The sequence below is a fragment of the Taudactylus pleione genome, unplaced genomic scaffold, assembly GCF_031769625.1.
Source record: "Taudactylus pleione unplaced genomic scaffold, aTauple2 ptg000156l, whole genome shotgun sequence".
In the NCBI taxonomy this organism is placed as follows: Eukaryota; Metazoa; Chordata; class Amphibia; order Anura; family Myobatrachidae; genus Taudactylus; species Taudactylus pleione.
Window position 1 is genome coordinate 12,996,992 of NW_028284558.1, and position 576,716 is coordinate 13,573,707.

The 576,716-nt window shown below is 44.8% G+C and overlaps 2 protein-coding genes across 3 annotated transcripts; one reads left to right on the forward strand and one right to left on the reverse strand.

The window, feature by feature from the left end:
* The first annotated feature begins 35,668 nt into the window (after positions 1-35,668).
* LOC148521650 (retinol dehydrogenase 5-like) lies at positions 35,669-98,078 on the forward strand. 2 transcript variants are annotated; one of them, XM_088474903.1, is made up of 6 exons: positions 35,669-35,912; positions 39,629-39,667; positions 39,811-40,141; positions 49,931-50,189; positions 51,965-52,128; positions 97,807-98,078. In XM_088474903.1, exons 1-6 carry the CDS (start codon positions 35,898-35,900, stop codon positions 98,055-98,057), a joined length of 1,059 nt encoding a protein of 352 aa, XP_088331029.1. In that variant the 5' UTR covers positions 35,669-35,897; the 3' UTR covers positions 98,058-98,078. The 2 variants fall into 2 exon arrangements, with proteins under 2 accessions (XP_088331029.1, XP_088331030.1); XM_088474904.1 differs by lacking the exon at positions 39,629-39,667.
* A 66,155-nt stretch (positions 98,079-164,233) lies between these two features.
* Positions 164,234-475,069, reverse strand: LRP2 (LDL receptor related protein 2). The gene is made up of 81 exons (XM_088474855.1): positions 474,979-475,069; positions 399,247-399,354; positions 396,084-396,200; positions 385,243-385,359; positions 379,124-379,234; positions 377,624-377,737; positions 375,877-375,993; positions 375,343-375,486; positions 372,928-373,047; positions 371,620-371,748; positions 370,860-371,029; positions 368,224-368,447; positions 367,250-367,456; positions 365,503-365,705; positions 364,797-364,937; positions 362,835-363,038; positions 353,987-354,179; positions 352,295-352,420; positions 351,765-351,895; positions 350,998-351,135; positions 349,427-349,708; positions 347,226-347,465; positions 346,807-346,926; positions 346,607-346,723; positions 345,138-345,515; positions 344,725-344,739; positions 342,096-342,344; positions 341,781-341,992; positions 339,922-340,106; positions 338,961-339,189; positions 338,693-338,870; positions 334,724-334,852; positions 308,389-308,555; positions 307,336-307,479; positions 305,039-305,148; positions 300,292-300,469; positions 299,414-299,627; positions 295,719-295,958; positions 293,901-294,089; positions 290,757-291,677; positions 290,424-290,589; positions 288,666-288,824; positions 287,296-287,585; positions 275,496-275,699; positions 265,507-265,749; positions 262,113-262,238; positions 259,057-259,176; positions 257,226-257,357; positions 255,308-255,509; positions 246,880-247,175; positions 242,660-243,176; positions 239,017-239,169; positions 236,935-237,105; positions 233,940-234,163; positions 232,232-232,409; positions 230,789-230,985; positions 229,233-229,478; positions 225,025-225,153; positions 223,265-223,384; positions 221,018-221,134; positions 219,472-219,588; positions 209,315-209,452; positions 209,100-209,222; positions 206,312-206,440; positions 200,649-200,780; positions 199,818-199,949; positions 194,918-195,061; positions 193,343-193,508; positions 191,324-191,452; positions 190,680-190,900; positions 190,040-190,219; positions 187,235-187,354; positions 183,188-183,278; positions 181,200-181,267; positions 180,995-181,115; positions 179,929-180,058; positions 175,158-175,271; positions 172,813-172,926; positions 170,961-171,059; positions 168,280-168,351; positions 164,234-164,957 (listed from the first exon to the last, which is right to left on the reverse strand). The coding sequence occupies exons 1-81, from the start codon at positions 475,067-475,069 to the stop codon at positions 164,793-164,795; spliced, it is 14,097 nt and encodes a 4,698-aa protein (XP_088330981.1). The 3' UTR covers positions 164,234-164,792.
* Positions 475,070-576,716: the final 101,647 nt, after the last annotated feature.

Sequence of the window (576,716 nt, forward strand, 5' to 3'; positions counted from 1 at the left end):
GGTAATCGACATCTGACAAGGCCACTTCCTGTTTATACTTGTGCGTGCGTTCCTTTCAAGCCATTTCGGGGATGTACGCTCGCTATTTCGTACGCTCGTTAGTTGGAGGAGGGGTCGTCAGAGTTTAGGGAGGAATTTTAGATGCGAACGAAAATACGAGCGAGCCATTGAATTTAAATATTTTTGTACGTACGCCTAACGTACGTGCGCCCGCTTGCGTGCGGCTCTGAATGAGGGCCTAAGTCCAGTCACAGAGCCTGTATAATACACACAGTGGGCTAAGTCCAGTCACGGAGCTTGTATAATATTATAAATACACACAGTGGGCTAAGTCCAGTCACGGAGCTTGTAGAATACACACAGTGGGCTAAGCCCAGTCACGGAGCCTGTATAATACACACAGTGGGCAGGGCCGGCCCTAGCCCAAACTTTTTGGTAAGCGAGTAGGTTTTTTGGCGCCCACCCTATGAAGTGCCCGCGGTAGTGGTCCCCCCTGTGCAGTGCCCCTTGTGCCCCCATTAGTAAGCTTAGTGCCCCCAGTAGTAGTCCCCCCATGCAGTGCCCCAGTAGTGGTCCCCCCTTGTAGTGCCCCTAGTAGTAATCCCCCCTCTTGTAGTGCCCCTAGTAGTCCCCCCTTGTAGTAGTTCCTCCATTGTTGTGCTCCCAGTGGAGGTTCCCCCCTCATATAGTGCCCCCATTAGTAGTCTCCCCAGTAGTAATCCTCTCTTCAAGTGCCCCCAGTAGTAGCCCCCCTTCAAGTGCCCCAGTTGTAATCCTCCCTTCAAGTACCCCCAATAGTAATCCCCCCTTCAAGTACCCCCAGTAGTAATCCCCCCTTTTAGTGTCCCCAGGAGTAATCCTCCCTTCAAGTGCCCCCAGTAGTAATCCCTTCAAGTGCCCCAGTAGTAATCCTCCCTTCTAGTGCCCGCAGTAGTAATCCCCCCTTCAAGTGCCCCCAGTAGTAATCCTCCCTTCAAGTACCCCCAGTAGTAATCCCCCCTTCAAGTACTCCCAGTAGTAATCGCCCCTTCAAGTGCCCCCAGTAGTAATCATCCCTTGCAGCCCCCCAAGTAGAGACACACGTAATAAAAAAAAACACTTACCTGAACCCCTCGCTCCTGCTCCCGCCGCCGCTATCAGCTACTCCTGACCATTCTCCAGGGCCGCTTTGCATTATGGGAGAGACTTCATGACGTCATGAAGTCTCTCCCATTACCCACTGCAGTGGGAGCAGCAGCAGCCGATGAGAGTCTGACAGACTCTCATCAGCTGCTGAAACAAACACTCAGCTGCCGGCACCGGCGGCTGTGTGTTTGGCACTGTGTAGCGCTGACCGAACTCTGGCCCTCATTCAGAGCCGCACGTTAACAACAGTACGCTCGTTGCGTTCCGATGTTGACAAACCGCGCATGCGTCGGTGTTACACTGCGCATGTGCGTACGGCAGATTGCGAGTTTTTTTTCACTCGTTCCTAAAATAGCGTACAGGAAGTGACATGTCAAATGTGATTGACAGAACAGGGCGTTTTTGGGTGTTGACGGGGGTGGAGATGAAAAAACGCAGGCGTGGCGAGGCGTTTTTGGGGCGTACATACATTAGCAGATGCGAACGTCAAATGTGTTCGGACTGTCTCATACGTCACTGGAACATCCGCTTTCCCTTCAAAATGCTCGCACAGCTTAGGGTCAGGATTACTCGACCACATTGGCGATGGCCTTCTCCTCCGTCCCGGGACTCAACGATGGTGCTGCGATTAATCGCGGCTGGTCAGTAAAGTAATTAGTGTTGGATTGAAAACCGGCTTGGTATGTGTTTGGAAAGCAGTTTATTGGGATAGCACAAAAGCGTACGCAGGTGGAAATCAGAGCTGCTAATGTCATGATTACACAATCAATTAGCGTACATTTTTGGTGTTTTATTTTGGCCACAATTTGTTGGTTATGGCCTATTGTAACAATAATGTCATCATGTTTTAATTAGCTCCCCTTTTTTTTGGTTTACTGTGGAATTTGCATCGCTATGTGATTTTTTAAACGTTCCTTAAAGAGGCCTTTTTTTTTTTTTAAGAGGGTCAGTTTTTGCCTTTAGGGCCAGGATTAAATGTAACCCATTTGTACAATAATGTCACAATACAATCTCATTTTTTTGTTTTAAATTTATTGTTTAAACACAAACAAATTGCCCTAATATTTTGTTGCCTTTTTTTGTGGCAAAGATATTTGTTAAAAAAAAAAATAAAACCATAACTGCTAACATAAGCGTAAATACAAAATTTAAAAACATTTCACAAGAAAGGAGAGGGAAGTTTTAACCAGAAAGGAATATGAGCCAAGCACAGAAGGAGTGTGGGAAAAGTCGCCATTGCTGTCACCGTTTTCTCGCCCGTTTGGCTGGGTGAGGGTGGGCGCCAGACCGGGTCCGGGATGCCATCGGGCTGGCCTGTCCAGAGGCAGATGTTGTGGCCTCTGGACTAGGCACAGGGCTAGGCACATTTGGAGGATTGGCTGATGTTGTGCCAGAGGTGTAGGATCCGGATGTTCCGGCAGGAAGGGAGGTTGGCTCCACCATGTGCTGGCGAACGAGCTGCTCCAGGGCATCGGCGATGCGGATGTTGGCCCTGGTATTTTCCGCCAGGGCCTGAGCAATGGTCACGTTGGCCGCAGCATTTTGCTCCAGGGCCTCAGCCACCCGTATCAGACTGGCGTCCATCCTCTGCAGAATCTCCGTATGGCAATCCGATTTAAAATTGAGTTCTGTGAGGAGGCCCACTGCCTGCGAGGGGGCACGCCCTGGACTGGCTTCTGCAGGGTCCTCAGCCGGATGTACTGGTTCCTCCCCTGCAGAGCCAGCAGAAATTCTGCGGCCAAGGCTCCCCTCTGGAGCAGACTCATCCGCCTCTGTCTCTGTTAGGAAAATTGCGAAAAGACTCACATTAGAATCTACATATTGGCACAATAGCATTTCAGAGTTGGTGACATCACAAGACTTACCTTGGCCAACATGAGGAGCCGCAAAGTCTGGCATGTCCGTATCCATGTTGGACACGCCAAACACCTCCACAGCCTGCACACACCCCTGTGCCAGCGCTTCTAAGTCTGTCAACTCCAATGACACAGGGGTGGGACCCCCACCTGTCCCCCTTGCATGCCTAGCCCTGTCGGCAAGTTTTTGCTTGAGACGATATTTGAAGTCTGCCCATCTGTGGAATGAAATTGGACCCATTATCCTTTTTTTTACAATGGGGTTTGTTTATAGGATGGGAAAGTGTTTACTTACCGCCGTTTGACATCCCGGGCTAGACGGACATAATCACCCACCCTATTGACAGCAACGGCGACCTCCTCCCACATTCTCCACTTCTGGCTTTGGCTCATATTCCTGGCTGCCTGGGGCAGGATGTCAACGCACTTCTGGATCAAAACCTCCATCTCCTTGCTTGTGAAATGTGGCTGCCTTTTTTTTTTTGCAGCTTTGGCGGGTTGACTGGGGCCAGCAGTCTCTTCCATGTCATCCTCCTCACCTATTTGGGTAAATATGCAGATTTAGCCACTTCACAACTTGACCAATATATTTGTTTTTAAATAATCATTGAGACAAAATGCATGAAGGCCTTACCGCCGGATTTTTGCCCATTGTTTCCCTGGTCTGAAGCCATGTCTCTGCTTCCAGAATGAAATCAACCAGAAATTCAATGTGATTTCGTGACGTATTTATACATGCGTCCTTTGTTTGCGGCCGCATCATTGATTGTGCGTCCCTATGATTCATCCTTAATTTGTGCGGGAAAATAAACACTATTTATGGCTTGGTGTGTGTGGAGTCGAGGTTGGGTTGTTGGATTGTTGGCGGTTAAGTTGTTTGGATTTGGTTGTTTGCGGTTGGAGGATTTGGCAGAGTTGGTTTTTTGTTTGGTTTTGCTACAGTTGTTTTGGTTTTCCGTTCGCATTTTTTTGCTTTTTTCCACATCCTTTCCTGATTTGGTAAGTTTTGTGCAGTCTAATTTGTGGCCAATTGGTGTCTACTTCTGTTTTTTGGTTAGCTATTTTTTTTTAACACTAATTTCATCTTTTTTAGTTTGTTTTGGCTTTCGGACCCAAAGACCTTTTTTTTGGTAATCTTATATATTCGAGTTGGGTAAGTCCATTTTTTTTCTTGCATTTGCGAACTAATTACCGCATTTTTGACTGTTGGTGTAGTGACTTGCATTTGCGAATTAATTACCGCATTTTTGACTGTTGGTGTAGTGACTTGCATTTGCGAATTAATTACCGCATTTTTGACTGTTGGTGTAGTGACTTGCATTTGCGAATTAATTACCGCATTTTTGACTGTTGGTGTAGTGACTTGCATTTGCGAATTAATTACCGCATTTTTGACTGTTGGTGTAGTGACTTGCATTTGCGAACTAATTAACGCATTTTTGGCGGCTTATTCATCATGTAAACCAGTTTTGCTTTTCCCTTTTCCATTTTTGGGGTCCATTTGAACCCTATTTGACGTACGGTGTGCAATGTCGTTTTCATCGATGGCCAAATGTGTGTTTCGCCTATTTTATGTGTTGGCTTGCAACAATTTGAAAAACAAAAATTCACCCTCTAAATTTTGGATGTCTCATTTTTGGCTTTTTTACAGTTTATACGTATCATGACAATACCCCGGCATGTAAGCAGCTATGGATGGTATCAGAAAGCTAAGTTGTTTTTTGTTACTTTTGGGGTGGCTCAAAAGCCTTACATTGTAAACTTTGAATTTCAGGTAGATCTGGGGCGAATTGTTCTGGCCCTGCTCCCGGAAGACGACCAACCTCAAACTCGTCCCAGGCGTAGGCATCGTAGGCATGCAAGGCCCCAGATATTTCGAACACGTGTCACCCTTTTTGGAATGCCCGATGATGAGGTTTTAAGACGCTACCGTCTACCTCCCAAAATCATCATAGACACTCTCTCATTAATAGAAAGTGATCTTGAGCGGCAAATTGACAGTCCAACAGCAATACCACCACTGACGCAATTTATGGCGGTGTTACATTTCTGTGCCTCAGGATCGTTTCAAACAACGGTGGGAATAGTGGCGGGCATCTCCCAATCCTCCTTTTCCCGGATCCTGAGGGCAGTGATGGAGGCACTTTTCAAGCACCTCCATCATTTTATTAAAATGCCTTTGGATATGGGTGCCCTTAGTGTGGCCAAGGCCAATTTTTACCAAATAGCTGGCTTCCCACACATCATAGGGGTTGTGGATGGTACTCACATACCACTTCAGCCTCCAGCACGGCTGGAGGCAATATTTAGAAACCGTAAACACTATCACTCCCTGAATGTAATGGTGGTATGTGATGCCTCCCTCCAGATCCTGTCCCTGAATGCTAAATTACCCGGAAGTGCTCATGACTCCTTCGTCATCCGGCAATCAGGGATATGGCAGAAATTAACCAACCTACAAGCTGGTGATGCGTGGCTTCTGGGTAAGTGGAGACCTTTAGTACATAACAATGTTAAGCTTGATATACAGTGTTCCTGATGTGGTCTATTTTTGTTCACAGGAGACAGTGGATACCCTTGCATGTCCTGGCTGCTCACTCCTTATTTGGCTCCCACACCAGGGCCACAAAGTGCGTATAATTCCGCACTTACAGCCACCAGGCAAGTGGTGGAGCGCTGTATCGGCCTTTTAAAAGGCCGATTCAGATGCCTCCACCGCTCTGGTGGCGAGCTCATGTATGTGCCGGATATGGTGTCTAAAATTGTGGTCCTGTGTGGGATATTTCACAACATTGCCATAAGGAGTGGTGTCCCAATGCAGCCAGAGGATGCCTTACCTGAGGATGGCCCCCCCGAGGTTGGTCGAAGGTCAGTATGTGGGGGGGCCATACGCGATGATGTGGTGGCCAGATTTTTTAGGTAAGTTTGAACAAAACTCCAGTGTTTATACCTAATGTGTTTGTGTTTGTTTGCGAACATCTAATTTTTTATTTTTTTTCTCACCATCTTCTGTTTGTTCACATAATCTTTGCCACTCCAACGCTCACTACTTCCTGCTACCCTTACCAAACCTGGATCTGGTCCTTTTGGGCATATATTCTGGAACCCATATCGCAACGCCATGTTTGTGGAATCATGTTGGCATGGTCCTTCGTCAACCAGTTCTTGATTTTTTGTTTTTATTTAATTATTTCTTGGTATGTGTTGTATTTGAATTTATCACTGTGTTCTTTTTTTGGGAGTGACCACTTTGTTTTCTCTGTTATGTTGTGAATAAATGTTTGGAGAGTGAAATGGTCTTCCTTTTTTGGGACGTTAACAGCAAGTGTAACCAGGTTAACACAAGTTACATTTGACTAAGGGGTAAACCAGTACTGACGCCAGTTGAGCTAAACTGAAATATGTTTTCAGCTTCCCAATCCACACCAAAAGGAAGCCTGGCCCAACCTTGGGATTTGTAAGATTGGCCTAAGCAGCTTGCGCACCAAGTAGGAACCTGGAAAATGTAGAAATATGTAATTGACACTACACCCAAAAAGGGAAATGACATTGTTACTGTTATGTGTTTCTTGTGTCTGTTTGACATACAAAGACAAAACACAATCTAACTTTTAAAAAAGGGAAATCCTTGCAGGAACAGTCTACTTATGTCATGCTAAACTATCTTGGTTTTGGTTTTTAAAAATGAGCCACAACGTATATTTGTCTTAATAAATTTATTTTGAAAATATAACAAAAATAAAAAAACTACTGCCGAAGGAGGCCAGACAGCCGGTCGAGGGCCACCAGAATGCCGATGACATGTTGGCGCATCTGCCCCACACAATCCGCCACCTCTTGCCGACGCCTCTGTTCCTCTGTGGGTGAGAATAGTGTGTGGGTTAATACAACAATAGGGAATCCACATTAAAAAAAAAAAACACAACCAAATCACTCCTAAACCCAAACCAAAAAAAAAAAAGGGGGGGCTGGCAAAAATACAAGGCCTAGGTACAAATTCCCACAGGTATGATATGTGTATGTTGAAATCACCAGGAAGAGGTAAAGGCAAACCTTCAAAATCACCAAAAGTCAAGCCACAAAAACACGAAGAAAGGCACGACACATGATTACATACAAACAGTTTGTGCTTTAAAAAAAAAAAAAAAAAAAACATACCGGGAGACAAAACGGGAGCTCCGGAAATACCTCCATGATCCTCCTCGGAGGATCCGTCATTACCCAAAGAATGGGGAGGAGTTATGATGGACTCCGGGGAGGGGGTAATTGGAAGAGGGGTGGGTGGAGGAGAGGGGGAAGTGGGACGGAGGGGAAGGAGGCCCGACATTTCCGGGAGAGGGTCTGGGAAGGATGGGGAGGAGTGGGGAATAGGGGAAAGATTTGGGGTGGAGTGTTGGCTGGGGGTTGGGGATAGTGGCCGGGAACGCCGTCTGGACGGACGGTGACGGCGGAGTCTTGGCTGTCCCCCTAAAATATGACAAAGAAATTGCGGTTAGTTTATGGACAAATCCGGGCAACCAAACTAAAAAAAAAAAAAAAAACAACAAATAAGCCAAATAGCAGTAGAATGAATAAATCAGAAATAGAGGGGAAACATGCACACGCAGATATGAGTACAAATAATAAATAGGACAGACAGGAAAACATGCACACGCAGATATGAGTACAAATAATAAATAGAACAGACAGGAAAACATGCACACGCAGATATGAGTACAAATAATAAATAGGACAGACAGGAAAACATGCACACGCAGATATGAGTACAAATAATAAATAGGACAGACAGGAAAACATGCACACGCAGATATGAGTACAAATAATAAATAGAACAGACAGGAAAACATGCACACGCAGATATGAGTACAAATAATAAATAGGACAGACAGGAAAACATGCACACGCAGATATGAGTACAAATAATAAATAGAACAGACAGGAAAACATGCACACGCAGATATGAGTACAAATAATAAATAGAACAGACAGGAAAACATGCACACGCAGATATGAGTACAAATAATAAATAGAACAGACAGGAAAACATGCACACGCAGTTTGCCCCACAAACACAAACATTAAAACCACAATACATAACACTTACTTGCCAGGATCTGCATGCGAAAGCATGCCAGCAAGCGGGGCGTTCGCCGTTGCAGGTCGGACCACCTGCGCTCCAGCTGCCCGATGTTGCGGCGTGAGCCGAAGGACCGCAGGCGGGACCGTGCCTCCGCATACGCGGAGCGCTTCTGCCGGTTGGTCATGGGTTGAGGTTGGCTGGTGATCCGGCGATCCATGACCTCCGTAAGCACCAGCAGCTCGCGCCTGGTGAATGCGGAGGCTCTCATGATGGCAATGGTGTTTTTCTTAAAAATCATTTTTGATAAAGTGTGTAAAAATTTTCTGATTGGCTAATGTATTTTGGAAATTAACAGGAGCAATTTTATTGGTTAGTGTATGAGTCATGTGTTCGACAGGGCCAGAAATCTCTGGAGAGTTATGATAGGCTTGATGCAGTGACATGCGTAAGCAAATTTAAATAAAGAAATGAACCCAGGGAAATATGCGGGGATCCACAGCAATAGTACAATTGTTTAATTGTGGTTCACATGTTTTTTGAACAATAAAAGCGAATGTTTCATCCGTACGTATTCTGCGGGTAAACACAAACACGGACAAGAGTAAAGTTTCTTGCAATGTGTTGAAAAAAACAAACAATTAAGCTAATTGATACATTGATTGGCATGATACGATTGATGGAGGTAGGCAGAATAAAGGAGCAGGTAATCGACATCTGACAAGGCCACTTCCTGTTTATACTTGTGCGTGCGTTCCTTTCAAGCCATTTCGGGGATGTACGCTCGCTATTTCGTACGCTCGTTAGTTAGAGGAGGGGTCGTCAGAGTTTTGGGAGGAATTTTAGATGCGAACGAAAATACGAGCGAGCCATTGAATTTAAATATTTTTGTACGTACGCCCGCTTGCGAGTGGGTCTGAATGAGGGCCTCTGTCCGGTCAGCGCTACACACGCGGTGCAGCTGTGTCACAGAGACACAGTCTGCACCGCGGTAAAACTCTGATAAATCTGCATGGTCGCGGCCGCGGCACCCTTCACTATGTGGCACCTTACGCGGCCGCGTACTACGCGTAAACATAGAACCGGCCCTGACAGTGGGCTAAGTCCAGTCACGGAGCTTGTATAATATAAATACACACAGTGGGCTAAGTCCAGTCACGGAGCTTGTATAATACACTCAGTGGGCTAAGTCCAGTCACGGAGCTTGTATAATACACACAGTGGGCTAAGTCCAGTCACGGAGCTTGTATAATACACACACAGTGGGCTAAGCCCAGTCACGGAGCACACAGTGGCAAGAACTACTCTCTCTAACTCTAATCTAACTCTAGTCTCACTTTTCCCCTCTCTATCACTAAGTAAGCATGACTGTTCCGTCTGATACTGTCACGTGAAATGGTGCCGACAGCAGGGCGCCGCGCCTTTTATAGAGGCCGAACGTCACCCAGCTCTCGCGAGAATCCGACGCCGGCCGGGTGACGTTCGGCCTCGAGGTGGAATCCGAGTCAGGCGGGAACACCCAAACTTGCGTTCGGTTCGACTCGGATTCCACCTGTTCGGAGCGGTTCGGATTCCTCAGAATCCGAACCGCTCATCACTAATTCCTACACCAACAGGCATCTTCCAGACCATGGTATCCTACAAGAATAGTGAATACCGACTAAAGACACCGTCTGCCCAGGGAGGATACATATCTTTTAAGGTTCCCCATTGTAAGAAGCCACCATATAGGTAAGGTGCATATGGAATGGAAAGAAATGTTCCAAGAGTGACGAGAAATGGTGGCTTGTCATGTCGACACGCCCCCATTTTCCAGTGGCCACCCCCTTTGCCATGTGGCCACGCCCATTTTGGCGCGCGTGTGCCGAACAGTTGAACAAAGGCCCCATTTTTCATCGTGCCCTGGGTGCCAAGACCATAATTACACCTCTGGCTTGGGCACATGACCTATTGGTAGAGTGACCAGAGAATTTATGTATATTGAGCCAAAGGCAGTAAATCATGTGGCGCTCCCGGCTGCCTGGAAAGGTGGGCAAGTCCCCCGGAGGCTGGGGTTACTCAGCGGCATCTGGCCACTTTCCAGATGAAGTGAAGAGCACAGGCAGACGATGACGCAATTTGCGTTAAATTGTGTCATTGTGGCTCCGCCCCCATACTGCACAATGCCAGAAATTGTGTCATTGCAAAGCTGGGGACAGGGCTACAATGACATGATTGTGTTGTCATGGCCCCAGACCCACTGCCCTTTGATGTACTTCGCCTACCTCCACAGCTCACCCCACCTCCCCCTCCTGCACTGTCAAGCTGGCTGCCTCGTCCTGGAAGAGGCAGTCAGAAGGTTGCCAAATATGGCGCAAAGTTGGCCTAATTAGGGATGGGCACAGCCGCACATAGTGACCACACATCCCCAATGATTGAATTGCTCCCTAAATGACACCTAGGGGTGTATTTACTAAAGTGAGAGGTTTTAGAAATGGAGATGTTCACTATTTTTTTTCGTTAAACTTTGATTTTTTTTATATTTCTTTTTTTCTATTGAAAATTAATGACCCTTATGTATCATTGTTTTATCATGAATTTGTTACGAAACTTATCATTCTTTTTTTTTCTATGATGCCCTACTTGTATTAGGGCATCATAGATCTTGCTGTAAAATTCGTTTTCTTTTTTTTTGTGAAATAAATTTTATCGGAATATGAAAAAATCAACTATACAGCTGTTTTCCCATTATCTATTCCGAAAACTAAAATGCGAAAATTATCACAATTCAGGAAATTTATCACATTCCCATTTTTGGCGAATATACATAATACATAAGTCTATAAAAAATCGAAAAGATGGTGATAAATACACGATGTCTGGTGAAAAGGAACATGGGCCCTGATTCAGAGCCGGACAATCTGACCAGAGCGCTCGCTCTGAATCAGGGCCCACCTCTATTAAAATGGAGCGTCCTCCTGGACGCTCGTATAGCTGTGGGTCACCACCCACAGCATATACGAGCGTCCAACAAGATGGTCGCGATGGTCTTGACCATCGGACTTGCGAGTGAAACCCTGTGGTCGGGTTTCACAACCGCAAGGCCAGGAGTGATTTTGGCTCTATCAGAGCCAAAATCACTCCCACTGACATCACTAGTGATGTCAGTGGGGCCGGCTTCAGACGGTAGGCGTTCCCATAGGAACGCCTCCGTCTGGCAGGCACGCCCCCGGAACGCCCACCAAAGGGAGCGTGTTTTCAATCAACATCGCCAGCACGCCCCCTTTGGTTCGAGACCCGGAGCGATGGAAAGTCCTTCGCTCGCCGGGTCTTGCGCATGCGCACGACGGAGCTCCCTCCATCGTGCGCATGCGCAGTGGGGACCATCGACCCACTCGCAAGCGTACTGCCGCTCGCGAGTGGGTCTGAATGACCCCCATGATCTTTTCGCATTTTTTGATACATCAGCCCCATTATATTTAAAAACATATGTGCTGCCACCTAGTGGTGATTATTGCTAATGCTTAGCTGAATTTTTATTTTTATTTTAATGTTTTGGTTTTAATAATTAAATCTTACTTAAGTACACGTAATTTGTTTTGTTAAAAAAGTTTTGTGAGAGCATATAAAGAATATAAAAAGGATCCAATATATGTCCACAGGATAAAGATAAAGGTGGTGAAAAAGAGGCAGCAATTATATACTAGCTGGGGTACCCAGCGTTGTCCGGGTTGAAGACTGGACCCTGAAGTACACCTGCGGCCTTTATTTTTTCACATTGTTCTCGTCTATAACCCCATTCCATTGATCCTGAAAAGGACCCCACTATTTGTTAACATGCATTCAAACAATGACGGAACTACTGTGGGTGCAAGGGGTGCGGCTGCTATGGTGCCCGAGCTGCCTCTGTGGTCCGCCCCTACCCCTGCACCCAGTCATGCACACAAGGTAGGCTGGTCCAGTCAGGGCTGCCGAGGGGGGCCGTGGTGTCAGCGGTGTTGAGCACAGACGTGTAATGGTTAGCATTACTGCCTCACAGCACTGAGATCATGGGTTCGATTCCCACCATGGTCCTACCTGTGTGGAGTTTGTATATTCTCCCTGTGCTTGCGTGGGTTTCCTCCAGGTACTCCGGTTTACTCCCACACCCCAAAATATACTGGTAGGTTAATTAGTTCCCAACACAAATTAACCCTCGTGTGTATGTGTGTGTGTAAGCATGTGATAGGAAATATAGACTGTAAGCTCCACTGGGGCCGGGATTGATGTGAATGGCCAAATATTCTCTGTAAAGCGCTGCGGAATATGTGTGCGCTATAAAAATAAATGTTAATAAATAAATAATTTGATATTGATAAAAAAAAGGCTTATACAACGTACTTTGACTGTGTTCTTGGTGATCAGAATAAAATTTGGGCACTCTATATTTCCCCCATAGTTCCTGCGCAACTAATCTGACAGAGTGGTTGAAAGGAAATCGCATAATAATGCCGTTTGCCGTCTTAATGGAATGGCATAAGCCTAAGGACCACTGTACTTACTGACTGTTACTTTTGTCTAACTAGTATTACTGGGCATTCCAGTAGAACTAAGCACACTCTCAGATATGGCTAATTTGGATTGTTAAGAGTTTCTTAATTTTAGTTTCTGCAGTTTTTAAGCGGTTCTGTAGTTGTATTAGTATTTTATAAATTAATATTATGAGAATATTTACACTTGTATATCTGTGTGCATCTGAGTCTGTATATGAAGCACAATGGAACTTGTAATGAAAAAAGCTGCGGCCGCTACATTGTAGCACTTCATATACAGCTTCAGGGGCTCAGTCACACACAGATATACCGTCGCATATCAAATTAACCAGCACAGTCTGCTGGTGTGTCCTAGTCACATCGCATTGCAACTTAGATGCATTTTCAGCAAAAAAGACACCCAGCGCTAGCAGAGTCTCACAGAACCTGGCACGTGAGGGGGTCTTTTTAGCGCGACTGCAGTATTGATGTGTAAGGACACGTCTGTAGAATACCAATCGGCAGTCGGCAGAAGGGGCTGGAAAATGCTTCTGTGGTGAGCTCAATGCAAGCAATGAATCCGTGATCACAGCTAAGGATAGGTGATGTCAGTGGCGGGCTGGGCCGGGGGGCAGGGTGCCATGTGCCCCCCAGGCCGCAGCGTCATGCGGGCCGTGGGCCGGTGCAGTCTGTGTCACTGTGACACAGACTGCACCGCGTGTGTAGCGCTGACCGGACGGAGTTCGGTCAGCGCTACACTGACAAACACACAGCCGCCGGCTCCGGCAGCTGTGTGTTTGTTGTAAGCAGCCGCCAATGAGAGTCTGTCAGACTCTCATTAGCTGCTGCTGCTGCGCCCACTGCGGGAGCCGCTCCATCTTCCGGCTCCCGCAGTGGGCAATAATAGAGACGTCATGATGTCATATGACATCTCTCCCATAATGCAGAGCGGCCCAGCCCGGGAGGACAGACGGAGGAGCAGATGGCGGCGGCGGGAGCGGGGATTCGGGTAAGTGGGTTTTTTTATTTTGTTTTTTATATTATGTGTGTCTACTGGGGGGGGTCTGGCACTAGAAAGGGGGGGACTACTACTACGGGGGACTACTACTGGGGGCACTATAAGGGGACTACTACTACTACTACTGGGGGCACTCCAATGGGGGTGGGGGACTACTACTACTGGGGACACTACAAGGGGGGGACTACTACTGGGCGTACTACAAGGGGGAGGGGACTACTACTACTGGGGACTACTACTACTACTACTGGGGGCACTATAAGGGGACTACTACTACTACTGGGGGCACTACAAGGGGTGGGGGACTACTACTACTGGGGACTACTACTGGGGGCACTATAAGGGGACTACTACTACTACTACTGGGGACACTACAAGGGGGGTGGGGGACTACTACTACTGGGGGCACTACAAGGGGGAGGGGACTACTACTACTGGGGACTACTACTACGGGGGGCACAATAAGGGGACTACTACTACTACTGGGGGCACTACAAGGGGGGTGGGGGACTACTACTACTGGGGACTACTACTAGTGGGAGCACTACAGGGGGGCTACTACTACTGGGGGCACTACAAGGGGGGGACTACTACTAATGGGGGCACTACAAAGGGGGGACTACTACTACTGGGGGCACTGCAAAGGGGGGGACTACTACTACTGGGGGCACTACAAAGGGGGGGACTACTACTGGGGGCACTACAAGGGGGGGACTACTACTGGGGGCACTACTGGAGGCCTGCATAAGGGTGTTCTCTCCTGTGGCACACGGGGGCACTGCATATGGGCACTACGACAGGAGGCTGCCCTAATCTTTATTTTTACCTTACATTAATCCCATATGGACCCGCCTCCTCCCTGGAACACTTGAGGGGGGGGGGGCGCCGTAGCACGCATATTCTTCGGACACCCTGGCTACACGCTACTCCTCTGCCAGGGCCGCCTGCATGCATTTGCCCCCCAGGCTAAAAGTTGCCAGCCAGCCCCTGGGTGATTTAACCACAATTAACCGTAACATCCACACGTGTGCGGCTTTCTGAAGAAGGGGGTGTTGCTACATCTTTGTGCGTACACAGCAAATCGCACTACACATGGCGTGAGGTGTGTGCCTGAGAGCGGATACGCGCACTGCATTCACACCCGCGCTGCCATAGGAATGCGTGGTGCGCGCAATAGCATAGGGTATGTTGCTGCGGGTATTCATGTGGCGTGGTGTGTGCGCACGTTTGTAGAGCGATCGGCAAAGATGTAGCAGGATACATTTGTACATGCTAGAGTCTATTGAAGGTTAAAATGGGCATAATATCAAATACACAGTGGCGTAACTACAGGGGGTGCAGTTGCTATGGGGCCCGCTGCTAGGGGGGGCCCGAGTTCCAGCAAGCAAATTGCACTTTTCAAAATAAAGTTTATTTAATCCGGCCCTGCTGCACCCTCTGTAGTTAAGCCGGCATACTGCTTTCAAGTCCTGTACTGCTGTGAAGAGCCGCAACAGGAAGCAGCGCAGGAAGGAGATGCAGCTGGAGAGTCTGCTGATAGCCTAACGCGGTGAGTACAACCCTGTTCCCCGGGCCCTCCTCTCTCCCTCAGTGCGGCCCGAGTCTCTCCGCACCCGCTGCTGACGGTCAGTCACAGAAGGACACACGCTATCCCGTGCCCTGCTGCAGTGCTGCTGATGCCCCCAGTGCCGGCCAGACTGTCCCACGTAATTACATTGAACTCCCTCGGATGATTGAGGGGAGTTAGTGAGATGCTACAGGGGGAGTGAGGTGCTACGGGTAAGTGAGAGGTACTAAAGGGGAGTGAGGTGCTATAGGGGGACTGACGGGTGCTACAGGGGGAGTGAGGTGCTACAGTGGGAGTGATAGGTGATATAGGGGAAGTGAGAGGTACTAAGGGGGAGTGAGGTGCTACAGGGGTCTGACGGGTGCTACAGGGGGAGTGAGGTGCTACAGTGGGAGTGATAGGTGGTACAGGGGAAGTGAGGTGCTAAAGGGGGAGTGAGGTGTTACAGGTGGAGTGACAGGTGCTACAGGGGAAGTGAGAGGTGCTAAAGAGGGGGGGAGTGACAGGTGCTACAGGGGGAGTGGCAGGTGCTACAGTGGGAGTGATAGGTGCTACAGGGGAAGTGAGGTGCTACAGGGGAAGTGAGGTGCTAAAGGGGGAGTGAGGTGCTACAGGGGGAGTGACAGGTGCTACAGGGAAATGAGGTGCTAAAGGGGGAATGAGGTGCTACAGAGGGAGTGATAGGTGCAACAGGGGGAGTGACAGGTGCTACAGGGGGAGTGAGATGCTACGGGGAAGTGAGGTGCTAAAGGGGGAGTGAGATGCTAAAGGGGGAGTGAGGTGCTACAGGTGGAGTGACAGGTGCTATAGGAGGAGTGAGGTGCTACGGGGAAGTGAGGTGTTACAGCTGGAGTGACAGGTGTTACAGGGGAAGTGAGAGGTGCTAAAGAGTCCCCCTCTTTAGCACCTCTCACTTCCCCTGTAGTGAGTGACAGGTGCTACAGGGGGAGTGACAGGTGCTACAGTGGGAGTGATAGGTGCTACAGGGGAAGTGAGGTGCTAAAGGGGGAATGAGGTGCTACAGAGGGAGTGAGAGGTGCTACAGGGGGAGTGAGATGGTACAGGGAAGTGAGGTGCCAAAGGGGGAGTGAGATGCTAAAGGGGGAATGAGGTGCTACAGGGGGAGTGACAGGTGCTACAGGGGTAGTGAGGTGCTACGGGGAAGTGAGGTGCTACAGGGGGAGTGAGAGATGCTACAGGGGCAGTGACAGGTGCTACAGGGGGAGTGACAGGTGCTACAGGGGTAGTGAGGTGCTACGGGGAAGTGAGGAGCTACAGGGGGAGTGAGAGATGCTACAGGGGCAGTGACAGGTGCTACAGGGGGAGTGACAGGTGCTACAGGGGGAGTGAGGTGTTACAGGGGGAGTGAGGTATTACAAGGAGAGTGTGGTGCTAAAGGGGGAGTGAGGTGCTACAGGGGGAGTGAGAGGTACTACAGGTGGGGTGAGGGGTGTGAGATGCTACAAGGTGAGGGGAGTAAGAGGTGCTATGAGGTGAGGGGAGTGAGAGGTGCTATGAGGGGAGTGAGAGGTGCTATTAGGTGAGGGGAGTGATGTGCTACAGGGTGAGGAGAGTGAGGTGCTATGAGCTGAGGGGAGCTAATATATATATATATTTGTATATACGTATATATACTAGGGGTGAGCGGGTTCGGATTTCTGAAATCCGAACCCCCCCGAGCCCCCCCGATCCGAGTCCGATCCGAGTCAGGCTCGACTTTTCCCGCCTGACTCGGATCTGACATCGAGGCAAAACGTCATCATCCCGCCTTCCGAGTCTCGCGGGTTTTGGATCCTATATAAGGTACCCGCGTCGGCGCCATTTTCTCACTCGGCTGTGGACAGTGAAGAGGGAGGGTGGGAGTTAGTGCTGTGTAGTGTAGTGTAGTGTAGTGCTGCTGTTGTCCACTACTTCAAAGTCCATAGGGGCTGGCTGTGTTGTGCTGTGCTGCTGTTGTTAATAGGGGCTGTGTCCACTACTTCAAAGTCCATAGGGGCTGGCTGGACTGTGTTGTGCAGTCAGTTCTCCATAGGGGCTGTGTCCACTCCAAAGTCCTGTGCAGTGTCCCAGTCCTAAAGGGGTGCTGTAGTGTTGTCCAGGGGGTGCTCTGTCCATCAGGGGTGCTCCCCCCAAGTGCTAAAAAAATAATATATTTTCTGTGTTTGTGAATTGTGTGCGCAGTAGCCGCACGTGCATCAACAAAGTAGTGCCAAGCGTGCGCCTGTGTCATAAGTAAAGGGCCGGCTGGCTTGACCGTTAAAGGGTGCTGTAACCCCCGAAAGTACACTCCAGTCCAAACCAAAAAAAAATTATTTTCTGTGTTTGTGAATTGTGTGCGCAGTAGCCGCACGTGCATCAACAAAGTAGTGCCAAGCGTGCGCCTGTGTCATAAGTAAAGGGCCGGCTGGCTTGACCGTTAAGGGTGCTGTAACCCCCGAAAGTACACTCCAGTCCAAACCAAAAAAAAAATTATTTTCTGTGTTTGTGAATTGTGTGCGCAGTAGCCGCACATGCATCAACAAAGTAGTGCCAAGCGTGCGCCTGTGTCATAAGTAAAGGGCCGGCTGGCTTGATCGTTAAGGGTGCTGTAACCCCCGAAAGTACACTCCAGTCCAAACCAAAAAAAAAATTATTTTCTGTGTTTGTGAATTGTGTGCGCAGTAGCCGCACGTGCATCAACAAAGTAGTGCCAAACGTGCGCCTGTGTCATAAGTAAAGGGCCGGCTGGCTTGACCGTTAAGGGTGCTGTAACCCCCGAAAGTACACTCCAGTCCAAACCAAAAAAAAATTATTTTCTGTGTTTGTGAATTGTGTGCGCAGTAGCCGCACGTGCATCAACAAAGTAGTGCCAAACGTGCGCCTGTGTCATAAGTAAAGGGCCGGCTGGCTTGACCGTTAAGGGTGCTGTAACCCCCGAAAGTACACTCCAGTCCAAACCCAAAAAAAAATTATTTTCTGTGTTTGTGAATTGTGTGCGCAGTAGCCGCACGTGCATCAACAAAGTAGTGCCAAGCGTGCGCCTGTGTCATAAGTAAAGGGCCGGCTGGCTTGACCGTTAAGGGTGCTGTAACCCCCGAAAGTACACTCCAGTCCAAACCAAAAAAAAAATTATTTTCTGTGTTTGTGAATTGTGTGCGCAGTAGCCGCACGTGCATCAACAAAGTAGTGCCAAGCGTGCGCCTGTGTCATAAGTAAAGGGCCGGCTGGCTTGACCGTTAAGGGTGCTGTAACCCCCGAAAGTACACTCCAGTCCAAACCTAAAAAAAAATTATTTTCTGTGTTTGTGAATTGTGTGCGCAGTAGCCGCACGTGCATCAACAAAGTAGTGCCAAGCGTGCGCCTGTGTCATAAGTAAAGGGCCAGCTGGCTTGACCGTTAAAGGGTGCTGTAACCCCCGAAAGTACACTCCAGTCCAAACCAAAAAAAAATTATTTTCTGTGTTTGTGAATTGTGTGCGCAGTAGCCGCACGTGCATCAACAAAGTAGTGCCAAACGTGCGCCTGTGTCATAAGTAAAGGGCCGGCTGGCTTGACCGTTAAGGGTGCTGTAACCCCCGAAAGTACACTCCAGTCCAAACCAAAAAAAAAATTATTTTCTGTGTTTGTGAATTGTGTGCGCAGTAGCCGCACGTGCATCAACAAAGTAGTGCCAAACGTGCGCCTGTGTCATAAGTAAAGGGCCGGCTGGCTTGACCGTTAAGGGTGCTGTAACCCCCGAAAGTACACTCCAGTCCAAACCAAAAAAAAAATTATTTTCTGTGTTTGTGAATTGTGTGCGCAGTAGCCGCACGTGCATCAACAAAGTAGTGCCAAGCGTGCGCCTGTGTCATAAGTAAAGGGCCGGCTGGCTTGACCGTTAAGGGTGCTGTAACCCCCGAAAGTACACTCCAGTCCAAACCAAAAAAAAAATTATTTTCTGTGTTTGTGAATTGTGTGCGCAGTAGCCGCACGTGCATCAACAAAGTAGTGCCAAACGTGCGCCTGTGTCATAAGTAAAGGGCCGGCTGGCTTGACCGTTAAGGGTGCTGTAACCCCCGAAAGTACACTCCAGTCCAAACCAAAAAAAAAATTATTTTCTGTGTTTGTGAATTGTGTGCGCAGTAGCCGCACGTGCATCAACAAAGTAGTGCCAAGCGTGCGCCTGTGTCATAAGTAAAGGGCCGGCTGGCTTGACCGTTAAGGGTGCTGTAACCCCCGAAAGTACACTCCAGTCCAAACCAAAAAAAAAATTATTTTCTGTGTTTGTGAATTGTGTGCGCAGTAGCCGCACGTGCATCAACAAAGTAGTGCCAAGCGTGCGCCTGTGTCATAAGTAAAGGGCCGGCTGGCTTGACCGTTAAGGGTGCTGTAACCCCCGAAAGTACACTCCAGTCCAAACCTAAAAAAAAATTATTTTCTGTGTTTGTGAATTGTGTGCGCAGTAGCCGCACGTGCATCAACAAAGTAGTGCCAAGCGTGCGCCTGTGTCATAAGTAAAGGGCCGGCTGGCTTGATCGTTAAGGGTGCTGTAACCCCCGAAAGTACACTCCAGTCCAAACCAAAAAAAAAATTATTTTCTGTGTTTGTGAATTGTGTGCGCAGTAGCCGCACGTGCATCAACAAAGTAGTGCCAAACGTGCGCCTGTGTCATAAGTAAAGGGCCGGCTGGCTTGACCGTTAAGGGTGCTGTAACCCCCGAAAGTACACTCCAGTCCAAACCAAAAAAAAAATTATTTTCTGTGTTTGTGAATTGTGTGCGCAGTAGCCGCACGTGCATCAACAAAGTAGTGCCAAACGTGCACCTGTGTCATAAGTAAAGGGCCGGCTGGCTTGACCGTTAAGGGTGCTGTAACCCCCGAAAGTACACTCCAGTCCAAACCCAAAAAAAAATTATTTTCTGTGTTTGTGAATTGTGTGCGCAGTAGCCGCACATGCATCAACAAAGTAGTGCCAAGCGTGCGCCTGTGTCATAAGTAAAGGGCCGGCTGGCTTGACCGTTAAGGGTGCTGTAACCCCCGAAAGTACACTCCAGTCCAAACCAAAAAAAAAATTATTTTCTGTGTTTGTGAATTGTGTGCGCAGTAGCCGCACGTGCATCAACAAAGTAGTGCCAAGCGTGCGCCTGTGTCATAAGTAAAGGGCCGGCTGGCTTGACCGTTAAGGGTGCTGTAACCCCCGAAAGTACACTCCAGTTCAAACCTAAAAAAAAATTATTTTCTGTGTTTGTGAATTGTGTGCGCAGTAGCCGCACATGCATCAACAAAGTAGTGCCAAGCGTGCGCCTGTGTCATAAGTAAAGGGCCGGCTGGCTTGACCGTTAAGGGTGCTGTAACCCCCGAAAGTACACTCCAGTCCAAACCAAAAAAAAAATTATTTTCTGTGTTTGTGAATTGTGTGCGCAGTAGCCGCACGTGCATCAACAAAGTAGTGCCAAGCGTGCGCCTGTGTCATAAGTAAAGGGCCGGCTGGCTTGACCGTTAAGGGTGCTGTAACCCCCGAAAGTACACTCCAGTTCAAACCTAAAAAAAAATTATTTTCTGTGTTTGTGAATTGTGTGCGCAGTAGCTGCACGTGCATCAACAAAGTAGTGCCAAGCGTGCGCCTGTGTCATAAGTAAAGGGCCAGCTGGCTTGACCGTTAAAGGGTGCTGTAACCCCCGAAAGTACACTCCAGTCCAAACCAAAAAAAAATTATTTTCTGTGTTTGTGAATTGTGTGCGCAGTAGCCGCACGTGCATCAACAAAGTAGTGCCAAACGTGCGCCTGTGTCATAAGTAAAGGGCCGGCTGGCTTGACCGTTAAGGGTGCTGTAACCCCCGAAAGTACACTCCAGTCCAAACCAAAAAAAAAATTATTTTCTGTGTTTGTGAATTGTGTGCGCAGTAGCCGCACGTGCATCAACAAAGTAGTGCCAAACGTGCGCCTGTGTCATAAGTAAAGGGCCGGCTGGCTTGACCGTTAAGGGTGCTGTAACCCCCGAAAGTACACTCCAGTCCAAACCAAAAAAAAAATTATTTTCTGTGTTTGTGAATTGTGTGCGCAGTAGCCGCACGTGCATCAACAAAGTAGTGCCAAGCGTGCGCCTGTGTCATAAGTAAAGGGCCGGCTGGCTTGACCGTTAAGGGTGCTGTAACCCCCGAAAGTACACTCCAGTCCAAACCAAAAAAAAAATTATTTTCTGTGTTTGTGAATTGTGTGCGCAGTAGCCGCACGTGCATCAACAAAGTAGTGCCAAACGTGCGCCTGTGTCATAAGTAAAGGGCCGGCTGGCTTGACCGTTAAGGGTGCTGTAACCCCCGAAAGTACACTCCAGTCCAAACCAAAAAAAAAATTATTTTCTGTGTTTGTGAATTGTGTGCGCAGTAGCCGCACGTGCATCAACAAAGTAGTGCCAAGCGTGCGCCTGTGTCATAAGTAAAGGGCCGGCTGGCTTGACCGTTAAGGGTGCTGTAACCCCCGAAAGTACACTCCAGTCCAAACCAAAAAAAAAATTATTTTCTGTGTTTGTGAATTGTGTGCGCAGTAGCCGCACGTGCATCAACAAAGTAGTGCCAAGCGTGCGCCTGTGTCATAAGTAAAGGGCCGGCTGGCTTGACCGTTAAGGGTGCTGTAACCCCCGAAAGTACACTCCAGTCCAAACCTAAAAAAAAATTATTTTCTGTGTTTGTGAATTGTGTGCGCAGTAGCCGCACGTGCATCAACAAAGTAGTGCCAAGCGTGCGCCTGTGTCATAAGTAAAGGGCCGGCTGGCTTGACCGTTAAAGGGTGCTGTAACCTCCGAAAGTACACTCCAGTCCAAACCAAAAAAAAATTATTTTCTGTGTTTGTGAATTGTGTGCGCAGTAGCCGCACGTACATCAACAAAGTAGTGCCAAGCGTGCGCCTGTGTCATAAGTAAAGGGCCGGCTGGCTTGACCGTTAAGGGTGCTGTAACCCCCGAAAGTACACTCCAGTCCAAACCAAAAAAAAAATTATTTTCTGTGTTTGTGAATTGTGTGCGCAGTAGCCGCACGTACATCAACAAAGTAGTGCCAAGCGTGCGCCTGTGTCATAAGTAAAGGGCCGGCTGGCTTGACCGTTAAGGGTGCTGTAACCCCCGAAAGTACACTCCAGTCCAAACCAAAAAAAAAATTATTTTCTGTGTTTGTGAATTGTGTGCGCAGTAGCCGCACGTGCATCAACAAAGTAGTGCCAAGCGTGCGCCTGTGTCATAAGTAAAGGGCCGGCTGGCTTGACCGTTAAAGGGTGCTGTAACCCACAAAGTACACTCCAGTCCAAACCAAAAAAAAAATTATTTTCTGTGTTTAGCCGCACGTATATATCAAATCGATATAACATAAATGGAGGACCAAACTTTCTCCGATAAAAATAAAATAGAGAAAGATCAAGAACCACTTCCTCCTAGTGCTGAAGCTGCTGCCACTAGTCATGACATAGACGATAACATGCCATCAACGTCGTCTGCCAAGGCCGATGCCCAATGTCATAGTAGAGGGCACATACAATCCCAAATGGCAAAGTTCAGGAAAATGACCTTGAAAAAGACATTTAAATCAGCTGAAGAGAAACGTAAACTTGCCAATATGCCATTTACGACACGGAGTGGCAAGGAACGGCTAAGGTCGATCCCTAGTATGTTCATGACTAGTGGTTCAGCTTCACATGACGATGGAAGCACTCCTCCCACTAAAAAAATCAAAAGAGTTAAGCTGGCAAAAGCACAGCGAAGAACTGTGCTTTCTAAGAAGATATCACAAATCCCCAAGGAGAGTCCAAGTGTGGTGGTGGTTGCGATGCCTGACCTTCCCAGCACTGGACGGGAAGAGGTGTCTCTTTCCACCATTTGCACGCCCCCTGCAAGTGCTGAAAGGAGCACCCACAGTCCACTTGCTGATATGCAAATTGAAGATGTCACTGTTGAAGTACAACAGGATGAGGATACTGGTGTAGCTGGCGCTGAGGAGGAAGTTGGCGAGGAGGATTCTGATGGTGATGTGGTTTGTTTAAATCAGGCTCCGGGGGAGACAGTTGTTGTCCGTGGGATGAAAAAGCCCATCACGGTCATGCCTGGGCAGAAGACCAAACATTCCACCTCTTTGGTCTGGCAATATTTCTATCCAAATCCGGACAACAACTGTCTTGCCATATGTACCATATGTAAAGGTGAAATAAGTAGGGGTAGGGACGTCAACCACCTAGGAACATCCTCCCTTATACGGCACCTGCAGCGCGTTCATAAAAAGTTACTGTCAAGTTCAGAAACTTTGGCTCAGACCGTAAGCAGTCCAGGGACACCTAAATCCCGTTGTCCTGTTGTATCCAAGCGCCTGCAAACCACACCGTCAACTCCCTCCTCGTCAATTTCCTCCTTAGTCAGGATCGGAAGTAGTCCTGCAGGCCATATCACTGGCATGACTGACTCTCCTATCCGGGATTCCTCCGGAGGATCCTGCATTGCTACGCCTACTGCTGCCGCTGCTGCTGTTGCTGCTGCTGCTGGGAGTCGTTCATCATCCCAGAGAGGAAGTAGGAACACCACTACTTTTACTAAACAATTGACCCTCCAACAGTCCTTAGCGAGGAGGATGAAGTACGACAGCAGTCATCCTGAAGCAAAACGTATAACTGAGGCCTTGACTGCTATGTTGGTGTTAGACGTGCGTCCGGTATCCGCCATTAGTGCAGTGGGATTTAGACAATTGATGGAGGTAGTGTGTCCCCGGTTCCAAATCCCGTCTAGATTCCACTTCACTAGGCAGGCGATACCGAGACTGTACAGAAACGTCAGAAAAAGTGTCCTCAGTGTCCTGAAAAATGCCGTTGTACACAATGTCCACTTAACCACGGACATGTGGACAAGTGGAACAGGGCAGACTAAGGACTATATGACTGTGACAGCCCACTGGGTAGATGTATCACCTTACGCAGCAACAGCAGCAGCGTCACCAGTAGCAGCATCTCAGAAACGCCAGCTCGTTACAAGGCAGGCTACGCTGTGTATCACCGGTTTCAGTAAGAGGCACACCGCCGACAACCTCTTAGAGAAACTGAGGGAAATCATCGCCCAGTGGCTTACCCCACTTAGACTCTCCTGGGGATTTGTGATATCTGACAACGCCACCAATATTGTGCGGGCATTACATCTGGGCAAATTCCAGCACGTCCCATGTTTTGCTCACACAATAAACTTGGTGGTGCAGAATTTTCTGAAAAGCGACAGGGGCGTGCAGGAGACGCTTTGGGTGGCCCGAAAAATTTCTGGCCACTTTCGCCATTCAGCGACTGCGTGCCGAAGACTGGAGCGCCAGCAAACACTCTTGAACCTGCCCCGCCATCACCTGAAGCAAGAGGTTGTGACGCGGTGGAACTCAACCCTCTATATGCTTCAGAGGATGGAGGAGCAGCAAAAGGCCATACAAGCCTATACATCCACCTATGACATAGGCAAAGGAGGGGGTATGCACCTGACTCAAGCGCAGTGGAGAATGATTTCCGTGTTGTGCAAGGTTCTTCAGCCCTTCGAACTTGCCACACGTGAAGTCAGTTCAGACACTGCCAGCTTGAGTCAGGTCATTCCCCTCATCAGGCTTTTGCAGAAGCAGCTGGAGAAAGTGAAGGAGGAGCTAAGACGGAGCGATTCCGCTCGGCATGTGGGACTTGTGGATGAAGCCCTTCATTCGCTTTGCCAGGATTCCAGGGTGGTCAATCTGTTGAAATCAGACCACTACATTTTGGCCACCGTGCTCGATCCTAGGTTTAAAGCCTATGTGGTGTCTCTCTTTCCGGCCGACACAAGCCTGCAGAGGTGCAAAGACCTGCTGGTGAACACACTGTCAGCTGAAGCGGAACGTGACACGTCAACGGCTCCTTCTTCATTTTCTCCTGCAACTGGGGCTGCCAGGAAAAAACTTAGGTATCCTAAGCAACCCGCTGGCGGTGATGCAGGGCAGGCAGGACCAAGTTTGGACATCTGGTCCGGACTGAAGGACCTGGCAACAATTTCTGACATGTCTACTGTCACTGCATATGATACTGTCACCATTGACAGAATGGTGGAGGATTACATCGGTGACAGCATCCAAGTAGGCATGGCAGACAGTCCATACCTGTACTGGCAGGAAAAAGAGGCAATTTGGAGGCCCCTGTACAAACTGGCTCTATTTTACCTGAGTTGCCCCCCCTCCAGTGTGTACTCCGAAAGAGTGTTTAGTGCAGCCGGGAACCTTGTCAGCGAAAGGCGTAGGAGGTTGCTTCCACAGAATGTGGAGAAGATGATGTTCATCAAAATGAATTATCAGCTCTTCCAGGGAGACCAGCCTCCAGAAGGTACAGAGGGACCTGTGGTGGTGGATTCAAGTGGGGACGAGTTAATACTTTGTGAGGATGAGGATGTACACACTGAAGAGGGTGAGGAATCGGTGGATGAGGAGGATGAGGATGACATCTTGCCTCCATAGAGCCAGTTTGTGCAGGGACACATTAATTGCCAGCTTGTTTTGTGGGGGCCCAAACGAACCAATCATTTCAGCCACAGTTGTGTGGCAGACCCTGGCGCTGAAATGATTGGTTTGTTAAAGTGTGCATGTCCTGTTTATACAACATAAGGGTGGGTGGGAGGGCCCAAGGACAATTCCATCTTGCACCTCTTTTTTTTCTTTGCATTATGTACAGTTTGGGGCCTAGTTTTTCAAACTGCCATCCTGTCTGCCACTGCAGTTTCACACCTAGATGGGTCACGTGTTTGTGCCGCCCACTCGTGTCGCTTAGCATAGTCATCCAGCTACCTCGGTGCAACGTTTTGGACATAAAAACACTATTGTGAGGTGTGAGGTGTTCAGAATAGACTGGAAATGAGTGGAAATTAAGGTTATTGAGGTTAATAATAGCATAGGAGCAGATAAACCTACAAATTCTGTGATTTTAGCTGTTTTTATGCTTTTTTAAAAAAAAATACAGATCCAAAACACAAAACCCAGAACCCAAAACACGGAAGGGTGGTTTTGGCAAAACCAATCCAGATCCAAAACACGAAGAAAGATCCAGATCCAAAACCAAAACACAAAACACGAAAAGTGGCCGGTGCACACCCCTAATATATACACGTATATACATTTATATATATGTATACACTCTGGTTGAGACCTGAGTTGGGGGCCCCTTAAGAATTTTGCTATGGGGCCCACAAAGTTGTAGTTACACCCCTGCAAATACATACATACAAACCATACATAAAATATGTATAAAAGATATGTACACGACGTGCTCACACAAATAAAGCTATTTAAAAAACACTGAAAGTGTTTTATAAAACACTGTATTAAGTAGTGTACTGTATATAAACCAAATAGGATGAATAAAGTGTATTTAACATAGAAATAAATCTACTTTACTAGAGAAAAAACTATTGGATATATATTTATTTATTTTATTTTTTGTAACAATTTTTTTCTTTATTGAAGCATAACAGAAGTATAGCATAAAATCGGTATATATTTATTTTTATCAACATACAAAGTGTGGCTATTAACCACTTAACTGGCTAATTCTTTTCGTCAAAACCACAGAGAAATTGTCATTTTTTTTTTTATATTTCATTAAGTTTAAAAAGTTTTTTTTTAAATCTATATAAATATTTTATTTAAAAAAATGTACATAGGGGATGTTTTGTATCTCCCCCAACTCTCCTGTCCATAGGCCGCCATTGTAATTTAACATCCCATCCCCCATCAAAAATAGTCCCCCAGTGTCAAAAGATCCCCAGCAATAACAACCACCCAAACTAGGTATATTAGGTACCTGTGGCATAGCCCCCACCCTCAACGTCAGGGAAAATGGGTGCCCAATTTAACCCCCCCCCCTTCTTCCCCATATGTCAATATATATATTTGTTAAAAAGAAACCTAAGATAACCCCACCCTCCCCAGCCAAAATATTTTTTTTACTGTCCTGCATAAGCCCCCCTCTACCCCCCAGGGCCAAAAGATGCCACCCCCCATTACCCTCTCCCTCAGATCTAGCCCTGACCCCTCACATTTGCAAAGTACAATGGAGTGTGGGGCAGGGGGGACATAAGTGGCCTGTGGCTTATTTCTGCACACGTAGAGATCAGCAGACTGGTGCTCCAAACATTTTTACTATCGGCAAATGCGCCCCAGAGCGCCGTTTGCACAGCATTCTGAGGCGCGATACTGGCTGTGATGTCAGCGTTTACAGACTGCAGCATCACTGCAGAGGGTCCGGGAAGACAGAGGAGACCCGTTCTACACTTGTGCAGAATGGATCTTTTCTACTAAAGCCGGGGGACAGAGCAGGCTGGTGGGGTAGCATTACATGCGACTACGCCAGTTAAGTGGTTAAACTTAAACTGTATATAAACTAGGGGTGTGCACCGGCCACTTTTCGTGTTTTGTGTTTTGGTTTTGGATCTGGATCTTTCTTCGTGTTTTGGATCTGGATTGGTTTTGCCAAAACCACCCTTCCGTGTTTTGGGTTCTGGGTTTTGTGTTTTGGATCTGTATTTTTTTGAAAAAAAGCATAAAAACAGCTAAAATCACAGAATTTGTGGGTTTTTCTGCTCCTATGCTATTATTAACCTCAATAACCTTAATTTCCACTCATTTCCAGTCTATTCTGAACACCTCACACCTCACAATAGTGTTTTTATGTCCAAAAGGTTGCACCGAGGTAGCTGGATGACTATGCTAAGCGACACGAGTGGGCGGCACAAACACGTGACCCATCTAGGCGTGAAACTGCAGTGGCAGACAGGATGGCAGTTTGAAAAACTAGGCCCCAAACTGTACATAATGCAAAGAAAAAAAAGAAGTGCAAGATGGAATTGTCCTTGGGCCCTCCCACCCACCCTTATGTTGTATAAACAGGACATGCACACTTTAACAAACCAATCATTTCAGCGCCAGGGTTTGCCACACAACTGTGGCTGAAATGATTGGTTCGTTTGGGCCCCCACAAAACAAGCTGGCAATTAATGTGTCCCTGCACAAACTGGCTCTACGGAGGCAAGATGTCATCCTCATCCTCCTCATCCACCGATTCCTCACCCTCTTCAGTGTGTACATCCTCATCCTCACAAAGTATTAACTCGTCCCCACTTGAATCCACCACCACAGGTCCCTCTGTACCTTCTGGAGGCTGGTCTCCCTGGAAGAGCTGATAATTCATTTTGATGAACATCATCTTCTCCACATTCTGTGGAACCAACCTCCTACGCCTTTCGCTGACAAGGTTCCCGGCTGCACTAAACACTCTTTCGGAGTACACACTGGAGGGGGGGCAACTCAGGTAAAATAGAGCCAGTTTGTACAGGGGCCTCCAAATTGCCTCTTTTTCCTGCCAGTACAGGTATGGACTGTCTGACATGCCTACTTGGATGCTGTCACCGATGTAATCCTCCACCATTCTGTCAATGGTGACAGTATCATATGCAGTGACAGTAGACATGTCAGAAATTGTTGCCAGGTCCTTCAGTCCAGACCAGATGTCCAAACTTGGTCCTGCCTGCCCTGCATCACCGCCAGTGGGTTGCTTAGGATACCTAAGTTTTTTCCTGGCAGCCCCAGTTGCGGGAGAAAATGAAGAAGGAGCCGTTGACGTGTCACGTTCCGCTTTAGCTGACAGTGTGTTCACCAGCAGGTCTTTGCACCTCTGCAGGCTTGTGTCGGCCGGAAAGAGAGACACCAAATAGGCTTTAAACCTAGGATCGAGCACGGTGGCCAAAACGTAGTGGTCTGATTTCAACAGATTGACCACCCTGGAATCCTGGCAAAGCGAATGAAGGGCTTCATCCACAAGTCCCACATGCCGAGCGGAATCGCTCCGTCTTAGCTCCTCCTTCACTTTCTCCAGCTGCTTCTGCAAAAGCCTGATGAGGGGAATGACCTGACTCAAGCTGGCAGTGTCTGAACTGACTTCACGTGTGGCAAGTTCGAAGGGCTGGAGAACCTTGCACAACACGGAAATCATTCTCCACTGCGCTTGAGTCAGGTGCATACCCCCTCCTTTGCCTATGTCATAGGTGGATGTATAGGCTTGTATGGCCTTTTGCTGCTCCTCCATCCTCTGAAGCATATAGAGGGTTGAGTTCCACCGCGTCACAACCTCTTGCTTCAGGTGATGGCGGGGCAGGTTCAAGAGTGTTTGCTGGCGCTCCAGTCTTCGGCACGCAGTCGCTGAATGGCGAAAGTGGCCAGAAATTTTTCGGGCCACCCAAAGCGTCTCCTGCACGCCCCTGTCGCTTTTCAGAAAATTCTGCACCACCAAGTTTATTGTGTGAGCAAAACATGGGACGTGCTGGAATTTGCCCAGATGTAATGCCCGCACAATATTGGTGGCGTTGTCAGATATCACAAATCCCCAGGAGAGTCTAAGTGGGGTAAGCCACTGGGCGATGATTTCCCTCAGTTTCTCTAAGAGGTTGTCGGCGGTGTGCCTCTTACTGAAACCGGTGATACACAGCGTAGCCTGCCTTGTAACGAGCTGGCGTTTCTGAGATGCTGCTACTGGTGACGCTGCTGCTGTTGCTGCGTAAGGTGATACATCTACCCAGTGGGCTGTCACAGTCATATAGTCCTTAGTCTGCCCTGTTCCACTTGTCCACATGTCCGTGGTTAAGTGGACATTGTGTACAACGGCATTTTTCAGGACACTGAGGACACTTTTTCTGACGTTTCTGTACAGTCTCGGTATCGCCTGCCTAGTGAAGTGGAATCTAGACGGGATTTGGAACCGGGGACACACTACCTCCATCAATTGTCTAAATCCCACTGCACTAATGGCGGATACCGGACGCACGTCTAACACCAACATAGCAGTCAAGGCCTCAGTTATACGTTTTGCTTCAGGATGACTGCTGTCGTACTTCATCCTCCTCGCTAAGGACTGTTGGAGGGTCAATTGTTTAGTAAAAGTAGTGGTGTTCCTACTTCCTCTCTGGGATGATGAACGACTCCCAGCAGCAGCAGCAACAGCAGCAGCGGCAGCAGTAGGCGTAGCAATGCAGGATCCTCCGGAGGAATCCCGGATAGGAGAGTCAGTCATGCCAGTGATATGGCCTGCAGGACTACTTCCGATCCTGACTAAGGAGGAAATTGACGAGGAGGGAGTTGACGGTGTGGTTTGCAGGCGCTTGGATACAACAGGACAACGGGATTTAGGTGTCCCTGGACTGCTTACGGTCTGAGCCAAAGTTTCTGAACTTGACAGTAACTTTTTATGAACGCGCTGCAGGTGCCGTATAAGGGAGGATGTTCCTAGGTGGTTGACGTCCCTACCCCTACTTATTTCACCTTTACATATGGTACATATGGCAAGACAGTTGTTGTCCGGATTTGGATAGAAATATTGCCAGACCAAAGAGGTGGAATGTTTGGTCTTCTGCCCAGGCATGACCGTGATGGGCTTTTTCATCCCACGGACAACAACTGTCTCCCCCGGAGCCTGATTTAAACAAACCACATCACCATCAGAATCCTCCTCGCCAACTTCCTCCTCAGCGCCAGCTACACCAGTATCCTCATCCTGTTGTACTTCAACAGTGACATCTTCAATTTGCATATCAGCAAGTGGACTGTGGGTGCTCCTTTCAGCACTTGCAGGGGGCGTGCAAATGGTGGAAAGAGCCACCTCTTCCCGTCCAGTGCTGGGAAGGTCAGGCATCGCAACCACCACCACACTTGGACTCTCTTTGGGGATTTGTGATATCTTCTTAGAAAGCACAGTTCTTCGCTGTGCTTTTGCCAGCTTAACTCTTTTGATTTTTTTAGTGGGAGGAGTGCTTCCATCGTCATGTGAAGCTGAACCACTAGTCATGAACATACTAGGGATCGACCTTAGCCGTTCCTTGCCACTCCGTGTCGTAAATGGCATATTGGCAAGTTTACGTTTCTCTTCAGCTGATTTAAATGTCTTTTTCAAGGTCATTTTCCTGAACTTTGCCATTTGGGATTGTATGTGCCCTCTACTATGACATTGGGCATCGGCCTTGGCAGACGACGTTGATGGCATGTTATCGTCTATGTCATGACTAGTGGCAGCAGCTTCAGCACTAGGAGGAAGTGGTTCTTGATCTTTCTCTATTTTATTTTTATCGGAGAAAGTTTGGTCCTCCATTTATGTTATATCGATTTGATATATACGTGCGGCTAAACACAGAAAATAATTTTTTTTTTGGTTCGGACTGGAGTGTACTTTGTGGGTTACAGCACCCTTTAACGGTCAAGCCAGCCGGCCCTTTACTTATGACACAGGCGCACTCTTGGCACTACTTTGTTGATGCACGTGCGGCTACTGCGCACACAATTCACAAACACAGAAAATAATTTTTTTTTAGGTTTGGACTGGAGTGTACTTTCGGGGGTTACAGCACCCTTAACGGTCAAGCCAGCCGGCCCTTTACTTATGACACAGGCGCACGCTTGGCACTACTTTGTTGATGCACGTGCGGCTACTGCGCACACAATTCACAAACACAGAAAATAATTTTTTTTTTGGTTTGGACTGGAGTGTACTTTCGGGGGTTACAGCACCCTTAACGGTCAAGCCAGCCGGCCCTTTACTTATGACACAGGCGCACGCTTGGCACTACTTTGTTGATGCACGTGCGGCTACTGCGCACACAATTCACAAACACAGAAAATAATTTTTTTTTTGGTTTGGACTGGAGTGTACTTTCGGGAGTTACAGCACCCTTAACGGTCAAGCCAGCCGGCCCTTTACTTATGACACAGGCGCACGCTTGGCACTACTTTGTTGATGCACGTGCGGCTACTGCGCACACAATTCACAAACACAGAAAATAATTTTTTTTTGGTTTGGACTGGAGTGTACTTTCAGGGGTTACAGCACCCTTTAACGGTCAAGCCAGCCGGCCCTTTACTTATGACACAGGCGCACGCTTGGCACTACTTTGTTGATGCACGTGCGGCTACTGCGCACACAATTCACAAACACAGAAAATAATTTTTTTTTGGTTTGGACTGGAGTGTACTTTCGGGGGTTACAGCACCCTTTAACGGTCAAGCCAGCCGGCCCTTTACTTATGACACAGGCGCACTCTTGGCACTACTTTGTTGATGCACGTGCGGCTACTGCGCACACAATTCACAAACACAGAAAATAATTTTTTTTAGGTTTGGACTGGAGTGTACTTTCGGGGGTTACAGCACCCTTAACGGTCAAGCCAGCCGGCCCTTTACTTATGACACAGGCGCACGCTTGGCACTACTTTGTTGATGCACGTGCGGCTACTGCGCACACAATTCACAACCACAGAAAATAATTTTTTTTTGGTTTGGACTGGAGTGTACTTTCGGGGGTTACAGCACCCTTTAACGGTCAAGCCAGCCGGCCCTTTACTTATGACACAGGCGCACGCTTGGCACTACTTTGTTGATGCACGTGCGGCTACTGCGCACACAATTCACAAACACAGAAAATAATTTTTTTTTAGGTTTGGACTGGAGTGTACTTTCGGGGGTTACAGCACCCTTAACGGTCAAGCCAGCCGGCCCTTTACTTATGACACAGGCGCACGCTTGGCACTACTTTGTTGATGCACGTGCGGCTACTGCGCACACAATTCACAAACACAGAAAATAATTTTTTTTTTGGTTTGGACTGGAGTGTACTTTCGGGGGTTACAGCACCCTTAACGGTCAAGCCAGCCGGCCCTTTACTTATGACACAGGCGAACGTTTGACACTACTTTGTTGATGCACGTGCGGCTACTGCGCACACAATTCACAAACACAGAAAATAATTTTTTTTTGGTTTGGACTGGAGTGTACTTTCAGGGGTTACAGCACCCTTTAACGGTCAAGCCAGCCGGCCCTTTACTTATGACACAGGCGCACGCTTGGCACTACTTTGTTGATGCACGTGCGGCTACTGCGCACACAATTCACAAACACAGAAAATAATTTTTTTTTGGTTTGGACTGGAGTGTACTTTCGGGGGTTACAGCACCCTTTAACGGTCAAGCCAGCCGGCCCTTTACTTATGACACAGGGGCACTCTTGGCACTACTTTGTTGATGCACGTGCGGCTACTGCGCACACAATTCACAAACACAGAAAATAATTTTTTTTTAGGTTTGGACTGGAGTGTACTTTCGGGGGTTACAGCACCCTTAACGGTCAAGCCAGCCGGCCCTTTACTTATGACACAGGCGCACGCTTGGCACTACTTTGTTGATGCACGTGCGGCTACTGCGCACACAATTAACAAACACAGAAAATAATTTTTTTTTGGTTTGGACTGGAGTGTACTTTCGGGGGTTACAGCACCCTTTAACGGTCAAGCCAGCCGGCCCTTTACTTATGACACAGGCGCACGCTTGGCACTACTTTGTTGATGCACGTGCGGCTACTGCGCACACAATTCACAAACACAGAAAATAATTTTTTTTTAGGTTTGGACTGGAGTGTACTTTCGGGGGTTACAGCACCCTTAACGGTCAAGCCAGCCGGCCCTTTACTTATGACACAGGCGCACGCTTGGCACTACTTTGTTGATGCACGTGCGGCTACTGCGCACACAATTCACAAACACAGAAAATAATTTTTTTTTTGGTTTGGACTGGAGTGTACTTTCGGGGGTTACAGCACCCTTAACGGTCAAGCCAGCCGGCCCTTTACTTATGACACAGGCGCACGCTTGGCACTACTTTGTTGATGCACGTGCGGCTACTGCGCACACAATTCACAAACACAGAAAATATATTATTTTTTTAGCACTTGGGGGGAGCACCCCTGATGGACAGAGCACCCCCTGGACAACACTACAGCACCCCTTTAGGACTGGGACACTGCACAGGACTTTGGAACTGACTGCACAACACAGTCCAGCCAGCCCCTATGGACTTTGAAGTAGTGGACACAGCCCCTATTAACAACAGCAGCACAGCACAACACAGCCAGCCCCTATGGACTTTGAAGTAGTGGACAACAGCAGCACTACACTACACTACACTACACAGCACTAACTCCCACCCTCCCTCTTCACTGTCCACAGCCGAGTGAGAAAATGGCGCCGACGCGGGTACCTTATATAGGATCCAAAACCCGCGAGACTCGGAAGGCGGGATGATGACGTTTTGCCTCGATGTCAGATCCGAGTCAGGAGCTGGTGAGGCTGCTGCGCATGCACAGTCACTCTGACTGCACATGAATGGCTGCCATTGCCCTGGAGGGTTCCAGAGGTACCCTCCGCTGGCTAATTATTCCTGGTGTAGCCCATAGGCTACAGCTGCTAACGTCATCTTCAGACGCATCGCATTCCAGATGTTGGTAAATTTGGCAGCATCGTATCCCCCATAGAAACCTATGGGGGATACGGCTGCAGCAGGTATCGGAGATACGTGCTGTGGTTGCTCCTTCATACATCCGGGGGAAACTTAATATTTATGGTTAGCCCGTGAAAATAACCGTTCGGGGAGGGGATGTCGGCTGTCAGTATACTGACAGCGACATCCCGATGGTTCGAATCCCGACAGGGGAACAGTGAGTACTGTTCCCCAGTCCTATTTACTCCCTAACCTTCCTTTTTTGTATCCTCATACTAATGTTCCCTACCCCGCACCCTTACCCTCCCTGTAAGTACCTAAACCTAACCCTTCCCCCTTAGTGCCTAACTCTAACATCCCCCCTGTGGTGCCTAAACCTAACCCCCCCTGTCTGGAGTCTAATCCTAACCTCCCCCCTCCCGCAGCCTGGCCCTAAGTCCCTCTAAACCTAACCCCTCCCCCCCACCCCCCTGCCCCATGGCTGATACTTACCTTGCCCTGGTCTTCTTACAATCGGGATGCCGGCTGCCGGGATTCTGACATCGACATCCCCAGTCATGTCGTGTTTCCGGCGCCGGTGTTTTCTCAGTGATCGGGATTCCGGCGCTGAGATTTCAGCAGCCGGCATTCCGATCATAGTGATATTAACTACATCCCATTTTCGGGGATTATAACTCAAATATACAATGATAAATGGGCCCTTATATCTCTGTTCGTGTGTGTATGCTTACTACAGCGACTCTGCAATTGCTTTCTACCTCGCACAGTTTGCAGATATCCGCAAGATCGCTCCGCATTTGTATTTGCGCCCAGGTCAGAATCAGGCCCTGGACCTGCCTGCCTAAAAAGCATTTACCATTTTAAATTCTGCTGTAAGAATATAACTGTACTGTTAATTTACAGTATCTGGTAATGAAGTGGATAGTTTACTTATATAATGTGTTTTGTCCTCACAGTACAATCACATAACAAGAGAGGGGTCAAAAGGGCACAAATTACCCCAAGCCAGTAAACTCTGGAGAACACAGCGTTAAGATGATGGAGGTCTTTCAGGCTGTGAAAAGGATTCTTAGTCTGTGACGATACGAAGCTTGATACGTGCTGGAGTTAATACCCTGGATAGCTTTGCATAACAATATTTATACTTAACCCACAGCCCCGCCAGCACTGAGAGAGGAGATGCATGTGATGTAGTCCTCACTAATAAGGCTTAAGTGGCTACGTTCCAAAAATAATCAGGACAAGGATATATGATGAACCAACGTGGACACTGAAAATTTCCAGGATGAATACGGATTATTGGAGATCCAATGAAAGTTCATCTGAATTAAACTGCCAGATGAAAGGACGCTTTCCTTTTCTTTAGAAGCAATGCTTTGGGAGATAGGATTTATTATTATATCTGTGCAAAGCCTTTTGTGTACAACTGCAATGCATTGAGCAGGTATCTCTCTCATACATCTAGTGCTATACTGTAGTCCTGCGATATGCAGCTGAAAAATGTAAGTATGTTATCTGTTTTGTACGTTGTTTTATGAAAGAGTAATAACTGTGTATTGTCTTAGATTATTTATCGTTTGGATTGTTTTAACTGCTATGAAATGGGTTCTTAAGGTGCAGGCCAGGAGCCAAAACAGTGGTCAATAAACCATTTAGCAATGGACTACTCCTTGTAACGTATACGATACTATATGGATAAAAATACTAGCATTGTTAAAAACACCAGCGTCAGTTTACTGTATTACAGCATAAGCAATAATGTTACATTTATATTTACACTTATACTTGAAAACCTTTAGAATCAGTATATTCTTTCATTGGTTACTTGATAAATTAAGTAAATGTGTGTTTGAAACAAAAAACAACAAGCTGTATACTATAGAACTGGGGCCAGCAACCTTTTGCTATCAGTGGGCCGGCCCCCAGTATGAATGATGATGGGACCAATATTATGCATACTTTGATTTATAAAGTATGAAACTATACAACTAACTATACATTTTGTAAAACAAGCCATGCTTTATTAATATGAATTACAGATATACATGATAAATACCAACCAGTTCACATAATTAGTATTAAAAACTAACTAGAAAAATGAATGTGAGAGGAATTTTATTATCACAATTACCACTGAAAACAGACGGGCGCACGGACTTCTACCACGCGAGAATTCTACAGGGGAAATTAGTGGAAAGTGCGTAGAGTAGTGAGAGCTGTAGGGAGACCGAGCAGCCGACAAGACCAATACACATAAGGAAAAAATAGACAAGTAATCAGCAGCACTGAGTCACAAATGAGAGTAGTGGTAGGCCTAAAGCTGGGTACACACCTATACAATCATCAGGCCACTCTTTCGATTTAGACTGTTCATGCAATATTGCAATAGTGTGTACGCACCTTCGGTCATGTTTTCTCAGAAGAAATCTGGTTGAATCGAAGGATCGTAACTTATGTGCAGTTTAATATTCATCCGATTTGACCGGGCGAGATCGGACCAAAGTGCAGTGTGTACGCACCACTGACCGTTCTTGCAGATCTACACAGGCAGCAGCACAGCCTCTGTGGGTGGTATAATAATTTTCTTACAATATTTTGGATCGAAGGTCGCAAGTGTAATTGTATAGGTGTGTGCGCGCATATCAGCCATACTTGCCAACTCTCCCTGATTGTCATGGAGACTCCCTGAAATAGTAGCAATCTCCCTGTCTCCCTGAAGAGCCTAGCAATCTCCCTGATTGAACTTTACCCCCATTATTGAGCTGCTATATTACAAAATAAGATATATACATTCAAATGTGATAATTATTAACATTTCAATGCATTGGTTATAAGACACAACGATCCCTATGGCTACATGCGTTTTCTGAAAAGTATCAGTGTGTTTTCATTACCAAGTAGATCTTACTAACTGCTTTTAAGCTCATTTACATATGTATGTAAGTCAGGATTATGACACGCCTCTCAGATGCTGCAGTACACGCCCACTGTAACACACGCTCATAGGCGCTGCTTTCACACTCTCCCTGAAATGCTTTTTCAAAAGTTGGCAAGTATGGTATCAGCACTGTGGTTGGATTTTAGTGAGTGTTCCTTGGAAGTAACAGAGGAGTGGTTAGGTAGACGTGGTCAGGTCGCTGACAGCAGCTGTGTCCTAAGACGCAAAGACACTCACACAGAAGTCCATGTTTAGCCATAGTGCTGGTGCAAGTTTTGATGATTTGGCCGATGGTGCACCAATGGTGCGGCCGATGGTGTGTCTACAGATGCACCGAGACGGATTTCCACAGGCACAAGTCCCTGCAAGCAGTTTTAAAGAAATTGGGCACAGCATTAACATAAAGACACACACATGGTTGCCATGCGACTCACAAACAGGTTCTAAGTGCTCTAATTTTCTTACTGATGCACGGTGCACCTCCATATATCTATGCTTTGTAATGTCTGTCATGTCTTATATGCTTAAGTGATTACTGCTTATGTGTTACCGGATTATAGCTAATTCATTCACAATTGCTGTAGAAATCGCTCTACGTTGGCAATGTATCTCTACATGTCATCTCCCTTCCTCTACTGCAGTATAACACCCTGTAGCTCTGCAGCTGTGGAAAAACCAGAAATGCCAGCATGCCACGACTCATAACACCAATTACATCTAGCAATATTGTATCTATTCTACCATTGTTTCTTCTACTGTATGTTCAATATGTCACAGCTGCAATCCCACTTACCTGTTTTTTTTGTCAGAGCTCTTTCTCCATGTAATGATAGCATAGTAGCCATTGGGCTGTCTGTGCTATGATGGAGCATGCTGACCAGAGAGGTGTTCCATAGTCTCTCTGTTCACTCCATGTTATGGCATGTGACTGTGGTTGCCATGGCAGTGACATGACCCTGAGCAAATTATAAATCATAAGACTAAAGAATGGAAAAAGGAACACCACCAAACTGATTCATGGTACTGATCCTCATCTCCTCCCTAGCCAGGGTTCTACTAGCTGTTCAGCCATGTTGCCCGAAGCACCTCAGTTTAGTGACAAACCAATCACAAGCCATATTTCTTACATCGTTACTTGTGATTAGTCCTCCTCCTTATACCCTCTTCCTATCAGCGATATCGCACAGGGCAGTGAGAAGATAATTATGCCTGGAAAAATGGCTGCATGGAGCAGTCCTCCTGGCTCCAGCCAGAACTTTTATGGTTAGCAAAAAACACACATGATTTTTGATGGGATTGCAGCTTTAATGTGGTTGATCTGTCATTGTTCTGTAGTTGATGTCAACTTTCTGTTACTATTTTATGACTGACACTTCTTTTTACACAGAGATAATGTGTCCCTTTGGAACACAGCACTTTTATGCACATGCAATGGATATCTGGCACTGTAAAGCTGCATGCACACACAATGATTTAGTTAATGAACGATTTCAGTAAATGATTTTCTCCCTTGAAAAAATTAACTAAAATCGTTTACTAAAGTTGTTCATTTATTATGTTCATTTAAATGTAATGAACGATTTTTTAGAACTACAAACGATTTTTGCATATTCCCTTACTGAAAATCGTTGAGTTGACAAGTCTGACTGAACTACAAACTACAAACGTGAACGCGCATGAACGAAAATCGTTCATCATTTGACTCAGAAAATGAACGATTTTTACAAACGATTATCGTTAAACGATATCGTTTAACGATAATCGTTCAAAAAATCGTTGTGTGTGTATGCACCTTTATGGAGCGTACACACGGTCAGATTTGTCAGACTTGTCAGATTTGTCAAATGAACGATTGAATGATTAAACGATTTGAACGATTTGAACGATTTTACCAAAGTTTTGAACGATTTGAACGATTGAACGATTTTTTACTACATTAAAATGAATGGAATCGTCCAAGTCTGACTGCAAACCCATCAGATGTCAGATATCGTTATCTGACAGACGGGAACGCGCATCGTTGATCGTCCATCGTTCAGGCATGTCAGATATGAACGATTTTCCTTCAGATATGAACGACTGAACGATTTTTAAATCGTTATCGTTCATATCTGAAGGAAAAATCTGATCGTGTGTATGCACCATTAGGCTTTATTTGGATAAATTGCAGACACATGTTTAATGAGCTATGTTCACTTTTTTAAAACTCTTTACAACCTGTTTAGCAGCCTTTCTATGACATTGCTTGTATAATTCACTATTTCATTATGGTTTCTCCAGGGGGGGGAAGAGGAAGACTTGCTGGACGGATTTATAGAGGTAATTATGTGTCAGTGCTACTACAAATATAGATTATTCCCTAGATAATCACCTTCATTAAAACTGAAATCATACATTATATTTTTGGTAATGTTCCTGTATGCTTAAATAAAATAGCTGAATTGTCAATGAATTTCTTACAGCTCTGGCTTGTTCATCCAGCATTATTGGGAACGTTGACCTCCATTGTCTTTCTTTATGTTTGCTGGACCATTAGGGACAGTCTGAAAGTCAGCGATATTCATGGAAAACATGTGTTTATCACGGGGTGTGACTCTGGTTTTGGAAACTTACTGGCTCAAAGACTTCACAAAAAAGGATTTAGTATCATTGCAGCCTGTTTGACAGAGAAAGGGAGTCAGGACTTAAAAGCCTGTACTTCTCCTGCGCTGAAAACAGTCATATTAAATGTAACCAACGCTCGGAGTATTGATGATGCTGTGGAATATGTTGCAGAGGAGACAGGAAATAAAGGTAACATTTTTTAATAAAATACAATTTGCATTGCAATCTATTTGTTCTGTTGACTGACAGTTTCCAGTTAGGGTGCCTTTGTAAGTAGCAGAATAAAAGTCAAGCCGCAGGGAATAAGCAGATTCAGTATATTATCCCAAGTGCGCTCTCTGAATATATAATATATAATGAACGATTTATATTTAGTGTTTTGTAAATGATTCTGTGTTTTACCTCACCTAAATACGTCCCAGTATTTTATTGCCATTTCATGCTGAGATGTATTCATGATGCTCAAACTACTCATTCCATTCAAATCACAACTTTGTATCCTGTTCTCAAATGCACTGCTGGACGTCGGCACATGCAATCACTTTACTTCTACTGATCACCGGGATGGTCTCATGTCGGAGCCCCTGTCCCAGCAACGCAGCCATAATACATTCAAGTGAATCAGGATTCATTATTCAGACAAATTGAAGCGATAAGGAATACTTATTATTGTGGTAGACTGCATATATTTATAAATATGCCCCTTAGACTTTTTTCCCCTACAGCCTACACCCCAGACCATTTATAGGGTTAATATTGTGTTACATACACTTTCCAGTGTATAAGGAGACTAATGTGCACATACTGCCAGTTATGCGTTCAGACACCATGCACCGATTGGGATGAAACCAACATGTGGTGGTCCATTTGGATCCTGGCCAGGTTTTAGGGGGTTAGGGTCCCGGTTGGACCTCCCATTGGTGTACGCTGGGCAGAACGTTGACCCGGGGACCCTGGTCTGGTCCTTCCACTGGATGGATTTGGATGACATCACATAATAAAACATAATAACTTGAAGATACACCCCTGCACTGATTGGGATGAATGCAATGTGTGGTGGTCGAGTTGGATCCTGGCCATGTTTTAGGGGGGTCAGGGTCCGTTGGTGTATGCTGGGCAGAACTTTGACCCGGGGAGCCTGTTCTGGGCATTCCACTGGGTGGTTTTGAATGAAAATTTCACAGAGGGGTGGCAATTGGTTTGGGATACCTAATAGAGTGGTTGGCGTCCTGTCAAACCTCATGGTGGAGTGCACCGGGCAGAACTTTCCTCATGGGTGTGTTGGAAGAGCTGCTAATTATTTTTAAAATGTTGACAGTTACATCCAGCTCATTGATAACTCAATAACTTGAAGATTTAAACCCGGCAATGCCGGGTACTTCAGCTAGTACTGTATATATCCCGGCAGGTGCTAGGTTCTTCTGCCAAACATGCTCCAATGCTCCGCAAAGCGGGGGACTTATATTGTGGAATGGAGTCCACATCCAGAATAAAAATATACTCAGCTCAGATGGGCTGATCACTGGCCCTGTATATGTCTGAAGTATTACATACACTGCACTTTGTATGAGACAGACTATAATTTTTTAAGTATTAATCCTGCCCCCTATATTGACTGGCCACACTTGCCTTAAAAACAAGGAACTGAAAACAACCCCCTTCTTGATATCCTGTGTATCTACCTGTCCTCCTCAAAATTGCAGTCACAAAGTTCTGTGTTCCCAGTATAAGCTGCTTTCCTAACTTATTTAATTGGTTATAGTGATAAAGACTGTACTTTTCAGAGGTAAGAAGTTTATTCAGTATATAGTTCCTTGCATACATCCTGTCCCCACTGCCATGTCAACTGTTGATGTCTAGGATAAATGTAGGTCGACATTTAAAATGTTGAAATTCAAAATGTCAACACCACAGTGCAGGGACGTAACTAAGGGTTTGTGACTGGTGCAGCCGCATAGAGCGCTGCTTCTGACTGCAGGGTGCCTGGCACCTGCTGTAGTTCCAGATGCTGGTGGTCCCGCTCTCTTATGCGCAACGTCATGATGTCATACGCAAAGGGGGGGAGGTGTTGTTACTGCTCTGCCACAATGTCAACTGTTATGATATTGATTGTCAACATTGACATTAGGACCGTGTTGACATTCTCACAATGATTTCTCATGATGGATGTCGACATATTCTACCACACCCCATCAAGTACTTTGATTAAATATTTCCTTCCTCATTATAACAAAAACAGTTGCAATCACATCCCATAGCACATTAGACAAGGCATAAATTGATGCCAATATAAGACTACTCAAATGACAAAGTATGGCATGTGAGCTATATTTGCAGTGAAACTACCAGTTTCCTGTGGGAGAATCCACAACTAGCAAACTGTAGAAAGCATATCTGTTACCTAGGAGACTGTAAGCCAGTCAATTTCCGCACACATCTTCACTTCTCCACACATCCATACTGTAGGTCAGAGTGATGTTACTTAAAAAATACTGCTGTCCTAAACTATGTTATTTGAGATTTAAGTTTTCTTTCTGCCATGAATTGTATTTTCTTCGGCTCCAAAACATACTCCACTACCAAATGTCATCATTAGTTTGCTAGGAATAGCAAACTTCACAAGAACATTTGCACTTCTGGCACCAGTTGCCCGACGACCATTGAATCTAAAGTTGCTAGCTTAGTCAGCTTTAGTTTAATTTAGTAAATTTTAGGGGTGAGCGGGTTCGGATTTCTGAAATCCGAACCCCCCCGAGCCCCCCCGATCCGAGTCCGATCCGAATCAGGCTCGACTTTTCCCGCCTGACTCGGATCTGAAATCGAGGCAAAACGTCATCATCCCGCCTTCCGAGTCTCGCGGGTTTTGGATCCTATATAAGGTACCCACGTCGGCGCCATTTTCTCACTCGGCTGTGGACAGTGAAGAGGGAGGGTGGGAGTTAGGGCTGTGTAGTGTAGTGTAGTGTAGTGCTGCTGTTGTCCACTACTTCAAAGTCCATAGGGGCTGGCTGTGTTGTGCTGTGCTGCTGTTGTTAATAGGGGCTGTGTCCACTACTTCAAAGTCCATAGGGGCTGGCTGGACTGTGTTGTGCAGTCAGTTCTCCATAGGGGCTGTGTCCACTCCAAAGTCCTGTGCAGTGTCCCAGTCCTAAAGAGGTGCTGTAGTGTTGTCCAGGGGGTGCTCTGTCCATCAGGGGTGCTCCCCCCAAGTGCTAAAAAAATAATATATTTTCTGTGTTTGTGAATTGTGTGTGCAGTAGCCGCACGGGCATCAACAAAGTAGTGCCAAGCGTGCGCCTGTGTCATAAGTAAAGGGCCGGCTGGCTTGACCGTTAAGGGTGCTGTAACCCCCGAAAGTACACTCCAGTCCAAACCAAAAAAAAAATTATTTTCTGTGTTTGTGAATTGTGTGCGCAGTAGCCGCACGTGCATCAACAAAGTAGTGCCAAGCGTGCGCCTGTGTCATAAGTAAAGGGCCGGCTGGCTTGACCGTTAAAGGGTGCTGTAACCCCCGAAAGTACACTCCAGTCCAAACCAAAAAAAAATTATTTTCTGTGTTTGTGAATTGTGTGCGCAGTAGCCGCACGTGCATCAACAAAGTAGTGCCAAGCGTGCGCCTGTGTCATAAGTAAAGGGCCGGCTGGCTTGACCGTTAAGGGTGCTGTAACCCCCGAAAGTACACTCCAGTCCAAACCAAAAAAAAAATTATTTTCTGTGTTTGTGAATTGTGTGCGCAGTAGCCGCACGTGCATCAACAAAGTAGTGCCAAGCGTGCGCCTGTGTCATAAGTAAAGGGCCGGCTGGCTTGACCGTTAAGGGTGCTGTAACCCCCGAAAGTACACTCCAGTCCAAACCAAAAAAAAAATTATTTTCTGTGTTTGTGAATTGTGTGCGCAGTAGCCGCACGTGCATCAACAAAGTAGTGCCAAGCGTGCGCCTGTGTCATAAGTAAAGGGCCGGCTGGCTTGACCGTTAAAGGGTGCTGTAACCCCCAAAGTACACTCCAGTCCAAACCAAAAAAAAATTTATTTTCTGTGTTTGTGAATTGTGCGCGCAGTAGCCGCACGTGCATCAACAAAGTAGTGCCAAGCGTGCGCCTGTGTCATAAGTAAAGGGCCGGCTGGCTTGACCGTTAAAGGGTGCTGTAACCCCCGAAAGTACACTCCAGTCCAAACCAAAAAAAAAATTATTTTCTGTGTTTGTGAATTGTGTGCGCAGTAGCCGCACGTGCATCAACAAAGTAGTGCCAAGCGTGCGCCTGTGTCATAAGTAAAGGGCCGGCTGGCTTGACCGTTAAAGGGTGCTGTAACCCCCAAAGTACACTCCTGTCCAAACCGAAAAAAAATTATTTTCTGTGTTTGTGAATTGTGTGCGCAGTAGCCGCACGTGCATCAACAAAGTAGTGCCAAGTGTGCGCCTGTGTCATAAGTAAAGGGCCGGCTGGCTTGACCTTTAAAGGGTGCTGTAACCCCCGAAAGTACACTCCAGTCCAAACCAAAAAAAAAATTATTTTCTGTGTTTGTGAATTGTGTGCGCAGTAGCCGCACGTGCATCAACAAAGTAGTGCCAAGCGTGCGCCTGTGTCATAAGTAAAGGGCCGGCTGGCTTGACCGTTAAAGGGTGCTGTAACCCCCAAAGTACACTCCTGTCCAAACCGAAAAAAAATTATTTTCTGTGTTTGTGAATTGTGTGCGCAGTAGCCGCACGTGCATCAACAAAGTAGTGCCAAGTGTGCGCCTGTGTCATAAGTAAAGGGCCGGCTGGCTTGACCGTTAAAGGGTGCTGTAACCCCCGAAAGTACACTCCAGTCCAAACCAAAAAAAAAATTATTTTCTGTGTTTGTGAATTGTGTGCGCAGTAGCCGCACGTGCATCAACAAAGTAGTGCCAAGCGTGCGCCTGTGTCATAAGTAAAGGGCCGGCTGGCTTGACCGTTAAAGGGTTCTGTAACCCCCAAAGTACACTCCAAACCAAAAAAATATATATTTTCTGTGTTTGTGACTTGTGTGCACTGTGGCTGCACGTGCATCAACAAAGGAGCAGCGCCAAGCGTGCGCCTGTGTCCCATAAGTAAAGAGCCGGCTGGCTCATTTCTTAAAGGGTGGTGTAACCCACAAAGTGCACTACTCTCCAGCAAAAATAAAAAAATATTTTCTGTGTTTGTGTGCGCTTTAGCCGCACGTATATATATCAATATAACATAAATGGAGGACCAAACTTTCTCCGATAAAAATAAAATAGGGAAAGATCAAGAACCACTTCCTCCTAGTGCTGTTGCTGCTGCTGGGAGTTGTTCATCATCCCAGAGAGGAAGTAGGAACATCACTACTTTTACTAAACAATTGACCCTCCAACAGTCCCTAGCGATGAGGATGAAGTACGACAGCAGTCATCCTGAAGCAAAACGTATAACTGAGGCCTTGACTGCTATGTTGGTGTTAGATGTGCGTCCGGTATCCGACATTAGTGCAGTGGGATTTAGACAATTGATGGAGGTAGTGTGTCCTCGGTTCCAAATCCCGTCTAGATTCCACCTGCATCCTCAAAGCAGCAGCGACAAGCGTGCGTCTGTCTGTTAAAGGGTGGTGACACCCTCAAAGTGTGCTACACAAACAATTAAAATATTGTTCTTTTTTTTTCTGTCTTTGTGAAATGTGTGGGCTGTAGCCGCACCTGCATCCTTAAAGCAGCAGCGACAAGCGTGCGTCTGTCTGTTAAAGGGTGGTGACACCCTCAAAGTGTGCTACACAAACAATTAAAATATTGTTCTTTTTTTTCTGTCTTTGTGAATTGTGTGGGCTGTAGCCGCACTTGCATCCTCAAAGCAGCAGCGACAAGCGTGCGTCTGTCTGTTAAAGGGTGTTGTAACTCTCAAAGTGCTCCAAAAAATCAAAAAATTTTTTTTAATGTGTTTGTGACTTGTGTGCGATGTAGCCACACTTGCATCCTCAAAGCAGCAGCGACAAGCGTGCGTCGGTCTGTTAAAGGGTGGTGACACCCTCAAAGTGTGCTACACAAACAATAAAAATATTCTTCTTCTTTTTTCTGTCTTTGTGAATTGTGTGGGCTGTAGCCGCACCTGCATCCTTAAAGCAGCAGTGACAAGCGTGCGTCTGTCTGTTAAAGGGTGGTGACACCCTCAAAGTGTGCTACACAAACAATTAAAATATTGTTCTTTTTTTTTCGGTCTTTGTGAAATGTGTGGGCTGTAGCCGCACCTGCATCCTTAAAGCAGCAGCGACAAGCGTGCGTCTGTCTGTTAAAGGGTGGTGTAACTCTCGAAGTGCTCCAAAAAATAAAAAAACTATTTTTTTAATGTGTTTGTGACTTGTGTGCGATGTAGCCGCACTTGCATCCTCAAAGCAGCAGCGACAAGCGTGCGTCTGTCTGTTAAAGGGTGGTGACACCCTCAAAGTGTGCTACACAAACAATAAAAATATTCTTCTTCTTTTTTCTGTCTTTGTGAATTGTGTGGGCTGTAGCCGCACCTGCATCCTTAAAGCAGCAGCGACAAGCGTGCGTCTGTCTGTTAAAGGGTGGTGACACCCTCAAAGTGTGCTACACAAACAATTAAAATATTGTTCTTTTTTTTCAGTCTTTGTGAAATGTGTGGGCTGTAGCCGCACCTGCATCCTTAAAGCAGCAGCGACAAGCGTGCGTCTGTCTGTTAAAGGGTGGTGACACCCTCAAAGTGTGCTACACAAACAATAAAAATATTCTTCTTCTTTTTTCTGTCTATGTGAATTGTGTGGGCTGTAGCCGCACCTGCATCCTTAAAGCAGCAGCGACAAGCGTGCGTCTGTCTGTTAAAGGGTGGTGACACCCTCAAAGTGTTCTACACAAACAATTAAAATATTGTTCTTTTTTTTTCGGTCTTTGTGAAATGTGTGGGCTGTAGCCGCACCTGCATCCTTAAAGCAGCAGCGACAAGCGTGCGTCTGTCTGTTAAAGGGTGGTGTAACTCTCGAAGTGCTCCAAAAAATAAAAAACTATTTTTTTAATGTGTTTGTGACTTGTGTGCGATGTAGCCGCACTTGCATCCTCAAAGCAGCAGCGACAAGCGTGCGTCTGTCTGTTAAAGGGTGGTGACACCCTCAAAGTGTGCTACACAAACAATAAAAATATTCTTCTTTTTTCTGTCTTTGTGAATTGTGTGGGCTGTAGCCGCACTTGCATCCTCAAAGCAGCAGCGACAAGCGTGCATCTGTCTGTTAAAGGGTGGTGTAACCCTCAAAGTGTGCTCCACAAACAATAAAAATATTCTTTTTTTTTTCTGTCTGTGTGAATTGTGTGGGCTGTAGCCGCACTTGAATCCTCAAAGCAGCAGTGACAAGCGTGCGTCTGTCTGTTAAAGGGTGGTGTAACTCTCAAAGTGCTCCAAAAAATAAAAAACTATTTTTTTAATGTGTTTGTGACTTGTGTGCGATGTAGCCACACTTGCATCCTCAAAGCAGCAGCGACAAGTGTGCGTCTGTCTGTTAAAGGGTGGTGACACCCTCAAAGTGTGCTACACAAACAATAAAAATATTCTTCTTTTTTCTGTCTTTGTGAATTGTGTGGGCTGTAGCCGCACCTGCATCCTTAAAGCAGCAGCGACAAGCGTGTGTCTGTCTGTTAAAGGGTGGTGACACCATCAAAGTGTGCTACACAAACAATTAAAATATTGTTCTTTTTTCTGTCTTTGTGAATTGTGTGGGCTGTAGCCGCACCTGCATCCTTAAAGCAGCAGCGACAAGTGTGCGTCTGTCTGTTAAAGGGTGGTGACACCCTCAAAGTGTGCTACACAAACAATTAAAATATTGTTCTTTTTTTTTCGGTCTTTGTGAAATGTGTGGGCTGTAGCCGCACCTGCATCCTTAAAGCAGCAGCGACAAGCGTGCGTCTGTCTGTTAAAGGGTGGTGACACCCTCAAAGTGTGCTACACAAACAATAAAAATATTCTTCTTCTTTTTTCTGTCTATGTGAATTGTGTGGGCTGTAGCCGCACCTGCATCCTTAAAGCAGCAGCGACAAGCGTGCGTCTGTCTGTTAAAGGGTGGTGACACCCTCAAAGTGTTCTACACAAACAATTAAAATATTGTTCTTTTTTTTTCGGTCTTTGTGAAATGTGTGGGCTGTAGCCGCACCTGCATCCTTAAAGCAGCAGCGACAAGCGTGCGTCTGTCTGTTAAAGGGTGGTGTAACACTCGAAGTGCTCCAAAAAATAAAAAACTATTTTTTTAATGTGTTTGTGACTTGTGTGCGATGTAGCCGCACTTGCATCCTCAAAGCAGCAGCGACAAGCGTGCGTCTGTCTGTTAAAGGGTGGTGACACCCTCAAAGTCTGCTACACAAACAATAAAAATATTCTTCTTTTTTCTGTCTTTGTGAATTGTGTGGGCTGTAGCCGCACCTGCATCCTTAAAGCAGCAGCGACAAGCGTGCGTCTGTCTGTTAAAGGGTGGTGACACCCTCAAAGTGTGCTACACAAACAATTAAAATATTGTTCTTTTTTTTTCGGTCTTTGTGAAATGTGTGGGCTGTAGCCGCACCTGCATCCTTAAAGCAGCAGCGACAAGCGTGCGTCTGTCTGTTAATGGGTGGTGACACCCTCAAAGTGTGCTACACAAACAATAAAAATATTCTTCTTTTTTCTGTCTTTGTGAATTGTGTGGGCTGTAGCCGCACTTGCATCCTCAAAGCAGCAGCGACAAGCGTGCGTCTGTCTGTTAAAGGGTGGTGTAACCCTCAAAGTGTGCTCCACAAACAATAAAAATATTCTTTTTTTTTTTCTGTCTGTGTGAATTGTGTGGGCTGTAGCCGCACTTGAATCCTCAAAGCAGCAGTGACAAGCGTGCGTCTGTCTGTTAAAGGATTACATCGGTGACAGCATCCAAGTAGACATGTCAGACAGTCCGTACCTGTACTGGCAGGAAAAAGAAGCAATTTGGAGGTCCCTGTACAAACTGGCTCTATTTTACCTGAGTTGCCCCCCCTCCAGTGTGTACTCCGAAAGAGTGTTTAGTGCAGCCGGGAACCTTGTCAGCGAAAGGCGTAGGAGGTTGCTTCCACAAAATGTGGAGAAGATGATGTTCATAAAATGAATTATCATCTCTTCCAGGGAGACCAGCCTCCAGAACGTACAGAGGGACCTGTGGTTCCAGCAGGGACGAATTAATACTCTGTGAGGATGAGGATGTACACACTGAAGAGGGTGAGGAATCGGTGGATGAGGAGGATGAGGATGACATCTTGCCTCCGTAGAGCCAGTTTGTGCAGGGACAGATTAATTGCCAGCTTGTTTTGTGGGGGCCCAAACGAACCAATCATTTCAGCCACAGTTGTGTGGCAGACCCTGGCGCTGAAATGATTGGTTTGTTAAAGTGTGCATGTCCTGTTTATACAACATAAGGGTGGGTGGGAGGGCCCAAGGACAATTCCATCTTGCACCTCTTTTTTTTCTTTGCATTATGTACAGTTTGGGGCCTAGTTTTTCAATGCCATCCTGTCTGCCACTGCAGTTTCACGCCTAGATGGGTCACGTGTTAGTGCCGCCCACTCGTGTCGCTTAGCATAGTCATCCAGCTACCTCGGTGCAACCTTTTGGACATAAAAACACTATTGTGAGGTGTGAGGTATTCAGAATAGACTGGAAATGAGTGGAAATTAAGGTTATTGAGGTTAATAATAGCATAGGAGCAGAAAAACCTACAAATTCTGTGATTTTAGCTGTTTTTATGCTTTTTTTCAAAAAAATACAGATCCAAAACACAAAACCCAGAACCCAAAACACGGAAGGGTGGTTTTGGCAAAACCAATCCAGATCCAAAACACGAAGAAAGATCCAGATCCAAAACCAAAACACAAAACACGAAAAGTGGCCGGTGCACACCCCTAGTAAATTTATATGCCAACATCTTTTATGTCCCAAGTAATTTAGAGCTATTTTTGTTATCAGAAACATGCTGCTTTGATTGATATTATTGATGTTACATTTAAGGTTTGTACGGCTTGGTTAATAATGCTGGAAGAGCTACTCCAATTGGACCCACTGACTGGTTGGACATGGACGACTTCCACCGAGTTCTTGATGTAAACCTTATTGGACTAATTGAAGTCACTTTGAAGTTTCTACCACTTTTAAAAAAGGCCAAAGGAAGAATTGTGAATGTAGCTAGTGTTATGGGAAGATTGGCTTTCGGGGGAGGCGGTTACTGTTTATCGAAGTGTGGTGTGGAATCCTTCTCAGACAGTTTGAGGTAAGGGATGGATCAACCTAAGTCTCTAGCCATTGAATAGTTCAGGGGTTCTCTACTCCAGTCCTCAAGTACCACCAACAGGTCAGTCATGTTTTGTGGATTTCTTTAAGCATACGCAGGTGAATTAATCAATATCCCGACCACTGGGATTCCAGCGGTCAGAATGCCGACGCCGGAATTCCGACACTTCTTAAAATCCCGACACTTCTCAAAATCCTGGCGCTGGCATCCCGACTGCCAGAATCCCGAAGATAAGTAGCAGGGAAGGGGAGAGGGTTAGGGTTAGGAACTAGGGGGAGGGTTAGGGTTAGGCACCGGGTAGGGAGGGTTAGGGTAGGGAGAGGGTTAGGATACTGACCAACAAATTGTCGGTATTCTAACCCTGTTGGGATGATGGCGTCGGGATTCTGACCATCAGGATCCCGAATGCCGGCATCCCGTACCCAACCCGAATTAATCTATTTTACTGTAAGTAATTATCCCACCTGCTTCCATAGAAAGAAATACTCTAAACATAACCTTTTTGGAAAACTTGAGGGTTGAGGTTGAGAACCACTGGAATAACATACTCACTAAGCCAGTCCTGGCCAGCTTATGGCTCTCTGGCTGTTGTGAAACTACAAGTCCCTGCATACCCTCCCACCAATTACCTGATAAAGCATGCTGGGACTTGTACTTTCACAACAGCTGGAGAGCCACAGGTTGGGCTGGCCTGCTCTAACCCATGGCAATGTAGGCTTGTTTTTTATGTTTCTGTCGTGATCGTGTAGATTTGGTCATGGTAGCACCTCAATCATGTTCAAAACAGGCATATTGTTCATAACTTGTTAATGCTATATGTTTAAATCCTGTTATCAGTAAGATACTTCAAGGGTGGTTTGCATAATAGAGTCATGCCCAAAAAAAACGAATTGTTGCCCATAGGAAGAGCAATACACATCTTCAGATGCATCCGCCTCAGCATCTGATGTGCTATAAATCATCACCGTGAGCAATTTCTTGCCACTACAGAAGCCTATAGCAGGGCTTTAAAATTACCAGCCGCCAGGTCACCATGGCAACTAAGATTTCAGTCCTGGTGACCAGATTTGACGAGAGCCAGAGAAAATACAGCTAATCAAAATAAAAAGTAAAAATCAGTTACAAAGCATTCCTCCGGAAGTGGTTACATTTGTGGGTGGGATGCTGCGCCCCTGTCACGAGGAGGAATGTGTGCCCACCACATTCAATCACTGTGGATCCTCCTCTCTGCCCACAAAATTATAAATGCCGCCAAGACTGGGTGTCCAGAGTGTAACGCCAGTCTTTTTCCCTGTGACTGCAGCACTGCCAGGGGGGGGAGGAGTAGTGGGCTCTGGGGAGCAGTAGGTGCAATCAATATGTGTATCACTCTGCATTGCCTGTACTTGCATGCACCCATTTTCTACCCCACGCAAGCTCCAACAAGCTAAGCTTTTCGGAGCTTGATACATACTGTACCGTCCCCATAGAAAACTATGGGAAGAGTTCCTGCGAGGGCTGGCGATCAGAAAGCAGGAGGTATCTCCAATAGCTACTGTTTTCTATCTTTGTACATATTGGTGATACTGAATTCTGTCCTTAAACATGTGGAAATGGTAGATTAGTGCAATGTAATGCTTATTTCCAAAGACAACTGTTGCCTAAAAAAACACATCTGCTCTAATAGAGATGACTGCACCAACTGCCCTCCTCTCACTGAATTTATTTGACAAGTCCAACATTAATTTACTTATTTGTGTATTTTTTATACACAGGAGAGACATGCAGCATTTTGGAATGAAAGTTAGTATTATTGAACCTGGTTTCTTTAAGACTGGTGTTACGAGCCTGGAAATAATTGAGAAAGATTTACATCGACTGTGGAACAGACTTACACCAGACCTCAGATGCTCATATGGTGATAAATACTTTGATCAATGTAAGTAGTTACATCATTTTGTTCAGTGTATCAAATGTAAACTAAGAATTATCCAAAAGAATTGTACCTTCACTCCCAACTCCCCCTCCCCTACATTAAATTCATAATTAGCCATGAGACAACACTTAACAAGATTAAAGCAGTAGGAGATTCCAGGCTGTGGTAAGTGGCATATAATTGGATAACATACATAAATCACATGACACCCAATGGCAAGCCCCTTTCTTTAAAATTCCCAACGGTTTTAAGTCTATGAAGTATATCCTGACCAGGGCCCTAACTAGCTATGGGCAATGGGTGCTATCGCATAGAGCGCAGAGGCTCTTTGGCGGCACCGTTGCCCCCCTTCCAGATGGGCACCCAGCACAGTATTTGCAGCCAATCAGCCAGCGCTGCACTTATCAGAGTTGCTAGTCACACCCCCTTCTGCTCAGCGTAATGACATCATGTGCACGACGTTACGGTGTCACACGCTCAGTGGGCAGGGGCGGCAAAGGGCGCAACAGATCCTGAGATTTATCAAAGCTTGAAAATAAATAAAGTGGATAGAGATAAAGTACCAACCAATCAGCTCCTAACTGCCATTTTACAGGGTGTGTATGAAAAATGACCAAAAAAGTACCAAAAATGCCAAGCTTTGATAAATCTACCCCTAATAGAGCAAAATACAAGTATGTTATAAATAGTACAGTACTACAACATTACTATAAATATTGGCCCTGATTCAGAGCCGGACGCTCTGACCAGAGCGCTCGCTCTGAATCAGGGCCCACCTCCATTAAAATGGAGCGTCCTCCTGGACGTTCGTATAGCTGTGGGTCACCACCCACAGCATATACGAGCGTCCAACAAGATGGTCGCGATGGTCTTGACCATCGGACTTGCGAGTGAAACCCTGTGGTCGGGTTTCACAACCGCAAGCCCTGGAGTGATTTTGGCTCTATCAGAGCCAAAATCACTCCCACTGACATCACTAGTGATGTCAGTGGGGCCGGCTTCAGACGGTAGGCGTTCCCATAGGAACGCCTCCGTCTGGCAGGCACGCCCCCGGCACGCCCACCAAAGGGGGCGTGCTGTCAATCAACATCGACAGCACGCCCCCTTTGGTGCGAGACCCGGAGCGATGGAAAGTCCTTCGCTCCCCAGGTCTCGCGCATGCGCACAACGGAGCTCCCTCCGTCGTGCGCATGCGCAGTGGGGAACATCGACCCACTTGCGAGCGTACTGCCGCTCGCGAGTGGGTCTGAATGACCCCCATAGTTTTTTAAATCAGACTTGATACAATCCTGTTAAAGTGGAACAAAAGTTCTACCATCTCATATATGAGTTCTAATTAATCTCTTATTTGGTGGGGCCTGGGAAATGGTGACTGAGGGCCTGATTCAGAGCCGGACGCTATTTGCGCTCGCTCGTTCAGAAAAAGGGGCCGGATATTTAAATAGAGCGAACGAAACATGCGCTCGCTATTTTTTAAAAAACGCCCCCTGGCCGCTCGCATCCTACGTCATCTCCGCTATTTATTAGATTAATCGAGTACATCGAAAGGCGTATGAACTGCTCGCAGTGCTTGTGGTAGCATTTTCCTACCGCAATCATGCGAGCAGTTCAGGCTAAAAGACAACCAAGTGACGTGGTCGATGACGCTGCTTTGTTAATTATGCACACCCTTAAAACGCCTGTTTTGACCGTTTGGCACGCCTGCGTTCGGATCTCCACTCCCCGTTTTCAAGCACCTTCCCCTGTTACCACCCACAAACGCCTCATTCTGTCACTCAAATTAGCAGGCATTCGCTATTTTGCGAGCACACAATTTCCGACCGCAATGACTGGTTCGCGCATGCGTATTACAACCCATACGCATGCGCAGTTGTGCGAACATCGCTCGGAGTGAACGAGCGGCCGCTTACGAGTGGCTCTGAATCAGGCCCTGAATTTGCTAAATCAGTTATGGGAAAACCCCTAAAAAATAATGATATATTTATAACATACACAGGAATTGCAATTGCAGCAGTATACTGTTCATTTTATGGTCGAACATGCATTAAGGGCCTGTTTCACTACTGATCGCAACTGCGATTACGCACACAATCGGTTTATTGTTGTGTTCTGTGTATGCGTATGCATCGCAGTGTGCGTGTGCGAAGACTCCACTGAGATCGGGACTGTGATCGCAGTAACTACGCAGACCCATTGCAGAGTGGTTGACAGGAAGTATCGTTTGGGGGTGGTAACGGGGGGTGGTCGACGGAAAATGCAGGCGTGCCAGTGCGTTTGAACGCCATTGCAGAGGCGTGCTTAAATTAGCCACGACAATGCCATACGCAGCTTGGGCTTATACTGCGTGTGATGAGGTTAGCAATTCCTGAGTAAGGTCAGACCTTGTGCAAGTGTGCGTGAGGCTCCGATGGTGCTTGATGTTACCGATGGTTGCACAGACTTGCAAAGTATTATGGATGTGTGTTAGGTAAAGTGTGCGTCTTTATGTTAGGCTGCGACGGCATTACGCTTGCAATTAGCATACTATCGCAGCGTGACTGTGCGCGGAATTGCTATTGTGACCGCAATTCCTGGACAAAAGGAATGATGATGTTTGTCCATGCAAGATGACGTTTTGCCTCTTTCTGAGTCCCGTTATTTGGAGGGAAAAATCCGAACTTGGCTTGCAAACTCGAACCTATCCGAGCCTGCACATCCCTAATTTTTACACTACTTATATGTACATTAATAAATACAAGCCCAAAAAGTATACATTGATTCATTTTATTAAAAATATCCAAAAAGTGATCTTTCTACTTCAGGGTCCATAGGGTATCCACAGGATACCTTGGGGTATAGGTGTGACGTCAGTCGCTGGGCACCATAGAGTTAAGCTTTTCAGCCTCCCAGGATGCACTAGGGTCCCCCTCCTATACCCCGCCCCCGAGCCAAGGCACCTCAGTTTAGTTTGGTGCCCGGCCGGAGTCGGGTGCACCTGTCGGAGTGGGGGCTAGAAGAGCCCCTGGAGCTTTCTTCAGTGCAGCTGTGGCTGCACATCTGGATGTACAGCATGGATAGTCAGTCCTGACGTCCATGCTGTCTTCCCTACACCCCCGCCGGTACCAGAACGCCGGTACCGATCCGGGGATGCTGGTGAGCATCTGGGGTCACAGCTAGCGGTGACCCCAGATGTTCTGGACCATGGCCGGATCCAAGGGGGACAAAGGTAAGCAGCGGGGTCCCACGGTGGGTCCCCGCTGGTCACATGGTCCTAAGTCCCCAGGCAGGGGGCTCCCTGGGGACTGGCTGCAGCGTGGAGCCAGGCGACCAACCTGCGCTTTCCACTACCCCCTGGGACAGCGGACCGCAGCAGAGCAGTAGCGCTGCGGCGTCCCAGGGGTTAAATGCATGCCAGGGGAGCGCGCCTTCCCTGTCTCACAGCCGGCGCCTCCTCCGCTGCACACAGCCCTCTCTGCCCGCTGCCGACTGGTCCTGTGGCAGCGCTCCTCCCCCAGGCCAGCCTCCTCTCTGCTCCTCGGCGGCCATCTTCTCCAGAACGCATGGTGAACGCTGCTGGAAGCGCTGGATGGAAGCATCGTGGTCTGGGTCCCCCCGCATACCTCTCCTCTGCTGTGGTCAGGTCTGTGTATGCAGCGCTGTGTCCTACCAGGCCCTGTGTCTGCGTAGTTGAGTGATCAGCGCTGTTAGTGCAGGAATTGATTTTCTTTGCATTGTATGTGACTGTGCTGGCGCTGCTGCCTGTAACTTTTCTCTAAACTGTCAGCTTTATTACTGTCCCTGTTCTTTCTGCTAAGCCCTTGTGGTGCGGTGCTGCAGGGTGGTCTCTCGCCTATTTAAGTTATAATTGGTGAGAGAGGTCACATACGTGGTGCCATCATGTCCGAAAGTGATTTTCCCCTCCGGCTACAGTGTACTACGTGTAAAGTACCGTTAGCGGAGAGGGAGGGTAGCGTGGAGGGCCTTTGCCGGCAGTGTTTGTCCATGGCGCGGCCTCTTACGGTTACAGCACTGGTACAGGAGCCGCCCTGGGCTTGTTCCGCTCAGGGGCTTGCAGCCTTAGTGGGCCAGTTAGCTCCGCAGCCCGCGTTTACACCGATGGGTTTATCCCAGCAGTCAGTGGTGTCGTCACCCATGCAGGGTTTCCCAAGACAATTGGTGGTACCCCACAGTCTCCCTATTTCCCCGCTCCCGGTTTCTCAGGAGCCAGCGTGGGTTAACTCCCTGACGAGTTCTGTACAGCACTTGTCGGATGTGTTGCAAGGGGAGTCTGTGATGCGGCCGCATAAACGGCCGGTGGCGTCTCTGTCGGCTCCTTATGAGGATGACGAGGGGACGTCTGATGATGGGGAGATTCTGGATCCTTACGATCAGGAACCTCTCCATACTAAGGACGCTGATGCTAAGTCCAAAGTATATATTCCTGGACTTATTCGGGCGGTCCGCACAGCCTTGGTGATTGAGGACGAAGTTCCCCCAGCGGCTAAATCTAAGTATGCCTTTTTCAAAGATGTGAAGGGCGATGCCACAGTCTTTCCTCTTTCGGGTCAGTTGGTGGACCATTTAGAGGAGGCGTGGAAACAGCCTGGCAAAAGATACCAGCCGCAGAGACGCCTGGCGGTGGCTTATCCATTCGCGGATAATTATTTAGCAAAGTGGGAATCCCCTCCACAGGTGGATTCTCACGTGACCCGTCTTGTCCGTAGTGCCACATTGCCGATGCCATCTATGTCCTCCCTTAAGGATGCTACGGACCGCAAGGTGGAGATCTGCCTGAAGTCGGCTTATTCCCTTGCGGGGGGGGGCAGCACGGCCGGCTATGGCCATTTGCTGGGTTGCCAGAGCGATGGAGCGCTGGGCGGATTCATTAGAGGCTTCTTTTGATTCCGACTGTCCGGCCGAACAGGCGGAGTTGATTGGTAATCTCCGTGATTCGGCCACTTATATCAACGAGGCAGCCCTAGACATTAGTACTCTGGTGTCTAGAATTTCTTCAGCAGCGGTGGCTGCTCGTCGCACCTTGTGGCTGCGATCCTGGAAGGCGGACGCAGATTCCAAAAAGGGTCTGAAGGCGTTGCCGTTTACCGGAGAAGTTCTCTTCGGTCCGGATCTGGATAAGATTGTGGCCACGCTGGCGGCAGCCAAATCGGCTTGTCTCCCGTCAGCCGCTGCTCCTTCTGGTTCTGGACCATCGTCCTTTCGGTCATCTAGGGCCCAGGGCAGGCCCAAACCACAGTCGTTTCCTCGACAGGCTGGCCCTAAGAAATCGGCCAAGCCCCGGAAGCAGGCATGGAGTACCAGACGTCCGGCACCCAAGCCAGATGACAAGCCTGCGGCCTGACGGTCCGAGCCTCCCTTTGGGGGATCCCAGGGTGGGAGGCCGCCTGCTGCAGTTCGCCCAGTGTTGGTCGGCCACTACGACAGACACTTGGGTTCTGGAGGTGGTTTCCCACGGATACGCCCTCTCCTTCCGGCAAAGACCCCCAGCTCGATTCTTCACCACGGGTCTACCATCAGACCGGAACAAAGCTACGGAGCTGCGGAAGGTATTGCACACTATGCTCCAGGCTGGAGTTATAGTGCCTGTTCCATTCTCCCAGAGGGGCCAGGGTTTCTATTCAAATCTATTTTTGGTACAGAAACCCAATGGGTCGTATTGTCCGATTCTCAACCTCAAAGCACTCAACAAGTCTTTGCGGGTTCCGAAGTTTCGGATGGAGACCCTACGGTCCATCATTCTGGCGCTGGAACCTGGGGACTACATGGTGTCATTGGACATACAGGACGCTTACCTGCATGTCCCTATTCTTTTGCGCCATCAACAGTTCCTCAGGTTTGCAATCCGCAGCGACCACTTCCAGTTTCGGGCGTTACCTTTTGGCCTGGCGACAGCACCACGTGTTTTCACCAAGGTGATGGCGGTCATGGCGGCTTCTCTGCGGCTGCAGGGAGTCCGCATGTTGCCGTACTTGGACGACCTGCTATTGGTGGCAGGATCTCCAGAGCTCCTGTTACGCCACTTGGACCTGACCATTGCACTGCTGCAACGGCACGGCTGGCTAATCAACTGGCAGAAGTCCACTCTAATCCCGTCTCAGAGGATTCTGCATCTTGGAGCCTTATTGGACTCGGGACAGCAAAGGATCTTCGTGACGGAGGACAAGATCTCTGCTTTACAGTCAAGGGTGCGCAGTTGTCTGCACAGCCGCCGGGTGTCCCTAGACTCGGCGATGAGGTTACTGGGCTCCATGGTGTCGGTGTTCGACATGGTGGAATACACCCAGTTTCACTCCAGACCTCTGCAGCACCTGATCCTGTCCAAGTGGAACGGGCTGCCTCAGTCTCTGAAGTCCCAGACGATTGTGATCACCCCGGAGGTTCGCCTGTCCCTTGCATGGTGGTTACAGACGACCCACCTCAACAAGGGACGTCCGTTCTGGGTTCCAAATTGGGTCCTGTTGACAACGGACGCCAGTCTTCGGGGCTGGGGAGCAGTTTCGGGTCCACACTTGTTCCAGGGCAGGTGGACGCTGACAGAAGCGGAGCTTCCAATAAATATCTTGGAACTCCATGCGGTCTTCAATGCTCTCCAGCAGGCACATCGGTTTCTCCAGGGTCACCCGGTGCAGGTCCAGGCGGACAACGCTACCACCGTGGCCTACATAAGCAGGCAAGGAGGAACTCGCAGTCGGGCCACTCTTGTAGAGGTCTCTCGGATCCTGGTTTGGTCGGAGCGCAATCTTCCGGCCATATCAGCGGTCTTCATCCCGGGAGTGCTAAATTGGGAGGCGGATGCCAGGACGTTCATCCGGGGGAATGGTCCCTGCACCCGGACGTTTTTCAACTGCTGGTGGACAGGTGGGGTCTTCCAGAGATCGACCTCATGGCGTCCCAGCACAACAACAAGTTGCCGGTGTACGGGTCTCGCACAAGAGACGAAGGGGCGTCTCTGGTGGATGCTCTGTCCGTCCGGTGGACGTTCCGGTTCGCATACCTGTTCCCTCCGGTCTCCCTTCTTCCACGGGCAATCCGGAAATTCAAACAGGAAGGAGGGACGCTCCTGTTGATAGCTCCCACGTGGCCCAGACGGCACTGGTTCTCAGACCTTCAGGGTCTGTCCGTGGACAGTCCTCTGCAGTTGCCACTACGACCGGACCTTCTGTCTCAGGGTCCTTGTCTTCACCCGGACCTGACTCGGCTGTCTTTGACGGCGTGGCTGTTGAGACGGCCATGCTGAGGTTCCGGGGGTTTTCCAGCTCTGTGGTGCGTACCATGTTGCGAGCTCGGAAACCGTCTTCCGCGAGGATATACCATCGCGTGTGGCATACGTTCTTCCAGTGGTGTAGTCCGAGAGGTTATGCACCGCGGGAGTTTCGTCTGTCTCGGATTCTCGCCTTCCTGCAAGCGGGACTAGATCATGGGCTTCGCCTTGCTTCTTTGAAGGTACAGGTTTCGGCCCTATCTGTCTGGTTTCACCGTAGGATTGCTACAATCCCAGATGTGCGCACCTTTATGCAAGGTGTTCTCCGCATTCAGCCGCCCTTTGTTCCACCTGTGGCGCCTTGGGATTTGGCTGTGGTCCTGAGGGCTCTCCAAGGACCGCTGTTTGAACCACTGGGCTCAGTGGATCTTAAATGGCTAACAGCTAAGACTGTTTTCCTTATGGCTATTGCTTCGGCCAGATGTGTTTCTGAGTTAGGGGCTCTTTCTTGTAGACCCCCTTTCTTGGTTTTTCATGGGAACAGGGCAGTGCTCCGCACTCGGCCCGAGTTTCTTCCCAAAGTTGTTTCCCAGTTTCATGTTAACGAGGAAATCGTTGTTCCGGCCTTTAACTCACCGGGTCTTTCCGTGGGTGAGGCCTCTTTGGATGTTGTGCGGGCCTTAAGGACTTATGTTGACCGCACTTCTTCGTTTAGGAAGTCGGACGCTTTGTTTGTCCTCTATGGCTTCCGTAAAAAGGGTTGGCCTGCTTCAAAGCAAACTTTGGCAGCCTGGATCCATATGGCTATTTCTGAAGCTTATCTTCATGAAGGCCTACCTGTTCCTCCTTCTCTGAAGGCTCATTCCACTAGGTCTGTGGGTCCTTCGTGGGCAGCTCGACGTGGTGCCTCGGTAGTTCAGATCTGCAAGGCTGCTACGTGGTCCTCTGTCCATACCTTCATGAGGTATTACAGGTTTGACACCTTCGCCTCTCAGGATGCTTCCTTCGGGCGGTGGATTCTCCTTTCTGCACAGGAGCGTCCCCACCCTTAAAGGATACTGCTTTGGGACATCCCCAAGGTATCCTGTGGATACCCTATGGACCCTGAAGTAGAAAATATGAGATATGGTAAGAACTTACCCTTGTTATCTCTATTTCTACGAAGTCCATAGGGTTCCACAGGACTCCCGCCCTGTCGCACCTTTGCTGCAGATGGGCTTTGCTCTGGTCACCGGTTTTCCGTCTCCCTCTGGTGAGAATGTGATTCTTGTATGTGTCCAGATCTTTTTTCTCTCTCTTCCTTCTCCTCCTCCGGCCTATGGCTTGATAACTAACTGAGGTGCCTTGGCTCGGGGGCGGGGTATAGGAGGGGGACCCTAGTGCATCCTGGGAGGCTGAAAAGCTTAACTCTATGGTGCCCAGCGACTGACATCACACCTATACCCCAAGGTATCCTGTGGAACCCTATGGACTTCGTAGAAATAGAGATAACAATTCTCTCCCCCCGCATCAAGATAACATTAATACACCCCTAATAATATTAATATATACCACAACTCCCATATAAAACTAAAAAGTACCCATCCCACCACAGATACTTACCTTTGCTTGTAGGAGATTATGTAGCCCCTAATGATCACCCCACAGATCAGCTGGTTGGGGAACCAGAAAAATCAAATACCGGCGTCGGCAGCAGTGTGTTTGTTTTGCAAGCCAGCCAATGAGAGTCAGACAGACTCTCATTGGCTGCTGCGCCCACTGCCGGAGCCGGGCTGTAGGTCACTCATGAGCTCTATCTTCTGGCTCCCGCAGTGAGTAATGGGAGAGATGTCATGATGGGCGATTTTTTTGTTTTTTTAGGCGTGATAATTTTTTCTTTGCATTATGTACAGTTTGAGGCCTAGTTTTTCAAACTGCCATCCTGTCTGCCACTGCAGTGTCACTCCTAGATGGGCCACGTGTTTGTGCCGCCCACTTGTGTCGCTTAGCAAAGTCATCCAGCTACCTCGGTGCAACCTTTTGGCCTAAAAACAATATTGTGACGTGTTCAGAATAGACTGGAAATGATTGGAAATTAATGTTATTGAGGTTAATAATAGCATAGGAGCAGAAAAACCCACAAATTCTGTGATTTTAGTTGTTTTATGCTTTACTGTCAAGTTCAGAAACTTTGGCTCAGACCGTAAGCAGTCCAGGGTCACCTAAATCCCTTTTTCCTGTTTTATCCAAGGAATCGGTGGATGAGGAGGATGAGGACGACATCTTGCCTCCGTAGAACCAGTTTGTGCAGGGACACATTAATTGTCAGCTTGTTTTGTGGGGACCCAAACGAACCAATCATTTCAGCCACAGTCATGTGGCAGACCCTGGCGCTGAAATGATTGGTTTGTTAAGTGTGCATGTCCTATTTATACAACATAAGGGTGGGTGGGAGGGCCCAAGCACAATTCCATCTTGCACCTCTTTTTTTTCTCTGCAGTATGTACTGTTTGGGGCCTAGTTTTTCAAACTGCCATCCTGTCTGCCACTGCAGTGTCACTCCTAGATGGGCCACGTGTTTGTGCCGCCCACTCGTGTCGCTTAGCATAGTCATCCAGCTACCTCGGTGCAACCTTTTGGCCATAAAAACAATATTGTGAGGTGTTCAGAATAGACTGGAAATGAGTGGAAATGAAGGTTATTGAGGTTAATAATAGCATAGGAGCAGAAAAACCCACAAATTCTGTGATTTTAGCTGTTTTTATGCTTTTTTTCAAAAAAATACAGATCCAAAACACAAAACCCAGAACCCAAAACACAGAAGGGTGGTTTTGGCAAAACCAATCCAGATCCAAAACACGAAGAAAGATCCAGATCCAAAACCAAAACACGAAAAGTGGCCGGTGCACACCCCTAATACAGACATGACAGTTATACACAGCATTAATTCACCACATTACATGTTCTTCTTCTGGATTGATAAGGTATATTTCCCCTTCAGATTCTGTACCTGGAAGTGATGTAAGTGAGGGCGGAAGTGCAGTTTTATGCCCATACTGTCCACCAAGAGAAGAAAGTTATCGCTTCGCTCGCCACGCTATGCTCGCCACAAGATTATATTCCCCTTCTCTGCGGACGTGGATGGTAGGTAATTACGTGATTGCGGTTGCTAAAATATGCTAATGCCTTCCCAGGCATAGCCGAGTATAGGGATGCCCACTAATGCCTTCTCATATCTGCCCAATGACATACAACAGCGTAAACACTGGTATCATCGATGCAGATCGAGCAGCCACGCAACATATAGAGCAAGTCTGACCAGCTGCACAACACGGCAGCTCTCATGACACGCTGCGCAGGAGATCACAATAGCTAATTTATGCACGCCCATGAAACAGGGTTTAAACGGTCAGACATGCCTGCGTTTGCCTAGCCCCCCTCGTTACTTCCCCCAAACGCTGACTGCCTGTCACTCACTTTGCAAATGAATCCTCTGTGTGGGTGTAATTGCAAAACAATCGCTGCACGTGCGCAGTGCGGCTTACATGCATGCGTAATGGCAAACAAACCCTCAATCTGCCTAAATATCAGCATTGCATACATCTCTGAATCAGACACTCAGCCTGTTGCATATGTCAACACTGCAGACCTCTTGTGGCGCCCTATAGATTAAGTAAAATAATGATAATAATAGTAAAACAGGGCAATGCAATCACATTACGTCTCTATGATTGCCAGATGATACCGCCATTTTATTTGTCAGATTTTTCATAATTGTTTTTTAAATTAATTTATGGCATCGGACTCTCTCATGCCCCTACATATTCCATAGCCCACTCATGACACTTTTTTTGGCATCAAACCCCCTCATGACCATTCTAGTTTTAAATAATCAAGCAAGGGGCAGTTTAGGCAGTGCATATAGTATTATTATAATGTGTTCTACCCTTCCCCCATGCACATCCATATCCCACACTATGCTCTCCTTCTCCCTTCCACACCTCACACTGTGCTGCCCTTCCCTGTCCACATCCTATACTATGCTCACCTTCTCCCTTCCACACCTCACACTGTGCTGCCCTTCCCTGTCCACGTCCTACACTGTGCTCTCCTTCTCCCTTCCACACCTCACTGTGCTGCCCTTCCCTGTCCACATCCCACACTATGCTCTCCTTCTCCCTTCCACACCACACACTGTGCTGCCCTTTCCTGTCCACGTCCTACACTATGCTCTCCTTCTCCCTTCCACACCTCACACTGTGCTGCGCTTCCCTGTCAACATTCGACACTGTGCTCTCCTTCTCCCTTCCACACCTCACACTGTGCTGCCCTTCCCTGTCCACATCCCACACTATGCTCTCCTTCTCCCTTCCACACCACACACTGTGCTGCCCTTCTCCCTTCCCTGTCCACATCCTACACTATGCTCTCCTTCTCCCTTCCCTGTCCACATCCCACACTATGCTCTCCTTCTCCCTTCCACAACTCACACTGTGCTGCCCTTCCCTGTCCACATCCCACACTATGCTCTCCTTCTCCCTTCCACACCACACACTGTGCTGCCCTTCTCCCTTCCCTGTCCACATCCTACACTATGCTCTCCTTCTCCCTTCCCTGTCCATATCCCACACTATGCTCTCCTTCTCCCTTCCACAACTCACACTGTGCTCTCCTTCTCCCTTCCCTGTCCACATCCTACACTATGCTCTCCTTCTCCCTTCCCTGTCCACATCCCACACTATGCTCTCCTTCTCCCTTCCGCAACTCACACTGTGCTGCCCTTACCTGTCCACATCCCACACTATGCTCTCCTTCTCCCTTCCACACCTCACACTGTGCTGACCTTCCCTGTCCACATCCCACACTATGCTCTCCTTCTCCCTTCCACACCTCACACTGTGCTGCCCTTCCCTGTCCACATCCCACACTATGCTCTCCTTCTCCCTTCCACACCACACACTGTGCTGCCCTTCCCTGTCCACATCCCACACTGTGCTCTCCTCCCTTCCACACCTCACACTGTGCTCTCCTTCTCCCTTCCACACCTCACACTGTGCTCTCCTTCTCCCTTCCACACCTCACACTGTGCTGCCCTTCCCTGTCCACACCTCACACTGTGCTCTCCTTCTCCCTTCCACACCTCACACTGTGCTGCCCTTACCTGTCCACATGCTACACTGTGCTCTCTTTTCCCTCCACATCTCACATTGTGCTGTCCTTTCCCTATTGTGCTCCACTCTTCCCCCATACACAGTTGCGTCACAAGGCAATTACAGGGGGTGCGGACCCACCGAGGGCTGACACCAAAATGCCAACTCCTCCTCAGTCACAGGAGCCAGGTGCTGCACTGTAGCATTAAATTCAGCACTCGGCTCCTGATACAGTGAGAAAGTCGGCACTGCAAACAGACAGGTCCCCAAGGGAAGACCACGGACAGGTACGTTTAATTTAATATGGGTGTAGGGTGTGCAGTGCAGGGCCCCCCTGGACCCGGGGGCCCGTGTGCCCCGCACACACTGCACCCATTATAGATACGCCACTGACCCCAGTGCTCTACCTTCAGAGTTCGCACGGCTGGACAGAGAATGGAGAAGGGTGAGGCAGAATGAGTGACGAAGGAGGAGGCCTTGATGAAAAGAAGTCCTCTGTGCCCCCCTGACAGCTGGTGCCCAAAGGCCAATGCTTCCATTGCCTCTGGGAGTTACGCCGGGGGCATATCTATAATGGGTGCAGGGTGTGCGGGGAACACGGGTCCCTGGGTCCAGGGAGTCCCCGGACCGCACACCCTGCACCCATAATGTTACTTACCTCTCTACATCGGCGCGGGGGTCCGGCGCTGTAAAACAACTACAAAATGGCCGCGGTGGCCATTTTCCCGTTGTTTGCGCATGCGCAGTCACGGCCATTTTCCTGGTGATCTGTGCATACACTATAGACTCTAGGCACACTCTAGTGCCCTGAGTATATAACTCCGGCGCTGGCCGCGCACAGCTCAGTGCACTGCAGGCCGCCGGGCGGAGAGGAGGGGGCCCGTGTCGGAGTCTGCACACGGGCCCCCTCCTCTCTAGAAACGCCCCTGAGTTACGCCACTGTCCTTTCCTCCTGCAACTGGAAAGATGATGGCTATGACATCATAGTGAAACACTGGGAGTGTGGCCCTTGCTATAGTAGAGATGTAGACAGCAGTTTCACTTGTAAGAAAATGCTGGTTGCTTCTCCTTCATTCCAGTGAGTGGTGCTCAGTTATTGGGAGTGGGCATCAGAGGGGCATTAAAGCACTTAATGAGTGACATTACAGTACATCACTCATTCAGTGTTATATGTAACCCTGACTCTTACTGCACTATCAATCTGTCTAGGCTCTTCCAATGGTAATGCTGGCCCTAGCTATTGGCGGCAGTGTTAGTACTAGTGCTGCAAGACACTAAACTAATTATACTGGGCCTGATTCATTACCGATCGCAAGTGCGATTACGCACGAAATCGGCCGATTGTTGCATTCTGCGCATTTATATGCAGCGCAGTGCGTGAACCGCCCACTGTGAGCAGTGGCTACGCACACCCATGACCAAGTGATGGACAAGAAGTACCGTTTGGGGGTGGTGACAGGGGAGTGGTCAGCGAAACGCAGGTGTGCCAGTCCATTTGAATGCTGTTGCAGGGGCATGTAATAAATTATCCACTGCGATGCCATACGCAGCTTAAGTACTTATAGTGAAGTTAGCAATTCCTGAGTAAGGTCAGAGCTTGTGCAAGTGTGTGTGAGGCAGCGATGGTACTCAATCGTACTGATGGTTTTGCAGACTTGCTAAACAATATGGATCACAAGGTAAAGTGGGTGTCTTTATGTAGTGCTGCATTGGCATAGATATTGTAGTGGATTAGCATATCTTCACAGTGAGACTGCGTGTGTAATCACTATTGCAATTGTGATCGGTAGTGAATTAGGCCCATAGTCTTTAGCTACTGTCCTAGAACTCAAACAAAATCTGCCACATCTGAGGCATGGAATTATTTCCTTCAGCAAAACTGATCCATGTAAAGACATTTGTTCCCTGGGGGTACGATACGTTAAGGGATGCCTGGCACTTAAGCTCCTAAATATCATCTGAGAAGTGGTCAGGTTGGCTTGATCATTAAACCCATGATCTCCATCTTCTATACATGAGGATGGGCATGAATATGAAATTGATACTAAATTGTCTGCACTTGATGCAAACAGGACCACTGCCATCCCTAGGACCTTTGTTACCAACAATGCCAGCCAGGGCCATAGAGAACAATGGCTGCGATTTAATTCAAAGCGATACTTATTAGTACCGGGAGTGAGCTCCCAGAGCTATTCAATTCAATGCGATGTTTGGTCTGACTAAAGGATTTCTTCTTTAGTCTGAGAAATCCGACTAAAATGCGAGCTGCGCGGCTGTTTGCTGACTTAGCGCAGCGCTAACAGCCTTGCGGCCGGCACTTTAATTGGAGAATGCCTGTTCTCGCGACTAATCACCCAGGTTAAGTCGCGAGAACCAGCATTCTCCGACTTAACAGTGCGCTGAATTGAATAGCTCAGGGAGCTCTTTTCCGTGGCTATACAGCATCGCTTTGAATTGAATCGCGGCCAATGACAGACCTGGGTGATGGGAAGGCATGGCCAAATAACTGTGGCATGGTGGCCACCCCTACCCAACAAAAGAATAAAATCTACTAGGAAGAGGGCATTCTTCCCTCTGCACAGCTGGTCCAGCCTCTGCCATGTTCCTTAAACAAACAAGCATAGGTCTGTTTATCTGCGTATAGAAGCACAGTATACAATAAACCAAGGACATGAATATACTGTAGACAGTTAACACTGTCTCAGGCAGGGAAGTATCTATAATGAGTGCAGGGTGTGCGGTGCACACGGGCCCCTGGGTGCAGTGGGGGCCCGCACCGCACACCCTACATTTATATTATATAAAACTTACCTCTCCGACGTCCCGCGTCGGGACTCTCAGCGCTGCTGAAAATGCCGGGAAATGGCTGCTGCGGCCATTTTTTTCCAGCGTTTTGCGCATGCGCTGTGAGGAAATCTCCGGGAAAATGGCAGCCGCACCATTTCCCTGGTGATCTGCGCATGTGCAGTAGTCTCTGGGCACACTCTAGTGCCCAGAGTCTACTGATGATGTGGTGGCCAGCCAGCTCCGTCAGTTGGCTGCCGACCGCTGGGTTGAGAGGAGGGGTCCCCTGACGGAGAATGAGCACGGGTCCCCTCAATTGCTTTCAACCTGAAAATGTAAATGTTTCTCTCATAAGGACATACAATGTCGAAATACTGTATAATGACCAGTTCTCTCATTCCTGACATGTAAATCTTAACTTGCCTCAACGTTTTTCCCAAGTATGTTAGTTGGCAACCACAGAGAGTTTTATCATTACAAACATTTTGTAGTATTACATATTACATGTAATATGACTCCTAATAAGGTGCTCACGTCTGACATTAGCATCCATTTACACATATTGCAATGATAACATGGGCAACCCCCTTATCCTTTCTAGCCAATGAATGATTGCTCTCTATGCTACTTGTAACCAAACTAGGGTATAACTTGGACTTGATATTATTGTTTTTTTCCATATAAATACTATGGATTTATGTAGTACTGTAGGACCTAGTATGGGGTCTTTAAGGAGAATAATCATAGAGTAAATTTTAGAATAACTTCTTTAAATAAATCATTGTTAGCCTGATTCTGGAGAGGACGCAGGAGAAGAAATCACGCAGGTTCCTGATGGTCAGGAATCTGCGCATGTGCCGGACCCATACTACGCATGTGCAGTACGGGTCTGCGATGTTGCACGGAGTTCAGCAGCAGACTGTCAGTGATTGACAGTCTGCTGCTATTTTTGGAGAGGGTGGTGATGACAGCTTGTTGCCGTTGTTGAGGGGGAATGACGAGGCCAGGATCTCCCTCTGAGATTTCATGACCTCTTTTGTGTACCTGCATCAGCCGGCTTGCGTGACCCCATAGGTCACTTAGCCGGCCCAGGATCAAGCAGATGATCTGACTTTGCTTTGTGCTTTGTATAATGCAACTCGAATCAGTAATGCAGCAGGAGGCATGGCGCCTCCTGCTGCATTACCCATATTAGTGCCGTCGCAGCTGCTACCATATTAGCAGCTGCGATAGCAAATGTGTCCTCTGCTGATCAGTCCCTGTCTTAAGAATGGACAAATATCATTGGTAAAATTTCTTTGGTGCTGCATTTAGGGTCTGATTCAGGAGTTGCCCCCATTTGTGCCAAGGCTGGGGTCTGCATCGGTAGACCCAGATTTCCTGGTCTTGCAAGCTGCCATCCTGAGTAAGCTGATGGTTGTGATGGTGATCTAAATGCAGCATTTACGAACGCTACACTCAGATCGCAACTGCTGTCAGGAGGTGTCTGCTTTCTATTAGGGGTGTGCACCGGCCACTTTTCGTGTTTTGTGTTTTGGTTTTGGATCTGGATCTTTCTTCGTGTTTTGGATCTGGATTGGTTTTTGCCAAAACACCCTTCCGTGTTTTGGGTTCTGGGTTTTGTGTTTTGGATCTGTATTTTTTTTTAAAAAAGCATAAAAACAGCTAAAATCACAGAATTTGTAGGTTTTTCTGCTCCTATGCTATTATTAACCTCAATAACCTTAATTTCCACTCATTTCCAGTCTATTCTGAACACCTCACACCTCACAATAGTGTTTTTATGTCCAAAACGTTGCACCGAGGTAGCTGGATGACTATGCTAAGCGACACGAGTGGGCGGCACAAACACGTGACCCATCTAGGCGTGAAACTGCAGTGGCAGACAGGATGGCAGTTTGAAAAACTAGGCCCCAAACTGTACATAATGCAAAGAAAAAAAAGAGGTGCAAGATGGAATTGTCCTTGGGCCCTCCCACCCACCCTTATGTTGTATAAACAGGACATGCACACTTTAACAAACCAATCATTTCAGCGCCAGGGTCTGCCACACAACTGTGGCTGAAATGATTGGTTCGTTTGGGCCCCCACAAAACAAGCTGGCAATTAATGTGTCCCTGCACAAACTGGCTCTATGGAGGCAAGATGTCATCCTCATCCTCCTCATCCACCGATTCCTCACCCTCTTCAGTGTGTACATCCTCATCCTCACAAAGTATTAACTCGTCCCCACTTGAATCCACCACCACAGGTCCCTCTGTACCTTCTGGAGGCTGGTCTCCCTGGAAGAGCTGATAATTCATTTTGATGAACATCATCTTCTCCACATTCTGTGGAAGGCAACCTCCTACGCCTTTCGCTGACAAGGTTCCCGGCTGCACTAAACACTCTTTCGGAGTACACACTGGAGGGGGGGCAACTCAGGTAAAATAGAGCCAGTTTGTACAGGGGCCTCCAAATTGCCTCTTTTTCCTGCCAGTACAGGTATGGACTGTCTGCCATGCCTACTTGGATGCTGTCACCGATGTAATCCTCCACCATTCTGTCAATGGTGACAGTATCATATGCAGTGACAGTAGACATGTCAGAAATTGTTGCCAGGTCCTTCAGTCCGGACCAGATGTCCAAACTTGGTCCTGCCTGCCCTGCATCACCGCCAGCGGGTTGCTTAGGATACCTAAGTTTTTTCCTGCAGCCCCAGTTGCAGGAGAAAATGAAGGAGCCGTTGACGTGTCACGTTCCGCTTCAGCTGACAGTGTGTTCACCAGCAGGTCTTTGCACCTCTGCAGGCTTGTGTCGGCCGGAAAGAGAGACACCACATAGGCTTTAAACCTAGGATCGAGCACGGTGGCCAAAACGTAGTGGTCTGATTTCAACAGATTGACCACCCTGGAATCCTGGCAAAGCGAATGAAGGGCTTCATCCACAAGTCCCACATGCCGAGCGGAATCGCTCCGTCTTAGCTCCTCCTTCACTTTCTCCAGCTGCTTCTGCAAAAGCCTGATGAGGGGAATGACCTGACTCAAGCTGGCAGTGTCTGAACTGACTTCACGTGTGGCAAGTTCGAAGGGCTGGAGAACCTTGCACAACACGGAAATCATTCTCCACTGCGCTTGAGTCAGGTGCATACCCCCTCCTTTGCCTATGTCATAGGTGGATGTATAGGCTTGTATGGCCTTTTGCTGCTCCTCCATCCTCTGAAGCATATAGAGGGTTGAGTTCCACCGCGTCACAACCTCTTGCTTCAGGTGATGGCGGGGCAGGTTCAAGAGTGTTTGCTGGCGCTCCAGTCTTCGGCACGCAGTCGCTGAATGGCGAAAGTGGCCAGAAATTTTTCGGGCCACCCAAAGCGTCTCCTGCACGCCCCTGTCGCTTTTCAGAAATTCTGCACCACCAAGTTTATTGTGTGAGCAAAACATGGGACGTGCTGGAATTTGCCCAGATGTAATGCCCGCACAATATTGGTGGCGTTGTCAGATATCACAAATCCCCAGGAGAGTCTAAGTGGGGTAAGCCACTGGGCGATGATTTCCCTCAGTTTCTCTAAGAGGTTGTCGGCGGTGTGCCTCTTACTGAAACCGGTGATACACAGCGTAGCCTGCCTTGTAACGAGCTGGCATTTCTGAGATGCTGCTACTGGTGACGCTGCTGCTGTTGCTGCGTAAGGTGATACATCTACCCAGTGGGCTGTCACAGTCATATAGTCCTTAGTCTGCCCTGTTCCACTTGTCCACATGTCCGTGGTTAAGTGGACATTGTGTACAACGGCATTTTTCAGGACACTGAGGACACTTTTTCTGACGTTTCTGTACAGTCTCGGTATCGCCTGCCTAGTGAAGTGGAATCTAGACGGGATTTGGAACCGGGGGACACACTACCTCCATCAATTGTCTAAATCCCACTGCACTAATGGCGGATACCGGATGCACGTCTAACACCAACATAGCAGTCAAGGCCTCAGTTATACGTTTTGCTTCAGGATGACTGCTGTCGTACTTCATCCTCCTCGCTAAGGACTGTTGGAGGGTCAATTGTTTAGTAAAAGTAGTGGTGTTCCTACTTCCTCTCTGGGATGATGAACGACTCCCAGCAGCAGCAACAGCAGCAGCAGTAGGCGTAGCAATGCAGGATCCTCCAGAGGAATCCCGGATAGGAGAGTCAGTCATGCCAGTGACATGGCCTGCAGGACTACTTCCGATCCTGACTAAGGAGGAAATTGACGAGGAGGGAGTTGACGGTGTGGTTTGCAGGCGCTTGGATACAACAGGACAACGGGATTTAGGTGTCCCTGGACTGCTTACGGTCTTAGCCAAAGTTTCTGAACTTGACAGTAACTTTTTATGAACGCGCTGCAGGTGCCGTATAAGGGAGGATGTTCCTAGGTGGTTGACGTCCCTACCCCTACTTATTTCACCTTTACATATGGTACATATGGCAAGACAGTTGTTGTCCGGATTTGGATAGAAATATTGCCAGACCAAAGAGGTGGAATGTTTGGTCTTCTGCCCAGGCATGACCGTGATGGGCTTTTTCATCCCACGGACAACAACTGTCTCCCCCGGAGCCTGATTTAAACAAACCACATCACCATCAGAATCCTCCTCGCCAACTTCCTCCTCAGCGCCAGCTACACCAGTATCCTCATCCTGTTGTACTTCAACAGTGACATCTTCAATTTGCATATCAGCAAGTGGACTGTGGGTGCTCCTTTCAGCACTTGCAGGGGGCGTGCAAATGGTGGAAAGAGCCACCTCTTCCCGTCCAGTGCTGGGAAGGTCAGGCATCGCAACCACCACCACACTTGGACTCTCCTTGGGGATTTGTGATATCTTCTTAGAAAGCACAGTTCTTCGCTGTGCTTTTGCCAGCTTAACTCTTTTGATTTTTTTAGTGGGAGGAGGGCTTCCATCGTCATGTGAAGCTGAACCACTAGTCATGAACATACTAGGGATCGACCTTAGCCGTTCCTTGCCACTCCGTGTCGTAAATGGCATATTGGCAAGTTTACGTTTCTCTTCAGCTGATTTAAATGTCTTTTTCAAGGTCATTTTCCTGAACTTTGCCATTTGGGATTGTATGTGCCCTCTACTATGACATTGGGCATCGGCCTTGGCAGACGACGTTGATGGCATGTTATCGTCTATGTCATGACTAGTGGCAGCAGCTTCAGCACTAGGAGGAAGTGGTTCTTGATCTTTCTCTATTTTATTTTTATCGGAGAAAGTTTGGTCCTCCATTTATGTTATATCGATTTGATATATACGTGCGGCTAAACACAGAAAATAATTTTTTTTTTGGTTTGGACTGGAGTGTACTTTCGGGGGTTACAGCACCCTTTAACGGTCAAGCCAGCCGGCCCTTTACTTATGACACAGGCGCACGCTTGGCACTACTTTGTTGATGCACGTGCGGCTACTGCGCACACAATTCACAAACACAGAAAATAATTTTTTTTTTGGTTTGGACTGGAGTGTACTTTCGGGGGTTACAGCACCCTTAACGGTCAAGCCAGCCGGCCCTTTACTTATGACACAGGTGCACGCTTGGCACTACTTTGTTGATGCACGTGCGGCTACTGCGCACACAATTCACAAACACAGAAAATAATTTTTTTTTTGGTTTGGACTGGAGTGTACTTTCGGGGGTTACAGCACCCTTAACAGTCAAGCCAGCCGGCCCTTTACTTATGACACAGGCGCACGCTTGGCACTACTTTGTTGATGCACGTGCGGCTACTGCGCACACAATTCACAAACACAGAAAATAATTTTTTTTTTGGTTTGGACTGGAGTGTACTTTCGGGGGTTACAGCACCCTTAACGGTCAAGCCAGCCGGCCCTTTACTTATGACACAGGTGCACGCTTGGCACTACTTTGTTGATGCACGTGCGGCTACTGCGCACACAATTCACAAACACAGAAAATAATTTTTTTTTTGGTTTGGACTGGAGTGTACTTTCGGGGGTTACAGCACCCTTAACGGTCAAGCCAGCCGGCCCTTTACTTATGACACAGGCGCACGCTTGGCACTACTTTGTTGATGCACGTGCGGCTACTGCGCACACAATTCACAAACACAGAAAATAATTTTTTTTTTGGTTTGGACTGGAGTGTACTTTCGGGGGTTACAGCACCCTTAACGGTCAAGCCAGCCGGCCCTTTACTTATGACACAGGCGCACGCTTGGCACTACTTTGTTGATGCACGTGCAGCTACTGCGCACACAATTCACAAACACAGAAAATAATTTTTTTTTGGTTTGGACTGGAGTGTACTTTCGGGGGTTACAGCACCCTTTAACGGTCAAGCCAGCCGGCCCTTTACTTATGACACAGGCGCACGCTTGGCACTACTTTGTTGATGCACGTGCGGCTACTGCGCACACAATTCACAAACACAGAAAATAATTTTTTTTTGGTTTGGACTGGAGTGTACTTTCGGGGGTTACAGCACCCTTTAACGGTCAAGCCAGCCGGCCCTTTACTTATGACACAGGCGCACGCTTGGCACTACTTTGTTGATGCACGTGCGGCTACTGCGCACACAATTCACAAACACAGAAAATAATTTTTTTTTTGGTTTGGACTGGAGTGTACTTTCGGGGGTTACAGCACCCTTAACGGTCAAGCCAGCCGGCCCTTTACTTATGACACAGGCGCACGCTTGGCACTACTTTGTTGATGCACGTGCAGCTACTGCGCACACAATTCACAAACACAGAAAATAATTTTTTTTTGGTTTGGACTGGAGTGTACTTTCGGGGGTTACAGCACCCTTTAACGGTCAAGCCAGCCGGCCCTTTACTTATGACACAGGCGCACGCTTGGCACTACTTTGTTGATGCACGTGCGGCTACTGCGCACACAATTCACAAACACAGAAAATAATTTTTTTTTGGTTTGGACTGGAGTGTACTTTCGGGGGTTACAGCACCCTTTAACGGTCAAGCCAGCCGGCCCTTTACTTATGACACAGGCGCACGCTTGGCACTACTTTGTTGATGCACGTGCGGCTACTGCGCACACAATTCACAAACACAGAAAATAATTTTTTTTTGGTTTGGACTGGAGTGTACTTTCAGGGGTTACAGCACCCTTTAACGGTCAAGCCAGCCGGCCCTTTACTTATGACACAGGCGCACGCTTGGCAGTACTTTGTTGATGCACGTGCGGCTACTGCGCACACAATTCACAAACACAGAAAATAATTTTTTTTTTGGTTTGGACTGGAGTGTACTTTCGGGGGTTACAGCACCCTTAACGGTCAAGCCAGCCGGCCCTTTACTTATGACACAGGTGCACGCTTGGCACTACTTTGTTGATGCACGTGCGGCTACTGCGCACACAATTCACAAACACAGAAAATAATTTTTTTTTTGGTTTGGACTGGAGTGTACTTTCGGGGGTTACAGCACCCTTAACGGTCAAGCCAGCCGGCCCTTTACTTATGACACAGGCGCACGCTTGGCACTACTTTGTTGATGCACGTGCGGCTACTGCGCACACAATTCACAAACACAGAAAATAATTTTTTTTTTGGTTTGGACTGGAGTGTACTTTCGGGGGTTACAGCACCCTTAACGGTCAAGCCAGCCGGCCCTTTACTTATGACACAGGCGCACGCTTGGCACTACTTTGTTGATGCACGTGCGGCTACTGCGCACACAATTCACAAACACAGAAAATAATTTTTTTTTGGTTTGGACTGGAGTGTACTTTCGGGGGTTACAGCACCCTTTAACGGTCAAGCCAGCCGGCCCTTTACTTATGACACAGGCGCACGCTTGGCACTACTTTGTTGATGCACGTGCGGCTACTGCGCACACAATTCACAAACACAGAAAATAATTTTTTTTTGGTTTGGACTGGAGTGTACTTTCGGGGGTTACAGCACCCTTTAACGGTCAAGCCAGCCGGCCCTTTACTTATGACACAGGCGCACGCTTGGCACTACTTTGTTGATGCACGTGCGGCTACTGCGCACACAATTCACAAACACAGAAAATAATTTTTTTTTGGTTTGGACTGGAGTGTACTTTCGGGGGTTACAGCACCCTTTAACGGTCAAGCCAGCCGGCCCTTTACTTATGACACAGGCGCACGCTTGGCACTACTTTGTTGATGCACGTGCGGCTACTGCGCACACAATTCACAAACACAGAAAATAATTTTTTTTTTGGTTTGGACTGGAGTGTACTTTGGGGGTTACAGCACCCTTTAACGGTCAAGCCAGCCGGCCCTTTACTTATGACACAGGCGCACGCTTGGCACTACTTTGTTGATGCACGTGCGGCTACTGCGCACACAATTCACAAACACAGAAAATAATTTTTTTTTTGGTTTGGACTGGAGTGTACTTTCGGGGGTTACAGCACCCTTAACGGTCAAGCCAGCCGGCCCTTTACTTATGACACAGGTGCACGCTTGGCACTACTTTGTTGATGCACGTGCGGCTACTGCGCACACAATTCACAAACACAGAAAATAATTTTTTTTTTGGTTTGGACTGGAGTGTACTTTCGGGAGTTACAGCACCCTTAACGGTCAAGCCAGCCGGCCCTTTACTTATGACACAGGTGCACGCTTGGCACTACTTTGTTGATGCACGTGCGGCTACTGCGCACACAATTCACAAACACAGAAAATAATTTTTTTTTTGGTTTGGACTGGAGTGTACTTTCGGGGGTTACAGCACCCTTAACGGTCAAGCCAGCCGGCCCTTTACTTATGACACAGGCGCACGCTTGGCACTACTTTGTTGATGCACGTGCGGCTACTGCGCACACAATTCACAAACACAGAAAATAATTTTTTTTTGGTTTGGACTGGAGTGTACTTTCGGGGGTTACAGCACCCTTAACGGTCAAGCCAGCCGGCCCTTTACTTATGACACAGGCGCACGCTTGGCACTACTTTGTTGATGCACGTGCGGCTACTGCGCACACAATTCACAAACACAGAAAATAATTTTTTTTTGGTTTGGACTGGAGTGTACTTTCGGGGGTTACAGCACCCTTTAACGGTCAAGCCAGCCGGCCCTTTACTTATGACACAGGCGCACGCTTGGCACTACTTTGTTGATGCACGTGCGGCTACTGCGCACACAATTCACAAACACAGAAAATATATTATTTTTTTAGCACTTGGGGGGAGCACCCCTGATGGACAGAGCACCCCCTGGACAACACTACAGCACTCCTTTAGGACTGGGACACTGCACAGGACTTTGGAGTGGACACAGCCCCTATGGAGAACTGACTGCACAACACAGTCCAGCCAGCCCCTATGGACTTTGAAGTAGTGGACACAGCCCCTATTAACAACAGCAGCACAGCACAACACAGCCAGCCCCTATGGACTTTGAAGTAGTGGACAACAGCAGCACTACACTACACTACACTACACAGCCCTAACTCCCACCCTCCCTCTTCACTGTCCACAGCCGAGTGAGAAAATGGCGCCGACGTGGGTACCTTATATAGGATCCAAAACCCGCGAGACTCGGAAGGCGGGATGATGACGTTTTGCCTCGATTTCAGATCCGAGTCAGGCGGGAAAAGTCGAGCCTGATTCGGATCGGACTCGGATCGGGGGGGTTCGGATTTCAGAAATCCGAACCCGCTCACCCCTACTTTCTATATACAACTCCTGCAGCATTGGAATATTTGCTGGACGGTATTGCACCACCAATTCCTTACTGTGCAATACTGTCCACATCTGATCAGGCCCTTAGTTCCCAATTTGACAAATTAAGAGCATAGAACAGTATATTGTCCTTCCATTTTCAAAGGCGATAGAAGGTAATATGAAGCTGCCAGTATGCACTGCTCTAAAAACACACACTTGTGATTTACACATTGTCAACTGCAGGGATGGATTAAGGTCTGTGGGGGCACCCAACTTGTTGGGGCCCCTATTTATCACCATTTCTTGTCACTCTAGGAACATTTCTTTCTTTCTATGCACCTTAATGCCCTCAGTAGTGATGTTTCTCTTGCAATGCCCACTGTGGTAGTGCCCCTTATGCAATGTCCCCAGTAGCAATGCCCCCTGTATTGGTCCCCCCTATTCAGTGCCCCCTGTAGTAGTTTCCCTTATGCAGTGCCGCTTATATAGTGCCCCCAGTAGTAGTCCCCCCTATGCAGTGCCCCCAGTAGTGGTCCCCCCTATGCAGTGCCTCTTATATAGTGCCCACAGTAGTAGTCCCCTCTATGCAGTGCTCCCAGTAGTGGTCCTCCTATACAGTGCCACCAGTAGTGCCCCCAGTAGTGGTCCCCCCCTATGCAGTACCCTTTATATAATGCTCCCTGTAATAGTCCCCCCTATGCAGTGCCCCAAGTAGTGGTCTCCCCTATGCAGTGCCCCTGATATAGTGCCCCCAGTAGTGTCCCCCTATGCAGTGCCAGTGCCCCCAGTAGTGGCTCCCCTATGAAGTGCCCCCTGTAGTAGTTTCCCTTATGCAGCTTATATAGTGCCCCCAGTAGTGGGCACTATATAAGTGCCCCCAGTAGTGGCCCCAGTAGTGGCCCCCCTATGAAGTGCCAATGCTCCCAGTAGTGCCCCCCTATGCAGTGCTAGTGCCCCCTTACATATACACAAAACAAAAAACAAAACTTACCTGAATCCCCGCTCCTGCCGCTATCCGCTCCTTCGGCCGGCTCTGTGGAAGAGATGTCAGGAGGAGAGACGTCATGACGTCTCTCCCATCACCCACTGCGGGAGCCGGAAGGCAGAGTTCATGAGTGAGCTCCAGCCTGGCTCCCTCCGTGGGTTCAGCAGCCAATGAGAGTCTGCGTGACTCTCATTGGCTGCTAAAACAAACACACTGCCGCCGGGTGTCGGCAGCAGTGTGTTTACACCCCACCGCCGACACCAAGCAGCAGTGTGTTTGTTTTGGGTGTAGTGTAGACCTCTATGTGTGGGGGCCCTGGGACGACCGCCCCGGTCTCCTCGCCTATAATCTGGCCCTGGTCAGCTGGATCTTAATCAGAGAGCAAATGGGCAGGTGGAAGCTTGTAGGAGGCAGATACAAATGGGGAGACGAAAGTTTGCAGTTCAAGGGCAGAAGGCAGACCCAAATGGACAGAAAGAAGTTTGCAGAACAAGGTCAGGAGGTTTACCAAAAGTTGTTGGGGTTCTATGTCTCAAACAATTTATCATGGTCCCTAAATTCAGCCTTCTTGGTTAAGAAGGCGCACCAACGTTTGTTCTTTTTGCGCCATTTGCGATCTGCGTGTGTGAGTAGGGGAACCCTGTGAAATTTCTACCGTAGCATCGTGGAAAGTGTTTTCAACCTATGGTATTGTTGCTTGGTACGGGAACTGTACTGTGGCTGAATGGAGGGCGTTGAATAGGGTGGTTGGAACGGCTAGTAGAATCATTGGAGTGGTGCTACCGCGCACACACAAGAGATATACGAAAAAAGGCTCCGGAAGAAAAGTTCTATCTTAGCTGATTCCAGCCATCCATCATGTTCTTATTGAGAAATTGCCATCAAATAGGCGTTTTAGAGCCTTGCGCTCTAGCACAAAGCGCTTGCACAATAGTTTCTTCCCGACAGCAGTGCATATGTTAAAGAGTAAGTTCGAAATGGTAATTTAGTGTGTATTTTAGTGTAATTTGCTGCCTGTTTTACTTTATGGTATGTTGCTGTATTGTCTTTTTGTTGGCATCACTTGTGCTGTCAATGACAAACAAATAAAGTATTATTATTATTATCAGGTTGGAATTAGAGATGTGCGGTTCGGTTTCCAGAAATCCGAATCCACACGAATTTCGCGGATCTGGGTAAATCCGAGTTGCTGTTCTAATCTCCCTAAGAGTTCCGTGTAAATCTGGGTCACAGTTCTGATCCAAATCCTTGAAGGAGATATAGATCCAAAACCAAAAGATGGGGGTCGGCGCACATCCATAGTTAGAATACAGGACCTCATTCAGAGTCGGTCGAAGCGGCCGCACGGTCGTACGCCACCGATGTTCGCTATACTGCACATGCGTAAAGTTCGCAATGTGCGTGCGCAAACTAGCCGCTACGATCAGAAATTTCTCTCTCCTTGAACACAGCCAGGTCGGTAGTTTGAGTGACAGATTGAGGCGTTTGTAGGTGGTAACAGGGGAAGGTGCTTGAAAACGTGGGAGTGGAGAGCCGAACGCAGGCGTGCCTAATTATGCGAACTGCGTTTTATGGGAGTGCATACGGTTTATGGGAGTGCATAATTAACAAAGTAGCGTCATGGCACATGTGACATGGGAGGTTTTTACACTGACATGATCGTAGAGCTTAAGAGAGGTTATAGTCAACCTTAAGCTCTACGACCAGTTCCGATGGTTCCCGATGGTCTTGATTAATCCTTATATGCCCAGAGATGACGTGCAATGCGTGCGAGAAGGGGGCGTATTTTTTTTAATTCCGGCCGCTTCCTCCCCTTGGTCGGCCAGCTACCGATCCGAACTTAAGGACGCAACTTGCGAGGGAATCATTTGCATATCCGGCCCCTTTTCCCGTACGACCGTGCAGCCGCTTCGACTGACTCTGAATGAGGTCCACAGTGTGGTCAGAAGGCAGAGCAGGTACACAGATCAATCACCTAGCATTGACTGCTATGGAAAGTCTCACTATAAGCGCTTAGGGGGTGTGACTCATTCACTGATGTATTTTCTAGTAACACCTTGGTAGTTCAGTTAACCCCACGTTAGGAACCAGGAATCTACCTCAACCTGTGTGTGATACTCTGGAACTTTTGTGTGTCATACCACTGAGCCAATCTACTATTGAGTCCTAAATCATTAGAATGCACAACATATATAGCTGACTATGGGCCTGATTCACTACCGATCGCAACTGTGAATTCAAAAGCGATTACGCATGCAGTTCAACTGCGATAGTATGCTAATCCATTGCAATTGCTATGCCGCTGCAGCACAGCATAACGATGCCGACTTTACCTTACACACATTCGTAATGTTTAGCAAGACTGTGAAACTATCGGTACAATCGAGTACTATTGCAGCCTCACGCACACTTGCACAAGCTCTGCCCTTGCTCAGAAATTGCCAACTACATCACACGCTATGAGTCCTCAAGCTGCGTAAGGCATCACAGTGAATCATTTATGCACTGGCTTGTCTACGTTTCGCCAACCACCCCACGTTACCACCCACAAACATTAATTCCTATCAATCACTCTGCGATGGGTCTGCGTAGTCTCTGCAATCTCAGTACCAATCGCAGTGGCTAGTTCGCGTGCGTGCACTGTGATGCATACGTATATGCGCAGTACACAACAATCGGCCGACTGCGTGCGTATTAGCAATTACGATCCAAGCTGAATCAGCTTATCAGACAATAACTTTAAATCAATCAAGTTATGTTTGTCAGAAAGGCAGAGAGTGAATGATACACGAGACCAAAGATTAACATGTTTAGCTGTTCAGTAATAGATGTTTTAGTGAAGATTTTATTGAAACCCTATGCCTAGAATCTTGCTTGTTTGCTATTTTAGAAAGTTGGCTTCATACTAAAGCAAAAATTATAAAGTATTTCTTACTGATGGATGGAAAAGAATATAATTTTTTGACCATTCTAGGTACATTTTGTAGGGAAGAAAACAAGGTAGAATTTGTGTGGGCACTGCATAAAAAATACTGGTATTGATTTTGTACTATGACTAGCCTGAAAAGCACCAAAATAGGCTCAGCACAGGGGTGGGAAAAGCATCGACAGCTTAAGAAGTGAATCACAGATAACTGTGAGGGCAATAAAATAGTAAAAAGTTTGTTCACCCACTGTACCTTAAATATTGTTATCCTTTATTTATATGGTGCCACAGGGGTCCACAGCGCCTTATAAAGTACATAAACAGAAACAGTATGAACAAAATAATAAAAAAAAGTGACTTAGTTATAGTACAGAACTTTGCAGACCATGGACAAGGTTTATAAACATTGCTGCATCTGTTGTCATAAGTCCCAAATTAGCAGCATGGGGGCCAAATCCAAAGGTTTGTTGCTATTGTTGACAGTGGGGTGATGATGCTATAGGTAAGGGCCCTGCTCATGAAATTTTACAATCTAAAGGGGAGTGGCAGACAGACGGGGGTGACACAGAGGGGGGAGACACTGAGAGACACTGAGCGAGCAATAGGCCTTCTGTAGACTTTTCCTCATTTATGTAATCTTCTCCCCCACAATTCAATTTTGCTGTCATTGAAAAGGGTACATTTGGAAAAAGTAGGTTTGCCATGTCCTATTTCCAGCTTTGGATTTGCACTATTGTAAGCCTGTCAGTGAGACAATCCACTTTATTTCCATATTAACCACTTGCCTGGCACAGTCGTATCAGATACGACCATACCAGACTGGGCTTTCCCTGACATGGTCGTATCTGATACGACCAGTCAGAAACACACAGTGGGCGGCTGCTGGAAGTTAACTTCCAGCAGCCGCCCATCTCAGAGGGACCTGCCGGTCCCTCTACACCTGCGCCTCCTCCACCTTTGTGTCCCGATCACTGCTGGCTACAGTGATCGGGCCCCGGCGGCACCCCCCTAGAAGCAGCAGTGGCCAGCAGTGATCGGGCAGCCATTTCAGTAATAGACAGTAGCGGTGGCTCTGGTGGCCGCCGCTGCTGCTATGTAGCCGGGCCGCTAGCGGGACACCCTCCCACTGCGGCTCCGGATTACAGTGATCAGTGAGATCACTGTGTGAGAGAAGCAGTAGCGGCGGCTCTGGTAGCCACCGCTGCTGCTAAGTACCGGCAGCCCCTTCCACTCCTTTCCGGCCTCAGCTCCACCTCCCCAAGTCCCCATGTGTCCCGATCACTGCTGGCCACAGTGATCGGGCAAAATATAAAAATAGTAATAAAATATGTGCATATATATATATATACATATGCAAATATATATATGCATATGTGTGTGTATGTATATGTAGATATATATATATTCATATATGTTCGATATATATATATACATATATGTTCTATATATATGTATATATATATATATATGTTCGATATATATATATATATACACACATATATGTTCGAGATATATATATATATATTAGGGGTGAGCGGGTTCGGATTTCTGAAATCCGAACCCCCCCGAGCCCCCCCGATCCGAGTCCGATCCGAGTCAGGCTCGACTTTTCCCGCCTGACTCGGATTCTGAAATCGAGGCAAAACGTCATCTTCCCGCCTTCCGAGTCTCGCGGGTTTTGGATCCTATATAAGGTACCCGCGTCGGCGCCATTTTCTCACTCGGCTGTGGACAGTGAAGAGGGAGGGTGGGAGTTAGGGCTGTGTAGTGTAGTGTAGTGCAGAGTAGTGTTGTGCTGTGCTGTGCTGTGCTCCTGTTGTCCACTACTTCAAAGTCCATAGGGGCTGGCTGTGTTGTGCTGTGCTGCTGTTGTTAATAGGGGCTGTGTCCACTCCAAAGTCCTGTGCAGTGTCCTAGTCCTAAAGGGGTGCTGTAGTGTTGTCCAGGGGGTGCTCTGTCCATCAGGGGTGCTCCCCCCAAGTGCTAAAAAAATAATACTTTTTTTGTGTTTGTGAATTGTGTGCGCAGTAGCCGCACGTGCATCAACAAAGTAGTGCCAAGCGTGCGCCTGTGTCATAAGTAAAGGGCCGGCTGGCTTGACCGTTAAAAGGTGCTGTAACCCCCAAAGTACACTCCAGTCCAAACCAAAAAAAAAAATATTTTCTGTGTTTGTGAATTGTGTGCGCAGTAGCCGCACGTACATCAACAAAGTAGTGCCAAGCGTGCGCCTGTGTCATAAGTAAAGGGCCGGCTGGCTTGACCGTTAAAGGGTGCTGTAACCCCCAAAGTACACTCCAGTCCAAACCAAAAAAATAATAATTTTCTGTGTTTGTGAATTGTGTGCGCAGTAGCCGCACGTGCATCAACAAAGTAGTGTCAAGCGTGCGCCTGTGTCATAAGTAAAGGGCCGGCTGGCTTGACCGTTAAAGGGTGCTGTAACCCCCAAAGTACACTCCAGTCCAAACCAAAAAAAAAATTATTTTCTGTGTTTGTGAGTTGTGTGCGTAGTAGCCGCACGTGCATCAACAAAGTAGTGCCAAGCGTGCGCCTGTGTCATAAGTAAAGGGCCGGCTGGCTTGACCATTAAAGGGTGCTGTAACCCCCAAAGTACACTCCAGTCCAAACCAAAAAAAAAATTATTTTCTGTGTTTGTGAATTGTGTGCGCAGTAGCCGCACGTGCATCAACAAAGTAGTGTCAAGCGTGCGCCTGTGTCATAAGTAAAGGGCCGGCTGGCATGACCGTTAAAGGGTGCTGTAACCCCCAAAGTACACTCCAGTCCAAACCAAAAAAAAAATTAATTTCTGTGTTTGTGAATTGTGTGCGCAGTAGCCGCACGTGCATCAACAAAGTAGTGCCAAGCGTGCGCCTGTGTCATAAGTAAAGGGCCGGCTGGCTTGACCGTTAAAGGGTGCTGTAACCCCCAAAGTACACTCCAGTCCAAACCAAAAAAAAAATATTTTCTGTGTTTGTGAATTGTGTGCGCAGTAGCCGCACGTGCATCAACAAAGTAGTGCCAAGCGTGCGCCTGTGTCATAAGTAAAGGGCCGGCTGGCTTGACCATTAAAGGGTGCTGTAACCCCCAAAGTACACTCCAGTCCAAACCAAAAAAAAAATTAATTTCTGTGTTTGTGAATTGTGTGCGCAGTAGCCGCACGTGCATCAACAAAGTAGTGCCAAGCGTGCGCCTGTGTCATAAGTAAAGGGCCGGCTGGCTTGACCGTTAAAGGGTGTTGTAACCCCCAAAGTACACTCCAGTCCAAACCAAAAAAAAAATTATTTTCTGTGTTTGTGAATTGTGTGCGCAGTAGCCGCACGTGCATCAACAAAGTAGTGCCAAGCGTGAGCCTGTGTCATAAGTAAAGGGCTGGCTGGCTTGACCGTTAAAGGGTGCTGTAACCCCCAAAGTACACTCCAGTCCAAACCAAAAAAAAAATAATTTTCTGTGTTTGTGAATTGTGTGCGCAGTAGCCGCACGTGCATCAACAAAGTAGTGCCAAGCGTGCGCCTGTGTCATAAGTAAAGGGCCGGCTGGCTTGACCGTTAAAGGGTGCTGTAACCCCCAAAGTACACTCCAGTCCAAACCAAAAAAAAAATAATTTTCTGTGTTTGTGAATTGTGTGCACAGTAGCCGCACGTGCATCAACAAAGTAGTGCCAAGCGTGCGCCTGTGTCATAAGTAAAGGGCCGGCTGGCTTGACCGTTAAAGGGTGCTGTAACCCCCAAAGTACACTCCAGTCCAAACCAAAAAAAAAATATTTTCTGTGTTTGTGAATTGTGTGCGCAGTAGCCGCACGTGCATCAACAAAGTAGTGCCAAGCGTGCGCCTGTGTCATAAGTAAAGGGCCAGCTGGCTTGACCATTAAAGGGTGCTGTAACCCCCAAAGTACACTCCAGTCCAAACCAAAAAAAAAATTAATTTCTGTGTTTGTGAATTGTGTGCGCAGTAGCCGCACGTGCATCAACAAAGTAGTGCCAAGCGTGCGCCTGTGTCATAAGTAAAGGGCCGGCTGGCTTGACCGTTAAAGGGTGTTGTAACCCCCAAAGTACACTCCAGTCCAAACCAAAAAAAAAATTATTTTCTGTGTTTGTGAATTGTGTGCGCAGTAGCCGCACGTGCATCAACAAAGTAGTGCCAAGCGTGAGCCTGTGTCATAAGTAAAGGGCCGGCTGGCTTGACCGTTAAAGGGTGCTGTAACCCCCAAAGTACACTCCAGTCCAAACCAAAAAAAAAATTATTTTCTGTGTTTGTGAATTGTGTGCGCAGTAGCCGCACGTGCATCAACAAAGTAGTGCCAAGCGTGCGCCTGTGTCATAAGTAAAGGGCCGGCTGGCTTGACCGTTAAAGGGTGCTGTAACCCCCAAAGTACACTCCAGTCCAAACCAAAAAAAAAATAATTTTCTGTGTTTGTGAATTGTGTGCGCAGTAGCCGCACGTGCATCAACAAAGTAGTGCCAAGCGTGCGCCTGTGTCATAAGTAAAGGGCCGGCTGGCATGACCGTTAAAGGGTGCTGTAACCCCCAAAGTACACTCCAGTCCAAACCAAAAAAAAAATTAATTTCTGTGTTTGTGAATTGTGTGCGCAGTAGCCGCACGTGCATCAACAAAGGAGCAGCGCCAAGCGTGCGCCTGTGTCCCATAAGTAAAGAGCCGGCTGGCTCATTTCTTAAAGGCTGGTGTAACCCACAAAGTGCACTACTCTCCCGCAAAAATAAAAAAATATTTTCTGTGTTTAGCCGCACGTATATATCAAATCGATATAACATAAATGGAGGACCAAACTTTCTCCGATAAAAATAAAATAGAGAAAGATCAAGAACCACTTCCTCCTAGTGCTGAAGCTGCTGCCACTAGTCATGACATAGACGATAACATGCCATCAACATCGTCTGCCAAGGCCGATGCCCAATGTCATAATAGAGGGCACATACAATCCCAAATGACAAAGTTCAGGAAAATGACCTTGAAAAAAACATTTATATCAGCTGAAGAGAAACGTAAACTTGCCAATATGCCATTTACGACACGGAGTGGCAAGGAACGGCTAAGGTCGATCCCTAGTATGTTCATGACTAGTGGTTCAGCTTCACATGACGATGGAAGCCCTCCTCCCACTAAAAAAATCAAAAGAGTTAAGCTGGCAAAAGCACAGCGAAAACTGTGCTTTCTAAGAAGATATCACAAATCCCCAAGGAGAGTCCAAGTGTGGTGGTGGTTGCGATGCCTGACCTTCCCAGCACTGGACGGGAAGAGGTGGCTCTTTCCACCATTTGCACGCCCCCTGCAAGTGCTGAAAGGAGCACCCACAGTCCACTTGCTGATATGCCAATTGAAGATGTCACTGTTGAAGTACAACAGGATGAGGATACTGGTGTAGCTGGCGCTGAGGAGGAAGTTGGCGAGGAGGATTCTGATGGTGATGTGGTTTGTTTAAATCAGGCTCCGGGGGAGACAGTTGTTGTCCGTGGGATGAAAAAGCCCATCACGGTCATGCCTGGGCAGAAGACCAAACATTCCACCTCTTTGGTCTGGCAATATTTCTATCCAAATCCGGTTAAACAACTGTCTTGCCATATGTACCATATGTAAAGGTGAAATAAGTAGGGGTAGGGACGTCAACCACCTAGGAACATCCTCCCTTATACGGCACCTGCAGCGCATTCATAAAAAGTTACTGTCAAGTTCAGAAACTTTGGCTAAGACCGTAAGCAGTCCAGGGACACCTAAATCCCATTGTTCTGTTGTATCCAAGCGCCTGCAAACCACACCGTCAACTCCCTCCTCGTCAATTTCCTCCTTAGTCAGGATCAGAAGTAGTCCTGCAGGCCATGTCACTGGCATCACTGACTCTCCTATCCGGGATTCCTCCGGAGGATCCTGCATTGCTACGCCAACTGCTGCCGCTGCTGCTGTTGCTGGGAGTCGTTCATCATCCCAGAGAGGAAGTAGGAACACCACTACTTTTACTAAACAATTGACCCTCCAACAGTCCTTAGCGAGGAGGATGAAGTACGACAGCAGTCATCCTGAAGCAAAACGTATAACTGAGGCCTTGACTGCTATGTTGGTGTTAGATGTGCGTCTGGTATCCGCCATTAGTGCAGTGGGATTTAGAAAATTGATGGAGGTAGTGTGTCCCCGGTTCCAAATCCCGTCTAGATTCCACTTCACTAGGCAGGCGATACCGAGACTGTACAGAAATGTCAGAAAAAGTGTCCTCAGTGTCCTGAAAAATGCCGTTGTACACAATGTCCACTTAACCACGGACATGTGGACAAGTGGAACAGGGCAGACTAAGGACTATATGACTGTGACAGCCCACTGGGTAGATGTATCACCTTACGCAGCAACAGCAGCAGCGTCACCAGTAGCAGCATCTCAGAAACGCCAGCTCGTTCCAAGGCAGGCTACGCTGTGTATCACCGGTTTCAGTAAGAGGCACACCGCCGACAACCTCTTAGAGAAACTGAGGGAAATCATCACCCAGTGGCTTACCCCACTTAGACTCTCCTGGGGATTTGTGATATCTGACAACGCCACCAATATTGTGCGGGCATTACATCTGGGCAAATTCCAGCACGTCCCATGTTTCGCTCACACAATAAACTTGGTGGTGCAGAATTTTCTGAAAAACCACAGGGGCGTGCAGGAGACGCTTTGGGTGGCCCGAAAAATTTCTGGCCACTTTCGCCATTCAGCGACTGCGTGCCGAAGACTGGAGCGCCAGCAAACTCTTGAACCTGCCCCGCCATCACCTGAAGCAAGAGGTTGTGACGCGGTGGAACTCAACCCTCTATATGCTTCAGAGGATGGAGGAGCAGCAAAAGGCCATACAAGCCTATACATCCACCTATGACATAGGCAAAGGAGGGGGTATGCACCTGACTCAAGCGCAGTGGAGAATGATTTCCGTGTTGTGCAAGGTTCTCCAGCCCTTCGAACTTGCCACACGTGAAGTCAGTTCAGACACTGCCAGCTTGAGTCAGGTCATTCCCCTCATCAGGCTTTTGCAGAAGCAGCTGGAGAAAGTGAAGGAGGAGCTAAGACGGAGCGATTCCGCTCGGCATGTGGGATTTGTGGATGAAGCCCTTCATTCGCTTTGCCAGGATTCCAGGGTGGTCAATCTGTTGAAATCAGACCACTACATTTTGGCCACAGTGCTCGATCCTAGGTTTAAAGCCTATGTGGTGTCTCTCTTTCCGGCCGACACAAGCCTGCAGAGGTGCAAAGACCTGCTGGTGAACACACTGTCAGCTGAAGCGGAACGTGACACGTCAACAGCTCCTTCTTCATTTTCTCCCGCAACTGGGGCTGCCAGGAAAAAACTTAGGTATACTAAGCAACCCGCTGGCGGTGATGCAGGGCAGGCAGGACCAAGTTTGGACATCTGGTCCGGACTGAAGGACCTGGCAACAATTTCTGACATGTCTACTGTCACTGCATATGATACTGTCACCATTGACAGAATGGTGGAGGATTATATCGGTGACAGCATCCAAGTAGGCATGTCAGACAGTCCATACCTGTACTGGCAGGAAAAAGAGGCAATTTGGAGGCCCCTGTACAAACTGGCTCTATTTTACCAGAGTTGCCCCCCCCTCCAGTGTGTACTCCGAAAGAGTGTTTAGTGCAGCCGGGAACCTTGTCAGCGAAAGGCATAGGAGGTTGCTTCCACAGAATGTGGAGAAGATGATGTTCATCAAAATGAATTATCAGCTCTTCCAGGGAGACCAGCCTCCAGAACGTACAGAGGGACCTGTGGTGGTGGATTCAAGTGGGGACGAGTTAATACTTTGTGAGGATGAGGATGTACACACTGAAGAGGGTGAGGAATCGGTGGATGAGGATGACATCTTGCCTCCGTAGAGCCAGTTTGTGCAGGGACACATTAATTGCCAGCTTGTTTTGTGGGGGCCCAAACGAACCAATCATTTCAGCCACAGTTGTGTGGCAGACCCTGGCGCTGAAATGATTGGTTTGTTAAAGTGTGCATGTCCTGTTTATACAACATAAGGGTGGGTGGGAGGGCCCAAGGACAATTCCATCTTGCACCTCTTTTTTTTCTTTGCATTATGTACAGTTTGGAGCCTAGTTTTTCAAACTGCCATCCTGTCTGCCACTGCAGTATCACGCCTAGATGGGTCACGTGTTTGTGCCACCTACTCGTGTCGCTTAGCATAGTCATCCAGCTACCTCGGTTCAACCTTTTGGACATAAAAACACTATTGTGAGGTGTGAGGTGTTCAGAATAGACTGGAAATGAGTGGAAATTAAGGTTATTGAGGTTAATAATAGCATAGGAGCAGAAAAACCTACAAATTCTGTGATTTTAGCTGTTTTCATGCTTTTTTTCAAAAAAATACAGATCCAAAACACAAAACCCAGAACCCAAAACACGGAAGGGTGGTTTTGGCAAAACCAATCCAGATCCAAAACACGAAGAAAGATCCAGATCCAAAACCAAAACACGAAAAGTGGCCGGTGCACACCCCTAATATATATATATTTATATATATATATATATATATATATATTAGGGGTGAGCGGGTTCGGATTTCTGAAATCCGAACCCCCCCAAGCCCCCCTGATCCGAGGCAGATCCGAGTCAGGCTCGACTTTTCCCGCCTGACTCGGATCTGAAATCGAGGCAAAACGTCATCATACCGCCTTCCGAGTCTCGCGGGTTTTGGATCCTATATAAGGTACCCGCGTCGGCGCCATTTTCTCACTCGGCTGTGGACAGTGAAGAGGGAGGGTGGGAGTTAGGGCTGGCTGGCTGGGCTGTGTAGTGTAGTGTAGTGCAGAGTAGTGTTGTGCTGTGCTGTGCTGCTGTTGTCCACTACTTCAAAGTCCATAGGGGCTGGCTGTGTTGTGCTGCTGTTGTTAATAGGGGCTGTGTCCACTACTTCAAAGTCCATAGGGGCTGGCTGGACTGTGTTGTGCAGTCAGTTCTCCATAGGGGCTGTGTCCACTCCAGTCCTGTGCAGTGTCCCAGTCCTAAAGGGGTGCTGTAGTGTTGTCCAGGGGGTGCTCTGTCCATCAGGGGTGCTCCCCCCAAGTGCTAAAAAAATAATATTTTTTGTGTGTTTGTGAATTGTGTGCGCAGTAGCCGCACGTGCATCAACAAAGTAGTGCCAAGCGTGCGCCTGTGTCATAAGTAAAGGGCCGGCTGGCTTGACCGTTAAAGGGTGCTGTAACCCCCAAAGTACACTCCAAACAAAAAAAAAAATATTTTCTGTGTTTGTGAATTGTGTGCGCAGTAGCCGCACGTGCATCAACAAAGTAGTGCCAAGCGTGCGCCTGTGTCATAAGTAAAGGGCCAGCTGGCTTGACTGTTAAAGGGTGCTGTAACCCCCAAAGTACACTCCAAACCAAAAAAAAAATATTTTCTGTGTTTGTGAATTGTGTGCGCAGTAGCCGCACGTGCATCAACAAAGTAGTGCCATGCGTGCGCCTGTGTCATAAGTAAAGGGCCGGCTGGCTTGACCGTTAAAGGGTGCTGTAACCCCCAAAATACACTCCAGTCCAAACCAGAAAAAAAATTATTTTCTGTGTTTGTGAATTGTGTGCGCAGTAGCCGCACGTGCATCAACAAAGTAGTGCCAAGCGTGCGCCTGTGTCGTAAGTAAAGGGCCGGCTGGCTTGACCGTTAAAGGGTGCTGTAACCCACAAAGTACACTCCAAACCAAAAAATATATATTTTCTGTGTTTGTGAATTGTGTGCGCAGTAGCCGCACGTGCATCAACAAAGTAGTGCCAAGCGTTCGCCTGTGTCATAAGTAAAGGGCCGGCTGGCTTGACCGTTAAAGGGTGCTGTAACCCCCAAAGTACACTCCAAACCAAATAACAAAATATTTTTTCTGTGTTTGTGAATTGTGTGCGCAGTAGCCGCACGTGCAGCAACAAAGTAGTGCCAAGCGTGCGCCTGTGTCATAAGTAAAGGGCCGGCTGGCTTGACCGTTAAAGGGTGCTGTAACCCACAAAGTACACTCCAAACCAAAAAAAAAATATTTTCTGTGTTTGTGAATTGTGTGCGCAGTAGCCGCACGTGCATCAACAAAGTAGTGCCAAGCGTTCGCCTGTGTCATAAGTAAAGGGCCGGCTGGCTTGACCGTTAAAGGGTGCTGTAACCCCCAAAGTACACTCCAAACCAAATAACAAAATATTTTTTCTGTGTTTGTGAATTGTGTGCGCAGTAGCCGCACGTGCATCAACAAAGTAGTGCCAAGCGTGCGCCTGTGTCACAAGTAAAGGGCCGGCTGGCTTGACCGTTAAAGGGTGCTGTAACCCCCAAAGTACACTCCAAACCAAATAACAAAATATTTTTTCTGTGTTTGTGAATTGTGTGCGCAGTAGCCGCACGTACATCAACAAAGTAGTGCCAAGCGTGCGCCTGTGTCATAAGTAAAGGGCCGGCTGGCTTGACCGTTAAAGGGTGCTGTAACCCCCAAAGTACACTCCAAACCAAAAAAAATATATTTTCTGTGTTTGTGAATTGTGTGCGCAGTAGCCGCACGTGCATCAACAAAGTAGTGCCAAGCGTGCGCCTGTGTCATAAGTAAAGGGCCGGCTGGCTTGACCGTTAAAGGGTGCTGTAACCCCCAAAGTACACTCCAAACCAAATAACAAAATATTTTTTCTGTGTTTGTGAATTGTGTGCGCAGTAGCCGCACGTGCATCAACAAAGTAGTGCCAAGCGTGCGCCTGTGTCATAAGTAAAGGGCCGGCTGGCTTGACCGTTAAAGGGTGCTGTAACCCCCAAAGTACACTCCAGTCCAAACCAAAAAAAATTATATTTTCTGTGTTTGTGACTTGTGTGCACTGTGGCAGCATGTGCATCAACAAAGGAGCAGCGCCAAGCGTGCGCCTGTGTCCCATAAGTAAAGAGCCGGCTGGCTCATTTCTTAAAGGGTGGTGTAACCCACAAAGTGCACTACTCTCCAGCAAAAATAAAAAAATATTTTCTGTGTTTGTGTGCGCTTTAGCCGCACGTATATATCAATATAACATAAATGGAGGACCAAACTTTCTCCGATAAAAATAAAATAGGGAAAGATCAAGAACCACTTCCTCCTAGTGCTGTTGCTGCTGCTGGGAGTTGTTCATCATCCCAGAGAGGAAGTAGGAACATCACTACTTTTACTAAACAATTGACCCTCCAACAGTCCCTAGCGATGAGGATGAAGTACGACAGCAGTCATCCTGAAGCAAAACATATAACTGAGGCCTTGACTGCTATGTTGGTGTTAGACGTGCGTCCGGTATCCTCCATTAGTGCAGTGGGATTTAGACAATTGATGGAGGTAGTGTGTTTGTTTTTGTCTTTTGTGAAATGTGTGGGCTGTAGCCGCACCTGCATCCTTAAAGCAGCAGCGACAAGCGTGCGTCTGTCTGTTAAAGGGTGGTGACACCCTCAAAGTGTGCTACACAAACAATAAAAATATTGTTCTTTTTTTTCTGTCTTTGTGAATTGTGTGGGCTGTAGCCGCACTTGCATCCTCAAAGCAGCAGCGACAAGCGTGCGTCTGTCTGCTAAAAGGGTGGTGTAACTCTCAAAGTGCTCCAAAAAATAAAAAACAATTTTTTTAATGTGTTTGTGACTTGTGTGCGATGTAGCCGCACTTGCATCCTCAAAGCAGCAGCGACAAGCGTGCGTCTGTCTGTTAAAGGGTGGTGTAACTCTCAAAGTGCTCCAAAAAATAAAAAACAATTTTTTTAATGTGTTTGTGACTTGTGTGCGCAGTAGCCGCACGTGCATCAACAAAGTAGTGCCAAGCGTGCGCCTGTGTCATAAGTAAAGGGCCGGCTGGCTTGACCGTTAAAGGGTGCTGTAACCCCCAAAGTACACTCCAAACCAAAAAAAAAATATTTTCTGTGTTTGTGAATTGTGTGCGCAGTAGCCGCACGTGCATCAACAAAGTAGTGCCAAGCGTGCGCCTGTGTCATAAGTAAAGGGCCGGCTGGCTTGACCGTTAAAGGGTGCTCTAACCCCCAAAGTACACTCCAAACCAAATAACAAAATATTTTTTCTGTGTTTGTGAATTGTGTGCGTAGTAGCCGCACGTACATCAACAAAGTAGTGCCAAGCGTGCGCCTGTGTCATAAGTAAAGGGCCGGCTGGCTTGACCGTTAAAGGGTGCTGTAACCCCCAAAGTACACTCCAAACAAAAAAAAAAATATTTTCTGTGTTTGTGAATTGTGTGCGCAGTAGCCGCACGTGCATCAACAAAGTAGTGCCAAGCGTGCGCCTGTGTCATAAGTAAAGGGCCAGCTGGCTTGACTGTTAAAGGGTGCTGTAACCCCCAAAGTACACTCCAAACCAAAAAAAAAATATTTTCTGTGTTTGTGAATTGTGTGCGCAGTAGCCGCACGTGCATCAACAAAGTAGTGCCATGCGTGCGCCTGTGTCATAAGTAAAGGGCCGGCTGGCTTGACCGTTAAAGGGTGCTGTAACCCCCAAAGTACACTCCAGTCCAAACCAAAAAAAAAATTATTTTCTGTGTTTGTGAATTGTGTGCGCAGTAGCCGCACGTGCATCAACAAAGTAGTGCCAAGCGTGCGCCTGTGTCATAAGTAAAGGGCCGGCTGGCTTGACCGTTAAAGGGTGCTGTAACCCACAAAGTACACTCCAAACCAAAAAAAATATATTTTCTGTGTTTGTGAATTGTGTGCGCAGTAGCCGCACGTGCATCAACAAAGTAGTGCCAAGCGTTCGCCTGTGTCATAAGTAAAGGGCCGGCTGGCTTGACCGTTAAAGGGTGCTGTAACCCCCAAAGTACACTCCAAACCAAATAACAAAATATTTTTTCTGTGTTTGTGAATTGTGTGCGCAGTAGCCGCACGTGCATCAACAAAGTAGTGCCAAGCGTGCGCCTGTGTCATAAGTAAAGGGCCGGCTGGCTTGACCGTTAAAGGGTGCTGTAACCCCCAAAGTGCACTCCAAACCAAATAACAAAATATTTTTTCTGTGTTTGTGAATTGTGTGCGCAGTAGCCGCACGTACATCAACAAAGTAGTGCCAAGCGTGCGCCTGTGTCATAAGTAAAGGGCCGGCTGGCTTGACCGTTAAAGGGTGCTGTAACCCCCAAAGTACACTCCAAACCAAAAAATATATATTTTCTGTGTTTGTGAATTGTGTGCGCAGTAGCCGCACGTGCATCAACAAAGTAGTGCCAAGCGTGCGCCTGTGTCATAAGTAAAGGGCCGGCTGGCTTGACCGTTAAAGGGTGCTGTAACCCCCAAAGTACACTCCAAACCAAATAACAAAATATTTTTTCTGTGTTTGTGAATTGTGTGCGCAGTAGCCGCACGTGCATCAACAAAGTAGTGCCAAGCGTGCGCCTGTGTCATAAGTAAAGGGCCGGCTGGCTTGACCGTTAAAGGGTGCTGTAACCCCCAAAGTACACTCCAGTCCAAACCAAAAAAAATTATATTTTCTGTGTTTGTGACTTGTGTGCACTGTGGCAGCATGTGCATCAACAAAGGAGCAGCGCCAAGCGTGCGCCTGTGTCCCATAAGTAAAGAGCCGGCTGGCTCATTTCTTAAAGGGTGGTGTAACCCACAAAGTGCACTACTCTCCAGCAAAAATAAAAAAATATTTTCTGTGTTTGTGTGCGCTTTAGCCGCACGTATATATCAATATAACATAAATGGAGGACCAAACTTTCTCCGATAAAAATAAAATAGGGAAAGATCAAGAACCACTTCCTCCTAGTGCTGTTGCTGGGAGTTGTTCATCATCCCAGAGAGGAAGTAGGAACATCACTACTTTTACTAAACAATTGACCCTCCAACAGTCCCTAGCGATGAGGATGAAGTACGACAGCAGTCATCCTGAAGCAAAACATATAACTGAGGCCTTGACTGCTATGTTGGTGTTAGACGTGCGTCCGGTATCCGCCATTAGTGCAGTGGGATTTAGACAATTGATGGAGGTAGTGTGTTTGTTTTTGTCTTTTGTGAAATGTGTGGGCTGTAGCCGCACCTGCATCCTTAAAGCAGCAGCGACAAGCGTGCGTCTGTCTGTTAAAGGGTGGTGACACCCTCAAAGTGTGCTACACAAACAATAAAAATATTGTTCTTTTTTTTCTGTCTTTGTGAATTGTGTGGGCTGTAGCCGCACTTGCATCCTCAAAGCAGCAGCGACAAGCGTGCGTCTGTCTGCTAAAAGGGTGGTGTAACTCTCAAAGTGCTCCAAAAAATAAAAAACAATTTTTTTAATGTGTTTGTGACTTGTGTGCGATGTAGCCGCACTTGCATCCTCAAAGCAGCAGCGACAAGCGTGCGTCTGTCTGTTAAAGGGTGGTGTAACTCTCAAAGTGCTCCAAAAAATAAAAAACAATTTTTTTAATGTGTTTGTGACTTGTGTGCGCAGTAGCCGCACTTGCATCCTCAAAGCAGCAGCGACAAGCGTGCGTCTGTCTGTTAAAGGGTGGTGACACCCTCAAAGTGTGCTACACAAACAATAAAAATATTCTTCTTCTTTTTTCTGTCTTTGTGAATTGTGTGGGCTGTAGCCGCACTTGCATCCTCAAAGCAGCAGCGACAAGCGTGCGTCTGTCTGTTAAAGGGTGGTGACACCCTCAAAGTGTGCTACACAAACAATAAAAATATTCTGCTTTTTTTTTCTGTCTTTGTGAATTGTGTGGGCTGTAGCCGCACTTGCATCCTCAAAGCAGCAGCGACAAGCGTGCGTCTGTCTGTTAAAGGGTGGTGTAACCCTCAAAGTGCTCCAAAAAATAAAAAACTATTTTTTTAATGTGTTTGTGACTTGTGTGTGATGTAGCCGCACGTGCATCAACATAGTAGCAGCGCCAAGCGTGCGCCTGTGTCATAAGTCAAGGGCTGGTTTGGACATCTGGTCCGGACTGAAGGACGTGCCAACAATTTCTGACAAGTCTACTGTCACTGCATATGATACTGTCCTCAAAGCAGCAGCGACAAGCGTGCGTCTGTCTGTTAAAGGGTGGTGACACCCTCAAAGTGTGCTACACAAACAATAAAAATATTCTTCTTTTTTTTTCTGTCTTTGTGAATTGTGTGGGCTGTAGCTGCACTCGCATCCTCAAAGCAGCAGCGACAAGCGTGCGTCTGTCTGTTAAAGGGTGGTGACACCCTCAAAGTGTGCTACGCAAACAATAAAAATATTCTTCTTTTTTCTGTCTTTGTGAATTGTGTGGGCTGTAGCCGCACTTGCATCCTCAAAGCAGCAGCGACAAGCGTGCGTCTGTCTGTTAAAGGGTGGTGACACCCTCAAAGTGTGCTACACAAACAATAAAAATATTCTTCTTCTTTTTTCTGTCTTTGTGAATTGTGTGGGCTGTAGCCGCACTTGCATCCTCAAAGCAGCAGCGACAAGCGTGCGTCTGTCTGTTAAAGGGTGGTGTAACCCTCAAAGTGCGCTCCACAAACAATAAAAATATTCTTTTTTTTTTTCTGTCTTTGTGAATTGTGTGGGCTGTAGCCGCACTTGCATCCTCAAACCAGCAGCGACAAGCGTGCGTCTGTCTGTTAAAGGATTACATCGGTGACAGCATCCAAGTAGGCATGTCAGACAGTCCGTACCTGTACTGGCAGGAAAAAGAAGCAATCTGGAGGTCCCTGTACAAACTGGCTCTATTTTACCTGAGTTGCCCCCCTCCAGTGTGTACTCCGAAAGAGTGTTTAGTGCAGCCGGGAACCTTGTCAGCGAAAGGCGTAGGAGGTTGCTTCCACAAAATGTGGAGAAGATGATGTTCATAAAATGAATTATCAACTCTTCCAGGGAGACCAGCCTCCAGAACATACAGAGGGACCTGTGGTTGTGGATTCCAGCGGGGATGAATTAATACTCTGTGAGGATGAGGATGTACACAACACTGAAGAGGGTGAGGAATCGGTGGATGAGGAGGATGAGGACGACATCTTGCCTCCGTAGAGCCAGTTTGTGCAGGGACAGATTCATTGCCAGCTTGTTTTGTGGGGGCCCAAACGAACCAATCATTTCAGCCACAGTCATGTGGCAGACCCTGGTGCTGAAATGTTTGGTTTGTTAAAGTGTGCATGTCCTGTTTATACAACATAAGGGTGGGTGGGAGGGCCCAAGGACAATTCCATCTTGCACCTCTTTTTTTTCTTTGCATTATGTATAGTTTGGGGCCTAGTTTTTCAAACTGCCATCCTGTCTGCCACTGCAGTGCCACTCCTAGATGGACCACGTGTTTGTGCCGCCCACTCGTATCTCTTTGCATAGTCATCCAGCTACCTCGGTGCAACCTTTTGGACATAAAAACACTATTGTGAGGTGTGAGATGTTCAGAATAGACTGGAAATGAGTGGAAATTAAGGTTATTGAGGTTAATAATAGCATAGGAGCAGAAAAACCCACAAATTCTGTGATTTTAGCTGTTTTTATGCTTTTTTAAAAAAAAATACAGATCCAAAACACAAAACCCAGAACCCAAAACACGGAAGGGTGGTTTTGGCAAAACCAATCCAGATCCAAAACACGAAGAAAGATCCAGATCCAAAACCAAAACACAAAACACGAAAAGTGGCCGGTGCACACCCCTAATATATATATATATATATAATCGATAGATATCGCAGAGCCTCTATTTAGGGATGTCAACCAACCATCGATGGTTTGCAAACATCGATGGCCTGACTGAAAACAAGTGGTTTGCCATTGCTGGTGGCCATCAATGTTTCATCATCGATGGTAGCCATCAATCGAAGTTTAGGAAACATCGACAGTTGTGGTCTACACAGATCTTGCCCAATCGCTAAACAATTGGTGGCTTCTAACGATGGTTGAACCATCAATGGTACAGCTGTCAATGGCCATCACTACAGTATAACATAAAAAATTTTATTTTTATGGTATACTGGGTTTTAAAAAAATAATAATTTTCAAATAAAATAGTGATGGATAAGTTTAAAATTATGTTCTTGACCTAATTCAATCATAAAAGAAACTGACAATTTTGGAGCGGTTTTTGGAAAAAGAATTCGTCAGTTAAGTGGTTAATTTCATTATCCTGTCTTTTTTGCAGATTTAAAAGTCCAAAGGTTATCCCTAAAAACATTTTGTAGTTCTGACATCTCCAAAGTAACAAACTGCATGGAGCATGCGTTGACAGCCAGATACCCCCGGACACGGTATGGGGCTGGCTATGATGCTAAATTATTTTGGCTTCCTCTATCTTACGCACCAGCCAAGGTCGCAGATGTCATGTTGAAGCTCATCTTACCTCGACCAGTTGGGAACAAAAAAGCACTGGCTAAAAATCAAGTTGATGTATAGCTGATTAATGTGTCTTTGTGTTCTTTGACCTATACATTTTTTTGGAAATAAACATCTTGCTGCTAGTTTTCATGTGTGTATTACATATCATTATAAACAGTTATCCAAAGAAATCATATTGTTAAGAAAGTAGAAAATCATCACAGTGAGACTTCTCATTCCTGTGACCCAGACTTGTGTCCATTGCAAAGACTCCAAAGTTTCATACTAGTCTGTGTACAAGTGCAGCACCAAGCATCCACATACTAGTCTATATACATGTGCAGCACCATACAACCACATGCTAGTCTATATACATGTGCAGCACCATGCATCCACATACTAGGCTGTATACATGTGCAGCACCATGCATCCACATACTAGTCTATATACATGTGCAGCACCATGCATCCACATACTAGTCTGTATACATGTGCAGCACCATGCATCCACATACTAGTCTATTTACATGTGCAGCAACATGCATCCACATACTAGTCTATTTACATGTGCAGCACAATGCATCCACATACTAGTCTGTATACATGTGCAGCACCGTGCATCCACATACTAGTCTGTATACATGTGCAGCACCGTGCATCCACATACTAGTCTATATACATGTGCAGCACCGTGCATCCACATACTAGTCTATATACATGTGCAGCGCCATGCATCCACATACTAGTCTATATACATGTGCAGCACCGTGCATCCACATACTAGTCTATATACATGTGCAGCACCGTGCATCCACATACTAGTCTATATACATGTGCAGCGCGATGCATCCACATACTAATCTGTATACATGTGCAGCACCGTGCATCCACATACTAGTCTGTATACATGTGCAGCACCGTGCATCCACATACTAGTCTGTATACATGTGCAGCACAATGCATCCACATACTTGTCAATATACATGTGCAGCACCATGCATCCACATACTAGTCTGTATACATGTGCAGCACCATGCATCCACATACTACCATGCATCCACATACTAGTCTATATACATGTGCAGCACCATGCATCCACATACTAGTCTATGTACATGTGCAGCACCATGCATCCACATACTAGTCTATACACATGTGCAGCACCATGCGTCTACATACTAGTCTGTATACATGTGCAGCACCGTGCATCCACATAATAGTCTATATACATGTGCAGCACCATGCATCCACATACTAGTCTGTATACATGTGCAGCACCGTGCATCCACATACTAGTCTATATACATGTGCAGCGCGATGCATCCACATACTAGTCTGTATACATGTGCAGCACAATGCATCCACATACTTGTCAATATACATGTGCAGCACCATGCATCCACATACTAGTCTGTATACATGTGCAGCACCATGCATCCACATACTACCATGCATCCACATACTAGTCTATATACATGTGCAGCACCATGCATCCACATAAGTCTATATACATGTGCAGCACCATGCATCCACATACTAGTCTATACACATGTGCAGCACCATGCGTCTACATACTAGTCTGTATACATGTGCAGCACCGTGCATGCACATAATAGTCTATATACATGTGCAGCACCATGCATCCACATACTAGTCTGTATACATGTGCAGCACCATGCATCCACATACTAGTCTATTTACATGTGCGCAGCACCATGCATCCACATACTAGTCTGTATACATGTGCAGCGCCGTGCATCCACATATTAGTCTATATACATGTGCAGCACCGTGTATCCACATACTAGTCTATATACATGTGCAACACCATGCATCCACATACTAGTCTGTATACATGTACAACACCATGCATCCACATACTGATCTATATACATGTGCAGCACCATGCATCCACATAGTCTGTATACATGTGCAGCACCATGCATCCACATACTAGTCGGTATACATGTGCAGCACCATGCATCCACATACTAGTCTGTATACATGTGCAGCATCATGCACCCACATACTAGTCTGTATACATGTGCAACACCATGCATCCACATACTAGTCTGTATACATGTGCAGTACCATGCATCCACATACTAGTCTGTATACATGTGCAGCACCGTACATCCACACACTAGTCTGTATACATGTGCAGCACCGTGCATCCACATTCTAGTCTGTATACATGTGCAGCACCGTGCATCCACATACTAGTCTATATACATGTGCAGCACCGTGCATCCACATACTAGTCTATATACATGTGCAGCACCGTGCATCCACATACTAGTCTATATACATGTGCAGCGCGATGCATCCACATACTAGTCTGTATACATGTGCAGCACTGTGCATGCACATACTAGTCTGTATACATGTGCAGCACCATGCATCCACATACTAGTCTGTATACATGTGCAGCACAATGCATCCACATACTTGTCAATATACATGTGCAGCACCATGCATCCACATACTAGTCTGTGTACATGTGCAGCACCATGCAGCCACATACTACCATGCATCCACATACTAGTCTATATACATATGCATCCACATACTAGTCTATTTACATGTGCAGCACCATGCATCCACATACTGGTCTATATTCATGTGCAGCACCATGCATCTACATACTAGTCTGTATACATGTGCAGCACCATGCATCCACATACTAGTCTACATACATATGCATCCACATACTAGTCTATTTACTTGTGCAACACCATGCATCCACATACTAGTCTATTTACATGTGCAGCACCATGCATCCACATATTTGTCAATATACATGTGCAGCACCATGCATCCACATACTAGTCTGTATACATGTGCAGCACCATGCATCCACATACTGGTCTATATACATGTGCAGCACCATGCATCCACATACTAGTCTGTATACATGTGCATCCACATACTAGTCTATTTACATGTGCAGCACCATGCATCCACATACTAGTCTATATACATGTGCAGCACCATGCATCCACATACTAGTCCTCTATACATGTGCAGCGCCATGCATCCACATACTGGTCTATATACATGTGCAGCACCATGCATCCACATACTAGTCTACATACATATGCATCCACATACTAGTCTATTTACATGTGCAGCACCATGCAGCCACATACTTGTCAATATACATGTGCAGCACCATGCATCCACATACTAGTCTGCTCTGTATACATGTGCAGCACCATGCATCCACATACTGGTCTATATACATGTGCAGCACCATGCATCCACATACTAGTCTGTATACATATGCATCCACATACTAGTCTATTTACATGTGCAGCACCATGCATCCACATACTAGTCTATATACATGTGCAGCACCATGCAGCCACATACTTGTCAATATACATGTGCAGCACCATGCATCCACATACTAGTCTATTTACATGTGCAGCACCATGCAGCCACATACTTGACAATATACATGTGCAGCACCATGCATCCACATACTAGTCTGTATACATGTGCAGCACCATGCATCCACATACTGGTCTATATACATGTGCAGCACCATGCATCCACATACTAGTCTGTATACATATGCATCCACATACTAGTCTATTTACATGTGCAGCACCATGCATCCACATACTAGTCTATATACATGTGCAGCACCATGCATCCACATACTAGTCCTCTATACATGTGCAGCGCCATGCATCCACATACTAGTCTGTATACATATGCATCCACATACTAGTCTATTTACATGTGCAGCACCATGCATCCACATACTAGTCTGTATACATGTGCATCCACATACTAGTCTATTTACATGTGCAGCACCATGCATCCACACAGTGGAGTTACTAGGTGGGTGCGGGGGGTGCTGCCCGCACCTGGTGTCACCCTTCAAGGGGGTGACACCAAGAAGAGCAGCACATCACACGCACGGGCCTCACACCCACGGAACCACCGCCGGCGCTGACTTTGAGCTGCTGGAGCCAGAGACTGTTCTGTTCCCGATTCCCGCTGGTCCGTCCTGCCGCTGGTCCGTCCTCTGCTCTGCCCGCCGCCGGGTATCAGCTGCTGTTGCAGTGCTGCGCATTCTCAGTCTCACCGCGCCCGGCATCCAGAGCCACACACAGGCACAAAGATTCTCTGTGCCTGTGTGTGGTTCTGGACGCCAGCCGCGATGACGTCATCGCGCACACTGGCTCCGCAAGTAATTCTGGGAGCCGCTCAGCCTGTAGAAGGAGGAGGAGGAGGAGGGACTACGGGCCTGCTGTGAGCGCACTGCCAAGTGCAAGAGGGACGTCTCAAGTCAAGTGCGCACCCCACCCGGACAGACCCAGTGTAGGCCAGCAGGTCGTGAGGAGAGGTAAGTACTGACTGACTGCACAGGGGAGGGGTCACTGCATAAGGGGCGGTACTGGGGGTAGTGTATAAGGGGCATTACTGGGGTACTGTATAAGGGCACTATAGGGGGCACTGCATAAGGGGCGCTACTGGGTGTATTGTATAAGGGGCACTACTGGGGGAACTGCATAAGGGGAGCTCCTGAGGGTATTGTATAAGGGGCACTGCATAAGAGCACTACTGGGGGAACTGTATAAGGGCACTACTGTCTGGAGGCACTCCTGGCGGCACTGCATAAGAGGGGCTCCTGGGGGTATTGTATAAGGGGCACTACTGGGGGCACAGCATAAAGGGCTATAATACAAGGGGCATTGCATAATGGGCTCTAATACAGGAGGCATTGCATATTGGGTACAACTACAGGGGGCATTGCAAAAAGTGGTACTACTAAGGGGGAACTGCATAATGGGCACTACTACTGTGGGCACTAAATAAGGGGCACTACTACTGTGGGCATTGTGTATAAGGGTCAATCATGTGGTCATTGTGTAAAATGGGCACTACTGTGTGTCAGAACATAAATAAGGGACACTACTTTATGGTGTAATGTGAATCAGGGGCACTATATGTGGTGTAATGTGGATAAGATTGTGCTACTGTGTGGCGTAATTTGAATTGGGGATAGTATTGTATGACCGTACCCCTTTCTTTCAAGATCATGCCCCATTTTTGTGCCACACGCCATAGGCGCACGCTGTCCTTTTATTGATAAATCGCCGGGGAGGGGGGGTCGTTCCACCACGTCTCTAGGACCACTTTAAGCACTGCTACCCAGAATATCGGGCGTGGCATCATCACGCCCGCCGGTGAGCCTGGCATTCTGGGAGGAGCACAGTGTGACTGCTGGACTGGTAAGGGGGGAAAATTCACAAAGCTGCGCACCTTGGTCCTGATTTTTAAATTTTTTTTGGGTGGAGAGGGGGGTGTCACCGTGCATTACAGCACCGGGTGACACCAACCCTAGTGACGCCTCTGCATCCACATACTAGTCTATATACATGTGCAGCACCATGCATCCACATACTAGTCCTCTATACATGTGCAGCGCCATGCATCCACATACTGGTCTATATACATGTGCAGCACCATGCATCCACATACTAGTCTACATACATATGCATCCACATACTAGTCTATTTACATGTGCAGCACCATGCAGCCACATACTTGTCAATATACATGTGCAGCACCATGCATCCACATACTAGTCTGTATTAGGGGTGAGCGGGTTCGGATTTCTGAAATCCGAACCCCCCCGAGCCCCCCCGATCCCAGTCCGATCCGAGTCAGGCTCGACTTTTCCCGCCTGACTCGGATCTGAAATCGAGGCAAAACGTCATCATCCCGCCTTCCGAGTCTCGCGGGTTTTGGATCCTATATAAGGTACCCGCGTCGGCGCCATTTTCTCACTCGGCTGTGGACAGTGAAGAGGGAGGGTGGGAGTTAGGGCTGTGTAGTGTAGTATAGTGTAGTGCTGCTGTTGTCCACTACTTCAAAGTCCATAGGGGCTGGCTGTGTTGTGCTGTGCTGCTGTTGTTAATAGGGGCTGTGTCCACTACTTCAAAGTCCATAGGGGCTGGCTGGACTGTGTTGTGCAGTCAGTTCTCCATAGGGGCTGTGTCCACTCCAAAGTCCTGTGCAGTGTCCCAGTCCCAAAGGGGTGCTGTAGTGTTGTCCAGGGGGTGCTTTGTCCATCAGGGGTGCTCCCCCCAAGTGCTAAAAAAATAATATATTTTCTGTGTCTGTGAATTGTGTGCGCAGTAGCCGCACGTGCATCAACAAAGTAGTGCCAAGCGTGCGCCTGTGTCATAAGTAAAGGGCCGGCTGGCTTGACCGTTAAAAGGTGCTGTAACCCCCAAAGTACACTCCAGTCCAAACCAAAAAAAAAATTATTTTCTGTGTTTGTGAATTGTGTGCGCAGTAGCCGCACGTGCATCAACAAAGTAGTGCCAAGCGTGCGCCTGTGTCATAAGTAAAGGGCCGGCTGGCTTGACCGTTAAAGGGTGCTGTAACCCCCGAAAGTACACTCCAGTCCAAACCAAAAAAAAAATTATTTTCTGTGTTTGTGAATTGTGTGCGCAGTAGCCGCACGTGCATCAACAAAGTAGTGCCAAGCGTGCGCCTGTGTCATAAGTAAAGGGCCGGCTGGCTTGACCGTTAAGGGTGCTGTAACACCCGAAAGTACACTCCAGTCCAAACCTAAAAAAAAAATTATTTTCTGTGTTTGTGAATTGTGTGCGCAGTAGCCGCACGTGCATCAACAAAGTAGTGCCAAGCGTGCGCCTGTGTCATAAGTAAAGGGCCGGCTGGCTTGACCGTTAAAGGGTGCTGTAACCCCCGAAAGTACACTCCAGTCCAAACCAAAAAAAAAATTATTTTCTGTGTTTATGAATTGTGTGCGCAGTAGCCGCACGTGCATCAACAAAGTAGTGCCAAGCGTGCGCCTGTGTCATAAGTAAAGGGCCGGCTGGCTTGACCGTTAAAGGGTTCTGTAACCCCCAAAGTACACTCCAAAACAAAAAAATATATATTTTCTGTGTTTGTGACTTGTGTGCACTGTGGCTGCACGTGCATCAACAAAGGAGCAGCGCCAAGCGTGCGCCTGTGTCCCATAAGTAAAGAGCCGGCTGGCTCATTTCTTAAAGGGTGGTGTAACCCACAAAGTGCACTACTCTCCAGCAAAAATAAAAAAATATTTTCTGTGTTTGTGTGCGCTTTAGCCGCACGTATATATCAATATAACATAAATGGAGGACCAAACTTTCTCCGATAAAAATAAAATAGGGAAAGATCAAGAACCACTTCCTCCTAGTGCTGTTGCTGCTGCTGGGAGTTATTCATCATCCCAGAGAGGAAGTAGGAACATCACTACTTTTACTAAACAATTGACCCTCCAACAGTCCCTAGCGATGAGGATGAAGTACGACAGCAGTCATCCTGAAGCAAAACGTATAACTGAGGCCTTGACTGCTATGTTGGTGTTAGACGTGCGTCCGGTATCCGCCATTAGTGCAGTGGGATTTAGACAATTGATGGAGGTAGTGTGTCCTCGGTTCCAAATCCCGTCTAGATTCCACCTGCATCCTGTCTTTGTGAAATGTGTGGGCTGTAGCCGCACTTGCATCCTCAAAGCAGCAGCGACAAGCGTGCGTCTGTCTGTTAAAGGGTGGTGACACCCTCAAAGTGTGCTACACAAACAATAAAAATATTCTTCTTCTTTTTTCTGTCTTTGTGAATTGTGTGGGCTGTAGCCGCACCTGCATCCTTAAAGCAGCAGTGACAAGCGTGCGTCTGTCTGTTAAAGGGTGGTGACACCCTCAAAGTGTGCTACACAAACAATTAAAATATTGTTCTTTTTTTTTCGGTCTTTGTGAAATGTGTGGGCTGTAGCCGCACCTGCATCCTTAAAGCAGCAGCGACAAGCGTGCGTCTGTCTGTTAAAGGGTGGTGTAACTCTCAAAGTGCTCCAAAAAATAAAAAACTATTTTTTTAATGTGTTTGTGACTTGTGTGCGATGTAGCCGCACTTGCATCCTCAAAGCAGCAGCGACAAGCGTGCGTCTGTCTGTTAAAGGGTGGTGACACCCTCAAAGTGTGCTACACAAACAATAAAAATATTCTTCTTTTTTCTGTCTTTGTGAATTGTGTGGGCTGTAGCCGCACTTGCATCCTTAAAGCAGCAGCGACAAGCGTGCGTCTGTCTGTTAAAGGGTGGTGTAACTCTCAAAGTGCTCCAAAAAAGAAAAAACAATTTTTTTAATGTGTTTGTGACTTGTGTGCGATGTAGCCGCACTTGCATCCTCAAAGCAGCAGCGACAAGCGTGCGTCTGTCTGTTAAAGGGTGGTGACACCCTCAAAGTGTGCTACACAAACAATAAAAATATTCTTCTTTTTTCTGTCTTTGTGAATTGTGTGGGCTGTAGCCGCACCTGCATCCTTAAAGCAGCAGCGACAAGCGTGCGTCTGTCTGTTAAAGGGTGGTGACACCCTCAAAGTGTGCTACACAAACAATTAAAATATTGTTCTTTTTTTTCCGGTCTTTGTGAAATGTGTGGGCTGTAGCCGCACCTGCATCCTTAAAGCAGCAGCGACAAGCGTGCGTCTGTCTGTTAAAGGGTGGTGACACCCTCAAAGTGTGCTACACAAACAATAAAAATATTCTTCTTCTTTTTTCTGTCTTTGTGAATTGTGTGGGCTGTAGCCGCACTTGCATCCTCAAAGCAGCAGCGACAAGCGTGCGTCTGTCTGTTAAAGGGTGGTGTAACCCTCAAAGTGCGCTCCACAAACAATAAAAATATTCTTTTTTTTTTTCTGTCTTTGTGAATTGTGTGGGCTGTAGCCGCACTTGCATCCTCAAACCAGCAGCGACAAGCGTGCGTCTGTCTGTTAAAGGATTACATCGGTGACAGCATCCAAGTAGGCATGTCAGACAGTCCGTACCTGTACTGGCAGGAAAAAGAAGCAATTTGGAGGTCCACTCGTGTCGCTTAGCATAGTCATCCAGCTACCTCGGTGCAACCTTTTGGACATAAAAACACTATTGTGAGGTGTGAGGTGTTCAGAATAGACTGGAAATGAGTGGAAATTAAGGTTATTGAGGTTAATAATAGCATAGGAGCAGAAAAACCTACAAATTCTGTGATTTTAGCTGTTTTTATGCTTTTTTTCAAAAAAATACAGATCCAAAACACAAAACCCAGAACCCAAAACACGGAAGGGTGGTTTTGGCAAAACCAATCCAGATCCAAAACACGAAGAAAGATCCAGATCCAAAACCAAAACACGAAAAGTGGCCGGTGCACACCCCTAGTCTGTATACATGTGCAGCACCATGCATCCACATACTGGTCTATATACATGTGCAGCACCATGCATCCACATACTAGTCTGTATACATATGCATCCACATACTAGTCTATTTACATGTGCAGCACCATGCATCCACATACTAGTCTATATACATGTGCAGCACCATGCATCCACATACTAGTCCTCTATACATGTGCAGCGCCATGCATTTACAGCATCTGTTCTTCTCCTGCACACCTGCTGCTCTGCTATGCAGAGCAGTGGTTTGTGCTCTCCCCAACTTCCCACCCACCGCAGGACACTGCGGCCAGCGGGTGGGACAGCGAGACAGTCCCAGAAAAATGGGACTGTCCCGCTGGATGCGGGACAGTTGGGAGATATATATACCCACACACACAGATTACACCACCCCCTCTCCTCTCATAGTCAGACGCAGTACTGGTCTGGACAATACCAGTCTTTGCCCCCAGCCCCAGGGTCCCAGTCATGGGTGCCCACCTTTCTCCCAGACCAGCTAAACATTAATTTATTTAAGTTTAACACACACACCTAATATACCCAGATAGTGCGAAAGCACTCACTCACCTGGCTGCCTCCTTTGTTTTAAATTATGCTGGCGCAGCACAGCTAAATTTCATGATGCTGTTGTTTCTTGCCCTGTCCCTTCTTCACAATGGCTGGGCCTGTGCGTCTAAGATGGAGGTGGAGCCGTGAGTTGTTACTCACGGCTCTGCTCCGCAAAGGCCCATGGGAGGAGTAGCAGTGGCAGGGCATGAGCAGCATGCCCTCCCATGGCCATCTTGTCTCCTCTTGTAGACAGAATAAGCTTCTGTGCAGAAACTCATTCTGGTTAAGGGTGGATGCGGATCACGGTCACAGTCACATGACCGGCCTGGCCATCCGCTGCGCGGCCCAATCGGAGATCTCCAATCATGGCAGTGCGCTGGGAGAAAGGGACTTGCAGTGGCAAATGCAGGATTTTTAAGGGGGTGTTTCCTTACACACACATAGATAGATAGATAGATAGATAGACATACACATATATGCATACACACATAATTTATAATCATGCTTATGCATAGCATACACACACAGACACACCTACACACATAAGCAATTTACATACTCACTTAAGCACTTACACACGGCATGCATATATACATACACACGCACATACAAGATTGCTTACACACAGCATACATACAAATATACATACAGCATATACACACACAGGATAGATACATACACACACACTTATACAGCATACATACATACAGAGTACAATTTGTCCAGAGCTGAACAGACTGTTGCTGGGAGAGCTTCAGGGAGTCAGCATGAAGGTACCTGATAAAGGGAGCATGGGTGCGGTGGTCAGTGGAGAAGTGTACAGGGCCAAGTTCACAATAGATATCTATGAGACAACGTCGGTAGACTGAGGACCCAGAGGAGGAGCCATGTGATTAAAACGGTGGTTAGCAGGAGATCCCGGACTCCCAGCACTTTAACAGCCCCAGCCACAGAAGAGCCAGAGGGAGGCAGCACTGCACTGACCACTGGAGTGGAGACATCAAAGGCAGAGTGTGGGACCTTAAGGTAAATATTCAGTAGGGCAGCTCAGGTGGGCGGTCTGAGCCGCTGGAGGAGGCAGGATCATGTTGCCGGCATGGGACCAATCAGAGGCAGGCAGCAGGTCAGGACTGTAGAGCAGCAGAGCTGCACTACCACTGTCTGTGGAGCCACGATGGCCCCGTTGCGCCCACGGTCAGTGCAGAGATGGAGACAAGACTGTCTCCGTCTCTGAAAAAAACAAGTTTGGTCCATTAGGAGTGAGTGCGCCGCGCGTGCCTGGTGGGTAGCAGCGTCGGCGGGGGTTACAGCGCAGTAGGTGGGGGCAGGCGGGGGGGGGGGGCAGCGGCAGAGCCCTGGAATGCACCTAGGGCATTCCAGTCGCCCCTAGGCATTTGCTTATAATGCCTATGCCTAGGGCCAGCTCTGCATACTGGTCTGTATATATGTGCATCACCATGCATCCACATACTAGTCTGTCTACATGTGCAGCACCGTGCATCCACATACTAGTCTTTATACATGTGCAGCACCATGCATCCACATACTAGTCTATATAGTTGTGCAACACCATGCATCCACATACTAGTCTGTATACATGTACAGCACCAGGCATCCACATACTAGTCTGTATATATATGCAACACCATGCTTTCACATCATCCTTTGACGACTATCTGGCTGCCCCTTCTGGGAGGGAGCAGCCAGATCGGCATAATTGGGGGGGTGTAGCCAGCAAATGTTGGTGGTGCGGGCCAGACGACAAGTGTTTAACAGGCAGTGTGAAGCAGGGGGCGAGGCCAAGATGACTCGATTCCACGTGAATCGTGTCACCTCCCCCCCCCCCACACTGCTGGGGGTGTTACATGTCATTCCGGGAGGATAGGAGGGGTCGGCGGCAGCCGGGAGGCTTGCCTGACTTCCCGCGAGGTCGGGAGCGGCATACGATTTTCGGGAGGCTCACGACCGAATCGGGAGGGTAGGCAAGTATGTTTTACATACTAGTCTGTATACATGTGCAGCACCATGCATCCACATACTAGTCTGTATACATGTGCAGCACCATGCATCCACATACTAGTCTGTATACATGTGCAGCACCATGCATCCACATACATGTGCAGCACCATGCATCCACATACTAGTCTGTGTACATGTGCAGCACCATGCATCCACATACTAGTTTGTATACATGTGCAGCACCATGCATCCACATACATGTGCAGCACCATGCATCCACATACTAGTCTGTGTACATGTGCAGCACCATGCATCCACATACTAGTTTGTATACATGTGCAGCACCATGCATCCACATACATGTGCAGCACAATGCATCCACATACTATTTTATGTACATGTGCAGCACTATGCATCCACATAATGTACTAGACTATGTACATGTGCAGCACCATGCATCCACATAATGTACTAGACTATACATGTGAAGCACCATGCATCCACATACTAGTCTGTGTCAGGGTTACCCACTCTCCCGATTCAGCTGGGAGCCTCCTGAAAATCGGGGGCTGCTCCCGGCCCCCCGGAAACATAGGCAAACCTCCCGGCAGCCGCCGCCCCATCTGCCTCCCCCCCACGGTTGCACTAGAAACCGCCACAGCGGGGGGTCCGGTGATGCAATTCGCGCTGAATCGCGTCATCGTGGCCCGGCCCCCTGCTTCACAATGCCATGATGCAATCATGCTGTCATGCCCCATGCTCCGCCCCCAATGGAGCATCAGCGCAGCGTCACTCCCCCCGCCTGTGGAAGCCTAACAGCTTTCTCCCGGAAGGAGGAAGCTGAAAGTAGGCAACTATGGTCTGTGTCATACTTGCCAACTCTCCCTCATTGTCAGGGAGACTCCCTGAAATAGAAGCAATCTCCCTGTCTCCCTGAAGAGTCTAGCAATCTCCCTGATTGCACCTTACCCCCATTTTGTAGCTGTTATATATATAAAAAACAGAGATATGTACATTCATATGTGTTCATTAGTATAATTTCCCTGGGAATCGGTATGGCCGGCGGTTCGATTCCTGGCATCGGCAGGCCAACAGAAGCAGAGTTCCCGGCAGTGGAAGCCCGACAGTGCTGGAAATCCCGATCATCCCTAAGATAAGTATAAACTAACCTAACCCCTAACCCTAACCCTCCTTAGGGGTGCCTAACCCTAACCCCCCTGTGCCTAACCTTAATCCCCCCTCTAAGTGCCTAACCCTAACCCCCCCTCCCCGCTTCCTAAACCTACGTCCCAAAGGGGGGTGTCTAACCCGAAGTCCCCCTCGGGGGTGCCTAACCCTAACTCTCCCTCCCCCTAGCCTAACCCTAACCCTCCCAGGGGGGTGCCTAACCCTAAGTCCGCCCCGGGTGCCCTAAACCTAACCCTCCCTCCCCGCAGCTGTCCGCTCGCAGTGCCCGGCATCCCTTCGATCGGGATGCCGGACGCCTGTCTCCCGGCGTCGGGAAAACATCAGGCGTCTACATCTAGACGCCCGGCATTTCACCCTTGCCGGGATATGACAGTCGGGAAGCCGGCTATCGGTATTAAGGCAGCCAGCTTCCCGATTGTATACCTTTCCCTGCATGTATTTTTTTAAAAGTATCAGTGCGTTTTCATCAACAAATAGATCTAAGTCACCCATAGTTTTATTATTTTACACAACACTCTTAAGCTGTAACTTAACTAATAAATAAGACACAGACAACTGTATAGAATTGGTAAAAGTCACAGCCAAATTTATAATATGAAATTAGAATTTTTAATTAGTCCTGGTGGCGAAAAAGCAGTGCTACCTCGGTCTACAGCTCATAATTAATTGATCGCTTTACCAAAATGGGGTGGAGTTTTCTCTACCCCCTGCGCAAGCTATCCTGGGTAGAACCACCTCCACTTAATTAGCACAGTGCTGGCCCCTCCCTAGGATGAAGACCTGGTTCTCCCTTTAAGGTAGTAACCAACTCGCCTTTCTCAAAGGGGGAATGCTAGCCAAGCTCTGCTGCGCTAAATTGAGCCGCCGAGGAGCACTGCTTTCCGCCAACAACGTGGACAAAAAGAATGGCTATGTAACGCCACCAAAGAAAAAACCCAGCCCTTAATAACTATTCTAATGAGGCTAGGATATCAGAGACAAAAAACCCTAAACCTTCCTCAGTGAGGTGCACTCCATCCGGCCTATATAAATGCGCCTCCTCATAACGAAGACGAGGGTGCTTGATAGCACGCCCGCCTAAGCCAACCACAAACCTAGACACTGCAGCATTTAGCTTCCTTCTTACTCTGTCTAGGGCTGCCCCACCTTGTGTACCTCGCCAGAACCTCCTTGGAATCATCTCAGACCATCAAAGTTTAACCAGTGGCCAACGTTCTGCCACTAATTTCAAATCTCGCTTAATGGCAATGATCAATTCAACTCCTTTACACGTGCCAAGGTCATTACCTCCCAAGTGCACGACCAGACAGTCAGGTGTCCCCCACTTGCTCTTCGACTGCCATAGCAGGTCCAAAAGGCCGCTCCACCTAAAACCTTTCAACCCTATCCAACGGACCTTAAAAGGGGCTAAGCTGTCCCCATTATGCCTGCTAGTCCAGTAAACAAAAGAATGCCCAACAATCCACACCCAGCAATCTTCTTCAAAAACCCTGTGGGGAAAAAAAACTGATAACATAACATTAATAATTTTGAAATAACCGTTAAACAAAAACTCGAACCCGGAACAAAAAGACGGAAAGGGGAAAACTGAGTTGTATTAGCCGACCCAGATGGAGGTGAACAACACCAAACCTCTTTCTTTGAGGGCAAAGGTGAAAAGAACTCCAATCCCCCCTAGTGGCGGGTAGCATAATGCACTGGGTTTCCTAAATAACAAACTCGCCAGGGCGCCACTACTTCTGTAACTTATCGCCCCTTATATAACCCTTGTAAGCAGAAGACTTCCATCTACCCAAGAGCTTGATTGCCTCTGTGGAACAGCCTGATGCTGCAACGCAAGTTGCCGCCCCAATCCTAAACGAATGGGTGCCGTACTCTTCAGACGGCACATCCAAAGCTATCAGGCATCTATCGAAAACGCTTGCAAACTGGAACTTAGATAGTGGGGAAAGATCTTCATGAATAAGCCATTGAGCTCCCCCTTTTGGGCGCTGCTGATTATATCTGTTGGCTAGAGTGACCGGGCAGATGCTCAGCTCAAGGTGCGAGGGAACAGAAATCCAACGCCCCCAACCCATCTGATCCGTTTTTGACTTCTGTATTTTTAACAATATGGCACTATCCTTAACTACAACATTACACAGAAGCAACCCTGAGTTGAATGATGCTTTATTTTGTGCCACTAACTCCCCAACCCGTAATGCGCCAAAAAATGCCAACACGAAAGCCAAACTAAACAAATTCACCTTTAGCTACTCCTGAGACTGCCAAAACTAAATCCTTCAACATATCCACATCTATTGGCCTATGGGAATCGTCCGGAGTCGCCCGCTCCCTCGCCCAGCCTCTCATCGCTTTAGTAATGATGAAAGACTTGTTAGGATCATTCAAACCGCACTGCAATATTCATCTCACCTGATCCAGACGCCGACGGGACCTCGGGCGTATCCCTGGAGGAGGAGGCTTGACCCTCGTTGTGCGGCGCACCCACCGCGCTTACATCAGTGACGACATCCCTTGAAGTTGACATGGATGCCAATGGCTGAACTAATGTAACCTGTGGGATGGAGACATTTGCATTAGGAATGGAAGCTGAGGGTGGACAAGTAGTAACAGGCGTGGGGGGAGGTGGGGGCCGTGTAGGTGGGGGAAGCACTGGAGAAGGTGGTAGGGACAGGGCAAGTGTAGGGGAAGATTGCCGCACTGCTGGGGCTGATGGCAGGGGTGGGGGAGGGGCTTGAGGAAGGAGTAGTTGACACACCAGCTGCTGGTGTGCGTGCTGCCCAGGAATGAACTGAACCTGTTGGTGCATAGGTGCAAAATTGCCTGGGGCAGTAAAGAAGTGCTGGGTAAAACCCCCGGTGTTTGCGCAAATGAGGTGGCATAAAATTGCTGGCTGGGACCTTGAAAAAGCTCCAAGAGAGGAGCGAAATGCGTCAAAGGGGTTAACACTGTTAACAGTGTTCAGCAACTCTCAGCACATCTTGTTACTTGCCACCACTATCCACGAGTACACAGAGAAGCGGGAGCTACAGATCAGACTGGAGCATCAGAAGCTGGCGGCCTAGGACGTAGCGCAGTGACGCTCCACATATTGCTTGTCGGCAACAGGAGATTGGCATACAGACTACGGTGTCGGACGGACACTGGCCTCAGCACAGCCGCCACTTCACCTAATATGCTAGGTGGTCATTTCATGGCTCCTTCACTGTTGAGTGCAACATAGTCTTGCGGACCACTCCTCTACCTCCAGCGCTATTTCTATCAGCAAATTCCGATGCACTACAAGTGCCAGTTGGAAGCCAACCTACATCAGGCATTTGCCAGAGTTAAAAACATTTGTATGTGGAAAATGGTAAGCCTTTGATCCTTTATTTTCACAAATTGAAATCAAATCAAGACATAAATCCCTTACTGGGTAATGATTTACTAAATGGATACTTTTTAAATGGCCATATGAGTTGTTGCAATAACTGTATCACTATGATCTACACTCTTATATAAGAGTTATATTTATGAATTTCGTCTTATTGTATGTCCAATAAATGTTGTTGGTTATATTTGATTCAGAAAGGCTAATGTGATTTTCTGATTAATCAAGCTCATGTCATTATCCAGTCACAGTAGCGCAGCTTATCTTTTTCTTTAAAGTCAGCAACAGCACAGCATAGCCGCTATGGACAACAAGAGCACTGCCCCTCCCTTACTTCCTCTTCACTGTCCACAGCCAGAATGAAAATGGTGGCGAGCAAGGAACCTTTTATACAATCCAAAACCTGCGTCAGGCAGGAAAATCCAAGCCAGCTTGGATCCGACTCAGATCTGCAAACTTCGGGTGGGTTCGGATCTCTGAGATCCGACCCTGCTCATCTCAAAATAAGATGTCAGTAGATATGTCACAGTGACATCACCAGGTATATAGCCATGCTAACATCATACATATACAAATGAGCATAGATTGTAGTACGCTGGCATCATCACTGAGTCAGGCTGAATAAGATGTCAGTAGTTAGTGTGCAGGTTGTTGTGTTATGTAAGAAATGTCGCAGTGACATCACCAGGTATATAGCCATGATAACATCATACATATACAAATGAGCATAGATTGTAGTACGCTGGCAGTGTCACTGAGTCAGGCTGAATAAGATGTCAGTAGTTAGTGTGCAGGTTGTTGTTGTCGATATTGAAATGAACCTCTATATACCCCTGCCTATACCTTCTAATATCCTACCTATAAACTTCTAAGGATGACGCTAATTTGCGTACGCAGTCATGCAGTAAATAAAAGACTCCAGACTTGGAACGTGTGGTTCTGAAGCACAAAGTGTAATTCAAGTAAAAAGTACAGTCAGTTACACGCTATTGATCCAGACACAATTAGACGCAAAGGAATTATACAGACCCCAAGTACAGTATACATACGCAGCGCTTTCTGGTCCAGATGTTAGGCATCAGCAAGAAACCCCATTGTCATTCAGCATTCAGCAAGAAGACTAAAAACCCAGTGCTTGAGCACACATATTTATACCCCCCAGAATAGACAGGACAACAGAGAAGTTTCTTGCTTATGCCATTGGTTCCCAGGGGGGAAGCATCTGCTACAGAGCGTTTAACAGGCTGGTTCAAATAGACTCATCCCAGCCTCTAACAACTGAGGGTCTCTGCCCTCCCACCCCATGCAATCATCCTAACAGTTGTTCATATAATATGCATTTTGTTGCTTGAAGTCTCTGCGGTCCATAAGTTGAGAATGCATGATGAGATATCTACACTGATAATACCGGAATTCTGTTGAAAGAGTACACATCGATACGAAACCAAACACGGCTTTCTTAGCATGTATAAAACCTTAGTTATCAAAAATCTTTATTTCACAGCATTTATACTAACTGAACCAACTTAAATCTTATACCTTAAAGCTTATTAAACCTTTTATGTGGATATGTAATGTGTGAGTATGCGGGGTTTGACATAAAGACGCTAGTTAACTTGGGGCAGATGCGTGCGTATTAATGTGTGTATGAGAAATGGTGCACTTAACACTTACTAAGTGAACACCTAGCAGTGTGGATTGCTGAGCATGATAGTTCCACATGCCCCCTGTCTCAGCAGCCCCCACCTTTCCCGTGTTCAAAGGAAAAGCTCTTTTGTTCTCCCAGACTCTTGTGTGGATGCAAATTAAGCCAGCTACAAAACACAAACCTAAGATAACACTCTAGTCTTTGAAGTTATTTCATTGCAGGAAGCCTGCTAATGTAAGGTGTGTATTCTATCCGGGCCACCTGGAGTGAGAGCAGACATTATCCAGGAAGCTTATCTACACAAGCTAGTTGTCACTTGGCCATTTGCTCTGTTCAGCTAATGCAATCCAATTTTGACATACTGTAAAGCCATTGCTGAAATATATATACTTTATAATACGTAAAGTCATGAAATGGGCTTTTGGTGAATCGCCGTAACTTATGGCGATGGTCACAGATGCATTCGCATGATGCTAATAGTATTATCGCCACATGTACTAAAGTGTGAGTTTATCTAAAATGGCGCTTAGGCGGCCATTTTGCAAAAGATGGTGTTGCTGCGATTCAATTTTAAACTGATCTTGTCTCAGCCAATAATCCAGTTTCGACATTGTGTTATGTAAGAAATGTCGCAGTGACATCCCCAGGTATATAGCCATGATAACATCCTACATATACAAATGAGCATAGATTGTAGTACACTGGCAGTGTCACTGAGTCAGGCTGAATAAGATGTCAGTAGTTAGTGTGCAGGTTGTTGTGTTATGTAAGAAATGCCCCAGTGACATTACCAGGTATATAGCCATGATAACATCATACATATACAAATGAGCATAGATTGTAGTACGCTGGCATCATCACTGAGTCAGACTGAATAAGTAGTTAAGAGTGCAGGTTGTTGAAAGCAAATAATCAGTAACATTATGTCCCTCTAATTAGTGTAACAAGTTTTAAATAGCGGTCACAAGTAGCGCATATAACCCCAACTGAGCATGAAGTTACTAATCAGCACAGATGTGTTACTCCAGCTAATAAACAGAAGCCGCATACAGTGATTATTAAAACATATAGTATTCCATTCAGCGGTACCTTTGGTGCAGCCTGTGGCACTAGGTATGAATGCAGCACCTGATGTAACTGCAGTCACTCAACTGGCAGACTAATTCATGTGCCACGGGGACTTTATTATGATGCTGTGAGGGTTTCCAACTATGGTCTCTTGGTGCTGGCATAAGAAGAGTGCCATGTGTTGTGTGAGCAGGCAGATGCCGGTGTCTGTCAGGACATGAATGCACTATAGCAGCAGGCTGGGTGATGTGACCTGTAACTTCCTGGTAGGTAGATATAAGTGAGATGTCAACCGTGACGCATCTTTCCGCCTCTTTAGTGGGCGGTTTCATTATTATACTTATAGTTCTTGGAGGTAATAGTTTTCACATGCACATCACATTTCCTGTCTGCAAAACTACTGATCACGCTGATAGAAGTCAGTCATAGCCAGTGATGCCTGGTAACAGCAAGCAAAAGCTTGTTCTCCTACATAACTAGCAAATATTCATGCAATGTGAATAATATAAGCGCTTTAACCTTAAAATGTGATTTCAGGTGCAAGTAAAAGTTTTTGGGGAACTGGGAACCATAGCTATAGATTTGTGTTACACAGACAGAACCATAGGCATATGTCCACCTGCTAATAGTTACATAGGAAGAGTTAGAGAAAAATGTTTATCCCTTGGGTCTATAACAAGGGGTATTCAACATGTGGCCTTTGAGCTGCTGTGGAACTACCCATCCCATCATAACCTGCACAATGTTGTTATTAGGGCATGCTAAAACTGTAGCATTGCATGCTGGGATGTGTATTTACATAGCAGCTGGAAGCAGGAGCTGGCTGGTAACTTTCAGCCTGGGGGGCAAACACAAATCAAGTGGCCCTGGATTTTTTACCAGCATATTGTGAAGCATTTAGGAGCTTGGCCCAATAGGGTAATGCCATCTCCAGACTGCACACGCTATGAGACCTCAGGAGGCGTCAGGTGTCGCAGTGGCTAATTTATGGATGCCCATGTAACGGTGTTGAAAAGCACTGGCACGCCTGCGTTTGCCCGACTACCCCCCATCACCACCCACAAATGACACTTCCTGTCATCACTCTGCTCTGGGTCTGAATAGCCTCTACAAATGCAGTTTCCATCTCAATTGCTAGTTCATGCATAGGCATGCGCAGAACGCAAAATTGACCTATTGCGTGCATCTTTGCAACTGTGTTCCATGCTGAATCAGGCCCATTATCCTATAGTAGCTTATGGGCTACTATTTAGCAAATTCTTCCAGAGAGGGGTGCTCTGGATCCCTCTCCGTCAGCCCCCAGTGACATATGCACCGACCAACAGCCGTGCATGCACAACGTGCACCGAGGACCCAATGCAGAAAGCAGTGTAATAGCGTTATGCCTTTCCACCCATGGCTTACACTGGGGGCAGCTATACCCACCTGCTAAGGTGGTTCCCTCTGTAAAAAAGCACTACAGATCACCTGATTATGTCCGTGTTCTAAGCAAGACATCGGCATCGGCAATGACTTATGGCATTGTTGACATAGCGGCGCTGATGAAATGGATCATCAGCACCAGGACAGCCAGAGTAAGGGGAGAGGCACATTCCTCTGCCCCCCTCTCTCAGTTGTTCTAATTAGGCCAGTATGCAGTCACACTGCCTGTGCATTAAAGCACTCCTGAATTGAGATTTTTTTCTTTAAACGGCTCCTTTAGCAGCGGGACCGTATGTGGTTAAGGGATTCAGTTTAGTTAAGGGCACACAGTGTACATGTATATCCCTACACTACATTTATTTCAACCCTGCTTACTCTGTTTGGCTGCACCCAATCTGCAAGCAAAGGCCACAACTCCAAATAGAAAAATAGGATCTGGGGAGCACATAGATCTCAAACTCGGTCCACAGGACCCCAAACAGTGCATGTTTTCAGGTCTCCTCACAGAATCACAATTTAAATAATTAGCCCCACTTGTGGATCTTTTAAAATGTGTCAGTGAGTAACGAATACACCTGTGCACCCGCTGGGTGACCTGGAAAACGTGACCTGTGTGGGGTCCCGAGGGCCAAGTTTGAAAACCACTGACAGAGGAAGGAAAGGACGAAATGGAGCAGGTAACACATTTCGGGGGTAGGGAGACTGTGGATACATAGCATTATTTTATTTTTTATATATATAATATCATATCAGCTGATAGAGACAGAAGGGGGATAGAAATTAGAGAGACAGGAGGGAGGGAAGACACACACAGACGTGAGGAAGATGACTGCTGCTGCCAGTGCTACTGCCAGGACTTAAGCTGGCCACACACACAGCGATTTTTTTACCCGATTTCGACGAATTCTGAGGACAAATCGTGTAAAATATGCCCAAATCGTGAGTTTCTACTCACGATCATGATGCATGTCCTCACTCGTCGTACATCACATCTTCAGATCTGCCGTGCTGTAGGGCAGATCTGCCAATCTGGGACACAATGCACTGGATGCACGATGGATCTTAAGTCAGATTGGACATTTTTTACTCCAAATCGTGACCATGACTGGCGGGGAAGAGTTCAGGGGAAATCTTACACATCATGGGATTGAGAACACATCGCTATGTGTGTGGGCACCTTTAATAAATGCCATGGCCTCACATGCGCAGCCCGCCCCTATAGCAGCCAGCGACAACACCCTTGCCTCTCTTCCAGCTGTCCTGCTAACAGTGTTACTGCGTTCCTACCAGCATCTGACTGCTACGCTGTGTGTCGCTGGCTGCAGCTCCTCAGCTTCCTCACCGGCTCCTCTTCGCACTGGCAAACTGCGATTGCGTCATACAACATCCAACCACCGCACCCAGCTGCATAAGTTCATCCCATTCACCCGGAGATAAGTTACAGTTTGGCATGGTGCATATACTGTATATCCATTTATATACACACACACACAATATTGGCAACAAGACATTATAATCCCCCCCCAATCACTGAGATCACCTCCTCACACAGGTACAGCGCTGCACCCATACAGATCCCCCTCACTCAGATCCCCCACCTCACAAAGATCTTCCCCTTAGATTCCCCCCTCACACAAAAACTCTCCCCACACAGCTCTACCCCCACCATGCTGACACAGTGCTTCACCCACACATAGATCCCCCCCTCCCTTAACACAGAACACACAGGAAGGGGGGGAGATCACCTGCTGAGCCTGCATTACATCGAGAGATCATCATCAGTGCCTCCATACTGGGGGTGTGGTGTGGGCGTGGCAGGAGTAGCGAGTGCCACTCCGCCCACACCACGCCCCCCTGTCTGAAAGCAAAGATCTCTCAATGTTTCAGGCTCAACAGGTGGTCCCCTAAGGCCCCTCCCACCCTCCCGTGCCCTCCCTTTTTCCGGCAGATTCAGAGCCACTAGTGTATGTGCTGAGTCACATATGTAGTCTGCACATACCTCCGGGGGACCACCCTGTAGTTTCCCCAGTGCCCGTCTGTGTCTGCTGGGCTCCTTCTTGATCTAGTTGCACTGCTGCAGCCTGAGAGTGACAGCTGGGAGGCAGGCACAGGAGCCTCCCCGGCTGTCACTGGTATATGCTCATAGAGCGCAGCGGCGGCCCTAGTGCTGCACTATTGTACCGGCCCGGGGGGCAGATGGCACCCTGCCCCCCGGCCCAGCCCGCCACTGGCTGGAAGGCCACATGTTAAAGACCCCTGGTCTATACCATACCGCGTAGGAGGAGGATACCCGAGCAATGTGAGTCTCTTCACTTTATTTTTCCATCCTGCCAGTTACAGCTGTTCCTATATTTATTTTGTGTGTCATGAATGTAGGGAGAGAGGAATCTCCTGCACCATCATTCTCCTGTTTATAACTCTACTGTATTTGTTGTTTTAGTGGAAGATTTAGATATGTGGAATCCAGGCACCATAGTACATTACGGTAGAGCAGAGCTGAAAACATCTGATCACGGGTATTATTCCAAGTACTATAGGTGCATACAGACACAACGATTTAGTAAATTAACGATTTTAGTAAATGATTTTCGTTCATTTTTTCAAGGGAAAAATGAACGAAAATCGTTTACTAAAATCGTTCATTTTCTAAATGTAGTGAATGATTTTTTTGAACTATAAACGATTTTTACATATTCTCTTACTGAAAATCGTTGAGTTGGTCAGTCTGACTGAACTACAAACTACAAACTATAAACGTGAATGCTCATGAACGATAATCGTTCATCATTTTAACTCAGAAAGTGAACAATTTTTTCAACGATTGAATGATAAATGACATCGTTATTGATAATCGTTCAAAAAATCGTTGTGTGTGTATGCACCTTTAGTCTTTAATCCATATTTTTGCCTTGAATATGATCACTAACCTGTTGTGTATTTGTTTTTTTGAAGGCCGGTTGTTGCCGTGATTGATGTAGATGTATTTTGAGATGGAAGCTGATGAGAGGCAGAAGGTCTGTAAGGAGGTGATTGCAGCCCAGGGGTCATCTGATGGTACAATAGTGGTCTCTATACAAAGCAGATCCCCATAAGCAGAGCCGGACTGGCCATCGGGCACTTCTGGCGAATGCCAGAAGGGCCGATGGCCACAAGGGCCAGTTTGACAGAGAGCAGGCTTACCTGGCAGAACAGCCTCCCGTGCGGCGCCATGCTCTGAAATGCGTGGCCGCAACATTGCGTAATGATGTCATGATGCAGTCGCGTCATGACACGGCCGGCGCCAAGCCCCATCCGGGCAGGTGGATGCTAGTAGTGAGACAGCCCCTGCGAGCTGTCAACATGCAGGGCTTGCCAGCAGCCCTGCTTTGTCAGTTGCTATGTGCGGTCACATCAGGGCCGGATTATAGGCGTGCCCCCTGGCTGGCTCCCGCGTCCCGCCTCCCGGCAGCAGCACCCAATGATGACCGCGGCTAACTGAGGAAGCCCCATCCCCTTTGATGAAAGAATCCCACAATTCGCAGATGAGTAGGGGACGGGGCCTTATGCCACGAAGTGCTCGCCCCCTTTAGAAAAGCTGGTACCTGAGGTAAGTGTGCTACCGAGAGAGTGTACACACACTCCTTTCCTCCCTCTCAATCTCTCTCTCTTCCGCACTCCCTCCACTTCTCTCTCTGTCCCCTACTCCTGTTCCCCTCCCTTACCCCTCCCTTTATCTCACTCTCTGGGCCTGACTTTTCGCCAGTCTTCGCTGCTTTTTTGCACGAAAAAGTATCACGCTCGTCCCCGCGTATCCCCTTATTCAATTCCAAATCGGCGAAAACGGGGCCCGGCAAAAAGTAATAGAGCGAAAAGTGTTGTCATTTTTGGGGAAATGAACCTGACACCCCCCAAAAGATGCTCTGACATGGGGAATCACTATGGGTACCCCCAAATTGCCCTGCTGAAGGTATCTGGGGACTTTAAATCCGCTCAATAGCTGCTAAATAGCGTCTTTGCATAAGTGGTGAAGAATAGCATTTTGAAGGGGTTTTTTTGGTGAAAAAACAACTCATCAAATTTGGGGTGCATGAAAATGGGTGCAAGCCTGTTTTTAATTGGCTAAAGTGAAGTGTTAAAAAGCACTAAAAACGCACCTTCAGCGATCAGCTAAACCAAAAAAAAAAACCATGGGCATACTTGGGGAACCCCCTGAGTATATTTTGCTAGTTTTTGAATTTTTACCCCCACTTTGAATTTCTTTGCCCACTTTTTCAAAGTGCTTTTTGGGGTGTTTTTTCTGCATTTTTTGATGCAGTTAGCGTCAAGGGGTGTCCAAAAGGCTGCAGGGTGGTTGCCGAAAGTGTGCACCCCAATTCTGCACTTTTTTCCGCCGGGTATTCATAGGCAAAACTTTTACGCTGGTTACAAGGCGCAAACTTTTTGCAAACTTTTTGCACTTGTGAAAAGTCTGACAAATTTAATACGGGGAAAGTGGAATCACAAAATTGCAAAAAAGTATAACCGAAACTGACTTTTTTTGCTTCTAATTGAATACGGCCCTCTGTCTCTCTCCATCGCTCTCACTTTCTCCCCCCTCTCTTATGGTCCGTACACACGTAGCGATCTGCCAGCAATACGATATCACTGGGAGATCATTATGCACCCTCCCTGGAATGTTGGATGATCAATATCGATAATCCAGCACACCATCAACTTAACGACGACTATAGCGATCTGCGATCGTCGATCACGAGTCCCTATAGTAACTTGTTCGAAATTGAGCAAGTTGACTGGGATGATCAGCCGATGGACGATACCCCTATGGTCCATATGTGGCTGTGCATCGCTGGGCAACAGTAAGTTGGTAGGGACTATTTAAAAGAACGATTTTAAAGATTATGGTAACGATATCATTCAAATAGTTCTTTTAAATTGCTACATGTTTACGCACAATTACCCTGTCTCCCTCCCTGTCCCTTCCTCCCTCTCTCTCTCTCCCCCTCCCTGTCTCTCCCTCCCTCCCCCCTTTCCCTCTATTAGGGGTCTATTTGATGTTAATTATCAGGGTCCGAATTGACCCTGATAATTAACATTCTAACGCTACGCGAGCGTCGGAGCAATTCATCATTGCTCCAGCGCGGAGACGGCTGATCCAAAAATTAGCTGTCTCCCCAAAGTGTTTCACTGTTCCTTTCAGAAGAGACAAGTGTGCATGTGTGACCTACGGGTCACGCATGCGCACAAGAGCGTATATGGGAATAGCAGACCATTCTGAGAGAGGAAGGTAAACAGGAGATATCTGTAATATCTCCAGCTTTACCTTCTTGATGACTGGCCCAAAAACCTAATTTCTACAATTGCAGGTGAAAATTTTAATTTTCCTCTGCTTTTGTAAAAATTACGTGACGATGAATAGGCCGCTATGTATCTCACTCCCTGTCCCTCTCTCTCTCTATCTCCCTGTCCTTCCTTCTCCCTTACTCTCTTGCCTCCCTCACTCTTTTTGTCTCTCTCTCTCCCTTCCCCCTTTCTTCTCCCTGGAAATTTTATTGATGGGCCCCCTCAACTTAGTTGCCTCGGGGCCCCCAGAAGTCTTAATCCTTCCCTGGGCCACATCATTACTTAGTGACGCGGCCGGGTATGAGATGCGCAGCGGGGGGCGGGCCCTGGAGTAATCTGAGAGTAATGGCTGGACGACATTTGAGCTGCCAGCAGGATTGCCCAGCGGCACCATGCTGAGGATATGGTGGAGTTACTGGAGTGTCACGTGCGGCCGCGGTGATGTCATGACACGGCCGGTCAATGGATGAAAAGCGCAGCAAGGGCGGGCGAGAAGCTGACTGGATGGACTGGATGCCATCTTCAGACACCTCATGATCTGCTGAAAGACGCCATCTGCAGGTGCCAGGGTATTACTGTGAGTGACATAATGTGTTATAAGGGGCATTATTGTGTGTGTGTCATAACATATAAGGGGCATTACTGTGCAGCATAATCTATAAGGGACCCTACTACTGCAGGGCACAATTTATAAGGGGCACTACTACTGTGTGGCATAACGTGAATGGGCTCTGGGTGGCATAACGTGAATGTGCTCTACTGTGTGGTGTAAAGTGAATAAGGGACACTACTGTGTGACGTAACGTGAAAAAGGAACACTACTGTGTGATGTAACGTGAAAAAGGGACACTACTATGTGACGTAACGTGAATAAGGGACACTACTGTGCAGTGTAGTGTGACGAAGGGACACTACTGTGTGGTGTAATGTGACTAAGGGACACTACTGTGTGACATAACGTGACTTTGGGGCACTACTGTGTGACGTAATGTGAAAAAGAGACACTACTGTGTGACAATGTAAAAAAGGGACACTATTGTGTGATGTAACGTGAAAAAGGGGCACTACTGTGTGACTTAATGTGCATTAGGGACACTAATTGTAAGCTCTCAAGAGCAAGACCCTCTTCCCACATGTGCTTCTCCTTATACTTTCTTTCTTTACTTCTTACTCCTCAAAAGAGCTCTAACAATTGATTGCTGACTTCCTGCCGTTTATTTTGAGTGCTGTGATCACTAATGCAGCATATACTTGTCCTGTATTGTATTGTACTGTAAGTCACTGGTTTCTTGTTCACTTATTTGTTTATGTACGTTGTAAGGTCCTGCAGAACACTTATGTCGCCATAGAAATGGAGGATAATAATAATGTGACTAAGAGGCACTACTGTGTGGCAGTATTTGAATTGGGGTACTATTATGTGATTACGCACATTCCCAGCGAGACCACACCTGGATTTTTTCGCGGCACGCGCTCTCCCTGCTTCACCTGTGGATTGCAGCACGAACTCTCTTTTGTTAAAATGTGTAGTTACAGCTCTGCTTTGGTGTGCACAGATGAGTCCTCTGCGTTCAGCACCCCTGTCCTAAGAAATTCCTGCAGAGAACACTATCTAATCCTGTATAACTGCTAAGATAGGCATTGGTCATTTGGGAAAATGCCTTCTCTTTTCTTTGTGTGTGACCTACACCAGTAATGTCTGACTATGGCACATGTTTGAATCCCCTGCAGGATGAGCTCTGTTGTAGGTAATACTTTTTTTAATACAGAGAATGATGTGTACTTGTATGTTATTCTAATATTAATTATATTTGTAAGAGCATAGACTAAGAAGTGGGAGGGGCCATGAATAGTAAGGGGAGGAGTCTATCCCAGGAGCCAGATGCTGTCGCAAGTTGGGCCTGTGTGCTCTTTAAATGCCAGGGCCTATTTGTAGTCCCAGTCCAGCGCTGCCCATAAAACAACTATTTTGATGATCGTTAGAATGATGAGCTGCTGCAGCAGTTTGCCGGCTATGGTGAGGTCATACTTAAACTGGGTGCACTCCTGTACACTCATAATTTCCATGCAATTTTACTTTTGATTTCACTTACTGTCAGAGTTCCTGACCAAGGTGCCAATATGCTCGCACACCCCTGTACAATCTTACTTGCAATGTAGCCATATAGACACATGTTATATTGATATATGGCTAAGGGTTGTTATATTACAATTTAATAGAGTAAATAGGTTAATGCATGAATTTAAACACAGTAATACATTTGTGTACAATGTCACATTGTAATTGTAGGGGGAAGGAATTGGCAGGGGTTAATGCAGGGACTTGTACATGCAGGGCAGAGGCTCACGCCATAAGTGGGAAGATAGGGATCTCGTGGAAATCCAGAAGGTGCCAGAGGTGGCACGAGTCAGTTCAGTTGGAGCTTGCGCTAGATGCAAGGGGCTCGAGGATGGGGGTTATATAAGGAGGGAGCGCCTGCGCAGCGGCAGATTGCTATTCCCCCCTCCAGAGCCAAGTCCTTTGACTTAATGGCAGCGCTGCGCCAGTGCTATAATAGTGGCGGCAAGGAGTCAGCTGGATAGTGCCCAGTGTGGGGCATTTCAGGGCTTCTGGTGAGCGGTTCTGCAGTGGAAAGGAGCAGCGGTCTCCGGCGGCTGTGACAGAGTGAGAGGTCCAGCTGCAGTAAACAGGGAGCAGCGTCACCAAGGTAGCTGCCGGCTGCTGACAGGTGCTTACGGAGCAGGAAAGTGAGCTCCGGTCAGGAGGAGTGTTGTGAACGCGCATCCAGTGGACCGGCCAGCAGCGATCTCATGCTATGAGCACTGCTCCCCACAGCAACTCGGAGAACAACTGAGTGGTGTGTGCTCAAGAGGCACTGAATCGGTGAGTGAGTACTGTCAATCCACTCCACTCACATACAGCTGCACCTTTTATCAGGGCCGAAACTAGTGTTTTTGTCACCCGGGGCAAGACAATAATTTGGCACCCCCCTCCCCCTGGTAATTCCCCTGCAGCAGTGCCCCCATAGTAATTCCCCTTCAGTAGTGCAATTATAGTAATGCCCCACTGAGGTAATGCCCCTGTACTAGTGGCCACATGGTAATGTTCCCATAGTAATGCCCCTGTAGTGCCCATATGGTAATGCCCCCATAGTAATGCCCCTATAGTGCCCAAATAGTAATGCCTCTGTAGTCCCCATATAGTAATGCCCTCTAGTAATGCCCCTGTAGTAATACCCCTAGTAATGCCCCTGTAGTGCCCATTTAGTAATGCCCCTGTAGTGCCCCCTAGTGATGCCCCTGTAGAGCCTCCTGGTAATGCCCATGTAGTAATACCCCTAGTTATGCCCCTGTAGTGCCCATTTAGTAATGTCCCTGTAGTGCCCATGTACAGCCCCCTGCTAATGCATCTGTAGAGCCCCTGGTAATTCCCCTGTAGTGCCCCCTGGTAATGCCCTGTAGAGCCCACTGGTAATGCCCCTGTAGTGCCCCCTGATAATGCCCCTGTAGAGCCCCCTAATAATGACCCTGTAGTGCCCCCTGGTAATGCCCCAGTAGTGCACCCTGGTAATGCCCCCGTAATGCCCCTTGATAATGCCCCTGTAGTGCTCCCTGGAAATGCTTCTGTATTCCCCCTGGTAATGCCCCAGTAGTGCCGCTTACACACACACACACACACAAAAAAAAATACTTACCTTAAACCCCGCTCCTGTGACCACCACCGTTGGGTCCGCCCGGCTGCTCCTCAGAACTATAGGAGAGACGTTATTACGTCTCTCCCATAGTGCCTGTGGGGAGAGCCGGAAGCTGTAGTTCAGGAGAGAACTCCAGCCTCCGGCTAGCGCGGCACTGCAGAGAAGAGCCGGGCGCCCGCTGGTAATAAAATCTCAGCGGGCGCCTGCCTTAGAGTCTCCCTGCAGCGCTAGGCTGGAGGTCGCTGATGCCGGGTGCAGCGGTGCACGTGCACCTCCAGCCCCCCCTAGTTGTGGCCCTGCTTTTATAATACTGCCGCAAAGGCAGGATCAGTGGGAACAAATCCATGTAAAGCATATAAAAAAGAGTGAAGAAAATCACTACAAAATACATATACTCTAGGTGCAAAGGAGCCGTACAGCTTAGACACTATTTTGCCTGCTAGTTAACCAGTGCTAACTTATAACTGTTATCTACAGAGCCCATCTAAAGCAGGAAACTTTCAACAGCTTGGCATGAACATAGGCATACAGTGTCAGGAATAAGTTAATTATTACAAGAATATAGAAGTTGGAGATCTGATTCCTAGTTACAGCTCCTGTCTCATAGCACTACAATCTAATTATAGCTTTGTCTGCTAGCATCCAGGATACACTGAGCTGTAACATTGTAACTGCTATATCCCTTAGTTATGTTATACAGCTGGAAGAGCTACAGAATATCCAAAAAAGAATACTGTTAAGCTCAGGGTATTTTCAAGTTTAGGATATATAAACCCCCTGCACTGATTTCTGCCATTTCTTCTCCCCTATATATGTTAATGGGGATACAGTCAAAATGCAGACGGCCGGGAAGCCGTCTTTCGAAATACAGATGCGGGACTAAAGACAGACATAAAAATCCTGATGCCCATCTATATCCCAATGCTGAAATCTAAATAGATGGCTTCCCAAACAAAGGTAAGCCGAGCTGTGTTAGTGCTTAGCCCAAGAGGGGGGGAGGGTTAGGTTTAGGGATCCCTGGGGTAATTTAGGATTAGGCACTATCCTGGTAGGGTTAGGTTTAGGGTGCAGAGAGGGGGGCCTAGGTTTAGGCACCCCCGGGGGGAGGTCAGGGTTAGGCACCACCCAGGGAGGGTTAGGTTTAGGGTGTGGGGAGGTCAAGTTTATTCACCCCTGGGGGAGGTTAGGGTTAGGCACCACCGGGAGGAGGTTAGGGTTAGGCACCACTAAAGGAGGGTTAGGGTTAGAGGCAGGGGCTGGCTGGCAACTTTCAGCCTGGGGGGCAAACACAAATCAAGTGGCCCAGGATTTTCTACCAGCATATTGTGCAGCATTTAGGAGCTTGGCCCGATAGGGTAATGCCATCTCCAGACTGCACACGCTATGAGACCTCAGGAGGCGTCAGGTGTCGCAGTGGTAATTTATGGACGCCCATGTAACGGTGTTGAAATGCACTGGCACGCCTGCGTTTGTCCGACTACCCCCCTTCACCACCCACAAATGACACTTCCTGTCAATCACTCTGCTCTGGGTCTGAATAGCCTCTGCAAAAGCAGTTTCCATCTCAATTGCTAGTTCATGCATAGGCATGCGCAGAACGCAAAATTGACCGATTGCGTGCATCTTTGCAACTGTGTTCCTTGCTGAATCAGGCCCATTATCCTATAGTAGCTTATGGGCTACTATTTAGCAAATTCTTCCAGAGAGGGGTGCTCTGAATCCCTCTCAGTCAGCCATCAGTAACATATGCACCGACCAACAGCCGTGCGTGCACAGCGTGTACAGAGGTCCCAAACCAGAAAGCCGTGTAATAGCGTTATGCCTTTCCACCCATGGCTTACACTGGGGGCAGCTATACCCACCTGCTAAGGTGGTTCCCTCTGTAAAAAAGCACTACAGATCACCTGATTATGTCCGTGTGCTAAACAAGACATGGGCATCGGCAATGACTTATGGCGTTGTTGACATAGCGGCGCTGATGAAATGGATCATCAGCACCAGGACAGCCAGAGTAAGGGGAGAGGCACATTCCTCTGACCCCCTCTCTCAGTTGTTCTTATTAGGCCAGTATGCAGTCACACTGCCTGTGCATTAAAGCACTCCTGAACTGAGATTTTTTTTCTTTAAACGGCTCCTTTAGCAGCGGGACCGTATGTGGTTAAGGGATTCAGTTTAGTTAAGGGCACACAGTGGGCCTGATTCAGACCCGGTCGCAAGCGCTGAGTGCTCGCAACCAGGTCGATGTTTGCCCACTGGGCATGCACACGGCGGAGCTGGCTCCGTCGTGCGCATGCGCGAGACCCGGCTAGCGACGGGCGCTCCGTCGCTCCGGGTCTCGCACCAAAGGGGGCGAGCTGTCGATGGTGATTGAGGCGTGGCCGGGGGGTGGCTTCACAAACTGAGGCGTTCCCAAGTGAACGCCTACCGTTTGTGGGCGGCCCCACTGACATCACCAGTGATGTCAGCGGGAGAGCTTCCGGCTCTATTAGAGCCAGGAGATCTCTGGGGCTTGCGGCCACGAGACACTACCACAAGGGTCTCGTCGCAAACCCGATGGTCGCGATGGTCTTGACCATAGCGACCATCATCCTGGCCGCTCGCTATAGCTGAGGGTGGTCATCCACAGCTATGCGAGCGGCCAGGAGGCCGCACAAAAAAAAACAAAAAAAAAAAACGCCCTGATTCAGAGCGTCCGGCTCTGAATCAGGGCCAGTGTACATGTATATCCCTATGCTACATTTATTTCAACCCTGCTTTCTCTGTTTGGCTGCACCCAATCTGCAAGCAAAGGCCACGACTCCAAATAGAAAAATAGGATCTGGGGAGCACATAGATCACAGGTTCTCAAACTCGGTCCTCAAGACCCCAAACAGTGTATGTTTTCAGGTCTCCTCACAGAATCGCAATTTGAATAATTAGCTCCACTTGTGGATCTTTTAAAATGTGTCAGTGAGTAACGAATACACCTGTGCACCCGCTGGGTGACCTGGAAAACGTGACCTGTGTGGGGTCCCGGGGGCCAAGTTTGAAAACCACTGAAACAGAGGAAGGAAAGGAAGAAATGGAGCATGTAACACATTTCGGGGGTAGGGAGACTGTGGATACATAGCATTATTTTATTTTTTATATATATATCATATCAGCTGATAGAGAGACAGAAGGGGGATAGAAAGTAGAGAGACAGGAGGGAAGACACACACAGACGTGAGGAAGATGACTGCTGCTGCCAGTGCTACTGTAAGGACTTAAGCTGGCGACACACACAGCGATTTTTTTACCCGATTTGGCCGATTTCGACGAATCCTGAGGACAAATCGTGTAAAATATGCCCAAATCGTGAGTTTCTACTCACGATCACGATGCCGATGCATGTCCTCACTCGCCGTACATCGCATCTTCAGATCTGCCGTGCTGTAGGGCAGATCTGCCAATCTGGGACACAATGCACTGGATGCACGATGGATCTTAAGTCAGATTGGACATTTTTTACTGCAAATCGTGACCATGACTGGCGGGGAAGAGTTCAGGGTAAATCTTACACATCGTGGGATTGAGAACACATCGCTATGTGTGTGGGCACCTTTAATAAATGCCATGGCCTCACATGCGCAGCCCGCCCCTATAGCAGCCAGCGACAACACCCTTGCCTCTCTTCCAGCTGTCTTGCTAACAGTGTTACTGCGTTCCTACCAGCATCTGGCTGCTGCGCTGTGTGTCGCTGGCTGCAGCTCCTCCGCTTCCACTCCGGATCCTCTTCACACTGACAAACTGCGATTGCGTCATACAACATCCAACCACCGCACCCTGCTGCGTAAGTTCATCCCATTCACCCGGAGATAAGTTACAGTTTGGCATGGTGCATATACTGTATATCCATTTATATACACACAAACACGTGCAATATTGGCAACAAGACATTATAATCCCCCCCCCCCTCCCCCCTCAATCACTGAGATCACCTCCTTACACAGGTACAGCGCTGCACCCATACAGATTCCCCTCACTCAGATTCCCCCCTCACACAAACACTCTCCCCACTCACTCTGGACCCCCCCCCCCCACAGCTCTCCCCCCACCATGCTGACACAGTTCTTCACCCACACATAGATCCCCCCCCCTCCCATAACACAGAACACACGGGGGGGGGGGGAGATCCTGCTGAGCCTGCATTACATTGAGAGATCAACACCAGTGCCTCCATACTGGGGGTGTGGTGTGGGCGTGGCAGGAGTAGCGAGTGCCGCTCCGCCCACACCACGCCCCCCTGTCTGAAAGCAAAGATCTCTCAATGTTTCAGGCTCAACAGGTGGTCCCCTAAGGCCCCTCCCACCCGCCCGTGCCCTCCCTTTTTCCGGCAGGTTCAGAGCCACTAGTGTATGTGCTGAGTCACATATGTAGTCTGCACATACCTCCGGGGGACCACCCTGTGCCCGTCTGGGGTCTGCTGGGCTTGTTCTCGATCTAGTTGCACTGTGACAGCTGGGAGGCAGGCACAGGAACCTCCCCTGCTGTCACTGGTATACCCTCATAGAGAGCTGCGGCGGTCCTAGTGCTGCACTATTGTACCGGCCCGGGGGGCAGATGGCACCCTGCCCCCCGGCCCAGCCCGCCACTGGTTAGAGGGGAGAGAGGGCAGGGTTAGGGTACTTACCAGCCACAGTCGGGATTTCGAGCATTTGGACTTGCAGCATCGGGATTTAGTCAGACGGCTTTCCGGCCATCTGCATTTCATACCCAACCCTGTTAATGTATAGGGATATACTATAGTGAAGCCTTTTAGTTAGTGCATTCAGAGGTTATATTACCATTGTAAAGAATCACTGCTGTCAGACAAAAAGGAAAGTGGACAAATAGACTTACACTGCCAATAACAGTAATGACTTGGTAATATTGATCGGTAGTAATTTGCTATCTCAGGACTACAATAAAGATATAAGCCTCATTGGACTCCAAAGGACTTTGCCCAGAAATTTTGAGGCTTATATGTACATAAACATTCAAAGTTCACTACTGTGACTTGTATAGAATATATATAAAATTTATAGTATTACGAGTAACTAAAGTTGATTTAACATATATACATATATGATAATTGTTCTGACCTGTTAGCTGAGTATATTGTTTGTATTGTATGCTATATTTAGAAAGTGTAATATGAATATGTAGATGTTTATGCCATTCATATGTTTTGTGTATGGATATTTTTACAAAGCAGGATTTCAACAAACTGTATTTCTATCTTTAATGTTGAATACTTACCGGGAGGAGAATCGGACCTCCTGGGGTTTTGCATCCTAAGGAGAAAACAGGTGGTTTGGTTTGAGGATTGTGAAATTGCAAAACACTGTTCGAACAATATTAACATCACACAATCTAACATTAGTGAGCTTAATTAATTAATACGCTAAACAGGCTCTCCCAGGTGAGCCTGGTTACTATTTACAATATTTAACCTGGGTCGCACTATTAGACTACTAGGGGTATATTTACTAAAGTGAGAGTTTTTAGAAGTGAGTTTTAGAAGAGATGTTGCCCATAGCAACCAATCATATTCTAGATATTATATTCTAGAAGGTGCTAGTTAAATGTTAAGTAGAATCTGATTGGTTGCTATGGGCAACATCTCTTCTAAAACTCACTTCTAAAAACTCTCACTTTAGTAAATTTACCCCCTAGTAACAAGGGGTTACATAATCTTTGACCCCCATCTGACCAAAAAATTGGAAGAAAAGATTGTACTACTATACACACTATACAGTTTTCAGGCTACAATGATGCTAGAGCTAAACAGAATGAGCATAATGGGCTGAAAAAGGCAGGATAAGCAATTTGCTTTGTAGAAGTGTAATATACAGTGGGGAATGACAGAACAGAAATAGGAAGAAAAAATCAGAGCACAGGGCAGCTCCCAAAAGGGGACAGGGGTGAGGTTGTAGAAAAGAGGGAACATTCACACATCTTTCAACTCTTGGCCTAAATGACACATTGCAGGGAATGAGGTTAGGCATCTTCAGCTTTCTCCACAGGCTAAAAGCAATCTGATACTTGTGCTTGAAGGAGATATGATGAGATACACAGTTGATAAGCCTACTGTGGAGACCTTAGGTCAGTGGGTATGCCATATTGATGGGATATTCCATCATGTAACTCTAAAATGAATAAATTGTCTAGAACAGGTTCCTTAGCAAAGTAAATCTAACCTAAATATAATTTCCTTTCCCATTCTGTGCTTGTTAATGATTGTGAGCATGTCTTTACAGCACAACCATCCAGAAGCTGTGGACTGCTGAGCTTTAGAAAACCATATCCAGGGATAACAAGTATGACCTCCTCAGGGCCGTTTCTAGGGCCGGGCGACCCGTGTAATCACACGGGGCGCTCTGCCCTCAATGCAAAATATGCCATGCATATGCATCAGCACTGACGCTGTGACAGCCTGTCTCCCTCCTCAACCAGTCGGGCGGCTACAGTAACTTCACGCGCACTGCGCGCATCCAATAACCTCCTTCCCTCCTCTCCTCCTGGGTGTCACATGACAGGAAGGGGGTCGGCGCACACAGCCGCACTGAAGAAGAGTCTGTCCGGACGCCGGCTGAGAGTGACCTCCGCTCTGAATATCCCGCTGTTGGCTGCCCTCGACTCCTCACTCTCTCTCTGGTCTCACTGACTGAGTGGTTGGCGGCAGCGGCGCCCGCACTCCGGGCTGGGCGGTGCTAACTGGGCATGGGATGGAAGCGCGGCAAGCGCACAGGCAGCAGCTTCACCACACCAGGTTCCAACGTCCAGTTCCAGGTAACTGAACTGCACCTCTGCGGGTGGGAGGGGAGTGCATGCAGTGTGTAAATGTTGCTATCAGTTGTGCGGGGTGCAGGCTGCCTGCGGCAGCATGTTGGGGCCTGGGGTGGGGGGGTGCGCAGCATGTGCTAAGTCAGGGGTGTGGGCAGTGCAGCATGTGTAATATCAATGGGGGGTGCAGCATGTGTAATATCAATGGGGGGGTGCAGCATGATGTGTAATACCAATGGGGGGGTGCAGCATGATGTGTAATACCAATGGGGGGGTGCAGCATGATGTGTAATACCAATGGGGGGGTGCAGCATGATGTGTAATACCAATGGGGGGGTGCAGCATGATGTGTAATATCAATGGGGGGGGTGCAGCATGATGTGTAATATCAATGGGGGGGTGCAGCATGATGTGTAATATCAATGGGGGGTTCAGCATGATGTGTAAGATCAATGGGGGGGGTGCAGCATGATGTGTAATATCAATGGGGGGTGCAGCATGATGTGTAATATCAATGGGGGGGTGCAGCATGATGTGTAATATCAATGGGGGGTGCAGCATGTGCTATGTCAGTTGGGTGGTGCAGCATGATGTGTAATGTCAGTTGGAGGGGGGTGCAGCATGTTATTACAGTCAGGGTGTGTATACAGTATGCTCTGTCGGGGGTATGGAGCATGCTACCCCATGGGTGTGTGTAGCATGCTATGCCAATGTTGTGTGGACATCTTAAGCCACGGGGGTGTGGAGCATAGTGTGCCACACAACAGAAATTTTAGTGAAAATATTACAATTGGGGGGGGGCGCATTTTGAATGCTCGCACTGGGAGCCAGATTGGCTAGAAACTGCCCTGGTCCTCCTGGCCTCCAAGCAGTGTTTGTCTCTTCATATACATAAGACTCCATCAGGCACCTTTTATCAGGTCAGTCATTTCAATTAGTTTTAACTGGTCAGTTGTTTGGTTGGCCATTGCTTGCTCGCTGCTGAGTGTCTTACTTCTTACAGTGATGTTGTAGTAGATACCGAGAAGACTGGTATGGGGGGTGCCACAGGAAACAAAAGTAATTATAATTGTTATGTTATTTTCTTTTAATGGGGCTTTCTAGAAATCTGTGGCAATCTGTTAATTAGTTATCTTTTGATTAAATTCTTCTTGTATAGAATCTTTTCAAGGTTTTTTTATTTTATTTATGTTTTACATGACTATACTGTATTTTCAATATAATGCAGCAGTTTGTTAGTATGTACTACTAGCTCAATGCAGGAGATTTCACATAAATTGCCAGCTGAGTGATATTTAGCTCAACAGATCACAGTCCTCATTATTATCAATTGGGATTATGATTTGACCCCTTTGAACCAAAAACCAAAAAGGGTAGCTATTTGTAGGTTGATCCTTTTATTTTACATCATCTTCAAATGGTGTTAACTGCATTAAGCCAGAAAACCAGCAGCCTCCAGGTGGTGGTGGAAACTGACACTATGCACATGCGCAACCTCAGCTTCCCCTGGAGAAGTCTTTCAGAAATGTTTAAGATTTCCTCAAGGACAGAGATATAACTCGCAGGGACAGTGGTTCTGACAAGTGATGTCCCTGCGATTTTTCCTTAGCACATAGCAGATTTTCCTTTTTAATTGAAATAAAAAATATCTGGCATTATTTAGATCCTTAATAATCATGGTAGTTCCGTGCTTATTAAAATATAGACCTCCTTGTGTGTATTAGCTCTGTAATCATTTATTTTCAGGTAATAATGCTCTTAGTATTGTCAGACTAGAGCTGGTCATTGTTCTTTGTTTACCTTTAAAGCCCCGTTTACACTTAACCTGGGTCTGCCCTGCTAAACTTGTGAGGTCATAAAAAGTGGAAGGTGACTGCTCCACAACCACCTATCAGCTCATTTTAGGCATGACCCAGGTCAGTTAGCCCGCGTTGCAACGTTTACACTGCACCATTACACACAGGGCTGGGGGGGGCGACAGGGGCGATCATCCCTGGGCCCCCACACGTAAAGGGCCCCCTCACCCATCGGGGTCAAAGTGGGCCGGAGGAGACGGAACCAGTTCCGTCTCCTCCGGTCCACCTTAGCCCGGCACCACAGGGAGGCTCTATTTGCCAGGCGCCCGCTGAGATTGTAACCAGCGGGCGCCCGGCTCCCTCCCCACAGCGGCAGCCGGAGGCTGGAGGTCACTCCTGAGCTCCGTCTTCGGGCTCCCGCAGTGCACTATGGGAGAGACGTCATGACCCATAGTGCAGAGGAGCAGCCGAGCGGACTGGAGTCGGATGGCAGTGGACGTGGGAGCAGGAGCAGGGCTTAAGATAAGTATAGTATTATTATTATTTTTTTGTGCTTCACTACTGGGGGCAATACTCGAGGGACATCACTACTGGGGGCAATACTTGGGGGACATCACTACTGGGGGCAATACTCGGGGGACATTACTACTGGGGGCAGTACTCGGGGGGCATTACTACTGGGGGCATTACTTCTGCGGGCATTACTATTGGGGGCTCTACTACTTGGGGCATTACTACAGAGATAATTACTATTGTGGGCACTACTACAGGGGGCATTACTACTGGGGCATTACAACAGGGGGCATAACTACTGTGGACATGACTACAGGGAGCATAACTACTGTTGATATGACTACAGGGGGCATGACTACTGGGGGCACTAGTAATGGGGGTATTGCATAGGGGGCATTGCATAAGGGGCACCACTCCTGGGGGCACTACTACTGGGTGCACTGCATACGGGACACTACCACTGTGGGCACTGACACTATTGTGGGCTCTGCATAAGGTCCCCATTGGCATACCCCTAGTTTGCCCAAATTTAATAGGGGCCCCCACATGTTTGTTGCCCAGGAGCCCCAACAGACCTTAATCTGGCCCTGATTACACAGGTAAATCCTGGGTCTGACCCTGGTAGCTACCTGGGTTGGATTGCCGGGTCACTTGTCCCAGGTTATTTTTCAGGGACCTTTTACACTGAGCTGCGAACCGGGTAGACCCAGCAATAACCCAGGTTTTTGCTCTGGTGTAAAAGTGGTATCATTAATTGTGAACAGTCTATGTAGCTTCTATAAATAATTATTTTGTTTGGTTTTGATGTTTTTCTTGTTGTGTTTAGGATCCTTTTCGTTAAAGTTTTGGGCCTTGAATATCTAATTAAATTGTATATTTTGTAAATGTAATATTATAGTTTTTAATAGAGTACAGTATTTAGTTTTAGGACAGTAGAACCACTTATGTTGGTCACGTATGCATCTTTAATTCCTGTCATGTCTGCATTCACCTATTCTCCTAATGATTTTTTTCTAACTATTTGGCCAGAGATTACTAGTTGTATTATATTTCTATGTTGTTACAATTTGTATATGTATTCAACACTTGTTTTTGGTAATAATAAAATATCTGTCAATCTGTCCCAACATTTGTATATAAACATACCGAGTGGCTTATGTTCTAATAGTTTAGTCACTGCAGTGTATTTTTTGCTTTTTTCATGCTTAATTTTAACATTAAGATAATTACAAGTAATTTATATTATATAATGTTGGTGTGATCTGCTGTCCCCATTAGTTACTTTAATTGCAGTATTTTTTGTTAAATTGTGAAAATTACGCTTTTGGGGAAATATGTAAGTGCACATGAACACAATGTAAATTTTTGTCGAAAATTACATTGCCAGTGCCAGCTGAGTCTTTTGTAGAAATCCCAGCTGGCACTGGGTTGAGGAGGTGGGAGGTGTGTATATATATATATATATATATATATATATATATATATATATATATATATATATATATATATATATATATATAGTAATGTTTTTGCTTATAATTAAGTGTGGCTTATACATATTGTTATGTTTATATATGTTTGTTCATACTGTATTTCTTTTTTCAGTACATTATTATTATTATTGTATATGACACAGCCTTGAGAAAGATTCCGAAACATCGATGGCAAGATGGAATGTTGTTACAAAACTTCAGAATAAAAGTTTCAAATACTTCAAACAATCTGGAGAGTGCCTTCTTTCTACAGATGTAGAGTGCAACATATGTGTGGGACATCCCTTGGAGATCCCTTAGGGGACCCCATTAGCTGGGATAAACAAAGATGAGAGTGCAGCACACATTTTAATATATGTTTTTTTGCGGTAATAATGCTTAGTAATGTTGTATTTTTCAAATTACCTATGTTTACCTATTGTATTTATCAATATTTTTTTTATTTATTTTTGTATTTGAACATGATTTCTGGAAGGCTTCTAGTGGGTGGATCACTGCATTTGGCTGATTCTTATCATAGCTCCTCCATGTCATTCTTTTTCAACATCATCCACTCTCTTTCTACATTTGGTTAGCTGTCCTCCTACTTTATCAGTTAAGGACCTGTAGCAGATGGGAGTAGTCTTATATGTGGAGGAGACCCTATTTTTCCCCAGAATCAAGCTTCTCTCAAGTGGAGTCTATGACTGCCAGTGTTTGGCCCGAACTGTGTCCTGCTTTTCTCCCTTACTATAGCCTCTGGTGTTTCTTACTCTGCAACCAATGATTTTCTGCTTCATTTACCTCCTCAGATGCTGTTTACCTCCACTACCTCTGGTATGGTGTACTCGGGTCCTGTATTGGAGTTATTCTTCAGTGTGGCCCTGTGCCCTGGCCAATCTATGGGAGAAGCTGTACTCCCTGTGCATCTCCTACACTGGCTTCATGGTGAATTGTGGTGGCTGTGGGCTCTCAAATCTGTCTCATCTGCTGTGTTGCTGCTGGTGCCTCATCCCTGCAAAGATTCCTGGCGGTTTCTTAATGTGCACTTGCGTTGACAGCATTATCTCTCTGGCATCAGGCTTCTTTTATCTCTGATACTACTTTGCCTCTGGTGCACGGCTGCCTGTTTCCTTAATCAGTGACAGTGTTTATGGTCCACACCATTGCACCTGCCCCTGAACAAATCCAGAAAATAATTGCCAAGACAATATCCTCAGTTGGAAGAGTTCTCGATACGGCCTACATTTGTAAGAAACATTTTCAGACTCTAAGATTACAGTTAAGGAAAGTTTATCAATGATGCATATACATTCCAAAAACTGGTGGTGGCAGACCATTGAATATTGAATTTTGTTTATGGGGAAAAAATTACAGGAAAAGTTATTACCAAATGCAATGATAGGAATCCTCAAAGGTAGAGATATGAAACTGATTTCAACAGCAAACAATCCCTTAGTAAATATTCATTTTCTTAAAAATTTTAATTTTATTTTTTAAATTGCAGAGATTAATTTGACTAAAATTTGATTTGAAATATAAAGAGACTCTAAATCTAAAAATAAACCTTTTAAATTCAATTTTGTTCATTTTTAGGGATTATTAGATTGCTTAAACAAATGTTTTATTTAAAGCTCATTATATATTATGTGTTTTTTTAACCATAATTTTTATTCAAAGAAGGAGAATACAAAAGTATAGACAGCAATCTACTATAAATCCAGAGAATAATAATAAAATATATATTATGTGTTTTAATTATTTTGTGATAGTATTATACAGAGGTAAATTTAATGCAATATGGATCCAAAGTTTTACAAAAGTGTTTTAAAGAAAATAAATTTATATACAGCAAAATAAACTTTTTAAAATATTATTTTTCCACAAATAATAATGAATTTACAGTATTGATTAACATTAATATGGTACATAATTGAATGTCTTTTTGCTCATAATTATATACTTGTTATTTTTTATTGTTTAAAGATTTCCTTAGTTTGAGTTATACATATATATATTTTAAAATCTATAGGATAACATTCTACAAAATGTTCTTAAGAATTTTTTTTATTAATTTAATGTCAAATATTCAAAAGGTGTATAAGTTTTAAAAAGATACCATACTTATCATGATGGTATAGATATAAACTTAATTGGTTAAAATAAATATATTTTTACTATTAAAGTTTTCACATTCATGCCTAAGAATAGCATAAGCCAGGCAGGTGGTTTCATATAGCACCTGGGAGCCTGACTGGATCAATAACCTCCAGCAAGGCACACACCGGTTACTAACAATACCTAACTATTAGTAACAGGAAAACCAAGGCTGTTACTGTAAATTAAGAGGGAGATGTATCAAACCATTTAAAGAGGAAGAGTAGAGGAGTTGTATATAGCAACCAATCAGACTGTGGCTATTATTTTATAGAAAGTACTACATAAATGATAGCTAGAATCTGATTGATTGTTATGGGCAACACCTCCACTTATACTCTTCAGACTGTTTGATACACCTCCCCCTAAGTCATACATCTCATAGGTCGCTTTAGTAACCTTTCCTCCATTGAGAAGGACAGAGGTTCATAAAACTATACATTTATAAGTTTACTGGTCACCAATATGGTGTAATCGGCCTGATCTGTTTGGCTTCTGCCACCAGTTTGCTCAGGGTGCATAGTGGATAAATGGCCATCAAGTCGCATTATGCTTCCCAGAATATTACCTCCGATGGTATTTTTCTTTGTTACAGACTGGAAGAGGATGAGTCCTACCTAAATGCAGGCTGCGCAAACAGCAGCTCTTTACAAAGGCAGTTTCAGGGTATAAAAGATAAAAAATAGAGACCAAGATGAGAAACTTGTGTTTATCATGATTATCTGGACTCTCTAATACATTGTCTGGTATCATTTGTTCTATCCTTCCATTATAATAATAAATTATCTTTTGCCTATAATGTGGTATATCTGTGTTCATTGCTGTCTGTAGTGTTCATGTTATGTGCTAGTATTCTGACACAAGAATGGGTCTTTACAGTATATGTAAAACTGCTCTCTACTGATCTCTACCTGTCAATCTGTGGTAGCTCATCCTTCATATCTGCCACTGGATGTCTCTAGAAATCTTGGCCATGTGTCATTAAGGAATTATTATTTAGTATTTTCTTTTTAGGATTTAAGATGATACTCTGGGGGTTACAACATTTCTTTCCATGCAGAAGTTTTACTATGGAATAAAACAAATTGTTTATATCAGTAGTCAAAGTGGGATTTTTAAAGTGGAGGTATGGAAGATCCAAGGCTGTACTTATGCACCGCCATAGGCGCACGGTGGAAAAATGGGTGTGGCCACTCAAAGGGGGTGTGTCTTGAAGATGCACATCTTTTTCATCAGTGTAGTGTATAGCATAGTAGTACCCCTTATACACATTATGCCACACAATAGTAGTGCCCCGTATAGCACATTATGCCACACAATAGTAGTGCCCCGTATAACACATTATGCCATGCAGTAGTAGTGCCCCTAATACACATTATACCACACAGTAATGCCCCTTACAAATGATGTCACACAGTAATGCCCTCTGCAAAATTTATAGTACAAATGATTCCACCCAGTATTAATGCCCCTTACACATTATGCCACATAGTAATGCCCTTTATAACAATATGCCTCACAGAAAAGTCCCCCCCTGCAGCCTTTAACCTCCACCTTCAAAACTGTCCCTCCAGCAGCCTCAGTCTCAGAGATTACATGATGAGAGGAGGCTGTGTGCTTGGTGTCTGGCCCCTGCTCGTCAAGCATCCATGGATGGAGAGACAGCTGCTCTGCAATGCCATCATTTCAAATCTGTCGCTGTCCGTGAGCCAATCAGGAGCCACTGCTGTGGCAGCTCCTGGTTGGCTGCTGGTCCGCGAGCTCTAATTGGCTCATGGACAGCACCAGATATGAATGATGCGGGCTCGGTGCCGCTGTCTCTCCAAGTCTCCATCCATGGATGTCTGCCAGTGTGCCAGCTGTAACCAGCTGATGGCCTGGCACCAGATCTTTCAGTGGGCACCGGGCGGCTCAGTGCTTGTAGTCCCGATATACCATACCATTGTATGCCAGCACACTTCGAGCACTATGGGGCAGATTCAATTAGCCGCGGGATTTACCCCACAACTAATTGCCGGCATAAATTCCTGTGATGCGGGGAAAAGATATTAAATTAAATAGCCTTTTTCCGCGCCGTAAAATCGGGACTCGCACGCGGAAACACAGCGATTCTGCGTAAACTGCGGAATGAATGTGATTTGGTAGTTTTGATACAGATTTTACCGCGAACCTACATGAGGTGTGAGGTAAAGTCTGACTGCGGGGACTCATGTGCATTGTCTCGGGGACACCCGCGCGAGGAATCCCCGCTAATTGAATAGGTCCAGCGCGGACATTAGCCACGGGGTAAATCCCGTGGCTAATTGAATCTGCATCTATATATCAGTATATGCACAGACATGGACTACAGCCACTCTGCCCACTGCCACGATGTAGAACAAATGTTTTCACAAAATAAATACATGAAAGCACTACAAGGGTGCAATAATATATCTATATGGTAGTTATATGTACTTGTCTAATCCTCTACAATTGCTAAATCAGGGCTTGGCCATTAGGGAAAATGCCTTTCCTTTCCTTTGCGTGTAATCTAGTCCAATGCAGTGCCAGCTTTACCTAACAGAACCAAACATCAAATGTCTGACTATGGCACAGGTTTGAATTCCCTGCAGGATGAGCTGTAATGTGTGTATTTTAAGGCAGAGAATGATGTACATGTGTATGCACTATGCAGGGCTACTTTTCTGAAAAAATAGGTTCAGGAACCATGGGTGGAACAACTGGGGGCAGAGCTATAGAAAAATAATTATATATATTATCTATATGATTTATACATATATATATATATATATATATATATATATAGTATTCAGAAAAGTAGGCACTCAAAAGGGACTTTCAAATTAAACTTATTTTATGGAAAATTATTTTTTGCCCAGATTATGTTATAGTTAATGAGAGGTTAAGGGACTGAGTTCCTACTTGTTACCAGGGGTGGATTTGCCACTAGGAAACCTAAGCAGTGGCCTAGGATCTGGCAGGTTCCAAAGGGCCCGTAGCCGGAGCCTCTTGAAATCTGTCCCTAGAGAGAACCTGGCCCTGCTGCCTGTGCTGTGTTTCCCACAACACACACAAGCAGCAGGCAGTATAGTATCAGCAGCACAGGAAGGGGGGGAGGAGGAGGAGGGAAGAGGTGGAGTTACAGGCATGGGCAGGGGAATCTAGACACTACCATGAGTAGATTGGGCTCACACTATTGCGGGGACGGGTGCCGCGATCAGGCAGTGTTCGGTGTTCTGCAGAGCACTGTGACATTAGCCGCTGCAATAAAGTTTTTCCTTTGTATATTGGCACAGTGTGCGTGACATCATGACATGCCGTGCACCGTGCAGAGAGTCTGAGACTGCCAGAGAGGAGCCACTGAAGAAGAGGTAGTGTCTGGATTCCCTTCATGGATAGGACAAGAAGAGCATCAGGGAGGGAGAGTGGAGATCAATGTGAAGATTCTGCACTGATGAATAATAATATGATAAACATATATAGAAAAGAGGATAAAAACCTCTAAACCAAAGTTATGGTCAATCACACAATATATATTTATTCGATGACCCTCTGTTGGTGGTGCACCCAAAGAATTTGTGTAATACACATACAAAAACTACAAAGTGCAACAAAAGACAAAAACTCTTTTTGGGGCACTCTTGAAAAAAAATTTTTTTAAATTAAGGATTAAAGATTGACACCAAACCCAAGAACTCCGACCTTTTATCTTCTACTGAAGGTCCATAAAGATCTTGTGAATCCACCAGGAAGACCCATAGTGTCAGGAAATGATGGTGTTTTAGAGAAAGCTAGCTGCTTTCTTGATGTACACTTGAGGCACCATGTATTAAGTCTCCAATCATATGTTATATGTATGATACAACCGATGTGCTAAGAAAGGTTCTTGATGTAGTACTAGAGGACACCTCTCCTAGTGAGCTTAGATGTTGAATCCATATATACATCTATTATACATGAACAAGGGGTACAAGCAGTCAAATATTTCTTAACCACGGAAGGAATAGGTGACTTTCAGGAATTTCTTCTACTTCGTACTACATCATAATTATTTTATCTTTAACAACCACTTCCACATCCAGGTAAGAGGTACTGCTATGGGGGCGGCTTGTGCCCCCATGTATGCTAACCTCTTCCTGGGTTGGTGGGAGAGAGAACATGTATTTCAAGATGGGCAAGACCACCATAACCAACATCTTGTCACATGGATGCGATACATTGATGATATTCTGATCATCTGGAATGGTACACAAAGTGAACTGGATAATTTTCTCAAACATCCGAATGATAATGCCTTAAATCTTAAATTAACATGTAATAGCAGCAGAACCAGCATGCCTTTTTTGGACCTAAGGATGTATAGGGAAGAAGACAATCGAGTGTGCACTGAGATCTTTAGAAAATAAACTTCAACCACTAGTCTACTTCATTGTAGCAAGTCACATTTTCCTCCCACAGTTACAATATCCCCAAAGCGGAGTTCTTGAGACTAAGACGCAATTGCTCAAGTGATGAGTCATATGATACACAGAGCAAGGAACTAATACTGAGACTTAAAGAAAGAGGTTATAGCAACCAAACAATCAAAAAAGCCAAATATGAGGTAGCCAAAACCAAAAGAGAGTCCCTCATTTTCACATTCACCACTCCAGCAACCTTTTTAACACTGACCTGTGGCTACAAGGTACTCTCCTTCACTTTCCCTCATAGCACTCTCTCATCTGGGGGGATGCCGGTGACTTCTCCTGCAATGCCAGTGTGGTAACAGGAGTTAGACACGGCTGATGACCCAGAAAGCAGAAGCGCTGCTGTTGTTTCTTCCAGGGTCAGCGTCTTCCTCTCTCTCATCCCCTGTTTGATGTTTAGACAGGGGAAAGTAGAAGTGGATAGTCGCTCCTCTTATCACCCTGGACCTTACTTTTTTCACTGACCTGATACAGGTGTTTTGAGACTTCTTATACCCTATTAGTTGGTCTATTCAATACCAATTCATTTGTATCACCTTCAAAGATCATGTGACATTGAGTATCATTACAGCTTAGATTTGTTTTACAGGGTAAAGTGACCCTATTGTATATTTTGCCACCTCAGGTCAACCCTGTGATTTTATTGTATATTTTGCTCCAATCAGGTCAACCTTTATATATGTTTCCAGTTTAATCATGCTTGTTGTATGCTTATTTATGTATATGTGTCTCAGATGAGTCCTGTCTATTTTGAGGACGGAGTTAATAATTAAAATTTATTTGTGCTTTAAGAGCTGATCTGTTTACACAGGTTTCTATTTGCCCCAGTTTTTCTTTAACCTGTAGTCATATGATTTTGATTGAATTTACCATGTACTCATATATGTCATATTAGCACTAAGCCTGAATAGTCATTTATTACCAGTCTGGGTTTTTTGACCATTTGGTTTAAGGGATTCATTCAATGGCAATTGCAGTGCCAAAACTTGACTGAAACAGCAATTCATCAATTAATCTAAGCAGAGAGAGATTACTTTGTATCAGAATACAGTCTTGTGATTATTATTATTCACCCTATTATGTATTAGAGGCTGCATCATCATTTTTATTCTTTATTTTGGAGTGGTTGCATATCCCTGAAGGCTAGAGAGAATCCATACATTATTTTTAAACACATTATTTCTGCCTCAGGGCTTGTTAGAAAGATTTATTAGAGAGAAATTTTCACCCTAAACATACATTTATGTATGTTATTTCAGTATGTTCTGTGTGCTATATGACATGTTTTGTGATATATGTTAATTGACCATATATTTGGAGTGTACTAATCATCACTCTTTTTAGAGGGAATTTAATATAGGTTAAATTTTATTGACCACAATATCATTTATAATCTATAATCCTTAATTTTTCAAAAAATTATATATTATATATAAAAAAAAATTTCAAGAGTGCTCCAAAAAGATAGTTTTTGTCTTTTGTTGCCCTTCGTGATGGTTTTTGTATAGGAAGAGTGGAGACCCTGAGAATAAGTGAGGCTGCTGAGGAGACTCAAATGCTCAGGCACGCCCTCTGACTCACACAGGAAGCTCCCCAGAGGCTAGGCAATATTAAAGATATTAAGGGAGCAAGCTGGGCTGAAGGACTTCTTATGTCTCAACCACGTGACCCATGACGGCAGGGGGAGGGGTAAGATCAGTGGGCTACTAGTTTTACTATCCACCTGTTAACTCTGTCCTGTCCACTGTGTTCTGCCCTTTCCCTGTCACCCTGTCCTTTCCCTGTCCTGGCCTTGTCACGCCTATCTCCTGTCCCCTCTGTTCTTTCCTTTCCCTGTCCTCTCTGTCCTGGTCCTATCACCTCTGTCCTTGCCTTGTCACCCCTATCTCTTGTTCTCTCTGTTCTGTCCTGGCCTTGTCACCTCCGTCCTTTCCATGTCCCCTCTGTTCTGGTACTGTCACTGCTGTCCTGGACCTGTCACCTCTATACTGCCCCACTGTCCTGTCCCTGTCACCTCTGTCCTGGTCCTATCACCTCTGTTCTGGCCCTGTCACATCTTTCATGTTCGTTACCTCTGTCCTGTACCTGCACCACTCTATCCTGTCCCTCTGTTTTATTCTGGCCCCGTCTCCCCTGCCGCCACTGTCCTGGTCCTGTCAGCTCTGTCTCGGGCACGTTTGTCCTGTCACCGAGGTTCTGTTACCTCTTCACTGCTCTGTCCCCACTGTTCTGCCCCTGCCACCTCTGTCCTGATCCTTTCACCTCTGTCCCGGCCCTGTCACCTCTTTCATGTCCCTGTCACCTCTGTCCTGTACCTGCACCGCTCTCCCCTGTCCCTCAGTTCTGTCCTAACCCTGTCACCACATATCCGTGTTACCTCTGTCCTGTACCTGCACCCCTCTCTCCTTTCCCTGTTTTATCGTGGCCCCGTCTCCCCTGCCGCCAGTGTCCTGGTCCCATCACCTCTGTCCCTGTCACCTTTGTCCTATCACCGCTGTCCTGTTACCTCTTTACTACCCTGTCTTCACTGTTCTGCCCCTGCCCCCTCTGTCCTGATCCTTTCACCTCTGTCCTGTTCCCATTGTCCTGTCCGTCACCTCTGTCCTGGCCGTGTCACCTCTGTCCTGATCCTGTCACCTCTGTCCTGTCCCTTTACCTCTGTCCTGGTCCTATCACCTCTGTTCTGGCCCGGTCACCACTTTCATGTTCCTGTTACCTCTGTCCTGTACCTGCACCCCTCTCTCCTGTCCCTCTGTTTTATCCTGGCCCCTTCTCCCCTGCCGCCACTGTCCTGGTCCTGTCAGCTCTGTCGGGCACGTTTGTCTTGTCACCGCTGTTCTGTTACCTTTTTACTAGGGATGTGCGCCGGACCATTTTTTCCGGATTTGGATTTGGTTCTAATTCATCGTCCGGCTTTGGATTTGGATTTGCCAAACTGCGTTGACTGGCTTTGGATTTAGATTTGGATTTTTTTACAAAAATTGACAAAAAAGCTAAAATCACATAAATTGGTCTTTTTTTTCTTCCTGGAGTATTATTAACCCCAATAACATTAATTTCCAGTCAATTTTAGACCACCTCACAGCTTATAATATTGTTTTCAACATTATTGGCCAAAGGTTGCAGTGAGCTGACTGGTTACTAAGCGACAAAACAGCGGCACAACGACACAGACACCACAATATAAAGCACATCTATGACACATTGCCACACAGCAGTGGCAGAAATGAAAAGTAGTGCACCCACCCAGTGGGGTACGGCCAGCAGAATCACAGTACTTGTTTACATAGTGGGCTACGGCCCAAGGAGTCACAGTGCACAATCTTATTCACATTACACCGCATATAGGGCCTGATTCACATTACACCATAAAGTAGTGTCTCTTATTTATGTTACGACACACAGTAGTGCCCCTTTTACACAATGCCCACAGTAGTGACCCTTTTACACAATGCCCACAGTAGTGCCCCTTTTACACAATGCCCACAGTAGCTATTAGACTACTAGGGGTATATTTACTAAAGTGAGAGTTTTTAGAAGTGAGTTTTAGAAGAGATGTTGCCCATAGCAACCAATCATATTCTAGATATTATATTCTAGAAGGTGCTAGTTAAATGTTAAGTAGAATCTGATTGGTTGCTATGGGCAACATCTCTTCTAAAACTCACTTCTAAAAACTCTCACTTTAGTAAATTTACCCCCTAGTAACAAGGGGTTACATAATCTTTGACCCCCATCTGACCAAAAAATTGGAAGAAAAGATTGTACTACTATACACACTATACAGTTTTCAGGCTACAATGATGCTAGAGCTAAACAGAATGAGCATAATGGGCTGAAAAAGGCAGGATAAGCAATTTGCTTTGTAGAAGTGTAATATACAGTGGGGAATGACAGAACAGAAATAGGAAGAAAAAATCAGAGCACAGGGCAGCTCCCAAAAGGGGACAGGGGTGAGGTTGTAGAAAAGAGGGAACATTCACACATCTTTCAACTCTTGGCCTAAATGACACATTGCAGGGAATGAGGTTAGGCATCTTCAGCTTTCTCCACAGGCTAAAAGCAATCTGATACTTGTGCTTGAAGGAGATATGATGAGATACACAGTTGATAAGCCTACTGTGGAGACCTTAGGTCAGTGGGTATGCCATATTGATGGGATATTCCATCATGTAACTCTAAAATGAATAAATTGTCTAGAACAGGTTCCTTAGCAAAGTAAATCTAACCTAAATATAATTTCCTTTCCCATTCTGTGCTTGTTAATGATTGTGAGCATGTCTTTACAGCACAACCATCCAGAAGCTGTGGACTGCTGAGCTTTAGAAAACCATATCCAGGGATAACAAATATGACCTCCTCAGGGCCGTTTCTAGGGCCGGGCGACCCGTGTAATCACACGGGGCGCTCTGCCCTCAATGCAAAATATGCCATGCATATGCATCAGCACTGACGCTGTGACAGCCTGTCTCCCTCCTCAACCAGTCGGGCGGCTACAGTAACTTCACGCGCACTGCGCGCATCCAATAACCTCCTTCCCTCCTCTCCTCCTGGGTGTCACATGACAGGAAGGGGGTCGGCGCACACAGCCGCACTGAAGAAGAGTCTGTCCGGACGCCGGCTGAGAGTGACCTCCGCTCTGAATATCCCGCTGTTGGCTGCCCTCGACTCCTCACTCTCTCTCTGGTCTCACTGACTGAGTGGTTGGCGGCAGAGGCGCCCGCACTCCGGGCTGGGCGGTGCTGACTGGGCATGGGATGGAAGCGCGGCAAGCGCACAGGCAGCAGCTTCACCACACCAGGTTCCAACGTCCAGTTCCAGGTAACTGAACTGCACCTCTGCGAGTGGGAGGGGAGTGCATGCAGTGTGTAAATGTTGCTATCAGTTGTGCGGGGTGCAGGCTGCCTGCGGCAGCATGTTGGGGCCTGGGGTGGGGGGGTGCGCAGCATGTGCTAAGTCAGGGGTGTGTGCAGTGCAGCATGTGTAATATCAATGGGGGGTGCAGCATGTGTAATATCAATGGGGGGGGGGCAGCATGATGTGTAATACCAATGGGGGGGTGCAGCATGATGTGTAATACCAATGGGGGGGTGCAGCATGATGTGTAATATCAATGGGGGGTGCAGCATGATGTGTAATATCAATGGGGGGTGCAGCATGATGTGTAATATCAATGGGGGGGTGCAGCATGATGTTTAATATCAATGGGGGGGTGCAGCATGATGTGTAATACCAATGGGGGGGTGCAGCATGATGTGTAATATCAATGGGGGGGTGCAGGATGATGTGTAATATCAATGGGGGGGTGCAGCATGATGTGTAATATCAATGGGGGGGTGCAGCATGATGTGTAATATCAATGGGGGGGTTCAGCATGATGTGTAATATCAATGGGGGGGTGCAGCATGATGTGTAATATCAATGGGGGGTGCAGCATGATGTGTAATACCAATGGGGGGGTGCAGCATGATGTGTAATATCAATGGGGGGGTGCAGCATGATGTGTAATATCAATGGGGGGGGTGCAGCATGATGTGTAATACCAATGGGGGGGTGCAGCATGATGTGTAATATCAATGGGGGGGTGCAGCATGATGTGTAATATCAATGGGGGGGGGTGCAGCATGATGTGTAATATCAATGGGGGGGGCAGCATGATGTGTAATATCAATGGGGGGTTCAGCATGATGTGTAAGATCAATGGGGGGGTGCAGCATGATGTGTAATATCAATGGGGGGTGCAGCATGATGTGTAATATCAATGGGGGGGTGCAGCATGATGTGTAATATCAATGGGGGGTGCAGCATGTGCTATGTCAGTTGGGTGGTGCAGCATGATGTGTAATGTCAGTTGGAGGGGGGTGCAGCATGTTATTACAGTCAGGGTGTGTATACAGTATGCTCTGTCGGGGGTATGGAGCATGCTACGCCATGGGTGTGTGTAGCATGCTATGCCAATGTTGTGTGGACATCTTAAGCCACGGGGGTGTGGAGCATAGTGTGCCACACAACAGAAATTTTAGTGAAAATATTACAATTGGGGGGGGCGCATTTTGAATGCTCGCACTGGGAGCCAGATTGGCTAGAAACTGCCCTGGTCCTCCTGGCCTCCAAGCAGTGTTTGTCTCTTCATATACATAAGACTCCATCAGGCACCTTTTATCAGGTCAGTCATTTCAATTAGTTTTAACTGGTCAGTTGTTTGGTTGGCCATTGCTTGCTCGCTGCTGAGTGTCTTACTTCTTACAGTGATGTTGTAGTAGATACCGAGAAGACTGGTATGGGGGGTGCCACAGGAAACAAAAGTAATTATAATTGTTATGTTATTTTCTTTTAATGGGGCTTTCTAGAAATCTGTGGCAATCTGTTAATTAGTTATCTTTTGATTAAATTCTTCTTGTATAGAATCTTTTCAAGGTTTTTTTATTTTATTTATGTTTTACATGACTATACTGTATTTTCAATATAATGCAGCAGTTTGTTAGTATGTACTACTAGCTCAATGCAGGAGATTTCACATAAATTGCCAGCTGAGTGATATTTAGCTCAACAGATCACAGTCCTCATTATTATCAATTGGGATTATGATTTGACCCCTTTGAACCAAAAACCAAAAAGGGTAGCTATTTGTAGGTTGATCCTTTTATTTTACATCATCTTCAAATGGTGTTAACTGCATTAAGCCAGAAAACCAGCAGCCTCCAGGTGGTGGTGGAAACTGACACTATGCACATGCGCAACCTCAGCTTCCCCTGGAGAAGTCTTTCAGAAATGTTTAAGATTTCCTCAAGGACAGAGATATAACTCGCAGGGACAGTGGTTCTGACAAGTGATGTCCCTGCGATTTTTCCTTAGCACATAGCAGATTTTCCTTTTTAATTGAAATAAAAAATATCTGGCATTATTTAGATCCTTAATAATCATGGTAGTTCCGTGCTTATTAAAATATAGACCTCCTTGTGTGTATTAGCTCTGTAATCATTTATTTTCAGGTAATAATGCTCTTAGTATTGTCAGACTAGAGCTGGTCATTGTTCTTTGTTTACCTTTAAAGCCCCATTTACACTTAACCTGGGTCTGCCCTGCTAAACTTGTGAGGTCATAAAAAGTGGAAGGTGACTGCTTCACAACCACCTATCAGCTCATTTTAGGCATGACCCAGGTCAGTTAGCCCGCGTTGCAACGTTTACACTGCACCATTACACACAGGGCTGGGGGGGGCGACAGGGGCGATCATCCCTGGGCCCCCACACGTAAAGGGCCCCCTCACCCATCGGGGTCAAAGTGGGCCGGAGGAGACGGAACCAGTTCCGTCTCCTCCGGTCCACCTTAGCCCGGCACCACAGGGAGGCTCTATTTGCCAGGCGCCCGCTGAAATTGTAACCAGCGGGCGCCCGGCTCCCTCCCCACAGCGGCAGCTGGAGGCTGGAGGTCACTCCTGAGCTCCGTCTTCGGGCTCCCGCAGTGCACTATGGGAGAGACGTCATGACCCATAGTGCAGAGGAGCAGCCGAGCGGACTGGAGTCGGATGGCAGTGGACGTGGGAGCAGGAGCAGGGCTTAAGATAAGTATAGTATTATTATTATTTTTTTGTGCTTCACTACTGGGGGCAATACTCGAGGGACATCACTACTGGGGGCAATACTTGGGGGACATCACTACTGGGGGCAATACTCGGGGGACATTACTACTGGGGGCAGTACTCGGGGGGCATTACTACTGGGGGCATTACTTCTGCGGGCATTACTATTGGGGGCTCTACTACTTGGGGCATTACTACAGAGATAATTACTATTGTGGGCACTACTACAGGGGGCATTACTACTGGGGCATTACAACAGGGGGCATAACTACTGTGGACATGACTACAGGGAGCATAACTACTGTTGATATGACTACAGGGGGCATGACTACTGGGGGCACTAGTAATGGGGGTATTGCATAGGGGGCATTGCATAAGGGGCACCACTCCTGGGGGCACTACTACTGGGTGCACTGCATACGGGACACTACCACTGTGGGCACTGACACTATTGTGGGCTCTGCATAAGGTCCCCATTGGCATACCCCTAGTTTGCCCAAATTTAATAGGGGCCCCCACATGTTTGTTGCCCAGGAGCCCCAACAGACCTTAATCTGGCCCTGATTACACAGGTAAATCCTGGGTCTGACCCTGGTAGCTACCTGGGTTGGATTGCCGGGTCACTTGTCCCAGATTATTTTTCAGGGACCTTTTACACTGAGCTGCGACCCGGGTAGACCCAGCAATAACCCAGGTTTTTGCTCTGGTGTAAAAGTGGTATCATTAATTGTGAACAATCTATGTAGCTTCTATAAATAATTATTTTGTTTGGTTTTGATGTTTTTCTTGTTGTGTTTAGGATCCTTTTCGTTAAAGTTTTGGGCCTTGAATATCTAATTAAATTGTATATTTTGTAAATGTAAAATTATAGTTTTTAATAGAGTACAGTATTTAGTTTTAGGACAGTAGAACCACTTATGTTGGTCACGTATGCATCTTTAATTCCTGTCATGTCTGCATTCACCTATTCTCCTAATGATTTTTTTCTAACTATTTGGCCAGAGATTACTAGTTGTATTATATTTCTATGTTGTTACAATTTGTATATGTATTCAACACTTGTTTTTGGTAATAATAAAATATCTGTCAATCTGTCCCAACATTTGTATATAAACATACCGAGTGGCTTATATTCTAATAGTTTAGTCACTGCAGTGTATTTTTTGCTTTTTTCATGCTTAATTTTAACATTAAGATAATTACAAGGAATTTATATTATATAATGTTGGTGTAATCTGCTGTCCCCATTAGTTACTTTAATTGCAGTATTTTTTGTTAAATTGTGAAAATTACGCTTTTGGGGAAATATGTAAGTGCACATGAACACAATGTAAATTTTTGTCGAAAATTACATTGCCAGTGCCAGCTGAGTCTTTTGTAGAAATCCCAGCTGGCACTGGGTTGAGGAGGTGGGAGGTGTGTGTGTATAAATATATATATATATATATATATATATATATATAGTAATGTTTTTGCTTATAATTAAGTGTGGCTTATATATATTGTTATGTTTATATATGTTTGTTCATACTGTATTTCTTTTTTCAGTACATTATTATTATTATTGTATATGACACAGCCTTGAGAAAGATTCCGAAACATCGATGGCAAGATGGAATGTTGTTACAAAACTTCAGAATAAAAGTTTCAAATACTTCAAACAATCTGGAGAGTGCCTTCTTTCTACAGATGTAGAGTGCAACATATGTGTGGGACATCCCTTGGAGATCCCTTAGGGGACCCCATTAGCTGGGTTAAACAAAGATGAGAGTGCAGCACACATTTTAATATATGTTTTTTTGCGGTAATAATGCTTAGTAATGTTGTATTTTTCAAATTACCTATGTTTACCTATTGTATTTATCAATATTTTTTTTATTTATTTTTGTATTTGAACATGATTTCTGGAAGGCTTCTAGTGGGTGGATCACTGCATTTGGCTGATTCTTATCATAGCTCCTCCATGTCATTCTTTTTCAACATCATCCACTCTCTATCTACATTTGGTTAGCTGTCCTCCTACTTTATCAGTTAAGGACCTGTAGCAGATGGGGTAGTCTTATATGTGGAGGAGACCCTATTTTTCCCCAGAATCAAGCTTCTCCCAAGTGGAGTCTATGACTGCCAGTGTTTGGCCCGAACTGTGTCCTGCTTTTCTCCCTTACTATAGCCTCTGGTGTTTCTTACTCTGCAACCAATGATTTTCTGCTTCATTTACCTCCTCAGATGCTGTTTACCTCCACTACCTCTGGTATGGTGTACTCGGGTCCTGTATTGGAGTTATTCTTCAGTGTGGCCCTGTGCCCTGGCCAATCTATGGGAGAAGCTGTACTCCCTGTGCATCTCCTACACTGGCTTCATGGTGAATTGTGGTGGCTGTGGGCTCTCAAATCTGTCTCATCTGCTGTGTTGCTGCTGGTGCCTCATCCCTGCAAAGATTCCTGGCGGTTTCTTAATGTGCACTTGCGTTGACAGCATTATCTCTCTGGCATCAGGCTTCTTTTATCTCTGATACTACTTTGCCTCTGGTGCACGGCTGCCTGTTTCCTTAATCAGTGACAGTGTTTATGGTCCACACCATTGCACCTGCTCCTGAACAAATCCAGAAAATAATTGCCAAGACAATATCCTCAGTTGGAAGAGTTCTCGATACGGCCTACATTTGTAAGAAACATTTTCAGACTCTAAGATTACAGTTAAGGAAAGTTTATCAATGATGCATATACATTCCAAAAACTGGTGGTGGCAGACCATTGAATATTGAATTTTGTTTATGGGGAAAAAATTACAGGAAAAGTTATTACCAAATGCAATGATAGGAATCCTCAAAGGTAGAGATATGAAACTGATTTCAACAGCAAACAATCCCTTAGTAAATATTCATTTTCTTAAAAATTTTAATTTTATTTTTTAAATTGCAGAGATTAATTAAATTTGACTAAAATTTGATTTGAAATATAAAGAGACTCTAAATCTAAAAATAAACCTTTTAAATTCAATTTTATTCATTTTTAGGGATTATTAGATTGCTTAAACAAATGTTTTATTTAAAGCTCATTATATATTATGTGTTTTTTTAACCATAATTTTTATTCAAAGAAGGAGAATACAAAAGTATAGACAGCAATCTACTATAAATCCAGAGAATAATAATAAAATATATATTATGTGTTTTAATTATTTTGTGATAGTATTATACAGAGGTAAATTTAATGCAATATGGATCCAAAGTTTTACAAAAGTGTTTTAAAGAAAATAAATTTATATACAGCAAAATAAACTTTTTAAAATATTATTTTTCCACAAATAATAATGAATTTACAGTATTGATTAACATTAATATGGTACATAATTGAATGTCTTTTTGCTCATAATTATATACTTGTTATTTTTTATTGTTTAAAGATTTCCTTAGTTTGAGTTATACATATATATATTTTTAAATCTATAGGATAACATTCTACAAAATGTTCTTAAGAATTTTTTTTATTAATTTAATGTCAAATATTCAAAATGTGTATAAGTTTTAAAAAGATACCATACTTATCATGATGGTATAGATATAAACTTAATTGGTTAAAATAAATATATTTTTACTATTAAAGTTTTCACATTCATGCCTAAGAATAGCATAAGCCAGGCAGGTGGTTTCATATAGCACCTGGGAGCCTGACTGGATCAATAACCTCCAGCAAGGCACACACCGGTTACTAACAATACCTAACTATTAGTAACAGGAAAACCAAGGCTGTTACTGTAAATTAAGAGGGAGATGTATCAAACCATTTAAAGAGGAAGAGTAGAGGAGTTGTATATAGCAACCAATCAGACTGTGGCTATTATTTTATAGAAAGTACTACATAAATGATAGCTAGAATCTGATTGATTGTTATGGGCAACACCTCCACTTATACTCTTCAGACGGTTTGATACACCTCCCCCTAAGTCATACATCTCATAGGTCGCTTTAGTAACCTTTCCTCCATTGAGAAGGACAGAGGTTCATAAAACTATACATTTATAAGTTTACTGGTCACCAATATGGTGTAATCGGCCTGATCTGTTTGGCTTCTGCCACCAGTTTGCTCAGGGTGCATAGTGGACAAATGGCCATCAAGTCGCATTATGCTTCCCAGAATATTACCTCCGATGGTATTTTTCTTTGTTACAGACTGGAAGAGGATGAGTCCTACCTAAATGCAGTTTGCGCAAACAGCAGCTCTTTACAAAGGCAGTTTCAGGGTATAAAAGATAAAAAATAGAGACCAAGATGAGAAACTTGTGTTTATCATGATTATCTGGACTCTCTAATACATTGTCTGGTATCATTTGTTCTATCCTTCCATTATAATAATAAATTATCTTTTGCCTATAATGTGGTATATCTGTGTTCATTGCTGTCTGTAGTGTTCATGTTATGTGCTAGTATTCTGACACAAGAATGGGTCTTTACAGTATATGTAAAACTGCTCTCTACTGATCTCTACCTGTCATTCTGTGGTAGCTCATCCTTCATATCTGCCACTGGATGTCTCTAGAAATCTTGGCCATGTGTCATTAAGGAATTATTATTTAGTATTTTCTTTTTAGGATTTAAGATGATACTCTGGGGGTTACAACATTTCTTTCCATGCAGAAGTTTTACTATGGAATAAAACAAATTGTTTATATCAGTAGTCAAAGTGGGATTTTTAAAGTGGAGGTATGGAAGATCCAAGGCTGTACTTATGCACCGCCATAGGCGCACGGTGGAAAAATGGGTGTGGCCACTCAAAGGGGGTGTGTCTTGAAGATGCACATCTTTTTCATCAGTGTAGTGTATAGCATAGTAGTACCCCTTATACACATTATGCCACACAATAGTAGTGCCCCGTATAGCACATTATGCCACACAATAGTAGTGCCCCGTATAACACATTATGCCATGCAGTAGTAGTGCCCCTAATACACATTATACCACACAGTAATGCCCCTTACAAATGATGTCACACAGTAATGCCCTCTGCAAAATTTATAGTACAAATGATTCCACCCAGTATTAATGCCCCTTACACATTATGCCACATAGTAATGCCCTTTATAACAATATGCCTCACAGAAAAGTCCCCCCCTGCAGCCTTTAACCTCCCCCTTCAAAACTGTCCCTCCAGCAGCCTCAGTCTCAGAGATTACATGATGAGAGGAGGCTGTGTACTTGGTGTCTGGCCCCTGCTCGTCAAGCATCCATGGATGGAGAGACAGCTGCTCCGCAATGCCATCATTTCAAATCTGTCGCTGTCCGTGAGCCAATCAGGAGCCACTGCTGTGGCAGCTCCTGGTTGGCTGCTGGTCCGCGAGCTCTAATTGGCTCATGGACAGCACCAGATATGAATGATGCGGGCTCGGTGCCGCTGTCTCTCCAAGTCTCCATCCATGGATGTCTGCCAGTGTGCCAGCTGTAACCAGCTGACGGCCTGGCACCAGATCTTTCAGTGGGCACCGGGCGGCTCAGTGCTTGTAGTCCCGATATACCATACCATTGTATGCCAGCACACTTCGAGCACTATGGGGCAGATTCAATTAGCCGCGGGATTTACCCCGCAACTAATTGCCGGCATAAATTCCTGTGATGCGGGGAAAAGATATTAAATTAAATAGCCTTTTTCCGCGCCGTAAAATCGGGACTCGCACGCGGAAACACAGCGATTCTGCGTAAACTGCGGAATGAATGTGATTTGGTAGTTTTGATACAGATTTTACCGCGAACCTACATGAGGTGTGAGGTAAAGTCTGACTGCGGGGACTCATGTGCATTGTCTCGGGGACACCCGCGCGAGGAATCCCCGCTAATTGAATAGGTCCAGCGCAGACATTAGCCACGGGGTAAATCCCGTGGCTAATTGAATCTGCATCTATATATCAGTATATGCACAGACATGGACTACAGCCACTCTGCCCACTGCCACGATGTAGAACAAATGTTTTCACAAAATAAATACATGAAAGCAATACAAGGGTGCAATAATATATCTATATGGTAGTTATATGTACTTGTCTAATCCTCTACAATTGCTAAATCAGGGCTTGGCCATTAGGGAAAATGCCTTTCCTTTCCTTTGCGTGTAATCTAGTCCAATGCAGTGCCAGCTTTACCTAACAGAACCAAACATCAAATGTCTGACTATGGCACAGGTTTGAATTCCCTGCAGGATGAGCTGTAATGTGTGTATTTTAAGGCAGAGACTGATGTACATGTGTATGCACTATGCAGGGCTACTTTTCTGAAAAAATAGGTTCAGGAACCATGGGTGGAACAACTGGGGGCAGAGCTATAGAAAAACAATTATATATATTATCTATATGATTTATACATATATATATATATATATATATATATATATATATATATAGTATTCAGAAAAGTAGGCACTCAAAAGGGACTTTCAAATTAAACTTATTTTATGGAAAATTATTTTTTGCCCAGATTATGTTATAGTTAATGAGAGGTTAAGGGACTGAGTTCCTACTTGTTACCAGGGGTGGATTTACCACTAGGAAACCTAACCAGTGGCCTAGGATCTGGCAGGTTCCAAAGGGCCCGTAGCCGGAGCCTCTTAAAATCTGTCCCTAGAGAGAACCTGGCCCTGCTGCCTGTGCTGTGTTTCCCACAACACACACAAGCAGCAGGCAGTATAGTATCAGGAAGACCCATAGTGTCAGGAAATGATGGTGTTTTAGAGAAAGCTAGCTGCTTTCTTGATGTACACTTGAGGCACCATGTATTAAGTCTCCAATCATATGTTATATGTATGATACAACCGATGTGCTAAGGTTCTTGATGTAGTACTAGAGGACACCTCTCCTAGTGAGCTTAGATGTTGAATCCATATATACATCTATTATACATGAACAAGGGGTACAAGCAGTCAAATATTTCTTAACCACGGAAGGAATAGGTGACTTTCAGGAATTTCTTCTACTTCGTACTACATCATAATTATTTTATCTTTAACAACCACTTCCACATCCAGGTAAGAGGTACTGCTATGGGGGCGGCTTGTGCCCCCATGTATGCTAACCTCTTCCTGGGTTGGTGGGAGAGAGAACATGTATTTCAAGATGGGCAAGACCACCATAACCAACATCTTGTCACATGGATGCGATACATTGATGATATTCTGATCCTGTGGTAACAGGAGTTAGACACGGCTGATGACCCAGAAAGCAGAAGCGCTGCTGTTGTTTCTTCCAGGGTCAGCATCTTCCTCTCTCTCATCCCCTGTTTGATGTTTAGACAGGGGAAAGTAGAAGTGGATAGTCGCTCCTCTTATCACCCTGGACCTTACTTTTTTCACTGACCTGATACAGGTGTTTTGAGACTTCTTATACCCTATTAGTTGGTCTATTCAATACCAATTCATTTGTATCACCTTCAAAGATCATGTGACATTGAGTATCATTACAGCTTAGATTTGTTTTACAGGGTAAAGTGACCCTATTGTATATTTTGCCACCTCAGGTCAACCCTGTGATTTTATTGTATATTTTGCTCCAATCAGGTCAACCTTTATATATGTTTCCAGTTTAATCATGCTTGTTGTATGCTTATTTATGTATATGTGTCTCAGATGAGTCCTGTCTATTTTGAGGACGGAGTTAATAATTAAAATTTATTTGTGCTTTAAGAGCTGATCTGTTTACACAGGTTTCTATTTGCCCCAGTTTTTCTTTAACCTGTAGTCATATGATTTTGATTGAATTTACCATGTACTCATATATGTCATATTAGCACTAAGCCTGAATAGTCATTTATTACCAGTCTGGGTCTTTTGACCATTTGGTTTAAGGGATTCATTCAATCCTGTGGCAATTGCAGTGCCAAAACTTGACTGAAACAGCAATTCATCAATTAATCTAAGCAGAGAGAGATTACTTTGTATCAGAATACAGTCTTGTGATTATTATTATTCACCCTATTATGTATTAGAGGCTGCATCATCATTTTTATTCTTTATTTTGGAGTGGTTGCATATCCCTGAAGGCTAGAGAGAATCCATACATTATTTTTAAACACATTATTTCTGCCTCAGGGCTTGTTAGAAAGATTTATTAGAGAGAAATTTTCACCCTAAACATACATTTATGTATGTTATTTCAGTATGTTCTGTGTGCTATATGACATGTTTTGTGATATATGTTAATTGACCATATATTTGGAGTGTACTAATCATCACTCTTTTTAGAGGGAATTTAATATAGGTTAAATTTTATTGACCACAATATCATTTATAATCTATAATCCTTAATTTTTCAAAAAATTCTATATTATATATAAAAAAAAATTTCAAGAGTGCCCCAAAAAGATAGTTTTTGTCTTTTGTTGCCCTTCGTGACGGTTTTTGTATAGGAAGAGTGGAGACCCTGAGAATAAGTGAGGCTGCTGAGGAGACTCAAATGCTCAGGCACGCCCTCTGACTCACACAGGAAGCTCCCCAGAGGCTAGGCAATATTAAAGATATTAAGGGAGCAAGCTGGGCTGAAGGACTTCTTATGTCTCAACCATGTGACCCATGACGGCAGGGGGAGGGGTAAGATCAGTGGGCTACTAGTTTTACTATCCACCTGTTAACTCTGTCCTGTCCACTGTGTTCTGCCCTTTCCCTGTCACCCTGTCCTTTCCCTGTCCTGGCCTTGTCACGCCTATCTCCTGTCCCCTCTGTTCTATCCTTTCCCTGTCCTCTCTGTCCTGGTCCTATCACCTCTGTCCTTGCCTTGTCACCCCTATCTCTTGTTCCCTCTGTTCTGTCCTGGCCTTGTCACCTCCGTCCTTTCCATGTCCCCTCTGTTCTGGTACTGTCACTGCTGTCCTGGACCTGTCACCTCTATACTGCCCCACTGTCCTGTCCCTGTCACCTCTGTCCTGGTCCTATCACCTCTGTTCTGGCCCTGTCACATCTTTCATGTTCGTTACCTCTGTCCTGTACCTGCACCACTCTATCCTGTCCCTCTGTTTTATCCTGGCCCCGTCTCCCCTGCCGCCACTGTCCTGGTCCTGTCAGCTCTGTCTCGGGCACGTTTGTCCTGTCACCGAGGTTCTGTTACCTCTTCACTGCTCTGTCCCCACTGTTCTGCCCCTGCCACCTCTGTCCTGATCTTTTCACCTCTGTCCCGGCCCTGTCACCTCTTTCATGTCCCTGTCACCTCTGTCCTGTACCTGCACCGCTCTTCCCTGTCCCTCAGTTCTGTCCTAACCCTGTCACCACATATCCGTGTTACCTCTGTCCTGTACCTGCACCCCTCTCTCCTTTCCCTGTTTTATCGTGGCCCCGTCTCCCCTGCCGCCAGTGTCCTGGTCCCATCACCTCTGTCCCTGTCACCTTTGTCCTATCACCGCTGTCCTGTTACCTCTTTACTACCCTGTCTTCACTGTTCTGCCCCTGCCCCCTCTGTCCTGATCCTTTCACCTCTGTCCTGTTCCCATTGTCCTGATTCACATTACACCATAAAGTAGTGTCTCTTATTTATGTTACGACACACAGTAGTGCCCCTTTTACACAATGCCCACAGTAGTGACCCTTTTACACAATGCCCACAGTAGTGCCCCTTTTACACAATGCCCACAGTAGCGGTGTCCCTTACACAATGCCCCCAGCAGTGGTGCCCCCTATGCAGTCCCCTTAGTAGTAGGGTCCCCTATGCAGTGCCCCCAGTAGAATGCCCCCCAGTAGTATGCCTCCCCCCAGTAGTATGGCCCTCCCAGTAGCAGGCCCCTCAGTAGTAAGGCCCCCCCAGTAGCAGACCCCCCCAGTAGTATAGCCCCCCCAGTAGCAGGCCCCTCAGTAGTATGGCCCCCCAAGTAGCAGACCCCCCCAGTAGCAGACCCCCCCAGTAGTATAGCCCCCCCCAGTAGCAGACCCCCCCAGTAGTATAGCCCCCCCAGTAGTATGGCCCCCCCACACCCCCAGTAGCAGACCCCCCCAGTAGCAGACCCCCCCCCCAGTAGCGCCCCCGGCCCTTGCACAAGTAAAAATAAAAAAATAAAAACTTACCTGAATCCCCGCTCCCACGCCGTCCGCTCTGCTGTCACACGCTGAGGAGGGAGCCGGAAGATGGAGCTCATGTGTGAACTCCAGCCGGCTCCCTCCGTGCAGCAGCCAATGAGAGTCTGTGTGACTCTCATTGGCTGCTGTAACAAACACAGCTGCTGCTGGCGGCTGTGTGTTTGTGTCTGTGTAGGGCAGAGCGCTATCACAGCGCTCTGCCCTACACAATAAGAGCCCTGATGTCGGATTCTCTAGTGAGAATCCGACATCAGGCGGCCACCATTCGGCCCCGAACGGGGATCCGAGTTAGGCGGTGAACACCCGAACAGGGTTCGGGTGGACTCGGATCCCCAATGTTCGGAGCAGTTCGTATTCCACAGAATCCGAACCGCTCATCTCTACTTTTTACTGCTCTGTCCCCACTGTTCTGCTCCTGCCACCTCTGTCCTGATCCTTTCACCTCTGTCCTGGCCCTGTCACCTCTTTCATGTCCCTGTTACCTCTGTCCTGTACCTGCACCCCTCTCTCTTGTCCCTCTTTTATCCTGGCCTCGTCTCCCCTGCCGCCACTGTCCTAGTCCTGTCAGCTCTGTCCTGGTCACATTTGTCCTGTCACCGAGGTTCTGTTACCTCTTTACTGCCCTGTCCCCACTGTTCTGCCCCTGCCGCCTCTGTCCTGAACCTTTCACCTCTGTCCTGGTCCTGTCACCTCTTTCATGTCCCTGTTACCTCTGTCCTGTAACTGCACCGCTCTCTCCTGTCCCTCTGTTCTGTCCTAACCCTGTTACCTCTTTCATGTCCCTGTTACCTCTGTCCTGTACCTGCACCCCTCTCTCCTGTCCCTCTGTTCTGTCCTAACCCTGTCACCTCTTTCATGTCCCTGTTACCTCTGTCCTGTACCTGAACCCCTCTCTCCTGTCCCTCTGTTTTCTCCTGGCCCCGTCTCCCCTGCCGCCACTGTCCTGGTCCTGTCAGCTCTGTTGCGGGCACGTTTGTCCTGTCACCGAGGTTCTGTTACCCCTTTACTGCCCTGTCCCCACTGTTCTGCCCCTGCCACCTCTGTCCTGATCCTTTCACCTCTGTCCTGTTCCCATTGTCCTGTCCCTGTCACCTCTGTCCTGTTCATGTCACTTCTGTCCTGATCCTGTCACCTCTGTCCTGATCCTGTCACCTCTGTCCTGATCCTGAAAATATAGTGCTATGGATTGTTTGAGGGAGGGGGGGCCCAAAACCGTTATCTTGCCTAGGGCCCTATGAGGTCTAAATCTGTCTCTTCATGTTACTGCTGTAAAATAGCACTGCATGTATTTTGTTCTAATATTAAGTAGGAGGAGTCAGGAATAGTAAGGGGAGGAGTCCATGCCAGGAGCCAGAAGCTGATGCTGAGGTGGGCCTGTGTGCTGTAAATGCCAGGGCCTATTTTCGGTCCCAGTCTAGCCCTGATGAAAGGTAAGCACAATTAACTTTGGCCTAGGGGTGCCTTGAAAACAATTCTGATACTCTAGAGCAGTGGTTCTCAAGCACGGTCTTCAAGGCACACTAACAGTCCAGGTTTTAAGAATATCCAGGGCAGGGTACAGATGGTAAAATCAAAATGACTGGGGTACTAAGTACATCACCTGTGCTCAATTATGGCTATCCTTAAATCCTGGACTGTTAGGGTGCATTGAGGACCAAGATTGGGAACCTCTTCTCTAGAGTACCATGATTAAAAAAAGTTTGGGGACCACTGCTGTACAGTATTAAATACCAAGCAGTAGTGGCAGTGGCCAAAGGCTGTAAATAGAAGACCTTAGAGCCTAGCTGAGTCTGCACAGCCCATTTTAACAAGGATTTTGGAGCTCAGTCCAGCTGACTTAGTATCAAACACACCAACCCTAATGGCAAATGTTAGTGTTGCTGTGTTGCCAACATGGGCCATTCTCCACTACATACCTCTAACATATATTTAAAAAAAAACTATGCATGTAAAATAAAATAAAAAAATTACTTATTTTTAATTAATAACATTTTATTTACTTTTTCATTGACAACTGATTGTTCCAAGTTTTGCATAGTAAGTAGCCTAAAAATAACACTTTTCTAGAAACAGGTGCCAGATAATATATGCAATTGAGCAAATACGCATATATACTCCATATAACTACATTAAGGTAGTTTTCTGAATAGCAGTTTATATAAACATCTGTACAATTTAAAAAAAATAGATGTTAAACGAGGTCCCTGTACAAATTAGTGTTTTTTCGTCCTGTATTACAAATTTCTAAAGTGACTTTAATTACTTTCACTACACCCCAAAGTTTTTACATTGACAACAATAATCTTCCTTTTAAAAATTTACAAATATACACAATATTTATAATATTATTTTCAGACAGTTTCAGTGCAAAGATATACATATAGTACATTGTGATAATTGTTCATAAAAATACGAATTGGCATTTCTCAAAAAAAAAGGCAAAATGTCTGACCTATTGTCTAAGAAGGATATATTATAACAAGACCAATGTTCTTGACCAATATAAAAATATGTGCAAGAAAGTGTGTGACATTTATGTATTCCTATTTGTTACAGTTAGTTATATTTCTGAATCCTCTTTGACGAGATTAGCAGTGTCTATAAATGTGTCCTCCCTTGGGGAGAAGGACACCTGTTGCTCTTCCTTTTTGTGTGACGGCTTGGAGGGTGGAGGCGATGTGAAAGGAGACGGATCTTCCTCAGCTGTGTGTTGTTGATTTTCCATCTAGAACAGTTGAAAAAGATTCATGTGAATCACTTTTTCTTGGTAAGGAGATAGGCAATATACTTTAACAGCATGGACGGCTAGAACTGAACTTCATCACACGCAGTAACAAAAGCGGCAGTGTCTGTACATAAGCTGAATACGACAGTAAGCGCGGTGCCAAAACTACCACCACAAAATGTATCCCATCATTTTCAACATGACTTTAATTCTTGCAAGTATATGACTGCTATTTGCCAGTGTGTGTATGTATGGAGCACTCCAAACACATTTCCAGGTTCCCATGAGAGTCTCAACACCACATGGCCTGATCTCTATCATTTATTCACCCTTGTGTGCGCAAATGTTTAACAGACCATATAATTTGGTGCTCAGGCAAAAGGATGATTGCCAATATAAAAAAATAATAATGATTGGTAAACTACTGTATATACAATATACACCATAGCAGGTTATTCTCTTTAGGGTCCACATTTCCAATTTCATATCATTACTGTGCTTTAAATTGCTTATAATTTAATGTTTAACATATTTTCATCAACACCATCTGAATGTTTGCATTCAGAATGTCGACATGGATGGGATGTCAAACTGACATAAATGCAACATTGTAAATGTCGACAATCAGCATCTACATAATGCACTTTTCTATGGACTTCTCAACTAACTCTAATGTGCAGCTTAACCCTAACTGCAGCCTAGCCCTAAACATAACTGCAGCCTATCCTTTGCTGCAGCCTAACCCTAACTGCAACCTAGCCCTAACCATAACTGCAACCTAACCCTTGCTGCAGTCTAACCCTAACTGCAGCCTAGCCCTAAACATAACTGCAGCCTATCCCTTGCTGCAGTCTAACCCTAACTGCAGCCTAGCCCTAAACATAACTGCAGCCTATCCCTTGCTGCAGTCTAACCCTAACTACTGCCTAGCCCTAACCATAACTGCAACCTAACCCTTGCTGCAGTCTAACCCTAACTACTGCCTAACCCTAAGCATAACTGCAACCTATCCCTTGCTGCAGTCTAACCCTAACTACTGCCTAGCTCTAACCATAACTGCAACCTATCCCTTGCTGCAGTCTAACCCTAACTGCAGCCCAGCCCTAACCATAACTGCAATCTAACCCTTGCTGCAGTCTAACCCTAACTACTGCCTAGCTCTAACCATAACTGCAACCTATCCCTTGCTGCAGTCTAACCCTAACTGCAGCCCAGCCCTAACCATAACTGCAGCTTATCCCTTGCTGCAGTCTAACCCTAACTACTGCCTAGCTCTAACCATAACTACAGCCTATCCCTTGCTGCAGTCTAACCCTAACTGCAGCCCAGCCCTAACCATAACTGCAGCTTATCCCTTGCTGCAGTCTAACCCTAACTACTGCCTAGCCCTAACCATAACTACAGCCTATCCCTTGCTGCAGTCTAACCCTAACTGCTGCCTAGCTCTAACCATAACTGCAGCCTATCCCTTGCTGCAGTCTAACCCTAACTGCTGCCTAGCTCTAACCATAACTGCAACCTATCCCTTGCTGCAGTCTAACCCTAACTGCAGCCCAGCCCTAACCATAACTGCAGCTTATCCCTTGCTGCAGTCTAACCCTAACTACTGCCTAGCCCTAACCATAACTACAGCCTATCCCTTGCTGCAGTCTAACCCTAACTGCTGCCTAGCTCTAACCATAACTGCAGCCTATCCCTTGCTGCAGTCTAACCCTAACTGCTGCCTAGCCCTAACCATAACTGCAACCTATCCCTTGCTGCAGTCTAACCCTAACTACTGCCTAGCCCTAACCATAACTGCAACCTAACCCTTGCTGCAGTCTAACCCTAACTGCAGCCTAGCCCTAAACATAATTGCAGCCTATCCCTTGCCGCAGTTTAACCCTAACTGCAGCCTAGCCCTAAACATAATTGCAGCCTATCCCTTGCTGCAACCTAGCCCTAACCATAACTGCAACCTAACCCTTGCTGCAGTCTAACCCTAACTGCTGCCTAGCTCTAACCATAACTGCAACCTAACCCTTGCTGCAGTCTAACCCTAACTGCTGCCTAGCTCTAACCATAACTGCAGCCTATCCCTTGCTGCAGTCTAACACTAACTGCTGCCTAGCTCTAACCATAACTGCAACCTATCCCTTGCTGCAGTCTAACCCTAACTACTGCCTAGCTCTAACCATAACTGCAACCTATCCCTTGCTGCAGTCTAACCCTAACTACTGCCTAGCTCTAACCATAACTGCAACCTAACCCTTGCTGCAGTCTAACCCTAACTACTGCCTAGCCCTAACCATAACTGCAACCTAACCCTTGCTGCAGTCTAGCCCTAACTACTGCCTAACCCTAAGCATAACTGCAACCTATCCCTTGCTGCAGTTTACAACTAACTGCAGCCTAGCTCTAACCATAACTGCAGCCTATCCCTTGCCGCAGTCTAACCCTAACTGCAGCCTAGTCCTAACCATAACTGAAGCATATCCCTTGCTGCAGTCTAACCCTAACTACAGCCTAGCCCCAACTGCAGTCTAATTCTAACCCTAAAATCGTCATAAATTGGCTTTCAACAATGTAGACATTCTGACTTTGTCAACATTGTGAATGTTGACATGTTGAATGTCAACATTATGTCCATTTCAGCATTCTAAATGTTGACTTTCAGACCCTGTCGACATTCTTGTGTCGACAACCTGAATGTCAACACGATGAACGTATACTGTCTGATTGGCTTCTAAGAGATATGCAACCCTGATTTTGTCCCTTTAATAAGTTTATATTTAGGCAGATCTGAAACCAACCGCAGCATGCTACTACAGAGCTGTAGGATAATGAGTTTTACAGTCATTATACATTCTGCTTAAAGGAACCAGAGACACTGCAGAAGGAGTGCAAACTAATAACCAAAACATCTGTCTGGCATATTAATATAGATCAGATGTCAGCGGTTCATGTCAGCTGCAGTGACATCCTCCAATAACCTATGTGGTATAACAGCTACCACAGCATAAAGTAATTCACGGTGAGGAACCTGGTCAGTGGAAAACAGCTCTTAAGAAAAATAAATTTCTGTATTTAAGAAGTGTTGGGTTGTAAAACTCAAGACTTCTGTTTGTGTCTATGCCTGATATTTAAAAGGGCAGTGCTTTTACTAGCACGACATGACTAGTAAAAGCATTGCCCTTTTAAAAAACTGGCATAAACACGAACAGAAATGTCGGCTATTACAACCCAACACTTTGCAAATAAACACTCAAATGTAATTAACCATTATGAATAAATTCTATACATTTCAATTCACCCAGTACCTGCAATGAAACGCCCTACTCACCTCGGCATAGATGGGATTTTCAAAGTTTGTGCTTTGTTTGATCTTCCTCTTAAAAAAATTCCACTTTGATTCCTGCTGTGCAACATGAAATGAACGCAGCATTGTCAGTAAACATTGGCTCAGCCTGAGTCTGGGCATAAATATGTCATATATCCATGCTACAGAAATGATTAGCACACTAAGATACTGCCCCTCTAGTTCTATGGCATATTTATTTGACATATTTATCTAGTATCATATGGGAAATGTACAGTTTGCACAGATGAAGCAAAGAGTATTAAAAACATTTATTCTCTATTTTAAAAAAACACAGTCATAGGGCCTGATACAGAGATGCACACAGTGGTGATGTTTTCTGTCTGTGCATATGTCCGATTCGCACTGCGCAGCATCCCATTGGTTAGCGCTCGGGAGACGCAGGATGAATTATTTTGGACGCAGGGAAAGTGAATTTCACTGTTCCTTGGCTAGCCAGACCAGGGCATGTCACAGACAGTGGCTACATCTAACACGCAGTAGCGCTGACAGGACGCCATGTTCATACAGGGAAATTGAGCCCGCCATATTGCTGGTGTGAGGTTTGATGTTGCAAACGATGGTGCGCCTAAAGAAGTGTTAGCGCTGCTGCCAGTGGGCGCCTCAGTAGGAAGATTATCATTAGCATAAAGACGCAGGCGCGGCTGCAGGAAGAGACCATGCACTTTATGCTTTTTCTTTACAATATCATCCAAATCAGTAGAGTGGCATTATTAAAGCACATTACAGGGAAACCTGATGAGTTACAGTGCTTCAAATACGCTAAAACCAAAAGATCCACCTAGACATAGCTTCACTGAATATATTGAATATAGAGGCCTATTTATTACTGCAGCAATAAGGTATTATACTGATAGAGAATCTCTCATCACGCAACTTATCAAAAATATATAGCTATAGGCACCAAGAGAGGAGAGCGGTGAGGTGGAAGTCAGAACTCCATGCTGTTGGTTGCCGTGGAGCTAAATTAAAAGGACCCCCGAAGGCGATGGACGGCACACAGCTCGTTGGCTATCTGGCCATCTGCAAGATAATGAGGGGAAAGTCCAGCAATTGTCAAAGTAGCGACCATGGGCCTGACTTGTGAAAGTCCTGCAAATGCACAATAAGCACTGAGCATATGCAGGTTTCCCTTTACGAGATCTCTCACAGTACCCCCAAAGCTGCAGGATGAATTAACAGACTGCGGCTGTTTGGGGGCAGAGAGTGAGCGGAACCGGCCTCCGTTCCAGAAAATGAGGTTGTGTCATCCCCGTTTTGTGGGAGTGTTGAGGCCAGGGTCTGTATCTTCTGTTGCTGACTTCCTAGTCTTGGCTACGGAGCTGCGTGGGGCAATCTGAGTAAACTCAGGGTTACTAAGGTTGCCGATGGTCTCGCAGAAGATCTGATTCTGCGTCTTAGGGCGCAGTACTTGGATCTCGATGCAGTCAGGAGGCGTCTATTTACACCAGGCATCTCCTGCTGCATTAGCATACGAGTTGTACAGTATTGTACAGCCGCTTCCCTGCAGCTGTCTAATATCTTACAACTCTTTATCAGGACCCATGTTACTTACTGCTAAAACCTGTGTGTCTGGTAATAAATGCAGATCTGGTTACCATAGCTGAGTGAAATGTATTATTATTATTGGCGCACTGTACATGGGGAGCAGCCCCACAATAAAAAAGAAAAAGCGTTTTTATTCATGTATTTTGTTACATCAATACCATAGATGGCAGCAATATCTCAGTCACATGTACAAAAGCAAATCGTCCTGTGTGCATGGGCTACAGGTCTTCTGGTGCTCTCATAAAGAAAATATGACCCTTTAAGCTCCAAGCCCTGAAGTCAAAATGATCCGAGCAGGACTTGGGAGGTTTCCTTACCCCTGGGAGGGGCTAAAACTATTCCCAGGAATTAGATATTCCAACATCTCCAAGTATATTGGATATAGATGGTCAACATTGTCCATGGCCCTTTTTCAGGTGCACTATCTTATGTCCCTATTTTAAAAATGGGGGGGGGGGCAACAATGCTCTCTCTGGCACAGGGCACCAAAAAGTCTAGGTGTGGCTCTTTGTCAACCCTTTGACTACATCACCACACTTTCTACCCTTGATTTGGGAGTGCAGACACCTTATCCCTCAGTCCTGTGTGTGGAAGAGATGGGGTGAGGGTGCTGCAAGTACACTAGTCTAGGCATCTGGAACCCTTAATTAGGACCTGCCACAGCAGCTGAGCAATACCCATCTGCCCTGGTTCTACCGGCCCGGTACGGTAAGAGTTCAGTTAATGTTTGATTGGGCAGACTCTCCGGTTTTGCCATTGCAAGGTGAATCTGTAAGCCCGGGTTTGGGCTTTCAGTTCCACTAATGTGAAAAAATTCAAGTTTTTAAAAAAATATTTTAAAATATTATTTCTGGGAGTACAGCAGAAATGGCGACAGAACAGGCAAAGACAAGGGGAAGCATTTGCCGCAGAGTTAGCACCGGCAGTGATTCCTTTCTTGAATTGGGTAAAGAATAAACAAGCCATCTCGCTCCTGAAAACTCCAGCAATATGAATGTTTGCTCTATGGTTGAATAATAATAATTAAGCTTTTCTAGCAAGTTACTACAATTTTCTTGTGACAACTCTAATTTGAATGATTTGTAGCAATAATAAACCTGGATTGGTTCTGTGCTTGCTGAAGACTGGGTAGCATCAACTGCATACAAGGGATTTTCAAAACGATCTGACTTTTGTCCTTTGCTGGATTCAGTCACCTGAAAATAAAGAAAAGTTTGATTCAAAGTTAATATCTCCAAGATTTGAAAATGTATCACTAGCAATAGTATACTGTATAGTGGCTTTGTGGTAGCAAGGAAAGTCCTTCACTTTAATGATGTGACTGTGTACCTGTCGCCTACATACTGTACTGTGAGGCAGCCACTATGTAATCAATATTCAGGATAATACTGTACATCTTATACCTTCACTAAAAACCAGTAACATGACCGAGGCATGACGACCTTGAGGGCATATTTATCATATCCAGCATTTTTTATGTGGTTTCGATATGATAATAACAACTAAATTTGCAAAGCAAACATTATTTATTTTGCTTGAATTTATCAATAATCTCCTGCCAGGACACCAATAAGAACCCGTCTTGGCAAAGAGTGATAGCTTCCAATCAGGAGCGGCTCTAGGCCCGGGCAAGCCGGTCCGTCGCCAGGAGCGCCACTGTATCCGGCAGGCGCAAGGAAAAGCGCACCCTCCCTTCCGGCGCTATAGCGAATATGTAAGCTCAAGGGGAGGGAGCGGAGGAGGGAAGGGGCGGTAGCGCCAGCCCTGCTTCCAATCACATTGTTTCCTGGATTGGTCCCGGCGCATGTACTGCGCATGCATGGGCATCGGGCTGTGCATGTGTCAGTGGGGGGCGACAGAGAAAAATTCAGAAAGTAGCTAATAGCATGGTCTAACGCCATTCAGGTGGCTTAAGCTACGATGGCCAAGCTCCGGAATGCTGCTTGGTAAATCTCACAATATGACGGTTTGGGTACGGGTCTTGGCGGTCTGAAACCCAACGCCAGCATCCCGACAGGGTTAGGATACCATCACCTGTCGGGTAAGTAACCCTGCCCCTAACCCTAAACCTAACCTCCCCCCTAGCGCCTTAACATAACCCTCCCCCCCAGTGCCTAACCCTCCCCCCCAGTGCCTAACCCCTAACCCCACTACTATCCGTCGGGATGACGGCGCTGTGATTCTGACTGGTGTCGAGATTCTGAGCGCCGGCATCCTGCTTGACGGTATTTCAACTGCATTGCAATATGGCAGCCCCCATAGAAACCTATGGAGTCTGCTTTTACAATCAAATATGGGGAACTGCAGCAGACAACTACCTGGAGATGCTTGAAATTTACGGAAAACTGGTATTTTTAGGGTGTTAACATGCAAATTTCTCTTGCAGTAAATGTTCCTAATTTCTCTTGCAGATCTACTGTATCCTGCAATGTGTACAAGCATAAAGAGATAATGTTCATACTTTTATGCATTCTTCCCTTTCCCTTGCACACTCCCCCGAAATAATAGTGGGGCAATGTTAGGCCATTTAGCTGATTATCTTTTTTTGAGTTACGCTTAAAATGTGTTGTCCAAAAATAACGGTTTCATACATATAGCATTTATCACGGGTTTTAATAGGGTTATAATGTAAAACACATGTGTTAGACTAGAAACCATTGGTTTTACTGTCACAGCACCTACTGTCGCTGTTACTAGCTTTTGTTACTGTTGCTGCAGTATTGCACTTTTCAGAATGATTTGTGTTCTACTTTTTTGCTGTAGGTTATCGCGCTGTAAAGCCTAAAGTGTGCTCCAGCCAGATTCTGAACCCTGTCAGACGGTAGCACAGTGCCAGGGGGCATGTGGCCTTACACAGAACTAATAACGCATTCTATATTTCCACTGTATACACAAAAACACAGCATAGGAAAATCACAGCACTTAACTAACGCTAAACAAGCCTCTTACATCTGGTGGCTGACTGATAGTCACAATGCTGACACCAATTTCCCTGGTGCTTGAATACATTGGATTCTCATATACCAATGGGTCTTTTCCAGCATCCAGAGTAAAGGTCTCCTTCTGGAAAACAATAATGAAAAAATGTCTTCTACAGTATAACTGTGGAAATAGCATGACAGAAAAACCTATGGTATTATATTGAGATTATGTGAATTTCTTGTTTTGCTAAGATGGTATTACTGTGAACTGACACTGATACTGTTTTATCAGGACTAGGTTTGTTATTTTTTATATCAAACATCTCCAAATTATACATTGGATACATTGTAAAACTCACAAAGAGATAATTCTATGGTAATGACCCTTAGCACTGTACTTCTTTAAATGCATGAGTAAAATGCACCGTGAACCATCAATGTATTATACAATTTATGTTATTAATTCAGAGTTTGATCATTTCTAATTGACAATTATACTGCTCTACTGGGAAAAGTCCTCTTGAGCTTTGGTCTTCAGGAAAATGGCAGCATAGGCTGTAAGAAAGTCACTAGTAGAAATGCCTATTTTCTATAATTTTATAACTTTTTGGGTTAGGGTTCATATTGCTGAGTAGAACATGAACATAACGTCCACCCATAGCTTACACACACAGGTGGTCAGTTATGAAGTACAAAAGAGCTGCTCTGCAAAACATAAGCAGACTCGCTGTTCACCTCAGTTTGTGCCAGTGTGCCTCCATTTTCCATGGGGCGCATTGATGACAACATTTGAGAAGGAAACGAGGTTTGCCCAAGCAGAGTGGAGGAGTTTGGCGGAGGGAAAGCGTTCCTATTGAAGTATGTATGTAGCATCTCGTTTTGCAGATCAGGGAGAAATAACATTTCAGTTTAGATTCAGATTATTGTAGTGAGATAAAGGGGTGGACAGGGCACATTTTTAGGGACGTTCCTCGTTTTCTGGGGTGCACAACTGTTTTCACTGCACAAAAAGACGGTTTACACCAGCTCTGAGTTAAGTCTTTTCTAACACTTTTAATGGGATGTGTTTTGCGTCTCCATTTTTCACTTTGTTGCAGATGCACAATTCCAGGCGCATTCCAAGCAATGTACTAAAAAGCTACACACATAAAATTGGTATGTGTTATAAAGACAGTCCCAGTGTTCCCACGTGATTATAATAAGTCATACATTAGGCTATAGAAAATGGTAAAGCTTGTTTGGCTGGTACTACAGAGGTTGAAGACTTTTGCACAGTGAAGCTATAAAGACTTCCATCAGATACGTGCATTTAGGGCTGAATCTAGAGTTAGGGGCAATGTTTTGTGCAGAGTTTGCAGCCAAGCAAACTATGTGGCACTGCAGGGGGTGCAAATGTAAACCAGTTGCATGCAGAGTAATACTGTATGATCTTCATGCTGCAAATATATACTGTCCAGCTCTATTTTACTCTGCAGTCTGCAGCAGACTATGCTGTGACCCGTTACAACAGGTTAAGCATTGTACATCTCCCATCTACAGAACAAAATGGATTTTCCAGGTACAAATGTTGTATGTGTTGTATCAAGCACAGTGGGCCTCATTCAGAGATGGAGGCTAAAACAATTATCACGCAAATCGAGCGATTATTTGCCATCACGCATGTGTATAAGCCGCACTGTGCATGCCCAGCGATCACATTGCGGACACACAATTGATCCCATCACAAAGTGACTAACAGGTAGTCAGTGTTTGGGGGTGGTAACGGAGAGTAGTCGGAGAAAAGCAGGCGTGTCTGTCCGTTTAAACGCCGTAACATGGGTGTGCATAAATTAGCCACTGCTATTGCATACGCAGCTCTGCGTGTCAGAAGAGCACCCAAGGCTGTGGCAGGTCATACCTGCCACAAGGCCAAGATGGCTACCAATGTTACACCGATGTTACCGATAATTATGCAGGTGTATAGGCAGCAGTTGGTGTCTTTATGCTCGGGTGATCTTTGCTAACATTAGCATATTTTTGCTGCTGCGTTGCATATGTAATCGCACCTGCGATCGGATTAGCGTCCATCTCTGAATCAGGCTCTAAGTCTATCATGACTGGTAACAGACCCTGATGACAATATTCTACGTTCCATTTTCCTGGGGAATTTTGCAGTGCGCTGCACAGATATCCAGAAACATGGCACTTGTGCCATGTTCCTGTGGATACCTGCGGCACTGCCGGAGAGGTAAGTATTTAGAATTGGTGGAGGGTGTAGGGTGTGGGCCTCCCTGGACTCAGGGGCCCATGTGCACTGCACACCCTGCACCCATTGTACATATGTCCAAGAGGAGAAGACCTACAGTGATCAGTATGATTAATGTGGCATCTTACATCTGGTGGCTGACTGACTTTCACAGTGCTGACATCACTTTCCCTGGTGCTTGAGTACATTGGATTCTCATATACAAATGGCTCTTTCCCAGCATCCAGAGTGAAAGTCTCATTCTAGAAAACAATAATAAAAAACATGTCTTATATAACTGTGTAAATAGAATGACAGCAAAAAACATCTTGAGCTTACATAGATTTCTATTTCTGCAGTATAGTTTTATACTAATGCTGTTTTTTCATGAGTAGAGATCTTTGCTTTATATACTGTATCATGCAAATGTGAGTGATGACCTCATTTTTTAGATCAGGGCTGCGGCTGTGGCACGTGCACATGAGATGTGACATGCAAGAAGGGGACTGGACAGGAGGGGGCAGGGACAGAAGGGAGCGGGACGGCTGAGGTCCGGGTCCATTTATTTGCTTATACTGTATATATATATATATATATATATATGCACATATATAAATACACTCCCACCCCCCATCAGGCTCTCTGTCCAGGGGGGGAAGGGCACGGTAAGACAAAAGACAGGGGCAGGTTTTGGCACGGATGCACAACAGGGTGGGCATCAGGTTTGCGGGGGAACAACAGAGGCGGGCGTGGCTGAGTGGGGAGCAAAAACTCACTTTAGGCTCCTCACCAGGACCTTTACCTCGAGGACTGTCCCAGCATTACAAAATATTTACATACAATTAAATTTTATCAGTAAATTGCCGCAAAGAGCTGCAAGATTTTACATTACACACTCTCCATTCTTTTTAAATGGAGCCCCTTAATATGCTTTGTACAGATGTATTTTGTGTTGTGATTCAGGGAAGTCCTCCCATTTTCTGTGTGTTATACTGGGTACACATTGCACGATGTGTGTACCCGGCCGACACTTGATGCGATGAACATATTGTGCGGTCATTTGACACTGCACGATCTGGTGAATGATATGTTGTTCACCAGCTGCATACACAAGCATGGGGTCATTCATCAAATTGACAGACTGAGCACCATGTAGAATCGATCTGTCGCTGTTATGAATAACCCCGCGGGAGCGCACACGATCGCTCATAGTGGGTACACACTTGCCGATGTGGATGATATGTAGGCCCAATCCATCGGACTGGGAAACATATCGCTTAATGTGTGCCCACCTTAACTGCCAGAAGAGCCGCTCGCTCTACTGTCACACATGGTTCCACTTACTGCGCCTGATTCAGAGGTGCACGCAATGCAGATGTTCACATAGTTGAGCGAATTTGTATGTGTATTTGTGAATGATTTTAAAATGGTAACTTCACAGACGGCCACCAGACAGCACCCCCTACATTGTGGTGGCCTAGTTACTGCCCTTGCTGCTGAGACCAGCATAGGAGATGAGTAGGCAGCGGTTTTCAGCTGGTCGTTCCCCCTACACCCTCCAAGCTACACCACTGGTAAGCTACTAGCAACATAGTTAAATTTTCCAATAAGAGGTTTATTATGCAAGAAATTCAATTAAACATTTTAAAAAATGTAAAAAAAGAAAATTAAAACACACTGATGAGGATAATTCACACATGATCGTAGCAGTGGATTATTAAATGTATAGTTTCATAAATTGGTTATATAGTCAAACTTGTAATTATGTTGTAATATGAGGCAGTCTGATTCAATAACTGTCTGTTTCAATTGAAACAATAGTATGGAACACCATATACAGTATTTGTGTTACGAAAATTTGTAGCATAGTTCCGAATATACTATACTGGTATCTTTGACCTGCCGTTCCCTGGGTCACTAGTTATTGTGGCCACCATATAGCTTCATACCCTCTGTCTCTCTCTCTGATATCTGTCACCCCCTGTCTCTCTCATCTCTGTCCCCCATTTCCCAGTCTCTCTGATGTCTGCCCCCCATCCCCCACATTTCCCTCTCTCTGATCTCTGGCCACCTCCCTCCATTGGGTGGGTGGGGTTGTGGATGTGGTCACAGGGGTTATTCATTTGGCTGGAGGGGAGGGGGGGGCAGCTCCAAGAGCTGACAGGTGTCTTCCCATATCTTCCCATCTCTGCCCCCTCCCCACCCAGTCTGTCTCCTTCATCTCTATTGAACAATATAATCACCATCTGCTGTTTTGGAGAAGCTACATATGATATTTCAACCTCTTATTGGTGTTACACAAATGAATAGTGTAATGTATCTCTGAGATGTCACCTTACACAGGTGTGCAAAGTATTAGACTCAGTGCCAGCTTTTTCCATTTCTTAGTTTCCCCGACTTACTGGTCACAAAATTACACTGCAAAACTGTTTTGCAATGCAGTGTGGTATTTTCATGTGATACTGTACCTAAGATTCCAGGGGGTCTAGTCAGTATCACTAAATTTCTATAAAAGCATATGAAAATGCACATTTTCACGTACTTTTGTAGAAATTAAGTTTTGGGACCATTCATCATAAAGGTAACGCAAGAGATCACAGATATCTCCTGTTACATTTCTCTCCCAATGTGGCCCGCTGTCCCTATACACTAGTATGGGGACCTAAATTCATCAAGCTCTGAAAATATAATGTTTTCAGAGTTTGACTGCGTTTGCTTCCGCACACAAGTCCTGGATTGAGAAGAGGGATACTTTTGGATCCCTCCGACAGACATGGGACATCAACAAAGGATGCCATACAAAGTATTAATAGTTGTAAACAGTGTATCAATAAAAGAGTTTTATAGAAAAAGTGACTGTTTTAAATCCCTTGTTTGAGCCTAATAATTTGCTCACCTCTGTACGCTACTGATACAGTGCAATACATGTAGAAGATCGTAAACATGTAATCAAGGGCATATCTATAATCGGTGCAGGGAGTGCGGTGCACACGAGCCCCTGGGTTTGGGGGGCCCGCACCGTACACCCTGCAGCCATATTATGTAAAACTTACCTCTACGAGGTTCCATGTCGGCTGTCGCGGCACTGCTCAAAACACCAGAAAATGGCCACCGCGGCCATTTTACCGATGTTTTGGGCATGCGTAGTGAGGAAATCGCTGTAAAATGTCGGCCGTGCCATTTCGCTGGTGATCTGCGTATGCGCAGTAGACTCTGGGTACACTCTAGTGCCCAGAGTCTACTGATGCTGCGGTGGTCAGCCAGCTGCCGGGGAGAGAGGTGGGGGCCCCGATCGGGGAATGCACACATAATATAGTGTTCCATACTATAGTTTCAATTGACACAGAAAGTTATTCAACCAGAGTGCTATATACCACTACAAGTATGACTGTATAACCAATTTATGGAACAATAGACTTAACAAGTGTGATATGATATGTCAACTTTCATAATGTCGACATGAGAATGTTGACATGCAGCATGTCGAAGCTGAACATGTCAACTTTTATCATGTTGACACTGATAGAATGTTGACATATGATATTTACCTGCTCCCGATGGCTGTAGTGGCTCCTTTGGAGTCTTTTGGGTCCCGATTGTCATGTGACTGTCAGTTCCTACAGATTAATCAGATGGAGCGGTGTACTGGTGAGTACACTGGCCCTATCCCAAACTCTCTTGCACCAGGTATAGGTCTTGTGAAAGTGCATAGTGATAATGGTAACAACTATTTGACCAAGCCTATGGATAAGGGCGGTGTGGTCACATAGGTATGTACGTCATGACATTGGGCAAATATCTGTACTTAGTCCCGGGCACACAGTATAAGTGTAATTGTGGCCGAATTGCGTGCAACTCTGATATACAGCGCTCAGAAAATATAGCTACATTGTACTAACACCTATTGTGATAGTCTCAGGAAATAAAAGCATGAATGATGTTGGCCATGGACCTTTAAGTTAAGCAGTAGTATTCATTAGCTCAATCTAATTTACTTCTTTCATTGTTGAACTGTCATGTGACCACCAGAACCCGGGCAGCATTCAGTTTGTTGATACAAGGAATCACATGATGGTGGCTCCCTGCATGTGAGCCACCACCAATTGCTATGGTTCCTAACAACCAGTATGTTACTGCACACGGTAAGCAGTCGACCGCCGACCGCCGGCTTCCTGACTGTGTAATCCCGACAGGGGACTAATGATAGGCGCCGAAATCCCGACGCCTATCAATATCCCTACCACGGGAGCCTGACGCCCGGCATGCCGAACGAAGGTAAGCAGGGCGGCGGGAGCGGACAGCCGCAGGGGGGGTAGGTTAGTGGCTCCCGGGGGGGACTTAGGGTCAGGCACCCACCCGGGAGGGTCAGGGTTAGGGTTAGGCACCCCCTGGGAGGGTTAGATTTAGGCTGCCTCAGACGGGGGGGTTAGGTTTAGGCACTTAGAGGGGGGTTAGGGTTAGGCAGTAGGGGGGGAGGTCAGGCACCCCAAAGGCAGGGATAGGGTTAGGGGGGGGAAATGTTTAGTAATACTTACCTTAATTCCGTTGGGATCTTCACTGCTGCCAGTGTTCCCTGCAGGGATTTCATACCGATCCCCTGTACACTAGTGCCAAATGTGTTCTGGTGCATTCAGACACAAATTAAGCCCTGTTCTATACTGTTACAGTCAAACATTTTTTAGTCGGCAGTACACAATAACTTTGCAGAATGGGAACCAGAAAGACCTGCCACAAATTGCATGGGCAGCCATTTTTGTGCCTCAAAAAAACGTATTAACACTTTGGCCTAGTATTGTCTGCATCAGTTATAAACATTCAGTATGAACTTTCTAACCTATGCACTGCAGAGAGCTTAATAGAAAGTTATACTCATATAAACAATTTTCGTAAGTGCTACCATTTGCTATAGAAGGTGCTTACCATTTGCATCACTTTATCTATAGCAGACTCTGTGCCAAACCCAGACACACCAATATCCATACTGACATCGGCTCCAGACCGAAACGTTACCCCATTGCCGTTTTCTGTTGATTTCACCAGCCCACTTAAACTGTAACAATATAGGGCAAATGCATGATTGTTAGTATAATGTAAGAAATACATGTGTTACAACCTGCTTGTTGTTTTTGTTAAACATCATAGTAGTCTCCTTAGATGTCATTACAGCATGGCACAAATAGCATGACAGGGATGAATGGGAATGCTCCTAGTACCGAATCAGATATCAGCTGACACACCAGTAGGGTTCCCAAAATTAAAAATGAAAACCCACGTTCTGTATCCTAAGTCACAAAGCTTTCGCAATGCTCTCACACAAAATGTAGAAGAGGTGTAAGAGACTATGTGAACAGATCTGAATTATGGGAAAATAAGAATAAAGAGGTTAAGACTATAGGCACAAAAAGGAGAATATCCTAAAGAACCAGGATACATAGGAGTATGGATATGGAATTCTAAAGCCGTGTACAGACTAGACGATATGTGGCCCTGTCCGGCGTATCGGGCCGACATATCGTCCACATTGGCCAGTGTGTACCTGCAATGTCGCTGATGATGTGCGTTCTCGGGTGTCATCGGCAATTTCCTCCATATGACCTGCATGCAGGTCTGACGGGAGATATCGTTAGCGAGGGCGCCACCGTCACTCCGTTGCTGCTGGCATCGGCAAGTGTGTATGCACTTGCCGATGCTGCCACCCCTGTCAGGTCCCGCCGCTAGCGATGTCAGGCTGGGTACATATTGCTAAGTGTGTACCCAGCTTTAGGCTATAGTATCTAATTGGCAGACTGGGAAATGCCACACAGAGTAGTCAGTTTCCAGCACATATCATGCCAATATTTCTTTTATAATGAATATGTAGATGCAAATCCATTATGTCACAGATCTTTATTTCTAGAACACGGAATACGGAATGTGAACAGTCCATATGATCTCTCTTCTGTCTGTGCATGAATTTTCCTGAACAACACTCTAGCTTTTCACCAACCTTGGAAATTTTGGAAGAGGGGGTAACAGCTTTCCTGTCCGTCTATAGTTGAAGAGTCCTCCAAGCACCAATGCACAAATAATTAGGGTCAATATCACAGTGAGAAGCACAGCCATACCTGCTGTAAAATAAAATAATATTTATATAGTTAGAACAGTGGAAATAATCTAAAACATTCACAATATTATTATAATGTGGTACGTACCTGTCCCTGCAAGTAGACCAGTTTGACCTGCTAAATTACAATTTTCCCCATGATATCCTTTTGCACACCTGGAAATAAAAGAAAATACACATTAATCACAACTGTACACAACTGTATATCAGGTTAAGAACATACAGTAGAATAAGAATATATTTGGCAAATACCGCGTTCACATATGAATTATCATCCAGGTGGACTGTAGAATTTTTATGCATACATCTGAGGACTAAAGCAACATGGCAGCTCTCACTTCCAATAATGAATATAGGGAGACAGCATTTGCACAATAATCTCAGCAATGTATCTTATCATGCTTTCCGTGTGAAATAAAAGCCCTCTATAGACCTGCTGTATTGTGTGCTTACATACGAAGATTTCTAACTCATCAGTGAACTTTTTCTTCAGAAACCATCATTCTTTTGATCAGTGTAAATAAAGATGGACTATTAGCAAACTTGTGTCATTTTTAAACCCTCAATTTCAACCAGCAGAGTTATAATGAAGTTAAATACACTGTATTGTTGTCATTGTTTCCTGGTGAAAGCCATCTTGTTATGAGGTTGGGGTACGACTGTAAACACAAATTCTCCAACAAGATGTGGAATGAGGTGAATAGTAATACAGATGTTTCCTCATATGTCTAGCGTCTATATGTCATACGGCACGAGACGCCCGGCGCAACTGAGACGCTCTGAGTGGAGTAGTGTACCTTAGTCTTGTTTTAATTTTGCATCTTATTTGCATTGCAGGCGCTACGAAACACAACTTAACGTGAACTGGAGACACAGGGCTGCAACTTTAACCGCACAGAAATTAATTTTAAACACATACAAAGTCAACTATGAAGCACAACGGAACTTGGCATCGCAGCACTTAGTATACAGATTCAGACTCATTAGAACACAGATGTACAAATGTTGTGCATCTAGTTGATCAGTGCAATGTAGCAAAGTAGTTTTGTCGCTCCCAGTTTATATATATATTTATGCGAATAAGATGCACATATAGGGGCATATTCAATTAGGTGCGTGTTTTTTTTTTTTTTTGCCTTTTATTCTCGCACTTCCAGAGCAAGCGTGATTTTTCTTAAAATCGGTAATTTTAGGAAAAATCAGTGGGACTTGCTCTGGCGCCCCAACGGCACCACCCTCCCACTTAGGACTAATTAAGCAATTGGAGGTTTCCAATTAACTTAATTAGTCCTTAATTACTCACCTTCTGCTGCGCTGTCTTCTGCATCCAGCGTCGGGTGGCGGATCTTCTGCAGCAGGGTGAGTATGTCAGTGTGTGTGTGAGTGTTTGTAAGTGTGTATCAGTGAGTGTATATGAGTGTATGAGTGTGTGTATATGAGTGTATGAGTGTGTGTGTGTGACCCCCACTGCCACTGTGCCCCCAGTGTCCGTGTGGCCCCCGGAATGTACACTGGAAGAACTACATCTCCCAGCAGCCCTTGCCCCTCCCACCAGCCCCTGGAGCCCCCGGGACTCCCAGCAGCCCCCTATCCAGTAAGAAGAGAGAGGGGAAGCCGAGACCACAAGAAACCCCCGGCCAGGTAGGTGAAGAATTTTTTTTTCTTTTAGAGCTGAAAACCCTGCGACCACTATCTTTTTAATTGAATACCGCGGGTATCGGGAGCGCGCATACCCGCGGTATTCCTAAATTTGTCGCAAGGTTTTTTCCTCGCTAAACCTTGTGCCCAATTGTATATGCCCCTTAGAGTGAGAAAATTGCCCAGGCAGGAGAGGGGCTATTTTCTGTGACTTGAGCAACAGTATATAAGAGAACACATCTGTATTCTGCAGAATGGATTTGGAAATGTTGCTCATCTCCTTTTTACTATTAATAACAACAATAATTTTTACCTTTGAAATCCTCTGAAAAATCAGAATTTTTTGTTTTTTTCTGTAAAGCGCAGTCCCATGAATATACAACAATAAAATAAGTCTTTCTTTCCTTTAATACAAGTAAAGTGTCAGGCAAAACTTACTTGCATTTTGGAAGGCCCCTTTCATCAAAATAGCATGTTCCTCCATGCATACATCTGCATGCTGGCGGCATGGTTGCAGGGGATTCAATAGCTAAGGGAATGGAAAGCCATGCATGTTAATGAGCAGAACATGCAGTTGTTAAGTATTTGAAGCAGTGGATGATGTATAAACAGTGTATAAAGAGGTTTAATCTATATGTTGTATGTATGCAACTGAATATACACAAACCTAACAATTTGAGAGATAAAATAATGGTTTGCATTATACCTGATGTTGGCTGTTATGGCCCCTGCTCTGTGGAGCTGTGTGAGCAATGGTCGCACAGACTGGTGTTATTGTGACAATGATCTGTTTAACAGCTGTACAGGGCTGCTGAAGGGCCTGATTCTGAGTCTCATCCTGCTGTGATCGCTTTAGTGTCTTTTGCAGTAATCGTGTCTGGGACTTTATGCTAATGCTGGTATCAGCTTTTCCCCTGGTGTACAAGTCTGCGTCTGACTGTGCAAGGACTGGGACACTTACTTTGAGCGTCATTAGGTGCTTTAGACGCCACCATCGGTCTCACTATCGAAATGTGCACTAGCCCTATGGCAGGTGCCGATTTACCATCTGAGTATGTCCTCCAATGGGAGTGGAAAAGCAACTCTGTGCTTGATTCACAGATGGACTGATTTGCAGAGCCGCACACAAGAGGCTGTGCAATTCCGTCCATCTCTGATGCAAATACAGGAGGAGGTGTCAGACATATCCTTGCTGCATTTAGGATCCCAGCACTGCGACCGACATCGCAGGCTGGGATCACCATCGGAACCATTGCAATGGGGTTCCTCCTTGGATAGGCTGCAGGAGCTGAAGGTTCCCGCAGCCTGGCCGGTGCCTGGCCACGCAAGAGGCCAGGAATCTGCGTCCACCAAAACAGACCCTTGCCTCGTCCCTCCTGGAAAATGGAGGTGACACGCCTTCGTTTCCAAGAACAGCGACCAGGCACGTCCGCACTCCGGCCCCAAATACTGCAGCATGTCAATCATGCTGCGGCTTGGGGGGTCTGCTAGCAAGATCGCAGGGCCCGTTCTGCACATGCGCAGAATGTGTCCTGTGCAGGCACAGACCCACAATCATCGGAGATGTGCGTTCATTCGAGGCTAAACGTACATCTCTGAATCAGGCCTTCTGTATGCAACCACTTCAGCGACACTCCCATAACACGCCATAAGAAGAACCATCTCCATGCGTCAGCATAGCCACCTCCCAGTCACCACCTAGGAACGTCCAGCACATTTCCAATACATCCCTGATATCGTGCCTCTCAATCACAACTGCGGCTCTGTGTGCACACACTGTAGGACACGTGCACTGCACAAGTATTTAGGGATTTTTGCGCACATGCAGTAAAAAAAAAAAATCGCTCACCTCCATGAATGTCGGCACTGCGTGCGACTCAGAATCAGGCCCTAGCTCTCTTTAGTAATTTGTTGCCCTTAGTTACTATACAAAACAAACTTTGTGAAGAAGATATCAACAGTGACATCTGCAGGTGTAAATTGTAAAACAATTTAAAAAAAAGACTAATCCACCTAATAAAAATGAAAAAAATTTATTGTTCTCACAAAATGAATGCAATTATAAAATATATTTAATTATCAGCAATATTTTAAAACTATCTGTAAGTGTCCTCTTAAAATAAACAATTTTCACCATCAGAAGCATTAATGTCATTTTCATATACTCAAGGTATTAAACATACGATTACATATGACAGAAAGAAAAGCCAAGTTTGCATTTACTTTGCTTCAGATGCTGGTACAGAGGGCCTAATTCAGACCCGCTCGCGAGCGCTGAACGCTCGCAAGCGTTACGATGTTAGGCCAGTGCGCATGCGCATGATGGAGGCGGCTCCGTTGTGCGCATGCACGAGACCCGGATAGCGACGGTCAAGCCTTCACTATGGGTCTCGCTACAAAGGGGGCGTGCTGTCGATGGTGAGTGACAGCACGCCCCCTTTGGTGGGCGCGCCGGGGGCGTGGCTGGCCAGATGATAGAGCCGAAAGCACTCCAGGGCTTGCGGCAACAAGACCCTACCACAAGGGTCTCGTCGCAAGCCCGATGGTCGAGATGGTCTTGACCATCGCGACCATCATTTTGGCCGCTCGCTATAGCTGTGGGTGGTCACCCACAGCTATGCGAGCGTCCAGGAGGCCGCTCTAAAATTCAGAGGGACGGCCCTGATTCAGAGCGAGCGTTCTGTCAGAGCGTCCGACTGAGCCTAAGGTGCATGTGCAGCCGCTGAGATCTGGAGGTTCCCCCTCCAGTAAAAACCGTGGTGGAGTAGCCTATAGGTTACTTTGGGCTAACGCCATCTGTTAGCTACCGTGGTCAAGCTCCCGAATGCTACACATTCTGTGAATGGTAAAGTTGCCATTTTAGCATCCCCCATAGAAACCTATGGGGGCTAATTTTGCGATCGGAAATGCAGGGTCTTTGGCAGTAATCAGAGATATCAGCTGCAGTTCCCCTTTCTAAAATCCCGGGAATACTTATTTTTTGCTTGGCTTTTTCGAGGGATTTATAACAAAATCCACTTGATAAATATGCCCCAAAATCTCTTATGACTCTAATTCAATTATTCACTGGCTCTAATGTGGGTACGTATAATATGCTGCTGCCCCCACTGAATAAGCTATAGACTAGTTACTACCAGTCAAGGGTTTTGTACAGCACTGCAACAAGATGGTGGTGTGACCCGTGCCGGCCCTGTCCCCTAAACCGGTCATGAAGTTAGGTCTAGGGGTGGAGTCGTTGGCTCTGGGAAGTAGAGCACTGCAACAGGCTGTAGGGTGCCCCTTAGATGCTCTGTGCGGAACAAAGGTAGTGCTGCTGGCAACAAGGTGCCGTTCCAAGCGACATGCAGATGCCGTGGGGCAGCAAAAGTGCCGCCCCAAGTGGCCTGTGCAACGGCACCGCTCGCACACCCGTGGTTATGGCCCTGGTTTTGTGTTACGTAGCAGCGGACATGGGCTAAGTAACTTCATATTGATTACAAAACATTTATAAAAAGTGACCTTTGTACTTGTGTAATCATAGTATCATATGATCTAGTGACATGATGCACAGATTAACATCACGTTAATTAATCTGTGCATTTTATCACTGGTCATATGACTAGTAATTGAGTCTGGCAGCAATCAGTACTATATACACAATGCGGAGAGTGAGTCAGTCAATTTATCCTAAAATGTAACCGCCCTTTTATGATTACTTTAAGCAGCTAAACCTAGCATTATTTAGGCGAAATGATTCGTTTAATGAAAGGGCTGAGTCTAACGTGGCAAGCTGGGTTTTATTGTGACACTTACACTTTGCACAGTGACTCTTCTGCAAACCATTAGCTATTCAGTAGTCATTTCCTGATGGAGCATAAATCATGTGTAATTGATAGGACCTTACTATCTGTAAGTATCCCATTTGGGATCTACTGCAGAGAGAGGTCAGGTGGGTCATGGAGTTGCAAATCACGTCATTGTGGTCACGCTTCCCGCAAGTTGCTGGGGGTAGGGAGCGTGGTCATTCGCTATAGGAAGTGGCGGATGTGGAAGAGTTGACCACTATGCTGGGATCTTGGAGACTCCCAAATTTGGTGGCAATTCTAGGGGAGTAGGCAAGTGTGATGTACTGGCCATCTCAGCCCCCCTTACCGAAAGAGCTTGCTATGGTACTAGGACAGTGTGCAAATTTTATAACCTGGCGGCAATTGGTGCAGAAGAAAAAGATGGTATTATCCATCCAAAACATACATGGAAATAGCCAACCTTTGTACCAGAATCTGGATTGCCAGAGATCTGTTGCAGTTATATTACAGATGTTAATTACCATTGTATGAGACATGCAATCCACACATGCAGTGTTGTTGCAGACAGCAGTGTTTCATGTGAACAATCCTTTTCTCTATACAGTATGATGGTGTAAAGCATTATCAGCAATCAGTAGTAATAGTAATTGATATCTACTGCTCTAGTGGGTAAAATACATGCTTGACACATATACAGTACCTGCGTCACACTGCGACGTGCTGCCCTCCATGAACCGGGCCCCCTGAGGACAGGAACACGTGTAGCCTCCTGGTCTCAGCAAACACAAGTGGGAGCAGATATCTTTGCAGCGATTGGTAACTGCAGAAAATAATGTATGAGGAAAAATATATCTACATCAGATTTATAAGAGCACATGTAAACTCTTCACATGGCTAAAGTCCATAACAGTTAAAACAGAGATAATCACAGACCTTACTTTTTGCTTAAAACCCAATGGGTCGCTGGGCGACATACCGGATTGGTTCGCCCTTACCCCTCCATTTGCCATAAAAATACAATTTCAAACATAAAAAAAGGGTCACTGTAACTTAGGCTCCTTAGCTCCTACTGGGCCATAGGCAGGAGCCTGGGATGCTTAATGGAGGATCTGGCCATGGTAAAGTTCATTTACTAACACTGGAGAGGGTACAAACTAACAACAGCAACCAATCAGCAATTAGTTTGAGTGATTAAGAGGGCATGTATCTGATATGCTGCTGTCGTTTGTGGTACATTTTGCACCTAAATTCGATGTTAGTAAATACAGACATTCCTCACTTAACGACCGAGTTCCGTTCCTACGACTCAGTTGTTAAATAAAACAGTCGTTAAGCGAGGATGTATAGTGGCCGGGAAACTGCAGGCCCCAAGTTGAGGGTGACATGTGCCTGTGTGTGCCTCAACTCCTCCGAGAGCGTGCTGCATCCTGTCTGTCCTCTCCCTCATGGGAGGCAAGGTGTCCCGTGTGTCCCACGCCACAGCCAGGGCCCTCTCTCGCAGCAGAGTCTGTCTTTTTTATCTTTTTGGTATCAGTGCAAGCCACAGTTAGCTGGTCAGAATGCCGTTTGTAAGTCTGAACGGTCGTTAAACAGGTAGGTCGTTAAGTGAGGAATGTCTGTATATCCTAGCGAGTGACTGATTTTAATCTCCTAAAGCAGGAAAAGAACAACCCAAAGGTGCAGAGGGGAGGAACTTCAAGTCTTGCTTTATCCTGCTCCACTGGTGACATCTTCAGGTTAACCCCAAATGTTTCACCGACAGGTAATTATGATACAGGAAATAAATCATGTGACTGCATGTAAACAAAAGACTTCTACAAATGTATCATATTCCTGACTAAGGGGGTCATTCAGACCCACTCGCGAGCGGCAGTACGCTCGCAAGTGGGTCGATGTTCCCCACTGCGCATGCGCACGACGGAGGGAGCTCCGTCGTGCGCATGCGCGAGACTCGGCGAGCGACGGGCTTTCCATCGTTCGGGGTCTCGCACCAAAGGGGGCGTGCTGTCGATGTTGATTGACAGCACGCCCCCTTTGGTGGGCGTGCTGGAGGCGTGCCTGCCAGACGGAGGCGTTCCCATGGGAAGCCGGCCCCACTGACATCACTAGTGATGTCAGTGGGAGTGATTTTGGCTCTGATAGAGCCAAAATCACTCCTGGCCTTGCGGCTGGGAAACCCGACCGCAGGGTTTCCCTCGCAAGTCCGATGGTCGCGATGGTCAAGACCATCGCGGCCAGCTTTTTGCACGCTGGTATATGCTGTGGGTGGTGACCAACAGCTATACGAGCGTCCAGGAGGACGCTCCATTTTAATGGAGGAGGGCCCTAATTCAGAGCGTCCGGCTCTGAATCAGGGCCTAAGTTTTGAAGCAATTAGTTTCTCTTCTCCAATTTTCTCACTTTACCGGCATATCTTAGTGTAATTATATAATGCTGCACTGTTTGTGCTGTCCATGAGATTAATCACATCTAGCAGCATACAGTGAATACATGTTCTCCCTTCTGAGAGCTGCACAATTTTGCTTCTCCTTACAGAGACTGCATCTCAGGTCACACTGAACACACCGGTGTAACACAGTAAGTTGTTGGAATAGACTGGGCACCAGACTGTTATTTTTCAACTTTGGACTTTACCTCCACTCCAGCATATGACTTATGGTGCATACACACGGTCAGATCTTCTATCAGACCTGAACGATAACGATTGTAAAAATCATTCAAACGTTCATAACTGAAAGAAAATCTGACGTGTGACTGCAATGATGAATGATGCGCGTTCCCGTTTGTCAGATAACGATATCGGACATCTGATGTGTTTGCAGTCAGACTTGGACGATTCCATTCATTTTAATACAGTCTGAAATTGTTCAATCGTTCAAATCGTTGGTCAAATCGTTCATCTGACATATCTGACCGTGTGTATGCACCATTAGGGTGCAGTGTGTAAAATGTAAATAACTATGTACAGCTACTTATTCCTCCTGCACTGCTCTAAGGTAGTAGTTGTAAAGTGCCAAACATGCCGAACAGAACAACACTCACTATTCCACCATTAACCTTAGAAGCTCTCTTATTCTCTCAGACTGCAACTCCTCTTTTACAGCTGGGCTCTGTCTAATGGTCTGCCTACTCTATCGCTGCAGTCTACCTCTTCTTCTCTCTCTCTCTACTGGGCATTGAATATGCATCATAGCATCTAGCACAGTCCTCGCCAGGAGAGCACAGGATTGTGGCCTGTCCCATCTCCATCATGAGCAGTGGGAGCCTGTAGGGTGCACCCCCCACCACCACCCCACTGGCAGCAAAGGGACACATGCCAGCAGAGGATAGAAAGACCATTGCTGGCAACAGCGGGTAAAAATAGCCGGTTGGGGTCGGTACGTGTGTGTGGTCTGTGTGTCACTCTGGAACATATCCAATAGACCTAGAGTGTTTATTGAGCAAATCAGAAGACACATATATAAAGGTGGAATTTTCATGCTACATCTGAAGGATGAATAATTACCTGTACGATTGTAACGATGTGAATGGTAAATCCGCACTTGAGTCAGCCATGGATTGATTGTTAACACCTTAACCTTACTCCCAGTGCCAAATTTATCAATTTTCCACACTTCCCCCTTCTCCTTGGTTGTCCAGAACAAATGACCTTCGAACACGTCCAGGCTGTATGGGTTGCCAAGATCTTTTCATGGTAAATAAAAATATATATTATTTAAAACACAAAAATTAACCATTTACACATTTCTAGCGACATAATTCAATGGAAAATTTTAATAAATTTAAATAAAAATAATAAATGCATCCATTAAGGCAATTAACAAATTAATATACTTTTAGAAAAGATAAACAACTCATTAGGAACTAGTGATATCACTGAATTAATACTACAATATAATAATAAGTTATTATTATTAATATATATATTAGTAAAGAAGCAAATTATATAAATGCATAAATTATTTCAATTAAGTGTTCCTGGTTTGGCACCTTCTATACCCCAAAGTATACAAACATCCCTCAGATCCAACCATAAATATAAAAAAAAAATGTATTTTATTAACATTATTTTATTAACTACGTACTTGCATTTAATTTGATACCTACAATATGAAAAGAGAAAATGACACTAAATATTTCCTTACCTCCACCTACAACTGTCAGCCTATCCGTACCATCAGGTTTAATTGATTCAATTACATTTTCTTTGGAGTCACTCCAGTAAATTCTGTTGTTGTTGATATAATCAATCGTGATACCGGTTGGCCAGCCAAGGTCTTCCGAGACTAGAACCCGCCTCTGCTGTCCATCCATCCAAGCATGCTCAATCTTAGGCTGTGTTCCCCAGTCTACCCAATACATAATCCTGCATGTAGAAACAGCAGGTGTTAGATAATCGGTAGGTCACCGTGTAGCGTTTGTAGTAGCAGTAGCGTTTGTAGTAGCAGCATAGTGACTGTCAGAGTGAGTAGAGGAAGCATAGGAGAAGGAGAATGACTTGTCTCCCACCCAGAACCTCTACCCATACTGTGTCACCATACCGCTAATACAGTGATATCTCCAGCAGTCAATAAAAACAATGACTGTTGATCAAGCAGGGAGAGGGATTGTTGATGGCTGTCTTGTGGAAGGAAAGGTCCTGAAAAGAACCCATTATAAGTTATCACATGATATTCCGTATATTTAAACCAATGTAAAAGGATTTCTTTTTACTTTACAGAATGACCCAACTTCATGACATGCCTTGTGCAAACGACCAGCTAAAACATTCAAGAGACCAAACACTTACCCAAGATCTGGATTGAGAGCAATGGCAGCTGGCTGGTCAATTTGAGTGTAAACGAGCCACTTCCTGTATCGCCCGTCCAACTTTGCTACTTCAATGCGATTTGTGCCGGCATCAGTCCAATAAATATGTCTGCATAATTATTGTCATAATTAGATTAACCTTGAGACCACAGATTGAGTCTTTAAAGTTGTGTAATGAATAATGCTCTCCTTTACAGCTCGCATCACACGATGGCTAGTTATCGATTACAGCGAACAGGTGCAGTGACGGGGTCTACAACCGTTTCATTTGTTTATGCCCCCATGATGTGTACAAACAGAGCTTAAAACTGAAGGCTGCTTTTAAATTTCAAAGCACTGTAAAGCCACCCCTTTGCTATGATGACATTACCACATCATATCACATGACATTTCCATGTAGTCAGGCATTACTACTAAATCCACACTGATATAGCTCTAATAGTAATAGTAATAGAGAAAAAGTTGTCCATAGCAACCAATCAGCTTCTACCTACCATATTACAGAATGTACTTGATAAATGCTATCTCGAAGCTCATTGGTTGCTATGCACAACTTATTCACTGGTCCACTGTTTTCATTGCTTGATGCATCAACCACCTAGTTAGTTATACCACTTTCACACTGCCATCAAGTAACCCAGGTTATTACACACAAACGTGCAGCAACCTGGGTTACTGTGCAGTGAGAAAGGGCCGAGTTGAAATATCCTGGGTCAAGCGACCCGGCGTTTCAACCTATGTAACGAGCAGGGTTGAACATGAGTTCAACCAGGGTTGTGGTGCGGTGTGAACGGGTAACCCGCGTGTAGGCGACCCAGGTCCCGTTCACTGCATAGGGAGAACCAACGCTTGGAGATGAAATCATCTCCAAGCGCCTGCTCAGCAGAATGGCGGTGACGTCATTGACCCGGCATTATTCCCAGGTCAGGCCGCCAGTCTGAAAGGGGACTCAGGAGGGTTGCACCCGTGATGGACTCGTGCACAAATCCTGGGTGCAACCCACAATTTGCGATCTAAAAGGAGTAATAATATATTCAGCAAACATAGGAGAATTCTAGTTGTGTCTATGAAGACTCATAAAAGTTTTCTGTGGTTTGAAATAAAAGATGCTTATAACTCCTACGCACATGAGGTAAACGCAGAGAAAACTTGGAAGAAGCTTTTTATCAAAACAGGTGATCGAATGTGCTATATTAGCAAAGGGAACGGGCACAAATGGGAATATATATGTTATGCTATGACAAATAAAATGGCAGCTTCCCTCTTCTGGTTTTGGCCGGAAATGATGTGACGGCTGATTGGTGGATACGTGGGGCTGGGTTGCAAATCTCCAAAGCTGATTTCCCAATGCGTTTCATGCTAATGGCACTTTGTCAAGGCAGAACCTGTCACACATGGAGCACAGGACAGCTGGAGCTCCTGCTCCACAGCGCACAAAAGGACTTTGGCTAAATATAAACTGGCCTGCTAAAGGTGATAATGTTCCCTCTTTTTTATTGTATTTATTACATATTAAAGCTTACAGTGTTTAAATAATCAAAAGAGTAAAGCAGGGATGGGGAACCTCAGGCTCGGGTCTGGCCCTCTGAGCTTTTTTCTGCTAGCCTCATCTGGCTAGCAGGGTGTCTTGAATGGCACCCTGCAGCCAGAATCTATACAGCAGTGCCGCCTGCAGCATCTTAGGATGTTTCAGACAGTCACATCACTGCCCTTATAGCTCCTCAGAGCTTCCTCAGGATGCTCCCCCCGGATGCTCTGGGCATTACTGTAATCACCGGCGATTGTGACCCCGCCCTGTGTGACGTCACACGGAGGGGGCGTGGCCTGCACAGCCTCCGTGAATAATGTTATATATATTAAAATGGCCCTTGGCAGAAAAAAGATTCCCCACCCCAGGAGTAAAGTGATGCCAGGGGTGTCTAATTGAATTTATTATTTTTGAACTAATTGAACTAATTGCATCTATTATAGTAAATATTATAAAACTGTGATTCAATACCTTCCAACCCAGTCGACAGCTATGCCATCCGGATTCATTATGTACCGCAAGTTCAGATCGACATCTTTTACCATATTGTTACCATTGTCCTCAAATGTAGGTATATAAGCCCGCTTAATGGACCCAAACACAGAGCCTTGTCCTCGTAGGGTGTAGTATACAATACCTTTCAGAAAGAGAATAAAAGACGAAACAACCATATATCACCCAATTTACAATTACAAATAGAAGAAATTCCTGCTTTCCTTTAGAGTAGTTATGTATTAGAAGGATGGTAGTAAATGCAACAAGTGATAAGATACACAAAGATGCATTTGTCTCACTAGCTGTCATGCAGCTGAAACCCCAGCATACCGTATCAGACAGAGGTTGGCATGAATGCTTGGACTTGTAGTTCCACAAACAGAACAGAGGGGGGGGGGGGACAAGGTAGGAGAACAAGGCAAATTGGATTATTGTGCAATCAAGGGTAATAATAGCGCAATTATAGTCTGTATTAATAACCATAGATTGCTGATTAGACTGGTACCATTTGTGTTAAAATATAACTGTCATTATTATCATTAAAAAGTGTTTAGGACAGTAATGGTATATATACATTTTATCTTTGTATAGTCTACCTTCTATATTATACAGTTTTGAAATTTTCAGTATACTAATTTTCAATTTATAATTTTTTGGCTGGGGGAAATCCAGGTTCTCTTCAACTGGAGTCAATGGGGGATATATAATTATATGTCAATTAAGCAATAACATGGTTGGTCCCAGCCATATATGTTGAAATATGCAAAACTACTGTACTTATTTCCATATGTTTTACTGAACAATTATAATTAATAATTTGGCTCATGTCCTGTGTTATAGTTTTGTTCAGGAAAATGCCAGAAGTGGTGGGTGCTGTAGTCCTGGTGTATTTGGGTGACTAGAACTATAAAATATAAGTTGTCACGCGCAGATAGTCCATACACACTACGCAATCCGCACGATCTGTCATTCCCATCCGCGTTGGAATGATAGATCTATCATGGATCGCAGAGTGTGTACCCAGCTTTACTCTCCCACTATACTGGCTGGCAACAGTAAGCAAAGCTTTATGGAATCACTGGCTAGTCAGGGTCACTATAGCTCATTTGTGACTCAGTATTGGCAGGTTTCCAGAAAATTGTCAAAAATATTTTAATATAGTAAGGAAACAAAATGCTTTATTTGAATCGTAAAGCATATTTTTTACCGGCCCCGTCCTTTCATCTACATATGCGATAAATAGCTTTCCCAGTTATCACAGAAGAGCCCCTGCAATGACCACCATGGACGATTCCGCTGATGGCCATTTCATCCTCCAGGACTTGATTAAAAAGTATAATCCTTAGATCTTGTGAAAATTGTAATTTTTACGTATATTGGGATTTTCTTCCTTTTATTAATAGACCCCAATCTAAGTTTTACGGTCATGTCTGCACATGATTAGATCAGATTTTCCATTTGTGGCTACATACAGTGATATCAGATAAATACACCAATATAAACAAGTACAGCAAGAGAAATATCAGGATACAGAGTGACATGAGCACTTACTCAGGTCTATTCCTTCAGGGTCCCAGTGATAATCCAGGGCCTGTATATGCTGCTGATTTTCAATATAATCAGAGTATATTTCAGAAGACATGTTGTATTTTCGTATTCGCACATTGTCCGGCAACAGCAGTAATGGGGAGATACCTGTAATATTATGATGCACAATATATATGTACACTTCTTTGTATAATGTGCTTATTGAGCACGAATATTATCCTTTATATACAAAGCACCATCATATTACGCAGTTCTGTAAATATAAAAGGTAAGCCGTGAGCATTCTTAGCAACCATTGTTAAGGCAGCCATTGGCCACTGGCATTTGAGACATGAATTGTCGCAGTGCCACGATTATTAATACATAGGCCCATTAATGTTACTTTTTATTATTACAACTCCATTAATTACATTATATTTTATGGATATTCTGGCAAGTACTGTAGCATATTAAAACAGTAGTGAGTGCTTTACGAGACCACCTTTACCTAATACCCTTACTTGTGTTATGGACTGTCTACGTGGACACACAATAAGGAGAGTTATGGTAGACTTATCTTTGTTAACTCTCTTTCTTCAAAGTCCATAGGGTCCACAGGGAGACAATGGGGTGTAGGTGGTGGATAGGTGGACCGGACACCAAATAGTTAAGCTTTTGCTATCCCAGGATGCTCCAGTCCTTCCCCCCTATACCCCGCCCAGAGCCTGAGGCAATCAGTTTTGCCAACAAGCCCAAGGCAGGAGCAAGATAGGAAAAAAAGAAGACTGGTACATAGAAGAATCGCACTCTCACACAACAGAGAAGGAAACCAGTGACCAAAAGAAGAAACCCATAGAAGCCAAGAGCGTTAGGGCGGGTGCCCTGTGGACCCTATGGACTTCGAAAAAGAGAGTTAACAAAGGTAAGTCTACCATAACTCTCCTTTTCTTCATCATGGTCCATAGGGCTCCACAGGGAGACAATGGTGATGTCTGAAAGCAGTCGTTCCAATGGCGGGGATGCTCCTGAGCTGAGAGGAGAATCCAGCATCCAAATGAAGCATCCTGAGAGGCAAATGTATCAAAGGCATAGAACCTAAGGAAGGTGTGGACAGAAGCTTCCCATTTAGCGCAATCAACTGCTGGAATAGGGTAAAAAAATAACAGGCGTTTTGGGGGCTGAAACTTTTTACTTGGCATATTCCATGCTTCGCACTATAGCTCAGAAAGCAGATCAGAGTGAGGAAATTCTGCTAAAACCACTTTCTGTCTCTTAAAAAGTGGCTGTTTTGTTTTAGGAGTGGGCTCAGCATCTTCTATCTGAAGAATTGATTTGACAGCCCATACTAGTGCAGGTACATTCACTTTAGATTGAGGCTCTGCCTCCCCTGAGGGGGACTTAGGGCCGGATGCAGTAACACTTACCGCCTAACACCGCCGGACATCGCATTGGTAATGGTCGCATATGCACTAACATATGCGATCAGTACAGCAACAGACAGCTCTTCCAATAAGAGCTGTCCTTTGCGATCTCTGCTGCACAGTGGACTTCCAGGTTTATGACCCGGGAGTCCATCTGCGCATGCGCAGAGTGACGTGGCGGCCGCGGGGCATGCTGGGAGGGAAACGATCAGATCCCTCCTAGCAGCGAGATGCGGTAGAGGCCCATAGGCTTCTATAGGGTAACGCCAGCAAAAGCTGGCATTACCCTCCGCATCAGAGCCCGGCGGCCAGGTGATTGATGCATACGGAAAATGCGGTAAACAGGGGTTTTACCGCATTTTCCGTTTAGTGAATCCCGCAGTTAGTGAGAGAGAGATCTGCGTCTTCTGCCTCCCTAGATGACACCTCAGAATCTGAGACCTGTGTAGTTTGTGAGGATAGCATAGTAGGCTTAGTAGTTTTACTGGGTAGTGGTCTTTTACTTTGAAACAACTGTTGAAAAGCTGTAGAAGTAGCCGCTAGACTCTGCACTGAGGTAGAAAGTAGGTTTACCCATGGAGGAGGTACAGGAGGTACAGATATCGCCTATACCTGTTGTGGCAACCCCATAGGAGGAATTATTGCTGGGAATGCTAGGCGGTCCGCAATTGTAGCTAACACTTGTGATAAGAAAGCCCATGGGGGTTCCTGAGCAGGGGCTGGTGTATTATAATAAGTTACACATAGCCCATCCTGAATTAAATCCTCCTGGGTTGAGCCTGCTGAACAGGACCTGCAAGAGAGCAGTATAGGTGCAGCAGTCTGCTTGCTACCCTTGCCTTTGCTAGACATAGCTGCAGGATTGTACAGTACACAATATGGCACTGAGCAGCGTGTAGCCAAACAGTATGTGACAGCCTTCACAAATACAAGTATATGTGAAGTACAGGGGACCCCCTATACACCGGTATTCCAGGGTTATTGTGAAAGAAAAAGGAAAGGCATTAGCTGACAGTATAGTGAGAAAAACACAGACAGCAGCGCTAGCAGAAGTAACATACAATGCATAAAATAAATATAACTGCAATGGGCACTAAAATCAGCTACTCAGACCACAGTGGCTGGTAGGATATAGCACTACATAAACTGACTCCTAGGAGAGGTATGTCAGGAGACAGGACCCAGCATTCCCGGAGAGAGCTGTGGCTGCTGTTTAGAAAATGGCCGCCGGAGGTCTCTGAGGGGGCGAGGGGAGAAGGAGGAGCAGCTTAGAGGTGGCAAGACCGCAGTGGAATGGTGCTCTGAGCTGGGGGAGGGGCTGACCTCCCCTAAGTTGACATTAACCACTGGTTCCCTGGCCTCTTGCGCCAGTAACGTTAGGCCTGGTAGTCTAGTGGAGTCTCAGGCGGATTGGTGTCCACATCCGGAGGTATGACTGCAATAAATGCGGATTCCCGTGAGCAGTAACCCACCTTACCTGTTCCCCTGTGTCCCGACTGCAGTCTGGGGTCCGCCTGAGAAGCCCGCTAACAAGGCCCCCCGGTTCCCCGCCGTAAGTACCAAGCCGAGGGCTGGAGTTGCAGCACCGCAGAGGGGTGATGGAGCAGCAGCACTGACGTCTGAAGGACTGTCTAGTGCTGCTTGCTCTGTCTTGAAGTTAAAAGAAATAAAATAAAATAAAGCAGCCTAACTGTTCTAACGGTGATCCAGCTCCTACCAGACACCAAGACAAACTGATTGCCTCGGGCTGTGAGCGGGGTATAGAGAGGAGGTACCGGAGCATCCTGGGATAGCAAAAGCTTAACTGTTTGGTGTCCTGTCCTCCTATCCACCATCTACACCCCATTGTCTCCCTGTGGAGCCCTATGGACCCTGAAGAAGAAATAAATGTTAACTGATAATAACCTGGCTGTATGATAATAATAATAATAATAATAATAATAATAATAATAATAATAATAATAACTGATAATGACATGATTATATGACAACTAATAATATACTGTCTGTATGCGCATGCACTGGTTGACACATACAAACAATGATGAAAACTTAGTGAAGTCATTTGCGAGACACTGTCCTGCAGGGTGGATGGGAAGCAAAAGTAAGTCTTCACCAGGGCAGCAGTTTTCATAAGACTGTCCCAGCGGAAACACATTGATAAACACATGTATAATTACTTTTTATTTTGTGATGGATAAAGTAGCGATACATGCCGGTATTTACAGAAGAAATATGTGAATTTTGATAAATAGGCCCCTCAACCTCTTAAAGCTACAGTTCCCTTCCCAAGAATGGACTAAGGCAGTGGTTCCCAAACTGTGCGCTGCGGCACCCTGGGGTGCCTCTGGACACTTGCAGGGGTGCCTCAGGTTGGTGGTCCAGCACCAAATCAAATTATTTATGGTCAATGTAATATAAATATGTGGACAAACAGAAGCGCAAACCTGTCACCCACTACATAACTGAACCTAAGGATGACAGGAAAGCACAATATACTTCACTTTACTACTTCACTCAATATTTTTCTAAATTTCTCAATAATAAACTTTTGGCTTAGGGGTGCCGTGAAAACAATGCTGATACTCTAGGGCACCGTGGTGCGAAAAAGTTTGGGAACCAATGGACTAAGGCATTTGATAAAGTAATACTTTAATATTACATTGTTGTACTATAAATATTATTCTTGTAGTTATTTTTTGATATTTTTTTTATTGTTTAGCTGAGCATTTTCATCACTCTTTCATGTATCTACAAGAACTTCTCTGATCCTGCCAAACATAAATTACATAAACAAAAATTTCTCCAAACCCATGATCAAAGAAAATCTACTTTGGCTGCATTAAAGTCGCAACATGAATGTGGATAGAAGAGGAGCACATGCTGAGTTTCAAATGCAGCGCTAGGAAGGGAAGTGCTAGGAAGGGAGCATTTTACCTGTTATGGATTTAATTTCACTAGAAACTACATGTAATTGAAAACGAAAATGTTTTTTGGAAACATAGTTTATGCAGTAGCATCCCAGGTGATTGCAAAGGTCTGTTGTAATCAGTAACTATGTAGCACCTACTGGACACGCTCAGCTAATGATGACTACAGCTATAAACATTAGCCACAAAACGGTTACTAAGGGGTATATTTACTAAAGAGTGGATTTTTAGAAGTGGAGATGTTGCCCATAGCAACCAATCAGATTCTAGCTATTATTTTCTAGAAGGTGCTAGATAAATGTCAAGTAGAATCTGTATTGGTTGCTATGGACAACATCTCCACTTGTAAAAACCTGCACTTTAGTAAATATACCCCTAAGAGAGTGAATGAGCTGGGAAGAATGATCCATGTCAGTGCCCTTATTATATAGTTGGCACACTTAACCATGCATCTACTTGCTGTCCCTTATAATTATAGAGAGCTGAAAAATATAGTTATATAAGCAGGTAACCCAAAAGTAATGTTGGTTATATTTAATTGATGCTGCAGAATCCTATATACATTTTGCATACCATCAGCAGCACACTGCTTTCCTTCTTGGTCTCCAACGGATCGAAATCCTTCAGCACAGAAGCATTCATAACTCCCCTTGGTATTCCTACAGTCTTGTGAGCACGTTCCATATAATTCACACTCATTAATATCTAAACAAAAAAGTACAGTAAGGTTTGGTAAATAATAGATTGCATACAGTTCCTATAACGGTATCCCCTGACAAATGTTAGTAGGTTTGGAAGAATCTTATTTTTTCTGATCCTTTCCTTCTTGCTGAATATGTTAGCATAGATGGGATTGCTCTGTATGTGCTGTAGCCTATAACAACCAATCAGATTATAGCTGATCACATCCTATCAAAGTAAAAAAATTAATAATGAACGCAAATATCTTACTGGTTGCTGTTGGCTACAGAACATTTGCGAGTAAAGCACTATTTTATTACATATCGTATGCACCACTGTACCAGAGTTGGCAAAGGTATTTTGAATTTTGCATAAGAAGTGATCATTCATTGTACAAGAGGATGAATGGTCCGGACTACCAGGGGTGTGAGTAGCAAAGAACCACACAATAAAAGGGTACATGTAGCTGGACTTCACTTGAACCCATAACCGGAGTGAACCTGTGTAGGCCAACAACCTTTGGCGTCCTACACCCCACTCACTAGCAACACCTTTCATACCTCAACTGCACAGTGATCAAGGCAAACACTGCTACTCCTGACAGATTTACACAATATGAAATCGCACAGTGGGAAAACAGAACAATAAGATACTTTATTCATGAAGAGCAGAAATTTAGCCCCCTCTCTGTAACCAATATATAAATCATAAATTCCAACTTACCAATACAGGAATTGCGATCCGTTTCACTGGCTTTGTATCCTGGTCGGCACGAGCAAATAAATCCACCACCAGCTAAATCAGTACAATTGTGCTCACAGATATTTTCTCCGCAGTGTCGTCCAGAGCCTATGTCTAATTACAAGTAAAACGCAAATAAAACATATAATTTCTGATGGAGTAACTTGGTTAGGTCAAGTAACCTGGCAGAGAGCTGTACTGAGGCAGCTCTGAAGAAATCCTTTTCTACACAATAAATAAAGTGATTGGAGGAAAAAATAATTTTATAGAAAATTATTTCCTCCATAATAAAAATAGCAGTGCTCCAATACCCCCATCCCCAGTCATTCTGGAGATACATACCCTACTCTCTAATAGACCAATCAGTGCTCTGGACACATGACAAATCACTATACGTATGAAGTTCTGAATATCAGAATTCTCCAGGCATCATCATCATCAGAACCAGCCTTTATAGACGCACCGCTTCCTGTTTGTGTGGATATCTACTTTAACAACTTAACTGACTATTTTCTTTTATAAAAACTGCTCCGAAATTGTAATTTTTGAGTGAATTAGGTGAGGAACATCTATGTCAACTTATCCAAAATTATTTCATTAAAAAAAAAAAAAAATGTTTTTTTTAAGATTTGTAAAAAATAATTGTTTTTTTCTCCCAAACATCGGAACATCGGAAACATTGGAAACTTTGCGACCATCAACTCAATTTGACAACGGTTTCAGGCACCAGATACGCTAGGGGGGTGAGGGGGGAAGGTTAATTTACTTTTCCCAGCGGCTGTTAATCTTTGCAGCTGATGGGTGGGGGCTCCTGCTTTGCTGACCAATCAGCAGTGATCGGCAGCACAGCAGACACAGGGGGAGAGGGTACAGGCAAGCAGAGGGACTGGAAGGTCCCTATGAGAGAAATTATCTTCCTGCAGCCACTTTCATGGTTTTCTGACTGGTCGAAATTTTGCGACCATAGCAGATAAAGAACTGCCTGGTAAGGTCGGAAAATTGCGACCATGCCAGGCAAGTCGTTAAAGAGGCATCTCTTCTTGTGAAAATTATAAATGTGTATTTTATATATATTTTAGTAGTAATTTATTTTCCATAATGGACTTCTATGAACATCTAAAAAGGAAGCATTATTCAAGGGGCAGCATAGAAATAGATTTATATAGATTGTATTTACTCCTCCCTTTTATTTATATTCTTCCCAATAAAAGCGGATGGTGTACTACAGATGGATGTATGAGCACAGTGCTGTAGCTGGGTACTAGTCTAATACATCCTAGGTAGGCAGTGGCGGATTGGCCATTGCCTACAGCGGGAAGATTCCCGGTGGGCCGATTGGTGTGTGGGGCCGCTTGTCATCTGTGGCCCCGCCCCCTTTAGCAAGTCCCCATCATGGCTTTCTTTCATGACAGGCAGCCCACCAGCTGCCTGTCACAGCTAATAGTGCGGCCCGCGGCTGTTATCGCGGGAAGAGGAAAGGCTCCAAGTCCCACCCAGCTGAAGGGAGAACAACGTGCGCCACAAACGCTGGCGGCCAGTGATGTCACGCACCTCGGAGGTAGAGGCCGCAGAGCAGGTCCGGGACCGGCAGGAAAGGTAAGTAAGGCACTTCCTGATAAACTAGACGGGGGAGACAGCAGTGCTGACGATGCCCGCTCACCATCTCTGCACTTCATTGGGTCCCCACTTGCTGCTTACCAGCTGGACTGTACAGAGGAGGACTCATAGGGGACATGACTGGAGATAGTTGGGGGTGGCCAGGAGACTCAATTTGCAGGCCAGTGCTGTCATTAGCACCTGCTGCGGACAGCCTGTCAGTCCTGCTTGCAGGACATTTTATTTGAAAGACTGACAGGCTGCCTGCAGAGCTGCACTGGCTAATGGATTTCTGTCTGGGGGGCTAGTCTGTACTAAGGGGGAAATGATGATCTGTTTGGGGGGAAGGGGGTTATTCTGTTCTAGGGGCAAATGATCTGTCTGGGGGGGAGTGGGTTATTTAGTGCTAAGGGGAGATGATTTATCTGGGGACTGGGCTATTATGTGCTAGGGCAGGATGACGGCGCTGGGGAGACGCAGGATGACGGCGCTGGGGAGACGCAGGATGACGGCGCTGGGGAGACGCAGGATGACGGCACTGGGGAGACGCAGGATGACGGCACTGGGGAGACGCAGGGAGATGGTGTTGAAGAGACGCAGGAGGAAAGCACTGAAGAGACACATGGGGGGATGGGCTGGAGACACCAAGGCGATTGTGCAGGAGACACACAGAGGACGATAGGACTGCTGGTATTATTAGAAAAAAAGACTGGGGGACGGACAGTAATCTTCAGTAAGACAACAATTCAAATGAAACCATATCACTGATGCAAATGGTACCAAATTAACAAATATATTTTATTAATATAAATTTGTTTGATAAGGGAAACTCACATTTGTCCTGGCCAAAAACTTCTGTTACTATGGGCCTATTCATTATGTTAACGGACCCGGATAATTAACATTCCATCTCGCTGCGAGCGCCAGAGCAATTCATCATTGCTCCGGCGTGGAGACAGCTGATCCAAAAATCAGCAGTCTCCCCGAAGTGTTTCACTGCTCCTTTAGAGCAGTGAGACAAGTGCACTTTTGTGACCTACATGTCACGCATGCACACAAGAGCCCTGATGTCCGGCAGAAGGAGCCGGACGGGGGGGAGGGATCCAAAAGGATCCCTCTTCACAACCCGGACCTGTTTCCCTGCAGTCAAGCTCCGAAATTATTGCATTTTCGGAGCTTGATAAATTCTGTTGCCATACTATTGTATGGGGTCAGCAGGCCATTCCGCAAGAGGATGGCCTGATATCTCCTGATGTCCTTAAGTATTATCTAGTTCAGTGTTGGCTAACCTTGACACTCCAGCTGTTGTGGAACTATATATCCCAGCATGCCCTGCCACAGTTTTAGCATGCCCTAACAGCAAAACTGTAGCAGTGCATGCTGGGTTATGTAGTTCCATAACAGCTGGAGTGTCAAGGTTAGCCAACACTGATCTAGTTGAACTACTATTGCATGATGGTGACATTGGCTTTATTGCTACACAAACAGGTGGTTTCCAGACCATGTGATCTCCTGCATGAATAGTGACTACCGACTTAAGACACGGCCTGTCCAGGATCAATTTCTTCAGAGATTCCCCATTGCAGAGAAATCATATAGGTAAGAAAATGCTCATTCACATGCTGTGTTTATTCACTTGAAAGAGGGGCTGTGGGCATGCACATCAGCTCTTCGAGCGGTGAGTATGCCCCCAGCATGACGAAAATGGCAGGGAGTGGCTTGCGGGCATGGCATATCATGTGAGGCCACACCCCTTTCCGTGAGGCCACGCCCTTTTTGTTTTTTGCGCGCGCACACGGGGCCTCTTTTTCAGATTTTTCCAGGGCCACTTTCAATTCCCAATCCGCCCCTGTAGGTAGGCCCCAAAGAGGTCTTTGGGACCAGGAATTAGAGCATCGGGTGCATTATATAAGCAAGGACGTGCAGTCCCCTATCATACTCCCTGTCATGCTCCAGAGCTTTGATATAAAAACTGTGTTTTTATACATGTGTACCTCCCCAGCCATTTACCTCACCGCATGTTACTTGCTCTATATTGGCTCTCCAGGCTGCAGGCGCAGATAGGGGAGGGGGGGCAGATGGGTTATGTGCCCCAGGTGAAAGAAGGTGGGGGAACCAGCAGGGAAAGTTGCAGCTGCCTCATCTATGATGCTGGAGAGCAAGAAGAGCATGGCCCTGCCTTCTCCAGCTAACTGGCAACAGTAGCTTTGGGAACCCCTGCCTTACAGGCAGTTACTTCCTGGACAGTGATGTGTGATTGCTATAAGAGAGGAACAGGTTCAGCAGAAGAGCTCTTCAACAGATAGGATAGGGCATGGGGAGGATATTATATGGTGGCCACTAATGCTGTCTGTATAATATGGTGGTCACAATGCTGTCTGCAGTATATGGTGGTCACTAATGTTGTCTGAATTATATGGTGGTCACTAATGCTGTCTGTAATATATGTTGGTCACTAATGCTATCTGTATTATATGGTGTTCACTAATGCTATCTGTATTATAAGGCAGTCACTAATGCTGTCTGTATTATATGTTGGTCACTAAAGCTGTCTATATTATATGGTGGTCACTAATGCTGTATTATATGGTAGTGTCTGTAATATATGATGTTCACTAATTCAGTCTATATTATATGGTGGTCACTAATGCTGTCTGCATTATTTTTGGGTCACTAATGCTGTGACCCCAAAAATACTGGTGGTCATTAATACTGTCTGTAGTATATGGATTATATGGGGGTCACTAATGCTGTCTATAGTATATGGTGGTCACTAATGCTGGCTATAGTATATGGTGGTCACTAATGCTGTCTGCAGTATATGGGGGTCAGTAATTCGGTCTGTAGTATATAGGGTCTCTAATGCTGTGTGTAGTAAATGGCAGTCACTAGTGCTGGCTTCAGTATATGATGGTCACTAATACTGTCTAATATATGGTGGTAACTAATGCTGTCTGTATTATATGGGGGTCAGTAATTTGGTCTGTAGTATATAGGGTTACTAATGCTGTGTGTAGTATATGGCGGTCACTAACGTTGTCTGTAATATATGTAGGTCACTAATGCTGTCTGTGGCGGTTACTTAAACTGTCTGTATAATATGGTCCTATAGCTAAATGGTGACAACTATCCACAGGGACAGGGGGGCCGCTGTAATCAGTCTTTGCCCCGGATGAAAGAAAGTATACTGTAGCTTCACCTCAGGCACCCTGCAAGCCAAATATAGATGCCATCTAGGGCAGCGATAGTACTTCCCCCTCAACCATGTGCCCTGAGTGACGGTTTCCTCGCACCCCCCTATTTACAGCCTGTATGAGCATGTGGGGTGTACCGTCACTACTGCAGACAGTGAAGAATATTCACTCCCAATACCTACAGAATGGCAGCGTCAACTCTAAATATTGTCCTGCCCTGAAAGCGGGTGATTAGTACTGCACTGTGCTACATGCACTAGGCTGAGAGCAAAGATAATTCTTGCATTATAGATATATTTGACTTTAAAGGGCCCGATACAGAGTTGAACACAAGTTGTAATTGCTCCGGCATTGCTGCAAGGAACTGAATATGTTTGCCTCTATGCACAGTTGCACAGATTTCTGTGGCCCTACACCCCTGTCTATATACACCTCCACCAGCCTTATCCTTGATGCCAGACTTCCATCTGAGAACAGATGTATTTACACTTCCTGCCAACTCTGCAGATCCTGTAGTTAACTAAGACACCCTCTCTGTGGAAAGTGGATGAGTGCCTGAGATGCGTACAACCCTGGATTGCCTATAGTTGCGTACGCTTGGCTTTGGAGCATGAAAACATGCAAAATATGCTTGTCAAACTGGCTTGTCTCTTCATCTCTGCTTTAACCCATTAGTTTTCAATATAGTATATAGTATATTAAAGTAGTAGTATTACTGTATATAAAATCAGGTGAAAAAGAAATAAATAAATAAGATCACTAATAACCAATAGACCTCTCAGATTATTTATAAGACGGAAAATTATGAAGCACTAATGGAAGGTAGTAGAATAATAAATCAATAAATATACTTACAACACCCATTTTCATCAGAACTATCTCCGCAGTCATCATAGTTATCACAGACATAGTGATGGGGGATGCAGTAGGAGTTGCCACACTTGTACTCCTCCTCTTTGCATGGCCTAGGAGTGGGTGGCCTGCCTGCAATAACAAGACAATATAACACTCAGGTTTTCAGATTATTCTCCTAGTAGTGAATCATTTTGAAATGATGTTAAACCTTAAACATACTCAGCGTTACATCATTACCCTAATGGTACAGTAACTACCAAAATGAGTAAATGATTCATTGCAAGGTGGAAATAAAAACACAAGGGGCCTGAGTTTGAATCACATATAATGCCCACAAAAATCCATAAAAAACCCGTACAGCGCATGCGTTACCCTGTGTGTACTGTGTGTGCACATTAGTCATTCAGATGCACGGTGCGTGAAATGTATTGAAAATGTTTGGGGCATTCCTGGGTGGTGACTGGGAGATCGCTATTCACATGCACGGAGATGTATAAGGGGCTTGTTACGGGAGTGCTGCGGGTGTGTCGCATAACTGGTTGCAAACTTCCGGCCCCCCCACAAGAGTAGGCAACTCCCCCGGATTGGCCACCAACCCCCACGAAAGTGGGCGATTCGGGGTGTGGTGACGCGATTCGCGCCATCACTGCGTATACGGCCCCCAGTTTCAGCAAACACATACCTTTCCTGCATGTAGCCAAATAAGCTACACATTACTATTATAGTTATTTATAACGCCAACAATTATGTTACCTCTATATAATGTTGTACAGACAAGATTTGTCATTCATATATACAAAGGGCTCTAAATCCCCTTCCACACAAGCACACACACATACAGTATATGTTCATTCTAGGATCGTAACAGGAAGAAGGAAGTCTGCATGGGAGAAAGCATGGAGCCCTGCATACAGTACTCTCTCCTGGGCCAGTATCATTTACATGTACAATAACAGGAAGAAGGAAGTCTGCATGGGAGAAAGTATGGAGCCCTGCATACATTACTCTCTCCTGGGCCATTATCCTTTACATGTAACAGGACGAAGGAAGTCTGCATGGGAGAAAGCATGGAGCCCTGCATACATTACTCTCTCCTGAGCCAGTATCCTTTACATGTAACAGGACGAAGGAAGTCTGCATGAGAGAGAGCATGGAGCCCTGCATACGTTACTCTCTCCTGGGCCAGTATTCTTTACATGTAACAGGAAGAAGGAAGTCTGCATGGGAGAAAGCATGGAGCCCTGCATACGTTACTCTCTCCTGGGCCATTATCCTTTACATGTAACAGGAAGAAGGAAGTCTGCATAGGAGAAGCATGGAGCCCTGCATACATTACTCTCTCCTGAGCCAGTATTCTTTACATGTAACAGGAAGAAGGAAGTCTGCATGGGAGAAAGCATGGAGCCCTGCATACGTTACTCTCTCCTGGGCCATTATCCTTTACATGTAACAGGAAGAAGGAAGTCTGCATAGGAGAAGCATGAAGCCCTGCACACATTACTCTCTCCTGAGCCAGTATTCTTTACATGTAACAGGAAGAAGGAAGTCTGCATGGGAGAAAGCATGGAGCCCTGCATACGTTACTCTCTCCTGGGCCATTATCCTTTACATGTAACAGGAAGAAGGAAGTCTGCATAGGAGAAGCATGGAGCCCTGCATACATTACTCTCTCCTGAGCCAGTATTCTTTACATGTAACAGGAAGAAGGAAGTCTGCATGGGAGAAAGCATGGAGCCCTGCATACGTTACTCTCTCCTGGGCCATTATCCTTTACATGTAACAGGAAGAAGGAAGTCTGCATAGGAGAAGCATGAAGCCCTGCACACATTACTCTCTCCTGAGCCAGTATTCTTTACATGTAACAGGAAGAAGGAAGTCTGCATGGGAGAAAGCATGGAGCCCTGCATACGTTACTCTCTCCTGGGCCATTATCCTTTACATGTAACAGGAAGAAGGAAGTCTGCATAGGAGAAAGCATGAAGCCCTGCATACATTACTCTCTCCTGGGCCATTATCCTTTACATGTAACAGGAAGAAGGAAGTCTGCATGAGAGAAAGCATGGAGCCCTGCATACATTACTCTCTCCTGGGCCAGTATCCTTTACATGTAACAGGAAGAAGGAAGTCTGCATGGGAGAAAGCATGGAGCCCTGCATACGTTACTCTCTCCTGGGCCATTATCCTTTACATGTAACAGGAAGAAGGAAGTCTGCATAGGAGAAAGCATGGAGCCCTGCATACATTACTCTCTCCTGGGCCATTATCCTTTACATGTAACAGGAAGAAGGAAGTCTGCATGGGAGAAAGCATGGAGCCCTGCATACATTACTCTCTCCTGGGTAAGTGGGAATCTGGGGAAACCTGGTTTTGCATACTGAGGGTGAGATTTACCACACTCTCTAAAGTGGAGAAGTGGAGGTGTGGCCCTTATCAACCACTCAGATTCTACCTATCATTGTGTAGAATGTATTGATAGATAGAATCTTATTAGTTGCTATGGGAAACAACTCCACTTATCCTCTGTAGAAGGTTTCATGAATATCACTCCATATATTGCACAAAGCATTATGTAGTAAAACAATGCTGGAGGACCTGCTGACAAGGACGCACGAGATGCGCATGAGATGTACAGTAGCATCAAAGGTTTTATATTCCAGGTACATACATTTAAATATTTATTGCAATCACAAGTAGTATGAATTCATCAATGAGCTGACTATGACAGTCAACTAGGCTTCAACAATACAGACTACATGTTTTATACAGATGAGGATCTTAATACACCTACATTGTTCTTCTGTCTCATCACTTCCATCACCACAGTCATTCACTTTGTTGCATATCTCGTGTCTGTAGATGCAGCGGTTGTTGTCACATCGGAATCGAAATAGAGGATCGCAAGGGATGTCCACTGTGGAATATACCCAACACTCAGAGCACTGAACGATGTATCGATCAGACACCAGTAACTGTAGTCACATAACACATGGAGTCACAACTTACAGCAAAGGTTTAGATCTTCATCAGAATCATCCCCACAGTCATTATCGCCATCACACTTGAAGTATGGTAGGATGCAGATATGATTCTTACACTCAAACATGGACAGGGCACAGTATGTACCATTTGGATAGCGCGTTGCTGAGGATGACAGAAGTTAGTGCATTATTCTTTCTGAGGTTGCATAATGATATATAAATATCCAAGTAAATAACCATATTCCTGTGTCCATATGGTAAAGATGAAGGAGGTGTCCTGTGCATAATAAAAAAACACTATACAGATCTTCATCATCTTTTCTGCAACAACAACGATCTTCCAAAGCACAGGGATAAAGTGGAATGTTGCCTTGGAGAGAGATAAAGTGGATGGAAATAAAGTACCAACCAATCAGCTCCTAACTGTCATTTTTCAAACTCAGACTGTACAGTGACAGTTAGGAGCTGATTGGTTGGTACTTTATCGCTGTCCACTTTATCTCTGTCCAAGGCTTACATAGACCCCGTACTCTTTAATAACATTTTATCCAAGTTCTCAAACTAGTTCTCAAAATAGAGGCTTCATCTCCAGAATGCCCACCTTATATCTAATACTCAACCTCGACAACCTCCACTATCAATGTATTAGACAGACCTGTAAGTCTGCAGAATATATTCAGTGTAAGGGACTGAATCTATGTGTTGATTCTCAGCAGAATATGGCTTGTCCAATCAGCTCAGACCTTACACAAATTGTTAGTCTGTATAGGATTGGACAAGCAGTGAACAGCTGCAATCAGAAACACAGACACAATACAGTACCCGCAGCATTGGCAATTTTTCTGCACCCATCTTTGGAGTGCGAGGGGGAAATCTGTGATGACGGTGGCCACGAAGTGCTGGACTATCATCAACCACCACACAGGTGGGTGTTAGGTAAAAGCAGTGGCCCCTGGAGAGCCTTTGCTGTTTAAGTAGTTTGGGGTTTGGATTATTTTTTCCAAACCTGTAGTCACTCTATTATTCATCTTACTGCAATGCCTGCCTCCACTTGCCATTATGCAATTTATTTACCGGCGTCCAGAATGCCGGACGTCAGAATCCCAATGCTGGAAGCCCGACTCTATACTAAATACAGACGCCTATCTTTAGCCAGACACCGAAACCCCGATGCCTGGTATCCCGAAGGTAAGCGGGGACTGTTAGCTGTTAACCACGGTGGGGGAGGGTTAGTTTTAGTCCGCCAGGGTTAGGCACCCCCCGGGAAGGGTTAGGGTCAGGCTAGAGGAAGAGGGGGTTAGGGTTAGGCACCACTGGGGGGAGGTTAGGGTTAGGCACCCCCCCCCCCGGAGGGTTAGATTTAGGGTGTGGGAAGGGGGGTTAGGCTCAGGCATCACCTAGGGGGAGGTTAGGGTTAGGCACCACCCTGGGGAGAGGTTATGTTAGGCACTACTAAGAGAGGGTAAGGGGAGAGGGGATGGTTAGGGTACGTACCAGCCCAAGTGGACTATTCATCATACCTAAACTTTCTATGGAGGTAGTTAGGTTTAGAACTCGCATAGAGTTCTACCTAATTACCGGAGGAATTCATCATTCCTCCTCTCCATAACTATCTATTCCGAAAAGCTGTCATTATTGCGATGACATCTTTTCAGGAAATAGATAGTTATCACTGTCTACACTGCATTACCGCAGCTGTAATCAACGCTGCGCATGAGCTGTTACATTCGTAAACCCAGCGCATGCGCAGCACTACCTACAACTGCGGTATTTTTGTGTGTGTGTCCCCCAGCTCACCTCTAAACTTTATTGTGTTCTGCTGGGAGAACACATCACAGCACAACTACCGGAGCCAGAGGACGGACCAGAGCGCCAGGGGAAGACGCCGGGGGACCTGCACACGCTGACACAGGTAAGTGTTACCTGATATTCGCCACCTCACAGTGGCGAATAGTAACTCAATCAAATTCCGAAAATACATAATTTTCGGAATTTGATGAATACCATAATTTCCACATCCCCATACTAATGTACTAATATATGGGGAATGTTGAAATTAACGCAGGGGGACTTAGCAAGGAGATATCAGTGTGTTGATGAATACTAAAATAACGTTAATTAAGGAAAATGGCCTTAAAAACCTTATTTTAGTGTTGATGAATAGGCCCCCAAGTCTGGATTCTGACGGTTCGTGCTTCCAGCGTCGGTATTTAGTCCGACGGTAATACATCCAGCGGTATTACATACCAATTCCATCTTGAGGAATGTCTCGAAAACATAGGCCCTCATTCAGAGCCGTACGCTCTGAGCAGAGCGCACGCTCTGAGCAGAGCGCACGCTCTGAATGAGGGCCGGGCTCCATTTTCATGGAGCGTCCTCCTGGACGCTCGTATAGCTGTGGGTCACCACCCACAGGCTATACGAGCGTGCATTGTGATGGTCGCGATGGTCGAGACCATCGCGACCATCGAATTTGCGAGCCGGAGCCTGCGGTTGAGGTTTTCAACCGCAAGCTCCGAAGTGATTTTGGCTCTATCAGAGCCAAAATCACTCCCACTGACATCACTAGTGATGTCAGTGGGCCGGCTTCTGACGGGAGGCGTTCCCGTGGGAACGCCCCCGTCAGGGAGGCACGCCCCCGGCACGCCCACCAAAGGGGGCGTGCTGTCAATCAACATTGACAGCACGCCCCCTTTGATCGGACACAACGAGCGAAGGACTTTCCTTCGCTCGTCGCGTCTGGCGCATGCGCACGACGGAGCTCCCTCCGTCGTGCGCATGCTCAGTCCATAACATCGACCCACTTGCGAGCGGACAGCCGCTCGCGAGTGGGTCTGAATCAGGCCCATAATTTCTAAAATTGCAGGTGAAAATGTAAATTTTCACATGTTTTTGTTTGACATTTTGGAAAAAGCAGAATTGATACAAATAACCGGTGTTTGGTAATTACTATGATTGCAGGCTTTTAGGAAAGATATTTGTGTCTTTGGGAAAGTACCTTGCAATATTACCTGTAATCATCTAACGAGAAAGGCTTTAAATTTGTATTGTCTAATTTAACAACATGGATTTAAATTTTAGTAGATCTCTAAAAAGCATATAATACCCCTTTTACACCAGAGCTAAAACCGAGGTTATTGCAGAGGTAACCTGGGTAGCTCCTTGGTGTAAAAGGGGACAGGGTTGGATTTCCGGATCGAGTGACCCGGCTATCCAACCCAGGTAACTGCAGTGTAAACGGCGCAATCCGGTCACGATGACCTGAAGCGGCTTCAGTGGCGCTTGAAGATGACATCATCTCAAAACGTCCACTTCGGAAGAGCCGGGTCACTGCAGACCCGGCTCAGGTGTGATTCCCGAGTCGGCGCCGGCTAAATTCCGGGTCTGATCCAGTTTGGAACCCTGTTCCAACCTCCGGGTCAGACCCGGAATTTAGATATAAAAACAGTATAACTGTTCTCCGGTCATATAATGCTGGACAAAAAACCCCAAGCCTGCTGTGCATTAAAAGTGTCTAATCACATTTATTAAATGAATAAGAATAATGAGGAACAAGTGTTGTCATACAACCAATTTACTTCTAATTAGGGGTGAGCGGGTTCAGATTTCTGAAATCCGAACCCCCCCGAGCCCCCCCGATCCGAGTCCGATCCGAATCAGGCTCGACTTTTCCCGCCTGACTCGGATCTGAAATCGAGGCAAAACGTCATCATCCCGCCTTCCGAGTCTCGCGGGTTTTGGATCCTATATAAGGTACCCACGTCGGCGCCATTTTCTCACTCGGCTGTGGACAGTGAAGAGGGAGGGTGGGAGTTAGGGCTGTGTAGTGTAGTGTAGTGTAGTGCTGCTGTTGTCCACTACTTCAAAGTCCATAGGGGCCGGCTGTGTTGTGCTGTGCTGCTGTTGTTAATAGGGGCTGTGTCCACTACTTCAAAGTCCATAGGGGCTGGCTGGACTGTGTTGTGCAGTCAGTTCTCCATAGGGGCTGTGTCCACTCCAAAGTCCTGTGCAGTGTCCCAGTCCTAAAGAGGTGCTGTAGTGTTGTCCAGGGGGTGCTCTGTCCATCAGGGGTGCTCCCCCCAAGTGCTAAAAAAATAATATATTTTCTGTGTTTGTGAATTGTGTGCGCAGTAGCCGCACGTGCATCAACAAAGTAGTGCCAAGCGTGCGCCTGTGTCATAAGTAAAGGGCCGGCTGGCTTGACCGTTAAAGGGTGCTGTAACCCCCGAAAGTACACTCCAGTCCAAACCAAAAAAAAATTATTTTCTGTGTTTGTGAATTGTGTGCGCAGTAGCCGCACGTGCATCAACAAAGTAGTGCCAAGCGTGCGCCTGTGTCATAAGTAAAGGGCCGGCTGGCTTGACCGTTAAGGGTGCTGTAACCCCCGAAAGTACACTCCAGTCCAAACCAAAAAAAAAATTATTTTCTGTGTTTGTGAATTGTGTGCGCAGTAGCCGCACGTGCATCAACAAAGTAGTGCCAAGCGTGCGCCTGTGTCATAAGTAAAGGGCCGGCTGGCTTGACCGTTAAGGGTGCTGTAACCCCCGAAAGTACACTCCAGTCCAAACCAAAAAAAAAATTATTTTCTGTGTTTGTGAATTGTGTGCGCAGTAGCCGCACGTGCATCAACAAAGTAGTGCCAAGCGTGCGCCTGTGTCATAAGTAAAGGGCCGGCTGGCTTGACCGTTAAGGGTGCTGTAACCCCCGAAAGTACACTCCAGTCCAAACCCCAAAAAAAATTATTTTCTGTGTTTGTGAATTGTGTGCGCAGTAGCCGCACGTGCATCAACAAAGTAGTGCCAAGCGTGCGCCTGTGTCATAAGTAAAGGGCCCGCTGGCTTGACCGTTAAAGGGTGCTGTAACCCCCGAAAGTACACTCCAGTCCAAACCAAAAAAAAAATAATTTTCTGTGTTTGTGAATTGTGTGCGCAGTAGCCGCACGTGCATCAACAAAGTAGTGCCAAGCGTGCGCCTGTGTCATAAGTAAAGGGCCGGCTGGCTTGACCGTTAAAGGGTGCTGTAACCCCCAAAGTACACTCCAGTCCAAACCGAAAAAAAATTATTTTCTGTGTTTGTGAATTGTGTGCGCAGTAGCCGCACGTGCATCAACAAAGTAGTGCCAAGTGTGCGCCTGTGTCATAAGTAAAGGGCCGGCTGGCTTGACCGTTAAAGGGTGCTGTAACCCCCGAAAGTACACTCCAGTCCAAACCAAAAAAAAAATTATTTTCTGTGTTTGTGAATTGTGTGCGCAGTAGCCGCACGTGCATCAACAAAGTAGTGCCAAGCGTGCGCCTGTGTCATAAGTAAAGGGCCGGCTGGCTTGACCGTTAAAGGGTGCTGTAACCCCCAAAGTACACTCCAGTCCAAACCGAAAAAAAATTATTTTCTGTGTTTGTGAATTGTGTGCGCAGTAGCCGCACGTGCATCAACAAAGTAGTGCCAAGTGTGCGCCTGTGTCATAAGTAAAGGGCCGGCTGGCTTGACCGTTAAAGGGTGCTGTAACCCCTGAAAGTACACTCCAGTCCAAACCAAAAAAAAAATTATTTTCTGTGTTTGTGAATTGTGTGCGCAGTAGCCGCACGTGCATCAACAAAGTAGTGCCAAGCGTGCGCCTGTGTCATAAGTAAAGGGCCGGCTGGCTTGACCGTTAAAGGGTTCTGTAACCCCCAAAGTACACTCCAAACCAAAAAAATATATATTTTCTGTGTTTGTGACTTGTGTGCACTGTGGCTGCACGTGCATCAACAAAGGAGCAGCGCCAAGCGTGCGCCTGTGTCCCATAAGTAAAGAGCCGGCTGGCTCATTTCTTAAAGGGTGGTGTAACCCACAAAGTGCACTACTCTCCAGCAAAAATAAAAAAATATTTTCTGTGTTTGTGTGCGCTTTAGCCGCACGTATATATATCAATATAACATAAATGGAGGACCAAACTTTCTCTGATAAAAATAAAATAGGGAAAGATCAAGAACCACTTCCTACTAGTGCTGTTGCTGCTGCTGGGAGTTGTTCATCATCCCAGAGAGGAAGTAGGAACATCACTACTTTTACTAAACAATTGACCCTCCAACAGTCCCTAGCGATGAGGATGAAGTACGACAGCAGTCATCCTGAAGCAAAACGTATAACTGAGGCCTTGACTGCTATGTTGGTGTTAGACGTGCGTCCGGTATCCGACATTAGTGCAGTGGGATTTAGACAATTGATGGAGGTAGTGTGTCCTCGGTTCCAAATCCCGTCTAGATTCCACCTGCATCCTCAAAGCAGCAGCGACAAGCGTGCGTCTGTCTGTTAAAGGGTGGTGACACCCTCAAAGTGTGCTACACAAACAATTAAAATATTGTTCTTTTTTTTTCTGTCTTTGTGAAATGTGTGGGCTGTAGCCGCACCTGCATCCTTAAAGCAGCAGCGACAAGCGTGCGTCTGTCTGTTAAAGGGTGGTGACACCCTCAAAGTGTGCTACACAAACAATTAAAATATTGTTCTTTTTTTTCTGTCTTTGTGAATTGTGTGGGCTGTAGCCGCACTTGCATCCTCAAAGCAGCAGCGACAAGCGTGCGTCTGTCTGTTAAAGGGTGTTGTAACTCTCAAAGTGCTCCAAAAAATCAAAAAAATTTTTTTAATGTGTTTGTGACTTGTGTGCGATGTAGCCACACTTGCATCCTCAAAGCAGCAGCGACAAGCGTGCGTCTGTCTGTTAAAGGGTGGTGACACCCTCAAAGTGTGCTACACAAACAATAAAAATATTCTTCTTCTTTTTTCTGTCTTTGTGAATTGTGTGGGCTGTAGCCGCACCTGCATCCTTAAAGCAGCAGCGACAAGCGTGCGTCTGTCTGTTAAAGGGTGGTGTAACTCACGAAGTGCTCCAAAAAATAAAAAACTATTTTTTTAATGTGTTTGTGACTTGTGTGCGATGTAGCCGCACTTGCATCCTCAAAGCAGCAGCGACAAGCGTGCGTCTGTCTGTTAAAGGGTGGTGACACCCTCAAAGTGTGCTACACAAACAATAAAAATATTCTTCTTTTTTCTGTCTTTGTGAATTGTGTGGGCTGTAGCCGCACCTGCATCCTTAAAGCAGCAGCGACAAGCGTGCGTCTGTCTGTTAAAGGGTGGTGACACCCTCAAAGTGTGCTACACAAACAATTAAAATATTGTTCTTTTTTCTGTCTTTGTGAATTGTGTGGGCTGTAGCCGCACCTGCATCCTTAAAGCAGCTGCGACAAGCGTGCGTCTGTCTGTTAAAGGGTGGTGACACCCTCAAAGTGTGCTACACAAACAATTAAAATATTGTTCTTTTTTTTTCGGTCTTTGTGAAATGTGTGGGCTGTAGCCGCACCTGCATCCTTAAAGCAGCAGCGACAAGCGTGCGTCTGTCTGTTAAAGGGTGGTGACACCCTCAAAGTGTGCTACACAAAGAATAAAAATATTCTTCTTTTTTCTGTCTTTGTGAATTGTGTGGGCTGTAGCCGCACTTGCATCCTCAAAGCAGCAGTGACAAGCGTGCGTCTGTCTGTTAGAGGGTGGTGTAACCCTCAAAGTGTGCTCCACAAACAATAAAAATATTCTTTTTTTTTTTCTGTCTTTGTGAATTGTGTGGGCTGTAGCCGCACTTGAATCCTCAAAGCAGCAGCGACAAGCGTGCGTCTGTCTGTTAAAGGATTACATCGGTGACAGCATCAAAGTAGGCATGTCAGACAGTCCGTACCTGTACTGGCAGGAAAAAGAAGCAATTTGGAGGTCCCTGTACAAACTGGCTCTATTTTACCTGAGTTGCCCCCCCTCCAGTGTGTACTCCGAAAGAGTGTTTAGTGCAGCCGGGAACCTTGTTAGCGAAAGGCGTAGGAGGTTGCTTCCACAAAATATGGAGAAGATGATGTTCATAAAATGAATGATCAACTCTTCCAGGGAGACCAGCCTCCAGAACGTACAGAGGGACCTGTGGTTCCAGCAGAGACGAATTAATACTCTGTGAGGATGAGGATGTACATAACACTGAAGAGGGTGAGGAATCTGTGGATGAGGAGGATGAGGACGACTTCTTGCCTCCGTAGAGCCAGTTTGTGCAGGGACAGATTAATTGCCAGCTTGTTTTGTGGGGGCCCAAACGAACCAATCATTTCAGCCACAGTTGTGTGGCAGACCCTGGCGCTGAAATGATTGCTTTGTTAAAGTGTGCATGTCCTGTTTATACAACATAAGGGTGGGTGGGAGGGCCCAAGGACAATTCCATCTTGCACCTCTTTTTTTTCTTTGCATTATGTACAGTTTGGGGCCTAGTTTTTCAATGCCATCCTGTCTGCCACTGCAGTTTCACGCCTAGATGGGTCACGTGTTTGTGCCGCCCACTCGTGTCGCTTAGCATAGTCATCCAGCTACTTCGGTGCAACCTTTTGGACATAAAAACACTATTGTGAGGTGTGAGGTATTCAGAATAGACTGGAAATGAGTGGAAATTAAGGTTATTGAGGTTAATAATAGCATAGGAGCAGAAAAACCTACAAATTCTGTGATTTTAGCTGTTTTTATGCTTTTTTTCAAAAAAATACAGATCCAAAACACAAAACCCAGAACCCAAAACACGGAAGGGTGGTTTTGGCAAAACCAATCCAGATCCAAAACACGAAGAAAGATCCAGATCCAAAACCAAAACACAAAACACGAAAAGTGGCCGGTGCACACCCCTACTTCTAATACATGCATTCATTTTATTTCTAGAATGATTACTTAAGCAACCATGCCATCATGTTGATTATAGAACATTCTTTACTGAATTAATTAATTGGGTGGAAGATATTCTTCAATTGTAATTATATCCGACCCATCAATTTTATACCATGCAGCATGACAAAATTAAATTATGTTTTATTTTATTTTATTAACCTATTAAATTAAGGTTTTAATTAGATAACTGTATTAGTAATAGACTGAGGCTTAATGTCTCAGTACAGAAAATAACTTTAAAAAGCAGTTTTCACAAAAGGAGCAGATAGTTTCCAGTGCAAAATGCAGAATCTTTCTTCATATTACTTTTGGTTTAATTCGCATACTTACAATTGATAGCAGAAATGCAATATTAGCTACATTTTTCCACGAAAATGTTGGTTGGTGCATAGATATGGGCGCACATTAATAAAGTAACGTGATCTCATATGACATGAGTCAGCTGATGCATAGAACCCAAATGGTTGAATGCTTTACATATTATGTATTCAGATTTACCACAAAAATAAATCTTCCTTTGTAAGTAGGGCTTGTTATGTTTAAAATATTATGTTATGAGCCTGGCATTGCTTCAGGCAGATGTAGATAAACCAGACAGGACTTTACTGTAGTTAATTTGTGTACCATACATTATTAATGTTGGCAAAAATTCCTCTGGTTGTGGAGAGTAGCTTCTATAGATTATATCCAATCTGGGAAGTTGAAACAGGATGTAGTTTAAATCCCGTCTGTCTGGATGCTACCAGTCAGAACCCCAGCGCCAGCATCCAGACCGTTGGAATGCCGACAGTAAGTAGTGGGGTTAGGGGGAGGGTTAAGGTTAGGCACTGGGGGGGAGGGTTAGGTTTATACTACGGGGGGGAGGTTAGGTTTATACTGCGGGGGGGGGTTAGGTTTAGCCTGTTAGTGATGGAGACCGTCATCATCCAGTATTTGCCCCTGCCCCAGACCACCTGCAAATCACGCAGCTTTCCCAGATTGGTGTACATGGGTCTCTTTCCCGTTCTGTATGCACTTGCAATTGTACAGTATGCATTACACTTACTGTACTTGTTCTACATTAGAACGTCCCCATCCCACCTGTTGTTGCCCATGCAGGCTAGAAGCACACATACAGTAACTGGCAGAAATCATTGCCACATATGCATTTGCGCATTGTTCTGGACATCTGCAGTGTGATGTCATGCGCGGCATGCTGCGCTAGCTGGCGTAGTACTCACTCTGCACCAGCCACTTATACTGTAATCATGGTTTCAGTGTCTCTGCTGACTCACATAAAATAACAATAATACAATTGCGTACAGCTTCAGTTTAGGGAAAGTGCTGAAATATTAGATTACATGCATTATTACTGTGTTGCTTCTTATATACAAGACAGGTGCAATTAATAATCACACCTTAACACGTGCTATCATTTATACATCATTGCAGTGTCACACTCATTACTTATGTTATTGAACTCACGGCAGGTTATTTCATCTGAAAAATCTAGGCAGTCTGCTGTTCCATCACACTGGAATCGTTCAGCGACACAGTGTCCACTGCTACACTGGAAATACCCAGGATGGCATGTTCTCATCTCTTAAATAGAACAGAGTAACAATATGCAGAATTTAATAACACTTATGATAACATTCAATATATTTATGTAATAAGTTATATATAAAATAGGGAATAGCTATCGCTTAGTTTCACATTAAGAAAACATGATATTTCAAACATATGCAGTGAATAGGAACTATTACACATACTGCAGGAGATTGAATTGTTACTTTGTTATACCTCTCCATAGTGGTTGTTGTTGTAATTTAGGAATACTGGCACTGCAAGCTTCAGGTGCCATGTTCCAGAATAGTAAATCTTAACTAGACTGCAAAAGGCAGTGGGCCTGATTCAGCTTTGGGAATAGAGTAAGACAGAGCAAGTAACTGTGAACCTGGACAAACCAAGTTGCAATGCAAGGGGAGCAAAAACGTACATTTATTTTGCATGCAGGGGAAACACTGGCTGCTTTTGCATGTAGCCCAGAAATGCTGCACAGCTTTATTTTTACATTGCAATTTAGATTTCCATTTGGACACACCCCTCCCAAACCTTAAGGTGCATACACACATAATGATTTTGTAACCAACAAGATTTTCTGTCAGATTTTCCCTTGAAAAAGTGAACGATTTTTTGAAGTGTAATAAACGATTTTTACAACGATGAACGAAAAATGTTCCTTCCCTTAATGAAAATTGTTTAGTTCATCGTTATAACTCATAAACTGAACGTTTTTTTGAACGATAAAGACGTCATTAACGACAAATCGTTCAAAAAATCGTTACGTGTGTATGCACCTTAAATCTCTCTGCACATTTTAAATCTGCCCCACCTGCAACGCAACATGGTTTTACCAAGATGCAGTTACTTGCTGTTTCTAAAGACATGTATCCACTACCCGTTTAAAATGAACGATTGAACGATAATGATATAATTCAATTGTTCATTAATCGTTCACAAATCGCCCATGAAAATGTCGAAAACGACCAGCGATGCGTGCTCCTGCTGGTTGTTTTTGGCATCTATCATCGCCTGAACATGCTGGTCAATCTGCCGATAACGACAGATTGGCCATGTTCAGGGATGAGGGAGGGTGCCTACACTGAACGACTGATCGTTCAGTGTAGGCACAGCATAGACTGCAAAACGACTGCACGATTACAATGTCATAATCGTGCAGCCGTTCACAATCTGGTAGTGGATGTGCCCCTTTACTCTATTCCCAAAGCTGAATAAGGTCCAGTGTTTTTTATGTTTTAGCACAAAATAGCAAAATAGGAGTAGCATTTACCACATATTATATATCAAAAGGTCTCTCTCTCTGTCTCTCTCTGTATGTATATATATATATATATAACCACTTTTGCAGATGAATTAGGTGAATATCCCTTATGAGATTACAGTACATTTGCTTTGTAGTAAAAAAACAAAGACAAAAAAACAATCCAAGCATATGTTATTTACACACCACAGTCCCTTTCATCTGAGTTATCCTCACAGTCATTGTCATGATCACAGACCCAACGGCTGGGAATACAGTGTCGATTATCACATCGAAATTCACTTTCTGTGCACTCCCGGGGGCCTGCAATAAACGGAATAAGCTGACACATGTACTAACACATACGTAGCATTTCCCCTGCTCATACAGTAGCTAGAAAATCACTGCAGCATTTTCAACCAAGACAGCAGGAGACGAAGATCAGGAAACAAATGGAGGATGGAATATCTATTTTAAAGTGACAATTGACCTTATTAGGAGCATGGAGTAATATTATGCGAGATCATTTGCACAACACCATGTAACCTTGACGAACCGTTGCAAAAACACAAACATCTTTATCCATGCCACCCACATACTTTAATTAGGGAGACTGCAGTTTTAATAAGGGACTTTTTCATCACAATTGATTAGTAAAGTAGAATATTCTTCTATATTGTTTAACTGTGACTGTTTGGGCATTTCTGTGCGCAGCGGGAAATATTAATGTTAACGTAATCCTCATGAAAATTAGCTGCATTGAGTTTAATTCAATTATACACTGTATTTGGGTATTGTTTTATTTCTGTACAAAGATCTTATTATTGAATGATCAGATTGTAGGAAATAAAACTGTCCCATGTGCGGTAAAATTCATCATGTATTATATATCAGTGAGTAGATGAGTGTCCAGTTTTCACATTTTGTTTTTTTTAGAGGAGAGATCTGTGTATTCTTTGAAAATCTGTAACTTAGAATATTTGTTTCCCACTAATTTCCGACTTATGATTTTAGAAACAAAATGAGCAGGGTTATATAATGGTCTTACTGCGTTTTCACCTAAAACAGTATCTGGATGGTAAATAGACAACAACTAGAAACACAATCAGTAGATAGAAACCAGAAGGTAAACAGTGAATAGGTCGACAGAGTTAAAAGACCGACAGGGTTAAAAGGTAAACAGGTAACTCATACATAAGGTCAACATGGTGAAAAGATCGACAATCAAATTGTTGACACAAAAAAAGGTTGACATGTTGTTTTTCATAAATTTAAGGGTTAGGGTAAGGCACTTAGCAGATGGTTAGGGTTAGGCTACAGAAGGGAAAGGTTAAGCTGGGTGCACACTTACCGATGTGCGTATCCAGCGATGCGATGGCCGACAGGTCAGCATTATACCGGCTCTCTTCACCTGCCTGGCGTCATTCATCACATGAACAGATTGAGCAGCATGTACTGCAGATGTGTCGATGAACGACCCCACAGGAGCACGCAAGGGCCGACACAGTGGGTACACCAGCGCTGTATCAGGATGGCAGTGCACTCTATGCTGCACTGCCGCCCCTCTCGCTTCCCACGTATGGACATGCCTTTTCAGACAGCGGAAGGGTGGAGGGAGGGGTTTCTTCGGTGTTGCGCTGTGAGAGCCGCGTAGCACTCCAGGAGGTCTCTTCCTGCAGACTTCCGAAGCCGGGTAGGTTGCGGCCAGTGACCTTGGAGGATTCCGCCCTATGCAGAGGCACTGGCCGCACCACCCTCCCTATGGCCCTGGGGTACACATTTGCCGATGTAGACGATATGTTCGTCCGATATGCCAGATCGGCCGACATATCGTCTAATGCGTACCCACCTTAAGGGTTAGGCACAAGGGGGAGGGTTAGGAGTCAAATAACAAACAAAACATGTGTAGACCTTTTCTGTGTCGACTATTTGCATATGTTGACCATTTGCCAGTCTACCTTTTAACCCTGTCGACCTATTGCCTGTCTACCTTCTGGTTTCTATCTATTGACTGTCTATATAGATACTCTCTATCAATCCACACCACCTAAAACACATGCTGTAGAGATTGTGTAACTATAAAATGTAACTATACTTAAGGAATGAATATGAGAAAGGAAAATATGTAAATAAAGGTAATAGCAGTTGTAAACATGTTTCCTTTTATGTAAGTGACTTACCTATACAGTCTATATAACATGCGTGCACTTGTGCCGTGGTAGCTAAAGCAATTAGGATAATGCAGCCTAGCAATTCACTTGTAATGTAACCAGTGACTTCAGAGAGACAGTTCATTCCTCAGTGATGTTATGGAATCTACAGTATATAAGGCTGCATTCTCATGAATGTAGGTTTAGCCACCCAAAAATGTCTGCCTCCGCTCTCAGTAGACAAGAGTTAGTCTTTAAAATGCCATTTTTCAACCCTCTTAAGCACCAAAAAGAAGTAACTTACTGCAATTGCGCTCATCAGACCCATCTCCGCAGTCATTGTCACCATCACATTTCCAACGCAGAGGAATACAGCGATGATTTTCACAGCGAAAGTCCCCTAGCGGATCACATGTTCTTTGTTCTGCAAATTCCAATCATTCACAGGTAGGATTTGCTGGCCCAGTGACAGTAATGATTATACAAGTATTTTGTTAAGCTCTAAATGGTTTAATAATCAGTGGAATACAGCCAAGGAGGGAAATTATTGGAAGGAATCTCTATGAAGGAAACTACTGATTTTGCTTCATGAGGCAAAGCCCAATAACATGGATTACACGCTGACAAAATAATACTGTTTATTTCAGCAACAATGCAGTTCCTCTAGCCCAACCAACCTGAGAATACTTCAGAGTTTAATCTATATTTGAAAATTAAATGTACAAAGGTTATAGTTATTCATGTAGATATGTGTTCAGCATCTCGGTGGACGGGATGCCTACGCTTACTGTATTGGCGCCAGAATACCGATGCCGGTCAGAATCCCCGCGCAGGCATCCTGACTGCCGGGATGCCGAAGGTAAGTAACGGAATTGGGGGGAGGGGGAGGCACTAGGGGGAGGGTTAGGTACTAAGGGGAGAGGGTTAGGTTTAGGATGCGGGGAGGGGGAGGTTAAGTTTAGGCACTAGGGGGTGAGGTTAGGTTCAGGCACCAGGGAGGGAGGCTTAGCAAACCGACCAACAAGTATCGGTATGTTAACCGTGTCTGGATCCCGGCGTCGTTATTTCATACCGATTCCATTCATATATATATTATATTTAAATATTATAATAATTTGAACACGAGTTTTGGAATAAATACTGGTATAATGAAGATACCAAATGCTGAGCTGGTACTTCTATGTATAATGTACTAGGTATAAGTTTAGGCAATTGTATCATCCAAATAAATATTACCCCGGTCCCTGGATATTATCACTATGCAATTGTATTGTGTATATTTATGTATAAAGAGCTCTCCAATGACTTTTAACTTGCACATAACACTAAGGGGTATATTTACTAAAGTGAGAGTTTTTAGAAGTGGAGATGTTGCCCATAGCAACCAGATTCTAGCTATTATATTCTAGAAGGTGCTAGTTAAATGTTAAGTAGAATCTGTTTGGTTGCTATGGGCAAAATCTCAATTTCTAAAAACTCTCACTTTAGTAAATATACTCCTATGTAAGAACATATATGATGAATCATAATTACAGGACAAGGACAGCGGTACTATGTACTATTGAAAATATATTGTTTATGAAAAAAAGAAATGAAGAAGCTCATTCATTCTAGCCACCTCTTACTATCTTGCGCTCACAATAGTAATACATTTAGGTTCACCCATCACCTATGTTAAATGATCTATTTGTAGACGGAAGTAATATTCTATTAATGCCTATTAATTCACGATCCTACTAAATCTTAGTTAAAGAAAAAGGTTGCCTCAACTGCGTAGAGTTGGGTGCACTTTAATAACTGAGCATGATGTCACAAGACATAAATCAGCTGATGCCCAGTACACAAATGGCTAAGGGGTCTATTTACTAAGCAGTGTTGGGACACAAAGTGAAAAGTGATAAGGTGCCAGCCAATCAGCTCCTAACTGCCATCTCACAGGCTGTGTTTGAAAAATGACAGTTGGGAGCTGATTGGCTGGCACCTTATCACTCTGTCTCCTAACACTTGCTTAGTAAATAGACCCCTAAATGCTTTATGTAGTCAAAAATAAGACAGAGAACTAACCACAGTTTTGCTCATCAGAATTATCTCTGCAGTCATCGTAACCATTGCACACTGCCCAGAGTGGGATGCAGCGGTAGTTTGTCCTACAGTCAAAGTCAGTGTGATTGTCACAAAGGTAAGCAGGACCCACTGAAAACAAACATGACACACAAATTTAACAACCAAATATTGCACACAAATATATTACACAACTATAATCCAAAAATATAACATACAAATATAGTACACAAATATAACACACAAATATAGCTCTCAATTTAGAAACAAATGAATATATGACTCAAAGTGGGGCTATTATATTATGTAGTGTAGGACCACCCGAGCAGAGATGCCTGGATGTGCCTGGTGGCTTAGCATTTATTTGCAATTGTATGTAACGGAGGGCCTGAGTCATTATGGATCGCAACTGCGATTACACACCAATCGGCCGATTGTTGTTATCTGCGCATGGTTATGCATCAAAGTGCACATGCGCGAACTAGCCACTGTGATCGGGACTGCGCAGACCCATTGCAGAGTGACTGACAGGAAGTGACGTTTGTGGGTGGTGACGGGGTTGGTTGGCGAAACGCAGGCGCGCCAGTGCGTTTCAACACCATTGCATGGGCGTGCATAAATACGCCACTGCGATGCCGTACAAGGCCTGAAGTTAGCAATTTCTGAGTAAGGTCAGAGCTTGTGAAAGTGTGTGTGAGGCTGCAATGGTACTCGATGTTACCGATGGTTTCGCAGATATTACTATCGTAGTTGAATTGCATGCGTATTCAAAATTGCATTCGCAGTTGCGATCCGTAATGAATCAGGCCCCGAGTTCTCTGCTTGTGGGAATTTTTTTTTTTTTTTCTAGATTAACCCATTCCTTACATACACCTGTGATAGACCAATAAATTGATTCTGAGCAACTTACATTCTATGGGACGAATTCAATTAGCCGTGAAAAAGTGCCGTCTGGCAAAAAGCGGGTTGAATTTGCCTCATTCGCCTATTTTGCCGCAATGTTTTCTCCATGCGCGTCCCTGCTTTTCACCTTATTCAATTGTAAAACACGCAAAAACGCGGATAGGCGAATGTTCTCCAAAGCGAAACTAGCCAAAAAGACCTTTTTTTTTGAGGAAATCAGTCTGTACGCCATAAAAAGCTTCAGTGACCCTGGAATCAATATATAATAGTAGTAGTAGCCCTAATAAAAGTATTTTGTGAACTTATTTTGAGGCAAAGGGCTGTTATAGGCATATTTGCATATGTGTGGAAAAATGCTAGAACAATGGGCCTGATTCAGACCCATTCGCAAGCGGCTGTCCGCTCGCAAGTGGGTCGATGTTGTGCACTGCGCATGCGCACGATGGCGGGAGCTCCGTCGTGCGCATGCGCCAGACGCGACGAGCGAAGGAAAGTCCTTCGCTCGTTGTGTCTGATCAAAGGGGGCGTGCTGTCGATGTTGATTGACAGCACGCCCCCTTTGGTGGGCGTGCCGGTGGCGTGCCTCCCTGATGGGGGCGTTCCCAAGGGAACGCCTACCGTCAGAAGCCGGCCCACTGACATCACTAGTGATGTCAGTGGGAGTGATTTTGGCTCTGATAGAGCCAAAATCACTCTGGGCCTTGCGGTTGAAAACCTCAACCGCAGGCTCCGGCTCGCAGTTTCGATGGTCGCGATGGTCACGACCATCGCGGCCATCAAACTGCACGCTCGTATAGGCTGTGGGTGGTGACCCACAGCTATACGAGCGTCCAGGAGGACGCTCCAGAATTATGGAGGGCGGCCCTCATTCAGAGCGTGCGCTCTGCTCAGAGCGTACGGCTCTGAATGAGGGCCAATGTTTTTTCTGAAAAATAATCACTGAAGTTAAATTTAGGGTACCTGAAAATGGGTTCTAGTATATTGTGATGTCTCTAAAATGAAGTCATTTTTTTTTTTTCCCCTATTAGTCATTAGGGGAGGGGGGGTCCAAAGGGTTCTGAACCAAGTCCCCACATCTGTATTCCAAAATATGGATTTTGCACTTCTCTTCTCCTGCCTTTTGCTGGAGAAACTTTTCTGCCTGTTTTTGCCTATGGCGTTTTCGCGTAGGCGAAAACTCTGGGGAGTTGAATACGGAGATACTTTGAAAACAGGCGAAAAGTGCAAATCGGAGAATACGTTTCTACAAACGGCACTTTTCGCGGCTAATTGAATACGGCCCTTTGTATCACTATTCTGAAAGGCATGTATGGGTTCAGTAAGTGGAGAGAATGCTGATCCTTATAGTGATATATTGGAGGATCCTAGGGTGCCTCCAGGTAATTTCATCCTCAATTTACAAACACATGAATATATGACCCAAAGTGGGCTATAATTATGTAGTGTATGTAGTGTAGGACCTCCAGAGCAGAGATGCCTTGACATGTCTTGTGGCTTATCATGTATTTTGCAAATGTATGTGTCTGCATTTTATGTAGGAACCTAGTCTATTTTGCTGGCCATTGCGGTGTCCCGGGTGAATTTTTTTTTTATTGTCTAGATTAACACCTTCCTTACATGCACCTGTGATGAGCCAAAAAATTGATTATGAGCAATTTCCATTCTGTGTAAAATGCAAATATACCATCCAATATATACTATGTAGACAAAAGTGATTGGACAACGACAGCAAAAAGATCAACAAGAATATTACTTTGTAGGTTCAACACGTGCAGTAATTACTGCAGACACTTTTCTTGGAAAACTGTCCACAAGTTCCTGGAGAGCAGCAGGTGATATGTTTTGCCATTCCGTCTTAAGTACAGTGATTAACTGTGACACTGAAGGTTGAGTTGGCCTAGAATGCACTCGTCGCTCCAATTCGTCCCAGATGTTCTCAATGGGGTTAAGATCTAGACTTTTAGCTGGCCAGTCCAACCGGGTTATCGAATATTCTATATACCAGTCCAGCGTCGCCTAGAAACATGACAGGTGGCATTGTCGTCCTGATAAAAACATTTGTTGTTTCCGTAGAACTGCAAGTGCATGGGCCTCCCTACCAAGTGTTCTTGTCCAGGGCCATAACTAGGGTAGTGCGACCTGTGCCATGGTATAGGGCACCACAGGGCAGGGGGCACTGTTTGGGCCTGTCAATTTTCCTGTTTATTATCATTCTCTCTCGTAGCTTCCTCTTATTTTATCCCCAGCATCTCCTGGCCTCCCCTATCTCTTCCAGCAAAGCCATGATGCAGCAATTACACACCAACTAGCAGTCCCAGGTACTGGTGAAGAGTCTTGGTGGTGGCAGCATCTATTCTACTATGACTGGAGCACCATCTTGGTGTACAGATAACACACAGTTGGTGAACAAGTAACATCAGACTGAGGGATCAGCAATAGTTGGTGACAGTAATTGGAATCCCAAAATAAATCTGTAAAATTCCCAAACAGGGTGACTTAGCAATGCGAGCCATACATCTACAGCCACGATTCCACAGTTTAACGATCCCTAACTTCGAATTGATGGCCATCGACGATCGGATCAGAAAATTCAACATGTAAAAAATCCTCGACTTGCCGATTCCGAATATTTTATCACACATTTTATCTGTCAATTGAGCTTAAATTCATTCAATCATTACAGCAACAACCACATTGCCCCCCTACAGGGTGGTACACACTAGACATGTCGGCAACATCGTCTAGTGTGTACACTCAATGTCTCTGACGATGCGCGCTCCCACGCATCTTTAGCGGCATCGTCAGACGGGCGACATAGTCAGCGAGGTACATGCTGCAGAATGCAGTATGACCCCTGTTGTCGTGATGTCGCTCCCGACATTGGCTAGTGTGTATGTATTGCTGATGCCGGGACCCCCGCCGGGTCTCGTCGCACGATAGGTCGGCTGGGTACACATCAGTAAATGTGTACCCAGCTTCAGTGTGGTTGTGCTTACTTAAACTCTTTTAAGCTGAATGCTGACTAGTGCTGCTCTATATTCTTGATGGTGAAGTGAAAAAGTATTTAATAAGGATGGATGCTTACTTTCAGTTACTGACATGAATCCTCCAGTATATCGCCATGAACTATAATGGTTATAACTTTCTACAATTCCTGCCACTTGCTTCCTGGCAGTGTTTAGAGAAGATCCAAATTCACTTTGACTAAAGGTCTGAATTACTGTAGGACACTAATGTAGTTAAACAAAATGGAATGAAACTCATATATAGCTGCCATTGCATATTAGGAACTTTGTGACATTTCTTACTGCATTCCTGAATGGGCTCATCGGAGTGATCGCCACAGTCATCGTCGACGTCACATTTCCAGCTCTGTGGGATGCAGCGTCCGTTGTTGCATTTGAACTGTCCAGGATTACAGGTCCTAGACGCACAGTGGGAGCTGTCTTCATCTGAGTTGTCACCGCAGTCATCCTCCCTGTCACACTGCCATGCCTCAGGGATACAGCGCTTGTTAGCACATTGCCACTGATGGTCCTCGCATTGATGATTGGCTGCAAACAAATTGTATGTATCAAGCAATATTAATTATACATTATTAATTACGGAATCGGTATGATGTACCGCCGGACCCATGCCCGGCAGTTGGAATCCCGATAGCGGCATCCTGGCAGAGGAGGAAATCCCAATCGTCCTAAGGTAAGTACTAACTAACCAATTTTACCCCATAACCCTAACCCTCCCTTAGGGGTGCCTAACCTTCCCCCCCAGTGCCTAATCCTAATCCCCCCTCTAAGTGCCTAAACCTAACCCCCCATCCCCGCTGCCTAAACCTAAGTCCCCCGGGGGGGTGCCTAACCCTAACCCTCCCTACCCCTAGCCTAACCCTAAACTCCCGGAGGGGTGGCTAACCCTAAGTCCCCCCCAGGAACCCTAAACCTAACCCTCCACCCGCCACCCCCGCGGCTATCCGCGCTCGGCACCCGGTGTCCCTTCGATCGGAATGCCAGGCATCGGGCTCCCGGCGTATGTCTAAAGACAGGCGTTGGCATATCGACGCCTGTCTTTAGACCCTTGCCAGGATATGACAGTCGGGAAGCCGGCTGTCTGAATTAGGTCCGCCGGCTTCCCGACTGCATACCTTAATTTCAACATTCTGAATGAAGAGAAGGTGGGAAAATAAAAAAAGAAAAGAAAGAAGGATTAATAATAAGGCTAGGTAACCATAAATACAATGCATATAAATGTATCCCCAAAATATTTTTTTTTCTACTGTCACACACTGAGTGATATCTGCAAATTGACCTGATATCGCCCAAATGGGCCAGATGCCTGAGAACAATTTGTTATAGTGTACGAGTATGTTCCTAATCTATTAACACTAACCAGTTCCCAGTGATCTAACTGCTCGTCATTAGCACCAAATCTTTGCACATGTCCAATTTAATCACCATCTTGTGTCCAAATTTAAATTAGAACCAGTTGCTCAGAGCTAAGGTAAAGTGACAAGATCGGTCCATGTGTGCCCATCTTTCATTACCATTTCTACATACTGTATTGTGTCACTGATCGTGTCAGCATCATGAACACCCCGAGGAGCTTTAATATAAACAAAATAGCTACACATATGACATTAGCACATAAACATAACTGTCAGCTGTATAAGTCTTATTTCTTGCCTCTCTAACAGTCAATATTTTCATGTTGGTACATTATTGTGAGCAGAAAACAAGGCATTTACTCATTTCTACACGTGCGACTGATACTGAAATATTTGACAAAATGTTACACAGAGAATAACAGCACTGTTACCCTCTAATGGGGAGAAATGAAGAGTTTGGACTCATCTTGTCCATGTGCTTACCACAAAGTATCGTATCCTCGTCAGAGTTATCTGGACAGTCTGGGTTAGTGTTACACAAGAAGTGAGAACTTGTGCAGTTTCCATCACTGCACTGAAATTGTCCTACACGGCAGTACCGATGAGGGCAGGTAGAGGGCTCATCTGAGCCATCCCGGCAATCTCGCTGTCCATCACACTTCCACCATATAGGGATACACCTGCAATGGGAAACATCATGCCTGTTAAATATGTTGATAACTGGTAGAGGTGGGGAGCGCTAAGGAATTGAGTCACATGCTAAATAGCCAGGGTTTTGTTGTCAGAATTGCAAGTTAACCCCATATTAGAGGTTTTCCTTGCTATAGTGCCACTAGCCTTGGCTGGTATAGCCTAGTGATCTGGATTTTGGCATTTTTGTTGGGACCCATGCTTTTCTGTGTGTGTGTCCCCTTCCCCTCATTTCATAAATACTAGCCTAGGCTATGAACGCTGGTGCTGAAACTACTTTTGGGGTGGGATACACTTTTTTAAAATTATTATTGATTATACCTGACAGGCATATATACGACTACTTCCACCACAACATAGTGAGTAAGGTGCACAAAATGCTATTACTGTAATTGCCATACGTTATCCTGCCCCTTCCCTCTCCTGTCCCATCGCACTACTCATAGTACTGAGTGTAAGATACGCCCAACTCTACATACGTTTAATTTGTCCTTTTGCCCCTATGTGCCTCATTCACATCACATTTTACAAAATGTGGCAACATGTCACAATTTTCAACCATTGTTTTCTAGGTTCATACATCCCAGCCTCTGAAATAAAAGTAATGTGAGGTTTCATAAGCCTACTTCTAGCCTGTTGTATCCATTTTTATGGACACGACACAGTTTATCCGGGCAAAGTGCATCAATAGCGAGAGGAGCAAATCTTCGCTGACTCATGGGTGAGAAGCTGGAAGGTCATGTGTAATTGCTCCCATTGTTTTTGGGCGACTGCACTTAGTACTTTTAGCACTCACATAGCTCTCTTGGGTTACATTATCATACATCAGTTAATTATGTTACTGATTCATAGTGCAAAATGGCTGCCTCTACTTATGTAAGCAATGGGTGTACTTAAGTATTTGAAAATTATATTTTACTAAAAATGACATTCATCACTCAAAATCACAAGATATAACAATCTGATCCTCTTGGACAAGAACAAGGAATTTCACACAAGAGCACTTCATTAGTATTATGATATAACTGTCACACGTAAATGTCACATGAGTGAACAAACCTAAAGTGAGCATAAAATACAACATAACTAAGGTCATACTATGTTCAGAACAATCTAGTATAACACCTCAGATCCCCAATGAAACATCTCAACGGCTATGTTTGTAATATACAATAAAGGTAGCAACTTTAAGCATCATACAGCATAGAAATAAATGTATGAATAAGAGAAGCTTACCTCTCACTATCGGCACATAAAAACTGGGTACTAGAGCAAGATGGGAGGCAGCGGACTGAACTCCCAAAATGCATGGCCAGGAAATTGTCTGGACATTCGCAACTGTATCCTTGTCCTCCATCCTTTATGAGACACAGGTGAGAACAGCCGCCATTGTTTCTGCCACAGGGATTATTCACTAAAATGGCCAATTGCACCTTTTTATTAATTCAAAACATACATCACAATATAGGTTACTCTATCTGTAACTCTCATTTTATAGGGATGTAAGTGAATAACAAAGATTAAATACAAATAGAACAGATACAGAATTCCAAATAGAGAGAAAGAAAGCAGAAAACGAATACAAAAAGCATGAAGGAGAAAGGTGGGAAAAAAAGAACATGAAACAGCCACGAGAGAGTAACATTGCAAAGTTCTGAGAGAAATGAGGGTACTTCCGTATCTTTGCGGCCCCTGGTTACGCTACTTGCGTATCTTCACTATTCAGTGAAGATACGTAAGTAGCGTAAAACTTCAGGAAATACTATTCGGACCCTTGCGGGCTCGCTGCGCTCGCCACGCTGTGGGCACGGTGGCTCACTTTGCTCGCCTCATGGATTTATTCCCCTGGCTTATAAGCTTGTGTCAAACGTCATTCCCTACCATCCAACGTCATTCCCTACCATCCAAGTGGGCATGGAGGGGGAATAAATCCATGTGGCAAGCCACCGTGCCCGCAGCATGGCGAGCGCAGCGAGCCCGCAAGGGTCCGAATAGTATCTCCTGAAGTTTACGCTACTTCCGTATCTTCAACACACATCCAGCAGGGGGCCGCAAAGATACGGAAGTACCGAAATGAGAGGCCACAGGAAAAAACACAATCTGTGGACTGAACCACTTTATGCCTCTGTGATACTGCTGCTTCACAATGAATGGATAAACTGCATTCTCATGAATAGTGGTTCAGCTCACAAGATGGCTTCCTCCAATGAATGCAAGTGACAGATGTACTTTACATAGGAGGAGGAGCCTATTGTTAATGTGCGTAGTGGAAAAAGTACAAATGTACCTTGAACATATGGGCAGCTATCACCTTAACCGCTTGGACTCCTAATATAATGGCTACTACAGCATAATTTTGGCTTTAAAATATTCATGAGAGTGAAGGGTCGTCAGGACTGCCTTTATTAATTTTGTCTGTAAAGCCATGTGCAATCGCATAAAACAGGCCCATGGCATCACCAAACGCCATTTGCTTAACAGTCACACAATTTTGCGGCTTTGTAAATGACCTCCAGTGTTACCTCTGCAAGAACGTTTTTAAATAACCTAACTCCTATACTCTGCACTTAAAATATCATCATATAATGATTATGCTACAATCTAAATCATTTTCTATTTCACGGTCAAGGACATCGTATCACTTGCAAACCAAAAGGGTATTAAAAATGATGCGTTTGACCTTTTACTTCTCATTTGCATATATACAGAATAAATGAGCCTTGCAGTAATAATTATCATCTTTTAATTGACTAACAGCTATCTATAGTTTCCGCGCCTCTTGAAAGCTGCTTCATAATTACCAGAGATAGAATATTCCTAGATTCTGAACTACTTGAACATTCTAAAGTTAACACTGCACATGAACAGAAAATGAATAATAAAAGCTACAAGATACAAATCATGGGCATGGTTACCCATAATGCATCACAGTAACTGTACTTACAAATGGGCTGTCTGTACGGGTGGTACACGTGTATATCAAAAGGCCTGTGTGTGGTATTGGCCAACATAGTTCTCCCAGACCCATTGTATTTATTTCCCTTCTCCACTGTTCTGGTGTTCCAGTCAGTCCAATATAATGTATCTTCAAAGACAGTGATGGCAAACGGATGAGGTAAATTGCCATCATAGACAGCATGTCGGTGTCTGCCATCCAAGTCAGCATATCTATAGGAACAGAGAAACAGTAAAACTACTGAGGCAAATGTCTAGACGTACACAGATCTGCTTGTTCAGGCTTCTGGCTAGAAAAATCAGGTGTAAAACAGTACCAGATTAAGAACAAGGGAATACAGATGAAACCACTGGGGCTTTCAGTTTTAATAAGCTTAAGTATATTTCAGCAGATGAAACGACAGACAATAGGCCCCAAATGCTATTACATAACATTACATAATGTCAAATACTCTGTACTAAACCACACTTGCCAACTCTCCCTGGTTGTCAGGGGGACTCCCCGATATACATTCAAATCCGTTGCTGAAGGCAACCATAGGCTCCCTGATATACTAGCAATCTCCCTGACGAGTCTGCCAATCTCCCTGATTGCACCTTAGCCCCCATTATGTAGCTGTAAAAAAACAGATCTATACATTCAAATGGTATCATTAGTATCATTTCCCTGTATTGGTTATAAGACAGAATGGGGTAGATGTATTATAGCGGCACTTAACGTGCCACTATAACACTTCCCGCTTCGCCTCTTTATCGAGGCAAAGCAGGAAGCAATAGATGTATGAACATCTCATCGGCCGGAGCATTAACTCCCCCCTCTGGCGCTACCCGCTAGAGACCGCAGCACATCAGCCTAGTGCTGATGCGCTGTGTGTCAGTCCCAGCCGGCTCCACTGAGCATGCACGGGATGTCGGAAGTATTGTGAGATCCCCATGCGCGGCCTGGAGCTGGCAGCCGCCGCAGCAGGGACAGAGCTGTCCCTGCTGTGGGGATAGGGCAGCGCCAGGCTGTAGCTGTTGATAGCGACAGCTACAGTGGGTCTAACGGTCAGGCAATATGACCGTTCATACATGGCCCAGGCTATTGACGCTGCTATCTACAAGATAGCAGCGCCCCTGTCATTTACTGCCAAACCCCCAATCATACATCGGGTAGAAGCGGTATCAGCGCACATAACATGCACTGATACCGCTTCTGAGCTTCACACTGATCGCGTCCCCCCTGGCTTTGCGCCCGGGCTGAGGGGGCTCAGAGCGCCCCCCTGGCCAGCACGCAGCGACGCTGAAAGTCTTTTTTTTTTTCGAAGGGGGCATGGCCACGCCTCCCGTGATTTGGCCACGCCCCGTTACCCGGGCTCTTGGTGGGCCTGATCATAAGGTCACTTATTTTATTTATTATCAGTTATTTATATAGCGTACACATATTCTGCAGCGCTTTACAGAGACTATTTGACTATTCACAGATCAGTCCCTGCCCCAGTGAATCTTACAATTTATATCCCATACCACGTGTACACACACCCATACACACTGGGGTTTATTTATATTTTGTTGGGAACCAATTAACCTACCAGTATGTTTTTGGAGTGTGGGAGGAAATTGGAACACCCGGAGGAAAGCCACGCAAGCACAGGGAGAATATACAAACTCCACACAGCTAGAGCCATAGTGGGTATTGAACCCATGAACTCAATGCTGTGAGGCAGTTATGCTAACCATTACACCTTCTGTAACTCCATTTGCAGAATGCAATGGTATAATTGTGCCATATTACTTATAGCTTGTTTAAATGTAAAGCGTGGTGTACTTTGTTAAATACAAATGCTAATTTAGTTATCAGATCTGCCACAAACACACATTTACAGCAATAAATGTTTGTATTATACACTCACCACTACACGGTAATTGCACTTTTTCTGTATAACAAAGCTAGTGTGTCATTTAGCATTATTGAATCCCTGGGGAGTGTACAGAATTCCTTCACAGTAAGAACTGTCATTATAATCTCCCTGACAGTGATACATGGAGAGACTGCTGATCCCTGACAGTGATATATGGAGAGACTGCTGATCCTTGACAGTGATACATGGAGAGACTGCTGATCCCTGACAGTGATACATGGGCAGACTGCTGATCCCTGACAGTGATACATGGACAGACTGCTGATCCCTGACAGTGATATATGGAGAGACTGCTGATCCCTGACAGTGATACATGGGCAGACTGCTGATCCCTGACAGTGATACATGGACAGACTGCTGATCCCTGACAGTGATACATGGACAGACTGCTGATCCCTGGCAGTGATATATGGACAGACTGCTGATCCCTGACAGTGATATATGGAGAGACTGCTGATCCCTGACAGTGATATATGGAGAGACTGCTGATCCCTGACAGTGATTCATGGACAGACTGCTGATCCCTGACAGTGATACATGAACAGACTGCTGATCCCTGACAGTGATATATGGACAGACTGCTGATCCCTGACAGTGATACATGAACAGACTGCTGATCCCTGACAGTGATTCATGGACAGACTGCTGATCCCTGACAGTGATTCATGGACAGACTGCTGATCCCTGACAGTGATACATGGATAGACTGCTGATCCCTGACAGTGATATATGGAGAGACTGCTGATCCCTGACAGTGATATATGGAGAGACTGCTGATCCCTGACAGTGATATATGGAGAGACTGCTGATCCCTGACAGTGATACATGGACAGACTGCTGATCCCTGACAGTGATACATGAACAGACTGCTGATCCCTGACAGTGATTCATGGACAGACTGATGATCCCTGACAGTGATATATGGAGAGACTGCTGATCCCTGACAGTGATATATGGAGAGACTGCTGATCCCTGACAGTGATATATGGAGAGACTGCTGAATGTCCCTGTCAGTGTTAGTGGAGCCATGCACAGGTCATATGAACAGTTACCGAGTTGCTTTATTCTTCTCTAAGTACGTACTCAATGTAGTTCAAGTGGGCATCGGCCCAGTAGAGCTTGTCACTGCTGTAATCTATAGTGAGTCCATTAGGCCATTCTAGCTTAGTGGTGATGATAACAGTTTTGTTCTTTCCATCCATGCCAACCCTAGCAATGTATGGCTTGTCTCCCCAGTCTGTCCAGTAAACATGTCTATAGAAGGAAAACGAGAGTCAGGGTCATCATTACATATTTAATGTTCAACATAACAATCATTTGTAGATAACTTGAAAGATGTATAATATCACATTTTAAATTGTAAGTTTACTTTCCGTACTTTACAATTACTGCTCATCAAATGCCATTTACTTTACCTAATTCTTTCCTAAAATCATGCATGTCTTCTTATAAGCATATCCAACACTTATTACTAACAGACATTAGCGGCATTAATAAATTGGTGCTAGGCACGTTCCTGTAAGTACTCAAGATATAGGAAGTTAGGAACACTTATAGTATACCCCTTTTCATTACATATTCTTCTTGGGGGAGCCAGGACTCCCTTTATAATGTCATAGTGCCTGCAACCATTATCGTCAACCCAGTCTCTATCAATGAAGTGAGGCGGGATCATACCATCCAATATCACTTCCAACCATTTACCACTTGCTCTGTGTTGTTCAAACATTATAAAAATTTCCTATACTGGCAATAGGACCACTTATTTTGTCTTCTATCATAAACACATCATGTATCTGTGATATAACCCAGAGCATCTAATTGGACAGTTGATAATATTTTCTAAACCACTTCAGCCAATATGATTCTACCTTTTTTTGTACTATATTTTCTAAACCACAGTACAAAAAAAAGCTAGAATCTAATTGGCTGAACAATCATGCACAGTGTTTTATTAAATGAGCAATTCTGTGTTAGAATTTATTTTTCGATGAATGATGCACAGCATAAAATCCATTTAGGTTGCATGAGAGGAAATATGGCAGCATTTTTGCAGTAGCTGTAGTTTTCTACAGCTGATGGGTAGCAACAGTGAAGGCATTCCTTGCTAAATATGGACAGTGGCGTATCTACTCATTGGCCAGGATGGCACTCGCCAGGGGCGCCGGCCAAAGGGGGGAGCCGTCCGGCAGTGCCACCAGCAGCCAAACGGTGGAATCAGGCCGGGACTACTACCAGGAGTCCTGGTACTCCCCTGGGACGCACTTCTGTGTTGAAATGTCTTTCTAATTGCACTTTGACCAATTTAAAAACAGGCTTTAAACACACATAGTGTCAGATGTAATAAAGAAACTCAACACTTATGATGGGCAGAAGATACAAATGAGGCTAATCTGAGTAGCATTTTAGAAAGAAAATGAAAAAGTTTTAATGTAATGTCTGGTATGGTTCTAAAGTGGAAGGTAGTTGGTCTTTGATCATGTGACATTTACACTTTTGAACACTCCTCCGCTGCGCACAGCTAGGTGTACAGTTCCAGAAGGTATGTCCTGTTAGTTAAGTGTAAATATAAGTACCTGGAAGTGTGCCACTGGACAGTACATGTGGGCACTCACTACAACCCGCAGCGCCCTCTGTAAAGTGGTCCTATGATGTCCTCTTTATTTTATTCAATTTACATTGTCAGTATGGAATGCAAACCACCAGTGTAATATAATTGTAAGTATAACACAAGAAAAGTCAGTTCTTTGCATAATAATAATAATAATAATAAGTGCGGATAAGTTTATGTCAGCAGCAGAAGTATGCGGAGTCCAGTGTTTGAAACTTAGACACAAAAAGATTATCGGTCCATCAAAATGAGAATATTAAATTTGATTTGCTTTGGTGCCTGTCCAACTCACTAAAGATTCTCTAGCAATGACTATATAAGAGAAATGCAATCATTTTAGCAGTAATGGCTGCATTTCCCGCTAGGCACCTGCTTGTTAAGCTGAGGAAAAAGTTAAGTAGATAATAATAAAATAAGGATTTGGTTTCATGTTCCTAGATTGTTATCTCTCAGGAAATACCAGATAGCAGGCTACAGTAATGATGAACATAAGAAGAAGTATGTCATTCTCAACTGGAGAAATAATAGGCAATTCTGTGCCTGAGATGTCATACCCATTCTTTGGATGTACCACTATCGCTCTAGGATGCTGGAAGCAGAACGTGTTATTAACATCCACACAACGGTCAACCAGTCTCTTCCTGAATCTTCCATCCAGCTCGGCAACAATGATACTGTCCTTATAGGAGTCTACCCAGTATAGTTTTCTAGAGTACAAGGGGAAAAATAAATAAATAAATAGAATGCTTTTTCCTTTATAGAGGTGAGAGGTAAAATGATTAAACAATAATGTGGGATACAGGTACTAGACTAAAGACCTACTACACTGCATTTCACTGCTCTCAGCTGCTTCAAAATATTAGCAGACTCAAACTTGCATCTTTATCCAAAATACAGGAGTGTGTACCAGCTTTCCTAATAAAGCAATGCCAAAAATGACAAAACACAATTTTTCCTTGGCTTTTGTTTTGTTTGGTAGGTATCTATTGTGGCAAGGTTCCCAATATTGTTAGAATTTGGGAGGCAACATCAGGGCTCAGAACTTGGAAAAGTTTAGGATCTTGAGCTAGCCTTACATATATCTATTAGGGTTGGGTATTGGAACCCCGACTGTCAAAATCCTGAAGTATGTTTGTAAGTATTTTAACCCTTACCCGAACTCTCCCCCTAACCCTAACCCAAGCCTCTCGCAGGCTAACCCTAACCGTCCCCTTTGGCAACCTGACCCTAAACGTCCCATTATGCAGCCTAATCCTAACGGTCCCCTCCCACAGCCTAACCCTCGCCCTAGTGCTCTAAACATCCCCTTCTGCAGCCTAATCCTAACGGTCCCCTCCCGCGGCCTAACCCTCCCCCTAGTTCCTTACTCTAACCCTCCCCCTAGTTAATTACCCTAATCCTCTCCCTAGTGCCAAACTCTAACCATAAACCATAACCCTAATACTCATCCTCAGGATTGTGACTGTCGGGATCCCGGAGCCGGTATTCTGGCCATCGGGATCTGGACTACATTCCGTCTATATGGTTAAGCCTACTATAATTGTAGGTACTTGGAATGAATGCACACCATTTAAGGATGCTTGGCATAATAGATGTTAAGCATCAATCATGTACAGTATCATCACAATGGTTACATAACACAAAGCATTTCAGAAACCTTGTTTTAGGTGTATGTCCAGGATTTAATCTATGTAGGGGTTAGGGCCTTAGCTTAAAATGTCAATAGATCTGTTTCTGACTTTCCAATTACCAAATGTAAAATACAGTATGTATCATTATTTTCTTTCACATTTTCTAGCTTATACCACATAGATATTCAGTACAATGTAATTGTTCTTTGTATAATCGTAAACTCCAAATACATGATCTCCTCCCAAAAGCTGACCTGTGATAAAATAACAAAAAATGGATTGGGTGTGCGGCATATTGACATGGGACATGTATGAATTTCTAGTGGTTTCTGAGTTCTAGTGGAAATATGGCACATAATAAAGATACATTACCTGCCTCAGAAACAAGCACTCATTCACACAACATAAGCTGTACACTGCATTTATAGAATGTATAAGCACTACTGCAACATGGATTCAGAGGCTCAATTGATAGCTATGTACCTGTAAAGTACAGTAAATGTTTGGTGGCAGAAATACTGAGATCCAGTGTGACACGACTGTAGGACACCAGAAGAATAGTAACAACAATTGGGGTGACTTGTTATGACTTCAGAGATAGCAACAACATATGGCAACGAATGCCAAACTTTTTTGCCAAACTAATGCGGAGCATGCATTGCTGTCATGGAGGGTGATTAAGCTTAGGACGGAATTGCAAAGCTGCACGCAAGCAGCATTGCAATTCTATCCTTGCTAATATGCAAATGCAGCAGGAGGTGTATGACACTCCCTGCTGCATTTGCGATCTCAGCACTGCGAGCGAGGTCGCAGGTTGGGATCACCATCAAGGCCATAGGTCGCGATGGTGGATGGCGCCAGGGTGCCGGCCAGCTGAGTAAGCCTTAACTTGCGCAGGCTGGCCGGCTTGCGGGGCCAGAAAACTGCATCCATGGACGCAGCCCCTGGCCTTGCCACTTCCGGAAAACAGGGCCGACATGCAGTGGCGTAACTAGGGTAGTTGGAGCCCAGGGCAAATTTGAAAAGGGAGCCCCCCCCAACATCCCGAGATGTGCGGAAAAAATGGGTGTGGTCACTTAAAAATGGGGTGTGTCAACATGACACACCCCTTTATTTTCACGCTGAACATTCCTATCCATATGCACCTTAACCCCAGTAGTACCCCTTATACAGTACCCCCAGTATTCAGTTGTTATCCCTCTTATGCAGGCCCATAGTAGTGCCCCTTATACAGTATCCCCAGTACTGGTCCCCCTTATACAGCCCCCAATTAGTTCCCCTTACTCAGTACCCCCAGTAGTGGCCCCCCCAAATGCAGTGCCCCACGTAGTGTTCCCCCTTATGCAGTGCCCACAGTAGCAGTCCCCACAATGCAGTGCGCCCAGTAGCGGTATCCCCTTATGCAGTGCCCTTTATATGGTGCCCCCAGTAGTAGTCCCCCCCCATGCAGTGCCCTTTATATAGTGCCCCCAGCAGTAGTCCCCCCCATGCAGTTTTCCCAGTAGTGGTCCCCTTATGCAGGCACCCTGTAGTGATCCCCCCTATCCAGTGCCCCCTGTAGTGGCCCTTCCTATTATTGCCCCCAGTAGTGGTCCCCCGAGTGCAGTGCCTCTAGTAGTAGGCCCCTTTTATAATGTCCCCAGTGGTAGTTCCCCCCCAAGTAGTAGTCCCCAGTAGAGTAGCCCCCCCCAGTAGAGGTCCTCCCAATGGCGCCCCCAGTAGTAGCCACCCCTCCCCCAGTAGAGGTCCCCCCAGTAGTAGCCACCCCCCTCCCCATTGTGCAGATATGTTAAAAAAAAAATATATATATATACATAAAAATATATTTACCTGAATCTTTGCTCCTGGTCCTGCTCGCGACGCCGCTCCCGCCCGGGCTGGCGCGCTCAGCATTATGGGACAGATGTCATGATGTCAGTCCCATTACCCACTGCAGGAGCCGGACGGAAGTGGGTGCTGCAGTAGTCAATGAAAGTCTATCTGACTCTCATTGGCTGCTGTTTAACACACGCAGCCTGAGCCCGCCTCCTAGCGCTATTGGGCAAGCGCTCAGGGAGAGGGAACGGGTTCAGGTGTGAAGCACAGGACCGGCGCTGGAAGCCTAGCGCCGGTCCTTTGTAAATGTGTAGCGCTGACCGCACTCATTGCGGTCGGCGCTACACTGGCTAACTAGGGCGGGCGGGCCCCCGCGCCGCCGGTCCAACGGCGCCCAGGGCATGCACCCCGCTCGCCCTGCCCTAGTTACGCCACTGCCGACATGTCTCGTTTCAGGGAATGCCAGCCGACCCTGCCCCCACACTGCCCCTTAAATGCCTCTGCCTGTCAATCAGGCAGAGGCAAAGCAGAGGCTGTGTGCGATCACGCAGGACCTGTTGTGCACATTCACAGAATGAGTCCTGCGCACGCGTAGATTCCAGATAATTGGAAATCTGCATTCAGCACTGCACTTACGTGCAATGCTAAATCAGTCCCATGTTATTTTAGACTACTGTATAATAAAAGGTATTTTTTTTTTTATAGTCCATGGTTCTATCATGCATGTAAATAGTAATATTACTGTTTTTACCTGCCAACCCAATCAACTGCTAATCCTTCTCCACTGGGAACATCACTGTTAATAATGGTCTCTTTGTTGGTTCCATTAAGGAACATTCTCTCAATAACTCTCCTTCCGACATCAATCCAATACAGTCTTGCCTCTACCCGATCGAAGTCCAGAGCCACCACATTGCTCAGACCTTGTAGAATAAGAGAGTAGGACTGTCCATCCACCGTGAGGTTTCTCAGGTAATACCGGTTGCTAAATATAAGGTATGGGGCAATATTGCTATTTTGACGGCAGCTTTTTCCATCAGGTTCCCGGATATAGCCAGAAGCACACTTACAGATATAGGAACCAGCAGTGTTCTCACAGACTTGACTGCATAACGAAGGGGATTCAGAGCACTCATCTATATCATCACAGGTCCGTTTATCAGACATGAGCCTATAGCCTACTCGGCAGGAGCAGAAGAAGCTGGTTTGTGTATCTGTACAGTTATGATCACAGCCACTAATTGTGGTATCACTGCACTCATTAATGCCTGTATGAAAAGACAAACAATATAAATGGTTAATGTGATTCCTTGATTAGTAACACACATTATTCCTATTGTTAACCATATACTTAGGGTTATTTATTTACTAATACAAACATTGCTGAAAGTTTCAAACCTGCAGTAAAGCCGCAGCAACCAGTCAGCAGTTAGATTCTATCTGCCTTGTGGAAGTCATACTATATGCTGCAGTGTGAATGCTGCGTTATCACATTCCTGTTTAGTGCAAATGTGTCCACTTATAGAAGGAACTATAGCATGTGAATTATTTGCTGGCCAAGAAAGGGAAGAACTGGGTGAAAACAATGATAAATTGCAACCTAGGGGGGATATTTATCAAAGCTGGGAGAGAGATAAAATTGTAAAAAATAATTTACCAACCAATCAGTTCCCAACTATCATTTTAGAAACACAGCCTGCAAAATGCAAATTGGAAGCGGATTAGTACTTTATCTCTCACAATTTTATCTCTCTCCCAGCTTTGATAAATACCCCCCTTAGAGACTGATTCAGAATAAGTGCAGTTGCATCGCATGTACGTAAATTAATGTGTATATTCACCCGCATGCAGAGTTGTATGCATATATGTGGCCGCACTACCCCCATGCTTACGCTTGCTGAAGTAACCGTCATGGCTATCAGCGTGTATCTTACACCAACCTTATACCTGGTGCAGGAGAGCCATGCAAAATCAGATGGATCTCTGCATACGCCCAACACGACACAGCCTGCAATTCTGCCCCCATGCACCTTCAGAGGACTTAGCCTTTGTGTGCCTGCTCTGTTACTGCCCAATGACACCCATTCAGTATGCATCTGAGTTACACTCAGCGCTAGAAATGGCAAGATCTGTCTGCAAAAGAGTATTGCGTGCAACTCTGCATCATCCACAATGTGCGCATGTGAGCCTCGTATTACACGCACATGGAAACATACGATTCCATTATGCAGAACAGGATATTCCAGTGAGATGTAATCAGTGGAGAGGATACATCAATAGGAGTATTCCCCTTCACTTCCTGTAGGGACTTATTTTTCACACATGAAGGAAACCAGGCCTGATTCCTATTCATCTTCTAGATCAGTTGTTCTCTCAGGACCACACAGTTCACATTTTCCAGGTCACCCAGTAGGTGCACAAATGTAGACATTACTCACAGGCCCCTATTCAATTTGAGGCGAAAAGTCCCGGACTTTTCGGCTGCCGGACTTTCTGCCAACATCACGTGTTTTTGGAGAAAATAACTTATCCCAGCAAATTTGGGGTACTTGAAAATGGGGGTCAGCATAATTTAAATTTGCTAAAGTGAAGTTGGAAAAATCGTGAAAAATCCACCTGCCGCAAACACCTGCAATGAAAAAAAACACCTGGGGCATACTTGGGGACCCCCCCAGAGTCAAGTTCGCTAGTTTTTATCTTTGTCCCCCAACATTTATTTTTTTTGCCCCCAAATTCAAAGTGATTTTTTGGGGTGTTCTTAAGTGTTTTTTTTTATTTTTTGACACAGATTACCTTTGGGGGACTGTCTGAAGGCTGCACGGGGGTTCCCGCAATGTTGCACCCCAAAACCCCAATTCTGCACTTTTTTCCGCCTGCCATTCATAGGCGATACTTTACCGCCTATTACATTGCATTGACTTTCCGCCTAGGCAGAAAGTCTTTCAAATTGAATACGGAGTATAATCCAAACAGGCGAAAATGACGTCATTGGCGAAAAGTTTTTGACATAAACACGTGAAAACGGCTTTTCGCTTCAAATTGAATACGGGCCACACATTTTAAAAGATCCACAGGTGGAGCTAATTATTTCACTTGTGATTCTGTGAGGGGACCTGGAAAATATGCACTGTTTGGGGTCCTGAGGACCGAGTTTGAGAACCTGTGTTCTAGATGCATTTCACACAGGAATTCGACCTATGTAATAACACAGATGAAATGTATGATACAGTCTCAAAGAGAAAAGTTTCATTGAATGAAGATGGCAGCTGGCTGAGGTTTGTAGTGCATTTTGAGACTTTTCATGGTGCACATTTTCAGCTCAACTTGAACCTTGAGTAATTTCCTAACCTCTAACTCCAAGCCTAACCCTAAATTTAACCCTAACAATCAACATGCCAACATTTTTGCATCGACAGGTCAGATGAACGTGTCAATATTTTAAGCATGTTAACCTAAATTCTTGTCTGCATATTAAGTGTCGACCTAATGACCATGTTGACAGTATGACTATCGACACTCAGAACCTGTCGACATTCTGGTGTCGACTGTCTGATTGTATATATTTTTTTAATGTCGACAAGTCAATGGATACCGCTCAGGTGCTGCTCGCACAGGAGCCAGTATAAACTGCAGGTCAGACTGAAGACGGAGAATTATTCAGAATGTCCTCCCATTTTGCACTAACCTGCAGATTACACTTTTATTTTTATTTTGAACAGCCGACGAGCATGCTCCAGCCTCAGTGAGCCCTATACATACAGTCATCTCAAAACGGATCTTAAATGCTGCATCAGTAACTTGTGCCAAAATATCTGTGGAATAAGCTCTATATTGTTTAGCAGTGCTCCTCACAGTAAATGTAGGAGGAAGAGGAGAAACTTAGGGCCTGATTCAGACCCGGACGCTATTTGCGGGTGCTCGCTGGCTAAAAGGGGCCGGCTATTTAAATCATGTGCTCGCACTGCATCGCGTAAAGTCGCCCACTAAGTAATAGCGAGTGGCCGCACTATGCGCTCGCACCTGTATAAAGACGCCCCTTTGCCACTCGCAACACACGTCATCTCCGGCAGTTGTAGGATTAATCGGGAACATGGAGAACCATCGGAGCTGCTCGCAGTGCTTGTGGTAGCCTTTTCCCACCACAACATTGCGAGCAGTTCAGGCTAAAATACAACCCAGTCACGTGTGTAATGACGCTACTTTGCTAATTATGCACACCCATTAAACGCCGTTCTGATGGTCGGGCACGCCTGCGTTCGCACATCCACACCCCTGTTTACAAGCACCTTCCCCTGTTACCACCCAGAAACGGCACTATCTGTCACTCAAAATAGCGGCCCGACTGCGGGCTACGGGCGAGCACTTTCCCATCGCAATGACTGGTTCACGCACGCGCATTGCGACTCATACGCATGCGCAGATTGCAAAAAATCGCTCAATGCGAGCGAGCGCAGCATAGCGTCTGGGTCTGAATCAGGCCCTTAGTTATCTTTCCTCGGTCTATGACATATTTACAGAGTAACAGCAATTATGTACTTATTATTCTGGTTAAATAAATGTAAATAAAAATTATCATATATATATCAATAAATAAGTCTAGAGCTAAAGTCAATTGGGTGTTTATTTTCTGTTTATGATGCACTATAAAGATAGACAAAATGTAAATGGGTAAGAGAGATGATGCAGTAGATAAGTATACCGTAACTGTATAATTGCTACTAGTAAGGTTAGTGCAAGTTAATAGCTGATAAATCTTATTATTAGGTGTATTACTTAGGTGCATGGTTTAGGTTATGCCACTGTTACATCATAAAAATATTTATCAATCATGTTCCTAGTCATTTAAATAATACATTAATAATGAATCTAAATTCTCAAGTTATAATAGTTTTTTTCCAATTCAGTAAATAGAGGGTGACTGTAATTCTACACTGAATAGATAAAATGTAGCATATAAAACATTCCACACACCACATCCTTTCTCATCGCTGTTGTCGGAACATTCATCTATCCGGTTGCAGACTTTGACAGCTTCAATACAGTGGCCATTGTCACATTTAAAGAAGTGCGGTGCGCAGGTTGCCTCTGGGGTGCTGCACATATGTTCCAGCTCATCAGACTGATCACCGCAGTCATTGTCTCCATCACAGACATAGGTCCTGGTAATACAGCGGCCATTCTGACAGGTGAACTGCTGCTGCTGACAGGTTGGGTAGCTGCATCCTCTTTCATCACTGCTATCTCCACAGTCATTGCGTCTGTCACACCTGGCGGATAAAGTCATGGATTAGTAATATAAGAAAAAAATAAGAGTTATGGTATAACATACCTTTGTTAACTCTTTTTCTTCGAGGTCCATGGGGTCCACAGCCATTATGTTGGGTATGAATCCCGGTAACCAAACAGATAACACAAACAAGCTCTCTGCTCCCAGGATGCACCGGGGTTCCTCCTCATATACCCCACCCCCTGCCTCAGGTAGCCAGTTCGTTACCAAGCTCAAGCAGGCGGAGACAAACAAAGGGTACGAAAGAAGAAACCCATACTCATGAGTCCAGACTCTCAAGAAAGAAATTACGGAAACCTCCCCCAGAACTACAGGTTCGTCTGTCCTGTGGACTCCATGGACCTCGAAGAAAAAGCGTTAACAAAGGTATGTTATACCATAACTCTTATTTTCTTCTTCGGGGTCCATGGGGTCCACAGCCATTATGTTGGGGATATCCCAAAGCACTAACCCTACGGGCGGGGACGCTCCTGACTCTTGGAAGAGAGAAGAATGCTATGCCCGAAGGAGGCATCCTGAGAGGCAAAAGTGTGAAAGGAATAAAATTTGACGAAGGTATGGATGGAAGACCATGTGGCTGCCTTGCATAATTGCTCAGCAGAAGCACCCCGACGGGCCGCCCATGATGGACCTACCGCCCTAGTAGAATGTGCCGTCACTGAATACGGTACCCTCATACCAGCCTGTGTATAAGCCAATGAAATTGCCATGCGAATCCACCTGGCCAGTGTCTGTTTATTGGCTGGCCAGCCACGCCTATGACAACCATAAAGCACAAAAAGTGAATCAGACTTCCTCCATTTGCTCGTGCGTCTCACATAAATTCTCAACGCACGGACCACATCCAGGGAAGCCTCACCTGGTGAGAGACTAGAGCCCTGAAATGCTGGAGCTACTATTTCTTCATTAATATGAAATTTAGACACTACTTTCGGAAGGTAACCCTCCCTAGTACGTAGTACTGCTCTATCTTGATGAAATATCAAGAACGGCTCATGGAAGGAAAGCGCAGCTAAATCTAACACTCTACATGCAGATGCCATAGCAAGGAGGAATACAGTCTTTGCTGTTAGCCACTTCATGTCTATTGAATTTAAAGGCTTGAACGGAGGAGCCTGTAAAACCTTCAGAACTAGAGTCAAGTCCCACGGAACAACCGGGGAAATGAAGGGAGGCTGAATCCTCAACACCCCTGTAAAAAGGTCTTTATATCTGGTCTCAGAGCAATTTTATGTTGGAACCAGACTGAAAGAGCAGACACCTGTACCCTCAAAGAGGCCAGGCGGAGCCCTTTTTCCAGACCGCTTTGAAGAAAATCAAGCACTCTAGACATCAGAAATTTCTGTGGGTCATACCCTTTCAGTTCACACCACTGAAAGAAAGTATGCCAAATTCTATAGTATATACGGGCTGAAGATGGTTTCCGTGCCTTCAGCATCGTCCGTATAACAGACTCGGAAAACCCCTTCTTCCTCAAGACGGAGGCCTCAAGAGCCATGCCGTGAACGATAGCCGATGAATATCCGGGTACCAGCAGGGACTCTGTAGCAACAGATCCGTTCTCAATAGCTGAGACCATGGAGTGTCTATGGAGAGAGACTGTAGATCTGTGAACCAGTGCCGTCTCGGCCACTCCGGAGCTATTACTATCACGGTGCTGCCCTCTTATTTGATCTTTCTGACCACTCTGGGAAGAAGAGCAAATGGGGGGAACAGATATACCAGCTTGTAACACCACTTTACTGTCAGTGCGTCTACAAACTCGGCTCTCGAATCTCTTGTCCAGGATCTGTACCTGGGAACCTTGTTGTTCCTTCTTGATGCCATCAGATCTATTTCTGGTAGACCCCACCTGTCCACAAGGTTCCAAAAAACCTGTGGATGTAGGGCCCACTCTCCTGCATTTATCTCCTGCCGACTGAGAAAGTCGGCCTCCCAATTCAGGATCCCCAGAATGAACACGGCAGATATCGTGGGAAGATGAGTCTCTGCCCAGACCAAGATTTTTGATACCTCTGCCAAGGCCATCCGACTCCTTGTGCCCCCTTGATGATTTAGGTAGGCAACCGCGGTGCGATTGTCCGACTGTATCTGCACCGGCCTGCCCTTTAAGATTTCCTGAGCCTGCATTAAAGCTTTGAATATAGCTCTTAGTTCCAGGATATTTATTGGTAGCCGGCTTTCCGCCACTGACCACTGTGTGACGCCGTTATCGCCCCCCAACCTTGAAGACTGGCGTCAGTTTTGACCAATGTCCAATCCGACACCCAAAAGGGGCGACCCTGCCTGAGATGCTTTGTCTGCAACCACCAGGACAGGGACAACCGCACCTCTGGAGAGAGACGCAGCAACTGAGACCTGATCGAGCAATGATCCTTGTCCCAGCGAGACAGAATTAATTGCTGAAGTGGTCTGGAGTGGAATTGAGCGTATTCCACCATCCTGAAGGTGGCCACCATCGACCCCAGGACTTGCATGGCCACTAGAACGGATATCTGCCTGTTGCGAAGCAACCTGCGTATTGTAAGGCAAGAATCTTCTCCTCCGGCAGATATATTTTCTGCACCACGGAGTCCAATCTTGCTCCCAAATGACACATCTGTTGTACCGGACAGGGTGACGACTTTTGCCAGTTTATGATCCAGCTGTGACTGTACAGACATGATACTGTCAGTCTCAAATGATCCTATAACTGCTGCGGGGACTGCCCTAGCAACAGGAGGTCGTCCAAGTAAGGCAAAATCCTGACGCCTTGGCGTCTGAGGCATGCCATCATCACTGCCATCACCTTGGTGAATACTCGAGGGGCTGTGGACAGGCCAAAAGGTAGGGCCTGGAACTGAAAATGTTCCCCTCCTACCGCAAAACGAAGAAATTTTTGATGAGCCTGTGTGATTGGTATGTGGTAGTAGGCATCCTGTATATCTAAGGATACCATATAGTCCCCCTGCTCCATTGCCAACACAATCGATCGCAATGTTTCCATCCTGAACCCGAGGGCTTTGTTGAGCTCTCTCACATTCAGAATAGGCCGGTACGACCCGTTCGGTTTTTGAACCAAGAACAGATTGCAGTAAAACCCCTCTCGGAACTGATTCTCTGGCACCGGAATCACTACCTCTGATGCTAGTAAAGCAAGAATTGCTTTCTGAAGGGCCAAAGCTCTTTCTGAACCCTCCTGTGGGTTTACACAAAAAAACCTTTGAGGAGGAGTCCTCCATAACATCAGGGCGTACCCTCGGGAGACAACTCCTCGAACCCAGGCATCCTCCGTCATGAGGTGCCAGGATTCCGAGAACCGAAGCAGTCGGCCCCCCACCCTGGGATCCCCCAGGGGGAGGGGAGGCCCGTCCCATCAGTCCAATGGTTTATCCTGGACCCTAGATCCTGAACGTTTGTTCTGCCAGGGCTTCCTGGGTCCTGCCTTTTTTGGTGGAAATCTCGCTGAGGGCTGATCCTTGGCCTTGCCCTGCGGCCGAAACCCCCAAAAGGACGCCCTTCTCAGTTTAGACGAGGTTGCTGATGGCAAACCTGCCGTCTTTGAGGCTGCCATGGAGGATACAATTTTATCCAATTCTGGACCAAAGAGAACACCCCCTGTGAATGGAAGGGATTCTAGGGCCTTTTTGGACCCGGCATCTGCCTTCCAATCCTTTAACCAGAGAATCCTACGTGCCACCACGGACTCCGCTGAAACCCTGGAGGAAAGGATCCCTGCATCCAAGGCGGCATCTCCCAAATAAGAGGCCCCTTCTCTAATAAAGGAGATCATATCCAGTTGCTCCTTAGAGGCATCTGGTAAAGACTCCATTAAAGTTTTGGCCCACTCCTCAATAGCTCTTGCTACCCAGGCAGTGGCCATAGCTGGACGGATGGCCGTTCCAGCCAGCGAGAAAATCGATTTGAGACAAGTCTCCAGTCTCCTATCCATGGTTTCTGCTGGGATTAACAAAGTGGTACGTTTAATCAGCTGCGCCACATGTGCATCAACTGACGGTGGATTCTCCCACCTGGCACAGTCCTCTGCTGGAAAAGGATATAGAAGCGCCATTCTTTTAGAAGAATGGCTTTTCTTATCCGGACAGACCCACGCTTCCTCCATAAGTTCTGACAAATGTTCAGACTTTGGGAATTCTGCCTTAACCACCTTCTGGCGCTTGAACAGGGGGCCTTCCTAAGCGGAGGATCCCCTTCCTCGATATTTAACACCGATTTTACAGCCCTTATTAGAAAGGGGACATCGGCTACTGGGAAATGATCATCATCCTCCTCGGAGCTAGACTCCTGTGAAGAGTCCTGTGCCTGTTCCTTGGAGGAGGAGGCACTGGAGTACTCACCCATGTGAGAAGGCAAATGGCGCCTAGATTTAGGCTGCTTTGGTTTGACACCACGAGGCTGATGCCATAGCTTTACCAGCACCAGGGTCCATCCAAGGTGGCCACATCATTGGCATAGGATGCACCTGCTGAGGCAAACCCCAAACCGGTGGTACCGGGGCAGCCAGCCGCTCCGTCACCTGAGCCATAACCTGATAAAATGATGCCCAAGGTGGCTCAGGGCCTGTAACAGGCAAACTTAATTGGTGTGGTGGCTGTCTAAAACAGTTCCCACAAAGTCCATTTTGTAGAAAGTCCTGTGGGGACAAGCCTGCCTTGCGGGCTATACAGGATATCAGCAACAGGGCTCCCGCCACCTGACCTTCAGACTCCTTAGACATGTCAACTATGCCAATGGTTCTGAGCGTATATGTGCTGCTTTCTACTCTCAACCCACACACCTGTAGCAAGGGAAGGGGAGAGACAGTGACAGTATACAGGAATTACAGTTCTTTTACAGAAGAAACAGTATCCATAAACAACAATCACATGTCATGCATAAACACTTCTATGAGTCATACGCATATAAGCTCTCACTACCAACAATTAGCCTAGGCTTAGGTAGGATAGAGCCCTGTAAAACCTGAACCAGCAGTAGGAAAGGTATACAGGGAGACTGCCCAGCGTCCTGCAGTAGCTGCGATCAGGGAGCAACTGACATACACGCTGGCTGCCTTATATGGAGGCTGGGAGGAGCAACCCACAATCACTGCACCAGAGTACTGAACTAGCGTGTGGATTGGGGAAGGGGCCGCCGGGGAAGCGTACCTCCCCTATGCTGCTTGGACCTGCTCCGTAAAATGACCTGGCCGCCGCCACAAGCACCGGCTGGTCAGGAACATCATATCCCGGCGGTCTAGTGTAGGAAACAAGCCGAATGCCTCCCGACTGCAGCGCGCCTCCGGCCAGTCTCACCGCTGGAGGCCGGACCGCCACGTGGTCCCGGCATTAGCGGCCACCGCAACCACCTGCTTACCTGCCATCCCCTTGATCCGGGTGCGGTCCAAGGCATGAGAGCCTATGCCGAAGCCCTAGCCATGGACCTGCCAAGGCTAGTGGTGCGGCGCCGGAGGAGGTAGTTGCAGCGCGTGGCCGGTACGTCTCCGATCAGGTGCGAGGCTGCGTCCAGGACAGCTCAGACCACCCGCTGAGATAGAAAGTAAAACTCTTTTTTTTTTTCTGTTTTTACTCGTCTGCAGGACTGCTCCTGCAGTCCCACTGTCTATGTGGTGTAACACCAAACAGGAAGAACTGGGTTCCTGAGGCAGGGGGTGGGGTATATGAGGAGGAACCCCGGTGCATCCTGGGAGCAGAGAGCTCGTTTGTGTTAACTGTTTGGTGACCGGGATTCATACCCAACATAATGGCTGTGGACCCCATGGACCTCGAAGAAGAAATACTTACTTTCATGCTTGGTAAAGTATGTCTCACTCTCATGAGAGCAAGTCCTGGCAAATAAGTAATTTAGGGGCCTATGTATGAAGGGTATGCATAAGGCATCCCGGCGGTCGGGATGCCGACGCTTACGTTACCTGACCGCCAGGATTCCGCAGGTAAGTAACGGGGTTGGGAGGAGGATTAGGGTTAGGCACTAGGGGGAGGTTAGGTCCAGGCACTAGGGGGGAGGTTAGGGTTAGGGTGCGGGGAGGGGGAGATTAGATCCAGACACTAGAGGAAGGGTTAGGGTGCAGGGAGGGGGAGGTTAGGTCCAAGCACTAGGGGGGGAGGTTAGGGTTTGGGGAGGGGGAGGTTAGGTCCAGGCACTAGGGGGGGTTAGGGTGCGGGGAGGGGGTGGTTAGGTCCAGGCACTAGGGGGTGAGGTTAGGGTTAGGCACCAAAGAGGGAGGGTTAGGGCAGGGAGAGGGGGAGGGTTAGCATACCGACCAACAAGTATCGGTATATTAACCCTGTTGGGATCCTGACCGCCAGTATTCCGGCTGTCGGTACTTCATACCGATTCCATATCAAGCTATTTGATATATAAAATTATGCAGAAACTGCAGTTTCTGTATAATTGTATGTACTGCTCCTATGTACTAAAAGCACAATGCAGCAGATTTCACAGAAATCTCCGGCAAAGTTCTAATTATCGCTGCAGATCATAGTCCCCATTATTATCAATGGGGACTATGGGCCTGATTCAGAGCCAGACGCAATTAGCGCTCGCTCAACCAGAAAATAGGGGTGGCTATTCAAATGAACCGTTCGCTCTTTGCGGTCTGTTCACGCCTCTATGTCTGAACGAGCGAACAAAACTTGCGGTCGTTTTTTGAAAAAATACTCCCCCTGGCCGCTCGTATCCTACGTCATGTCCGCTATTTATTAGATTAATCGAGTACATCGACCAGCGTTTGAACTGCTCGCTATTCTTGGGGTTGGTTTTTGCTACCACAATCTTGCGAGCAGTTCTGGCTATAAAATAACCCAATGACGTGGTCAATGACGCTGCTGTATTAATTATGCACACCCATAAAACGCCCGTTTTGACCTTTAAGCATGCCTGCGTTCGGATCTCCACTCCCCGTTTTCAAGCACCTTCCCCTGTTACCACCAACATACGCCTCATTCTGTCAATCAAAATAGCAGGCATTCGCTGACTGGTTCGCGCATGCGTATTACGATCCGTACGCATGCGCAGTTGGGCAAACATCGCTCGGAGCGAACGAGCGGCCGCTTACGAGCGGCTCTGAATCAGGCCCTATGATCTTACCCCCATGTACTAAACTCCAAAAAGCAAAGCTTTTCGGAGTTTAGCCCTGGTAATTTACAATGGTGTAGACTGCTTTGAGCCTAAGGGGGCTCCAGGGGCAGGAGAGAGATCTTTCAATCTCTCTCTCGCAGCCCCCAGCCGAGTCCTGAAGCAACCGTTGTCCCTGCGAATACCCCTTTGTACATAGCGGGGATATATTCATTCAAAATGCCAATATCCCCTGCGAGTTGGATCGATAATAATCGCGTCAGTACCGCAATTATTGATACATAGGGGTATATTTACTAAAGTGATAGTTTTTAGAAGTGGAGATGTTGCCCATGGCAACCAATCAGATTCTACTTAACATTTAATTTGCACCTTCTAGAAGAAAATAGCTAGAATCTGATTGGTTGCTATGGGTAACATCTCTACTTCTAAAAACTCTCACTTTCATAAATATACCCCATAGACCCTTAAATCACAAAATTAAAGATAATTAACACTACTCTTGTGTCAGCAAAACTATTTCACTGACAAGCCTTTGCCGGGTCACACGTGCACTATGCTAGAAATCCGGCTCGTCAGTTACATACATACTAATTGATGAAAGGACGAAAATGCTCTATTTTAGCTTAAAAATAAATATTTTTTCCTCTACTGTGCTATGTTATCACTATCCTGAGTAAGCCATACTGTAGAGAAGAGCGGGATTTAATTACTTAATTGATAAAGCGATGGTTACCATCAGTGATACTCAGGGATAGTCCAAAACACGTGGTATCATTTAATAAATAGTAAAAAAAACCCTATCTGCTAACATTATTGATTGGGAAATTGGATCAAATTAAGCCAAACCACTTATCCAGCCAAATAATGCCAGACGCGCCAAAACATCCCTAATCCACCCAAATATTGCCCATGGTAGGTCCCAAAACAGAGAATGTCCTGTAAAAATCAGACTGTTGGCAGATTTAATATTGAATACTGTACAGTATATACAATGGCCTTACATCACATTTATTAATGTCCAAATATTTAACAAACCTAAAGCTATTTCGGATGCAGAGGCCGTTACTACAACTGAATTCAGAGCTTGAGCAAGACCGCCTTGTACAGTTCTGGTGCTCGTCATATGCATCAGAGCAGTCTGAATCTCCATCGCAGACCCAAGCCTGTGGAATACACCTTCTGTCCGGAGGTCTATTGTTTATGCAGGTGAATTCTGTAGGCGCACAGCTGCGGCTTGCTGATAGACAAAATACAAAACACACAATGCAAATAAAATCACAAGATGTATCATGTAAGTATCATTGGCACACACGAGGGGGTCCTCGGTACCTAGAACCAGCCCCCTGACTGACAAATTTTTATTTTCAAAATCAGAGCCCCATCCCCTCGTGGGACCTAATGACGCAAGGCACTCGGCCCACCCCTATCAGTGAATATCGGTAAGTATGGCGGGCAGGCATGAGTGTGTTTGTATATATTATAAGGGCACGATGCACGAGGAATGGTGTTTAAGGGGCTACACCTCAAAAGCTATAGGGGGTATCGATCGAGCTGAAATTTGACATGGGTGCGGGTAGAACTGTTGATCGGTGATGCCAAATTTCAGGGCAAAAAAAATAAAAATTAGAATTTGGAAGTAATCTAATGTTCCAACTGTCAGTTTTTTTTCTGACACTCTCAGTTAGGACCACTTTTCTGCTGTAGTCTATGGGCGATTTTTGGGAAGGCGTAAGTCAGGGTAGGGGGCGATTTTAGACTTGGGGTTTGTTTTATTATGTAGTTCTTGTTCCAGGGTAGGGCCTTTTGTGGTTCAGATAATTGAGAAAGTTACAGTTTTTAAACTATTACCTCACAATTGCGCCATTATACAGATAGGAAGCTTTAACTTGTTGCACAGCCTCAGTAGGTGCCTCCAGCAGAGGAGTGTACTCAAAGTGGCTTCACTTGAGTGCACTAAGATGGCTGTCCTTTGCGGGCGGTAGTGGCAGTGGGACTCGGGGGGAAGGAAGCGGGCATTAGGTGCGGCCGGGGAAAGTAGCGGGCGTTAGCTGCGGCGGGCTGCAGGCCCCAGAGGAGGTAGTGGGCGTTAGCGTCAGACAGATGCAGGCTCGAATAAGGAAGATCCGACTGTGCTTCTGTGTTTAAAAAAAATTTAAACCTGTGTAAAAAAATAAATTGCGTGCCCCCCCTCCCCCCAAAAGAACAACCAGACCCGTGCTCCTGTTTGAATGCATAAACTACTTGAGTTTATTTGGTGCAAAAAACAGCAAAGTTTCGGGTCTGCTGAAGACCCTTTATCTAGCTATAGATATAGATATATATATATATATATATACACTGGATAACAACACCCTACAATTTCTGCGTTTGCTGCTGTCTTTAATTATCATTTGCAATTGGGAATTTGCTTTAAGGTGGACCCCTCACCTACAAATAGTTAAGGTAGCTATTCGGGGACTGAGGCAATAATTAGCCTACCAATTTACTAGGCAAGAGTGACATCACCATGTCATGTGCCTCATGCCGCAGATCTGTCACTGTGCAGGGGTATCGAGAGCTGCCATGGGCCCAAGTACTAAGGGGCGGCCGCACAGGGGTCGCTGATAGCCGCACATGTGTTGCATGGGGCCGCACATTTATCTCCCGCTGCAGCACTACAAAGGGGGACAATGGCCCTTTAGCAGCTGACCCGGGCTCCGACCGGGCCCCTCCAACAAGCCCGGGTAACTAGTACCAGCTCCCCGCTCCCAGCACCCCTGAACATGTGTAAGTGATGGGTCCACTTTAAGATCTTGACTAAATGAAGGTTGGCATGAATTACATATGTTCTGGAATTTAGGCTGATTATTGCTTCATCAAACAAAATGGTTTTATTGTGTGCAGGCGACTGGTCTGATTAAAGATTAAAACAAGGATGGCATAAATCCAATATGTCAAACTCCGCAATCCATACCACAATTATGTCTCTGGTCCTCATCGCTCATGTCACCACAGTCATTATCACCATCGCAAACCCATGTTGCCGGGATACAACGAGCATCATCACACCTGAATTGGTCACTTGAGCATGTTCGCACATGGGACACTGCAGTAAATGAATACAATTGGTAATTGTTAAGAGAAAAAGACATGAAAGAGATTTCCTGATTGTATCTCAATAGAAAGGCATTCTTTGGCACAAATGTTCTCTGCAGAATGTAGAACAACAGAGGTAGTATCTCAGCTATCTCATACTGGCTCTTCTGAGATAAGAAGTCTCTAATTGTTTTACCTGCATTCTGCTGAGCTCTGAGTTACACACGACTCTTATACAAATCTATCACTGTTCTGTTCAGTATACAATATGTAGAAGGCAGAGGCTATCCTAGTAATGTGAGCCAGATAAGCTAATTCCACTAGGAGCTAGAGAGACATTTGTACTAAAGACAGCATCAAGCTGAGGTATGCAGGGATCACAGGTAATAAATCATATACTATGGTAGTGTACATCAACACAAAGCACAAAAAAGCCTATCTTATACTTATATACGACACAATGCAGATATATTTGAGAAACAATTTTGAGACATTTTTCTTGTTTCCCTAACAGCTACTGTATGTTAGAAATTAAATTTAGTTTCCATTCATGCTGACTACAAAGGAAAACCTGATAATTATTATCTATATAGTGTATGCATATTCCATTGTGCTTTACAACTGGGAACAAACAGTAATAAAACAAGCCTGGGTAATAATAGACAAAGAGTTAGAGACCCTGCTCTCCAGATTACAATCTTTAGGGATGTAGACACCTTCCCTCACCACCCATGCACTCTTTCTAGATCATTGAAGGCTAGTAAAATAGACGCTACTTATTTTGATCATGTTCAGGGTGTTGGGGATTTTAGAGAAGTTAGAGAGTTCTCAGAATGCAAGCGGGCACTAGACTGACTTGCTGCAGAGTTGTGTTTATAACAGGAACGTAGGCGCAATTGTCTGCCCAGCAGGGGGCAGCCCTTACAATTATTATTATTATTATTATTATCCTTTATTTATATGGCGCCACAAAGGTTCCGCAGCGCCTTACACAGTACATAAATGAGCACACAAGAAAAACAGTTAATAGTAATACAAAACAATGCAGGACAAGGACAAGGTTATAAACTCAGCTGCAAAACACAAGCAGCAGGACATGAGCAACCAGGTGGTAGGTGCCAATGCCTAATTTAAAAAAAGTGCACTTAATGCTAAATTCATATGTTCAATTAATGCAAGAGAAATAAGACATCTATTTGGAAAAACTTATGTCAATATGTTACACAGAAAATTACAGAGAAAATACCTCTTAAAATGTGAAATATGGCAAAAACAGGTACCCTACAGTAGAGGTTCCCTTTAGTTTAGTGCCTTTGTGAACCGATTCATAAGATCCAATATTATCTCTTGTACAATAAGCTAGCATGGGGGTTCTTTAACATTGAAGTTATTAGGCTATAATTCCATAAGGATGTTCTAAACATTATACTCTCCTTTCCTCAGAACAGAATTTATATTGCAATGCCCTATGGTCACCTGTGGTCTGCCCGCACTCAGTAACCCCAATACCAAAAATAGATAAAATGGGTGAGTGTTGGTAAGGAAGACTGGTTATGAATCACACAGATAGTGTTTAAAAAGTAGATGCAGTTTAGTTTAAAGAGCGTGTGGTGTACAGATGATATGGGTATGTAAAGTAATAGGCACCCACCTATACATAACTTAGGTCCCTAATTATAAGCATCCTCTCGTTTTCCTCAGAACCTTACCACAAGACGCTGGTTCATCTGAGCCGTCCGCACAATCCACTCCCTGATCACAGTACCAGTGACCAGGAATACAACGTCCAAAGGAACAACGGAATTCACTTTCTGTACAAGTCAGAGTAGCTGGAAGAGAGTTCATACAGTACAGGTTGAGTCTCCCATATCCAAATATTCCGAAATACGGAATATTCCAAATTACGGAATAATTTTATCATGACTGAGATAATAAAACCTTTGATTTTTGATGGTTCAATGGACACAAACTTTGTCTAAGGCACAAATTATTAAAAATATGGTATAAAATTACCTTCAGGCTGTGTGTATAGGGTGTAAATGAAACAAAAATGTATTTCATGTATGTACACAAACTTTGCTTGAGCCACAAAATTATTGAAAATATTGTATAAAATGACCTGCAGGCTGTGTGTATAAGGTGCATATAACACATATATGCATTCTGTGTGTATATTGGGGTCCCATTCCCAAGATATTTCATTATGATATGCAATTAATCCAAAATATGGAATATTCTGTTATCCAAAATACCCCTGGTCCCAAGCATTTTGGATATGGGAGACTCAACCTGTATAGTGTATATTGTTTTCCTTATATTCAAAGTCTGCCTTACATACAAACAGGGGTATTCAATATGAAACGTAAACTTCACCGTCTATGCCGGTCGAAGTTTTCGCCGCACATCGGAGCTTTTGCCGGCGAAAAGTATCGCGCGCGCCCCCGATTATACCCGTATTCAATATGAAATCGTCGAAAACGGCACCCGGCGAATGTGAAATAAGCGAAAACTTCACTGATTTTTGGGGAAATGACCCTAGCACCCCCAAATAGATGCTCTGACATGGGGGATCACTCTGGATACCCCCGATTAGCTCTGCTGAAGGTTTTGGGGGTCTTTAAACGGGCTCAATAGCTGCTATTTTGGGGATTTGGGAATAGTATTTAGAAGGCTTTTTTGCAGAAAATAAGTAGTCCCAGCAAATTTTGGGTACTTGAAAATGGGGGTGAGCATATTTAAAAGTTGCTAAAGTGAAGTTTTAAAAAACATGAAAACTCCACCTGCCGCAAACACCTGCAATGAAAAAAACACCTGGGGCATACTTGGGGACCCCCCTAGATTGTAGTTCGCTAGTTTTTAACTTTTGTACCCCCCAATTTTTTTTTTGCCCCCAAAATTAAAGTGCTTTTTTTGGGGTCTTCTGAGGTATATTTTAAAAATGTTTTTGACACAGTTTATCTTTGGGGGACTGTCTGAAGGTTGCAGGGTGGTTTCCGAAACGTTGCACCCCAAAACCCCAAATCTGCACTTTTCTTCGCCACCCATTCCTTGGTGATACTTTCCGCAGGATCGAATGCAATATACTTTTCGCACCAGCGAGTCAGTAATGACTTTTACACCGTATTCAATTTGAAAACTTTTCGCTTGTGCGAAAACCGTCGAAAATGACGTCATCCGAGCGAAAACCTTGCAGAAACGCCGTTTTCGCTCCATATTGAATACCCCTGTAAGTCTTTAAATTGTTTGCACAAATTATAAACACAAATCAACCCAATACTATTAGATGCTAAAATGTATATTTATCATTGGTTGCAGTGGAACCCCCGAAAAGCATATATGGGAGCAAACACCCTGATTCAGGGAGAGCATACAAACTCCATACAGATAATGCTCTGGTCAATTCAAAATGAATGCCTATACACGTATGTTTAGGTTAAAAATGTAAAGTAATTGAAAATACACATACCAAATATTTTGGAGTCTGTTTACCATTGGGGGTCAGTGGGCGATATGTAGGGTTATTTAATGAAGTACTGCTGCTATTTACCATGTTGTGGCTGCTCTGCCATCGGCGGCAAAAACCATCATCGATGATTTCCTTTCACCAACAGCCCAAAGCTGGGTACACACTAGACAATATGTTGCCCTAACCGGGGAATTGGCCCAACATATTCTCCATGTACGGAAGTGTGTACCCATGTGCGCTCTTGCGGGTCGTTCATCGCATCAACAGTTCGAGCCTACATGTTGCACAAAATGTCAATTTCATGAACGTCGCCATGCTTGTGGATACGGCTGGTGAACGACATATCATGCGGTCATTCACCAGATCGTGCGGTGTCAAATGACTAAACGATATGTTGTTCATCGTATCGTGAGACGGCCGGGTACGCACATCGTTTAGTGTGTAGCTGGCTTAACACGGCCAGCAAATGAGGAAGTACAATACACATATACAGCTAACATTGGCATATGCGTAGAGCACTGTGAACTGGTGGGGGGTCCAGGAAAGCCTCTCTGGCAGTGCTGGATCCCATGTTAAAGGTAAGTGTGTCACATCCTGAGAAGTCATTACATTGCCTATTTTCGTTGTCCTCATAGAAATCTATGGGGTCAGCAGTAAGTGCCAATACATAGTTTAGCCACAGAGAAGTCAGAGCTTTTTCTGGGGTTTACCCTTTAAGAAATGGCACAAAGACCTGTGATCATGGGCACAACTACCATAGGTGCGAGGGGCGCAGTTGCGGTGGGGCCCAGAGCTGAAGGGGGCCTATCTTCCTTGTCAATGTTACATGGTCTATATTGTATACATTTTTCTCCATTGGGTGGTACATAAGGGCCCTTATAAACCTTTGCTATGGGGCCTTCAAATACCTAGTTATGGACCTGCCTGCGATAACCATTCACTGCAGTTTTGACTGATTGTAGTATATTAAATAGCCTCCTTATGTTCCTTATATGATTACAAATGTCATATTTAATTAAATAATTCATATTTGGATATATTAGGGATTTATTCCCAATGCAATGGATTTTAATGCAAATGCTTTCTTGAACACTAATGGTATATTATAATTTATTATACTTGAACTTTAGGTTTTAGCATTCTCTGCAAGCTAAACATTTCAATTGTTTTTTTTGTTTTTTTCAAATGAAAGATTTTACTGCTATATTGAGTTGTAATGTACTAAGTTGTTTTCCTTCTTTACCAAAGCTCTGTTGTCCGGCAGTCATTAGTAATGTGAATAAACACTGGACAACTTACCACAGTGAGTGGGGCTTTCATCACTCATATCTCCGCAGTCATTATCTCCATCACAGAGATAGGTACGAGGAATGCAGATGTTAGTGCTCTGACATTTGGTATATCCAGATTGACATGTGCGATCGGCTTTGAAAGAGAACAAGAAAACAGTGTTGAAAAATGGTTCAGCAATCCAAATTACTTGTATCCAACATATTCCCTTGCCTATATTGTGACCCAAGTTTAGTTTTCTTCAAGAGTTTGTCTATCTGTAATTACACAGGGTTTTTCTTTAGCAAGGGATGTATTGGCTAATTTAGCAGAAGTTGCTAGAAAACTAATCCAGCTGATCCTGCAAGGTGTAAGTATGTTCAAAAAGTAACAAAACATAAACCTAATAAAGAGTAAGCCCTGTGGCTCCCAGGTAACAATGAGTTCTGCGGTCCCTCTAAAAAGCTTAGCAAAAAGAAAACATTAACAGTATCCTGCTGTACGTAAGCAGGGACGTCGAGAAGGGGTGCGGAAGGCAGGGCCAGATTAACAATGGGGGGATGGAGCTACAGCTCCAGGCCTCCACATAAAAATAGGCCCATTGTCATGACAACATGATGTTGACTGGCCATCTGCTCTCCACACGGTCAGCCATAAATCATAAGTAGTAAAATTGTATTTCTATTTACCTCACAAAATGAAGGATTTTTTTCCTTTTACATATTTAGGGAGACATTGGAGCAGACAGTATACACGCCCACATGGCACTGGCCACACCCACACAGCACTGGTCACGCCTCCTCTGCTTCTCATAATAGGCCCTTTGGTCATTTTCAGCTCCAGGCCCATGTGGCCATCAATCCGGCCCTGGCAGAAGGTGCGGATTACCCAGGCCCAGGATTGTCTGGTGGGTCTGGAGGGGGCCTAAGCCAGCCCAAGGCCCCCATTCTAGTCGCACGACACCACGAAGCAAGTACTTTAAGTTAAAGTTTTAACAAGTGGGTGTAGCCATGCTCTCATGTTTGGCCACACTTCCTCTAGCACGTATGTCTTTGCAGCCCTCTACGTAAGGGGCAAACTTGGGCCTCCCACAGTTGTTATGTTACTTGTGCTATGTATGCATGCACCCTTATTTACAGGATGTCAATGGATTCATGGACCAAAATGGGGAGCCTGCATTTTCTGTAGCTCCTAGTTATGCACCCACATACAAAAAACAGCAAAAAATAGAAGTGGAGAAGGCATATTTATGGGTCTTTTCCTGTATAGTGGGGGTATTTTTTGATCAATAAGAATCATTTTGCATGTTTTATGGGAATGGACATGTCTAAGAATGCAATAAAATATTTAGGTCGCTCTTTATCAATATGCAGCGATAACACCGATTTTCTGTTTCTGCTTATCTCAGTGATAGCTGCCCAGCGACCAGACACTGGAGCTCATTCAGACCCGCTCGCAAGATGCGATCGCTCGCTGGCAAAAAAGGGGCCGGATATTCAAATGAAGTGCTTGCACTGCGTCGCGTAAGGATGCCCTCTATGTCTTAGCGAGCTACGGCAATGAGCACTCGCTAATGTACAAAGACGCCCCCTTGCCACTCGCAACACACGTCATCTCCGGGAATTGTAGGATTAATCCGTGCCACCGGAGATACTCGCAACCCTTGAGGTTGCCTTTAACCGCCGCAAGCACTGCGATCAGTGCGGGCTGAAATACATGCAGGTGACGCGTACAATGACGCTACTTTGCTAATTATGCATGCCCTTTAAATTGTGTTTTGGCGGCCCGACACGCCTGCATTCGCACATCCACTCCCCCGTTCACAAGCACCTTCCCCTGTCAAAATAGTGACCTGATAGTGGTTTACGGGCTACCAAAATCAGATCGCAAATACTTGCTTGCGCACGCGCACTGCGATTTATACGCATGCGCAGATGGGCAAAAGTCACTCACAGCAAGCGAGCGCAGCTTAGTGAGCAGGTCTGAACAGTGCCACTGTTTCCCGTTAGTCAGAGTTTGTCGGTCAATCTGTGCAAGTGCAGCATCTTGTGGGTCAGGCTGGAAACGTGCAAAGTGAAAACACTAAACATACCAGGTCAAAAGAATCAACTCACCCTCCAGAGCCATCCATTTTAACCATTTAAACATTTTAGCCATCTGATATATTGTTTGTTTTAGCTTAATATTTGTCCTAATTAAAGAATGATGATAGTAAGGGGACATTACATGTATCACCTTAGTGTGTTTGAGAAGGCTTGTTAGTGTACAGTACGTGTGTTATACAGTAAATGTGCTCACTCCAATCAGTTGTACCTGGCTCTCACTGAAAGGTGTCAGCACCTCCCAAGTTCCCGGAATTTTTTTGTTTTGTGGGATTGGGGTGGGAGGAGGGGAGATGACCTGTAGCCACTGACTAACCAACGATCACCCCCGCCCCCATCTACAGTAAATATGCACTCTCCTCCTCTGGAATCTAATACAAATCTGTCCAACTAAACAAATACTATTTTTCTATATGGACACCGAGGCTAAATCATGCTGATCCACTCAGCCCTCCCACCGCAGACATCAAACATTTTTTTAACATCTTCGTAAATAAATTATAACTCTTACAAATATCTTTCTACATAATATTTATTCAAAACCAGCATGATATGCAAGAAAGTTTGTTCTGTCACATCAGACCCCTGAAGCTTACAATCTAAAGCTGGGTACACACTATACGATGTGTGACACAGCAACGGGGTGATGCGATGTAACAATACACTGTGCACGCTGTGCTGTACACACTGCACGATCCAGTGCAAGACGGCACAATGTGTTGTTACATGCTGCATATAACTGCACCACATCATTCATCCCATCTGCTGTGCAGAACATGAATTATACGATGTGTACGGTATGTCGCTCTGATCCGCATTGGAACGATAACTCCTATAGTGTTTACCTAGCTTAATTTCTGTACCTCAGACACATAAACAGGGTCAAGTTAAACAAAAGTCAATTAGCTCAGATGAAACTTCTCTGGACTTTGGGAAGGGGGAGGGGGACTGGAGCACACAGGAAACATACACTATGACCCTGATCCAGACCTGCTCGCTGCTGGAGGCAGCTCGCAGGTCTGAAGGGTGTTTTTTTTTTTTTTTTAGGTCCGGCCTTTTGGCCGCTCGCTAAGCTGTGGGTGACCACCCACAGCTTTTGCGAGCGGCCAGGTGATGGTCGCGGCCATCGGGCTTGCGATGAGACCCTTGTGGTAGGGTCTCATCTGCCACAAGCCACTGGTGATGTCAGTAGGGCCGCCGTCAAACGGCAGACGTTCCTTCGGGAATGTCTCCGTTTGGCCAGCCACCCCCCTCACAAAACAGAAGAGAAGTAATAAGAATAAAACGAAGCATATTTGCAATAATATAGATGGATAACTCACGACAATTCCTCTCATCAGATGTGCCATTGTCATAGCAATTGTTGACTCCATTGCAGACATATGAGCGTGAGATGCATCTGCCATTATTACAGGAAAATTCAGTGTTTGGGTCACAAGTCCTGAACAGGCATCCGGCCTCATCACTGTTATCCCCACAGTCATTGTAATGGTCGCAGCGGTAGCTGTAAGGAACGCATTTGCCATTGCCACAGGTGAACGCTGTCGGTGAGCAGGTATGAAAAGCTGAGAACAAAAACAGAAATAAGCAAAGTGCAGAGACGCTGTACTGTGCCATATAGGAACACATCACTCTCATTCACTACTGTACCTGCCAGAGCAAAAACAGCTGCAAAACGGACTGCATGCGGGAGAAAATAATCATTATCATTAGTAACGGTTAGAGCAACACAGGGGTGCACAGGGGAGGGGCAGCAAATTGGGAATTATCTCCAGGTCACTCTTCTTTTTATAGATAAGTACAAAAACAGAAAGTGTAGTAGCCAGTGCCAGATTAATGTTCACATGGGCCTGGAGCTGATATTTATGAAGGGCCTATTGCAGAGGTTCCCAAACTTTTTTGAATCACGGCGCCCTAGAGTATCAGCATTGTTTTCACAGCACCCCTAAACCGAACATTTGTTATTGTGAAATCCTGAAAAATTATAAAGTTAAGTAAATCGTGCTTACCTGTCATCCTTAAATTAATTTATGTGGTTGTGGACAGGTTTGAGCTTCTGTTTGTCCACATAGTTACATTACATTGACCATAAATAATTTGATTTGGTGTGAACCACTAACCTGAGGCACCCCTGCAAGTGTCCCGAGGCACCCTAGGGTGCCACGGCACACAGTTTGGGAACCACTGGCCTATTGTGTAACTAGAGATGTGAGGGCGTGAGCTGCGAGGTGTGGTCTGCACAGGGGGTGTGGACAGTGCCATGGGTGTGGCTATAGTGGAGCAATTACAAGAAAAAGTTCCGCTCTGTGTGAAATGGTATGAACTCTATTGTCTGTCTTTCATTAAGTGCTAGAATAGTTTAAATAAAAGAAAAAAAATCAAAATTGTTCACTGCTCATTGTCATATTTCTATAAGTGTTCATCCCACATCCCTAGTCACTGCCTTCTTTAGCTGTTCCTTTTAAAAAAAAAAATATCTGCAATGGTAATACTGGACTAGGGCAGTAAGGGCTACCTTACTGTACAGCTGTGTATGCATGAGCTTGTTTGGGCATTAAGTTTTTTTTGTTAATTAAAAAAAAAATAATTAAAGTTTAAAATAAAAAAAATAAAAAATATTTAAAATTATAAAAAAACTCAGAAGTCTAAAATTATATCTTTCTTGTTTACATTTTAAAAAACAAACAATCTGTTATTGCCATATTGAAATAGTGCTAATAGAACAGGTAGCACGGGGACGGGTTGTACTAAAGGGGAAAATGCGGTAAAACACCGAAAATGCAGTTTTTGGGGGTTTTACCGCATTCCCCATATGTACAAAGCACCAATGGGTAATGCCATCTTCAGGTGGAGTTACCCAATAGAAGCCTATGGGCTTCTTATTGGTACGCTCCCCCTTGGGAGGGATCCGATCGGATGCACACATATACAGAGTGACCGTGCAGTATAGCTGGGAGTCGAAGGAGCTGTGACACATAACTGCACAGCACAGTGCAAACTGGACATACCAACAGAGGGGATGGGATGGTGAGCACAAGGGGGGGTGGAATCTTAGGGACCTTCATAAACCAACTTTCTGGGGACCCTATACACCTCAATCCAGGGCCTGTCGATCTTCCTGTTTGTGCTGACACTGGCCATTTGGGAGCGGTGGGGTGGGTGTGACATCACACATGTGCAGAGGTGGTACTCTATACAACGCAGGGAGGGCTTCTGAAGTCTTCCATATCGCTTGCCGCTCCTTGCACTCCCAGCTTTGGGTCCAAGTCAAGAACCGGTCCCCTTATGTGCAACTCAAGCTCCTGTACCCTCTTAATTTACCACTTGCGGTTAAGATGCCAGGGGACGGGATGCCGGACGTCTGTATACCAAAGCTGGAAACTCTCGTCAGGAAGCCGATGCTGTGATCCCAAAGGGATCAAGATACCAATGTCAGAATCTCGAACACCGGTATCCCGAAGGTAAGCACACGGGTAAGGGTTAGTGTTAGCCCGGTGTTGGCGGGGTTAGGGACCTCCCGAGGAGGATTAGGGTTAGGCACCGACCGGTGAGGGTTAGGCTGTGGGGAGGGGGGTTTAGGGTTAGGTACCACCGGGGGGAGGTTACGGTTAGGCACTAACCCGGGAGGGTTTGGTTTAGGGTGCGGGAAGGTGGGATTAGGGATAGGCACCACTGAGGGGAGGTTAGGCACCATCAGGGGGAGGTTAGGGTTAGGCACCACCAGGGAAGGGTTAGAGGAAGAAAGGGGGAGGGTTAGGGTACTTAGATTGGGATGCTGCTGTCGGTCTTCTGACCGGCGGCATCCTGTCCAGTGGTATCTCATACAGATTCCTGTGTATGTGTATATAAATATATATATATATATATATAGATTTATATACACATATAACAGGAGATATGGTAAGAACTTACCTTTGTTATCTCTGTTTCTACGAAGTCCATAGGGTCCACAGGGTTGACCTTGGGGTATAGCTGGATCTGGATCCACGGGCACCACGCAGTTAAAGCTTTGCTGCTCCCAGGATGCACTTGGGTCCGTCCTCCTCTATACCCCACCCCCGACCACAGGCACCTCAGTTGGTAAGCAGCCAAGGCCGGAGGAGGAGACTAAACAGAGAGAAGGAAGACTGGAACACACAAGAAACCATACTCACAGAAATGGGAGACGGAAAACCGGTGACCAGCCACACAGCCCATATGAAGCCAGGTGCGTCAGGGCAGGCGCCCTGTGGACCCTATGGACTTCGTAGAAACAGAGATAACAAAGGTAAGTTCTTACCATATCTCCTGTTTTCTACTTCAGGGTCCATAGGGGGTCCACAGGGTTGACCTTGGGGATGTCCCAAAGCAGTTCAACTAAGGGCGGGGATGCTCCTGTGCTGAAAGGAGTACCCGGCGCCCGAAGGATGCATCCTGAGAGGCGAAGGTGTCAAACGCATAGAACCTCAAAAACGTTTGAATGGAAGACCAAGTGGCCGCCTTACACAGCTGAACAGCGGAGGCGCCACGTCTAGCAGCCCAAGAGGGACCCACAGAACGAGTGGAATGAGCCTTAACAGAGGCTGGCACAGGTAAACCCTCCTGTGCATAAGCCTCACAAATAACTGAACGAAGCCAACGGGCTAACGTTTGCTTGTTGGCAGGCCAACCCCTCTTGTGAAAACCGAAGAGGACAAACAACAAATCCGACTTCCTAACCGAAGCAGTCCGGTCCACATAGATTCTAAGTGCCCGGACTACATCCAAGGAAGCCTCACCAGCTGAAAGATCAGGTGACTGAAAAGCTGGCACGACAAGCTCCTGATTAATGTGGAACTTGGAGACCACTTTGGGCAAAAATTCAGTACGGGTGCGGAGCACCGCTCTGTCCTGGTGAAAAATCAGAAAAGGGGGGCGACAGGAAAGCGCCCCCAACTCTGACACCCTCCTGGCAGAAGCAATTGCTAGGAGAAAAACGGTCTTGAACGTCAGCCACTTGAGGTCCACCGCCTCAAGAGGCTCAAAAGGAGGACCCTGCAAGACCCGTAGCACCACCGCCAAGTCCCAAGGAGCCACAGGAGGCACAAAGGGAGGCTGTATCCTGAGAACACCCTGGAAAAAGCTGTGAACATCCAGTAGTGTAGCAATCCGTCGCTCAAACCACACGGACAAAGCAGACACATGAACCTTCAGAGAGGCCAGGCGTAAGCCGAGGTCCAAACCTGATTGAAGGAACTCCAGGATTCTGGAAACCCGGAACACCTGAGGATCATAGTCTCTGGATTCACACCACTGAAAGTAAGTGCGCCACACCCTGTGGTAAATCCGTGCGGAGGCAGGCTTGCGTGCCCTAAGCATGGTACCAATGACCGAACTGGAGAAACCCCTAGACCTCAAGACGGCTGTCTCAAGAGCCACGCCGTCAAAGACAGCCAACCCAGATCCGGGTAAAGGCAGGGCCCTTGAGACAACAGGTCCCGACGCTGAGGAAGAAGGTACGGAGCGTCGATGGAGAGACACCTCAGATCGGAGTACCAAGTACGTCTGGGCCACGCCGGAGTTACCAGCACGAGCGTGCAACCGTCCTGCTTGAATTTCCGCAGAACCCGAGGAAGTAAGGATATCGGAGGAAACAGATACGCCAGGTGAAATGTCCATTTCACCGACAGCGCGTCTACCAGACTGGCGCCTGCTTCTCTTGTCCTTGACCCGTAAACGGGTCCATCAAGTCCAGCTCTGGCAGCCCCCACCTGTCCACGAGTAGCTGAAACACCTCTGGGTGAAGCGACCATTCCCCGGGATGCACGTCGTGATGGCTGAGGAAGTCCGCCTCCCAATTGAGGACTCCGGGAATGAAGACTGCCGAGATCGCTGGAATGTGACACTCCGCCCAAGCAAGGATGCGAGACACCTCCGACATCGCTGCCCGACTGCGAGTTCCTCCTTGGTGGTTGATATACGCCACCGTGGTGGCGTTGTCGGACTGCACCTGAACCGCCCTTCCGTGAAGAGCGGGACCGGACGACTGCAGGGCCCGATAAACTGCCCGCAGTTCCAGAATGTTGATGGGAAGAAGAGCTTCTTCCGCAGACCAACGACCCTGAAGTGACAACGAGCCGGTCACTGCCCCCCAACCCCGAAGACTGGCATCCGTCGTGAGCAAGACCCAGTCCGGGATCCAAAAGGGGCGCCCCTCGACCAGATGAGCTGTCTGAAGCCACCAAGCCAAAGACTGCCGAACCTCCGGGGACAACACCAGCAAGTGAGAGCGGATCCGGTGAGGTAACCCGTTCCATTCCGATAGAATCAGCCCCTGCAGGGGCCGGGAATGGAACTGGGCAAATTCCACCATGTCGAATGTTGACACCATGGAGCCCAGAACCCTCATAGCCGAATGGACCGACAGGCGGCAACTGCTCAAGCAACTGTGTATCCTCAGCTGCAGGGAGGAGACCTTCTCCGGGGTCAGGAAGATCCTTTGCTGACGAGAATCCAGCAGGGCTCCCAAATGAACCATCCGCTGAGATGGAATCAGGGAGGACTTTTTCCAATTTATCAGCCACCCGTGCGCTTGCAGGCAAGCGATCGTCAAGTGGAGATGTTGAAGCATTACCTCCAGGGAGCTCGCCAGCAACAGGAGGTCATCCAGATACGGTAGCAGCCGTACATTCTGGTTCCGAAGATGTGCGGCCATGACCGCCATAATCTTCGTGAACACCCTCGGTGCCGTGGAGAGACCAAAGGGTAGCGCCCGGAACTGGTAATGGTGTTGAAGGATAGCGAACCTCAGATACCGCTGGTGCGAAGGTGCTATCGGAACATGGAGGTAGGTGTCCTGGATATCCAGGGACACCATGTAATCCCCCGGTTCCATCGCCAGAATGATGGAACGTAACGTTTCCATCCTGAACTTGGGAATTCTGAGGAATTTGTTCAGAGACTTCAAGTTGAGGATAGGGCAATGAGAACCATTGGGTTTCCACACCAGAAACAGAGAAGAATAGTACCCCGTCCCTCGTTGTAACTGAGGAATGGGAACAATGACCCCTGCTGTCAGCAAGGACTCTATAGCTTCTTGAATCTGTAAGGACTTGGTCGTATCCTGAGAAGGACTCATGCAGAAAAACTGGTGGGGCGGTCTGTGCCGAAAAGACAGGGCGTACCCCTGGGAGACCACTTCTCGAACCCAGGCATCCGTGGTGGTATTGTGCCAGCACTGGGCATATAGAAGAAGTCGGCCTCCCACTCTGGGGTCCCCCAGAGTGAGGCCCGTCCCATCAGTCAGAAGGTTTATCTTCCTGCTTGGAAGGAGGGCGCCTGGCACTCCAGGCCTGCTTCTTGGGCTTAGAAGCGGCCTTGGTCGTCAACTGCCTCGGGAAGGACTGACCTTTGGCCTTGCCCTGAACCCGAAAGGACCGAAAAGCAGAGCTCCGTACCTTGGTAGGAGCAGAAGCCGAAGGGTGGAAGGCTGATTTAGACTTAGCCAGAGTGTCCACAATTTTGTCCAAGTCTGGACCAAAAAGCAACTCCCCATTAAAAGGTAAGGCCTCCAGCCCCTTTTTGGAGTCAGCGTCAGCTCTCCAAGACCTCAGCCACAAGGACCAACGCGCCGACACAGCTGCAGCCGACACCCGAGAGGTTAGCAGGCTTGCATCTAACGATGCTTCCCCAATGTAGGAAGCCGCATCCCTCATTTGACCTATCAACGCTCTCTGGATCTCCGGAGCATCTTCCGGCAAGGTATCCTCCAAAACATCTCCACCTTCCTGTCCGTGGGATCTTTCAGGGAGGAGATAAACGGCAAAGGCAGCGTAGCGCTTTTAATTAAGCGGGTAACGTGGGAATCCACCGCTGGAGGAGTTTCCCACTTCCTGCAATGAGCCTCCGGAAACGGATAGTTCGAAGCCAACTGCTTCTGCGGTTGGAACCTCTTGCTGGGCAACTGCCAGGCCCCTGCCATATGATCCGTCAATTGATCGGACAGGGGAAAAACCGTCTAAGCTACCTTGGCCTTTTTAAAATTTGAGTATTTTGACCTGGGGGCGGGCACATCCTCCTCAATGTGAAGGATGGCCCGCACTGCCCTAACCAATGCCGGCACATTAATGGAAGACTTAGCCTCCACCTCCTGGGCCCTGGCATCCGAGTCAGAGTCTTCATGGATCTCCCCATCATCCGAAGACACGTCCGTGAACTGAGCTGCCAGTGAAGCCGGAACGGAACGCTTGGACGCCCGTGGGGGCAAATCACTGTGCAACATATTTTGAAAAGCCGATGACGAAGCCGCCAGACTCTGAACAGAGCTGGAGAGGATGTCCACCCAAGGCGGGGGTACTGCCTGAGGATACCCCTGAAAAGGTACCATCGACTGCTGCGGCACTGTGGGGGATTGCACGTATACCGGAAAACCCGCATAAGGACCCACAGTCTGAGACCTGGGAGGAGACTGCACCAGACGAGTCACACCCGGGGAACGGGGGATGGTAGGCTGGGGCAACGCCCTAGAAGGGGCTGCAGTCGGGACCGCAAGTCGGTCCGCGATTGACGCCAGCACTTGCGTAAACATCGCCCACGGAGGATCCTGCGCCACCGGGGGTTTAGAGGGTCCAGGTACCAACTGGCACCGCCCGCACAGACCATCCTGAGACAAATCTGCCCCGTCAACTCCTGCTGAACAGCGTCGGCAGGAAAACAACACAGGAGCCTCGGAGCGCTCATTCCCCTCATCAGACATGACATAAACTTTTTTTGCAGTAAAAGTGTCTCACCGAAACGAGGTAAGGCGTATAACACCCACACACTCCCAAGTATGCAACCCAAACAGCCCACAATATGGTACTGAGGAGCACACCGCAGTATGTGACGGACCTCACAAATACGTAGATTTATATAAGTGAGGTTACACAGAAAGAACACCCCTCCCCCATGCACCTGCGGGCCGTAGGAGAAGGAAAGGGATAGGTAAAAAGCTGACAGTAAGTAGAAAAAAAACACAGACAGCAGCACTAGCAAAAGTCACATACCATGCAGAGAAGTATTACTCACTGCACCTTCCGCTACAATCAACCTCCCAGATTCAGTGTCTGGGAGGGCTATAGCGCTGCGAACACCGTCCTGATCAGGGGAGAGGTACGCAGGGGGACTGGTCCACTGCAAGCCTGCCTGGGAGCTCTGCGATGCTGCCTGAAGATGGCCGCCGGAGAGCACAGAGGAGGAGTGGCCAGGAGATAACAGCCCAGCGACGCCAGCACGCTTGAGAGAAGGCGCGCTGGGCTGAGGGGAGGAGCACTGAAGCAGGGAAGGCTGCCTCCCCTGCTAGTATGAAACCCCCAGGGAAGCCGGTTCCCCGCCGGTCTTACACCCTGGAGGTCAGCAGACACGCGGGGTATTCCACATAGTGGGGGAGCCCGCCGCCGCTACTAGCGCCGCTGGTCTGTCCCCAGGAGACCGGCGGCTACAAGACTGCATTATACCCGCGCGCAGCGCTGACAGCGCTGCACGCAGCTTACCTGGCCCCTTGAGTCCGGCAGCAGTCCTTGGGAGGTCCCGGAGCCACACTAGTGCTGACTCCGGGGTCCCGCTGCGATCCCTGGATCAGTACCGGCGTCGCAGCGCCAGCGGGGCTGTTGGAGCGGCAGCGTGGATGTCCAGATGGACAGTCTGATGCTGCCGCTCTGAAGATAGTAAAAATAAAATAATAAAATCTTTTTTTTAAAAAAAAAATAAAGCTTAGGGGCTGCTTATGCAGCCCCACTGCACAGGGTGACCCGACTCCGGCCGGGCACCAACTAAAACTGAGGTGCCTGTGGTCGGGGGCGGGGTATAGAGGAGGACGGACCCAAGTGCATCCTGGGAGCAGCAAAGCTTTAACTGCGTGGTGCCCGTGGATCCAGATCCAGCTATACCCCAAGGTCAACCCTGTGGACCCCCTATGGACCCTGAAGTAGAAATATATATACACATACATGCATATATATACACACACACACACACACACACATATATACAAATACTATAAACACATGTTTAGACATACATAAATACAAATATATACATATATACACATTTACATACATATATATTATATACACATTACAATATATCTATATATATATACCTCTATAGATAGATAGATAGATAGACAGACACAGACATTACACCCACCTCTGTTTATGTACACTTTTCAGAGTTTTCTCACTAGTGTCCGGCTGCAGTGTGCCAGGTTAGTTGCCAAGGTGGGGTGAGGGGTCAATGGCTGGGCTTTAGAAAACCCAGGGGCAGAGTTTTGAGCATCTCGGTATACAGATGAAGGGGGCGGAGCTTAACGCTATCTGGGGCGGAGCTTAACACGATTCGGGGGTTGGGGCTTAGTGCAACTCACAATGCACTGTCGGCCTGCCTGGAGGCGGAGTTTCAGACAGTCTGGGGGCGGAGCTATGAGCGGGGCTTCAGGTAACGGGCGGGGGTGGAAGGAATGGGAGATAATCCTGCAGGATGGACGGGGCTTCAGAAACGCTGTAGTGGACTGGTGACAGAAAATAAATGTTTCCCTGTCAACACAGCATGCACTGCAGTAGGTCCTGTGGGCCTATTTTCATGGGGTGGCCTGGAGCTGGAGCTCCACCCGCCCCATTGTTAATCCGGCCCTGGTAGAAGCGCTTTTGATGATATTAATAAACGTCTTGTTTCATAAAAAAACTTAATGAAAAGAATTATAAAAAGCAATATATTGCTTTTTATAATCGACAGCACACAACATCGACAGCACCCCCCCTTTGGTACGAGACCCGGAGCGACGGTTTGCCCGTCACTATCCGGGTCTTGCACATGCGCACGATGGAGCAGGTGCACTGGGCCACCATCGACCCGCCACTGGACCACCATCTACCCGCTTGCGAGCGCATAGCGATCGCGAGCGGGTCTGAATCAGGCACTCTGTTTCATGTATATATTTTATAAGCCTGACTAGCCCTGACTAGCCCTATTCAGTAGTAGCTCGGAATTGACAGTCCATTTCAGCGCCTGTATCCAACCTGTTGGTAATTTCCATTTTTTATAGGTAAGGGCTGGGCTGGCTCAGAGAGAGGGATTCCAATAATATGTTTTTTTCTAACCAACACTGACTGATGACCTGACTGACAGCCTTTATTGAAACACTGGTTTGAATTTAAAGGCTACAAACAACATCATGGTGAAGTGCAAAGTACTAATTAGATAGTCTTGGTGTAATATGTTCTATGTACTTATACAGTATATATGTATTTTTTTTGCAGAATGAATAAAAAGAACCTGTAAAAAAAATTTAAAAAAATCGGAGGCTTATTTAACGCACCACATACACGTTCCAGTTCATCACTTCCGTCCCGGCAGTCATTGTCATTGTCACATTTCCATCTTTCTGGAATGCAGCGCCCATTAAGACAGGTGAACTGCCCACTCTGGCACCTTGTGGAATTGTCTACAATACAGTCCTTGTTATTGTTTGCCAGATACCAGCTGCCAGCTGAAGGACACTGGCATTCCGCTCCATTGGGACCTGAAAATTTAGACATTATTTGTATACATCTGTCACCACAATATAACAGTTTAGCTGCATACACACAACAATTTAGTAAATGAACGATTTTAGTAAACGATTTTCATTAATTTTTTCAAGGGAAAAATGAACGAAAATCGTTTACTAAAATCGTTTATTTACTAAATGTAATGAACGATTTTTTTTTTAACTATAAAGATTTTTGCATATTCCCTTACTGATCGTTGAGTTGGTCAGTCTGACTGAACTACAAACTACAAACGTGAAAGCGCATGAACGATAATCGTTCATTGTTTTAACTCAGAAAGTGAACAATTTTTTCAACAATTGAACAATAAACTATATCGTTATCGATAATCGTTCAAAAAATCGTTGTGTTTGTATTTTTTTTATATCTTTCACCAATCTGAGCAATAACAAAAACAAAATGTATTGACATAATCAATGTAAGAGGTAGGTGTGGTACCATGCGTGCGGCCGGTAAGGGGTGGGGAGAGAGGTGCTTTCGGCCCGTGTTCAACTGAATAGGATAGGCTACATAGCAGTCTGTGCACAGGCACACAGTGACATTGGTGTGAGTGGTGGGTGAATAGGATAGGCTACACAGCAGTCTGTGCACAGGCACACAGTGACATTGGTGTGAGTGGTGGGTGAATAGGATAGGCTACATAGCAGTCTGTGCACATTGGTATGAGTGGTGGGTGAATAGGATAGGCTACATAGTAGTCTGTGCACAGGACACACAGTGACATTGGTGTGAGTGGTGGGTGATTAGGATACGCTACTTAGCAGTCTGTGCACAGGGCACACAGTGACATTGGTGTGAGAGGTGGGTGAATAGGATAGGCTACATAGCAGTGTGTGCACAGGGCACACAGTGACATTGGTGTGAGCGGTGGGTGAATAGGCTAGGCTACATAGCAGTCTGTACACAGGGCATACACTGACATTGGTGTGAGTGGTGGGTGAGTAGGATAGCCTACATAGCAGTCTGTGCACATTGGTGTGAGTGGTGGGTGAATAGGATAGGCTACATAGCAGTCTGTGCACAGGGCACACAGTGACATTGGTGTGAGTGGTGGGTGAATAGTAAAGGCTACATAGCAGTCTGTGCACAGGGCACACAGTGACATTGGTGTGAGTGGTGGGTGATTAGGATAGGCTACATAGCTGTCTGTGCACAGGGCATACAGTGACATTGGTGTGAGTGGTGGGTGATTAGGATAGGCTACATAGCAGTCTGTGCACAGGGCACACAGTGACATTGCTGTGAGTGGTGGGTGAATAGGATAGGCTACATAGCAGTCTGTGCACATTGGTGTGAGTGGTGGGTGAATAGGATAGGCTACATAGCAATCTGTGCACAGGGCACACAGTGACATTGGTGTGAGTGGTGGGTGAATAGGATAGGCTACATAGCAGTCTGTGCACAGGGCCCACAGTGACATTGGTGTGAGTGGTGGGTGAATAGGATAGGCTACATAGCAGTCTGTGCACAGGGTATACAGTGACATTGGTGTGAGTGGTGGGTGAGTAGGATAGGCTACATAGCAGTCTGTGCACAGGGCACACAGTGACATTGGTGTGAGTGGTGGGTGAATAGGATAGGCTACATAGCAGTCTGTGCACAGGGCATAAAGTGACATCAGTGTGAGTGGTAGGTGAATAGGATAGGCTACATAGCAGTCTGTGCACAGGGCACACAGTGACATTGGTGTGAGTGGTGGGTGAACAGGATAGGCTACATAGCAGTGTGCACAGGGCACACAGTGACATTGCTGTGAGTGGTGGATGAGTAGGATAGGCTACATAGCAGTCTGTGCACATTGGTGTGAGTGGTGGGTGAATAGGATAGGCTACTTAGCAGTCTGTGCACAGGGCACACAGTGACATTGGTGTGAGAGGTGGGTGAATAGGATAGGCTACATAGCAGTCTGTGCACAGGGCACACAGTGACATTGGTGTGAGTGGTGGGTGAATAGGCTAGGCTACATAGCAGTCTGTACACAGGGCATACACTGACATTGGTGTGAGTGGTGGGTGAGTAGGATAGCCTACATAGCAGTCTGTGCACATTTGTGTGAGTGGTGGGTGAATAGGATAGGCTACATAGCAGTCTGTGCACAGGGCACACAGTGACATTGGTGTGAGTGGTGGGTGAATAGTAAAGGCTACATAGCAGTCTGTGCACAGGGCACACAGTGACATTGGTGTGAGAGGTGGGTGAATAGGATAGGCTACATAGCAGTCTGTGCACAGGGCACACAGTGATATTGGTGTGAGTGGTGGGTGAATATGATAGACTACATAGCAGTTTGTGCACAGGGCACACAGTGACATTGGTGTGAGTGGTGGGTGAATATGATAGGCTACATAGCAGCCTGTGCACATTGGTGTGAGTGGTGGGTGAATAGGATAGGCTACATAGCACTCTATGCACAGGACACACAGTGACATTGGTGTGAGTGGTGGGTGAATAGGATAGGCTACATAGCAGTCTGTGCACAGGGCACACAGTGACATTGGTGTGAGAGGTGGGTGAATAGGATAGGCTACATAGCAGCCTGTGCACAGGGCACACAGTGATATTCGTGTGAGTGGTGTGTGAATAGGATAGGCTACATAGCAGTCTGTGCACAGGGCATACCGTGACATTGGTGTGAGTGGTGGGTGATTAGGATAGGCTACATAGCAGTCTGTGCACAGGGCATACAGTAACATTGGTGTGAGTGGTGGGTGATTAGGATAGGCTACATAGCAGTCTGTGCACAGGGCACACAGTGACATTGGTGTGAGTGGTGGGTGAATAGGATAGGCTACATAGCAGTCTGTGCACAGGGTATTCAGTGACATTGGTGTGAGTGGTGGGTGAGTAGGATAGGCTACATAGCAGTCTGTGCACAGGGCACACAGTGACATTGGTGTGAGTGGTGGGTGAATAGGATAGGCTACATAGCAGTCTGTGCACAGGGCATAAAGTGACATCGGTGTGAGTGGTAGGTGAATAGGATAGGCTACATAGCAGTCTGTGCACAGGGCACACAGTGACATTGGTGTGAGTGGTGGGTGAATAGCATAGGCTACATAGCAGTGTGCACAGGGCACACAGTGACATTGGTGTGAGTGGTGGATGAGTAGGATAGGCTACATAGCAGTCTGTGCACATTGGTGCGAGTGGTGGGTGAATAGGATAGGCTACATAGCAGTCTATGCACAGGACACACAGTGACACTGGTGTGAGTGGTGGGTGAATAGGATAGGCTATATAGCAGTCTGTGCACAGGGCACACAGTGACATTGGTGTGAGTGGTGGGTGAATAGGATAGGCTACATAGCAGTCTGTGCACAGGGCATACAGTGACATTGGTGTGAGTGGTGGGTGAGTAGGATAGGCTACATAGCAGTCTGTGCACAGGGCATACAGTGACATCGGTGTGAGTGGTAGGTGAATAGGATAGGCTACATAGCAGTCTGTGCACAGAGCACACAGTGACATTGGTGTGAGTGGTGGGTGAATAGGATAGGTTACATAGCAGTCTGTGCAAAGAACATACAGTGACATCGGTGTGAGTGGTGGGTGAATAGGATAGGCTACATAGCAATCTGCACAGGGCACACAGTGACATTGGTGTGAGTGAATAGGATAGGCTACATAGCAGTCTGTGCACAGGGCACACAGTGACATTGGTGTGAGTGGTGGGTGAATAGGATAGGCTACATAGCAGTCTGTGCACAGGGCACACAGTGACATAGGTGTGAGTGGTGGGTGAATAGGATAGGCTACATAGCAGTCTGTGCACAGGGCACACAGTGACATTGGTGTGAGTGGTGGGTGAGTAGGATAGGCTACATAGCAGTGTGCACAGGGCACACAGTGATATTCGTGTGAGTGGTGTGTGAATAGGATAGGCTACATAGCAGTCTGTGCACAGGGCATACAGTGACATTGGTGTGAGTGGTGGGTGATTAGGATAGGCTACATAGCTGTCTGTGCACAGGGCACACAGTGACATTGGTGTGAGTGGTGGGTGAATAGGATAGGCTACATAGCAGTCTGTGCACATTGGTGTGATTGGTGGGTGAATAGGATAGGCTACATAGCAATCTGTGCACAGGGCACACAGTGACATTGGTGTGAGTGGTGGGTGAATAGGATAGGCTACATAGCAGTCTGTGCACATTGGTGTGAGTGGTGGGTGAATAGGATAGGCTACATAGCAATCTGTGCACAGGGCATACAGTGACATTGGTGTGAGTGGTGGGTGATTAGGATAGGCTACATAGCAGTCTGTGCACAGGGCACACAGTGACATTGGTGTGAGTGGTGGGTGAATAGGATAGGCTACATAGCAGTCTGTGCACATTGGTGTGAGTGGTGGGTGAATAGGATAGGCTACATAGCAATCTGTGCACAGGGCACACAGTGACATTGGTGTGAGTGGTGGGTGAATAGGATAGGCTACATAGCAGTCTGTGCACAGGGCACACAGTGACATTGGTGTGAGTGGTGGGTGAATAGGATAGGCTACATAGCAGTCTGTGCACAGGGTATACAGTGACATTGGTGTGAGTGGTGGGTGAGTAGGATAGGCTACATAGCAGTCTGTGCACAGGACACACAGTGACATTGGTGTGAGTGGTGGGTGAATAGGATAGGCTACATAGCAGTCTGTGCACAGGGCATAAAGTGACATCGGTGAGAGTGGTAGGTGAATAGGATAGGCTACATAGCAGTCTGTGCACAGGGCACACAGTGACATTGGTGTGAGTGGTGGGTGAATAGGATAGGCTACATAGCAGTCTGTGCACAGGGCACACAGTGATATTGGTGTGAGTGGTGGGTGAATATGATAGACTACATAGCAGTTTGTGCACAGGGCACACAGTGACATTGGTGTGAGTGGTGGGTGAATATGATAGGCTACATAGCAGCCTGTGCACATTGGTGTGAGTGGTGGGTGAATAGGATAGGCTACATAGCACTCTATGCACAGGACACACAGTGACATTGGTGTGAGTGGTGGGTGAATAGGATAGGCTACATAGCAGTCTGTGCACAGGGCACACAGTGACATTGGTGTGAGAGGTGGGTGAATAGGATAGGCTACATAGCAGCCTGTGCACAGGGCACACAGTGATATTCGTGTGAGTGGTGTGTGAATAGGATAGGCTACATAGCAGTCTGTGCACAGGGCATACCGTGACATTGGTGTGAGTGGTGGCTGATTAGGATAGGCTACATAGCAGTCTGTGCACAGGGCATACAGTAACATTGGTGTGAGTGGTGGGTGATTAGGATAGGCTACATAGCAGTCTGTGCACAGGGCACACAGTGACATTGGTGTGAGTGGTGGGTGAATAGGATAGGCTACATAGCAGTCTGTGCACATTGGTGTGAGTGGTGGGTGAATAGGATAGGCTACATAGCAATCTGTGCACAGGGCACACAGTGACATTGGTGTGAGTGGTGGGTGAATAGGATAGGCTACATAGCAGTCTGTGCACAGGGCACACAGTGACATTGGTGTGAGTGGTGGGTGAATAGGATAGGCTACATAGCAGTCTGTGCACAGGGTATTCAGTGACATTGGTGTGAGTGGTGGGTGAGTAGGATAGGCTACATAGCAGTCTGTGCACAGGGCACACAGTGACATTGGTGTGAGTGGTGGGTGAATAGGATAGGCTACATAGCAGTCTGTGCACAGGGCATAAAGTGACATCGGTGTGAGTGGTAGGTGAATAGGATAGGCTACATAGCAGTCTGTGCACAGGGCACACAGTGACATTGGTGTGAGTGGTGGGTGAATAGCATAGGCTACATAGCAGTGTGCACAGGGCACACAGTGACATTGGTGTGAGTGGTGGATGAGTAGGATAGGCTACATAGCAGTCTGTGCACATTGGTGCGAGTGGTGGGTGAATAGGATAGGCTACATAGCAGTCTATGCACAGGACACACAGTGACACTGGTGTGAGTGGTGGGTGAATAGGATAGGCTATATAGCAGTCTGTGCACAGGGCACACAGTGACATTGGTGTGAGTGGTGGGTGAATAGGATAGGCTACATAGCAGTCTGTGCACAGGGCATACAGTGACATTGGTGTGAGTGGTGGGTGAGTAGGATAGGCTACATAGCAGTCTGTGCACAGGGCATACAGTGACATCGGTGTGAGTGGTGGGTGAATAGGATAGGCTACATAGCAGTCTGTGCACAGAGCACACAGTGACATTGGTGTGAGTGGTGGGTGAATAGGATAGGTTACATAGCAGTCTGTGCAAAGAACATACAGTGACATCGGTGTGAGTGGTGGGTGAATAGGATAGGCTACATAGCAATCTGCACAGGGCACACAGTGACATTGGTGTGAGTGAATAGGATAGGCTACATAGCAGTCTGTGCACAGGGCACACAGTGACATTGGTGTGAGTGGTGGGTGAATAGGATAGGCTACATAGCAGTCTGTGCACAGGGCACACAGTGACATAGGTGTGAGTGGTGGGTGAATAGGATAGGCTACATAGCAGTCTGTGCACAGGGCACACAGTGACATTGGTGTGAGTGGTGGGTGAGTAGGATAGGCTACATAGCAGTGTGCACAGGGCACACAGTGATATTCGTGTGAGTGGTGTGTGAATAGGATAGGCTACATAGCAGTCTGTGCACAGGGCATACAGTGACATTGGTGTGAGTGGTGGGTGATTAGGATAGGCTACATAGCTGTCTGTGCACAGGGCACACAGTGACATTGGTGTGAGTGGTGGGTGAATAGGATAGGCTACATAGCAGTCTGTGCACATTGGTGTGAGTGGTGGGTGAATAGGATAGGCTACATAGCAATCTGTGCACAGGGCACACAGTGACATTGGTGTGAGTGGTGGGTGAATAGGATAGGCTACATAGCAGTCTGTGCACATTGGTGTGAGTGGTGGGTGAATAGGATAGGCTACATAGCAATCTGTGCACAGGGCATACAGTGACATTGGTGTGAGTGGTGGGTGATTAGGATAGGCTACATAGCAGTCTGTGCACATTGGTGTGATTGGTGGGTGAATAGGATAGGCTACATAGCAATCTGTGCACAGGGCACACAGTGACATTGGTGTGAGTGGTGGGTGAATAGGATAGGCTACATAGCAGTCTGTGCACATTGGTGTGAGTGGTGGGTGAATAGGATAGGCTACATAGCAATCTGTGCACAGGGCATACAGTGACATTGGTGTGAGTGGTGGGTGATTAGGATAGGCTACATAGCAGTCTGTGCACAGGGCACACAGTGACATTGGTGTGAGTGGTGGGTGAATAGGATAGGCTACATAGCAGTCTGTGCACATTGGTGTGAGTGGTGGGTGAATAGGATAGGCTACATAGCAATCTGTGCACAGGGCACACAGTGACATTGGTGTGAGTGGTGGGTGAATAGGATAGGCTACATAGCAGTCTGTGCACAGGGCACACAGTGACATTGGTGTGAGTGGTGGGTGAATAGGATAGGCTACATAGCAGTCTGTGCACAGGGTATACAGTGACATTGGTGTGAGTGGTGGGTGAGTAGGATAGGCTACATAGCAGTCTGTGCACAGGACACACAGTGACATTGGTGTGAGTGGTGGGTGAATAGGATAGGCTACATAGCAGTCTGTGCACAGGGCATAAAGTGACATCGGTGAGAGTGGTAGGTGAATAGGATAGGCTACATAGCAGTCTGTGCACAGGGCACACAGTGACATTGGTGTGAGTGGTGGGTGAATAGGATAGGCTACATAGCAGTCTGTGCACAGGGCACAGAGTGATATTGGTGTGAGTGGTGGGTGAATATGATAGACTACATAGCAGTTTGTGCACAGGGCACACAGTGACATTGGTGTGAGTGGTGGGTGAATATGATAGGCTACATAGCAGCCTGTGCACATTGGTGTGAGTGGTGGGTGAATAGGATAGGCTACATAGCACTCTATGCACAGGACACACAGTGACATTGGTGTGAGTGGTGGGTGAATAGGATAGGCTACATAGCAGTCTGTGCACAGGGCACACAGTGACATTGGTGTGAGAGGTGGGTGAATAGGATAGGCTACATAGCAGCCTGTGCACAGGGCACACAGTGATATTCGTGTGAGTGGTGTGTGAATAGGATAGGCTACATAGCAGTCTGTGCACAGGGCATACCGTGACATTGGTGTGAGTGGTGGGTGATTAGGATAGGCTACATAGCAGTCTGTGCACAGGGCATACAGTAACATTGGTGTGAGTGGTGGGTGATTAGGATAGGCTACATAGCAGTCTGTGCACAGGGCACACAGTGACATTGGTGTGAGTGGTGGGTGAATAGGATAGGCTACATAGCAGTCTGTGCACATTGGTGTGAGTGGTGGGTGAATAGGATAGGCTACATAGCAATCTGTGCACAGGGCACACAGTGACATTGGTGTGAGTGGTGGGTGAATAGGATAGGCTACATAGCAGTCTGTGCACAGGGCACACAGTGACATTGGTGTGAGTGGTGGGTGAATAGGATAGGCTACATAGCAGTCTGTGCACAGGGTATTCAGTGACATTGGTGTGAGTGGTGGGTGAGTAGGATAGGCTACATAGCAGTCTGTGCACAGGGCACACAGTGACATTGGTGTGAGTGGTGGGTGAATAGGATAGGCTACATAGCAGTCTGTGCACAGGGCATAAAGTGACATCGGTGTGAGTGGTAGGTGAATAGGATAGGCTACATAGCAGTCTGTGCACAGGGCACACAGTGACATTGGTGTGAGTGGTGGGTGAATAGCATAGGCTACATAGCAGTGTGCACAGGGCACACAGTGACATTGGTGTGAGTGGTGGATGAGTAGGATAGGCTACATAGCAGTCTGTGCACATTGGTGCGAGTGGTGGGTGAATAGGATAGGCTACATAGCAGTCTATGCACAGGACACACAGTGACACTGGTGTGAGTGGTGGGTGAATAGGATAGGCTATATAGCAGTCTGTGCACAGGGCACACAGTGACATTGGTGTGAGTGGTGGGTGAATAGGATAGGCTACATAGCAGTCTGTGCACAGGGCATACAGTGACATTGGTGTGAGTGGTGGGTGAGTAGGATAGGCTACATAGCAGTCTGTGCACAGGGCATACAGTGACATCGGTGTGAGTGGTGGGTGAATAGGATAGGCTACATAGCAGTCTGTGCACAGAGCACACAGTGACATTGGTGTGAGTGGTGGGTGAATAGGATAGGTTACATAGCAGTCTGTGCAAAGAACATACAGTGACATCGGTGTGAGTGGTGGGTGAATAGGATAGGCTACATAGCAATCTGCACAGGGCACACAGTGACATTGGTGTGAGTGAATAGGATAGGCTACATAGCAGTCTGTGCACAGGGCACACAGTGACATTGGTGTGAGTGGTGGGTGAATAGGATAGGCTACATAGCAGTCTGTGCACAGGGCACACAGTGACATAGGTGTGAGTGGTGGGTGAATAGGATAGGCTACATAGCAGTCTGTGCACAGGGCACACAGTGACATTGGTGTGAGTGGTGGGTGAGTAGGATAGGCTACATAGCAGTGTGCACAGGGCACACAGTGATATTCGTGTGAGTGGTGTGTGAATAGGATAGGCTACATAGCAGTCTGTGCACAGGGCATACAGTGACATTGGTGTGAGTGGTGGGTGATTAGGATAGGCTACATAGCTGTCTGTGCACAGGGCACACAGTGACATTGGTGTGAGTGGTGGGTGAATAGGATAGGCTACATAGCAGTCTGTGCACATTGGTGTGAGTGGTGGGTGAATAGGATAGGCTACATAGCAATCTGTGCACAGGGCACACAGTGACATTGGTGTGAGTGGTGGGTGAATAGGATAGGCTACATAGCAGTCTGTGCACATTGGTGTGAGTGGTGGGTGAATAGGATAGGCTACATAGCAATCTGTGCACAGGGCATACAGTGACATTGGTGTGAGTGGTGGGTGATTAGGATAGGCTACATAGCAGTCTGTGCACAGGGCACACAGTGACATTGGTGTGAGTGGTGGGTGAATAGGATAGGCTACATAGCAGTCTGTGCACATTGGTGTGAGTGGTGGGTGAATAGGATAGGCTACATAGCAATCTGTGCACAGGGCACACAGTGACATTGGTGTGAGTGGTGGGTGAATAGGATAGGCTACATAGCAGTCTGTGCACAGGGCACACAGTGACATTGGTGTGAGTGGTGGGTGAATAGGATAGGCTACATAGCAGTCTGTGCACAGGGTATACAGTGACATTGGTGTGAGTGGTGGGTGAGTAGGATAGGCTACATAGCAGTCTGTGCACAGGACACACAGTGACATTGGTGTGAGTGGTGGGTGAATAGGATAGGCTACATAGCAGTCTGTGCACAGGGCATAAAGTGACATCGGTGTGAGTGGTAGGTGAATAGGATAGGCTACATAGCAGTCTGTGCACAGGGCACACAGTGACATTGGTGTGAGTGAGTAGGATAGGCTACATAGCAGTCTGTGCACATTGGTGCGAGTGGTGGGTGAATAGGATAGGCTACATAGCAGTCTATGCACAGGACACACAGTGACACTGGTGTGAGTGGTGGGTGAATAGGATAGGCTATATAGCAGTCTGTGCACAGGGCACACAGTGACATTGGTGTGAGTGGTGGGTGAATAGGATAGGCTACATAGCAGTCTGTGCACAGGGCATACAGTGACATTGGTGTGAGTGGTGGGTGAGTAGGATAGGCTACATAGCAGTCTGTGCACAGGGCATACAGTGACATCGGTGTGAGTGGTAGGTGAATAGGATAGGCTACATAGCAGTCTGTGCACAGAGCACACAGTGACATTGGTGTGAGTGGTGGGTGAATAGGATAGGTTACATAGCAGTCTGTGCAAAGAACATACAGTGACATCGGTGTGAGTGATGGGTGAATAGGATAGGCTACATAGCAATCTGCACAGGGCACACAGTGACATTGGTGTGAGTGAATAGGATAGGCTACATAGCAGTCTGTGCACAGGGCACACAGTGACATTGGTGTGAGTGGTGGGTGAATAGGATAGGCTACATAGCATTCTGTGCACAGGGCACACAGTGACATTGGCGTGAGTGGTGGGTGAATAGGATAGGCTACATAGCAGTCTGTGTACAGGGCACACAGTGACATTGGTGTGAGTGGTGGGTGAATAGGATAAGCTACATAGCAGTCTGTGCACAGGGCACACAGTGACATTAGTGTGAGTGGTGAGTGAATAGGATAGGTTACATAGCAGTCTGTGCACAGGGCACACAGTGACATTGGTATGAGTGGTGGGTGAATAGGATAGGCTACATCGCAGTCTCTGCACAGGGCACACAGTGACATACTTGTCAGTGGTGGGTGAATAGGATAGGTTACATAGCAGTCTGTGCACAGGGTGTGAGTGGTGGGTGAGGGCACCTGTCTGTATAGTGTTGTTGGTCATGTGGGCCACTCCTGCGACAAAACCCCTATGCAAAGCAATACAACTAGAACACCTAAAAAAAAACACAATGTTGTCAGGAGCAATTTCTTCGTGGGAAATGCTACAGACAACAGCTAGTATATATATATATATATTGTACCTGGTGCGCAGATGTGACTGCATCCACCATTGAACTGATCACAGGGGCTGGCGCACTGCTGCTGTTTGCTTCTAGATAAGATGTGAATATCCATCGGACGCTGGGGCAGGTTCTGTACCATGACAATCTGGTCTGAGCCATCGTGTTTATTGGCCCGGTATATGCTCCTTGTATTCCAGTCACTCCAATAAATGTGCTGATCATACAGAGTCATAGCAAATGGATAAATTGCCGTGCTAATGATGACTTCTCGGTTTGTGCCATTTAAAGAGCAACGTTCTATCTTCTGTCTGTTTTGAAAAAAACACACACAGAAAGCATACTGGTTACTTGACGCTGTTTAGAGGCCAAAATATAGAAGCAAAGGAATGTTACAATATATATTACACTTCCAAGAACAATTTTACAGCCTGTGTGTAACTAGTTTGAAGGCATATAGATTTGCAGCACTATGGGAGGTCTCTGTCAAGAAAAACAGAGCTTACATATCCAATAAGTGAATGTAGTTTAGCACTATTGCACTTTCTTAATCTCCACTCTCCTCTGCTGTTGCACCACCCACTTGAAAATTAATGTAGGAACTCAACTAAAATATCCTTTCCCTATGGTTTTAAAAAGAAGATTCAATTTAGAAATCTTCTATTGGGATGCAGAAACATTGACTTACAGTACATGGGGCCTGATTCAGACCCACTCGCGAGCGGCTGTCCGCTCGCAAGTGGGTCGATGTTCTGGACTGAGCATGCTCATGACGGAGTGAGCTCCGTCGTGCACATGCGCCAGACGCGACGAGCGAAGGAAAGTCCTTCGCTCGTTGTGTCTGATCAAAGGGGGCGTGCTGTCGATGTTGATTGACAGCACGCCCCCTTTGGTAGGCGTGCCGGGGGCGTGCCTCCCTGACGGGGGCGTTCCCACGGGAACGCCTCCCGTCAGAAGCCGGCCCACTGACATCACTAGTGATGTCAGTGGGAGTGATTTTGGCTCTGATAGAGCCAAAATCACTCCGGAGCATGCGGTTGAAAACCTCAACCGCAGGCTCCGGCTCGCAGTTTCGATGGTCGCGATGGTCAAGACCATCGCGGCCATCAAAATGCACGCTCGTATAGCCTGTGGGTGGTGACCCACAGCTATACGAGCGTCCAGGAGGACGCTCCATTTTCATGGAGGCCGGCCCTCATTCAGAGCGTGCGCTCTGCTCAGAGCGTACGGCTCTGAAAGAGGGCCATGGTCCACAATGAAGTTATTTGCAGTCGCAATTTTTGGCAGTGTAAAATAAACAAGACGTAATGTTTCCATGCTAACAGAATCCCAAACCATGGGTGTAATATGTTGTTATGTGCAATCCTGTGATTTAGAGACATAGTACATACAAACTTGCATCAGCCCAATAAAGCCGATCTTCATCGTAGTCAAGGGTAAGTCCATTCGGCCATACCAGGCTAGTGTTTACAATAACTGTGCGGAAATTTCCTCCCAGAGTAGCTCTTTCTATCTTCGCATTTGTGCCCCAGTCAGTCCAATACATGTACCTAATACATTGAAAACATAGACAACTTTTTATTATGCACGATAAAATTAATTTCTTTAACATATGACTTGTACATAGAAATGTAACATACCAATAGCAAACAAAACAACTGCTCTATTGTATGTAACATTGTAGTTAATAATTATGCATCCTAAAACCAATTAATGCCGATATTATTTTACTTGGTCATTAGAGAGCTTAGGGCCTGATTTTGGTTCGATTGCAACTGCGATTACGTATGCTATCGGCCGATTGTTGAGTCCTGCGCATGCGTATGCATCGCAGTGCACGTGCGTGAAACAGCAACTGTGATCAGGTCTGCGATCGCAGTGACTATGCAGACCCATCGCAGCGTGATTGACAGGTACCGTTTGGAGGAGGTGACAGGGGGCGAAACGCAGGCCTGCAAGGGGATATGAACACTGTTGCAGGGGCGTGCATAAATTATCCACTGCGATGGCATACGCAGCTTGAGCTTTCACTACGTACCGAGGTTAGCAATTTCTGAGTAAGGACTGACCTTGAACAAGTGCGCATGAGGCTCCGATGGTACTCCATGTTACCGATGGTTTCGCAGTCTTGCAAAGTATTAAAGATGTGTGTAAGGTAAGGTGGACGTCTTTATGTAGTGCTGCGATGACATAGGTATCGCAATTGATTAGCATATCATCGCAGTTAGACTGCGTGCATAATTGCAGCCGCGATCCAACCTGAATCAGGCCCTTAGTCACTTTTTTTTCAGGCAATAAATGAATAAGCTCTGCCTAGTCACAGAATTTCTCGTTTTGGACAAAAGAAAGACAAAGTGGGACTAAAATGCTAGTACTGAAAACCCTCCATGTGATTAAGCTTATGCCTCTTCCTTTCCAAATGGTCACTCTGACATAAGGACCAACACTCTATTCCAATTGTCTCCCAAACTGGTGGGTTCCACCCCCATATGCTGCCCAGCACAACAAGCTTAGGGCCTGATTCAGCTTGGATTGCAGTTGCTAAGATGCACGCAATCTCCGATTGTTGCGTTCTGCGCATGCATATGCATGGCAGTGCGCCTGCGCGAGCCGGCCACTGCAATCGGAACTGCGATCGCAGAAGCTATACAGACCCATCACAGAGTTATTGACAGGAAGTGCCGTTTGTGGGTAGTGACGGGGCGGTGGTCGGGCGAACGCAGGTGTGTCAGTGCGTTTCAATGCCGTTGCAGGGGCGTACATAAATCTTCCACTGCGATAGCCTATGCAGCCTGAGTTCTCATAGCGTGTGTGGCTGTTAGAATTTTCTGAGTAAGGTTAGGGCTTGTGCAAGTGTGTGTCAGTAGTACTCAATTGTACCAATGGTTTCGCTATTCTGCTATTACGGATGTGATATAGTAGAGTGGGCGACCTTATGTAGTGCTGAGTTTGCATTGCGATCGCAGTTGTGTGGCTTGCTATCGCAGTTGAACAGCGTGTGAACCAAGTATTGCGATCCGTAGTGAATCAGGCCCTTAAACACTTTTCCTGCTGTTGCTTCCCAGTAATTGCAATTCCAGTGTTCTGCAATATTTGATTGCAGGAAGAAATGCAGTGAGACACAATAATCAGCAACAAATTAGGATTACCCTCTGCAAGGATCCAGCATGATTGCTCTAGGCCGCGGTACACGAGCAATCACAGTACGATCAGACCCGTTCAATGCCATAGAGCTAATGGTCTGGTTTAGATAGTCACTGTAATAAACCCTTTTATGGATCCAATCAAACGCTATCCCATCCGGAGCTCCTAAATCTAAAGGATAAATCACAAAACATGGTTATGAAGTGAGTCTAAATACTAAAAGGCATGTTAGGTCGACTTGGTTGATGTGCAACATACTGTATTAAATAAAATTATTACAATTATTTTTGTTTTATTTTTTTACATTACAGATTTATTTTACATATACAGTAGTATACCTGATGCCACAGTTGTGTGTTGAGTTATATCCAAGGGGCTAAAGAACCGAATTTGGCTACGTCCAGCTCCTGCACTCCTGGTATAGTACACCCTATTATCTAAACTGTCATAATCCAGAGCCACTGATGTCCTAGGAACATTCACCCTGGGGAAAGGAGGACTGTGATTCTCAGGGTCCAGAAGTAAACTATTAATGGATCCCTCAAGGGCATAGATCAAGTAATCGTTTGTGGAAATGACACATCTTGTTCCATCACTCCCTAGTGCCCCAAAGGCACAACCGCACTTCCGTGTCTGTGTGCCAGGCAGAGCAAAGCAAAAGTGTGAACAACCTCCATTATTCACCAAGCACGGGTTGTTGTTAATGTCCTGGGGTGACACTGGTTGAAAACTTCTGTCAAACATGGTAACATCTCTAAGGAGATTAATATTGTCCCTGATAACAGTTGGTTGCTCAGTGTTGCCAGGTTCCTTACTGGCTTTAAATACCTTTTTTAAGTTTCTGTCCACCCAGATAATGCTGTTGTCAAAAACCGTAATTCCGTAAGGCGTTGGATAACGGTTGCCGTATCGTACTATTTCTGTCTCACCCCCTTCTATTCGAACTCTTGCAATCATATCCAAAGAGTCATCTACCCAATAAATATAACCATCCTTGCGATCCACGGCTAATCCCCGCGGTGTAACAATACCCTCAGACACCAAAACTGTTCTGTTTGTACAATCCAGGAAGGCTCGTTCAATTTTGGGATTCTGTCCGTAATCTGCCCAAAAGAGGTATCTGTTCTTGGGGTCTACCGCAATATGCCTGGGCATATCCACCGTAGTTTTCAGTAGGACACGACGGTGATAAGAAATGTTGAGACGAACTACTTCAATGAAGGTTTCTGTCAGAAAAGCATTGGTGAAGTAGAGATTTCCTGGAAAAAAAAGGATAACAAACTACTTTTACAATTGTAGGATCACAAAACTGACCAATGCTAAAAAACGACTTAAGTTATGTAATACCTGCAAGGTTTGAAATTCACCCACCTAAATTAATATAAACAATCTCTATGGCCCAAATGTAATAGACTCCGATGTGTTGGTCCCCGGCAAAATTTGGGCGATACAGCCACTAGGGTTAAAGCGGAAAATTACTTTTAAGGCAAACCAGCATTTGCCTTAAAAGTAATTGCCTCTTTAAATGTATCAGCTATATCGCTGGACATAGGCGAGGTCCAGCAAATCTGAGCTTATTGCATTTTGGGCTTTATTGCACAGCACGTTACAATACATTGTTCTTTGATTAGCCAGAAAGACAAGGAGAAAACTATTTGTGAGATACAGTATACAGCAGGATTAACAGTCTACGTATCAGCTTAATGTATTTGCCAAACTCACTTTTTACGTGCAAGTTAAGAAGGTGACATACCTGTGGGACAGTCATACCGGGAGACCCCATCACTACACATGGAGGTAGTGACTGGGTCTCACAGACTGGTACAGCAGCACCAGACTGAATGCTGGGAAAATGGCCAGGTAAATGACCCTCTGATTGAGGGGAAGTACTGTAAGTCACAGTCAGCCTACAGCAACCTGGATCTACATTCCAAAAATACAGAGTCCAATGGTTGCGTATATGGGGATTCAGTTGGTTTAGTCCCACCTGTTTTGGTTTTGGGTACTGCTTTTTGGTGTAGCTCCTGGGGTTTTTAGTTTTACGAAGACTATTACTGTCAAGGTGACACAGCTGAGATACAAGATGGTAATGACCATTCCATACCTGGATGATCTGTTAATCAATGCAAAGTCACCATCCCTGCATCAGGGAATACAGCACAGATATTGGAGTCCCACAGTTGGACTATAATTTATCAGAATTTTAATCTGTTTCTCACCCAGAAGGCTGGTGTTTCTGGGTCTGCCGATGTATACCTGACAGCAGAGAGTGCCACTGCCATGGTACACAGACATTCTCAGTATATCTGTGGGTCCATCACCACAACTCTGTGCATTTACATTTGAAGAGGCAACTTTGGGGCATCCCCATGATCCAGTCTCCCCAATCGGATAAATGGGAATATTGTAGTTTTAATTCCTTTTCTCTGAATCCATTGGGGGACACTGAGCACACACCATTCTCATGCTCTAGTTTAAAGTTTACCAACTAAACAATTTTTGGGAGGTTGATGTTGTTTCTCTCAATTAGTTTACACTTTTTTCCTGTTGTGCCCTGTGGGGTGTGCTTTATAAAATAAATGAGTGCCCTGCAGGATGGAGATATAGAAGAGGGAGGAGAACAAACAGTTTAACTATATTAAAAGCGCCATAAGTCCTAACGGAAGCTCTAAATCCCCATGGTTGTGTCACAAGCACTTTATTACAGAAAAGTATTTAATGCAAGTATAAAAATCTAGTTATCACCTCATTATTATGATTTATTTAAGCAACAAAAGTCTAAACAAAGAAGTATTTTGGAAAAAAGTATATAGTACAGAAGGTAGTGGTACTAAAGTGGTAGGGGGCTGTTTTTTCATACGACCTCAAATGATTTACACATGGAATTTTAAGATGATTGTTACACTTTTGTAGATGACAGCAATTTTATTCCAGAAAAAAAAAATCATTAAATAATGTGCAAAGCTATGACTATTATGACTATTGTTTCACTACATACAGGGGCGTTTCTATAGAGGAGGAGGCCTTTGTGCAGTCTCCAACATGGGCCCCCACCTCTCCCTCCGGCGGCCGGCAGCATACTGAGCTGTGTGCAGCCAGTGCCGCATTTATAGACTCTGGGCACTAGAGTGTGCCCGGAGTCTATAGCGCATGTCACCGGGAAAATGGCCACGGGGGCCATTGTCCCTGTACTGCGCATGCACAAATGACGGGAAAATGGTCGCAGTGGACATTTTCCAGATGTTTTTACAGCGCCGGCCCCTCGTGCCGACGTGGGACTCCAGAGAGGCAAGTACACTATGGGTGCAGGGTGTGCGGTGCGGGGCCCCCCTGGACCCAGGGGCCCGTGTGCCTCGCACACCCTTCACCCATTATTGATATGCCCCTGACTACATACTAACTTGGCTTTTTTGCCTCTTTTTTTTTTTGCTTATCATTTTTGTGCAGATTTCTATACAAATATATTGTTAGGTTTAATCTACCTGCAACCCAGTCGACGGCAATCCCTCGGATCCCATTTCTCCCAATACCACTTGTTATAATATTTCTGAAATAGGAGCCATCGGGTTTAACACGGCGGATTCCATTGTATGCAGATACCGTACTGCTGAAGTCACACCAGTAAATGAAACCAGATGGCATGTGGACATCAACATGGAGAGCATTACGACCTGTAGAAAATAAATACAGAATTTATCCTCATCTATGAAGGTGTCTTACATATACACTACGAAAGAACAATGCACCCTATCCTGCATACAGCTCAGCTAGGTAGGTAAGGTGGACAGAAGCTTAAACTAAAGTCACAGCACTCTCATGGGACAGGAGCAAAAGATGCCTATAGCATCCAGTCAGCTTCTAGCTGACATTTTATAGAATGTACTTGATAAATGAAAGTTATAAGCTGATTGGTTGCTATGAGCAAATGTTTCACCTGTACTCTTTAGAAGTTCCAATAAATCTTCCCATAATGGCATATGCTTGGAGTCTACCATACTACTATAACATTAGAGCTACAGCCAGAGGCAGTTATTTTGAGACAATCAGCGCAAGTGAGAATGCGTGAGTTTGGATACCAATTGTGTCCTCTGACTCTAACCCTGCAATACCAGCCTTGTTAGTACCACAATCGGTTAACAACACAAATGGAGCATGGCATATGGGATAGTGGGGAGCAAAATCTGTCCTAAATGTTTTTGCCAATATGTACATAAAGTAGGGATGTGCAGGCTCGGATAGGTTCGAGTTTGCACGTTGAGTTCGGCTTTTTCCCTCCAAAAAAACGGAACTCAGAAAGAGGCAAAACGTCATCTTACATGGACGAACATCATCATTCCTTACATGGACGAACATCATCATTCCTGGACTTTTGTCCAGGAATGATGATGTTCGTCCATGTAAGATGACGTTTTGCCTCTTTCTGAGTTCCGTTTTTTTGGAGGGAAAAATCCGAACTCAACGTGCAAACTCGAACCTATCCGAGCCTGCACATCCCTAACATAAAGCCAATTCATGAATATAAAGTACAAAAACTGTTTGAAACGAGAATACTATCTGGCCCCCGATAATTTAAATATTCAATCGGCAAGAGTTACGGCAGTGGACACATAATTACCGAGGCAAATTAGTATTGTTCCAGTGTGGGGATAGCTGCTTCGAAAAACAGCTGTCCCCCGATCCACTAACACTGCTAATTCAGTAGCAAGTTTACTTGCCGGACTGTGCCGGCCTTCTGCACATGTGTAATGTGACCTGAGGTCTCACATGTGCACAGCCAAAGAACAAGCTGTCCGCAGTAGGTGGAGGGATCCGCTCCGCCAGGCCAAACTCCTTACCATAGGAAGGATTAAGGCCCCAGGAGTCAGCCCCATCTGAAGATGAAGTAAATGCCAAAAACTTTCAGTTTTCAGAGTTAGCTGAATATTATGTGTCCCTATTGGGCCCCTAATAATGAACGTGCCCATTACATAATAAAACATGCGGAAACTAGCGTCTCCGCACGTCTAACAGGCCCATTCGTGATGACGAATAGGCCCCTAAAAGTTTGCATTTACATATATAACATACAGTTTCAAGTTTCTATAGAAATCTACCACAAATTCTCTTTAGAAATATTTTCTGTCACTAAATCAAGTCTGCTGCCAGCAGTAATATTGGGACACTGCAGGTCACGGTCAGTGTAGTCTGTTTTACACCATAGTATTTGTCTTATCACTGTAATGTTTATTTCTGCATTGTGCACCTAATAATTGCTTTACATCCAATATAACTACTGGTCTACAGAAGAAAAGAACACCTACCGCGCCCGGCTATTGGCGTCATGGCTTCAGAGTGATCTGCGGATTCTAAGCTGAAGGCTTTGACTGCTGACAGCATAGACACTACTATGAAGGAGCTGTACGGCGTGCACGTTTTGTTGTCAGCGCTCAGACTAAATCCTGTGGTGCAGGCACATGAGAACTTGCCATCGGGTTTAGGCAAACACAGCTGCTGGCAAGTGTCAGGGTTATTGCTGCAGCCATTAGAAGAACCAGACGTTTCTGAGTGGGAAATAAAGACAAATATTAGTTAATGTTTTGTGTTCTACAAAAATATAAATGATAAAACACAATCATTACTATCTCCACCTGATGTAAAATGATCACTATGTACTGGGCCTGTCTTGTGTTTAGTGTATTGTATATTGAGTACACAGTGCTGTCACACAGATCTGGCAGCAGGTGTATATGTCTCTACCCCACGTATGCTCTGTCTATCATACTATATTGTAACACATAGGGACGGCATATGTAGAAGAATTTACCAAGAAACCTGCAAAACTTTTGATAACATGAGAGCAAAAATAGTATATACACAGAAAACAGTGCAGATTGCTCATATAATGTAACATTTTGAAGATGTAAGTTTAGACTTATACATACATGCGCTCTCTCTTTCTTTCTCTCAAGGCTTGACATATCACCCCTTTAAATCGGGACACATGAATTGCACTGGTCCTACGGCTGATATATATAATACATATATACTGTATATATACTATATATATATATATATATATATTATATATAGTATATATGTTACATACATTATCTATATACATAAATAACAGGCTTAATGCACGGCACTCAACCATCTGGGGTACCCTGGGTACTGTATGTGACCACACCATTTACATTAAAAAATCATACAAATTCGGCACTTACTTTTCAAAATGTAATTCCTTGAAATACAGGGAATGTTAGTTTGTCTTACATTTGAAAAGCCGGGTGTCTTAGAAAGTGTGACCAGATGGGAGGTCCTTGACGTGGTTGGCCAGCTGGACAAATTATTGCAATATTTTGGAACTAACATTCCCTGTATATAAAGGAATTACACTTTGAAAAGTGAGTGCCGAGTTTGTATGATATTTTTATGTAAGTGGTGTGGTCACATACCAAGGGCACCCCAGATGGTTGAGTGCTGTGGAGTAAGCCTGTTATTTAAAAAAAAAAAAAAAAAATGTGTGTTCACACTCTCTAGGGCACACTGCTTTTCAAATGTAAGACAAACTGTGTCTGTTTATTCCCAGGTGTTCATTAACTGATATGCCTGGGCGTGGTTCTGTCTCTTTAAACCAGGACCCATAGTCATGGATGAATTATAATTTGTATTTAAAATCTGTGTGTTAGCTGGAGCCAAATGTGGAAAAACAATGCTAATATTTTTGAGAGTCAGTGTAGGGAAGACCTAGACGTGCTTGGTCAGCTTGACAAATTATTGTAATATTTTGGAACTAACATTCCCTGTATTTAAAGGAGTTACACTTTGAAAAGTGAGTGCCGAGTTTGTATGATTTTTTTTATCTATATACATTATATATATTTTGTAACAGTTGTTATATATTTTGTAACATATATATATAACAGTTGGCAGGGGAAACAACTGAGTATGATACATATAGCCATGGCTTTGTTGTTGCTTATATCTGTATATTAGTGTTACTGTACTGTATATACTAGAAGTTACACACTGCACCAGGTGTATTTTAATTTTTTTTTAAAAGATCACTTTTATGGCACAAAAATATACTTGCACCCATTTTTTGTACCCCTAATTTAACTGCAGCATTTGTTTTGCCCCCCAAAAATATTTTTTTATCATTTTTCCACTATTACACAAAAATGCATATAACAGCCATTTGACACAATTTAAGAACCCAAAATACTTCTATTAGGTCCACTAAAAAAACTTCTAAAGTGATTTCCTATGTCAGTTACAGTATGCTGGGCATACACTCTACAATTATATGTTAGATATCTGTCCAATCTGGCTGGTTGGAATGAAAATTGGGTAATGTATGAGAGCAAATGACAGTCAACTATTTGCTCACAAACACTGGAAAACAAGATAAAAAAATGGTCGTTCAGAAAAAATGGTTAAATCAAATGAATTTAACCAATTTGAACAACTGTTTTTGTCCGTTTTCCAGTGTTTAAGACCATATGGACGACTGTCATTTGCTCCCATACATTACCAGGTTTTCATTCCAACCAGCCAGATTGGACAGATATCTGACAGATAATTGCATAGTGTATGCCCAGCATTAGCCTTTTATGGGGTACAGACAGATTTCCCCAAACTCTGCTGTACTTTTCTCAGGTTACACCAAGGACCGTTTTCGGGCGAATGCCGCATCACGTCTTTTGTAATAGTATAGTGTAAAAAAGGGGAGCGAGCATAGACAAAAGATGCAAAAATATTGCACCAAAAGCCCTGAAGTGTGCGGAAACTTCACCAACGTTAACTTTTCGCTTTATCGCGTCTAATTGGATACAGCCCATTTTCTCTCTCTCCTTTTATCCCCTGCTCTCTTTCTCTCTTGCACCCTTGTTTTCTTTCTGTCTCCTCCCCCTTTCCCCTGTTCTCTCTCTCTCTCTCCCTATCCCTTTCCCTCCCCCTCTCCCTCTCTCCCTCTTCCCTCCCCCTCCCCCTCTCCCCCCCTCTCCCTCTCCCTCTCCCCCTCTCTCACTCTCCAACACAGCTCTCTACAAACCAAGAGATCAAGACACCACACAGAGGGCTCCATGGCAACCCAACAGATATTTTTACTACTTTTATCATTTGTAGGTGAAGGATACCATCTAGTTAGCACAATTATTTACTAACCACATGCATGCATTAGCAGTACAGACATCTCTTCCATAAGGTCAAGTCCACCAGATCCACCCCAGGGACCCCTTTCCACCTTCCAAAAGACCTCTAGTGAAGAATCCACTTACCCAGGTGTCCAAAATATTCCTCTGCAAACTAGATCATGTTTCTCTGGACATGCAGTGCGCAGCTAAGTGTGGAAATGTGAGTACAGGTTGAGTCTCCTAATCCAAATATTCCGAAATATGGAATATTCAGAAATACGGAATTATTTTGGCATGACTGAGATAATGAAACCTTTGATTTTTGATGGTTCAATGTACAAAAACTTTGTCTAAGTCACAAATTATTAAAAATATTGTATAAAATTACCTTCAGGCTGTGTGTATATGGTGTATATGAAACATAAATGAATTTCATTTCTGTACACAAACTTTGCTTGAGCCACAAAATTATTGAAAATATTGTATAAAATTACCTGCAGGCTCTGTGTATAAGGTGTATATAACAGATAAATGCATTCTGTGTGTATACTGGGGTCCCATTCCCAAGATATTTCAATATGATATGCAAATATTCCAAAATACGGAATATTCCAATATCCAAAATACCAATGGTCCCAAGAATTTTGGATATGGGAGTCTCAACCTGTACTCACCCAATTAGGCACCAAAACCATGGCCATCCCACTTATGTACCCTGAATCAGTCAAGTGAGGCATGCCTAACATGATGCTGGTAAATATAATTTCAAAATGGCTAGGGCAGTCCCAGTCCACCAATTCCATGCACCATCTTGGCCAAAATAAAAGGGGATATTTATGCATATTTTTCAACATTACAGTCTTTAAAACAAAGATACTCACTGTCTCTGTAGTGGACACGTAGACACTTAAGCCCTGGGATATTATCTCTCAGCACCACTCTATTTGACCCTGTAGACTTATCCACTCTCTCAATGGCTTCATAGTCACGATCCGTATAATACAGGAAGTTCTCGTGGACCGCTATACCCCAGGGGTGCGAGAGGTGCTGCACCACAGTAATCCGGTTTTTACCATCCACATTTGCTTTTTCAATCTAAAAGGTCAGTAACAGTTTTATAACAAAATTTTACATTTCTGCATTATAAACAGTCAATATACAGTATGAACCTAGGGGGTTTATTTACGAAGTGCTGTGTTGTAAAACCCGACACTTCTGTTTGTGTTTATGGTCAGTAATTAAAAGGGTAATGCTTTTTCCAACAAGACACGGCTAGGAAAAGCACTGCCCTTTTAATTATCGGGCCTAAACACGAACAGAAGTGTCAGGTTTTACAATCCGACACTTTGCAAATAAAACTCCAGACTCTAATAATTAAATATGTTTTTACAAAGATGTTTCAAAAACAGTTAACATTGTCTGATTTAACAGCATGGAACATCCTGCGGATGTTAATTATTAGTAATATTTGCTTTTCTTTCCCATTTTATTTGCCATGTTTATTGTTTGCCATTTTCCTATACTCATTAGCATGATATGTAGCAAAATAGAGGAAAAGTATTCAGCTCATAGAGTAATAGTAGCTAAGGAGTAAATGGTTCATTCCATGTGATTTTTATGAGCGTAATTAAAAAGAAATTGCAAGAAAAACACAAACTATACTACCCACTTTTCCAACTTTCCTGCGTAATTATCCCTTTGAAACAAAACATGGGATATATAGTATATACAGATATTTAGAAATGTGTGTTATTATTACCACTCCACTGCCAGTAACTGCCCAGTAAAGTTTTTGCTCAGCGATGTCAATTGTGATAAACTCAACATGGTCCAGGCCGTTGTTTAGTAAGATCACTGAATTTGATCCATCCATATCAGCACTGGCAATCTTTGGTGGGACTCCCCCTTCTGTTCCTTGATCAGTCCAATACATCTTCCTACAAAGAATATCATAGGTTTGTTAAACACTAATTGTATAAAAAAATGCTAATCAGATATAACATATTTTATCCAGAGTGTCTTTCAGCAGAAAGTATAGAGAACCAGGAAAACACAAATCATTGCTTCTGTTGCGTAATAATGCTATACCAGCATATCATCACTGAATTCACTTCTTAAAGCCACTGAGTAGGGCACTGCTACAGAAGACGGTATAAGGAGGAATTCTGGAGGCAGCATGGCAATACAGAGGTATTTACACAGATTGTAGATATAAAACTTGCATTTCCTGTACTGTATCACACTGTGCGCCTGATTCAGCAAGGATCACACTTGCTTATACACAGCCAATCGGCCGATTGTTACGTTCTGCTAATGCGTTTGCGTCGAAGTGCGCGAACCAGTCATTGCGATCAGGACTGCGATCACAGTGACTACGCAGACCCATCGCAGAGTGATTGACAGGAAGTGCCATTTGTGGACGGTGACAGGGGGTTGTCGGCCCAACGCAGGTGTGCCAGTGCGTTTGAATGCCGATGCATGGGCGTGTAAAAATTATCCACTGCGATACCCTACACAGCCTGAGGTCTCATAGCGTGCGCTGAAGTAAGCAATTCCTGAGTGAGGTCTGACCTGCCTAAACTGTGCATATGATACTCGCTTGTACCGATGTTTTCGCAGTCCTGCTAAACATTACCGGTGTGCGTGTAGGTGAAGTGGGCGTCCTTATGCGGCGGTATTGCGATTGCTATGGATTAGCATACATTTGTAGTAAAACTGTGTGCGTACACCATATTGCGTTCCTTGCTGAATCAGGCCCAGTGTTTGCTCCTCATGTTTTCATTTGAGATACTATATACAAAATCTCAGACTGAAGCATCTAATTTGTTTGCACCTCCCATTTGAGACTATATTTATTGTATAATCACACTCATTCATGAAATGCAAGAATTATTCACATTAAGGTGTATATTATTTACTCGTATATTTCCAAGGCGCTTCTGAGATAAAGAACCTCCAATCTGTCACTCCTATAATTAATCAGCTGCGTCTCCAATTAAACCTCTTATGAAGGTTTTCAACTCAAACAAATCAACACAAATATATAAAGGTGGCTATACATCTGCAACGTATCATCGTGATGCAGGGATGATATCGGAAATTTCCAATCGCCCATCTGAAACTTCCGATCGCCCACATTCGATGTTATGCGATCCGTCGCCGGATCGCAGACATTTGCCATGTTAAATGTCAGCGATTTGCCGATCATGATCATTTGATGGATTTCTGCGATGCCAGGTTACAGCATCGCAGGATCGCGGCAATCCATCGCAGATGGATGGGGCCCGTAAGAGCTGCGCAGACCAACTGTAGAAATGCAGCATAATGGGTCCCATCCATCTGCGACATCGCAGGTTCACAGAAATCCAACATGTTGGATTTTCCCGATTTGATGATCGCTATCAAAAAATGATCGTGATTGTCTAATCGGGGACATTTAACATTGAAAATTTTAGCGATCCTGCGATGGATCGCTGACCATCGATGGTGGCCGGCCGGCGTTTACACCCGGCAGATCGGTATTTCCGATCGCGTCGCAGGACCGCGGAAACCCCACTCTAGTGCCCATACATCAGACTTTCCCCATTAGACAATCACGATCATTTTTTGATTGCGATCGTCAAATCAGGAAAATCCAATATGTTGGATTTCTGCGATCCTGCGATGCCGGGTTGCAGCATCGCGGGATCGCGGCAATCCATTGCAGATGTATAAGGCCCATTAAGTGTAATACCACAGAGTAAAAAAAAAAACATGAATACTGTGTCAAAAGATAAATTACATAATCATCGGTTTAATATATCAAAAGAGAAATATTTGCTATATTGCTCTAAAACCCAAAAATACAATAGGAAAAACACATATAAATACACCGATGTATTGCTAAATATGAGATCTCAAGATAAAAGATACAGTGGTCTATGGGCCTGATTCAGAGCTGCTCGTAAGCGGCCGCTCGTTCGTTCCGACCGATGTTCGCACAACTGCGCATGCGTACGGATTTTAATATGCATGCGCGAACCAGTCAGTGCGGCCGAAAATCGCGTGCTCGCTAAATAGCGAATGCCTGCTATTTTGAGTGACAGGAGGAGGCGTTTGTGGGTGGTAACAGGGGAAGGTGCTTGAAAACGGGGAGTGGAGATCCGAACGCAGGCGTGCCAAACGGTCAAAACGGGCGTTTTAAGGGTGTGCATAATTACTAAAGCAGCGTCATCGACCACGTCACTTGGTTGTTTTATAGTCAGAACTGCTCGCATGATTGTGGTAGGAAAAACCAACCACAAGAATAGCGAGCAGTTCATACGCTGTCCGATGTACTCAATTAATCTAATAAATAGCGGACATGACGTATGGCGAGCGGCCAGGGGGCGTTTTTTTCAAAATTACGTCCGCATGTTTTGTTCGCTCGTTCAGACATAGAGGCTTGAACAGACCGCAAAGAGCGAACGGTTAATTTAAATAGCCAGCCCCTTTTTCTGGACGAGCGAGCGCAAATAGCGTCCGGCTCTGATTCAGGTCCAATGTACTAAGCAGTGATAAGTGACAGAGTGAAAAGTGATAAGTTAGTGATAAGGTGTCAGCCAATCAGCTTCCAACTGTCATCTCACAGGCTGTGTTTGAAAAATTACAGGTGGTAGCTGATTGGCTGGCACCTTATCACAGACTTATCACTTTTCACTCTGTCACTTATCACTGCTTAGTACATAGACCCCATAATGTGTCTGTATTTCAATAATAAAACCAAGTGTCAAAAACCAGCCTTGAGATTCTGTAGTGATAGTCACGTGTGAGAAAAAAATATAAAAGTAATCCTCTTAATATATAGTGGTCACTGCAAGGAGGATATATAGCAACATGGAATCCTGTGTGAAGGAGAGAGAAACCAGGGTTATTCTGAATAGATGCACGGGAGCCGATATAGATATTAACGGAACTCCTTTATAAATTTTCAAGTCCCGGAATATTCCAGTTGATGATACTGTATATTAAAATAGTAACTGTATATAATGAGTTTACCACAGTCATAAACCATGGCGTCTGCCGGGTACTAACTCACGCTTCTTGAATGAAAAGCTGCAGCTCTATGTGAGTGGGGCCGCTTGTCCGAGCGTCCCCGGGCTGTGCAGAGAGCGGTCCTTCTGTGAGCAGCTGTATGGGACCCGGCCGGGCTCGTAACAGAGTGAGATGGAAATGGGTTCAACTGGGTAAGAAAAAACCAGTAGGTGGAGTCCTTAATGTGTTTCGGCACGCCCACGTGACTTTCTCAAAAGGTTAAGGCTGTGCACAATGAAGTACCTATTATTGGTGCAGGGTGTGCAGTGCACACAGGCCCATGTGCGCCTCGCGTTACACACCCTGTGCCAGGTAACACATTCAGAAAGATGGCTCCACAAAGGATCTAGCAAAGATTCTGGCACTCTGCCAGAGTCTTTACTCCCTACTGCACATGCACCATCTATCCAAATACACCACTGGAGAGATAGTATCGCTGGGACCAGGTTTGTGCTGTCGGACAGTGGATCATGCGTACAGCGCGTGCGATGTATCATTACATCTTTTGCCACATCGCTGGGTCGCACCATCGTATGGCATGTACCCAGCTTTAAAGATGTGGCAGTAGCTTCAGTTGCCTGGAGTGTGGATATAATACTTTACATTTTAAGAGAAAGTAAGTGGAATGCCAGGTATATGCTGAATAATGTATTTTACCTTCATGATTCATATCTGTAATTTTGATATTAGGGGTTTAATGGTCCTTTACTAATCTCAGCAATATGCAACATTATGCACACTGTGGGCCTGATTCAGACCCGCTCGCAAGCGCTATGCATTCGCAAATGGGTCGACCCACAGCTAGTAACCCACAGCTATGCGAACGGCCAAGAGGCCGCAAAAAAAAAAAAACACGCCCTGATTCAGAGCAAGCGCACACTTTTTGCTAGCGGCTCTGAATCAGGCCCTCTCTTCCCAAACTCTGCCATTACAGTCCACACAGGGGCTTATCTATAATGGGTGCACACCCCGCACCCATAATATTACTTACCTCTCCGAAGTCCCACGTCGGCGCGGGGCTCCGGCGCTGTAAAATGACCGGAAAATGACCACGGCGGCCATTTTCCCGGTGACCTGTGCATACACTATAGACTCTGGGCACACTCAATGCGCTGCCGGCCACCGGGCGGACAGGAGGGGGCCCGTGTCGGAGACTGCACACGGGCCCCCTCCTCTCTAGAAACGCCACATTTTAAGGATGGAGTCCACATTTTAAAGATAGCCATGCTTGAGCATAGGTGACTTTATTAGTACCTCAGACAATCTTGATTTAACCAGCTGTACTCCAGCATGGATATCCTTAAAATCTGGACTGTAATGGTGGAGTTTGAGAACCTCTGACTTAATCTATTTATTTATTCTATGCAAATGTATCTTTATTTCATAAACAATGGGCACAATGTATACTGAATGCTAGAGCAAGCTCCTGTGGGCTAATATTATACAAAGCATACCCTTTAACTGGGTCAACAGCGATTCCAAGAGGTCTTCCTGCACCCTGTGGGGTTCCATCATTCGTAATAACAGTCTTCCTGTACTTTACTTCTCCATGCAGCTTTAAAACCTAAAATGATACAAATAAAAGTATTCAACCTGCACTTAATAATCCCCAACAATTATATACAGTATCTCAGTGCATGACATTTGTTGGAATAAAAAAGCAATTGCAGTAATAAATGTGAGATGGTGAATGGGAGCCATATAAGGGTAGGATACTCTCCATCAGAATCGGCATGTAATACCACTGGTCGCATGGCTAGCAGTTCGAATCCCAGCAACGTCAGGCCGACAGATGAAGAGATCCCGGCAGCAGGAGCCCGACAGCGCTTGAAATCCCTATCGTCCCCAGGTAAGTACGAACTAACCTAACCTACCCCCCTAACCCTAACCCTCCCTTAGGGGTGCCTAACCCTAACCACCCCCCATGTGCCTAACCCTAATCCCCCCCCATAGTGCCTAAACCTAACCCCCCCCTTCCCCGCTGCCTAAACCTAAATCCCCCAGGGGGTGCCTAATCCTAACCTCACCCCGGGGGAGCCTAACCCTAACCCTCCCTCCCCCTAGCCTAACCCTAAGCTCCCGGGGGGGTGCCTAACCTAAGTGCCCCCCGGGAGCCCTAAACCTGACCATCCCCCCCCCGCAGCTGTCCGCTCGCGGCGCCCGGCATCCCTTCGATCGGGATGGCGGGCGCCGGTCCCCCGTCTAGATCTAGACACCGGTCATTTCACCCTCGCCGGGATATGACAGTCAGGAAGCCGGCAGTCGGTATAATGTCAGCCAGCTTCCCGATTGCATCCCTCTCCATCTAGTGTCACAAATATAGTGGGACAAAGTTTCCTGCTGTAATAGTGCGCCTTTAAATACAGCTGAATCATGATGATATAAGAAATCATCTCCATTTTTACATCTTCTTTGCCAGCACATAATTTCAGGTCTATAAGCAGTTTGCTGGAAGCAAGACACGGCCAGTTAATTGAAACAGCTTCTTTGAATCAGAGCTCCTGAAAACTCATTGGACTGCTTATCAGACCTTTGGCTTGTATGACTACTATTGTGAATCTTGACCTATTTGCTTTGGATGACTACTTTGCTTGGGACTTCCCCCTATTCTTTGGGATTGGTTCTGTTTTAGTCTCCGACTCCTCTACTGGTACTCAAAGGTACAGAGACTTTAATGAGGGTACTTGGGTTAATATAGGGCAGTTTGCAATTGAGACTTTCAGGTTATGGTTCAGGTTGTTCTTTTCAATTTATCTTTACATTTCTTTTTAGGTTTAATTTTGACCCAGGAGATGACCTTGTCCAAGTAACTCACTTGAAAGCTGAGAATCCTGTGTTTGAAACACTCAGGACCTCATTCAGAGTCGGTCGAAGCAGCCGCACGGTCGTACGCCACCGATGTTCGCTATACTGCGCATGCGTAAAGTTCGCAATGCGCATGCACAAACTAGCCGCTACGATCAGAAATTTCTCTCTCCTTGAACACAGCCAGGTCGGTAGTTTGAGTGACAGATTGAGGCGTTTGTGGGTGGTAACAGGGGAAGGTGCTTGAAAACGGGGGAGTGGAAATCCGGATGCAGGCGTGCCTAATTATGCGAACGGCGTTTTATGGGAGTGCATACGGTTTATGGGAGTGCATAATTAACAAAGTAGCGTCATGGCACATGTGACATGGGAGGTTTTTACACTGACATGATCGTAGAGCTTAAGAGAGGGTATGGTCAACCTTAAGCTCTACGACCAGTTCTGATGGTTCCCGATGGTCTCGATTAATCCTTATATGCCCGGAGATGACGTGTAATGCGTACGAGAAGGGGGCGTATTTTTTGTCTTCCGGCCGCTTCCTCCCCTTGGTCAGCCAGCTACCGATCCGAATTTAGGGACGCAACTTGCGAGGGAATCATTTGTATATCCGGCCCCTTTTCCCGTACGACCATGCGGCCGCTTCGACCGACTCTGAATGAGGTCCACAGTCTCTTGCCTTCCTATGACAACAGGTGGCTGAGATATCAGCTCTCTTGGAAGCTCTGCCATTCAGGTTCTATTACAAGGATATGAACTGGCGAGACCCCTGTTTTGCTAGGCCCAAGGCAAATGTCCATTTTTTGAGTGTATTAAAATGGACCTTTATTGAGTACCCCTCTTGCATACTTATATCTACCATTAAATCATAGGAAAAACATGCAATCAATGAAAATACAGTTATGTGTTTATTGCTAGAGTCAAGTTGTTTTAACTTATATCATTTTACCTCGATTGATTGAGTTGCCGGATTTGTGTAATACAGGTTTCCTGTAATCCAGTCTAATGCCAAACCTACAGGAGTGCCCATGATAGTCGCAGAAGCAAAATCTGTCCTGTTAGTCCCATCTGACTTAACTCTGTGAATTTCCCCCTGGGAGGAAAGAAACAAATACACCTAATCAGAACCCTTATAAGCTAATAACGATAATCTATAAAAAAAATGTAAACAAGTATATTGGACAAATGTCATTCACATAATGAATGCGTGCTTTTTATTTAGTTGCAAGAACATAAAGGGAACTGTATGAAAACAGAACACAGGAATAAGGTGAAATAACGCTTGGCAACCAGTCGGCTTCTAACTGTATTTTAGTGCAAGTAAAAAAATGAAAGCAAGCATCTGATGTAACCCAGAGTAACCATTATTCTAAGTTTCAGTAGTCATAAGCCGCGTACATGCTATGAGCGATATCATTTATTGTTTCCCCGGCAGTGATGTGCTCAATGTCGTTAACAACATTGAGCACGCACACTGAACGATATCATTAACAATATCGTTCAGTGCCGGCCCCCTCCCTCATCCGCGAACCTGTACAACCTGATGATATCGTCAGGTTGGGCTGCAGGTTCGGGCGATGAACAATGCTGTCAGCGACCAGCGGGAGATCTCATCGCTGATCGTTGACGTCATACACACTGGCTGATATAATGACTGACTGAATGATAAGGATATCGTTATCATTCATTATATCGGCTAGCGTGTACGCGGCTATAGACTGGTTAGATTATATGTTGTGTCACCATTATTAAGTGAGCTATAAGTAATATACTGCATGCATATGGAATGGCGGAGGCAAAGTTTTGGACTATAAAAGATAGTAAAACCCAATTCAATATAGGTTTACAATTTAAATTTTTCTCTTTCAAAATTCTGATTTAGAAATGAGTAACCTTACAACGTACAGTAAGAATAATGTTATACCTAGTGACACATGAGTAAAATGGATGCCCTAAGAATATCCTAGTATTCGTGTCATTGATACATTACAAAATAACTTACAGGATATTCAATCCAGTAGATCATTTGCTCTGAATCGTCAAACTCCACGTCATACCCATTCCGGATGCCAGCTATTGGTACCATTGCATCATTGGTCTTTTCCAGTGGATCAAGAGACATCCCATAAATGATGTTATCTCTAATCACAATGAGAAAAGGCTTTTCATCTGCAAAATAAACATATATAGCTTGGTTATGCCAGGGAAGAAAATAACCCCAAACAAAAGCCCACAAGTATGAATATAACCTTTGCTGAGGATGAACCAGACTTACCATTACCTGCCATCCTTCAGACGACAATTGGACATTACCAATAGTTGCCACCAGAAACTGCTGTAGATAACTGGAGCCCTATGTGTATCGCACCATTGTGTGCCTTGTGCTTTTCAATTCTTCTTTTAGATGTCTAGCTAATCATAAATCTGAGATCTACACTTTTCCTAAAATGTTATTTAACTATTTGACCCAGAGTGAATGCACACTTCCATTTTGAAAATTATTAAAGGGTACAATTGATTGACATGCAACTGTGTTTTACTATTGGAGATCAGCCTTCCAATGAAACCTCATTAGCAAATTAAGAATTATTTTCTATTACAATAGCTAAGGAGACAAAATCAGTGAAGAGAATAACTAACATTTCTAGTAGATACTGCAGTGACATTTGTTTATTATTATTTTGGTTATACTAATACAGTGGTTCTCAAACTCGGTCCTCAGGACCCCACACAGTTCACGATTTCCAGGTTATCCAGCAGGTGCACAGGTGTATTCATTACTCACTGACAGATTTTAAAAGATCCACAGGTGGATCTAATTATTTCACTTGTTATTCTGTGAGGAGACCTGGAAAACATGCACTGTTTGGGGTCCTGAGGACCAAGTTTGAGAACCTGTTTACTAATAGAAGGAAAATAATTATTTACAGGCTGATGTTTTATATTCCATATTATTTCATATCTACCTAACAACAATCATTTGATGTTCCTAAAAGGATGTCTCACATAGAAACCTTGGTTGTAACATCACTACTAACAGCAAGGAGATTACAGGTTAAGAGCAACCTCTAATTAAAATATCTAATTATACTGAAAATTGAGGGCACGTTTCCATTGCGCTTGTCATTATCATTCCATGTAAAGTTCACACACTAATTAAACATTTAAATGCAACATTATTCTGTTCAATGAAGCATACAATATTAGACACCATGCATGCAGTGATTTGATGTTGAGTGCTGTCATATTGGGCATTTCACAGCACAAGAAGTGTATTCTATACACATTACACTATAATGTATGTAGCAATCATTCCCGACTGCTAAAGCAAAAGAGAAGCAAGCAAAAAGTTGGTGACATTTTTAAAGATTTCTAAAAATATGCAGGACACATATTAAAGAGAGTGAGTGTGTTACTTGTAATTTGGTAATGTAATGTTACACATGATGATGCATAGAATTATTTACTGGTCAATCGTTGAAATTTATAATCAAAAACTTTGCAATTTTTGGATAGTTTAATTAACTAATATAGTTATAGGATACCAAACAGTCAATTTAGGAGAACAAGCGATTAGAAGATGACCATGCACATAGGCCAATTGCGGTCTTCTGTGGTTATCTTTGCACTACATTTACCATAATGTCTAATACCATTGAGATCATTATCGGAGGATGGTAGCATTTTTGGAGCAGATACTGCATAGCCAGTGTAAAGCTGTATTGGCATATACAGGTTGTCAGGAAGGAGCTATAAATCTAAATACTTGTATTTTCATTTTTTTGGGTACAACCCATCATCCTAGCAATAGAGAGCCACTGGGGACACCACTCATTCGTACATCAATCAATACCTAGAGATACATATTTTTGCTAATCTCAGTCTAAACGATAAATAGCAGTATTTAGTTTTTGTTTTTTAAAATAATGTTATCGATACATTTAGAAATGGTTTACACCTGTATGCATTTTACACATGTTATTAATTTTAGATATTTTATAAATCAGACCCAAAAACCCATTTATGGGGCTCTATCTTTCGTACAGAGCCAGCAGCAGCAGCTGTTGCGAGGAGACTGCTAACTCCTGTAAACATATATAAAAGTAAATACAAAATTCAACAGTTATGATTTATTAATTATTAGTCTTGGTTAATATAGAATGAAAAAGTATCATTAAAATACATATATATATATTAGGGGTGAGCGGGTTCGGATTTCTGAAATCTGAACCCCCTCGAGCCCCCCCGATCCGAGTCAGGCTCAATTTTTCCCGCCTGACTTGGATCTGAAATCGAGGCAAAACGTCATCATCCCGCCTTCCGAGTCTCGCGGGTTTTGGATCCTATATAAGGTACCCGCGTCGGCGCCATTTTCTCACTCGGCTGTGGACAGTGAAGAGGGAGGGTGGGAGTTAGGGCTGGCTGGGCTGTGTAGTGTAGTGTAGTGTAGTGTAGTGCTGCTGTTGTCCACTACTTCAAAGTCCATAGGGGCTGGCTGTGTTGTGCTGTGCTGCTGTTGTTAATAGGGGCTGTGTCCACTACTTCAAAGTCCATAGGGGCTGGCTGGACTGTGTTGTGCAGTCAGTTCTCCATAGGGGCTGTGTCCACTCCAAAGTCCTGTGCAGTGTCCCAGTCCTAAAGGGGTGCTGTAGTGTTGTCCAGGGGGTGCTCTGTCCATCAGGGGTGCTCCCCCCAAGTGCTAATAAAATAATATATTTTCTGTGTTTGTGAATTGTGTGCGCAGTAGCCGCACGTGCATCAACAAAGTAGTGCCAAGCGTGCGCCTGTGTCATAAGTAAAGGGCCGGCTGGCTTGACCGTTAAAGGGTGCTGTAACCCCCAAAGTACACTCCAGTCCAAACCAAAAAAAAAAATATTTTCTGTGTTTGTGAATTGTGTGCGCAGTAGCCACACGTGCATCAACAAAGTAGTGCCAAGCGTGCGCCTGTGTCATAAGTAAAGGGCCGGCTGGCTTGACCGTTAAAGGGTGCTGTAACCCCCAAAGTACACTCCAGTCCAAACCAAAACAAAAAATATTTTCTGTGTTTGTGAATTGTGTGCGCAGTAGCCGCACGAACATCAACAAAGGAGCAGCGCCAAGCGTGCGCCTGTGTCCCATAAGTAAAGAGCCGGCTGGCTCATTTCTTAAAGGCTGGTGTAACCCACAAAGTGCACTACTCTCCAGCAAAAATAAAAAAATATTTTCTGTGTTTAGCCGCACGTATATATCAAATCGATATAACATAAATGGAGGACCAAACTTTCTCCGATAAAAATAAAATAGAGAAAGATCAAGAACCACTTCCTCCTAGTGCTGAAGCTGCTGCCACTAGTCATGACATAGACGATAACATGCCATCAACGTCGTCTGCCAAGGCCGATGCCCAATGTCATAATAGAGGGCACATACAATCCCAAATGACAAAGTTCAGGAAAATGACCTTGAAAAAAACATTTAAATCAGCTGAAGAGAAACGTAAACTTGCCAATATGCCATTTACGACACGGAGTGGCAAGGAACGGCTAAGGTCGATCCCTAGTATGTTCATGACTAGTGGTTCAGCTTCACATGACGATGGAAGCCCTCCTCCCACTAAAAAAATCAAAAGAGTTAAGCTGGCAAAAGCACAGCGAAGAACTGTGCTTTCTAAGAAGATATCACAAATCCCCAAGGAGAGTCCAAGTGTGGTGGTGGTTGCGATGCCTGACCTTCCCAGCACTGGACGGGAAGAGGTGGCTCTTTCCACCATTTGCACGCCCCCTGCAAGTGCTGAAAGGAGCACCCACAGTCCACTTGCTGATATGCAAATTGAAGATGTCACTGTTGAAGTACAACAGGATGAGGATACTGGTGTAGCTGGCGCTGAGGAGGAAGTTGGCGAGGAGGATTCTGATGGTGATGTGGTTTGTTTAAATCAGGCTCCAGGGGAGACAGTTGTTGTCCGTGGGATGAAAAAGCCCATCACGGTCATGCCTGGGCAGAAGACCAAACATTCCACCTCTTTGGTCTGGCAATATTTCTATCCAAATCCGGACAACAACTGTCTTGCCATATGTACCATATGTAAAGGTGAAATAAGTAGGGGTAGGGACGTCAACCACCTAGGAACATCCTCCCTTATACGGCACCTGCAGCGCGTTCATAAAAAGTTACTGTCAAGTTCAGAAACTTTGGCTAAGACCGTAAGCAGTCCAGGGACACCTAAATCCCATTGTCCTGTTGTATCCAAGCGCCTGCAAACCACACCGTCAACTCCCTCCTCGTCAATTTCCTCCTTAGTCAGGATCGGAAGTAGTCCTGCAGGCCATGTCACTGGCATGACTGACTCTCCTATCCAGGATTCCTCCGGAGGATCCTGCATTGCTACGCCTACTGCTGCCGCTGCTGCTGTTGCTGCTGCTGGGAGTCGTTCATCATCCCAGAGAGGAAGTAGGAACACCACTACTTTTACTAAACAATTGACCCTCCAACAGTCCTTAGCGAGGAGGATGAAGTACGACAGCAGTCATCCTGAAGCAAAACGTATAACTGAGGCCTTGACTGCTATGTTGGTGTTAGACGTGCGTCCGGTATCCGCCATTAGTGCAGTGGGATTTAGACAATTGATGGAGGTAGTGTGTCCCCGGTTCCAAATCCCGTCTAGATTCCACTTCACTAGGCAGGCGATACCGAGACTGTACAGAAACGTCAGAAAAAGTGTCCTCAGTGTCCTGAAAAATGCCGTTGTACAAAATGTCCACTTAACCACGGACATGTGGACAAGTGGAACAGGGCAGACTAAGGACTATATGACTGTGACAGCCCACTGGGTAGATGTATCACCTTACGCAGCAACAGCAGCAGCGTCACCAGTAGCAGCATCTCAGAAACGCCAGCTCGTTCCAAGGCAGGCTACGCTGTGTATCACCGGTTTCAGTAAGAGGCACACCACCGACAACCTCTTAGAGAAACTGAGGGAAATCATCGCCCAGTGGCTTACCCCACTTAGACTCTCCTGGGGATTTGTGATATCTGACAACGCCACCAATATTGTGCGGGCATTACATCTGGGCAAATTCCAGCATGTCCCATGTTTTGCTCACACAATAAACTTGGTGGTGCAGAATTTTCTGAAAAGCGACAGGGGCGTGCAGGAGACGCTTTGGGTGGCCTGAAAAATTTCTGGCCACTTTCGCCATTCAGCGACTGCGTGCCGAAGACTGGAGCGCCAGCAAACACTCTTGAATCTGCCCCGCCATCACCTGAAGCAAGAGGTTGTGACGCGGTGGAACTCAACCCTCTATATGCTTCAGAGGATGGAGGAGCAGCAAAAGGCCATACAAGCCTATACATCCACCTATGACATAGGCAAAGGAGGGGGTATGCACCTGACTCAAGCGCAGTGGAGAATGATTTCCGTGTTGTGCAAGGTTCTCCAGCCCTTCGAACTTGCCACACGTGAAGTCAGTTCAGACACTGCCAGCTTGAGTCAGGTCATTCCCCTCATCAGGCTTTTGCAGAAGCAGCTGGAGAAAGTGAAGGAGGAGCTAAGACGGAGCGATTCCGCTCGGCATGTGGGACTTGTGGATGAAGCCCTTCATTCGCTTTGCCAGGATTCCAGGGTGGTCAATCTGTTGAAATCAGACCACTACATTTTGGCCACCGTGCTCGATCCTAGGTTTAAAGGCTATGTGGTGTCTCTCTTTCCGGCCGACACAAGCCTGCAGAGGTGCAAAGACCTGCTGGTGAACACACTGTCAGCTGAAGCGGAACGTGACACGTCAACGGCTCCTTCTTCATTTTCTCCCGCAACTGGGGCTGCCAGGAAAAAACTTAGGTATCCTAAGCAACCTGCTGGCGGTGATGCAGGGCAGGCAGGACCAAGTTTGGACATCTGGTCCGGACTGAAGGACCTGGCAACAATTTCTGACATGTCTACTGTCACTGCATATGATACTGTCACCATTGACAGAATGGTGGAGGATTACATCGGTGACAGCATCCAAGTAGACATGTCAGACAGTCCATACCTGTACTGGCAGGAAAAAGAGGCAATTTGGAGGCCCCTGTACAAACTGGCTCTATTTTACCTGAGTTGCCCCCCCTCCAGTGTGTACTCCGAAAGAGTGTTTAGTGCAGCCGGGAACCTTGTCAGCGAAAGGCGTATGAGGTTGCTTCCACAGAATGTGGAGAAGATGATGTTCATCAAAATGAATTATCAGCTCTTCCAGGGAGAGCAGCCTCCAGAACGTACAGAGGGACCTGTGGTGGTGGATTCCAGTGGGGACGAGTTAATACTCTGTGAGGATGAGGATGTACACACTGAAGAGGGTGAGGAATCGGTGGATGAGGAGGATGAGGATGACATCTTGCCTCCGTAGAGCCAGTTTGTGCAGGGACACATTAATTGCCAGCTTGTTTTGTGGGGGCCCAAACGAACCAATCATTTCAGCCACAGTTGTGTGGCAGACCCTGGCGCTGAAATGATTGGTTTGTTAAAGTGTGCATGTCCTGTTTATACAACATAAGGGTGGGTGGGAGGGCCCAAGGACAATTCCATCTTGCACCTCTTTTTTTTCTTTGCATTATGTACAGTTTGGGGCCTAGTTTTTCTAACTGCCATCCTGTCTGCCACTGCAGTATCACGCCTAGATGGGTCACGTGTTTGTGCCGCCCACTCATGTCGCTTAGCATAGTCATCCAGCTACCTCGGTGCAACCTTTTGGACATAAAAACACTATTGTGAGGTGTGAGGTGTTCAGAATAGACTGGAAATGAGTGGAAATTAAGGTTATTGAGGTTAATAATAGCATAGGAGCAGAAAAACCTACAAATTCTGTGATTTTAGCTGTTTTTATGCTTTTTTTCAAAAAAATACAGATCCAAAACACAAAACCCAGAACCCAAAACACGGAAGGGTGGTTTTGGCAAAACCAATCCAGATCCAAAACACGAAGAAAGATCCAGATCCAAAACCAAAACACAAAAAGTGGCCGGTGCACACCCCTAATATATATATATATATATATATATATATATATATATATATATATATATATATATATATATAAATGAATAGAGATTGGATTGCTAATTTAAATAGAAAATATGACATTAGATCATTAGATAACAGCAATAAATTACCAAACTACAGTACAAATTCCTGGATGTATACATTACAAATTTCTGGATACAGGGCCATGTACTAACATCATATAAAATATGTCCTAGTTTTATCAAAAGCTGATGGCTCATAACACTAATGTACTTAATGTACATAAATTAAATGAATTCATGCAGAATTCAACATCAATGTATACTGTCCAAATAATCTATATAATAATTGAGAACTGCGTGTCCTGAGATGGACATGTGCTTTTAAAGCAGGGGCATATGCCCTCCTACTCTCTACCTTGGCGACACAGGTGAGATAGACCAGCAGAGAAGAACCCTGCGACACTGCAGGTAAGTACGGGTGGCATCAGGATGGGTAGAGCAGTTAGCATTGTTGGTTTATGTATCTTCTAGTAAAGGACCACCAAGCCTAAAATGTAAGTTTGCCTATATGTACAGTACATAAATATACTGATGTATATACTGTCCATTAAAAATAATATATCAGTAAGTCATGCCAAAACCAAATGGACTCTTGGTACCATTTCAATGCTTAAAATTAGGTAGTTTGTTTTATAAACCAGGGTAATTCAATTAACAAATACATTTATACTGTAGGTGAGTTCTAAACATTTTTACGTTTAAAAAGACGAGTCAATGATTACGTTTAAAAAGACGTGTCAATGATTCCTTGAGGTTATCAAAGCACTAGTTGCCTTCAGTTATATAACTTATATATATTTGCTCACCAAATATTTGGGCTTCTATAATGACACTGCATGACTGCGATATTTACCTTCATAAATGGTAGTATAAAAAAAATACTGGGGAAATAGGACAAGAACCTAAAACATTCCTTTCTTAGGTAGAGCGACCGATGCTTTGAACTATGTGAAACCATTAACTAGCTTTTAATTGGCATATGTTGTCTTTTTTAATTTAGGCCCTGTAATTTTAGATTTCAAGGCAAACTATATTGCTATGTTGAAATGAAGACAATAGTGCAGAATGAGCATTCCAAAATCTAATCTTTGTGCTGAAAGTTTGTGCTGGCAGACAAAAATAACACTGTCATCAAGGATTAGGATCATAATAAGTCTCAGAAGAATGAGCACAGGTCTTTTTTTTTTTTTGTTCAATCATTAGCAATAATTAAAATCTTTCACAATTAAATTAACAAGTGATACAATCTCTATGGCAACAGAGCTACAGCATCAAGTCTTTCATTCATTCAAAACACTTTAGACATTTCACTGCCCAAAGATGCTGAATAATGGTGGTTTTTCATAAGCTTTTTCTGCAATAGAAAGCTGTACTTGGAAAATTACATTTAAATCTCTTTTGGAAGTAATGGGATAAATCACTAATTGAGCTGTGCAAGTTTTCATAAATCTTTTTTCTTTTATTGTGTCATAAGTCCTGACTAGTTTTAGGGGATTTCTCAATAATACATTTTGCAATGTCGGAGATACAAATGTTTTACTGTGGTCCTCATAATGATATTCATACTAGTGATTGTCCTTGGCATTGTCCAGGATTTTTAGTCTCTATGTTCCCTTCTGTGTCACCCTTTCTCTGTGTTTGTCCTCTCTGTTCCGCCTACCCCCTCTGTATCTTTTTCTCCTGCCCCTTAGTCTCTTTCTCTCCTACCCCCTCAGTCTCTTTCTCTCCTGCCCCCTCATTCTCTTTCTCTCCTGCCCCCTCATTCTCTTTCTCTCCTGCCCCTTCAGTCTCTATCTCTCCTTCCCCCTCAGTCTTTTTCTCTCCTGTCCCCTCATTCTCTTTCTCTCCTGCCCCTTCAGTCTCTTTCTCTTCTGCTCCTTCAGTCTCTTTCTCTCCTGCCCCCTCAGTCTCTTTCTCTCCTGCCCCCTCAGTCTTTTTCTCTCCTGCCCCCTCATTCTCTTTCTCTCCTGCCCCTTCAGTCTCTTTCTCTCCTGCCCCCTCAGTCTCTTTCTCTCCTTCCCCCTCAGTCTCTTTCTCTCCTGCCCCTCATTCTCTTTCTCTCCTGCCCCTTCAGTCTCTATCTCTCCTTCCCCCTCAGTCTTTTTCTCTCCTGTCCCCTCATTCTCTTCCTCTCCTGCCCCTTCAGTCTCTTTCTCTTCTGCCCCTTCAGTCTCTTTCTCTCCTGCCCCCTCAGTCTCTTTCTCTCCTGCCCCCTCAGTCTTTTTCTCTCCTGCCCCCTCATTCTCTTTCTCTCCTGCCCCTTCAGTCTCTTTCTCTCCTGCCCCCTCAGTCTCTTTCTCTCCTTCCCCCTCAGTCTCTTTCTCTCCTGCCCCTCATTCTCTTTCTCTTCTGCCCCTTCAGTCTCTTTCTCTCCTTCCCCTTCAGTCTCTTTCTCTCGTGCCCCCCTAGTATCTTTCTATCCTGCCCCCTCAGGTTCTTTCTCTCTTGCCTCCTCAGTGTCTTTCTCATCTGACCCTTAAGTATCTTTCTCTCCTACCTATCAGTCTCTTTCTATCCTGTCCCCTCAGTCTCTTTCTCTCCTGCCCATTCATTTTCTTTCTCTCCCGACCCTCATTTTCTTTCTCTCCTGCCCCCAGCCTCTTCGCTCCTGCCCCCAGTCTCTTCTCTCCTGCCCTCTCAGTCTCTTTCTCTCGTGCACATTCAGTCTCTTTCTCTCCTGACCCTCAGTTTCTTTCTCTCCTGCCCATTCATTTTCTTTCTCTCCCGACCCTTATTTTCTTTCTCTCCTGCCCCCAGTCTCTTCTCTCCTGCCCTCTCAGTCTCTTTCTCTCTTGCACATTCAGTTTCTTTCTCTCCTGCCCATTCATTTTCTTTCTCTCCTGCCCCCAGTCTCTTCGCTCCTGCCCTCTCAGTCTCTTTCTCTCTTGCACATTCAGTCTCTTTCTCTCCTGACCCTCAGTTTCTTTCCCTCCTGCCCATTCATTTTCTTTCTCTCCCGACCCTCATTTTCTTTCTCTCCTGCCCCCAGTCTCTTCTCTCCTGCCCTCTCAGTCTCTTTCTCTCTTGCACATTCAGTCTCTTTCTCTCCTGACCCTCAGTTTCTTTCTCTCCTGACCTTTAGTCTCTTTCTCTCCTGACCTTTAGTCTCTCTCTCCTGACCCTCAGTCTCTTTTTCTCCTGACCCTCAGTCTCTTTCTCTCCTGACCCCTCAGTCTCTTTCTTCACTCACCATTCATTTTCTTATTCTCCTGCCCCCATGTGTGTGTGTGTGTGTATGTAACACCCCCTTCTGTGATGTGCAGTGGAAGGATGTATGAATATAAGATAATGCAGATGCTTCCCACCTCTGTAATCTTTGGTGCATCCACCCAAATCACAGCTTGACTCCCCTGGGGCGTGCCCAAGGAATGAGCACCAAAGGGAGATGCAGTAAAACCCCTGTCCAACACTAAACACGCTAACACTATGTGACTTATTCTGATTCAGACACAGCCACGCCCGTGTCTAAGTCTTTTGCCGCAGTCGCGTAAGCTACTTTATGCAAATGCCGTTACAAAGCTCTTTCCTGATGTAAATCATCACGTCCGACTGTGTAAGGACTGAGACACCCAATGTCAGCATCCTTAGATGCTGAAGGTGCCTCGTTAGATGCCATCATCGATCGCACCATCAAAACTTGCACCAGTCCTATGACAGGTGCAGATCAGCCATGTGAACGGTTCTGCGGCTTTGTACACAACCACTATAAGCGTAACGCCTGCTACACTCCCATTAGATGCAACATCTCCGCATCTGATTAGTAGTCACCCCCTTTATCTCCCAGTCACTGTCCAGCAACGCCCCATATATTGCTGCTACCATTTGTCTAAATTTGTACTGCAACTCTGTACGAGCAAAATCGGGATTCATGCGCAGTGCAACTCAGACGCACGTGCACACGAAAAACACTGTGTGCGACATCGTCCGATGGTGCTCTACATGCTGCAGAAGCCAACCCATGTTTATTGATAAGAACTAAATGCAGATTTTATGAGAAAATATACTCTAGGACATTGGTTCCCAAACTGGGTGCCGCTGGGCACTTGCAGGATTGTCACAGGTTGGTGGTCCTTAAACAAATCAAATTATTTATGGTCAATGTGATAGGCAATACCAGTGCTGGTGGCTACCAATCATATAATCTGTGAACAAACGGAAGCACAATATTGTCCAGCATCACATAACTGAACCCAAGGATGACAGGTAAACACAATTCACTTAATTTAATCATTATTGCTGAATTTCTCAATAAGTATATATTTACCCTAGGGATGTCGAGAAAAAAATACTGATACTCTAGTGCGCCATAATTCAAGAAGGTTTGAGAACCACTGCACTAGGGCATGAATAGCAGAATAAGAGAATGACATTCAAATAACACAAATACACATACTGTATTATGAATGAATATTAGTCATTACATTTAGGGGTATATTTACTAGGGGTGAGCGGGTTCGGTTTTACTCGGTTTTACTCGGTTCTTATCGCCACTTTACCGCAATTCGGTGATAGCCAATAAAAAGATCTGAGTAAAACCGAGTAAAACCGAACCCGCTCACCCCTAATATTTACTAATGTTCGATTTTGATTTTAGTGTGATTTGACATTTGATTTTCATTCGTTTTTGCATTCGGAGATTTACTAAAAGCAAAATTGAATGTCAAATCGAACATAAAACCGAATTTCACTTCAATCCTACTCAAAATGGAACATCAGAAAAACATCACTACTTTTACATAGACCAACACACAAATCCCTTATTTACTAATATTCGATTTGAAATCGAACACAAAATCGAACTTCAAATCAAGCTTCAAATCACCAAATGAATAGACCTACTTCATGCTTTCGATTTTAGTATGAGCAGGTCTATTTGACACAGATGAATGCACAGAAATGGCGCGACTGTCCTGTCATTCGGGAAGTACTGTCCTCAGAGGATGGTACAGTTCATGGTTCGGGCTCCTCGTTTTTTAGTTTTAAGAAGACGGTGGATGCCTACATGGAGAAGAGGACCGGTCCAGGTATTTTAGGTGAGTATGTGTGAGTGTGTATGTATGTGTGTGATAAATTTATACTGTCACGGTGTGTGTGTCTTGTCTTTATTTTAACATTTGTTTACTGATAAACTAGAGGACATCAAAAAAGTACCTATGCTAGAAGCAGAGGTGGGGGGAAAGACAAATAACGTCTATTTTGGGGCACTCTTAAATGAAATGTGAAGATCATGTAATAATCATAGGAAGGGGTTAAAACTTAACCTTTAATCAAGAACCTTAAAAGAAAAGGACATAAACAGAGACACTAGAAGTATACTGGATATACATATAGATAGTCAATTAAATAAGTGAAAAATGAACAAATTTAACATAACAATATATCCAGTAAAATTAAAGAACAATTGAAATACAAAAATTTCCACATGTAAACATTTAAGTCATCTAATCAGAACAGATGACAATCAGACTCATGGTACCCAAAGGCATACCAGTACATTTTAGTCACAAGAGAACATCTACTGTGACATATGTAGTGACTCTGAAAATATCACAATATATCATATAGCGTCACAAAAGGACATCTATCGTGACACATGTATTAATTCTGTGACATAACAAAAACAAGAATTATATGTTATAAGGCGAAAATTTTTGTTATTTATCTGTTGCTGCCCTCAATAAACAAATTATTTTAATCAATTATAATGATACCACACACCAAAGTAGTATGGAGAGTGCTGATTATAGGGATCATCCGGTTATCTGTGTTCCCTTAATATATATATATATGACAGATACCAAGAGAAAAAGAAGAAAGTAAGACCTGGGATGGGGTTACGCCCATACACTTCTGCTGTCACCTGTCTATATCAGACAGGAGATGAGAGAGTGTATCTGATGCGTCATTCCCAGGTAAAGAGTAAGGCAACGCTTCTGCTTTCTGGGACAACTAAAAATTAATCTCCTCTGATACAGATAGCATTGCAGAGGAAGTGATAAGAAATTAACCCAGATGAGAGAGCTTGTTGGAGGGATACAAAAGATAGAGGGACGTATATTACAGTGAATTCAGTCCACAATTGAAATTTCAAAAGCTGAGCATCAGGTCAATAATGGTAAATAGAAGCATTTAGTATACCGCAAAGTAAAATTAAATACTAATATGAATCTGGTGCTGAAAATGACATTGATGCACATATATACGGACAGAATCAAAAACTTGGGTCATCTAATGCCAAACGTGAATGAGATGAGAGAAGGAAAAAAGTAAGTCCTGTGATCACACAGCGGCCGAGCCCAATCTAAAGTCCCCAGTCAAATTCTAATGGAGGACTGGCAGAGGGGTAGCCGCCAGGGTCGCAGGGGAAATGCAGAAACGCTGCTGAAGCAGAGATAACCACTGTGTCACTCACCTGTTACTTAACAGGCATTGCAGGGGGGGTCACCCACTGGTGTCCTCTGCACAGCAGCGTGGTGGAATGATAGATAAAATAATAGAAAGGTACCTGTGGTGAGGAGGGTAGTAGACAGCACATGTGTGGAGGGCAGCATGCAGATAGCAAACAAACGGACACGCGTTTCGCCGGAGGGCTTGGTCACCTGATCGCTGCAGTCTACCATGGTCTCCTATTTAAGCTGTAAGAGAGCCAATCACCTTGCTAATAATTCAGAGTGACTGCGCCTGGAGCCAATAGGATGTCAGGGATTAATAAGCCAATGAGGATGGTGGGAAGGGAGAATGAGAGGGCAGCGAAAAATTACCATATGTAAACAAACAAACAGCGATGTCTCTACAGGGCTTATAGGAGAATCAAATTTCTCCCAGAAATCAGATAGAAGCATGAAAAAACTCAGGGAGGCAATGAATATAGGAGGTAGTAACAATATATTGTAGAAGATAAAATAAATTAAAAATGGGAGTTATATATAGAGAGAATTGTCAGAAAGAAATACCATTGGATAATGGTAGATAAGAAAATTATGGTAGGAGCGATAAATTGTGAGTATGGAAGTATGAAGGGAATGCATGTGAAAAGAATGCACAAATAGACGAAAATGTTGAAATAAAAAATATATAAAAAAATATTGTATACAAATATAAATAATAATAAAAATGAAAATGTGTATATCAAGAAAAAAATATTAAAAGTAAAAATGAGGGTGATAATGAATATGGATATAGGTACAACGTAGATGTAAATGTGGAATAAATAATGAGATAAAGTGAAAGGGGAGAGAAATGGTGAAAAAAGGGGGGGAAAAAAGATGTAAAAAAAGGAAAAAAAGAGAAAGAAAAGGAAAAGAGAAGAACAGGGATAAAGTGTTGAAGATGCAGTGTATAATGACAAAAATTAATATCCTATTGAATGGACCAGATGAGATATATACAGTAAAAAGAGTGAATTAGATGTGGTGTTGTGATGGTAAGTGAATTTATATGAAAAGGTAAGTGAGTGAGATGAGGTGAACACAGGGAAGGAAATTCCTATATAGATAGATTAACGGAAATAAATACATAAAAACAGAATGTGATCAGTGGAAGATAGAAATAAAGAAAAGAAAGTTTTGAAAGTGATAAGTGTGTGTGACTATGTGAGAGATAAAATCAAGAAAACATATGATACATGAATTGGGAGAAATGTAGTATGCGTGTTAAAAAGCACTCAAATTTCGAATATTGGAGGAACATGTCCTCAAACAATTAGACCAGTGTATAATGAGACCGTGATAGAGAGAAGAGAAAAAGTAATGTAATACATCTATTAAGAAAAATTAATTAATAAAATTGATGTGAAAAAAGAGAGAGGGAAAACAGCAAAAACCGAGGGAAATGTACCAATAAAAATAATGATAATAATACCGTCATGAAAAAGGATAATACTGATAATGATCACATAAAAAAGAAGAAGTGGAGGGGAGTAGTGGAGGGGGGATGGGAGGGAGGGGGGGAGGAGGGAAAAATGAAGCACATATTATTAAAGCTTCACATGAGAAAGAATGTGAAAGGCCTCAATGGAATTCTGAAATGCTGGTTAGTCCGTAATGAATACACTGTAATTGATGCTCTCATTTAAACCCTTAGGTACTAATGTTCCTATTTTAAAAATACATTCACTCTCCTTCTTTTGGAGGGCCCTGCTGAGGTCACCACCTCTTAAGCCCAACCTAATTTTCTCTAGGCAGGACACTTTGAGATCTTTTTCCCGTCCAGAGTGTTTCAAATGAAAGTGTCTCGCCACTGACGTAAGCTGTTTCATTTTCTGTAGGTCCGATTCGGCGTTGCGTATATTGCCTAGGTGCTCAAGAGTTCTGATTTTTAACATTCTCGTAGTCATCCCGATGTACTTGATGTTGCAAGGACAAGTGATACAGTAAATAACGTTAGTGGTTTTACAATTGAAGAGATCTTTGATAGTATGTTTTTGGCCAAACTTATCTGTGATAGTAGTAATATTATGTATATGTGGGCAGATTTTACAGTTACCACAGGGATGGGTACCCGTAGTGGAGGGGATCCTGTTCGGAGTCTGAATGAAGTGACTTTTAACCAATTGATCTCTGAGGTTAGGTGCCCTCCGCCAACTCATGTACACTTTTTCTTCCAAACTATTGGCTAAATCCTCATCTGTGCGTAGAATATGCCAATATTTTTGTATTATATCTCTCGCATCCTTCCAATTATTACAAAAATCACCAATAAATCTGATGACATTGGTATTTTCTTTCTTGGGTTGCTGACCAAAAATGAGAGATTGTCTGTCAGTTTTGAGAACTTCATTCTTAGCTGTTTTAATCAAACGTTTACTATACCCTCGTTCTTGCAATCTTTGAGCTAGATCTTTGCTCTGGACATCAAACGAGTTATCCTCTGAGCAGTTACGTCTGAGTCTCAGGAATTCGCCTTTGGGAATATTTTTCAACGTTGGAGGAAAATGGAAGCTGTTCCTATGTAATAAACTGTTAGTGGATGTTTGTTGTTCCTGTTTATTTTCCAACGAATCTATTAATGATGACACCAATTCAAGCTGGGAGGTTGAACTCTCTAAATTAAAACGTACTCTTCAACAACAAACCAGAATAAATTGGGATCTTATCAGTTTGGAGAACTATTGTAAACAAAAAATTGTTCCGAGGGGCTTACGCCCCAAACTTTTCCCAACGTGCGAGTTGTGTATGGAAAACCTACAAAAAGAATGGGAAAACACCCTACTTAAGTGCTCCCATGAACTAATGGGTATTCTCATCAAACACGACAACCTAATTCTGGATGAGTGTAAAAAAGAAGTTGATAAACTGGGTCAGATACTTGAACAGTGGGAACAAAACTCTTCTTTCCAAACTTGTTTTATTAAAATTAAAAAAGAATTAGAGGAATATGATAAAACCATCATCGAACGTAAACAAAATAAATTTATTCGAGATAGACAAGATTTCACTGCAGGAAATATCTTTCGTTGGAACAAACCACAAGGGAGAAAAAATACGGGCCTCTTAGAGAATACTCCATCCTCATGTGAAGCTGAAATTTCAGACACTGAAGAACTCAGTGACTATAATTTTCATATTCAAAACTCAATAACCCAAAGATCTGACAATTCCTCACACTTTACCACTTTTTTAGGAGGGACCAGGGGTATCCGTGGACGCCCCGCAAACACAAAACGAGGCGGGGGGCAGGAAGGAAAGAAAGATGGGAACCAAATTCACCAAACCGATATTCAACACGAACCAACAAGAGATAGAGACTTCAATCTCCTCTTCATTAAAAATCATCAATTTATCTGACCATGTTCTCAGTACAATTCAAATGGAAATTCTAAGTAAAGGGTTATCCTTCTCACCAACTTACCATTTCAACAGATTTAAATAGGAAACTAATTTAAGACTCTTTGGGAGGAAACGCTTATTAACCAAATTTCACAAGTCTAGACGTAGTGAAGCTGAATTTATGCCCTACAAGGAACAGGAGGATGAACTCTCACTGCTTGAACAAGAGGCACTCCAAGCATTGGAAGAACTAGCACCGGATTCAGACACGTATGTAGTACAACAGAGACCTATTTGCAAAAAACGTTCTATATTTTTTCCATCTGAAAATATATGTCCTGAAGTTGGTGTCTTCCTGAAACTGGTATCGCGTGACTTCGACAGTCTCTATAGACGGCAAAAACATCATAAATTCAGAAGGAATCTTAGCCTATTCCAAAATAAAGCAATAAAAGAAATTGAAGGATGGAAAGACATAGTTATCAAACCTTCGGACAAAGGTGGTAACATCGTTCTTTGGCCTCTACATCTATACCTTAGAGAGGCGAATAGACAACTTCTGGTTCCTTCCTGTTATCAAAATACCCTTTTTGATCCTACTGAAAACTTTAAAACCAGATACATCAGAATCATTGATGGAGCCTATTACAATGGCACAATTACCAAAACAGAATATGATTATTTGTAGATTTCCCATCCCAGAACCCTGACCTTCTATCTCCTACCAAAGGTCCACAAAGATCTGACCAATGCACCCGGCAGGCCGATAGTATCAGAAAATGGAGGACTGTTGGAAAAAGCAAGCTGTTTCCTTGATGTACACTTACGACATCATGTTCTCAGTTTACCATCATACATTAGAGATACGACGGACGTTCTTAAAAAGATACATGATGTCACATTGGAGGATACACACCTCCTTGTGAGTTTGGATGTTGAATCCCTTTACACTTCCATCATACACAGCATTGGGATACAAGCAGTCAGATACTCTCTGATGATGGAAGGTATAGGGGACTTTCAAGAATTCATGTTGGTACTTCTAGATTTCGTGTTACATCATAATTATTTCCTGTTCAATAATCGCTTCCACATCCAAAAGAGGGGGACGGCAATGGGGGCAGCTTGTGCACCCACATATGCCAACCTCTTCCTAGGGTGGTGGGAGCATGAACATGTCTTTCAGGATGACCATGATACCCATACTCAACATATAGTTTTATGGATGCACTACATTGATGACATCCTATTAATTTGGGATGGTTCACAGAAAGAACTGGATGACTTTGTCACTCATTTGAACAATAATCATATGAACCTGAGGCTCACATATAATTGCAGTTTTCACAGCATTGCTTTTTTGGACCTTAGAATTTTTAGAGGAACCAACAATGAAATCTGTACAGAGATATACAGGAAACAAACATCCACTAACAGTTTATTACATAGGAACAGCTTCCATTTTCCTCCAACGTTGAAAAATATTCCCAAAGGCGAATTCCTGAGACTCAGACGTAACTGCTCAGAGGATAACTCGTTTGATGTCCAGAGCAAAGATCTAGCTCAAAGATTGCAAGAACGAGGGTATAGTAAACGTTTGATTAAAACAGCTAAGAATGAAGTTCTCAAAACTGACAGACAATCTCTCATTTTTGGTCAGCAACCCAAGAAAGAAAATACCAATGTCATCAGATTTATTGGTGATTTTTGTAATAATTGGAAGGATGCGAGAGATATAATACAAAAATATTGGCATATTCTACGCACAGATGAGGATTTAGCCAATAGTTTGGAAGAAAAAGTGTACATGAGTTGGCGGAGGGCACCTAACCTCAGAGATCAATTGGTTAAAAGTCACTTCATTCAGACTCCGAACAGGATCCCCTCCACTACGGGTACCCATCCCTGTGGTAACTGTAAAATCTGCCCACATATACATAATATTACTACTATCACAGATAAGTTTGGCCAAAAACATACTATCAAAGATCTCTTCAATTGTAAAACCACTAACGTTATTTACTGTATCACTTGTCCTTGCAACATCAAGTACATCGGGATGACTACGAGAATGTTAAAAATCAGAACTCTTGAGCACCTAGGCAATATACGCAACGCCGAATCGGACCTACAGAAAATGAAACAGCTTACGTCAGTGGCGAGACACTTTCATTTGAAACACTCTGGACGGGAAAAAGATCTCAAAGTGTCCTGCCTAGAGAAAATTAGGTTGGGCTTAAGAGGTGGTGACCTCAGCAGGGCCCTCCAAAAGAAGGAGAGTGAATGTATTTTTAAAATAGGAACATTAGTACCTAAGGGTTTAAATGAGAGCATCAATTACAGTGTATTCATTACGGACTAACCAGCATTTCAGAATTCCATTGAGGCCTTTCACATTCTTTCTCATGTGAAGCTTTAATAATATGTGCTTCATTTTTCCCTCCTCCCCCCCTCCCTCCCATCCCCCCTCCACTACTCCCCTCCACTTCTTCTTTTTTATGTGATCATTATCAGTATTATCCTTTTTCATGACGGTATTATTATCATTATTTTTATTGGTACATTTCCCTCGGTTTTTGCTGTTTTCCCTCTCTCTTTTTTCACATCAATTTTATTAATTAATTTTTCTTAATAGATGTATTACATTACTTTTTCTCTTCTCTCTATCACGGTCTCATTATACACTGGTCTAATTGTTTGAGGACATGTTCCTCCAATATTCGAAATTTGAGTGCTTTTTAACACGCATACTACATTTCTCCCAATTCATGTATCATATGTTTTCTTGATTTTATCTCTCACATAGTCACACACACTTATCACTTTCAAAACTTTCTTTTCTTTATTTCTATCTTCCACTGATCACATTCTGTTTTTATGTATTTATTTCCGTTAATCTATCTATATAGGAATTTCCTTCCCTGTGTTCACCTCATCTCACTCACTTACCTTTTCATATAAATTCACTTACCATCACAACACCACATCTAATTCACTCTTTTTACTGTATATATCTCATCTGGTCCATTCAATAGGATATTAATTTTTGTCATTATACACTGCATCTTCAGCACTTTATCCCTGTTCTTCTCTTTTCCTTTTCTTTCTCTTTTTTTCCTTTTTTTCCATCTTTTTTCCCCCCCTTTTTTCACCATTTCTCTCCCCTTTCACTTTATCTCATTATTTATTCCACATTTACATCTACGTTGTACCTATATCCATATTCATTATCACCCTCATTTTTACTTTTAATATTTTTTTCTTGATATACACATTTTCATTTTTATTATTATTTATATTTGTATACAATATTTTTTTATATATTTTTTATTTCAACATTTTCGTCTATTTGTGCATTCTTTTCACATGCATTCCCTTCATACTTCCATACTCACAATTTATCGCTCCTACCATAATTTTCTTATCTACCATTATCCAATGGTATTTCTTTCTGACAATTCTCTCTATATATAACTCCCATTTTTATTTTATTTTATCTTCTACAATATATTGTTACTACCTCCTATATTCATTGCCTCCCTGAGTTTTTTCATGCTTCTATCTGATTTCTGGGAGAAATTTGATTCTCCTATAAGCCCTGTAGAGACATCGCTGTTTGTTTGTTTACATATGGTAATTTTTCCCTGCCCTCTCATTCTCCCTTCCCACCATCCTCATTGGCTTATTAATTCCTGACATCCTATTGGCTCCAGGCGCAGTCACTCTGAATTATTAGCAAGGTGATTGGCTCTCTTACAGCTTAAATAGGAGACCATGGTAGACTGCAGCGATCAGGTGACCAAGCCCTCCGGCGAAACGCACGTCCGTTCATTTGCTAACTGCATGCTGCCCTCCACACATGTGCTGTCTACTACCCTCCTCACCACAGGTACCTTTCTATTATTTTATCTATCATTCCACCGCGCTGCTGTGCAGAGGACACCAGCGGGTGACCCTCCCTGCAATGCCTGTTAGGTAACAGGTGAGTGACACAGCGGTTATCTCTGCTTCAGCAGCGTTTCTGCATTTCCCCTGCGACCCTGGCAGCTACCCCTCTGCCAGTCCTCCGTTAGAATTTGACTGGGGACTTTAGATTGGGCTCGGCCTCTGTGTGATCACAGGACTTACTTTTCTCCTTCTCTCATCTCATTCATGTTTGGCATTAGATGACCCAAGTTTTTGATTCTGTCCGTATATATGTGCATCAATGTCATTTTCAGCACCAGATTCATATTAGTATTTAATTTTACTTTGCGGTATACTAAATGCTTCTTTTTACCATTATTGACCTGATGCTCAGCTTTTGAAATTTCAATTGTGGACTGAATTCATTGTAATATACGTCCCTCTATCTTTTGTATCCCTCCAACAAGCTCTCTCATCTGGGTTAATTTCTTATCACTTCCTCTGCAATGCTATCTGTATCAGAGGAGATTAATTTTTAGTTGTCCCAGAAAGCAGAAGCGTTGCCTTACTCTTTACCTGGGAATGACGCATCAGATACACTCTCTCATCTCCTGTCTGATATAGACAGGTGACAGCAGAAGTGTATGGGCGTAACCCCATCCCAGGTCTTACTTTCTTCTTTTTCTCTTGGTATCTGTCATATATATATATATATATTAAGGGAACACAGATAACCGGATGATCCCTATAATCAGCACTCTCCATACTACTTTGGTGTGTGGTATCATTATAATTGATTAAAATATTTGTTTATTGAGGGCAGCAACAGATAAATAACAAAAATTTTCGCCTTATGACATATAATTCTTGTTTTTGTTATGTCACAGAATTAATACATGTGTCACGATAGATGTCCTTTTGTGACGCTATATGATATATTGTGATATTTTCAGAGTCACTACATATGTCACAGTAGATGTTCTCTTGTGACTAAAATGTACTGGTATGCCTTTGGGTACCATGAGTCTGATTGTCATCTGTTCTGATTAGATGACTTAAATGTTTACATGTGGAAATTTTTGTCTGATTGTCATCTGTTCTGATTAGATGACTTAAATGTTTACATGTGGAAGTTTTTGTATGTCAATTGTTCTTTAATTTTTCTGGATATATTGTTATGTTAAATTTGTTCATTTTTCACTTATTTAATTGACTATCTATATGTATATCCAGTATACTTCTAGTGTCTCTGTTTATGTCTTTTTCTTTTAAGGTTCTTGATTAAAGGTTAAGTTTTAACCCCTTCCTATGACTATTACATGATCTTCACATTTCATTTAAGAGTGCCCCAAAATAGACGTTATTTGTCTTTCCCCCCACCTCTGCTTCTAGCATAGGTACTTTTTTGATGTGTTCTGCACAAAGGCCCTCATTCAGAGCCGTACGCTCTGAGTAGAGCGCACGCTCTGAATGAGGGCCGCCCTCCATAATTATGGAGCGTCCTCCTGGACGCTCGTATAGCTGTGGGTCACCACTCACAGCCTATACGAGCGTGCAGTTTGATGGCCGCGATGGTTTTGACCATCGCGACCATCGCCACTGCGAGCCGGAGCCTGCAGTTGAGTTTTTCAACCGCGAGGCCCGGAGTGATTTTGGCTCTATCAGAGCCAAAATCACTCCCACTGACATCACTAGTGATGTCAGTGGGCCGGCTTCTGACGGTAGGCGTTCCCTTGGGAATGCCCCCGTCAGGGAGGCACGCCCCCGGCACGCCCATCAAAGGGGGCGTGCTGTCAATCAACATCGACAGCACGCCCCCTTTGATCAGACACAACGAGCGAAGGAAAGTCCTTCGCTCGTCGCGTCTGGCGCATGCGCACAACGGAGCTCCCGCCGTCGTGCGCATGCGCAGTGCACAACATCGACCCACTTGCGAGCGGACAGCCGCTTGCGAGTGGGTCTGAATCAGGCCCAAAGTCTATGGGTGCACCACCAACCACTAATTGTGTTGAATTATCTAAATAATCCACCTGTATGTTGGTCCTTATAATAAGTCTTTTGCTGATTACTCTCGGATAACTATTTAATCTATCACTAGTGCGGACTCATCCCTGTGCTTTTTCTTGTTAGATAAACTAGAGGTACAGCGGGCCCTTAATGTCCCGCATGCTGGTATTTGTGGTTCTCCGAGTACCAGCATGCAGGGGAGGTTGCTGGACCTGTAGTTCTACTTCTGCCTGGGGTGCCCTGCAGAAGGGAACCCATGGATCCCAGGGATCCCTGGGTTCCCCAGCATGGGATCCCCAGCATGGGCTGAGTAGCGTAATGCTTTGGCCAGGGGACCCAGTGAAAGGGTTCCCCTGGCTGTGGTATTGCACCCCGCTAGAAAGAGTCCAGTGCTGGTTATGGTAAATACAGGAGATCCTTACTCATTTTGTCCTCTGTATTTCCAAAACCAGGACCGGCTTGTTTAACCCAGTGCTGGTTGTGGTAAATACAGGGGACCCCTATGACCTTTGTCCCTGCATTTACACAACCAGGACTGGCTCTTAAAGTCCGGGGCTGGTTGTGATTTTAGGGGGGTGCCCCACGTCATTTTTTTTAACATTTCAACACTTTGGAAGATCTCACTGATCTGTGCATGCATCTGTGTCAATCAGACCTGCTCATGCTAAAATTGAAAGCATGAAGCAGGTCTATTCATTTGGGGATTTGAAGTTCGATTTTGAGAGAGATTTGGTGTTCGATTTGTACGTAGGAATGCAAAATCGAACATGAAATCATTGTTCAAAATCGAACCAAATTGAATTGGATTTAGAAAAGGCTTCTAAAATCGAATTTTAGTAAATGTAGGAGTTGATGAGGGATTTGCACATTCCATTTGATTCGATTTGAGGTGAGCTAAACGAACATCAAATCGAATGTATAATCGAACTTGGATAAATATACCCCTTAGTGGTGGAATGATATAGAATAATGGAAAACTATTATCAGCAGAATCGGTACCAGCAATCAAAATATACATATACATAAACAATACACACAAAGGACAGATTACCGCGGGACAATGTATCAGTTAATAATTCTCTAATATCCAACTGGCTAAAATACTGTACATATCTCACAATATGGAGTTCTAAAACATCAACCATAAATGCTTACTGGATGGTGCTTGTTACCATTCTTACTGACAAAATGATAGCATAGAAGTGACTGAACAGAATTGTTAGTGCACTTTCGTTGGAGCTTGTGTATGTTTGGAGATAATACTGATAAGCCCTCAATGTTTTAATGCCTCTGACATACAAATCTCTTCTTGACTATAAAGAAGGGTTTCACTTTATCCTCATCCTTAATGCAGGTTGTGCTAGTACAGTATCTGTAGCTTCACAACTGTCAGCAATAATCAACTCCTCAGCAGTATAGATGCTTGGTGCCTTCTCACCTGCCAACCCTCCTGTCCCTAACTCTTCAGCCCTAATGGCCTTCACAGATTCCCAGGCACTCCTAGCTTCACACCCTTTTTCACAGGTCTGACAAGACCCGATCCCTCTTCCAGCAACTTAATTTGCAGAGTCTTGTTATTGCATATCCAAATATCTCAAAATAAAAATAAACTGTGAAACCTGGGCCCCTATGGTCTCACTGCATCTTGCTGTGCATAAGCTAGCACAAGGAGCTGCAACTTGAAATACTGTACAGTTTTATGTCCTGCCGTTAGATGCCTGGCTTGGACTATATCACAAATGATGTACAGTGCACAGGAATGTCTAAAACTGCACATTGCTCTGCTTGATTTCATACAGTGATGTGCAGCGCGGAAGAAGGTATTTGCAGAAGTAAGGAACAAGTGTTTGAATGGACAGTGGGAGACAGCAGGGCGAGTGACACCATTTTACTATGTACTGTACATAGACAGAGCATAGTTTATTTTTGTTATAGACCTGCCAATCACTTTAAGGCAGTGTATGATACTGATGGTGCCTTGGAAGTCTATTACTAAAAGTTCTGTGTAGCAGAAAAGTTGGATTAACATTAAGGTATATATTTTGATACCTTCCTACATTTCATCTCCATCTCCGTAGTACTATTATCTAATCAAGTTTATCATATAGCATGGCAATAGGACAGGAGAAAACAATGGTCTTGACAAGATCCATTCTGCTGACGAGAACATATGGACTCCGGATGTCTTTAGTAGAGTAAGGAAAGAGCCATTATTTAACCCCTCCTGGAGAGACTTGATAAGGTTCTGCAAAGAACCAGACTGCCAGACCATGCAGCATTGCAGCTCTGGAAGGATACATCAGACTGGTTTGGAGACTGACTCCAATGTGATAACAGAGCAAAATACAAAGTCTATAATAATAGCTCCAAGCAATCCTTTTCCTGCTGCACAGATCAAAAAGATGAAAAACCTAACCTCTGCCCCACAACCTTCCTCTTTTACAAAGAGCCGACATGCTGTTTGCTGACAGCCTGACAGATGGTATCAGTAGAGAACAAGACATCACTGTTTTACAAAGATCCCACTTTAAGCCTCTATGTACTTTTGAAGTTCTGAGAATAGTGCTATGGAGAAGGTGAATGATATATTACATGGGCATCTCAACTATTCCCAATGTACTGTTCAAATCTTACCAAAACAAATAAACTGATTCTATAGATCTAAGGTCAAACTGTGTGTCGGATACAAATAAAATAATTCAATGGACAGTTTTACAAGATAAGTGCACTAAATAATTTAGTTAGAAAATATTATTCTGCACCACCTTTTCCAAACTAAGCCCCCAGGTTGCATTCCCTATCTACCACCAGCTTCTATGTGCTTAAAGTTAATGTAAACTTTCCTAATTCCCCAATAAATATGTCCCACTTCCTTTTTGCCTCCATTGTCCCCATCAGTTTTATTATATAGATATGGTCTTATATATTCAGGGCCGGTGCTACCATTAGGCAACATTAGGCAGCCACCTTAGGGTGCCGGCCACTGGAGGGCGTCGCTGAGTCCGCAAAAAAAAACAATCGCATAATTCATGGCTAAGTTGCATATAATGAATTTGTGGCACAGCTGTGTGGCATATTGTGAATTTACAGTAGTGTTATGAGGTACATTATGATTTTGGCACTCTGCTGTGTGTAATATTCTATATAGTCTATTATGAATTTGGGGCACTGCTGTGTGGCATCTTATTGAACTGGGGAGACTGATGCATGGCAGGGGCGGTTGGTGAAATGTTGCCCAGGGCGCCTGGAATCCTTGCACCGGCCCTGTCTATATTACAGGGTTTCGTTCCACTCTTGCATTCAATTTTTTATCCTGTAACTGCCCATTCATTCCCTGTTTATATTTTCCTTAAGCCAGTGATTCCCAACCAGTCCTGGTTTTAGTGATATCCATGCTTAAGCACAAATGGTTAAATCAAAATAACTAAGGTACTAATTAAGTCACCTGTGCTCAACTATGGCTATCCTTAAAACTTGGACTGTTAGTGTGCCTTGAGGACCGTGGTTGGGAACCCCTGCCTTAAGCATTATTTTGTTTTACCAATGGGATTGACTCATTCACAAAATGCTTTAAAAGCAATATTGAAACTTCATATAAAATATAAAATATATATGTCTTACCTCTTTGGCAGTTTATCGCATCAGCAGTTAATAACCAGCCTGACGGACAGGAACAAGAATAAAATTTGGAGGAATATGATGACAATAAACAAAGATGGCTGCAAGGGTTTGATGCACATGGATTTTCACCTAGGAAATTATAGAACAAAACTATAAAAGCTGCATATCTGAGAACAAGCATGTTCAAATTGCATCACAAACAGTAAAAGAAATTCAAATAGGCAATAATCTGACAAGAACATAGCTCATGTAACATAAAAATAAACAAATCATTATTAGCTTATCTACTTTGTAGCCAAAAAAGGAATACGAAAAACAGATATTCAATAACACAATTGTATTACACCTTCAAATAATATATATATCTAATAACCCTCTGGAATGTATACTATTTTTGGTATTTTTGCACTGATTATGGAAAAAGGTAAGTAATCACACCAGATAACTAGGGAAGAAACACTGAGGTGTCATTTATCAACTGAGATGCATCCTTACTTTCACATAGATAACATTTTGATGCCCTAATTTACAAATGTACAAATTGCACTCCCTATGCATAGCACAGATAGGGAATGGTTGGCTGGGTTTAAAACAGGGCTGTCAAAGTAAGTATCCCTACTTACAGTACTCTGGAGCGAGTGCTAAACGCTCATAATGAAGAGAAATGTAGACAACAGGTACTTTAAAGGATGCACTAGCCATTTATTCAGGACCGGTCCGACTGGATTATCCTCTAGGTGACCAAGGCACTCACCTAGATCTCGCCCATCACCACTTGCGGCAGTCAGCATCATGGAATGTGAGTAACACAGGGCAGCTCAAAAACAGCTGCAACAGAGCCCCAGACACTGTACAGTTTGTCCCTGACAGAGAAAAATATATTCCTTGCTCCAGCTCCGCACATGGTTTCACTGAGGTCGGTGACACCCGGTGCACCAAATATCCCACCTGCTTCCAAAAATGGGCCTTGAGGGGACGAGGCGTGGCCTCGTGGCCCAGCAGTTCCAGAGATGCCGGACTGTCCCCAGAGACTCTTCCAGCATTCAGAATAAACTATTCAATAATAATCACAGGAGACAGAGGCTGCATAATGGTATACATGACTAGATGTGTCATTTATTTATTATTTATTGTCTATTATTTGTTTCTAATACATAATACTGAATTGCTGCCATTTATCGTTGAGAGAAAGACAGAGATAAAACAAACTCTCTCTCAAATAACAAAAGTATATCAAGAATATATCTGTCCTGTATGTATATACTATATCTGCAACATTTATCAAAAATGTTTTTAGAAGCATTATAATGTTTAAATTCTAATTTATGTGTATGGTGGTTGCATATAGTGTTACTACATAAATTAATTAATGAAGAAAGGGAGTGAATGTACTAACTACTAAACCTGCCTATCTTACCCATTAGGGGATACATTGTTAATGATTAAATATGATCACCACAAGGTAATTATTTCATACACAATTACAGAATGTCTAATATATTTATGTGTGCTTATTGATGGATATGATATTTATGTGTGCTTATTGATGGGTGACTTTATCATATTTTCATAATCACAGTCATAATAGTTCCCAATTTCTTTTAAAGAAGGATCCGATTAAAAGTTATGTTTTAATTATGTTCATTTTCTGATATCAACTATATGGTATTTATGGGTGTTTATTGATGAGTGACTGTCATATTTTCACACTCAGAGTCAAAATAATCCCCAATCTCTTTAAAGAGGGAACCGATTAAAAGCTAATCGGTTGTAATTGTAATTACGTATATTACGTATAATTGTAATTACGTATATTTCCTGATATCAATTCTATCAATTCATTTATTATAAAAGAGTGACCCACATAGGAATCACTTGCTGCACATTTTTCTTTTCTTCTGAGTACTTGATATTCGATTCTAGGGAGCACCTCCAGCTATATACAAAATTTGGTAACTAGTAATTATTAGAATGTACTAAATTGCTGGTCTATAAATTGAATTACATTTTTGTCCTGTGCAGGATATTATTTGTGTTTCTTGTCACACTCTTCCAGCATTGCCTGCTCCTCTTAGTGACACCCACCCACATGTGAACACAATACACACTCCCCATCACCCGCAGCAGGAGCAGTTCACAAAGTAGGACTCATTGATTACACTAATGGTGCGTACACACTGGGCGATAAAGTGGACGACTGAACGATAACGATATAGTTATCATTCAGTCGTCCACTTTATCGTCCATTTTTAACCCCAAAACGATGAACGATAACGACGACGCGCGTTCCCGCGGGTCGTTCGTCATCATCGTTCATCGGGCTGACATGCAGGCCAACCTGACGATCTCGTCAGGTTGCTGCATGTTGGGGAATGGGGGAGAGAGCCCGGCGCTGAACGATATCATTAATGATATCGTTCAGCGGGTGTGCTCAATGTCATGAACGACATTGAGCACTACACAATATCGCTCAGGGAGCATATCGTGTAGTGTGTACGCACCTTAGCAGTGGTGGATTTCCCATTAGGCTCGTGAAGTATGTGTCTAAGGGCGCCACATGCTGGGGGAAGTACAGCAGACTTCCCACCCCTGCTCCAGAGCCCCTGATCCTTTTTTTATGTAACACCAGGGGCAGGGTCGCAGATGGCGATGCGTGCAGGAGGTGCAGGCGAGATTGGGGCTACCTGCCTAATTGCTTTCTGCCAGAAGGCTTCAGCATTATGGGGCAGACCCTAACCAGCAGTGACACTATCATGATGTCTATACAGAGCCGCCTGTCACTGCCGCTGGGCGGCTCTGCAGTTAAACTTAACTGCCGTAACTACGAAGTCTGAGGGCAGTTGTGAAAGGGGGGCGGGTAGTTACAATAATATTGTACTGAGGGATGTGGCTGACCCCTAAATCCGCCTCTGACAGTACTATTAGTACTGACCAATTCAAGTTTTTCTAGTCTTGCTTGTTACATGTTATATTTATTTTCAGTGATGTATACAACATGTATCAAGTTTCACTGTCCTATTACAGATACTGTATTTCAGTTCAACACTGATTCATTATACAACACTTGGGTGGAGATATCAGAGACACAATCACATTTATCAATGTGGACTGCGGTCTGGGCCAATTTACCAAGCTCCAAAAGCGTAGCTTCTCAGAGCTTGGCCAGTTTAGCTAATTCTAATATCTAATTCTAATATCTCAGAAGAGGGAACTTCAGATCCCTCTCTGGCAGCTCCGGGCATCTATGAAGTGAAGTCTTGTGCTTCACAGTTACAGCCTGTCAGTCTCTTTTTGGGAACACTATCCTGACAAGCAAACATTGCTAAATATCGCCAACAAATTAGATCTAAAAAAAGCAAATTGAATTGTTATTTATTGCCAAACACTGAAAAACACTACATTAGCCCCATAATATAGGTGAGAGTTTTGAGACTTCTTTTTATGTCATCAAAACTCTACATAAAATAAGACGGTTATTGGAATACATTATATGCTGTATATAAACGTATTTGTAATGGGTGCACACTCTGCACCCAGAATATACAAGGGACACCCTCCTCCTCCGCGGCACCATCTTTCCAGTGATAACTTCTGGAAGATGGCGCTGTGGAGTGAAAGCAAAGAGCCTTTGCTCTCACTCACAAATGCCACCGGGAAGATGGCACCAGAGAGGAGGAAGGACCTGCTCGCTGACACAATGTAAGATGCAGAGGAGCTGGGGGGCCACTGAGCACGCCCCCCCCCTTGTGTTAATACAACCCTGATGCTGTAAACTATATTTCTCCCATGCAAATTGAAAATATGCCAATTCTAGTTTAATCTGTTCAGTTATTACCAGGAATAAATAAATGAATCACTTTAAATGCAGGACAGAAAGATAAGCTTGTCAAAATATTTTAAAATATACATGTTATAAATATCCTGCTTTATTAAATAGACAGTTGTATGTGAGGAGCTTTTTTGTCTTACCTCTAGGCTGTTTAACAGGGTGAACTGCTGAGATGCCCATTGGTTGTTGGATGTTATAAATCATGACTGTTTGGTTGCCACCATGCCACTTATTGGCACGAATGACCCGGTTGCTGTGTCGATCACTCCAATAAATGTAATCTTCAAATATGGCAATTGCATGCGGGTGTTGTAGCACCTGTTAGAAGATAATAATAAATATTTTTTTGCTTGTTTGTGAATTTTGCCAAAGTTAAATTCCGGAGAATTAATAAAGAAATCAACTCACCAAATCACTAGCCAATGCTTGCCTTCTGTTCTTCCCATCGTAATCGCAAAAATCAATGTAGTCAAGGTAGGCATCAGCAAAATAAAGGCGCTTGGTTGGATAGTCAATAGTTAGCCCATTGGGCCAATAAATCTTCTCTGAAATTATAACAGTGCGCAAGGCTCCATCCATACTGGCTCTCTCAATTCTGGGATTTCTGCCCCAGTCACTCCAAAACATCACACGAGCACTGCCAGAAAAACAAAACATTGTTGCACTTTGCACATCCATCCAATACCTTATATTTACAATATTATGGGCCTGATTCAGAGTTGTACGCTAACCCTATGGAGTACGTGCAATTCTGATGGTGGGTGGACTGTGCATGCGACGGAGCTCCTGTGTGCATGTGCTGCGATGCAGCTGCAGCTCCGGTCGCAGTGTCAGGCTCTGGCCATTTGGGGGCAAGACAGATGTCCATTTTGAGTAAGCCTAAGTTTCTTCGGATCTGCAATGTCGGCAGTGCCCGCGGATCTGTGACGTCGGCAGTGGCCGTCTTTTGCCTTCAGATGCCTCCTGTGGCATCAGCATATATATTAGCATATAGCGTACAACTCTGAAATAGGCCCCATTTATGTCACTTTACTAGAGAAGAGCATAAAGTTTGGGGACATTTCCAAAGTTCTATGAATGTAAGTTTTTAGCGGCTACCACACTTCAACAGTTTGTAATCAGAACAAAAGAGTTTTACATTTAAAAAAATAATAAAATTTAGATTTTAAAATATGGATTTTTCTAATACAATACTATTAAAACAAAAATAAATAAAAAAATGTTGAAAAAACTTGAAATTTGTGCACCATAAATAACATTTTATGGCTTGAGCCATTAATAAAGATTTGTGAAAATATTGTGAACAGTGGGAGGTTTGCTCATGTGTACTCTTCTCCATCACCACCAATAAGTATGTACATTTTCTTACTCTGTTCTGGGATCTAACACAAGTCCTCGAGGGTTTGTCACATTTTCACTAATGAGCACGGTCCTGTGGGTCCCATCAAGCTTAGAGACTTCGATTGTTTCCAAGATATAGTCCGTCCAATAAAGGTTTCGGCCCACCCAGTCCACAGCAAGGCTTTCCGTTACAGTGACACCGCTGTCAAATATCTGTGGAAAACATGACCTCTGATTATAACGTTTATTTACAATGGCTGCCAATCTATCATCTTGAATATCAGCATTTTTAATCTTTACCTTTAGGACTTTGTTTTCAGTTGTTTATAACTAAATTATATTTATCTTTTTTCCATTGAGTCGCCCAGTGAGAATATTTGAAGTGCTGTGTGAAGGGGGCGGGGACCAATGGTCACGATGGTTATCCCAGCCTGCGACTGCGGCCGCAGTGCTGGGATCGCAGATGCAGCAGAGGGTGTCAGACACCTCCTGCTACATTTGCATATGAACAAGGATAGAGTTGCAAAGCTGCTTGTGTGCATCTTTGTAATTCCGTCCTAGGCTGAATCACCCCCATAGAGGCTAACCCTCTCTTATGTGAATCAATAATCTCCTTGACTTTCAAGGCCGGAGGGTTCAGTCTTTTCTTAGGTGGAGATGTATTAAATCTTCTAAAGAGGATAGGTGGAGAGCTTGCCCATAGCAACCAATTAGCTCCTAGCTATCATTTTAAAGAATATACTAGATAAATTATAGCTAGAATCTCATTGGTTGCTTTTGGAAACTTGTTTACTGATTTCTATAGAAGGATTATCAAAACTTGCTGTATGCTTGAGCCCAAAATAGGCCCCTACCCATTTGCTGTCTGTTGGAGGCAGGTTTAATGCAGCACCCAGTCTCTTTTATGAAATCATTTCCCTACAACTCTCAAAAAGTAAATCTCAACTTTTTTGCATGATTGCTGTTTTTACTTTCTTAAGCCAGGTACACAATGGAGTGATGTCGGGATGATATGCCGTTTTGTAATGGCATATCGCCTACATCGCTCAGTGTGTACGCATGTTTGCGGGCTCCTGCGGTCGCTAGCCATGGTCGCCAGGTTTGATGTGCTGCACATCAAATCTAGCGATATCGCTAGCAACCAGTGCATTATTAGTGAATGACGTAACAGTGATCGTTACATCGTTCATTAAAGTCGTCCAGTGTGGAGTGGACGCACAATCACTGTTGACGGGTAATTGTTCTGATGTTGGGACGGATGGCCGTCGCCCAAGTGTGTACCCAGCCTTAGGAAGGACAGACTCACCTAGCCACTAGCAGTATAACTAACAGAATGAATATAAGCATTGATGAGTAGTGATTTCCAGATATTGGGGAGTGAACAAGTCTGCTTGTTCACTCCCCAACAAGTCGACATTATGAACTTGTCGACATAGGAACCATGTCGACATTTTTATGTCAACATATTGGTTATCGAACTACAGCCAATGTTTTGCATTCTGACTGTGGACTTTTCATGCCACTATAATTACTCTCCACTATAATGCCACACAATGTAGTTGTACCTATTATACACTGACCAGCCCAGCTTTCCCAGCTTGGGTATGGTTTATGCATTTGCAGGGCGACCTCAATGCTGTCTCCACCCAGCCACTCGCTATGTACTGTAAAAAGCCCAGGTTATGAGCACTGTTGCTCTGTACTATCTGCTGTAATGAAAAGCTAAACCAGACTTTGCTAAATCAATACCGAAGAGGCAGCTCCTTACAGGACAGCATTTGTATCAATTTCACAATTGCTTATGGCAACAGCAACATCATATTATTATTTATAAAGCTGCAAAATACAAATTGCAGTAATTCACCGAAAAATAAGTGTAATACGTACAACTTTCCTGTCTGTTCCGTTGACATAAGCACTCCATATTCTATCCTGTGTCGTATCAGACCAATAAATTCGATTAGTGACTGAATCAAAATCTATGGCGACTATATTGCGTCCATCTCGGATCACAGAGTAAATGTTGTGAGCTTGTGTAGTGATATTGTCAGCGACAATCTGGTTACGACTCGCCACCAACAGCAGTAGATTACCAAATTCTGTGATAATAAGTAATATAGAATAAGGCTATTACTGTACATAAAGTCATAGGCGTATTTATAATGGGTGCGGTGAGGAATTTTCATATTTTCAGCTACATACCTGAAGCTTTACATGTTCTTCCATTGGGTTCCAAAATATAACCCTCATCACAGTTACATCTGAATGATCCCCTTTCATTATTACAGGCCTGACTGCAATACCCCGGAATGAGGCACTCGTTGATATCTTCACATGTCTTAGAGTCATTTAAAAGCTGGTATCCGACTCGGCAAATACACTGAGCTCCGAAAGGTCCCTGAATGCAGTCTTGTGTGCAACCACCATTGCTGTCAGTACAGCTCTCTTTGTCTATTCACAACAACAGAACAACAACATTTCCGTGTTATGCTCATTCTCATAACAGTGGACACAAGAGTCAAGTTAATGAGGATTTTGGACATTTTTTTAAGAATAATTCTAAATATATTTATAAACCTTTTAATACTTTATTTTAGTTATGAGGGCAGTATAATGAACACATTTAAGTTTAAAGCAATAAACTAAACAATCAGGGCCTGATTTAGAAGTGCACACAGTCGAGGCCGTGGCTACGTCTTTGCCGCAGCCTTGTCTGCATCTTTATGATAATACTGCGACCAGTGGCGGCTCCAGAGGTGGGACCGCAGCGCAGTCCAAAACTCAAAAAGGGGTCTGATGTATGGAGGGGCAGTTGGTGTGGCTGCGCTATTTGAATTTTAGACTGCACTGCAGCCCCACCTCTGGAGCCCATGGTCTTCCTACTGCGATGCCCACTGGCTATGACACTAATTTGTCTCAGTGCGTTTTTGCACGCACCATCGGCTGCACCTTTGAAGTGTGCACCAGCCCTATGGCATGTGCAATTTCTCCATCTGAAAATGGCGTCCTGTGTTTCCGTTACTGCAGTAAAAGATGCAGTCACTGTCAACTACATGCCAGCGTCTGCCTAACCACACACCCCCCCCTCCATTTATTCTCAGCACTGCCCATTGAAATACCAAGGCTACTGTGTATAATTTCACTCGTACATCTCCCGGCGGGGAACCATAGTGCGATTCGGATGCATGCGCAGACACAAAACATCAGACGGTTGCATGCACCATCGACACTGCATGCACATCGGATGTGGGATGCCCTGAAGAAAACCAGTCAATGGGATAAGACGGGTTCTTTACAGTAAGAGCCATCATAAAGAATTTAATACTAGGGCAAATTTAAAATTGGAAACGGTGATGCAGAAGAAAATTGTTTTTTGACGGACACACGCAATTATTCTCTATTCAAACAAAAATAAAATGGCTTCGTAGTTTGTTACTCTTTTCAAGATTATCAGAAATCAGGTTAATTCAACACTAAGGGGTCTATGTACTAAGCAGTGATAAGAGAAATAGTGAAAAGTGATAAGTCTGTGATAAGGTGCCAGCCAATCAGCTCCCAACTGTCATTTTTCAAACACAGCCTGTGAGATGACAGTTGAGAGCTGATTGGCTGGCACATTATCACAGACATATCACTTTTCACTCTGTCACTTATCACTGCTTAGTACATAGGGCCTGATTCAGAGCCGGACGCCCTGACAGAGTGCTCGCTCTGGACCACCCACAGCTATAGCGAGCGACCATGATGATGGTCGCGATGTTCAAGACCACTCGACAGCACGCCCCCTTTGGTACGAGACCCGGACCGACGGTTTGCCCGTCGCTATCCGGGTCTCACGCATGCGCACGATGGAGCCAGCTCCGTCGTGCGCATGCGCACTGGGCCACCATCGACGCACTTGCGAGCGCTCATCGCTCGCGAGCGGGTCTGAATCAGGCCCATAGACCCCCTAAGTATTTAAGTATATAAAAGAGTATTTATAGACCATAGTACATTTACAGAGGACTTGATTCTGAGTCAGAAACAATTGTGGACGTCAGTGGCTGCCAGATTTACTATAATATTCTACTGCGAGAATAATGTACGTCCGTCTATGTGCGTATCCTTGTGGCATTATGCGTATGCATCGCTCAGCCCACTATTTTCCAAGATGATCCTACTCTGTGATAACCTCCCAGAAATTCCTCTTTCACAGACAGAGAGAAGCAGCCACACACAGAGCAAACCCTCTGCTCTCGCATTCTCTGTAAGGTTTGTATGGTGCGGTGCATGCACAGTCTGCTGGTAATCGCAGGATGCGTGTGCATTCGGACTTGTAACTAATTCACCACTGTTTACTAACTTGTCAAATATTAATAATACTAATTATTAGGACAATAGACCATACTCTGCATTGATTGCACTATAGACACTATGGGGTATGTTTACTAAAGTGAGAGTTTTTAGAAGTAGAGATGGTGCCCATAGCAACCAATCAGATTCTACTTAACAGTTAACTAGCACCTTCTAGAACAGTGTTGGCTAACCTTGACACTCCAGCTGTTGTGGAACTATATATCCCAGCATGCCCTGCCACAGTTTTAGCATGCCCTAATAGCAAAACTGTAGCAGTGCATGCTGGGTTATGTAGTTCCATAACAGCTGGAGTGTCAAGGTTAGCCAACACTGTTCTAGAACATAGTAGCTAGAATCTGATTGGTTGCTATGGGCAACATCTCCATATCTATACTAAAAACTCTCACTTTAGTAAATATACCCCTATATGTTAATTTGAAAATAATATACTGTACATATCAATCACAAGGAAATAATTTGTAGAAATGCACAATACCTGGCTGTGGTTCATCTTAACATTTGCATCGATTTAAGAGAAAGAAAGAAAAAAAGTGAGAAAAAAATTACAAATCAGGGGTGAATCATGCACATTTGATTAATTAACATTCATGATTGTAAGAATTGTATTACAATACTTAGAAGAGATTGGTGAAAAACATTTCAGTGATTAATGCCGCTCCCTACGGCTAGCCATGAAATTATTTTAAGAGGTGATTTTCGAAGCATGATTATATGTCTGATAGTATCTCTCATATTACATGCAGAATAAATTAGCATTTTGCGTGTTAGAATAGTTATAAATCAAAATAGTGAAAACATTGTCTCGGGGACTGAGGATTCTCAGGGAACACTGAGATCTCAACTTTGTGTTTGCATTACAAAGGAATGATTTTACATTTGCACACTTACTGCAAAGCGGAGACTCATCAGCCCCATTGGGACAGTCTGGCGTGTTATCACATACTTTGCTGATGTTGATACAGACACTAAGGCCTGGGCACTGCCACAGACTGCTAGGGCAGCTGAAAGGTGGGGTTGGACAAGCTTTCTCATCGCTCATGTCCCGGCAATCATTATCTCCATCGCAGATCCAAGCCCGAAAAATGCAGTTTCCATTGTCACACTGGAATTGGGAGGGAGAGCAGGTTCTAACTGGACAACTGTGGTGCTCATCTGAGCCATCAACACAATCTGGGTGACCATCACATTCCCAGTTTGAGGGGATGCAAGTCCCGTCGGACTGGCACTGGAATTCATGTTGATGACACATCCCTGCCGGCCTTGTTGCTGAAAGTATAAAAACAAATATACTTGAAGAACTCAAAGTACTTCTGTACAACTATCTTGTGATCCCAAATAGCATGCAGTAACCATTGGGATTTACCCAACTATGAACAAGAGGTGTGTCTGAAAGTAGCAGCTGATTGGATGACAGTGATTCCTGTCCTAACAGGTGCAAAATTCAAATGAACTCTTGTAAACTAGTAGATTTGAATGACCCAATTCTGCAGATCTTCAACACTGGAAGCTATGAGATTGTGAATGCTTTCAACTTCTGTTGTGAATGTTCTGCATTGTCATCCTTTGCTGCCATCAATCTAAGGCCCTGATTCAGAGCCGGACGCTCTGACCGAGTGCTCGCTCTGAATCAAGGCCGTCCCTCTTAACTTTTAGAGTGGCCTCCTGGCTGCTCGTATAACTGTGGGTGACCACCCACAGCTATAGCGAGCGGCCAGGAAGATGGACGCGATGGTCAAGACCATCGAGACCATCGGGCTTGCGACGAGACCCTTGTGGTAGGGTCTCGTTGCCGCAAGCCCTGGAGTGCTTTCGGCTCTATCAGAGCCAAAGGCACCCCCACTGACATCACTTGTGATGTCAGTGGGGCCGGCCCCAGGCGGTAGGCATTCCCATGGGAACGCCTCCGTCTGGGCAGCCACGCTCCCAGCACGCCCACCAAAGGGGGCGTGCTGTCACTCAACATCGACAGCACGCCCCCTTTGTAGCGAGACCCGGAGCGACGGCTTGCCCGTCGCTATGCGGGTCTCGTGCATGTGCACGACAGAGCCGCCTCCGTCGTGCACATGCGCACTGGGCCAACATCGACCCGCTTGCGAGCGCTCAGCGCTCGCGAGCGGGTCTGAATCAGGCCCTGTGTTTGTTTTAACTCCCCAATGTACAAGCTGCAGAGTTCAGTATTCCGGTTACAAATAAACCATAATAACCTGTCTTGTCTGTATATTGTGAAGGCCAGTAAGAGTTTCAAGGGAAGGACCCTTATAAAGTAAATAGTTTCATAATACCATCTTCACTGCCCAATTATACAAATATTACTAATATAACAGAATGAAATACACTTGCATAGTTAATTTACTTACGGCAGTTAGATTCGTCAGAGTGGTCATTGCAATCGAAAACGCCATCACACTGGTAGAAGCTGCTGATACACTGCTTCCCACTCACACATGCAAATTGTAAGGATGTGCAGTTGTAAACTAAGCGAAACAAAAAATGTTACCTGTAATAAAACCACATCTGCTAAGTTCAGGACTTTGCATTGATTATTGATAACACTTACCGCAGTTTCTTTCATCAGAGCCATCAACACAATCTTGGTCTCCATCACAAGCATAAAATGCATCAATGCAGCGATGATCTGGACACTGGAACTGGCCTGGCTCACAGGTACCTGTGAAATCTACAAACATTGTCACAATAAATATCATAATGTAAGTTGGAAATATAAAGTTTAGATATGGGTGAGAAAGCACAATTTTTGTTTGTAATATCCTTAATTCACACATTAGACTCTCTCCATCTACACAATAGATCAGAACACTTTTCTGACAGCGCGAACAGGGCAATTAAAGATCCAACCTATATATCATATTGTATCAAATGGAAATCAGATCAAAGATCGGGCCATACATACAGTATATACTAGTATATTGGCCCCATTCTGCCCTCCACTCTCTCAAGCTATTTATGAACACTTACTACAATTCAATTCATCTGATCCATCGCCGCAGTCATTATCAGTGTCACAGAGCCATATGCGGGGAATGCAGTTGTTATTATTACAGGTGTAAGAGGTGGCAGGACATGATCGAGGACCCTGAGTCGGACAGTTCCGCTCATCACTTCCATCAATGCAGTCATTGTGCTTATCACATTGCCAGTTCCGTGGTATGCACTGCCCATTGCTGCACGTATATGCTCTGGAGGAACACGTGAGATCTGTATGAAACAACAAGCATTGATGAACATGATATGGCAGTCTTCTGCATCAATACTAAACTATTTCATGTTAGCCTAGTAATATTAACTTGTGAAAATGTTGAAATGTTATTTAATCATCAAAACTTCTAAATTTCCAAAGAAAGTTATACACTTTAAATTATAATTTTCAAAGCAGTGTTTTGATGTACGATAATGATTAGATATAGTGAAATTACATAATTTCTAATAATTTTTTGTAGCTGACTTGCAAATATTATATGCAACATTTCCATAAGGACCAGAAAATATACTAATAATTAGCATTACCAACTGCTTTCATTGCCATTATGTACACTCACACAAACACAGCTTACGATGCACAACTGCAAACACAACATAACACTCACACCACAGCATACTATGCACAACTGCAAACACAACATAAACACTCACACAAACACAGCTTACGATGCACAACTGCAAACACAACATAAACACTCATACAAACACAGCATACTATGCACAACTGCAAACACAACATAAACACTCAAACAAACACAGCATACTATGCACAACTGCAAACACAACATAAACACTCACACAAACACAGCTTACGATGCACAACTGCAAACACAACATAACACTCACACCACAGCATACTATGCACAACTGCAAACACAACATAAACACTCACACAAACACAGCTTACGATGAACAACTGCAAACACAACATAACACTCACACAAACACAGCATACTATGCACAACTGCAAACACAACATAAACACTCACACAAACACAGCATACTATGCACAACTGCAAACACAACATAAACACACACACAAAAACAGCATACTATGCACAACTGCAAACACAACATAAACACTCACACAAACACAGCATACTATGCACAACTGCAAACACAACATAAACACTCACACAAACACAGCTTACGATGCACAACTGCAAACACAACATAACACTCACACAAACACAGCATACTATGCACAACTGCAAACACAACATAAACACTCACACAAACACAGCATACTATGCACAACGGCAAACACAACATAAACACTCACACAAACACAGCATACTATGCACAACTGCAAACACAACATAAACACTCACACAAACACAGCATACTATGCACAACTGCAAACACAACATAAACACACACACAAAAACAGCATACTATGCACAACTGCAAACACAACATAAACACTCATACAAACACAGCATACTATGCACAACTGCAAACACAACATAAACACTCAAACAAACACAGCATACTATGCACAACTGCAAACACAACATAAACACACACACAAACACAGCATACTATGCACAACTGCAAACACAACATAAACACTCACACAAACACAGCATACTATGCACAACTGCAAACACAACATAAACACTCAAACAAACACAGCATACTATGCACAACTGCAAACACAACATAAACACACACACAAACACAACATACTATGCACAACTGCAAACACAACATACACACTCACACAAACACAGCATACTATGCACAACTGCATACACAACATAAACACACACACAAACACAGCATACTATGCACAACTGCAAACACAACATAAACACTCACACAAACACAGCATACTATGCACAACTGCAAACACAACATAAACACTCACACAAACACAGCATACTATGCACAACTGCAAACACAACATAAACACTCACACAAACACAACTTACTATGCACAACTGTAAACACAACATAAACACTCACACAAACACAGCATACTAAACACAAATGCAAACACAACATAAACATAGCTTACTATGCACAACTGCAAACACAATATAAACACTCACACAAACACAGCTGTCTATGCACAACTGCAAACACAACATAAACACTCATTCACACAAAGACAGTTTAATATGCACAGCCACAAAAACAGAAACACAATCACTGACTATAAAATGATTACGTACTTTGTGATCCACAATTCTGTTCATCGCTGTTGTCATGACAGTCATCAACACCATCACAGCGGAAATAACCAGACACACACTTGCCATTTGCACAGGCAAATGAATAAACCCCACATTGCATTGTTGGGGGTTCACCCGATGGATCTTCCACACATGTGATTTGACCAGGTTGCAGCTTCATCCCATAGGGGCAGCCACAAACCCTCTGTAAATTAGGGACTGGGAAACAAAAGTGACTGCAATCTCCGTTTGGATTTGCTGCTCTGTTGCATTGATTGAACCCTGTGATGAATAAAGACTATATTATATGTATGCAAATACAAAGTATATAGAATAATTCTACAACAGGACAAGCACAAATGCAGAGGCTTTAGAGCCTGATTCAGAAGTGGATGCAGAAGCGACTGCGGTTGCTGGCAGCCATCTGTCAGTGACTTTATGCAAAGCCGCTACAAAGTACTTCACTGGTGTACATCCGTGTGTCTGAGGGGTCTATTTACTAAGCAGTGTTAGGAGACAGAGTGAAAAGTGGTAAGGTGCCAGCCAATCTGCTCCCAATTGTCATTTTTCAAACACAGCCTGTGAGATGGCAGTTAGGAGCTGATTGGCTGGCACCTTATCACTTTTCACTCTGTCTCCTAACAGTGCTTAGTAAATAGACCCCTGAATGTGCAAGGACTGAGAAGGCCACTATCAACGTACATACACGCTATAATACCGATTGGTGCATCTTTATGGTGGGTACACATCAGACGATATGTCATCTGATCCAGCGGATTGGAGAGAGTATCATATACAACAGCAACTCTGTACGGACACAATCGTCCGACATCGGCAGTACGTCCACCTCTAAATCAGGCCTTTAAATTCACGGTGTATGCCTAGTTTCTATTCTTGAAAGATGCCTCTGCAAACTGAAAGTGCACCTAGAAGTGCACACTTAGCAACCAATCAGATTCTAGCTACTGTCTTCTAGAAACGAGCTGGAGAAATGATAAGTAGAATCTGATTGGTTGCTATGGGCAACAGCTCTACGTCTATAAACCAGCACTTTATTAAATATACCCCTTCATTATCTACCTTTCCAGCCACTTCCCAGCCATGTGTATGAATCGGGTACTGTTTTTGTTTTGCCAATGTTTTGTATTGACAGAGCAACTAGATCTCCTGTTGAGTTCCTGGCGCATCTGCTCCTGTTATTAGCAGGGGGAGGGAGGTGCATTTGCCTCTTGTTTTATTAAAAGCAAATCAAACAAGACGCAAATATAAAAGAACAGGTATTATTTTCTTTACTTTTTAAAAACATTACTTTACGCAATGGCAAACAATCACTCAATCTGCGGAATTGTGTCAGTCTCTGAATTAGTCCCTCTTGGGGCAAATGTAATAGGTTGCGATATGCAGGCATCAGTGAGTTCCCAGCAAGTCTGCCCGATGTTTTAATGGGACAATCATTTAATAGGCAAAACCAACCTTTAAAACTTCGGACAGACTCATCAGGAACTCACCGATGCCTGCATCTCATAGGCTATTCCATTTATTCCATTGTCTTTGTAAACAGCTTGCCTTACCTGTCTGGATACTTGCGTCAAATGATTTCACATGTGCAATGTTATTAATTCCTCTGCGAATAATGGTCATCTCTCCTCCATCATATTTTCGGACACGCACTATTGCTTTCAGTCGCCAGTCACTTATGTACGCATAGCCTGGATTAAAACAAACAATATATGTTGCAAATCTAATTTTCGATTAACAAGCACTACACACTCACACACTCAGAGGGCGTATATTGTGATAAGGCATATCATCCCATTACTTAATGTATGAAAATGGTTACCTCCAATGATATGGGGAAATCTATTTATCAAGTATGGCAGTGCTACTTGTACTGCTGTGATACCTTTTCCTTTAACACCATATTTTTAGCGCTAGGCAGTCTTCAGCTTTTAAATACATTTAAATTGTATTTTTTTATTTTAACTAAGTGGGACTGAAGCCAAAATCTGAGCTTACAGTTCCACTGCGCACATGCAATACGGTTTACGTCTGTGCACTAAAACTGGTTTGGGGAAGCAGTAAGCTAGCCCGCCAGGGCAGTTACACATATGTGAATGTGATAGAGTAGAGATTACATTTTATTCCAAGGCTTAGGGCAGTATCATACTGGACACATGCCATCATTGTAAATGTCAACTTGTGATAAGGACCATGCCACGTAAACTATATAATAGTAAGCACAATGAAAGCTAATGTAACTAAGTGCCTTATGCTGAATACACTTAGCAATATGCAGACATACAGTATGAGAATCTCTGTTCTCTTATTGGTCTCTTACCTCCGTAGATAGTAAGACCAAATGGGTGAGTCATCTGTGTTATTCTGCTAAGTGTTTGTCTGTCTGAGCCATCAAAGTTGCTGTGTTCGACTTTGTCAAAAAATGCATCCACCCAAAATATTCTCATTGCGCTGTTTACAAAATGAAAACATGATTGAGAAGAAAACATGTATAAATATGGGAGCAATCATCAGTGGACTATTATTTCAAATAAGTCCTGAAAACACATTGACAACTATTATAAGGATCCACACCAAGATGTCATGGTTTTAGCTAGGCGTACCAAAAAGTTCAATAAAATAAAAATTATATAATACCATAAATCTGGACCCTGTCCACTATTGTTCTTTAGAGAGGCTGTGAATACTTAATAAAATACTAATAAAGGAAATGGAAAGGAAGATACATATTAACCCAATAAAACTCTAGTAAAGTCTCAAACTAGCTTATTATCACAATCCCCTACTGGGCAAAAACAGCTTGAGAAATTGTTATTATATAAGAAAGCAATCTTTTCTGCATTATTTCACCTCCAATCCATAGCTAAACCATTGGGCCATCCAAGACTTGCATTGACAATTGGTGATGCATGTGATCCATCACACCAAGACCTCATGATTTTAGCTGGCCGGTACCAGTCAGTCCAATAAAGAAACCTAAATAATAGAAAAAATAAATGAATAAGTAAATATGCCTAATTTTCAGATGATAAGTGGTTGAACTATGCAGAGTTATGGCTTTACAACTGCAATTATGTTTGTGCTTTGAATACTATGTGCAGCTCAATCTTCATGTTGTTGGTATCTGGCACAAAGCCATCAGACTAGATGTGAGTGTAACTTACCAGCTGCAGGGGCAGCCCACTTACACTGGTTTCAAATTAAGATATGCAGAAAAAAAACACAGAATAGAGAACAGGCCCATAATGTAACTCCTTGGAAATCCTCATTCAGAAGCTGTGAAATGTTGGTTTTATTTAAGTAATACCATTTCAAATTAATTTATATTATATCCACATACCAGTGAGTACATTATTTAACACATGTTTGAATGAGGGATCCAGCAGTTTTTGTTATTAACAAGTTGAAGGAAAAAAAGAAAAAATGAAAAAAAAGGAGGGGGAGGATCAGGGTAACAAAGTATTTAGCTGAATTGCAGTCGAGACAGCAATAATACAATAGACGTTCCTTGTAATATATATATACAGGGAAAAATATAAAAAGAGTGATTTACGCAATTCGTAAAACGTAAAGGGGGCATAAAGGAAAAAGGGAAGTCCTGGGGGCATTAGTATAGAAGGGACCAAGCAGTTTACTACACACTTGAGACTTGTTGAGTTATTAAAATCTGATCAGGTAGGAAAATCATGTCAGCCAATGACCACACAGACTGTTTGTGCAGCCTTCGACCTTCATGTAACACTATGCTCCTCAAGAGCCATACATTCGTGAAACACACCAAACGACAGTCTCTGTCTGAAGGTTCCAGCTTCTGATTCATGTGCCGTGGAGAGGCACTACTGTACTGTGCTCTTCCTGATATTCAAGGACCAAACTACACTGAATAACAAGCTGTGAACCATGGAAATGTGACTACGGCCCCTGCCATTCTTTAGGAGACCTACCCTCCTCTTGGCTCCCCTACTGGTGCCCCTCCATCCATTTAACACTTAGCGCCCGGAGGCAATCGCTTCTATTGCCTCTGGGAGTAATGACACTATCGTACATAATATATGTCTATGTAGCGTAAGATGTCATTTCTATCACTAATCGCTATGCTGAAATGCTAAAACATGTAAGTGTAGAGATGTAAGAGAAAATGCAAGAGATCAGCTCTTACCACGAAGACATCATGAGCTATCTCAAAGAAAATATGGAACTTTATCTCGGAACTGGAGACAGAAGCACTCTAAAAGTAAATGACTGAGCTGAACAAGGCTGGTGCTCCTGGCTTCATGTCAATGTGCAAAAAAGTGAGGAAAAGACAGAAGTTCTAATGATAACTTTATAGCATTTTCCTTTCATGCAATGTATCACGTTACACTCTCCTCCCAGCATGGTCATTTGCCAACAGCAGAGAAAGGATGATTAGTTGAAAGTGAAAGATACAGGAGCATGAGAAATACAACAGTCTCCATTAATTTTGTTACTGATTGAGTAAAAAAAAAACCCACAAAAGCACAGTCACGAAAAATAGAAATAAAAGGTTAAATCCAAGTTTACCCCATCATCGGATGCACCACGACTGAGCGCGGTTGATTTAAATTCTGAATGATGGCTCTTCTAGATTTATCTGCCAGCCTCATAACACTGATGCTCCTATATCTCGGGTCTGTCCAATAGAGGTTCTTGGAGATCCAGTCAAAAGTCAGGTCTTCAACACCTTCTACCCTATTGGCTGTGAGCAGTTCTTTACCTGAAGCAGATGATGGAAGAGGCTTGTGAGGCATGTGAGGTGGAAATTTACAGGTTATAATTCTATTTGTGCATATTTCACAATTTTACTCATTTGTCTTAAATTACCTTTTCAGCGAGTCTTACTTTACTTTGTACTGGCAGCAGTTACTGTATGGTGTACTAATGGGTCATTTTAGTGCATTAGGAATGTGTTACTTTCATCATGATTAATTGCAAATATAAGGCTAGGTGCCACCATATTTCTGTAAGTAATAATTGGAAAGTGCTGACATCAGAACAGGCTGTTTATGCAGTATAAATACCAGATTTACCTTTACCCAGCATAAAATATCAGCTGAGATCATTCCTCAGTTCATGAGTGAAGCAGCTCCTGAGCCCTAGGATGCAGCCTATGTACTAAGACGTAGTAAATAGCATCAGTGCGACTTTAGGCTGCACACTAGGGGCTCTAGTCAGCACTAGGGGCTCTAATCAACACTAGGGGCTCTATTCAGCAAGCAGATCTCTACTAAGATTAGGGGTGTGCACCGGACACTTTTCGTGTTTTGTGTTTTGGTTTTGGATCTGGATCTTTCTTCGTGTTTTGGATCTGGATTGGTTTTGCCAAAACCACCCTTCCGTGTTTTGGGTTCTGGGTTTTGTGTTTTGGATCTGGATTTTTTCTTAAAAAATAAAAAAAAAACGCTAAAATCACATAAATGGGCCTTTTTTTGTTCCTACGCTATTAATAACCCCAATAACATTAATTTCCACTCATTTCCACTCTATTCTGAACACCTCACACCTCACAATATTGTTTTTAGGCCAAAAGGTTGTACCGAGGAAGCTGGATGACTATGCTAAGCGACACAAGGGGGCGGCACAAACACGTGGCCCATCTAGGAGTGGCACTGCAGTGGCAGACAGGAAGCCAATCAGCGTTATGGTGCCCATTTGCATGTAGCATGAACCCGGGAGATCCGTGCTACATGCATCTGTGTGATTGGCACAGAGCAATGACAGGTCCGTGAGACCCGTCTGTGCTGCTGTGGTAAAAAAAAAAAAAAAAACCTGTGTAAAAAAAGAAAAAAATGGCGTGCACCCCCCCAAAAAAGAGCAACCAGCCCCGGGCATTAGTAACCCAGTGCTGGGTGTGCTTAAATACAGGGGACAAACGACGTAGGGGTCCCCTGTACTTAAGCACAACCAGCACCGGGCTAGTCAGAACCAGCGCTGGTTGCCAAAATACGGGGGACAAACGACGTAGGGGTCCCCTGTATTCTGCGCAACCAGCTCTGGGCTCTGATCCGGTCCTGGTTCTGGAAATATAGGGGACAAAAAATGAGTAGGGTTCCCCTGTATGTTCCAGAACCAGCACTGGACTTTTTCTAGCGGGGGGCTGATGCCACAGCCAGGGGAGCCCTTTCACCGGGCCCCCCAGCCGCAGCATCAACCCTGACCGCTAGTCAGCCCAGGCCGGGGATCCCTGGAGAGCTGGGGACCCCCCCAATAAAGGGGTCACCCTCTCCAGGGCACCCCAGGCCCAGGCTGATAGCCCGGGGCTATCCCCGCCACCCCTGGTGGCGGTGGGTGGCGGGTTGATTGTGTGGTGTGGTGTAAATAAAGAATATCAAACATTGTCTTTACAAGTAGAACTGCAAGTCCCAGCTAGCCTGCCCCGCATGCTGGTACTTGGAGAACCACAAGTACCAGCATGCAGGGCATTAAGGGCCCACTAGTACCTGTAGTTCACCTGTAAAAAAAATGTTTAAAAAAACACAGGACACACACACCGTGACAGTATAAGTTTATTAAACATACATACACACACACACACACACATGTACACATACTCACCTATGTAACCCTGTAGCATCGGTCCACTTGTCCGGTAAAGTATCCCTAGGGGACCTGTGAAAAAAAACATACTCACCATCTCCTATGCGAGGTTCTGTCCTCTTCGTTCCAAAGTAGGCATCCCCGGACTTGGCAAAAAAAAAAAACGAAAACGCGATCCACGAACTTAGTACCGTTCTATAGAACGGTACTTCCCGAATGAGAGCTTAGCGGCGGGGTATCACCATGGAAACCCCGCTGCTAAGCGTTCATTGGCTGAGAGAGGTCATCTCCCGTCTCTCAGCCAATGAACGGCTCCCTCCATTGTAGTCAATGGTGGGAACCGCAGGGTAAACTTTAATAACCTTGCGGCTCCCAGCATTGACTACAATGGAGGGAGCCGTTCATTGGCTGAGAGAGACGGGAGATGGCCTCTCTCAGCCAATGAACGCTTAGCAGCGGGGTTTCCATGGTGATACCCCGCCGCTAAGCTCTCATTCGGGAAGTACCGTTCTATAGAACGGTACTAAGTTCGTGGATCGCGTTTTCGTTTTTTTTTTTTGCCAAGTCCGGGGATGCCTACTTTGGAACGAAGAGGACAGAACCTCGCATAGGAGATGGTGAGTATGTTTTTTTTCACAGGTCCCCTAGGGATACTTTACCGGACAAGTGGACCGATGCTACAGGGTTACATAGGTGAGTATGTGTACATGTGTGTGTGTGTGTATGTATGTTTAATAAACTTATACTGTCACGGTGTGTGTGTCCTGTGTTTTTTTTAAACATTTTTTTACAGGTGAACTACAGGTACTAGTGGGCCCTTAATGCCCTGCATGCTGGTACTTGTGGTTCTCCAAGTACCAGCATGCGGGGCAGGCTTGCTGGGACTTGCAGTTCTACTTGTAAAGACAATGTTTGATATTCTTTATTTACACCACACCACACAATCAACCCGCCACCCACCGCCACCAGGGGTGGCGGGGATAGCCCCGGGCTATCAGCATGGGCCTGGGGAGCCCTGGAGAGGGTGACCCCTTTATTGGGGGGGTCCCCAGCTCTCCAGGGATCCCCGGCCTGGGCTGACTAGCGGTCAGGGCTGATGCTGCGGCTGGGGGGCCCGGTGAAAGGGCTCCCCTGGCTGTGGCATCAGCCCCCCGCTAGAAAAAGTCCAGTGCTGGTTCTGGAACATACAGGGGAACCCTACTCATTTTTTTCCCCTGTATTTCCAGAACCAGGACCGGATCAGAGCCCAGAGCTGGTTGCGCAGAATACGGGGGACCCCTACGTCGTTTGTCCCCCGTATTTTGGCAACCAGCTCTGGTTCTGACTAGCCCGGTGCTGGTTGTGTTTAAGTACAGGGGACCCCTATATCGTTTGTCCCCTGTATTTAAGCACACCCAGCACTGGGTCACTAATGCCCGGGGCTGGTTGCTCTTTTTTTGGGGGGGGGCACGCCATTTTTTTCTCTTTTTACACAGGTTTTTTTTTTTTTTTTTACCACAGCAGCACAGACGGGTCTCACGGACCCGTTAGTGCTCTGTGTCAATGACACAGATGCAAGTAGCACGGATCTCCTGGTCCGTGCGTGCATCTGTGTCATTGAAATACACAGCAGCACAGACGGGTCTCACTGACCCATCTGTGCTCTGTGTCACTGTCAATCACACAGATGCATGTAGCACGGATCTCACGAGTCCGTGCTACATGCAAATGAGCACCATAATGCTGATTGGCTGAGAGCCGTGACAGACGGCTCTGTCAGCCAATCAGCACTTTGCCCATTAAAGGCAAAGGCATTTTTTTTAAAATGGCCGCTCGAGGCAAAACCTCGAGATCCGACAGCAGATCTCGAGGTTTTGCCTCGGGAGAGGGATCCGGGGCAGACAGGGAGATCCGAGCTTGGGCTCGGATCGCCCCGGATCCCCGAAGTTCGGGTGGGTTCGGTTCTCAGGGAACCGAACCCGCTCATCCCTAACTAAGATCATGCGGAAATTAGCGTTTCTGCATAATTGAAGTATTCCTGCTATTTAGCAAAAGGTTAAGAGGGAAGATAACACAATTACCTTCTCTGTTAATACCCCACTCCTACAATATCGCACCGTAGAGCGTAAGCCAATCCTCTCTACAGCACTTTAAAGTTTACTGCTGTTCAAGTAGCAAGGAAAACATAAAAAAATGTGTAAAAGCTTTCTTTATATACCACCATTTCAGATAGGCGTTATATGTAGAATAATCCTTATTTCATTTGAAAACTGCAGGGAAAGAGGGATCTTGCCCAATCAGTCACTGCAGCTGGCTGAAACTCCACCCACTCTCCACCCCTGACTCGGCTATTACACTGTCAGTGTTCCTGGCAGTGTAATCACACAGTTTCTTCATACTGCTCCCCCCATATGCTCTAGGGATGGGCAGAACGATTCACTACACTGAGTTGAGCCACATGGCTCAACTCAGTGAAGTGTCTCGAGTCAGTGTCTCGAGACACGACTCTTTAGGTAGTGCAGTGCTGTAGCCAGCAGGGGAGCCAGCGACCAGTGAGTCGCTGACAGCTCCGCCTCCCCCCCCGCAGCCCAGCACTACAGCTCAGGGTTCTCACTGACTCTCCTGAGTCAGTGCACTCCCCGAGCCCTGGCTTTAGCTGCACGACTCAAGAGTGAGTCACTGACAGCTCCGCCCCTACATTGCTGATCTGACTCAGAGGAGAAGTATAATCAGGTCGGATCAGCAGTGTAGGGGGCGGAGCTGTCACTCACTCTAGCTCCCACTGGCAGAGAGGCAAGGGGAGGTGGGTGTCTCGACTCACCAAACACTGAGTGACTCGAATCATTCACTCATCTGAATGATTCGAGTCAGTGTGTTGAGACACTCACTCACTAGCCATCTCTAACATGCTCCTCCGGGGAATCTCCACTTGGGAGATGGAGGAACATGTGGGGGAGGGAGCAGTATGTATACAAGTCAGAGAAGCGCCGGGAAGGGCTATATATATATAGTATACATATAAATATATATATGGTGCGCAGGGATGGGGCATGCGCAGAGCAGCCCGTATTTTCGGACAAATAAAAAGACTGGCTGTGGGGGACTTCACTGAGACAGCGGTTAACACAATCGATATCCCTGAGATGTTTTTTTCTAAATAGCGGAGAAAATAATTGTGTCGATGTTGTCTGAAAATATTTGGGACAGTATTGGCACTGTTGCTGAATAGAGCTCTAGGAATCAATTATAGAAGCAGCCTTAACAGCAGCGAGGTGGACAGCAGCAATGGCTGCGGATTGGAGTCATGGAGCAGCAAGAAAGGTAAGAGGAGTTGGTTTGGGAGGAGTTTGTCAAAGTGTTATAGAGTATATGTGTGTTACAAGGGCTAGCATTAACCTAGTTGAATGCTTTGGGAACCAATGATTAGAGGGTGCGTATAACACTGAATGAGGTCAATGAAATTAGGAGCGATGCAAAATCCATCGTTCCTGCACTTGCAGGTAAGATCAGGTTCAAGATTGTGCACTTGAACTATACATTATACATATGTTACATTGTATTTTATATGTTACATTACACTGCACAGGACTATGGTGTATTTTCTATAATGCATTGCTGTTATTAATCTGGTACATTATCATGCATGTACTATCAGTATTTACTATATATACATTTTTAAGAGGCCCAGTCAATGCACTCTCTAAAGGTCAGCCAAGCCTCTGTGGAGGTTGGCCACATCCCTCTTGATAGCCACACCCATAAGTATGGGCCCCTATCACTGCATTCCCTCCGGTGGGCCCTTCATGCCCCAGTCTGACACTGCATGTATGTATGTATGTATGTGTCTGTCTTTGTGTTAGACCTGACTGTGCTGTGTACCTTATGTAACTCTGTATCCTTATCTCCTGTCTCTGTCTGCCCTACCTACAGTATATTCCTCAATTCGTGCCTTGATCCTTCACCCTTAAGGTGCGTACACACTGGGCGATAAAGTGGACGACTGAACGATAACGATATCGTTATCGTTCAGTCGTCCACTTTATCGTCCATTTTTAACTCCAAAAAGATGAACGATAACGACGACGCGCGTTCCCGCGGGTCGTTCGTCATTATCGTTCATCGGGCTGACATGTAGGCCAACCTGACGATCCCGTCAGGTTGCTGCATGTCAGGGAATGGGGGAGAGAGCCCGGCGCTGAACGATATCGTTAATGATATAGTTCAGCGGCTATGCTCAATGTCATGAACGACATTGAGCACAGCCTGCCGGGGACAACACTACATGATATCCCTCAGGGAGCATATCGTGTGGTGTGTACCCACCATTAATCGTATGTACTGTGCCTGTGCCCTCTCTACTTTGCCTGTAAACTATTTTGTTTGTGACGTTCTGGCCTATCCGATTCTCTTATTCAGCTATGTCGGTCTTATCTATTTTCTTGATATGGGTCTATTATCTATCTATCTATCTATCTATCTATCTATCTATCTATCTATCTATCTATCTATCTATCTAGTTTGTCCCGAGAACCCACCCACTAATTTCTGCATTGGGGAACTGTGCTGTGATGACACGATTCTGTAGGTAAGCTTAGTATGTGCCCCTTTCGTTCCCTACTTGTCTTTCCTATCCATGTATGCTTTATGTCTCTGTCTCCTTGTAACTATGGGCCTCATTTACTAACGGGTTTTATCACCAAAACGAGTGATAAATGTCACTGTGTATGATAAATGGTGCTCCAGCCAATCAGCTCCCAACTGTCATATCTCCCTGTCTGCTTATCTCTATTTGTCCTGTCTCATCCATCTGTTTCCACTATGTGCAGGTGACAGGAACAGTTGAATACACAACTCAATTTCAGCATTATTATAATATCTCCTTTAAATACAGTATGTCTATCATACCATCTTCCATATCTCTTTGCGAATGCAGAGCTTCTATCACTTCATTCACTAGTCTGTACCTATCACAAAGCTTGACAGCAGCATACAGTAACTACTAATTATTATTATTACATATATAAATCCTTCATATCAATGTCATATAAAGACCAATTGCATTTTACTAGTTACAACAATTGTGATCACGATTTTGTCCTACAATATTATGCCAAATTCTTGCTAAACATGTTTTGCTTTCTCATCTATTTCTAATCGGAGACACTGGTAAGGAGTAAGTCTACCAAGCTGGAATACTTTGCCTCCTCTTAGACCTGCATACTGTGCAAAGCAAAGTACCCCTAACAAACTGGCACCGGCCAGCACTGAGAAGCCTCCCGCAGACATTCCACACTCCTCAAAGTCAGATTTATCTTAAATGCCTTGTAAGACATTGATACGTTTATCAGCTTAAAAGGATCATTTGACCAATGACTACTAATTCTTAAGTATATAAATAATAGGAAGACAGCAGCTGTAGGATTAAACAGCAATTTAATGGATCATTTATACGATTTAAGATGTAAAAATTGTGTGAATCTGATATATATATATAAACATTTATTTGTGATGTTTAGGAATCATATGGTAGCCCAACAAGACATACTTTTTTTTTTTTAACCCCAAAATCTACCACATTAAGGAGCCTATTCATTGGGGTCAAACCAATTAGGTGCAAATTGCAACTAGCTCGACTACTTTGCACGAATGCGCACACCCGAGAATTCTCCATCCAGTTAAAAATGCCTAATCGCGGTATTGGCAGCAGAGATTTGCAAGTTGACTGCCAAATGCGACGTGAGAGAAGTGCATGAAAATTTGGGGAGACCATCCTGGACCCCCCAAAATTGATAATTTTGTGAGCAGGACTGTATAGAAGACTGTTTGTGGGTATTAGGAAAGTGCTGAAGATTTTTAAATGGTGTCAAATGGCTGATTTGTACTTTTTTTCTTTCAATGCAAAAAATTATAAAACGCACACTTTTTAATCTCAAACGAATTAAACGAAAAATGCAAAAAAAGTAGGGGAAAAAGTGGGGGGGTTTTTTTGGTTACTTTGAGGGCACTTTGAAAAATTGTAAAAATAAATATAAAAACATTGAAAAAAAATATATATTGTAATTAAATGTGGGGTGCCTAAACTAACTAAAAAGTTGATTTTAGGGTAATTTGAGGACAATTTTAGTATTACCCCAAAAAATAACATGTAATTATTAGACTAATTAAGCTAATTGGAAACGTTCAATTGCCTAATTAGTCATATGGGAGGGTGTCCAAGAGGTTCAGCATGGTGTCCCAACATTTTAACCTTAAAATAAAGATTTTCCTTTCCATCTCTCACCCTCAGGGAGGTGTGAATGGAAAAATGCGAATTCAATCTGTTCAGTTCAGTGCAAGTTGCTAATTGGATTGCAAAATGAATTCGCTCTGCGAATCAAAGAGAAAATAGCAACTGGCACCTCACAATTAGCACCTAATTGGATTGACCCCATTATGTTAATCATTAGGGGCCGAGTGGCCCCCGATAATTAAGTATCTAACTCGATGCAAGCACCGGAGCAATTCAACATTGCTCCAGTGCGGAGACAACTGATACAAAGATCAGCTGTCCTCGCAAATCCTTTCACTGGTACTTTAGAAGCAGTGAAACGTAGCACTGCTGAAATTGACTCGGCAATGCTACTGTGCATGCATAAACTTAGAGTCACGCATGCGTGTCTTCCGGCAGACTCTGTACAACTGGGGCACCTTCATATAGGTAAATATTAGGAAAATATTTATTTTATGTTCTGTTTTATGTCATTGATGGCACATTATTTCAAAGAGGGGGAGTTCATAAGTAAATAATTGTATACGGCACCAACATACTCCACAATGTTGCACAATAGTGTTGTCTTTCACTCCACATTTACAGTACCTGTCCCATCGAGCTTTTGCTTGTAGATCATGTCTTTTGCAGTGTCTGAATAAAATATACTGTTATCTTGAGCATCAAAATCTATTCCTACAAAATAGGAGGGGACTCCAGTTATGGGAATGATTACATCTTCCTGTGTGGAGAGGTTAAATGGAATCCCACGGACTGCTAGTTGGGAAGAAAAGAGCAGGAACTTCTGTACACCTGTAGATAAATGACAGGACTCAATGTTTTACACAATATTAGGAATTCTACTGTAACGTTCTCCTCTGACAGTATATGCAAAACAAAACAACAACAATCAGAATAATTATTACATTTACAGTATAATAGCATCAACTAGACAATAGGGCAGATTTAATTAGTCGATGGGTTTATTGGTCTTATTTGGATAAGTGATAACATAATTTCCAGATGGATTATTTCTAACATTAGATTGTAGGATTATATTTATTTGTTATATATCTAATCTGCAATTTAGACCTTTGTGGATGTATTATATTCATATATTGTCTAGTTTATGACTGTTTTAAGATATAATAAATGTAATAATTATACTGACAGCACTTATTGTTGTTTTCCTCTAGTATTTGTCATATAGATGTGAACTAGCTTATTCCCTATTTTTATAAGCAGCAGTTAGTTTAATATTATAAATTATTTTTTCATTATAATTGCAATTCTATGTGTGTCTAAAGTTTTTTTGTTTGTTTGATTCTCAGAATATACAGAGGGCTGTCTGTGATGACCACACACATTACTATCGAATGAATGAGGGCCATACTCATTATGCTATTATCAGGGTGTGGGTGGACCCTGATAATTAACATTCTAATTTGCGGCTAGAGCACCGGAGCAATTCATCATTGCTCCTTAGCGGAGAAAGCTGATCTGAAAATCATGTTTTCACTGTTCTTTTCGGAGTTCATGTAGGCGCAAAAAGCCCCAGCATCTGGCGGAAGGAGTCGTAAAGGGGCGGAGGGATCCAGGTGTTTGGGAGCAAATGCCATCTGAATAGGGCGAATGCTCCCACAGTCAAGCTCAGAAAATATTGTATTTTCAGAGCTTGATGAATTTAGGTCCCCATACTAGTGTATGGGGACAGCGGGCCACATCAGAAGTTAAAAATAAGCAGGAAATACCTGTGATACCTTTATGACGAATGGCCCCAAAACTTAATTTCTCCAAAAGAAAGTTAAAATGTTCATTTTCACCTGCTTTTGTAGAAATTAAGTGATAATGAATACATCCCTAAATCCGATTGTTCTCTACTGAGGTATTAAAAAATCAACAACAATGGATGACAATCATCAGAACAACGTTTTAATGTATGTGATGCAATCACTTGTTTTACAATCTGATTAGCTTAAAAACAGTATGGGGTATATTTACTTAAAGTAAATTTTTGATTTGGTTTTTAAGTATTAGTAAATGTGTGAAATACAATATACATTTTGATTGATTTTAAATCAATTAAAATTGGCATTAATAAATATACCTCTAAGACTGAAATGTGTGTACCTTAAATTAAATTATTTTCTTGGCAAAAAAAATAGCCACATACCAATACTAGGAACATTTATATCCCTATTGCAGCCTCAGCTTTGCTTAAAGAAATATCAAGTCATTTGGCCCGATTGATAATAAAAATAATTGGGCATTTTGAAACTCTCACAACTCTAAAATAGAGACATCTGAATGTGAATGGTATATGTCAATGTATCAAGGTTGTTACAGTAAATTTATGGTGTGAGAGTGGCTGAACAGAGGACAATGGCCAATCACCAAGTACTATACCTCCCCTCACTACCTTGCATATTTTTTATTTTTTATTAATTTAGCATGTGTTATCTTCATATGTGGACATCATAAATCAAATAGTAACTGAATGGATTTTGTACCTATTTAAGGTAACCCTAGTGAAAAGCAGGTACATAAAATATACCGTAAGCGTATTCTCACCAATACAGCGGCGTCCATGTTGATCTAAATCAAACCCCAGCCTGCAACGGCATCTATATCCAAGTCCGTCATTGTCTGTTCTGTGACTGAGAACACAAATCTGCTCACACCCGCCGTTATTGTTTCCACAAGGGTTCGGTACTAGATAAACATAATTACAATGAATTAATAACCAGCTTCTGTTGACTTCACACAGTGAAGGGAGACATTTTGCGTGCAACAGCAAAATTCATGAGAATGCTGCCTATTAATATCTAAGTGATAACATCCCTGAGGCACAAGAAACAAAATGGCTGCTTCAACCATGTGCAAGCCAAAGGTATACCTCACATACTGTATGCACTTATCTCACTACACAAAATGTCAATGTTTATGACTTATGTACTGTATTCAGTGCGCGCAGCAGACACAACCAGAGAAACAGTAATAATTTACTGCATTTGACATCAATGAGAATCTGATATTCATTACAACCCTGTATAATAAACATTTCCTCAGAACTGCAGCTGTTAACATTACAATTAGCAGGGACAATGCTCATGGCAAAGTGCTCTATTGTTTTGATCCATCAACCAAGTCCCAATGGATCTGTCGCCACTACACTTTCTAAATAAAAAGCTAATTTTGCATTATTCTTATTCAGAATATGCCTTTAATATGGATGAATATTCAATTTTAATTAAAATCAAATGAAAACTAATCTCACCATACGGCTGCCTGGCAGAGTGATAAACAGTGAGTCCATACGGCCTCTGTGAAACTCTAAAGACTGGATAGGTTGCGTTGTCTTTAAATTTATTGGCCTTCATCACTCCAAGTTTGGTCCAATCAGTAAAATATACAAAATGCTCAAAGATACTTATTCCAAATGGGTGTGGAACAAAATCCCCTCCATGTACTATTGTTTTCCTGAAACAAGATCCATAGTTAGATAATGTTCTTTATTTTGTTATTAACAATCTGCAACTTTGAAAACGTTCTTCAATTATACAAGTGTTGTCTCTCCTCATTTCAGTAACACGTCCCATCTTACAAAACATTCCCACATTGAACGGGATGCTAATGCGACTATATGCCCGCATCCTGAAATGCATGCATCTATGCGATCGCACCACCCCACTCCGATATCTCCAAAAGGCTTTGTCATCAGCAGAATTCACCACATGCTAAGTGCAAGAGATGCGACTGTATTTGGCACACACAGTACATACGCACGAAACAGAGCAGTGAGTAAGTCAGGTTATGTGCCCACGATATACTGTAAGCGGTTATTTTAAGTGTGTATGCCATGTCGCCACCCAGTAATACGCATTCGGTGGTCACAAAGAAACAACTGAGATGCGCATGACTCTGAACCACTTGCACATTCGTAAAGATGCCTCTACAGGCTTGGACTTATGCCCAGTTTGCTAAAAATCCCTAAATGCAGCAGCTTCCAAACTTTTGTGCGACACAGAATCAGGCCCTTTATGGAGAGACGGGCTGGTTGGGTATGTGACATTAGTGGTTCTTGCACAGTGCCGGAGCAGGATGGCACTGCGCCACCCCCTGAACACGTGACATTATGAAGTCACGCTGATGGGGCGTGGCCATCAGCACTAGGGAGTACAGCACTGCCTGGGATGTCCTCAGAACTCTCTGGATGGCTGTACAAGCTGGATGGCTGTACAAGGATGCATTGGCTGCAAGGTGCTGTTCCAAGCACCCAAAAAGTCAAATGCAGGGGCCTTGTGACAGTGATGGTGCTGCCCCCAGGGTGATGGCACTGCTCCTACACTGCTCCTAGTTACTGCCCTGCTCATGGATTTTATCAAAAACACCTAAACATTACTGTAGAGTAGGGTTGTTGGTGCATTATGTCACATAAATAAGGAAGTGTACCTTATTCAAGGGCACACAGGATGTACAGTTGTACATTATAGGTGCAATGTACAAATATGACAATGGAGTTTGTAACTTTGATTTAGGATTGGATTATCAAGCATCCATCGGATTATGTATGCAATACATCCTGTCACTTACCACATGCATACTTGTGTTAATAAATAATGCCGGTATGCACATACAAATTTGATTAAAATCGCAAAGGACAGCTCTTCCGAAAAGAGCTGTTCTTTGACACGAAAGGACATCCGGGTTTTTGACCTGGGAGCCCTTCTGCGCATGAACACACCGGCGCGAGACCCTGGGAGCGATCCTGTTGGATGGCCATAGGCTGCTATTAGGCAACGCCATCTATAAATAGCCTTGCATGTCGGGTACAAATTCCAGAAAGTTTAGCTGTCCTGAGTTTTGTACATACTGTATGGGGAATGCATTTTCACTTTAGTACATCCCGTTCTGAGCAATTTAGATAGATTACATTTGATTAGTTCAGTCCAAATAATTCTTAAGAATACATAAAACATGATAATGAAATATCTCTGTGACTGACATGTAGAATGATATAGTACCTTTGCAGACCATCGTAGGTTACAGTTTCGATGTAGTCGTAGCGGCTATCCACCCAATACAGTCTCTTTGGCACAATGTCCAGGGTAATCCCAGCTGGCCAGCCCAGTTTTGTTTTAATTAAATCATGGCGATTTGTGCCATCCATAAATGCCCTTTCCAGCTTGGGCTCTCCAGAAACACTATCCCAGTCCGAGAAGAATAAATACCTGATGTTTAAAACAAAGAAAACAATTTTTTCCATAATTTAATTTCCATGTAGTTTTATGTACAAGGCCCTATTTTACCCAACATGAAATAACAATCCACATGCATGCAGGGACACCTTGGCTTATCTAATGTATGTATCCTACGTACGGAAGTGTTATCATCTTATTATTTATTTTATTTTGGTATGCAAACTCCACAAATTCAAATACTGTGCTGAAAAAGAATGGATGTAATTTATAGAAGCAATATGAGCAAGATGACAAGCTGTAATATCTTTGGTGATTTCACATACCTCGATGTGTGCCGATGTGCCTAGATTTTTGACAAAGGCCAACTGTGGAATCAGAAAGTGATGTTTGCAGAAGAGCAGAACGGTGCAGCCAGTAAGCAATTAGAGAATTTGGGAAGAGCGCGTCTAAATAACTAGACGGTAGGTACACTATTGTGCCTATTTTTGCGGAGCAATGCAAACGAACTTGGTTTGGTTGTGGAGTGAGATTATTAAAATGCTATAAACCAGTATTCAGATAACATAATATCCAATCAGATTTTAACTGAGGTCTATTGGATAAAATTGAATGCAAACATCTGGTTGATTGCTATAGGTCTCAGCACCAGTGGTTTCTGCATACCCTAATCAGGCACTGAAATATAGTTTGCTGGCTAGATACATAGTGCTTGGGTCGCAATTCTATTGTAAAACAAAATGACGATGACTTCAGCTATTAGTCAGATTATTTTTGTTTACTGAAACAGTTCTACTTACCCAACTGTTGGATCAACTGCAATTCCTCTTGGGTTGCCCAAATCTTCAGCTATTAGCGTTATCCGATTCTGTCCATCCAAATCCACCATATCAATCCTGTTGATGCTTGTTTCTACCACATAAAGTTTATTGCTAATCCAGTCAACAGCTACATTTTCAGGTGAGTCCACTGAAACATTTAGGACTTGACGAACATCTGAGCCACTAATATCAACAGAAAATACCTGTGCGACAGCATGTTTGATAACTCATTTAAAATCATAAATAAAACAGCAAAATAAATGTTGATAATTGTGAAAGGACTGCACAGTGTAGCTGTCTGAGAGATTTGCATATCTATATTATGAGCCTTATCATGAAGGTTATACTGCTGATCATCAAAAGCCAACCCTTAGACGTTCATTCACTGACTCCTTATTATATAGTGACATGCAGCACATTAGATTTTGTGCAATACGCCTATTCCATCAACTTCTGGACAGTCACGTTTCACCTATGGCTGGTCCATTTTTACAAAAACTTTGGGCATGATTCAGCAAGGAACGCATGTTGCTTATACACACGCAATTGGTCGATAAAATTGCACCTAGCATGCGTTGCAGTGCGCAAGTGCAAGCCAGGCACTGCGTACAGAACTGCGATCGCGGAGGCTATGCAGACCCAAGACAAAGTGATTGACAGGAAGTGCCGTTTATGGGTGGTGACGGGAGGGGGGGGTTGGGCTAACGGAAGCGTGCCAGTGCGTTTCATCGCTGTTGCATGGGCATGCATAAATTATCCACTGTGATACCATACACCACCTGAGGACTCATAGCGTGTGCAGAAGTAAGCAATTCCTGAGTAGGGTCTGGGCTTCCTTAACTGTGCGCATGGGTCCTATGTTACTTGATGTTACTTATTGTTTCGCTATGTTGCCCTAGTATATGGATGTGAGTAAGGGGAAGAGGGCATCCTTATGTCAGGCTGCGATCGCAATGCGAATGCAAACATTTACATAGCACCGCTGATATTAGAAACTGCGAATAGCCCTCCTTGCTGAATCAGGCCCTTTGTGCAACCATTTGTGGTATAGTGGTTATGTGTACCAGTAAAAGCAAAAATTTCACTTTAAGGTCCTGTCCAGGGACAGAGAAGAGATGTATTGGGCCCTGATACTAGGGGGCACAGAACCGGAGCTCTCTGCATAAACTGTGCACCGACCACTGCTATAATTTATGGACTAGCCTCTTTATGAATTACAACTTTTATATTTTCTCCTAAAATACTGTACTGTCCCTTCAAACCTTATTTATGGTTATGTGCAATAAAATGCTTTTCTTCTGTATAAAATAAGCCAGGAAGGAGCCACTGAAAATAATGCCCGATAACCAATCACTGCCACATCGGCGGACAATGAAAATCAAATTCTCATGCATTGGGGGAACATTCCCTGCAGCCATATGCTGAATGGAGAACACTCCAAATTGTTTGATGTCCACCACTTGTTGCTCATGGGTATATGCTAGTGCCAACCCACATTGGTTAAAAAAAATTACTGATCTGCCTGACACACTCATCTGAAGGTGTGACTTGTTATCACGAAGCAGTCGCCACCATCTTGATGCGCAAATGTGCAACACCTATTTCACAAGTCTGCAAGCACACTTATGTAATAAAATTTTTACATTAGTAAACACATGTACTGCCGTCATTAAAATGATTACACCCAAACGTATACCCAGGGATCTTTAACCTTCATTTCTGATCCTTTTTCCAACACTAATTTGGATATTAGTGTCATGGTAATACTAATGTGTGCATCTCCCAATTCCACTCCTCTGTATCCATATCCACCTTTCTGGTTCATTACTCCCAGGTGTGTGCCTGATTCCATAATGCAGTCTAATAATATCTTATATAATTATATAATATATTGTTATTTCAGTTTTATATAATCCTACATGTATAGCAAACAGTGTTCATTACTGTTCTTGTTTGGGTTGTATCTATATAAATCCATCTGAGTATTCGAAGTTCTTGGCATCAAGAAAACTTTTCATATTGTTTCAATGTATATTTCAGCGTAAGTCGCTCATTAAAGTAGTCTTATAGGACAGGAGATATAAATGGTTTGGTTATATTTGCTACACCTTTTGCAGGAATCAGGTGTACATGGTTTAATAAGTAACAAAGTTTTCGCACACTACATGCATTCACAATATTGTGTCCACAGCATACCTCACCCTGATGCCTCCTAACAAATCCCTACTAAAACAATAGCCCGCTTCAGTGTGCTTCCTATCAGGAGATCCATTACAGCACAAGCACAAATATGCAAGAAAAATTTGATTTTTATCATTCAAGAAAAAAAGGCACTTTTACATGTGCTGGATCGGGTTCCCAAAAATGACTAATAAAAGATTGACTAATTTTGAAAGAATGTCCTCTAGTAAGTATTTTGACTCCATTAAACAGAAAAGACGGGAAGTTGTACAAGATGTCCATATAATAGAAGGCTTTGTTTAACCCACATCATGTAATACAAGCATGAAAGTTGTCATTAAAATATTTATACATTTTTGGGGCGTCATTTATTCAAAGATCTTATCAAGGCATGCTGAAATATTTACTTTTACCTCCCTGGATATCTTACATACCTTTTTTTGTACGGTGTCTGTCCAAAAGATTCGTTTCAGATGGTAATGAAAATCCACTCCTACAGCAATCCCTCGACCCTGTGACTGCACTAATGTGCGATAGCTGTTTCCATGGATATCACCAATCAGCAAATCGCGCCCACTGGAGAAAATTATTGATGGAGTGCCTCCTAGATATAGACAATACATAGCATGTCACAGAATATAGCACTGATTTGCATTGTATAGCTGAACAGTCTACTGAGCAATGTCCTGGGCAGATAGTACTACTGAGCTGAGATGTTCACAGAATTGTTACCTCCAATGTGCTGAATATATACCAGAATATGTTGTATGTTGACTATACAAAAGATATATTGACAATTCCATTGGGGAGAGGACAAATTATGAGTGTATTATTATAAACATCAATAACCACATTCAATGATGTAGTGATCTACTGCATGTTGTAATTATCTCCTGTATGTTGTAGTGATCTCCTGTATATTATACTGATCTCTTGGATCATCCAGAAACCTCTTGTGTGCCCATGCGGGTCACCAGGCATAATTACTTTCCATCATTATATTTAAACTTAAGACGGGGTCACGCATTTTTCAGTCATTGACCAAAGGCAACAAAATTGGCCAATCAAATCTTTAGATGTACAGCCATCATTATTAGCAGGTGATGTAAGACAGACTGCAGGTCAGAGACTATTACTAATTATATAGTAAAAGAACAAGTTTTCATAGTATTAAGTCGCTTTTTAATGACTTACTGGAGGTGTTGGCTCTGCAGTGCTTATTATGCTCCAAGATGTATCCATCCACACAGCTACAGTGATGACTACCTAGACGGTCTTCACAAAGCTGGTCACATATGCCCCATATTTGACAATCATTATAATCTAAAGTAAAAGAAATGTAAAGAAAATATATATGCATTTGTATATGGAACAATTACTTGATGAAGGACCAGTTGCTGGAGAGAATAGGGGCTAAATCTGAGTTAGGAGCAAATAAAAGAAAAAGTAACTCTGCACCTTGGTAAAACCATGTAGCTTGGGCAGATTTAAAATGTGCAGAGAGATTTAGATTTCGGATGCTTGTATCCTAACGTTTACAGTAAAAATAAAACTATCCAACATTTGTGGGCTACATGGAAAAGCAGCCAGTATTTGCCCAGCACGCAAAAAAAAAAAAAATGACTATTATTTTCACACATTGCCTTTCAACATGGTTTGTCCAGGAGCAAAGTTCCACCTTATTTTGTAAGTTACTTAATTTTTTTCTTATTTTTTTATTTTTTGCTTCCAACTCAGGATCAGTCCCAAAAAAAATCTACTTTCGTAAAAAATTAGATGTTTTCTATCTGCAAACTCCGCTTTGTGCTGGCAATATATATTACAAATATTTACTGTATGTAGCTCTTCTACCTGTACACAGGTTATATACAGTCAATAAGTGACAGCCAGTTTTACTAACATTCACGTTCTCAGTGGTATTCCTAAGCAGCGGCTGGTAATAACACCTGTGAATGGAGATACATATCCTAGCTTTAAACTTTATGTCCATGTAATCAGATTGTTATGTTCTGGTAGAACAGATATCAATACTGGATCTTCATGCTTTGAAGCTGTTACAGTTGTCAAAATTTGGTTACCATAGAAAGCTTTTTCGTGTAGCAGCCTAACAAGGTAATGCTATATGTTAATCTTCAAAGTGAGCACTGAATTAAACATCTTAGACCTTGTATATTTTCCAGTGAGAAAAAAATATATATTCTTTGATAATCTACTGTTTGTACAATTTTAAAGGGGAAGTATCATAAATATGAACACTGTCATATGATGTTATATATTTACATATATTCTATTATACACATACAGTAGAAGCTGACAATTACTTGATTTTTCATTAATGTTAATTGTTATTTATTATTAACCATGTTCCTTATGCATAGTGGAGGCAGTTCTTTTGGTGGCAATACATGACATGAGAACTATTGTTTAATATAAAAGTCAGTTTGTTTCTACTAAGTAATGTAGTAACTGTTGCAACAGATTGATTTTGCCATGTATACTGACCTACACATGTTCGACTGTCATTAGTGCTGATTACATATCCGGCTGGACAATAACAAAAACCACCAGTTGGAGAAGAATGACATCGATAAGGACAGCTCAGAGCAGCACAGTTAAGTGTACCTAGGTTAAAATGGTTAAAATATTTAGCATATTACATATTCAGTCTCAAATATTAAACAATTCTTGCTGACATCAGTTAATTATAACATTTCCACCTTCCTAAAATATTTATCATCTGATCTTTTTCTCTACTTCTGTAGGCTACATTCCCTGTCATCACAAATCAGCAATATGACATTATGTACAATTACTGGGGACCCCAGCTGCCCAACCTGCATAATAATATAAGGACCCAAGGAGATAGAAATCTAGGATGAGGAACATTGCAGAAGTCTCCTGAAGAAGACGAGAACATCACTCATCTATTCAGGTGATAGCATTCAGTTCTAGTCATGTGTCTGTTACTTCAGTATACAGAGATGGTCACGGAACCTGGCCACAGAAGTTCCAATTAATTAGTTAATTGTAAGCCCTGCTGAACTGAGCAACTGACAGAGGTCCCAGGGGAGAAACTGCAATTAGAGAAGTGGTGTGAAATCCCTTTAACTAGGACTTAAACTGTTGTTGAAGCCTGGACCCAGCACATTCTCAGAAGAGCAGAGGGACGGCCTACAAAAGTTGAACCTGCACTGCCATGCCAGCCCCCTCAACTCCATGCTCAGTAGCAGAGCAATTCTGCAGTACCAATAGTTACAGTACTGGCAGTTATATTATGTTTGCTTTTCAAAGGTATAAACAGAGTCACAACATAAGGATAGAGGGGTTTAAAGATAAAGCAAAACATAGCAGTTTGACTGCAGAATTATTTATTGAGTTTATTTAGGCAGCAATTACAATCTTATTTATTAAACATAAAAAATGTATTTATATATAAGCTAATTATATTAGGTGAGATGTAGTGAGTATGTTGCAATGTTCGCTACTGTTTTAGGATGGAACAGCTGTTAGTTCATGGTAAAAAGTGTTCTGTGTGTTAATACTTAGGGTCAAGCTACATTTTGTACAGAGCTTAAACCGAAATAAAGCTGAAGGTTAATTTACACGGCACATGTGGTAGCACAAGGTGCACCTAACATACATCAAAAATAAATGAGACATAAAATAGCTTATAGTTACTTTAATTACATTTTAATGGGTATTACGAGTAACATTTCTCCGGTAATACAGCAGGTAACAACTAAACAGCAGCTGGAGAAACACATATTGTGATCGTCTTCTAAATAAGGGAGAAGTTGGATGAAGCCATCAGCTAAACTCACATCTGTTCTGGGATCTTACATGGCTCAGGAGCTTCTAAACCAGCCCGTGCTCCCGCAAATTAAATGTTGGTTGCAAACTATAAAGCTGACATCGGACATTTGGCCAGCAATGCATTCAGCTTCTTAGGCTATGTTCTGATGAATTTTTATATCTCTTTGAAAACGATAGTCATTTGTGTTGTCCTCGAAAGTTGTCCAAGAGAATGGGAAAAAGACAGCCTTCATTTTTAACACCTGCACCTGATTCAGGCTTTTAGAAGAATTTGTCTCCATGATCCCAATCAATTGAATGGAGAGGCATTTTGTCAGCAGATTAGTACCATCGGGGGTATATATCACGCAGTGAAATAGGGAAGTGGACAAGTTGCCAATAGCAACCAAACAGCTTTGCCTATCATTTTATAAAATGTACTTGATAAATGCTTCCTCAAAGTTGGTTGGTTGCTATGGGTAGGGCTGCCAAGATGTTCACAGACATATCCAGACATATCCAATCTACTGTGCAGCACAGCAGATGGTCGATATATCTGAAAGCTATATATGGTCATCTGCTGGTATGTACGGGTGACCCGCTGATCGCCCGTACACATGCTGCAAGGACAAATCGGTGATTGACAGATCGGGCAGACGATTGGTAAGTGTATATACATTTACCAATCGTCCGATAGGTCGACCTAGTGTGAATTAGGCAATGAAAGCTAGTTAAATTAGTTTTCTGCTCATTTACTTGATAGTAAATAGCTCCCAATGTGGCAAAATGCTTTGCTTATTGAAGGGTAGCTAAGTATATCGAGCTTATGTAAAAGGTTTCGAGATTATGGAACCAGAATGATTTCGGCAAGTTTGCAACAAAATTTTAAGGCAAAACCAGCCATATAACTTATAGGCACTTTACATTTAGCTGCAAATTCGCCAAAATCTCAGAACCTATTACATAACCCTCTATATGTAGATTCAGGTGTTGTTAGTGAAAAATATATAATCAATATTAGACAATATTAATAATTACAATTTAGAAAAAAAAAAACGTGTTGGAACAGCTTAAAAAACTACAATGTGAACAAAAAATAAATTGTGTATAGAAAATGTCACTTACTGCAATTCCTTCCAGCAGTTGCGTTATTTTCATCTTCTCCAAATTGGCAGTGACTAGTCCCATCGCAGACTTTATCCAATAGAATGCACAGCCCAGATGAAGGACACGCCCACTCCCCAGGGCCACACGCTCTCAAACCACTTTCTAAATGGAACAGATAACACAACTGACTTTTTTATGTTTAATCAATGTTTTATTACATTTTTTTAAAAGCATATAGGTTGGAGACAAGAACAGAAGATAAAAAGGGACGGGTGAGAGAGAAGTCAACTCCATAGTCCTTTTAGCCTCCTTGATAAAGGAGGTATCTGAAACGGGTGGGGTTATTGGGCTACCATCTCCAGAACTAGAACTCCATTACCATCTGGGCATCATGTTCTTCCTCCACAAACCCAGGATTGATGAACCTATATTTGGAGTTTTCTGGTATGAATTTGGAATATCCATTTTATTCATGGTCCAATGGTTTATCCTGTTAGTGCATTTATGCCCCTGTAATAAATATCTTTTTTATGAACATGCAACAGGACTCACCACATTCATTTTCATCGGCATTGTCATCACAGTCATCATCCCCGTCACAAATCCAACTCTGGTGTATACAGCGACCGCTAGGGCATGTGAAGTAATCTCCTTTACAGGTTGGGTAAGCTAAGGAGCAAAATTATAGCATATTCAAAATCAAAACTGACATTATTGCATATGCTGTCTGTGCAGCCAAAGAGAGAGTTAACCTTACAAATTCAAATATTATATTAATTTACTGGTGATTTATATTCATGGACTGGTGTGAATGAATAAATATTTTGGGAATGTACAGAGTGAGCCGTCTAATATATTGGTGCTACAGTATATCAATGAAGGAGACTAATACCCCGTTTCCACCAAAAACCCGGGTCTGACCTGGGTTTTCGGACATGGTTCCAACCCAGGTCACACCCCGTTTACACCGCACTTTCAATCTGGGTTATTCCCAGGTCAGCAACGTTCACACTGAACCCGGGTCTGCCCTGCTAAACTTGTGAGGTCATAAAAAGTGGGAGGTGACTGCTCCACAACCACCAATCAGTTCAGTTTAGGCATGACCCAGGTTGGATAACCAGTGTTGCACCGTTTACACTGCACCATTACCCGGGTCCATCCTGGGTCCGACCCTGGTAGCTACAGTACCTGGGTTGGATTCCCGACTCACTCAACCTGGGTTATTTTTCAGGTACTCTTTTCCACTGAGCCGAGACCCGGGTAGACCTGGCAATAACCCGGGATATTGCAGCAGTGGAAAAGGGGTATAATAATAAGGTGGATCAAACATGGCTGAATATGTGGCATACTTTTACAAATGTATTTATCAGAACTTTCACAGACAGTGACTGGGCTACTGAGGACTGTGCAAATGATTACCAAGAACTTGCAAATATATTTGGGATTACATGTAGACTTTGTGTATTTTAATGCAGTGTAAAAAGCAAAGCACAACATTTCTGTAATATTAACATTAGTCTAGAGGTTTTCAAATATCTGCCTACACCTGAGGATAAATGCTCTATACTGTAGATGAGAAACTTGTTTAGAGGCTAGTAAGACATCTATGATTGCAGGGAAGTAATTCGCCATGAGCTAGTATGTATAAGGACTTAGCAGTAACTGTAACAGCAGCAAAGTCTCTGGGAGACAAACAATGTTCTAGAGGTGCACAGCGTAACTTAGATCTCTGATACTCTGCAGTCAGAAACTATATGAAGTACTGTCAGACACGATAGCTATAGAAATATAAGGCAGAAACACTGTTTGGTGAACAGACAGAACCATCAGCAAGCAATGGTCTCAATATAATTAAATAATTGTATAGTTTTTGGAAATCTCACAGAAGCTGGTAACAAACTGTACGATGTATTGTATGATATATCATTCTGACGTGGATTGGAACGATATATTGTACACATTGTATAGTATGTATGTCCAAACTATCTATCACCATGGACGTTAATTGCATCATCCCATTTGCTGTTTTGCGCGGCAGATAGGACAATGCAATGAACGACGTGGTGCTGTTGCATGCAGCATGTAACGACACATCGCTCCATCATACACCGGAACGTGCAATGTGTATGATGCGTGCGATGTCTCATTACATCACATCGCACCATCACTGGGTTTATCGTATAGTGTGTACCCAGCCTAAGCCTATAGCATTATAAAAATAAGACATATGTAAATATATATTTTTTTCTATACAGCATAGGTAAATGCTTTGTTATATTTAAGTACAAATTGACAGTACTGCAGTTTTTTTCGTCACTTCTATCTCCACAGTCATCGTCATGGTCACAGATGAAATCTCGGGGGATACAGTCATCGTTTGCGCACTGGAACTGGGTGCTCAGACATTTCTGTGCTGAGAAGAAATGTCAGTCTGTTAGGGGGAAATCTGCATATTGTGGCTGGATCATGATTGTGCAGCCTAATACTAGAAACTTGTGACATCATGAAGCACAATGGCTGCCTCCACTGTGTCTCTACAATGGGTACACTTAAAACACAGGTTCTCAAACTTGGTCCGCAGGACCCCAAACAGTACATGTTTTCCAGGTCTCCTCACGGAATTACAAGTTATATAATTAGCTCTATCTGTGGATATTTTAAAATGTGTTAGTGAGTAATGAATACACCTGTGCACCTGCTGGGTGACCTGCAAAACGTGAACTGCTTGGGGTCCTGAGAGCCGAGTTTGAGAACCACTGACCTAAAATAACAACATTTATCTTTTCTTACTAGCAGCAGGTTACTGAGATGACACTTAAGATAAGATCAAACTGTTTCTGATACATGAATAGAACTAAGGGCCTGATTCAGAGCTGGACGCTATTTGCGCTCGCTCGTTCAGAAAAAGGGGCCGGCTATTTAAATTGAGCGCTCGCTCTTTGCGGTCTGTTTGACGCCTCTATGGCTGAGCGAGCGAACGAAACATGCGCTCGCTATTTTGTAAAGACGCCCCCTGGCCGCTCGCATCCTACGTCATCTCCGCTATTTACTTGATTAATCGAGTATATCGAAAGGCGTCTGAACTGCTCGCAGTGCTTGTGGTAGGACTTTCCTACCGCAATCATGCGAACAGTTCAGGCTAAGAAAAACCAAGTGACGTGGTCGATGACGCTGCTTTGTTAATTATGCACACTCTTAAAACGCCCGTTTTGACTGTTTTGCACGCCTGTGTTCGGATCACCACCGTTTTCAAGCACCTTCCCCTGTTACCACCCACTCAAATTAGCAGGCACTCGCTATTTTGCAGGCGCTCGATTTCCGACCGCAATGACTGGTTGGCGCATGCGTATTACGACCCAAATGCATGCGCAGATGTGCGAACGTCGCTCGGAGCAAACGAACGGCCGCTTACGAGCGGCTCTGAATCAGGCCCTAAGAGCGGAACCAATCAATAAGTCAACTTCAGGAAGGGCTGAAAACTCTATGAGGCTTCTTTAATACTGCAAAGTACTGTACCAGGCATCATAAAAAATTATATATCCTATAGCAACCAAACGTGTCATTATCCTTACTGGTTCCTATGGGCTTCAGCAAACTTGTGTTATTTGAACAATTGAAAAAAAAAGTTATATTAAGACAATTATTGCTTCTACACTGCTGTGTCAATTAAAGGACTGACACATATAAAATTGGTGTTGCTGTGAATTATCTGGGATATACAGTAAATTAAACCTTCATGTTGATTTCAAGGTCGGTAGATATCCAACATTGTGAAACGCTGATAATAAATAACACTTACTGCAATTGGCCTCATCTGAAGCATCCCTGCAATTGACGGTCCCATCACATCGCTGACTTGTGTTGAAGCAGGCTCCATTGGCGCAGGACAGCTGACTGCACACAGGATACTCTGAAAGCATGATATGACCAGTTACACCAGGAGCCAAGTGGTTCAATTGAAGGCCAGTTCCCATAAACATATCAACACTTACGGCTCTATTCAGCAAGCAAAATGTCACTTAAGTCATCTGGACATGATTGTTTCCGCATGATGTAAGTATCGCAGCTATGCAGGAACAGGTTAACGGAGAAGATATCGCAATAATCTTCTCTGTTATAGCCCAACTCCTACAACATCACAAGCCATTGCTCTCTACAACGCTTATTCTGCAATTACACCACCACCAGTGTTCCCAGCAGTGTAAAGCTGTAGAAATGCATATAAATAGCCTTCCTGGTGCTCATCTGCCTTGCATTCATACTGTTCCCTCCCTCACTCGCTCTTCCATGAAAACTCCACCTGGGAGACGGAGGAGCATGTGCAGGGCCATAGAGAGCTGGCCCAGGCCGGTTACTATTGGGGGCGTGGCCTAATAGCGGGAGGCGTGACCACGGCCCCTTTGGCTGCGCATGGGGGTGCTGTGTACCCATCGGTCCGATGCAAATCCAGGGGGGACGCGATCAGTGTGATCACTTCCTCCCACAGGCAGAGGAGAGGAGACTGCTGCTGCTACTCAGTGGTAGCGAGCAGTCTCCCTAGTCTCCCACTGCAGCCCAGCACACAGTAGCTGGGCTGCAGTCAGGTAAGAGGGAGGGGGGGGGACGGCGTCGGACCCGGGTCCCAGCCGGGCCCCTCCAACAAACCCAAGCCCGGTTATTTACTACCCGCTTCCCCCCCACTCGGCACCCCTGAACGTGTATTATATATATGCTGTGTGTTGATTGGTCATACACAGAGCAGGACAGTCTTTTTTGGGACTTTGCAGGGACAACCGCTGTCCCTGAGACGATTATAGCTGAATATAAAGGAAAAAGATAAAGATTGTGTCAATTTTGGCCAATAGTATTAGTCTCTTTTGTGTAACATCATTTCTTCTACATCATCAATAACCATGAGCTGTGAACTGTGAGCAATTTACAAATACACATGTATCTTTAATTATGCATTGGTATGAAATTAGGAATACATGTACTCCTGTAGTGTAAACAGCAGAGATGAAGGTATACTAGTATCACTTTATTTGTGGGTAGTGTAACGTGGGTGCTTTTTTTAGCCAGAAGTCATGGGTGAAAACATTTTGGGAACTGACATATTTCATAAAAAATGTCTGTTGAATCATTCAATAAACACTATCATATGACTGACATATGATACACATTACACATGACAATAATCATCATTGCTCCATAAGTCATTCTAAGCTGCTGGTCTCTACGTATATATGTTATTTTGTCAGCATGTCTGTCATATGTCTGTCAGATGTCAGGACACTGGGCTATTAGGTACCTAAAGCACAATGCAATACCTATACTATGATATTAATCTATAGATCTCTGATGCATGTTCACTGGGCTATTAGATACCTAAAGCACAATGCAATACCTGTACTAACGATGATATTAATTTAATCTATATATCTCTGATGCATGTTCACATGCTCCTCAACTCCAAATGCAGCACAAAATGAGAATATTTAAAGGAGGATCACAATTTAATCAAATAGTTTATTTTTAACCTATTATGAAAAAAGTGCATGTATCTGAAGCCTTGTCAATGCAATCAGTGAAATGAAAGGAATGTTATCACGCTGGGAGACTCTAATGGGTATTTCACATTAAACAGCAGCACACTGTTTGATGTAAAAGACACTTCATCTGCTCTAATTAAATGGGTTATACCTACGTTATTACTTAGATATTTATCTCAGTCTGCATGGGTAGTTTTTCCTTCACGCTAATCCCATTAGCTGCAAAGTGGACTGTGGTTTACAAACCCCTTGTCCAATTTTATGACATGTCCCGGAGCCGAGTTACTTAATATTGGGGGAATTTTTCAGTTGACTGGACTTTTAAATAATGTACCATAGTGAGAGGAAAACTTGAGTTCTTATCTCCAGTTCAACTCAGATCTGCTTGCTAAACTATCCAAGACGGGATCACGAGGCCAGGAATAGTGTGTACTACTCCTGAGGGATCTCTTTACTTTACAGGACCAATAGGACTTTGGAGCTCAAAATCCCTTTGACTTACTTGGGGACGGTTTCCTCCACTTAATTGAAAGCCTTTGAAGTTATTCCAAGAGATACAGTTTTTTTCCCTTCTGTTTTCTGCAAAGTTATTTGGATAGAGAATTGTGGAAGTGCTGAATTCAGTAATAAGAGTAATAAGAGTCTGTTGAAAATACTCAGGATGAACCTGATACGTGTGGTTTGTTCAGAGGTTCTCTGAAGGCATAGTTTGGGATTCAGTATGCTGATTTTCTGAGTTTAAAGAAAAGGAACAGTTGCAGAACATCTTTTATGATTGCTAACAGATTAGAGACAGATTATGAAGGAGTTTTATACTCTCAGACTATCCCAAGATAATTTGAAATTTAATTTTTTTGTCTTGGATATCACTTTTCAAATAATTTTATACTGGGTCAATTGCAAAACACCAGCAATGCCCATTTTATAATAAATACAAACAGTTATGTGCTATTTATTCTTATAAACTAGTTTGTCAACTTTTCATTAAAAAAGTATACTGCAGTATGTACCCTTAGGCCATACAGAGTTTCTTTTATTGGTCAGGAAAGCTATATTAATAGTTTGATGCAGATTAAGACCTTGGTCAGATTGTATAACGTTAAATACGTAAATTTGTTTTTCGTATTCTTGTTTTTTTATATTTTATTTATTGTTTACTGTCTGTGATTTTTGTTTTGTTGTTGAAAAAGCAAACTCTTAATAAAAACAATTCCATTTTTTTTTAAATATGGAAATTTGCTGTTTGGATGCCCAGATTTGGTAACTGAATAAGGGACACTACCACTGTGGGCACTGCATAAGAGGCACTACCACTACTAGGGGCACTGCATAAGGGGCACCACTACTGGCGGCACTTCATAAGGGGCACCACTACTGGTGACAGTGCATCAGGGGCACCACTACAATGGGTATTGTATTTGCATAAGGGGCACTACTGCTGAGATAATTATGTGTAAGGGGCACTACTGCTGTGGGCACTGTACAAGGGGCACTACTACTGTGGAATTGTGTATAAGGGAAACAAATGTGGGCATTGTATAAAAGGGGCACTGCTGTGTGTCATACATGATTAAGGGACACTACTATGTGGTGTAATGGGAATTGGGTGAATCAAGATTGTGCTACACTGTGTGGTGTAATTTGAATTGGGGATACTATTGTGTGATCACGCCACTTTCTTTTGAGACCACGCCCATTTTTTTGGGTGTGTGCTGTCCCTTTTTTACAAAAAAAGCACAGAGGAAAGGGGTTAAGTTCCACCACTTCTCTAGGACACTTTAAGCACTGGACGCATCTGCATCCAACTCAGAATCAGGCCTCTCAAAAGTCTCAAAAGTTTTGTATGACAATCAACTATTTATAAGTGAGTCAAATAACAAATCAAGTTGGTTGTCTCATGTACTGTACAGAAATTTGATTATTAGACTCAAGTGGCAAAGATTCTAAAGTTCCACCCGCCGACGGGTGGATCTGCCGACACAGTGTCCAATCAGGTAAGCTATATAGATTTACTGATCGACCGCTCAATGTGTGTTCCCTGACATCACAACTGAGCGGGCATTTAAATTTGCATTCCCAGCTGAGCTTTCGGTCATTCGCGGTTCCTGCATCAAATGTACGGACGGTTAGCTGACCGCCAGTACACACAGCCAGATGCGCCGATTCTGCAGGTTTATCGGCCATTTGCGTCATTCACAAACACATCGGGGGTACACATCGGCCGACGCGCTCAAGTTATATTGCCCGTGTCATTGAACAGCCAATATATCGCCCAGTGTGTAACCAACTTAACTAACACATATTATCAAATAATGATAATGATGATCTGTAAGTACCCATACATGGACAGAGGGCCTGATTCAGAGCCGGACGCTCTGACCAGAGCGCTTGCTCTGAATCAGGGCCCTCCTACCTAAAAATGGAGCGGCCTCCTGGCCGCTCGCATAGCTGTGGGTGACCACCCACAGCTTATGCGAGCGGCCAAAAAGATGGTCGCGATGGTCAAGACCATCGCGACCATCGGGCTTGCGACGAGACCCTGCGGTAGTGATGTCAGTGGGGCCGGCTCCAGACGGAAGGCGTTCCCATGGAAACGCCTCCGTCTGGGCAGCAACGCCCCCGGCACGCCCACCAAAGGGTGTCACCATCGACAGCACGCCCCCTTTGGTGCGAGACCCATAGCGACAGCTTGGCTGTCGCTATGCGGGTCTCGCGCATGCGCACGACAGAGCTCCCTCCGTCGTGCACATGCGCATTAGGGCACCATCGACCCGCTTGCGAGCGATCGCGAGCGTGTCTGATTTAGGCCCAGAGATCAATGTCCAATTTGTGAAGTGCCAAAGATCAGTTAACCAAAACAAATGCCACAGTTCAAAAGAAACAGGTCATTCACACCTCCTAATCTACAGTACTGCTTTAGTACACAATAAATGGTACAACATTAATATAATACCATACAACTTAATTACACATTAATCAGTTTTATGCATATGTACAGGTACAAATAGAGATCAAATCAGTTTAGCTTAAACATACTCATTTAATATGCAGACACCTTACAAATACTTGTTTAAAATGTGCAAAATAATTAATTCCGAATTGAAGCACCAACTGCAATCCATGTGAAATTATCTTCAGTCTATTTCCATATCTGACCAGTCCCTGAAGTGTTTGATGAGGACCTCTCACCTCTGCGTAGATCATCTTTTGCTAAGCACAGGTTTTGTATAGTCTGTAGCAAGAAACAAAATCCCACCACCCAAGTCATGGCTAGTCTCTGGGCCTGATGCAGAGATGGACGCCAAACCCATGCTTACGCAGTTTAGGGATTATCGGAAATCTGCGCATGCATCTGAGTCACACTGTCCGTGTTCCAAATCCTCAAAATCCTCGCTACCGTCCGAGGTTGTAGCGAGGATTTGGCTGCAATGTGATTGACAGTCAGGAATTGTTTGTGGGAGGTATTGGGGGAGTGGTGGTTCAAACGCAGACTTGTTGCAAAGGTTTTTGGGGCAGGTCACAGACTGCGATTGAACATTTACATATTTTCGCACAGCCGCTGTGTACATATTTGCAGCAGCGATGGTGGCATTAGTGTCTGTCTCTGTATCAGGCCTTCTACCTATTAACATGCTAACTGACCCAATTGACTTGCTATATAGTCCGACCAACATGATAATCATATCTACAGTCATCAATGGCTAAATACTGAACAGTGAGTTCTGCAAGCAGATTTATTATACCATCACAGAAACTAGATACACTCCTATAACGTAAAGATTTTAGCCATATTATAGAACTTTACATGATCCTACTGATACCTCGTATGGAGATGGGACGGTTTATCAATATCTGCTAAAAGCTATTTTATCATATTTCAAACATATTTTTTATTGCTATATTACCGTATTTTTGATTGTCTTATTATATTGTATTTTCTGAATGTATGTCATTTTGATATATATTAAATGTGAGGATAATTTTTCACTCCTAAATAGCCACTTCTGTATATTATTATCCATTTCACACATCGGTAGCGCTCCCACACTTTTTCTTTTTTTTCTCTTGATCTGGTGTCCAACACAACTCAGCTGCCAAGGCCAGTGAATCTGGATACGAGGAAGAAGTTGCTGGCTTCGGCACGCCCCCAAAACGTAGATGACACTCCTCTGTTTTTAAAAACATGCCCCGTTAACACCACAAAACGCCTGCAGCCTGTCAATCAGGTTTCGGCTAACAATACACTGCAATCGGAGTCACAGAACCATCACGACACATGCGCACTGTGGCTTTGGCGCATTCACAGGCCCTGGTGATTTCTGACCGTATCAGAACAGCGTAGACCTCTGAATCAGGCTGAATATTTTCTATTGCAATCATAAAGACTCACGGCAGTTGCGCTCATCGCTCCCATCTACGCAGTCTTTCATTCGGTCACACTTGTACGTCCCCGGGATACACTGACCAGTAGAGCATGTGAACTGCTGAGCAGAGCAAGTTCTCCCAGCTGAAAAAAAAATCCCAATTAATTCCTCGTTGCTCACCATCATAGTTGCTGCAATAATACTAATGATCTTATCTGAGAAACATCAGGAAGAATTGATTTCCAAAGATTGTAAATGAAATTTGCACATACAGCTTCACTGGTATAAAATAAAAGCCAACACCTGTTTGGGTGGCTGCAGTTGGCACTTGTCTGAACAGTAGACACTTGTTAGTTCTAGTGAGTGTGGAACCCTACAGCTCGTCTACGGCAGGATCTTGTGAGAGCTCATGCACTAATCTAGGTCTGGCCAACCTGTGGCTCTACAGCTGTTGTGAAACTACAAGTCCCAGCATGCCCTGCTACAGTTTTGCTATTAGAGAATGCTAAAACTGTTGCAAGGCATGCTGGCACTTGTAGTTTTACAACAGCTGGAGAGCCACAGGTTGGCCAGGCCTGCACTAATCTAACCCCACTAAGCCATAAGAACATTTTCCAGTGGGTGTGTTTGCCCCCTAAATGAATACACATATTGAAATACCAAGCATGCTGTATACAATAAATGACTTTTTTACTTCAATTAGATTATTTTATTCAGCCATAAACTTATTTATTTCACTATACTTGTAGAATGAGACTTGGGGCAAAATTTTCCAAGCAATGTCTTCGTCTACACTTTCAACCATCTTGGAAGCAAAAACGTGAGACCTTGCTCTTTTTTTGTTGTTGTTACAAATATAGAAAAAAAACAAATTACAATAAAATGTGTGGGATCCCCCTGCTTCAGCCTGCGCTGGTAGTGAAAACTGTGGGGGGAACAAAGAACTTGGAGTCTCCCTGAAATTTCCACTAACAGCACTAGACATTACCTACTTGGGCTGCTGCCACTATAACAGGGGACACCTCACGTGGGTTCCCCCCACTATAATGCCAACACCTCAATAACCTCCGTCAGTCAGCATGAGAGTATTTATTATTTTTTCTACCAAGCCAGGATGTGGATGCTGCATATATAAAGAGGTCGAGGACCATCCCAGTGAGGAATGTAGTTATGATGTCCAGAGTAGGGGTGAGCGGGTTCGGATTTCAGAAATCCGAACCCCCCCGAGCCCCCCGATCCGAGTCCGATCCGAGTCAGGCTCGACTTTTCCCGCCTGACTCGGATCTGAAATCGAGGCAAAACGTCATCATCCCGCCTTCCGAGTCTCGCGGGTTTTGGATCCTATATAAGGTACCCGCGTCGGCGCCATTTTCTCACTCGGCTGTGGACAGTGAAGAGGGAGGGTGGGAGTTAGGGCTGTGTAGTGTAGTGTAGTGTAGTGTAGTGTAGTGCTGCTGTTGTCCACTACTTCAAAGTCCATAGGGGCTGGCTGTGTTGTGCTGTGCTGCTGTTGTTAATAGTGGCTGTGTCCACTACTTCAAAGTCCATAGGGGCTGGCTGGACTGTGTTGTGCAGTCAGTTCTCCATAGGGGCTGTGTCCACTCCAAAGTCCTGTGCAGTGTCCCAGACCTAAAGGGGTGCTGTAGTGTTGTCCAGGGGGTGCTCTGTCCATCAGGGGTGCTCCCCCCAAGTGCTAAAAAAATAATATATTTTCTGTGTTTGTGAATTGTGTGCGCAGTAGCCGCACGTGCATCAACAAAGTAGTGCCAAGCGTGCGCCTGTGTCATAAGTAAAGGGCCGGCTGGCTTGACCGTTAAAGGGTGCTGTAACCCCCGAAAGTACACTCCAGTCCAAACCAAAAAAATTTTATTTTCTGTGTTTGTGAATTGTGTGCGCAGTAGCCGCACGTGCATCAACAAAGTAGTGCCAAGCGTGCGCCTGTGTCATAAGTAAAGGGCCGGCTGGCTTGACCGTTAAGGGTGCTGTAACCCCCGAAAGTACACTCCAGTCCAAACCAAAAAAAAAATTATTTTCTGTGTTTGTGAATTGTGTGCGCAGTAGCCGCACGTGCATCAACAAAGTAGTGCCAAGCGTGCGCCTGTGTCATAAGTAAAGGGCCGGCTGGCTTGACCGTTAAGGGTGCTGTAACCCCCGAAAGTACACTCCAGTCCAAACCAAAAAAAAAATTATTTTCTGTGTTTGTGAATTGTGTGCGCAGTAGCCGCACGTGCATCAACAAAGTAGTGCCAAGCGTGCGCCTGTGTCATAAGTAAAGGGCCGGCTGGCTTGACCGTTAAGGGTGCTGTAACCCCCGAAAGTACACTCCAGTCCAAACCAAAAAAAAAAATATTTTCTGTGTTTGTGAATTGTGTGCGCAGTAGCCGCACGTGCATCAACAAAGTAGTGCCAAGCGTGCGCCTGTGTCATAAGTAAAGGGCCGGCTGGCTTGACCGTTAAGGGTGCTGTAACCCCCGAAAGTACACTCCAGTCCAAACCAAAAAAAAAATTATTTTCTGTGTTTGTGAATTGTGTGCGCAGTAGCCGCACGTGCATCAACAAAGTAGTGCCAAGCGTGCACCTGTGTCATAAGTAAAGGGCCGGCTGGCTTGACCGTTAAGGGTGCTGTAACCCCCGAAAGTACACTCCAGTCCAAACCAAAAAAAAAATTATTTTCTGTGTTTGTGAATTGTGTGCGCAGTAGCCGCACGTGCATCAACAAAGTAGTGCCAAGCGTGCGCCTGTGTCATAAGTAAAGGGCCGGCTGGCTTGACCGTTAAAGGGTGCTGTAACCCCCGAAAGTACACTCCAGTCCAAACCAAAAAAAAATTATTTTCTGTGTTTGTGAATTGTGTGCGCAGTAGCCGCACGTGCATCAACAAAGTAGTGCCAAGCGTGCGCCTGTGTCATAAGTAAAGGGCCGGCTGGCTTGACCGTTAAGGGTGCTGTAACCCCCGAAAGTACACTCCAGTCCAAACCAAAAAAAAAATTATTTTCTGTGTTTGTGAATTGTGTGCGCAGTAGCCGCACGTGCATCAACAAAGTAGTGCCAAGCGTGCGCCTGTGTCATAAGTAAAGGGCCGGCTGGCTTGACCGTTAAGGGTGCTGTAACCCCCGAAAGTACACTCCAGTCCAAACCAAAAAAAAAATTATTTTCTGTGTTTGTGAATTGTGTGCGCAGTAGCCGCACGTGCATCAACAAAGTAGTGCCAAGCGTGCACCTGTGTCATAAGTAAAGGGCCGGCTGGCTTGACCGTTAAGGGTGCTGTAACCCCCGAAAGTACACTCCAGTCCAAACCAAAAAAAAAATTATTTTCTGTGTTTGTGAATTGTGTGCGCAGTAGCCGCACGTGCATCAACAAAGTAGTGCCAAGCGTGCGCCTGTGTCATAAGTAAAGGGCCGGCTGGCTTGACCGTTAAAGGGTGCTGTAACCCCCGAAAGTACACTCCAGTCCAAACCAAAAAAAAATTATTTTCTGTGTTTGTGAATTGTGTGCGCAGTAGCCGCACGTGCATCAACAAAGTAGTGCCAAGCATGCGCCTGTGTCATAAGTAAAGGGCCGGCTGGCTTGACCGTTAAGGGTGCTGTAACCCCCGAAAGTACACTCCAGTCCAAACCAAAAAAAAAATTATTTTCTGTGTTTGTGAATTGTGTGCGCAGTAGCCGCACGTGCATCAACAAAGTAGTGCCAAGCGTGCGCCTGTGTCATAAGTAAAGGGCCGGCTGGCTTGACCGTTAAGGGTGCTGTAACCCCCGAAAGTACACTCCAGTCCAAACCAAAAAAAAAATTATTTTCTGTGTTTGTGAATTGTGTGCGCAGTAGCCGCACGTGCATCAACAAAGTAGTGCCAAGCGTGCGCCTGTGTCATAAGTAAAGGGCCGGCTGGCTTGACCGTTAAGGGTGCTGTAACCCCCGAAAGTACACTCCAGTCCAAACCAAAAAAAAAATTATTTTCTGTGTTTGTGAATTGTGTGCGCAGTAGCCGCACGTGCATCAACAAAGTAGTGCCAAGCGTGCGCCTGTGTCATAAGTAAAGGGCCGGCTGGCTTGACCGTTAAGGGTGCTGTAACCCCCGAAAGTACACTCCAGTCCAAACCAAAAAAAAAATTATTTTCTGTGTTTGTGAATTGTGTGCGCAGTAGCCGCACGTGCATCAACAAAGTAGTGCCAAGCGTGCGCCTGTGTCATAAGTAAAGGGCCGGCTGGCTTGACCGTTAAGGGTGCTGTAACCCCCGAAAGTACACTCCAGTCCAAACCAAAAAAAAAATTATTTTCTGTGTTTGTGAATTGTGTGCGCAGTAGCCGCACGTGCATCAACAAAGTAGTGCCAAGCGTGCGCCTGTGTCATAAGTAAAGGGCCGGCTGGCTTGACCGTTAAAGGGTGCTGTAACCCCCAAAGTACACTCCAGTCCAAACCAAAAAAAAAATTATTTTCTGTGTTTGTGAATTGTGTGCGCAGTAGCCGCACGTGCATCAACAAAGTAGTGCCAAGCGTGCGCCTGTGTCATAAGTAAAGGGCCGGCTGGCTTGACCGTTAAAGGGTGCTGTAACCCCCGAAAGTACACTCCAGTCCAAACCAAAAAAAAATTATTTTCTGTGTTTGTGAATTGTGTGCGCAGTAGCCGCACGTGCATCAACAAAGTAGTGCCAAGCGTGCGCCTGTGTCATAAGTAAAGGGCCGGCTGGCTTGACCGTTAAAGGGTGCTGTAACCCCCGAAAGTACACTCCAGTCCAAACCAAAAAAAAATTATTTTCTGTGTTTGTGAATTGTGTGCGCAGTAGCCGCACGTGCATCAACAAAGTAGTGCCAAGCGTGCGCCTGTGTCATAAGTAAAGGGCCGGCTGGCTTGACCGTTAAAGGGTGCTGTAACCCCCAAAGTACACTCCAGTCCAAACCAAAAAAAAAATTATTTTCTGTGTTTGTGAATTGTGTGCGCAGTAGCCGCACGTGCATCAACAAAGTAGTGCCAAGCGTGCGCCTGTGTCATAAGTAAAGGGCCGGCTGGCTTGACCGTTAAAGGGTGCTGTAACCCCCGAAAGTACACTCCAGTCCAAACCAAAAAAAAATTATTTTCTGTGTTTGTGAATTGTGTGCGCAGTAGCCGCACGTGCATCAACAAAGTAGTGCCAAGCGTGCACCTGTGTCATAAGTAAAGGGCCGGCTGGCTTGACCGTTAAGGGTGCTGTAACCCCCGAAAGTACACTCCAGTCCAAACCAAAAAAAAAATTATTTTCTGTGTTTGTGAATTGTGTGCGCAGTAGCCGCACGTGCATCAACAAAGTAGTGCCAAGCGTGCGCCTGTGTCATAAGTAAAGGGCCGGCTGGCTTGACCGTTAAAGGGTGCTGTAACCCCCAAAGTACACTCCAGTCCAAACCAAAAAAAAATTATTTTCTGTGTTTGTGAATTGTGTGCGCAGTAGCCGCACGTGCATCAACAAAGTAGTGCCAAGCGTGCGCCTGTGTCATAAGTAAAGGGCCGGCTGGCTTGACCGTTAAAGGGTGCTGTAACCCACAAAGTACACTCCAGTCCAAACCAAAAAAAAAATTATTTTCTGTGTTTAGCCGCACGTATATATCAAATCGATATAACATAAATGGAGGACCAAACTTTCTCCGATAAAAATAAAATAGAGAAAGATCAAGAACCACTTCCTCCTAGTGCTGAAGCTGCTGCCACTAGTCATGACATAGACGATAACATGCCATCAACGTCGTCTGCCAAGGCCGATGCCCAATGTCATAGTAGAGGGCACATACAATCCCAAATGGCAAAGTTCAGGAAAATGACCTTGAAAAAGACATTTAAATCAGCTGAAGAGAAACGTAAACTTGCCAATATGCCATTTACGACACGGAGTGGCAAGGAACGGCTAAGGTCGATCCCTAGTATGTTCATGACTAGTGGTTCAGCTTCACATGACGATGGAAGCCCTCCTCCCACTAAAAAAATCAAAAGAGTTAAGCTGGCAAAAGCACAGCGAAGAACTGTGCTTTCTAAGAAGATATCACAAATCCCCAAGGAGAGTCCAAGTGTGGTGGTGGTTGCGATGCCTGACCTTCCCAGCACTGGACGGGAAGAGGTGGCTCTTTCCACCATTTGCACGCCCCCTGCAAGTGCTGAAAGGAGCACCCACAGTCCACTTGCTGATATGCAAATTGAAGATGTCACTGTTGAAGTACAACAGGATGAGGATACTGGTGTAGCTGGCGCTGAGGAGGAAGTTGGCGAGGAGGATTCTGATGGTGATGTGGTTTGTTTAAATCAGGCTCCGGGGGAGACAGTTGTTGTCCGTGGGATGAAAAAGCCCATCACGGTCATGCCTGGGCAGAAGACCAAACATTCCACCTCTTTGGTCTGGCAATATTTCTATCCAAATCCGGACAACAACTGTCTTGCCATATGTACCATATGTAAAGGTGAAATAAGTAGGGGTAGGGACGTCAACCACCTAGGAACATCCTCCCTTATACGGCACCTGCAGCGCGTTCATAAAAAGTTACTGTCAAGTTCAGAAACTTTGGCTAAGACCGTAAGCAGTCCAGGGACACCTAAATCCCGTTGTCCTGTTGTATCCAAGCGCCTGCAAACCACACTGTCAACTCCCTCCTCGTCAATTTCCTCCTTAGTCAGGATCGGAAGTAGTCCTGCAGGCCATGTCACTGGCATGACTGACTCTCCTATCCGGGATTCCTCTGGAGGATCCTGCATTGCTACGCCTACTGCTGCCGCTGCTGCTGTTGCTGCTGCTGGGAGTCGTTCATCATCCCAGAGAGGAAGTAGGAACACCACTACTTTTACTAAACAATTGACCCTCCAACAGTCCTTAGCGAGGAGGATGAAGTACGACAGCAGTCATCCTGAAGCAAAACGTATAACTGAGGCCTTGACTGCTATGTTGGTGTTAGACGTGCGTCCGGTATCCGCCATTAGTGCAGTGGGATTTAGACAATTGATGGAGGTAGTGTGTCCCCGGTTCCAAATCCCGTCTAGATTCCACTTCACTAGGCAGGCGATACCGAGACTGTACAGAAACGTCAGAAAAAGTGTCCTCAGTGTCCTGAAAAATGCCGTTGTACACAATGTCCACTTAACCACGGACATGTGGACAAGTGGAACAGGGCAGACTAAGGACTATATGACTGTGACAGCCCACTGGGTAGATGTATCACCTTACGCAGCAACAGCAGCAGCGTCACCAGTAGCAGCATCTCAGAAATGCCAGCTCGTTACAAGGCAGGCTACGCTGTGTATCACCGGTTTCAGTAAGAGGCACACCGCCGACAACCTCTTAGAGAAACTGAGGGAAATCATCGCCCAGTGGCTTACCCCACTTAGACTCTCCTGGGGATTTGTGATATCTGACAACGCCACCAATATTGTGCGGGCATTACATCTGGGCAAATTCCAGCACGTCCCATGTTTTGCTCACACAATAAACTTGGTGGTGCAGAATTTTCTGAAAAGCGACAGGGGCGTGCAGGAGACGCTTTGGGTGGCCCGAAAAATTTCTGGCCACTTTCGCCATTCAGCGACTGCGTGCCGAAGACTGGAGCGCCAGCAAACACTCTTGAACCTGCCCCGCCATCACCTGAAGCAAGAGGTTGTGACGCGGTGGAACTCAACCCTCTATATGCTTCAGAGGATGGAGGAGCAGCAAAAGGCCATACAAGCCTATACATCCACCTATGACATAGGCAAAGGAGGGGGTATGCACCTGACTCAAGCGCAGTGGAGAATGATTTCCGTGTTGTGCAAGGTTCTCCAGCCCTTCGAACTTGCCACACGTGAAGTCAGTTCAGACACTGCCAGCTTGAGTCAGGTCATTCCCCTCATCAGGCTTTTGCAGAAGCAGCTGGAGAAAGTGAAGGAGGAGCTAAGACGGAGCGATTCCGCTCGGCATGTGGGACTTGTGGATGAAGCCCTTCATTCGCTTTGCCAGGATTCCAGGGTGGTCAATCTGTTGAAATCAGACCACTACGTTTTGGCCACCGTGCTCGATCCTAGGTTTAAAGCCTATGTGGTGTCTCTCTTTCCGGCCGACACAAGCCTGCAGAGGTGCAAAGACCTGCTGGTGAACACACTGTCAGCTGAAGCGGAACGTGACACGTCAACGGCTCCTTCTTCATTTTCTCCTGCAACTGGGGCTGCCAGGAAAAAACTTAGGTATCCTAAGCAACCCGCTGGCGGTGATGCAGGGCAAGCAGGACCAAGTTTGGACATCTGGTCCGGACTGAAGGACCTGGCAACAATTTCTGACATGTCTACTGTCACTGCATATGATACTGTCACCATTGACAGAATGGTGGAGGATTACATCGGTGACAGCATCCAAGTAGGCATGGCAGACAGTCCATACCTGTACTGGCAGGAAAATGAGGCAATTTGGAGGCCCCTGTACAAACTGGCTCTATTTTACCTGAGTTGCCCCCCCTCCAGTGTGTACTCCGAAAGAGTGTTTAGTGCAGCCGGGAACCTTGTCAGCGAAAGGCGTAGGAGGTTGCTTCCACAGAATGTGGAGAAGATGATGTTCATCAAAATGAATTATCAGCTCTTCCAGGGAGACCAGCCTCCAGAAGGTACAGAGGGACCTGTGGTGGTGGATTCAAGTGGGGACGAGTTAATACTTTGTGAGGATGAGGATGTACACACTGAAGAGGGTGAGGAATCGGTGGATGAGGAGGATGAGGATGACATCTTGCCTCCATAGAGCCAGTTTGTGCAGGGACACATTAATTGCCAGCTTGTTTTGTGGGGGCCCAAACGAACCAATCATTTCAGCCACAGTTGTGTGGCAGACCCTGGCGCTGAAATGATTGGTTTGTTAAAGTGTGCATGTCCTGTTTATACAACATAAGGGTGGGTGGGAGGGCCCAAGGACAATTCCATCTTGCACCTCTTTTTTTTCTTTGCATTATGTACAGTTTGGGGCCTAGTTTTTCAAACTGCCATCCTGTCTGCCACTGCAGTTTCACGCCTAGATGGGTCACGTGTTTGTGCCGCCCACTCGTGTCGCTTAGCATAGTCATCCAGCTACCTCGGTGCAACGTTTTGGACATAAAAACACTATTGTGAGGTGTGAGGTGTTCAGAATAGACTGGAAATGAGTGGAAATTAAGGTTATTGAGGTTAATAATAGCATAGGAGCAGAAAAACCTACAAATTCTGTGATTTTAGCTGTTTTTATGCTTTTTTAAAAAAAAATACAGATCCAAAACACAAAACCCAGAACCCAAAACACGGAAGGGTGGTTTTGGCAAAACCAATCCAGATCCAAAACACGAAGAAAGATCCAGATCCAAAACCAAAACACAAAACACGAAAAGTGGCCGGTGCACACCCCTAGTCCAGAGTAACTATATCGACACGAAAATGCCGGTGCTAGTATCCCATACCCTCCAAATTGATCCATTATATCAGGTGCAAAATTATCTGCACCTGGATTTCCCTCTCAATTTATGATTGCAGTCACCTGTGTTGAAACATCTTCCTCAACAATAAACTCGTCTAACACAGGTGACTGCAATCATACATTGAGAGGGAAGTTCAGGAGCAGAATATTTTGTACCTGATGGAAGGGGTCATGTCGGAGGGTCTGGTATCTCAATATGCTTGTAAAGCTTCTTAAAGCATTTACACGTGGAAACATTCTAACTTTATACATGGTGTTTTACCAGCATTTTCACAGTTACAATGCCAGCACAGTTAAAATACTTTAAGTAGCATTACAAGCATGTCTGGGTATTGGCGCCGGGATTGTGATGTCAATATAGTCACAGACCCTCCAACATGACCCGTTCCATTAGGTACAAAATGCTCTGCTCCAGGACTTCCCTCTTAATTTATGATTGCAGCCACCTGTGTTGAAACACATTTCTCATCAATTAGCTAGTTCAACACAGATGACTGCTATCATACATTAGGTGGGAAGTCCAGGAGCAGAGCATTTTGTACCCAATGGCAGGGGTCATGTTAGAGGGTAGGTAGTCACTGTTGACATAGTGACTGTAGGCATAATGCATGCATCCCCCAAGTGTATTAATGTGAGTAATAAATGGGAAAAGAGGGCCGTGTAGGGGAGGGGATTTTTTTTCTCAATAATATACTTTGAAATGTTGTGTGTCCCTCTGGTATAATTGCCTCAGCCGGGCCATGGCTGGTAATGCCTTTTGCATCGGCTAGCGGTGAAACATTTTTGGGGACCCAATGCTCTCCCACCTATTACTCCACTACCAGCCTAGGCTGAAGCACTAGTGTTGGTTTTACTTTTGGAAGGGACCCCCAAGCATTTATTTTTTTATTTTTTAACAAAAAAAAGGAACAGTGCTGCACAAATTTTTACATTTTTGGGGGGGGCGAGGAGCGATTTTGCAGTGATTTTACCCCCAGGTCCATGGCGATACTAACCAGCAGCAGTAAGTACAGACTAACTGCATCACCGCCCATTTGGGGTACTGGACCCTCCTGAGCATGTGAGACCTGGTGTATCTGGCACCTGGAGGTCAGTCTCAGGCTTCCAGGTGTAGCTTACATAAAAATATATATTAAAAAAATATATTTTTTTAATATAGTTTTAGGAAGAAAAATGCATTGTTTGTGTAACAATTCAATAGTTCTTGGTACAGCATCTACTGACATAGTTGAATCAATGGCACAGGTAACATCACTGTCCAAGCTTTGCCATCGCTGGCAATATCTGGCAATGGGCATCGCAGGCTGCGGTAAGTAATAAATAGACAGACTCCCTAAATCCATCAAGAAGGTAGTTTCTGAGGATTTATATAGACCCCTTAAATATACATAAATATATGAAACACATCAAAAGTTTGGATAATTGCATAGGACAAAAAGATCATTTGCAAGACTTACGACAGTGAAGTTCGTCAGAGCCATCATCACAGTCTTCCTCGTTATCACAGACCCAGGACTGAGTGATGCAATCTCCATCTGCACACCGGAACTGATTTGCTGCACAAGACCGTGGCGCTAACACAGTATAGAAAGCATTAGTTAAGGGGGCAACAGGAAATTACATCTGTTTATCACACTTATGGGTTTATTTATAACTCTACAATCCAGGCAATAAGTAAGACATTTTTTTTTACTATGGACAGATCTAACATTTATTTATTAAAAAAGTATTGCCTGGGTAGGTGAGTGATAATCAGCTGTCCTGGAGATACTGGCCCATTGATGTAGTGAGTAAGTTACTGCTTACTGTAGCTTGATCAGTTTTCTTAGTTGTAGTCAGCTCTCATAGACATTTTGATGAATTAGGTAACACAACAAGGAGCCCAACAGTTTTTGCATACTGATAATACTGCACATGCGTGCTGTCTCCACGCATGTTTCTTCCTGGCTTTCCTCATGGACAGATCCTGAGACTCTTCATCTGTTTGCTGTGTGCAGAGCCTGTAAAGCTGCCACAACTATACTGCATCACCACCACTATAGTGAGAGGGGATATAATGCTAACATCCACTGGTGCTTTTACCAACCAGACGTCCGGTGCACTACAATGCCCAGCAGTATCCGTAGGCTCCAGGCTACTTCTACACTGCTTTTATAATTGTTATATCAATGTATCTTTTAATGCTACTTTTTCTACCTGGTTCAACAAATCTAAAGGGGCATACACACGCTATACGATAACTTTGAACGATATGAATGATAACGATATTGTTCAACGATATATCATTCATACTGTATCATTCAGTGTGTATGCAGTAAACGACAAATGATATGCGCTCCCGCTGAACGGTAACGATATCTTTGGTCGTTTGTATATGCAGGCCAATCTGACGATATCTTCAAGAATTGCCTGTTCAGAGATGTGGCAGGATGACTTTACTGAAAGATATCTTTCAAAGATATCTGTCAGTGTGTACACCCAATATCGTTTGTCCTGCACTACAGAAAGTTCAAGGGAAATCCTTCACCAATATCGTTCATACAGCACATTGTCCCGTGTGTATGCACCGTGACAACTGGTTAAACTGTACCACGTGTGGACTAACCGCCATACGCAATAAACAACATGAGCAAACACATCTAACATCCCATTTACTCTGGCCAAGTGTATTTCATCCTAGTTGGCAATCTGTCTGGATAATAAATATATTTAGCTTCATTTCGTTTCCCTCCACATTGCTAGGCTACTCTGCCAATAGGTTATGGGACCAGGATGCAGACCAGCAGTCTTAAATTAATAGGTTATGGTCCCCATACATCGACTCTGCTAACAAATTCATAAGGAGTCACAATTTTAATATTAATGATTAACTGATGCCAATTTAGCAGATCAAAGCACTGACAACATTATAACATGAGGACAACAAAAGCAAAAAAATCCAGCAACAGTTGCACTTAATGAAGCATGTGACAAGGCACTGAGGTTGAACTGTTAGATACAGTAGCTGGGACATTGTTTTTGGCAACCTAGACCCCTCCTAGCACCCAGATTACTGTAGGCCATTTTTATGTGCTGCTTTTTTTCAACAACTGCAGGAAGGAAGAGGGCCCAAACCGGTTACATTTCTAGCTACAGGGATGATGGCAGTAGTACTGTTAGCACCGAAATATGCTACGTGGACTATGGGCTACTTTTATTCCTTCTAGGTATTCCAGAGCTGTAGGGGTTGGGTACAGGATGCCGGCGCTCAGGATCCCAGCGGTCATAATCCGATGCTGGCATCCCGACAGTAAGTGCCGGTAAGTACCCTAACCAACCCTCCCTGCAGCCTAAACCTAACCCACCCCCTGCAGGCTAAGCCTAACCTTCCCACTCCCCGCAAACTACCCCTAACCCTCCCCTAACTCTCCTCCCTTGTGCCTAACTCTAATCCTCCCTAACCTTAGCCCCAATACTTACCGTCAGGATATCAGCGGTCGGGATGCTGGCACCGTCACCTCGACAGCGGGGATGTCAACTACATCCCGTGGTACTGGTTATTTTACTCTAGTTATCAATGCAAAGTGTTATTCCAATGTTCTCACAGGGAGCCTACCATTGCTAGTACAAGGAGCAAGTTTAGATGGAGCAGATTTTGGATTGATAACAATACAGAGAAACTAGTCTTTTTGTCATGTTGAATTTGGTTAATTGTCCCCAGGGGCACCGAGAGGGAAGGGGGCGACAGGAACTAATAGATAGGAGCTGGTGGGGGGCCCGACCAGCTGCTTAGGTGTACAAATGTCACCCTTTGAAGTGCGCGGTACTGCTTCAATATATGATTTTGGGACATTTTAAACATTTCAAGGCTATAGTAGAATAAGGCATAACAGCACTATGGAGGGTAAGATATATAAAACCTTCAGTTACCTATTAATCAGCTTCTAAGCCAGGGTATATTTACTAAAGTACAGGGTTTTAGAAGTGGAGATGTTGCCCATAGCAACCAATCAGATTCTACTTATCATTTATCTAGCACCTTCTAGAATATAATAGCTAGAATCTGATTGGCTGCTATGGGCAGCATCTCCAGTTATACCCCTAACTGCCATACTATAGACTGTACTAAATAAATGACAGCTAGAAGCTGACTGGCTGCTATGGTCAACGTCTCCACTTTATCTCTCTCTACGGTTTGATACTGTACAATCTCCCCCAGAGTGTTTATCCAACTATGTGAATGCATCTCCTAAAATCTCAACTAGAGAAGAAATAGGTTATATCATAAAGTGTATAGTGCAGATCGGGTAGAAGAGAGACGTCCAAACGGCAATTGTGGGGGGAGTGATGACGTGTTAGCTCTGCCCACTCTAAAAAAAAAAAAAAAAAAAAGAAAGAAAGAGAAGCAGGATCCGGGCAGGTGATCTACATTCCCAAGAGACTTCCAAATATTCTAGTAAGTCCATGTAAAATATAACTCTTTGGCCTGTTATTTATACAGTATCTAAGCCCCTGCTCAAGCTGAATACCTTCTGTTTGGGAAATGGTATACGTAAATAGCCTGTTCATAATTTATTACATTTTATTAGGAGTGTGCATGCAGCGTAACTGGAAAAAAAGAGGGACACTAATTGTACTTACGGCAACCAAGTTCATCTGAATTATCAGTACAATCTGCAGCCCCATCACACCGCCAACTTAATGAAATGCATTGCCCACTGGAACAGCGAAATTGATTTGATGTACATCCTAGACAACACAAGACATCACAAAGTACAATGTCAGTAATGCCAGTAGTTTGACATTGTCAGAGCAATAAATAGATGCAAACAGTAATTAGTCATTTCCCTGCATTCCAAATATCACCAGGGTGTAGGTAAGGGGGTACAGAGGGAGTGCTGAAACACTGCAAAACTAGGGATTGACATTGATGTTCGATGGTGTGCTTCCGATGCCCATCACTATGTAATACACAGTGCTGCTATGCACAGTGATGGAATTAGCGCACATATATGTCTTTCTTGTTTCATCAAACAAGGTTGCATGCGTGGAGGTAGGGGATGGGATGCAATCGCTGATCAGGTACACTGCACTGCAGAGAAAGCAGCAGGGAGGTCCTTTCAGCTCTCACACTGCTGCATACTTGCCTACTTTTGAAAAAGCATTTCAGGGAGATTGTGAAAGCAACACATATGAGTGCGGTGGTAAAGTGGACGTGTACTGCTACATCTGAGAAGCGTTTAAAAAAATTGACCTGCATCCAAATGTAAACGAGCCCCAAAGCAGTTAGTAAAATCTACTTGTTGATGAAAACACACTGATACTTTTCAGGGCTTGCTCATATATTGTGTTTTACAAGGGGTTCCATAAAAGTGGCCAAGAGAAACCATATAAGAAAATGCATGTAGCCATAGGGATCGTTGGGGTAGATGTACGAAGCCCAGAAGCGGTATCAGTGCACTTTATGTGCGCTGATAACGCTTCTCCCCGATGTATGATCGGGGGTCTGGGCGGTAAATGACAGGGGTGCTATGCGCGGCAGGGCCATGTACGAACGGTCATACTGCATGTCCGTTCGGCCGGCTGTAGCTGTCGTTATCGACAGCTACAGCCTGGCGCTAGCCTATCCCCACAGCAGGGACAGCGCTGTCCCTGCTGGGGCTGCTGCCGGCTCCAGGGCTGCACGCGGGAATCTCGCGATACTAGCAAGATCCCGCGCATGCTCAGTGGAGCCGGCCGGGACAGAGACACAGAGCATCAGCACTAGGCTGATGCGCTACTGTCTATGCACTGCGGTGAGACTGTGAGTTAACCAAACCAAGTGAGGCTAAGCACACTGTGAGTTTCGCTTGAAGCTGTGCTGAGCTCTGATTGGATGAGCTCATCACATGTTCCTCTGACCATGGAGATCAGCAGCCTCATGGGGCTGACATTCATTCTTACTGAGCAGCAAATTCAGAAATCATTAGCTGTCAGCACTGCTAGGAACTAAACAAGCCTTTTTAAGACAAAATATAAATATACAATAAATACATAAATATGACATTAATAAATTGACTTGTGGATTGTGCTTGTAGTTCCCCAGCAGTTGTAGCCTGGGCAGGGGAGGCATCTGCTGCCTGGGCTAGTACTGTGGGGCAGAGACGCACCTCGCCAACGTGGCTGGTATGATACGTAGTGGCGTAGCCAGGGGAAGTGCATAGGGAGAGATCACTTAATGTATTTGACCATGCCGTTTTGCCCTCGGCTCCCCAGGAGCCTGTTCTTAGTGACATGTGGACTTTCTGGTGCTGCTGCTTTCATGAAGGGGAGACACATTTACTTGGATGGCAGCCGAGGATCTGTGGCCCCCATCAGAGAGGAAAGAGGTCTCAGAGCCCGGCAAGAAGCAGTGTGAACTTCGAAATCAGTTAGACTAAATAAATTATACAATAATTTATATATAACATTATAAACCATTTATATTTGAGTAATTCTGGACAGAGGACATTAATGCCTTGTAAAATCCATTTGGTGGGGAAGTTAGACATGAGCATTATAAGGGGCACGTGAGGATGGCTGGCACCACACAGGTGGTTAAATCAAATTGACTGAGGTACTTTACTTATTAAGTCACCTGTGTTCAACCATAGATACCTCTTAAACCTGAACTGTTAGGGAGCCTTGAGGACCACGTTTGGGAACCTCTGGCCTAGGGCCTAAATGGGATCTTAGGGGGAGATTTATCAAACCTTGGAGGGAGATAGAGTACCAGCTAGCTTCTGTCATTTTACAGGAAAAATTACAGGAACTGATAGGTTGATACTTTATCTTTCTTCCGCTTTAACCCTCTCCGAGCTTTGATAAATCTCCCCCTTAACCTGGCACTGATCTCAGCTATACACATTTGCAGCAATTTGGTAAGTCAATATGGCTGTCTTGGATTAAACTCTCTGCATGGTGCACATGTGGGCACAAAATGACCAATTTAACATTAATGCGGATGGGGGAAAATACAGCATAGGCTGCGGCAGGGGAGGGTTCAGATTAGGGTACAGGAGAGGAGTGTTAGAGTTGGGCTGTGGCAGAGGAAGGTTAGGTTTAGCGGCAGAGAAGGGTTAGGGTATGGCAGAGGAGAGTTAGGCTGCGGCAGCGGATGGTCAGGGTACGGGAGAGGAGGGTTAGGGTTAGGCTGTGGAAGCGGAGGATTAGGGTATGGGAGAGGATCAGCATTAGGCTGTGGCAGCAGAGGGTTAGGGTACGGCAGAGGAGGGGTAGGGTTGGGCACTAGGGTTAGGCTGCAGGAGGGAGGTTATTGTTAGGCACTAGCGAGAGGGCTAGGGCAGTAAGCTGACAGCCAGGCCCGGAAGACACTGCTGGAGCCGCCGGACCCACTGAACCAGGTAAGTCACCACTGGACTACCAGAAATGTTTTGTTGACATGCTGCATGTTAACATTACAACCTTGTCAACATCCTCATGTCGACATGAATGTCAATAAAATATACTGAACCATAATTGCAATCTCCCTGTCTCCCTGAAGAGTCTAGCAATCTCCCTGATTGCACCTTGCTCACATTGTGAAGCTGTTATATATAAAAAAAAGATGAGATATATACATTCAAATGGGATCATTAGTATCATTTCCCTGCAGACATCACACATAAGTGCAGCATGACCACAAATTTCAAGGGATACACAACATTTAGGTTGGCTTCAGAAAATATCAGTATCTTAATAATAATGTCAGATTTAACCTGCTTGCTGCTGAGAAAGGTAGTGTTTTGTTGCTTTGCATGTATGCATACTTGCCAACTCTCCCTCATTGTCAGGGAGACTCCTTGAAATAGAAGCAATCTCCCTGACTCCCTGAAGAGTCTAGCAGTCTTCCTGATTGTACCTTACTCATACCTCCCAAATGTCCCAAATTTAGCGGGACAGTCCAGTTTTTATGGGGCTGTCCCACCCGTGTCCTGCATAGCAGAGCAGTGTGTATGCAGAGCGAAAATAAATGCTGTATTCACAGTACGGCATACACTGCTGCATACTTGCCTACTTTTGTAAAAGCATTTCAGGGAGATTGTGAAAGCAACACCTATGATCGCGGTGGTAAAGTGGGCGTGTACTGCTACATCTGAGAGGCGTGTCATAAAATTGATTTACATCCACATGTAAATGAGCCCCAAAGCAGTTAGTAAGATCTACTTGTTGATGAAAACACACTGATACTTCTCAGAAAATACATGTAGCCATAGGGATCCTAGGCCCTCATTCAGAGCCGGACGCTATTTGCGGTCGTTCGTTTAAAAACAAGGGGTGGCTATTCAAATGATCCGTACGCACATTGCAGTCTGTTCACACCTCTAAGTCTGAACGAACGAGCAAAACATACGCTCGTTTATTTGTTAAAAACGCCCCCTGGCCGCACGCATCCTACGTCATGTCCGCTATTTATTAGATTAATCGAGTACATCGACCAGCGTATGAACTGCTCGCTATTCTTGTGGTTGGTGTTTGCTACCACAAATTTGCGTGCAGTTCTGGCTATAAAATAACCCAGTGACGTGGTCAATGACGCTGCTGTTTTAAATATACACACCCATAAAACGCCCGCTATGACCTTTAAGCACGCCTGCGTTCGGATCTCCACTCCCCATTTTCAAGCACCTTCCCCTGTTACCACCCACATACGCCTCATTCTGTCACTCAAAATAGCAGGCACTCGCTATATAGCGTACAAAGGATTTTCGGCCGCACTGACTGGTTCGCGCATGCGTACTAAAAAGCGTACGCATGCGCAGATGTGCAAACATCGCTCGGAACGAACGTACTGCCGCTAACGAGCGGCTCTGAATGAGGGCCCTTGTGCCTTATAACCAATGCAGGGAATTGTACTAATGATCCCATTTGAATGTATATAGCTCTGTTTTTTCTTTTATATAACAGTGTCATAATGGGGGTAAGGTGAAATGAGGGAGATTGGTAGACTCTTCAGGGAGACAGGGAGATTGCTGCTATTTCAGGGAGTCTCCTTGACAATGAGGGAGAGTTGGCAAGTATGCAGTACGGGGAGGAAGCCCGGGGGCAGCCCAGCATCTCAGAGTTGCTAGGCATACCCCTTAGTGATGTAAACAGGGTGTGCAGCTAGGCCACACCCCTTTATGTGTAGACCACACCCCCTTTTCGGGAATGCGCGCGCCTCTGGCGAGCAGATGTCCCGACTGCTTGTAGTCAAATGTTGGGAGGTATGCTTACCCCCATTATGAAACTGTTGTATGAAAACAAAACAGATATATAAATTCAAATGGGATCATTAGTATCATTTCCCTGCATTGGTCATATGGCACAATGATCCCTATGGCTACATGCATTTTCTGAAAAGTATCAGTGTGTTTTCATCAACAAATACATCTTACTAACTGCTTTTAGGCTTGTTTACATTTGGATATAAGACAATTTTATGGCACACCTCAGATGTATCAGTACATGTCCACTGTAACGCGCACTCATAGGTGCTGCTTTCACAATCTCCTTTAACCACTTGCCTGGCACGGTCGTATCAGATACGACCGCACCAGGCTGGGCTTTCCCTGACATGGTCGTATCTGATACGACCAGTCAGAAATGCCCACTAGGCGGCTGTGGGAAGCTAATCTTCCCGCAGCCGCCTACATCAGAGGGACCTTCTGGTCCCTCTGCAAGCGTGGCGAAGGAGCAGCGGCGGCGGCTCTGGTAGCCGCCGCCGCTGCTATGTATCCAGGCCACCAGCGGGACACCTTCCCGCTGCGGCTCCGCAACTACAGTGATCACATAGTGATCACTGTGTGTGAAGGAGCAGCGGAAGCGGCTCTGGTAGCCGCCGCCGCTGCTCTGTATCTGGGCTGCCAGCGGGAGACGCTCCCACTGCGGCTACGGCACTACAGTGATCACTAGGTGATCACTGTGTAGGAGCAGCAGCAGCAGCATCGGCTCTGGTAGCCGCTGCCGCTGCTATGTTTCCGGGCCGCTAGCGGGACACCCTCCTGTTGCGGCATCGGAACAGTGATCAGTAAAATCACTGTAGGAGCAGCAGCAGCGGCTCTGGTAGCCGCAGATGCTGCCATGTTCCCCCGGTGCTCCCGCCCACTCCTTTCCGGCCCCAGCTCCGCCTCCCCGTCCCCCCAATAAATAATTGAACAATTATAATATATATATATGTGTATATATATATATATATATATATATATACTGTATATATATATATGTACACTTTTGGATCTGGAAACACGATACAGCTGCATAAGGTGCCCTCCTGCATGCAAAAATTGCAGCAAACATATATATATATATATACAAATATATATATATGTGTGTATATATATGTATATACGTATATATATACGTATATGTATATATATATACACGTATGTATATATATATATATATATTTATATATATACGTATGTATATATATATATATATATATATATACACGTATGTTTATATATATACGTATGTATAATATATATATACATGTATGTATATATATATATATACACGTATGTATGTATATATATATATATGTGTATGTATATACGTGTGTGTGTGTATATATATATGTATATGTCTATATGTGTATATATATATATATATACTGTGTATATATATATATATAATGTTCGATCGATATATATATATATATATATATATATATAGATCGATCGATATCGCAGAGCCTCTGATTAGGGATGGCAACTGACCATTGATGGTTTACAAACCATCGATGGTCTGACTGAAAACAAGTGGTTTGCCATTGCTGGTGGCCATCAATGTTGCACCATCGATGGCAACCCTCAATCGATGTTTAGGAAACATCGGCAGTTGTGGTGTTCACAGATCTCCTCGACCAATCGCAAAGCAATTGATGGCTTCTAACGATGGTTGAACCATCGATGGTACAGCCGTCAATGGCCATCACTACAGTATAATATAAAAATTGCTATTTTTATGGTATACTGTGTTTTAAAAAAATATTTTTTTCAAATAAAATAGTGATGGATAAGTTTAAAATTATGTTCGTGACCTAATTCAATCATAAAAGAAACCGACAATTTTGGAGCGGTTTTTAAAAAAAGAATTCGTCAATTAAGTGGTTAAATACTTTTTCAAAAGTAGGCAAGTATGCACTGAACCCTTTGCATCTGAACTACCTGTAATGCAAGCATTTAGCATGCATATGTCCCAGAATGTTGTACATTTAGGTTGCTGCTTAGATTCTTCACTGCAGCTGTAACCTGATGTGAAATATGTGAAACTGTCATAAATTTACTTTTTTTTTATTTTTATCTGGGATCACAAGTTTCAGTGCACATTTTTTATGGAACCTCCAAATCAGGCAGTTCTTAATATATTACATACAGTACCTGACAATCATTGTGAAAACATACCCTGCATTCTCATTTGGAGTCCTGATCAAATGTTTGTTACCCCCTGGTCTATGAGGAAACACACACAAAAATCTAGATCTCACTACAAGGTGGATTGAGTTGCAGTCAAAATCAGTACCGAGGTCTAATGAGTCTAATCACTCTATAGGGAAAGTGTGGTCTGTGAGAACATGTTTCCCATAGAAAGCAATGATACAGTTGCAGCTTGTAGCTAAACGCAGACACGTCAGCCAAGGGAAGCCACGGCGAGGGGCGGACAAGCCTAGGGTTTGTAAAAATGAGTTTATGTCACTGCATTATAATCAGAGGTGGACGCAGCTGCAAGTATGCTCGTTAGGGGAAATAAATATTGCAGGTACAAAGTTCCATACTGCTGATGAACATAAACTCACTAATGTGTATTCTCGTGTTACCATCTAATATACCTTTAAATATAACTTATGCACCTAAACCTCTAAAAATAGATACAGACAACAGTGCAGGCGTTTAAACATTCTTGTAATTTTTATTTTTGACAAGTATTACATTTTTGGCTATAGTTAATAATGGAGGTGGCACAAAAGAACGCACAGGACTATCAAACAAACCAACAAACACACACAATCCAAGCGTTGGAGATCAACTCTCCTTATACTTCAACCACCCGTCCGGGGGATGTAGCCATTTCCCGTTCAGGACAGAGAGAGCGCACCCACTAATCCTAAAACTATTAACAGTAAACTAGAGATGAGCGGGTCCGGTTCTCCAGGAACCGGACCCACCCGAACTTCGTGTATCCAAGCCAAGATCCGAGTCCGGCTCGGGTTTTCCCGCCTGCCTCGGACCCGAAAACGAGGCCAAATGCGTCATCCTCCAGCTGTCGGATTCTTGCGGGTTGGGGATTTTATAAATGTCCCAGTGATCGGCGCCATTTTCACTCCAGCTGTGGAGAGTGTACAGAACAAAGGTGCTGCGCTGTCTGTGCACGTGCTGCTGTGTCACAGTGGTCCTGTCAGGGGCTGGGGCTGCAGGATGCTGCTGTGTTGTCCATAAAGGGGCTGGGGCTGCAGTACCAAGCCCGGCGACAGGGGGGCACAGCTATACCAAGCCCCGAGATTCCGGGGGCCCCGAGGGTCCCAGAGACAAACCCAGCTGTAAGTGCATACGGGCTCAATGACGTAATGTTCGGCGGGCGGGGCCCGCGGTAATGAGGGTGCCAAGCCGACCCCCCTCCTCTCCTCCCCTCCTCTTACCTTGAAGGTTCTCCTCTCTGACATTGCTGTTGCCGGGGGCCTGACATCACACTCTAGTGACCGGCCCCAGCGCAAGAAGCAGAGCAGATGCGATCAGGCGAGGAGTCTGGTCTATCTATGTTCCTGGTCTCCTCCGTCACTCATAGGACTTTGCCATGCTGTGTCAGCCAGGAGAAGATGCCTGCTGCAGATAGCTACTGGGTGAAAGGTGAGTTTTTCTCTCTCTCTCTCTCTCTCTCTCTCTCTCTCTCTCTCTCTCTCTCTCTCTCTCCAATTAACCCCCTGTACACCCCCCTAAAGCAGAGTTCTGTAAATATAACAAATGAGAATACTTTCATACCCAACACACACAGGGACATATAATTATCACTGTGGGCTCAGAACTCATCCTGTCATCCTGTTAACACTTCCCCTGCCAGACAGTACCACCTTCTAGATGACTTTAAATCGCCTAAATTGAAGTCCTAAGTCAAGGTCATTAGCTGGGTCCAGGCTGGGGAGGGCATAGGGCCAGTCAGTGGGAGCAGGGACCAGCATCCACAGCACATAGCCCAACTGTGATCCACATACACAGAGATACTACTATGACATTCATAGCACAAGAGGGGGATCTGTACTGTACTGGGCCGAAGAGCTGTTACATGATCTGTTGACCACGGTACACACACATACACATCTATAAATCCCCATACAGCTGCCATTCTATATACTGCAGCAAGAGGTGCTGCTAAACAAAAATGAATTGTTCTGAATAGCTATAACAGTAGGAGAATGAACAGCTACTGACCTGCAGAGCTTGCACTCTAGACGCCTCTGTTTCCTGCAAATCCCCCCAGCCCTGAGAAGAGCCAGGCAGGGATGACAATTACCTGAGCTCAGGCTGCTCTGGAAGTATGACCAGTAGGAAGGAGCCCAGGCAGATGGCCAGGACCATCACTCAGCCCTGGCTGAGTGTGCGCTCAGAGGCCTCACTTACCCCTTACCCTTCACCCACTGCCTCTCACCCAAGAATGGTGGGGTAGGGGCCCTTAAAAAAATGTGTGTACCGGGCCCTGTGATTTCTGTTGCCGGCCCTGTGCAGTACATAAAGGGGGGCTTCAGTAATCAGTGCATAAAGCGGTGCTGCTGTGTCACTGTTGTCCTGTCAATCAAGGGGCTGTGGCTGCAGTACATAAAGGGGTGCTCTGTCAATCCAGGGGTGCTCTGTCAATCCAGGGGTGCTCTTCCCCAGTGTAAAAAAAATAAAAGTTAAATAAAATTATCATTCCACAAAAAATAAAAATAAAAAGATTGTTTTTAAAGTTTTTTTTGTGTGTTAGCTATGCTATTATTGTTCGGTGACACTGCTGGCCAGACCGCAGTTTATCATCCACGTATTTGTGACTCTGCAGGTAGTCCGTCTGCACTCTGCAACGTTGTCCATTAAGGGGTGCTGTGTTGTTCATCAAGGGGCTGCTGCCAGGTTGGGAATTGCTTTTCTACTGAAGTGGAATCTAGATGGGATTTGGTAACGGGGACACACAATTAACTGTCTAAAACCCACTCCATTATTGGTGGATATTGGACGCACATCTATTACTAGCATAGATGTTATGGCGTCAGTGATCCGCTGTGCAACTGGGTGACTGCTGTCATACTTGCTCCCCCTTGCAAAGGATTGTTTAACAGTCAATTGTTTTTTAAAGTAGTCTTCCCTTCTTGGATAAAAATCCACTCCCAGCAGCAGGCATAGCACTCAAGGATTCTTCTGGGGCAAGGACTGATGTGAATGAGAAAAATATTTTTTGTAAATGCCTCCCCTCCTCCCTCATAAATTTGCTTCAGAATCCAAAAATTAGATTAAATTTACTACTAATCAAATCTTCCTTTCCCCGCCTTCAACTACATACATACTCCAACTCCCTCAGGCCTCTTGAATAATGAAAACATTTGTTTCCTAAAGTTGAACTGCCATGTGTTTGTGCCGCCCACTGCTGCTGCTTAGCTTAGTCAGCCAGTTAGGTTGGTGCAAATTTTGGGTCTAAACCGGATGAAAACAATATTGTGAGCTGTGAGGTGGTCAAAATTGACTGTAAACGAGTGGAAATTAATGTTATTGAGGTTAATAATACTGTAGGAACAAAAAAGCCCAAATTAAGTGATTTTAGCAGTTTTTATCAATTAAAAAAAAAAATACAGATCCAAAACCAAAACACGCAAGGGCGGTTTTGGTAATACCAAATCAAGATCCAAAACACAAAGGAAATACAGATCCAAAACCAAAACCAAAACATGGGGGTCAGTGCACCTCCCTACATTACACTAACCCAAACTAAAAGTGCCATTCTTTACCACCACTCAAAACACATAATAAACTATACAGACAAAAAGGGGGGGGGGGGACTGGAACAAAGCGGCAGCTTGCTTCATATGCTTCCTCACAATAAGTACACTCTAAACCCCTCCCAATGACCCGTCATTGGCTGCCTAGACTACCTAAACTTAATGGGGCAACTACCAGCACAATATAAAAAACCCTTGTGGTTTAACGTTCCTCATGCTTAGGCCCCCATTTACCAATGAAGGCAAATACCAGCGGAATTTTTCATTTAGTATCACTGTGATACTAATGAAAAATTCACTGGTATTTAAAATACTACCCCTCTGGCATGGTCCCACGAAGTCCTTGTCCTCGGCGAGGTCCTCCGGTGGGCTGCTGGCAGCCTAACGCTGCCAGCGATGGTGGTCCAGTGTTATGCTCATGCGTGACGGTCTGTCTGCGCATGTGCATGACACCGGGACCCGCCAGTACCTGGAAGGCTTCGCTGAAGCCGGAAAGGCCGCATCACTCTCACCATCTAAAGGGGTTATGCTTCATTGGTAAATAGGGGCGTTAATGTCAGCCTTCGGGATAACTTATCAGCACAGACCATTGCAATATAATAATAATAATAACATACAACCAAAGGGGTCTAAGCACCAGCGCTTATAGCCAGGATTGGTTGATGCTATTTTATGGAGATGATTAGCATGGGGCCTAAATGCAATTCCCAGGACCACCCTATGCTGGTCACACAATACTTGGGAAATCCCACGGTTATAATGTGACACAGCCCCATCCCATTCTGCACAGAGTTGAGTATCTTAGGGCAGTCAGTCCCAAAAAAAAAGAAAATGCTGCTTTGGATCCAACTCCTAGGAAACAATGGAAAGCTCAGACGATTTCAGACAAGCCTCTTGTACCAAGCATAGGTCTGGTGAAATAAACCTGATAGTGATACGAGTGGATAGATAGTGGTGGTGCGGCCATATAGGTACGGCCAACGGTGAATATGGGTAGAGATCATCATTGCTTTCCCAGCATGCAATGTGGTCATTTCTGCAGCCCGCTTGCGTGAGACTCTGGATCAGCCTGAAAATGAGCTATATGTACTGTATGAGGTACAGCAGTTTGCAGACTGACAGCCTGACCTTATTTTCACATTGCAATAATAATATTTAGCATTTTCTAATTATTTCCACATTGCCCCCCCTAACCTTAGTTAATTAAGGTTAAAATACTTTTAGCTCTAGCTGAATAATAATAAATAGTAATAAATCTGCAATTGGAAAGGAAAACCAGAATTATCATCACAGTGAAAAATAAATACCGTAAGTCAGTTTTGCAGTTTCATAACAAATCTACAGCATTTAAGATGTTAGCCTGATGCAATATTACAAGTCAGGTACAAATCCTTATCCTTAGTTAAATCATGCAGTAGTAAGCCATTAGTGAATAGGAAGATGAGGCTTATCAGTGTTATATTATGTTCTGCAAGGTGCTAAAAGCTCGCTTCTATGTGGAATTCAAAACTCTTATTGTCTAGCAGTGTCATTTATAATTTATAATGTATGTTGCAAGTGGTCAGAAATTTCCTTTGGGTTAATGGTGGTACAGGGTGGTACAGGAATATGTGTACACCCAAATACCTTCTATGGATGAATGTATGGTGGTGTTTGGTGGTGCAGGGCTGGGGTTGGTGGTGCAGGGCTCTTATCAAACCACCTTTACAGAACAACAGCCTCCCCAGCAGAAAACACGTACAAGGAATGTACAAATGCAGGCTGGAATCCCTGAGTATATCAGTGAGCGGTGCTGAACACGATTACAGACTTTCTTAAGCCTGTTGATTAAAAAAAATAATAACATAGTAAAGTGTTTAATTAAAGTTAACTTAACACTTCCATGCAAATGTAAGAAGCCTGATATGATTTATTTGCTTTACATTGTAAGTATAGCTATTAGGGGTGAGCGGGTTCGGATTTCTGAAATCCGAACCCCCCCGATCCGAGTCCGATCCGAGTCAGGCTCGACTTTTCCCGCCTGACTCGGATCTGAAATCGAGGCAAAACGTCATCATCCCGCCTTCCGAGTCTCGCGGGTTTTGGATCCTATATAAGGTACCCGCGTCGGCGCCATTTTCTCACTCGGCTGTGGACAGTGAAGAGGGAGGGTGGGAGTTAGGGCTGTGTAGTGTAGTGTAGTGTAGTGTAGTGTAGTGCTGCTGTTGTCCACTACTTCAAAGTCCATAGGGGCTGGCTGTGTTGTGCTGTGCTGCTGTTGTTAATAGGGGCTGTGTCCACTACTTCAAAGTCCATAGGGGCTGGCTGGACTGTGTTGTGCAGTCAGTTCTCCATAGGGGCTGTGTCCACTCCAAAGTCCTGTGCAGTGTCCCAGTCCTAAAGGAGTGCTGTAGTGTTGTCCAGGGGGTGCTCTGTCCATCAGGGGTGCTCCCCCCAAGTGCTAAAAAAATAATATATTTTCTGTGTTTGTGAATTGTGTGCGCAGTAGCCGCACGTGCATCAACAAAGTAGTGCCAAGCGTGCGCCTGTGTCATAAGTAAAGGGCCGGCTGGCTTGACCGTTAAAGGGTGCTGTAACCCCCGAAAGTACACTCCAGTCCAAACCAAAAAAAAATTATTTTCTGTGTTTGTGAATTGTGTGCGCAGTAGCCGCACGTGCATCAACAAAGTAGTGCCAAGCGTGCGCCTGTGTCATAAGTAAAGGGCCGGCTGGCTTGACCGTTAAGGGTGCTGTAACCCCCGAAAGTACACTCCAGTCCAAACCAAAAAAAAAATTATTTTCTGTGTTTGTGAATTGTGTGCGCAGTAGCCGCACGTGCATCAACAAAGTAGTGCCAAGCGTGCGCCTGTGTCATAAGTAAAGGGCCGACTGGCTTGACCGTTAAGGGTGCTGTAACCCCCGAAAGTACACTCCAGTCCAAACCAAAAAAAAAATTATTTTCTGTGTTTGTGAATTGTGTGCGCAGTAGCCGCACGTGCATCAACAAAGTAGTGCCAAGCGTGCGCCTGTGTCATAAGTAAAGGGCCGGCTGGCTTGACCGTTAAGGGTGCTGTAACCCCCGAAAGTACACTCCAGTCCAAACCAAAAAAAAATTATTTTCTGTGTTTGTGAATTGTGTGCGCAGTAGCCGCACGTGCATCAACAAAGTAGTGCCAAGCGTGCGCCTGTGTCATAAGTAAAGGGCCGGCTGGCTTGACCATTAAGGGTGCTGTAACCCCCGAAAGTACACTCCAGTCCAAACCAAAAAAAAAATTATTTTCTGTGTTTGTGAATTGTGTGCGCAGTAGCCGCACGTGCATCAACAAAGTAGTGCCAAGCGTGCACCTGTGTCATAAGTAAAGGGCCGGCTGGCTTGACCGTTAAGGGTGCTGTAACCCCCGAAAGTACACTCCAGTCCAAACCAAAAAAAAAATTATTTTCTGTGTTTGTGAATTGTGTGCGCAGTAGCCGCACGTGCATCAACAAAGTAGTGCCAAGCGTGCGCCTGTGTCATAAGTAAAGGGCCGGCTGGCTTGACCGTTAAAGGGTGCTGTAACTCCCAAAGTACACTCCAGTCCAAACCAAAAAAAAAATTATTTTCTGTGTTTGTGAATTGTGTGCGCAGTAGCCGCACGTGCATCAACAAAGTAGTGCCAAGCATGCGCCTGTGTCATAAGTAAAGGGCCGGCTGGCTTGACCGTTAAAGGGTGCTGTAACCCCCGAAAGTACACTCCAGTCCAAACCAAAAAAAAATTATTTTCTGTGTTTGTGAATTGTGTGCGCAGTAGCCGCACGTGCATCAACAAAGTAGTGCCAAGCGTGCGCCTGTGTCATAAGTAAAGGGCCGGCTGGCTTGACCGTTAAGGGTGCTGTAACCCCCGAAAGTACACTCCAGTCCAAACCAAAAAAAAAATTATTTTCTGTGTTTGTGAATTGTGTGTGCAGTAGCCGCACGTGCATCAACAAAGTAGTGCCAAGCGTGCGCCTGTGTCATAAGTAAAGGGCCGGCTGGCTTGACCGTTAAAGGGTGCTGTAACCCCCGAAAGTACACTCCAGTCCAAACCAAAAAAAAATTATTTTCTGTGTTTGTGAATTGTGTGCGCAGTAGCCGCACGTGCATCAACAAAGTAGTGCCAAGCGTGCGCCTGTGTCATAAGTAAAGGGCCGGCTGGCTTGACCGTTAAGGGTGCTGTAACCCCCGAAAGTACACTCCAGTCCAAACCAAAAAAAAAATTATTTTCTGTGTTTGTGAATTGTGTGCGCAGTAGCCGCACGTGCATCAACAAAGTAGTGCCAAGCGTGCGCCTGTGTCATAAGTAAAGGGCCGGCTGGCTTGACCGTTAAAGGGTGCTGTAACCCCCAAAGTACACTCCAGTCCAAACCAAAAAAAAATTATTTTCTGTGTTTGTGAATTGTGTGCGCAGTAGCCGCACGTGCATCAACAAAGTAGTGCCAAGCGTGCGCCTGTGTCATAAGTAAAGGGCCGGCTGGCTTGACCGTTAAAGGGTGCTGTAACCCCCGAAAGTACACTCCAGTCCAAACCAAAAAAAAATTATTTTCTGTGTTTGTGAATTGTGTGCGCAGTAGCCGCACGTGCATCAACAAAGTAGTGCCAAGCGTGCGCCTGTGTCATAAGTAAAGGGCCGGCTGGCTTGACCGTTAAGGGTGCTGTAACCCCCGAAAGTACACTCCAGTCCAAACCAAAAAAAAAATTATTTTCTGTGTTTGTGAATTGTGTGCGCAGTAGCCGCACGTGCATCAACAAAGTAGTGCCAAGCGTGCGCCTGTGTCATAAGTAAAGGGCCGGCTGGCTTGACCGTTAAAGGGTGCTGTAACCCCCGAAAGTACACTCCAGTCCAAACCAAAAAAAAATTATTTTCTGTGTTTGTGAATTGTGTGCGCAGTAGCCGCACGTGCATCAACAAAGTAGTGCCAAGCGTGCGCCTGTGTCATAAGTAAAGGGCCGGCTGGCTTGACCGTTAAAGGGTGCTGTAACCCACAAAGTACACTCCAGTCCAAACCAAAAAAAAAATTATTTTCTGTGTTTAGCCGCACGTATATATCAAATCGATATAACATAAATGGAGGACCAAACTTTCTCCGATAAAAATAAAATAGAGAAAGATCAAGAACCACTTCCTCCTAGTGCTGAAGCTGCTGCCACTAGTCATGACATAGACGATAACATGCCATCAACGTCGTCTGCCAAGGCCGATGCCCAATGTCATAGTAGAGGGCACATACAATCCCAAATGGCAAAGTTCAGGAAAATGACCTTGAAAAAGACATTTAAATCAGCTGAAGAGAAACGTAAACTTGCCAATATGCCATTTACGACACGGAGTGGCAAGGAACGGCTAAGGTCGATCCCTAGTATGTTCATGACTAGTGGTTCAGCTTCACATGACGATGGAAGCCCTCCTCCCACTAAAAAAATCAAAAGAGTTAAGCTGGCAAAAGCACAGCGAAGAACTGTGCTTTCTAAGAAGATATCACAAATCCCCAAGGAGAGTCCAAGTGTGGTGGTGGTTGCGATGCCTGACCTTCCCAGCACTGGACGGGAAGAGGTGGCTCTTTCCACCATTTGCACGCCCCCTGCAAGTGCTGAAAGGAGCACCCACAGTCCACTTGCTGATATGCAAATTGAAGATGTCACTGTTGAAGTACAACAGGATGAGGATACTGGTGTAGCTGGCGCTGAGGAGGAAGTTGGCGAGGAGGATTCTGATGGTGATGTGGTTTGTTTAAATCAGGCTCCGGGGGAGACAGTTGTTGTCCGTGGGATGAAAAAGCCCATCACGGTCATGCCTGGGCAGAAGACCAAACATTCCACCTCTTTGGTCTGGCAATATTTCTATCCAAATCCGGACAACAACTGTCTTGCCATATGTACCATATGTAAAGGTGAAATAAGTAGGGGTAGGGACGTCAACCACCTAGGAACATCCTCCCTTATACGGCACCTGCAGCGCGTTCATAAAAAGTTACTGTCAAGTTCAGAAACTTTGGCTAAGACCGTAAGCAGTCCAGGGACACCTAAATCCCGTTGTCCTGTTGTATCCAAGCGCCTGCAAACCACACCGTCAACTCCCTCCTCGTCAATTTCCTCCTTAGTTAGGATCGGAAGTAGTCCTGCAGGCCATGTCACTGGCATGACTGACTCTCCTATCCGGGATTCCTCCGGAGGATCCTGCATTGCTACGCCTACTGCTGCCGCTGCTGCTGTTGCTGCTGCTGGGAGTCGTTCATCATCCCAGAGAGGAAGTAGGAACACCACTACTTTTACTAAACAATTGACCCTCCAACAGTCCTTAGCGAGGAGGATGAAGTACGACAGCAGTCATCCTGAAGCAAAACGTATAACTGAGGCCTTGACTGCTATGTTGGTGTTAGACGTGCGTCCGGTATCCGCCATTAGTGCAGTGGGATTTAGACAATTGATGGAGGTAGTGTGTCCCCGGTTCCAAATCCCGTCTAGATTCCACTTCACTAGGCAGGCGATACCGAGACTGTACAGAAACGTCAGAAAAAGTGTCCTCAGTGTCCTGAAAAATGCCGTTGTACACAATGTCCACTTAACCACGGACATGTGGACAAGTGGAACAGGGCAGACTAAGGACTATATGACTGTGACAGCCCACTGGGTAGATGTATCACCTTACGCAGCAACAGCAGCAGCGTCACCAGTAGCAGCATCTCAGAAATGCCAGCTCGTTACAAGGCAGGCTACGCTGTGTATCACCGGTTTCAGTAAGAGGCACACCGCCGACAACCTCTTAGAGAAACTGAGGGAAATCATCGCCCAGTGGCTTACCCCACTTAGACTCTCCTGGGGATTTGTGATATCTGACAACGCCACCAATATTGTGCGGGCATTACATCTGGGCAAATTCCAGCACGTCCCATGTTTTGCTCACACAATAAACTTGGTGGTGCAGAATTTTCTGAAAAGCGACAGGGGCGTGCAGGAGACGCTTTGGGTGGCCCGAAAAATTTCTGGCCACTTTCGCCATTCAGCGACTGCGTGCCGAAGACTGGAGCGCCAGCAAACACTCTTGAACCTGCCCCGCCATCACCTGAAGCAAGAGGTTGTGACGCGGTGGAACTCAACCCTCTATATGCTTCAGAGGATGGAGGAGCAGCAAAAGGCCATACAAGCCTATACATCCACCTATGACATAGGCAAAGGAGGGGGTATGCACCTGACTCAAGCGCAGTGGAGAATGATTTCCGTGTTGTGCAAGGTTCTCCAGCCCTTCGAACTTGCCACACGTGAAGTCAGTTCAGACACTGCCAGCTTGAGTCAGGTCATTCCCCTCATCAGGCTTTTGCAGAAGCAGCTGGAGAAAGTGAAGGAGGAGCTAAGACGGAGCGATTCCGCTCGGCATGTGGGACTTGTGGATGAAGCCCTTCATTCGCTTTGCCAGGATTCCAGGGTGGTCAATCTGTTGAAATCAGACCACTACGTTTTGGCCACCGTGCTCGATCCTAGGTTTAAAGCCTATGTGGTGTCTCTCTTTCCGGCCGACACAAGCCTGCAGAGGTGCAAAGACCTGCTGGTGAACACACTGTCAGCTGAAGCGGAACGTGACACGTCAACGGCTCCTTCTTCATTTTCTCCTGCAACTGGGGCTGCCAGGAAAAAACTTAGGTATCCTAAGCAACCCGCTGGCGGTGATGCAGGGCAGGCAGGACCAAGTTTGGACATCTGGTCCGGACTGAAGGACCTGGCAACAATTTCTGACATGTCTACTGTCACTGCATATGATACTGTCACCATTGACAGAATGGTGGAGGATTACATCGGTGACAGCATCCAAGTAGGCATGGCAGACAGTCCATACCTGTACTGGCAGGAAAAAGAGGCAATTTGGAGGCCCCTGTACAAACTGGCTCTATTTTACCTGAGTTGCCCCCCCTCCAGTGTGTACTCCGAAAGAGTGTTTAGTGCAGCCGGGAACCTTGTCAGCGAAAGGCGTAGGAGGTTGCTTCCACAGAATGTGGAGAAGATGATGTTCATCAAAATGAATTATCAGCTCTTCCAGGGAGACCAGCCTCCAGAAGGTACAGAGGGACCTGTGGTGGTGGATTCAAGTGGGGACGAGTTAATACTTTGTGAGGATGAGGATGTACACACTGAAGAGGGTGAGGAATCGGTGGATGAGGAGGATGAGGATGACATCTTGCCTCCATAGAGCCAGTTTGTGCAGGGACACATTAATTGCCAGCTTGTTTTGTGGGGGCCCAAACGAACCAATCATTTCAGCCACAGTTGTGTGGCAGACCCTGGCGCTGAAATGATTGGTTTGTTAAAGTGTGCATGTCCTGTTTATACAACATAAGGGTGGGTGGGAGGGCCCAAGGACAATTCCATCTTGCACCTCTTTTTTTTCTTTGCATTATGTACAGTTTGGGGCCTAGTTTTTCAAACTGCCATCCTGTCTGCCACTGCAGTTTCACGCCTAGATGGGTCACGTGTTTGTGCCGCCCACTCGTGTCGCTTAGCATAGTCATCCAGCTACCTCGGTGCAACGTTTTGGACATAAAAACACTATTGTGAGGTGTGAGGTGTTCAGAATAGACTGGAAATGAGTGGAAATTAAGGTTATTGAGGTTAATAATAGCATAGGAGCAGAAAAACCTACAAATTCTGTGATTTTAGCTGTTTTTATGCTTTTTTTCAAAAAAATACAGATCCAAAACACAAAACCCAGAACCCAAAACACGGAAGGGTGGTTTTGGCAAAACCAATCCAGATCCAAAACACGAAGAAAGATCCAGATCCAAAACCAAAACACAAAACACGAAAAGTGGCCGGTGCACACCCCTAATAGCTATAAGTATGTATTACTGGAAGCATTTCTATATTACAGGTTCTCTAAATAAATAAAAGCAATGTGAGATACACAGATCAAATCTTTAACGTTGTTTGCATGGCACAGTGCTCTAATATTTATTATTGCAATTTTTATGACTAGTATTACTATAAAAACTATTATTGTTTATGGCAGACATGTCTCAGTTAATTTCTTTTATTTTTTTTTGTGATATAGGGGCCTATTCATCATCACTTAATTTTTACAAAAGCAGGTGATAATGAAAATTTTCAACTGCAAATGTAAAAATTAAGTATTCAGGCCCTTCATCACAGATATCTCCTACTAATCTTCATCTTGCGGAATGGCCCGCTGTCCCCATACACTAGAATGGGGTCAGAATTCATCAAGTTCCGAAAAATATAATATTTTCGGAGCTTGAGTGCAAGAGCATTCGCCATCTTCAGATGGCGAATTCTCCCAATACCTGCTCCTTCCCTTTCGGATCTCTCCGCCCCTGTCTGGCTCCTTCCCCCAGACGTCGGCGCTCCGAAAGGAGATTTACTGCTCCGAAAAGGAGCTGTGAAGCCGCTCGCGGGACAGCTGATTTTCGCATCAGCTGCCAATGCGTCAGAGCTATGATGATTGCTCCGGAATTCGTGGAGAGGTAGAAAGTTAATTATCGGGGTCCGATAATTAACATCATGAATAGGCCCCATTGTTTTTTGGGGAGTTTTCATCACTTGTAATGTAAACATTTCTCTATCCTTTTATGAAAGAGTTATATAAATATGTTACATCTCACTAAAACATTAGACACTGAGGGATATATTTACTAAGTGTCAGGTTTTAAAACCCAACACTGCTCTTTGTATTAATGCCCAATATTTAAATGGGCAATGCTTTTACTAGTCGTATCTTGCAAGTAAAAGTATTGCGCTTTTAAAATATTGGGCATAAACACGAACAGAACTTTGTAAATAAACCCCTGAGAATCCCTGTTTTCATGGCTCTGAACTTTAAAACACTACTATTTACTGTAAGCTAGGTGGCTACTCCAATATTTCTATATTTATTTATTTATTTAGAGGGTTCATTTATGAGAATATTTATAAACCTTTTTATATGATATTATTTTTAATGGGTTCTAGGCCTCAAACATATACTTATGCCCATATTCAGACTCAGGGCATTGAGACATCCATGGGAACTGAAGGGGCATGGCCAGATCCGGGAGGTGTGAAAAAAACTCACTGTGAAATACTGTGCACAATGCCACAAAGCGGCGCCACGTGCTGCAAAGGGGGTAATTTATCCCACTCAGCAGCTTGGCCGTGTAATTGGTACCCGCTTCCCCACACCAGTGAGGCAATATTCTCCCATCCCATCGAGTACACTTTAATGGCCTGACCAAATATAATAGTGCATGCAAAGTCACACAGAACGTCTCAGTGACTGCAGCTCGTCCCCCAAGGGCCTCGAATATATTGGTGTTGTCTTATTTCACGGAATGTCCAAGATACTCGGGGACTCGCGCGGGAGCAGGCTGTCCTCCCTAATCCCACCTACTTCACTACCAATTGCGTGATCATGGCCCCACTCTCTTCATTGTGGCATTGCATGGCAAGCTGTAGCGTCGTGATTATGTGAATTGTTTTATCATGACCCCCACAATTGCCCATTCTTCTCATTGGCTCTCCTGGACAGGTGGCTCAAAATGTTAGCAAGTATTTAGTGTGCTTTAAGCATTCAATTTGCTTTAGGTTAATTTCATCATTGCCTGTACTGTTCACATAACATTCGGCACAACGTAATGGAATTCTAATGGCAGTGCTTCTTAAATACACAGGTTTGCTGAGACATTGGACAGGCCCTGATACTATAGGGGTTGAGCCCATGCCCCATTGTGGTATAAATTCCTATGGTGCGCACTACCATTAAACAGAACAGTGGTCGCTTTATCGCGGAGGGGGTGTGATTATTGCTCTGCTGCACCCCTAGACAGGCCCGGGTACACCCCTCTTGGTTCCCATGTAAATAAATAGTACGCTATAATGCACAGCAGACTGTGTTAGCTGATGTGAAGACAAAGTGTAAGGCTCTGTCTATGCTTTTAACAGGCATGGTGGCCCTAATTCCAGACAAAGATCTGGTTATATGTATTTATGTAGCAAATGAGTGAAAAGAATGCTGCCTAATGGGTTTATGGTCATATGGTCGACATAATGTCGCCACCACAATGTCGATATTAGAATGTTGACATGATCAGAATGTTTACATGTTCACAATGTCGACATCTGGAATGTCACTATGTGAAATGTCGCAATTCTGAAGATGCCAAAGGTTAGGGTTAGGCGCCGCCGGGAGGGTTAGACTGCGGGAGGGAAGGGGGGTTAGGGTTAGGCACCGCCAGGAAGGTTAGACTGTGGGAGGGGGTGGTGTTAGGGTTAGGCACTAGGGGGAGGGTTAGGCAGGGATTAGGGTAAGCCAGTGATTTTTCACCCTTTTCAACTCTAGGCACACTACACAAGATTTTAAAATTGCCAAGGCACACTATCCGGCTATGCGTTGTGCGTGACCAATCCGGCTGTGCGATGTGCGTGACCAATGACAAAACATAAACATTGTCTCCCACATAAAAATATACACACACATTGGCCTCCACAGGAATAAAACACACTACAGTACAAGTGCGCTGAGCTGACCGCCGCAGCACACTTGACAACCGCTCACGACACATTAGTGTGGCACGGCACAGTGGTTGAAAAACGCTAGGGTAAGCGATAGGGGAATAATATGTCACTCCTCAGATGCCTGTCCTAGAACTGCTGCCATTGTAACCATCGGGACCCGGAAGAATATTAATGGAGCCGCCACTGCTGCCGGGGGTAGGTCAGACACCAGAAGACCACCGGGGATAGTTTGTCGACAGTTCATCATGTTGACAGATCATCCGCATAGACATGATGACTGCCTACATGGTCACTGTCAACATACTAACCAAGTCGACATTTTGACCATGTCGACCTCATGAATGTCGACATGATAACTGTTGAACATTTAGACCACGCCCTAACAAATTGGTGAACTCAGAAAGAGCAAATATCTGGGGAGAGAGTTAGCTGCTATAGCCTAGCTAGTACAAATCAGATTTATCTTCTTGGTTTAAATCTGCCTGATCTGCAGTAGGAGAGACTAAATCTACAGACTACTGTAAATACTCTGATCCTACAAACCCCAACAATAGCTTTCATGTGTGTGAGAGTCACAGAGTGTACATCAGTCTGTATGAGAAGCAGAGTGTGTGTCAGTGTGTGAGAGAGGCACAGTGTACAGTATGTGTGAGAGGCACAGTGTGTGAGACACAGTGTGCGTCATTGTGTTGAGAGGCACAGAGTGTGTGTCGGTGTGTGAGAGGCACAGAACGTGTGTCAGTATGTGTTAGAGGCACAGAGTGAGTGTCAGTGTGTGAGAGAGCACAGAATGTGTGTCAGTATGTGTTAGAGGCACAGAGTGTGTGTCAGTGTGTGAGAGAGCACAGAATGTGTGTCAGTATGTGTTAGAGGCACAGAGTGTGTGTCAGTGTGTGAGAGAGCACATAATGTGTGTCAGTATGTGTTAGAGGCACAGACTGTGTCAGTGTGTGAGAGGCACAGAGTGTGTGTCAGTATGTGTTAGAGGCACAGAGTGTGTCAGTGTGTGAGAGAGCACAGAATGTGTGTCAGTATGTGTTAGAGGCACAGAGTGTGTCAGTGTGTTAGAGGCACAGAGTGTGTGTCAGTGTGTGAGAGAGCACAGAATGTCTATCAGTTTGTGTGAGAAGCACAGATGAGAGGCACAGAGTGTGTGAGAGGCACAGTGCGTTAGTGCAGGGACATTTTAAGAGAGGAAGGGGCCCGTATGCAGTCTCCATCTGGGACCCCCTCATCTCTCTCCGGTGGCCAGCAGCGCACTGAGCACAGCGTTGCAGCAGTAGACTCTGAGCACTAGGCTGTGCCCAGAGTCTACTGCGCATGCACAGGTCACCGGGAAAATGGCGTGGTAGTCATTTCCCTGGTGATTTCTCTACTGTGCAAAACCGTGGGAAAATTACTACGACCAGCAGGACCCCCGGCCAGATGGCAATGATGGTTGTTCAGTGTGTATGAACAACTATGATCTGCAGATCGATCAGTCGATCTGCAGATACAGTATATCTTTCATGTGTGTATCCAGCTTAAGCCTAGCCAGTGACCACCTGACACCTCCGAGTATCAAAAGGGTTTTCAGGATGCTGCATCATCCTACAGCCCAATCCCAATCCAAGGATTAAATGTGTCCACTTATGGATAGAGTGTCCGATCCCCACCGTCAGATAACACATGGGGAATATATTATTATAAAGGGGAGTTATAAATAGTGGACAATTCCTTCGCTGCTGAGTGTTTTGGTAGATACCATACATCATCTTTTTGTGATCACATACCAGTGTATTTTTATATGCATCAATTTTTGGTGTTTTTTTTATACATAAGATATTGATAGATTCAGGGTATTTATTAATGAATTTGAATAACCTTTTGTTATGGCATAACTGATTTTCTTTTTATTTATTATTTATACACAATATTTGTTTATTAAGTTATTTGTTTTGTATTATGGTCCACAGCGCTGTTATTTCTTTCTTTATTTACAACACAAATAATACCTTGGTTTTTTCAGAAGACTTTGTATTTTTAGAAAATGCCATTAGTCTTTTTAGTCATTCTAACACATGAAATTATTTTTAACCCAAATGGGCCAAAAAAGTGATTTTTATACATATTTTACGAACTGGAAACATTAGCAAACGTGATTTTAGTTTCCTGTAAATAAATACTTTGTGGTTCATTGTGGTTCTTGCTTCGTCAATAATCCACCCTTACAAAATAGCAAAAATTGTATGTGTAGGTTTTGAAAAAAAAAAGCATTTTAACTGTCTCGGCTTAAACGCTCCCTATGTGTAGGAAGAATAAGGTGGTCCGGGAAGGATATATATATATATATATATATATATTTATATATATATATATAGTGCTATTTATCAGCAGGAACTGTAGGCCTGATTTAGAGCTGAATGCTCTTTAAGATTTCACTAAAACAGCTTCTAAGGACTACATAGTGTGCAGCCCCTAGATGCAATGTAAGCCTGGCGGGTAGCAGTATGGGCTTCTTGCTGGAAGCTTTTAGGGCTAATCGCACACTGTACTGGCCAGCATCGTAACTGGATGTTATGGAACCCTGTGCCCACCATGCCTCCGAGAGCATGACATCATGTTAAGGGGGCTGCCAGCACCTAGAAGAACAGCAATGTTACAGGGGACTGTGGGCCTGATTCAGAGCTGGGCGCTCTTGATGAGCGCTCGCTCTGAATCAAGGCATTTTTTTTTTGTTGCGGCCTCCTGGCCGCTCGCTAAGCTGTGGGTGACCACCCACAGCTTTTGCGGGCGGCCAGGTGATGGTCGCGATCATCGGGGCTTGCGACCCTTGTGGTAGGGTCTCGTCCGTCGCAAGCCCCAGAGAGCTTCCTGCTCTAACAGAGAAGGAAGCTCTCCCGCTTACAAAACGGGGCGAGCTGTCGATCAACATCGACAGCCGCCCCTTTTGTAGTGAGTCCGGGAGGGAAAGAATTTCTCTCTCGCTCCGAGGCTTGTGCATGCGCGCACCGCGCGTGCGCAGTACCCCACCAATCGACCCGCTTGCAAGCGCTATGCGCTCACGAGCGGGTCTGAATCAGGCCCACTGTTTCTGAACCTCTCATTAACTATAGCCTAATGTTCTGGGTCAAAATGTATTTTCCATCAGATAAGTTTTCCTTTTGTTTCAGTGTAGAGATGTTTTGAAAACCCTCATGACGATCTGTTTTTCCAAGCTTGGAACATTTGTCCTCAGCATTATTCCATAAATCCCATCTGGGGGAGGGAGAGTTGATCTATTCTGTGCAGTACCTAGGACAGCAACAGTACATTCTGATTTAATGCTAGAGGCCGACGGTAACATGGTCACAAAATTCCCTTTATCAGAGAAATCCTTTGTTTTTCCTTCTACAAATGAACAACAAAACCATGAATTGTATATAAATTTTAACCGGTATGTTACATACTGTAACAGTGCTAACATGTCAAATTAAGATGTCATGAGCAGACTCAAAATGTATTTGTTGCTGCAGTTTATTCAATAGTGCACATGGTGTAATCACATCATTTGCAGGTGAGGCTAGACAGTCAAGATTGACCCAGACATGTGACGTAAAACGAGATTGTGGAACCACTTGGAATGCTCTCCCACAAGTGCTGTATGTGTCTTCTACAGGCAGTGAGGGCAGCCGTTGGTGGTCTACCCGACACCCATGATCAGAATGCATCCTACAGTATCAATTCATTAGTAGTTAGTGACAACACTGAGGCAATTTGTGTTTTATGCTTCAGTGATGTTAACCTGCTATGGGTATAGTTTAGCAATAATGTCTTTGATATGTGTGATACTGTATAAAGAAAGTATGAAACTAAATGTTTTAATTCAATACGAGGTATCCGATTGACTGGCCGACATTGAGGTCAACAACAGAAGGCCAACACATTCTGAATGTCAACAGTCAGAATGTCTACATGAGCATTAAGTCGATCACCAATATGTAGACATGTATTCACACACATTCAAAAGGTTGACAATTAACACAAATGTTGACATGGTTTTTTGTTGATTTATAGGTCTATGTGTTAGGGTTAGGTGTTAGGGTTAGGGATAGGTGTTAGGGTAAGGTGTTAGGGTTAGAGTAAAATAACCCAAAAATATTTGTGACCATACCACACCCGTTATAGGTGACGTTACACAGGCAATATTTCAGCACCCTGTAAAACAAAGCAGTTTGGAGACGCTCCATCTCTTCCTCAAACACGTTGAGTTCAATTGTTAATGTGTGAAACTACTTCTTTACCATAGCACACTGTACTGTCTACAGAAGGATTTGCCTTCAGCATTGGTTTCAGCATTGGTTGGGACAAGGCCTCAGTCTTTGTACTCAGTGTGATAGATTTAGCACTGTCCAGTTGCACTAAAAGTGACAATCTCAATGTCCCCTCACTCTCGTTATTAAAGTAAATCATAAATGAGGATGAGCCCAGCAGTATTTTAGGATAAAATTGGAGAAGTTGAAATGAATGAAGGGGGTTGTCCTAAGGTGGCCATAGATAGCACTTGAAGGTGATTTTTCACTATGCACATTTCCAACCATATATACTACATGCTACTTGTCATGCATGGACTAATGACACCTTATATGGCAGTTTGCAAGTGATCTGCTCTGTGTTAAAAAATGAAAGAATAACAATATGTTAAAGGGGGAGGGGGAGCTTAAAGTAACATACTACATATAATGTAAACCAATTGTCTAAGGGTCCTGGTTCAGATACTTAATGGTCTCCCCGACACACATAATATTCAGCCAGAGATGCTAAGAGGTGGCAGTTGATACAAAGTACCACAAGAGGGCACTGCCATGTCTGCCCTGGTCATGCAGTGGCACTTACTTATACTAGTAGCACACAAGAGGGCAGACCCATGACCCCTTGGCCACAACTTTCCCCAGCATTGGGGCCCACTAGGGCTCTGGGCGGCCCTGTATTTAGCATGTGACTATATCTGTCTTTAAAGTGAGATCAGTAATCCCTATTACATATGACAATAATGCTGCATGTATCATCTCACTGAGCCCCTGATTCTGAGTGGCACGCAATGCCGGTATTCACATAAATGGTCAGTGTGTTTTCATCTGTGCATGCGTCTAAGTAGCTTAAAAGTAATACATGGCGCATGCGTCCCATGGTGTGTACGCACAGAGGCATAGTAGCGATTGAGACACACGGTCTCAGCAATATATTGGGTGCTCCTGGGCAGTGACTAGGAGGTGGCTATTCAGATGCAAGGAGATTCATTGTCTTATGATCGTGTTATGGGAGTGTCACAGGCATGTTGCTTACTGTAGCTGGTTGTGAGCTCAGACACTTAATCACTTACATTGGAGGCTGTACTCTGATGGAGATACTGCACCTAGCATTGGGCAGGTTCAAATTTCATGGTGCAACTAATGGTTATGTCTAAAGATGCACAAAGCAGGATTGTCGTGTTTTAAGACACACAAAGTGGGCGATTGTTGTGTCATTCAGATGCACACTTGTACACCAGGGGAAGGTATTTCACGAGCATTAGCATAAAGTCACAGACGTGACTATGGCAAAAGACTGCAGCATACATCTAAGAATCAGCCCTTGAATGTAGATCAGGATGAAATAACCGCAGGAGTATAAAAAAAATGCAGCATTCACTTTACTAACAAGGACAGAACTGCAGCTGAAATGACGGATTTCACTATTTTATTCCTAAGGCTCTTTATAATGTATGGAAACTTTCAGAAAAGTCCACCCCATACATGGACTAGGCAGAAGGTTCCCAATACAGACTTTATCATTACACTTTAACTTTCCATTTCCAGAATGCACAGCTAAGAAGGAACTACAATTATACTGTTAGGGCATGATGCACAGCAGTGGCAGAATTTACCAAGGGACTGCAGGGCAGCAGCCCCCACCTTCACAGTAAAATCTGCCATCGCACACAGGGGTGTATCTAGTGATCCAAGCACCCCTGGCAATGTAATGGACTGGCACCTCCCCCCCCTATGCAGTGCCCCCAATAGTAATCCCCCAGTAGTAATCCCCCCTATGCTGATTTGCCCCTAGTAGTAGCCCCCCTATACAGTGCCCCCAGTAGTAGTCCCCCCATACAGTGCCCCCCAGTAGTAGTCCCCCCCTATACAGTGCCCCCAGTAGTAGCCCCCCCTATACAGTGCCCCCAGTAGTAGTCCCCCCATACAGTGCCCCCCAGTAGTAGTCCCCCCCTATACAGTGCCCCCAGTAGTAGTCCCCCCTATACAGTGCCCCCAGTAGTGGCCAACCCCCCTAAATTGCCCCCAGTATTGGCCACCCCTATACAGTGCCCGCAGTAGTGGCCACCCATCCCCTAAATTGCCCACAGTAGTGGCCACCCCTGTACAGTGCTCCCAGTAGTGGCCACCCCCATAAATTGCCCCCAGTAGTGGCCACTCCTATACAGCACCCCCCAGTAGCGGGCACCCCCCCATAAAGTACCCCCAGTAGTGGCCACCCCCTATTTCAATGCCCCCCCCTGTAGTGCCAGGCTTACACACACACACACACACACACACACACACAAAGAACAAAAAAAATTCAACTTACCTGATCCCCGCTCCTGACGCGACCGCCGCTGTCCGCTCTGAGGACCTCATTCAGAGTCGGTTGTTGCGGCCGCTCGGTCGTACGCCACCGATGTTCACTAAACTGCGCATGCATAATATTCACAATGCGCGTGCGCAAACTAGCTATTACGATCAGAAATTGCTCTCTCCTTGAACCCAGCCAGGTCGTTAGTTTGAGTGACAGGATGAGGCGTTTGTGGGTGGTAACAGGGGAAGGTGCTTGTGAACGGGGGAGTGTAGATCCGAACGCAGGCATGCCTGACTATGCAAATGGTGTTTTATGGGAGTGCATAATTAACTAAGTAGTGTCATGGTACATGTGACATGGGAGGCACGCCTGGTTGGGTTCAAGGAGAGAGCAATTTCTGATCGTAATAGCTAGTTTGCACACTAGCATTGCAAATTTTACACATGCGCAGTTTAGCGAACATCGGTGGCGTACGACCGAGCGGCCGCAACGACCGACTCTGAATGAGGTCCTGAGTCCCGGCCGCTCTTCTCCTGGATGGGAGAGACGTCATGACGTATGACGTCTCTCCCATCACATGCTGCAGGGGGAGCCGGCACACGGAGCTCATTAGTGAGCTCCAGCCTGCTCCCTCTGTGGACGACGCAGCAGCAAATGAGAGTCTGTCTGACTCTCATTGGATGGCTGCTATTACAAACACACAGCTGCCGCTGGCGGATGTGTGTTTGTAAACTGTGTAGGGCAGCCCGCTCTCACTGCGGTCTGCCCTAAACTTGTGGGGCCGGGGGACTAGTCCACCCCTTGGCTACTGGTGGCACTGCCAGGCGGAGCCCCCCTTTGGTCGGCGCCCCTGGCGAGTGCCATCCTGGCCAATGGGTAGATACTTCCCTGATCGCACACCACCTGCAGTGAGCCCCTGCTTTCGCTACTTAGTAACAGTGTAGGAGATGGTTCCGGACCCTGCAGCTGACTGACCAATAGACCGGCCCCTAAAGATGAGTGAGCAAGTAGTGGCTCTTTCCTAATGAAAGCTCATTGTACTGATCTCACACCAGGCTGGCAGTGCCAGGGGAAGGAGACTCCTTACCAGGGACTGCTAGTACCAAGGCTATAACTAGTGATGTGCGTGCAGTGTCGCTGCACAAGAGTGCAGGGCCCCGTCGCTACCCCATGGTCTCTGCATCTGGCTAGCAGAGTGCTTAGAAAGGCACCCTGCAACCAGAATTGCAGCTGCTGCTGTGGTTCCACCCAGAGCTTCCTCTGGATGCTCCAAACATGGACACTGCAGCATATACAGTCCCCAGTAACATTGTTGTTCTTCTAGGCACTGGCAGCCCCCTTGACATGATGTCCTGCGCTCAGGGGCATGGCCAGCACAGGGCTCCATAACACCCAGTTACGATGCTGGCCAGTACAGTGTGCGATTAGCCCTAAAAGCTTCCAGCAAGAAGCCCATACTGCTACCCACCGGGCTTACGTTGCATCTAGGGGCTGCACACTATGTAGTCCTTAGAAGCTGTTTTAGTGCAATAATTGCACATGTGTAACTTTACCGTGTGCAGAGTTGTACACATCTTGCGGTCATTATCATCACTAAACACTTTAATCACCGCTCTGTAGGGTGAATCGCAACGTTTAGCCCCACCCCCTATCACAGAGACGCAACGCGCTGCATTTTGCGTGACGGGGACAGGTCCTAATGATGTAAAGCTGCCGGCCCTGCAGCCAAAGTGGTAATTTCCATCTTCTCTCCGAGCTTCTCCCTGAGAGGAGAATTACAAAGTAGGCAAGTATGATTTGCACCAGCCCCAAGCTGGATGCCAGCGATCTGACAGATACAGGCTTCCCATTCCCATACACACAACTTAGAATCACAAGGAACTTTAGATACATGCCCACGACACTCCCTTGACATTCCCACAAATCAGGCTGGTTCCATGCACTCACATTGTGACAGCCCAGCTGCCGTCCCGATAACGCCCAATTCCATGGAAAGATATATCTGGCCAAGTTCCGTACAACTGAGGATAGGATGGAGATATGTAAAAATGCGTATATTTGCATCAGAGCATGAGCTGTATGTGATAACTCGCATTTGTGTCTGTGAACAATGAGATGGACTGACTCAGAATGAGCCCCACAATGCAGAAACATGCTAAATACGCTCTACAAACAGGTGTACAGTACACTCATCTCACCATCAGGCATTTATAGATCAATACATCAGCATTGATATGTGTATGACTTCCCAAGCTGTCAATAGGACATATTGCAAAACTAAAAGGTGTACGGGATAGGTATGAAATCCCGACCTCGGAAGCCTGACTGCTGAAAATGCTGACGAGGGATGGTAAGTATGCTATCCCTCCCCTCTCCCCCCCATCCCTAACCCTCCCTTGGCGGTGCCTAACCTTAACCTCCCTGGGGGGTGCCTATCCCTAACTCCTACTTCCCGCACCCTAAGCCTAGCCATCCTGGGGGGTGCCTAACACTAAGCCCCCCCCTCGCTCCTCACAGCCTAACCCTAACCATTCTGGGGGGTGCCTAACCCTAATTTCCCCCTGCAGATGCCTAAACTTATTCCCCCCTTCCCCTAGGACAAGAAGATACTTATCTATTGTGGACATTCGGCATTCCGGCAGTTTGGGATGCCGACGCCGGTATCCTGATCTCATTCGGAATATCGGCGTCGGTATATCGACGCCCGGCATCCCGTCCGCCAGCAATATAACTACATCCCAGGTGTACAAGAACCCCCTCTTTAGCCCTCTATTTTTTTTTTAATTATTATATTTATTCAGGATGGAACAAATAAGAATGATACATGGATACAACTGGTATATCATAGAAAGTACAAGAGTGTAAGATAAAAATAGGAAGTGAGATACACAGTATATAAAACCCAGAATAGACAGGCATGACCAGCACTATAATCAAATCAAACTGTGGGAATATTTGTTGGCAAATTAATTGGCGCATCCTCAAGTAATATTCTAGCCTCGTACCATTGAGTAGAATGGAAACATTTGTGTAACATGAAATAGTGAGAAATGGATGCATTTTGTTTGGAATAACAATCACATTTATTACATTTAAAATCCTAGCATAAAAAGGAGCTTAATGCATGAACATCTAGTAACACCTGCTGAGGGGACTTCTGACCAAGTGTGGAAAAACAGTTTGTAACTAGGACTTGCTCCCAAAGGACTTTCAAAGTTCGTGTACAGCAAATATTTACCAAGTGGCTAATTGCTGAAAAGACAGTCCTCTTAGCGAATGGTCCGCAGAAGATGGGGCTGTAATGAATATTCACTTGTAGCTGTGTAGTATGGTCCGAATAGGGCAATACAGTCCAAAATTCATAATTCAGAACTCATACTAATCTTCATCATCTTCTGCGGACCTTTCGCTAAGAGGACTGTCTCTTCTGCAATTAACCAATTGGTAAATATTTGTTGTACACGAACTTTGAAAGTCCTTTTGGCGCAAGTTCTAGTTACAAACAGTTTTTCCACACTTGGGGCCTGATTCATTACAAATTGCAACTGCGATTATGCACGCAATCAGACGATTTTTTTTTTGTTCCGCACATGCGTATGCATCGCAGTGCGCATGTGCAAACTAGCAACTGTGATCGGGACTGTGATTGCAAAGACTACGCAGACCCATCGCAGAGTGATTGACAGGAAGTGCCATTAGTGGGTGGTGACGGGGGGGAGTCGGCGAAATACAGGCATGCCAGTGCGTTCGAACACCGTTGCAGGGGTGTGTATAAATTATCCACTGCGATGCCATAAGCAGCTCGAGTACAGTGTGTGCAATGAAGTTAGCAATTCCTGAGTAAGGTCAGAGCTTGCGCAAGTGTGCGTGAGGCTGCGATGGTACTCGATGTTACCGATGGTTTTGCAGTCTTGCTAAGGATTACAAATGTGTGTAAGGTAAGGTGGGCGTCCTTATATAGTGCTGCAATGGTGTAGCGATCTCAATGGGTTAGCATATCATCGCAGTCAGTCTGCGTGCATAATCTCTGCCACTATGGCTGTTGCGAGCCGTAGTGAATGAGGCCCTTGGTCAGAAGTCCCCTCAGCAGGTGTTAATATATGTTCATGTATTAAGCTCCTTCTTTATGCTAGGATTTTAAATGTAATAAATGTGATCGTTATTCCATACAATATGCATCCGTTTCTCACTATTTAATGTTATAGTAATATTGTGAGTAAGTGCTGGTTCAGATTTATTTATTTAGAATTGTTTTTTTAGAGGCTGACAACCTATAAATACAGTCTATAAACCCTTCCCAAGTTTGAAAATGTAGCCCTCTATTTATACACTGATTACTCAAATAAAATAAACGGTGATGAACTCTTATGGTAGATGGCCACTTAAACCGTATATACTGTATGTTAATATATCAATAATCTCTGTGTAATTATGATTATCATTTGTCCATTAAAATCTTTTGTGTTGGTTACACCAAACCAGAGGAAAAGCATAAAACATATTTCTATATACACATATATATATATATATATATATATACATATATATATATATATATATGTTATTAAATAATTCCATGTCTCATTGACAGCATCATGGAAAATAAAGTATTTGTATTTGTTTTTAATTGGTTGGGTGCATATGATACTGCTATTGGCTAGCAAGGATGTCTGGATGCCTGCTTTGGAATGTGTCTTAAAATAACACATCAATTTTCACTCTAAATCACTTGGAATAGTCTGCTCGACCACAGTTATAGCAAAACAATAGTGCTTCAGTACTAGCCTGGAAATGAGAATGCTGATTGGGCAGTAGACCAGAAATGAGTTACAAAACCTTCTATAGCACAAGATTATCAGGTCAAAACTTCCCAGTCAGTAATGATGGTGGACAGATAGTGTTACACTCATAAGTGTGGATAATTAATATTAATATTTTGTTGTAAGCTGTGGAAAAGAGACACAAGTGTTGCTGCCACTTATATTGCCATATTATTCATATTTTTAAAATGAAAGCGTTGGTTCATAGTGATAAAAAAATAATATAGTAATTGATCAAAACAATATTACAAACTTAAAATTGTTAGCTACATATAATATAACACATTATATTTGAAAGTGACACATAGAATTACATTGTGAGGTTCCTAAGGATGGGATCAGGTGCAGAACTGTGCATCGCTGGGCCCCATAGAAAAGTTTCGGTAGGGGTCCGCCAATGCCGCTTAACTGGCTAATATTTTTTCAAAAACCGCTCAAAAATTGTAATTTTTTTTTATGATTGGATTAGGTCAAGAACATCTATTTAACACTTATCCAACACAATTTTATTAAAAAAAATATATATATATATTTTTCTTTAAACACAATATACCATAAAAATAGCCATTTTGCCAATAGCCACTTGTTTCAACTAGTTATCCATTCCGAATTGGCAGTCCTGTAATGATTTTTTGATCGATACAGGTTCACCAATATTGAATTTCCAAAAATGTTTTTTTTTTTCCTACCGATATATCAAGAAATTGATATATCTTAAAATCGCGGCACACGAGGTGAGGAAGCAGTGGCACTGCTATGGTTATACACTGTGGGGTAGGGATAGCCATAGACCATCAATGTTTTCAAAATATCGATGGTGGCCAACTGATGTTAACTAGTTTTGCCATCAATGCAGAGAACCAATGGTTCTCCACCATCAATGGATGAGAGAGAGACAATTTTATTTTTCCTTCTCAGGGTGGAGTTTTGACCCACCTCCCAGTGCCTACTAAGCCCCACCCACATTTTTATGGACCGGCGGCCTGCCGTGTCACCAGCAGTGGTGGCCATCGAGGAGCTGCAAACCATTGATGGTTCACCACACACAATGGTAACCACCGATGGGCTTGTCAATGGTAAGCATTGATGGACATCCCACGGATGGCCATCCCTACTGTGGGGGGAGCTGATTACTTTACATTACCCTGACAGCTGCTGTTCTCTGCAGCTGGCTAGTATGCACTGTGATTTAGGGATGGCCATCTACTATCGATGACTACAAACCACTGATGGACGATGGTTTTGCCATTGATGGTGGAGAGCCAATGGTGACACAGAGCACCCCAATATTTTTTTTTCTCTGTTACCTGGCACTACCCGTTGACTAATAAAGTAAGGCTGACCATCAATGGGTGAAACCATTGATAGTTTCATGTGGATGGGTACACACCATCGATGTTAATCACCGATGGTACCATCGATGGTTAACCCACCAATGGCCATTCCTACTGTGACTGGGGGGCAGTCTGCATTTACATTTCTCCTGGCCCCTGTGAACCCATGTTTCCTCCCAGCGACACCCCCACTACTGCCCCCCAGTCACATTGTAGCATACTTTATATTACATTACCCCAGCCAGCCGCTGGCACACACAGGTGCAGAGTTGCTCCTTTAGCACATTACCCCGGCGGCTGCAGAGAAGAGCAGCCGCCAGGCACACACAGGAGCAGAGCGTCTCCTTCAGTTCTTTACACCAGCGGCTGCTGGAATACACAAGAGCAGAGTAGTTCCTTTCACTATATTACCCCGGTGGCTGCTCCTCTCTGTAGCTGCCGGGTGGGGGGTGTCGCTTGGCTGGCTGATCACTGCACCCAGCAGTTATTGGCAGAGACTTGGATAGAAGCCGCAGGTTCAGAGGGGCCGGAAGGTCCCTCTGAGACTGGTGGCTGCTGGAAGTTTAACTTCCAGTAGCCATCTACAGGGCGTTTCTGACTGGTTGCATCAGATGTCACCATATCAGGGAGAGCCCAGCCTGGTGTGGTCGTATCTAATGTGACAAAGCCAGGCAAGTGGTTAATCTACTTGAGCCCCCACTCTACTCTCAAAATGTCTGAATTGTGACCTCCTCCGAACATGCACAGTTCAGAACTGGACCAGCATATGCACTGAATAGGCCCCCACTCTGCTCTTTTGAGAACAGTGTGTGACACCTGAACTGTGTATATACTCCTTCGGGTTGGTTAGACTTTTACTACTGGGCAGAAAGGTGAATTTATTTCCTAACACAGAATAGTACAATTTTTCCTGAATACAAACTTCTAGCAATGAATCTAGAGTCAAGCAATATACATCAATAAAATGAAGTGTCGCTTTACAGCATAACGTTTTATTATACAGGAACTCCGGAACTGGAGCTGTAAGTTAAAAAAGGGTTAACACCTTACGAATGCAACATTTACAGTAATATTAGATTGGTAACCATACAATTACAATTTGCATAAGCAGTTTGCACTACGTCTAATTCATTTATTAACTATTTGTTCCTATGTGTAATTAGATATTTATCTAACTTAGTACACTTCTATATATTAAACTTTAGTCCGGACTAAATGGATTCACTCTTAGACTCTACACTTATTGGCCAAACTACTGTCGTTGGTGCACATTCGATGTAGTAGATAATTTAAAGAAAGGAAGAGCCTCAGCTGTAGTTATTTACAAACTCCCTGAAAGGTTTTCCTGTGTGTAGCAGTCCTGATATCAGTTTTACTCACTAAATACTTTTGTGAAGGTGATACTGAAATATTAATGAGAATGAATAATATCTTTCCTTAGAGTCTCATAATCCGGACCTTTTCCCAGTTACTTCTTATGTTCTATAGGTAAAGCTGTATTGTTACAATCTCTAATAAAGCAATGTATTTATTTTGCTCACGGTGAGTGGGTGCCTGCTGCCTGTGCTGCTCTGCAGAATAGTTCTTTCCTACTAATAAATAGTCTTCACAACTTTGTGTGCCCTTTGATTAGTAGGGCAATAGCTGAACACAGTGCTTTTTCCTGAAGGGTTACCTCTCAGTCCCTGCTCCCTGGGGCAATCACTATCTCAGTCACTGCACCTGTCAGTTTTGGGGTGTGTACAATCAGTCCTATGACACTAGCAGTTGTTGCAGAATGGAGGCAGTGAATCTCAGCCAGTAATACTCACTGCTCACAGTCTCTCTCTCTCAGCGTTTCATCAATTTAGCAGTGACAGCTCCTGCTCCTGCTGTCACTCTCTGCAAGCCAAGCCCCTCTCCTCAGTCTCAGCTAGTGCCTGGGGCTGTCTCCTCTCACTGAGCCACTCCCATAGGCCCGCCTTTGGCTCCACCCAGACACGCCCCAGCCTCTAATCCTCACAGGGGGAAGGTGGATCACTCACTGGCTTTACTCCGCCCCTCTAATGGCCGCCGATGCTCCCCTTACACAGCTCCTGATAAGATGCAGCAACTCTGTCAGCAGCACTCCAGCAGCACAGCTCCACTCCTCAGCTCACTTCTACTGGACGGGGAGTCAGTGAGTGCTCCTATTTATCTGTCAGTGAGTGCTCCTATTTATCTCCTCTGTCCCAGTGCCAGGATGTTTCCTGCTGGGTGGTTGCAGGGCACTGTCCAGCCAGCACGTGGGCTTCCAGAACTTTCCATCTGCGTGCTGGCTCCTGCAGTAGCTGCACTAGTGTCCACTGCCACCAATTATATAGGTGTATAGGGTGGCTGTCAGTCCCCCTAAATCAAGCAGGAATATAATACACACAGCAACCCCCTCCTCAGTACCTTTCCATGTTAATCACCACATTAGTATAAGAGGTTGGGGATACATATATGTGCACAGGGTTCTTATTACATTTGGATATCACCCCCAAAAGACAGTACACAGTACTTTGGTGGGGTATCACATTCTTCCCTGCTAGAATAATGCGTGTCCTCACGCAACTTGCAAGGCTCAAAGTCCATTATAGAATAGCCTCTGCACATTTAACCATTTTTCACTTAAGCAATACATACATACATGAGATATTAGTTTACACTCTGTACCGTAGAGGTAAAACACCTTTATTGCTTCGCTCTGACCTTCTCAGTGCCAACTCTGGCGTTTCCTCTTCTAAGAGATCAGGAGCATGAACATCGGTGTTTTCACCTTCACAAAACATAGGCAAAGAATATTCCTGCTCAACATTATGTACTGCCTCAGTGGCAACAGGCCCACACATGAAAGTTAATAGATCTACCGGGTCATTCAAAGGGTTAACCACAGGGAATCTCTGCCTCTCCACGATAGGGAAGCCCTCTAGCTGTATTGGAGGAACTTCAGTAGTACATAGTTTCAACTGGTCACGTGGTACCGTGCTATGTTGTTGATCACTTTCTCTCTGAATTTGGTAGGCATACAGGCCATCAACGGGAACACTGACAACTGTATAAGGGACATTCTCCCACATGGCATCCAATTTGCTGGAGCGGTGGGTTTTCTTCCTCCATACTTTATCGCCCATCCGAAGAGGTGTAGCTCGGATGTCTGCATTATAGCTTTTCTCTTGGCGTTGTCGCACGGTCTCCATTCTTTTCTCAACAATCTCGGTGGCCGTCTCTATTCTGTGCTGATGCTCGCGAACCCAATCGGTATTAGTAGTTACAGGTTCGTCCAATTCGGGAGTCAACTCTAATGGTGCATACACACGATCAGATTTTTTCTTCAGATATGGACGATAACGATTTAAAAATCGTTCAGTCGTTCATATCTGAAGGAAAATCGTTCATATCTGACATGCCTGAACGATGGACGATCAACGATGCGCGTTCCCGTTTGTCAGATAACGATATCTGACATCTGATGGGTTTGCAGTCAGACTTGGACGATTCCATTCATTTTAATGCAGTCAAAAATCGTTCAATCGTTCAATCGTTCAAATCGTTCAAAACTTTGGTAAAATCGTTCAAATCGTTCAATCGTTCAGTCGTTCATCTGACAAATCTGACAAGTCTGACAAATCTGACCGTGTGTATGCTCCATTAGTCTTTAGGCAGTTTTCCTTGCCATCCAAACATCAGGTAGAATGGTGTGAATCCTGTGGAGCAGTGTTCAGTATTGTTGTATAGGTATACAAGCTCGGGCAAGATGGTAGGCCAGTGGGAGCGCTTTTCCACTGAAAGACTTCTCAGCATCCCAATTATAGTTTGGTTTGCTCTCTCACATAAGCCATTACATTGGGGATGATAGGCAGTCATTCTGGTCTTCTTACACCCATACAGAGAACAGAGTTCAAGGAACAGCTGTGACTGAAATGCTGGGCCTTGGTCTGTCAAGATCCGATCGGGGTATCCATAGGGGCGGACAAAGTTCCTTAGAAACACCTCTGCTGTGGTCTTTGCTGTCAGATCACGCACCGGAACAACTAATAAGAACTTGCTATAATGGTCGGTGATCGTCAGGGCATACTGTACTCCGCTGGTGCTGGGCTCAAGTTTGACATGATCCAAAGCGACAATCTCCAATGGACGACAACTCTTTATTGGATGTAGTGGATCTTTTTGACTAGCCTCAGGAGTCCTCTTGAGGCTGCAGGCCATGCAGTTTCTGCACCACTGTTCAATGTCAGTTCTCATACCAATCCAAAAGTATCTTTTCCGTAACACAGCTTCTGTTTTCTGTGTCCCAAAGTGTCCGGATTGGTTGTGATAAGAGGTGAGTAGAAAGTCGGCTTGTTGTTTTGGTACAACGATTTGAGTTAAATTTTGGTGTGTTCCAGGATCAAGACTGGTTCAGACTATGAGTCCTTGTTTGAGTGTTATACGGTCTCGATGTCTTAGTAGTTTTATTAACTACTCTGGGTCAGCATCCGCTCTCTGCAGCTTATTCAATCTACATTTGTTTCTAAGGAGGCTGATCAGCTCTTGCAACACAGGGCTCTCCTTTTGTACTTTTTCCCAATCAAACTCGATTGTATCGAGCTGAGATCTAGTGACTTTAGGATTGGTGGTGGCAGTAACAGGATCCGATGTGACAACTCTTTTTCTGTCTTTTGGTGGCTTGAACAAGGGAGTCTCAACATCCCCAGACCAATCTTTGTCCTCCTCAGCGATGTCGGCGGTAGGTAGGCAGGATAAGGCGTCAGCATTGCCATTTGACTTTCCGCTTCGGTAGATCACAGTGTAATGGAAATTTGACAGGCGGGACATCCATCTCTGTTCAAGTGCTCCTAGGTGTGCGGTGGATAAATGAGCCAGAGGACTGTTGTCAGTAACGATAACAAAAGGGTTGGCAGCCAGGTAATTCTTAAACGTTTCCATGACGGCCCAAATCAGGGCAAGGAGCTCAAGTTTAAAGGTGCTGTAATTTTCACTATTCCGTTCCGATTTTCGCAGGCCTCGGCTGGCATAAGCTATCACTTTCTCATGCCCGTCTTGCATCTGTGACAACACGGCTCCCAGTCCACGGTGGCTAGCATCGGTGTAGACTCTGAAAGGTTTTTCATAATCTGGATAAACCAGGAGTGGAGCATCAATCAGTGACAACTTCAGTTGCTTGAAGGAGTTTTGTTGCTCCTCTGCCCATGCAACCAGGGAAGTCCCCAGTCTCTCCTTGCCAGCCCTGCCTCGCAGGAGCTCATGCAATGGGGCAGCCACTCTTGCAAAATTTTCAATAAATCGTCTGTAGTAACCGACGAATCCCAGAAACCTACGGACTTCCTTCACTGTCTTAGGTATGGGCCAATCCCGTACTATCCGGATCTTCTCTGGATCAGGTTTCACTCCATCAGCACTGACTATGTGGCCTAAGTACTGCACTCTGGGCTTAAGCAGGTGGCACTTTGATGGCTTCAGTTTTAATCCGCACTTCACCAGTTGTGCAAACACCTCATTCAGGTGTTCCAGGTGCTCTTCATAGTTTTTGGAAAAGATGATGACATCATCCAGGTACAGATGGACCATCTCAAAGTTACAATGACCAAGGCAATGTTCCATGAGCCGTTGAAAGGTGGCAGGGGCATTGCAAAGCCCAAATGGCATTCGGTCAAACTCAAAGAGACCCATTGAGGTAGTGAAGGCAGTCTTCTCTCTATCCTCTGGTGCCATCGGAATCTGCCAGTACCCACTTGTTAAATCTAGAGTGGAGAAGTAGGTGGCCATCTTTAACGCTGTTAAGGATTCTTCAATCCGTGGTAAGGGATAGGCGTCTTTGTGTGTCACTGCATTCAGCTTTCTATAATCAACACAGAACCGGAGACTGCCATCTTTCTTCCTAACAATGACCACTGGTGCTGCCCACGGACTGTGGCTTTCATGGATCACACCAGCTTCTTTCATCTCACTTAGCATATTTCTCACAGGTTGGTACATGGCTGGTGGTAGAGGCCGATGTCTTTCCTTAATTGGGGGATTAGTCCCGGTGGGGATATGGTGATGAACACCTTCTGCTTTCCCAAAATCGGAGGGATGTTGACTGAAGGCCTCTTCATTCTTCCACACTACTTGGAGCATTCCCTCACGCTTTACTTCAGGAGTGTCTGAATCACCAATCTGCATCTCGTTCCACCATGGAATCTCATTGTCAGATACAACCAACTGCCCGGTCAATGTATTTTGTTGAACCACCGATACCTTTTCTCCAAGCACATCTTGAAAGTCGACTTGGATAATCTTTGCCACCGGGTAATTTTTGAAAAGTCTTATTGGGTAATTGTGTGGGTTTAGTATGCAGATTGGTACTTTTCCACGCTTCACTTTCGCCAGGGTCCTAGCCACTGCGAATGGATAATGTCCATCAGAGTCACAGGATTCAATAATAGCCTCGTAGTCCCGCCCACCTGATCCAATCCTGGCCTTGCACCAAATCACATGTTCCGCATTTGGTCGTAACAGTATAGGCCGACGATCAGCAATCCTGGCTTTGCCTACTTCTCCCCGAGCATTGGTGAATTTTTTCTGCCCTTCAAGCAGTCGCACCATTTGGTGCAGGGCCCTTTGTTCCTTTGGACCAGGTGGGCGAGACTAGGCAGGTGGGCGGGACTACGTCTAATTCATTTATTAACTATTTGTTCCTATGTGTAATTTGATATTTATCTAACTTAGTACACTTCTATATATTAAACTTTGGTCCGGACTAAATGGATTCACTCTTAGACTCTACACTTACTGTCGTTATAATATCTTTCCTTAGAGTCTCATAATCCGGACCTTTTCCCAGTTACTTCTTATGTTCTATAGGTAAAGCTGTATTGTTACAATCTCTAATAAAGCAATGTATTTATTTTGCTCACGGTGAGTGGGTGCCTGCTGCCTGTGCTGCTCTGCAGAATAGTTCTTTCCTACTAATAAATAGTCTTCACAACTTTGTGTGCCCTTTGATTAGTAGGGCAATAGCTGAACACAGTGCTTTTTCCTGAAGGGTTACTTCTCAGTCCCTGCTCCCTGGGGCAATCACTATCTCAGTCACTGCACCTGTCAGTTTGGGGTGTGTACAATCAGTCCTATGACACTAGCAGTTGTTGCAGAATGGAGGCAGTGAATCTCAGCCAGTAATACTCACTGCTCACAGTCTCTCTCTCTCCTTAGGCAGCGTTTCATCAACTTAGCAGTGACAGCTCCTGCTCCTGCTGTCACTCTCTGCAAGCCAAGCCCCTCTCCTCAGTCTCAGCTAGTGCCTGGGGCTGTCTCCTCTCACTGAGCCACTCCCATAGGCCCGCCTTTGGCTCCACCCAGACACGCCCCAGCCTCTAATCCTCACAGGGGGAAGGTGGATCACTCACTGGCTTTACTCCGCCCCTCTAATGGCCGCCGATGCTCCCCTTACACAGCTCCTGATAAGATGCAGCAACTCTGTCAGCAGCACTCCAGCAGCACAGCTCCACTCCTCAGCTCACTTCTACTGGACTCCCCATCTGTCAGTGAGTGCTCCTATTTATCTCCTCTGTCCCAGTGCCAGGATGTTTCCTGCTGGGTGGTTGCAGGGCACTGTCCAGCCAGCACGTGGGCTTCCAGAACTTTCCATCTGCGTGCTGGCTCCTGCAGTAGCTGCACTAGTGTCCACTGCCACCAATTATATAGGTGTATAGGGTGGCTGTCAGTCCCCCTAAATCAAGCAGGAATATAATACACACAGCAACCCCCTCCTCAGTACCTTTCCATGTTAATCACCACATTAGTATAAGAGGTTGGGGATACATATATGTGCACAGGGTTCTTATTATATTTGGATATCACCCCCAAAAGACAGTATACAGTACTTTGGTGGGGTATCACAAGTGCAGAGGGCTTGGAGGAGTAAGTGATCTGACACTGCTGGGCTCTCTTCACCTTCGGGTCCTATAGCTCCATTACACCCTGTAGTTCTGCCACTGGCTGAGATAATACGGCAACATGTTGCTCACCAGGTGATTAGTCCCAAGGAGCACAGCCAGCTTCTGGGGAAAACCTAATCATGCCAAATCTACACAATATAACCTAACCACTGAATAAGACAATGGGGGGATATGTATCAAACTTTCTAAAGAGGATCCGTGGAGAAGTTGCCAATAACAGCCAATCAAATTTTAATTATTATTTTATAGAATGTACTAGATAAATAATAGCTAATAGGTTGCAATGGGTTTATTTCTCAACTTGTCCTCTTTAGAAGGTTAGGTACATCTCCTCTACAAGACAATTCTACTAAACTCTATATTCTATTTTATGCAAACATGCAAACTACACCCCAACGTGATCATAATACAAGTTTATTATGCTCTACAAAGACATTGGACATCATGGACATGACTCCTATCCAATATTACCTGATCAGTGTAAATGACCATTTTACAATTCTATCACACACTATACAAACACAGAACACTACTCCCCAACATGATCTGACCACTAGCCATGATCATTATAAAGTTCTACTACTCTCTGCAGAGACTGGACACTACCTGTCCAGAACATGGTCTGGCCACTGCACATGATCATAATACAATTTATTTTATACTTTACTATGGCATAGGATGGTACATCAGTCAAAAAATACTCAACCACATCATTAAGCAACTCTATTACACTTTATACTTACATAAGTAACTACGTATATGGGACATGAGTACTGAACACAATTATATCTACAGCCATAAGGCCTGATGCAGCAGTGCACACTAGTGCATTGCTGAATGCAGATTTCCGATGTTCAGGAATCTGCACAGGCGCCTGACCCGTACTGCGCATGTGCAGCACAGGTCCTGCGTATTTGCAAGTAGCATACTGTCAGTGATTTACTGTCAGTCTGCTGCCGTTTGTTGGTTGAGAGGGGGCGGCGACGGCCTCCGTTTCCCGAAACAGAGGAGTGTCGACGCCATTTTTGGGGAGGGGAAAGACTAGGATCTCCGTCAGCTGATGGAAATTTCCTAGCCTCTTTCTTTCATCTGCGGCGGCTGGCTTGCGTGACCCCAACGCAGCTCGGATAACTAATGCATGCAGGAGGTGTGATGCCTACTGCTGCATTACCATAATTGCAAGGATGGAATTGCAAAGCTGCTTGCGTGCAATTTTGCAATTCCGTCCTAAGCTGAATCATGCCCATATAATGTCATACTGCCCCAAAATGACATGATAAATGGAACATAATATAAATCTAATATCCTGTCTCACCAACTCCATCTGTCTCCCCCCTCACTATAGATTTAACGTTCTCAAGAGGAGGACACTCTGAACGTTATGGGCCTCGTTCAATTAGCCTCAAATTACCCTCCATACCTTATCGCGCAAGGAAAAGGGTTGTAGCCTCTGACTTTTACAGCCAGAGCTATTCAATTAAAAGCCCTGTTCCTTGTGCGGTAAATCCATGGCGAATGCATGGTAACCCATATGTTCCCAATAAATAGGTTAACGCGGTCTTCGCAGCCATGATAAGGGCAAAAGTAGATTTCTGTTGGAGCCTCGGAAGGGGGCGAACAGAAATTTGCTTTAAGTGCAGCCTTCTGGCTTATAGCGGGCTGCCATGGATTGCAATTGAATAACCCTGGGCACTGCTACAAGAATGCAATAATTAGTGCAACTACGGCCCTTAGTCTCATGTCTGTCCCCTTCTTCCACCCATTTACACACTGTCCAATCTTGTGATGTCTCTCGTATAATTGCATGATGTGTATGACTTGCACACGTGCTGTCCTGACACATAACTGTTCTTAAATGACTGGTACTTTGATGTCTCGCTTCTTATCTATGCTGTATCCTGTTTGTTTCCTTGCCGTTGCTAGGAATTTGCAATGACTTAAATAAATGATGATGATGATATCATCCTCTATACAAATATTAGACACTTCATCCACCCAATATGATATGACCAATTGACAAGAACATAATACAAATCTATTAACCTATATTTCGACATAACACAAAGTATACACCCTATATAAAACAACCGATAAACATGATCACAATACACTTCTATTTTTAATAAATGTTTAGCTGTAGAGTCTTCAAGACAAACTTATTGCGTCTAGCATAAGAAAGACTAGCATAGCCGTTCCAAAGGCTTTTGTTTTTGGAGACACAAACCCCTAATAGGTTACTAGTTACTGAAAGTCTTCCATAAATAGCCTCAATGATAATAGAATGTAACTGACTGTCATTAACCTCCATCCTGCCTTTAGTGTGTTTTCTCTGCAGATGTACGCAATTCACTAGTCACAAGAATGTATAAAAAGTGGTCAAACAACTGAAGCAGATTCTCTTTCACTCAGAAAATGAAGTCACTTCATAACAATAAGGGTTTGTATTTATGTAAAACGTCTCTTTGTGTAACAAAGAACAAATGCTGTATTGCATACTTACCTACTTTTGCAATCTCTCTCCAAACTTTCATGAATACCCCCCTTGATGGTACAATGCCTGGCAAACCTGGAAGTGTCTATGCACTACCAACCATTCTGTCCAGGAGATGAGGATCACGGATTGCAAGGAAGCTTGTAATAGTGTGCATGTATGACTCTCATGTTTATCGTGGTCTTTCAGTTAAGTGCAGTTGTAAAAGTGTGTACAGTAGCTTAATGCAGCTTTACACGATGGTCTTAATGTCTGATGTCTATAGGAATGACATCCCCCCATATTCAAAACTTGTTCTCAAATATCTTCAGTTCGGAAACCTGTATGTACAACATATTTGTGATTGCTATTAGTAACTCCTACAAATAAGCCACATTGTATTTACACTGGTCTTTTAAAACACTTTGACACGAACATTACAAAATGCTGTTTTTATTATTTGTCAGTACATTATATTAGTAAGTGAAATGAAGAATTCATTGCTTTAGAAAAGAGGCAATTTAAGAGGTATATTTACTAAAGTGAGAGTTTTTAAAAATGGAGATGTATATACCCCTTAAAGTCTACAATATCAAATTCATATACCCAGCATAAATGATTTTTGATAAAGCTTGTCAATCAATGATAGTAACAGCATACATGAGTGACAAGGCAGGATGGCTGACCTACAGCCTTACAGCACTGAGGTCATGTGTTCAATTCCGATCCAATGGCGATATGTTCAGAGTTTGTAGGTTATTTACTGTACATGGGTATATAATAAATATATAAACACAGATAAGTTATACTATGTAATTAGTACTGGGGGTTATTATCTAGAGAGGACCTGGTAACTATTCATTCTTGTCAGAAACAACTTATGTTCTGCTTCCTCTATCATTTGTTTGTGCATACCTGGTGTATTCAGGAAACTGTACCCTCTATCATGATTCTAATTGTGTTGTGATTTGGGCCTCAGTATTTTTTCAAGTCATCAGATTTTTAATTTGTGTCAGAGAATGAGAAATATATTATATTAAAGGGGTTATACTCCTTTAGATGACTTTATTGGCTTGTACATTGCTCTCCTGAAACGTACTGTATACAATGGATTTTCTTCAAGCCTCTTTCTGTGCTTTTTAGCCATAGATTTGTATCAGCAGGCAGAGTTGTTGTTCTTTGCCCTGGATTAGAACACAAAGTTGTTCTCTCTACAGTATATCAGGAGCATAAAGTTGCCCATTCGTGGAACATGCAGGCTGCTAACAATTTGCTCAAATTAATTGTTTAATCGTGTCTTTGGTAAAAAATTGGACTATTTAGGAGCTAGATGATATCATTGTCTCCACTGCATATACCTACAGTATCAACAACACTAGGGACATAGAAGGAGGGTTACACTCTTGCGGCGGGTTGGGTACGTGATCCCGTCGCTGATGTCAGTGGTCAGAATCCCGTCAGTGTAATCCCGACGGTGGAGAACCCGACGCATGCAGGTAAGTATTCTAACCCTTCCCCTAAGTCTAATTCACCTTTCTCGCATCCTAACCCAGAAGCATACTTGCCTACCCTCCTGATTCGGCCGGGAGCCTCTCGAAAATCGTGTGCCACTCCCGGCCCCCCGGAAAGGCAGCCAAGCCTCCCGGCGGTTGCAGCCCCCCCGAACCCCCGCATTTACTTGTTAAACCATCTGCAGCAGAGGGGGGGCGGTGATGCGATTCATGCTGAATTGAGTAATTTAGGCCCTGCCCCCTGCTTCACAATGCCTGTAATATCGGCATTGTGTAGCGGGGGCGGGGCCAAAATGATGTGATCGTGTGGCCCCGCCCCTGCACACAAATGGGCGTCATCTGTACGGCCATGCCCCTTGCATTGGTCACGCCCCCTGCCCTACCGATCTGGCTGCTCCCTCCTGGAAGGGGTAGCCAGAAAGTCGGCAACCATGCCCTAAAGGTGCTCACACACTGGACGATTTTAGGCTCAATTTGCACAAAAACGATGCATCGGAATGATACATCATTTAAAATGTGCAAATTGTGCAGATCGTTTGTGTTTTTGCACCTGCAATCGATTGTACGATAAATCGTCCGATCTGCGTCATTTGAGTGGCATTTCACTGGACACTCCCACTCTCCTATGCTGGGCTCTCTCCCGCTCACCTCTCAACTTTGCCACAGCATAAGCTAGCAGAACTCTATAGCGATAAGGATCCATCACCACAGAATGTAGTATAGAAGCCAGGCAAAACAAAGCAGAGCACAATAGCAATGTACAGCGTTCAGCAGGTATACTTTAAGCCTCACTAGTCACAGAGCTGAAGTGCACAGAGCTAAAATGGCACCTGCTTTATATACCCCATAGTGAGTCCAGCCCATTATTTAAATTTAGAAGAAATCTTTAAGAAAATTGTCAGGTGTTTGGTAAGCAAACGATATACCGTGAACGAATTGTTAGCAACACACGATCTAGCGTTAGGTCATTGGTAGATCGTTTGTCAAAATGAACACTTTATGCAGGATATCGTTTGTCCAGGACTGCCGGGGAGCTGCTGTTGAGTTCAAGGGAAATCGTTAATGACCACATCGCTTGCGAGTCATCCAGTGTGTGGGCACCTTTACTCTCCCCTCCTGAAGACTAATCCTAAGGGGTATATTTACTAAAGTGAGAGTTTTTAGAAGTGGAGATATTGGCCATAGCAACCAATAAGATTCTACTTAACATTTATCTAGCACCTTCTAGAAGATAATAGCTAGAATTTAATTGATTGCTATGGGCAACATCTCCACTTCTAAATACTTTCACTTTACTAAATATACCCCTAACTGTCCTCCCCCCCCCCCCCACAGCCTGACTCTAACCTTCCCCTCCCACATCCTGACTCTAACTTCCCCCTAGTGCCTAACCCTGATCTCTAGCCGTAAACCTAACCCTAATACTCACCAACATGATCGCAGCCGCCTGGATTCTGAAGCCGGGGGATTGTGACTGCTGTCGGGATTCTGTCCACTGGCATTGTGTGCGCCGGGATGCCGACTACACCCCCTTGTGGCTTACTACTGCCAATACATTACAGGCTTCATGCTCAGTTGGGCAAATACGAGTAAACAAATAAGCTCTAAAAAGCTAGACATACTGTATAAATATTGTATTAACACCCGGCGAGTGGGTAAATTTACTAAGCGCTGGCTTTTGCAAGCTGTCGATTCTTGGCATGTTTTAACCCAGTTTAAAATGGCAACAATATTAAAAGCAAGATACGCCATAACTAAAAATTTATTCAAAACCATGCCCACTATGTGACAAGGGAGAGCTGGTGTGGTATTTATACTATGCTCAGCATTTGAGTATATAAGGGAGCAGAACGACTGGCCACAGGAGCTGACAGACTGGTATTGCTGCCCCCACTCCGCTGTGCTTTGGGCCTCCATGATGCAACATTACAAAAGGCCGCGATGAGGAGCCCACAACAATTTCATAATTCACTCTAGAACGGAGATAGTGTTCAGTGCATTTTCCCTTGATGAGCAATTATTTAGTACAACGGGTAGAGATGTAAAGGGATGCAGTATCGGTGTGCACTCCTCTCACAAGAAGATTGCAGTCTAGCGACGTGTCCTTAAAATTCTTTTCCTTTTTCTTTTACAATGTGAAACAAATTGCAATATAAAAACAAGGAATGGATTACGTCACCAAATAAAGTAAGTTTGCAACACCGACAAGGCTGCCAGAATACACACTGAGGCCTCTATTCAATATGCAACTAAGCTTCTACTCTGTGCTGGAGAACCACACAGTCCCATTCAAATGAATGAGATTAAATACTTCTGCCGACTACAGCGACCACACAGCAGTTAACCCTTTCCTCACGGAGAGTGAATGACATTCTAGAACACCCTGGAAACCATGAAAGAAGGAAACTGGTGAGTATTTCTCAGCTACCTTATTAGTGACCTCTTAGTAATGCCTATTTGTATATTAACAAGCTGTTTCTCAGTGTCTCCCAAAGAGACCCCAACCCTGACTCTGTGTTTGTGCTGTTATGGCAGGAGACCCCCACACTGCTCTCCATGGGGTCTATTCATGTACAACATGAACTGACTACCGAAAAATATCATTATATATCGCATCACATCGATGCGACCTATAGTGATGTTTTGTAGCCTTTCCTGTACACTTACCTGTATGGCATCTTCCTGTGGTAACTGGCCCCTCCGCGATCTCTGGAAGCAGTGAGTAGACAGACATATCGGGGGTCCGATATGTCTGCTGCCCCCTGTACATGTGCCGGAGTCTGAAAGCAGCAGGTCACATCAGACCTGCTGCAAAGCACGCTGGGTTACAGGGGGCGGAGCCAGCGCCAGGTGCTGGGCAGAGAGCGGAGACGTTTTTGACTTCCTTTCTCTTTTCATTTCTCTGCACAGATTACGCCATCCTGAGATGGAAAATCTGTACACTGCAGAGGAATGGAAAGCTGCTACTGTATGGGAAAGCGATCCAGCCATGGAGCAGGGCTACTGCTGGAGAAGTTATGAACTTCTGTACGGTAACCCCCTTCATGAATAGAAATAAGCAGTGAAAAGCCCTACTTTCAGTAAAATAGGGCTTTTCTCTACTTCATGAATAGACCCCCATGTTACAGTAAACACCAGTCCAGACTGGATATACTAGGGCAGGGGCATAGCCAGAACTTTGTGGGTCCCTTAGCAACAGTTTGAAGGGGCCCTTTCTAGTGAGACATGTCTTTTCACAGCAGTTGTTATTTTTCATAGTAGTGCCCTAGTTACTGTCATTTTATAAACCATAATGGTGCCCTAGTTAATTGTATGCCCCATAGTAGTGCCCTAGTCACTGTCATTTTATAAACTATAATGGTGCCCTAGTTAATTGTATGCCCCATAGTAGTGCCCTAGTCACTGTCATTTTATAAACTATAATGGTGCCCTAGTTAATTGTATGCCCCATAGTAGTGCCCTAGTTACTGTCATTTTATAAACTATAATGGTGCCCTAGTTAATTGTATGCCCCATAGTAGTGCCCTAGTCACTGTCATTTTATAAACTATAATGATACCCTAGTTAATTGTATGCCCCATAGTAGTGCCCTAGTCACTGTCATTTTATAAACTATAATGATACCCTAGTTAATTGTATGCCCCATAGTAGTGCCCTAGTTACTGTCATTTTATAAACTATAATGGTGCCCTAGTTAATTGTATGCCCCATAGTAGTGCCCTAGTCACTGTCATTTTATAAACTATAATGATACCCTAGTTAATTGTATGCCCCATAGTAGTGCCCTAGTCACTGTCATTTTATAAACTATAATGATACCCTAGTTAATTGTATGCCCCATAGTAGTGCCCTAGTTACTGTCATTTTATAAACTATAATGATGCCCTAGTTAATTGTATGCAGGGGTGTATCTACCCATTGGCCAGGATGGCACTCGCCAGGGGCGCCGACCAAAGGGGGGCGCCGCCCGGCAGTGCCACCAGTAGCCAAGGGGTGGACTAGTCCCCCGGCCCCACAAGTGTAGAGCAGACCGTAGTGAGAACGGTCTGCCCTACACAGTTTACAAACACACATCCGCCAGCGGCAGCTGTGTGTTTGTAATAGCAGCCATCCAATGAGAGTCAGACAGACTGTCATTTGCTGCTGCGTCGTCCGCGGAGGGAGCAGGCTGGAGCTCACTAATGAGCTCCGTGTTCCGGCTCTCCCCGCAGCATGTGATGGGAGAGATGTCATACGTCATGACGTCTCACCCATCCAGGAGAAGAGCGGCCGGGACTCAGGACCTCATTCAGAGTCGGTCGTTGCGGCCGCACGGTCGTAAGGTAAAAGGGGCCGGATATGCAAATGAAGAGCTCTCAAGTTGCGTCGTTAAGATGGGATCGTTAGCTGGACGAGCGAGGGGAGGATGCGGCCGTAAGACTAAAAATACGCCCCTTTCTCGTTCACACTACATGTCATCTCCGGGCATATAAGGATTAATCGAGACCATCGGGAACCATCGGAGCTGTTCGTAGAGCTTATGGTTGACCATACCCTCTCTTAAGCACTACGATCTAGTCAGTGTGAAAACCTCCCATGTCACATGTACCATGACACTACTTAGTTAATTATGCACTCCCATAAAACACCATTTGCATAGTCAGGCACGCCTGCGTTTGGATCTCCACTCCCCCGTTCACAAGCACCTTCCCCTGTTACCACCCACAAACGCCTCATCCTTTCACTCAAACTAACGACCTGGCTGGGTTCAAGGAGAGAGCAATTTCTGATCGTAATAGCTAGTTTGCACACTAGCATTGCAAATTTTACGCATGCGCAGTTTAGCGAACATCGGTGGCGTACGACCGAGCGGCCGCAATGACCGACTCTGAATGAGGTCCTCAGAGCAGACAGTGGCGGTCGCGTCAGGAGCGGGGATCAGGTAAGTTGAATTTTTTTTGTTCTTTGTGTGTGTGTTTGTGTGTGTAAGCCTGGCACTACAGGGGGGGGGAGCACTGAAATAGGGGGTGGCCGCTACTGAGGGCACTTTATGGGAGTGGCCACTACTGGGGGCAATTTATGGGGGTGGCCACTACTGGGAGCACTGTACAGGGGTGGCCACTACTGTGGGCAATTTAGGGGGTGGGTGGCCACTACTGGGGGCACTGTATAGGGGTGGCCAATACTGGGTGCAATTTAGGGGGGGCAATACTGGGGGCACTGTATAGGGGGGACTACTACTGGGGGCACTGTATAGGGGGGACTACTACTGGGGGGCACTGTATGGGGGGACTACTACTGGGGGCACTGTATAGGGGGGGCTACTACTGGGGGCACTGTATAAGGGGGGCTACTACTGGGGGCAATGCAGCATAGGGGGGATTACTACTGGGGGATTACTATTGGGGGCACTGCATAGGGGGGGAGGCGCCAATCCATTACATTGCCAGGGGTGCTTGGATCACTAGATACACCCCTGATTGTATGCCCCATAGTAGTGCCCTAGTTACTGTCATTTTATAAACTATAATGGTGCCCTAGTTAATTGTATGCCCCATAGTAGCAGAGCTGTAAGTAGACTTTTTGGTGCCCTGTGCACGAGTGAAGCATTGCCTCCCCCCCCCCCCCCATTTTTTAAATAGGGAGATAAGATAGTGCACCTGAAAAAGGGCAATGGCTTCGTGGGGAAGGGGCAGGCAAGAGATAAGGGAGGCCAGGAGATGCTGGGGATAAAAGTAGAGGATAATAAACAGGAAAATTGACAGGCCCAAACAGCACCCCCTGCCCTGCGGTGCCCTGTGCCATGGCACTGGTCTCACTACCCTAGTTACGGCCCTGTATAGTAGTGCCCTAGTTCACATCATACCACACAGTGCACCCAGTTCATATCATAAAGTATCATATTGAAGTGGCCCAAGTTAACAATATGCAACAATGTACTGATGCCACAACACATGTCATACATTGCCCTTAGTTCACATTATACCAAACAGTGCTTAAAGGGTATTTCTGGGAACCTGGTAGACAATTTTATGACATGAGTGCAGCACAGTCAGGCCCCAGAGGTGGGAACCCTAAGCCCCTGGGCCTCATTACAATGGCACCCCCTGCACCCACTATAGCTACGTCAGAGGCATCTTTAGAGAGGAGGGGACCTGTGTGCATACTCCATCACAAGCCCCCTCCTCTCACTCAGGTGGCTGACAGCCGACTGACGTCGCTAGCCGGCCACCACAGAATCAATAGACTCTGTGCCTGGAGTCTATTGCGCATGCGCAGATCGCCTGGGAAATCGCGCAAAACACCGGAAAAATGGCAGCGGTGCCCATTTTCCGGCATTTGCAGTGCTGGGAGACCCGACGTGGGATCTTGGAGAGGTAAGTTTTATATGATATGGGTGCAGGGTGTGCACCGCCCCCCTGGACCCAGGGGCCCGTGTGCACCGCACACCCTGCACCCATTATAGACATGTTATTCATTGTTATATGTCATATGTTATGTGGTATTCACTAACATATAATGTCCATGTGCTAGATGCCGATTTGGGCATCCTGCACATTTCTTTGATTATTTGATATTCATAATCAGTACAATGTGCATAGGCACTGCCTTTATTACTATTACTACTGCCAATTTTATTTGCGAATTGTGTCATTACGCAGCTGAGAGTGCACCAGGCTCCAACTCATTGCAACGTACAGACTCAATGTGGGTCAATTCAAAGTATACTGATAAGTGATCACTGCCAGCTGCGAACTGGAGTAAACTTGAAGTCCTTTTGCTAAGTGTCAATGGTCACATGAACAGCCCTAAAATCTCTCCCCTTCCCCCCCCCCCTCCCGATCTCATTCTAATAATCCCGCTCCCCAAACTAAAATATCTGTTCTACACTATGCCGCGTTGTGGCACATAGATGCACCTGCTTCATGCTTTGCTAGGGATTCCGTCACTCCGCCCACTCACAGTCTGCGCACACTGCTGCTCCTCTGCAAGCATTTGCTCCACAAATTAATGTGCCTCTATCAGGTATATGGTAGCATGTATTGAACAACAAAGATATATTTAACATTAAATTAGGTAATGGGGTTGTATCGCAATAGTTATTCTGCTTTAGCTTGTTTTATTTATATAACATGTGTACTACAATAATGTTTCTTTTACACAAAATATCAGTTATTTTTCTTTCTTTCATTTCATAAAATAAATACCAAATTGAACTCAATGGTATGAGACACGAGCCCTTCTGGGTGCTCCTTCCATAACCTTGTCCAAAGGTTGAGCACCTGATCCTCCTTTTTTTATTTCACTTCCTTTTGATTCATTTGTACTGGGACTTTGGGCCTGATTCAGAGCCGCTCGTAAGCGGCCGCTCGTTCGCTCTGAGCGATGTTTGCCCAACTGCGCATGCATACGGATCGTAATACGCATGCGCGAACCAGTCAGTGCGGCCGAAAATCGTTTGTACGCTAAATAGCGAATGCCTGCTATTTTGAGTGACAGAATGAGGCGTATGTGGGTGGTAACAGGGGAAGGTGCTTGAAAACGGGGAGTGGAGATCCGAACGCAGGCGTGCTTAAAGGTCAGAACGGGCGTTTTAAGGGTGTGCATAATTAATACAGCAGCGTCATTGACCACGTCACTGGGTTATTTTATAGCCAGAACTGCTCGCAAGATTGTGGTAGCAAAAACCAACCACAAGAATTACTCAATTAATCTAATAAATAGCGGACATGACGTAGGATGCGAGCGGCCAGGGGGCGTATTTTTAAAAAAAACGACCGCAAGTTTTGTTCGCTCGTTCAGGCATAGAGGCGTGAACAGACCGCAAAGAGCGAACGGTTCATTTGAATAGCCACCCCTATTTTCTGGACGAACGACCGCAAATAGCGTCCGGCTCTGAATCAGGCCCTTTGGCCCATAACCTTTTTTCCTGGTATTATACTTTTGTATTGTATCATGCAGACGCTTCAGAATGTCTTACGTGCCACATTCAATCGTTGGTCATTTGTTATTGTACCGATACAACTATATGCCACCTCCTTATTACAACATGCTTATACGGTTTTAATATTTTGTACTGTATATTGATTATGACTCTAGTTTGTGAAAAAGTCACATTGTTTGACCTCTTCTTTGTCCATACTTGATTGTTCTTTATACAATGCTTTTGTTTCAATAAAAAAAAGATATTTAAAAATCACTACCATATTGAATTGAAATTCAATATAGTTCTCTAATTAAATTTAATTATTGGTAACAACAAAAAAAACTTCTAAAAGTCACTTAGTTTATATACAGATCATTAAAGCAGATGGATTACTAAGTGGACCTTTTCTGCTGTACTCATTAACTATTGACTAGCTGATGGTCTTATTTTGTACAGAGTCTATTATCCTTTTGCATACTCATAAACACATCACCTAATGATTGTACAGGTGTCAATTTGCAAATCATTCATATGAGAGGTTTTGCACAATTCTATTTCACAATCACGTATAAATCATTGCCAGGCTGTTTTTGCGTTATTACTTTACAGACATCGTCACATTTGTACTATACGACTTAAGCACAACATATGCGACCCAGCGTTGCGGAAACCGATGTAATGATACACACTGCATGATCCACCATCATGTGCAATATATCATTATATGCTGCATGGGATATGGCAATGAACAATGGCCCTCATTCAGAGCCGCTCGTTAGCGTCAGTACGCTCGTTCCGAGCGATGTTTGCACATCTGCGCATGCGTACGCTTTTTAGTACGCATGCGCGAACCAGTCAGTGCGGCCGAAAATCGTTTGTTCGCTATATAGCGAGTGCCTGCTACTTTGAGTGACAGAATGAGGCGTATGTGGGTGGTAACAGGGGAAGGTGCTTGAAAATGGGGAGTGGAGATCCGAACGCAGGCGTGCTTAAAGGTCAAAGCGGGCGTTTTATGGGTGTGTATATTTAAAACAGCAGCGTCATTGACCACGTCACTGGGTTATTTTATAGCCAGAACTGCACGCAAATTTGTGGTAGCAAACACCAACCACAAGAATAGCGAGCAGTTCATACGCTGGTCGATGTACTCGATTAATCTAATAAATAGCGGACATGACGTAGGATGCGTGCGGCCAGGGGGCGTTTTTAACAAATAAACGAGCGTATGTTTTGCTCGTTCGTTCAGACTTAGAGGTGTGAACAGACTGCAATGTGCGTACGGATCATTTGAATAGCCACCCCTTGTTTTTAAACGAACGACCGCAAATAGCGTACGGCTCTGAATGAGGGCCAATGTCAGGGAACAATGGATTGGGCGTACACACTATACGATGTGTATAATACATTGTTCCGATCCACATTGTATTGTGTTAACACAGCTTTAGAGTGCATTTTATGAAGATTTGCCGCCAGTGTCTGTTAAATATAATTTGTTATTGCTACTATTTTCTAGGATAACAAATTAATTATCGGAGCTATTTATGAACAAACTGGTGCCAGGACAGCAGCTCAGATAGGTGTCTGCACTGGCAAGGAGTTTGAGTATAAGAGAGATAAAGGGGTCTTATGTACTAAGGGCCTGATTCAGAGTTGGACACTATTGCGATTGCAGCTGCAGTTTCGGACAGAGCGCAGCTGCGTATATATGCTAATAGTTCCAAAGCTTACCCGGGCATAAGGATGCCCACAGTTGTCTTCTTATATGCGTACAACGGTGTTTACCTATTAGACCAGCCACAAACACTGCAGCTCTACTGACAGTAGGCTTTAATGCTACATACGGTATGTAATCGCAATGGCTGATTTATGCACACCCATGTAACGGAGTTTAAACAGTAAGACACGCCTGCCTTTTTCTTACCACCACAACCCCCCCTTCGTTACTTCCTCCAAAAGCTGACTACTTGTCACTCACATTGCATATGGATCCTCTGTGCGTGCAGAATCGCAAAACAATCGCAGTGCATGCGCAGTACAGCTTTTACGCATGCACAATGGCAAACAACTGTTTGGTTTGCGTAAAAATTGCCATTTGTCCAAGTTTGAATCAGGCCCTAAAGCCGGGTACACACTAGACAATATGTCGTGCGATCTGGTGGATTGGACAACATATCATCCACAACGGCCAGTGTGTACTGGCTATGTCTCCTGCGCGTTGTCAGCGACATCGTCCGTCAGACCTGCATGCAGGTCCGATGGGCGATATCGTCAGCAGGGGCCATGCTGCCGAATGCAGTATGGCCCCCTCCGTCGCTCCCGGCAGTGGAAATTGTATATGCACTGGCCAATGCCGGGACCCCCGCCGAATCCCGTGCAAACGAGATCGTGCTGGGTACACATAGTTTAGTGTGTACCCAGCATGAGCCTTAGTTAGAGATAAAGTGGATGGAGATACGAGTACTAACCAATCAGCCCCTACCTGTCACATGATAGTTGGGAGCTGAGTGGTTGGTAGTTTATCACTTTCCACTTTATCACTTTCCAGAGCTTAATACATCTGCCCCATAGCTGGTAACATGACAGCTAGAAGCAGATTGGTTGGCACTTTACAGCTCTCCACTTAAAGCTTTGATAAATCTTCCCCACAGTCTGTAACAGTACAGTACAGTTAAAGATATCACTTTACTTCCTGGTTCTCACCAAGCTTTCTCACTGTGCACGCATGACCACTGGGCTGCACAAGTGCACAGAAAATGTCAGCGAATATGTAGAGGAGGAGCTGTGCAGCCCAGAGCCAGCTCTAAGCAATTTGTTGCCCTAGGCAAGATTTTTGTTGGTGCCCCCTAGCAGATAATCCCACCACCAATCTTAGTGTTTATACATTGACACCAAATAACACATTCTTTTGTGGCAATTTTTTTATTGTTCAAGAAACACGTGCTAAATGCACAAAATATACAACTGTATCTAGGTATCCTCCTTTGTTATGGCCTGCGGCGTACCCGCTGCTGGCGGTTCCGCCTCTGTCTGCCCGCTCACTGTTTGCTGCTTTCCAGCCGCCAGTTGGTGCCCTGTACCTCAGTGTCTGCCCCAAATCACCGCCAACCGCAGACCCTAGGCGGACTTGGATGCCCCTAGGTAGACTTGGATGCCCCTAGTACCAAAGATCAGAATCTTTATCGAAACGCATCGGTACTGGAGACTGGGATTGCGAGACAAACAGAACAAAAGATCCCTCTCTGGTCCCATTTGGAGGTACAGTATGCTTCAATTTTACATGACATCATGAGGTGAATGTCCGGATAGTCTTTCTCATTTCATAGGTTTTTATGCCTATATTTTTACACCTCATTGGGACATCCATAGACTGTGGCTTTGTTTATCTGTTTTTCTTCCCGTTGTTTTGAAAAACTTGGAACTTCTACAGTTGTATACCTTCATTTGCACTTTTTAGATTTATATATATTAAATACATTTTGCATTTTTTATTACATACACCTTGGAGTTTGGGTGCATAATCTTTGAGGATTTCAAGGAAGGAGTATAAAATGGTACATAAAGAAACCCTGATGTGAGGACCCCGACTACGTATTATTGTGAGTTGGGTGCGTTGATTTTTATCTTAAATTAATCTATATTGGTCGAATATCTGTAATTTGAAGAAAAGCCTCTTCTGCACCATACTACTTGTGTGAAGTGAAACCCAGAGCGGATATTGCTGTAAAAAGAAACCTTGAGGAGCGTGACCCACTCTGCATTTAAGTGAGTAGGGTACGCTAATCTTTACTATTTACCACCAATAGGAGTGCATAGAAAATACCCACCAGGCTGTCTTCTAAATCTTGGTTCGTTGGTTCTGATACAATTGGAGTAGTTCTCACTGTTTAGGACACCATTCCATTATTTATTTTAGCACGTGGAAACGTGGGACTTTATATATAAACATTACTACATATGGTTTGCTTTGTATGCTTTTATTTTCATGTACAGTATACACATCTTGATGGAAAAAACTATTGAAGAGGATCCCTAAAAAGGAAACAAAGAATCCATAGATGTGGTGATATTTATTTATACTTTTTATATATTATTACTGTCTATTTTAGGCACTGTAGCCCAATTGATCTTATATTCACCATTGATTAGTATTATTTCTGTATTTTTTCTGTTGGGGCAGAATCAGATATAAGATTGGGCTGCTGCAGTATTGTGCCAGAACATTCCCATACACATATTTCTTAGAAATCTAAAAATATGTCTGCCCAGTAACATGGAGGAACTGAAGGTTTTTTCATCGTAAATTGTACAGTATCAAATTGATAAAATATTAAAAACATTAAAGTTAAACACGCATAACAAATGGATATTATATGGCATCCTGTCCTGGACCTGACTACAATTCAAATCACAAAATACTATATTCAGTAAAATGGAAATCATCTGTTCTACAGCAAAGTATTGCTGTATTCAGACTTTCTTAAATTTAACCTACCACATATTTTTATGACTACAGAGTATTATATTATAATTTACTGAATTAAGATATATATATATATATATATTTATATATATTTCCATGTTAATTCAACAAATAATGCCATTTCACTATTGAAATTAAATTCCCCTATACCAGAAATTACCATTCTGTTCATTTCCTGCAAATCACACACAGAAGTAAATCTGGATTAAGAGGGGATTTCTCTGCTCAGATTACTATTCAGTCCCACATGTGAGAGAACATTTAAGGCTGTCTTGTTGAAAGAGTGAAGGTTCTTTTTTCATCAATTGCACATCAATCTTACTTTACTTTGCTACTGATACCTTCTTTAATTTGGACTTTGCCTCCTGGTTTTAGTGACTCCAGCAGTAAGTAATCTGACCTGCCATCCTCTCATTTACTACTTTCAAATTTTAACTCAGTTTTCTAAAGGTTTTGTCCTTTTGTAACTTTAGGTGATGAACCTGCAAATTCCTTATGTGGTTCACTAACTCACTACAGTAAATTATTAGAGGCAACTTAAAAAAGCATTTAGAAATGTAAAAAATAAATATATATATAATTGTATATATGTATATATATATATAATTATATATATATATATATATATATATTATATATATATGGGCCTGATTCAGAGCCGTTCGCTATTTGTGGTCGTTCGTTCAAAAACAAGGGGTGGCTATTCAAATGATCCGTTCGCAAATTGCAGTCTGTTCCCACCTCTAAGTCTGAACAAGCGAGCAAAACATACGCTCGTTTATTTGATAAAAACGCCCCCTGGCCGCACGCACCATACGTCATGTCCGCTATTTATTAGATTAATCGAGTACATCGTACAGCGTATGAACTGCTCGCTATTCTTGTGGTTGGTGTTTTCAACCGCTATTTTGCGAGCAGTTCTGAGTTAAATAAAACCAAGTGACGTGGTCATTGACGCTGCTGTATTAAATATGCACTCCCTTAAAACGCCCGTTTTGACCTTTAAGCACGCCTGCGTTCGGATCTCCACTCCCCGTTTTCAAGCACCTTCCCCTGTTACCACCCACATACGCCTCATTCTGTCACTCAAAATAGCAGGCCCTCGCTATATTGCGTACCAACGATTTTCGGCTGCACTGACTGGTTCGCGCATGCGTACTAAAAACCGTACGCATGCGCAGATGTGCGAACATCGCTCAGAACGAGCGTACTGCCGCTTGCGAGTGGCTCTGAATGAGGGCCTATATTTATAGATAATACAAAAGGTCCAGCACTCGCCAATATAGAAACACAATTTGCCTGGTGCCAATACCAGAAAACTGCACATGTATATAGAAGAGACTTTATCATGTCTTGATAAAAGTGTTGGATCGCTGAAACGTTGGCATATACTACGTCTGGCCTGTTTTATACATTTTGCTGAGACCTGTTGAGTGCCCTCTGTTCTTCTATATATATAATAGGAAAAAAGAATCTGCACACAAATTTAGACATTATAGTCAAAGTTGAGGTGCCAGGTCCAGGTCAATAATATAGAAAGATATCCAATATGGAATATAGACCAGCACACTCCAATGCAAAAACATGTCATTTAATATCCATGATGTAGCAGGGGAAACAAGCCATCCATAAGTAAAGGTATGTAAAGACATCAGCACTTGGCTATGATAAGTACTGATGTTACATACCTTGACTTATGGATGGCTTGTTTCCCCTGCTACATCATGGATATTAAATGACATGTTTTTGCATTGGAGTGTGCTGGTCTATATTCCATATTGGATATCTTTCCATATATAGACATAACCAGGACCAAAATAAAGTTAAGCTGGGTACACACTAGATTATATTTTGAATGATTTGCCACGATTCCAACGGAACGGAATGACAAATAACAAATTGTCCGGTGTGTACACACTATGTGCCCTCCTGCTGTATCGTCTGTCGAATCTTCATGTCGACCCTACATGTTGCGCAATCTGAGGATATCATCCAGTGACATCCAATGAGGTAAATGGCTGGGGAGGCACTGGCTAGTATCAGAGCCAGATTTACAGATGCATATATGAACCCGAGGGTTCATGTGGGCATTATACGGAGGTGCAGCAGTATATAGTGCTAGAAATTTGGTGTGCTTTGATCAGAGATGTACGGAACAGGTGCACAGAGGAGGCAGTGCCTCACCTGCCATACACTTGTTACTCCAGAGTTTTGACTATAAAAACTATTAGAATAATACAAAGAAGATATTTATAATATTTTCTTTACATTTTTCTTATCATTTTTATAGTAAAAACTGTGCAGTATACCCAAGTATGACAGGAAAGGCTCTGCCTCACCTGACCGTACATCACTGATATCATCAATGATTTCCCGCATATCATGCAGTGTTTACGCATTACCAGACGACCAGGCAATATGTTAATATTATCTAGTTAACAATGAAACGTCCGAACAACGAACGATAGATCATTTGGTCATTTGGAAGATTGCGCAGTGTGTGTGTATGCACTATATTGTTTGTCCGGGAAATCGGCATGACCATCGCGTTTTCTGCTCTTCGTCTAATGTGTTCCTAACTTAAAAGTGATTATCTTTTGCGGCTAACTGAAATGATTTAGCTTAAAAGCTCTTGAGACAACTTTAAGTATCCTTTCCAGCAAGCTTTGCAGACTAGTTAAGCCTCTATACCAAATAAAAGTTACCATGCCTAATAAGTAGCCCGGGAAACTTGCAATCTAAATCTTTTAAGTAAGTAATTAATTTAACATTGTTTTCTTCATTTCGTTACATCCCACAATCCTTTACCGCTATAGACAAAACCAGACACAGAATAAGTAAAGTAAATGTAATAAACTAACTTAAATCACTCTGGTATGACTGATGCAAATGCCTCTCACATTACTAATACATAACACATCTACAGCTGTTAAAAAAAATAAATATATATATATATATATACATATATATATATATATATATATATATATATTTGGGGTGTTGGCTAACTACTTGCCACAGGTCTGAGAAGTTCATCAAAATGTAGACACAATTTTATCAACTTTATGAAGAATAATAATGATATCCTATCCTACTGCATGGTACTTTAATACTACAGTCATTGGAACGAAACGCATGCAGCACAAAGGACAGGTGTTACTGTTCCGCTACTGGTACTGTACAATACAAAAAGCTCCAGAGATAAAACTTATACTGCTTTTATAGCTATATTCAGGGGCGCCGAGAGGGGGGGGAGCGGGTACAGATTACCGTGGCCCGGGCTTCCTGAGGGGCCCGGCGGGTGCCCGGGTCCGGCGCCGCTCCCCCTCCCTCAGAGCAGCCCAGCACACAGCGTGAGTTGAGCAGCAGCCACAGCAGTCTCCTATGCCTGTGGGGGGGAGCGATCACACTGATCGCGCCCCCCCTGGCTTTGAGCAGGGCTGAGGGGGCCCAGAGCGCCCCCCTACCCAGGGCGCAGCGATGCTTCGCGGCGCTGCAAATCTTTTTTTTATTTTCGGGAAGGGGGCATAGCCACGCCTCCCGCGATTAGGCCACACACCCCTATTACCTGGGCCCGCCGCGGCTCTCAGCGGGCCTGGCTATATTCCGGGTCTGACCTGGAGGTTGGAACAGGGTTCCAAACCAGATCAGACCCGGAATTTCCCCGGCCCGACCCAGGATATTCTTGAGTTGGCGCCGTTCACACCGGAGCCAGGTCTGCAGTGACCTGGCTTTTCCGGCGTTGAAGTGGACGCTTGGAGATGCTGTCATCGCCGAGCGGCACTGAAGCCGGGCCAATCGGCAGGCATGCGGCATGATCCAGGTCATCGTGACCCGGAGTGCGCCGTTTACACTGCAGGGTTTCACGGGTTATTCCCGTGTTAAACCCTGCAAGTTACCTGGGTTGGATTGCTGGGTCACTCCACCTGGGAAACCGTCCCTGTCCCCTTTTACACCAAGGAGCTACCCGGGTTAACCTTGCAATAACCCGGGTTTTAGCTCTGGTGTAAAAGGGGTATAAGAGAGAGGTTGGAGTACCATTTAAGATTAGTAATGAGTGATAACAAGCATATCACTTGTTATTAAATGGGACCCTTAGACTTTTCCAGAAATTTAGAGACATTGATAAATAGGATACAGGGTATCTTAACTGGAGAGAGATGCAAAACTGCATCCCAAATGCTCTTTTATGATATCCATTGCCCACTTTTGTGCACCTACAGCAGTTTTTACGGGGTAAGTGAATGGCTTTGTGAGCCAAGATGGATGCCACTGGAGGGGTGTAAGAGTTTACACTAGCCAAAGGGAGGAATAAGGCCGATTAGTGGCAATCCTTGTTGAACGCAGATTAGGAGCCTTATTCAAAATTAGGGGGAGATGTATTAAGCTCTGGAACGTGATAAATTGGACAGTGATAAACTACCAGCTACTCAGCTCCTAACTGTTGTGTTACAGGCTGTGGTTGAAAAATGACAGTTAGGAGCTGATTGGTTGGTAGTTTATAACTCTCCAATTGATCATTTTCCAGAGCTTAATACATCTGCCCCTCAGGAGCTTATTCGTGATGTTAATTATCGGGGGTCCAATAATTAACATACTAACTCGCTGCGGAATCCTCATTGCTCCAGCGCAGTGACAGCTGGCAGTAGTGTGCACGTGACCTACAGGTCACGCATGCGCAAAGGAGTCCTGACGTCAGGCGGAAGGAGCCAGACAGGGGCAGTGGGATCTGAAAGGATCACTCTTTGCAACCCGGACCTCTTTCCCATAGGGAAAGTGCGGGGTGCGATACAAAAGCGAGAGCATTCGCCATCTGAAGATGGCGAATGCTATCACAGACAAGCTCAGAAAATATTTTATTTTCGGAGCTTGATGAATTCTGTCCCCATACTAGTGAATGGGGACAGAGGGTCATTCCGCCAAAGGAAGGTAAGTAGGAGATATCTATGATATTTCCTGCTTTACCTTCTTGTTGAGTGGCCAGATAACGTAATATTTACAATTGCAGGTGAAAATGTACATTTTCACCTGCTTTTGTAAAAATTAAGTGATGATGAATAGGCCCCCAGTGTGAAATGCTATTTGAAAGTTGCAACTTTTCGCACTGTACTGCTGCTATATATCACTGCACCCGATTGGTTGCAAATGTATAAAAGCTTAAAAAGACACCTTACATGGCAAGGAACTAGAGATGTGCGCGAACTCCCGTGTTTTGGTTTTGCCAAAACCACCATCAAAAGTTTTCAGATTCAGTTTTTGGATATCTTTAAAAATTTATAAAATCATGTAACTTGGACCTGTTTTTGTTCCTATACTATTATTAACAAAATTGACATTCATTTCCAGCACAAGAAATCACGATAAAGGGGACTTAAATGCAATTCAAAATATGTAAGATCCAGTTGTTAAATCCAAGTTACGACTTGTGAGAAGACCAGAGTCAGGATCTACTCAGAACCCCAAAGTGATTCCGAACTCGGACTCAGGGCCTGATTCAGAGCCGGACGCTATTTGCGGATGCTCGTTCAGAAAAAGGGGCTGGCTATTTAAATTGAGCTCTTTGCAGTCTGTTGACGCCTCTATGTCTGAGCGAGCGAACGAAACATGCGCTCGCTATTTTGTAAAGACGCCCCTTGGCCGCTCGCATCATACGTCATCTCTATTTATTAGATTAATCGACTACATCGAAAGGCGTATGAACTGCTCGCTATTCTTGTGGTAGCATTTTCCTACCGCAATCATGCGAGCAGTTCAGGCTAAAAGACAACCAAGTGACGTGGTCGATGACGCTGCTTTGTTAATTATGCACACCCTTAAAACGCCCGTTTTGTCCGTTTGGCACGCCTGCGTTCGGATCTTCACTCCCCGTTTTCAAGCACCTTCCCCTGTTACCACCCACAAACGCCTCATCCTGTCACTCAAATTAGCAGGCATTCGATATTTTGAGAGCACACGATTTCTGACCGCACTGACTGGTTGGCGCATGCGCATTACAACCCATACGCATGCGCAGATGTGCGAACATCGCTCGGAGCGAACGAGCGGCCGCTTACGAGCGGCTCTGAATCAGGCCCTCAGTTCGACTGGGAACCCCTAAGTTCGGGTGTGTTTGTGGTGGGCGGGGGAAGGGGGTGAGACTTACTGCAGCAATATCTAGACATCCACATATTATGAAGCACTGGAAATATTTATATTCATTCACTTCAGTGTCTGGCACAAGCTGACAAATGCACACACACAAGCCAATTAACCTACTGCTATGTTGTTTGAATGGTGGGAGGAAAGCCACGTGGATGGAGAAAATAAAAACCCCACACAGACTGCATATCAACAAAATGTATCCATTAGGCGTATAATAGCCTAGTAGCAACAGAGAATGGAAGCTGACCAGAAAGTGTATGGAACAAGGGTTTCCCTCTAAAAATAGGGGGTGGGACGTCACGTCAGGTAACTTGCCCATCATATAAGGAGAGATAAAGACTGACAGACTAGACCAGAGATGTTTATTTCCTGCAGTAGCTCTGCCTGTAAACATATGTGTCCACCTCTGTGCTGCTAGTAACAAGATGCTAGGGTCATGTCACAGACACTGCTAATACTCAATTAGTCTGATTATCTTCAGCAGTGACATCCCTATCCAGGGAGTTTAAACCAGGATTTCTCAGTCTTTTTGTGTCGTCTATAATAAGTAATGTTTGCCAAATACCTCAAGGTATCCCAAGCACCCCTGAATGTTTATACATGATTCACAAGTAACCATATTTGTAAATGTAAAAAATATAAAGAAATTAAATCTGTTTGTGCAATACTTATATATATATATTTATTTTTTGTTTTGCAATTTTATGCGCTTTAAATATATATTTATAAAATGGTGTGGTAAAATGACAGAAATCCCACTAACATTATCAGACACACTGAGGGGCCTATTCATCAACACAAAAAAATCGATGGAGGTAATTAGGTTTAGAATTCGCATGGAGTTCTACCTAATTACGGAAGGAATTCATCATTCCTCCTCTCCATAAGTATCGATGACAGCTTTTCAGAAAATAGATAGTTCCCTGCCTGCTCTAACTTACCGCAGCTGTAATCAGTGCTGCACATGCGGCATTACATTTCGCAAAAGCGGTGCATGCGCAGCACTGATTACAGCTGCAGTACAGTGTTCGTGTTGGCCATCAATGGGGGATGGCCATCCCTTGGTTGAGCACCACTGCTATATGGAGAAGAGAAGCTATGGACTCCATAGCTTAACCATCTCTTAACCATAGTTAACCATCTCTGGTTCCCAATTTGGATAAGAGAGTGCAACACACACGTAGTAGGCCTGGAGCTGAATTGAACTTATACCTGTTTCATAAGCATAAATTGCACAAGTTCACACTACACATTATTATTTATTATTATTTCCAGTTATTTATATAGTGCACACATATTCCGCAGCGCTTTACAGAGAATATTTGGCAATTCACATCAGTCCCTGTCCCAGTGGAGCTTGTTCCCAATCACATGCTCACACACACACACACACACTACACTAGGGTTAATATTGTTGGGACCCAATTAACCTACCAGTATATTTTTGGAGTGTAGGAGGAAACCGGAGAGCACAGGGAGAATATACAAACTCCACACAGTGGGAAACAAACCCACGACCTCAGTGCTGTGAGGCCATAATGCTAACCATTACACCATCTGTGCTACCCATACACAGAAACAGAAAGCATTCATATGCTTCAATGAAACTGGAGAAATTGTTGTAAACCCACGCAAACACAGGGAAAGCATACAAACTCCACACAAATGAGCATGACCAGGAATTGAACTCATGAACTCAGAGCTGTGAGACAATAATGCTAAACACTAAACTAGCTGTTCTGCCCTTTAGTACTTTAATGTGACTAGTAGACAATACATATTTTATTACGTTATTAACTGCAGGGTCGCCACAAGTGAGGGAATGATGGGTCTGGTGTCCCATGTCCGGACAGAGAGGGGGGTCTGTCTACGGATGGACCTACCAGCGAAACAGCAGGTGCCCCTTGGGAAGTAATGGGCCCGCTGTATCCCAGGCAGCAGTCACTGACACTGGTCAAATCTTCCTTTACTTCCTGGTTGCTGGCCCCTCACCCGGCCCAGCCAGCTAACAATGAGCTCAAAGCAGCCCAGATCAGCTCAGCATATGTCTGAGCAGTGTGACTGGCACACACCGGTCTCCCCACTTGGACAGTCGGACTCCTCCCCCTTGCAATAGCGGCAGTGAGGGCCCCATAGCGCACTGACCAGAGGTAAATGGGGAGCGGAGGGGAGGAGGGGGGCACCAATGACAGACATAAGGGGGGATGTCACTGACAGACAGAGGGGAATGTGTGAGTGGGGGGTTGTCACTGACAGACAGAGAGGATTGTGTGTGGGTGTGGGGTCACTGACAGAGGGATATTGTGTACGTAGGGGGGGCACTGACAGGGGAATGTGTATTTGTGTGTGGGGGGGTCACTGACAGACAAAGAGGAATGTGGAGAGGATTGCTTAAAGAGAGGGGAATGTGGAGGGGATCGCTGGGAGAGAGGAATGCGGGGATTGCTGAAAGAGAGGGGAATGTGGAGGGGATCGCTGAGAGAGAGGGGAATGCGAAGGGGATTGCTGAAAGAGGGGAATGTAGGGGGGAATCGCTGGGAGAGGAAAATGTGGAGGTGATCCTTGAGAGAGAGGGGAATGTATGAGGGTGTCACTGAGACAGGGGGAATGTGGGGGAATCACTGAGAGAGAGGGAAATTGGGGATCGCTGAGAGAGAGAAAAATATGAGGGGATTGGTACAATAAAGTTTTTATTTTTGAATTGGGGCAAGGCACGTGTGACGTAATTACATCATGCACTCCGCACCACTGACAGAGGATCAGGCCGCAGCACGAAGAGGAGCAGCCAGAAGATACAGGAGAAGATAAATGTCTGTGGGCTGTAGGGGGCAGAATGGAGAGACAGAGGGGTGCTGGCTGGGGAGATAGAAGGAGTGTTGGCTGGAGAGACACTGCAGGGCTGAAGTTGCAGAAACACGGGAGGGCACTGCCTATGTTGTGAGTCCCGGGCCCCACGATTAATGATGGTAGCCCGGATTGTATGTTAATATATATTGTGATAGGATCACTGGTAAAGTGGTCTGTGACAGGGACATTTATCCCAGATTCCTGTCTTATGTGTTTTAAAATCCCCAGGAGAAAGTCTGCAGTGTAGCAGGCTTGAGTCTCGGCTTTTTGAAAAGCCGGTTTGGGACCTGGGGGTTGTGGGTGAGAGGAGAGGGAGGGCTCCACCCACGGCCACTCCAGGTTTTGGTTCTCGCAGCCTGGTATCAGGCTTGTTAGTTTTCCACCTGAAAGTGGCCAATATAAGCCTAGTGTGTTGAGGGCTGATGTTCTCACCTAGGAGAGCAGACAGGGAGTTTGCTCAAAGACACTTGGAAAACCTATCTGTGAGTGTTGTGCTGTGCTTTGTTGCTGGCGAGGGTATTAGGCCCTGCCAGGTTCTGGTAGTGAGGGAACTACCTGTGAAGTTAGTGCCCCGACAGGGCTAGGATTTATATTTATGTTTTCTTTATGTTTCTGACATTGTACAATAAAGACTGGCGCCGACCAGCTTGTACTCGCATCCAGACTGGTGTGCTGCTTCCCTGCTGCTGTGTGTGTGTGTAAGGAAGGAGTCCCCTACCCAGGAGAGGGACCTCCTAATCTGACTGTGTCACAATATGTTTATCCCTTCATATTTTAGTATGATTTTTTTCATTTCAGATAATGGGCCTGATTCAGACCTGGTCGCTAAGCTGCGCTCGCTCGCTAGGGGTGATTATCGCACATCTGTGCATGCGTATGCGTCAAAGTACGCATGCGCAAACCAGTCACTGCAGCCGGGAAATGTGCGCTCGTAGTACACAGACTGGACGCTACTTTGAGTGGGTGGTGACAGGGGAAGGTGCTTGTGAATGGGGGAGTGGATGTGTGAACGCAGGCATGTCTGAGCGTCAAAACGGAGTTTAATGGGTGTGCATAATTAGCAAAGTAGTGTCATTGAATACGTCACTTTGTTGTATTTTAGCCTGAACTGATCGCAGTGCTTGCGGTGGGGTAGGGGCTACCTCAAGTGCTGCGTGCAGCTCCGATGGGTCTCGATGTTCAAGATTAATCACACACTTCTTGGAGATGACATGTGCCAAGAGAGAAAGGTGGGCGGCTTTATAAACCAGTGTGCGCTCACTGCCGTCGCTCTCTAAGACATAGAGGGCATCCTTACGCCACATAGTGCGATCGTGGAATTTGCATAATCGGCCCCTTTTGGCAGCAAGCGATCGCGGCTTATTGAGCAGGTCTGAATCAGGCCCTTTGTGATGGACAAGGCGTCCCTCAGTTAGTACATTGTATCATTGTGCAGCCGTTATGTAAAGTAACTGTGTGACCACTTACTGGGTTCTATAACACAGCGTCATGCAGCAGATTTAGCTGAAAGCTTCAGGAGAGATAAGACAGACATACTGTAATCATGACGATTCTGCAGGAGAACCCAATAGCACATCCTACATTTCCTGCTTAATGCAGTAGGCTGCTCCTGTATGGTGGTGCTGCTGCACCAAGGGTCACTGACATGCTAACAAGGTGATAAGCTGCCAGCATTTCCCTGAAATACACAGCAGATACTTGAATTATAGGGAGCATCACTTCTAGTAAATGGGCACAAGTACACAAGAATATTGGAAAACTGAGATGCTTATTTACAAACTAAATAAACACCAGTGTGACTGGACGATCTACCTGATGCACCAAGTCCGCTCTCCAGGGACACCTCTGTAAACTTGAAGTCTTAGGGCCTCATTCAGAGATGAATGCAATAGCGATTACGTATGCAGATCGAGCGATTGTTAGCCATCACGCATGCGTATAACTGCACTGTATGTGTGCTGCGATCGTACATGAATACATTGCACAGTGATTGACAGGTTGTCAGTGTTTGAGAGTGGGCAGAAAAATGCAGACGTGTCTGACCATTTAAACGCTGTTACACGGGCGTACATAAATTAGCCATTGCGATCTCCTACGCAGTATGAGCGCTCTCTGCGTGTCAGGAGAGCTTCTGAGTCTGCGGCTGGTCAGACCTGCCGCATGGGCAAGATGGGCTATCGCTGTGTGTCAATGTTACCGATATTTACATAGGTATGCGTCGTCGCACGCATGTAAGAAGGCAGCAGTGGATGTTTTTATGCTCGGGTGAGGCCCTGAGTTTGCAGGGAGACGATCAAGTCTAAAAAGTTGCACTTTGCAAAAATGAAAATTTCACATCAAAACATACTTGCCTAATGGTGGGACTTTGAGAGGTCCATGGGGCAAGTGTGGAGGGCTACCTTCACGTGCTGTATAATGATGTGATCCTAGTCATGGATCAGTGGGGGATAGAGCCATGATGACGCAAATCAAATCATTAAGGGGTCTGTTCATCATCGTTAAATGGACAGGTAACTATACAGAAACGCTAGTTTACGCATATTTATGTTACCGGATCAGTCATCATTAAGGGTCCCAAATGGACCACCTGATATTCAGGAAACTCTGAAAACTGAAAGTTTTAGGAGTTTGCTTGCAAGAACAAGCGCCATCTTCAGATGGCTCACGAATGCGTAGCCGCGCTGATGGGGGAGAGGTAAGTAACGCAGCTACTGAAGTAGCTGTGCTATTAACCGTGGGGACAGCTGCTTTTTGGAGCAGCTGTCCCCGCACCAGAGCAATGATGAATTGCTCCGGTGTAAAGTTTCCCCCACTGCAAATTGGATACTTAAGCTTACACTGACTCTGAGTGCCTTTTAAAATATTCACCTGCAATCCGCCGGGAAGCAGCTTACAGAAGCCGCTGCTTCGTAAATTCTCCCCTATGTCTGTTCACTTCACTAGAAAGGGAAGTTGGATGCGAAAGGGTAGCCCACACTCCTGAGACCTGTGGTTCGATTCCCGTCAGCGGCAGCCCGACAGGAGCAGAGTGCGAAGCAGCAGAAGCCCGACAGCGCCGGAAATCCCGATCGTGGATAGTTAAGTATCCACTAACCTAACCCCCCTAACCCTCCTTAGGGGTGCCTAACCCTAACCTCCCCCCCAAGTTCCTAACCCTAATCCCCCCTCTAAGTGCCTAAACCTAACCACCCCCTTCCCCGCTGCCTAAACCTAAGTCCCCCGGGGGGGTGCCTAACCCTAAGTCCCCCCCGGGGGTGCCTAATCCTAAACCTCCCTCCCCCTAGCCTAACCCTCCCGGGGGGGTGCCTAACCCTAAGTCCCCCCCGGGGAGCCCTAAACCTAACCCTCCCCCCCGCGGCTGTCCGCTCGCGGCGCCCGGCATCACTATGATCGTGATGCCGGGTGCCGGTCTCCCGACATCTGGGAAATGCGGGCGTCTACATATAGACGCCCGGCATTTCACCCTTACCGGGATAAGACAGTCGGGAAGCTGGCTGCCGGTATTTAGGCAGTCGGCTTCCCGATTGCCTCCCCTGCAAGGTTGCCAGACATTCTGGAAGAGTAAGCAAGTATGTATACATCAAAGTCCAACTTGCTGCTACTATTATTAAAGTGTTTTTTTTCCCTATAAGACAGCTCATTATATGCTCATCAGTGTTTAAAAGGATCCATAGTTGCAGACATTCTGGTTACCTCCTATGACTGAGGGCCAGGGGCGCAGAGAGGGGGGGGGGGGCGGGTACAGATTACTTCCTGAGGGGCCCGGCCGGGTCCGGTGCCGCCCCCCCTCCCTCACAGCAGCCCAGCACACATGGGCAAGTGTGGAGGGCTACCTTCCCGTGCTGTATAATGATGTGATCTCAGTGGCGCTGCATAGCTTTTTTTTTCGGGAAGGGGGCATGGCACCGCCTCCTGCAGTTAGGCCATGCCCCCTGTTACCTGGGCCCGCCGCGGCTCTTGGCGGGCCTGCTGGGGGCAACCAGGTTGGTGATACGGGTACCTGTCATTGTCAACTGGTCAGCAATGGGGTGTGACAAAGTCATTGCGTTATTGTGACCCCTCCCCCCACATACAATGCCTTGATTACCGGAATTCTGAGGTGGAAGTGGGACCACAATGACACAATTCAGCACAGATCGTGTAATTTGGCACCTGGTCCATCCACCTCACATGGGAAGTGGACTTGCCTGCTCTTCCAGGCTTCCAGGAGAGCCACTCGAGTTTCAGGAGTCTCCTGGACATTCAGGGAGAGTAGGCAATGGGAATTAATCATGATGCATGGACATCAGGGATGTCATAATTACTAGTGGCACTTTCTGTGATTGAAGTATTCTTGTAGCGTACAGTACATTAGTATAGATGCAATTAGCCATCAACTCAGGGACAGAACTATGGGAGACAAAAAAGGCGTCTGCCACTGGGCTCTAGCACGGAAGGGGCACCTCCTCCATTGCCCACAATATATTCACCCCATTTAGGGCTGTAACTGTGTACCAGGAGTGTACCATGGTGGCCGCCCAATGCATGGCACCTCTTCCTGGCACCAGAGAAGCCACTATACACTAGTGGAGAGCTCCATGTCATACCATCAGGGACTGTCTCCGTCTATCTATAGCCTGTCCCTTGGTGTTGCTGCTCCTCAGCAGCTTTTTATGTCAGTGTGACATGTCCGGCAGCCCCCTCACCCACAACTCTAGGTCTCACTCCTCCATGGCATGCCTATATTCTGTGTGCAACTGCAGGTGTATCTGCTTGCGAAATGCTACATTACAGTGTCTATGGCTGTGACGGGGGCACCAAATTATAACTTGCCTCTGGGCATCTGGGATGAATTTACGCCACTGTATCAACTATAGGATGAGACCCTATCTTCACCTCACAGTCGGTGTACAAGAGTTAGAAAGAATGGCAATACACCTTCCACGAAGCAAGAATTCCTTAAAAATAATCCTTATGTACACCTTTATGTCATTTCAATGAATCTTGCTCCATAAGAGAAATATCTCATTTTTGCACTGTTCAGCAGAACTAGTGGCACCAGTGTACCTACTCTAACTTAAAAAGGAGCACCGCCAAGCTCAGCTGCTGCACACTTCTGCTCCTGTGTAACTGCTGCCATATTGGTGGGCACACTCCTACACATTGGTGCAAATGTAGGGTTCACCTATGTAATTCAAGATGGGCAGCGCAAACAAGGAGGATTTTTCTCCGGGGCTCCTCTGTTTTGCATTTGGAAATTCCTCCTTTGCTTGATTTCACGTTATTTATGTACATCATGACAGACTTAAGCACCAGGGCTGTAGTAAAGAGTTTATGCTGCCATAGGCATTGTGAGGAAATATACACTAAATTATCATACAACATCCTTGTTGTTCTCCAAGTCTGACAGTACTTTCTGCCTGTTCAAGTTTCGCTGGGTCCCATTTTCACATACTTCCATATTGAATACGGGGTAAAGCGGGCACGTGCGCGATACTTTTCCGCCTACAAAACACGCGATGTACGCGAAAAGTCTGGGAGGCGGAAAAGTATCGCGGGTCCGCTCTAATTGAATACGGCTCTATGTCAGGGAATCTCCCTGGCAATGAGGGAGAGTTGGCAAGTAAGCATACATATAAAGCAACAAAACACTATCTTTCTCAACAGCAAGCACGGTAAATGTGACATTATTATTACGATATTTTCTGAAGCCAACCTAAATGTTGTGTATCCTTTGAAATTCGCGTTATAGTGGTCATGCTGCACTTATGTGTGATGTCTGCATAGAGTATTCAAAGCACAATAATTTCCCTGTAAAATAGCAAATCGTTTTCAAATATTGACAGGTATGATATGTACAAACATCAGACCCTAGAGAGCAAGATGTGTGCCTGTATAGTTGAAGGGACATTCACAGCTTTTTATTTTTTTTAAAGATTTGTTTTAGGAAATTCCTTGGAAATATCAAATTGTTTGTGTACAAGACCAATTGCACCTTTGTCTGCATATACTGGTGCTTACACAAGGTCAGATATTACAGGACGATAAGAAGGATATCGATCATATCGTTATCGTTCATAACGTCCGGTTTTTGGGCCCTTCCAACCCCAAATGATGATCGATATCGACCATCGCTTGTGCATGCAGGCCAACCTGGTCGATATCGACCAGGTTAGCCTGGTTACTATAGGGACCCTCGATCGTCGATCGCGGGTCGTTATAGTTGTTTGGGGGTTGGTGCATGTGCTGGATGTTCAATATTGAACATCCACCACATGCAGGACGATCATACAACGATATCTGATTGTTGTCGATTTGCTCCGTGTGTACGGAGCTTTAGATGCAATTCTTACAGTCTGGTATTGTTCTCGAGGTTACACAATTGCAGGAGTTTTTAAGGTTAAAAAAAAAAGTCAAGTCCAGTAACTGTGATATGATAGGGATCGTAGTGCTCCGTAGTATTCTGAGATTATATAGCGCCTGGCTCGGTTGCAAAGTGTCCCTGGAAATTATTTTCAAAGGTTGGCAAGTTTGTGACTGGGATGTTTCCACCAGCACTTGATGTATAATTACTTACTTGATTCTCCATAAGGAGCTTATACCGGGAGTTGAGGAAAGAAAGCTGCTTACAATGTGAATATGTCTATACAACCCTGCAGTGGCACCTGCAATATGTGAGCCAGGAAATCAGTTTTTACTGCACAGTTAAGCAGCCTGTAACAATGGACCTTCCTTTTCATTGTATGCCAATTAAGTTGTTCACAGGACAGGGGCTGACTGTTAGAAAAGATTTTCCAGGCAACACAGTGAGGGAAGACTCCATCACGTATAGATTAGGGGCACAAGCTCTACGATCCCTAGATTGTCCAACGGTCACATGCTAGTGCTGGTTGCTAAGCAACCACAAAGCCCAGGGAAAAACTTCTTTCTAAACTAGCTCTCAGTGGCAGAGAGAGGCTTTGTGCTTCAAGCGGTCTCAACATCTGTTCCAGGCTAGACTTCATTTCTATCTGGGACGAATGAATCTCCCTGGCCCAAACATCAGAGTTAAATGAGGACTTAAGTAGTATAGCTATAGGAACCAGCACTGTGGGTGCTGAGGGTGCGTGAGCATCCCCAATGTTTGTGCTGCTTTATCCATGTCTATGTATGCCATTTTTCAGTCATGTAGGGGACACCCCCCAATCATTTTGAAAAGGTGGCTCTGATGGGTCTAGCTGCTTACAGAAAAGAACTTGCAAAACATTAATGACCATCCTCTAGCTCCTGAAATGCAATTTTAGCCAGTAATAATGTAGTGAATTGCATAGATGGGTGAATAACAATTCTTGCACTAAAGACTTATCTGTAAAGTCTTCCCATAGTTGCACATAAATCACCAAAGCTGACACAAAATCTAGCTTCCTCCTGCCTATAGGGAAGTCACGGTGGTAATAATAACATTAAATTCTAGTTAGAATCCATTTAGCAGTCACACACAGTGACAGGCTACAAGCGCGGACTAGGAGAGTAATGGGTACAAGTTTCAAAACATGCCATAAGTTTATATTCATTATTTATTTAGTAAATATAAAAGTTATGCACCATGGAAGAAGTATTGCAATGCAGAAATCACAGTATGTAACATAATATATAATAAATTGTTGCAGCAGGCATATATTGAAATCAACACTATGATTTATAACATATTGTTAAAAAAAAGTCATTATTTGCAATATATGTGCATATTTGTTTTTCTAGCTGTAAACATGAGATAATATAAAATAAACCCATAATATTATACTGTGAGCAGGTGTACAGCATGCCACAGCAGATATATCTTACTAAGGCACTTAAAGGTGGTACCAAGAACATATTAGATACTGTTATTCAGGTGAAGTAGAAGTGTCCTAAGTTCTAGGTCAGGCAGCATTAAAGTGTTTAAGTCTTACCCTGGCCATTGGCAGTCTGTATGCAGAGGGTGATGACTAGACCCATAAGCACAAGAGCCACAGGTCTCTGCAATCTGTGGAAGTCTCCCATCTCTATGTCATGGACAGAGTGGACCAGCCTGCAAACAGTGAGCTGGCCCAAGTGACACAAATGTGAATTCCTCCTTAAGTAACCAAGTGGATGTCTTTTATTTCTTATCCAGCTAGTTGTGGAAGAAAGGCGTGCTCTCCAGCTGAGGCAATACACTCCCACCCTGCAGACATCACATAAGCTCTTTAGATCTCTCAGCCAGGGAACCAGCATGACTGAATAACATTACAATCCGCTAGTCTGTCATAACTACCTTGTCTATTTAAGAGGGGATGCTTACCTAAAAAAAAACTATTTGTAAAAACCTCCATGCATTTGATCAGAAATAAACAATAACATTCTATAGTGTCCCTGCATATTAAAAAAAAAATATGCTAGTTAGATAACAACATTTAAAAGTGCAATATAGAACATACATAATATATAAAATATAGCTAAAATATCTGCACATAAAATACAGGAGCACAGAGATTATATCACCATCTGGTACGTAAAATAGAATTTGAATCCCTGTACGAATATTAAAACAAAATAAACTTTTTCAGGAACTAATATATATATTTGAGTTTTATATTCATGTATTTTGGTGATTAAAAATAATCACATTATGGAATATGCTTGCAAAACATAGTATCTATCAGGGGGTGTGCAGGCAAAATAAACCTTTAGGGCATGTATAATATAAAAGTTGAAAAGAAAAGTTGCACACAATAAAATATTCATTACAGCTTATCTAAGAAATATATATATATATATATATATATTTATTAAATGTAATAGATTTTGTAATTTCAAAATTGCCCACAGTGTGTGCATCTATGGCCTCCAGGCACCCCCAGCGATATATTGCATCTGAGATTTCCAGCGACACACATTTTTATATTTATATAGTTTGTAACAATAGCTCAATGCTTTATTTTATATTATTTTATGGAAGTTTGTTTTGTTTTGATTTTTGCTTATTACATAATTTACTGCCGCAATAATATAATATTAAAGAATAATGTCTAGTAAAAGTTTATAAAGTATTACTGTTCATATTTGTAAGCCATGTAACACTGAACAGCAACAGTTGTGCTCAGTGGAGAAGCTGCCTGGCTGCAGATTTGTGCAGATGATTAATGCTGGTTCAGGGCTCTGGGAGGAATTGGTACGACACAGCACCAGGGTCAAGCCACATGAAGCACTAGGGGCAGATCAGAATATTCAATGAGTTTTTGGCACTTTAAGATGAACAAAGAAGGGGGGAGACACTGTTCCCAGCTCCCCCAGGCCCAGCCAGTCTATCACATCAGCTCCACTCTCCCTCTCTCTTCCCTATGTCTCCTGTCACTGTACACAGCACTGTGCTTGATGAATTCCTTGCACTCAAGGGCTTCCCTATTGTGCTCTGCTTTGTTTCACTGTTTCCAACTTACTGGAATTCTTGTCGTAGCTTCACAGCAAGGATCATTCTGACTGGACGTCACCAGCTGAGTTGCTCTGTGGAGCTGAATCTCTGAAGTTGTTTTAATCCAAAAAACAAGCCTGAAACTAAAGGGAGATGGGGAAAGGAAAAACTGCTGGGTATTCATTCCACCTAACTACTAATGAATGGCCTGAAATACTTTTTTTTACATTTGGTTATCAGTCTCTAATGAATGAACTGTGATGTTGACATAATGGATGAATGTATGTACCAGCTACAAAATTAGCAGTTTATTAGGGAGGCATGTGCAAACTCTATTAGCAGAACTGTAATTGCTGTGCCCATTTAATGCTTATTTCTGTAACTGGCATGAACGCGGTCATTGAAGAACATCATGTTCTGTCTGGAAGTTTACATTTTAACTTTTATTATTAGGATTCCCTTCACTGACCCAAGTAGAAAGTGGAAGGATGTATTAGTAAAACTATTGGAATGCCTGCTAATCATTACACATTACACGTTGAATTCGGGTTAAATACAGAAAAAAGGGAAGCAGTAAATTGTAAAGAACTAATAAAGTGAGTAATTTTTGGAACAAATGTCTTGCATGATAACGGCTAATATAAATTGTATATATTATACTATAGAATCATGGAATCAGGGGTAACAGGTTCATTTTAAAGGGGAAATCCAGTTATCCTGTATACCATTATCCAACAATAAAAATGAAGAGGATTCTATATCTGGGAACAAAATAGTTTAGCACGTATTCTCCCCGGATTGGGTATGATATCCCAACTGCCACAATGCCGGCAGTGGAATCCTGATGGTCAAAATACTAATGGATTTGTGTGGCTATTCTAACCCTAACCGACCCCTCCCGCAGCCTAACTCTAACCCACCCCTCCTTCCACCTAACCCTAAAGGTCCCCTACCGCAGGTTAACCCTAACTGTCCCTTACCACAGCCTAAATTTAACCGTCCCCCTAGTGCCTAACCCAACCCTTCTGCGGCCTAACTCTAACCCACTCCACCTACCGCCTAATCCTAACCATCCCCTTTGAAAGCCTAACCCTAACCGTCCACTAATGCAGCTTTACCCTAACCCACCCCTCCCGCAGCCTAACCCTAACCGTCCTCTTTGAAAGCCTAACCCTAACTGTCCCCTAATACAGCCTAACCCTCCCCTAGTGCCTAATCCTAAACCCCACCTAAATCTCACCGTCGCGATTTGTTTGAATTCTGCCGTTGGGATTCTGCTGCTGGTGTTGTGACCATTGGGATGGTCACCATGGATCCATAATACACCTTTCTCCCCTGCTTCCCCATACATTTCCATGATCCTCCATGCTCCAGGACATTTACCTCCTGCAATGCAAATAATGGAAGCTTTAATAATCAAATGTCTCAGTTCTTTCTCAACAGTTTGGATTTTAGATATGAATTTACAAAAATTGTCCTCCACCCCTCCCCCTTCTTGAACTCCTCTAACATATAGTACCTCTACCAGTTCCTGCAATCCTGAAATGTATAACTGCCAAACAATTGCTGGATTAAGAAGTACTTGTAATAATGCTTCCATAAAAAAAATTACATGTATTTTATGTTGTATGAGGGTAGTACACCTGCTGTCATATACCAGACAATGGTGATGCAATTGGTGGAACCATTTACCATTCTGGGGTGCTTGCAGTGAAGGAATGGGGTGTAAATAGCATCAGGAACAGAGGTATTCTGACTTGGATTACTCCTGGTTATATATCTAGAAATATGTGATATCAATTCAGCATAGTTATTTATTTTTCAAATCAATTTGGGTGAGGGGTGCTGACATAGGGTAATAGGGTCTTCTGGCTGTGGCATTACACCCCGGTTGGTTTGGGTCCGCTGCTGGTGTTAAATATAGGGGACCCATATGCACTTTTTCCCCCCTATGTTTAAAACCAGTACAGGGCCTGCAGCCAGGTGCTGGTTCCTAAATTATGGGGGAACCCTACTTATTTTGTTCCCCGTAAGTTTCGGAACCTGGACTGGCTGACCAGTCTGGGGCTGGTTAGGCTTTTGTGGGGGGACCCCACGTCATTTAAAAAAAAAAAAAGAAATAAAAAAACATACTATTCATTATTAAACATACGCAAATCACACTGATTTGTGTATGTTTGATGGCAACTCGCAGCTCAGGAGGTGGTGCATTTGAAACTTCTATTAACTCCCTGATTTGGCTGTAAAAACGGCCGAATATAGCAACACGAATAATGGTAAATTACCGATTTAGGCTGAAATGAATGAAAAGTACTTCCGAATTGAGCCGATGATTAATTCATTTCTAGTGAAAAAAATGGCCGAATTTACGGCATTAACTCACCCGATTTCAACCCCAAAATATGAACAAATCACCCGATTTTAATGATAGTAAATTCCCGATTCCTCTAAGTTTTTTACCATAAATATTTTACACAAGAAAGAAGATGCTGGAGAGATATCAGGGGGCAATGAAGATGGATTGGATGGGAGCACAGCACAATGGGGGAAGGGGAGCACAGCACAGCGATACCATGCCCCCTTATGTGATGCCATACCCCTTTTTAGGATCCCACATGGGGGGAGGGGGGGGGGCACCAGCCAAAATCTTTCCTAATGCACTAATTTGGCTAGGACCAGCTCTTTCTGGTAGTGATTGGGCTCTGAGATGCCTTTTGCACCATAGATTCACAGTTAATAAGAAAAAGTACTTTATACAAAAACACATGAAGGAACACCTTGTGTCCACTTACTCTCATGACTTATGTAAAGCATTCTTCAGGTTCCAGTAATTGTTTTGTTGGCCTTTGGAGTGAACTTTTTAACTGTTCTTCATGCATTGCAGTCCAGCAAATGATCATGCATATTGTCTGCACACATGAGAAACTATGGAGTGAGGGTGAGCAGTATGTATATAACAGATAAGTGTATTGGTGGAAACAATATCTGCTACGCCTCCACATTTGTTCTCGGTTCATAGATGACACCCAGAATTTCATCATGACCCTTGACCCTTCTATTGGCTGGAGATCGGCACATATTTCTTGGAATGTGTAACCAGCTGGACAACACTGTACCCATCCAGGATTCTAGGAGTAAGAGATGTGGAAGCTGCCAGTGAAATAGAAAAAAAGACAGTGAATAGAGTAGCCAAAATGAAGTGCAAGTCAAAGGGGAAATGTATCAAAGCATGGAGAGATATAAAGTGTAGTGAGAAATACCAACCAATCAGCTTATTTTATGTTTTAAGCACAGTCTGTAAAATGGTAGCTAGATGCTGATTGGTTGGCACTTTATCTATCTCCACTTTACCTCTCTCCAAAGTTTGATACATTTCCCCCATAATGGATAGAGAATGATGTGGTGTCATAAGCTATTCGTTACATAGAGGAAAATATATCAAACCTTCTAAAGAGTGGAGAAGTTGACGATAGCAACCAATAAGCTTCTAGCTAGCATTTATTAAGTCCACTATATAAAATGATAGGTAGAAGCTGATTGGTTGCTATGGACAATGTCTCCGCTCTTAAGAAGGTTTGATATATTTCCTCCATAATGTAGAAAAAGAAAGAGAGTACTTATAGATAAGAGCTATGTTAGGGTATAGAGAAAGTGATGAGTTAGGTGTACAACAGCAATGGGCAACAGGCGGACCTGGGGCAGCATGCAGTCCTGCAAGCCCCCACTTACATCCCCCAACTCATTTCTGCTTTACTATCAAAATTGTATGTTAGAGATTGTAATGCTTGCTGATTTGTTATTACAGATACAGTAAGTGTCTCTCTTTATTGATCAAATGTATTCCTTTAACTTACTACTGAGAAGAGTAAAGTGGGGCCCTTTTGAAGGTTAGAGGGCCATCGAATGCGGCTGCTGAAGTGACTCAGGGGGCCTAACACTGCTGGACAAGGAGCAGCAGCAGAGACCAGTGCAGACAAGATATGTGATCAGTATAACCAACTATAAGAGTAAAAGAAAATCCAACTCCTCCTACTCCTGGTTGCGCTCTGCTTGCACATCTAATGCACTATTCCCGTTAGCTATCTGTGCATTGCCAGTGCCACGGCAGTCCCACCAGAGAAGTCGGGTAGCACAGTAAATAAGCTGTATCTGTACTTTATAGCAGCTCTGATGCTAGATAGAAGATCTAGGATGCGTGGGTCCCGAGGATAAATCATTCAATATCCACCCGAAATGTCTATACATTTATTGAATGGAAGAGGTGATTAAAGCATGGACAAGTAAAGAGTGTACCATGCCTTTAAAAAAATAACACTTTACATGTCCTGCTCTACAGCAAGAAAGGGATGGTAGTGCCACAGCTAACTAAAGGCAAAGAACACTTTATCCCCGTATGCTGTCTATCAGAGCAATGGTTCATCATATATTATGTACTGTCAAGGTGTGCTGTATGTGTAAACCCATCTTTGATGATGGCTTTGTCGGTTATTCAGTTCTGTAACAGTATAGTTATTTACATGGGCATAGAAAGGACTACTGGGTATATGAGAATCATTTGCTGTATCAGATGAATACATTGGACGCAGAAGGATGGCCATTTGGATGTAATGCCCATTGCATGGGCACCTGATGTCCTCTGCACATGAACACAAGGATGGTCATTTGGATGTAATGCCAATTGCATGGGCACACTGATGTCCTCTGCACATGAACACAAGGATGGTCAGTTGGATGTAATGCCCATTGCATGGGCACACTGATGTCCTCTGCACATGAACACAAGGATAGTTATTGACTGTACAGGTGCTAAAAGTTTACAAGGAAGTATGCCATACACAAGTGACATTGCTACTTTGAAACAAACAATATACCCCTCCCTGTAAAGACACAGTAATTTGAGAACATATATTTTGGTAAGATTACTGCATCTCTCAATACAGTCAGACATGTATGATACATAAGGGCTTAATGCAGTTTCCATGAAAAATAATCAACCAAGCTGGATCTATAAAGGGAAGCTGGGAGTATATTTTGTAAATATGGAGGGCTTGCGGGTAACCCTTTATTTGTACAGTATTCTTTATTTCTTTCAATATTTTCTGTTGCCTTGCTCTATTTCCTCGTCTGCACATTTTTATTAGTATCCATGTGCATAGTGATGTTAGATTATTTCTTCTTCCTCACACCTTATAGATCTATCATTTGTATTATAGAACGTTATATGACATTGTCCTCTGTAACTTTGGCTGTTTGGTTTCCATGGTTATCGGTTGGCACTTTGTTTTTTTCACCAGGCTTTTATATTTTGATTTGTCTACTCATTCTGGTATCTTGGCAAAGTTCCTAGACAGGGCCGTAATGTCACTTCTCTCTGCCTATGCAGAATACATTTCAGCGTGTATTGAAAGACGTGTGTTCCTTACCATCCTAAGAAAATCATCATTAAAGGAGAAAATAAATGGCATGTGTTTTGATGTTGCACAAACCCAAAAGCTCCTTCACAGTCTTCCATGTTTTGACTTTATTAGAGCTCAGTATGGGGTACATTGGCTGTACTAATTAAAATTGGTGAATGGATAACCTATTATAGTGAGAGTTGATGATCACACTCCATCCTCCAGACAATTACAACTAAGATAAACTGATTCTACACACTGCTGTTTTCAGTGTTTGCCGGAAATGAAAACATAAGGGCCCTACATCACTTTAATGCAAAAATAGCTGCATTTTTGTAGGTCTTTTTAGCATATGTTTTGTGCAATTAGTACCGATAACCCTAACTGTAACTGGCTCTATAGATTTTACTTAAGAAATATGCCCTGCCCATCTGTACCATGTGACTCATCGAGAGGCTTTTACACCTGGGAGTAAATTTACTAAGAACCGATAATGGTCGAGTTTAGTTTTTTTAATCTCAATTTGCATCGCCGAATCTCAGGTGATTTTCCAGTTTTTCATCTCTCAAATTCACTAAAAAGTGAGTTTAGCTGAAAGTGAGATGGCCGATCTTGAAGCAGATCGAGAGATCTCCCCCGAGTTGCAAGTGAAGATGAGATTACTCACCCGAGATTGCAGTGTTTTCTCTCTGCAAATCTCTCCCGAGCTAGCAGCCTGCACATATCAGTGCAGGCTGCGGGTTAAATTCTATCAAAAAAAATGATGTGGGGTCCATCCCCCAAAAGGCTAACCAGCCCTGGACTTGTCAGCCGGTCTTGGTTCCAAAAATTACAAGGAACAAAATGAGTAGGGTTCCACCATAATTTAGGAACCAGCACCAGGCTGCAGGGCCAGTCCTAGTTTTAAATATAGGGGAAAAAAAATGCGTAGGCATTCCCTTATATTTAAAACCAGCACCGGATGCAAAAAGGCTGGGCTGTAATGCCACAGCCCAGAGACCCTATTACCGGGGCTCCGTGGCCAAAGCGTTATCAGCCCAAGCCGGTCAGGCCATGCCGGGGATCTCAGCGGAAGTGGGGACCCCCCAAGAAGGTGTCCCCCCCACCTAAAACTCCAGGCTTGGTCTGAATCCTGGCGCTGCTCTCCATAGCATTCAGAGTCTTGGTAAAACAAATAAACGAGTTACCCGAACCAGACCGGACAGATTTAAGTATATGCTGTGGGGGTACGGGTGCCGGCCGCCTGCTGGCACATATAGTTCCCCAAGTGCCAAAGGGCAGGCATGCTGTCTCCTGTAGTTCCAATGAAAAATACAATAGTTTTCTTTGATTTTACACTTTATTACCCCTGTACCCACAGCCCAGGGGTGCGGGGAAGAGCTCTGGGCTTCAGACCAAGCCTGGGGTTTAGGGGGGGTGCTCCTTCTTGGGGGTCCCCACCCCCTGAGATCCCCAACTTGACCTGATTGGCTTGGGCTGATAATGTTTTGGCCACGGAGCCCCAGTAGTAGGATCTCTGGGCTGTGGCATTACAGCCCGGCCGTTTTGGGTCCGGTCCTGGTTTTAAATATAGGGGGACCCCTACGCAATTTTTTCCCCCTATATTTAAAACCAGGACTGGCCCTGCAGCCTGGTGCTGGTTCCTAAATTACGGTGGAACCCAACTCATTTTGTTCCCCATAATATTTGGAACCAGGACCGGCTGACAAGTCCAGTGCTGGTTATGGCTTTTGGGGTGGGGGGGCTACGTAATATTTTTGAAATAAAAACACTATACATTAAGTACACATGCAGAAACATGCACAAATCACAATGATCTGTGTATGTTTCTTGCAAATTCGCAGATCAGGAGGGTGAGTGGTTGAAGCTTCAATTTCTCTGCGAGTTTGCTCTAATCTCACCCGAGATTGAAATCTCGAATCTTAGTATATTTGCAAACTGCATCTTTTTCATTATTATTATTATTATTATGAATTATTGATATGGCGCCACAAGTGTTTCGCAGCGCCTTACAGTGAAAAGTACTTCCGAGTTTGGCCGAAGGTGAAAAGATTTGAGTTTGCAATCTCACCCGAGTTTTACGAGTGAGATTAATTAACTCTCTCCCAAACTCTCCCGAGTTTGCCTTTAGTAAATTTGCGAGATGAAAAACATGCCTAAGCTCACCTGAGATTGTCATCTCGACCAAACTCAAATCTTAGTAAATTTACCCCCTGGTATAAAAATGTGGAGGCACCACACATATTGTTATACAAATAGTATTTTCCATTATGGCTTATGCCCATACACAACCATACCACCCTTCACTTTTCAATTACAACAATGTTGTCACTATCATGCTTTCTGCGTGAGTTATTTGTCACTTGTGAATTGATAGGGTGAATATTTATCCAGTTACAAACTGGCTTCCTACCAGTGGGAATGGGTGACGGGTACACTTTCAGGCACCCTTTGAGTTACAAGCATTAACAATATAGTTATAACTATAGGAAAAAAATAGACATAAGTACCAATCACTTAGTAGTGCGGTATCAGAGAGTTTCAGGATTTATATTGCAGACCCATAAGAGAAAACTTTCAGGGAATATAAACAGATAGACAATTACTCAAAAGCTGTTTACTAGCGCAGGCGAAGACCTCATTAGATTATACAAAAAAATTGTTTCTACAGATGGGGAAATAGACCAGGCAAACTCTTGGCATCATTGGCCAGATCCCAGAAACAAAGGAACTATATAACAGAGATTCATGACACAGAGAAAAATAGGATAACAACAAATAATGAAGAAATCATGCACTTATTTCATAGATTTTATTCAAAACTATACACAGCCTATACGCAGGATGAGGACTTAATGAATTATTTAATATCAAAGGCTCACCTGCCAAAATTATCTCTAGTACATAAAGATCTGTTAAATTCAGATATATCAATAGAAGAGGTACAGGAGGAGCTTGCTGCACTGCAGCTGAACAAGGCCCCTGGCCCGGATGGGCTATCGTCAGAATACTATAAAATACTACAGCAAGAGATTACACCTATATTGTTTGATTTATTTCAGCATATACATAAAAACAGTCCGATATACCCAACTTTTAATTCAGCATCAACGATCGTACTTTTAAAAACGGGTAAGGAACCTTAATTGGAGTCTTCGTATAACAATCTTACTTTTAAAAATGGGTAAGGAACCTCAATTGGAGTCTTCGTATAGACCCATAATGCTTTTGAACCTGGACTGCAAATTGTTGGCAAAAATTATGGCACATAGGTTACAATCAATCAGCAACAAACTATTGACGGAGCACCATTTGGGGTTTGTATCTGGCCGTCATTCAGTAAAGGGGATAAAAACAGGTATAGCAGCTATTGTGCAATCATATCGAGTAACATCCTACCCCAGTATTATACTTAGCTTGGATGCTAGTAAAGCTTTCGATACTACTTCATGGTCATATCTAGAGAAAATTATTGTCTACAAGGGACTGTGGAGGGAAATTTATTAAATTCATCCAGTTTCTGTATGATACTCCGACTACATCGCTACTTATTAATGGGAACACTAGCCAAAAGGTAATAATGAGTAGGGGAGCACGTCAGGGTTGCCCACTTTCCCCCTTATTATTCAACCTGGCACTGGATCCAAGATCCTAAGATATCTGCAGAGCTGGGAAGAATTAAGAGGTTTCGGGGAGGGCTCTTGTGAGATCAAGATGACCGCTTTGCGGATGACTTGCTGATGTTTGTGACCCTGGTTCCGTTGATGCAGAAATTTGCGGTATTCGGAAGAGTCTCGGGGTTCTCTATAAACTTTGACAAGCCAGTGGCAATGTATTTGAAGGTGTCATATAGGAAACCAGCATGGGCAAGAGATTTGCCCATTAGATGGGCTTCTAAATTATAACATATTTGGGAGTGAAAATCCCCAAAGACATAAGTGCTTTATATAGTAATAATGTTAAATCAAGCATGTGAGAAAGAACTAGCGGGATGGAAATCACTCCCAATATCACTGTTTGTGTGTTTTAATTTGATAAAAATGATATCATTCCCTAGGCTATTATACCCGGTGCAATCACTTCCGATTGTGTTAGGCCGTAAGGATGTATGAGAGATTAACAGTCTATTCAGTAAATTTATATGGGAAGGGAAAAGAGCTTGGATAATCTTAGAAAAGCTACAACAACCCATAACTAATGGAGGGGTGAACTTCCCTAATCTGGAAATATATAATCTGTCCACACAGTTACGATACATCAGAGATTGGTTAGAGGAAAAGGATAATTTTGCTCATACGTCGCTAGAGTGTACATTTCTTACAGGCATGGGTCTGACAGCATTTCTCCACATACGGGAAGTAGAAGTAGATTCAGTGCTGGATTAAAATCCGCTTTTAATGGCCACAAGGAAAGCATGGCTAAGTTTATGCCACAGATTTAAAATAAACTCTCACCTTTCAATGCATTTGCCATTTATTGAAAACTTTCAGGCAGGGGAAGCAACATACCCCTTTAATGTGTGGATAATCCAGGGTTGGGAAACTAATTAATACACAAAGTAGAAAGCCACTGAATATGATCCAAGCAAGAGAAAAATTTAAAGGAATAAGTTTCGGGGGCTTGGCATTCATCCAGGCTCAGTATTATACAAATAGGGTAATATGAGGGCTAAATGAGAGAGATTGGGATAATAAATTAGACAGATTGTTGGTCCAAAGGGTTCCGAAATGAAAGGCGATATCATTACATTATGTATATATCCATTCACAGATAGATTATAATGAAGTTAATATGGGGTTAACTAAATGGAGGGAATGCTTTACCCAACTTTCAGTGAATACACTATTAGGTGCACTGAAGCAATATTCTAGACTACTCCCTATCCCAACATATGGGGAAATGTTGTATAAAATCTACCATAGAGCTTACCTATCTCCGCAGAGACGCAGTGAGATGGGACTATCTCCTTCGAGTAACTGCTTGAAATGTGGGGCTAGAAAGGCAGATCTTTTCCACTGTTTGTGGGATTGTCATGTTATTAAACATTTTTGGAAAGGAGTAGGGGGGGACTGTGGGCCGCTGCGTGGAAAGGGGCTTTCAGTTATCTGCAGAATGGGCCATACTGGGTATAAGGCCGCTTGGCAGTAAAGATACATTGGGGAGACGAAAGCTACTAATGGCGATCTCGGCAGCGGCTCGGAAAACGATACTAAAAGTATGGGCTGATTCAGATAAACCTACTATGTCTATGTTCCTTGATACAGTAAGTTATATTACTTGTTTCGAATGGACTGGGTGGAGTCAACAATCCAAAAGGAAAGAAGTACCTAGAGATTTTACAATATTTACGATACATGGGGAAAATATATGGTAACTTTATCCAGACCAGTACAGGAAAGAATACAAGTATGCTTCACAGGGATTGTCTGGATTGGATAGGGGGAATTAAGTATTGACTCAAATGGTTAAAGGGTTGACCAATCTTATTATACATAAAGAGAATATGGGAAGGGATGGTGCGGTGAGGAATGGAGATGGCTGGGGGGGATAGGAAGAGGAAATAGAATATAGATATATACAGGGGCTGGCTGGCAACTTTCAGCCTGGGGGGCAAACACAAGCAAGTGGCCCCGGTGCTATGTATGTATATATATATATATATATCTCAAGTAAATACCTTTTTGCATCTAAGTCCCGGAGTGCCGCATCAGTTTGTCCTAGGATCGACAACGGAGATTATATATATATATATATATATATATATATATATCTGGGAATCGGCGGCACTCACAGTTTTGTAATAATGAGGACAACAGTCCAATCTAATTCAACGTTTCGACCGTCGTCAGGATATATATACACATACACACACACACATTCTGTATGTATATATGTACACTAATTATATATATATATATATATATAATGTGTGTATATATATATATATATATACACACACACACACACATATATAGTGTGTGTGTGTATATATATATATATATATATATATATATATATATATATGAAGGTGACGCACTGTGGTGAGAGCTGCAGCTTACCTTTCCAAGGCCCTTGTTCACACACATACACGGGGAGGCCATCATTAGTCTCAACGCACCCAAGTAGATTTCTGCGCTGCTTCTGCTCCCAGCCCAAGAGAGAGACTCGCGAGATGATGTCATCTCGCGAGACCACAGTAGCTCCTCCGCAGCGGCGCCAGTGGCTGAGTGGAGGATAAGGAAGGATCACAATACAGTCCAGTCATCGGTACTCGTCCGATGACTGGACCAGAAAAGCCCTCTCCCTCCCACCTGCGTGGCTGCACGAGAACAGTGCAGCAGCGGCCCTTGTGCTGCACAATTGTAGCGGCCCGGGGGGCAAATGGCACCCTGCCCCCCGGCCCAGTCCGCCACTGGATATATATATTTTTTTTCTTTTCCTTAATTCGTGGAGGACTTAGGTAAGGGAAAGGGGATCTCGCCATGTTCTGTTGCGTAAGAACCAAATTATTAGCCTTTAGGACATTGGAGTTATATCCATTGTAGATATTGTCTATGTATAACACTGTCTTATACACAGTATATTTATGAATATTGTTGTCTGTGTATGTTATGTGTGAACCTTTTTGTTTTTTTAGATTACAATTGATATAATTATTATGTGGGTCTATAATGAATAATATGGAAAATTTTGATACTGAAGTTGTGCAATAAAGAGAATTTATAAAAAAACAAACAATATATTTGCATCTTAAATCACTAATAGGACATACTGGACCTGATTCGTTACTGATCACAACTGCAATTATGCACGTAGTTGGCCGATTGTTGCGTTCTGCGCATGTGTATGCATCGCAATGCGTGTGCGCGAAGGTCTCACTGCACTTGGACTGCGATTGTAGTGACTATGCAGATCCATCGGAAAGTGATTGACAGGAAGTGATCATTTGGGGGTGGTCGGGGAAACGCAGGTGTGCCAGTGCGTTTAAACGCTGTTACAGGGGCGTGCATAAATTATCCACTTCAGTGTCCTACGCAGACTGAGGCCTCATAGCATGCGATCAAGCTAGCAATATCTGAGTAAGGTCAGAGCAGCCACACGCCGCCGAGAAGGGAGTGTTGCCACGTGAGAAGGGGGCATGGCCACATTACTTGGGTGGGAAGGGCGGTGCAGGAGATCCCTGTGTGGAGTGCCAGCCGGCTACCTCAGTGACAGGAGCCGAATGCTACAGAGCAGCACCCGGCTCCTGTCAGTGAGGGGAGTCTGCACCTTGGTGTCACCCAGGGGCTGGCTGGCAACTTTTAGCCTGGGGGGCAAATGCATGCAGGCGGCCCTGGCAGAGGAGTAGCGTGTAGCCAGGGTGCCCGAAGAATATGCGTGCTACGGCACCACCCCCCCCACACCCTCAAGTGTTCCAGGGAGGAGGCGGGTCCATATGGGATTAATGTAAGGTAAAAATAAAGATTAGGGGCAGCCCCCTGTCGTAGTACCCATATGCAGTGCCCCCGTGTGCCGCAGGAGAGAACACCCTTATGCAGGCCTCCAGTAGTGCCCCCAGTAGTGATCCCCCTATGCAGTGCCCCTTGTGCCCCCAGTAGTAAGCCCCTTATATAGTGCCCCCAGTAGTGGTCCCCCCTGTGCAGTGCCCCTTGTGCCCCCAGTAGTAAGCCCTTTATATAGTGCCCCTAATAGTGGTACCCCCTATGCAGTGCCCCTAATATAGTGCCCCCAGTAGCAGTCCACCCCCCATGCAGTTCCCCCAATAGTGGTAACCCTTATGCAAAGCCCCTTAAATAGTGGCCCCAGTTGTAGTCTCCCCCCTATGCAGTACCCCCAGTATTGCCCTTTATATAGAGCCCCCAGCAGTGGTCCCTCGATGCAGTGCCCCCAGTGGTAGTCCCCTCCCCATATGTAGTGCCCCTAGTAGTAGTCCCCTCCCCCCTATGCAGTGTCCCTAGTAGTAGTCCCCTCCCCTTGTAGTGCCCCTAGTAGTAGTCCCCCCCTTGTAGTGCCCCCAGTAGTAGTAGTACCCCCTTGTAGTGCCCCCAGTAGTAGTAGTAGTCCCCTTATAGTGCCCCCAGTAGTAGTAGTCCCCAGTAGTAGTAGTCCCCTCCACCTTGTAGTGCCCCCAGTAGTAGTCCCCTCCCCCTTGTAGTGCCCCCAGTAGTAGTAGTCCCCCCCTTGTAGTGCCCCCAGTAGTAGTAGTCCCCAGTAGTAGTAGTCCCCCACCCACCTTGTAGTGCCCCCAGTAGTAGTAGTAGTCCCCCCCTTTATAGTGCCCCCAGTAGTGCCAGACCCCCCCCGCCCAGTAGACACACGTAATATAAAAAGCAAAATAAATAAAAACCACTTACCTGAATCCCCGCTCCCGCCGCCATCTGCTCCTCCGTCTGTCCTCCCAGGCCGGGTCGCTCTGCATTATGGGAGAGACGTCATATGACGTCTCTCCCATTACCCACTGTGGGAGCCGGAAGATGGAGAGGCTCCCGTATTGGGCGCAGCAGCAGCTAATGAGAGTCTAATAGAGTCTCATTGGCTGCTGATCAAAACAAACACATAGCTGCCGGAGCCGGCGGCTGTGTGTTTGTCACTTGTGTAGCGCTGATCGAACTCCGTCCGGTCAGCGCTACACACGCGGTGCAGTCTGTGTCACAGTGACACAGACTGCCCGCGGCCCGCATGACGCTGCGGCCCGGGGGGGCACATGGCACCCTGCCCCCCGGCCCAGCCCGCCACTGGTGTCACCCCTTGGCGGGTGACACCCAGGTTTGGATCGCACCCCCCCTTGTGACGCCACTGGGTCAGACCTTGTGCAAGTGTGCGTGAGGCTGTGATGGTACTTGATTGTATCGATGGTTTTGCAGTCTTGCTAAACATTACGAATGTGTGTAAGGTAAAGTGGGCGTCCTTATGTAGTACAGTGGCGGCATTGTGATTGCAATGAATTAGCTTACTATCGCAGTTGAACTGTGTGCGTAATCGCTATTGCATTCGCAGTTGCTTTCCGTAATGAATCAAGCCCTGTATGCAGCAAAATTTAGAAAAATTAATTTTCCTCTCACATATAGGTTTTGATATTTCTGTGTATTGAAGTTTTTTTTCACAATTTATTTACTGCTTTTATTATTTATTTATGGGAAAAATTGTCAGTTACTATTTTTTTACACTTTTTACTCTTTTCTTATTTATGTTTCTTATACTAGCTGTACTTTGTATTATAGGAAAACTGTTCTCAGACTGCTTTATGCCGCAGGCCCCATACTTTCAGCATGCCCTGCAGTGGCGTAACTAGGGTATTTGGAGCCCAGGGCAAATTGAAAAATGGAACCCACCCACTTTGTGCGCACGCCAAAGGCGTGAGCAGTGAAAAATGGGTGTGGTCACAAGGGGCGTGGCCACTTAAAATGGGGCATGTGAACATGACACACCTATCTCATCACTCTGAACATTCCTTTCCATTCCATATGCACCTTAATGCAGTGCCCCTTATACAGTGCCCCCAATAGTGGCCCCCCTTATGCAGGCCCCCAGTAGTGCCCCTTATACAGTACCCCCAGTAGTGGTCCCCCCTATGCAGTGCCCCTTATATAGTGCCCCCAGTAGTCATCCCCTTTATGCAGTGCCCCCAGTAGTAGTCCCCCCTATGCAGTGCCCCCAGTACTGGTACACCCCTATGCAGTGACCTTTATATAGTGCCCCCAGTAGTAGTTCCCCCTATGCAGTGCCCCCAGTAGTGGTCCCCCGATGTAGTGGCCCCAGTAGTTGTCCCCCCCAGTAGAGGTCCCCCCTAGTAGTGCCCCCCCGATGCAGTGCCCCCAGCAGTAGTCCCCACCAAGTAGTAGTGCCCAGTAGAGGGCCCCACCAGTAGTGCCCCCAGTAGTAGCCCCCCCGATGCAGTGCCCTCAGTAGTAGTCCCACCCAGCAGTAGTCCCCGGTAGAGGTCCCCCCCAGTAGAGGTCCCCTCACCGATGCAGTCCCCCTGTAGTAGCCACCCCCAGTAGTAGTCCCCAGTAGAGGTCCCCTCCGATGCAGTGCCCCCAGTAGAGGTCCCCCCAATGCAGTGCCCCCAGTAGAGGTCCCCCCCAATGCAGTGCCCCCAGTAGTGCAGAGTAAGACACACAAATAATAATAAAAAACAAGACTTACCTCCGTCTCCTGCTCCCGCCGCCATCCGCACCTCAGTCCTCCTGGGCTGGAGCGCTCTGCATTATGGGAGAGACGTCATGACGTCTCTCCCATCACCCACTGCAGGAGCCGGAAGGCAAAGCTCATGAGTGAGCTCCAGCCTGGCTCTTGCAGTGAGCACAGCAGCAGCCAATGAGAGTCTGTCTGGCTGCTGAAACACACACATTGCCGTCCGCACAGGCGGCGATGTCTGTGTAAATGTGTAGTGCGACTGCACTTACTGCGGTCTGCACTACACTGGCTAACTAGGGCGAGCCTGTACCGTGGCCGGCGGCGCTCCCCCACACTGCCGGACCCACGGCGTCCAAGGCATGAGCCCCGGCGGCCCTGCCCTAGTTACGCCACTCATGCCCTGATAAACATGTTTTAATTTAATAATTTGTTTATAGGGGACACAGACCTGGGTTTCTACTTTAACTGCACAAGAATAATTTTAAACACTTTATAAGTTGCAGATGAAGCAAAACGGAACTTGGCATGAAAAGAGCCACGGCCACAGATCGTACATCGTACATCGTAGCACTTTCTACACAAAGATGTACAAATGTCACACATCAAACTAATCAATGCAATCTAGCAAATTAGTTCTGTTGCTTCCAGTTGTTTTATTTATGAGATTAAAACTCACATTTTCACTGTTTGGCGCAACAGAAGCCACGGTGGATGAGGTCACATCTGTATCCTTTGTTTCCTTCTGTCTGTGCATTTTTATTAGTATCATTGTGCTGAGTGATGTTAGTTTGATACATGTTATTCCATAAGACAAAGGGCCTGATTCATTACGGATCGCAACTGCAGATCGGCCGGTGGTGCGTACTGTGCATGTGTATGCACCGCAGTGCGCATGCGTGAGTCAGCACTGCAATCGAACTGCAATCAGCTACGCAGATAGGAATCCATTGCAGAATGAGTGACGGGAGGTCAGTGTTTGGGGGTGGTGAAGGGGGAGTGGTCGGAGAAACACAGGTGTGCCAGTCCGTTTGAACGCCGTTGCATGGGCATGAATAAATTAGCCACTGTGACGGTATACGCAGCTTGTGTACTCACTGCGTGCAACAAGGTTAGTAATGTCTGAGTAAGGTCAGACCTGCTGTGATTGTGCGTGAGGGGCCGATGTTACTAGATGCTCCCGATGTATAAGCAGGACTGCAAGGTATTACGGATGTGAGATAGCGGTTGTGCGCGGTAGTGGGTGTCTCTATGCTGGCTGTGCAATGGAATTGTGATAGCATTCATTAGCGTATTTTCACAGCGGGTCTGCGTGCGTCATCGGAGATGCGATTGCAATAGAGATCCGTAATGCATCAGGCCTAAAGGCCAGAATGTAATAACCTCTGATTTTGTAAGAATTTCCGTATTTTTCTTACATTTTGTGAGTTTTAACTTTCAAGCCCCTTGCACATTACCGACAGCTTCGTTTGGAGGCCTAAGCTGGAAAATTGGGATTCTACAGTATTACTTTCTACCCAATGTGCAGTAGGAGGAATGACATAAGGCTGTGATTTGTGCAATGACAACTTTAAGGATTTTCCCAAATAAATTATAGTAGTCAGTCTTTATTTTATACAGTACATATAAAAAACAGCCTAAAGTTACCTTTTATAAGAATGTATAATTATTATTATTATTTGCTTAAAATGATTACATCAACACATTGAAATGTTGTAATGTTTGTCCTTTAATTTAAAGTTCCATTAGTGATTAGAACAATGGAATGATACAGAGGATCCTGAGTTTATTTAAGACCATTAAAGTTTAAACTTATCTGTGGAGATCACAAATCTGGGAAAACTAAAGTAAACACCATCAATGCACAACAGTCCAGCACTTTTTTACAAACCAAAGGATCTTTGAACTCACTTTTACTAAAGTAACAGATTAATGTTTACTAGAGTTTTGTCTTCAGCACATTTCTACATTTCTGAGGTTAGCATATTGCCTCTGTGTAATCAAACTTTATATATTTCTGTGTGTCCTTTGTGTAACTTAATAATAATAATAGTCTATAGCTGCTTACTCAGGATGTACAGACTATACATATGATTAATTCATTGCTAATGCTTAATGAGCTACAATTTTATTTATTTACAGTGCAACTAAAATAGAAAAATTAGGAAAATATATTGAGGGATCTATTCATTATTTTAATCATCGGGGTCCGATAATTAACATTGCATCTCGCCGCCTGAGCAATTCATCATTGCTCGGGCGCGGAGACAGCTTATCCAAAAAATCAGCTGTCTCCACTGAACTTTTTACTGCTCCTTCCGGAGCAGTGAATATTATATTTTCGAAGCTTGATGAATTCTGTCCTCATACTAGTGTACGGGGACAGCGGGCCATTCCGCTAGAGAAAGGTAAGCAGGAGATATCTGTGATACTGTTTTACCTTCTTGATGAATGGCCTGAAAACTTAATTTCTACAATTGTAGAAATTAAGTGATGATGATTAGGTCTGTCAGGGTTTATGATATAAATAATTAATATTTTTGACATCTGTTCTACAATTTCAGCCTTTGATTACAGGGAAATCCCAGAGGGAAGTTCAAGGTGGGAGAAGCAGGTATATGATGGCCCAAATACAGGAGCTTAATCGCGGACCCACCCTCTGCTGCTTTGTGCCATGGAGTAGCTGGCTGTGCAGCAGTGGCCAATCTCTATTAGTTACAAACAAAAAATTGCAGCTGCTCAGTCAATCTGGCAGTACTTTTCGGGAGCATGAAAGGTAGGGGTCATACCATGTAGAAAAGAGAGGGGGGTTTTAACCCCCTATTGTTCCTCAGCACACTGAATTATACTTGCAACAATATATGAGGACTATATGGTAATAGAAATTCAGAGATATTAGTTGCATGCATTTGCAAATACATGGGAAGCTGTTAGGCCACGTCACGTCTTCTCTGTCACTAGCAGTCCCTAACACTAAGGGGGTTCACGTCTGAGGCACAGAGCACTCCAAAAAGAATCCAGCCCAGAACCCCCCCAGGGCATCACATGATAAAATGGAAAAAGAGTGACAGGGCTGTGTAAACTATAGATTTGTGCGAGTAGTTAATAAGTGTTGAAAAAGGGGTTAAAATATATGTGAAAAAATTACATGAATAAAAAACAAACATAAAAGGTGATGTGAAAAGTAACTATGGGGTCTATTTACTAAGCATTGTTAGGAGACAGAGTGAAAACTGAAAAGAAAGTGACAAGGTGCCAGCCAATCAGCTCCCAACTGTCATCTCACAGCTGCCATTTTTTGTTTGTTGTCATGAGATGCACGAATGAGCCAGCATAAGCAGGGCATGCTGGTACTAGTAGTGCTAGTTGGAGTTCCCAGGGGTGACTCCCAGGTAAGCTGGCTCTCAATTTGGATGCATTTATGTACGTGCCTTTATCATGAGGCCTTATAGTTGACAAAATATATATGTGCCTGTATCATGAGGCCTTATAATTAATATATATTACATTTGGGGTGAGTGTTTGGGCGTAGGGCCCCCGAGGCTACTTTAGCTGGGCCTCCTCAGGGCATCACCACTTAATACACATAGTTACTTTTCACATCACCTTTTATGTTTGTATTTTATTCATGTAATTTTTTCACATATATTTTAACCCCTTTTTCAACACTTATTAACTACTCGCACACATCTATACTTTACACTGCACTGTCACTCTTTTTCCATTTTTCGTGTGATGCCCTGGGGGGGTCCTGGGCTGGACATTTTTTTTAGTGAGGAACAATAATGGGTTAAACCCCCCCTTTTTCTAATCTATATTGGTTGCAGTGTGTGCAGTGCACAAGTGCAAATAGGTTCAGGGTGATCCCGTGCCACAAACTCTGCACCCAAGTGAGATTCACTATCTGCCATTTCAGAGCCAGTGTGGTGGCCCCCCCAAAAAGCCCTACTGTTAGTGCCATCTTTCTGGCTATGTATTGTAAAACTCCCTTGCTGCGCAGCCACGATGACGTGATTTACCCTCTAGTCACCTGACCACCCAATTCACTTTTGATCTGGGTAGGATCTGGGAGGTTGTATAACTTTCGGAAGTCTGGGAGAGCTCTCAAAATACATGAGTCTTATCACCATATAGAAAATACCAATGGGCGCACTGTATTGGCTGCTGTTCTCATCAAACAACCACTGCTGTTACTGATTGGCTGTCACAAGATTTGATGTTGAAGGTTTGTAATTATTATTATTATTATTATTATTATTATTAATAATAATAATCAGTGCTCGAAGTGTGCTGGTATGAAACGGTATATCATACTGGCACTTCACTTCGGCACTTCACTTCAGGGACCGGCGCTGGACAACAAGCGGCTGAGGGCTTCTGTTTAAATTTGGCTCTGGCTGCGAACCAATGACAGCTCGCAGACTGACAACCAATCAGTGGTGGCCACATGGCTGCACCTAATTGGCTGCAGGTCCGCGAGCCAATGACGGCTCACGGACTGGCAGTCAATTAGGGGCAACTGCCCCTGATTGGCTGCCGATCTGCGATCCGGCCATGTCAAATTGAAAATGCTGCTGAGGAGTGAGGACTCTGAGGGGAATGGAGCGGAGCACTGTGCAGGTAGGTGGCGTTGGGTGTTGTGGTGTTAGATGCACTGTGAGGAGTGTGCAAAGGTGTGTTGTGAGGGGAGGAAGTGTGGGTATGAAAATATTAGGAGGGGCTCAGGATTTATGCTTGCCTAATTAAAAGCCCCCTGATATTTCCATACCTATCACCAGTTAAAAATTTCCACTTCGACCACTGTTATTAATAATAAAGGTGTAATCTCAGTATGGTAACTGATAAAGGAGCAGACAGCAGTACCATGGACTAAAAACAAAATAAGTAAGATATGGTCAAAAGTAATCTCTATGGACTCAATGCTAGCATGGGATGATTGACTCATTCAGAGGCCTATTCATCATCACTTAAATGGTAGTGTTTCCACATTTTTTATGCAACGGGCCATTCATTATTTAGGGTGCGGGGAGGGGGAAGTTAGGTTCAGATCCTGAGGGAGAGGTTATCGTTAGGCACCAAAGAGGGATGGTTAGGGTTAGAGGGGAAGGGTTAACATACCGACCAACAAGTGTCGGTATGTTAACCCTGTCGGGATCCCAGAGTCGGGATTCTGACCGACAAGATCCAGACTGATGGTATTTCATACCAATCAATCCGACAGGGCTACCTAATATTCAGCAAACTCCAAAAACATAAAGTTTTCGGAATTTGCTTGCAAGAACAAATGCCATCTTCAAATGGGGCTGGTTCTTGGAGACTCACTTTCCTATGCTAAAGAGGTCCGGGGTTTTGAAAAGGGATCCGAGAAGAGAAGAGGTATCCCCCTGCCGCCTCCTCACTATGGACCTCATTCAGAGTCGGTCGTTGCGGCCGCACGGTCGTACGATCAACGACCACAAAATCCGATCGTACGCAGGGCAGTTTCTAGGGTCTGAGGCTCCCAGTGCGAGCAGTCAAAATGCGCCCCCCCCCTCGAAGCAGTAATATTGTGGAGTGGGCGTGGCGTCATCGTGAGGGGGTGTGGTATCACAGTAAGGGAGCGTGATCTAGAAAGACCACAGAATGACAGCCACCATGACTACTGAGTACAGGGGTGTCTAACCTGTCAGAGGCAAAGCGCTGAAAAATATATGTAGCTAAACAAAAGATACACTGCATGCGCGCAAAAAATGGGGTGTGGCCTAGCTGTCACAAGCCCACGCCGCATTTCTGTGTGCATGCCTGTGGTGTGACATTTGCAGAAGTATGACCTTGCATCACACCCGGTTTTAGTCGCGTTGGGAGCGAGCCCAGCCAGATCCACATAAAATACACTGCAACAAACCACTTCCACATAAAATATATTGGAAAAGCCAGAGGCACATAAACTACGTTTTAAAACCACATCCACCTCAAATACATTATTAAATCCAGAACCACATAAAACACATTGAAAAAACATGATTCACATAATACACACTTCATCCCTTGCCATTCCATCCCGACAAGTCTTAGGCTTCCCCCCCACTGGCTCTCAGGCAAAAGTGCCCATTATGCAGTGCCCCCTGTAGTTGTCCCCATTTGCAGTGTCCCCTGTCTTTATGCCCCTTATGCAGTGCCCACAGTGGTAGTGTAACTTATGCAGAGCCCCCATTAGTAGTGCCCCCTGTAGTCATGTCCCCTGTAGTCATGCCCCATCAGTAATGCCCCCAATAGTAATGGTCCCTGTTGTAGTGCCCCAGTAGTAGTGTCCCCAGTTGTATTGCCCCCAATAGTAATGCCCCCTGTAGTAGTGTCCCCTTTATAAATTCCCCAGTATTAATGCCCCTGTATTAGTGCCCCCAATAGTAATGCTCCCTTTGTAGTAGTGCCCCAAGTAGAAAAGCCCCAAGTAGTAGTGCCCCCAGTAGAAAAGCCCCAAGTAGTAGTGCCCCAAGTAGAAAAGCCCCAAGTAGTAGTGCCCCCAGTAGAAGTGCTCCTGGCCCCTGAGTAATGCACCCAGTAGTGGTGCCTCCTAAGCAATAACCCCAGTAGAAGTGCCCCCCGAGTAATGTCCCCAGTAGTAGTGCCCGGGTGCCCCCAGTAGTGGTGTCTCCCCCAGTAGAAGTGCCCCCAGAGTAATGTCCCTAGTAGCTGTGCCCAGGTGCCCCCAGTAGTGGTGGCTCCCCCAGCAGAAGTGCCCCCAGTAGTAGTGCCTCCCCCCAAGTATTGTCCATGCTGCCTGCACACAAAAAAAAAAAACAGTAACACTTACCTTCAGCCCCGCTCTGGCGTCCGCTCTGCTCGGCTGCTCCTCTCTCTGCACTATGAGAAAGACGTCATGACGTCCTCCCATAGTGCACATTGTGGGAGCCGGAAGCAGGAGCCTCCGTCTCCGTCTGCTCTGCTCTGCCGGGCGCCCGCTGGTAACTGAATCTCAGCGGGTGCCCGGCAGTTAACAAGCTGTTTCTACAGCAGGGGTAGGAAGCACGGGTCGCCTGCCCCTAGAAACGGCCCTGATCGTACGGCAGGGTGATCATAAACAAAGTGCCGCCCATTCGTTAGCACTGCACCTCCTCTAGCTACCGACTGATCTGAACGAACGATCGAGTCAATCGTAGTCAGGCGCTGTCAGTCGCTGTATGCTAATTATGTTCTGATGTTTGCTGCCGTATGTGCTGTTTTGATGGTCACATGTCATGTTTACATGGACTATCGATCAGCTTGTTATTAGCTTGTTGGCAATTATCTAATTAAGTGTTTAACTCTTGCTGTTCTTTCAAACGAGTTTTTTCTCATGTGTCAATAAACTTTATTGTTCATTTCGTGGTTGTTTTCTCCGTTCTTATTTTTTCACACAATTTTAAAAATAAAGTAAGGTTTATTAACTGTGAATGTCCGTTTGCTATTTGTGTTAATTTTATAAATGCATGTGCATTTTGCGTTAGGATCATTTGCACTCTTATGTTTGCAATTGCACACTGCGTGTTGTAGCCAATCAAATGTGACCTTATTTTTGGGACACATGATTAAAGGATTGGCCAATAGTGTTTTTTTTGTGGAAAGTGAAAATATTTTAGCCAATCATCTTTTCTGTACCCCATGTATATTTCATGTTTTCTGTAAAATCGCCCATTGCCATCATGAGAGCCGCAGCGTTTACCAGGAGAGAGTTGCTTGTCCTGATAAACATCATGGACAGGCGTATTACCCAGGCTGTGCCGCCCATTTACAATCGCACAAAGCAGGCGGCCTATGCGGAGGTGAGGCGAGCCCTCCGATCAGCAGGGTATAGGAGAAACATTTCCCAATTAGAGTGGCGCTGATCGGACCTGGGCCGCCGGTCGCCTGCGCTCCTCATGAGTTTGCGGGTGCAAATACACAGACGTAAGTATGCGTTTGTTTAGAAATATTAATTAGTGGACTGTTAAAAATGTATGTTCCTTTGCCAATTATTTTAGTCAATGTTAAAAAACCCTCCTGTATGTTGGCTCTATTGTACAGAATGTGTACTTGTATTGTGTAACCGAAATGCTAAACTTTTTTATTTTATTTTATGTTTACATTTTAGAAGCCCAGCGGAGACAGAGAAGGGCACGCCAAGTGCAAAGACAAGCTACTGTAAACCAGCAGCCCTCACCTGCATCTCCTCAACTCAGCCCTCCCTCCCCACCACCATACTCCCCCAGTAACCCTCCCTCCCTCTTCCAATCCTCCCCAAGTCTTCCTCCCTCCCCTGCCCACTTATCCCAAATGTCGCAAATCTCCCCTCCCTGTGATCTTTCCTGCTCCATTTCCCCTTCAACCATTCCCCCCACTCCCGAATATTCTCCCTCACCCGAAGGATCTCCGGCACCGTTGCTGTGTCGGAACACTCTCAGGGTATGTTTTTATAATTTATTTTTTTGGGGTGTTGTTGTTATCCATGTATTTGTACAAATTTGTGACCTTTTTTTGTTGTTTTGAAAATTTGCTGTATGGGGTTCAACATCATTGCGCAGTAATGCTGTTTTTCAGAATTACGACCTTATGTTTAGTGGCTGGCCGTTTTTTTGATTTGGGGACCTCAAAAATATAGTTTTTTTTGTTTTTCAACAATGTATTGGAGTTTTAGGAAATAATGATTACATTTGGATTAGTATTTTACAATGTAAAAAAAACTGTCACCAAACTTGGCAAGGTGCTAGGAACCAGACTACCCTTGTTGATGTTGTGTACACTGTGTTTAAAATGTACTAGTGTACTTAGGCAAAGTGATGTTTTACATAGCAAACCAACACATTCTATTTTTGGTTTATCAACAACATTCTAGAAGTGAATACGTGCACTGTGTTTTAAGGATATGGCCATCATGACTTAAGAATACACCTCCCATTATTTGTAACATCATCATAGTGGATTTTGGCTTATGCCACATAGTTAGGGTTTCAAATTAGTTGAACAACAGAAAAGTAGAAACCTATTAATAATGTTGTGTGTCTGATACTTTCAAACACACCATAACATCAGTGTGTTTAAACACTTTTTGGTACATTGAATAATGTGTAATGTTCAAATGTTTCTAATTGTAATGAAGTATTTAATCCTCATTTTTTTTTTTCCACAGATCTAACCCACATCCTGAGGGAAGTTCGGGAGGAGCTGTGAGAGACCTCGGGCTACTTAATGCAGGCCTACTGCTGCCTCCAAAGATTAGTGGGGTGTTTGGAGGATGTGTAGTTTTTTTTTTGTTTTTTACATTTTTATGACATTTAAAAAAAAAATAACAAATGTCCTCATGGTTTGGGCAAATTAAACATCTGGCTTAGTCAAACATAAACAACTATAGTAAAAAAAACAAACAGATTTTGGAATGGAAAACATATCAATTACTAAAATAAAAGGCAAATTAACTAAACATGTTGGGGGATATCCGTGCAAAATGTGTTAGTTGTCCAAAAACATACAGGGTATTGCCAATGGGTTCCATTTTTTTGCAGGTTTTGGAAAGTGTTGTGATTTTGTTGGTAGGAAAAGAAAACAAAAAAGGGACACATTAAAATACATTTTGCAAAATTGTAGTTTCTTTTCCAAAAAATGTAAATATGCATACCTAAAAAAACGTGAAATGACATCATCGCGTCTGCCCCCCCCCAACAGCATCACAACACCTTCCTCCGGGGGGCCATCCTCTGGCAAGGCCTCCTCTGGCTGCATGGGTACTCGACTCCTTATTGCAATGTTGTGTAAAATCCCACACAGGACCACAATGCGAGAAACCATATCCGGCGAGTACATGAGTACACCACCAGAGTGATGGAGACACCGGAACCGGCCCTTTAAAAGGCCGATACAGCGCTCAACCACCTGCCTGGTGGCAGATAACGGAGCATTATATTGAGTTTGGGGCCCTGGTGTGGGAGTCAAATAAGGAGTCAGCAGCCAGGGCGTGCAAGGATATCCACTGTCACCTGATGGAAATGGGACACCAAAAGATATACATTTACCATGAGAACCTGTTTACACTATTACTAGAAAGACATACTGGATTTTTACTTACCAAGAATCCATGCGTCACCAGCTTGCAGTGTGCTTAATTTGGGCCAAATCCCTGAATGCTGGATTGCATACGCATCATGGCTGCAGCCTGGGAATTTGGCATTCACGGAGAGGATCTGGAGGGAGGCATCACATAGCACCATTACATTTAGGGAATGGTAATGTTTGCGGTTCCTATATATTTGTTCCCTGCATGCAGGGGGCTGAAGTGCTATGTGAGTGCCATCCACTACCCCTATGACGTGTGGAAAGCCTGCAATTTCAAAAAACTTCTGCTTTACCACATCAAGGGCTTCCGTATCGAAAGGCATACTAATAAAATGTGCTAGATGATTGAAAAATGCATCTAGCACACGTCTCAGGATCCATGAAAATGAGGGCTGGGAGAGGCCACCCACCAGCCCCACAGTGGTTTAGAAGGACCCTGAGGCATAGAAATGTAACCGCCAACAACTGTGTAAGTGGTGAGATTGCTGTAGGAATGTTAATCTGACTTTCTAGATCATTCTTTATTATTGAAAGAGTGTCTAGGATAATATTTGGAGGCAGGCGATAAGTGGTTACAACCACATCATCAGGCATTCCAAAAAGGGTGACACGTGTTCTATATATCTTGGCCCTTGCACGCCTCCTATGCCTACGCCCAGGAGGAGGCTGAGGTAGGTTGGTGGGGGTCAACATGGCCACTATTAGCTGTCCAACATCGCTCTATAAAGTTAAATTTATATTTTTAATTGGTTCTCCAGAGTGTATTTTGATATTTTGTGCAAAAATACTTAGCTTTATAATAATGGTGCATATTCTTACAGGGTCGGGCAGTGCCATCTTCGGAAATCACTACATGTGTATTTGTTGTACGATTTTAAAATGAGAGGGATAAAAAAACAACAACATTTTTTGAGGTCAAACCAATATTACTACTTTTAGTGTTAAAACCATGCTTAATTTTTAAACTCGCAAATATGAATTGTTGTTAAATGTACAAAATTACAATTTAAAAATAGATCAATAAACAATATTCCCAAAAAATTTGGTTATAAAAATTCTAATAAAAATATAAATAAGTGTAGGTTTGAATAAATAGACACTTACCTGATTCAAGTCCAAAATGGAGTGTTAAACACCTTTAAGAAATATTTAAAAAAATAAATAAATGAATAAAAAATGAACGAATTTTAGGATTGTTGATCCCAAAAAAATAAAAAAACAAAATGCAGTAGGCTGGCACACTTACTTGATTCTTCGAATAACGTTGGATTTAGGAAGAAGACAAAAGCCCGGCCAAACAAACCAAACAAGTCACCGGATCAAGCACAAAAACTAACGGGGTTTTTCAAAGTCCAAAGCAATCAAATTTGGCAAAACAAAAACAACACCAAAAACAAAACACACAAAAAAAATAAAAAAAGGAACACAAAAACCAACACCACAAAAAAAAGGAACACAAAAAAGAACCACCAAAAAAAGGAACACAAAAAAAACCACCCAAAAAAAGGAACACAAACAACAAACACCAAAAAAAAGGAACACAAAAAAAACCACCAAAAAGAAAGGAACACCAATAAAAAACCAACCCAAAAAGAAAGGAAATAAAAAAAAGAAAGGAACACAAAAAAAACAATACTAAAAAAACAAAAAACAAAAAAAACCCACAAGCAAAATAAATTAAAACCAAAAAAAAAATAATAAAAATAAAACCACACAAGCACCTCTCAATCAACTTCAAACAAACAAAGTTACAATCACATTTTTTACACAACACAAGAACTGGTCATATTTCCCTAAATACAAAAAAAAAATTGTACTATTTTAAAAATTGTTGTAGGTGCTGGGAATCAAAGTCCACCAGTAGAGGAGGAGGAGGCGGGCCCAAGCAGGCCAAGGCCAAGAAACCCTCCATTTTCACGGATCGAGCTTGATACATTGGTGACCATGACAATGGAGAACCTAGTCAATGCACCCAGAAATATGGGGGCTGGAGCCAAAGACAGGATTTGGGAGGAGATATCCAGGGCTGTTAATGGTGCGGGGACAACCTACAGAACACAGAAAGTCGTAAAAAAATGGTAAGAAAATGATATTGCGAGTGTACTGAAGGCCAAAGCTTGATCTTATTTAAAAAACTAACACTTAAAATTTCTAAAATAACATTGATAGCTGGACGGATTTCAAGTACCAACTGAAGAGGAAGCTACGGAGTAGGGTGGACCATGCTGCGGGGACAGGTGGTGGTCCCATCCCTGAGGAGCTGGCCTTGACAAGGTTGGAGACGTTGGCTCAGGGATGTGTGACGGAAGAGGAGATAGTCGGCATGTCCACTATGGACACTGACATGGCCGACTTCAATGCTCCACATGTGCAAGAAGGTAATTTAATTTTGTAAGACAAAAAGTATAAAGCTGAAACGTCTCTGTTTTTTTGGGGAGGAAAAACAAATAACATTTTTTTTTTATATTCCAGACTCAGAGGAGATAGTGCCTGCTCCTGAGGTCAGGTCTGGGTCCAGCACAGATGGAGACTCTGCAGGGGAGGATCCAAGTACTCCATCTGGGGACCCTGTGGAGTCTACTCCAGGGCAACCATTAGACCAAGCAGAGCCTCTCCTCACCAGGTTGGTCTCCCAAACTCAGGATAACACATATGTTCTTCTGAGGATGGAGACCACTCTGGTGAGGGTGGCGGTGGCCCTGGAGACCATTGCTGGGACCCTAGATCATTTGGCCAATACCTAGGAGCAGGCCAACCCACCTGCCATGATGGAGCGAGACTCCCTTCCTCCCAGGACCACCACCTCTGGCAGCCCAACAGCCACCCCCGCAAGTATGGAGAGCCCTATGCCTAGGCCAGAGGAAATCCCATCTAACTCTGGCCAGGCCAGTCGGCGTGTTACACGCCAGTCGGCTGTCCATAGCTTACCTCTTCCTCCGAGCCGGCCCAAACGACGCAAGTAGCCCTGGATATCTCCGCCCTCACCTGTTGTCCAGTCCCCATATTTCTTGTCACCAATGTCTCAAGCTCTTTTTTTTTTTTGGACAAAAAATGTTTTGTTTTTTGTTTTTTTTCATTATTTTAATTATATACAAATGTTGCCTAAACAATTATTCTTTACATTGTGATGAAAGGCAAATTTCACAAAAATAAAAAAGTTTCATACCAAAAATGTCTATCTTTAACTATATCAATGTATACAAGCTTTAAACAGTGTGGTATCTGAAAAGGCTGCTATGCAAAACACAATGCTAGATGTTTTAAAAACTGTTTTATCCAAAAACTGTTTAAAAAGCACAAAGAAACATTTGTGTTACGAATTCCCTAATGCACACACAAGTGAAATGAGTTACAAGGTAATTAGCAGTGTTAATAGTTACAATACCATGAAAAAAATAAATAAACACGGCGCTTAACTAGTCCCCCCTAGAAAAAGTATTAAAATATATATGTAAAATAATACTGCGCTGCAAGTCCAGATGGAACCTACTGTGAAAGTTCCGATAATAGATACCAAACAAAAAACACACACTGGACGTGCGCTGCTAAATAATAATAATAATGACAATATTTAATATATAAATGACATGGCCAAATGCACATATAAAATTATTAAAAGAAACAATGATGGCAATACAGATAAATCTACATACAATAAACCCCAACAATGGTCCTAAATCTGCAGATGTATCTAATAATGACTGAGTGTCATGACACTAGGTAAATGCTATCCAATTACTGGTAGTTTAGTTCCTTGGAGGAAAAAACATATGATAATAAGAACTCCACTTGTTGCCAAAAACTTTTTAACTCCACTTGTTGCCAAAAATAGTTACAATGCAGGAATCTTAGCTGCTTGGTTTGTGTGGTTCCAAATCGAAACATCGCAGGTAACATCAGATTAACGATTGTACTGTTGTGGCTTACGGACGCTTCTTGCCTACCTTAGCCTGGACGATCAGCCTGTTCGTAGAGTGACGTTTTCATGCATCCGCAATTCTTGGTCGTACGAAGCAGGTAATTTATGCACTCCCCTAAAACGCCTGGAAACGCTGAAGAACGCCTCCGTTTCCAGATCACCACGCCTGTATACTCCCACAAACGTTCTTTCCTGTCAATCAACTTTAGCAATCCACTTCCGTGTCAGAAGCCCTATGGCCAACAGTATTTTTGATCGGTAGAGCTCGTACGCACATGCGCTCTGCTAGCCGTGCGCAGACGCAGTAAGAAAAACATTGTATGCATACAACCGTGCGGCCGCTACGACCGACTCTGAATGAGGTCCTGTGTACCCAGCAGCTTTGCGCATGTGTGACTTTAGGTTACACATGTGCAGATGCCGGCCACGGGAGTGATAAGTAACGCTGATACTGAAGTGTTACTAACCACGGGGACAGTGGCTTTTCAGAGCAGCTGTCCCCACACCGAAGCAATGCTGAATTGTTTCGGTAATAAGTATCCCCCGCAGTGATTTGGATGCTTAATAATCAGGGGCCTCCAGCTACCGATGATGAATAGGCCCCGAGACATTAATGTGCCTATTATAGCAGTAAAAGAGATAATCTTGAGAATCCGCTCCCTGTTTGTATCATTCTGCGCTGATGGAGCCTTAGCCACATAATCTAAACTTCTATTTATCAGGCTCTATCATTGTGATAAAACATTTGCAGCAATAATTTTATTTCTTTAGTATTTGCTAACTCCATTATCAATAGTGATTAGGCCCCCATGCTTCTTCAGGGGTCAGGCAGTATGGTAATGTATAGCCATTGAGTTGCCAAACCTTTATAATAAAATAAAATAATCTTCCCTTAAGCTTTGCTGCACTGTACAACATCAGACCGAGTGCTACCAATACACAGAATCCTTCTGCAGACACCACTATACATACATTCTGCCTGGTGGTGCAGGACAAGCCACAGAGCAGCACTAGATATGCCCACAGCTAGGGCTAAACACCCCCCTTTTAGTTTCATCAGTGTTACTTTACATGTGTTACTATGCACATGTACAGTGTAGCAGAAACTAGGGATGGACATCGGAAGCCCGGTATCGAATGGTTGCCGGACTTTCAACATGAAATCTATATTGGTTGCAGGGTGTGCGGTGCAATGTGGCAAATGGGTTTAGGGTGAGTCCATGCCACACACTCTGCACCCATGTGAGGGTGGAGCCTCGCTGTACCCCCCCCCTCCCGGTCCATGTCACTGTGGGAGTGTGCCCAGCACTCTCTGAGATGTTGGGCTGCCCCCCAGGTTCCCCCTACCCTGGGAATAGATGCCATTTATTTTCCTGCTGTTCACCTGCATCTATGCGGTGGGTGCTCCCCCCCAGCCAGCCATCGGATGGGCATCAGAAAACTGCATCCGATGGCTGGCAACCATCAACATCCCAGTATTTAATGGAAAATTTATTTCCATTGAATCGGAAACATTGATGGATGCTAACCATCAGCTTCCGATGTCCATCCCTTACAGAAACTATGATTGCGGAGTGTTTGGTCCACAATCAGGTCCATGGTCTTTTAAGAGTCTTACAATACACTTTTTTTGGGTGAAGAAGAATGTAGTGAGGATGCTGGTGGTCGAAATGGCGACTGCAAGAACCCCGACACTGGAAGCCCGGCATGGGACTAAAGATAAGCATCTAAATACCGACTCGTATCAATATCCCCACGACAAAATCCTGATGCCCGGCATACCAAATGTAGGTTAACCAGGCATCGTGAGTTGTTAGCCATGGGGGGTGGGTTAGGCATCCCCCCGGGTGGGTTAGGTTCAGGCTAGGGAAGGGGGGGTTAGTGTTAGGCACCACTGGGGGTTAGGTTAGGGTTAGGGACCCCCCCGGGGAGTTAGGATTAGGGTGTGGGGAAGGGGGGTTAGGATAAGGCACCACGGGGGGGGGAGACTTAGGACTAGGCCCCACCCCCAGAGTCTTAGGGGTAAATTTACAAACTTGTGTGAGTTTTTAATTTAGCAAATTTACTATAGACAAACTCGGGTGAGTTTAGGAGAGAGTTCTCTCTTCTCACTCGTAAAGCTCCGGTGTGATCGCAAACTCGAAGTACTTCGCAAAGTACTTTTCATGAAAAAAATGCAACTCAGGAATTTACCAAGAATCGAGATTACAATCTCGGGTGAGATTGTAGCAGGCTCCCTGATAAATTGAAGTTTCAAACACTCCACCTCCTGAGCTGCGAGTTTTGCAGAAACATACACAGATCAGTGTGAATTGTGTATGTTTCTGCATGTGTACTTAATTTAAAGTGTATTTATTTATTTTTTTAAATTACGTAGGGTCCCCCTCAAGAGCATAACCAGCCCCGGACTGCTCAGTCATTCCTGTTTCCTAAAATTACGGGGAACAAAATTAGTAGGATTCCCCCGTAATTGAGGAACCAGCACCTGGCTGCAGGGCCAGTGCTGGTTTAAAATATTAGGGGGCAAAAATGCATAGGGGTTCCTCTATATTTGAAACCAGCACCGGACCCAAACCGACCGGGGTGTAATGCCAAAGCTAGGAGACCCTATCACCGGGGCTCCATGGCCAAAGCATTGCACCCTAAGCCACTCATCCCAAGCCGGAGATCTCAGGGGAGGTGGGGACCCCCCAAATAGTCTTTTTTAACTATGTATTTTACAGTGGAGGTACGGGTGCTGGCCGCCTGCTGGCACTAGTAGTTCCACAAGTGCAAAAGGGCAGGCATGCTGACACCTGTAGTTCCACTGTACAATAGTTTATAATTATTATTTAACACATTATTACCCCCGTACCCACAGCCCAAGGGTGCGGTGAAGAGCCCCGGGCTTCAGCCCAAGCATTGGGTTTCGGGAGAGGGGGGACCCCTTCTTGGGGGAAGTCCCCACCTCCCCTGAGATCTACGGCTTGGGCTGACCGGCTTGGGGTGTGAATGCTTTGGTTATGGAGCCCTTTAACCCATTTTTTACAGGTACAACACACAAGCAGCCTTCACATATCTCACTGATATGTGCACACTGCTTGCTCGGGGGTTTTGCAGAGAGAAAACACTGCAATCTCTGGTGAGTAATCTCATCTAAACTTACTACTCGGGGGAGAAATCTGCTTCATCATCGGCCAACTCACTCTTAGCTAAACTCACTTCTTAGAAAATCTGCGAGTCTAAAAATGGAAAAATCACCCGAGTTTCGTCGATGCTAATTGAGCTTAAAAAAAAGAAAACTCGATCAGACTCGATTCTTAGTAAATTTACCCCTAAGAGTTAGGCACCCCCAAGGGAGGGTTAGGGGGGGAGAGGGGAGGGTTAAATATACTTACGAGCCGGCGTCGGGATTTTCATGTGTTGGGCTTCCAGGGTTGGGATTTGAACTGACGGCTTTTAAGCCATCAGTATTTCATACCCAACCCATGTAACTTACACTTTGGCTTAGCAATAGCATTTGCCATTAGTCAGCCATAATAGGCAGTAGATTGTGGATTCATCTAATGTACACTAGTCCTTAAATTTTGTTACATACAGTACTATAGCCAGAATTAGGGGCCAGTCAAATCAATCTAATAACCAACTTGTCATTCTATGGAAAAGAATGTGGTTGCCAAAGAGAAAGATCAATCAGAAATTACCCTAAATGGCTGAAAATATGCTGATTAAATCAGAATGATAATTAGAGTGTGGTGACAATTCATTTATATTGTCATTGCCGGTCTCAAACAAAGGTATTTTTGTTCCAAGATAGCAATGCTATTTACCTGCCAGCACGAAGCCTGTTAGCTTATCCAATGCACTGTACACGGAACATTTATTTCCTTGCTATGCAATCATGCATCTTTTGTTGTCTGTGACTGTCCCGTCCCCTTAGTGTCAGTAGACACAATTAATATAATGTTACTGTACAGAGTGTATGTATGCATGTTATGCTTTTATATACTCATAAGTAATCAGCATGAACTGTGCAAAAGCCAAAAGCATCACGCTGTCGGCCAGGCGATCTCACATACACAGGCATTGGCGGCATAGTTGTAAAATAAATACAATGTTTTTCTGTTTGTAAACAAAACATTGGGGCTGATTCTGAGTTAAGAGCAAAGAAAAAAAAGCAAGTAACTTAGCATCTGGACAAATCATGTTGCAATTCAATGTGAGCAAATAATTTTTTTTTTTAGTATGTAGGGTAAATAGTGAATACTGGCTGTTCTTGCATGTAGCCAACACATACTGGATACACTGTAGCTTTATTTTTACACTACAGTTCAGTGTTCAGCTAGGACACACCTTCCCAAATCTAAGGGGTCTATTTACTGTAGTAAAATTAAAAAAAGGCTAAAATGCTGGAGAAAGTATTTTTTTTGTTTATATTATTATATAAACAAAATATTTTTATATTTGAAACATGAAACCTCCTTCCAGTTCTTGTAGCCCCCATGGGTTTAATGGGGGCTGCTGTGGGACAGTATTTCTATAAAGAACAGGAGAGAAGCTTCTCTCTTTTTTTTCCAGACAAACATAACATTATCTCTTGATTTTACAGTACAACTATCACAAAGTTATAAGGTCTATCAGGCTTACCTATGGACACCGGCCCTGATTCAGAGCCAGACGCTCTGAAAGAGCGCTCACTCTGAAACAGGGCTGTTTTTTTTTTGTGTGTGGCCTCCTAGCTGCTCGCATAGCTGTGGGTGACCACCCACAGCTATTGCGAGCGGCCAGGATGATGGTCGCGATGGTCAAGACCATCGCGACCATCGGGGCTTGCGACGAGACCCTTGTGGTAGGGTCTCGTGGCCGCAAGCCCCAGAGAGCTTCTGGCTCTAATAGAGCCGGAAGCTCTCCCACTGACATCACTGGTGATGTCAGTGGGGCCGCCCACAAATGGCAGGCGTTTGCATGGGAACGCCTCCGTTTGTGAAGCCACCCCCGCCACGCCTACAAAACGGGGCGAGCTGTCGATCAACATCGACAGCCACCCCTTTTGTAGTGAGCCACGGAGCAGAGCACACCATCGACCCGCTCGCGAGCGCTCAAGCTCTTGCGAGCGGGTCTGAATCAGGCCCACTATATGGATGTTCTCTTGGTCCAGGAACTCCAGTGCCACAGAGACATTCTTCAGTTGCATCTGGCGGAAGGTGGGTCTCAGGTTGTAATTGGGGTACATCTTCTGGCTCAGCATTTTCAGCTGAGCAGCATCTGCCCCACCTGCTGTGTAACATGGTTTTGCCAAGGTGCAACATTACTTGCTTTTTTTTTTTGTTTTACTTCCCACTCTTCCATGTGCTGGAGATGTACAGTAAACACATTTACCCTTGCCCTTATACTGGGGACCTGCTCACACACCTCTATAGATTAGCCATGGGAACAGCCCTAAGGGGTATTTTTACACATTCTTCCTTCTCCAATGCAGCCAAGGCCTAAAAGTGTGAATAAACCCAAACATTTAGTTATCAAACTTCACAATAATTCCATTTACATAACTTAATGGAATCATTTACCTTTTGCCAAATGTTAATTTCGGTTCATAGTTGATATTCTGCTTTATTTTCTCCTCCCTAAAAATGCCCATTTTACATGCACCAGACCTTCACAGTCAGTGACCACAGCAGATCATCAACGCGTCAATATGTACTGACGGCCCTGCACAGCAGGGAGGCGCCGGGCTGGAGAAGCGCCACAGCCGTTTTCTAAAATAGCCGGGCGCTTGCTGAGATTTTGTTACCAGCGGGCGCCTGGTGACTACTTCCCTGCAACCGGAGGCTGGAGCTCACTCCTAAGCTCCGCCTTCCGGCTCCCTCAGTAGATGTTGGGAGAGACATCATGATGTCTCTTTCAGACTGCTGACCGCGAGGAGCTTTTGGTCGGCGGCGGGCGCAGGAGGAAGGGCTTCAGGTAAGTACTGCTTTTGCGACCACACCCCTTTTTTGTGGTGCACGCTGGCCTACGGACGCTGATTTTGGGCATCTCAGTCATTGCACATTCAGACATACGGAGGTACACCAGAGAAAGGCTCTGTAGTGGCATTTGCATAAAGTCACAGCATTCGACTCAGAATCAGCCCCACATCAGACATATACAGGGTCCAAGGGCATATCTATAATGTGGTGCACACGGGCTCCCAGGTACAGGGGGCCTGCACAACGTGCACCCATATTATCTATGGCCAGCCATACACAGTGCAGTGTATATAATACATCACACATATACAGGGCCAGCAATCACAGTAAGCCATTAGATGTGGCAGTAAGGCCAGCCATACATAATGCAGTGTATATAATACATCACACATATACAGGACCAGCAATCACAGTAAGCCATGAGATGTGGCAGTAAGGCCAGCAATACACAGTGCAGTGTATATAATACATCACACATATACAGGGCCTGCGATCACAGTAAGCCATGAGATGTGGCAGTAAGGCCAGCCATACATAGTGCAGTGTATGTAATACATCACATATATACAGGGGCAGCAATCACAGTAAGCCATGAGATGTGGCAGTAAGGACAGCCATACATAGTGCAGTGTATAAAATACATCACACATATACAGGACTAGCAATCACAGTAAGCCATGAGATGTGGCAGTAAGGCCAGCCATACATTGTGCAGTGTATATAATACATCACACATATACAGGGCCAGCAATCACAGTAAGCCATTAGATGTGGCAGTAAGGCCAGCCATACATGGTGCAGTGTATGTAATACATCACACATATACAGGACCAGCGATCACAGTAAGCCATTAAATGTGGCAGTAAGGCCAGCCATACACAGTGCAGTGTATGTAATACATCAGACATATACATTATCAGCGATCACAGTAAGCTGTTAGATGTGGCAGTAAGGCCAGCCATACATGGTGCAGTGTATGTAATACATCACACATATACAGGACTAGCAATCACAGTAAGCTGTTAGATGTGGCAGTAAGGCCAGCCATACACAGTGCATTGTATGTAATACATCACACATATACAGGGCCAGCGATCACAGTAAGCCGTTAGATGTGGCAGTAAGGCCATCCTGTCTGAGCTGAAAGTATTTTTTTTCAAGATGTGGGACTCATTTAAGAATCCAACTAGCCTCTTCTGCGGAGCATTGAAGTGAGTCCAAGACAATCTGAGAGAGTGTGAAAGAGACTAGCACTGGCCCTGGACCAGTGCCGTAACTATAAATTTTGCTCCCCCATGCAAAAAAAGTTTCAGGCTCCCCGCCCAAACACACCCAAAGACGACGTTTAAGGTGTGTAGTTACATGATACAGTAATGTGCCTTACACATTATGACATACTAAGTAATGTCACTTATAACACAGTGTGCCACATCGGAATGCCCCTTACAACACATTATGCCACACCGGAATGCCCCTTACAACACAATATGCCACACAGCAATGCCCCTTACACATGCCACACAATAATGCCATGTATAACACATAATGACATACAGTAATGCCCTTATAACAAATTTATGCCATGCTGTAGTGCCTCTATTTCACATTATGCCACACTGTAATGCCACATGCAACACATTATGCCATACAGTAATGCCAAATACAACACATTGTGCCACACAGTAATGCCCCTTACACATTATGCCACACAGTAATGCTAAATACACATTATGCCAAACAGTAATGCCCATTACATCCCACCCTGATAGATCTACTTCACCAACCCTCCTCTCTGCTCCTGCCAGTCTGTCACCTCTGCTCAAGACAGGTTGCACAGTTTTTATGTCCGTGTAGAACCAGACTATTGGGAACATAGTTTATAACCTGTAAACTGCGTGTATCAAGTTAGTGCCCCTTATACAGTGACCCCTGTAGTTGTGCCCCAAAATGCAATGCCCCATATACTAGTGCCCCTTATGCAATACCCCCTGTAATATTGCCCCTTATGCAATGCCCCCTGTAGTAGTGCCCATTATGCAGGGCCCCCTGTGGTTGTGCCCATTAAAGTAGTGCCCCCTGTAGTTGTGCCCCATATGCAATGCCCCCTATACTAGTGCCCCTTATGCAATGCCCCTTGTAATAGTGCCCCTTATACAATGCCCCCTGTAGTAGTGCCCATTATGCAGGCCCCCTGTAATTGTGCCCATTAAAGTAGTGCCCCCTGTAGTTGTACCCATATGCAGTGCCTCCTGTAGTTGTGCCCCTTCAAGTAGTGCCCCCTGTAGTTGTGCCCATTTTAGTAGTGCCTCTGTAGTTGTGCCCCTTTTAGTAGTGCCCTCTGTAGTTGTGCCCCTTTTATTAGTGTCCCCATAGTTGTGCCCCTTTTAGTAGTGCCCCCTATAGTTGTGCTCCTTTTAGTAGTGCCCCCTGTAGTTGTGCCCCTTTTAGTAGTGCCCCCTGTAGTTGTGCCCCTTCTAATAGTGCCCCTTCTAGTAGTGCCCCCTGTAGTTGTGCCCCTTAAAGTAGTGCCCCTTCTAGTAGTGCCCTCTGTAGTTGTGCCCCTTTTAGTAGTGCCCCCTGTAGTTGTGCCCCTATTAGTAGTGCCCGCTGTAGTTGTGCTCCTCAAGTGGTGCACCCTGTAGTTGTGACCTCTCCAAACCTCTCTCCCCCCCGTACTTACCTGACTCCGCGCACTGTCATCCGGGCTGTCTCTCCCGCTGCCACGCGACTGGATCTAAATAGATCCAGCAGACGCGGTCGCGCAGGTTCCCCAGGTCGCAGGTGACATCATGACGTCACCCGCGCACTGCATTACTGGGAACGCTGGCCTCTGAAGTGATCGGAGGCTTCCTTAGCCTCCGATCACTTCAGAGGCTAGCGCTCACAGTTGCAGGTGCGTAACCACTGCCCCCGTCACCCCCAAGCTACCCGGCGCCTCCAAGCCACCGCGGGGGCTGCGGGGGCAGTAGTTACGCCTCTGCCCTGGACTCATGCAGTATGTACACACTGGTCTCCTTATACACGGTATAGTATATGTAATACAGTATTAATAATATATATTATTAACACTATAGATGGTCTATAGCAGTGATACACAAACTCAGTCCTCAAGGTGCCCGTCCCTAAGAGTGCATGTTTTCCAAATCTCCTAGTTGGTGCACTGGTGTATTTATTACCCAATTACACAGTTTAAAAGATCCACAGGTGGTGCTAAGTATTTACATTTTGATACTGAGGAGATCTGTAAGACATCCAGGGTTACTGGAGTCCCTGAAAGCCAAGTTTGGGAAACACTGGTCGATAATATAGACTGAAGGAGAAAAACACTATAAAATGTCTTTCTGTATCAAACATATACATAATATAAGTGGTCAAGAAAGGTTACACATCCCATAACAAATACACATATATAATGTAACCAGTAGGAGACAGAACATAGCTTTCTAAGCATACAGCACATCCCTTCACCACTGTCCCTTCTTGCTGGCAGCTGGTCTCTGGTCTGATTAAGCGCTCAAGTCCACACACCCACAGCCAGGGGCACGGAGAGAGGGGGAACGGGCACTGGTTACCCATGTCCGGGCTTGCTGGGGGGCACGGCAGGGGCCCGGGACCAGCACTCACCCCCTTTTACTCTTGTTAGCGGCTGCAGCGCCCAGCACACACTTTGTGCTGAGCTGCAGTGAGTACAGAGAGACTGCTCCTGCCATTGAGCATAGCAGCAGTCTCCACTGCTGCACGTGATAGGAGGGGGGTAGAGAGATCACAATGATCGTGGATCTGCCCCTGGCTGTATGGCATAACGGCACCCCGCTGTGGGGCTTTGCAATGCTGTTTATAGAGGTGTGTTTGTTTTTTGTAAGCATGCTACTTCTTTCGTTTTGTGAGATCATGCCTCCTTTCATTAGGCCACACCCCCTTTCCATTTCTCGGGCCCGACAAAGCTCTCTACAGCCCTGCCCACAGCTGACTTGGTAGGAAAAGATACTGCTACTGGGCATGTGCAGCAACTGTTATGCATCTTATTTCGGATGTGGCCACTAGCTAATCTGAGAAAAATGAAAAGTTGGGTGGGGGGTGTCTGGGCAACTGGACCCCCCCCTTCCCCTGTATGTCTAAGAGTTATCCATATGACAAATCACCAATGTATTTAAGTGTTTGCGCCAGTAGGAACCTTGCTGATGGTAAAGATGCAAAGATTCCCACTTTCTTTATTCGCAATGCCAAGGGAGTGGTCACTTCACATTGGGGATGTGTTTCATTCCAGGAAGCATGTTGAGCTCTTCTGAAACACTAGGTGGCTACTGACCACTTTTTCTTTCCCTAAAAATTTCACCACTATTTAGGGTTAACCTATCAAACATGCAGGGGCTGGCAACTTTTAGCCTGGGGGGCAAATGCATGCAGGCGGCCCTGGCAGAGGAGTAGCGTGTAGCCAGGGTGCCCGAAGAACGTGCGTGCTACGGCGCCGCCCCCCTCAAGTGTTTCAGGGAGGAGGCGGGTCCATATGGGATTAATGTAAGGTAAAAATAAAGATTAGGGGCAGCCCCCTGTCGTAGTGCCCATATGCAGTGCCCCCATGTGCCACAGGAGAGAACACCCTTATGCAGGCCTCCAGTAGTGCCCCCAGTAGTGATCCCCCCTATGCAGTGCCCCCAGTAGTAAGCCCCTTATATAGTGCCCCCAATAGTGGTACCCCCTATGCAGTGCCCCCAGTAGCAGTCCACCCCCCATGCAGTGCCCCCAATAGTGGTAACCCTTATGCAATGCCCCTTAAATAGTGGCCCCAGTTATAGTCTCCCCCCTATGCAGTACCCCCAGTATTGCCCTTTATATAGAGCCCCCAGCAGTGGTCCCTCGATGCAGTGCCACCAGTGGTAGTCCCCTCCTACTATGTAGTGCCCCTAGTAGTAGTCCCCTCCCCCCTATGCAGTGCCCCTAGTAGTAGTCCCCTCCCCTTGTAGTGCCCCTAGTAGTAGTCCCCCCTTGTACTGCCCCCAGTAGTAGTAGTACCCCCTTGTAGTGCCCCCAGTAGTAGCCCCCCTTGTAGTGCCCCCAGTAGTAGTAGTCCCCCCCTTGTAGTGCCCCCAGTAGTAGTAGTCTCCCCTTTGTAGTGCCCCCAGTTGTAGTAGTCCCCCCCTTTGTAGTGCCCCCAGTAGTAGCCCCCCCCTTGTAGTGCCCCCAGTAGTAGTAGTCCCCCCCTTTGTAGTGCCCCCAGTAGTAGCCCCCCCTTGTAGTGCCCCCAGTAGTAGTAGTCCCCCCCTTTGTAGTGCCCCCAGTAGTAGCCCCCCTTGTAGTGCCCCCAGTAGTAGTAGTCCCCCCTTGTAGTTCCCCCAGTAGTAGTAGTGCCCCCAGTAGTAGTAGTCCCCCCCTTTGTAGTGCCCCCAGTAGTAGTAGTCCCCCCCCCTTTGTAGTGCTCCCAGTAGTAGCCCCCCTTGTAGTGTCCCCAGTAGTAGTAGTCCCCCCTTGTAGTTCCCCCAGTAGTAGTAGTCCCCCCCTTGTAGTGCCCCCAGTAGTAGTAGTCCCCCCTTGTAGTGCCCCCAGTAGTAATCCACCCCCCTGGTAGTGCCCCCACAGTAATCCCCCCCCTGGTAGTGCCCCCAGTAGCCCCACCCCAGTAGAGAGAGACATAATAAAAAACACACTTACCTGAAACTCCCGCTCCTGGTCCCGACGCTTCTACCGGCTCCTCCGGCCGCTTTGCATTATAGGAGAGACGTTGTCATGACGACGTCTCTCCCATTACCCACTGCGGGAGCCGGAAGATGGCTCCCGCAGTGGGAGCAGCAGCAGCCGATGAGAGTCTGACAGACTCTCAGTGGCAGCTGATTACAGCAAACACACAGCTGCCAGCTCCGGCGGCTGTGTGTTTGTGCTGTGTAGAGCTGACCGAACTCCGTCTGGTCTGCGCTACACACGCGGTGCAGTCTGTGTCACAGTGACACAGACGGCCCGCATGACGCTGCGACCCGGGGGGCACATGGCACCCTGCCCCCTGGCCCAGCCCGCCACTGCAAATATGTGACCTCACTGTAATATGTATGATGATTACTAATTGATAAATATATTGCTATACCACAAATGTGTATTAAATATATGTACTTATATATAATTGGTGGTATGGGCCAGAATCTGCCAGAAGGTTTTGCCTGCCTAAAACTGGTGAGGGCCAGTGCTGCAGATTGTGCACACAGACACTAGAAAAGAGTGACAGTTGGAGAGAGAGATCGGTTAGAGCTGTTTTTTTAGCCTGAGGTAATGGCTAATAGAGGAGGGAGAGGAGTTGCGGTCAGGTACCTGTAATGCAAGAGACGGAGCCCGTGCTCTCGCTGGGGAGAGAGAGGGAAAGGCAACGCTGTGCTGAAGCCACAACCCAGTTCCTCTGGTAGGCAGAACCAGAGGAGGAGGGGAAGATAGTTGGAGCACAGCGTAAGGACCCCTGACTGAATAGTCGTGCAGAGGGTCCTGAGCCAAAGGAACAGTAGCTGCATTGTAGCAGCACCGACCACTGACACACCGTCAGCGTGGTGGCAGATCACAGATCGGCAGTGTTATCACGTAGCTGAGGAAGGGACCCATCACAGGTGCTGTCAATGAGACAGAGCATCAGATCATAAGAGGACCATCCCTGCACATGGTGCTAGAGTCGGGGGAGGAGAGAAGTCTCCTCAGCTGGTGTATGTGAGGTACGAGGCACTGGGGAATGCTGTTTAAACTGAGACTATTGACCAAGGTGGTCCTGAAAGTAAAGCAGTCATCTGCTATAATCCAGGATCAGGCCGGTAATATTTCATAGCACCACTCACCGCTAACAGTTATATCCAATCCGCTGCACAGTAGCAGCGGGGAGTAATTCACACTTAAGCTGGCCACACACTAGACCAACTTTCATCCAACCATCCAACTAGTTGATTGGTTGAAATGAAAACCTGGTAAGGTATGCAAGCAAATGACAATCAGCAATTTGCTCCCATACACCGGAAAATGGACAAAAACTGTTGTTTGAACAAATTGTTTAGATCAAACATTTAACAAACTTGTCTGACCGACCATTTTCATCTGTTTTCTGGCGTTTAGGAGCAAATTGCTGATCATCATTTACTCCCGTACGTTACCAGATTTTCATTCCAACCAATCAACTAGTTGGATGGTTGGATGAAAGTTGGTCTAGTGTGTGGTCAGCTTAATATCTTGTCTGACTATCATCATAATACAGGAGACATGTCAACTACTACATTAGTTGTGAGGAGATAATATACAGAGGTCACTATACTGGCTTAATACTGACATACTGTCACTTTATATATTTAAGAAAGGAGAGAAACACTGTGATAAGAACTTTATAGAATATTTTAATGAGATGGCATACTTCCCAGCTACTGGCTCTATTTAGTGCAGACATAACCAGCATAGATACTACTTATACCCTTTTCCACCTAAATTCCGGGTCTGACCCGGAGTTGGAACAAAGTTCCTATCCGGATCAGACCCGGAATTTTGCCGGCGCTGACTCGGGATATTCCCGAGTCAGCGCCGCTTACACCGCAGTCGGGTCTGCATAGACCCGGCTTTTGCGGAGTGAAAGTGGACGCTTGGAGATGACGTCATCTCCAAGCGCCACTGAAGCCGGACCAATCGGCCGGCTAGCAGCGCACTCCAGGTCTTCGTGACCCGGAGTGCGCTGTTCCCATAGCAGGGTTTCACGGGCTACGCCCGTGTTAAACCCTGCTAGTTACCTGGGTTGGATTGCCGGGTCACTCGACCCGTCGATCCAACCCTCTGCCCTTTTACACCAGAGAGCTGCCCGGGTTAACCCTTCAAAAACCTGGGTTTTAGCTCCGGTGTAAAAGGGGTATGCAGTAAGTCAGCATTAATCAACTGGTTCAACCACCGGAAAGAGCTGGCCTACATAACAATTTAGGATAAGCCTGTTGACTACTTCAGACTTGACTTACAACAGCTTCAGTAACTAGTGGTTACATTGTGATATTTATTCAGGTAAAGGATACTGCAAAATTAGCTAAAGTATACTCAGGAACAATTAATAGAATAGGTATCAAGCCCGGATTTGAAATTTAAAAGAGTGCACTTTAACTGGAGACTGTTAGTAATAACTCAGTATGGCCATTTCTGGTTTATAAGTTAAAGTATAAATATAGTCATTTATTAAAAAATGTAAATTGTAAAGTGAGTAAGGGTGCGTATGGGGAGTGTAACGTTAGGGAACACATAGGCCCATATTCAATTTGGAGTGAAAAGCCAGAATCGTCGAAAAAGTTTCACCGATGACGTAATTTCGCCAGGCGGAAAAGTATCGCCGTATTCAATTTGAAAGACTTTCCGCCTAAATGGAAAGTCAATGCAATGTAATAGGCGAAGAAGTTTCGCCTATGAATAGCAGGCGGAAAAAAGTGCAGAATTGGGGTTTTGGGGTACAACTTTGCGGGAACCCCCGTGCAGCCTTAAAACAGTCCCCTAAGGGTAAACTGCGTAAAAAAATTCATAAAAAAGACTTAAGTACACCCCAAAAAAATCACTTTCAATTTGAGGGCGACGAAAAAAATAAATTGGGGGACAAAGTTAAAAACTAGCGAACTAGACTCCAGGGGGGTCCCCAAGTATGCCCCAGGTGTTTTTTTATTGCTGGGGCTTGCGGAAGGTGGATTTTTCACGTTTTTAAAACTGAACTTTAGCAACTTTTAAATGTGCTGGCCCCCATTTTCAATTACCCCAAATTTGCTGGGATAAGTTATTTTCTGCAAAATAAAATCCTGAATACTATTCTTCACCACTTATACAAAAACGCTATTTAGCAGCTATTGAGCCCGTTTAAAAACACCAAATACCTTCAGCAAGCCAAATCGGGGGTAACTATAGCTACCCCCCATGTCAGAGTATCTTTTAGGGGGTGTCAGGCTGATTTCCCCAAATCTGACAGGACTTTCCGGTTGTTTAGGTTTCGCCGGGCCCCGTTTTTGCGTACTTTCAAATTGAATACGGAGATACGCGGGCACGCGGGCGATACTTTCCTGCCTGCAAAACAGGCGAAGTAGGCGAAAAGTCCGGGAGGCGGAAAGTATCGCGGGTCCGCTCAAATTGAATACGGATAGCTGGGAACTAGTAAAAGGTACAGTACATCAGGATGCATTTAGGGATGAGGAAAGGGCACTGAAGTAAAGATTTGTGAAACTATAACAAAGTGGTACTTATGCAGAAACTGTAAGTTATTTAACTTTTAGGTTTGATGATCGCCATTCCTACGGAGGTCCTGTACAATAAATAAATGTAATTGTTTCTTTTTTTAATGTGTCACTTTGAATGTATATCTGACCATTTTGTTGGAACATATGTTATTTGTCTATTCATATTAGAATATATGATTAAGGGTTGACCCAAGCCAGCCTTTACATCATCCATTCCTTTTAAAGCTTGGGTGGAGGCACTTCAGCTCATATACTGTCATAACCAGGTATCATAGAAGAAGGAAATAGTATCAGCTAGGGTAAGGTGAACCCCGGTTACAAAAATAATACTGCACTGCCAATACCTCCCAACTGTCCTGCTTTTTATGGGACAACTCAATTTTGGAGGACTGACCCGCTATCAAGGGAAGAATTAGGAGGTGTTGCAGTGGGTTCGTATTGTATACAGTCGGCATATCAAACATCGGTATTTAACCACAATCGGTATTTTCATTTGTCTGTATTTTCTTTTGTCAGAGTTTGGTCTTTGTCTATATTGTTATCGTCGGGATACCATAAATTTCGATTTTGTTGTTGTCTGTATTTCATTGTGATCGGGATATCATCTGTCCTCTTTACAATGTTGGTATTGTGTCCAGCGGTATTAAAACTAGCGGCATGCTAACCGTATACCGTTGCAGAGCTGCATGCTGTTGAGACAGGTGTCTCCACAACATGTGTGGCAATAAAATATTGCCCTATCTACCTGTTCCCTCTCCTGGAGTTTTCATTTTATATTTAGGCAAGAATGATTTAATTTTTACTTCAATAATCCTGGTGTTGGTTATTTAACTGATATAAAACAAGCCTTTCACATTAATTAAGGCACTGAGCCCAACTTAATTTAGGAAAAGAGACAGTGCTAAGTTCAGGATGAAATTAGACCTCTTTATTCACAATACTGACAATTGTTCTGATATGTATAGTTATTATTATTGGCTTGTTTCAGAGATGACACAATAACGATGTTTACACAATTGAGCGATTATCTGTGATCTGCACGTGTGTATGAGTCACGCATGAGCCCCAAATATTTAACCTTTTAATTTAACTTTTAATAAAGCATAACCTGCCAAGATGTTCTTCCAGTGTTAAGACGTCTGGCATACTCCTGCATCAAAGCACCAGCAGCTCACTAAGCTATGCCAGAATAATAGATAATAGAGTGATAGATTACACAGTTCCAAACCTATATTTCAATTAAATTCCCTCTTAATTGCTGTCATTCTATTTTCTATTTAAGAGGTTGAAGAGTAACATCTTATATTTTCCAGTATGAGGCGTGAAACTTTATGAGACTTTCACATTGTTATATATATATATTATTGACAGCCATCATAGTGCTGAACTGAAGTTTGGACTCAGGGCTTGATTTAGCAAGGAACGCACGGATGCAAACGTACGCAGCCGGCCGCTGCGAAAGTATGCTAATGATTGCATATGAACGGCAATCGCAGCACAAAGATGCAGACGCCCAGCACTACATATTTCTATTCTCCGCTAACGTCCATACTGATGCGCAAGGCTGAGAAGACATTGGGAACATCGAGTAACATCAGAGCCACACGCAGACTAAAGCTAGACCTAACCCTGCCGCAGGAGTTGAGAGACTTCATGCACGCAGAGGATGCCAGGCTGCGTCCGTCATCTCAGTGGTTAATTTATGCAAGGCCCTGTAACGGGGTGCGAATGCACTGGCATGCCTGCATTTGGCCAACCACTCCCCATATCCACCCACAAACGGTACTTCCTGTCATTCACTTTTCCCTGGGTCTGCAGTGAGCGGTTCGCGCACGCGCACTGCAACCCAAACACATGCACAGGCCGCGAACATTGGCCGATTGCGTGCATCTGCATCCCTGTATTCCTTGCTGAATCAGGTCCTCAGTGCAGTCTTCATAGCACTACACACACTTTATTTAAAGCGCAGGATTTGATCCCTAGAAACATTTACATCAAAAGTAGCTGGCAAAATTATACCTTTTCATGAAATTGCTACTTTGTGGAAATAAGATACAAGGGTAAACTCCGTTCTATACCTGTATATAATTCTCTGCCTTTTGACTTGGACACTATTTTTCAGAAAGCTACAAAGGACCTAAACCAGAGGTTCCCAAACATGGTCCTCAAGGCTCCCCAACAGTTCAGGTTTTAGAGATATCCATGGCTGAGCAGAGGTGGTTAAATCAGAATGACTGAGGTACTATTTAAGTCACCTGTGCTCAACCATGGATATCTCTAAAACCTGAACTATTGGGGACGCTGGAGGACCGCGTTTGGAAACCTCTGACCTAAACATCTAACAATCTTGCTAATATTTATGTAGATTTATTATCTTTTTAGGCATTGCAAACATTTAATATTGTTGTTTTTGTAATGTACAGTATCTTGTGTTTTAATTTAATAAGTCAACCCAGTATTATTGCTATTTTTGAATATTGCACATACAGTATGTTAACTTGTGATATGTTTGATTGGTCTAATTCAAAGGTTCTCAAACTCGGTCCTCAGGACCCCAAACAGTGCATGTTTTCCAGGTCTCCTCACAGAATCGCAATTGAAATAATTATCTCCACTTGTGGATCTTTTACAATGTGTCAGTGAGTAATGAATAAACCTGTGCAGCTGCTAGGTGACCTGGAAAACGTGACCTATGTGGGGTCCTGAGGACTGAGCTTGAGAACCACTGGTTTAATTAGAGATTGCTTATATGTTGTTTTTTTGTATGCCAGCGCAGTTTAATTCCCAATAGTATAATTTTAATTATATTAATGCAGCATTAGCCTAAGCAGAAAAAAAAGAAATTGCGCTAAAAGTGAAATATTAAAATGTATACAGTCTTCAATAATTCATGCTAAAATATCATATTTGCATGACTTGCACACTTAAATTAATTAATATTAAAATAACGTGACAGATTTTAAATTGAAAAGCAAAAACAAAATTACAAAAAAAAAAGGATTTTTTTTTCCAGTTTCCATTTGGAAAATGTATTACATTGGAGCTTTTGTGGGTATAAAATGTGTTGTAGCCGTAACAGCTGATCAGAGACTTGGCGTCATTGCCTAACTAGCACTATATTGATCAGCACTAATTGCTGTTTGGTTGCTATGTGTTATTATAGAACTATTACAAATATTGGCCCAGTTATCCAGGACTTTATACTAAACAATAATGTAAACATGATGTACAATGTTATCCAAATGAAAGCATTAAGCAATGAAGTGTATGTGGAAGGTAATTCGGGGACACAGTACAGTATGTATTAAGGATAATGCTAAAAATATTATGTATAACATGTCCCAAGGAAGCCAAAGAGTCATTTTGGCCTGGATAGATGCTACTAATTAACACAATGAAACAGAAATACTTAACAGCCAGAGCAAAAGTACAGATGTCTTTTAATCATAAACTTGTTCCCTGAGCTACTTTCTTGAGCATTGCTGGTAGATTTTTTGCACTGTAATCACCTGAAAGGGGCACTTAGCCTAAAATAACTAAGTTGCCTCATGAGAAATATATACTAAAACATTGACAAATTTATATGGATAAGTTTCCATACCTCAACAGAAATTGCTATGGTTGATATTATGTAACATTAGTATTTTGGATCCATCATTCGCCAGGTCGCTAATTATCATGCCATCTGTTTTTTTTTCCATCTGTCTTCCCCTACCTTCCCATATCTCTGCCCCCCCTCCCCCAATGGCATATTTACAGTGATTTCTTGGCACTGGTTCCACATCTCAGAATAAACTAGCATAATAATGGTGCAGGAGACCAGGAGATATGTAAATGTAATGGGTGCAGGGTGCACAGTGCGGGACTCTCTTGACTCAGTGGCAGGGTGTAACTAGATATTTGAAGGCCCTATAGGAAAAGTTTGTAAGAGCCCCTATGTACCACCCAATGGTGAAAAATGTATATAACACATGTAACTCTGACAAGGAAGATGGGCCCCATAGCAGCTGCACCCCTTGCACCTATGGTAGTTGTGCCCATGCTCAGGGATCAATGTATACCGCATGCATTATTTATACATCATATAAAAAGTGTCTGTGTTCCTCTGTCATTGACAGGAAATCTACAGTGTGTAGGGATAAACTGCATGTGCTTAGTTGATCTGAACCTGTGGTTAAAGTGGTCCCAGAGAAGTGGTGGAACTCACACCACCCCCTGCCCCCCTCTGCGCTTTTTTTTTTCCAAAAGGGACAGCACGGTCTATAAAGAAAGGGGCGTGGTCACACTATAGTATTCCCAATTCAAATTATGCCACACAGTAGCACAATCTTGATTCACCCCTGATTCACATTACACCATATAGAAGTGTCCCTTATTCATGCATGACACACATTTGTGCCCCTTATACACAATGCCCACAGTAGTAGTGACCTTAATACACATAATGCCCACAGTTATAATGCCCCTTATACAATGTCCACAGCAGTTGTGCCCCTTATGCAATGCCCATTGTAGTGGTGCCCCTTATGCAGTGCCCCCAGTAATAGTGCTCCTTATGCAGTGCCCCCAGTAGTGGTAGTGCCCCTTATGCAGTGCCCTCAGTAGTGGTGCCCCTTATGCAGTGTCCCCTGTAGTGGTAATGCCCCTTATGCAGTGCCCCCAGGAGTGGTGCCACCTGTAGTAGTGCCCCCAATAGTAATGCATCCTGTAGTAGTTCCCCCAATAGTAATGCCCCTTGTAGTAGTGCCCCCCATAGTAATGCCCCCAATAGTAATGCCCCCTGAGTAATGCCCCCAGTTGTAGTGCACCCAGAAGTAATGCTCCCAGTAGTATTGCCCCCAGAAGTAATGCACCCTTTAGTGAAGCTGCTTACACAAAAAAAAATATCTTAAGCCGCGTTCCTGAGTCCGCTGCCTCCAGTCCGCCTGGCTGCTCCTTTGAACCATGGGAGAGACGTCATGAGGTCTCTCTCATAGTGCACTACATACTGGGGGAGCCGGAGCCGGAGCTCAGGAGTGAGCTCCTGCCACCGGCTGTCACCATCACTGTGGGGAGGGAGCCTGGTGCCCGCTGGTAACAAAATCTCAGTGGGCGCCCGGCACATGGAGCTTCCCTGCGGCGCCAGGCTGAGGTGGGTCGGAGGAGGCAGAACTGGTTCTGTCTCCAAATAGAAGTGACAGAATGCAGTTCCGCACCATTCCAGCCCACTTTAACCTCTGATCTGAACTATATTCTACTCTGATAATATGCTGATACTTTTACATATATACAGGTATGTATTCAAAATTAGGAGTTTTCCCAGATACTGTAAGATGTTTTTATATAATTTAAGATACCATGACGGAAATATATTAAATGAACTTAAAAATTAATCCTATCTTTTCCCACACAGTCCCTGGTATTTCTCTACTGATTACATTGTTTAATATTGGTTCTCACAGCGACTATACAAACAAAGGCTGGGCCGATCTGTAAAATATTATTGATAAATAGAAGTACAAAATAGTCACTTGTTGCTTCCTTTTAATTTAGGGAATTTTCTGGGTAACAGGTTTCAAGATAACAGATCTTGTACCTGTATGTGTACAGGGCCGAAACTAGGATATCTGTCACCCGGTGCAAGGCAGCAATTTTGCGCCCCCTCCCTTCCTGTACCTGAAGTTTGTCCTTGCTCCTCCATAAGGCAGTGCACTACTCAGACGTCCCTGGTATAGTGACTTACATTATTCCACACACCATAATACCCATTACACATTATGCCACACACTGTAATGCCTATTACCAAAGTGCCACTTACATATTTGCCCAACACCATTTTATACCCCACAGTAAGGCTTCTAATTACTTTAAAATTACCTGCTTGTTGTCAGGGGTTACATGATCGTTGCCATGGGGTTTCATGCTTGTTGCCAGGGGGTTTCATGCTTGTTGCCAGGGGGTTTCATGCTTGTTGCCATGGGGTTTATGCTCATTGCCATGAGGTTTATGCTCATTGCCAGGGGGTTTATGCTCGTTGGCAGGGGTTACATGCTCGTGCTAGGAGTTACATGCTCGTTGCCAGGGGTTACATGCCCGTTGCCATGGGGTTTATGCTTGTTGCCATGGGGTTTCATGCTCGTTGCCAGGGGGCATTATGCTCGTTGCCAGGGGATTTGGCAGGAGAAGATGCAGCTTTCAGTATCTTCGCCCGGCAGAGCCAGCGTTCCCGGTGCCGGGAACGCTGTGTGCATTGCGCTGACCTAACAGACACTAGAGGTCCAGTAGGACCTCTAGCATCTGTCTCCTCTTGGCCGTTTTCAGCAGAGTCAATGCGGACGGCTAGTCCGCATGGAATTAGCTGAAAACGGCTATCCAAAAATGGCCGTCGCCAAGATGGAGACAGACACTAGAGGGCCAGTAAGGACCTCTAGCATTTGTCTCCTCTTTGGCGGCGGCCATTTTTGGATGGCCGTTTTCTGAGTCTGCAGCCCCCAAGCCACCTCGAGTCAGCTTTTTTCACCCCCTGTGAGCCGAGTCAGCTTTTTTCACCCGGTGCACACCTCTAGCCGCCCCCCCCTAGTTGCGGCCCTGATGTGTATGCTGACAGTAGCTGTTTAAAATGAGGCAACTTGGATCTAATGCTGTGTACACACTAGGTTGCCCCACCAACCTATCTGTTTATTAGTAACTGCATATACACTTACCAGTCGTCCTCCAGATGTGTCGGGCCTGACATCACTGTGCGGGCATTTAAATTTGCTTGTCTAGTTGAGCTGTCACTCACCGCCGAGTCCTGCAGCATGTGCGATCTGCAGATATATTAGCCATCTGCTGTGCTGCACAGCCGATGCAATATGTAGGTGAACGACATCATTCACAGAAATATCGGAAGTACACACACGCCGATGTTCTCGTCATAAATAGTGGTCGATATATCACCCTGTGTACCCAGTTTCAGATGTACAGTAGTGTCCACTGAACCTAAAATGTACTGTAGTTTGAATCAATCTATTTTAACATTAAAAAATGTGAGGTAAATCTCTTCACAAACTGGCAGAGCTTGTGATATTTCACATTTAGTCATTGTGCTCCTTTTACTGGGGTGGTGCATTAAACTGACAGCGCTGCGTGGCATACTGGCAGCTGCACGGTGAGCAGGAGCAGTGTGACTGAATGCTGGCAGTGTGCTTGAATTTTCCAGGCACCAAAAAGATTGCAGTTACAATAATAGCTGTTGGGCCCAATCAAGGGCCCTTCCAACATGGGTCACCCTTATAGTCAGCCTGATCACCAGAAACAGTCACTTCTGATTGACCTTTGCAGTGTTTTTCACTGAACATGCCTATAGGATGACTTTGAGGCCATATTTTAGAAATATTGTAATTATTTACTAGTGTTGTTCCTACATGATATGGAAGATTATACCTCATGTATTATAGAGGGAGCTATTTTAATTAAATCAAAAAATCAAACCCCACCCTCAGAGGTGGAGCCCCCAAATTCCACCCGTACCATCATAAGCAGTGCCCCCGTCTTACTGCTTATTGCCTCTGCTTCTCATCCTTGGAATGTGGTGTTGGTTATGACATCATGGCTAAGCCATGGGAGTATCTATAATGGGTTCTGAGGTGTGCTGCACACGGGTCCCTGGGTCAAGGGAGGTCCACACCGCACACCCGCACCCATACATTACACTTACCAGCACTGCAGAAATCACTTTGAATGTGGACTTGGAGCCATGTTTACAGAGACCTATGCATGCACATTAGAGAAATCACCAGGAAAATGGAGCAGGCGCCATCTTCCCAGAGACCTGTGCTGCCAAGAAAGAGGGGGCCAGTATGGAGAATGCACACTGACCCCCTCCTCTCTTAAACTGCTCTGGTGCGATGCGCTCCAAGCAAGTGCATGATGATTACTGGTTGAGTTCCATTATGCAATTCATTTGTGTCTTATGTGCCCCGCTGTGCAGCGCTTGAGGTTGACTATACCCTACCGCAAGCACTGCATGCATTTCAGTGTCAAACTCAACCAGGTGACGTGTACTATGACGCTGCCTGTTAATTATGCACGCCTTTGAAACAGCGTTAAGACTAGAGATGAGTGGATAATGTGGAACCGCTCCGAACATTGGGATCCGAGTCCCACCCGAGCCGAGGCTCGGGTGTTCTCGCCGACTCGGATCCCCACTGCAAGCTGAACGTCAGCGTCCTGACGTTGGATCCTCACGAGATTTGCCTCTACATAAGACGTCGAGTCCCGCGACTCGGCGTCATTTATCCTGCATGCTCTGGACTGCGCACTGCTCTGCTACTGGGCTGGCTGGCTGGTGGGACAAGTGGCTGTATAGGGGGCACGCTGATCACTTTTGGACTGAGTGGGACAAGTGGCTGTATAGGGGGCACTTTTTGACTGAGTGGGACAAGTGGCTGTATAGGGGGCACTCTGATCACTGGCTGGCTGAGTGAGACAAGTGGCTGTATAGGGGGCACGCTGATCACTGGCTGGCTGAGTGGGACAAGTGGATGTATAGGGGGCACGTTGATCACTGGCTGGCTGAGACAAGTGACTGTATATGGGGTACTCTGCACGCTGATGCTGTGCTATACTCTGCTGATTAAGGGCCTGATTCAGAGCCGGACGCTATTTGCGGTCGTTCGTTCTGAAAAAAGGGGTGGCTGTTCAAATGAACCGTTCGCTCTTTGCGGTCTGTTCACGCCTCTAGGTCTGAACGAGCGAACAAAACTTGCGGTCGTTTTTTTGGAAATTACGCCCTCTGGCCGCTCGCATCCTACGTCATGTCCGCTATTTATTAGATTAATCGAGTACATCGACCAGCGTATGAACTGCTCGCTATTGTTGTGGTTGGTTTTTCCTACCGCAATCATGCGAGCAGTTCTGACTATAAAATAACCCAGGGACGTGGTCAATGACGCTGCTGTATTAATTATGCACACCCATAAAACGCCCGTTTTGACCTTTAAGCACGCCTGCGTTCGGATCTCCACTCCCCGTTTTCAAGCACCTTCCCCTGTTACCACCCACATACGCCTCCTCCTGTCACTCAAAATAGCAGGCATTCGCTATTTAGCGAACAAATGATTTTCGGCCGCACTAACTGGTTCGCGCATGCGTATTATGATCCGTACGCATGCGCAGTTGGGCAAACATCGCTCGGAACGAACGAGCGGCCGCTTACAAGCGGCTCTGAATCAGGCCCTAAGTGCTGTGTCCAGAGACTCACAAGTGGCTGTGCTGGCAAAAGTGACTGTGTAAGGGGGCACACTGACTGCACGCTGAGGTATGCTCCGCTATACTGATTAAAGTGTCGAGACTCACAAGTGAGTTTCAAAAAGTTAAAAAAATAAAGTTAAAAGTTGAAAAATAAAAAAAATATATAACGTATTATTTTTTGGTGCTTTACCCCACTGAGTATACAAACACAGTGACTCCGTGGGCCTTAGCCCTCTGTGTATAAAATACAAGCACCGTGACTTTGTGAGCCTTAGCTCACTGCAACCTTTGGCCAATAATGGTGAAAACAATATTATAAGCTGTGAGGTGCTCTAAATTGACTGGAAATTACTGGAAATTAATGTTATTGACGTTAATAATACTCTAGGAACAAAAAGTTATGTGGTTTTAACTTTTTTTGTACATTTTTGTAAAAAATCCAAATCCAGTCACGGCAGGTTTGGCAAATCCAAATCCAAAGCCAGACGACGAATCCCAGCCAAGCACGCCTGAGTTTGCATCTCCACTCCCCAATTTTTAATTGCCAGCCCCTGTCACAACCCACAAATGGCTTCTCCTGTCACTCACTCTGCTGGGTAGACTATGCGCCGTGAGCGAACGCATCCCGATCTCTCGCACTGGTTCGCGCACGCGCACTGTGATGCATGCGCACAATGTGAAAATCGGCTGGCTATGAACGAACGCATCCTAGCGAGCAGGTCTGAATCGAGCCCTTAGTCTCCAGACATTAAGAAAGTCCATGAAGGCTAATTTACAATTCTCACCCTGTCTTCCACCATGTCTATTAACTTCGCCATTGATGTATTATAGGTGTTGCCAGAACCAATTGGTTGTTTCAAGTGCTTGAACTATCTAATACCAGGTTCTATATTTCCAAATCCACTCAGAGGAAAGATGATTAAAATTGTCTATAAATGATCATGGAGACACATGTAACTCACACCTTGTCCCTACGGACTGCATGATGTAGGCAGAACTGAGCGAATGAGCAGTGCCCCACACTCCACAGTTCAGCGATTCATGCAGCAATAAAGAACAAAGGCGACCATCCAGTGGCAGCACAATTCATTAACAACTGTTACTTATTATTAACCGTGAGATACATTATTATAGAGCAAGTCACTCAGCTATTCAGAGAGGCTGACTGATCTCTGATGCCTCTTGATAAGAGGCTGAATGAATACCCTTTGAACTTCGTAACATGTCTAGTCACAGGGGGCTGAAACTATCCACACACTAGACACACATGCAGCTTTAGTAAACTTTATGATTGAGCTATCTCAGTATTATTTTATTGGTTTATGACGTCTAGAGAACTCTTATGCAAATTCTTTAGGCTGCTACTGTGTTTTAGGTGCAGTTACTTTGCTTTTGTTATATTTTGTCCTTTGTCCAGTGATGAGTGCAAGTTGTTTGATAGCAAGGGGCTATTTCTACCTTTATGTATCTACAGTTTAGTCTATCTCTATTGCATCTCATTATCCTTTTGTGGAAATTCAGGAGTTAATGTATATTATTTGCTTTTGCAAAGTATGTTCCCATTTTATTATTTACAGTAGCTACTATTAAGGTGTAACTGCCACAGTAACTGGGAGCACTGCTGCAGAGGCCTACCTCCTATGTCAAAGTCCCATGTGTGTACGTTAAAGTGTGGATGTGTTGTGCGCTCTGTTGCACTTATGTCAATTATCTAAAGTGTATAGAGAGTATTGCGTACCCTCTGTTTTGTTTGGATTGATAATATGGAACCTGAAATGTCCCACCGTCTACATTTAAAATCAATCATCCTGTCACGGTCACTGTGGAGGTTTCCCCTGTTGGAGGGGTGAAAACTGAGGACCCAGGTTGAGGGAGAAACCAGAGGTGAGGGGCCTGAATATAAGATCTCCTCATCCACGGATGTCAGACGTTGAAGAGACCAGTACAAAGGTGCGGAGTCTAACCAGCCGGGAGGTGTTCGCCAGTGACCCCTCCAAGCGGGATATGGGCTTAGCTGCACCCAACTGGCAGGTTGCGGTCCTTTGCACTGGTGTCTGATACCGTGGCAATAGAGTCAAATAAACAATGGCCCTAAGAGAATACTTCTAGAAGAAGTAATACAGAGGGTAAACATGGTCTAGGATGCTAAATGCACTGGTATGACGAAGGATAGGTTCTTGTAAGCAAGTTCTCTGGAAAGGATCCTGGACGCAAACTTGCGTCGAATGAGGTTCCAGAAATGAATACACCAGGAAGAGGTCCTGGACGCTAACTTGTGTCGAATCAGGGATTTGTAATGAATATACCCCGAAGAGGTCCTGGATGCAAACTTGCGTCGGGGTAGGTACTGCACTACACACAGAGAGACTGTCCTTGACGCAGTACTGCGTTGAGTGGTGGTATCATGATGCACACAGGCAAGATGTTAGATGCTCTGTTGCTCCAAAGTTGGTATTTGTCTTGCACACAGGCTTGATGTTAATACGCTGTTGCCGAGAGAGTTGGTATTTGTCTTGCACACAGGCTAGATGTAAGTACACTGTTGTAGAGAGAGTTGGTACTGTACTTGTCTTGCACACAGGCTAGATGTTAGATACGCTGTTGCAGAGAGAGTTGGAATTAAATCACCAGTAATCACGAGAGAACTTGTAACGAGGTAGTGGCAAGAATAGACTAGTATTCCTGTTGTCCGAAGTCAGGCTTTATCCCCCGCAGTAGCAGATCAGTGGTGGACAGCGTCAGCTGACCATCGCCAAGCTACCATTAGGTACAGGGTAGACAGGTGATGTAAACTGTTATGGCCGCGTCCATGACGGCAACTGCAGAGACCAAGGCACGCCGCAGACCAAGGCAGTCCACATGGCACTAAGCAGAATACTCAGCACGTTACCCTCCGCCGCACCTGACGTCTGACCACACGAGAGATCAGGGGAAGCCGGCGCAGAGGTGGCCGATCCAGTTCATTCCAGACTTTTAATCTGTGGGTAGGGTGTTCTTATAATGTCCCAATTATAATCAATAGCTCCAATTTACTGTAGTGACAATGTCCTTATAAGTTGCACATAAATGTCTGTAGGGTGGGTGTTCTTGGGGTGCCAAAACTGCTTTGCACGATATGTCTGTTGGATGAGTGTTCTTGTAGTTACGGTTATGCAACGACCCTCTTCAGCTTTCTTTCCACCTCAAACCTAATAGTATGCACAGTATAGGAACTAAAGTTGGACACCAGTATCAGTGGCAAATGCAGGATTTCTAGAGGGGGGTTTCCAAATGCTTGATTTTAGAGTGAGTGTGGCCTGTCCATGAAGAGGGCATAATTAGCATTTATCCAGCTTTAATATGTTACATACCAAGTATATTGTGTTGCATAATTCCAGCATATACAGGACCAGCGATCACAGTATGCCATTAGATGCGCAGTAGGTCCATCCTGTCTGAGCAGAATGTTTTTTTTTCAGATGTGGGCACCATTCCTGAGCACTGGAGCAAGTCCGGGAGTCTGAGAGAGCAGCAGAAGGACTTAGCACTGTTCTGGACATATATGTACATATCGGTCTCCTTATGTACTGGATAGTGTATTATTATACAGTATTAATAATTAACCCTATTGATGGTCTATAGCAGTGCACCCCTAACAGTGCATGTTTCCACATCTCCTAGTTGGTGGTATATTTATTTATTACTGGCTGACACATTTTAAAAGATCCATAAGTGGTGCTAATCTTTTCATTTGTGATACTGAGAAGAGCATGCAGCAGTAGTAACATTCTATTATATTACTATTTCTATTTTGGTCACGATATGTGCTGGGGAGGGGGGTTTCCAGGCAGACGGAAACCCCCCCTGCGTTTGCCTATGAGTATGCAGATTTTGTAAGAAAAAGTGGTACTCATCCAGACAGTGGGGTTTTTTCTGTTCCCGCCATTCCCGGTGCCTCAGGAGGTGGTGGTGAGGGTTAATGCTTTTGTAACAGTGTTACTGTTGTGTTTATTGCCACATGTAATTGGGACTGTACACTAATGTTTAATGCAACACAATTTTATTATAAAACAAAACTTTGCTTGGACTCATCATAACTCCTGCAATATGGTAAAACACATGAAACTTGCATATAATCTCTATTCAAGTCTGTATCTAATTCTTACTTGTTGGGAACTATTAATGTTGTATAAAGATGTTCCTTACAAATGGGGGAATGACTCAACGTATTTCATCTGGTTTTGGACTTTTTCAGGGGTGCCCACTGTGTTCTTCTTGTTCCTTAAATAGGCTCCTTCATGTTTAATTGTTTGTGCTTGTCAACTGGTGTCTACGCTGTTCGCACTTTTGGGTACACTACTGCACATGGGCAGACTCTCCTGTTGTGGCTGTGCACCTTTGTTGCTTCCACTAGTTTGTATCCTCATTCTCCTACTGCGCATGCGCCTATTTGCAGTGGCCATTTGGACAGTGATCCTTCCTCAGTATACTGTAGGTCTTGTGTCACTCATAAGTGCCCATGTTTTTGGTTGGTCATATAACACGCATCTGTCACTATGTTGTAGCCGGCCATCTTGTTGGTGGGTTTTGTAGGCTTTTAGTGAACCTCACTGCTAATGTTGAATGTAGGGGCGTTTCTATAATGGGTGCAAAGTGCACAGTGCACACGGGCCCCTGGGTCCAGGAGGGCCCACACACCGCACAGCCAGCACCGCGGTGCAGGTGCTATGTTACTGGAGACCTGCGCATGCGCAGTAGATTTTGGCACTATGCCAGAGTCTACTGCACCACCGAAGAGGAGGGGGCCCAATCAGAACCTGCACATGGACCCCTCGTCTCTTAAATCACTTCTGGTTGAATGGTTTCATTTTCTAATGTGATGTGCATATTATGTACCTCAATGTGTACATAACTGTTATATGTGGGTGTACCCAGGATCTTGTCTGTGTGACTCATTGTGTATAGTTGTATCTTAATGGTATATATAGGAAGGAATCGGTATGTAATGCCGGCTGTTGGGATGCCTCCTATCAGAATACCGACAGCAGCATCCCGATGATTGGTATCCCAAAAGGGGTTGGGTAAGTATACTTATCTTCCCCCCTTCTCCCCCTGACCCTCCCTTCTTGTAGCCTAACCCTAACCCTCCCCACCCCACACCCTAACCCTCGCCGTGACTAAAACAAAGTCTCCCCCCTTGTGCCTAAACCTAATCCTCCCCCCTTAGTGCCTAACCCTAACTCCCCACTACCAGTGGTGCCTAAACCTAACCCTTCCCCCTAGGGGTGCCTAACCCTAACCTCCCCCCAAAAAAACCTAACGCTAACCCCGCTATATTACATAAGCCCAAACCGCCCCCCTCGTAGCTAACACTAAAGGCGCCCCGGACTTACCTCATTCGGGCTGCCGTCCTTCTATGTTGCGGCATCAGGATTAAGATAGACATCGGTATTTCAACGCCTATCTTAAGTCCCTTGTCAGGCTTCCCCTGTCGGGATTGCGCCCGCCAGTCTCATAACTACATCCCTATAGAAATACAGTATTATTTCTGTATATATAAATGTCACCAAATTTGCAAATTATACTCTGTACTATTTTTGTCATTGTATTGTATATACACAATACTGTTATTCACATAGCTTGTCCCCGTGCCTATTATTGTGTAATTTCTAACATATTAGGTTCCAGGGGATTTGTTTTGGTAGCTTTATTCTTAGATTGACAATAGTCTCTTGTTAATGTCTATATGTACTCTCTTTATTCTTAGATTGACAATATTCTCTTGTTAATGTCTATGTTTATTAATGTCAGTTGTTCTTTGTTTTACTTTTGCCAGTCAGGTCATAGGAGTCTTCCAAATCTCGCTATTAGGGGTCTATATTGAGCCCATCTGGGGTGAGAGTGTGTAGGTTAAAGATCCACCTACAGAACTTTGAATTATATCTATCCTCACATTCTGATCTCCTCCCCGCCAATAAGGAGTCACTTGGTCTATGGCCATTTTTCTTATTCTTTTGGGGTTATTTTGATGTTTAATTCTGAAGTATTCTGATTTGCTGTCTTGTTTGAATCCTTTCTCTGTATTGCGTGTAAAGGCGGGTAACCACTAGACGATAAATTGGACGATTCGAACAATATCGTTATCGTTCATCATTCGCAATATCATCCACTGAGTATGCTGTTAATGACCAGCGATGTGCACTCCTGCTGGTCATTGACGATATCTTTCATTGTATGTGCTGGGCAATCTGACGATATCGTCAGGTTCTGCAAGTACGGCGATGAGGAAGGGTGTCGGCACTGAACAATATCATTAATGATATCGTTCTGTCTGGAAGCTCAATGTCGTTAATGACATTGAGCCCGGTACTGCAGTATCCCCTAAGTTCCCTAATTCTAATTTTGAGGCTCCTGGTTGTGCATCCTACATATTGTAGATGGAATGGGCACTCAAGGACGTAGATGACATTTCTTGATGTCGCAGCTCAGTGTGTGTTGGATTTGGAATTGTTGAGTGGTACTACTTACAATGTATGTAAATGGAGTTGTGCTTCTGGTTTTTTATAGATGTGGCATCTGCCACAATAAAAGATACCTGACCCAGATGTTTTCTCTCCAGAGTGGATTGTTTTGTAAGGCTGGTGTGCTTGAAATGGTTTTTGACTAACTTTTTTTTAGGTCTGGTGCGTTCTTAAATATTACATCAGGCTTAACGGACAAGATTGTTGTTAGCTTTCCGTCTAGATGCAATTTGGGCCAGTGTTTCTTCAGTATTCTCTGTATGTTATATGCTGTACTTGTGTAATTTGTTGTGAAGTATGTTTTGCTGCCTTCTGTACCCCCTTGTTTATCTTTACCCTTGTAAGTAAATAGTTGTTCTCAAGGCTTTTCTTGATGGAATCAAAAGCTTCCTCTACTAGAATTGATGTGCTAAAACATGTCCCTGTGTCTCATAGTGCTCAATCTTTGTGCAGTTCCTTCAAATACGGGAGAACGGGCTCTGTGGTGTACTGTGAATCCAGCTAGGGTGGTGGTTACTCTCTGCCAGGATGTAGCTGTTTACAATACATCTACCTGCTAGTAATGTGTTTTGGTATGGATAGTGGAGTTGTTAATGAAAATATCTAAATCCAGGAATTCCACTTTGTCCCTGCTATAATTTGTGGTGAATATAAGATTCTACTCATTATTGCTTATGTACTGTAGGAATACTGTCAACGATGGCTCATCACCCTGCCAGATGATTAATACATCATTGATATAGCGTTTCCATAGGACTAAAGTTGCCCCAAGCTTGCACCCAGCCCATATATTCCTAATTTTCTGTGAAAACTCATGAACATATTTGCGTAGCTTGGGGCAAATTTAATTCCCATCGCAGTGCCGCAGCATTGTAAGACAAACTCACCCTCAAACCACATATAATTGTGGGTGAGGATGAATTCTATACCCTACAGTATGAAGTTGGCTTGTGTACTATCTATCTCATGATCCTGTTCCAAGAAGTATTTGGCACTCTCTAGACTCTATTTGTGGTCCATCACCGTATATAGAGATGTCACGTCACCAGTTGCTAACCAGTATGATCTGAGTGAATCTATTCCAGAGGTGATGGGTCTGCCCAGGGGGTTTGTAATGCTTTTATAAATTTTTGGCAGGTATTAAAAAACAGGGATAACTGGATGTGCTGTGTTCAAGAATTCAAACTCCTGTGTGTCTAGTATACCCCTACTCTTGCCTTCTTGTAATATAATATTTTTTCTCTGATATGTCTGTGTGGGATAACTCTTTAAGTTTGAGTAGGTGCCCGTGTCATTAAGGATGTGATATGACTCCTTGGTGTAGTCTTCCCTATTTAATACCACTATCCCTCCCTTCTTATTTGCAGGTTTGATAACTATGGAGGTGTCTTTCTTGAGTTCCTGTAGAGCAGTCCTTTTATTTTGCATTAGATTGTTGCATGTTTTTAGTAGTCTATCATCTAGTTTCTGTATGTCTTCTATCACTGCTTTCTCGAATTTCTATACATAGTTACCCTTTAGGTGACTGGGGTTAAATTTGGATTGTGGTTTCAGAGCAGTGTGTTAGTACTTTTTTGGCTGGTGGTTGTTTGTGATTGAGGTGTTATGATCCAAAAAATATATTTTGAGTGCCAATTTCCAAGTGAATTATTTGATATCTACATAAGTCTCAAATTTTTCCAGTTGATTGGTGGGGGCAAATTTGAGGCCTTTGTACAGTAGTGTAATCTGTGGACCTACCCTAAAGAGGTTACCTGGATATGGTGGGTAGGCCCATAACCTTGGCCAAGATTATGCTAAAAACCTCTATTGATAGCAACATTTTATTGCATTTATATATTATCAATAATTTGGAGTTGTGCACCTGAGATTTGTCTGTTTTTGTGCCTGCAATTAGTCTCATCAGGTAGCACCTCCCATTATATATATATATTCAGGGTGTGCAGTCCAGGAATCTTTCCCATAAATTGCACATAAATGTCTGTAGGGTGGGTGTTCTTGAGTGGTCCCAAAACTGCTTTGTACGATATGTCTGTTGGATGGGTGTTCTTGTAGTTACGGTGATGCAACGACCCTCTTCACCTATCTTTCCACCTCAAACATAATAGTATGCATGCACAGTATCAGGAACTACAGTGGGACACCAGTATGCAGATTGGGTAAGAAAAAGTGGTGCTCACCCAGACAGTGGGGTTTTCTTCTGGTCCCTCCAGTCCCGGTGCCTCAGGAGGTGGTGGTGAGGGTTAATGCTTTTGTAGCAGTGTTGCTGTTGTGACTATTGCCACATGTAATTGGGACTGTACACTAATATTTGTTGCAACACAATTTTATTATAAAACAAAACTTTACAGCGACTTATAATAAGTCCTGCAATATGGTAAAACACATGAAACTTGCATATAGTCACTATTCAAGTCTGTATCTAATTCTAGCCTGTGGGGAACTAATAATGTTGTATAAAGAAGTTCCTTACAAATGGGGGGGTGGGGGGGGGGTGGGGGGGCGTCCCAATGCGTTTCATCCGGTTTTGGGATTTTTCAAGGGCACCCGCTATGTTCTTCTAGTTCCTTAAATAGGCTCCTTCATGCTAAATTGTTAGCGCTTGTCTGCCGGTGTCCACGCTGTCCACACTTCTGGGTACACTGCTGCGTATGTGCAGACTCTCCTGTCATAGCTGTGCACCTTTGTTGCTTACACTAGGGTGGGAGTCTGTGTCCTCATTCTCCTACTGTCAACCGGTATCTGTGCTGTTCGCACTTCCGGGTACACTACTGCACATGGGCAGACTCTCCTGTTGTGGCTGTGCACCTTTGTTGCTTCCACTAGTTTGTGTCCTCATTCTCCTACTGCGCATGCACCTATTTGCAGTGGCCATTCGGACAGTGATCATTCATCAGTATACTGTAGGTCTTGCTTCACTCATAAGTGCCCATGTTTTTGGTTGGTCATATAACACGCATCTGTCTCTATGGTAGGCGGCCATCTTGTTGGTGAGTTTTGTAGGTTTTTAGTGAACCTCACTGCTAATGTTGAATCCAGGGGCCTTTCTATAATGGGTGCAAAGTGCGCAGTGCACATGGGCACCTGGGTCCAGGAGGGCCCACACACTGCACAGCCAGCACCCGCGGTGCAGGTGCCATGTTCCTGGAGACCTGCGCGTGCGCAGTAGATTCTAGCCCTATGCCAGAGTCTACTGCACCACCGGAGAGGAGGGTGCCCAATTAGAGCCTGCACATCGACCCCTCCTCTCTTAAAGCCCCTCTGGTTGAATGGTTTAATTTTCTAATGTGATGTGCATATTATGTACCTCAATGCAGGGGCAGAACTATGGGAGACAATGGAGGCGCCTGCCGCCAGGCTCCAGCACTGAAGGGGCACCTTCTCCATTGTCCACAACCAGGGCTGCCATCAGAAATTGTTGGGCCCAGTACTAACAAAATAGGTAGGGTCCCTAGGAGGTATGCAGCAGAGGTGGGCATAGATGTAGATAATGTGTGTGGAGCTATTTTGGGGGTGGGGCATCAATTGGTGCTTAAACAGTTTAAAAATTCTGAAAGTTTGGGCTATTGAGGCAGTTGTTAGGGAAGGCTGGTTGGACTAGGGGCAGCAAAGGACAGGGAAGGCCGGCTGGACTGGGCGAGGGGCAGGTAGGCTGGCTGGACTAGGGGTGGCACAGGAAAGACTGGCTGGACTTGTGCAGGGCAGGGAAGACAGGCTGGCCGGACTAGGGCTAGGTCGCAGGGACGGCTGGTTGGACTTGGGGGGGGGCACAGGGAAGGCTGGCTGGACTAGGGGTATTGCACAGGGAAGGCTGGTTGGACTGGGGGGGCACAGGGAAGGCCAGCTGGACTGGGAGGGGGGCACAGGGAATGCTGGCTGGACTAGGGGTAGGGCGCAGGGAAGGCTGGTTGGACTGGGGGGGGCACAGGGATGGCTGGCTGGACTGGGGGAGTGCATAGAAGGCTGGCTGGACTTGGGCAGGGAAGACAGGCTGGCTCGACTAGGGGTAGGGTGCAGGAAAGGCTGGCTGGACTGGGAGGGGGGCACAGGGAATGCTGGCTGGACTGTGGGACGGGCAGGGAAGGCAGGCTTACTGTACTAGAAGGCCAGCTGGCTGGCCTGGGGAGGGGTGCGGGCAGAAGAAGGCTGGCTGGCTAGGCTGGGGGGGCACAGGGAAGGCTGTCTCAACTACAGGGGGGGGCACAGGGCAAGGTCAGTGAGCATACCTGTTTTTTACTTTAGCATGAACACAGGGTCCGGCATTTTTTGACAGAGAGGGTCCCGGGTGGTGGCAGCGGCCAGGAATACACATGCGGCAGGCACTGGCAGGTTGAAGGAGCATTGGCGCACCTGGCTCAGCGCGACAGTGGCCATAGAAATATGGACCCAGCCGCGAGCCAATCACAGCTCGCGGAACGGCAGCCGCTCCTGATTGGCTGGCGTTCCGTGAGCTGTGATTGGCTCGCAACACCATGTTTCTAATGCTGCTGCCGCGCTGTGCCCCGGTGCGCTGATGCTACTTCAACCTTCTCAATCCCAGTGCCTGCCGCCTGTGTATTCCTAGCCGCTGCTACCCGGGCCCCCTCTCTGTCCGGGCCCGGGACTGGAGTCCCGACAGTCCCCCCCTGATGGCGGCCCTGTCCACAACATATACACCCCACTTATGGCTGTAACTATGTACCTGGAGTGTACCGTCACAGCCGTCCAATAGATGGCACCCCTTCCCAGCACCTGAGAAGCCACCATACACTAGTGGAGAGCTCCATATCAGACCATCAGATGCTGTCTTCGTCTATATATAGCCTGTCTGCATGTAAATTGCTACATTACAGTGTCAGCGGCTGTGACAGGGGGCACCAAATTATAACTTGCCTCCGGGCGTCTGGGATGAACTTACACCACTGCCTCAATGTGTACATAACTGTTATATGTGGGTGGACCCAGGATCTTGTCTATGAGAATAATTTTGTATAATTGTATCTTAATGGTATATATTATATACAAATACAGTGGTATTTCTGTACATATAAATAAATGCCACCAGTTTTGCAAATAATTGTTTGAACTATGTGTGTCAATGTATTGTAGGTATAAACAATGCTGTTATTCACATAGCTTGTCCCCATGCCTATTATTGTGTAATTTATAACTTATTAAGTGTTGTGCCAAAGGATTTGCTTGGTAGCTTTATTCTTAGATTGACAATACTCTCTTGTTAATGTCTATGTGAATTAATATCTGTTGTTCTTTGTTTTACTTTTGCCAGTCAGGTCATATGATACTTCCACATCTCATTATTAGGGGTCTATATTGAGCCCATCTGGGGTGAGAGTGTGTAGATTGAAGATCCACCTACTTTCAACGTTATCTATCCTCACATTCTGATTCCCTCCCCGCCAATTAGGTGTCACTTGGTCTATGACCATATATCTTAGTTCTTTGAGGTTATTTTGATGTTTAATTCTAAAGTGTTCTGAAATACTGTGTTGTTCGAGTCTCCTGGTTGTGCATCCTACATATTGTAGATGGTATGGGCACTCAAGGACGTAGCTCAGTGTGTGTCAGATTTGGAATTGTTGCTGAGTGGTACTACTTACTTTAACTGGAGTCGTGCTTCTGTACCCCAGATTTTTACAGAAGTGGCACCGACCACACTATAAGAAACCTGACCCAGTTGTTTTCCCACCAGAGTGGATTGTTTTGTGCTTAAAATGATTTTTGACAAACTTTTTTCTTAGGTCTTCTGCTTTCTTAAATACTACTTCAGGCTTATTGGACAAGATCATTGTTACTTTATCATCTAGATGCAATATGGGCCAGTGTTTCTTCAGTATACTCTTTACTTTATAAGCTGCACTTGTGTAATTTATGAAGTATGTTTTTCTGCCTGCTGTACCACCTGTTTATCTTTATCCGACGATCGAGATTCTGACTGTTGTGGACATTCTGGAGCCGGTATTTTGAGCGTTGGCATCCCAAAGCTGCCAGGATGTCAATTACATCCCTGTTGCATTTGTGCAATTTGTTATAAAGCATGTTTTGCTGCCTTCCGTATTCTGTTTATCTTTACCCTTGTAGGTAAGTAGTTGATCTCTAAGTTTTTCTTAATGTTATCGAAGGCTTTCATTACTAGGGACATGTTGCAAAGTATTTCTTTGAATTGATGTGCTAAAACACATCCTTGTGTCTCATAGTGCTCAATCTTTGTGCAGTTCCTTCGAATGAGGGTGAACTGACTCTGTGGTATATTGCAAATCTAGCTAGGGTGGTGGTCACTCTCTGCCAGGATGTAGCTGTTTACATCTACCTGTTTGTTATGTATTTTGGTATGGATAGTGGAGTTGTTAATGAAAATATCTAAATCCAGGAATACCTTTTTCCCTGCTGTAATTCATGGTGAATATCAGATCCTGCTCATTGTTTATGTACTGTAGGAATATTGGGACATTGACAGAATTTTCATATTTTGGCCGCTATTCACCACCACAATGGCTTTGAAATGAAACAAACAAGATGTGCTTTAACTGCAGACTTTCAGATTTAATTTGAGGGTAATTACATCCAAATCAGGTGAACGGTGTAGGAATTACAACGGTTTCTATATGTGCATCCCACTTTTTAAGGGGCCAAAAGTAATGGGACTATCAACTCAAAAGCTATTTCATGGACAGGTGTGGGCTATTCCGTCATTATTTCATTTTCAATTAAGCAGGTAAAAGGTCTGGAGTTGATTCTAGGTGTGACATTTGCATTTGGAATCAGTTGCTGTCGACTCTCAATATGAGATCCAAAGAGCTGTCACTATCAGTGAAGCAAGCCATCATTAGGCTGAAAAATCAAAACAAACCCATCAGAGAGATAGCAAAAACATTATGTGTGGCCAAATCAACTGTTTGGAACATTCTTAAAAAGAAAGAACGCACCGGAGAGCTCAGCAACACCAAAAGACCCGGAAGACCACAGAAAACAACTGTGGTGGATGACAGAAGAATTATTTCCCTGGTGAAGAAAAACCCCTTTACAACAGTTGGCCAAATCAAGAACACTCTCCAGCAGGTAAGTGTATATGTGTCAAAGTCAACAATCAAGAGAAGACTTCACAAGAGTGAATATAGAGGGTTCATCACAAGATGTAAACCATTGGTGAGCCACAAAAACAGGAAGACCAGATTAGAGTTTGCCAAACAACATCTAAAAAAGCCATTACAGTTCTGGAACAACATCCTATGGACAGATGAGACAAAGATCAACTTGTACCAGAGTAATGGGAAGAGAAGAGTATGGAGGAAAACATACCACCTCATCAGTGAAGCATGGTGGTGGTAGTGTCATGGCGTGGGCATGTATGGCTGCCAATGGAACTGGTTCCCTTGTATTTATTGATGATGTGACTGCTGACAAAAGCATCAGAATGAATTCTGAAGTGTTTCGGGCAATATTATATGCTCATATTCAGTCAAATGCTTCAGAACTCATGGGACGGCGCTTCACAGTGCAGATGGACAATGACCCGAAGCATACTGCAAAAGCAACCAAAGAGTTTTTTAAGGCTAAAAAGTGGAATGTTATGCAATGGTAAAGTCAATCCCCTGACCTGAATCCGATTGAGCATGCATTTCATTTGATGAAGACAAAACTGAAGGGAAAATGCCCCAACAACAAGCAGGAACTGAAGACATTTGCAGTAGAGGCCTGGCAGAGCATCACCAGGGATGAAACCCAGCGTCTGGTGATGTCTATGCGTTCCAGACTTCAGGCTGTAATTGCCTGCAAAGGATTTGCAACAAAGTATTAAAAAGTGAAAGTTAGATTTAGGATTGTTTAGTTTGTCCCATTACTTTTGGCCCCTTAAAAAGTGGGAGGCACATATAGAAACCGTTGTAATTCCTACACCGTTCACCTGATTTGGATGTAATTACCCTCAAATTAAATCTGAAAGTCTGCAGTTAAAGCACATCTTGTTTGTTTCATTTCAAAGCCATTGTGGTGGTGTATAGAGGCCAAAATCTGAAAATCCTGTCAATGTCCCAATATTTATGCACCTGACTGTATATGGTTTGGTTTAATGTAGCTTTGTCTAATATGTTTTTTTGTCTATGTACATATATTTTATATGCTTGTTTCAGTATAACCTGGATTCTTTATTCTTTCCCTATTCTTTTTGCACTTATTTCGGTGGTTTGTTTGTGTTTTCAGGTAACGATGTATACGCCAGCTGTCTGGGTCAGCTGGCCTGATGACGTCACGTCCGGGTGTGGTCTCTTCCGGTGTTCCTGTGGAGGGACACGCTGTCGGGATGCGGGTTCTTCTATTTAGGTAAGTAATGTGATTTTATTCTTTGTACCCTGACAAAAGAGCCTGGTGAGATCTGAAACGTTGGAAAACAATACATGAAGCATTTCTTAAAGTCCCGGAGTGCCGCCTCTGTCTTTCCTAGGATCGACTTTTGCTTTTGTATCAATCTATCGGGGAAGGCACCAGGGCAAGTGTATTGGCTTATATGGACCATTGGGTGCCGGTTTTCTTTTGTGCTGTTTAGATCGATCGATAGATAGATAGATAGATAGACATTATTTATTTTCTCATTATTATTGGTGCATCTACAATACTTATTATTCTATGTTGTTATTACATAAATGTATTAGATACATGAGGTGTCTGCCTATATCATAGAGCAAATCAGCGCTCCATCTTCCTTCTTTTTCTTGATATTTATAGTAGGTGCAGTCCTTACTTTGTGATCTCCTATTTTTGTCACAGTTATAATTAATTGTACAGACTAGCGCACCTTTCCTTTTATATGTAAAATATACATTTGCCACTTGAGTCAGATTCAGACAGTAGTAAAATAGGGAGTCAGGGGTATATTTACTAAAGTACAGGTTTTTAGAAGTGGAGATGTTACTCATAGCAACCAGTCAGATTCTAGCTATTATCTTCTAGAAGGTGCTGGATAAATGTTAAGTAGAATCTGATTGGTTGCTATGGGCAACGACTCCATTTCTAAAAACTCGCACTTTAGTAAATATACCCCTCAGAGTCAAAGGATTGGTGAGAGATTCCAGCCCTGATTACCAGATCATCCAATTAGGTTTTAGTGAGTTTCTTGGAGTCTTACATGGACAGCCTTGTCATTGTCACCCAATCTGACATCATAGTGTTTTAGGTATCCAAGGTTGTATAGCTAACCTCCAATGTTGTCCAGACTCCAGACTCTCTCTAACCCCATTTTAAACATCCTCTTCCACCAAAAGAGACTTTATTGCGGCCAGGTAAAGTCACTGAATAGTAGAAACTGCTGACTTCCAGCATTGTTGAACTCTTAATATTGTTAAAGATCGGATCACCCATCTCTCAAAATTGCACATCTGCATATGACAATAGTAGGGTTTTCACCCGCCCGGGATTCCTCTGTGCAGTCCAGAAATCAGCAACTATATGCGCAGTCTGGAGGCTGCCTAATCCTGTACAGGCGGTGTCCGGGAGTTCTACGGCGGAGTGCCATGACGTTGATGTTACCAGGGCCATAACGAGGGGTGTGTAACCGGTGTTGCCACACAGAACACAGGGCTTTGTAGACAGCACTGGTGCTCATCACAGCTATTGCTTCTGGCTAGCAGGGTGTCTGGAATGGCACTCTGCATCCAGTATCGCTGCACCAGTGCCGCCCGTAGTGTCCTTGAAGGTGCTCCGGGAACTGCTGCACTTCTGAGTGCTGGCAACCTCATCCCCTATGCACGACATCATGCGCAAAGGGGGTGGGGCTGGCACTGGGTGCTGTTAAGCTGTTACAGCCCTGGACGTTACTGCCAGTGTATTATGCCAGGCTGGCCCTCTCTGCTGCTCCACCTACAGTCTGCTGCATAGCCTACCTCCTCTGAGTAATCTTTTTAGCAATTGTGACTGGTGGGCAGAGGATGGACCCAGGAAGGGAGATTTGTGGAGTCTGGTGGGATTTACATTAATCAAACTTCAGGCTGTGCCTTCAGTGGTGAAGATAAGTAAACAAAGCAAGGGCATGAGGAGGGTTCTGGGCTGGCATATAAAGGCATAAGGGTGCTCTGAGGACTGACTGAGGCATATAAAGGGGCATGACTGTGGGGGCTCTGAACATATAAAAGGGGATGATATAAAAGAGCATGAGGGCTCTAAGGCATATGAAGCCACGAGGGTGCTATGAGGACTGACTGAAGCATATAAAGGGGCAGGAATGTGGGGGATCTGAGCATATAAATATCTGAGCATAGAAATGGGTGTGAGGGGGCTCTGGGCTGGTGCCTGAGGGCAGGAGGGGGCTCTGAGGTATACAAAAGGACACGAGGGGGCTCTGGGCTGGCATAAATGAGAATGAGGGCTCTAAGGCATATAAAGGTGTGAGGGCAATCTGCGACTTATAAAAGAGCATGAGGGCTCTGAGGCATATAAAAGAGCATGATGGGGGCTCTGGGCTGGCATATAATTGCTTGAGAGTGCTCTGAGGCATATAATGTTACATGAGGGGGCTTCGAGGGATATTAAGGGACATGAGGGGGGAATGAGAAGCATAAAGGGACAAGAATGGGTACTAATCCATATAGCGTAGCATGAAAGGGATGGCATATAAGGACATGAGGGGCAGTAAGGCACATAAATGGCATGAGGGGCTCTAGGGCTTGTATAGGGACAATCAGATCCCTCCCAGTGTCCCCCACAGCACACGCGTCATTCTGCGCATGCACAGAAGGATGCCAGAGGGTCCTAAACCCAGAAGTCCCTCTATCGCAAAGGACATCTCTTATTGGGAGATCTGTCCTTTGTGATTGTAATCGCATTTCTAATGCTGGTATGTACTCGATAAGTGGCAGAATGTACCGCATCCAGGTATCAGGGCTCTCTGTAGAAAATGAGGGTTCAGGATTATCTTGGGATAACATACTGTATGGTAAGGTTCAGGTCTTGCAGTGCAGGTTTAGGGCTGCTGCAGGGCTGTTTAAGTATTGGGAGGTTGGAATGAAGTCTATGTGACCAAAAGTAAGGCAAGATATTTTGTTCTTTTCCCAGCAGTTTAGGGATAACATAATTGAGTACCAGAAAATGTGAGGCTTTGAACTCTTCAGAAGAATTGAGGAACGGAGATTAGCTAACCCCTCAGCATGATTCATTTCAGATGATGAAATGGGTAAAGAAATGGTATTATTAGCATGAAGCAGCATGCATGGAACTTCCCATGAATGCTAAGAATTCTCAGCTTTGGTCAGGGCCGTACTTGGGGTCTGCAATCAGTGTTGGCGTGGCCAATCAGATGGTACCATCGCTGTCCTGATGGCACCTGTATTTGGCTTAGAGATTGCCTGGAATAGATCCTGCCACATGGAGAGCTACCTGGTGCATACAGGACACACCAGGTATTCAGTTTCTTCTTCCCGGGCCCCATCTGTGGCATCATGACTGTACTAGGGAAGGAGGGTGGTAGGGCAGCCCAGAGCGTATTAGTGTTACAATACAGCACTGGCTTTGAGGCTGATGTAGAATTGGACAAAATGTCCTATAACTTATATCAGCAGTTATTAGTCTGTATTAAGACAGGATGGTATTTTAATTCCAAAAGTGATGTTGTTTTTGCAGAATTCTATTGCTGTCTGGGTAGCGGGAGTAAGGTTTGGGGGTTGATTGTAATTAGTGAAAACATTTTTAGTAACCATTTTAAGGAGAATTTCATAGGCTGTGTAGTCGTTTTAGGCTTTTTTATTAGAAGTGTTTTTTTTTTTTTAAAGTGTAATCAAATTTTATGCAAACAGCAGAGTTACACATGAGTTTAACAGGAGGAAAATGTTACTTTAAACTTTAAACAAACTTCTATGCTTATGGACTCTCTCTAACACATACAACTGCTTTCTCTACAACCAGGAACATCCACACTGAAATGCCTTCATGGACATTGCAAAGATTTACCACTTTGCTAGCTGGACTTATTATGTTTCCCCCCGCACAAAAAATCTCTGTTGAAACACTCCTGTGGCTTTTTACTTTACACAATTGTAAATCCTACCTACATTGCTATTTAGTATTGCTCCACATCCATACAATCTTCACATTCTTTATATCCTACTCCTGCACCCAGGGCCATCTCTTCCATTGGGCTTGTTGGGCAGTTACCCAAGGGCCCGAAGCTTGTGGCGGCCCGCAAACCCGCCCCCCTGCAGCCGCGGCCAGTTGGTAAATTTATATTTTTAGAAGCAGGCCGCTGGTGTACAGAGTCTCTGTGCATGTGTGGGAGGTCTTATGGGCATGCAGGAGGGTTTAATTTTATTGACCATTTAAATTTTTTTCCAATGAATGGGTGGGTAGGGGCCCCAGTGCATTGCTTTGCTAGGGCCCACACTGCTGTTTCGACAACCCTGCCTGCACCCAGAACAGTACATAACTAACTAGCGTTTGCCCTCAGCTTCGCTCGCGTGGCTCTCTGTTATTGCTCAGCGGAACAAAGACAGTAGTGGCATCTAATATTGTAATGTATATTTTATATTGTAGACATTGATCACAAAATGTCTTTGTAAACAATATTTGCAGTTTTTTCTTTAGGGATTAATACAAAAAGATGCTTGGGGCTACTAACTCGTGAGCAAGCCACTTAACCTACAGTAACACTGCAAGATTGCAAGCAACATGAGCAGCAACTCTATGATATGTAGTAGTTGTCTTGGTATGCAATCTATTGGATTGACATGTTTATTGCAACTTTATGAGTCAAGATAAGCTGCCTGATTAGTGCTTAATATTTAGTTGGATTTTCCTGCAAAATAGATCTGGAGATATATATATATATATATATATATATACATCTATGTACTGTATTTAAAAATGCATACACATATAACTGTTTGCTTTTGGGGTGTGCAGCATATGTATATATATATATATATATATATATATATATATATATTAGGGATGTGCAGGCTCGGATAGTCCATGAATGATGATGTTTGTCCATGCATGATGATGTTTTGCCTCTTTCTGAGTTCCGTTTTTTGGAGGGAAAAATCCGAACTCGGCGTGCAAACTCGAACCTATCCGAGCCTGCACATCCCTAATATATAGTATATATATATATATACATATATATATATACAGATGTGTCCTTACATATCTATCATCCTTGCACATTAAACTACCCTTCTAATCGCGCCATGCCGTGGCGTGACTCGGTAGCAGCAAGCGTTTTTTTGTGCGACTTCTTACCTTCAAATGTATCTTATTCGTGCAGTGATGTGAAAAGCTAGCACAAGCAGCTTCTGCTGATTAAAATGATATGCAGCATGCCTATGTTCTCTGTGCGTCTGCTACAGCCGCTGACACTGTAACGTAGCATTTTACATGCAGATACACCCGCAGATACACAGAGAATATAGGCATGCTGCATATCATTTTAATATCATGTACATACAGTACATATAGTCATTTTGAACTTGAGAGCCTGTGCAAATTCCAATAAAAAATTTTTTGTCTGCATAGTTCATAAACAGTCCTTAAAAGTATATTTGTCCCCCAAACATTATATTTATATACATCTAGTCATTTTTGGTTTGAAGAGCCTGCACACGGCATGCGCAAGCGTGTTTTTTCCTTTATTGCTCCTCTCCCTGATGTCTCATTGCGATAATACATATTTCAGTTGCTTTCTAGGTGATTAAGCTACACAATATTGAAAGCACAATCCAAATTCATCCAGTAGTTTTTGCGTGACGCTGGAACAAGAATTTTTTTTATAGTTCATACACAATCCCAAGGAGTACATTTCTGCTAAAAAAATTCTATGTACAGACACAAACATTGCAACTTTGGGCCTGATTCAGAGCCACTCGCTATTTGCGGTCGTTCGTTCTAAAACAAGGGGTGGCTATTCAAATGAACCGTTCGCTGTTTGCGGTCTGTTCACGCCACTAGGTCTGAACGAGCAAACAAAACTTGCGTTCGTTTTTTGGAAAAATATGCCCCCTGGCCGCTCGCATCCTATGTCATGTCCGCTATTTATTAGATTAATCGAGTACATCGACCAGGGTATGAACTGCTCGCTATTCTTGTGGTTGGTTTTTGCTACCACAATTTTGCGAGCAGTTCTGGCTATAAAATAACCCAGTGACGTGGTCAATGACTCTGCTGTTTTAAATATACACACCCATAAAACGCCCGTTTTGACCTTTAAGCACGCCTGCGATCGGATCTCCACTCCCCGTTTTCAAGCACCTTCCCCTGTTACCACCCACATATGCCTCTTTCTGTCACTCAAATTACCAGGCATTCGCTATTTTGCGAGCTCATGAATTTCGGCCGCACTGAGTGGTTCGCGCATGCGTATTACGATCCGTACGCATGCGCAGTAGGCCAAACATCGCTCGGAGCGAACGAGCAGCCACTTGCGTCCGGCTCTGAATCAGGGCCTTTGTTATAAGTATAGATTACTTTTTTCAATTTTATTGACTATTACCTACTTTAGTACATACTGTACTTACTGCCTCACTATCCACTGTATTTACGTCCTTTTTGTTTTTCATGTTAATATTGCCATTTATCTACTGTAGTTTGAACAAACACTGTACATCCTACCCCTTTTTTTTACACCACTACTACCCGTAACCAACCTACCCCTTCTATCCCCCCACTCACTACTCTCTACTTTCCTAGTCAATCACCATGTGTCCTCGCTCTCATCCCATGTCTTTCCTCACTACTCAGCCCTCATCTCCCTCCCAGTACCATTCCATCCTCTTACACCAGCTTCCCAGCGAATCTCATCCATATCTCTCTCCTTCTCCTGTGCCCGCTGGAATAATAAATTTCCCGCTATCCCTTACCTTTTCATCTCCAACTCACTCAACCATCTTGCTATCACTGAAACTTGGTTTATCCCACTGATAACACTTCTCCCACTGCTTTCTCCTATGGGGGCCTCTCCTTCACCCATTCCATCTGACCTGATGGCTGCACAGGCGGCAGGGTAGGCATCCTACTATCCCCCAATTGTACCTTATGTGTCTCCACTCTGAGCCATCCCTTTCCTTCTCCTCCTTTAAATCCACTCTATCCGTATCTTCCACCCTATCCATGTCTGTGTCTCAGTCATCTATCACCCCTCTGGCCCCACTACCCATATCCTTGATAACTTTGCTGCATGGCTTCCCCACTATCTCTCCTCTAACCTCCCGTCCATCATCCTAGGTGGCTTTACCATCCCCAATGATATCCCTACTGACCCTATTTCCACCAATCTTCTCACCCTTTCTTCCTCATTTGGCCTTTTCCAATAGAGCTCATCCAACACCCACCATCTTCTCCCATCTGTGTGCTCTCTCTGGCTTCTCAAACTCTCCCTTCCCATACTCTGATCACCATTTCCTCTCCTTCACTCTCTTCCCTTCTCCTGCACCACTCTAAATGCCCAAATTTACCATCACCAGACATAATCGCGATGCTTTTGACCCAGCTGTACTGTCCCCCTTGCTTGATACTCTGCTCCCCCCTTATCCACTCTGACTTGCCCCAACCAGATGGCCTCCTTCTAAAACCTCACCCTGTCATCTTGACTCTGCTGCCTCCTCCTCTTCGGTCCCACTTTGCCACTACAAACTCCAACCCTGGCACTCCAAACTCATCCAGTACATACATAAATGCACCCTCTCTGACAAACAACACTGGAAAAATTCCCGCTCATGGGCAGACTTTCTCCATTTCAAGTTCATACTCCTGTCCTACAATTCTATCCTCTCCCTTGCTAACAAATATTTCTTCAAGTCTCTCATCTTCTCCCAGTCCTCCAATCCCCGCCGCCTCTCTGCCACATTCAACACACTTCTTTGCACTCCCCTCCTCCATCCCAACTCCCTTACTGCCACTTACTTTGTCTCCTTTTTTATTTCCAAAATCTTCTCCTCCCATCATTCTGCCACTCCACCACTACACCTTACTCTCCACCCAGTCACCCCGTGTGCATCTTCCCACCCCACCATTGGTGATAAAGTCCATTCCCTAATCTTATCCCCTACTACTTGCCACCTGGATCTTATCCCCTCATGCCTCCTACACTTCCTCTCTGCCTGCTCCCACCTTGCTCACCTATTCAATCTATCCCTCTCATCTGGCATCTTCCCCTCTTCATTCAAACATGCTCTTGCTTCACCAATTCTAAAAAGAAAAACCTTGACGCCTCCTCCTCAAGCAGCTTATCTACATTCATCTCAAATGCTACCTGACAACTCCATCCTTGATCCTGTCCAATCTGAATTTCGACCCCTCCACTCCACCTAAACTGCCCTGGCCAAAGACATCAATCATCTCTGCTAAATCTAGGGGCAACTTCTCCCTGCTCATCATCCTGGACCTCTCAATGTCCTTTGACGTCCTTTGACACTATGTATCACCCTCTCCTGCTACACACCCTTCAGACCACTGGCGTCTCTGTCATCATTCTCTCCTAGTTCACCTTCTACCTTGCCAAACGCTCCTTCTCTGTCTTGGCCTCTGATTCAAATCACCATCCTTTCAGGGGGCATCCCGCAGGGCTGTGGCCTTGGCCCTCTGCTCATTTCTTTTCCTCCCTGGGTGAATCATTTGGCCTCCAGTATCACCTCTATGCCAACAATGCTCAACTCTACCTCTCCACTCCTGAGCTCTTCCCCTCCCTCCTCTCTTGGGTGTACAGCTGCCTTTCTGCCATTTCCTCCCAGGTGTCCATGTGCTTTCTCAACTCAACATGGTCAAAACTGAACTAATTGTCTTTCTTCCCTTAAGAGTCCTCACCCCCCCAAAAAAAAATTAAACTCTTTATCACTGTTGACAACACCACTATCTCCTCTGTTTCCCAAGTCCTCTGGCCTGGGGGTCATTCTTGACTGCTCCCACTCTTTAATACCCCACATTCAATCTCTTGACCAATCCTGTTGTTTCCAGATATGCAACATCACTCACATCTAACCCTAACTCTCTCATAAAGCCACTAAAATGATCGTCCACTCACTGATCATTTCTCGTCTCGACTACTGCAATCTGCTCTGCTCCAGTCTTTCTCCTCTCATACTTAATGCTGCAGCTAGACTTATTTTCCTCTCCTGCCACTCCACATCTGCCTCCCCTTTCAGCCAAATGCTACACTGGCTCTCCCTCTCCTACAGAACCCTCTTCAAACTCCTCAGTCTCACATATATGGCACTCTCCAACTACACTGCTCCCTATATCTCTAACCTCATCTCCCTACATACTCCCTCCCGCCCACTCCGGTCAGCGAATGACCATAACCTTTAATCCCCCTGGTTACTATCTCTCGCTCCCAAATCAAAGATTTCACCCATGCTGCCCCCATTACTGGAATGTTCTCCCTCATTCTATCACATGATCCCCTAGCCTGTATTACATCAAACGGGCACTGTAAACCCATCTGTTCATAAAAGCATATCCATCCACCAATTAATCATGCTTCCACATACAGTGTTGGACTGGCCTACAGGGGTACAAGGGAATCCCCCAGTTGTCCCCACTGTCTGAGGGCCCACCCCCTCCTCTAGAAATCAGGTTCAAGACTGTGCACTTGAACTATACATTATACATATTTGATGCAGTTTCAGTTACAGAAGCCTGAACCCTAGCGCTTGATTATTTATAAACCTCTGGTTTGAGGGGTATACTTGGTGAATTCTGAAGTACTGTATCACACACGCTCATTAGCAGGACAGGACTGGGACCAAAAATAGGCCCTGGCATTTAAAGCACACAGGTCCACCTCAGCGTCAGCTTCTGACTCCTGGCATAGACTCCTCCCCTTACTATTCCTGACTCCTCCTACTTAATATTAGAACACCATACATGCAGTGCTATTTTTCATCAAGAACAAGCAGGTACTCAGAAGTGTGCTGATATACAGCGATATGGTATACTGGCTCTTCAAGCACTGAGCTGCCCGGTGCCGCCAGAAGATCTGGTGTCGTGCCACCAGCTGATTACAGCTGGTGCACTGGCAGACATGCATGGATGGAGACTTGGAGAGACAGTGGCATCAAGCCACCATCATTCAAATCTGGCACTGCCCATGAGCCAATTGGAGCTCATGGACCGGCAGCCAATCACGAGCTACTGCAGATGTAGTTCCTGATTGGCTCTCGGAGAGCAACAAATTTTAAATTACGGCATTGTGGTAGCAGTCGTCTCTCTCCATCCATGGATGCTTGCCGGGCAGGGGCCAGACACCAAGTACACATGGAAATGAGAGCGTCCTCTCATCATATCATCTCTGTGAGACTGAGGCTGCTGGAGGGACTGTTGTGAAGGGCGAGGTAAGAGGCTGCAGGGAGAGCTTTACTGTGGGGCATAATGTTATAAGGAGCATTACTATATGGCATAATGTGTAAGAGGCATTAATACTAGGTGGTATAATTTGTAAAGGACATTACTGTGTGATATCACTTGTAAAGGGCACTGTGCAGCATAATGTGTATAAGGGGCATTACTGTGTGGCATAGAGTGTAACAAGGGGCATTACTATTGCACGGGATCATGTGTTATAAGGGGCATTACTACTGCATGGCATAATGTGTTATAAGGGGCATTACTATTGTGTGGCATAATGTGAATAAGTAGTATTACAATGTTGTACACTACACTGATGAAAAAGGGGTGCATCTTAAAGACATGCCCCCTTTTAAGTTATCACACCCCTTTTTTAGCGCACGCATCTACGGTGCACGCATAAGTAAAGCCTTAGATTTTTCATACCTCCACTTCAAAATTCCCACTTTGACCACTGATTTTAACAATTTGCTTTGTTCCATCGTAAAATTTCTGCATGGAAGACGAGGGGGGCACTCTGAGCCCCCTCAGCCCAGCACATTACCAGTGGGGGGCGCGATCAGCTTGATCGCTCCCCCCACAGGCATAGGAGACTGCTGTGGCTGCTTCTTAGCAGCCGCAAGCAGTCTCCCAGTGCAGCCCAGCACACAGCAGCGTGTGCTGGGCTGCTGTGATGTAAGAGGGGGGGGCGGTACCAGATCAGGCCCCAGCGGACCCCTCCAGCAGCCCGGGCCTGGGTAATTAGTACCCGCTCCCTCCCCTCTCGGTGTCCCAGGAGACACCCAGTGGCAGATATCAAGAATAAGCTGCCACAGAATGACAGGTAAAGGTCAGTAGAGAGCAGTTTTACATATAAAGATCCATTCTTGTGTCAGAATACTAGCACATAACCTGAACGCTACAGACAGCAATGAACACAGATATACCACATTATGGGCAATAGATAATGTATTAAGATAATGGAAGGATAAAACAAATGAAACCAGACAATGTATTAGAGAGTCCAAATACACATGATAAAACAAGTTTTTCATCTTGGTCTCCATTTTAAATCTTTTACTCCCTGAAACTGCCTTCGCAAAGAGCTGTTGTCCGTCCAATCTGCTTTCAGATAGGACACATCCTCATCTTCTTCCAATTTCTGTAACAAAGAAAGATACCATCAGAGGTTAGATTCTATCCACCATTAGTGGGAAGCATTATCCGACTGTCATGCTCAGCTCCGAGGAATCCCCTACTGACGGGTTGAAAGCTGTGGTCCTGGGTTGAGGAAAGAACGGAGGTGAGGGGCCTGAATGTAGATTTTCCTCATCCACAAGTATTGGATGTTAACGAGACCTAACCAAAGATGCAGAGTCTAACCTGCCGGAAGGTGTTCACCAGTGACCCCTACAAGTGGGATATGGGTTTAGCTGCTCCCGACAAGCAGGTCGCGGCCCTTTGGTCAGGTATCCAATACAAGTGGTAAACGGTGAGAAATACACCACTATGGCCCAGAGTGAAGTACTTTGGAGAAGTACTAATGTATATTCTATACCCTTGGTAGAGTTGGTACAGAAGGTGGTTCAGTGACTGTACTCAGTGGTGTGTACTGAGTTCCCAATGTGCGACTCCAGACGCACCGGAGAATGATTCAGTGATTGTACACATTGGTGTGTTCTGTGTACACAATGTGTGAATCCAGATGCACCAGAGGATGGTTGGTAATTGTACACAATGGTGTGTACTGTGGCCCTGATTCAGAGCCGGACGCTCTGAAAGAGCGCTCGCTCTGAATCAGGGTGTTTTTTTTTTTTTTTTTTGTGCGGCCTCCTGGCCGCTCGCATAGCTGTGGGTGACCACCCACAGCTAATGCGAGTGGCCAGGATGATGGTCGCGATGGTCAAGACCATCGCGACCATCAGGGCTTGCGACGAGAGCTTTGTGGTAGAGTCTCGTGGCCGCAAGCCCCAGAGAGCTTCTGGCTCTACAAGAGCCGGAAGCTCTCCCACTGACATCACTGGTGATGTCAGTGGGGCCGCCTACAAATGGCAGGCATTCACATGGGAACGCCTCCATTTGTGAAGCCACCCTCCCGCCACGCCAACAAAACGGGGTGAGCTGTCGATCAACATCGATAGACGCCCCTTTTTTAGTGAGCCACAGAGCAAGAGAATATCTTTCTCGCTCCGGGGCTTGCGCACGCACACCATCGACCCGCTCGCGAGCGCTCAAGCGCTTGCGTTTGGGTCTGAATCAGGCCCTGTTTACACAATATGTGAATCCAGATACATCGGAGGATGGTTGGTAATTGTACACAGTGGTGTGTACTGTGTACACAATGTGCAAATCCAGACGCACCGGAGGATGGTAGCGGGATGCTGCAGCAATAACTTTGAGAACGAGGAACAGGAACCTGGAACAGAATAACGATCAGCATACACTGGAAGTGACAACGTTGCACAGGCAACTTCCTGGTGTTCAGAGCCCAGTTATATACCCTACAGTAGCAGTTCATTGGAGGTCAGTGTCAGAAGATCCGAAACTACGCTACCATTGGTTAAGGGAACAGTCAGGTGAGAAAGACTAACATGGCGGCGCCCAAGATGGCAACCTCGGAAACCAAGACACGGAGCCACACATGGAAGTCCCAAAAAGAAACCTAAGGCAGAATCCTCAGCGCGTCACTTGCCGCTGCACCTGACATCTGACCGCACGAGAAGTCAGGGGAAGCCGGTGCCGGGGTGAGTAACGGCCGACCCTAGACTGAACCCTGACAGCGACTTGATGGCCATTTGTCCTCTATGTACCCTGAGCAAACTGGTGGCAGAAGCCAAACAGATCGGGCCGATTACATCATATTGTTGACCAGTAAATTGATAAACGTATAGTTTTATGACACTTTACTTTTTTATGGCGGAAAGGTAACTAAACTTACCTATTAGATGTATGGCTTACAGGGAGGTGTATCAAACTTCTGAAGAGTATAAGTGGAGGTGTAGCCCATAACAATCAATCATATTCTAGCTATCATTTATGTAGTATTTCTATAAAATCATAGCCACAATCTGATTGGTTGCTATATACAACTTTTCCGCTTTTCCTCTTTAAAAGGTTTGATACATATCCCCCTTAATTTACAGTAACAGCATATGTTTACCTGTAACTAATAGTTAGGGATTGTTAGTAACCGGTGTGTGTCTCACTGGAGGTGGATGATCCGGTCAGACTCCCAGGCATTATATGACACCACCCATCTGGCTTATGCTATTCTCCGGTATGAATGTGAAAACTTTAATAGTAAAAATAAATTTATTTTAATATTTATAAAAAAAATGCCTAGGCCATAGAGCACAATATATGTCTAGCAATGACGGTGTACATAGCCTTGAACAAACTGAGGTGATTCTAATAAAATGACATATACTGAAATCAAATGGGGATGGTGACCAGCAAAAGCACACAATTTGTTTAAAAAAAAATTGTATCAAAAGGATAATGAGACACTTGAATCCAAGGGACAGAGAATGTAACCTAACATAAAGTTCAGAAATTATAAAACAGAAAAATATAAACATTCAACCAAACAACATTCTGTATAACCATAGCAAATGCCCACCCTAAGCCCCTAATTTTCCTATATGACATACAATACACTTAAAATAATGGTGGCAAACTTTTTTGGGCACCCAAACGTAATTGGTGCCCATGGGTGCACTTCAATTGTTTTTTAGTTAAAGCACTACTGCTGTGTATATGTAACCAGAAGCACCAGGTTTTGCTGTCCAATGCAGCTAAGTACGTAAAATATACTACTTAAGGCAACCAAAGAGCTGTATGGGTGGCCAAAGTGCAAACTCTAAACATATTTGCGATGTTGCAAGTTGAAAGGTGTGTAACCGCGCCTATTCACGGCCGAACAGGGCAATATATTGACTTGCTTCATTGGATGTCAAAAAAGAAATAGCCGCATTAAGGGTGTCATTCAGACCCGCTCGCGAGCGCAGGACGCTCGCAAGCGGGTCGATGTTCCCGCACTGCGCATGCGCACGATGGAGGGAGCTCCGTCGTGCGCATGCGCGAGACCCGGCGAGCGACGGGCTCTCCATCGCTCCGTGTCTCGCACCAAAGGGGGCGTGCTGTCGATGTTGATTGACAGCACGCTCCCTTTGATGGGCGTGCCGGGGGCGTGCCTGCAGACGGAGGCGTTCCCATGGGAACACCTACCGTCTGAAGCCGGCCCCACTGACATCACTAGTGATGTCAGTGGGAGTGATTTTGGCTCTGATAGAGCCAAAATCACTCCAGGGCTTGCAGCAGCGAGACCCTACTGCAGGGTCTCCGTCGCAAGCCCGATGGTCGCGATGGTCAAGACCATCGCGACCATCATCATGGGTGCTCGCATATGCTGTGGGTGGTCACCCACAGCTATGCGAGCAACCAGGAGGCCGCTCCATTTTCATGGAGGAGGGCCCTGATTCAGAGCAAGCGCTCTGGTCAGAGCGTTCGGCTCTGAATCAGGCCCTAAGAACAACTGAATCATCACACAATTAGGTAATAAGGAAAATTACTAAAATAAAACTACTTATTCATTAATCATATATAGTAAAATATGAAATAATTACTTAATGATATTATAAATATAAACAAATTTGAAAACTTTTAAATCTGGAAAACAACATACAATTTGAAAAGACATGCTTTACAAACTGTAAAATACTTTGTAAATTAAAAAATTAGAACGGAAATTAATAAACACATATTAATTTTTTTTATTTAAATATGATTCTTTTACATTCCTTACAAAAAAAGATAATGTCATTTATTAACTGTTTTTAAAAAAAATATATATAATAAAAAATTATATAAATAAATAAATGTTTTATTTTTAAGTTCTTTAACAACATGCCATTATGCCACTGGTGTTCCGATTCTATTATGAATCTTCCTCAAGGCTGCATCATAGGCAATAATAATAATGCACTGAAAAAAAAAATACAGTTTGAACAAACACATATAGACATGACAATATATTATATATAAACTACACTTAATTCTAAGCAAAAACATATATATATATATATATATATATATATGCATACCTCCCAACTGTCCAGCATTCAGCAGGGCAGTCCAGTTTTTCTGGTCTGTCCCCTGCTATCCCGCCCCCGGGCCGTAGTGTCCCGCGGTGGGGGGGAAGTTGGGGGGAGCACAAATCGCTGATCTACTGGGCAGAGCAGTGGACAAGAAGCGGTAGAATAGGTGCAGTACGCATGAGCAAGGCATCTATTCACTAGTGCAGGGTGATCCTGTGAGCTGCCCAGCACCTCAGAGTGTGCTAGTGATGCCAGCAGGGTTGCTGTGAGGCTCCACCCCTTAACAGGAAGCCCCACCCACTTTACAGGCATGCACACCTACGGTGCGCAGTGTCCTGGGTCCTTATAATTAAAGGTTGGGAGGAATGTATATATAACACAGGCAAGTGCAATCAATACCAAAAGAATCCTCTTATTAATTGTTTATATAGGAGGTTGAGCTCCAACAAAATGGCATCTGGAGCTACTATAAGGACTCCAAGAGAATGGAGTCGAATACACGTGGACTAGCAGGCAGTCCTATGCTAGTGTAGGGGATCCCCCAGTTGGAGTTGCCTTGATCACCTCTGGCAGCAGCCACGAACCGGAAGTGATGTACACTTCTGGGAAAGGTTGTGGATACAATAAAGAGAGAAAAAAAAGGGAAAAAAAAAAATTATAATTTTTTTTTTGGAGGGGGTGCACACTTCCGGTTCCGGGTGACATTTTTTTGCCGTTTTTGGCGCCAAAACTGGCCAAATCTTAGAGGACATACAGGTATAAAAAGCCCCCTGTGAATTTATCATGTAAGACCCCTGAGAAAGCCTTGTTAAAGGTGAAATGCGTTGGGTAAGCTACACCAACTGTACAAATCATCCAGACCCCCCCTAAAGGTTCTTATATGGACTTTTATTAGATGTACCTGGAGGTACTACTACTGGAACTGACCACTGCAACCTATAAGATAAGCTACGTTCTTATGTTTGTTTTTGTGTGTGACATGTATATTTGTGTATATTAAAAACCATATACTTATAAAACATACCACACTATGGAAGCAAATTTTTCTGCTCCAAAAAGGTTGTAGCTATCTGGTCAGCTATTCCGTGGGTGAAATCTGGCTGAAGTTTAAGACTGCTGTGGAAACCGGTCGTGTATAATCTGAGGATTGGTTCCTTATATTCTTAATACACAAGCATATTCATGGTACGCGCATATGAATATATTTGTATCTAATTTAAGTTAACACTAACTACTACACTATCAGGCGCTTGTCCTTGTTCCCCTTTTTCTTCATATACACTGTATATGAGATTTCTACAAAAAACTTACACTGTGCACATGTGAGGTTACATATTTCCCCAAAAGAGTGATTTTCACAATTTAACAAAAAAATGCTGCAAAGAAAGTAACTCATGGGGACAGCAGATTACACAACAAAGGGCCTGATTCAGACCCACTCACAAGCGCTATTCGCCCGCAAGCCGGCCGGGCAGTGCGCACGCGTGATCCCCGCAGCGAGCGAGAAATCACTCACTCCAGGGCTCATAGCAAAACGGGGCGGCTGTCGATGTTGATCGACAGCTTGCCCCATTTTGTAGGCGGGGAGGGGGGTGTGGCTGGCCAAACGGAGGCGTTCCCGAAGGAACGCCTGCCGTTTCAGGGCGGCCCTACTGACATCACCAGCGATGTCAGTAGTGAGCTTCTGGCTGTATTTGAGCCAGAAGCTCACTGGGGCTTGCGGCAGATGACAGTGGTCACCCACAGCTTAGCAAGCGGCCAGGAGGCCGGTTTTAAAAAAAAAAGCGGCCGCCCAGATTCAGAGAGAGCGCTCGCTTTTTGCGATCGACTCTGAATCAGGGCCATTATCCATGCACATTTCACTAAGGGCCTGATTCAGAGCCGCTCGTAAGCGGCCGCTCGTTCGTTCCGAGCGATGTTAGCCCAACTGTGCATGCGTACGGATCGTTATACGCATGCGCTAACCAGTCAGTGCAGCCGAAATTCATGTGCTCGCAAAATAGCGAAAGCCTGCTATTTTGAGTGACAGAAAGAGGCGTATGTGGGTGGTAACAGGGGAAGGTGCTTGAAATGGGGAGTGGAAATCAGAACGCAGGCGTGCTTAAAGGTCAAAATGGGCGTTTTATGGGTGTGCATATTTAAAACAGCAGCGTCATTGACCACGTCACTGGGTTATTTTATAGTCAGAACTGCTCGCAAAATTGTGGTAGCAAACACCAACCCCAAGAATAGCGAGCAGTTCATACCCTTGTCGATGTACTCGATTAATCTAATAAATAGTGGACATGACGTAGGATGCGAGCGGCCAGGGGGCGTATCTTTCCAAAAAACGAACGCAAGTTTTGTTCGCTCGTTCAGACATAGAGGCGTGAACAGACCGCAAACAGCGAACGGTTCATTTGAATAGCCACCCCTTGTTTTAGAACGAACGACCGCAAATAGCGAGTGGCTCTGAATGAGGGCCTAAGTTCATTGTAATTTCCTGAAATATTAAAATTAAGGGGAAAAAAAAGCAAAAAACACACTACAGTGACTTAATTATTAGAACATAAGCCACTCGATATATACAAATGTTGGGACAGATTGAAAGATATTTTATTATTACCAAAAAAAAGTGTTGAGTGCATATAAAAATTGTAATGACATATAATACAACTAGTAATCTTTGGCCGATTAGTTAGAAAATAATCATTTGGAGATAGGAAAATGCAGACATGAGAGGAATTAAATAAAGGTGCATATGTGGAAAACTATAATAGTACATTTGCAAAATTTACAATTAATTAGATATTCAAGGCCCAAAACCAAAAATTAAAGAAAAGGATCCTAAGCACAACAAGTAAAACAACAATACCAAACAAAATATGTATTTATAGAATCTACATAGATTATTCACAATTCATTACAGGTAAACAAAGAACAATGACCAGCTCTAGTTTGACAATACTAAGAACATTATTGACCTGAAAATAGTTTACAGAACTATTACACATAAGGGGGTCTATGTTTTAACCACTTGACTGGCATGGTCGTAATTTTCTGACCACACCAGGCAGTTCTTTATCTGCTCTGGTTGCAAAACATAAAACATGGGGGCGGCTGCTTGCCTGCACCCTCTCCCCCTGTGTCTGCTGTGCTGCCGATCACTGCTGATCGGTCAGCAAAACAGGACCCCCTCACCGAGCGCTGCAAAGATTAGCAACCCCTGGGAAAAAGTAAATTAACCTCCCCCCTCACCCCCCTAGTGTACCTGGTGCCTGAAACCAGTCTAAAATTGAACGTCGCGATGGTAGCAATGTTTCCAATGTTTCCGATGTTCCAATGATTGTTCCGATGTTTGAAACTGATGGTTTTTTTACAAATCTAAAAAAAATATGTATATATATATATATATATATATATATATATATATATATATTCTTTTTTATGAAATCATTTTGGATAATTTAAAATGGATGTTCCTCACCTAATTCATTCCAAACCCAACAATTTTGGAGCGGTTTTTAGAAAAAAAAATCATCAGTTAAGTGGTTAATAAGCACGGAATTGCCACGAATATGGAGGGACATCACTTACCATAACCACTATCCCTGTGAATTATATATCTGTCCTTTTGAGGAAGTGTTAAGCCGCGTATCCCCCAGCCAAAATAATGAATGATTGAGCGATAGCAATATCAGTATCGTTCAATCCTTCATTATATCGGCCAACGGATATGCTGTCAATGACAGTGATGCGCACTCCCGCTGGTCGTTGACTATGTCGCTCATCGCCCGAACCTGCTGTCCAACCTAACGATATCGCCAGGTTGTGCAGATTCTGGGATGAGGGAGGGTGCCGGCACTGAATGATATCGTGAATTATATCGTTCAGTGTGTGCTCAATGTCGTTAAGGATATTGAGCACACCACTGCCGGGGACACACTATACGATATCGCACATGCAGCGATATCGTATAGTGGATATGCAGCATACACATTTCTGAAAGACTTCTCGGGGAAAAGCTGAGGTTGCCCATGTGCACAGTGTCAGTTACCACCACCACCCGGAGGCTGCGGGTTTCCTGGCTTAATGCAGTTAACACCATTTGAAGATGATGTCAATAAAAGAAAAACCTACAAAAAGCTACCCTTTTTGATACAAAGGGGTCAAATCATAGTCCCCATTGATAATAATGAGGACTGTGATCTGCTGAGCTAAATGTTACTCAGATGGTGATTTATGTGCAATCTCCTGCATTGTGCTAGTAGTACATACTAACAAACCATAGCATTATATTGAAAATACAGTTTAGACATGTAAAACATGAATTAAAATAAACCTTGAAAAGATTCTATACAAGAAGAATTTAATCAAAAGATAACTAATTAACAGATTACAACAGATAAATAGGCCCCATTAAAAAAAACTAACATAACAATTGTAATTACCATTGTATCCTGTGGCATCCCCCATACCGGTCTTCATGGTATCAACTGCAACATCACTGTAAGAAGACCAGACAATGAGTAGTGAAGAAGCAATGGCCAACCCAACCACTGACCGGTAAAACTAATTGCAATGACTGACCTGATAAAAGGTGCCTGATGGAGTCTTATGTATATGAAGAGACAAACACTGAGAAGCTGTTTGGAGACTGGGAGGATGTTATCCCTGGATATGGTTTTCTGAAGCTTAACAGCCCACAGCTCCTGGAAGGTTGTGCTGTAAAGACATCCTAACAATCATTAACAAACACAGAATCGGAGAGGAAAAGATCTTTAGATTAGATTAAATGATCATCTGCAGCTTTGCTAAGGAACATGTTCTAGACAGTTTAGTTATTTTAGAGTTAACTGATGGAATATCCCATCAATATGGCATACCCACTGACCTAAGGTCTCCACAGTAGGCTTATCAACTGTGCGTCTCATTAGATGTCCTTCAAACACTAGTATCAAGTTGCTCTTAACCTGTGGAGAAAGCTGAAGATGCCTAACCTCATATTCCCTGCAATGTGTCATTTAGGCCAAAAGTTGAAGGATGTGTGAATGTTCCCTCTTTTCTACAACCTCACCCCTGTCCCCTTCTGGGAGCTGCCCTGTGCTCTGATTTTTTTTTATATTTTTGTTCTGTGACTCCCCACTATATATTACATTTCTACCAACCAAATTGCTCATCCTGCCTTTTCCAGCCCATTATGCTCATTCTGTTTAGATCTGGCATCATTGTAGCCTACACCCAGTTTAAGTATGACCTCACCATAGCTGACAAACTGCTGCAGCAGCTCATCATTCTAATGGTTATCAAAACAGTTGTCTTATGGGGATCTGCTTTGTATAGAGACCATTATTGTACAATCAGATGGCCCCTGGGCTGCAATCACCTCTTTATAGATCTTCTACCTCTCATCAGCTTCCATCTCAAAATACATCTACATCAATCACAGCAACAACCGGCCTTCAAAAAAACAATACACAACAGGTTAGTGATCATACTCAAGGCAAAAACATGGATTAAAGACTTATATTTTTAGGAATAATATCTGTGATCAGATGTTTTCAGCTCTGCTCTGCCATAATATACTACGGTTCCTGGATTCCAGGTATCTAAATCTTCCGATAAAACACCAAATACAGTACAGTAATAAGCAGGAGGATGATGGTGCGGGAGATTCCTCTCTCCCTACATACATCACACACAAAGTAAATATAGGAACAGCTGTAACTGGCAGAAAAGCTGCCCGGGTGGAAAAATAAAGTGACGAGACTTACATTGCTCGGGCATCCTCCTCCTACATGGTATGGTATAGACCAGGGGTCTTTAACATGTGGTCTTCCATCTGCTGTGGAACTACACATTCCAGCATGCAATGCTACAGTTTTAGCATGCCCTAACAAAACTGTGGCAGGGTATGCTGGGATGGATAGTTCCACAGCAGCTGAAGGGCTGCATATTGAATACCCCTGGTATAAACCCAAGGGATGGAGATTGTTCTCTAACTCTTCATATGTAACTAATAGCAGATGGAGATATGCCTATGGTTCTGTCTGTGTAACCCAAATCTATAGCTATGGTTCCATGTTCCTTAAAATCTGTTACTTGCACCTGAAATCAGATTTGAAGGTTAAAGCTCTTATATTATTTGCATTGCATGATTATTTGCTAGTTATGTAGGAGAACAAGCTTTTGCTTGCTGTTACCAGACATTACTGGTTATGACTGACTCAGTATATCTGAAGACAGGAAATATAATGTGCATGGGAAAACTATTATCTACAACAACTACAAGCATAATAATGAAAATGCTTAGTAAAAAGGCGGAGAAATGCGTCACGGTTGACATCTCACTCACATCTACCAGGAAGTTACAGGTCACATCACCCAGCCCGCTGCTACAGTGCATGCGTGTCCTGACAGACACCGGCATCTGCCTGCTCACACAAGCACATGGCACTCTTCTTATGCCAGCACCAAGAGACCATAGTTGGAAACCCTCACAGCATCATATATAAACTTAAAGTCACATGAATCTGTTTGCCAGTTGAGTGACTGGTGTTGCATCAGGTGCTGCATTCATACCCAGTGCCAAAGGTACCGCTGAACGGTATTCTATATGTTCTATTAATCACTGTATGCGGCTTCTGTTTATTAGCTGGAGTAACACATCTGTGCTGATTAGTAACTACATGCTCAGTTGGGGTTATATGCGCTACTTGTGACTGGTATTTAAAAATTGGTACACTAATTAGCAGAACATGATATTATTCATTATTTGCTTTCACTAACCTGCACTCTAACTACTGACATCTTATTCAGCCTGACTCAGTGACGCTGCCAGCGTACTACAATCTATGCTCATTTGTATATGTATGATGTTATCATGGCTATACACCTGGTGATGTCACTGCGACATTTCCTACATAACACAACAACCTGCACACTAACTACTGACATCTTATTCAGCCTGACTCAGTGATGCTGCCAGCGTACTACAATCTATGGCCCTCATTCAGAGCCGCTCGTAAGCGGCAGTACGCTCGTAGCGTTCCGATGTTGTGAAACCACGCATGCGCCTGTGTAACACTGCGCATGTGCGTACGGCTGATTGCGATAATTTTTTTAGTCGTTCTTCGAATAGCGAACAGGAAGTGACATGTCAAATGTGATTGACAGAACAGGCCGTTTTTGGGCGTTGACAGGGGTGGAGATTGGAAAACGCAGGCGTGTCGAGGCGTTTTTTGGGCGTCCATAAATTATCTCATGAGAACGGCCAATGTGAACGGAACAAGTGATACGTCACTGTCTGATCCACTTTCCATTCAAACTGCTCGCTCAGATTGTGGTCTGGTATACTCTACCACAATGACGATGGTCTCGTCCTCCTTCACGTGCCTCTTCGATGTTTAATCGATTAATCATTTCCTGCAAGAAAAACAATCAACTTAGAATTGAAAACAAGCTTGTAATGTGTTTAGCAAATAGTTTTTTTTTAGTAGCCCAAAACCGTACGCAGGTGAACTACTCAGCTGCTAATTTCTGGATTAGACAATCAATTAGCGTACCAATTTTAGAGAAAAATATTTGTTTATGCATTTTATTTTTGGATTTTTGTTATTGCAACAATATTGTCATCATGTTTGTGTTTTTGCAACATTTTTAATGGGCCACGAAAAATCGCATCCATTTTGTTTTTGCAAATTGTTCATTAAAACTCCTAAATGGTTTTTAACCCTTTGGATTCGGATTTCAAAATAATGTAATTTTTTTTTCTTTTTTGGGCGGGATTACCTATGAACCATTTTTAGAATAATGTCACAATACAATGGAGCAGATTGTCATTTTTTTTTATTTTTTAGACACATTTTTTTTTTGTTATGTGTATTTGACAGATTTAAGCTCTGGCTAACGTAAATAATTTTGAAAGAAAATAAAAAAACAACAATAGTGGCATTTGCCAAAAACAAAATAAGACACATTAAAAACAATTCACAAGAAAGGAGAGGGAAGTTTTGGCCCTTAAGGAATATGGGGCAAGCACAGAAGGAATGTGGTAAAATTAGCCAGTGCTGTCATCGCCTTTTGGCCCGTTTGGCCGGGGTAGGGTGGGAGCCTGACAGGGTCCGGGATGTCCTTTGGCTGGCCTGTCCAGAGGCAGATGTTGTGGCCTCTGGACTAGGCAGAGGGCTAGGTACATTTGGAGGGATGGCTGTTGTTGTGCCAGAGGTGGAGGATCCTGATGTTCCGGCAGGAAGGGAGGCCGGCTCCACCATGTGCTGGCGAACGAGCTGCTCCAGGGCATTGGCAATTCTGATGTTGGCCCCGGTATTTTCGGCCAGGGCCTGAGCAATGGTCACATTGGCCACAGCATTTTGCTCCATGGCCTCCGCCACCCGTAGCAGACTGGCGTCCATCCTCAGCAGAATCTCCGTGTGGTGATCCGATTTAAAATTGAGATCTGTGAGGAGGGCCACTGCCTGTGAGGGGGATTGCCCTGGACTGGCTTCTGCAGGGTCCCCAGTCGGATCTACTGCTTCCTCCCCTGCAGAGCCAGCAGAAATTCTGCGGCCAAGGCTCCCCTCTGGAGCAGACTCATCCGCCTGTGTCTCTGTGAGAAAAATGAGAAAAGAGTAACATTAGAATCTACATATTGTCACAAACACATTTCAGAGTTGGTAACATAACAACATTTACCTTGGACAACATGAGGAGCCGCAAAGTCTGGCATGTCCGTATCCATGTTGGACACGCCAAACACCTCCTCATCCTGCACACACCCCTGTGCCAGCTCTTCCAAGTCATTAAGCTCCAATGACACAGGGGTGGGACCCCCACCTGTCCCCCTTACATGCCTAGCCCTCTCAGCCAGTTTTTGTTTCAGCCGATATTTAAAATCGGTCCATCTGTGGGTGAAAAAGTTGGCATTATTCCTGCAGTATTTGGCCCTGTAACCACTTTTTATTAAAATGTAGTTTTTACGTACCGGCGTTTGACATCCCGGGTTGCACGGTCAAACTCACCCACCCTATTGACAGCACTGGCTGTATCATCCAACATTTTCCACTTCTGGCTTGCACCCATATTCCTTTCTGCCTGTGGCCGGTTGTCAACACACATTTGGACCAAAACCTCAGTCTCCTTTCTTGTGAATTGTGGCTGCCTTTTTTTTTGGTCTGTTTTTTCGGCTGACTAGGCCCAGCAGCCTCTGACATGGCATCCTCCACTCCTTTTGTTAAAAACATTGTTTAAATTTTGATGTCAAACGTTCGCAAAATTCTTGTTATAAATAATCCTTTAATACAAAAGAGACAAATACTTACCGGGCACCTCTTGGCCATTGTTTTGCTGTTCTGTAGCCATTATGATCTCCTCAATTTGAACTACAGCAGACCGTTTGCGAATTCCCGTGACGTATTTATACATGCGTCCTCATTATTCGTCCGCATCATTGATTGTGCGCTCCTATGATCCGTCCTTAATTTGACCGGGAAAATAAAGACTATTTATGGCTTGTTGCGACTCGAGTCGAGGTGGCAGGTGATGAATGTTGGAGGTTTAGTTTGGAGGAGTGGATTGTTGGCGTGATTAGTGGTTTGAGGCGGTTTTTGGAGTTGGTTATTGTTTTTGTTTTTCTGAGTTTTGGAATTTCCGTTCGCTTTTTTTTTTTTGGTTATTTTCTTTTTTGGTTATTTTTTGAGTAAGTCTTTTTAAAAATTCCTTTAAAAAAAATGGATCTACTAACCAAATGTTAGTACTTATTTTTAGTTATTTTTTTTATAGTTATTTTGGCATTGCCCCATTGAAGTTTTTGGACTGTGACTTATTTTGTCGCTTTGCGGTAAGTTTTTTTTGGTTCATGAAGTTACAATTTTGATGTGTTGGTCTTCGCATATGTTTTGCCAAGTAATGTTTTAATTTTAATTTAAACAATCATGTCTTAACACGAAATATAGCGTACTCTTTAGCGAAATATAGTTAGAGTTGCTTTGAATTTTAAATGCAAACTATTTAGCGTACTAATGTTTCCTTCTTAACCAGTCAAAAATGCGAACTATTTAGCGCACTAATGTTTCCTTCTTAACCAGTCAACAATGCGAACTATTTAGCGCACTAATGTTTCCTCCGAACTCCGAAGTTGGATTTGCGTAAAGTTACGAAGTTTTCATTTAAATAATTGTAAGACCCCCCTAAAGTTGTAAAAACATGGGGGAACACTGTGGGTACCCCCGTTTTAGCCTTTAATTGAAAGTCGGGTATTTAAATAGCCGCAGCAGGTGTTTTTTTAACGACATTGAACAAGTGATGCTGAAGAGCACTTAGGATAGTTTTTAAATTATTTTAAGTGGTCCTATCAAATTTGGGGTACATGAAAATGGGTACTAGCATATTTTGGTGTCCCTAAAGTAAGTTTTTTAAAATACAGCATTTGTGCACCTGCCACTATAATTCTATTCTTCAAAACACCTGCCGCATACATGCAGAATAGCCCTGAACATATTTGGCTATTATTTAACTATTTTTGCCCATGTTTTTTTTTTTTCACCCCCAAATTTTTTTATTTTTTTTGGGGTGTCCCTTTTTTTTTTTTTTTTCGTTTTTTTACCCAGTTCTTTGTTAAATTTCAATCTCAGGGGTGCAGGCTATTTTTCTCAAGTCTGCACCCCTAAACCCCAATTCTGGTCTTTTTTTCAACACCTATTCAATGGTGAAAACTTATCCCCGTTTTATCACTTCGACTCTTCAAAAATGCGAGAAGTCTTTGATATTGACTACGGTGTAAAAGTAAAACCTGCGATAATGACGTCAGAATTGCGATATTAACGCAATAAGGGACTTATCGCTCCCATATTGAATACCAGTGTAAATGTAGCGTGCATTTCCTAACTAATGTGTGCTCCCTTCTATATATTTTTGGTTTAAAAAATGTGTTTAGAATAAAATTTGTGGAAAAAATAAAAATAGATTTTTGTTTTTATTTAAAAATGTAGGTTTTTCAAATCATGACAACACCCCGGCCTGTAAGCATCTTTGGATTGATTGGAAAAGATAAGTTGTTTTTTTGGTTCACATTTGTCTCAAACAATAACTACCTGGCTTACCATTTCAGGTTGATGTTGGTCGTATTATCTTGGCCATGTTTCCAGAACCCGACCAACCTCAACTTCGTCCCAGGCGTAGGCCTCGTAGGAATGCAAGGCCCCAGATATATAGAACATGTGTCACCCTTTTTGGAATGCCAGATGATGAGGTCTTAAGACGATACCGTCTTCCTCGAAAAATCATCCTAGACACTCTCTCATTAATAGAGAGTGATTTTGAATGGAAAATTGACAGTCCTACAGCAATACCACCACTTATGCAATTAATGTCGGTGTTACATTTCTGTGCCTCAGGATCCTTTCAAACCACGGTGGGAATAGTTGCAGGAATCTCTCAATCCTCCTTTTCAAGGATCCTGAGGGCAGTGATGGAGGCCATTTTTAAACACCTCCATCATTTTATTCAAATGCCAGTGGATATGGGTTCCCTTAGTGTGGCGAAGGCCAATTTTTACCAAATAGCTGGCTTCCCACATATCATAGGGGTTGTGGATGGCACTCACATACCACTTCAGCCTCCAGCAAGGCTGGAGGCTATTTATAGGAACCGAAAACACTTTCATTCACTGAATGTAATGGTGGTATGTGATGCCTCCCTCCAGATCCTGTCCCTGAATGCCAAATTCCCCGGGAGTGCACATGATTCCTTCGTCATCCGGCAATCAGGGATTTGGCACAAATTAGACAACCTACAAGCTGGTGATGCATGGCTTCTGGGTAAGTTGACACCTTCCGTGGCAACCAATGCAAAGCTTGTTACACAATGGTCCTGATGTTTGTGTTTTTTTTTTCACAGGAGACAGTGGTTACCCTTGCATGCCCTGGCTGCTCACTCCTTATTTGGCTCCCACACCAGGGCCACAAAGTGAGTATAATTCCACACTTACAGCCACCAGGCAGGTGGTGGAGCACTGTATCGGCCTTTTAAAAGGCCGATTCAGATGCCTCCACCGCTCTGGTGGCGAGCTCATGTATTTGCCGGATATGGTTTCGAAAATTGTGGTCCTGTGTGGGATATTTCACAACATCGCCATAAGGAGTAGTGTCCCAATGCAGCCAGAGGATGCCTTGCCTGAGGATGGCCCCCCCGAGGTTGGTTGGAGGTCAGTATGTGGGGGGGCCATACGCGATGATGTGGTGGCCAGATATTTTTAAGTAAATTTTGCTAATAATGTCTTTAATTTACACTATATAGACATGTAAGATTTCAATGACCAATTGTATTTTTGTTTCCTTTTTTTTTTGGGGTGTCTTTTATTTCATTAAATTACCCGAACAAACGATGCCTACTACCTGATCCCAAAAAATTTCTTCATGTGTCCACATTGGCTTTAACTTCTGGAACAATTATTTTTTCACCTCATTTTGGAATTCATGTTGGCCTGCTACTTCTTCAAACAGTTCTTGATTGTTGTTGTTGTTGTTGTTTTTTTTGGTGTTGGTTGTTTTTTGAAGTGTGTTTTCACTGTGTTAATTGCTTGTCAAAATTCACTATGTTTATTTTGTTTGTGTGGATTAAATTTTTGGCTAACCTTTTAAAGACTTTTCCTTGGTAAATTACAAGCAAGTGTAACCTGGTCCAAAAAAGGCAAACTTGCTTAATGGCTAATCCTGTAATGTGTTAAATTGTAAAGTATTTTAGCATGCTTTGTGGCTAAAAACAAACGCCAAAGGTATTATGGTGAATCAGTATGTTTTCTAATCTAGGCCTAAGCAGGTTTTAGAGAATATTTACATTACCCACCACAAAATAAAAATAATCTCTGGTAATTCGACAAACCTATTGGTATTGTTAGGTGTTTAATGTGCCAGCTTACATACTTACTTGAGCTTTCTACAAACACATTTACCTGACTTCAAAAAACATGCTCCAATAGTCGACTTATGTAAGGTTAAAGAATCTAATATTTACAGACAAGGAATGAGACTTTAAGAAATCCAAACATATTTTATTTATCCCAACATTTTAAGTGTGTAAAAAAAAAAAAAATTAATGCCGCAGGACCGCCACCAAGTGATCAACGACCACAAGCATGCCGACAAGATGTGACCTCAAGTTTTGTAAACCGTCCAGCATTTCTTGCCAACGCCTCTGGTCCTCTTTAAAAACAAAAAAGGGATAACTAAACTGACACCTTAATTTATATGTTACCAAACAACTTACAAATCAGACTCTAGTTTAACCAAATATCTACATTTTTCAATTAAGCAAAAAAAATGGCAAACACATAGATTAGATACATACTAACTTGAAAAATTAAACATTTAAAAAATTAAAAAAAAGGTGAAGTAGGCAAAAACAATACATTTGTTGCTCCCGTAAAATAGATAGACACAAGTATGAGTGTTTGGACATGTGTGATATGTGTAAGGGAAAAACATCCTATACATTGTTTGGCCAAGATATATATACAAAACATTAGAAATACTTTCCAAATTGGAAATATACAGGCAAAAGGACAACATCACCCAAAAAACAAAAAAAAATTGTAAAAAAAAAAGGCAAACATACCGGTCAGATTGCTGCCTGGTTCTGTAGGCAACACATCGTCCTCCTTCGAGGTGGGCCAGTGATGGTCCGAGGTAGGAGGGGTGATTTGACTCTGGGTGGAGGGGGAGGAAAAGAAAGGGGGGGGGAGGGGTGGGTGATGAAAAGAGAGTGGGGGGTGGAGGGGTGGGTGATGAAAAGAGGGGGGGGTGGGTGATGAAAAGAGAGGGGGGGGGTGGAGGGGTGGGTGAATTGGGAGGGATGGGAATAATCAGACAGGGATGAGCCTCAGGCACTGGGCGGTCTGAGGTGGAGGGGGAATTTGGTGAAGGTTGGGGAGAGGAGGATTGTGTTGGAGTGGGGGATAGGGGACGAGGGCGACGACGTTGGATTCATCGACATCGGACTCTGCGCTCAGCCCCTAAATGATAGATAAAAAATTTTAGTGTTTTTTTTTTTTAGGGTTTTATTATCAATTTACACAGTCCAAAATGTAAAATGACTTTAAAAAAAAAAAACAGGGATAGTTGGAAAACATGCACACGCAAGGATGTTCAAAATAAACAAACAGGGATAGATGGCAAACATGCATACGCAGGGAGGCTTACATTGAAAGAAAAACAAAAAAACTTACTGTCGCGTATTTCCGCACGCAAATTGCTCAAAAGGTGGGGGGACCTGCGGTGGAGATCCGACCACCGCCTTTCCAGCTGACCAATATTGCGGCGGTAGCCCAGCGATCGCAGGCGGCGCATCACCTCCGCATAGGCGAGCCGCTTGCGTTGGTTTGTGATGGGGGGCTGCAGAATAGTGATCCTCAGGTCCATCACTTCTGTGAGGACCAGGAGTTCGCGTCTTGTAAAGGCTGCGGCTCTCATGATGGCAATGATTTGTGTGCAAAAAAACAGTTTTAATAAAGGGCCCAGAAAAAATCTGATTGGCTAATGTACTTTGAAATATAACAGAACGCATTGTATTGGTTATTTTAGGAGACATGTGACCTACACCCTCACAAATATAATGTGAATTATTATAGGCTTGAGGCAGTGACATGCGTTAGCTAATTTAAATATTATTTATAAAGATGAAAAATCTGCATATAAACTTCCGCAAAACAATAGTAGCATTCAAAACAACTTTGAATTTTGAAAAACCATCCCCTTGGTACAAACGAACGTATTCAGCGGAAGGAATGACACGCACGAACAATAATAAAGTTTATTGACAGTGAAAAAAAAACGGATTGCAAAGATGTGAATAACAATTAAGCTAATTAATATACTGATTGCTAGGAATCGATTCCAGTATGTGGGCAGAATGAAGTAGCAAGCAAACGATAAATGACAGGCCCACTTCCAGTTTGGACTTGTGCGAGCGTTCCCTGCAACCAAATTTGGAGATGGACAGTCGCTATTTTGAACGTTCGTTAGCTAGAGGAGGGGTTGGGAGACTTTGGGGCGGAAGATTAGCTACGAGCGAACTTACGAGCGAGCGCTTGAATTTACATTTTCTCGCTTGTACGCCGAACGAGCGAACGTCCACTTGCGTCCGTCTCTGAATCAGGCCCTATGCTCATTTGTATATGTATGATGTTATCATGGCTACATACCTGATGATGTCACTGCAACATTTCTTACATAACACAACAAGCTGCACACTAACTACTGACATCTTATTCAGCCTGACTCAGTGATGCTGCCAGCGTACTACAATCTATGCTCATTTGTATATGTATGATGTTATCATGGCTATATACCTCGTGATGTCACTGTGACATTTCTTACATAACACAACAACCTGCACACTAACTACTGACATCTTATTCAGCCTGACTCAGTGATGCTGCCAGCATACTACAATCTATGCTCATTTGTATATGTATGGTGTTATCATGGCTATATACCTGGTGATGTCACTGCGACATTTCTTACATAACACAACAACCTGCACACTAACTACTGACATCTTATTCAGCCTGACTCAGTGACGCTGCCAGCGTACTACAATCTATGCTCATTTGTATATGTATGATGTTATCATGGCTATATACCTGGTGATGTCACTGCGACATTTCTTACATAACACAACAACCTGCACACTAACTACTGACATCTTATTCAGCTGACTCAGGGGCCTATTCATTAAACCTAAAAATTCTCTAGAGATAATTAGGTTTAGAACTCGCATGGAGTTCTACCTAATTATAGGTGGAATTCATCATTCCACCTCTCCATAAGTATCTATTCCGAAAAGCTGTCATTTTTGCGATGACAGCTTTTCGGGAAATAGATACTTTTCCCTGCCTACACTACCTTATCGCATCTGGAAACAGTGCTGCGCATGCGCTGTTACATCTGTAAAACCAGCGCATGCGCAGCACTGCCTACAGATGCGTTATCTTTGTGAAACCCCCCCCGACCCCCCATCCCCCTCCCCCTCCCCCCTCTGCTCACCTCCCCCCCCCCCCCCCCGACTTACCTGTCCGCGCAGCAGCCTCCGGCTCCGTCCTGCTGGTCTGTCATGTGGTTTCCCAGCAGACCACATGACAGATTAGAAAAAAAAAAAACTTTTTTTTTCTTTCTAAACTTTCTTGTGCTCTGCTGGGGAGCACACATGTCCGACCAGCCTCCGGAGCCTGAGGACGGAGCAGAGCGCCGGAGGGACTCGTCGGGGGACCTGCACACGCGGATACAGGTAAGTCGATTCTGCTATTCACCACCTCACAGTAGTAACTGCATCAAATTCCGAAAATTCATAATTTTCGGAATTTGATGAATACCACAATTTCCACATCCCCATACTAATGTATGGGGAGTGTGGAAATTAACGCAGGGGAACTTAGCAAGGAGATATCTGTGATATCTCCTGTGCTAAGTCTGTCCATGAATACCAAAATAACGTTATTTAAGGAAAATGTCCTTAAAAATGTTATTTTAGTGTTGATGAATAG

What these genes read in the sequence shown, in the direction of transcription:
- LRP2 (XM_088474855.1), bottom strand. Translation starts at nt 475,069, where the DNA reads ATGGGAGACTTCCACAGATTGCAGAGACCTGTGGCTCTTGTGCTTATG. An exon ending in CTGCAGAGCCAACACCTCCA is followed by an intron (nt 371,030 to 371,619) that starts GTAAGTCATTAA and finishes GTCTATATCTAG; the next exon opens with GAGGCACTCCATCAATAATT. An exon ending in TTATGTGCCGATAGTGAGAG is followed by an intron (nt 230,986 to 232,231) that starts GTAAGCTTCTCT and finishes TTCCCATTGCAG; the next exon opens with GTGTATCCCTATATGGTGGA.
- LOC148521650 (XM_088474903.1), top strand. An exon ending in AGAGGAGACAGGAAATAAAG is followed by an intron (nt 40,142 to 49,930) that starts GTAACATTTTTT and finishes GTTACATTTAAG; the next exon opens with GTTTGTACGGCTTGGTTAAT. An exon ending in TGATAAATACTTTGATCAAT is followed by an intron (nt 52,129 to 97,806) that starts GTAAGTAGTTAC and finishes TCTTTTTTGCAG; the next exon opens with ATTTAAAAGTCCAAAGGTTA.